The sequence below is a fragment of the Caretta caretta genome, chromosome 6 (genome assembly GCF_965140235.1).
Source record: "Caretta caretta isolate rCarCar2 chromosome 6, rCarCar1.hap1, whole genome shotgun sequence".
NCBI classification, from domain to species: Eukaryota; Metazoa; Chordata; order Testudines; family Cheloniidae; genus Caretta; species Caretta caretta.
The window spans coordinates 23,053,270-23,526,067 of NC_134211.1; the positions used below are offsets into that span (position 1 = coordinate 23,053,270).

General features: G+C 43.6%; 1 protein-coding gene and 1 pseudogene across 17 annotated transcripts; both read left to right on the forward strand.

The window, feature by feature from the left end:
* Positions 1-44,402: 44,402 nt before the first annotated feature.
* BRSK2 (BR serine/threonine kinase 2) lies at positions 44,403-471,264 on the forward strand. Of its 17 annotated transcripts, XM_048853888.2 has the most exons (24): positions 44,407-44,867; positions 45,047-45,139; positions 263,594-263,688; positions 330,879-330,964; positions 356,480-356,620; positions 374,302-374,418; positions 390,678-390,711; positions 391,638-391,706; positions 394,259-394,405; positions 402,638-402,669; positions 409,071-409,235; positions 410,044-410,141; positions 417,354-417,504; positions 421,531-421,596; positions 425,849-425,872; positions 433,057-433,117; positions 439,443-439,650; positions 441,130-441,178; positions 447,989-448,112; positions 449,874-450,054; positions 451,392-451,481; positions 461,172-461,219; positions 468,124-468,188; positions 468,835-471,264. In XM_048853888.2, exons 1-24 carry the CDS (start codon positions 44,774-44,776, stop codon positions 469,363-469,365), a joined length of 2,769 nt encoding a protein of 922 aa, XP_048709845.1. In that variant the 5' UTR covers positions 44,407-44,773; the 3' UTR covers positions 469,366-471,264. The 17 variants fall into 17 exon arrangements, with proteins under 17 accessions (XP_074985415.1, XP_074985416.1, XP_074985417.1 ...); XM_048853891.2 differs by lacking the exon at positions 461,172-461,219; XM_048853889.2 differs by lacking the exon at positions 425,849-425,872.
* Positions 165,448-165,750, forward strand: LOC125638324 (ATP synthase F(1) complex subunit epsilon, mitochondrial pseudogene; annotated as a pseudogene).
* Positions 471,265-472,798: the final 1,534 nt, after the last annotated feature.

The window sequence follows — 472,798 nt, forward strand, 5'->3', positions numbered from 1 at the left end:
ATTCTTACTCCAATATCTTATACATAACACCATCTTTTTTCTTAGTTCACCTTACCTGTGAAATTAGCCCACTGTCTTCATGCTCTCCCACCTGCCCTCTTTCCTCCCAGATTGTCTCGTTCCTTATTCCACACAGTCTTTCCTTTCTTGTCACACAACCTAGAATGGAAGGAGATTAAGGGGGCTTTCCTGCCCTTTCATCTTTGGAATTTGTCCTCACCACTACTGCTACCAGCCACTGCACATATATCATGGTGTCACAATTCTTTTCCCCATTAAGATTCTTTTCAGTATCATATTTGTTCAGTTGACTGTTTATTTGCTAGCTTCTGCTTGGCAGGCTTGCTTTGTGCATAAATGTCAGGGATAATTTTGAAGCCTCAAGCTGGCTGCTACTTGGCTAACTGCCACGTTGATCTTCAGGATTTAATTTTCCTTCCACAAAATGGTATTTATTTTGTTTTATTTAAAAAGCCTCTGTCCATTGCTCTAGATGAACGTACAAAATGTATTAGCCAAATGTAAAAACACGACACCATCTGAACTAATGTCCACAATGAAATCTTCATCCTCACCAATTCAGCTAAACACTCTCCCTCTTCCCACATCTCTTGGTTACCTCCACACCCTCCCCCAAAGCCTGGGAAAATAGATAGGCTTTGCAATGAACACATTTAGGGACTGGCAGATAACAGGGAAGTGAATTCCAGAATCAAGTATCATGGTTAACCCAGCCTCGCCAGCTTAGCACAAACTAAATTTTCTGTTCGCTTGCCTGAGACAGGGAAGTGCTCTGCTGGGTTTTTCCTGGAAGCAGATAATTACTACAACACCCAGTCGAGGCAATGGAAAATCTGCTGTTGACTTCAGTGGCAATGTGACTGGGCCCTATATGTGCTATGCGTGCATCTAAGGGAAATATATTCATTGCTGTTATAAAACCCATGTTATGGTGGCTATACAGCTTTCTCTTTCCATGATGTAGAAAGTGCACACTGAAGTACAGCACAGTCACACTGACTTGTGCAAAAAGGCATGTGTTACTTTAGCTCATTAGTCTGCAGAACCATCATACTGTAGACCTGCCGTCTAACCTCATCACGGGCCTCTCTCTATAAATAAGACCTTGTCTACATGGACAAAGTCTTTTTTTCCAGTATAAACTGCTTTGTGTTCACATGCAAATGGTCTTGGAGCAGTGAGGCAGCCTCCCTCTTCTCTCTTCATTCCTGAGCTACTGGTTCCTTTGCTCAGATGATCCTGGGAATTACAGATCAGCAAGCTGTACTTCAGCACCAAGAAAATTGGTTGAAACAGGATTATAAAATGCCTAAGTGGTGATGGCCTGATAGAGACAAATGGGCATGGCTGCTGTAAAGTTAAATTAGACCTCTCCACTCTATTAGAATTCTTTGTGTGTGAGCCCAATGGCGGCTAAAGGAGAACTGAATTATATAGATTATTTGGATTTCTAAAATAAAAATTTATAAAGAAATATAATTTTTAATGGGGAGCGGAACGCATGCATCAAGGCACTGAAATAGAGACAATTAATATGACATGGAGAGCTCAGCAGAGCCGTACAGCTTTTCTCAAAATGGCAACAGTCCATCATTTTTCCAGATAAGATATGGAGACAAGATCTGTATTAGCATGTCAAGGTCATGGTCACTAATCAATAGTGGAAGGCTGTCAGCTATAAAATCGTTGTTGAAAACATAGATGTATAATAATACCAAAGCTGCTGCAAGTCCCAACCACACCACTAATATGAGCAAGAGCTTTAAGAGATTCCATATGCAACAGAGGAAATTGTGTTTCTTAGGTTTGTGAAGTGAGTTCTCCGCAAACTTGACTTCAGCAACCTGCCTCAATAATGAACCATTCTGAAACTTGTCCTCGTTCTCCACCCTCAGTAATGCTGTTTCCTGGGATGACATTACCAGCTGCCCTTCCAGTTGCATGATGTCATTTTTCTGAAATTCCCCAATTTTGTCAAGCTCTTCCAGTGTCTCCCTTAACTGGCACGTTTCGAGCTTTTCTTGTTCATACAGCTGCTCTTCACTTTCTAGATTGGTCTTTAGGTGTTTTAGATACTTCTTGTTTTCATACATTTTGTTTCTCACCCCATATATGTCTTTTTCCTGACAGATATTGTGATATGCAGAAATCTGGCAAGCCATTTCCATGATTTCCATGTTAAGTTGTTCATTTATTTTCTCCAAGTATTTGTTTTGGAATTCTAATTTATTAATCTTGTCTTCTCTTCCTTCCACCATCTCCCTTGCATTGTCCACTTCTCTTTGTAGGTCTCCCACTAATGTCTTAAAGCAGTCTGCTCTGGCTTGCAATCTCCTGTTCTGGTCTTTTATCTCTTTGTTTTCTTTCATTAGCTTCTGGTTTTCAGCATCAAGCTCTACAGCTGTTTCTCTGAGATCCCATATTTGATTTTGTAAATTTTTGTTTGTAATAGACAGGTTGTGAATCGAGGAATTCTCCATTTGCTTGGTTTGATGGTGTCTTTTTGAGCGATAAAGGGAGGCTGTAGTCTCTGACAGGAATGAAGCCTGGCATACCTTGAGAACTTTCATCCTGTTAGAGCATGACATACCTCTGATGTCACAATCCCACGATTCAACAACAAGCTGCTAATGTTGTATGTACACCTGAAGCTCTTAAGCAGCCTTCAACAAAGTCTCTAGAAAGAGCCTGTTAAGGAAACTAAATAGCTAGGGGATGAGCGGTAAAGTCCTGTTATTGATTAGAAGCGGGCTAGGAGATAGTAAACAAAGAGCAGGAAGAAATGGTCAATTTCCAACACAGCTAAAGATTAGCAGAGGGGTGACCCAAGGCTTCATACTAGGACTGCTGTTGCTTAATGTATTTATTAATGACCTGGAAAATGGTAGGAACAGTGAAGTAGCAACATTTTCAGATGACAGAAAATTATGTAGGTTAGTGAAGGCTGAGAAATTTCAAAGGTACGTAGCAACACTAGGTAGCACAATTGGGCAACACAATGGCAAATGAAATTCACTTTGACAAATGAAAGGAAATGCACATGGAAAAGAATAATGTGAGCTACTCATATGCATTGCTGAGCTCTATGAAAAAAGCAAAGGAGGACTTGTGGCACATTAGAGACTAACCAATTTATTTGAGCATAAGCTTTCGTGAGGTACAGCTCACTTCATCAGATGCATTCACTGGAAAATACAGTGGGGAGATTTATATACAGAGAGAACATGAAACAATGGGTGTTACCATACACACTACAATGAGAGTGATCAGGTAAGGTGAGCTATTACCAGCAGGAGAGCGGGGAAGGAGGGGAGACACCTTTTGTAGTGATAATCAAGGTGGGCCATTTCCAGCAGTTGACAAGAATGTCTGAGGAACAGCAGGGGGAATAAACATGGGGAAATAGTTTTACTTTGTGTAATGACCCATCCACGCCCAGTCTCTATTCAAGCCTAAGTTAATTGTATCCAGTTTGCAGATTAATTCCAATTCAGCAGTCTCTCGTTGGAGTCTATTTTTGAAGTTTTTTTGTTGAAGAATTGCCACTTTTAGGTCTCTAATCGAGTGACCAAAGAGATTGAAGTGTTCCCCAACTGGTTTTTGAAGGTTATAATTCTTGACGTCTGATTTGTGTCCATTTATTCTTTTACGTAGAGACTGTCCAGTTTGACGAATGTACATGGCAGAGGGGCATTGCTGGCACATGATGGCATATATCACATTGGTAGATGTGCAGTTGAACGAGCCTCTGAAAGTGTGCCTGATGTGATTAGGCCCTATGATGGTGTCCCCTGAATAGATATGTGGACACAGTTGGCAACGAGCTTTGTTGCAAGGATAGGTTCCTGGGTTAGTGGTTCTGTTGTGTGGTGTGTGGTTGCTGGTGAGTACTTGCTTCAGGTTGGGGGGCTGTCTGTAAGCAAGGACTGGCCTGTCTCCCAAGATCTGTGAGAGTTATGGGTCATCCTTCAGGATAGGCTGTAGATCCCTGATGCTGCGTTGGAGAGGTTTTAGTTGGGGGCTGAAGGTGATGGCTAGTGGCGTTCTGTTGTTTTCTTTGTTGGGCCTGTCCTGTAGTAGGTAACTTCTGGGTACTCTTCGGGCTCTGTCAATCTGTTTCTTCACTTCAGCAGGTGGGTATTGTAGTTGTAAGAATGCTTGATAGAGATCTTGTAGGTGTTTGGCTCTGTCTGAGGGGTTGGAGCAAATGCGGTTGTATCGTAGAGCTTGGCTGTAGACAATGGATCGTGTGGTGTGGTCTGGATGAAAGCTGGAGGCATGTAGTAGGCATAGCAGTCAGTAGGTTTCCGGTATAGGGTGGTGTTTATGTGACCATCGCTTATAAGCACCGTAGTGTCCAGGAAGTGGATCTCTTGTGTGGACTGGTCCAGGCTGAGGTTGATGGTGGGATGGAAATTGTTGAAATCATGGTGGAATTCCTCAAGAGCTTCTTTGCCATGGGTCCAGATGATGAATATGTCATCAATATAGCGCACGTAGAGTAGGGGCATTAGGGGACGAGAGCTGAGGAAGCGTTGTTCTAAGTCAGCCATAAAAATGTTGGCATACTGTGGGGCCATGCGGATACCCATAGCAGTGCCACTGATTTGAAGGTATACATTGTCCCCAAATGTAAAATAGTTATGGGTGAGGACAAAGTCACAAAGTTCAGCCACCAGGTTTGCCGTGACATTATCGGGGATACTGTTCCTGACGGCTTGTAGTCCATCTTTGTGTGGAATGTTGGTGTAGAGGGCTTCTACATCCATAGTGACTAGGATGGTGTTTTCAGCAAGATCACTGATGGATTGTAGTTTCCTCAGGAAGTCAGTGGTGTCTTGAAGATAGCTGGGAGTGCTGGTAGCGTAGGGCTTGAGGAGGGAGTCTACATAGCCAGACAATCCTGCTGTCAGGGTGCCAATGCCTGAGATGATGGGATGTCCAGGATTTCCAGGTTTATGGATCTTGGGGAGCAGATAGAATACCCCCGGTCAGGGTTCTAGGGGTGTGTCTGTGCGGATTTGTTCTTGTGCTTTTCAGGGAGTTTCTTGAGCAAATGGTGTAGTTTCTTTTGGTAACCCTCAGTGGGATCAGAGGGTAATGGCTTGTAGAAAGTGGTGTTGGAGAGCTGCCTAGCAGCCTCTTGTTCATATTCCGACCTATTCATGATGACGACAGCATCAGCCTTTGTCAGCCTTTTTGATTATGATGTCAGAGTTGTTTCTGAGGCTGTGGATGGCATTGTGTTCTGCACAGCTGAGGTTATGGGGCAAGTGATGCTGCTTTTCCACAATTTCAGCCCGTGCACGTCAGCGGAAGCACTCTATGTAGAAGTCCAGTCTGTTGTTTCGACCTTCTGGAGGAGTCCACCCAGAATCCTTCTTTTTGTAGTGTTGGTAGGAAGGTCTCTGTGGGTTAGTATGTTGTTCAGAGATGTGTTGGAAATATTCCTTGAGTCGGAGACATCGAAAATAGGATTCTAAGTCACCACAGAACTGTATCATGTTCGTGGGGGTGGAGGGGCAGAAGGAGAGGCCCCGAGATAGGACAGATTCTTCTGCTGGGCTAAGAGTATAGTTGGATTGATTAACAAAACAGACGTCAACGAGAGACTGCTGAATTGGAATTAATTTGCAAACTGTATACAATTAACTTAGGCTTGAATAGAGACTGGGAGTGGATGGGTCATTACGCAAAGTAAAACTATTTCCCCATGTTTATTTTCTCCCCCCACTCCCCCGCTGTTCCTCAGACGTTCTTGTCAACTGCTGGAAATGGCCCACCTTGATTATCACTACAAAAGGTGTCTCCCCCCGCCCCCCGCTCTCCTATTGGTAATAGCTCACCTTACCTGATCACTCTCCTTACAGTGTGTATGGTAATACCCATTGTTTCATGTTCTCTCTGTATACAAATCTCCACACTGTATTTTCCAGTGAATGCATCCAATGAAGTGAGCTGTAGCTCACGAAAGCTTATGCTCAAATAAATTGGTTAGTCTCTAAGGTGCCACAAGTCCTCCTTTTCTTTTTGCGGGTATAGACTAACACGGCTGCTACTCTGAAACCTGAGCTCTCTGATAACTGTAACCACTTAGGAAACAGATCTGGACCTGACTGTGGACAGCTCAATGAAAAACTCTGCTCAATGTGCAATGGCGGTTAAAGAATGAGGGGAAAAGTTAGGATGCATAAAGAATGGGACCGAAAATGATACGACTGAGAATATTATAATGTTTTTACTTAAATCAGTTATGTGCCTTGCAGTGCGGTGGAGTGGCCTCCCACTGAACCAGAGGGGAAGGGGCCACATGCAGAGCCCTGATGGGTGGAGCCAGGCCATGCTCAACCCTCCCACCGGAAGTCAGTGGGAAGGGCAGGAAGTACAAAAGGCAGGCCTGTGAGCTCAGCTGGGCTGCAGCCGCTGAAGGAACCAGACGCCTCCTGCCCACTCTTGAATTGGGAGACTGCCACGGACCCCTGTAGCGCTGAGGACTGGCCGACACTGCCGGAGCCACACCCTGACCCAGCCAAGGAGGAGTTGCTGGGATTGCCACTGGCCTTCTACCCGGACGATGCAGAGGACCCCTTACAGACCCAGGTATGCCCTGAGGGGGAGCTAGGAAGTATCCCAGGGGGACTAGACATTGGTCCAGTTGAGAGCTGGCATGCGACCAGGTCAACGTGTTGCGGGAGGATTCCAGCTGACCCAGTGGCAGACTTCTACATCACTGTTAGGGCCCTGGGCTGGGATGTGGTGGAGTTGGGCATGCCTGCGTCCCAACGGCCACCCCACCCCAGGGATGGCAGTACTCCCCCCTCCATAGGCCAGAGGGCCTACAGCTGCCTACAGTCCACCGAGTGAGGACACTAGGCTCTAACCCTTCCTGAGTGCCCCTAGACTGTGTTTGGGTGCTCTGCCCTGGCCTGAGCCTCGGGATCTTGTTGCCCTGCCCTGACTAAGGGCCTGGGCTCTGGACTGTTTGTTTGTTACTCTGCCCTGAGTGCAGGCCCAAGACCCAGACTCTGTACCACCCCACCCTGAGTGCGGGCTTGGCCTACTAACTGTTTATTTGCCCTTGCCCCTGAGTACAGGTCCGAGCCCTTGACTCTTCACTACCCGGATTGTGAGCTAGAAACCCGAAGTGGCTATTGCTCTGCCCAGACTGCCAACCAGAGCCACAGGCTAAGTGTGACTTGGCTAATTCCCCAACTCTGAGCAACACCCCGTGATGTCGTGAGGAGGAGTGGCCTCCCACTGACCCAGAGTGGGAGGGGCCACCACTAACCCATTACAGCCCCCAGCTGTAACATTGTGTTCAGTTCTGGTCACCCATCTTCAAAAAGATGCAGCAGAAATACAAAGAGTCCAGAGGCAGGTGACAAAAATGATTAGCAGTATGGAAAATCTTCAATAAGAAATGACATTAAGAGAGATTAGAGGTAAAATATTGGCCCCATTGACTTCAGGGTGGTCAGGACTGCTTGGGGAGGAGACATATAAGTGGGATTATGATAAAGGCATACAAAATAATGGTATAGGAATGTAAATTGTGTGCTCCCAGGTACTCCTACTGATAATACATTAACAAGGGGATGTTCGTTGAAGTGTGGAGGCCTTGGCAATATGTGGCAACAGACCTTTTCATCTGGAAGGAAAACACACACCTCAATGAGAATATCATTAAATATCAACTAAGATATGGGATCTCACACAAAGAGAGGGCATCTTGAAAATAAAGAGGTAGTGGGAGACGATTCATCAGCTCACCTGGTGACAGTCCTTATGCAGCTTCAACAAGGCAAGGAACAGTGACCAGTTGCCTTCAGTTCCTCAGGCTTAAGAAACAGAAGTTGAAGCATGGCATTTGAAAACTAACAGGATCTTGGTTTAAAGGTGGCATATAAATCCCCCACAGAGATCTGATTTATCTGCTTCCGGTGTTCTAGGAAGCTTAGGTGCTTCAAACCTGATGCTAAGACCATTAAGTCACCCTTTCCAAAACTATGTCTTCACAGATCAGATTCTGTGCTTTGTCTCCTCTGTGGCTAAGCACAGAAGGTGCAGCTCACGCGGAGAATGGCAAAGATTTTTTTTAAGTCACCTTTGTGCTTCCCAGATTCCAGGGTTTGCTGGCATCTGAAGCAGCCCTGAAAATAAATTAGAGCAGTCCCAAAGCTGCTCTAATTTATGGCAGCCTCTCCCCTGGTTGCCTATAGGCTGCTCTGCAGCTCAGAATACCTGTAGCACTGAGTACTACTGCTACTCCCCCTCCCGCCAGCCCTGCCAGGATAGGTTCCTATGTAGGAGCAGCAAAGTGGTCAGTGTAGAACTGAATATGCCGCTCCTGTGCCTGGGGAATTCCCCACGAGGCTGTCACAGTCCCAGTACAGCCCCTGCATAAGGGAGTAATGGAGCCCCTAATCTGGCTCAGCATCTTTCCAAGATTTCCTGAGGCGTCAGCAATCCTTTAACTTGCACAGATGCTTCTTATTTCAAGGCCTGATCCCGAAAGATACCCACAGCTCCCATTGACTAAGCTCTGCTCCAGACCAGGCCTTTCATGAAAAGTGTAGTGACAGCACTAAAAAAATGCAAATGTATCGCTCCCCCGACGTGACCTATAGCAAGCTGGACACATCACTGAGCTAAAAGTCCAGATTTGTTGAGGGGGCACTCCAGTGGCACTCCAGATGTGGTGCATGTCAGAGCAGGTATCATTAACAGAGCCTATGCAAGAGGAAGCTGGGACTAATGAGAAGAAACTTGGACAGTACATGGTATTTATATTCAACTGATGTATGTCTAATTTTTGTCTGAGTGAATTTAAAAGCTGAGGTTTATTAATACTGGGCTATTTTCTTCCCTTCTTCCTCCGCACCCCCCCTCCCCCAACATGCAACTTATTTTCTTGTTTGTTTAAAACCAGTTAGAGGGTGTATGGCATTGCAACATAATTGTTCCAAAGGATCTTTACTGTCACTACACATTCTTCTTTGCTACTGTTGTATAATGCCCTCCTTCTGGATGAGTTTAGTCTTCCATTTTATGCTGTTCTAGCATGAAATTACAAAGTCCCATGCTGCAAATTAGATCCCTGTAGGGACATCAGGTGCATCAATAAAGCCGTTCTAACTGGCCTCAAAAATTGTCCTGTGTAAATGCCTCCTAAAGAAGAGTGCCCATCAACCCATGAGGGAAAGAGGGGGTAGAGAGGAGATTGTGTGGGGAAAGGGTGTTTTTGTTTGTTTTGTGCTTTGTAAAGCTTGAGATTTCGGACATGTTCAGAGGAGCTGAGTCCCCATTAAGTTTAATGGGAATTAGGGTCCTCGGCAGCTCTGCAAATCAGGCCACTCATTTTCATTGTAAAGTCATTAAATAATGGCCCTTTGAACTGTGCAAAACAGAGGAGGGAAGAGGGAAAAAGAAACAGGAGGGTGAGAAATATTCAATAACTCTGCAGAGGCAGAACTTAGATAAGAGGAAAGCCAGGCTCTGGCCTGAGTATTTTCTAAATAGAGTTGGTTTATTTATCCCCGGCTGTGAGCAAATAAAGCAGGACTCAGGCAGAAGAGTGAAGTGCAAGAAAGAGACTAAGGAGAGGAAACATCCCTGAAAAATCCAGTTTGTGTCTCTTCAGCATGGCTGCAAACTGTTCTTGGGAGATTCTGTGTGGCTATTTCAGAAGGGCAAGACTTGCTTCACTCTGACACATGACAGAGAGAAGAAAAGGGGTGGAGGAGGAGCTATATTGTTATTTAAGAAGGGGAAATGAGTACAGCCCCCAAGTCTATGAGCAAAAGGTGGAAAAACAAGGGCTAGTGGCAAAACTGAGTAGACAATGCTTATCTTTGCTACTTTGAGAAACTGCCAGTACAATGTAATCTTGGGCATGCCAGTGGCATTGCCCCCAATTCTAAAAGCACTGAGCTACATTCACTCCTGAAATCAATGGAATGAAGCAGAGTGAATTAGGCCTGCTGTTTTTACGGGATTGTTTCATCACATCTCCATATGATTGTGTGGGGGACGGTGGAGAAAATGAAAAGAAAATACCATATAACATGGAACTAGTGCATACTGGGCCAAATCCTGTAGTCCTGACCCAATCCTAACTTGAGCAAATCCCTCACTGTAGTCAAGAGGAATTTGGCTGAGTAAGAAAACCAAGATTTGGCCCTAAGTTAATTTCATGCTCCCCTTGCTTTGGACTGATAAGCACAAAATTAATTTCGTGAGTTAATTAACTATCAAGAAAGTAGAATGTAAAGTGCAAATCAGTGATTTCTGCTGATTAGGCTAAAAAAGGAATATTTACACTATTTACACAATACACCAACATATTTCTGCTGCAGTAATTGTCAGTCTTACATTTTAGACTGTCCAGGCACAAGAAGGAGGAAGGCTTGACAAGCCTTTCCCCCCCACCCCCCAAAAAACCATATTCAAAGCTTCTCCGAATCCATTCAAAGAGCAGCAGGAGGGAGAATCAAATGGAAAACCTTGTACTTCTGCTTTTCCTTTTTACCATATTCAGCACTTGACCTAGGCAATCAGGAAGCAATTAAAAGATTGTTTCAACTCCCCCATCCTGCTCAGATTCTTGTTCTCATTTTGCTTGCCTGATGCTCTGTGCTTTCAAGGGATTGCATATATATAATATGTGTAATATAGCATTGCAGTCAAGTGGTATTAAACAAAGCCTTTTGAGCTCTATCACAGTTCGGTCATCTTTGCAATAAACATGTCCTTTAAAAAAATCCTCAGCCTCAATGCTTTTTAGAATGTCTCTAATGATTTCTAATTTACTGACATTTTCCCTGAGCCCCTCATCAATTTGACTATTCAAATTGCTAATGCTGTTAATAACTTCTGTCACCAGCAGACCCTCCATAGACCTTGCATTCCCTCCACTGCTTATGCAGGCAAGAACATATCTGGTTGTGCATCCATCTCACACTGGATCAGGGTGTTAGTCTGGCAGTGGAAGCTCATCATCATGCAGTGTGATGATTAACTGCTTCATTTTCATCCTAGCCATGCAGAAAGACCACTAACTGGGTCTGCTTCTCCTCTCACTCCTTTGAGCGGGAGATCAGAATGAGCACCACTATTTCTAACAGTTTGTGGGGGAGATGTTCAAAGTGAGAAATGAGAGTTAGGTAACCAGCTTTCCATGACTTTCAGTGGGAGGTGGCACCTAATTGCCCTTGATGCCTTTGAAAATCTCTGCGTGTTTTGTGCTTGGGGGAGGCTGGCCTATTATTTGCTTAAAGGACCACATTTTCTAAGTGGCCACAATCTGGACACTATTATGCCTGTGTGATTTATACACGTGCACATTGTTGACCACATTCATACCAATGGAAAAACTCCCCTTGACTTCAATGGACTCTGATTCAGGCCTTTAGTAGTTCGGCAATTCTATCTTCCAGATGAAGCATCCAGTCCGGGACAGCTTCTACGCTGTGTAGCAGATATCCAGGGAGGGTCAGTGCTTCAGAAAAGACTTTCATAAGGGAGAGTTCATGGAGGAATATAATGGACTGTAATCTAGTTATTAGAGCACTGGGCAGTCAATTTAAATTTCTGCGTTCTGTTTAAGACTTTGCCACAAACTTCCTTGGCCAAGTGACATAACTGCTCTGTGTCTCAGTTTACCTGTCTGTGAAAATGGAACAGTGAGACCCACCTCACAGGAATGGCCCAGATAATCAGTGTTTGCAAAGGGCTTTGAGATCCTCATAGATCCTTACTGTATAATTGCAAGGTATTGTTATTGCACGTACAAGAATATGGGAGGCTTAGTGTCTTTAGAGTTTCACCAGAGTGCTGGAGAGGAGCCACATGCACTTGTATTTTTGATTCTGCTCTGTTGTCCATAAACTTTGGAAAACTGCAGTAGCACAAATCACTTTGCACTTTGAGTGGGAAATCCCACTAGGTCTAGGATTAGTGCTGCTTGGGAAAGGTTAGGCAAATCTGGAACTATCCAAAATACAAATACATGTTTTTCTATTTCTTGATTTTTTTCCCTTGAAAAACAACTTTGCTTCCACAAAAAACAGGATCAGAGAGACATCTATGGAAATATGACAGACTGAAGTTTTTCATCCCCACTCAGCAAAGCCTTCAGGAGGAGACCAAAGCTGACAGATTTATAGCACTATTGACTTCCTTCAAGGACTCTTAAACTTACACTGACTATAAGACCCTAAGTGTAGTTTTATCTGTCCAATATTGGACTTAAATCTACTCTCATTTACACCAATGTAACCATCTTGAGTTGAGTTGATTTCACAGGAGTGATTAGGGTGACCAGATGTCCTGATTTTATAGGGACAGTTCCGATTTGGGGGGCTTTTTCTTATATAGGCACCTATAACCCCCCACTCCCTTTCCCGATTTTTTTTACACTTGCTATCCGGTCACCCTAGGAGTGATTGGCAGCAACATTTTGTCTTCTAAATCCATGATGTATGTTCTGTGAAAATGTAACTTATGTTTTAATATCAGGGGCAAATCCTGAGGTCCACATCCAGACACCTATAAATCCATGAGAATTTGCTGAGTAAGGAGTGAGTAAAGACAGAGAAAGGGTCTCAGGATTTGGCCAATGGGAGCATGTACTGAATAAAGACAGAGAAAGGACTTCAGGAGACAGCCCTGGATGAAGAGAGGTAATGGTCTAGGCTGATGTATTTAGGCTCTCTGGAGGGCCACATCTGCCAGCTGGGGTCACCCAGGGCTGCACAATATTAGGGACAATCAATTGTTAAGTAACAGCATGTGTGGGTGATGGCAGGCTTATAGGCTGGAGATTTGCTGGTTTGCCTAGGGCAGCAGAACTACTAGAGCCATCCCTGTTTCTCTTCATGGTTACAATCTTAGATACTGCTGAGACGCTATTGCAAAGAGGATCTGTTTCCCCTTATGTATTAATTTGTGATATTAAAAATAGATCCTGCATGCCTAAAGTGTGAGGGAGGTGTTTTCCTCGTTTGTTCCATACCCTCTGGAGTCAGAGCTTTTTCAAACAAGCTGAAAGCAATACGGGGCTCATGACTGAATGCTGGTTAAAAAAGATACTCTTAAACTAGGAGGATGAGGTCAGCCCAGAGGGTGAACTTGTGGATGAAGCAGAAGATTTCTGTTTAATTAATGACTCTGCCACTGATTTATTGTGTGACTTTGGGCTAGATTGTCACCGCCCTTATTCTGCCAAACAGATGAGTAAAGGGGGATGATGCCCCCTTAATTCCCTCCTTAGTTCTGCTCAGGTTCTCTCCCCAGAGATAGCAGGGGAAGAGAGCAGTGACTATTCACTTCATTCTCCCCATGGTAAGCAAGTGGGCACATAGTGGGAAGAGCCTGTCTTTTCCCCCCACCTTCTTTCCAGTAAGTCAGAGGAGCTGTCTGGGTTTATAGTGGAAATTAAGCTGCTCCACAAAAAGGCGTGAAGTAACTTACTTCTTCCCAGTTCAAGGATGGAGGGGCAGCAACTGTAACTTTCTCTCTCACTTTGGCTTGTTGTTCCTAGGGCACCTCCGCTGCTTCCCATCCCATACTCAGGACAGATAGTCTAACTTTAATAACCTTTTAAACTGCTCCGTATATCAGTTTCCCATCTATAAAATGGGCGATAATAATACCTACCTCACAAGGTGTTATGAGGCTAACTAATAAATATTTGTAAATGCTCTGAGATCCTTGGATGAAGATGCTACATAAGGAGAAAAGATTAAATCGGTGAGTAGTCTAAATATTAGAATGCAAAACACTAAGGGGAAAAAAACTATTTTAAATGCCTTGACAAATTTCTCTTAAGGACCGGACAACCTTAACTCTGAATGCATTTGCTCTTGTGTATGCCAGCTAAATATGGCAAACAAACATGGTATAGTGTTTTATAAAACCTATCCCCTTTTCATGTCATTGCCTCGATGAGAAGCATCATTGTGTCAGCAGTTACACTTTGGTGGAAGGAAGTGAAAGAAAGCACCAGTTATATCGCATCTGACAGAAGTGACAACAGGGACCTGCAGTTTAACAAGCCTAGTCTACACAGGCAACCAAAGTCATTCTAAATTAACATGAATAATTAGCAGCCTTAGATAACATAATTGCTATGCAGAACTTCCCAGTTTTAGTTAGCATTCTGTATTAACTACTGTGTAATTATTAAGACACCACACTCAGCACCAGCAACTTAATTATCTTTAGTATCGCTGCAGTCTCAAGCTTGAATGCTGATGATTAATAAAACACAATTATTTACATTGTAATCGCAGCATTTTAATTAAATCGAAAATGAACTTCATTTGCTTTTCGCCACAGCCTTGATTTTTTAAATTAAGGTCAGATCTTTTAGTCAATCGTTTGTTTGAGGTTTTTTTCATCCCTAATTGCAGGTTGGACAGACTGATCTCTTGTCATCTTAAGAAATCAGAGCTACTGGTGACAAATGAATTCTGAGTTAGCAAGAAGGCCTCTTTGCTCTGAAGTTGTGTAAATACTGGTCCCAGTGTACAATTCATTTATATAGTTAAGTAAGTTTGGGGTCTTTACAGCTCAATTATTATTATTATTTTGGAATCGTTTTTTGCAAGGGCATCCTTATTATTATTTGTATTACAGTCACACATAGAAGCCCCAACCAAGGCCAGAGAATTTACAGTCTAAATAGACAGAGTGGGAGCAAAAAAATATTGGCAAAGAGAGGTGAAGTGACCAAGTTCAGGGCAACTGCACCTATATTTCCCCCTCATGGTCCACCACGGACACCCTCTCTAGACTCCTGGCTCCTCAGCCATCACCTCTTTTGGGCAGAGACTTGCGTCTCTCTTTCTCCTGATTGGGGTTTTTTTCAGGCTGCACAGTCCCCTGCCTACATTGTGATATTCCCAGCAAGCCAGTCAGTTTAAACAAGCCAGCATCTGCTCTGCACTTTCTCTTCCGAGGCTATAAAGAGCATCATTGCCCACAGTTATAAGTTACCATGCTGCTCTTTCTAAGCAAGCACATTTATTGTTAAGGTAAAAGCATAACAGAGAAAACGTATTAAAAACAATAAAATAACCTATCTGTATGCTAACAAGCTTACCAGAGATCATCTGCACAACTCCAGGAGGGAGTTTTCTGTGATTACAAAGTTCAGACTAGCTTTACCTCAGAACAAGCATACTCATGGATAGGTTATTCTTCCCTTAATACAGCTCAGGCCTTTGATATTCAGATTCAAGAACAGTTAAACAGCGGCCAGTGGTCCCCTTTTATTGCCAGAGCTTCAAATGGCTGCTTTTTTGCATAACTGGAGGTGGGAATTTGCATCCACCTCTCCCTAGAGTAGGGGTCTCAAACTCAATTTACCTTAGGACGAATGCCAGTCCTCAAATCCTCCCAGAGGGCCAATAATGTCACTGAAGATGGTGTTCAGAAAAGAAAACGTTTATATTGTATTTTTTATTTTGAATTTCTTAGAAATAATAAAACTGTCATACAACTTTATACAAGTCTTTGCCAGCCAGAGAGTTTTTAGTGTTTGCCAGACACCTGGCAACGCTTCAGTTCTGCCAGTTTGTTAACGTTTGGCCTCAGTGACTGAGCAGCTGAAACCTTCAGGATTGTGACAAGGTGTGCATCAGATAGTTGTGTTCGGTATTTTGACTTGTTTATATTCATTGTGGGCAACTAATGATGCTGCCTCCATGACTGACTCTGCCCAGAGACTAGTGATGGTATCTCTGTCCCTCTCCCCCAGCCAAAGGGAGCTGCAGGGGGGCGGTGCCTGGTGCAGACAGAGCCGGCTGTGTGGCTGCATGCGTCTGTCCTCTGCAGGCCGCAGTGGGGCGGTTCTTGGGCCGCAGATGGCCTGCAGGCTGAGACTTTGAGACCCCTGCCCGAGAGATTTTCCAGGAAAGCCACTGAACACTGTGTCCCAAAAATTCCATTCTTGTCTGGCCCACTGTTCAATATAATTCTCTAAAGGTCATAACATGTCCCAGTACCCACAATCATAAATAACCTCTGCATTTAATACAATGGACTCTAAAGATACTTAAATGTAATTCAATGAGGTTTTACAAGGATAATGCAGGAAATTGCCATACCTGTCACAGCAGGTCATTGTTAGAACTCAGGAATTAGAACCAGGTCTTTTGACTCCCATTTCCAGTGCCCTACATCCCTAAACTGTATTTTCCCCATGACAGAGACCCTGATACTGATTTTGATCTTGTCTTAGCCAGCTTCCTGGAATTCGTCTAGTGTACAGGAATCACTGGCTGGCATAGCTGACTCTACTCCACCCCACTTGTGCCCACCTGGCTGGGAAAGAACGTATGAACATGGCACTACTGTGCACAAACAGCCCCTAGCTGGTGAAATGGCCCTTATGGGGAGGGAGGGTCTTTGCAGCCAAGTGCAATTTCAAAGAAATCTTGAGACTGCTATAAAGGGCACTCAGGCCCAAGACAAACTGACCACAGCTGAAGAGTGAGCCCATAAGATTTGCATAGCCAAGGGAAAAAAACCATTCAGCTTTGATTTTTGCCATGCCTAAGGAATCATCCTGCAGGGAAAGAAATAGGTAGAGTAGGGTGGAAAGAGACATTTGTTTGCATACTCAATGTTTATGTGATCAAAAACAAGACAGACTCAATAAATATGCCAAACCCTTGAAATGGGTTACATGAGACTTGGGGAGTGGGAAATGAATGTTTATAATACAAACTGAATGATATAAACATGATAAAATCCTAAGAGATTACTATTGGGACCAATCCAACCTGAAACAAAAGACTCCCATTCGATTTCAGCAGGCTTTTGATCAAGCCTGTTAAGAGCAAATGCTATAGTGTTGAAAAAAATCCACAAAACCTATAGGAAATCTACAAGCTATTTAAATATTGGGGATTAAGTATATAGAGTTATATATTCATAAATCAGGCAAACTTAAGGAAATACAATCTTCATGCACTGAATTAGCTTAATTTTAATAATTAAGACTCAGCATAGTTATTAGATATTTTTCTATTACCTATAATTAAAGAGCACTCCATTCTGCCCTCTTGCTCCTACACACATTTTCTTTCATGAAACGTCTGACATGTGATGTACGTCTCCTAATTTTGAAAAACTAATAAAAAAAATAAATTGAAAACATAAATAAATGATCCCATTTCACGGTGCGGTTAAGGCTGAGCACATTCACCTTCCACTCCACAGAACTTGCTCAGAAGCAGAAGCAGGAGCATTGCAAAGGTCTCGAGATCCATATTTCATTAAACAAGTAAATACAAAGACAGTCACACTAAAAATGCATGGAATATTAAGCCACATTTCACATGAGTATAAACAATATTAGGTTTTGATCTAACCCATTATCAATCAGATGAGTATACACAGCTCCATTTATTTTATGCCCAATTGCTTTTGCCACAGTTCCTTTATACATCAATTCTTTTCAGCCTATTCATGGGAAAAATGGAGAAGAATGCAGGCAGCTCCTCTCTTTATTACTATATTTTTGCATGAGGAGTTTGTGTTAATAAGTATAATTTAAACAGGTCTTTCCTAGTTTGTATATATTTGCTGTTTGTGTTTTTTTGGTGACTGCACACTCCTTAGAGCAATCTTTCTTCTCCAGTTAGCTGAGTAGAGCATCAGTAAAAGCCATTGTACTGCAGTGTAGTCAGCAGTCCTGAGACTACTTTGTCCAAACCAGGATTTAGGGCAACTCTGGGCTAGATTCTCATCTTGCTACGCTAGCCTGAATCAGGAGTAAATCAATGGAATTTAAATGATGTAAAACATCTTTAGTAGAAGAGGAGAATCAGGCCCTTTGTATGGCAACAGTAGGCAATGCAGGCTCTAGTGACTCTGGGACATAAAGACCCAGAGAACTAGAGGTTCTGTTCATGTCAGTAACCTCAATAAGTAACCCAATAATCCTCTTTATATTTAATTGCAACTCAGGACGTTTTTTTCTATTGCCTTTTTTTTTTTAATATACACACATGAGATTTGAGTCTTGTGGCTCCTTGACCTCTGAAGAATAAATGAGGCAGATTTATATGCTTTATAGGCCTCTTTCTGGTTTCCCTCATCTATTCTTCTGTCTAGTGTTGGAATGATATCAGAGTTGAACAATTACAAGGCCTCTTGGAGCTGTTTGCTTTAAAGTATGTTTAGTCACAAGGGCCCAGCTTTTTAAAGCTGTTTAGACATTGCTATGCTCAGCTTTGCAACACCTAACTATTTTAGGAGCCTAAATCTCATTTTCAGAAAGGATTTAGGCACTTGGGTGTCTAAATTCCATTGCCAGTTGAAGGGATTTAGACTCCCAAGTGCCTAAATCTCTTTAAAATAATATTTAGTCTCCTAAATCAGTTAGGCATTGCAACACTGAGTGCGGCAACTTCTAAAGGTTTAAAAATCTGGGCCTAAGATATCCATCCCTGTGTACTATAGTGAGTTCCATGAAGTGTGATCCCTGGTAAACAAAAGACACAAAGCTGAGATTTGAGCTGTGGGGTAACTGTTGTGTTGATAGTTAGCAGTAGTTGTCTTTAATACATTCTATTTGAGAGACATTGATTCCATATATAAGAATGACCCCTATTATGATGAGAGGCAGACAGTAGGACTTCCCCCTAGTTCTGGCTGCTGAATTCTAACCTTATTTTGTTCTGTGCTTGAACAGCTTTCCCTAAAATCTCAAGGTCTTTTTTTGCTCCTGCTTGTTTGCCAAAGGGTCATTACACTGCCCACTCTAATTGCTCCTTCGTGGCACTCTTAATTACTTTGTTCAGCTTTGTTTGGATATAACACCTGTGTACGTGTTGATATCCTCTCCTGGAGTCACTATTGCAGCTATCTGTGTTTCCCTTGTTGCTAGCTAGTTTCACAACTCTTCTCTCTTGCTGCCTTGACAATCAGAATCTTCCACCCCTGCTGTCCAAAGATTTCTTCAGATGGAAAGACTAAGGTGAATAGTTTTCTCCAGAGACTCTCATAACTGGAGGAAAGTACATCTGGAACATGGTATTGAAAGAGAAGACACTTTAAACTTCTGTCCTACTTCTAAATTTTTGTAACTTCTAACATGTCCATCTAATTATCCAACTGGGAATACATTCTCTCCTTGTGGGTAGGGGAAATACTTAAAAAAAACAAACAAAACATAGCCCCTTACAGTAATATCTACAAAGGTGAGAATGGTAGCACCACCTGTTAAGGTTGCTTTACATTTCCTGCTATAAGTCTCTGTTTTGAGTTGCTTACAACATTGCCAAACATGAACCGTTTGGGCTGAATTTTTCTATGGGATGAATAATTTCAGCTAAAATGGTTCTGAGAATGAGGTTGGTTAGCCCATGTGGAAAAAAAAATCTGGCAACTTTTTCTTTGAAAATCTTTAGCACCCCCATGCTTTGGAGTAGTGACCTGAAACTTGGCAGGGAAGTGGGGGCAGGGGTAGGCCTTGTGCTGTCCCTGTGAAAATCTAGCCAAATTAAAAGTGTTTGAAAAACTGCAATTTGTGCATTCTCATGAGAGACTTCCTAGGGTTTAGCTGCTAAATTCTCTGAAGATTCTGTCCACACTGATCAAGCTCCCATCCCTGCAATTGCAGCTCTGGGGCTGCTGCAGGCTTTTCTAGATCTGGGCTCTCTAACTGAGGACAGGGAGACTCTCTTTCCTGGTCTTTCAATGAGTACAGGCATATGGACAGTGGGGCCCAGATAGTAGGGAGGAGAAAGCTGCCTGATTTGAATATAGAGGGGATAAGAGCCAGACATGTGGGGCGAGGGCAAAGAAGTAGTTTGAGGGCAAAGAGCCTGCAAGGGTGGTAGACACAGGCAGATAATAACTGGGGCTGGCGGTTGGCAGTAGTTGGAGAGGGGAGAAAGACGGGGAGTGGGAGGAAAGACTGGAGCTGGGGGAGACTGGCACTGATTGGACAGGGAGACAGGGAGGGTAGGAAACTGGGAATGGCTAGGCAAGAGGGGTGGGGGAGAAACTGTGAAAGGGAATCCACAGGGATGCAATTAGGATTTGCTAGTCAAGGAGGCTGTGACTGGGATGAAAAGACTGGGGAGTGGAGACTGGGACTGGGTAGGTGAGAAGAATGGGACATGGATGTGGGAGAGACAGGCAGGGACATGTCAGAGGGGTTGGTGTGGAAGCATTCATGCTGGGTGGGGGAAATGAGCAGAACACTCTGTGCACCCTAGAGCATATATCCCTCCAGCGCCTGGAGTGGAACACAAGATTCCTGAGTTTCACCATTCCTCTGCTGAAACCCACTGGCAAAGTGTCCCATCCCCTTCTAATGTTGGTCCACATAATGGATGACAACCCGCTATTCCTGTCAGTTACTCCATTAACTCCTGTGGGAGAGACCAGAAAGGTGAATCTAAAGGTTCCAAGAAGGTTCTGAGAACTTGAAATAAATCCATTAAGTAATTAAAGTTAAAATTAATTAAGAACCAGGTCCTTCAAGAAATCTAGCATTTATGCCAGTCTCTTCTTGGTCCCAAATAACCTTAACAAATACTGCAGACACTTCAAATTTCCCACATAGTTAAAATTAATGGAAATCTTTTTGCATAGGCTATGTTTGAAGAAATTAGGTGGTTGTTAACAATCGTTATGATTATTTAGGCGACAGAGAATCTTGGGTCAAGTTAGCCAACATCCAATCTTGGGTCAAGAGCCAACATCCATTTCTTGTTCTTCCAAGATGTTGGCACATGCTAATGTGACCCAAGCATGTGCCAACATCTGGGAAGGACAAGAAATGGATAATAAAGTAAGGGCAACAGTGTCTTAATCTGATCTGGGGAAAGCAACTACAGATTATTGGAAGGGGAGCAATAGCTAGTGTCAATCCCATCAGAGGACTTTGAATGGGATACCAATACAAAGAGGAAGCCAACAGATTAATGTGTTTTGCTTTGCTTTCTCCTGCCTTATCAGCTAATACAATTGTGGCTGAGCTACAGCAATGGGCAAAGAAGAATGTGGACCCTGATCTAGGCTGGCTAATATGTGTTTTGAGGACACTAAGTCTTCCTATGCCAATGCCTGTCAAGAGGATGAAGGCAAGCCTATACTTGGATTGCAGGGGTGACTCTGCTGCTCACAAGAATAGAACTGTGGTCTGTGACGATCCATTACTAATCCTTGTTCAATTTTATTGCTGCCCTTTAATATCCATAGTAGTTGCTTTGGATGACCTATACTTTTATAAAACTGAGCCCCCTCCCCAAAGGACCTTATTTGTTTTAGACAATTAATTAGTTTTAGATAAAATTAACTTGAAAGCATGCTTGTGTGTGCGTTGCCATTGGGGAGACTTGCTGAGCTGCTCTGCATAGATCTGCTCACAGTGCATATAGTAGGGGTGGGAGAGGTTTACTGGAAAGTGCTGGAAACCTCCTGCCTGGTGTTAGGGACCTAGAACGCCTCTTGACTTCTGTGGGAGTTGAGGGCACTGGGAAGTGCCAGCACCTCCCAGGAACAGGCTTAAGATAATACTGAATCCTCTTAAGCCCTTAGTTTAGATCCTACTAGAACTTTCTTGGGGCAGGGTGCGGGGGCAGCTTCTGGGTCCTGTTTAAGGGCTGGGGCTGAGACAGTGATTTCTCATGTGGTGAAAAACAATGGGACTGGCTCTCATCTAATCTCACCAAAGTAAGCAATTGCAACCAACTGGAGGGGAATCTGCCCGCAGTGCTTTCATGAAGAAGTTATAGTGAATACATTCTCCCCACGAGGCAAGCACAAGACGCCCATCTGTGGGAACAGACTCTGTGCAGGCTCAAAGACAGAATATAGTTGTAAGATCTAATGCTTCAACTTGTACACGAGCATTGTTTCCATTGACATCAATGGGAGTCCTCTGTATGCAGGATGCAAAGCCCACTGAAGCCAGTTGACTCCAGGAGGCACTAGATTAGGCTCTGTCTGGAAGACTGATGTCTATGTACTGAAATCAGAATAAATGTACACAAACTATTTTATAAAGTGCTTTGAGAGCTTCTAAGACTATATAACTGCAAAGTATTTTTACATGCAAAAACGGAAAAGTGATCAACAAAGTTATGGCCGTGTTTATCATAAGGCTCAAAACTCTCTAATTGGGTCACCTCGTTTTGGTGTACCTGCCCCTTTCTAAATCATATTAAAAGTGAAGGGTTTGCATATTTTTCATTTATTTCTTATGTGAGTGAGTGAGTGAATGAAAGGGGAAGGGTTCTACTACCTTAGCCAAGGGAAAGGGATACAACATATTTATTCCTGATTTGCTTCTGTTCCTTTAAACAAGTCCATCCTCTTTGAACTTAAGCTCCCATAAAACAACATCACCACCTACAGCTCAAACACCAGACTGTAACTGTATCTTATTTTCAAGGGCTTCAATCACAACTGCACTGAAATCTTTAAAATAAAAGATCTTTCCTTTTAACAACACAGAGTATCTCTTTAAAATACTTTTGCACAGTAGAAGTGCAGTAACTGCTGGGAAACAAAAGTAAAGGACTAAAAATGCCCATAAGCAACTTGCTGTTTTGTTTTGGGTTTTTTTGTTGGCAGAGGGGTATTTTGTTTCTGATATTTTGTTCTCTACCTCTTCATTTTACACTTTGACCTGTTAAGTAAAAGCTTCATACAAGCCGCCTCTATGCATCATAAGCAGATCTCATTTTGAGGGATGTTACTCAGTTTAGTCCCAAAGTCACTCAAGTTCCTCACAAAATTTGGTGAGCCTTCAACTTTTATTGCTGAAAGTTATCTACACCAGAAATATACAGTCATGAGCCCAAGGCTACAGAAAAAGTTATTTGCCCTAAAGGGATGTACCCCCCAGCATTTTAAGTTTCCTCCCTGAATCACTTTTGTGCATCCCTCATTTTGATTCTTTGTCCCCTAATGCTTCCCCACCTTTTAGCCAGGTTAAAGTAAGTTTACCCCTGGAGTTAGTAAGGGAGAAGCCACCCCGGGGTGTGTGGCAAGCTGTGCTACCCATGTGAGGGAACCGTTGCATCACCAGCTACACTGAAGGAAAGAGCCCTACTGACTGGCAGAGAAGAGCGGTTGCTGAGAAATGTCATCCTGTGCTACCCTTCCCCTGTCCCCAAAAGATAACCAGTAAAACACATCCTGGGTCAATCTGCTCAGGGACCTTTCCCTGTTACACTATTTGTCTTTTGTCTACACCAGGAGAATGTGTCTTTCTGTACCCATGTAGTTCAGCTGCTGGGAGGAACCATGAAGCAGGAGCGTAAAAAAGGGCCCATGTTTATCCCAATGCATTGTCTGTAACCCTGCCTGTGTGCTCTTTATGCTTCGGTTGCCAGCACCGTAATCCGCTGCAGAGTTGCAACAGCGCAGAAAGACACTTAAAAATTATCCCTGTGTGGCACCATAGGCAGGGAGCAGTTTTTCCTGGTTTTACCCCCAGTCCATTCAGAAAAGGTGACCTGTGCAGTCAGACCTTCTAAAACGCATTGTCACCCTATCAAGAAATTCACAGCCAAGGAAGGCTGTTTTGTCCCAGCTACAAAGTGCCTCATAAGTGTGTTAAGTGCACATTAGGTAGCAGCTGCTATAATGAAAACACTGAATGAGAGTTTACTGACAGCTTTGTTTAAATGCAAGACTGTGTTAGGGAGAGATTGGAGCTGGAAATCCACTGGACAGTGGCATTTCTTTGTGAAAAGGGAAAGCTGAACTGAGGGATTAAGAAGCTGAAAAAAATTTCAGCTGAACCACCACACTCCTTGAAGTCAGTGGGGTGGTACTAATTTACACCAGCTGGGGATCTAGCCTTGAGGTCTTGTGGTTCCAGATACATGCAGTATTCAGGCCATGGTATACATTACACAAGTACTGTGGGGAGTTTGAGCTGATAGTAGAAAATTATTGCTGCCAGTGCTGAAGACTGATTGACAGTGGTTTGTGAATAGCTGCAGGCACAGGATTCTCTTCAGCAAAGTGCCACGGCGGTGAACAAAGAGAATCCAGCAGAACTCTGAAAATGCCAGACAGACCCATCTTCTCTGCAAAGTCTCATTACACTTGCAAAGAGGATTCTGAAGCATGTCTTCGCACCAGAGGCGCTGGCTACTAAAGCTCAACAGGATACAGGTTGCTCCTGAAACTTAGAAGGATGGAAAAGTGCAACAGAGATGTGTTCACGTGCTTATAGACATCACAGCTGTTAACCAAAATCCAGCATTCCCAACATCTTTTGTTCCAAAACACAAGTCTCTGCCAGTGGAGGTAAAGGAGGATCTCTTTTAGGAGTCTCTAATAGGGCAGTGCTAGCTTGTGGTCAGGCCAGGGCGTGGCAGGTTGTCTTCATCCCAGGCTTCCCGCTTCTCACTATAGAACTGCTGTGTGAGGGTCTGTCCTTTCAGTGGCTCAGCACTCATAGAATATCAGGGTTGGAAGGGACCATCATCTAGGTCATCTAGTCCAACCTCCTGCTCAAAGCAGGACCAATCTCCAATTTTTGCCCCAGATCCCTAAATGGCCCCCTCAAAGATTGAACTCACAACCCTGGGTTTAGCAGGCCAATGCTCAAACCACTGACCTATCCCTCCCCCCCACTCTGGCCACGTTATGCTCAAATCCACCCTGTTTGAGATACACAAAGAATCCAATGATGTGGCAATCTTTGGGCAGCAGCAAGGGCTCCAGGTCTTCCCCCTTGGGTTGGAGTTTTAGGATCTGCACCTTTGCACCTTCAGGGTCTTCCCCAGTTAGGCTCCCCAGCAAAGTACAGACTTCTGTCATCCTGTCTTTAGGGGTTGGGAGGGAAGTCCAAGCCCGCACTCTCCACTGGGCTCCAATCCCAGCCCCGGTGGTAGGTAGTGGAGATCAGCACCTTGGGGTGCTCAGCAGCTGCCTTGCTAGGTTGCTTCCTACCAGTGTCCCCTCTTCCCACAGGGTAAATTAAAGAACCGAACACAAAAATTAAAGTCTCTGACCTTCAAAAGTCACCAGTTCCTCCTGCACAGGGTCAGTATGTTCCAGATACAGGCTGCAAGAGTTCCCAGGATGGACCTTCCCAAGAGTTCAGAGCAGAGGTCTGCTCCCTTCCATGGCCTGCCTCCTTCTAAGCTGCTCTGCTTCCCCTTTTAAGCCCCAGCTCCAGCTTGTGCAAGAACAGCTGGTCGGGCTGCCTGCTCCTTGAACTGCTGTTCTCTAGTGTGGGACTTGTAAACCCCCCCAGAGGGCTTTTAACTTTGGTAGGGCAGTCATATACATATGCCTAGCCAACCAACACATTACAGGTAGAGGAACAGGAGGACTATGCGAACCAATTAAATTTAAAGTAAAATTGCAAAAGATAAGAGGATGGAAGGCTATTGAAGAGAGAAGAAGGGGCTGGCCCTCTCATTGCAGATGCAATCTAATTAGTGGAGGCAGGGTCATGACACCCTGTTTGGACCATTGTGGAGCACTGAATAATTTTGGGAGTCAAATGTTATTGATCAGCTTTGAGAGCCCACAACTCTGTCGGTCTGATTGTGTGGATATGTTCCAATTAGCTGGCTGCACATATGGCTGCCATCCCGGAAGTATTGGAAAGTTGCTCAGCATTCCAACTGTTGCTGACCTGGGGAAACTCATACTTTGTTGCATGTTGTTTCTTTAAAAAAACGTTATGCAACAACAATAATAAATGTATACGGCACTGTTGCCTGATGCTTTACAGAAAACAAAAAATGGATATGGTCACAAAGTTTACAGTCTAATACTCTGATCCTGTAGAGATGGATGTGAGTAACTTTTGGCTGAGTTCAACAGGACAATTCACCTGCCTAAAGTTACTTATGTATGTAAGTCTTTGCAAGATCTGGGCCTAAATTAGACAAACAGAAGGTAGCAAAGTATATTTTCCACAAACAGTTATAAGTTATTTAAGACCACTGGAAAGAATTTGAGTCCACTCACCATCACTCATGCGGACATACCTTTCATCATGGTTTTAATGCATAAGGCAAGAGGTTTTTAGTGTATGGATGGAATGAAAATTATTTAAAGTGACCTTGTAACGAACACACCTCACTCACTCATTTCTGTACATGAGTTCCTCTCAAAAGCTCACCACTCTCCAAAATGGAAATCCCTGCCCAGGGCTTGCCAATGGCATATATGTACGTGCTACATTTTGGGAAGGACTTTTAAAACATTAAGATTCAGCACAGTTTGTCTGCAGCCTTACCTCATATCGTCTCTTTCCTTGTATATCCTATTCTCATCTGTCTTATCTTGTGTGTCCCTGTTCCCATTTATCTCTGTGTCACCTAGGGCCCTATCCATAGCGTATCTGAGACAGTGCAAGCAACGGCTATCTTTAAACAGAGTTATTGCTAGCACAGTTTCAGATATAGGTACGGATGGGAATATTATGTTGGCCCTTTGATTTTTCCATTCTTCACTCTGACTTCGTTTTATTTGCAAAAATCCACCTCCTATGAAATTGTGCCAACTTAATTACAAATCCACAGTAGTCAGATGGAAATTTTCCCACACTCCTGGCTTTATAGTGTATATTAGGTCTGTGTGCTTTTGCAGAAAATGTTTCATAATATTTTTGCCTGCTTCTGTGCCCTCCTGAGATTTCTTGATGAACAGTGGTCTTGTGGGTAAGGCAGTGGGCTAGGACTTAAGATCTGGGTTCAGTTCTTGGGTTGGTCACAGGCTTCCTGTAAGACCCTGGTAAATTATTTAATCTCTGTGCCTCAGTTCCCTATGTGTAAAATGGGATAATGATCCTTCCTTTCTCCCACCCTTTGTCTATTTAAATTACAAGCTCTTTGTGGCAGGGAATGTCTCTTATTATGTCTGTAGAGCACCTAGAATAGTGGCATCCTTACCTTGGTTTGGGCATCTAGGTGGTATCTGTGATGGGACCCACCAGCCCTCTTGAGCGCCCCTACCAGCTGGGTGTGTCGGCATTTTCACTCCCTCTGTGCTGCTTGCAGTGGCCCCTGCTGGCAATTAACTTTCTCAGGCAGGTTTGTCAGTGACTCAGCCCATATGTGAAAGAAACACAAAATAGATCCCTCTCAGGGTAAACAGTCTAACAGGGACTATCACAATTGGTCTCTTCCTGCAGCCCTCCCTGGGCTCAGTTCTAGTCCAGTGAGATCTATCACAGTACCCTCCTTTGGCATTGGCCTGCAGCCCCATCCTTGGACTCAGGTTCTCAATCTGTCCAACAGGGCCTATCACAGTATCCTGATTATTGCCCCTCCTGGGCTAGTTTTCAAAGTGTCTCTTAGCCCCTCCTGGGCTTGCTCAAGTATTGTCCCCTGCTCTGATATAGAGCAGTGCCCCCAGGGCTTCCTTCCTGGAGACTCTTTGCTGGGTGCTCCAGCTGAGTCATTCTTTATAGTTCAGCCCCCTTCTGGGGGTAGGGATAACAAAATTCAAGAATTTCTGACCCTCTTCCATGTCCTCAGACCCCTCTCTCTGGGATAGTCCCTTGCTCAGGTTTTTAGCCACTTCAATTATGGCTGCGGGGGAAGGGAAGATGGCCTAGGCCCACCCACTGCTGTGGGTCCTTACCCAGAGACCTTACAAATAGCAGCCACCCACTGCTTCCCTTAAACTATTTGCTACTGCATTTCCCTGGGACGCTTCCCTTCTTAGCCTTAGTACTTTTCTTGCAGGCCAACACTGATCTGTCCAGCCCTACAGACAGCCAGAAACACCATCCTTGCTCCTCTGGCTCCAGCCAGCACCAGAACTGTTCTGGCCAGCAGCTCCTTTTTATATGAGTCTGCTGGTCTCTGATTGGCTGCTTCCCCACAGCCTCTCTAGGCAGCTTGGGGGGGATTCACCTCTACTGCTTTTTTCTGGGGCAGGGTGTGGTAGAACCACAAAGCCTTCAGCAGGGCCTCAGGTCCTGGTATACCCCACCACGGTATCGTAATATAAATAAATAATAATTTCTAAATCATGATATGTAACATGGTTACACAGTGGAAACCATTTGTAAAGTGTCCCCATTCTGAGTAAAAATGCTCTTTTTCTAGTGATAATATTGACCAAAATGGGACCAGATCTTCAGACAGTGTACCTCCATTGAAGTCAGATTGTGCCAATTGTATAAAGCCATTTTACATCAGCTGTGCAGGGCCATCAATTGCTATGAGGCAAAGGAGATAGTTGCTCCTCCCCCCAGACCTTGGTTTGTCCCTCCTTCATAGGTCTATATAATGTTCTATATGCTGGCACAATTGGTGCCCCCCCTTTTGAATTTTTCTAAAATGACGCTCCTGCAGTTAAGGATCTGGCAGTTGGATTCTCAGTAAAATATGAATCTGCTCCCAACATGAGCATGTTTAACTTCACTATGAATATTTCACTCACTTCCAAGGCTTATATAAATGTACTGATGCTAGTTCTTTGCATGTGATTTGTGTGCTGGTACTTGGGCTGGAGTATATTTCCCTTTTCCCTGTGGAAGGAGAGTAGATGGAAAAACCCTCTGAAGCACCTCTTATATGACCTCCATCAACCCATGTCTCACAAGTTATGACTCTATCTAGGAACTAACTAATGTCAGCCTTTATGGTTTACCTGGTGGGGTGAAGTTGCTCTGACTGGCAATAACAAAGTACATCATTGTTAGATTGTGTGTTATAAAAATGATGCACAATGCTCACATCTAAAAGTCAGAATAAACATTTTACACAGCTTTGTCAGTTCTATAAATGGTTGCAGTTAATTGATACTATAAAACTTTCCTTAGGGCCCAGTATTCAGTCTTTGCACTGGAGAAAGCAGCTTGAGTCTTGACATTCTAAATATGAGTGGTGTTATCTAATGAAATAACTCAGGGTTCAGAAATTCCCCTTGGTGGGAAAGCGAACAATGCACACAACAACTGTCAAGTTAGGGTATTTAAAAACACCCCCTAGAGCAAAGGGAAGAGATGAGACACCATAACAGACACAATTATTTTGTTACTGTTTTTCTGCAGTTTTAAGTAGAACAGAGGTCTAGTGTCCCATCAGTGCCTGCAAGTAATCTCTATTAACATTAATGGGAGCTATGTGTATGTGTGGACAAAGCCAAAAACTGAATTGACAGTCTTTATTTCAAAGTGTCATGTAAATGCTGTAAACGCTTGAGACCTGTTTCCCTTTCAGCAATGAACAAGATAGATTTAGCAAACATCTTTGGACTTCTTAAAACCATTTTTTTCTTTTTGTACTTTATAGTTTTGTGATTACAAAATAAAGTAGTTCCGTGTCAGGGACTGGATGAGAAAAAAAGTCTCAGATAATAAAATGACACAGAATGGATCTCAGAAGTTTTTATTCAGATCTACAGATAATGGTCTGCAACCGGCCTGGCCTTGGTGTCGGGGTGGGAAAGGAAGGGAAGAAACCCAACCCTTGACCTCCCTTCTGCCTCCATATAGGGGCCAAGCACAATTTCAGTCTTTTCATCTTATAGGTTCAAGGACTGATCCCCTAGCATTTCCTGGAGCTCTAGCCACCCCGAAAAGGTGGGAGGGAACTGGCAGATAACAGAGGAGAGATGTAGCCATGTTGTGGGGAAGAAGGCAGGGCAAAGCACCGTGCTTCCTGGAATTTCCCCTCATGGAGTGTACTCTACCCCCAAGCCAGACCCAGGCCTAATAGGAAAAAATTGGCCCTAGTTTGTGACCCAGTGAGAAAGAGCAGGTGACCTGATTTAGTACTTCTTTGAGAAAATAATGTTCTTTCCCTGTTAGAGAAAAAGGAAACAACATAGCCCCTGTGAATGTGCTGTTGCTACTGCTGTAGAGGTGCAGGGATATCTATTAGGATTATCTGAGCATTTCCGTAAGAGGATACATAAGTCACAGTGGAACTGACAGAGTTCAGACTAGACAGTCTTTCAGTCCACTTACCTAAGTGCTTGTAGTTTCCACTTCTAAGACGGTGAAACAAAAATAAACAGTAAATGAACATCCGATGAAGTGAGCTGTAGCTCACAAAAGCTCATGCTCAAATAAATTGGTTAGTCTCTAAGGTGCCACAAGTACTCCTTTTCTTTTTGCAAAGACAGACTAACACGGCTGTTACTCTGAAACCTGAATGAACAGTGTTCATCTCTACAATAGCACTTTGCATTTCTCAAGCATCTTTCATTCAAGGATTTCAAAATCTTTTATAAACATCAGTCAAGCCTCCCATATCCCGTGTGCGGGAAGGAAACTGAGACAAAGTGATTGACCAAGCTCCTATTGTGAGTCAATGGGAAAGCCAGGAGTAGGGTCCTGATTCCTACAGCTTGGTTACTCAGCCTGTAGGCAGTGCTGTCTCCCTCCTCCTCTAGCCAGAGCATTTTAATCAATGTAATGTTGGGGTGTGTTTTGATTTTTATATTGCCAGCAGGTGGGGATTTAAAAAGCACTGTGCTGTTCACCTTTTGGTTGGCTTCATAACTTTCATCGTCACACTTTTGTACTTTGCAACAGGCTTTCCCAACAGGCTGACGGTACCTCTGAAAAGTTGGGTTAACTGCAGAGCCAGGAACTGGGATCTTCTGGTGTTTGAATGGCACTGTAAAAATTTAAGTTTTTTTTTTAATATTGATTTATTTTTAAGAAGTCTTTAAATACAGGATTTAAAGGAGCTGAAATCCCTTCTCACTGTCCGCTGCTCTTTTGTACTAAAGTGCTTCAGCATTTGATATTCTGCATAGGCTCTATTTGGTATTCCCTGGGTTTTGAATTTAGGAGACTTTTCAACCTCTGATAAATAGCATCTGTAGCAATAATATTAGCTGCCATAGCACACCCTGATAATGCCAAACATAAATATAGCATCACATTCGTGATGTTGTCGTGAAAGTTTCCGTTACAAAATCATATTTTCTGGGGTTCATAACCCTAAAACTATCCCACTAAGAAATCTGATGGCCATAGCATCTCAGGTCATGATCTCATCACATCTCACAGGCTAAATAGCTTTGAGCTTGGTCAGTACCTGGAAGGAAGACCGCCAAAGAAAATCCAGCTGCTGCTGGAAGTGGTGTTGGTGACTCAGTAGGTGATCCTCTTCTTTCTGAATCACTACTGAGTGAATGAGCCACTATTAGAATAAGGGTTTGCAACCGTTTTCAAATCATGCCCCACCTAATATTTTTTTTTAACTTGGAGCCCACCCCCGCTTTGAAAATGGGACTTCGCAATGTAATGTAGATAGAACTTGGGCCATTAATACATTGATTCTAGGGCTGTCAAGTGATTAAAAAAAGTAATCACATTTAATCGTGCGATTAAAAAAATTAATCATGATTAATCATGTGATTAATTGCACTGTTAAACAATAATAAAATGCCATTTATTTAAATATTTATGGGTGTTTTCTACATTTCCAAATATATCGATTTCAATTGCAACACAGAATACAAAGTGCACAGTGCTCATTTTATATTTACTTTTATTACAAATACCTGCACTATAAAAAAGAAACAAAATAAATAGTATTTTTCAATTCACCTAATATGAGTACTGTAATGCAATCTCTTTATCATGGAAGTTGAACTTACAAATGTAGAATTATGTACACAAATATAACTGCACTCAAAAATAAAACAATGTAAAACTTTAGAGCCTACACATCCACTCAGTCCTACTTCTTGTTCAGCCAATTGCTCAGACAAACAAGTTTGGTTACATTTGCAGGAGATAATGCTGCCCATTTCTTGTTTACAATGTTACCTGAAAGTGAGAATAGGCCTCACATACAATTCTCCCCCAAAGAGTTCTGTTACAAATTTAATTAATGCGTTATTTTTTTAATGAATGTCATCAGCATGGAAGCATGTCCTCTGGAATGGTGGCCGAAGCATGAAAGGGCATCCTTGTAACACCAGCTACAAATGTGCCATGTGAACGCCTGTTCTCACTTTCAGGTGACATTGTAAATAAGAAGCGGACAGTATTATGTAAATGTAAACAAGCTTCTTTGTCTTAGCGATTTGGCTGAATAGGAAGTAGAACTGAGTGGACTTGTAGGCTCTAAAGTTTTACATATTTTTGTTTTTGAGTGCAGTTATGTAACCAAAAAAAATCTACATTTGTAAATTGCACTTTTATGATAAAGAGATTGCACTATAGTATTTGTATGAGGTGAACTGAAAAATACTATTTCTTTTGTTTATCATTTTTACAGTGCAAATATTTGTAATAAAAATAATAATATAAAGTGAGTACTGTGCGCTTTGTATTTCATGTTGTTATTGAAATCAATATATTTGAAAATGTAGAAAAACATCCAAAAATATTTAATAAATTTCAATTGGTATTCTATTGCTTAACAGTCTGACTTAAAGGTTTCCGCGATTAATCAGAATTCATTTTTTTAATCGCGATTCATTTTTTGAGTTAATCGCATGACTTAACTGTGATTAATTGACAGCACGAGTTCTTATTCAGGCAAAACTCCCATTGGCTTCTGTTTGGAGTCCTTTCTGAGTGAGATCTTCAGGAGCTGATCCTTTTAAACTGAAAAGTAAAAACAAGCGTTAATGAGGACACAAATTAAAGCACTAAACACAGTGCCAGGGATAATTAACCAAAAGATTAACTGCGCGCTTAAATTTATGTTACCTGTTCATTTAAGCACTGGATGACCTAGAATAAGGTCAGGGGAATCATCCTACATCCTTCCCCAAAGATAACTGATGCATCCAATGATGGCACAGTCCTGTTTTATTCAAAATGTTTCTGGGATATCAAAAACATTTGGATGAACAGGGCTTCAGATAATTGAGGGAATTGTTGTATAAGTAATTCACACCAAGGGGACATACTGTTATTTGAATCTAGGTTAAGTTTCAGATCAAAGGGGTACAGATAAATGGGATTTTATTGTAAATGAAATAAACAGCCATTTGATTATTCAGGGATCAAGAAGTGCCCCAACATTTTTCTAACAGAGCTCAGGAAGAGAGGCCAAAACTGTTGGTTCAATCCAAAAAGCAAGGTACTACATACCTCCAGTGGAATGAAAATAATAAATAAATAACTGGGACCTCAAGGTTTTTCATATTTACTAGTGTTCTGGTGGAGGCTTGCTTTCATCTGTTCAAGGGCAAAAGTGGAAAACAAACCAAGTTTTCACTGATATTCCACCCGTGACGCTGATTCTCACAATGTTGGCATCATGTGATGAGCAGTGTGGATTAGCAACAGTATAAGCAATAAGGTGCATTCCCCCAGAGCCCACCAGGAACAAACTAGAGCCGACATCAGGAGGACTGTATACGGACAACATTGACTAGTTTCTCACCTTTTCCTTGAAGGCTCATACCATCATGCAGTATCATCAGATATTATTCCCTTATATCTGACCTTCACTTCCAGCCAAATTCACTTCACTGTCTGCAAATTGCTATAATCTAACACCAAATGCCTTTTAGAGTTAATGGGCTGGTTTTCAAAAGCTGTAGGTGTAAGTACGTATCTGTGTTCATTTTCACCCAGCACATTGTTAATGTAGTTGTGTGAACAATTTGGAAATTTGCACATGCAAATGGCAATTTAGACAAATAACTGGTCATTTGCACATGCAAATATTTCTGAAAATCAGGCCCATAATCTTGTATTTTAGAATTTTCCAATGCGTTCTTTATGATACATTTTTAAAATTTGGGGGGAGGGGTGGAAACTCACTATTTAGGTGTGACATACTAAAAACAGTGGGCCAAATTCTCAGCTGGTATAAATGGGTGAAGTTTGATTAAAATCAAAGCTGTTATGCCACTGCACCAGCTGAGCCTCTGGCCCAGCAGACCAACTTATTCCACAGCTGGGCATCATATGCTAATTAACACTCTAACCCACAGAAGGAAACAGTAGGTTTTTGTCCCTCTTTATTGGATGGTCCATGTAAGAGTAATGAATCTGCTTCAGTTTATTCCTCTAGCTCAGTGGTTCCCAAACTGGGGTTCACGAACCCCCAGGGGTTCACAGAATGTTACAGGGCGTTCACCAGAAAAATTTCACTAATGGCGGCCATAGGATCCCGGGCATTGGCGGTAGCAGGTGGGACCCGGTTGCAGGGCAGACAGCCCAAGCCCCAGGGAGAGCGGGGCCAGGCAGTTGGGGCGGTTAACGGGGTCCAGCAGCAGAAGCCCCGCGGAATGCAGTGGAAATTTAAACTTAAATCCCTGGAAATATTCATTTTTAGGAGGGGATTCACGAGATTTCACAATTTAGTGAAAGGGGTTCACAGGCTGTTAAAGTTTGGGAACCACTGCTCTAGCTCAAGCAGGCAACACTTAAGCTTTCATGACTCAAGATCCTGTGTACGAACCATCCTGATAGCCCAAACCAGGGTATGGTATCACTCATCCAGTGATGCCAGTCACCAGAGAAGTGAACAAAGGGCAGCCATGTTAGCTTCTGTTGAACTACAGCAAATGTTAACTTTTATCAGGAAGAAAGGTACAACATTGCTTTGTTGCTTTCATTCTTTCAGTAGGGTTCTACAAAAAATAGTGAGTAACAAATAAAGGACGGCTCTAAAAGAGAATCAACTGACAATGTCTGTTAAACTCTTCAGCTGACCCTCTTGGCTTCCAGCCATACCTTGCTACAATAGGAAGATAAAATCCTGGGATTTTCCTCTTGGCTGGCTCACACCCACAGACTCACAAATCAGGGTTTTCTCTATATATACTGGAAAAAAAGATGGTAGCAAACAATAACTATAAAATCAGGACTACAGTATCCCCTATTTTAAGTAAATGTAAGGGACCACGTCAAGACAGAATTCAAGATCTGTCTTATTTGCAGACCACAGGGACAGGGTTCTTTCTTTTTTACTCCTCTCATCATCATTTTTGTGATTGCGGCATTACAATAATGGCAATTATAGTGCTGCCAAAAGATCTTAGATTTTGGATGCAGTCAGGACCCCCCGAGAAGTCATGGAAAATCCTGGGCTGAGAGTTTCAAAGCCAACAGGCAGATTTAGACACACAACTCCCAGTAAAATTAATAGGAGCGGTGTGTAGATATCCAGTAGTAAACCGAAAAATCTCCAGCCGAAATCTTGAGTTTCAGTAAGTGTGCTTCTTGCAGCAGTCACCAAAAGCAAGCAAAACAACTCAACTCCAAACAAGCCTGTCGCAGTAGCAGTCTATATTTGGACACACACACCATGAATCCATTCAAATAATATACTAAAATAACAGAACTTCAAGATTACTCATTTCAGCTCACCTTGGCTGCTGTCACTGAGAAGCCCTTTATGGCTGTTGGGGAGGAACCTACCCCTGCAGAGAGACATCAGGATTGTCTGAGCTTTCTCAACGGAGACTCTCGATGTTGTTCTTGAAAACCGATAGCAATCACAATAGGTGATTCCTTGGAATCCATGCTGGTCGGAGGGCTGACCCTTAGAGCTTAATATAGGTTGAATATTTAAACTGTGCAGTGTCAGGGACACACTGTAGACTGGTTAATGAACAGAACTGTTACTGTGCTCCATGTGGCATCCTAGTTTTCCTATGATCTTTTAATGACTACACTAAGACCAAGGACTAGACCCTTGGACTCTCATTGGAATACTCTATAGTGATGGTTTAACCAGCTACCTGAGGGTTTCCCTAATGTAGAAAGAATTCCTGGGTTATGTACATCTGGCATAACAGCTCCGTACCACTCCTTTGTTGCACCCAAAGGGTATTTCAGTGGTGTGTCTAGAGGAAATGGAACATGGCATGAATGTTTTGATGCTCCAGCAACATTCAGCTGCTGGAATTGTCCCATAAGGTATGACTACACCGCACAGTAAGCTTAGGTATGTGTGACCCATGCTGCATATTCAGTATTTCTAAGCCCTCACTTCAGCATCCACACTGCATTGGAAACACGAGCTTCACAACCAGGTTGGTGTATCCATACTACACTATGCAGACCCACGTCCAATTTCATCTTCTGTGAGCGTATACCATCATCTGGGTTCCCAACCAGCTGTAGTTGTTCTAGGACTTTGTTCATAGTGGGCTGTGGGAGACCAAAGTGGTTTGGGTGGTTTTAACCGGCCAGTATATCTAACTGAGCCACTTTGTGTCCGCACACTTCTAGCATCCAGAGCTATCAACATTGATCCCAACCTGATGGACAAATTCCATCTCACACTGTCAATCCTATTTTGGGAATTAGGCAGAGCATCTGTAAGATACTGGTGGACATTTCGGTGGCAATTTCTGACTTGCCAAAGGCATCTCTCAGAGGGATATACTGACATATCAGCCATGAGCCAGCTGATGCTGCTCATGCCTGTTGCCATAGCCGCAGATTCCCCTGTATAGACCAGCACTTCCGGAGCAGGGCCATAAGCACCGACTGGTGGAACCATATTGCCATGCAGACCTGGGATGACCACCAATGTGGGTCCAGAATTTCCATGTGAAGAAGCAGATATTCCTGGAAGTTTGTGAACAGCTTGTCCCAATTCTCCAGCTCCAGGACACCCACATGAAGGAGGCCAGGCTGATCCAGAAGTGGGTCACAATAGCCATTTGGAAGCTGACTAGCCCAGACTCCTACAGGTCTGTGGCTAACCAATTTGGAGTTGGCAAATCAGCCATGGCAGAGGTTTGTGAGGCAATCAGGACTGTGATGTACCGAAAGGTGGTGGGCATTACAAATGTTCCTGAAATAATTGCTGACTGTGAGAGAATGGGTTTTCCAAACTGTGCAAGGGCATTAATGGGATTCATGTGCCTATAGTTGCCCTCCTCAAAGAGCACATGAGTACCTAAACTACAGAAAGTACTACTACATCATTATGCAGGCTCTGGTCGACCACAAAAACAGATTCATGGGCATTAACATGAAACACACTGGCAGGGTGCATGATGCCAGGGTGTTCTGGAGACTGGGACTTTACTTTCATGGACAAGCTTGGACATTATTCCCACTGAATGACATGGTTATAAATGGAGTCACTGTCCCACTATTATTCTAGGGAACCGTGCTTAGCCCCTGTTGCCATGGGTTATGAAACCATATCCTGATTTCAAATGACCTCGCAAAAGAAGGTTCTGCTACAAGATCAGTAGCTGCTGGTAGAAGGTCTGTTTGGTAGACTGAAATTCATTGTGTCTGTCTTTAAAACCGTTTGGATGCCAGCGTCAACAATGCAGTCTGCATTATTGTGGCCAGCTGTGTTCTGCACAATGTGTGCAAGGAGAAGGGGGAACCTTTTCGCCAGGAGGGGACTCAAGACAGTACTGGATTTCTGAACTAGTACACTCAGCCAGACTGTGGACCTATCATGACTGGTGCTGGATCCATATTTGCAATGGAACTCAGGGATGCTTTGTCCACCCACACAATGGGTTTGAATAGGGGAATTAAATGGTGTTGGTATTATGAATTTTGTAAACACTTTCGTGAAATGTATGGAGATGTTATGCATTTTATAAATATACACAAATCTATGGAATGCTGTGATGACAGTTTTTCGTTTTTGTTATGACATTCATTGAGAATTGGCTTCTGATAACGTTTATTAAAGTTTGTGCCACGTTTAACATTACACATAATAAAACTTGCTATTGTAGCCTGGTGTGCAAATTCAACACTTTATTTTACTCATGTATTTACATGCCAATCTAAGAACCAGAAAGGCAGAATAGCTGCCATCAAAACATACAACACAATATCCAAACTCAGTGCCAAAGCAGTGAAAGGTGTGTGTTGCCAAATGACATGGCCAACTGTTTTTGGGTGTCCCCTGTCCCTCAGTTCTTTTTGACCTTTCTGGGGCTTTTTATACATGCAGGCTGTGATTGGAGTGGATGAATGCACAGGGTACATTTTTCTGTTCCATGTTCTAATGTTCATTGCCTGTGAAATAGTCCAGCCAGACCCTGAATTGTCCAAAGCTGCATAGTCTTCAGGACACAATAGCATGGAGGGGACAGATGGTGTGCAGCTTGAGCAGGAAGTGAAGGTGTTAGTGGAGCCTGCAGTCTGGTAGCCATGAGTGCAAGTAATTGCTCAAACAGCTCCTTCTGCTGCACTCAACCTGTGGTCATGCTTCATGAATCCCTTCACCAGTCCCACCTCACGATGTGCAGCCCCTTCCTCTCTCTATCCACCCTTCTTGCATCCTTATCCTTCTGATACTCAATCTGGTCCTTCTGGAACTCTCTCTGCTGATTTGTTTTATCTAGATCCTCTTTCTACTTGCCTGCAGTAGATGGGTCTGCTTCCCCAGGCTCCTGGTGTCATGTGTTTCCCTGCGGTGGTGGAGGGGCCTTGAAAAGAAAACGAAAGAGCACATTATTGTCTGGCCATGATAAAAAATTACATTTTCCACTTTATCAAAGGGGCTGCTTTAATTCAAGGTCAAAAGATGATACTTTTTATCAATGGGCTTTATTTTATTCACACAAAAAACAACAGCCATTTCAGACGGCCTCTGGCGCAGGACTGAAAACCATCACACATCATGGTAATGTACACCTACAAAATTCAATTGAAATTATTTCTGCATCCGCTTCATTTTTTTTCTGGGATGGGGAAGACTTATGTGGGGTCTGGTCACTAGCTATGGTTTTTCATTCCTTTCAGGCAGGGGAAGCTCTGGAGAACAGTGATATTCTGGAGCTACCCAGTGGAAGTGTGAACTTCTGTTCCAGGCCAGCAGAGGTGATATTTAGGAACCTAGTGACTGACCAGCACATCTTGGAATGGAGGGGGCTTGTGGATTACAGAGGTGGTCCTAATAAGTATGCCCTGTCTTGCAATGTAATCAACTTTCTGGAGTTCCTAGTCCATGAGAAGTTCGCTTTCATCATTCGCTTTTCATCGGTGAAAATTTGTGGCCAAATCAACAGGATGCAGATTTATCATGAAGACGCAGTACAGTCTCCTCACAAGTACCCTGAGTCCATGTACAGCCTCAATAAACTGCCAGCCATAGGGACTCCTAACACTGCCTGCCAGCCACCCTCTGTTGTAATTTGGACTCATATATTTTAAACCGGCAATGATCCAAATAGATACGTGGGGTTTTTTGGACTCATAACAGCCATTTTGGGGGGGACTTAGTTTGCAGATGGTCTAGGACAGTGGCCGATTTTTAAGGTGAGCTGTATAAGACAGGAGGGGTACATGAGGCAGTTAATGGTGGAGCCCCAAACCAGACTTACAACAAACAGCAAGGAACTAGTAAAAAATTCATAACTGCTTGTTTAACTTTTTTCCTCATTTGCAGTGTCCATTTTGAATCCCATGTGCTGTCAGGGGGGAAGTGTCATGTACCAGATATGGTTACAGAGCTTCCATCCCAGAGTGATACAAGACACGTGTCTTCCGTGAGCTACTTTATACACACACCCCAAGTATGGCTGAGCTAGTCTTAGGTGAGGGAAGGGGCACGCAGCGCCGCCTAGTGGCTGAATAGTATAATACAGTTTGCCATTCCCTTACAGACGTGGGAGGGATGGTGAAAGGAAGAATACCCAAACCCAGGTCTGTGTTAATAACTCAAGCTGAAAATCCCTCCCATCCATAAATTAATAACAACAAACACAGTTGCAGAAATTTACCTGGCTCCGGCTTTAGCACTTACTCTGGTGCTGGGTCTGCAGCAGGCTGCTCCTCAGGGCCGTCTAGGGTGACAAGATGTTCTGATTCTATAGGGATAGTCCTGATATGCGGGGCTTTTTCTTATGTTGGGGCCTATTACCCCCCAACCCCTGTCCTGACTTTTCACACTTTCTATCTGGTCACCCTAGGGCTATCCCCAAACAGCTCCTCTGAGGGCAGACCTAGGTTGTGCTTAGCCACTTTGGCAACATGACATGCACCACAGTGAGCTCAGTGCTTGCTACAGTTCTCAGTACCAGGTTGAATTCCTCATAAAAGAGGCAGGGAGTTCCCGAGGTGCTATTAGAATCTTTGACTTTGCTGCAGTTTGTCTTCAGCTGCTTGATTTGCTGTTTGCATTGCTCTGCTGTTCCAGTCAATTCCCAACACTGCTCAGATGTAACTTTGTAGACATGATCATTTCTCATGCTCTTGCTGAAATTGAAAGTTTTTCTTGCCTCGCACCACAGGTTCACCAGAATCTGGCTGTGTTCCTCTCGCCAACCAGCGGCACACTTGATGCAGGACTTCTTCTGAGTGCTGGCCATAGCTAATATATGTGAGGTTTAACTGTACTTCCAGCTGAGCAGTCTGTATGGAAATGAAGGGTGAAGTGCTGAGTAGCTGCATTTGAACCTAGAGGTTGTTTCTGGTTCCTGGAAAGCAAGTGGAAATTTTGAGAAGGAAGAGAAGGGAAGCACAGCCCATGGAATTACGGGATAGCATTGGCAGACTCTTTGGACCCACATCTGGTGTCCTGGACTCGAGCTGCATCCATATTGCAAAATGTATGGGCTTCGACCCACATCACAGCAGGACACAGCTCTGATCCATCCTCCTAGCAGGGTCTGTGAGCCAGAATCCAAAGGGGTTCCTGGCACGGGTCAGATTGATTTCTGTGTGGACAGAAGGGAGACCTGGTCTTAAACCAGAGCCAGAGCGCAGGCTTAGTGTGCATGTAGACATATCCCAAGCAGCCACTGCAGCCAGGCATAATATAGAGCAGCCCTGAAGTTGCTCGAGGTAGCACTGATGGTTCAATTGCTGACTGGATGGCTCCAACCACTATGCCCACCCCCCCTTAGTTGTGCTGAATGCAGCTGAGGATCTGGCATGGGTATTTAAAGCGAGAAACTAACAATTTGTATAGATGTATTCCTTCTGTCCTCGCAGAACTAAAGTAAAACTCCCAAAGCCTGGTATAGTGTTGCCAGCTCATGATTTTTCCATGTTTTAATATATTTCGTATTTTTCTTATATTCCTAGCTCCTGCAGTCATGTAATTGTTAGAATCTCAGCTTTTATTCTCTTTAAAGTAAGTTCCTGGCCCTCATGGTTGTGGATAAAAGATTGGAAATGTGAGCCCTAAAGACTCAAAATACAAAAAGCAAATAAAAAGAGCACAAACTGTATGTTTCATTTTAATTTTTTTTTATTTTCAAGGCAGTCTCATGATTTTTTGGGTACTGCCTTTCAATGTTTAAATGCTTGTGGGGCTGGCAGTATTGAGGGTTGTAGTGTGCAGTGGGTCTTGTGTATAACCTGGATTAGATTTTTTATAGGCTGGTTATAACTCAGCTGTTTCTGTGTCCTGGGAGCTGATTCTGGTCTAAAACTTACTTAAATCAGGAGTCCGTGTAGCTGCAATGGTGTAAGAGAAGAGCAAACCCTACCTGCCTCAATGGGCCTAATTATAGGGGAAAAGATCCCCCCCCCCACTCCCCAAACCCCATACACTTTCAGCTTGGAGACAACCACCTCCCGCCTCATGACTTTGGCTGGGGGAGAAGAGGCAGCGGAGGGATCAGAGAGGGGAATACAGGCTGCTTGTGGCAGCCAAGGCTGAGAACAGCGGCCTCCCTCCAACCTCCCCCTGCTGATCCGCTCTTGGGCTCAATAGGCAGCGGAGGCGCCCCAGAGGCTCCCTGCCTGTAGGCTCCGCTCTGCCCCCCGCCCCCGCCCCGGGTCTGGGCCGCAGCTGTGACTCCTGTCGGTAGCCGGCTCCGCTCCTCCCACACCTGGGTCTCTCCCTGGCTGGCTCTGTGTGAGGGTCTGGGGAGCAGCAGGGGCCTGGCCCGGAGTGGAGGGAGGTGCTCTGGCTGGAGCAGCAGCTTCTCCTACCCTGTATCCCCCAGGTAGGGTTACAAGGACATGGGGAGCAGGGTCAAGGGGCACTGCTGTGGAAGGAGAGACAAGGGGAGGGGAGGGGCAAGGGGGCAGGGACAAGGGGGCACTGCTGTGGAGGGAGGGCACAGCTATGCGGGGGCACTGCAAAGAAGGGACAGTTACTGGAGGACAGGCACTAAGAGGCAGCTGTGAGGGAAATTTGGGGAAAGGGAAAAGAAGAGGGGAGTTTGTGGAAGAGTGAATGAGGGATTTGGAGGTGAGGGAGAGAATAACATGATTTTGCTAATTAAATGATCTTTAAATATTCATGGTAAATAGGCCTAATGGTCTGTGATGGGATGTTATATGGGGTGGGATCTGAGTTACCCAGGAAAGAATTTTCTGTAGTATCTGGCTGGTGAATCTTGCCCATATGCTCAGGGTTTAGCTGATCGCCATATTTGGGGTTGGGAAGGAATTTTCCTCCAGGGCAGATTGGAAGAGGCCCTGGAGGTTTTTCGCCTTCCTCTGTAGCATGGGGCACGGGTCACTTACTGGAGGATTCTCTGCTTCTTGAAGTCTTTAAACCACGATTTGAGGACTTCAATAGCTCAGACATAGATGAGAGGTTTTTCGCAGGAATGGGTGGGTGAGACTCTGTGGCCTGCGTTGTGCAGGAGGTCAGACTAGATGATCATAATGGTCCCTTCTGACCTTAGTATCTATGAATCTGTGAATCTATGAGGCGAATTTGGGGACTGGCTGAGAATGAAGGGGGTCTTGGAGAGATGATACTGGCATCTGGTGGGAGGAGAGTCTTGGGAGAAGGAGAGAAGTTACAGCAGGAGTTTGTGGGCAGTGGGGGAGCCTGGGACGGTTTCACATACTATGAAGTCTGGAAGGGAGAAGGGAAAGGGGAAAGAGGAGAGACTGGGGGACTTTGTGGAAGGGTTGGAAACTCAACACACTGAAGGTTGCTGCAGCAGTATAGGACAGTAGATAGAACAAGGCAGCACCGTAAAAAGAGAGGCAGGAGAAGGTCAAGGTAAGTGTTGGGGTCTTGTTTTTTGGGGAGGAAGGAAATTATATTGGAACCTTTTTGGGGTTGCATTCAGATAGACTAGCCTCATAGTTTCTCTGTTCCTCCCCTCATCTGTCGTCTGCACTTTTTTGGATGTGGTCCACAGAAGGGATCTTCCATGGACTTTACATCCATTTATATATAGGGTTTTGGATGACTTACTGTAAAGTAAATTTCACCGTTAGGCATTATTTCCAATTTTTAGTTTACAGAATATTTGTCTCCCCATGTCTCTTTACTTTTTCTTCCTTCTGCAGGTTTATCAAGTGCTTCCTTTGTGACTGAGGAGTCCGTGCTATGTGCAATGCTTCTGCCTCCATTCAGATGGGGGCATTGCAGCCACGGTGCTATCCAGGATGGAGAATGGGGCCTACCTATGGAGAGAAAGGAAATATGGGGGCTTGGGGTGAATTTCACTGGTGTTGAAAGGCATTACCTTGATAGTCCCGGACACTGAAGTCCTTTATATGGCCCTGAATCCACAAGGTACATAAGCATTTGTCTAACTTTAAGCACATAAGTAATCGCATTGACTTAAAGAAAAGGAGTACTTGTGGCACCTTAGAGACTAACCAATTTATTTGAGCATGAGCTTTCGTGAGCTACAGCTCACGCATCTGATGAAGTGAGCTGTAGCTCACGAAAGCTCATGCTCAAATAAATTGGTTAGTCTCTAAGGTGCCACAAGTACTCCTTTTCTTTTTGCGAATACAGACTAACACGGCTGTTCCTCTGAAACCTCGCATTGACTTAATTGAGACTATCCACGTGCTTAAAGTTACACACATGCTTAACTACCTTGCTGGTACCTCTTTACAGAACAGATACAACATGGGCTGCAGCAGTACAAGCTTTCCCTATATGGCCCTGCCCTTGTGTCTCAGCCCTAGAGAGACCACCTGTAGAGCTTAAAAGTTTCCATGATTCCAAGTTTCATCCTTGGCGTTTCAGTTGTGATTACTAACTGAAGTACAAGTTGTGCTGGATTTATTTATTTATTGGTCTGTACATTCAGTCCTACATGTTCCCCATTGAAGTCCAAAGCAAATCCTCCCCTGTGTTCATTGGGAGACTGATCAAGCCCTGTTTTTCATAATAGTCATTGTTTCTGAAAGACTCCTTGCAGAACAAAAAGAATAGAAATACTTCCCATAGAAACACCATCCGAAAACCTTACAAGCTTGTTTTCCACAGTAGATTTCTTTCCTGTTATAAATAATGCCACAACCTCAGCATTATTTAAATTGTTGCTTTTGGTCAGTGAATTGCAGTGGCAGGTGCCTGGGGGGAGGGGATCATTTAGAGAAGGAAACCTATATGTGTGTGCATATGACTTTTAAAATAACTTTCTCCCTCTTTATCTGTATTTATTTCCCTTACCAATAGACTGCTCGCCATAGGTTTATTGATGTGGCCATTGATTAGGATGCTCTGTATCAGAGAGGGGCAGCAACTGCTGCTGATACTGATGGAAAAGGAAAGGTAGTGGGAGGAGGAGGAGGAGAGGGGAACTGAGTTGGTGCTGGAGATTGGCTGCCTGTAATGTCACTCAGAGCTCTGGGCCCCAGCTCTTCCGCTGCTCTGGCTCGAGCTGTCCCTGGAACAGCTCCTAGTGAGAACAAGGCGTGCAGAGCTCCGATCACCAGCACCATGCTCCCTGGGCTTGGATCCTAGATCCCCCCGCTTTGAACACCGCTAATAGCTGCTCTGGAACCTCAGCATCCCACGCCGCCAGACGGACGGAAAGCAGGAAAGGAACAAGGAGGAAGAGAAAAGAGGCAGCCAAGGGGACTAAAGCAGCAAAGAGAGAGGGAGAAAGGGTGCTTTGCTCACACCGCTGCAAAGTGGGAATTTAAAGAGCTGCAGAGAGAGAAATCCCAGCTCCCCGCCACACACACATCGCAGAATTATAGAGCCGGGTAGAAATGACATCAACGGGGAAAGAAGGCAGCGGAGCTCAACATGCACAATATGTTGGACCCTATCGCCTGGAGAAAACCTTGGGCAAAGGACAGACAGGTTGGTTCCTTTGCAGCAGCCGCACTAGGGCTAAGGTGCGGTAGCAGCTGATGGGGATGGGAGATGCGCGGGTCTGGGTTTTCCCTTTGCTGCAGTGGAGAGACTATTTCTAATGGATTTTTGCCTTTGTTTATTTATTTCCTGTTTTTTTGTTTTTTGTTTTTTGTTTTTAAAAGCAGAGGTTGCCTTGTGTGCATCACTCCTGCTAGCGGGTGTTGTTCTGGTGACCGTCAAAGTGCATGCAGAGGAAAACGGGGGATGCCCTGCTGCTGGTAAATTTCGTGTCCGTTACTTCACTGCCCCACTTTGCTTTCTTTTCTTTTTAATCAAATTAAATTGAAATGAGAGGTGCACTGTGTATGCTGGGGAGGAGGAGGAGAAGGACCGGGTGGGGAGGCGGGGGAGTCACCAGCAGTATTTCATGACATCATGATTGAAAAGGGTGTAGTCCTTAAGGTGCAGTTGGTGGGAGAGAATATGCACAGTACAGTCTATGGCACTGGCTGCTGTGGTTATTTGGAAAATATGAATGGATGGTGTTGTCTGGTATGTTTTTGTGTGGCATAGTTTGAATTTAAAAATAAAAAAGTGGTCAGCAGCAGAATTCACTCTAGCAGTTTGAGGTTTTTATTTATTTATTTATTTATTTTCCAAAAGCCCCTGTTTGTGAAACTGGCCCCCATCAGATTTTCCTGAAAGGAACAATGGTAAGAAATATTAAGAGGAAACCTAGTGAGAGAATTAGCAGAGAGCAGGTGCTTGTGCCCTACTGGCATAATTAGATCTCCTAAATGCATTCAAAATTTGGACTTGCTGGTTGCCTGCCTGGATGTTATATTTACTTCAAGGGCAGGGGAGCAGTAATTGGAAGGAAGAGCGGTTAAAAAAAAATCCCCAAAGCCTTTCCCATTTTTATGTTCTTTTTTTAGTAACAGGTGCAATGAGCAATGGGATCTGGCAAATTGATTTGGTTGGGGGACCCCCAAAAGTGGATTGAGTCTCCAGGTTATAATTTAGAAGGGAGGGTTGGTGAAATCAGCCATAGGGGGCTTCTTTGGGCTTGTGGGTGTTAAGTGTTGTTCATTATGGTGGGACAATAAAACATGATGCATTGTGTTTTTTAAAAACCCAGCCAAGCTTTGCCCATCTGTTGTCTAAAGGATTTAATAGGCGTTTCCATCCCCAGCTGCTGCCTCTGCTCTGCCTGCTTTCTCGCTGCCCTGCATGGCAGCAGCTCTGCAGTCTGCAATTTTCTTAGGGACACAGTCAAAATCCAGATCTTTCTCTGTAAGGAGAAATGCTCTTCTGAGATGATTGATTACGACCCCCCCTCCTCATTCGTTCTTCTCTTCTCCACAAACCCCATGGCAACCATTGGAATATATGGATGGGATGTGAGCATCATATAGTCTTGAAATGAAAGTGACTTTTATTTTATTTCCCCCCCTAAATCTTTAAAATACTACAACTGCTGAAGGTATCTATCTTTTTTTTTTTTTTTTTTTTTTGGTCACCAGCTTTATTCTTCATATTACTGAGTGAACCCGTATCTCTCCAGATGTAGTTTCCATAAAATCCATCCTGGTGTTGATGATAAGGATAAAAATACCCCACCAAAAAATTGCAGTGTCTTGGTGATGATAAATCCGTATCCTGTTTCCATAGTTAATCTCTTGCTGGGCACTCTAACTGATCATAAAACCAGCCCTAGATATACACATTCATTTTCTATCTTCATCACCATTTCTTTCTTCCTCATCTTCTCGACAACCCTCACCCCCCCCCCCCCAATATATAGATATAAAATTGCATCTGAGATTCCTGCACATTAACTTTTATGCTCCAAATCCCGTAACCTGATACTATGGTCCTAAAGGGTTATCTGCAGCTTTGGTTAATTTTTTCCCCCTTGATAATCTTCCTATCTTCCTCATAAGTGATTAGCGAGAGGGAGAAAGAGAGAGAGAGAGACAGGCAGGCAGCAGGGTAGGAGGGGAGAGAGTGTGTTTTCAGGGTTGTTGCTTTTGGGCTCTGCAGTTATTTGACCAACTGGACTAGCAGGAAAGTTGCCTTTTACAGTTTTACACTATAGCAAATCTATAGAGGTCTCTGCTTTGTGCATGCATGTATGTGCAAACAGCAAACACATTATATGCACTGTTTCAGGGAAGATGGAGGGATAAAGCTTAAAAGTAGCTGATGCCAGCCTTTCTCTTCCTTACCTTATCTGCCCTTGATATAGATAATGTATGGAGGTGAAATTTGAATTTGTGTTAAATGTACCTAGTTAAATACGGGAAAGATGCTTTCTGGTTTTCTGCATTTTCTGTGCTAATCAGATTCAGGAATGTGCAGAATTGCAGGTGTGCATGTAGCCCTCACCCTGCTAACTTGGAGGGTGGATGGGGAACCTGCAGTATTTTTGTGAGATTACAACAGTGCAGTGTGAGGACCTGATTGACCACTGCGATTTGCTAGTGTAACTCCATTGAATTTGATGGAGTAACACAGTGGTGAATCAGGCTGTGAGAATTTCTTTAGCTCATCTGAAGAGTTTAAGGCTTGGAAGGTTAGGAAGTAAAGGCTTGTTTGGTTGCGTGGTGTGTGTGTGTGTATGTGTGTTTTGTTTTGTTTTTGTAGGGGCCTTTTGAAAGAAAATCTGGGAAAACATTCTTACAAGCAGAAGGAAAACATACAGTCCTATTAGACCAAGTCCTTTACCTTCTTCATTGATCTTCACATCACTCATTTTTCTTTTAAGTGAAAGAATCCTTCACTCTAAAGTTATTTCAGATTTGTGGCTCTTGCTTCTTTCCCATTTGTATTAAATATTATACAAACCTCTTAGTAGCTCTCACCTACCCTGCACTCAGATTGGATAATTTTTAAGATCAAAGGAAGAGGAATAAGGGAGGGTGTCAAGTACAGAATCTGCCACAGTTCATGGCAAACTTACAAAGGATGCTATGAAAGGGGAGCTTTCATGTTCAGTTGAACTCCAAATGGCATGTTTCAGCCTCTGTGTAGCTATAGCAGATTTCCTTCTCAATATCTGCAAAAGAGAAATGTTTACAACAAGAGCTTGCTGGTTCCTGCAAAGAGGCCCAGATACTGTGCCTGTGATGTCAGTGGAAGCTGGTGACATCTAGTAATGGGGAGGGAGTTGGCAAAACTGACACGGAGAAGTGTGTTCAGATCCAGTTCAAAATGCTGGCTAAAGACCGTGCTGATTTTGCTTTAAAGGATAGGCAAAGCCTGCCCTGAGGAATCTACAGTGCTGGGACATCAGGCTCGCTGAGAATGACTGATGTCACAAAGAGAGGATTAAGGCCAGTTAGTTTGGAAAGCAGGAAAGGAAGGTACAGCGCAATGCTGAAAAATGTTTGCACTCCAATAATACTGGGAGTGGGACAACAGCTAAGAAAAGAAATTTTTAATAATTCAGCACAAAAATTCTACATGTGAATAATTTGGAGTGCCGTAGTAAGACAATTGCCCTTTTGTTGTTGTATTAGACTCAATTCAAAGTATCTCTGTCATTGTTTCCGGCAACTGGTCTAGTAACTCATGGAATCTGTATTAGGAGAGAACAGGAATATAAGAAGCAGTGTAATAATTTAATTACCACCCTCATAACATTTTATTATAAGGAAACGTCATTGTAAAAGATGATAATAAAGGATATATAAAGGTGTCTGTGAAGGGGTTGGTTAATGTAAATGTCATTGAATTACACTGTACTGCAGTTAATTATTGTAGTTTTTCACTGTAATTAACAGTAATGAGCAAAAAGGATGTTCTTTGTGTTACAGTAACACACCAGGAGATATTATGCTTAGAAAACAGTTCCGATGTGAATTCTAAGAAGAGATTCAAGTTTATTATTCAGATTAAACAGAGGCTGCTCACCATTTGCCACTAATTCTGTGTGAAATCAACTTTTCATGTGTTCCTGTTGGTTTTTTGTTTTTTTTTAATTCCAGGAATATATTTTGTTTGTGAGTTTTCTTTTGCCCTTGTTAACCTCTGTTTTCCCCTTGAAATCCTCTACAATAATTCAGATTGACTATAGTGAATTTTTATTAGTGAAGGCAGAGATGTGGAATTGAAGTATTCCTTGCTAAGTGCTTCAGCATTTCAGTGGATCTTTCTGCATTTTAATTTAAAGGCCAATTTATACACTTCAGTACTATTTTTGTTTGTTTGCCCTGGCACCAAATGACAGCACCGTTAAAATTTCTGAAATGCTCCTTTCTCTGCAAGAAAAGCAACACTTTCCTGTGCTGGGAATTTAGTCTTTGATCAAGTTTCTTTGAAAGCAAAGAGCATAACATTGCAAATCCATTTGGTTTCACTCACACAACTTCTCTGATATTTGGGCCTAATTCTGCAGGCATTCCATACACAGAATTCCAATTGAAGCCAATGGCAGTTCTGCATTTGGAGAGCTTGCATGATGAGCCTTCCATATTGAGAGGGTGCACTCTTTATATACTCTGTTGTATATAAAGTACAATACTTTGTGCATATAATGCAGTACATATACCAGCCAATAATCAATCATATACTGGTATGATATTGAGCTGTATAGCTGTAGAATCATGATCCTGCTGCTCCTTCTGATTTTATAGAAGTATGTATCATCAGTGTTATCTATACTTTCATGAATAGTTTTGTAGACTGTAGGGGTCAGACCCACAGATGGTTTAAACTGGCACAGCTCCATTGAATTTGGTGACTCTGACTTACACCAGCTGAGGATCTGGCCAGAGAGATGTAAATCATTTGAAGTTTCCATTCAGACCTGTTTTCCCCAAATACATGCAAGTTCCATTTATATTTTTAAACACATTTGTTACTTGGTTTTTAATTAGAGAGGCTATCTTGATAGCAACGAGTCTTTTCTGAATCTGCATACCTTTCAGTGATAACCTGTTAGGACATCTTTCACTTAAGAGATGAGCTAATTAGTAATCACACAATTGGAAATATAATATTGGAAACAGTGTCTCAGGCAGTGGAGGTTTTACAAGCACAAGTTTTATGTGAAATGTTGCTAAGATATGTTGACATCAGAATCAATGATATATGTCTGGACCCCCAATGTTAAATAAGGTTTGAAAGGAGGTTGTTATACAATAAGGGCAGAATTTTCACAAAGCTGCCATTGATTTTCAGTGACTTGGTCTTCGGATGCCCAATGTGAGGTACCTCCAGTCTGATTTTCAGAGATGCTGAGGCTCTACATCTCCAATTGAAATGAGTGCTACCATGTTAAGTAGCTCTGAAAAACAGGCCTTTTGAAAGTTTTGTGTTAAAACTATTCTAGCAAACACCTCTTTGCCAAATTTAGTGTAAATGATAGGTAGAAGAGATCTAATGTAGGTCCTGATCCTGCAATGTGCTACATGCAAATGGACTCCTATATGCTCTGCACGGGCATAGGGGTCTGAGTGCACAAAGCACATTGCCGAATCAAGGCCTTATGACCCAATCTTATTTCCAACAAAATTCGTGGCATAACTGCCATTGAATTCAGTGGGAATAGAGCAGGCTCTTAGTGGATTTTTAAAGCGACAACTAGCCTTTTGCCCAAGAGTTGTTAAAATTCAGATACTCTGTCAAACGAGTGGGATCATATGACTATTTTTATATCCAAATCTCAGACATCACCAGGTGCTGCAGAAATGGCAGTTCCACAAATACCATTTTCATGCTGCTCAAACAGCTTCCTCCATTTAGTGTCACTACAGTGGCAAAGACCATACATGAGAATGATGAGGGAGGTTGGAGAAATTAAAAACATTTCTCAGTAGAATTTATCTCTGGAGGGAAATTATTTCAGATCTACAGACAACTTGCAGCTCCATTGGAAGAACCAGCGTAGTATTTTAAGTGTGTCCGTACAAATGCTTTTGTATATTATGATGTCCTCGCCAGCCAGAGAACGTTCTGAATTCCCCAACATCCTGAAGCACTTTACAGTATAGCATACGTCGATTTCATACGGAATCTTTCATGCAAACTGTAATGCTGGATGCTTTACAGAATTAAATAATAGATGGATGCACTGTTTGAAATAATAATAATTAATAATCAATAACATAAAAAGAGCAGAGAGAAATGAAGTGGCATGGACAAAGGAGAAAAAATGGTTTTCACATGAAATTTGACAGGGTATGGGGAACCTGATCCAGCTCCTGTTGGAATCAAATGAATTATTTTCACTGACTTTTAATGGGAGCTGGATTTGGTACCGAATGAGGAGGATGCAGTGTGGCCACTCCAGAGGAACAAAGCTGAAAAGAAAGCTCTTGCATTGAAGTACCGAGATTACATAAAGGGGTAGAGAGTAAGTTATTTGGCGAACGGAGGGACTGAGGAAGGGAATGAAGAGAGACAGAGGTTTGGGCAAGAGTTTTAAAAATGAGGAAGCTAAGTCTGAATCGAATCCTGAAATGCACGGGGAACGAATGTAGCTGTTTGACTGTTGAGGGTTTTATCTTCGTATGTTTGAGACTGTGGGCAGCAGATTCTGCACATGCTACAGCAAAGCTGGGACTTGCTTCCAGTAGTCAGAATGAGAAGAGATGGAAACATGGATGATGATTTGAGCGGAGGTGGACTCAAGGCAGGGGCATACATGGTTGATATTACAGGGGCGAATTTGTAGACATTAATTTTGGGGAGTTTCATTGTGTGCTGCTCTTTGAATGCATAGTCGGTTTATAGGAATAGGTATTGCTCCTGCTCCCACTGAAGTCAATCAATACAAGATATGCCTTCAGTTAACTTCAATAGGAACAGGAATTAAGCCCATTATAATAGGTAAGGGTCAAACTTTTTCCTTCTCTAAGAAACTTCATAATGGAACAACCATCAGGAGCATGTTTTTTTGTTACAAACAATGCAAGGGCGTTAACGGTCTTAAATGATAAAACTGTTCATTTTGTTTGTGGGAAAGTGCCAGAATAGCTCAGCTTTTCAGTTCTCATACATGAGATAACACTCTTCTATCACAAGATTTGTAGAGTGAAGCAAATAATTCATCACAAATAATTTGTTCAATAAATGTAGCCTGCCTTCTTCTGGAATGTCCATGAGCAGATTGTGATTTCCTCAAAGTAATTTGTCATTTCAGTTTATTTGACAAATGTTTATTTTGATTTTTCCCCCCTAAATGGATTGAGCCTGCTTAATCAATAATCAAAGAACTGAGTTGTGCTCTTGGAGTTGGATGCAATCTGTCGGATACGTTACAGAGTACTGTTCTGTTCCCTGGTTGGATTCTGCTCCCTGGTGCGAGCATTTCCAGCATGAATATTTGCATGTGCAAACATAAAATTTGGTTTCCTGAACACAGCTTCAAGAGTTGTTTCCCATAATGATTTGTGCCATTATGACTCAAATGATCCAATGTTTGCAGAAAACAAATACAAAAGGGTCACAAATGTGATCAAATCAAATTCACTTACAAATTCAAGTGAATATTCACAGAACTTTTTTATATTATTCACACAGCTCCGTTGGCATGTATCATGAACAGTATATATGACTTTTACATAACGATGAGCTGCAAAACTTTTATTTGTTTTTATTTTAAATCTGTTTACATACCCAAATCACTACGGGTGAAATTCACCCCTGTGTAGAAGTCTAGCACAAGACCTATGCAACCACCAAAGTCCTACTTAATTCCTCAAAATTGGGTTTAAGTGAATATTAACTTGAGCATAGGACTTGTGCTGGCCATCTGCATAGGGACAAATTACACTGTAACAGAGCACACTGTATATACAGAGTTATTTCCAAATATTCTTACGTATTATTATTTAGTGCTATTTGTGTTACTGTAGCACCCAGAGGCCCCTTTGAGCTCGGTACTGTACAAATTCATAGGCAGATGCAATCTCTGTCTGAAATAACTTACAACATAATTTAATTTTTTAAAACAATAAATTTGAAAATCCATTCCCTCTTCACATATGCACCATATTCAGGATTCTCACTTTTTTTCTGTGACAGCTGATAATATCACGAAGCCTATAAACAAAGCAACCAGCAAAAGAATATATTCCGTTCAGGTTCTGATGAGGTCATTGGTTTTTGAAGGGTAAACTTAGGATAGTGAGTGGAGGAGGAAATAAAAATGGCCATGTGTTTATATTTAAAAGCTAAGCTAAGCGCAGGGCATGATTCTTATGTAGAATGGGGAGTTTTGTGGTTCTCTGGCAGAAAGCATCCCTAAAGTCAGCCAGGCCAGCCACTGGATGCTTCTCTTACTGTAGGGAGATGTTCAGGTGGTGTAGAGTCAGCACAGTAGCTTGTAAAGGGTCACCTCCAGCTATCAATGTATAAAAGCACAGTTTAGGAAAAGGGCATATAGCTGGTGCACCCCTTACACCTGACTGACCCCCAGTTGCCACAAAAGCTTCTGGGCCATTAGAGTAGCCCCGAGACTGCTCTGATTTAGGACTAGTCCTGCGTCTGAACTCAAGATTGGGGAAACACAAAGGTGCCTTCAAGCCACCTTTTCACATACATGCCTACCCGAAGGTGCAGCGGGCATTCCTTAGCTTAGGATCTGTCTCATACCGTTACAGATATGGCATCTTTAAATAAAGATTTTTGTATGGGTCTAGAAAAAAGCCTCAACTACTTCGTATTTCACCTTTAAATTCTTATTTTAAGTTTTTATGGATTATTCCCCAGTATAATTACCTGTGGGTGAATGTTAGATAAGAAACTAGAGAGAGGAATCTGTTGCCTCGTTAATCGCTGGTTTGATAATGAAGGAATCTGATAGTTTGCAGTCTCATGATTAACTGGGAGGGGATTTTTGCTGTGACCCATCTTGTACTCCAAGATTTGTAACGGTTAGAGATTGTGGTTGAGTTGATGGCAAAACAGCGTCTGAATAAGGTGGCGCTGTGTATGTGTGTGGTTTTTTATTTTGTTATCTAATCCAAAACTAAATATTGGGATTATAGGTGTGGTTGTGTTTGAAGTGAAGTGTTTGCCTTTTTTTCCCCCCCCTTCACTTTTCAGAGGTTGGTGGGAAACAATTTTCAGGCATCCATTTAGTAAGTGCTTTTCTAGCTGCTTGTACAATTTATCAACAACGTGCTCTCTTTTTCCTGAGGCTCCTGTGATTTGTTTCACTACTGTTTTCCAGTCCAAGCTTTCTGGGGAGACAAAAAATATCTGTGTGGTTGTGCGTTTTCAGTAATGTTTTACAAACGTATTAACAGGCATTGTTTCCACAGAGTCATTCCTGTGTGGTTGCATGGGGTCCCACAGGCCATAAGCTCAGTCCTCCAGTCAACATGACATTAAAAGTACAAATTATGGAGGAGCTGGCCTCAGGGGGTGGGGAGTGAGCAGGATTGGTCCACAAATGTCTTACTTTTGAGAGGCACTGAGAAACCTACTGATCGCACTGTAAATCCTAATCCGCCAGGAGATGGACTCAGATGCTTTGACTGGAGAGTGATGTGATTGTTCTGTGGTGGGCCCTAATTTTGACCCAGGGGTAACTCTAGATATGATTCTGCAGCTCCTTCTCTTCGTTCATCCAATTCCTCTCCCCCATTCAATGTTTGGGCAGCAATATAGATGTATTTCTAGCCAGGTGCAGTGTTGATGATGCCCCACAAAAAGACAATCAGGGAAGAGAGATTCAGAGAAAATCGCATGGGCATCGCTTTCTTACTTTCCTATGTCCTTGCCAAGTCTGATGGTATCACCACCAGTGTCAGTCAGAGCTTCTCCAGCGGGAAGAGTCTCAAGGTCGCTTCCGAATTTGGGGCTCCCACATACCAGCTCTGCCTGTTAGCACCAAAACATAGGGCCGCTTAGTTATGTTTGAGATAACCTGGGGAAACATATTTTGTTGCTTGGTCCAAACAAAGCTTCCTTTAATAGGTTGGGATGTTTTGAAGTTGCAAGGTGAAATTGGCAGATGACTGCACTTATGAAGAGCAGTGTATTGCAGTTAAATCAAATAATAATAGTAAAAAAGTATAAGCAGCAAGAAAAAGATGACTTCAGTTTCCAGGCTTTTTAATGGTGTGAAATTGACTCCTGTGCAAGAAGCCAGCACAGCGCCTGTGGCCTGCTTAAACCTTCTAGTTAGGGCGTACATTGCTCATAGGCACTGTGCTGGCCATTTGCACCAGGTGAATTTCACCCACAGGGTCTTCTCTCAATATCCTTGGGCCAGCTTATCCCTGGGGTAACTCCACTGAAGGATACATTTGGCCCTATGAGTTTACCAGCCTAGTTTTCTTCATCTCTTCCAACATTTTTACCTGAAATTCATTTGTCCCTTTTAAGCCATGGGGTCCTGAGTACTTGGTCCTCACTGAAGGCCTAATTCTGCTCTCATTAAATTTGGGATGTTTTGCCACTAACTTCACTGGGAACCGAACTGGTCCCTCTTTTTCCTCCTGCCGTTGCTGTACTGACGTTTTTCACCCCTGGGATAGTTGAACTGGAAAGTTGTGAGGTTCGTTGCTCTCAAATCTATGTACTCCTGAGGGAATGGAGCAGGGAGAGGAACCATGTTTGGCTTTTCCATCGTTGCTGCTTCACACAGCAAAGCTAATGAAGACCTAAAGAAGAAAGACCTTTCTAGAATCTTCAGAAGACATTATGGTTTCAGGTGCAACTTTCATCATCTAACCCCCATGCAATCACCAATGGAATCATCTCTACCAGGGCAGGTAGAAACTTGCAGAGAACAAGGTGTGATGGGTTGGATCACAGAAACCCCCTGGAGCTGCCACCTGATGTGCCAAGACTATTTCTGCTCCTGCTTTCTTGCCCAGTCACCTTAGGACTTCAGTGCCCTGCCTGGTTTGAGCCAGACCCGCTAGCCTGCTGCAAAACCAGACCCAGGTCTGAACCACGTCCCCTAACAGCAGTAGGCTTACCTGAAAGCAGCTTACAGAAGTGTGCCTGTCTTTAACACTCAGATGCCCAACTCCCAATGGGGTCCAAACCCTAAATAAATCTGTTTTACCCTGTGTAAGCTTGGGTAAACTCATAAATTGTTTGCCCTCTATAACACTGATAGAGAGATATGCACAGCTATTTTCCTCCCCAAGTATTAATACATACTCTGGGTTAATTAATAAGTAAAAAGTGATTTTATTAAATACAGAAAGTAGGATTTAAGTGGGTCCAAGTAGTAACAGACAGAACAAAGTGAATTACCAATCAAAATAAAATAAAACCTGCAAGTCTAAGTCTAGTACAGTAATAAAAACTGAATACAGATATAATCTCACCCTTAGAGATGTTTCAATAAGTTCCTTTCACAGACTGCCCATGATTCTAGTCTGTGCACAATCCTTTTCCCTGGTACAGCCCTTGTTCCAGCTCAGGTGGTAGCTAGGAGATTTCTTATGATGGCTGCCCTCCCTTGTTCTGTTCCACCTACTTATATATCTTTTGCATAAGGTGGGAATCCTTTGTCCCTCTGGATTCCCACCTCTCCTTCTCAGTGGAAAAGCACCAGGTTAAAGATGGATTCCAGTTCAGGTGACATGATCACATGTCACTGTAAGACCCCAAGCCTTCATTCCTCCCAGCCTGACTCACAGGGAGGCCTGCCTGCAAACAGAGCCATCCACAGTCCGTTGTCCTGGTTGATGCGAGCCATCAAGATTCCAAACCACCATTAATGGCCCACACTTTGCATAATTACAGTAGGCCCTCAGAGTTATATTTCATATTTCTAGTTTCAGATACAAGAGTGATACATTTATACAAATAGGACGACCACACTCAGTAGATTATAAGCTTTGTAATGATTTTACAAGAGACCTTTTGCATGAAGCATATTCCAGTTACCTTATATTCACACTCATTAGCATATTTTTATAAAATCATATAGAGTGCGTCATATCTAACCCCCATGCAATCACCGATGCAATCATCTCTACCAGGGCAGGTAGAAACTTGCAGAGAGCAAGGATCCAGTCAGAGAGAGATTAGAGAAATAGAGGACAGATAGTCAGGGGAATCTTGGGTTCTATTTCCAGCTCAAATACTACACTATTGTGTGACCTTGGGCAAGTCACTTCACCTCTCTGTGTCTTTGTTTCCTTCCTCACCCTTTGTCTGTCTTGTCTATTTAGATTATAAACTCTTCAGATGAGGACTGTCTCTTTCTGTGTGTATGTACAGTGCCTAACATAGTGAGGCCCTGATCTCAGTGGAGACCTCTTCGTTCTGCAATAATACAAATCATTAATAAAGCATAAGGAGCTGTTCTGGCAAATGGGGACTATTGCAGCAAGTCTTTTTAGGAAATCCCTCATACCCTGGTCATGCCCCATATGGCAGATCTAGGAAGAAAGAGTGGGTATAAAGCCAAATGATTGGGGATTCTCCAACCAACCAGCTAAGCTGGATTTCTTCCTCTTTGTGCTGCCAGAGAAGTACAAAGCAGGTGGAATGGAGGCCAGGATCTAGCCCTGTAAATTTGCAAACTGAGGGCTGATTTACATGATGCACTAGTCCGCATTAGTCTGGTGTAAATTCTAGTGTTTACTAGTGTCTTGTGCACTACCTGGCCTGAGTGTAGCAGGATGACATTAATGCACACTAGTGAACTTCTTGTGCACACCAGCAGGGTCCACACAGGCCAGTTCGTGAGCAACATGTTAGTGCCCACTAGAATTTACACTTCTCTAATGTGGACTAATGCATTGTGTAGACAAGCCCCGAGTCTCAGTCATGGGGGAGAGTAGGAAGGAAGGCAGGCAGCTCTTTCTGTGCTTTCACTATGCCTACATTTGGGTACAGTGGCATTATCTTCAGTGGGCCTTTCCTGCACAAGGCCATGAAAGAAGATTGAGATCTCTGTTGTGTGTTCTCTATGCATGTCTGTGTAATAATGGTCACTAAAGACAAAGCTGAGCATTATATTCAGACTTGGCAATGACACAAGCATCGCAGCTCAGTTAAACACAGGCATTTGTTTTGCTGGAAAGGCATAGCCATGAGTTACATAGCTTTTGGGAATCCTTATGCTCTGCAGTGTACAGCAGCTGTAAACAGGATTCCTCTCATTTACTTTTCAAAGCATAGTTTAAATCCAAATATTAAAAAAAAAAAAAAATTGGGCTAGATCCTCGGCTGTTGTAAATTAAGGAAGTGCCTTTGAAATCAGTGCTGATTTATACCAGTGGGAGATCTGGCCCAGGGTTTCTGGTTTCTATAGCTTATTTCACTCCTTGTATTGGTGCAATTCGATCTTTGTCACTGATTGACTAGGTCGGCCAAATTCTCTTCTCAGTTACACCGGTACAGCCCTAGTAACTGAAAGGGGCTTAGAACAATTTATGAGAGGAGAATTTGGGCCATAAACGCATTTCTTGGTGATATCAGACACAGACTGCTGGCCATGTTCTAGTTAAGAGAAGCCCAGATTTGCATCTTGTTTCCTCTGCAGTGAAGAATCGAACGAATTAAGAGCAAAGAGTAAACTGATATTGTCGAGTTGTTCTGTTTAGATTGAAAACATGGTCAGAGCTTTTTACAAATTATTGAGAGGTTGATGTCCCTCCATGTCCCCAAAGCTCATGCATGCACTTAAAGTCTATGCTCAACGAGTCCAATAAAGAAGAGCAGACGTAGCAAGTAATACTATAACAGAATTGCTGTTACAATAGGCTATCGCACTTCCTCTACAGTGAAGCCTCCTGACAAGTCTGCGCTAGACATTGTTGTGTGAAATTGCCTGCTGTTGATCAAGCAACGTTGCAGCTTCTTGAGTGGTAGCAACAGTGGGAGCATTAGAGTGGATAGGGCATTGCTGTTCTCACGACTATACCAACTAACTTTGTGCAGAGCATGCCTAGGTGATACTGTGGCAAGAGTGCCAGTGGTCACCTGAGCCATGGTTTTACTACTCCTTCCACCATTGGTTCAAATCCCCCAGTGGTAGCAAACTCTGTGCTCTCAAACTCCCGTTGAGTTAAGAGATATTGGAGGGCAATTGCAATTGTCCTATGACACTACACACACAGGATTTTATTTTATTTTAGGTAACTATTGGGGGGAGGGCAGCAGTGGCATTGGTACAGGCAGATTCTCCTGCTCTCTTGGCCCACAGCTGGCAGGCAGTGTAGTCTGGCAGAACCAACACATGACTGGGAGTTAGAAGGTTTCAAAGTTCTAACCCGTGGCTCTGCTACTGACTTACTGTGGCCTTGGGCAAGTTATTTCATCTTTCTCTCTTGGTTTCCCCAGCTGTCAAATTGAGATGATAATCATAAGTGTAGTTTGACTTCTATATTTGGTGGGGGCAGCTCCAGTCAGGCCAATGGGGCAGTGCAGAGAGGGGACAAATTCCATGCCTGACCGAGGCTTGCCGTTTGGGGTGGGGGGCAACACCTCCCTGCTCCCCAAACTATGCCTATGATTGATAATACTTACCCACCTACTTCAGTGACATTGTGGGGATTAATTAGTATAGTGATTTGAACATACAAAGCACTATGGAAATGTAATAAGTATTATTGTAGTTTATGGGTTAGCCTTGCTTTTTTGATCCAATGGTCCAGTCTCTCGGCTAGTGTTAATAAATGTAGCTTCATTGGTTTACACCTTCTGAGGATCTAGACTATTTCTTCTTTTCCAGGTGAACTTGCTTTCTCCCTGCCCTTTTCCCTGCTCATTCCACAGCCTCTCATTTTGGTGATGATAATTTTAACAGCACAAATGCAGAAATCTCTACAGATGCAATTTAAAGCTGAAGTTATGTTAGCCCATTACATAAACAAGAGAAATTACTTTGATGTTCCTGGTTTGACAGTTCCTGGTCCCATTGATTTCCATCATTTCTTTCGTTAGGAGTATTTGTCCCTGATCTCTAAAACAAAATATCACTGAGTAAACTATGTTTATATGACGCTGTGTGTTCCACTTATGAAGGATTTATAATTTGGTCAGTTTTATTTATGGTCCTATAAAGCGGATAGAATTATACTGCAGTGTTAAAATGCAGAAGCTTCATTTTCCTATAGGCAAAAGCCCTCTGGTTTTGAGAATGCTGTTTGGAGATTCTGACTGGCTGTTGAGAAACTCTGAAATGGCCTTGGAATTTTTAAATAGCTACTTACTGCCATCAGAATAAAGGTGAATCCAGGTTAATAAAAGCAGCCACTTTATAATAGTGCCAGGCTTCTTGGGCAGAGCCGATACTTACACCAAATTCTGTTTCAGCGAGCTTCGGCTTCCAGAAATGTCACTGGTGAAGGGTTTGGGTGGGAGTGAGGTGGGTGGAGAGGCTGGTGGGTTATTTTTAAAGGCTGTCTGAATTGTTAGGGATGCAGGCATTTCTGAAGGGGCTGATGATGAACTTGAGAAAATTGAAATATCCAAGAATTTTTATAAGGGGTGACCTCAAAAGTCTATATTGCAGATGTTAATGGTGGTTATACAACAGCTTGATGGTTGGAGCAGTATTTCTGATAATGGGAGAAGCGGGCTGGTGGCCCTTCCTTCCCATCAGCGCCCTAGGGGTGAAATTCACTCCTTTGCCAGCACAAAGCCTAGATATTACTTAAGGCCTATTTTGAGGGATTAAGTGATGAGCTAGCCTTATGATGACTCTTTCCATAGAGAAGCAAAAATGGGAGCTCAGAAATGACTCGGGAGGAAATAGAACACTGCAGTAGTTTAGTTCTGTTTGTGGGATGATGAGCAAAATTCATCCGTGGTGTATTTACACTGAAATCTTTGCAGCAACACCAGGAATGAACTTGACCAATTCCCTTTGTTTTGTATAATTATAATAAATGTCAAAATGAAACAGTAGCTACAGATATAATATATTTAAAGAGACACGAGCAACTTAAATATGGACCAAAATTGAAATTTTCTAACAAGCTTTTATAAAACCCAAGACCAATAGAAATAATGATTTCCAAAGGGTTTTTTTTGGAAAAAACAGTTCTGATTAAAACAGTTGTTTTAAAACAACAAATAAACTTCCACCTGCAGTGTTTGAAACCCATCATGAGCCTGAAAGAGAAATTGACTCTAAACAAAAGTGAAAGTGGCTGCATTGATTTTCATTGTCCATGACGAGACTAATAGGAAAGGTAGGCAAAGAGAACTAAGAATGACAAGTAAATTAGATTTTAAAAATTCTTTAAACTTTTAATCATCTAAGATGTTATTAGCAAAATAGGTGTAAATTATATATATATATTTTTGGAGAAAGGCAACATATGTAGCCTGATCCTCTGATGTGTCTGAGTTGTATTCAGTGCAGGATCCAGATGTGGAAGGTGATATATACTTTGCAGCCCCCAGCATAAGTTTGAAAAGCCCCAGGATTTTCCTCTCAAGGGGCATTTATGCCAGCTGAGGTTCACCAGAGCGAAACAGTGCTCCAGCCACACCACCTCCGCTGGGCATATCCCTGATACCTCTTATGCCAGCTTTACATAAGCCTCCAAGCCAAGGATGCCTCCAAGACAAGGGAAGTCTTCAACTGTTTAGTTAGGGCACCTGTATAGCCCATTTGTACTTCCAGAGTGGCACACAGGGCCTATTGCTGGGGCCAGAATCTGGTCCATGATATTTGAACTGGCAGTATCCCTTTAATCTGTGCCTTGAACATTAACATAGGGGTATGGAAAGAAAGTAATCGGAAATGGGAAAGTTAGAGGAGTGCAATGATCTAAAACATGTAAATGATCAATGATTAGAGAAGGCAAAGGCCAATGGGGCCTGTTTTTGCTCTCAGTTGCATTGGTGTAAATTGGAAGTAGCCCCATTGAAGTCAATGGAATTACTCAGGTATGGAAATTATATAAACAAAAGCAGACTTTTGCCCTCTATGTTTCAAAGGCTCAGAGCCTTAGGGTGTCTTGCACTTTTTATTTTACTATGATATATTTATCGGAAGAGTGGGATATGAAAAGAAAGTCACATTCTTCCCTCCGGTTGGTGTATCCCTTCCCCACCAAAAACATTGTGGTTTCAATTTCAGTTATTCAGTTTCTTGCTTGTAGCTTAAACTGTGAGTTCATTGTAGCGCATGGCTGCAGCAGGTGGCTGGTCATTTAGTGTAAGCAGAGTAAGACCAAACTATTGCTATCTCAGGCAGTGCTGTTAGAATGTCATTTAAAAAACTTAGGCCCTAGGATATCTTTTGTTTAATAGGATGACTTTTTGTCAAATTGGAGTTGAAAAGTAGAAGCAAAAGCAGATATTCTGGCATTCATTAGACCAGAATGAAGCAATCTTAACTAAATCCATAACAATGCAAAGATGAGGTGCAGATTTCAGATGCACAAAAGCCAGGACATGGAAAGTTATGGTTTTCACTGCATCTTTACTATTATTATTTAATTTATTATTATTTATTTGTGTTACTGTAGCGCCGAGGTGCAGACCACTCCCCATTGTGCGATGCACCATACAAACATAGAGAAAAAAGATGGTCCTTGTCCCCGAGAGCTTCTAATCAAAGTACTGTATAAGACAAGGGACAACAGGTGGGTATAAACAGACCAACGGGCATATAAGGAAACAATGAGATAATATTAGTGAGGATGTGAGGTAGTGGTCTAACAGTCATCATCTGAATCTTTGTTCTGAGTACATGTGTATTGCTCTGTTTGTGCATATGAATAGTGGAAGATCACTTCTGTGCATGCGTGGTACACAGATATGGGCATGCTTATAACTTTATCTCCAAACCAAAGGAATGTGTTCATAGTGTTTCTTAAATTACGACTTTGGCCCATTTTTCTGCTCTCATTTATGCTGGTGTGACTAACCAAGGGTGAAATTCACCCTGATGAAGAAGGCCAGCACAAGGCCACTTCAGTTTCACTTAAACCCTTTAGATTTTGCCCTGAGAGCAAAATTGGCCAGAAGCCCACAACAAGTTCAAAGCTTAAAGAAGAAGCTCTTTTTGAGTTATTAGACTGGGGGTGGGAGGGTTGTCAGGAAAGTGAGTCATAGCTCAACTGGTAAGAAATAGGTTATATTTCACATTTTGATTATTCTAAATGACAAAATGAAACTTTCTCTCATGTTCCCAAGCAAAATTCAACTTTAGGCTGGGAATAGGCTTGAGGAATTAAACCCCAAAGGGTTTAATTAATGAATATCCAGAAAGTTATAATGACCTAAATAGAGATGGAAGTGCCTCTCAGTCATGATAGTAACATCACTAGCTTGATGTTCTCTCCACTCTCATTCATTACATGTGATAGCTGAATGTGTCTGTCTGAAATGCCTTTCCCTTCCATTTCCCATAATCTTCTAACCCTGAAGTACTAAGTTTTGAAAGGAAATGCCTCTTTTGGGTTTTTAGTTCCTCTTTCCCCCTCCCACTCCCCATTTCCATACCTGGAAGTTTGTGATAATGTGGCCTTCCTGACACTTGCCCTGTTAGGGAGCATTACACAGCTGCTGTTTCTCCAGTGTTTTGAAGTTTTGTAACTTGAACTGGTTCATTTGGAAATCAGAAGCCTTTGATCATAGCTCTCACATGGTGATATTACTGTCCCAGACCTTACAGCCTCTTTGGTGGAATGGGCTGCCTTACATGAAAATCCTGCACCAGTCAGGCTTGATTTTGCTCTTACACTGTTTTTTTTTTCCTGCTGTAACTCCAATGAAGTTACTCTTGATTTACAGTGGTATAAGTGACAGCAGTATTGGGCCCAGGTTGAGCCTAATTCTCTTCTTGCTAAAGTCCATGTAATCAGGAGTCATTGTGTTCAAGTCAATGGAGTTACACCAGTGGAAAACCATTGTGAGAGGAGAATTGTGTAATCGGTTTCTCATGATGCTTTATGTAACTCAGAATTTGACAGTTCTAAGTACAGTCGTTCTGCAGACAAAGGGCCAGAGTCTCTGCACTGTGGCTGTTTTGTGTTGCACCACTGGAGCTTAGAGGGTCCTCTGATATCGAGTCAGCATAGTGGCTTCTACATCAGCCCTATCTTGATTGCTAGTGGAGGGTGCATTGCTGGGGGGAGAGTTTTTCCCTGGCAAACCCTGGCTACTGTATCTGTCCCCTGAGGTTATTAGCAGCTGGCATCAGTTATAGCGGCCCAGAAGTTGCTCTAAGTTACTCCATGGTGCCTGTCCTGCGTAAAACTGGTGGCCCAGTATCATGGGAGCACAAAGGCAGTTTATAAACTAGCTTTGCATCTGCCTCTCCTGAGCTGTGCTCTGTGCTAATCTGCTGCATCTGAGGATCTACACCAAATACTTTCACATATAGGATATATGTCAAAATACTAGTCAAAAGCAACTTAATTATAACTGAGACAGAAAAAAATCCTCTTATTGTCAACCATGCTTTTTATTTAAAGTAAGTCCTACAGCAGAAATGCAGAGTTTAATAATTTAAAACTAAGTGGATGCCTAAGAGAGAACACATTTTTAGCAGCTTTTTCTCCCCTACTTAATTGTGATTCCAAAAAATCTCTCTCTCTTCTTCTGTGTCTCTGGCATCCATACTAAGAGCTATTGACAGAGTCAGGAAATATCACCACTGTTTGATTTCACTCCCCTCCCTATTCCCCGCCTATGAGGCCTTTATTCCATTGACCGGTGTTCACTGGGTCAGTGAAATAGGATCACTTTACCTCTCACCCTTTGATTTTCCTCTTTCCCCACAGCAACTCTCCCTGCTGGATGCATCTGAATTTAGCTTGATTCCCAGCTTCACCGGCAGCACTGCAAAATTGAACCACAGCTTTCAAAAGCAACGGGGTCTATTTAAAAACAAGCTGGAGCAATCTAGGTTTGGATCAAGACCTCTCCATGCCCTTTGAAATCTATGCCACCACTGCCAATTTAGCACCAAAGTGTCTGACTGTGAACTCACTTACAGTCAGGAGTTAACTTCATGGAATCCAGTAGAATCACAGTGATGTAAAACTGGTAAAGGAGCCCCCCACAGTCCTTCCTCTTCTGTGGGCTAAATTCTGCTCTCACTTGTGCTGCTGCATGTGTGGCAGAACTCTCCTGAGGCCAGTGGACTTCAGGTTTGTATCAGAATGACTGAGAGCAGAATTTGGCAAGCCACACAGTTTACACTGTGATAAAAAAACCGTCTCAGAGGCCAGACTCTGGCCCAAGCCCGAATGTCTACATTGCAGCTTTATAGCCCTGCAGCCTGAACCCTATGAGCCTAAGTCAGCTGACATGGGCTCCGACTTGGTGCAGTGGATTTTTTATTGCGGTGTAGACATACCCAAAGCTTCTTTATCAGCCTGATTGTTTTCTCACTTATACCAGCGTTACATCATTTTCACTCCATTAGCTTCAATGGAGTTATTTTTTATTTATACTGGGGTAACTGAGGGTAGAATCAGGCCCAAAGACTTTATGAACCAGATCGTCAGCTGATGTAAATTGACATAGTTCCTTTGACTTCAGTAGGGCTATACTGATTTACAGCAGCTGTGTATTTGGCCCTATACACACAGGCCAAAAACATGATTTTAAATTCTGAAAAGAGCCTAGATATTGGATTCTTTCATTCCAAGCCTTAGTTACAAAACAGTTAAGCCAACAATTTTGTGACTCTAAAGATGTAGATAAGGTCACACATTTTCTGCAAATACATGTCTTCCTAGTATGGTTATTTGTTGCCTTCTCTGGAAATCACTTTTCTCCAGTCTCCTTTCTTTTTCTCCCTATTAGTAAACTTTCTTTGAACTGACAGCACTCTTATTATAGCATCTAAGAAATGATGTTATAGCTAGGAGTTAGATATTGCTTCCAATCTAAACACCTTTTTTACAAGCACTTAAAATTTTGTCAGAGAATTAACCTTTGGGCTGAAATTTCTTATACTTGGTCTTTAGTCCAAACATGACTTTTTTCCCCCACTCAAAAATCCTGATAGATAAAAATCTGTTTGGCTGGTTTTAAGTTGACTGTAGGAGGCAGGAGGTAGGGAGTAAGTGAAGGTCACTGGTTCAATTCCTTGTTGGAATTAAGTCCTTGAAAAATAGGGATAATCCTTCATTTTATGTTTATTCACGTGGGTACTTCCCTATATTCAGCACTCTCCATATCAGGTTTTGTAATTTGTATATATTTTTCCTAAAAAGGCTGGAGGTGTTTTAATTTTTTAAAGTTAATGTTTACCTATTAATAAACTGTTTACTTAGGTGATAAGGTGAACAGGTAGACAAATGCTGTTCTTAGCCAACTGCCAAAGTTTAAACCTCAACTCCGAATCCCTTTGAATTTCCAGAGTGTGATGGAGGAAATGGGGCACTCGTATTTGAGGTCTGAATCTAGCCATGCACATGATTTTGCTCAAGGTCAGATCCAAAACTGGAAGGGGCCTGTCTTCTGAATCCATTTTGGATGAGGCCAAAATCTCATGTGAACAACCCATGAGAATTCCACACCATCAAAACTGTACCCCAGCCTCACATCCCTAGTTGATCTCTGACCCAGACACTATGTTACATTGAATTTGAGTTCAAACACAGCATCCATAGACCACGTTTAGCTGTTGCTGGACGCTGCAGGAACATAGGAATTGTCATACTGGATCAGAGCGGTGATCCAGTATCCTGGCTCCAATGGTGGCCAGTACCAGATACTTCAGAGTAGAAACCCTGTCGTGGACAATTATGGAATAAAATGTCAGTAGAGGAAATTTCTTCCCAGCCTCGTTTTGTTAATGGTTAGTTTATAATCTGAAACATAAGGGTTTATATCATTAGATATTTTAATCCTATCTAACATAGGAATGGATATTCTCATCAGCCACATAAATGCATCATTCTTTTTTGAATCCTACTAAACTCTTAGTCTCAGTGATACCTTGTGGCAAGGAGTTTTACAGGTTGATTATTAACTATGTAAACAAAAAGGGGAAAGTATCAATGGGAATGCCTGGTTTACTTTGTCTAAACCAGTCATCATCTTCTATTTCTCTTTTATGTCCCCTCTTCTAAAGTAAACAATCCTAATCTTTTCAATCCACTTTCATGTAGAAATGTCCCTATGCCTCTAATTGTTTTTGTTGCTTATCTCTGAAAATTTTGTTTTTCTGCTGTTATTATTTTTGAATAATCATAACTGAGCTCAGTATTCCAAGTGAGGCTCTACCCACTGGTTTTTTCGGATGGCATTATCATATTTTCAAGTATTATTTCCTATCCCATTCTTCATTCAACCAAACATTTGGCATGCTTTTTTGACCACCCTTGCACATTGAGCATATATTTTTATTAAGCATCCAACGTGATGGCCAGGTCTTTTCCTGAATGACTACAATTAATTTAGGGCCCAACAGTGTTTATGAATAGTTCCCATTATTCTTTCCATTATGCATTTGTCAACACTGAATTTCATCTGCAATCATGCTGTCCATTCACCTAGCTTTGTTATATCCCTGTTTTGAAAGCTTAAGAGGGACTTCAGTGGTAGATCGGCATTATGCTAGCCTCCTGCACAGGGGTGCGTTTCACCCTTTATGAACTGATGCAGCCTGTCAGATTAATTACAGATGCACTGTATGTTTCCTAAGGCTACATAAGGGATCAAATTTCCCTCTTAACACTTTCATCCCTGAATTAAACTTTGGCACCACCTCTAGAATGTGCACCACAAATTTGATACATCAGCATCCAGGGTTTAAAGATTCTAGTGATCTGTACCACTAATGCCATAGTGGGAAGTTATAATCTGCTAAACATTTGATATCTTAAATTTGGGAAAGGTAACTGTTATTGTATCTAGTTGCTGATTCTCTTTCTATTATATATGCACAGTCTGACATATCTTTTCAAAGAAAAAAAATAGAAAATCAAAACAAAAATAGCATTTTGAAGAAGCACTTGACTGAGACCACTGGGTTTTTGTATTAAGTTGCCTAATCTTCTACCCATTATATCCCTCTTTGCTGGTACTAGAAAGCTATATTAATCTTGTTTTCTATTTATTGAAAGGCTGTGTGGCCAAGTAAGTAGGCACTGGACTTGGTCTCTGGAGATCTATTCCCATCTCTGCCTTTGACCTGTTGTGTGACCTTGGGCAAGTCACTTCATCTTACTTTGCCTCTGTTTCCTCATCCATAAAATGGTAATAATGATACTTCTTAAGCGAAGTGCTTTTAGATCTGCAGATCAAAATTGCTTTCTAAGAGCTAAGTGATATTTTTAGAGATAGCCAGGTTATGACGATGTATAACAGGATGCTTGTGGTATCTGAGTTGCCACCTTTCCTGTCGCTCAACAAAATATGTATTTGGTTTTTTCTTCTGCCAGAACACTTAAAAAACAACACCCCACAGCCCCAACACTCCACTATCCCACCTGACAATGGAGCAATATAGCCATGAAATATTTGTCTGTAGCGATTCTTCCTCCTTCCTCCAAAAAATAATAACCCAACTTAACAAATGAATAGTTGAAAGGGGAAAAACTGTGAACAGATGGAAGATTTTGTTTATCATCCCCTCAAGCTGATTATTTATTTATTTATAATTTTTGGTGGTTCAGTTTGAGAAGGGATGTCATTGGGGTCAGTGATCAGTGATTGCTTTAAAATCAGCAAACGGTGTCCAGCTGTTCAGTGGATGCTTGTCTGATCATGAAAATCCTGCTTGTGAAGTACTGTGTGGAGGAAGAGAGAGAAATATGTTGGTATCTGGGTGAATTCAGTTTTATACAACAGCATCTGCTAAACATGCAGTCGCTCTTTTACTTAGCAAACCGGACTAAAAACCATAATTATTTAATGAACAAACTCCCAACCACCTCCCCTTCTAACCATTTTGTCCTTTACTTTCTGCCCCCAATCTATCAGGGTGTTGTAAAGCATGGCTTGCCTGCCTGAATGCTTTCCTGTCCTAAGTCTGATGTCCACAATCCTGATTTATTTATGTCTCTTTATTTTTTAATTTTAATGAAATTGAGGGGGTGGGGGACCCTCTAAATGACAATCCAAAGTTTCCATTGACCACTGATGGATGCCTCTTGACATGGCATTTTCAGGACTTAGAGTCTCTCAGTAATAATACTAGTGGTTCAAAATTGACTTTGCAGATTGGAAGGTCTTCCTCTGTCATGATTAGAAAGAAAATTAAAATGGATTTAGCTATTTTAAAAAATAGTTGCTAAAAAGAGTGTATCCCCTGCACGTTCTGATTAGAACAACCTACAGATTGCTCTGCGTCTTGGCTTTGTCTTTGGTTGTAGACAAGAAAAGAAACAATAGGACCAGTACTAATTAGATTCCACAGCCTGCTTTTTGTCATATCCTCTCTTAAATGTAAGCAGGTGCCGCAAAAGATAAACCAAGTTCAGGGGTCCACGAAGCTGAAAATAAGAGCTTTGATTTTTTAAAAAAATCTCTAGAAGGTGGATGCCCCTTCTATTCCCATCCCCAATCCTTTCAAAAGTAAAGTAACTTCAAGGCTCAGTAAATCACACGTGGTTCTTAAAACAAGCCATTTTAGTTGCCCTATGTTTGTCTGTTATTTATATTTACTATTTATTTATCATGTTGGATAGGCGCCATTTGAAAAGCTGTCCCACATCCTTTCCTAAACCTACTTTTCCTTCCATTTATTCAAATTGAGAGGACATAGTCTTCTGCTCCCAATGTCACAATCTGTTGCTTTGGGGGTGGTTATGATGTCACAAACCAGGGATTATGATTTAGAGTCTGCGGGAGATAATAGCATTACCCAGAAGGTGTGAGAGAGTATAGCTGTTACTTAAGAGCAGTGCCTAATAACTAGCAGCTTGGAAGAATGCCGTTAGAAAGAATAGAAGGATGAATGGATTGGTATTTAAACAACACCTTTCTTTAACCTTTTTGACTGAGCATGAAAGTTCTTCTATTCTCTTTGATATGGGACTGCAGACGTGTGTAGGGAAGTAGTACAGTTCTTATTTCCCAGCGTAGTGCTTGACCTGATTACAGTGCAACTTTTGAATGAATATACACCACCATCTGTCTCTGCAGAGTGCCCTGTATTATGCAGGTAACATCTGCAAAATTCTGACCAGGGGCTGGATTCTGATCTTACTTACACTAGTGTAACTCATTGACTTGAGTAGAGTTATTTCTGTTTTACACTAGAATAAGTGAGATCAAAATCAGGCCCCAGGACTTTGGAACAACTGAAAAAGAGGCTGACCCCAAGAGAATTCTTCCCAGGTGGTATTCTGAGTTTAGTACATGTTGGCACAGGAATTTTGGAGTGGTTGACTGCATAGAAGCTGAGATTGGGTGAAATTCAGCCCTGGGCAGAAGGCCACCATAAGGGATATGCACCACTTAAACCCATAAAATAGACAATTAAATAACACACAAGATTTGTGCTAGCTGTTTGCAAAGGAGTGAATTTCACCCAGAGTGCAGACATGATCAGTAAAGCTCATAGTTTGTAGACCTTCACAAGTGAGTCCTGGAGTCTTGATTGGATGAGCTCCCCAGTAGTTGGGAGCAAAGCTCCACAGTGTAAAGTAGAATCTTTCTCATTTATGCAAGTGTGGAAACGAGAGCTGCACTGAAGACTGGGGAGGTCTGAGGCCTAGTAAGTTTTGAGGTGGGGCTGGTATAGGGGACTTCACTGTGTCTAGGGATCAGTGAAGGAGTGCCATGCGATATCTTGGGTCTGACCCTACGAATTACTGAAGCCATGAAACGGGGCTGACTACATGGCTGTTACCACTCCTCCTCCTCTTTGCTAGGGTTGCCAACCCTTCAGGATTGTCCTGGAATCTCCAGGAATTAAGTATCACGCTCTAATTCAAGATTATGTCATGTGATGAAATCTCCAGGAATACATCCAACCAAAACTGGCATCCCTACTCCTTGTATGGGAAGGAGGAAGCTGTAGAGGAGCAGCAGAACCTCACTGTTACTCATTGTAGTAAACCTGAAGGATTAAACCTGTAGTAAACCTAAAGGATTAATCCTTTACTGAGACTGGTGCAAAGAGGTCTGGATTTTGGCTGTAAGTGGCCAGCAGGGAACTCCCCAGGCATCAGAGAACTCCCTGCCACTGTAAAGTTAGTGGAGGTGGCTCCTGTGCCAGCTTCCCCCTTCACCGCTGCCCTAGTGGGTGTGTCTGGAGAGGAAGGAAGTATATTGGGGCAGACCTCCGCCATGCTGATCCTTCACTGGTGTAGGGTCCATTAGTGGTGTATATTACAGCAGCCCCGTGTCTGCTATGACTTTCGCAAGGGCTGACAGAAACTGATCTGCAGAATCAGGGAGCCATAATTGTCCCCTTGATGCCCTCCTTCCCCTCTGCACTGAATATAGAGTTCAGCCACAGGAGAGAATCTGGCCTTAAACCTAGAACTTTTAAGTGTGGATGTGCTGTTTTCCAAGTGCATTTTAGCAAGGCTCTACTGTTTCCCTGGGTGTGTAGGAAAGGCTGAGTCAGTTACCTGGTGCCAGAATAAACCTTCTTTTAAAAGTAATGGTTCTATTACAAAATAAACTGGAATAGAAGATGTCTAGAGATTTGTCTGTATTCCTTTCTGTAACTAGCAAGGTGTTGTGACATCAGCGCCTAACTCCCATTAATGATCTGGGCCTGTGTTACTGTGTATGCCTTTATTGTTTAACATGATCTCAACTTTATTATTTTAATATGAGAACTGTTATAGTAATGTTTTGTAAAGTGCATTGAACATGTGAAGTGCTGTATAAATGCTACATATTACTATTGTAGTATAAGCTCTCACCCCTGGGGGTGGCAAATTCCATCAGGTTTAATATTTACGACGTGCTCCTCCTTAGCCCTGAGAGCGCTCATCTGATTTTTGCAGGAGTATGGTCTTCCCAGAACCATTAGCAGTAACCACACTGACAGGTTTGGAGGTGGTATGTGTCCTGCCTTTTGGATTCTCTAGGCTTTCCAATAACTGTAGAGCTGGAAGGTAGAAGAATACAGCTTCAGAATGACTCACCAACTGCCACTTACCAAATGGTGAAAGATAACAATCTAATAAAATCACTATGTCTTGGCTTCTGCCTGTGCAGTATGTGGTTACAAGGCTGCAGTGGTTGCTTCTTTTATAACTGATACTTGATAAATAAAGCAGCTGCTGGCAGGGATAATTTTTCTCTGCATTAGGTTTTCTTGCTCCAGTTTTCAAAGTCACATGGATGACACTTAATTTCATGAGCATTCTGCAGTCTTCTGTATATTTTATTTCTTAAGTTCTTTTAAATGACTATCGTAATTATTTTCAAAGTTTATTTTTCTATCTCAAACGCAGCTTGCATTGCACACAGTTCTAGGTTTCTATAAAGTTGGTAATAGTCTGCTTCTTACCTGACTCTGTTCCAGACTGTCGTGGTGATCAGTGCTTCCTCTGATCTGACATTTGAATTCCAGGAGGGATCTTCTTTGGCATGCTTCTGTGCCTTAGAAATACTGTAGAACAGAACTAGTCTTGTTCCTATTCTTCACACGTCAGACTCACCAAATTGGTGATCCAAAGCCCATTGAAATTACAAGGAGTCTCTGCACTGATTTCATTGGTTTGGATTCGGCCCTTAGTCCTGTCAACAGTGGTAGCTCTTATTTGTCGCAACAGGGAAATAATTGGTAGGTTGATTTTTAAAAAGTGATATAAATGCAGGTGGGCAGGATAAAAAAATCCTCAGGTCGCAGCGTTCGCATTCTCATTTTAAATAGTGAGGGCATGATTTTCCTCTCACTTGCACCAGTGTAAACCGGGAGCAACACCAATTCAATGTGCTTAGAAACAGTGTGAGAATAAAATCATGCCTCCAGTGCTTCCTACAGACTCATTTACACATTGACTGTGTTGAAAGATAATAGTATCTCAGCCATATTACAATAGTGGTCTTCTTCCACGTGTAGATGGGAACAAACTATTATACCCATGGTATGGAATTGTGTTACAGCCTTGGGGCCCAGTTCTCTCCCCTCACCACAGAACTCACAGAACTCCCTTTGACTTCAGTAAGAGTTATTTCATATCTTACAGGTGCAGCACACTTACATAACATGATTTTAACATGGATTGATTCTGTCTACATAGGTGAGAACAAACTGTGTTATAGCATGGTGGGGTCACTGTCTTGATACAGAGTGATCCCTGACACCATCAGTTTGACTGTGAAAATGATTACTTTTTCTCTTTCATTTATCACCTCTCCTCATTTTTGGATGTTTCTTCAGAGAAAATTCATTTGCAGCCAATATTAAACATGTCTGGCTGCACAGACTAAGCTGAAACACTTATGTTCACAGAGCCGCTGCACACTTCCTGATTTGTCAGAATATCAGGAAGCAAAGGAATAAACAGGCAATTCACCCAGTTATAAACGCCTTAGTTATTTTATTTATTTATTATTTGTATTTTAGTAGTGCCTTGATGCTCTAATCTGGATCAGTGCTCCACTGTACTTACACACACTAAGAGACAATCCTTGCCCTGAAGAGCTTATCATTTAAATAGTAAATCTAGTGACTAAAAGAGCTGTCAAGAGCCAAGCTAACAAGTCTGCAGTGATTTAAAAATATGTATTTATTTTTGTATTTTTACTTGGTTTGTAAAGCATCTAGCATGCCAAGGTCCTGATCCATAAGTGCTACCATAATACCAACAATAAGCAATAATTTTTGCTTCTGTTAATTTTCTGTTAATCTAATTTTCTGTCCTAAGTATTTGATCTTTCACATGCTTTGAAATGGGAACGACTAGTAGTTTGATAAATGGATTAACAGATTGCCTAGTATCACTACCTTCTATCACTCCTTCTGTGTGTTCTCGGCTGAATTGCTGTTTTGTAGCTTCCTGAACTGCAGCAGTATTCAGTGAATCGCAACAGATTTCCCTTCCCTTTCACAGCACCCGTACACTTTAGGGGGAATATTTTATCTTCTTCCTTCAGGGTTGTGAGTACACTTGTGTCACAAAAATCATAAACACATTGGGTATTACCACTTTCTTCATGAATACGAATAGGTTTCTTCATTTAAAGTGCAGACCAAAAAGTAGGATTTGGGCATTATACATGTGATTTTATGGGCTCATATCACTGTGATTTGCATTTGCTCCCTAATACTGTTCTTGACCCTTAAGAAGTAACCTGTTCTTGACCCTTAAGAAGTAACCTGTCTGAACAATTTTCTAGTGCAGGAAATCATGTGTCAGTGAGAAAATGATTCTGTCTCTAGCAGAAAAAAGGAACTGTCCAGCATCTCCCAGGCTGAACATATTAAAGCACTGGTAAAACTTAAAGTGGTTTTTAAGCTTGTCTTTCAGCCATACAAAAGCTTCTCATCTCTCTTGGGCCTGTCTCTACATGCAGCACACACCTGTATTTGAACTGTGTAGTGGATACATACAAAGCACACTATTGTTTTTAGCTTGGTTCTACACATCGTTGTGTGGCGTGGGGTATGCAAACCCGACACACGGGGTTAATGAGCTAATGTGGGCTCAAGTGACGCTGCCCCACCACACCTGTAAGAGATGTCAGACTGGGAGGGAGAAGTTTAAAGGGGGAAAACACAGCACAGTTGGTGGCATGCCAGAGAGGAGAGCAGACCTCCAGTGCTCAGCTACTAGAGAGAGGGCTGACAAAAAAAAGGCAAGAGCTCCTCAGATGACCACTGCCCAGCAGCCCCTCCATGAAGAAAGGGAAGGCCTGATTCTGATCCACCTTTTGAGGGGACTATTCCTCCATGTTAGCCTGTGAGCCTAGTTCTGGCCACAGCTTAGCAGAAGCCTGTCTGAAGGAAGAGAGACTTACCACACTGGTGGGACAATTCATTTGTGTTTCTTTTCATGTTGGTTGACAACCCCTCAGGGGGCTGCAGGGCTGAGACTCTTACAACTGGACTGGTGTGGTAGAACACCTAGACGCTACAGAGCGGAGACCTGGAAGAGTGCAGGGGCCTGCCCCAGGTAGAGGAACCCAGTTACAGCGGCACAAGTTAATTTTTGAGTTTCCTCATGGGTACACCACAAGCTGTTGATTTGTGAGATGGCAAAATGTGGAAAAACTCCATCATACTCAAAGGGATTGCAGTGCCATGTTGTGACATGTCTAAGTATTCAGAGTTAGCTCTGAAATATAAAGTTGTGCCAAAACTGAGATGTGATATCAAAAAAGCTTATGGGGAAAAAAGGAAAAATGAAGTGCTTGGTTTGTGAATTCACTTTATCTGAGTTTCACAGGATGCACATAGGTTTTCTGATGGCTGCTAAGGAGCAATAATAATAATAATAATTAATAATAACTTACACCTGAAAAATTCAAAACGACTGATACACAAAATTGCCTTCCTCCTTTGTGGCTGATTTTTATCAGCCAGGAAAAGAGAGCATACTATTAGCTGTTAATTCAGAAGGACTCCACAAAGCAATCCTTAAAGCTCCATTGACATCTTTCTGACAATCCCCTAATGCTGCAAGTCATTGGCAGAAACTGCAGTAAATCAGTCTGCCATCACTCTTGGCTCTGAGTGGTGTAACTTGCAAAGATGTTCTTCTCACTCTCTCTGCAATACACTTCAAAGCAGTAGCCTCTGAAGAATGTAACTCAAAGAGATGTGCTTCCTTGGAGATGATCTGATCCCAGTGTTGACCTGTATTGCAAGTTGGATTGATACGTTCATCACTAATGCATTCAGATTTCCTGTAGATGGACTTTATTTCTCTTACTCTAATGCATACGTTACTTGTATATACATTTGTGTGTGTATGTGTGTTTTTTTTTATAGGACCTGATCCAAAACCCATTGAAGTCATCAGAAACATTTCTGTTGAATTCTCTGGGCTTTAGATCAGGCTCTTACAGAAAATCTCACCCATAAATTACATGAGAGAAAATTCCATAAAATAACAAAAGCCTGGAAACTCAGGGTCTGATAGAGCACAGCACTTAAGCAGATGCTTAAGTCCCATTAACTTAAAGTTTAAGCCTGTGCTTAAATGCTTTGCTGAATAGGGATAGACTTAAATACGTGCTCAAATGCTTTGCTGAATCAAGGTCTGGTTAACTTTACATATTTTGTCTGATCCTGTCCAACAGTTGGATTCCACCTCAGGGACTTTACCTTGTTGTGCCTACATGTTGGAACATGTGTTTCATTTTCTGTTTTCATTAGCTCTTCATTTTCCTGCACTTTATTTGTGTCACCACAGCCTTAACATGCTTTGCAGTTTGTGTATCTATTTTTAAATAATCTACTTGTCTCTTATTTTCCTTCATCCTACACAAAAAACATGGCCTTTAGAATGAGACTTGCCTTTATAAAGGGACATACCTTTTGGTTTCTCCTTCAATAGAGAACTTTAATGGTGTGGAAGCCAAAGATTGGACTCATTAGTTTTCAGTCGGAAAAGTTAATGCTGATTGGTGTCAGCTATAGTCCTGATCCAGCTCCTAGAGTAGCCAGTAGAAGAACTCCCATGAACTCCAGAGGGAGCAGGATCTGGCTTTATGATAAAACGAAGATGTTGAAGTCCCTCACACTTTAAAGGGGTGCTAGAACTTTTTTTCCCAGGTGGTGTAGCTAATGTCAAGTGTTGTTAATATTAATGGGAAGCAGCTATGACCTATAGAGGTAAAGTACTTTGTGTAGATTTCCTATAGAAATGAATGGGAAACTTTTGTTTTTGTTTTATATGGTGTGAAAAAGATTCCCAACCACCACATTTGTTCGGTGATGAGGGAAGGTGTCCATGAACTGTGAACAAAAGCCACTGCAATTGTACGTGAGGTGCTGAAGTGTTCTGTCCCAGGTTGACTGATCCCCCTCTTCTGGGAGTCTGAGTTCAGAGAGAAGAGGAGCTGGAACCAAAGGGACTGCGTAAAATGGATCTGCCCTTACAGCTGGTGCACTTTAGGTTGTTGAAATGGAAGGAGCCTGTGTGAAAGGTTTTGCCGCTAACTAATTCTTTCATATACATTGGTTTTAGTTGTATTGCCCTTCCCCTGTCTTCACTGAGTCTTCTCTTTTGAGCACCTTGTAAACCAAATATCACTTCACCAATTTCTATGGATGTTTTACTTCGGACAGCTGACTCTGAGATGGGTTCACCTGCTGGTTCTGAAACATGCCTTTTGTCATAGTACCACACGCAATAAAGATTTTTCTCTTGCTGAGTAGTACAGTTGTTGCTAGTCTGCCCTCTAATTTCCATTACAAATTGCATAACGAGGAGTGACACGTGCTTATTTTAAAATGTACCATAATATTCTACAGTAATTGCCCCAAACTCTATAGTCCACAATAATGTCTGGCTGGCTGGCTGACTGTCTACCAGTATCTAACATCTGTCCCATGGTCATCGCGGTAGTATCTAAATTCCTGACATTGTCATTTTTGAGCTATTACTGTAGCAAATAAGGGGTGAAATAAATGATTGAAAAGGTGGGGAGTCGCTGTAATATGGTGGAGTTAGGTACTGTAGGATTTGTGTTGTAACACAGGTTATGTTCACTTTCAGTAAGATATAGCTGGGTAAGGAGGAGTCTCTAATTGCAATAAAATATATGCTGAACTGTCATCCTGAATGGTTAAAGGCATCTCCGGAAATTGAAATTCTTCTCTCTCTCCACAAGCCAGGTATCATGCAGCCAGCTGGAAGAGTAAAATTTCCATCAACGCTTTGCCAAACACACCTCAGTCCACTGAGAAGAATGAACCCACCATCACTCCTCTTCTTTCTAGGACTGACAAGTGGTTCACTTTACATATTCATATGATCCTTGTCTCATTTTGAGCATAGCCTTCCAGTCATTCTGAATTATGTGCATCACTGGTATTAAAACTTCATGTGATGAGCTTCAGTGAAATAGATATATTTTCTACCCCCCAGAGAGAGATGTTGGTTTATACCAAAGCAGTCTGGGAGGCAAATTGGCTGCTTATTTCAGTATGTCTTAATTAAATGTGGTGAGCCTAAGTATCTTGATTAGTATGAGTCAGTTAGACTTCATAATAGGACGGCTTGCAATGCTGTGCTGTTGTTACTGCCCAACTGTTACCCCAGTAGCCCTAATAACTGAATATTCTTTATCCTGTGTTGGGTATTTGTGTGTGGAGAGAAGGACGGGGAAAGAGTAGGAGCCAATAAAAGGAAGGGGGAAATGACCACAAGTATAATTTTGGAACACATCCGTTCAGCAGCTTTCAGGGAAAGTATTTTCCTAGCAAATGACAAGGTTAAAAAAAAAAGAGAGACTGGAATGATGGTGACATTTGAAAGGGGAAAAGCCTTGTCAGAGGCTTGAATTGGTGGAGATAGAAAATATATTTTCCGATGGCGAGGGAGGTTCGGAGAGGCTGCTGTGCTGGGCAGATAAGAGGTGGGTCAGATGCTGGTTTATCTATAAAGAGATGGAGGCCTCTTTTCAGATTTGTGGTGTATTGAATTTAAACCAAAAAATCCCAAGGGATTTACAGCTAATCATAAAGTGGTAGAGATAAAATATCCTCTGACAAAATTTTATAGAGAGATATATGCTGTATATAAATGGACATAAAACATATATTTATGTATACGTGCCTGTCTGTGTGAATTAAAGGTCATTTTGCTGTACCAGCGAAGGACACATCAAGTGGCTTTTATGGGGAATAAATGCAGGTGTGCCAGGGGCAGGCATGATGAAATGTTTTAAAGGGCTTCAGCACTGTATAATTTCAGGAGCTGTATAATAAAGTTCTTTGCATTCCAAGCCTCTGGTTAGCCTTTACTTTCCAAACCCCATTCTCTCCACCCTCAAGAGCAGCAGCTTTTTTTTGACCGTTCATTCTGAAGTGAGCAGGTTGAATTCGTGCCTGCTGGAACCTGAGAAGAAGGGGTTGCGGGGATTGAAGAGTTCTCTCTCTTTCTCTTTTTAATTTAAATTAATTATACTTTTAAGCAAATAGGTTTTGAGTTAATTTCTCTAGTTTTTATTTGCTGGAGGAAAAACAAAACAAAACAAAAATCTCACCAAACTCACAGTTTTAATGGCATAAAGGGGCTATAAAACTAGTCTGCCCCCTTCCTCTGAGAATCCCACTTAGTATAAGGGGGAATGGTCCATGATGTAGGGTTGGCCCCTTCATAGCCCCCTGTATAGGGGGCATGCTAGTGACATGACTATTCTATATTGTGGGAAGCCACCATAACTATGGGACTGCATTAAATTGCATTCAGGTGGTATAAGCATGGTTTAAAGTGGCCTTTCCTCCCCCCATCACCCTATTCATCCATTTCCACACCTAGCAAGGGGGAGGAGTACTGCAGAATTTGACCCTTCATTTTTCTATTTTAAGTAAAGGGGTTGGTGCATAGGAAAGTTGCTGAATTGATTTCTCTTATTTATAAAACAGGTCCCGCATGGGCAGTGGTAGTATAAACTACCTCACATTGCCATGCAGTAACTCAACACTTGGGAGCGATCATCTTTAGACGTGAGGGGGCAGATTAATTTCCAGGGCCCATTCATTCCTTTCTGTGAAAACTGAAAATTGTAGGGCTATTTTTGTGACAGGAAGACTTGCTAAGAGCTGAAGTGAGACCACCAACTCACTTCCTAAAGGCCAGTGAACAGCCACCAGTGTGAAATATCATTTGGTCATTACCTGCCTGCTGGGATTTGAACAAAACTACTGGAGGTGTGAGGCCGTGTGTCCCGCTACTAATCCCCAGAGGCAATGATTCATACTCCCTAATGTTGGCATAGCAAAACCTGACAATGTCCCTTTCACAGTATAAGAGGAAAGGGAGCATTTTGTTTCAATATAATTTAAAATTCCCTTTTGCTTTGTTCCTTCCACACATCCTTGTTCCCATGCATTCTGCTAATGTATTCAAAGACACAGGTTTAAATATATAATAGTTGCTAGACATACAAACACACACGCATAGACTGAATTGTTGCGGCACAAGTGACTCTCCTGCTTGAATAAAAGGTGAATAATTTTAGTGATACAGTGGGAGAGGTGTAAATTTGTATGTAAAACCTCGGCTTTAGAAATGAATTTCAGGAAGAGCTGTGCTGTTTGGTTATGAAAATACACAGCCTGCTTCAAATGCAATAGTAATAAAAATGTTTTTCTCTATTTTTTATCCTCTTTTCCCTCTTGAAACCCTACGAACCTTATTTATTCCCTCCTTTCCTCTCCACACATAAGATCCTGCAATGTACATACTTTGTGCAATCCCTTATACAAGGCCTTGAACCTGCAAAGGATATATGTGAGCAGATTCCCCTTGGACAGAGTCCCATTGACTCCACTCAGGCATAAAAGGATCCCAGGTGGGATTGAGGCCTTTGTTTGGATTCTGTTGATGTCATTTCTTAATCAAACACAAGGGGTGCTGTTGAGTGGTTCAGAACCTGCTACCTCTGCTGTGTTGTCAGCCCAGAAAGTGAAGGGCCAAAGCGAGGAATCTAATTTGGGTTTCCTGCGTGACAGTGCAGTTTATTGCCATTTAGCTGCGGCACCAGCAAGCATGTCCTCCTTATATTATTATTTCTCACTTCAGAATAATCATTTTTCAGCATAATGAGATATATTTCATAAGCTGCTCAGCATCATTTGTTTTAAACTGTGTTCAAACAAAAGGAGCAAACTTTGGGGTAGCTTAGCAGGAAGTGGTGTAGGAAACCCATCATCCCCTCTGGAAGACATGGTTGTATGGATCTTGCTGTGTGTCTTTTGCAGTCTTTTTATTTTTGAGAGGGTTTAAATCTGAGGAGGCTGGTGATTAGGACAGAGGGCATGGTCTCCTGCTGGTGATTAAGGAGAAGGAACATGTTTCTTAAGAAAGTTAACTCAATGTCTAAAGGCGTTAATTTGCCGAGATACAGGGTAGCCTGGTGTGGCTGGCATAGTTCCCAGCTCATGAACAAGGTGGAAAAATTGGGCCTTCTATTACATTTCACAAACAAACAGCCTACATAATTAGAGGGAGATTTTTGGTTTAAGGAAGAGAGAAAAGGGCATCCTGACTCACTGCAATCTGCACTGTTGCTTGTTCCTTTGGACCTCACTAGTCAAAACAATGGAATTCATATGTTGACGACAGCTGAGAGACCAAAGGATGACCAGATGGCAAGGGGGAAGAGAGCTGTCTGTTTCTGCAAGCGATAGGCACATTGTGGATATTCTCTTCTGGGGAAGAGAAGGTGGGAGTCGGGGTGGAGGGGGAGAGAGAAGAGAAAGGGGGAGATATTAGCTAAACAGTCTGTAGCCTGAATACATATGACATGTGGGAGGCAAGCTTTGTTAAGTAAGAACTGAAAGCCTCTTGCAGAGCATTAAGCTGCACTGGCTGTGTAGTGGACCAAACCAAAACACAGACAAACCTAACCATAAACCTGTAAAATGACGGCAAGGCCAGTGCAGTCCACCAGGACTCTGCAGAGGCACCTGGAGCTATGAAAACACCAAAAAGCTTTATAGGCAGAGATTCCTTCACTGCATGGGGCTCAGGGCCGTTTTAAAATAGCCTGGATGATTCATTGTATGCTGCTGAGTTCCTGATTAATTTTTCAGATCAAAGGACATTTTTTTTTTTTATTTGGAAGGAAGGGGAGTTTATTGAAACATGTGTCAAGGATTTCTTTCTGTATCTTTATGACGTATAAGACATTTTATGAGTTGGAGTTGATTCATGAGCTCCATTCCTCTAGATTTTTGGTGTTAGCTTCCTGAATAAGGGCTTGATTTTATGAGGTACTAAGTGTTTTCAGCTCTCAATGAAGTCAGTAGGAGTTGAGGGCACCCGGCATTTTGCAGGATGTGCTGAGTGCCTTGCACAAGTAAGCCTTAATTCCTGATTTCTAAATCTGTGTGGGCTTGATCCAAAGCCCATTGAAGTTGAAGGAAAGACTCACATTTGAAGGACTTTGGATCAAGCCTTGTAAGAGTAAAGTGGAGTGGAGTTTTGTTTTATTGCTTATTATTGATAATTTAGTTATCTAGAAATCTGCATCCTCTTTCCTCTCTATTTCTCTTTCATCTTCCCTTTCCCCCTCTTCTGGCTCAGCACTGCAGTTTGCTGTGTTTGGAAGAATAGTTCACTTGTCCCATTCTCATTATGCTTCCCTGATTGTTCTAATTGTGAGACTTGGGTTAATAAGTAACTGGAGTAATTGATACTTGTGTTACACAAAAAAATAGGGAAGATGGAGTTTTAATTATTTTATTTATATGTGAGGGAAGTGCCTGTTATTATGGTAATGATGTAGATTAGTGTCTTACTGCCTAGAGAACTAAAATGAGACCATAAAGGGTGTTTATTTGAGTAGGAGTTAACGTGTCCCATATAAACATATGCTAGTAGCTTTAGTTATAGTCCTCCTCCTTGAAGCTTGTCTGACTCATTGACCTTCTGCAGTTCTTGAAAAAATGGATAGGATGATATGAAAGCAGCTTCATACTATTGTTTTCATGATGATCTGTTTCATATGAAATGCCCAAGTGTCCTTAGGGGGAAACATATGAGATTCATTAGACTGTAGCACCCACACTGCTGCTCACTAACCCACTGGCGTGGTTTGAACATTGTCACCGGCTTGGCTGCCCTTCTGATCCCAGGATACTTTCTGGTGACATTGATGTGCAGAGAGAGAGAGAAGGGGGCTGATTTATAAATATAGCCTATTGCTTCTAGGGATGAGTCAGCTGAGACATTGCTTTGTGTCTGGCTTTGGGCATAGAGTAATACAAAGATGTCATGAGATCTTCCTTGCCCGGAAAAAGCAGTTGGAAAATTTAAAAATGCCCAATAAGGCTCTGAAGATGCTTAAAAAAATCCAACAACCTCCAACCAGCTATTGGAAAGATGCTGGGGGTTCTAAGCCAGTTTTCTATTCATTTCATAGAATCATAGAATATCAGGGTTGGAAGAGACCTCAGGAGGTCATCTAGTCCAACCCCCTGCTCAAAGCAGGACCAGTCCCCAATTAAATCATCCCAGCCAGGGCTTTGTCAAGCCTGACCTTAAAAATATCTAAGGAAGGAGCTTCCACCACCTCCCTAGGTAACGCATTCCAGTGTTTCACCACCCTCCTAGTGAAAAAGTTTTTCCTAATATCCAACCTAAACCTCCCCCACTGCAACTTGAGGCCATTACTCCTTGTTCTGTCATCAGCTACCACTGAGAACAGTCTAGATCCATCCTCTTTGGAACCCCCTTTCAGGTAGTTGAAAGCAGCTATCAAATCCCACCTCATTCTTCTCTTCCGCAGACTAAACAATCCCAGTTCCCTCAGCCTCTCCTCATAAGTCAGGTGTTCCAGTCCCCTAATCATTTTTGTTGCCCTCCGCTGGACTCTTTCCAATTTTTCCACATCCTTCTTGTAGTGTGGGGCCCAAAACTGGACACAGTACTCCAGATGAGGCCTCACCAATGTCGAATAGAGGGGGACGATCACGTCCCTCGATCTGCTGGCAATGCCCCTACGTATACATCCCAAAATGCCATTGGCCTTCTTGGCAACAAGGGCACACTGTTGACTCATATCCAGCTTCTCGTCCACTGTAATGCCTAGGTCCTTTTCTGCAGAACTGCTGCCGAGCCATTCGGTCCCTAGTCTGTAGCGGTGCATGGGATTCTTCTGTCCTAAGTACAGGACTCTGCACTTGTCCTTGTTGAACCTCATCAGATTTCTTTTGGCCCAATCCTCTAATTTGTCTAGGGCCCTCTGTATCCTACCCCCTACATTTTCCAAAAACTTCTTGGATTGTCTGTGCACCACTGTATTGCTCTCCCAGCAGATATCAGGGTGATTGAAGTCTCCCATGAGAACCAGGGCCTGCGATCTAGTAACTTCCGTGAGTTGCCACAAGAAAGCCTCATCCACCTCATCCCCCTGGTCCGGTGGTCTATAGCAGACTCCCACCACGACATCACCCTTGTTGCTCACACTTCTAAACTTAATCCAGAAACACTCACGTTTTTCTGCAGTTTCATACTTGAGCTCTGAACAGTCATACTGCTCCCTTACATACAGTGCAACTCCCCCACCTTTTCTGCCCTGCCTGTCCTTCCTGAACAGTTTATATCCATCCATGACAGTACTCCAGTCATGTGAGTTATCCCACCAAGTCTCTGTTATTCCAATCACATCATAATTCCTTGACTGTGCCAGGACTTCCAGTTCTCCCTGCTTGTTTCCCAGGCTTCTTGCATTTATGTATAGGCACTTGAGATAACTCGCTGATCGTCCCTCTTTCTCAGTATGAGGCAGGACCCCTGCCTTCTCGCGCGCTCCTGCTCATGCTTCCTCCCGGTATCCCACTTCCCCACTTACCTCAGGGCTTTGGTCTCCTTCCCCCGGTGAACCTAGTTTAAAGCCCTCCTCTTGGAAAACCTTTTGTAATTCCATATGGGACACCATCTTTTAGAACGTTGTTATTTTAATTAGTGAAACCTTCCCCCCGTCCCCAAAGTCCTGCTAGTTACCAGTGGTTATCTACACAGAGCTCTTTAAACCCCCTTCCATTGTCTAGTAGTAAGACAGCAAGTATAACTAAAGTGTATCAGAAGATGCTACTGGTTAACTTTTTTTCTTATGGTTAGAGTGTCTGATCCTGCATCATTGAAGTGAATAGGTATTTTGTTGTTCACTTCAGTGGGCAGAGGATTAGGCCCTTAATCTTTACAAAACTTCTGCAAGGCCTCATAAACACACAAAACCTCACCATAACTAGATGTGACTTCTCAGTACAACAGGTTTCAGCTTCCATCCTGTTAAAGGACCAACATTCAAGTTAATTGCTTCAAATTTGACCTACTTTAAAGCTGTTTATAATTGGATTTGGAAAATACCCTCAATTGTAAACGTGATGGTAGCCTTTGAAAAATAATCTAACATTTTGTTGCTGAGCCAATTAAAATTATGCATAGTTTCAGTTTCTGTAGGGTCTACAAAAATAATTGTGGCTCTTCAGCAGCAGTTCTCCTATACACACTAATAGTGTTTAAATAATACAAGGGACAAGGAGACTATGGTGATGAGTGCCTTATAAATACTTGTAATAATGGCCAAGATTTTTAAATATGGGTACCCAAAGGTAGGCTATATGTGTAGGTACCTAAATAAAAATGTCCTTATTTTCAAAGGCGCTAGGCACCTGCAGCTCCCATAGACATCAGTGGAAGCTGAGGTTGCTCAGCACCTTTGAAAATCAGACCACTTTTATTTAGGTGCCTAAATATGGATTTCGGGGTCGAATTTTGGGCTTCTATTTTTTTTTTAAATGTTGGCCAAAAATAATTTAATTATTCTAGTGTACAAAAACGGTATAAAACTCTGGCCTTTCCCGTTCTTGTGAAAGTCAGTGATGGTTTTGCTATTGGTTTTAATTGGAGCAGGATGGGGCCTATAATATATATTTTATTGTGGATGTACTGTAATATGTGTGTAAATCTTGCTCAAAGTCTTCTGTCACTTCCTTCCCCCCCACCAATCATGAGATTTTTTGAAATTTTACTGCAGTCTTTTCTAACCTAATACTGAGTATTATTCCCTGTCATAGGTGTATATGTGCAAATGTCTACCGATAGGAGGACAGGAAGAGAATTCTTCTAAGCCCACAATTTTACCTGGCATAATCAACCACAGACAGTGAGGGCCAAGTGTTCTAAACATGAACTCTATTGGAGAATGTGCAAGCAGATACTCTTGTCTGAGGATATGTCTGCCGAGCAAAAGCTGTGCATGGGGTAGCCTGCCTACGCTAACTTGAATCCAGCTAGTGCAGATACAATAGCAGTGAAGATGGCACCGTGGGCTAGCAAGCAGAGTACGTACCCTAGGCCTGTACCAGGCTTGTACTACCTGGCTGAAGGTCGTGCTGCACTGTCTTCACTACTGTCGTTACCGGCGCTAGAGGGGTTCAAGCTAGCTCAGGTAGGCTAGTCTGTGCACAGCTTTTGCTGTGTAGACATACCCTGAGCAGCTTCATCTGTGTCTCTGGGAGAGAAACTCTTGTTTCTTGTGCATGCAAGTGAAAGAATTTATCCGCACAAAACTCACAATGGGACTTAGGCATATAAATTGTCACTTGCACACAAGGGTGATAATGCTCAGAGAGCAGGTATGAATCTAATTGGATGCTAAGTTAAGGCTCCTTTGGAAATCTAGCTCTTTGCTTTCCAATTTGTCCTTTTAGCGTGCCCACCTTCTCCAGGACCCCCACTTTCAAGCTAAGGAGAGCAGGTGGTTTAATGATTGGAGCAAGGAACTGGGAAGTCAGGATTGGGGGTTCAATTCCTGTCTCTGCCATTGAGTCACTGTTTGACTTTGGGAAAATAATTGTTATGTCAAGCATGTCAAATGTGGGTGTCTGAAGCTGGGCACTTATATCCGTATTATAACTAGGCGCATAAATATAACATTTAGACACCTAAATAAAAATGGCCTGGTTTCAATGTTGCTGAGCATCAAGACTTTCAGGAATTAAATAAACAGTTACCCAAATTCGAAAATTTCAGCCAATATCTAAATCTCAGTTTCCCATCTGTGAAATGGATAAAACACTCATCAACCTCACAGTGGTGTCAAGAGGCTTTCTTCATTAATAACTGAAAACTGCTTTGAGATCCTCACAAGAGAGGTCCAGTATCAGGGGGTAGCCGTGTTAGTCTGTAGCCACAAAAACAACAAGGAGTCCGGTGGCACCTTCAAGACTAACAGATTTATTTAAACATAAGCTTTTGTGGGTAAAAACCTCACTTCTTCAGATGCATGGAGTGAAAGTTACAGATGCAGACATAAATATACTGACACATGAAGAGAAGGGAGTTACCTCACAAGTGGAGAACCAGTGTTGACAGGGCCAATTCGATCAGGGTGGATGTAGTCCACTCCCAACAATAGATGAGGAGGTGTCAATTCCAGGAGAGGCAAAGCTGCTTCTGTAATGAGCCAGCCACTCCCAGTCCCTATTCAAGCCCAAATTAATGGTGTTAAATTTGCAAATGAATTTTAGTTCTGCTGTTTCTCTTTGAAGTCTGTTTCTGAAGTTTTTTTGTTCAAGTATAGCTACTTTCAAATCTACTACAGAATGTCCAGGAAGACTGAAGTGTTCTCCTACTGGCTTTTGTGTGTTACCATTCCTGATGTCTGACTTGTGTCCCTTTATTCTTTTACGTAGGGACTGTTTGGCTTGGCCAATGTACATGGCAGAGGGGCATTGCTGGCACATGTTGGCATATATAACATTAGTAGACATGCAGGTAAATGAGCCTCTGATGGTGTGGCTGATGTGGTTGGGTCCTCTGATGGTGTCGCTGGAGGAGATATGGGGACAGAGTAGGCAACGAGGTTTGCTACATGGATTGGTTCCTAGGTTAGTGTTTCCGTGGTGTGGTGTGTAGTTGTTGGTGAGTATTTGCTTCAGGTTGGGGGGCTGTCTGTAAGCGAGGACTGGCCTGTCTCCCAAGGTGTCTGTTTTTATTTTTATAAAAGGTTGCATTGTTTTATAGAAGGTGGCAAATACATTTTAAAATCCTTCTCCTTCTCCGTTTGTCTCACTCTGTTTTTCCTGTCTTCTTTTTCTTGCACTTTTGTTCATTCCAAGCATGCTGCCAGCTAAGTGTATTCTAATATTACCATATTTATATTGTTACAATCTGAGCCTTTTCATCCTGTGATGAGACTGGTAGCTATTAATGGCTACGGGGAGAGACACTAGATGGAGAGAATTCTTTCCCAGGTGTCAGACTGGTGGGTCTTGCCCATATACTTAGGGTCTAACTGATCTCCATATTTGCGGTTGGGAAGGAATTCCACTCCCCCCCCCCGCTTTGGCAGAGACCCTGGGAATTTTTCGCCTTCCTCTGCAGCAGGGGGCACTGGTCACTTGCAGGTTTAAACTAGTGTAAATGGCTAATTCTCTGTGACTTGAAGTCTTTAAACCATGATTTGAGGACTGCAGTAACTCAGCCAGAGGTTAGGGGTCTATTTCAGGAGTGGGTGGGTGAGGTTCTGTGGCCTGCAATATGCCGGAGGTCAGACTAGATGATCACGATGGTCACTTCTGACCTTAAAGTCTATGAATCTATGGAACTGATGTTAATATCAGCTCTGTTGTGGAGCTCTGGGGAGTTTCTCTGCATTAACAAGTGCATCTGTGGGTCAGTCCATGTTTGCATGTCATGTTTCAACAGTAATTTAAACAAAATGGTCTGAAAGTCACATTGATTTACAAGTGATCAATATATTGTATATGGAAATGTTGAGCCAAAACTGGGGCTTTCAACAGTTCTTAGTGATCAGCACTTCCAGAGAAAGGAGTAGAGTGATGTCAGTTCATATATAATGGGCAGTCCTTTTTGCGAGAGGAAGGTTTCTAAGTTTTTAGCAGTGAAGTTCTGAATGTTGTAGGTTGGTGACAGCTATGTAAAGGTGTCATGTATATTGCATGTTTCTTACTTGTTTGTGTGTATATGGGTGCTCTCTATATATTTTCATACAGTGTACAGATTCAGATAAGGCTCTCACACATAAATTGCCAGTTTCTTAATAATAATTAAAATATCAATTGCATTTCTACAGCACCTTCTCTCTAAGGATCTCAAAGCACTTCACAATCATTAATGAATTGAGCTTCATGATTTCTCAGTGAGGTAAAGTGTACATCATTATCAATATTATTTTGCAGTGGGAAAACTGAATCAAAGATCTAAAGTGTTTTGCCCAAAGCTACACAGGAGTTTGTGGCAGAGGTAGGAATAGAATGTGGGAACTTGATCTAAAGCCCATTGAAATCAATAGGAATATTTTCAGACCCATCCAAATCCATCCATCCATCCCTTATCTCTATCTCTGAGGCTGTCTATTATAAAAATGTTCAATTTTTCCCTGAAGTCTTTCCATCCTTATATCCTTTATCAGCAAACAACCTTTCATGCCCCTTTAAAATACTGACTTCATTGTGGCTTGCACAGTCCTTGCATTTGAAACCCAGTATCATATTGGTGCATGTCCACATGAGATGAGTGAGGACACAGAAACCGGATGGATTGCATATAGCTGGTGTCTTTGTGCAGTCTCTTTAATGGTCGTACAGGAAGTGGTAGTAAATGGAGTCTCTCACGCGCTTTCTGTTTTTCTTTCTTTATCAATTTATTTGGACTCTGTGTGTAGTGAAAGCTGTCTTGACCATCACACTCTTAAGAAAAACCTAGTTCTGCCCAAAGCACAGGTTTCCAGCTTTACTGAAGCAGGGTGGGATTGGGACAGCAGCAAAATGTCTTCACCTTTCACCAACAAGAACCAGAAAAGAGGAGAATCATAGGAAAACATACATCATAAAAAAGTGACATACATGAGCCCACTCAAGAGAGAATTTCTTTTGAGGGGACAAGCTGTGGCCTCTGAGTAGATGAGAGGACTGAGTCCTCACTTTATAAAAATGGCCTCTATTTCCAAATGGGGAAATTGGAGAGGAAGATGGTTTTGTGGTTTAAGCACAGGACTAGCACTCAGGAGATGTGTGTTCAATTTCTGCCTGTCACCGATGTTCTCGGGAAGTAACTTAATCTCTCGCTGTTCCTCAATCACCCATTTTTTAAAATGGAGGTAATAGTACTTCCCTTCTCTCACCCATTGCCTGTCTTATCCATTGAAATAGTAAGCTCTTCAAGGCAAAGATTGTCTGTCTCTTACTATATGTTTACATAGTGCCTAACACAATGGGGACCGGATCTTGCATGAGGCTTCTACAGGCTACGGCGATAAAAATAATTAAATAATAATGAAATTGAGGGAAGATAGAGACCCTTAGGGGAAGATGGCCTCCCCTGATTTCCATAGAATATCTGTTTATATTCATATTAGGACTTATTTTGAAAGCTTTAAAAGCATCCAAGAAGGCACCTGCCGTGTTTATTCACAACAGAGGGTCATTCTGTTGATTTCCTAAGGAGAGGTTTTGAAAGCTAACTTTTGCTTGAGTTCGAAGGGTTCAAACAACAACTTTACTTGTTCCCCTAACAAAGCATAACTAGTGGGAGCAGGGAGATTTGCCTTAAAGTATCAGAGCCTTCCCATCCCTTCATCAATATTGTTCTGTCACTAGGGTCATTGCAGAGTTGGAGTCCATTATATAAAATTACAGACCTGCTGCCTGGTTCAGAAATGGAATTGATGGGACAAAGGAAGGGTTGGCTCTGTCTGCCACTCTAGCGCTTCTTCTTTGTTCTGCTTCCTGCAGCTCCCATTGGCCGGGAATGGCGAACTGCGGCCACTGGGAACTGCGGTGGGGCCATGCCTGTGGATGGTCAATGTCAGCAAAATGTCTCGCAGCCCGCAATCCAATTACCCTGATGGGCTGCACGTGGCCTGCGGGCTGCAGATTGCCCACCACTGCCTTAAAGGAACTTTGAATTTTAGAGAGTGGTTGTCCGGAAAAAAATCGAGGCACCCAAAATCATTAGTAATTTTTATTGTTATTTATTAATGGTGCCACTTTGACCAGTTTATAGAACTAACACTCAGAATTTAGTGTCTGCATTAATGAAATAGAATGAGGGGAAAGAACTGTAGTTTTAGCTTTGCAGTATGCATACTTTGCAGTATGCAGTGCTTCACCAGTGACTGATATGTCTCCATCATAACTTTGATTGCACTGTGGTAGTAGGCAGTTGCTTTTACCCATGGCAAAACAGCAAACTTTTCTTCAATCTGAGAGCCTTCAAATAAGCTGTATGGCTGGAATAAACTTCATTCCTTTCTTTCCCTAGTAGCTTCATTTTGTCCATTCCCTTCTCTCTTTATTGAAAATGAAAGGTGATTGGCAGTCAGGGAATGGAGGGCAGGATTTCATAATTCATCTTCATTTTCATGGCAGACTGTATATTCGATTTTCTAAAGTTCCCAGGTCAGTTTTGAGATGTAGAACACAATGAGGGGGCTGTTACTTCACTCTCAGCAAAGTCTCTTATAGATATCACAAAAGCCCTCCTCTGCGCCCTAGCTGTAGCTGGGGAATGGAAGAAGATGGCGGTAGAATGGAATAAGAATACCTTGGGAAGGAAAGAAGACATGAATATTAGCAGCTGGTGGCCAGTGATTGTGCTAATTGTCTGTCCCATCCTTTGCAGAGTCACAGTTGTCTTATATATGCCAAAATCAGTGCTATTATCCAGCTCCATATTTTATGAAGCTAGCATAGTTATACTGCAAATGCAGTGCCATTAATAAACAGCTCTGCTGGCAAGAGAAATTCAGCAGTACTTTTTATTGCCAGTGTCTTTGTGTATTGCTCAGTCGTACACAGTACTTGGAATTATCCTGATAGATTACAGCACAGCACAGCACGCGTCTGTGATTTAGCATAGGGCTGCATGTTAAGTATACTAGAGTGTCTCCTTATGACGGATAAACTCTGCTGCAGCCATTGGCTCAAATTCTGTGGTGGTGTAGCTGCACTGATATCAGTGGAGTTATATCAGGGATAAATTTAACCTATTGCTTGCTAGTGAAACAGAAGCAATGATTTGTGGTGAGGTGGCTCGTTTCAGGATTTCATTTTTGAGACATCTGCTCACTCCAAATGCAGAAACTGGCTGCTGCTGGTTCAACTCAATCCAATACGAACACTTCAGCTGCCCCCCACCCCACCCCACACAGCAATTCTGCTATGTGGATCTTGGAACCGGACTTAATGCCATTTTGTTTCTGTCTGGTCATCTATCTGTCACTAATTAGTGTAGCTGCTATACCTAGCGCAGAACCTAGTGAGTTTTTACAAGATCTGAGGATGACATTTTTCCTTTTTTACCTATCTGTTATAAAGTGTCTCCTGTTTTCTGATGTTTGATGTGATCCAGGCCTCTGACCTGTCTTTGGTTTTTCTTCTTGGTTACCTGCTGTGGTTCTGAAGAGCAAGTATTCAACATGAACTTTCCTAGTTAATAAGTGCTGGTTTATTTGGCTGGATCATCTGGGAGCTGGTGGAATAAGGTGCTTGAGAGGTATGCTAGAACTGATCATGAACATGGCTGTCTTTAGACAAACAAGTCTAATTTCTATACCTCAGAAACACAGGCCACATACAGCTTGCACTCTGCTCATTGGAGTACCACAGTCCTGCTGCATGATTGGTTTTCTTGCAAGGGTCCCATTTGACCATTTAATTTAAAGGCACAGATGCTTCTGCTGCTGCTGTTCTTTTCAGAAGATGCTCAGATGTAATTTCTGATTCTTGGCAGAGATGATGCAGCGAGTAACTCCCATCTTCTGTGCCAGTTCCTTGAATCAAAGAGGGAATTCTCCACCAAAGATTCCCAAGTAAATGTCTATATAGAATCACAGACTTTAAGTCAGAAGGGACCATTATGATCATCTAGTTTACTCATTTAGAAGACAAGCAGTGAGAGTAAGTTTTGACCTCTATTGTGAAGATTGCCTGCTCCATTTCCTTTTTTACTAACTCAAACTTTGAGGCTTGTCATGTGAAGTTTTTGTTCTTCATTGGCTACAGAAAGAAAGAAAAAGTGACACCGAATCAAAATTCCCCACAGTAATAAAAAAAAAACCCTCCACTAAGATCTTCCAAATGTGAATGCCACTATTGTAACTACTGACTACAGGAGTCTCCTACTGTTGTTGACTTGGGGGGGGTATGCAGCCTTGCCAATGTATCCATCCCAGAGTTGCTACAAGGAGGCTGTCTTCCTGCTGAGCTTTCATGGGGGAAGTAACAAGCATACCTCAAAGGATCAAAGAAAAAGCAACATTCCGGTTCCAAGTCAGCTGTGGAAATCATTGTGTGCAAATATACTTTGGCAGAAAATGTATGAAATTTGAAATCCAGTTCTTGGCTTATTCAGTGCTAAATCTCCTTATGGGTGGGCTCATCTGTCTTTTTTACAAAACTTTTCCTTCAGTTCTGAATTATTCACTGATTTCCTTCATACAGAATAATAAGAAGTGTAAAAAGGTGGCTTGTAGTCGTCGCCGGAGTTTGAGCTTGACCTTTTCCAGAGGAGTCACAGGAATATGAAGGAGGAGTCTGATCACAACGAAGCAACAGGGACATTTGAGCTAGAAACCTATCAGAGCAAGTCCCCTTCTGTGCTTTTCCTCACTAAAGCTGAAGGGGCCTGCCGGTGGCTCTGGAACACCATGAGAGACAAGAGCCTCCTTCTTCCTGCGGCTCAGGAGAATGTGAGTTGTATTCAAGGAAGTTGAAGGGAAATGGTGCAAAGGCGCTAGCTGGCACAAAATGCTGCTGCTGCCCTCCTTCGTGGTTTAGACCACAGTGCCCACATCAGGTCTCAGCTACAGTCCTTCTTCTGGATCCCAATCCACTTCCCAGGCCTTGGTCTTGATCTTCAAAGCCATTAGTGGATCAGGTCTCAGCTATATTGGAGACTACATCCCTGTCTATGAACCACCACACATTTGTGCTCCTCTGGGACAAAATAAGGAACTAAGCATGTGAGAGTCAGGGACAAAGCATTCTCAGTTGAGCGTATCTGGCTGTGGAACAGATTTCCAGAGGAGATTCGACAAATCCAGAATCTGAGCACCTTTACGAAATTCTGCAATATCTTCCTAATTTGACAAAACTTTCCCACAAGAATGGTTTTGGGAACATGAGCTAGCTCCCTTTCCCCTATAAAAAAAAAGCTACCTACCTGAAGCAGAGCTTTTTATAAACTGAAAAGGAAAAAGAGCCAGGGAGTCCATGAAGTCCATTAGTGATATTGCTATTACCAAATATATGTGATGTGGAAGGTGCTCAGATACTATGGCGATGGACGGCAGTACAAAACCCTTAGATAGATACATTGAAATCCAATGAACAAGAGTTTCTTGCACCTTCCTCTGAAGCATCTGGTGCTAGCCTCTGTTGGAGACCGGACACTGGACTAGATGGACCATGGGTTTGATCCAGTCCATCATTTCCTAGTGTTCCTAAAGGAGCATCTAGTTTCAACAAGGTCTTGCATCCATGAGATCATTTTAATTTGTACTCTTTGAGCGGCAGCTTTAAATATCTATAGTAAAAATCAATGCTGTGTACTTATGTAGATTAAAAAAAATTCTCTGCCTTTGCTCTGCATTTCCAGAATGAAACTCAGAAATTTTCCCTGTTTCGCCATGATATGTCTGTGAAATTAGGCATCATTTTCTTTAGTTTGCTGAAGACCCCAATCATAAGATCAGGCTCTGGAATCATAGGCTTTGGCTGGCATGGACGTTATGTTTGGGAGTGATTTGATTGGGTCTATGTATGTGTGCCACAACAGCGTGCTCAAACTGCTTGTATAGTTTATATATTATGGCTTTTTCTGAAGTTGGAAATCCACCAGCCTTTCAGTGCTCTTCTTGCAAAAAGATAATCTAAATATGCTGACCATCTTGAAGAAGTGCATGTTTACATAATGACAGGTTTCAGAGTAGCAGCCGTGTTAGTCTGTATCTGCAAAAAGCCCGATGCCAACTCTGTCCACATATTTATTCAAGTGACACCATCATAGGACCTAATCACATTAGCCACGTCATCAGGGGCTCGTTCACCTGCACATCTACCAATGTGATATATGTCATCATGTGCCAGCAATGCCCCTCTGCCATGTACATGGCCAAACCAGACAGTCCCTATGCAAAAGAATAAATGGACACAAATCTGACATCAGGAATCATAACATTCAAAAACCGATAAGAGAACACTTCAACCTCTCTGGCCACTCACTAAAAGATTTAAGGGTGGCAATTTTGCAACAGAAAAGCTTCAAAAACAGACTCCAACGAGAAACTGCTGAGCTTGAATTAATATATAAACTAAATACCAATTAACTTGGGTTTGAATAGAGACTGGGAGTGGCCGGGTCATTACAACATATTGAATCTATTTCCTTAAGTTAAGTATCCTCACACCTTCTTGTCAACTGTCTAAATGGGCCATCTTGATTATCACTACAAAAGTTTTTTCTCCTGCTGATAATAGCTCATCTTAATTAATTAGCCTCTTACAGTTTGTATGACAACTTCCTCCTTCTCTGTATGTATATATATATATCTTCTTACTATATGTTCCATTCTATGCAACCGATGAAGTGGGCTGTAGCCCACGAAAGCTTATGCTCTAATAAATTTGTTAGTCTCTAAGGTGCCACAAGTACTCCTGTTTCCATAATCTGTAATCACAGCACAAATACCCAATTTTGTTTGTGCTGTTATTATTTTTAAGATGTGCAGAGGATAATATTGAAACGAAGCACCGTGACCAAGAGGATGTTTGCTTATCAAGGGCTAGATTCTGCCACCCTTATTCACTCTGAGCAATAACTAACTCTTCAAGTAGTTCCACTGAAATCAGTGGGGTTACTCATGGAGCAAGGTACTGCTCAGCGTGAATACGAGAGGCAGAATCTGGCCCCAAATATTTTTCTTTTTAAAGGCATACTACTATAATAATAACAGCAGAGTTTTATATAGCCCTGTTCATCTGAAGACCTCAACGTACTTTACAAAGGTGGTAAGTATTATCATCATTTTACAGATGTGTAAACTGAAGCATAGAGAGATGAAATGACTTGCCCAAGACCACACAGAAGTCAGTAGCAGAGCAGGGAATAGAACCCCACACTTCTAAATTCCCATCTAAAGTTCTGTCTAGTTCAGCACTCAGCTATATATCACTTTGAGGAAGGGAAGTCTATGCTGTCTGATAGGGTCTCCCTAGTATTGCATTTCTTCCTCAGTACATATAAGGCTAAACTTTCAGTCACCTTCTCTGATTTTGCACCTGTGTAGATTGAGCACACACCCATTTTTCATGTGCAAATGTGCATTTGAAAGGGAGATATGCAGCAAGTGAGATTTGGCTGTATATTAGGAAAAATTTCCTAACTGTCAGGGTAATTAAGCACTGGAACAAATTATCTAGGGAGGCTGTGGAATCTCCAACTTTGGAGCTTTTTAAGAACATGTTAGACAAACTTCTGGAAGGGATGACCTAAATAATACTTAGCCCTTCCTCGGTGCAGTGGACTGAACTAGATGACTTATCGAGGTCTCTTCCAGTCCTACATTTCAGTGATTCTGTGATTTATGCACAAAATCTGGATAGTTGCATGCACCATCTGCACCCTGTTTTGTATGTGCAAAATCAGAGACCGGCTTGAGGTCAGAGGGAGGATCGTGGTTTTTAAATTCTAAGAACTGTCCCTTTAATAAAAGATCTGGGTTTTGTAATGCCATTTCCCTGGTAGGATGATGAGCTTGAGGTGAGAGAGCAGAAAAGAGTCAGACACTGAAGTGAGAAGACTTCCATTCTGAAGCACAGTTTTTCCTTCTCTTGCTCTCTCTCGTGGGCTTGGACAGACGACTGGGACTGTAGGACACCTAAGCAAGCAGAACCAGATGACCCCAGTATAAGGGAATATCACAGGCCTTGTCGTAGCTGACTTGCTCGTTGTGTAATAACTAATAAAGGCAATCTGTGTAGACCTTGAAGTCAGGCCTCTATGTCCCCTTCCATGAACTGTGAGAAACCAATGGCCTGGCTAATGTCCCTCTCTATATGCTGAGTAAGATTTTTACATCAGTTGAAAAATTTGGTCTTTATGACTACAGTGAAATCTGATGCACTCATCCAGTACAACTGGTTTCACTGGTGGGACAGACACAGGTAATGAGGAAATGTTTGCATAGATATGAGTTGATTGATATTTCCCATAATATTTTCAGCTATCATTTGCTGTGTATGATTTTTGTTGCTGCTTTAAACCTGCATTAAGCATTTATCCCTGCATGGTGTCTGGTGCTGTCATTGCTATGCCGTTTAATATATTTATTTCAAATCGTGTTAATTTCTCAGTAATGGGAGAACAGTTGCATGCAGTATCCTGGAATGCCACTGAATCTGGTCAGCCATTCAAACCTGCTTTTTTTTATTTAAAATGAGGAGTTAGAACGAATATTAGCTTTGTATCTGTACACAGTGCATTGCAGAGTCCATGCACCCTGACTCCAGAATGGGATGGGGAAGACGAGGAATGCACGGTTTGAGATTGGATTATAGTTTTGGCGGGGAACCAAAGGGATCCATGTGGTGGCAGTAATCATAAATGAGCAATTATTTCAAAAACACGTCGGTGTGGGTGTGAGTGAGTGCGTGTGTGAACCCAGAATGCCTCTGCGTGTAAATAGCAGGCCTCTGTTGACTGATGCAGTAGATGGCATGTGCTGTGCCCTGCCCATGGGATTGGTTCCCATTCAGTGTATAACACAAGAAAAGGCACTAAGCAAAGAACAAAACCAGAGGTGTTTATGCAGAAAAATAATGTTTCCACCTTCTCAATGTGTTTAGTCTGCAGCTGGGCTGGAGCTATTTTTTACTTGAGTAGTGGGTGGGGGGAAATGATATAAAATTGCTTCACACATTGAAGTTCCATTTCAGCCCAGTGGGGGTTGTTCGCTATATTATTACTACATTAATATTGTTGTTTTGCAAGCAACACCACCTGAATTGGCCCACACATGCATACATACAGCTTTTTAAAAAAATCCATTGTGGAGGAACAACCTGGGTTTTTTTATTATTATTTTTAAGGGATAAATGAGAAGCTTGGAATAAAACATGTTTCAATTAAACTTTCAATGCCTGGGAGGCTGTAGAAACAAAAAGGTGTTAAGACCAAAAGGTTTCAAAACCCGTAAAGACAAAAATACTCGGTAGTCGGTTCTTTCCTTATTTTCTAACTATGCCAGGGAGTAAATTTAAACCACCACGGTTTTCACAGTATGCTGCATTCTCTATGCAGCTCTGTCTTTGAGTGGGCTGGGGATGGCATTCCTTATTAAAGGGAGGAGATTGTAATGGACTTTCTGAAATTATTAACACAGCTACATTAGTGTTACTGTATATATGGTGAGAGTGACAAGTTGAGGGGAAAATGTGTTGAGGGAAAGCGAGAGAGGAGTAAACAGCATGAATCCTTTAGGAAGGCACTGTGGTATAGGTAGCTAGTTATGGACCGAGCACTCAGGAGACCTCTGTTTTTGCTTTGGTTCTGCTCTCAGCCTTTTGTTTTTGGTTGCCCAGATGAGGGTGATCTTTGTGAAATAAGATGACAGTTCCTCCTACTGCTGTGTTCTGGGGTCGAGTGGAGCCAATTTCTTAACAGAGCGATTTAGTCAGGTAAAGTTCTATAGGGCAGAGGTTCTCAAACTGTGGTCTGCGGACCACCAGTTGTCCGCGAGCTCCATTCAGGTGGACTGTGGATAGTTCCCTCTGAGGTTCCCGCCTGGGTAGCCGCACACAAGAGAATGAAGAGCCACCACCTAATAGTGAAGCCGCGCAGACATGGCTCTACTAATAAGGTGTCTGGACCCTGGAGAAGACGCACATGTAAGGTGAGGTGGTGGCCTTTGAGGGAATGGGGGTAGGTGGGAGGGGCCAGTGGGGTGAGAAGAGGGAGTGGGAGGAATTTGGGACATGCAGGGCTGCAGCAGCCAGAGAAAGAGGCAACTGTCCCCAGTTCCAGAGCTGCAGCTTCTGTGGAGAGATGACCCTCCTTCCTAGCCCCAGCTCTGTGGCTGCTGGGGTGGGAGAGATACCCCCCTCCTTCCCAGCCCCAGCTTGGGGCCTGCTGCAGTGGAGGGGAGAGAGAGAGAGAGAGAGAGAGAGAGAGACCCACCTCTTTCCCAGCCCCAGCTCGCGGGCTGTCACGGTGCGGGAGAGAGGGAGAGACCCCCCTCCTTCTCAGCCTCAGCTTGGGGGCTGCCATGGTGATGGAGAGAGGACACATTCATCGCATTAGAAAGGTAAGACTACTGATATTAAAATGTGAGTTGTGTGCTTTTATTTGTAGAACAAAAAATGTTACTTATTATTAAGGTTTTTTTTAATATAGTGCTTTTCTCTAAAGTGCTTTACAATATTTAGCTAACGGTACAAACAACATTTGGAAAGATCATTAAGTGGTCTGCTGAGACCCTCAGCAATTTTCAAGTGGTCCGCAAAAAAGTTTGAGAACCACTGCTGTAGGGTATGACTTTGCTGCCTATGTGGCAGAGGTAGGTCTCTTTGGCTCCTTCATGGCACTGGCACAGGCTTACAGAATATTTTTGTGTGGAAGTCTGTCTATATAAGACAGTGTGTTCTGCCACCAATGCTCAAGTTTCCTTCTTTCCAGCTTTTTCTGTTGCAGGTCTCCTGATAATTATGGATCTGATCAGTTTGAGGAGATGGTGGGAGAAGGTGCTTTTGTGCACAGTAGTCAGGGAATAGTGGCTCTTCTTCCTTAATGCATCAGCTCTTTGACCTCTTGGTGTTGTAGAGCTTTCTCTGTGTCTGCTTTAGTATTTGGCAGAGTTTCATATTTCATGGGCAGACAATGATGTTGGTTTCATAAGAACATAAGAATGGCCATACTGGGTCAGACCAAAGGTCCATCTAACCCAGTATCCTGTCTTCCAAAAGTGGCCAATGCCACTTGTCCCAGAGGGAATGAACAGAACAGGTAATCATCCAGGGATCCATCCCCTGTCACCCATTCCCAGCTTCTGGCAAACAGGCAAGGGACACCATTGTTGCCCATCCTGGCTAATAGCTATTGATGGACCTATCCTCCATGAATTTATCTAGTTCTTTTTTGAAACCTGTTATAGTCTTGGCCTTGACAACATCCTCTGGCAAAGAGTTCCACGGATTGACTTTCCCCTTGCCTTGTAGTAGGGAGAGATTTTACATTTGCCTAGAAGGGGAAGAGATCTTAACTAGCACAGGATGGGAAGTTGTAGAGAGTTTTTTTGTTATCTCCACATCCAGCTTGAGGGTCCAGTTCAGGATATGGCTGGCTGCATGTCTTAGCTCTGGAGATTACCAGGTGGAAAGTTTGGATAGGAGGTTTGGGGCTGTTGTAACAGATTGTGTCCATTTGGATGTTGAAGTCTCCCAAGTCAGTTGTGAATTTCATTACCATGCCAGGCAGTGACTCTCTCAGTCTGAGGTTTTATAGATTAGCAGAATGTCCCGGTTAGTTTTGTCTCTGGACTTGCAAATTAAGTGAGCACACTCAAAGCAATTTGATTTGAGTGAACTTTTCCTGTATTTGAGTCCAGAAAGGAATAGAATGTCTACTCTGCCTCCAGATCTGAGCTCTCTGGGCATGAAATAGAACTCTCACCCAGATGTGCTCAGGGATACGTCATGGCAGGGTCTCTTTTATTTTAAAAAGTGCTGCTTCCTTTTAAAATGATGCAGCTAGAATGGAATTAAAATAATTATTGTGGTTATCATTTTTTGTTTCCAGTTATTTACTGACTTGAATAGAGAGGAGGGAGGGGGAAAACCCTCCTCTGCATCTTTTCTCTTCCAAGACCAGGGCTTCTCTGGTCTCTTTTTATGTGTCAGAGGGAAAGATCCAAGGTTGTTGCTGATGCTCTTATTAGGCAATGCAAGGCTGAATGTAGGCTTTCATTAGATCATTGCTGTTGGTTGGCCTGCTGTACCATAAAAATACTAGTTCATTGGCTGAGATGTGAATATTATTCCACCTCCCCCTCAGTCTGTAGGTCAGTATTGAGGTGCAACTCCGTTGGGACCTGCATTAGCAAATCTATGTGGTGAAACATGAATGGTGTGTGCTTACAGCAATTGTCAAGCTATAACCAATAATATCAGTCCCATGTGTTGCATGATGTCTTTCTGAGAAGAAATATAAATAACTATTTTCAGTGTTAGAAACATCAGGAATAAACTTGTCGTGAGTTTGTAAGATAACAGACGCCTGTTTCACACAACAAAGGCAGATAGTTTTAAAATCTAAGCAACTTTTAGCCTTGTAGCAGAAAGTCTTGCCCTCTGACTACATGTAGTATTTACACATTTGTATATTCTGTATAAACATTTGTGTTTAAAACAAGGTTCTAATTCTAACTTGAGACACACATAGGTAGCAGGGATATCCATTCTGTTCCATTCAGAACAAGATATTGGATGGTCTATATTTAAGTGCCCAAATTTCAGTAGGACTTGTGCTCCCTAAGTCACTGAAGTTCTTTAGAAAATCCAACCCATAGGTGCCTAAATATGAACATAGGAGCCTAGCTTTAGGATCTTTTTTGAGTATTTTACTCTAGGAGAATAATTGTAGATAGTTCTTTTAAAAAATCTTGGCCTAGATTACATGTGGTAGAACTAGCTTTAACTGGAACTACCCCAAATGTGATTAAAAGACAGGGATTTAGTTTCTAGGTTTCTCTTGGAAAAGATGAAGACGTTTGTAGTCTTTTTACTCCAGCTATAAATCAAATCTCTAATTTCCTTGATTTGCGAGCCTATTGGCACGGGTCTAGGTGTGGCTCTGTAATAATGGTAGCTTTATATATGGTACAGGACAATTAAAAGCTCGAAGGAGTTTTATGTATAATTGTCTCCTCTTGTTTTCTTTGTAATTGGCTGTAATAAGATTTCCAACTGGAGAAGTGAGAAAACATAATAAATAACAACAGCTCACCCATATGGCATGTTCAAAGTCACCGAGCACACAAGACTTTTGGTGGTCTAGTCTTTTAAAAGACTGGGATTTTTGCAATCCATTTCATAAGAGATTCTCCCAAGAGAAAGATTTGCCAGTGTACAGTAAATAACCTCTTCTTTTTTCCAAAAAAGGTTTTTAATTTGTTTTAAAGATCTTTCTCCACCCCACTTTTTACACTATATATATCTCGTATTTGTGTGGATATGTGTCCCCCTCTCTCTCTCCCTGTGCATATACATGTAGGTATGCATATAATGTATATATGTAGCTTGAATCTCCCAAAACTACACAGATTTTCTCTTTTTTCTTGGCGTTATTTAGGGTGATAACTCTATCTATAAAGACTTACATAATTTTTATCTGGCTACCTGAGAGACATTCTCTGTGTGTGTGTGTCACCATGCCAGCCGAAATCAGCTGGGACCCTTGCTAACAATCACTAGATTTGAACATCGAGGAACTGAAGACAAGGTGTTTTCAAACGCGCCCTCTGTTCCCGTGCTCACTTCCCTGACTGTTCTGCCGCTGCCTGGCTTTGTTTGCCTTCAGGGTTCATCACTCATCAGAGGGGTTGAGCCAAAGGGATTATTTGGGGGGTGCTCAATAGCTAATGGGTGATAGTCTTTCATTATTGACAATGGCTGTCCACGTTAATTTTTAAAAATATTCAGCCCAAGAGAATATTCAGCAAATGAATCAGTTTATGAATATGTATAACTCCCAATAAAATGGGACCCCAGTCCCAATTGGAGCCGTGGAGTACAAATAAATAATAACGTGATCAGGTATTTATCAATTAAAAAACTAAATACATATTTGTAACAGTAGAAGCACCTTATTTTATATTTGAAAATTATTTTATAGCTGTGTGGGATGAAGGGGATTTGGGAAACAAAAGTAGGATGCTTGGTGGACTCATTTGCATTGTCAGTGCCCAGCATGCTTATTTGCATTGTCTGTCCCCAGAATGATTTTTCAGCCTGTGGCTATTGCATAACAATACTTTGGTGCCTGTTCTTTGGGAAATGAATAGGAGGTCTTCTGTGCCTGCATTCGGTCGTTCTGTGCTTTTTGGACAAAAGGTGTGGACAACTTTTCCCATTTTTAGTTTCTATTAAGTATGTGCTAATAAATGAGTTTTTGTAAACAAGTTAAACCATCCAGGGATGGGGTCTGCCTAATAGTTAAAACAGGAGCCTGAGAGTCAGAGCTCCTAGGACCTAGTGCCAGCACTTCCACTGACTATGTGAAATTTAGCAAGTTATATCACGTCGCTGTGTCTCAATTTCCCCATATGTAAAAGGATATTTGCTTGTTTCACTGGGGTGGTTGGTGAGGATTTATTCATTAGTGTTTTTCAAGTGCTTTGAGGACCTTGAATGGAAGAGGCTATGCAAGTGCAAAGTATTAGTATTATGTCTATACTTATGTATAACGCCCTGATCAAGCAAAATACTTAACCACATGCTTTAGCACTTTTCTAGATCAGGACCTAAATACAGAAATGAGACAGGTTTTGGTTCTTGGCTCTATTTTGGAATACTGGGATGTATTTTATTAATATAAAAAATGGAACCTGAATATGGAAAAAAGGGAAAAGCCATCTCTTAAAAACTGCAGTTATTGTTATATTTGTCTGAATTTGGCACATTTAATAACAGTGCCCTTGATAGCAACTGCTGTATATGTAGGCTTGGTAACCTGGTCCCACTGATGACAGTGGCAAAACTTCCCTTCTGTCAATGGAATCAAGATGTGGCCTTATGTCCTTTTCTCCAGAAAGTGCATTAAGGAGCATCCTCCTACAGGTTTGAGGAGCACAAGGCTCACGTGGAGTCTGATCCAAAGCCCCAATGAAGTCAAGTGAGAGTTTTGCATTGACTTTAGTGGGGTTTGCATTAGGCCCATAAAAGCTCAAGCATTCTGTTGGGTAAAATTAGGGATAAAGATGTGCCAAAGTTGATGAAGATGGATAGGATAAGGCACCCCTTGCAAAGACATGGCAAACAGACCATGAAAGTCAAGAAAACGTGATTAGAAATAGATGTGCACAGTCTGCATTTTCAAAATGTCCTCATTCATGGGACCTTTGTTTACATAAGCTGCAAAACCCATTGAGAACAGTCAGTTAAATAGAGGACATTTAGTCTTCAAGACTAGTGGTCTGGCACCTTTCACCAGCACTAAATTCATTCCGTAAATGAAAAGTACAGACAAAACTCTGTCCCCTGGAAAAGAGTTCTTGTAGCCAGAGTGTTTCCGTAACAGGTGTTCTGAAAAGTGGTTCCTGCTGTATTTCCTGATGAGGCAATTCCTGGGAGGTCAAATGGTTAAAAATTTAGGACTGCCCTTTTAGAGGTCCTGAGCCCGTCTACTCCCAGTGATTTCAGCAGTAGTTGAAGCTTGTAATTTGCAGGATATGGCCCTTGCAGGGGAAATGAGGATTATAATGAGAATGTTCATTATCAGGAATGGGTGAATATCTGAGAGGAGAGGAACCCAGACCACCTCCTCAGGAAGATATGCTAAACCCATACTAGCAATAACTCAAGTGTAAACTTGAGTTGTGTCTTTCAAGGTTCTGATCCCAGTGTGGGCTGAATCAAGAGTTCTATAGCTCAGTCCAACTCTCATTAAAATCAGTGGATGGAATCCTAATTCCTTCAGTTTGAATTGGGCCCCTAATGAACTATGGAGACAGTTATCTAGCATCTCATTGTTTCTAATGTAATTTTTTCTATTTACTGTCCAGTATATGAACTTTGATTCACAGCTGCTGTTTAAAGGCAACCAACAGCAAGCAGAGATCTGGAAGGAGTATGGATCTTGAAATGTAAAAGCATTCTTACCCCTGTGTCAATGCATCTGTGAAGGATACAGTAAAATAATGTCCACATATGCACTCCTGGTTCTCCCCCTGCACCTCCACAACACCATTTACTAATAACATAATACCCCCCCCCAACCCCATCGTTGTTGTAAGGGCTAACCTCAGGAGTGAGTCCAGAGTCTGACGGGAGGGAGGACTCTTTGAAATGTAGGGATTGGGGAGAGGTAATGGTTTATCAATAAGGCTACGATTTAGTCACGGGTATTTTTAGTAAAAGTCATGGACAGGTCATGGGCAATAAACAAAAAGTCACGGCCAGTGACCTGTCCATGACTTTTACTAAAAATACCCCTAACTAAATCTTAGGTGCTGGTGGACGGGCTCTGCTGCTGTGGGGTGGGGGTGCTTCAGCGGTCACTGCCGCTCCTGGGGGCGGGCGGCCCAGGGCCCCAACACCTCCCCTGGGTGGGCTGTCGCTGCTGGTCGGGGAGGGTGGCCCGAGGCCCCGCCACTGCTGCTCCTGGACCACTGCTCCAGCACAGCACCAGGACCAGCTGCCTGGGGCCGCCCGAGCAGTGGGCGATGCAGCTGGCCCCGGGGCCTCCCAGGCAGCCTTAGGGTCAGCCGCTGCAGCTGTGAAAGTCCCGGAGGTCCTGGAAAGTCATGGAATCCGTGACTTCCATGCCCTCTGTGAAAGACTCGCAGCCTTATTTATCACCCAGGAGTCTTGGAGCAAATCAGCAGCTTTGTTCCCCTGTGTCTTCCCTTTTCCCCCCTTCCCTAGATAATAAAGCTTGAACTTTACATAAGTAGCTGGGATACTGTGGCGTACCTGATAAGTGGATTTTTCTGTCCCTGCTGAGTCTCCCTTACATCATGTATCATTTCTATTATTTTGTATGAAATGCTTATTGGAATTTCTTCTATTAAGTCTCCTATATACATTATCTATAATGTGTAATGGAGTGTGTATGTATGTATGAATGAAGGAAATATCCCATAAAGCGAGAGAATGACTTGTAAGTTACAAGTATTGGGGTCTTAATCTTATGATCTCATTATGTTAGGAGAATTGTTCTTAGTATCTGTCTTTATACTGTAGAGTTTGATTTCATTTTCTCCTTTTCTTTATTTAATCTTCTACATGTTTAATTCAACAAACTTCCTAAATAAATAAACAGTTCTATGTGTGTGTCTGTGAGTGTATGTATATGCCGATAAAATAATGTTAAAAATGATAGGGTAGATCAACTCATGATAGATTTTTATAATAAATCTGTTCCTTTTGAAGGAATGTAACAACTTTTCCGCATGTTTGGTTCATCTGATAGCTCAAAGTATCTTGTTTGACTTGTATATTCGTAATTTCCTGTTTTTTCCTTCCCTGTTCAAGACCTGTTTTCCTAAATTTTGAAATAAGGAATATTGATATATATATTCTGCTTCTATGTGTATTTTAGCTTACTTATTTCTTGATATTATTAGAGACTTGAGGATGGTATCCCATAGCATTGTTTAAAAGCGGAGGGGGACTTGGGGGGTTACTCCAGTAATTTGGCTAATTCCACATTACATAGTTGCATTCTGATGGCCTGCATTGCCCTTATATTTTCAAAGAATAGAAGTTAGAGATGGAAAAGACTTCTTAGATCACTCAGTCCATCACTCTGCGAGTGCAGGATTGTTGCCTAATGTACATTTTCTAATGTTTTGTCCTGTCTCGTTTTAGAAGTTTCAGAAGTTGCGACTTCCACCACTTTCCTGTGGGGACCATTCTACAGCCTAATATATCCCATCTTCAGGAGGCTTTTCCTGATAATCAGCCTACGTTTTCCCTTCCTTAATTTTCTTCCCATTACTCCCAGTTAATCCCCGGTTTACTACAGCAAATCATTCTTCTCCATCATTGGTTTTACATCCTTCCAACATTTGAATGCTCTTGGCATGTCTCCCTTTTGTTGTCTCTTAGCCAAGTCTACATGTTTAGTTAAATTATCTTTCCATAAAGCAATCCCTTTAGCCCTGTGATCATTTTGATTTTCTTCTCTGGATCTCTTCCCATTTGTCAGTATCTTCCTGGGAATATGGTATCTAGAACTAACTGAAATACTCCAGCGGAGTCATGCCACAGGCACAGTGCCTGATCCAAAGCCCATATTCATTGGCCTCTCTTCCTGCAACTTCACATTGCAAACATATATCTAGTTTGCTGTTACCTGTAGGCCTCTTTCAGCAATACTGCTTCACAGGTTTCTCCCTTCTATTGATTATTTGTGTTTATAACGATTTTCACCAGATGTATGTACTTCCATTTTTCCGAGTTGATTCTCATTTGGTTATTTTTCTGCCCGTGCTTCTAGTGTTTTTAGGATACAGTCCAACTCCCATTGAAGTCATTAGAAACACCTTCAGTGGATTTTGGATCTTGGTCTCTGTTTTTATTTCTCTGTCCTGACTTTACCCACCCTGTCCCCTCTACTGGAGTCTGCATTCTTGGTTTCTGTTCTAAACTGTAAATGGGGGGGAGGGATAGCTCAGTGGTTTGAGCATTGGCCTGCTAAACCCAGGGTTGTGAGTTCAATCCTTGAGGGGGCCATTTAGGGATCTAGGGCAAAAATTGGGGATTGGTCCTGCTTTGAGCAGGGGGTTGGACTAGATGACCTCCTGAGGTCCCTTCCAACCCTGATGGTCTATGGTCTATGATTCTATGTAGTGTTGCTGTGTGATGTTAAATAGCTATCAGGTGCCACTATGTATGTGCCTGTATTGACTACAGTAATGGGAAAATGTTTCCTGCATATGTAGTATGTAATTTATAAAGAGCTTTGGGGTACTTCCTGGTGAAAAGTACAAGGCATACGTCATTATTATATTTGCTGAAGCTTAAGTGCCATCAGCTAGAACACTAAACATTAGATTAGTATGGTATTGTGTTGGGGATCATTGCAAGGTCTCAGATTCTAAGACTTCTTCTAAAAAAAAATCTTATGGTAAATTTAATATATTTTAAGTACTAAGAAGTATTATCATGCTATTGAACCTAGACTGTAGGCTCCTGAAGGCAGGGAAATCATCACACCATGCACATTTATGGCACTGGAGATATAAATTAGCCAATTACATTTAGTGATATAGTGTTCTTGCTTCTCTTTTTTCAACAGCATTTGTTCTCCCTGTGACAGATTTGCACCTTTTAGCAGTCCAGTACACTAAGCCCCAGTCACGCGGTCCACTCTATGTGGACTGGTTCCCGCTTCTGCACAAAGCCCTGTTGACTTAAATGGTGCTCTGTGTGGTTGCAGGAGTATGTTAGCATGAAGCTCAATGCAGGATTTGGCCCTTGGTGAAATTCTGCTGCAGTTATGTTGCCTTGTATGATATCCTCACTCTCTGGCGTGTCTAAGTGTATTATCCTTGTAAATTACATGAGCATATAGAGAGAACACCGACTGGAAATTTGAACCGTCAGCTAACTCTATATTTCTCATAAATAACAAGCTGGCATTGGTTGCTAACTTTTAATGCACCTGAACCGTTTCACCGGGTGCATTGTGGGGAGGAACTCGTTGGTTCTGCACACCATACTGGGTGTGATTCTGGATCCCTTATATTGCATGGTACTTAAGCATGTAGTCCCACTGAAGTCAATGGGATTACATGTGTGAGTAAGTACTATATATCATGATAAAGGTTGCAGTACTGTTTACTGTAAGGAGTGATTTGACAACTTTGTTCCTTTACTTGAAAGAAAATAGCACTGCTGTTTCTCTATGGGCCAATAATTTTATCTGTTAGTGGGGACTATAGCAGTAAATATGCTACAGATATCACACCTTCCTATTCCTTGTTCTCCCTAGCTAACGTGGCTGTAATATTGGCTATTTTACCTGACATCATTGTGCAGCCCATAGATGTGACTGAGTGAATGCACAAAGTACAATCCCAGCATATATGTAAGAGTCCAGACAGTATGAGGGATGCGGGAAGGTGCATGTAACATACTCTAACCTTTTAGACGTTTAGTTCAGCCAGCAGAAATAAAGCTGATTTAGTTTTGTGTGAATGGAGTCAGGAATTAGATTCTGCTTCCTCAGATTCCCTTTCCTGCCCCCGTTTTCCATGCTCATGTGTTTGCCATATTGTGACACAGATGATTCTAGAGAATGACTGGGCAACAGCATGTACTTTGTATTGTCTTATGGAAGTTTTCCTTTGTGCATCATCATCTTTTTTTTTGTTTGTGAAGAGAGGGAGAGGTGGAGGTGAGGGTGGAGGCATAGGGACAGTTGAATTTGGGGGAAAAAATCCTCCTAGTAATAAAACATTTGAGATAAACCACAGAGGGTCTGCAGTCTAGGCTTCTCCAGAGGCTTATATTGCTGACAATAATCAGAAGAATATAATGCAATGGTCTGGTTAGCTGAATATTTGCTTGTTAAGTGAAAGGGGTGGGGGAGGGAACAGATGTTTTTGCTTGTCATTGAATGAATGTCACTTCTGGCCAGAAATGCCCTTTTAATTTCTTTCCCAGTCGTTATGGGCTGTCAAACTCTCTCATCTCCAATATGTTACCCTCCCCTTTCCCCCACCTTTCACTGCCCCTACCCTCCTTCATCTGTGTTTGTGGTTTGAGCTTGCCAGCAAGGGGCTTTTATTAACCAGAGGAAGAGGGCAACTTAAACCAGTCCCTGATCAGAGAATAAATCTGTTTTTAAAGGAATATATTCATTGAGCAGTGGTTGATTCCCAACCCTGTTGTTACTTAGGAGATTGTATTAGGAAGCTGTCTAATAAAGAAATAACTATTCTCTTGGGTGGAGATGATCTTAGTCTTTAAACTGCTCTCAATGCATATAAACCTTTTCTAAGTGAATAAATCTACCGAACACCAACTGAGCTCTATAACAGAGAGAGAACTGTGCTTAACTAGTGATAATAATCTTATATTTATATAGCCCCTTTCATTTAAAAAACAAACAAACCCACTGACCCAGAACATTTACAACAGACTATAAATCATGGCAACCTTGCAGAAGAAGTGCAGCCATCTTTGAAGTGAGACGTGGTGATGGTTTAACAATGCACAATAGTATAATGCAACAGCTAAATAGGAAGGAAATATCAAATAGGAAGTAACAGATACTGTATTCAATCAAAACTGCAAGGGAAATGTAAGTACATGGCACCTTGTAATCTTTGATGACTACAGGTGCCCTATCAATGCAGGAGGACTGCATGAGCTCAGAAAACATGTCGTCGCGAGTGCATTTTTTTCGCCTTCTAATCTGCGATAACCTCAGGGGCGGAGATGGTAGGGGGAGCGTAGAAACATTCTATGCTCTACGAATATGGGGGGACTGCACGGTCACCTGTGCTGCTGAGTGCTGCTGAGTTCGCCACGCTGACCAAACAGGAACTGAAATTCAAAAGTTCCCGGGGCTTTTCCTGTGTATCTGGCTAGTGCATCGGAGTTCAAAATGCTGTCCAGAGTGGTCACAATGGAGCACTCTGGGATAGCTCCTGGAGGCCAATACCGTCGATTTGTGTTGCACTACCCCAAATTCGACCCAGCAAGGTCGATTTTAGCACGACTCCCCTCATCAGGGAGGAGTACACAAGTCGATTTTAAGAGCCCTTTAGGTCGACGGAACAGGGTTGGTTGTGGGGACACAGTCATTTTTAAATTGACCTAAGGTGGCTAAATTCAATCTAACCCTGTAGTGTAGACCAGGGCTAAGTACTGTCCTGGCTCTAGCCTGTTTAATTTATGTGAGCTAATGAGATAACAAACAACAGCCACGTGACTTCAGATAAAGTGCTGAAACAAGTCATAGAAGGGGTCTTTACCTTTTCAATCTATGATATGGAAGATTTTAATTAGACTGACCCAGCCCTTCACAATTTCAAAAAAGAAAAAATAAAGGCTCTGATTTTAAGGTCTCAAACTTGCTTTCTTGAAGGACAGACGAAAACCCTCTCAAGACCTTCTCTGCTATCACTTTGACATCATTGGAAGTTCCTCTCTTTGCCCTCTACCAGTCTATTATACAGTGCTAGGCAGCATGACAATGTATATATTTTCCCTCTGCAGAGATTCCTCTCAGCCGTTTTTGCACAAATCCAGTTTCCATAATTATATTCAAGAGACTGATGCTGGAAAATGTAAAAAGCAAGAGGTCTTTATATGTGTGTGTATATATGTCTAGGTATGTATTTATATACACACGCATACACTGTACATATAGCACCTTAATCTAAATAGCAATGTGAAAGACAATTTAGAAAGTAGCAATCACTGTAATTTTTTTAATTTGTGGGGGAATTTAGAGATCTTGAAAATTAAGAATGGCAGAATTAACACTAGCCTGAACCAAATATAATGGAGGGTAGATGAATGCAAGCTTCCATCATGTCTCTGCTAGTTCACCTACAGTCCTGGTTTGCATCTTTCCTGCTGGTCTGATCCTGAGTTTTTTCTGAACAGACACTGCCAGCCAGAAACCAGGATTTGACCACAGATGCAGAAAGTTAGTGAAGTAACCATTTGTGCCAACACACCCTGGACTTGTTTTTTTAATAGATTTTGGCATTGATATGTAGGTCTGTCAAGCGATTAAAAAATTAATCGTGATTAATCACGTGATTAATTGCACTGTAAATAAAATACCATTTATTTAAATATGTTTGGCTGTTTTCTACATTTTCAAATATATTGATTTCAATTACAACACAGAATACAAAGTGTACAATGCTCACTTTATATTTATTTTTGATTACAAGTATTTGCACTGTAAAAAAAGAAATAGTATTTTTCAGTTCACCTAATACAAGTATGGTAGTGCAATCTCTTTATCATGAAAGTTGAACTTACAAATGTAGATCTATGTACCAAAAAAACTACATTCAAAAATAAAACAATGTAAAATTTTAGCACCTGCAAGTCCACTCAGTCCTACTTCTTGTTCAGCCCATCGCTCACACAAACAAGTTTGTTTACATTTGCAGATGATAATGCTATCTGCTTCTTGTTTACAATGTCACCTGAAAATGAGAACAGGTGTGCTCATGGCACTGTTGTAGCCAGTATCACAAGTTATTTACGTGCCAGATGCGCTGAAGATTCATATGTCCCTTCATGCTTCAACCACCATTCCAGGGGACATGCTGATGATGGGTTCTGCTGATGCCACCAGCAGAAGGTTGTTTTGCTTTTTTGGTGGTTCAGTTCTGTAGCTTTCCACATCAGAGTGTTGCTCTTTTAAGACTTCTGAAAGCATGCTCCACACCTTGTCCCTCTCAGATTATGGAAGGCACTTCAGATTCTTAAACCTTGGGTCGAGTGATGTAGCTATTTTTAGAAATCTCACATTAGTACCTTCTTTGTGTTTTGTGAAATCTGCAGTGAAATTGTTCTTAAAATGAACAACATGTGCTGGGCCATCATCCAAGACTGCTATAACATGAAATATATGGTAGAATGTGGGTAAAACAGAGCAGGGGACATACAATTCTACCCCAAGGAGTTCAGTCACAAATTTAATTAACGCATTTTTTTTTAACGAGCGTCATCAGCATGGAAACATGTCCTCTGGAATGGTGGCCAAAGCACGAAGGGACATACGAATATTTAGTATATCTGGCACATAAATACTTTGCAACGCCGGCTCCAAAAGTGCCAGGCAAATGCCTGTTCTCACTTTCTGGTGACATTGTAAATAAGAAGAGAGCAGTATTATCTCCTGTAAATGTAAAGAGTCCTGATTGTCTTAGCGATTGGCTGAACAAGAAAGTAGAACTGAGTGGACTTGTAGGCTCTGAAGTTTTACATTGTTTTGTTTTGGAGTGCAGTTATGTAACAAAAAAAATCTACATTTGTAAGTTTCACTTTCACAACAAAGAGATTGCACTTGTATGAGGTGAATTGAAATATACTATTTCTTTTATAATTTTTATAATGAAAATATTTGTAATAAAAAATAATATACACTTTGATTTCAATTACAACACAGAATACGATATATATGAAAATGTAGAAAAACACCCAAAATATTTAATAAATTACGATTGGTATTCGATTGTTTAACAATGCAATTAAAACTGATTAATTGTGATTAATTTTTTTGAGTTAATCGCATTAATTAACTGTGATTAATCGACAGCCCTATTGATATGTGCTTTCGTATGAAAATGCTTCATTTGGTCACGTTAAATTATTACTGAAAAACAAACTCATCAGCACTAAGCATGTGCTTATAGTGCTGGCATGTTTTAAAGCTTCTGGAGTATTAAAGATTCTGTGTCATGGTTCTGAACATTTTCTTCTTCCTTGTTTCTCATTTGTATGTTGGAACGTCATTTTTGTGGAGGTAGTAAATGGGGCAGGGTAATGTGGGGAAGGGCTGCCTGATCTAGTGAAACAATTAATTGACTAGGTAACTGATACGTTTGCTGATCTGGAACAGTCTTATTTTGCATATTGTGAAAATTAGGGTTTCTACTGAAAGTAGTGGAAAATTATAAATAAATATTCTGTGGCAGGAAGCACTGAGGTAATGATATCACTTTGGAGGGGCGACTTTTAGGGGAAATCATCTCTTATACCTGGATTATTCACCTAGACAAGATTAGAAACTCCATGAGTCTTGACTCTGTCTTTACCTGATTACTCCCTGGGGAATAAGGGTCCAGAATAGAATGGGAGTTTGGCACCATAAAGATCTCCGGAGATCTTCCAGTGGTGCTTAGATATACTGTACCTCTGAGCTTTTGTTATCAAATAAACTATCATCCACCTTACTGCAAAAAACAAACCTCCAACCCCCCACCCCCAAAAAACCCCCAAAACAGAAAACCACCACCCCCAACAACAAAACCTTTCTCCTTCCTGCACAAGTCCAGTAGTTTTTCTTCTGGAAATTGAGGTAGAGCCTTGTCCTGCACCACAGAAGTCAATAGGATTTTTGCTGTTGGTTTCAATGACAGTAGATTGGGGCCACTAAGTCTAGAAGCAACTCAGTTAGGCAATATTTGAAGCAATACACAAGTTTGTGTTTTTTTATTATTGATGCCCAGTTTTGATGAAAATTTGGGTCCATCCCATTGTCAGTGCTGATGGGCTGTTGTTTAGGGTGTCCACTACAGAGTCTGTAACCAGTACCACCTCACTTCTGCTTGTACAAGAGGATAAGTTATGCCTCCTGCTTGTACTAGGAATTTAAAAAGATATTTCACATAACATGTAGTAGACATACATATGACTAGCTTCAATGTGAAGACGGTTGCTCCCCTGACGTGGTGAGATTCAGAAATTGATTCTGATGCACAAAGAACTGATTTGAAAAACATCTTTGGCCTTTTGGGAAAATAGTGCAAAGAAAGCTCAGTTTATTAAAAGGACATTAGGAAAGCAACCAGAAATAATAGGTAGTACCAATGCCAAGGAACCTAGAATGGCTGAAGAACATTCAAGTGGCATGCTCAATGTTAAGTTGTTTTAAAACTATCTAATTTAAAAACATTTTTGATAGTGTATCCATTAAGCATTAAGCCCTGACATTAACCCCCCCCCCCCATGATAAAGGTTTTTTGCTCCCCTTTTTATGTTCAGAAGGGTCTTTTGGGCATGTCTGTGAGCAGCAAACACGAGATGTGCTCATGACCACTGCTTTTCCTCTCTGCTTTCTCTCAGTACACATCTCCGCTTGCCTGTTCAGTTTCAGCTATGTTGCTACTATTACTAGTCAGACTTTTGCAGGGGTTCAGGATGGGTATGTGCCAGCAATGAAGCAGTGAAACTGGCTATACATAAAGTGCTATCACAAATACACAATAAACAGATTGAAAAATGAGAGGGAGAAAAACCAAAAACCCAAATCAAAACAAACAAACCCCAAGCAAAAAATCTTCTATCTTTCAATTACAGCAATTTTAGGGTTACTTGTAACAATAATAGGTGCACATTTTTCAGATTGCAAAGTTATTTTCAAGTTGATGTTCTTTTAAATATCACAGATAATTGGGTGAATGCTAGGTCTGCAAGGGCTTATAGGGAACCAGTGAGAGAGATAATTGAGGTTCATAGAATCCTATTTTAACATGGCAAAATACTGTCAAAAGTTACCTTTGGAATAGTGGAGAAATTTGTTAACCATATAAGGTGAAATTCAGTTCTGTGCTGAGGGTTGCACAAGGCCATTGGTGCTGCTGTAAAAAGAGAGGACTGAATGTTTCCATGATAAAACTTCTTTTTATTGCCCAAGTTCCTTCAAGATGAAGTGGGATGGGAGGGCTTTTCCTATGTTTCAGCTGCTGCATTGTTTGTCTGCCTTAAAGGAAAGGTGTGGTGACTAGTTATGCCTTAGACAAGTGGTTCTCAAACTTTTGTGCTGGTGATCCCTTTCACACAGCAAGCCTCTGAATGTGACCACCCCCCATAAATTAAAAACACTTTAAAAATATATTTAACACCATTATAAATGCTGGAGGCAAAGCGGGGTTTGGGGTTGAGGCTGACAGCTCGCGACTCCCCATGTAATAATCTCACGGCCCCCTGAGGGGCCTCAACCCCCAGTTTGAGAACCCCTGCTTTAGATTAAACTGAGCCTTTGTCCACACCCTGGAACTGCACCTCCCAGTTGGGAAGTAACTGTGATTCAGAGTCCCAACTCTTTTCTGCTCTAATTTACTGCTGACCTTTCTAGGGTGCAGCTTACTTCTCCTGTCTCAGCGCCGTTGGCCAGCGCATTGGGAGGGTTGGGGTGAAATCCCTGTCTCTCACCACTCCCCACCCACTTGTTCATACTGCGAAGTAATGGCCCCATGGTGCCTGAGTAGGCCATCTGAGGAGAGGAAGGACTTACACCCTTTTACTACCCTGTATGATCCTCCCCAAGTCTTAGGCAGAATAAAACAGAGAGAATTCAGCTCCTGTTTGAAAACCTGAGAAGCCAGAGATGTTCCCTGGTGTTCACTGGAGCTGGGTTATTTTTTTTTAACTGAAACACACTGTCTGAGTAATTTACTCTTTTTTGTAATTAAATATAGCGATTAGAATATCTGTTACATTGCCCTGGAATCTCCCTTTTAAGAGAAAAAGGCAGTGTAGTATTTATGCACAGGTTGAAGCCTCTTCCCAACCATTTATTTCCCTTTTAAAAGAATAGAACCTGCAGAAAACTGATATTCATTCATGTTCTTGTCACTTCTTCATGGCTTCTTCTATTACCCTGAGCACAGTGACTGTCCCTCACCTTTGCTCAGGGTCGTTTGAGGGATGTGTGGGGAGGCCTCCTAGCACACTCTCCTGTTCTTAAGTGCATCCATGCCAGAGCAAAAAAAATGTAGCCCAAAATAAGTAGTTCTTTGCTTCTCTCGTTAAAATTGGCCATTCCTCTAAGAAACGGGTGCTTCGGAGCTTTGGTAATGGGATACAGAATTTTCACCCCAGGCCATTGGCTCCACTGCAAACCTGGCTCCTTTTTAGTTCCATCTGGTGGTTTGGGGGCATATGTGAAATAGGATTTGCCACAGCGGATCTGACCATGGGCCTATCAAGTCCAGCATGGTAATAGCAAGTTCCAGTTGTTATCTCTCTACACTTTGATGGAGGCATCACTTAGTTTTGTCCCTTCCTCAGGCACCTTTTTGGAGTTCTCTCTGGGGATTGTTTTATGTGGCGATTTTCTCCACTGAGCATGCAAGCATACTTGTTAGGATTTGATATATGTAAGTCATATATTTTATTAGGGTGAATGTGTTCGTATGGGGTTCTTATTGATTTTTTTTCATGTTACAGTCAATGATGAAGTGAAGCAATAACAAACTGTGTATGTGCTGGATGGTTTTTTTTTTTAACCTCTACTGTGACTTGAACACACAATTGTAATTTGTTTTTTTAAGATATGCCAGATACAATAGAGAAATATTTTTTTCCCCAGGAGAAACAATATAGAATTACACAAGTAACTAGGTTTAGCTGCTCACTTCCTCTTTTGCTTTTAAGGCTCATCTGTTTTTCTTTTCATTCTCTTTGTTCCTTCTATCGTCTTACTATGTACAAAGATGTTTCTTGGTTCTCTTTTCTTAAAGAACTCAGTCCTGCTCCCATGGAAATCAGAGGCAAAATTCCCATTGGCTTGGGAGCCTGACCTCTAGAATTGATACAATACAGTGGATTCTATTAAATGATGCTATTTTCTACCCCACAGTGTTTACCTATGTATCAGGATCTATCTATGGCAGTTCTAGAGGTCTCACTGCCATCATATGAAGTTGCTAATATCTGTGATAGTCCCTACATGGAATCACAAACTCATATGGCCTTATCTGTCAATACAAAGTTAATTTTACCAGTGCTACAAAAACTAGAATGCCTCCATCTTAGGTGTTCAGTGGTTGGTGTGCCCCAACTGCCTTTATGCATCGCATCCATGCAGGAATATTACACACTCCTGATTAGACACATTTCATACTGAAATCAATCATCCCTCACTTCTCCGCAAGGGGCCCACAGTATTCAGTACTTCACAGGTGATGCAGGATCTGGCCCAGTGGTTCTATGTGGTGGCCAATTCTCTAAGTATCATTAGATAGTAAAGGTCAGATAAGCTGCTGCATTTGGTGCAATAGTGGGATGGAGGTAGGGCCATCAAGGAGACCGCACATTGTAAGGTCAGCAGTAACGTGCACCAGTTGGCAATGGACTATCTGCCAGCTTGGCTTATTGGAGATTATTGTGTCCTGGCCATGTCTCTGGCACTGCCCTTCCCTCTCATCTCCAAGAGCTGCGGAGGGGTGGGGGAGAGGTTGGTGGCGTAGGAGCAGACTATGCCACCTGTAGGTAAGTTAGGGACTCCCCTATAACAGGGGAATCTCCAGTGAGGGAACTGCAGCCGGTCTCTGCTCCCTTTGTGCTGAGTGGCTCAAAGCAAATGGAAAGAGTCAGAGACTATGCCCCAAAGCTGGCACGTCTCCACAGAACAAGATTTATGTTCCCAGAACATGAAATTAGGGTGCTTACATGAAAAGAGAAAAGGTTAGCAGGGTGACAAATGGGGACATTTAGTATAGAAGATACGTACGTATGAAACCAATGATAAAACCAGTATTCTGTGGTGCATGTTTCCAACAGTCTGCATGCAAAGAAGGGAAGATGGCAGTCTGGCCTCTCCAAAGGAGCAGAGTTAAGGTAGTTTCAGTGCCTTGTTTAAGAAGTGCGACCTTTAACTTTGCATTTCCTCTTTTCTAACATTTGAGAGTTTTATTAATAACACGGGCCCTGTTGTGCGTGAAAACAAAACATTTTCAAACCCCATTTAAATTTGAAAATAAAATGAGAGGGCAAAATTCTCTTGTCAGCGACATGGGTGCAATCCCAGGAAGATCAGTGGGGTCACACTGATGTAGCTCTACATCAGTGTGATGAGGGGAGAATGTGGGCCAGGAGATGTAACATCCACTGTTACCAAAGGTCTCAGAAGCTAGACTGTGAAAAGAATAAATCCTGTTGTATGTATGTATGTATATGCCAGGGGGCCAGAGGCTCAGCTGGTGTAAATTGGCATGGCTCCATTGAAGTCATAGGTACTACAATCAGTTACACAAACTGAGGATCTAGCTCTCTGACATCATATGAATATTTTAAAAAAACAAAACAGTCCCCCCTACCCCAACCTTAAGAAAGGAAAACCAAGTCATTCTAGATTCTGACCCACAGGGACTGTTTCTCCAGCGAGGCTTTGTGCTAAACCAGAATTTGAAAGGAACACCCATGCAAAGGATTGGTCGCATATCACAGACACCTGAGGAGATCTTGTTACCTTATTCCAGTTACCACCATTGGTAGCCTAGCTCTGTCCCCAAGCTACATTATTTAGTATTTGTTTTGGTTAGGTCTCTGCCAAAGCCACTGAGTTTACCAAACATTATTCTCCTCCCCTTTAGTCACACAGGTGGAGATTGCACAAGTTCTGTGCCACCCCCTCTGCTTCTGAATCTTTAGCTGCTTGTTTTGCTTTTGTTTGCTTGCTTTGGAACTCTGGGGATTTTTTAATATATTATTTTATTTTCCAGTGGATGGAGATTGCTTCTCTTCTCCCGGGGCTCGCTCAGGGTCACTAACAACTTCTGCAAGAACGATTTATTGACTTCTTCTCTCTGACCAGAATTAAAACTGTCACCAAAGGGCCTGTAATCCCTAGACAGTAGCTTTGCCTTCTCAGTCAATCCAAGGGAAAGATGGCTTTGGTTACAGAGCAATTAACAGACTTATTTCATGGTGGGTGATGGAGGCGGAACGGGGGGAGGACAAAGGAGAGAGAGAGAGCGAGAGCAAGACAGAACACAAAATCAGTGCCCAGATAGAATTATCTTCTTTCCCCTTGTCTCTGCTTCCTTCCATTGTATTCTGCATATAGCCACGATTTACTGAATTGTCTTTTATGACACTACAGCTTAAGGTTACTGGGCTGAGATGTTGTTCTTTGTTATTGCTTGTAGACAACTGTCTGTCACTTTACAACTTACTGTATGATAGTTTGGCTGTGGACAGACTCTCATTTACTTACTGTCCCCAACAGGGAGCTATCCCAATGGAAATCTGTGTCATGTCCGTATGGATATTAAAGGAAGTCATGTGATCCCTGGCATTGCGACCAAGCTCATGCAGAATTATAAATCTAAAGAGCTCCCTTTGTTTATGGTGGTTTTACAGAGTTTGGAGCATCCCTCTCCCTTCTCTTGCTATATTCTTCTGTTGTAATATACTGATGAGGGATAGTGATCCTCTTTTTTAGGGGGCTGGCGAGGATGAGTGACACCCCCTTCCTTTTCCCCGCAACCCCTTGGCGCTTTTTTTGTTGCTTTATGATTGCAATTTAAGGTAATGGATTGCAGATAATGGATTGCAGATTTGCAACTCTTACAGTTTAGCACTTAGTATATTTTTTTAAATAATGGGGCCAGATTCACTAATGCAGGCCCCCATAGCTCTGAATTACATCCTTCCTCTGACTCACTGGTGGAAGCTGCTGAGGAGATGAGCTGAATCAACTTATCTCCCAACAACCCTTGGTATATCCTTTTCCCAGTGAGCACTTCCCACTTCTTTGGCTGTGCTGATCACCTGTTAGCACACTTGTAGTAGGGCACTTGCAGCAGTTTTCGATTACCACAATTGTCTCCTCTTGCAGACTTTCCAGTGTCAGAGACCTGTGTCAGTATTATTTATTTTGTGTTACAGTAGCACCTGAAGGCCCAAGATGAGGTTGGCACGCTCTTGTGCTAGTCATGGTCCACTCATTATTTCTGCCCCGAAGAGTTTACAGTCTAAATAGACAAGACAGAGAAGGGAATTATTAATCTCTCTGTTGTCCAAATGGGGAGCTGTGGCACAAAAAGATTAAGTGATTTGCCCAGGGTCACACAGGAAGTCTATGGCACAGCTAGGAGTGAAACTGAAAGTTCCTGAATACTCATCTCAGTGTCTTAACTGCAATATCATCCTTCTTCTCATTGTGCCAGTGGTTGTCTGCAGAAGTTGGAATGAACCACTCCTGATTTTAGCCCTGTATCTGGGGGTGAAAACAGATCTTCTTCATCCTATATTTTCTCTTTGGAATAATATTTTGGCAACACATAGCGCTCATGAAAATGAGAGACTGATGGCACTTAGTGGAGCCAGGCATAATGTGAGCAGCTGGCATGTAAAGTTCTCTTACCCTGCTGAGCTGATGCACCTTAATTTCAACCTGACATTGTTTCATTGCTGGAACCTCACACAGCCCTGCTGATGCACCTTGGCTGTGACCTATAGTAAATCAGTCCCGTGTCTCATGAGCAGAGGTGGACAATTTAGGGTTACCAGATAGCAATTGTGAAAAAAATGGGACAGGGGGTGAGGGGTAATAGGTGCTTACATAAGAAAAAGTCTCAAAAAATGGGACTGTCCCTTTAAAAACGGGACATCTGGTCAGACTAGGACAATTGTTCCTGCCTGTGTGGGAATTTTATGTGAGGGAGACAACTGTCCATCAGGACCAGACTAAGACAACCAAATTCATTTCACTTGTGAACTAACTTGTGATCCAAGCTCTCATAAACCCATTTTTAATGTATCTTTTTAAACTCACTAAATCACTGAGTTCCCATTGGAAACTCTCCATTTATTCCACATTGATTAGATCACAATAAACAAAATATAAAAGCTATTTATTACAAAGAGGAAAGTGTGTGGCATAGTAAATTAGAACACTGGTTTAAAACAATTTGTGGTACTGAATTACAAAACTGTTACTGAATTTATTCAAAACATTGAACTGAGCTAATTTAAAAATATTGAATTGCAAAAAAACCCAGTTAATAAAAATCTAATAAAATCATCAGGCACAATCTAAATTGGAAGAATGTCCCCCGCTTGCCACCAGTAATGTAGCAATCATGGAATTTGGTCTGGTTGGAGGTTTTTATCACAGGGTTTGGAGGGTGTGGGTGGGTGAGTGGGAGAGAGGGTCCATGCTGGCATACAGTGTTTGTGGTTATTCTGGAGGTTAACAGGTAAAAGATGAATGAGGAAAGTGAGTGAGGGAGACAGTTTTATTTTACTTTTATTTTTTTTCAAGCACAACAAGACTTATAAGAAGTAACGAAGCACTGTTTGCAGCTAAGAGTACACATTCCATTCGTAAACCTACCCATAAGATACTATACACAACCTTAATACCCAGCCCCACAAACAGAGGACCCAGTGACTGGAAAATGTGTTCAAAATGAAAACACTCATTCCAAGTGGATCATCAGAAACACAGAATGTTAGTAAATCTCGAAGTGGGAGGGGGATCATTTAGAAAGAATTGTTGGCCCATTCAGTGAAATGGGACAGTGGGGCTGGCCTGGACAGGGCTGCTAAACTTCCAGCCCTAGGGCTCTCTGGGACTCTCACCCCACTATGTACAGGTTATAATGCTGCTGTGATGTTTACTCAGGCTCCGGTGCTGGCTGCATAGTATGGGGTACATGCTGTGAGCTCTGTAAGGGTGATAACTTGAGTTCTCTGATGAATCGTGATGCCAACTCTGTGTCACTTCTTTATCTTGTCCCGAGCTGGAGTACATCACAGATTCCCTTCCTCAACTTCAACAGGAAACCTCCAAGCACTATTTCTCTAATGCTCCTCACAACCACACACCTTCATTCTGCATACTTTCCCTATTCCCCCATGCTTCTGACCCCTCCCCACCACCACCTGGCAGGGCTTAGGAGGTTGGAGATGTGGGGGCTGGAGAAGGTGGGCACACTGAACCTTGGGACTTATCGCTAAGGGTAGAGCCCTGCGTGGATACAAAATCTATATCTGCATCCAATCTGCCATCTGCAAAAATGGTCCACAGATATAAAGGGGATATCTGCAGATTTGCAGGGCTCTAACTAAGGCCTGCCCGCCCTGAATGTTTTGTTTCTGAATCTATATATCTCCATGCCTACTTCACTATGCCATTCTGCATGATCAGAATTCCAGCCACATATGCTTATCCATAAGTAACTATAAAGAGATAAGCAGGGAAACAAAACCAAAAGCAAGAATGTCAGATACAAGAGAAGTAACATCTCACAAGACAGAAAATAAATGAAGGGTTCACCAGGCCCAGCAGCTGACAAAGTTCATAACCAAGTCTCAGGGACCTTCAAAAGCAAATTTTCAGTTTTCTTTGAGTTTTTTTCAAATGTGGACTTGAACACCAACTGGCATCTCCTGTTGAAGAGATAAAATATGTCTCCCTCATTTCTGATTTGAAGTTTTTAAGAAGGGAAGAAGAAGAAGGGAATAGAAATAATAAGACTAATAAGAATAAAAAGAAGGGAATAGAAAACTTCATCTGAAGCTTCCTTCAGAAAACCCAACATCCAAAGATTTGTTGACTGGTTAGGTGAGCAGGGGATATGGCCAGTGGAAGAGAGCATAGTTGGAGCACTGCATCACTCTAGAAATGCCAGGTTGGTAGAACAGCTCCTTGAGGGCTCTTAGCAGCTGGTTTGACTAACAGTGGCTTTAAGACTCTCTGTGTTGCATTGCTGTTCTGGCTAGTGCCAGATTGAGAGAGGGAGGCATAAAAGTGGCATAAGAATCACTTTGCTCAACTGTGGCTGTGGATTGAGCCAAGTGTCTGTTACCATTTTTCAGTGAGAAGCTGACCCTGGCTAAAGCTCCAAAGACTGCTGCACTGAGTAAAGGGGAGACAGTCTTATTTTGCTCCTGACCCCGTTTTTTTCTGGCGCCTCTTTCTTCATATATTGTTTCATTTTGATGTTTCAGGGAGGAGTAAGCAAGCAAGCAGTAATACTTAGCAGTTACACAATCTGTTTCATCATCAAAGTGTGTTCCAATCAACGTGTCTTATTCAGCCCTGGTGTAACTCTTTTGACTTTGAGGGAGTTACAGCAGGAATGAAATTAGCCCATTAACTGTTTAAATTAGCCCATTAATTATTTTAATTCACACAACACCCTGTGAAGGAGATAAATAAGTATTATCTCCATTTTTGACAGAGGGGAGAGACTGAGATACAGAAGTGAACGGATTTGCTGCCAAGGCCACACAGCATTAAAATTCAGGAGCTCTGAGTGTTGTGCTCAGACTACTAGACCACACCTCTTTCTGATTAACTAGCAGTCTAAACAGATTGCCTAATGACCATCTCCTTCATGGTATCCAGGCAAACAGCCAATAGAAATCACTGTGCCGAGGATCCACTTGACCGAGTGTCAGCATTATTGTAATTTGGAAAATCTCCCTATCTCCCCCACCACCACACACAGACTCTCCCACTTTTATATCCTCCATGTGCATCCTATTTTCCAGTCGATTCCTTTCTAACCTTTTAAGGGCCTTTATTTCGTTTAAGTTCTTCCAAGGTAATTTCATGTGCTGAAGTTTTACCATCCAGATTGGCACCAAATTCAATTAAATGACTTCAGTTTGTATTCATCCAAAGAGACGAGTCTCTAGCAGAGAGTTAGTTGTGTGTTGCTTGTTGAAATTGTGGCACCAGTTGCCAGCATGAAGAGTTTCTGTAAGTTGAGGTCTCTAGGAAGGTGTGATGAGAAATAGTTTTCATTATTCAGGTCATTATCTGGGCTGAAATGAAAAACTGCTTTCTTTTGGAAGAGTGGAAAGATTGCTTTGTGGAGCATTTTTAAACAGTTCCAAACACGAAACAAAGAAGTCTAAAAATGTCTGTGTATAAAATAAGTCTGACTTTGTGTGCCTTGTCAGTGCCTCCCCTTATCCATTTCTTGAATGAGATTATCATTCTGTTATGGAGGAAATGGCATCAGGGAATCACCACAGCACCTGCGTACTTTCCCCTCACCCCCTTACTGAACCTGTCATCAGCTGTGACCATCCCCACCCCCGGTTCTGGTATAATAGCTATGCTCTCATTTCCAAGAAGTAATTGCATGAAAATTCAGCACTGGTCTGGTAACTTCAGGTGTTAACCTAGTATTCAATGTGCACATTCTTAAACAGTCAGTGATTCTTCTTTTTAAGGCCTTGGGCTAAAGAGTTGGTAGCCAGCTCTGTGTGTGATAAATAACAACCACAGATGTTTTCATGAAAAAGGCCTTTGGCATGATATAGGCAGTGAATTTTGTCTCTGGCTCACAGACTGTCTGGCCTGCTTGGGAGAGAAAAAGGCAGATGCTAGCTGGTTCAGGTTTAATCAGGTTATGGGATTTATTATTATTTATTAAATTTCACTAAAGATGGTCACAAGGCCCATAATTTGGATTCTCATCAAGTTTTCAAATGCCCTAAAGTTTGGAGTATTCTTACTGGAGGTTTTGGTTTAGGTCCATCTCTAATTTTAGCAAGGAACGAGTAATATCAAATGAGTAAAATTATAACAAGTATCCTTATTCCTGTGACACAGCTGAGTGGCTGATAAAGGCTCATCTTAGTACTTTAGTCATTGCATTATGTAGTTGTATTCAAGGGGTGAACAAGGTATGAAAAGAAGCAGGTGTACAGTACGAAAAGGGCATAAGATGAAGGTCTGATATCTGCAATGAAGTTGTGGACATAGATGGTCAATCAGGCACATGACAGTGTACAGATGCTTATGGAGGGAAGTCATATTAATTTTGTATGTCCTTAGAGACCATCATACTGTATCTGACAGTACTAGATGAAGGAAAAGTGTGTGTTGGGTGTACTGGAACCCTGGTTTTGTGCTGTGGTATGGCTAGGTCACTAGGGAACAATAGAAACTATTCATCTTCCTCCCAGACTCTCAGAGGTTGGGACAGAAAAGAAAAAGAGGGAGGAATATAGAATCTTTATTCCTCAGTGAGCAAACAGCTCTGGAATTTGTGGAGAGTCTCCATTTTCTCTTTGCGCATTCAGAGTGGGTAAAAGGACGGTCTTCCTAAGAGGAAATTCAGACCTGGTGTAAGCGGGTGCAACTTCCTCGAGGCCATCTGAGTTTCATGGCTTATGTTAGGTTAGAATTTAGCACATGGAATGCAATGACTGGGTTGTAAAAGGGGAGAGATTTTTGAGAGAGAGAAAGGAAAGTTAAACAGGAGTGGAAAATGAGGGGCCATTATCATGCTTTTGATATACAGGAGAACTCCTGATTAACACAGTGGGGGAGATATGCTTAAAAATAAGTGGTCGTATAAGGCCCCTCAAAAGCAGAATGTTTAATGGGATAAGCCTCACTGTAATTTTTCAGAGTCCCTACAAGCCCCTTCATATACTTCTCACTTACACCTTTAAAACGATTCCAAACAAATTTTGCATGTACTCTTTGGATAACAGGGGCAGCCACCAAGATGTGGTTTGAAATTAGCGATTTAAAAGCACTGAGAGCATTATAAGGTCCGATGGAACAAAATGCCTGGAAGTTGTAATTTATAATATAACCTGGGCTTGAGATTTTAATGGAAAGTGAGCATCCACATCCTTTGAGCATCACTAAAAATCCCAGCCTAGCAGTGGAATTGGAGTGGTAGTTCAGCCCATGATCTTGCTTTTCTTTCCTTCTGTGTTTGAGCTGGCTACCATCTCTTTAGTCCAAGGCCTTAAAAAGAAGAATCACTGACTTTTTAGGAATGTGCACATTGAATATTAGGTTTACAGCAAATTTTCTGGGTGCTCTTCTGAAGCTTCCATTACCAATATCCGCACACTGGATAAGTGTGAAAGACTGTAAACAGAAAAGTACAATTTCTATTGCTACTAGTTCTCCAGCCTTCACAAACTCAAATCTAAGGTTTTTCTGTAGTATTTATCTCCATAGCATCAGAGTTCTATGGAATACACTGTGAAACCTCTCTTAAGTGACCATCTAAGGGGACCACTAAAGATTAGTCAGACAGTAAAGCTGCTTTTAAACTAATTGTCATTCAAATTAATACAGGAAACTTTAGGGATACTTTAAAGTGGTCAGTTAAGGCAAGATATTCCCTATTGTGGCTGGTTTCAGAGTAACAGCCGTGTTAGTCTGTATTCGCAAAAAGAAAAGGAGTACTTGTGGCACCTTAGAGACTAACCAATTTATTTGGTTAGTCTCTAAGGTGCCACAAGTACTCCTTTCCTATTGTGGCTGTGTTCCTAGGGTCTGATCCAAGGCCAGTTGCATTCAGTGGAAAGACTCCCACTGACTTCAGTGGCTTTTGATCTGACCTTTAGTGTATATTTTACTTCGACTCCCACTTCTCCTCTGAATTAATGTATGATAAAAGAGAGCAGAGTTTTTAACTAGATAGGTTTCAGAGTAGCAGCCGTGTTAGTCTGTATTCTCAAAAAGAAAAGGAGTACTTGTGGCATCTTAGCGACTAACCAATTTATTTGAGCATAAGCTTTCGTGAGCTACAGCTCACTTCATCGGATGCATACTGTGGAAAGTGTAGAAGATCTTTTATACACACAAAGCATGAAAAAATACCTCCCCCCACCCCACTCTCCTGCTGGCAATAGCTTATCTAAAGTGATCACTCTCCTTACAATGTGTATGATAATCAAGTTGGGCCATTTCTAGCACAAATCCAGGTTTTCTCACCCCCCCCCCCCCCACACACACACAAGCCCACTCTTCTGCTGGTAATAGCTTATCTAAAGTGACCACTCTCCTTACAATGTGTATGATAATCAAGGTGGGCCATTTCCAGCACAAATCCAGGGTTTAACAAGAATGTTTTTTTCCTATCTCCTCCCCCCCCCCCCCCCCCCCCCCCCCGAACGTTCTTGTTAAACCCTGGATTTGTGCTGGAAATGGCCCACCTTGATTATCATACACATTGTAAGGAGAAAGAAAAGGAGTACTTGTGGCACCTTAGAGACTAACCAATTTATTTGAGCATGAGCTTTCGTGAGCCACAGCTCACTTCATCAGATGTTTACCGTGGAAACTGCAGCAGACTTTATATAGTCTTATAGTCTTTATAAAGTCTGCTGCAGTTTCCACGGTAAACATCTGATGAAGTGAGCTGTGGCTCACGAAAGCTCATGCTCAAATAAATTGGTTAGTCTCTAAGGTGCCACAAGTACTCCTTTTCTTTTTGCGAATACAGACTAACACGGCTGTTCCTCTGAAACCTGTCATTGTAAGGAGAGTGGTCACTTTAGATAAGCTATTACCAGCAGGAGAGTGGGCTTGTGTGTGTGTGTGGGGGGGGGGGTGAGAAAACCTGGATTTGTGCTAGAAATGGCCCAACTTGATTATCATACACATTGTAAGGAGAGTGATCACTTTAGATAAGCTATTGCCAGCAGGAGAGTGGGGTGGGGGGAGGTATTTTTTCATGCTTTGTGTGTATAAAAGATCTTCTACACTTTCCACAGTATGCATCCGATGAAGTGAGCTGTAGCTCACGAAAGCTTATGCTCAAATAAATTGGTTAGTCGCTAAGATGCCACAAGTCCTCCTTTTCTTTTAACTAGATAGGATTTTAACTCACTGGTGGTGATATTGTTGAGTTTTTGTGAGTGACATGCACCTAATCCCTTGAGGAAAAGGTGAGCAGCCAGCCAGGGTTGGGAGATGCCATGTGAAAAGGGTGGCACGAGGGAGGGGTTTCTAAGGCACTGGTGTCACGCTCTGTACTATTTTTAATGAGCTGTAACCACGAGGGCTGTCAGAGCTGTCAGGGCACCAAAGAGGCCTCCCTGAGTCACATCTCCCTATTATTGACAGGCAAGGAGAAAGAGTGGTGGTGGAGAGATTAGTTCCATTCATTTTGGAAAGGAAGAAGGAAGATGAAAAGCTCCAAAAAATGTTCTGTTTTCCCTTATAATAAATGCCCCTTCATGAAATCTGTGAAGTCGTGTGCATAGTGAGGCCATTTCTTCACTGCCTCTGATGGAATATCTGGCAGTATGTATATTTATAGATATGTAGGTGTATATCTATTATGTATATCTTCGTCCAGAGGGAATTTTTTTTGTAACCAAAAGCAGGAGCTTCTAATGGAAATGCTGACAAGAACCTTCACTTGAACTATCTTGCCTGAGGTACTGTAATAAAATACCCAAAGTTCAAATAATATCAAGCTTCTATCTTAACCTGATTACTATGAGTGAATTCATAATGGACACTTATTCTCTCTCCTTGCATTGCTTTGTGTCCCATTATTGTAGGAGTTTCACAGTCATCCACACCTTGTAATCTTTTTAGGGACTATTTCTTAGCATGTGTAGCAGCCTGGCACAGATGGGCCCTTTTATTGGTTGGGACCTGTAGGCACTACTGCAATATAAATAAATAATAATGACAATATTTGGGCTGCAGGCCCTGTGCACAATGGGGTGAGTTAAGGATGAAATGATTGTCTTCATTCTGAATTTCCTTGCTTGTGTGGGTTTGCCGGTCCTCTGATGTGGTCTCTGTGGACTTGCCTTTTTGTAGTCAGTTTCCTTTGTTTTCTTATTTCAATAATATTAAAGTATTTTCTGCTGGCATCACTCCTTTGAACAGAGTGGAGTTCCAGCAACATACAATTTGACCCATAAATTTTCAGTAATACCAGTGAGACCTTTTTGCTAACATGGGGCCAAATCCTGTGTTCCCTGCTCAGTTTTTACTTAGCCCTGACTCAGGTAAAACTCTTGTTGGGATAAATGGGAATTTTGTCTGAGAAAGAGGAAAGCAAAATGTGAATAGAGACTCACGGAATGCAAACTGAAAATACCAGGGGAAAGACATATTGCTTTAATCTTAGAAATAACAGCAAAGAAAGCAACAAATTGAATGAAGAGGTATTCTGTCTTCAGCTACTAATGACTCCAGTGGTGTATGATGTCTTCTTCAGACCCTCATTGGAATTATAACCTAAATGATTGATTATCCACTGCTCTTACACAGTCATGTACAGACAGACAGAAATGAAGCATGTGCTGCTTGTCCATTATAAGTATTTAGGTTCATGGGGATGAACCTGTCTGAAGTGTTGTACTGGAAGGCTGACAGGCCATTAACACTCTAGTACCACGTTGTATCAGTTTCATTTCTTCTGTGATAGCCATGGTCTCTGCTTTACACCCTGAAGCCATAATCATAAAACTCTTGTGAAGAAATCATGGAGGCTAAAGTATAACAGAGGTTCTTCTGGCTTAAGTTGTGAAAATACCATCTTTAGCTCTCAAATAGCTGATCATTCCCCAGGAAAGCTGGGGACTTGGACTCTAGTCCTTCAGAAATTTCTCCCCCAAATCGACTCACCTAGTGCCATCGCTTAACAATAACTGAACTGGCTTCCCTGCGAATATTTTTAAGGAGAAATCTGTCTTTCATTTCTCCTGGACTCACCCACCTTGAGCGTATAGCTGTCACAATTTTGAGGAGCTCCCCCTCACTTGTGGAGAATGTTTCTCTGTTCTATTTAAGTCCCACAATCCAGGTCCAGCTACAAATTTTATACATATTCATATCACTGGATTTTGTGAAGTAAGTAGCAGGAACATGAAGGTGTGAAGTGCTGTGTCTGTTGCCACATGTGCTTGTGATACATTCATTTGTAGGCGTGACACATTGGGAATAACCAGACTTTGAGCATAATAAATAAGGATTAGGTTATCCTAAAACTAGAAGAGGAATTTTCAAAAGTGCTTTGTGTTGGCCTACCTCTGCTCCCACTGAATATAAACATTGACTTCAATGGGATCAGAGTTAAGATAAAGCTGAGTGCTTCTGAAAATTCTTTAAAAATGTTTTGTGGGTATTTTTGCCTCCCTTTGGAGTATTAGAGAGACAAGGTGGGTCAGGTAATATTTTTGTTGGACCAATTTTTCTTGGTGAAAGAGACAAGCTTTTGAACTTACACAGAACTCTTCTTCTTGGAGTATTAAGACATTGACTGTTACTGGAAGCAGGATACCACACTTGCTGGATCCGAGGTCCAATTTGGCTGTCTTTCCATAGAAGTGAAAAGTTGATTCGTAGCATAAAGATTGGGTGGGAGAAATGGAGTTATCCAATGGTCGTAAGGATTTCAAACTTGCAAGTGTAGCCTGCCCATTTTACTACTCACCACTGCTGTTGTCTGGTTACATGTGGCTGCTTAAATTCTGCTTCGGCAAGGCTAGCGTTCTGCTGTGCCTAAATGGTAGGTGTCATTGTTTTTTGTTTTAATAGCAGAAACAGACTTTTGGGCATGTCTGAGAGTGAGAGCAACAGATAAAGAGGCATATGGCAAAACAGAGTGCTGATCATTAGTCTGGCCAGACCTCTGAACGAACTCCTTTTTCATTATTCACCTCTTTTATTCTTTCTTTCCTTTCCTCTTTCTCTCAGTTACCTTCTTTATCTTTCTGCATTACTTAACAAAACTAAAAAACTAAATTGCATGATTATTTTCTTAATCAGTATAATTTTTTTTAAAAATCTGGTGTAGTGCTGGTCCTGCAATGGAGGGGAAAGTGTCTGCTTTGGGGTTTTGTCACAAAGTTAAAATCCAGGCCAGATTTTGCAAACCTTTTGGTGAATGTAAACTGAACACGGTCTGGAGGAGACACTAAGAAATGTTGTGGTTTCCTTCAGTTTTGACACCAAGCCAGCTATTTTTGGTAGTTTTAGCTGAGTTTCACTTGAGTTGTTTTGATTCTCACTAGAAATTATTATTGGTAGTAATTGGCATTGGGATGATGCCTAAAGGCCCCAGTCAAGGGTCAGGGCCTCATTGTTGCTAGGCTCTGAACCCACCCATGATTAAAAGATGGCCCTTGCCCCAAACAGCTTGTGATCTAGTAAGATTACAATGGAGAGATGGTCTGGATCATCCCCCCTGCCCCGAATCAAAGACCTCCAGCTGTGGGGGTGGGGGTGGTCCCTAAATAAAATTTAGGAAAACAGAACGATGCAAGCGCTACAGATGTCACAATTGGGAAGAATTTTTGTATGGACCCCTGAAAAGTGAGTAACCAATGAGTTTTGAACATTTCTAATTCCTGTATATGTTTGTTTAGTAAAGAAACTTGTTACATTTGCACTGGCGACAAGACATTAAAAGGAGCATGAACAAGTTTCTTATCTCAGGTGGAAATGGCAAAAGAAAAGTTCAGGTTTATTAAAAACAATTCATCCCTCCATACGCACAAGCATTAATAGCCAGAAGGGGGCATATGCCGGGTCTCCTTTATGTACTACCTGATGCCTCCATGATGTTGTGTTACAAGCGGAAATTGAGGGGTCCACATTCAGGTTCTTAGCACAGAGAAATGGTTTAACAGACATTTAATATATTATTTTGTATGGAAACAAGGCTTCATTTTAAGAGGGTTTTCCTGAACAATTCTCTGTTTCTCTTCTGATTTTTGGACTTCATCCTTTGGTGAGCTGCCCTCCAGAGTAGAGTCATTCAGAGCATGAAGTGCTGAGTGCAGTCTTCATGTTGCAATGACCCGGAGGGCGCAGAAAATGGATGCGGTTCCTGCTCCTCTCCTTTTCTGTAGGGTAAGAATGGATTGGTGATGCAGAGGTCTCCTGCTGTTTATTTTGCAGCCTAGCCAGCCATCCTCTCTGTCTGCTGAAACAAGAGCAGATGCTGGACAGCCAGAGCATTCACACTCCTGCTGCTGCTTAATAATAGAGCATGTTATGCAAATGTTGAGGAGTTGTTCAAATTCCCCTTCCTCACCCCCGCCCCCCTACAGGAACTGCATATGTACATATAAAGATGCCTGTATTAAGCATGCCGGAGGGTTTGGGCTTGATTAACCATTAGGATACCCTAGGACATTTGTCGAAGTGCCTGACTGAATGCCTTGCAACTTGTTCAGAATACCTGCACACCACAGAAGAGAGGCCCAAGGGCTAGTCTGGAGTGCATTTGCTTTCCCTCATCTGCAGCTGTGCATAGCTGGTGAAACCAAACCATGTTAATGGATCTCTGTGGAGGCTGATAGAGGGAAGTGGTTTTGTCCTTGGACATTGGCATGGCTACTGCCTTCAGTCACGCTGCTGTCGAGTATGTGTGCTTCTATTATGTGCTTCTATTTAGCTATACTTTCTGCCTCCACTCCAATCCTCCAGTGCAGCACTCTGGAAGCAGCCTTTGCCGACCAACCTTCAGGACATCTGTGACAAAAGTTGATAGAACTGGTGAGGGGGACTAGGGGATGGTCAGCAGAAAGAAGTAGGGTTGAAAGAAACCAGATGTAGAAGGAAGTATGTCTGATAGGCTGAGTTTACGTATATTGTTTGCTCCATTCGTTAGCTGAAAGGAAATAATAAGGCAATCAGAAGGGATCACCTTTTTTCACTTGGATTGCAACTTCGAGATCCTGAGAAGGATGAGATATCTCTTTTATATTCTGTTATATGGCCAAAGTATATCAATCTGGTCTTTTGCCTTCTCTTCTGGATGTATAGCTTAATATTTGAAGGCTCTTTTCTTCTGTGGAGCTTTTTTCTTCCTTCAGCCCTCAAAAGATAAATCCCTACTTTTGAACGTTCAGGGCCACATTTTCAAGAGGGGCTCATCCTCACCTCTAGAATGGCACTTCCAGTCTTTTTGTGACCAAGCTTTGACTCATGCAAAAACATGTGCACTAAATATATATGTACGTGCAGATCAGAGGTACATGCAAAAACTTGGCTATGAAAAATTATGAGTACAATGGCAGAGGTTACTTTTGAAATGTGACCCTTTACGTTCTGTGGGTCGTTGTGTTTGCAAAGTCCATTTAGAGCCCTTTGGCTTGGCTCTCAAATTTCATCTAATACCCAGTTTTCCTACATAGATTAACACAAAGAGGATATCAAATGGATGCCTTGTTGTCACCTAATTTATTTGCAAGCACTAAAAGATGCCACAACTCCTGAGTGGAGATGCCCAAAGTGGAAGCATTAGAGACTTCCATGACCAGCTTTTAATGGTGAACTGCAAAGCCTCTTGGGTGGCAAAGCACAAGTTCAGTGTTTTTCCTGCAAGAGCTAACAACAGCACTGGGACCTAAGGACTTGATCCTGAGCCCACCGAAGTCAGTGGCAAAGCTCCCAAGGGCTTCGATCGTGCAGGATCAGGGCCTAAAACAGCAATTTTCTGTCCTGCCAGAGGTGTCAGTATATCATCTGCTGCAGGGTGAAACATGGCATTTTGAACTCAAGCCTCGTCTAGTAAACAATGGAAGACACAACATTCGACTGTTTATTTATTTATTTATTTAAGTCAATGCTGTAGCTTTAGAACAGCTTTTTTAAAAAAACCTCTTCAGTTCCTCTTAATTAATGAAAATCGTATATCTGAATGCATCCAGTAGGTTTATTTACAAATGCTTCCTCGTTCTGCCTCGTTATTTTGGCATCACAGATGGTACCAGGCAAAAGGATGAGGAGAGAATGGTAAGTTATTGAGTAATCAGCCTGGGGCAGGTTAGTGAATTAAAATGTGTTAGAAAAAAATGTTACTCCAGCACTTTCTAGATGGTTGTTAAAATAACAGGATTTATTGAGATGAATATATGTACCCTGATGTTTGTGTATAAATAGCCATGCTGTACAGAGATGGGGAGCTGTTTGTGTACTAATATATTCTACTCATTGTGGCTTAACAGTGCTCTTGTTGCAGTCTTGGTTGATGATTTTACTATGTCTGCCCCGGAGAGTGGAGGGGTGGGAGGAAAAAAGTCTGTATCCTGTCTCTTTAAGATATGGCAGGGAGTTTTCACAGCTTCTCATGCACGTTATGACATAACTTGTGAAAGAAATGAGACTTTTTTGCTCTCTGTCTGATAGGTTAGATGAATGGGATAGATAATAGCTCATTGTTTCCTGCTATTTGAATGACATTTCTCCATTGCCTTAAAGCCTCATCGGAGTGAACTTAACACACTGGGCTTTGTTGAAACAAAGGGCACTTGTGCCCTATGTCACCAAGTGAACTACAGTGGAAATGCTAATGTGATAGCCCTGCAAGCCTTTGAGGTGGAGCCACTGGACTAAATATTACAATCTCAGTGTCAGCTTTTCACAACCCTTTGCTTTTCAGTACTGGACGAGCAGCCTCTTTCATGGGAACATCAATTTTTGTGCCTCGTCATTTCACCAATTGTGTCATGCAGGCGGGCTTCAAATGCCTTCAGAGTAACCATGGTAACTGAGGGTCATTTAAATTAGCTGAGGAAAAAGGAATTTTCCCCACACCTCAAACTCCCCCACCTCCTTAAACACATGGAGACAGAAAGATACACATAGGGCTTGATCGTCAGGTGCTGTAAACCAACATAGCTCCACTGAATGCAGTAGAGTTACACTGATTTACACCAGCTGATGATCTCGCCCCGAAAGAGTGCAGTCACTGGGGGACTAAAATCAGCTCAGGTGGGTGCATCTTTCTCCTGAAGTCAGAGTTGTGACTGCTTGCATAAAAGCAGATTTGTGTGTGTGTGTGTGTGTGTGTGTGTGTGTGTGTACATACAGACATTATCTGAATCCTTTCTGTATTGCCAGACATTGTATATATATACTATATCCTGCATAAAATCACTTCTGGTACCTGAGAGAGAGCTGCTGCTATTATTATTAGCTGAGCTGTGTAAAAGTGTGTAGTTTTGCTTTCAGAGGGTTCCTGTGCCCGATTTAGGCGTCAGAGTTTTAATGCAATTCGATAGTCTCAGTACAGAGTGCCAAGTGATACACTTAGCTATTCTTTAATCTCCTAAAAACATCATCCATACACTAACAGACAATGTAAATCAGGTTAGAGCTTTCCCTTGTTGTAATGACCAGAAATAAATCCATACCCCCCCCCCCGGCTTGCTGCCCCTCTCAACTTCAACTATTAACTCTTGTACTGTGTCTGTCCCATTTTTTTGGGTAAACTGAAAATCTGGATGCTCTGTTGTTAGGCTGGAGGCTTTGAATGTTTCATTGAGAGGATTGCTCCATTCGTTAGCTTATTGATTAATTGAATAATTCTCCCAGACTCATGCTTACATTGATTTCAATTAAACATAGTCCTGGTGGTTCTAAATACAAACAATTCTTCTTTTGTTGCTCTGTAAATTGCCCTCCACCCCTATTCCTGCTTTAGATTGGAACAGTGTAAAAGCTTTTTTTTTTTCTTTTAGTTTAATCATTGCACTGTTATCTTTGATGAATAAGTAGGGGATCTAACATAGAAGGAGTTTGTGGCTCAAATAAAAAATGGTTCCCACCAAGCTGAGAAAGCTGGTAAAACAGCAATATATTGAGCAGAAAGGCTGGTCTAGAGACATACTATAGAATACAACTTAACAAATGTACAGGCTGATGGTATCTCTGGCAGGGAAGTAAAAACGAATTGATCTGTGAAGCTACTGGAATTTTCCAATAAGATATATTGATAAGAGTTAAAAACTGGGCCAAGTGTTAAGAACATTTGTAGAGATTTTATAATGAGGATATCTGATAACATTCAAGGCCAACATTTTCAAAGATGGGTGCCTGAAGTTGGTTTACGTGGAGCATGCAGAACCTCTGAAGATCAGGTAGCTTATTTAGATGTGATTAGAATGTGAGTTTAGGTGCCTAACTTTAGGAGCCCATGCCTGTAACTTTTCCCTCATAGTATCTAGCATTTTCCAGTCTTTGTAGGAATTCAAGTATTTTACAAATGCTACCATTGCTTGTGTGCTCAAAGTGTAACAATTTACTACAACAGGTCTTCAAAATCAACACACAGACTCAAGCCTCCTGCTCAGCAAGTTGCCAACCCACTGCTGCTTACTACAAATAATGTTTTTGTCATGAGTGGACAGCATCACACTTATTAATGTACACAACTCAGCCCTGCAGTTCATTTCTGAGGATCTTAGCCCTTCTCATAGCTTTGTGCTACAAAGTGGAGCATACAACTGCACGTATACAGGAATAATTTCCACATAACACTGATATACCACCACATCTACACCTTTGTTGGGCCAGCAGTGAGAGAAGTTATAAGTTGACTGGACCGTCATTTTTGTTCCTTTCCTTTGAATCCGGTCAACCCAGGCACTCGGTGCATAAATTCTGTCTCCTTCCCAAAGCTCATCCCATGCAGGTTCTCCAGATTTCCCTCAGTGACTTCATCACACTTTCTAACCCCCCTCACTTGCTACCTCCCCATTTTTTAGACAGTTGCCATCACCACATGTTCTCTTCCTGCAACCACTGGAACTTGCAAGTTTGACTTTAGTGCCACTGTAACAATCAATAGCCTCTGTGCTTAAGTGTGATGAACGGGCATATTCAAGACCCAGGGAGTACTGAAGAGAGTAAAGCTCCTAGACCCCGTATAGACTAAAAAAGGAAGTAGTGATTGGACATTCATGATACTGAGTAGGGTAGGTTAAGGTAAGGAAGGGGGGGAGGGATAGAGGACTCTCAGTGTCATCCTCAAAAGAAATCTGTGTTGAGTATCTCTTCTTCCGTGTTGTAGGCATTTCTGCTATCACAGTGTTGCCACTGAAAGTGCCCATTCCTCCGCCACTTTTTTATGTCACCTTGGTTTGTGATTGAGTTCTCTTTTAGTTTCTTCCTTGTCTGCTTTGTTATCATGTTTCTCCATCAAGTTTTTTTTTATTTCTTTAAAACCAGGAAAGTTTACTGAGCTATTGAGGGTAAATATGGAGTGTTTATAAAGTTAAAAATCGTGGTTTCAATTGTGAAATGGCCTCAAAATCATCCACTCCAGCAAGAAATCTTTCTGGTATTTTTATCGTTTGCTTTCTTTGAAGGCAGAGAGAAATTATAGCATCTCTTAGTTGTCCACAGTACATTTATGTAGTATAAACACAGTTAATTGGTTCTTTGGTTTTGATTTTGTTAACCATCAGAATTATCTAGACTCACTGGTCTAAATTCTGCTACAGAGGGACTCAAACCAAAACCCCAGATCCAAACCTAAATAAAACCTACTTTGCTATTAGAGGGGCTGATGCAAAGCTCATTGAAGACATTAGAAAGACTCCTCTTGATTTGAATGGGCTTTGGATGAGGCCAGGAATGCTGGGCATAAGAACGCCATGTAATGCAGTAGAAAAGCCTTCTGAGTAATATCTGGATTCTCCTATTAATTACTGCAGCATGGGCTGTTGTGACAACAGGAAAGATTGGGGGGTTTTCTTGAAAGGATCAGAGAAGAGCCTTTCATCCTCCTTTTTTCATATGAGAATATCCCAATTACATCAGAGATTGAGGGGAAGGAGATAGGTGAAAACATCTCTGACCTTTGATCCTTTCATGAAACACTCCTACTGGGCCCAGTCCATCTCCAACTTCTTCTTTCTAGAGCCCGGCACAAGACTTTGACCAATCATATTCGAATCACTACTTCTCCCAGCTACTGGAGTTTGTGGAACCAAAACTGAAGAAGTGCCTGAAGGGGAATGTGTTTGTACAACAGACAGCATCATACATATATCACACAAACATTTCAAAAATAAAAACACACATTTACACTTCCTGCCCCTGATTTTTGTGACAGGGATTTATGACCCTGTTAACATTTGCCCAGGATCTGGGGAGTAATATCAAGCCATCTGCTTTTGCCCCTGTGGGGTTGTGTAAACCCTGATGGTAAGTTGCTAATATGTCACTGCACCTTGCATGCTGGAAGTCTTGTTGCATATCTTGGCTCCCTTATTTTTTGCCTGGAGTATAGCAGCAGATGTGCTGGGTGCACATGTGTTTTCCATGTGGTCAGGAATACTGTAAATAATCTGAGTTTGGCTGTCTGAGGGGTTTAAGGCCTTTCCTGGTATATTTTGTAGGCTGAGAGGTGATAAAGTGGAAACAAAAGGGCCCAAGGGGGAAGGCTGGTATCTATTAGAAACCTGTCAACTGATCTGTTTTTCCTGGCAAAGATGTTTTATTTCCCCAGACAAGTTTTCATGGAATATTGAATGCATTCTGTGCAAATGCAGCTTATCTTCCACTTTGACATCACAATCCTCTCAATGAAATCATAGTTTATTGCAATATAAAATGATTACTGAATCTTTAGGCACAGTCCTGTGCAAGGGATGTTATGCAAGCTGGACCACAGCAGGGGTAGTCATGGAAGGAATTGTGATTCAGACACACACTTCTGAGTCACAGTTCTTCCTCTTCTTCCTTTTTGCATCCGGGGCTAGCTAGCAATATACTGCTGGTTTATACCATCGTTAAGGCCCTGATCCTACACAAACTTAACATGTGCTTAATTTTGAATGCGTCTTTTGCAATGCATAAAGTTAAGCATGTGTGTATGTTTTTGCAGGTCATCACTACCTGTGTGCAGTCCTATCTGCTGGCAAGCAGGGTAGAAAAGCCAAGGCTCTGTCAATTCCCTGCCCTTGAAGAGGTAATGCGAAGAGCTGCAGAAAGGAAGCCATTTTCAGTGCGCTACTAGAAGTAGTTTTATTAGTCCTACAAAGCGCAGGAACTAAGCTACATATTTTGAGTGCCATCTGCTGGTACCTTGTCTATTAACATTATACAGACATTTCTTTTAACAGACCATTCCTGCCCACCTGTTCTGGGAAGGGAGTAAGCAGGCAAGTAGTTGAACTTACTCTTCTGTGCCTGTAACCATGGTCTTGATAGTCTGTGGAGTGGAATATAGGGCAGGGGGTTCTTGCTAGGTTTTACTCCCCTATGTTGCAAAACAAGTTTCTGTTATAATCCCCTGTTTGTACATACTGAAAAGTTTCTGAAACGTTTGACTTGGGGTTGAATTTTCCCGTGCTTGAGCTGTGCTAAAGAAGAAATTAGTTTGGGAAGTGTGAGCAACATCCTTTCAGCCAGTGTTTAGTTGTTATAGAAAATATATGATCTATTTCTACACGGTTTTTGCATGAGGTATTTGCTATTCTCGGCCTGATCAGTGAGAATGCTCATGCTACCCCAGTCTCCACCCCCTTCCCTCAGTGCTAGCACTGGTACTGATTCAAGTTTGGTCTAGGCCAGGGGTCTCAAACATGCGGCCCGCAGAGTTATTTCCTGCGGCCTGCCATAGCTCCCCTCACCCCCAGCCCCCCCGCCTCCGCCCCTGAGCGCGCCGCGTCCCCACTCCGCCGCCTACTTCCCAGCGCTTCCCACCACCAAACAGCTGTTTGGCGGTGCTTAGGACTTTCCAGGAGGGAGGGGGGAGGAGCGGGGACGCAGCACACTCAGGGGAGGAGACAGAGAAAAGGCGGGGCTGGGGTGGGGATTTAGGGAAGGGGTTGGAATGGGGCAGGGAGGGGGGGAGTTGGGGCAGGGACTTTGGGGAATGGGTTGGAATGGGGGCGGGAAGGGGTGGGAAGAGGTGGGGCAGGAGCGGAGCCTCATGGAAGGGGTGGAGTGGGGGCGGGGCTGAGGGCAGAGGGGGGTGCTTTTGTATCTTTGTGTGAAAAGATGTCAGTGATGCGGCCCTTGGACCAATGTACTAGTCCTCATGTGGCCCTCGTGGTGATTTGGGTTTGAGATCCCTGGTCTAGGCATGCCTCAAAGGGAGGCACTAGCTGTGAAAAGTGGGATAAATGGGAATAAGAGTCAGGAAAAGGGAGAGGGTATAGAGAGCAAAAAAAAGGTAGGAGCTAATATGGAATCCTGGCTTATGTTCATTAATGTGAATAATACTCATTTAATTTAACATCTTTAATTATTCACAATGTTCAAAGGGTATCCAGTAACTGAAGTAAGACCGCATCCAGGACAGTAGAACGTGGAACCCTTGTGAACTACTGTGTAAAGGAGTTTACTCCTTATTGGGGATAGTTTTATCTTTCTTTGCTTCATGCAGATCTTGTCAAAAGTGCCATAAATATGATGTGTGTTACCCATGCATGGTTTCTGTCTATCATCATATACATCTATTTAAATGAAAACCTGATAAAGGGAATAAACCTGGGTGCATTAAAGTCCTATAGGCTGATTTCTTGTATCCTTTATGACAGTGCCCCAAAATACTTTTAAAAAATCACTCAGTGGGAAATGGAGGGGGAGTGTAATGACAATAAGCAGGCCTGTTGGAGGTGGTGCAGCAGGCACAATTAAAAAGGGTGTTCCACTTTTAGAGCTATTACCAGTTTCAGTGGTTTTCTCCATTTTAGATATAAGGATTGTCTCTGGAATCAGTAATACCACTAATACCCAAATGCACTTCTAAAATGTGCCCACTGTACATGCAGTGAGACACCCAGCAATGAAGACTTGTCACGTACACACGTTTACTTGGCAGGACTGCTAGGAGTTCAAGTAGTTTCCATTTCATGTGTAGCTTATGTTGATTATTCTCATGCATGTGGTGGTGCTGTGTCCTTATGAGACCTCCTGAGTTTCACTAATTGCTGTGGGGGTGAACAAACTCAGTGGAAACTGCTGAGTTTCACCTGGTTTTGTGCTGAAACTGCAAAAGCGCATGTTCTCTCCCGGTCAGGCTAAACTTTCAAGTGCACATACGGAATATCCTAGTTCCCCTCCCTACTTGGAAAATTGTATTGCTCCTATCCCTCCTGGTTTCTTGATCCACCTGTGGGTAGGCATCGGAGGCCATAAAGCCTCATAAATAGGTGAGGGAGAAAAGGATTTGTTACAGCCTGACCAATCTCGGGCAAGCTGGAAATAGGAAGGAGAAGTGAGGACATAGGTGGCAGACTGGGATCGGGATGGGGCCCCGCATTCCTTATGTCTAATAAGGTCGTGCAACAAGTTGTAGCCAGCCCTTTCTCCAGACCTCCTTACTCCTTCCTGAAAACAGACTGGGGGGAGAAATCATTCAGAGCCTAGATGCCCCCCACACTTGCTCTATCGAATATTTGGGACCCCACAAATTGTATAGTTTGCCCTGCAAGAGAGGACCCTGCTCATGCAAAATCATTCCACCAACCTGTTGTGATCCTTGCTTCCAAATATTCTAGGTTTATTTATTTGTGAAAGCTTGGTGCATGCTTAAAAGCCTTTCCCTGCATCTCTGTGCTGGCTTCAGCATCACACACATGCTGACCATGATCTCTTCTTTGTGACGTTGCCAACCATTCCCCCCAGCAACAGACACTAATGTCACAACTAGCAGATTATGACTGCTTAGCAGAACCAGCAGGAGAGGAAGGTTTGGACTGGGAGAAGGGGGAGAGAAATACAACCCTTTATGTAAAGTTTGCTGGCCATTTTCGGGAGGAGACAGTAACAAACTCAGATAACAAGGTGCACACAGAATTAGCTTGCTGGTGCTTTTTAAAAATTATTTTTCCAAGTGTGGTCATGCAATTTCCATTTGTATTCATTGATTTTTTTTTCAAAGCAAGGCCATCCCTGCAGGCTTCTTTCTGTGTTAGAGCAGGTTCTCTGCTGGGAATCCACATGGAATGTCTTGCTTTATTTGCACTATGTACAACCAAATTCCCTTCATTAAGGCCAGGGGTTGCAAGTCTGTCTGAACTGCAATTAGCAAGAGACGTTTGGGCGGGAGGGAAAGTCAATAAATTGCTTGGTGTAGATTGCATATTTCAAATTAACTGGATATCTAAACAGCCAGACTGAGATGTGGTAAATCTACTGGGGAGATGAGGCATGGCACTTCAAGTATATAACCATGTTATTTCATGTAACTTGTGATTGTGGTTATGAAATCAACAAGCTTTTTACATGGCTTCTTATATTGTACTGCTCCAAAATCCTATCTTCTTTCCAATCCAGTAATTTAATCTGATCAATACATCCTGAAATGTTCCAGATCAGGAAAGGCATAATGCACATGTCTCTCTGTTGTAATTAATTCTGAACTCACTGCACCAATGAGGTTCTGCTGTAAATTTCAAGTAACTCCATTGAGTAAATCTGGATTTATAGCAGTGTAATTAGAAGAATTTGGCCATGAGTGGGATTTTCAAATGCCCCTCAGGGAATTAGGTGCCTAACTCTCATCAAAAGTTAGGTGCTGAATTTCCTTCAGCTCCTTTAAAAATCCCACTCCATGTGAATATTGACACTTTCAGGAGGAAATAAGGATACATGTTGAACCCATAAGTAAGATGATATGGACTTTAAACTTCTTAGAGGGGGAAATATTGTGGGCTAAATTCTTTTCTGGTGTGAAATTGGCAGAGCTTCATTGGCTTCAGAGGAGGTACACCAATTTATTCTAGCAGAGAATATGGCCTGGTAAATGTAGTTTATAAATTGGGACCGTGCCTCCTAAAATGAGACTTTTGGAAAGTATAAAGAAGGCATGGGGGTGGGGGTGGGGGGTGGAGAATAAAGGATATATTTTTATTTTTCAGATACTAGAATTGCCTCCCACTCCCTTGGCTTGAAAAAAATGAACATTTCAGATGACAGGTGCACAGAAATGCAATTAAAAACAATTTTTGAAAAAGCCTTTGAAAATCTTTCCAGTGCAGAATGTGAAGTCACACACAACACCATCCAATTTCTGTGTATCAATGGAAGGTTCCGTAGGGGATGGATGATCTTGTGGCTAAAGCAAAGGAGTAAGAATGAAGAGATCTGAGTTTCATTCCCTGCTCTGCCACAAACTGTTTTTTTGTGGCGTCTGGCAAGACACTTACTTTCCCTGTGCTTTGTTTTCTCTCTCTTTACTATGGGTCTCATAAAATTTACCTCACATAGTTGTTTTGAGGATTAATGGTCCAGATTCTCAAATGCAGCCAGAGGGATGTGCCAGAAGTTGAGCCTTTTACCCCTCCCTGATCCCAAGCGCAGTCCTACACTGTCTGTAGCTCCAGGGTAGCTTAAAGCAGGAGTTCCAGGGAACCACCTGCCCCAATTACCTCTCCACTCACTGGAGACTACCCATGCCAGGAGGATTTGGCTGCTTTCCATTTCCTTTGAGCTACAGAAAGGGGCTAGGGAATCTCTCCCATAATGTTTGTAAAGCATCTTGAGATGGAAGGTGCAATGCCAGTGCCAAGTATAATGGATAGGAAGTTGAAATAACTGAGTGTTTGTGTTTCTTTAATGTTTTGAAGCTAAGTTGGGTGGCATGGTTGCATCATCCTGCATTCCATACTGGATGACGTTGGTTTGGGGAATAATACTGAATTATTGTTCATTGCACCTGCACCTATGACCAACAGGAGTCCAGAGTTACTTTTCAATACTTTTCAGTATGGAAGTGCAGGGTGAGTCTACTCACCCACTGGATCAGACTTCACAACACTATAAAGAAATTCATATTCCTCAAATCATAGCATATCTATGAGTTGTTCCCCTTGTTCCTTGGGGAAAGTGCCTTAGCAAGACAACAGGTTCCAGTGAATAGAGCACTGGACTGGGATTCAAAAGGCCTGTGTTCTATTTCCCAGTTTTGCCACTGAGGTGCTGTAAGACCTCAGTCAAGTCACTTCACCTCTCAGTGCCTATTTTCCCTCCCATCATTTGTCTGTCTTGTCTATTTAAGCTCTTTGGGGCAAGGACTGTCTCTTATTACATGTTTGTACAGTGGCTACCACAGTAAGGCTCCATATCAGTTGGGGCCTCAGGATGCTATTGTAATGTGAATAATAAGAAAGCATGAGATGTATAACTCTGTCAGCATGTCTAAACTCACTCTCTTCTCCCCTCCTAATCCGTGATGATCAATTTACAAAGCAGCATTTCTCCAATACCTCCTTGTAGTTTTCAAATGTGAGGTTTGTATCTTTGCTGTATTTCACCATGAAATGCTGACCAATTAGTTGAGTCAGATCTGCACCTCTACAATACCTGACAGCACAAAACTAGGGATGGTCCCAAACAAAATACCATATCCAAACACCACTTTGCTTTGGGAAGTTTGGATCTGGATACTAGCTTGGTGACTCAGGCACATATGTGTGTGTGAAACGCAAAGCCAACTGGCTGATCCCTCAGTTCATGACAGCTCAAGAGACAGATACTGAATCTTTAGTGGATCTAAGTTTATGTGTTATCATTACCGAGTATATCTGCCTTTACAGTAACTGATAGCACCCGCCTCAAAAGCATCTGAGTCAGAACCAAGAAAAACTGTAGTAAAGCAACCTTCTTGCAAATTTTTGTCTCAACAGTTGAAGCAGTAAGTGCAAAAGAGAGGAGTTATCTGGGGAAGATAATCATTGGTCTTTTTCCTTTGAAAGCCCATGTAAGGCTGCAGGTTAAGCTGTACGTTTTTTTTTTTTTATATTTACTAAGAAACTCTCCAGTCTTTCAACTCTGTATCAGATGTTAAATTGCCTGATGACTATGCCTTGCTATGCTTTGATGGTTTTGTTAAAATTCCCGCTGTTGCTATCGTTGGAGCAGCCCCACCAGAGGAGCAGTTAGAGCTAGGTGAATACTGTAAAATATTTTCCATGTATTTTCTCCAATGTTGTTCACACTCCTTTTGAGTTCACCTTATACACACACATACTCATGGATGCTCATAGACAACAAATATTAAATTAATTTTCCACAACAGTTTGGACCAGAAATTTTATTATAAAATTTGTGGCTCTCCAATGCGGGGAACAGATACGATAGCATGTATCTGATTCAACCAATCCTAACTAAACAATACAGCTCGCATTTTAGATCTGAAATAGCAAACCGCAAAGAAAACAAAAATAGTGAAAACTACCATTGAATAAACAATAAGTTTTCAAAAACCACAGTCATTTGCAGACAAGAGGAGGCATGACATTCACAGAATACCTTAGCCATTCTGAATTGTCCTGTCTGCTTTGTTAGCAAGAGCTTGGTGTTGTGCATTCTGGATTAGTGGTTTTAAGAAACAGCAGTCTCTCTGGAAGTCCGTTATCTTCTACAGGCAGCTCACTGCCTGCTGTACGCAGCTGCATCATGAAACCCATTCAGTGCAGTGTTGCAGCCACATTGAGAAGAGGTGTGGTGGGGCAGGAGGGAGAACGCAACAGCCTTAACAGCAAAATGAGAGAACAGAAATAGGATAGCAAAAAGTTGGGGGGCCCATCCATAATCTTCTTAGTGGCTGAAGCTGTGATGGTCTTCGTTATTCTTCCATTTTCTGGTTCATGTTGCATCTGTAGAGCTCTAGGGGTAGCATTGGGAAACTCTGCATTGCTCCTGTTCTGTAAATAAAAAGTGGGTTTGAGCCTTCAGCAGTCAGAGATCTATTTGTATTTAATATTTTTTTCCTGCTCAGAACCGCTCTGAAATAAACCTATTTTGACTTCCCCAAGCTGTGAGCACTGAACAGGTTAAAAAAGGAAACAAGCTAAAAGCTCTGTTTCCTGTGCCTGAAAGTCCACTGATGCAGGGTGAAATTAAAGGCTATAAATAGCTCCTGTCTCTTCAGCTTCATCATGCAAGCTTTGGCTGTGCGCTAGGATTAGAAGAAGACAGAATGGATTTCTGTGTGGCGTCAACAAGAGTCAAGGATTATGCCCACTGTGCACATTGTATTGTTCATTTCTCACAGGCCCTTGCAGGAAAATTAAATCCCTTCTGATACTCAAGGTGCAGGGAGCAGAGGCAGCTTTGAGCAGGACACGTGCATTGCAAAGCAATTTTACACAGTGGCACCTAGCTTCCCATGGGGCCACGGCATCCAGCCCTGGCTGCATTTTCATTCAGGCAGACAACGCAGCATGGATCCCAGCAGGAGGGAGTTTGGACTTTCCTTGCTCTGAGCTGGTAGCAGTGAAGTTCATTTCTGCTGAACTGTTTTGAAGGCTGGCTGTTGCCACCATAAAATAATAAATAAATAATGTGGTGCTCCATCACTGCTTGCCTTTCTAGTGACGAGTATGGACTCTGATGACATGAGGTTTTCACTGAGTTAACAGCCAGACAGTGTGTCTGAGTTAATTCCAAATAGAATCTCATGGCAAATATGAGGCAGCGGGAGACAGGACTCAGTTTCTTTCTTAATGGAACAGTTCAATTTGGTATGACCCTACTTGTGGTTTAGATTGCAGGTGTTTTTGTGAAATGCACCACACCTTTCCTCTTTCTCCCACAGACAGTCTCTGTCTGCTTTATTTTTGTGTGCTGTCACAAGAGTGATTTTTTTAAACATGGAATTATTGTTAATTTCTCTTTAATGCCTTTGAATGTGAACAGAGGGGACTGGCTTGTCAGGGAAAAAGCATTAGCCAACAGGTAGGTCATCTTTTGGGGCTATCGCCTTTGATAAGTATCCCTTTTTTGAGGTCCCAATCCTATGAGATGCTTGTTCCCTCCTGTGAGTGCCCCCAACTCCCATTGACTTAAATGAAAGTCGAGGGTGCACAGCACATCTTGCGGGTTTGGGGCCTACACTGTGTGTTTATTTAGTGCCTGCGTTATAGCTGGTGCTGTTAGTCTCTCTGCTGTGTGCACAGCAGCTTCACTGGAAACAAGAGAGAAAGATTAGTAACGTCTGACTGTCATCTTGGTTGCATTGCCATGTGGAAAGTAGCTGTCTCCGCTGAAAGTTGTGTGTGTGGATACAGCGGTGACGGGTATTATCAGGAGAAAACAAGACAACATATATGTTCTATTTTTTCCGTTTAAAGTTGCATCTGTTACAAGCTTTAGGCATATTTATGATAAGAAAAACACCACCACCACTGCAATGTGTCAGCAAACCACCAAAGACCAAATATAGCCATTCCACAGTGAGTTCTCAGAGCCACATTTAATATATACACACAAATAAGTAACTAAGAGGCAGGGTGAGCAGGGAATGGTTAGGTCATGGGACTGGAAGCCAGAAAATCATAGTACTATTCTTCCTTACCCTGTCACTGACCAGGGCCAGATTCTGCCACCCATACTCTTGCTGGGCACTATCTTACTCCTCTAATAATCTCATCAAGTTGGATCATGGCCTAGCCTATGAAGCTGCTCAGTTATATATGAGGAAGACTAAGGCTGTGTGCTGCCTTTCTGGATCCATGGCTCTGTGAACTAGGGGGAGCAGGTGCTGTGTGCCTGCTGCTTCCCCTTCCTGAGTAGGGCTCAGCTTTGCTCCCCCACTCCTATTGAAGCCACCAGCACAGCGGTGCAGGCCAGTAGCAGATTACTACCCTATGGAGCTGTTCCTGACGTAGGGTAGGGAGGTGTTTCCCCCCCGCAAGTTCCACTGATCCCAAATGTAAGGGGACTGTTGCTCCTTTACTAACATTCAGTGGGGGTGTTTTAGTTGGTAGCTCCCAGTACTCAAAGGGGAAGGGTCGATGGGAAATCAGGACCCTGAGACTGACAGTCCCCAGGAACAATGGGGAGAGGCCAATGCTCCAGGTCATCCTGAATGACAGGGCGGGCAAGCTCATCAGCGAGTCAGGAGCCCAGGGAGCTGGAGGCAAAGCAGCAGCAGCAGTGCGGAGACAGAGTAGGGCCGAGCTAAGAAGAAAGCAGGGGCCCGAGCTGAGCTGGGGAGCAGAGCTGGGCCAGATCCAGAGGGACCAGAAAAGCAGCCCAGAGAGAGCAGACCCTGTCCTGGGAGGAGAGCTGCAGCAACCAGAGCCAGAGGGACCAGAAAAGCAGCCCAGAGAGAGCAGACCCTGTCCTGGGAGGAGAGCTGCAGCAACCAGATCCAGAGGGACCAGAAAAGCAGCCCAGAGAGAGCAGACCCTGTCCTGGGAGGAGAGCTGCAGCAACCAGAGCCAGAGGGGCCAGAAAAGCAGCCCAGAGAGAGCAGACCCTGTCCTGGGAGGAGAGCTGCAGCAACCAGAGCCAGAGGGGCCAGAAAAGCAGCCTACGAAGCAGGTCAGTGCTCGGAGCAGAGTCACAGAGCAGCCTGCAGAGCAGACCTGTCCTGGGAGCAGAGCTGTAGAAGCCAGAGCCAGAGGGGCCAGAAAAGCAGCCCACGAAGCAGGTCAGTGCTGGGAGCAGAGTCACAGAGCAGCCTGCAGAGCAGACCTGTCCTGGGAGCAGAGCTGTAGCAACCAGAGGCAGAGGGACCAGAGAAGCAGCCCAGGGATCTGGAGGCAGAGCAGCAGCAGTGCAGAGACAGAGTGGTGGAGCTGGGGCTGGAGCAGTCCGGAGCTGGGTGCGGTGAGCTGGGAAACCAAGGGGGACCCTGGGCAGCAGGCCCAGCACAGGGAGACGCCTCAGCCAAGAGGCTCTGCAGGCCAGGCTTGGATCATAACCCCAACAGGGCGGGGGCGACACTGGGAAGAAGGGCCCTACCACTTAGAGCCTGAGAGTGTGTGGCGGCCACCAGAGCAAGTGTCCAACCCACAGCATCCCTGCAGCACAGCCAGGGCCGGAGAAGGCCTGGGACTTACAAGGAACAGACTGTGAACTGCCCTGACGTTCCAGAGGCACTGTTTGTGAAGTTCCCTGCCACAGAGCGGGTTGATGTGTTTCCTTTAACCTTTCCCATTTTTCCTTATTCTTTTTAAAATTAATTGTTGATTAAATAACTTGCATTTGCTTTAAATTGTATGTAATGGTCAGTGGGTCAGAGAAGTGCCCAGTGCAGAGAGAGTACCCCGGAGTGGGAACACCCTAGCCCCTGTCCTAGGTGACCACAGCAGGATTGGGGGTCAAGCCCCCCAGAAATCCTGGGCCCAGCCTTGTTGGGGTTACGAGGACTCTGCCAGACAGGAGAGTGGAAGGGGAGTCCTTAAGGGCAGGGAGACCACTGGGTAAAGGAAGTGGGAGCAAAGACTCAGATCCTTTCGCTAGCCCACTTTACCAGGGTAGTACAGAAGCCAGGAAAGTTCTCCACAATAGCGAGACTATTCCCCCGCTAACACAAGCATCCTGCCAGTGACACTTCCATCCCTTCGTGCAGCCCTTCGGAGAAGAGCCCCAGTTCTTTGGGAATTCATAAGTTAACAAGAAGGAAGTCGCACTCTTATATACCTCTTAGCTTCTTCCTATTGGAGAGGATCCCTTATTCTGAGCATTCATTGGTTTTGCAGAAGTGGAATTCACTCCTTGTGGACCTTATGAGGTCTGCAGCCTTAGGACTTCCTCCACAGGACAAAGGATGGGAATTGTGGTCAGTGGGAGACTTCTTGGCTAGCAGACTTAAGGATACACTCCTTCAGCCCCCAGACATCCTAAATTCTGTTTGACTGGGCCATTCTTGTTGACCTCTTAGGATTTGCAAGGAAAGGGCTCTTCAGCAGAACTTTAGATCATTCTAAACAAACAAATGAAAAAACCCCAAACCCCGAATCCCTCCCGCCTCCCCAACCTACAGAAGTTAACACATACATAACTTTTGTTGAGGTGAAGATAAGATTGAAGGCACAGATCAGTGATCTGTGTGCATATCGTCTTTCAAAGGTTAGCAATACAGAAAATGCAGAGTTAAGGTTGCACGTCTCAAAAGAATCATCCATCCAAGTTTCATTTTATCAGTGACCACTGCAACTAGAATGCCATGATCTTAATCACATTGTTCTGTGTCCTTCTATACAGCACACACGCTTCGCACAGAAGAATTCTATGAATTCCTAATTAGATAGCTAGGACACTAAATGCAGTCTTTACATGATCTGCAATGAGGGCTCAATCCTGCCTACTTCTAAAGGCATTAAGCACGTTATAGGAACTATTCCGCACTTTATAGGATTGTTACGACATTCCAAGATGCAATCCAGACTAGTGAGGGGCTGTGTCACCACCTGCCCTACAACCAGGGGTGCCTCACAATGCTTTGCTGCTGTAGCTCCCATCTGGGCTGCTCACTAACAGCCTAACAGGAGGCAGGTTACATCCTGGGTGCCTATGTATAGCCACTGCCATGGTCCAGCAACTGTGACCCCAGCAGTCTGTCAGCAAACATCAGCAACGCTCTGGCTTCCAGCAGCCTTGGTTTCTACTTACGGGATGACCCCAACACACTCCCAGTCCTGGATTTTCCCAAAAAAAACATGTGTGCTGCACTGTCAAGCCCTCTCCTGGACAGTCTGGTTATATTAGCCCCATTGCCCTTCTGAGGATGAACATTTGAAAGGTAATATGCATTCAGATCATGCACGTGTGCCTGTAACCTCAACTTCATCCTAACAAAGTTTTTGTCTGAGAATCAGACATGCAATGTCTATGTACAGAGCAGGGAAAGGATACAATATAAGTGTAGAGTGACGAATTGTAAATGCGTGACACAAGCAAGAAGACTGGAAGATGATGGATTATTGATGGAGATATTAAGGAATTTTCCTCCGGGAAAGAATGGCAGAGGCCCGTCGGGGAGGGGGGAGGGTTCGCCTTCCTCTGCAGCATGGGGCACGGGTCACTTTCTGGAGGATTCTCTGCACCTTGAAGTCTTTAAACCACGATTTGAGGACTTCAGTAGCTCAGACATAAGTTAGGGGTTTGTTACAGGAGTTGGTGGGTGAGATTCCGTGGCCTGCGTTGTGCAGCAGGTTAGACTAGATGATCATAATGGTCCCTTCTGACCTTAAAGTCTATGATTCTATGATTATTGTTTTTCCCTCTGGAAGGAGTCAGTATATCTCAGTATGGTCCTGTTCTATGGCTACAATAGGTCTTTGTATATTCCTGTTTTTATTTTTTAAATATTTCATTATGATTTTTCGTCCATGGACACATCAGATCAGACTTGTGTCTCCCTTATATATTCTTCCATGGAAACTGAAAGTCCATTTTTCTCTCCCTAGCTTAATCAAAGCCTCCTAAGGGTGACACACTATGCACTGTATCTGACAATTAAAGAAGAGAGATGTGATCAAATGTAGGAAACAGTAAAACTCATAAATGATTTATTCCATTAATGCTGGATCGTACCTGTTTCTCCTTTCCTGTAATACTGTACACCAGAAATCCTAACAGAGTGAAACAATAAGTGCTGTAGCCAGAGGTATATAAAAAAATCAATTAAATTCACAGTTAATGGTACTAGTTGGAGGTAAGATACAATAGCTGCCCTGGCAAAAAGTCAAAATATTTGTCAAAATTTTTGTTCCATTAACTGCATTAGAAATGGGTTTCTCCAAGAAGGGAAAGCAATAGGATTTGTGCTGCAGGGCCCAGTTCTTCTCCTGTTTAGAAGCCATTGAGTTAGATCTCAGCTGGTGTAAATCTGCATTGCTCTGTTGACTTCAGTGAAACAGGATCAGGTTTGTGGTCTTTAAAATGCTAACACTGTCACAAGAGAAGCCTCTGAATGTCAGAAATGCACTGCCAGTCCACATGTGATAAATGCCCAATGGGGAATGTGAACTGGGAGCCCAGAACTCATTGTGCATCTTGCCAGTGTGTGTTCAGCCTCTGTTCAAATCACCAATATAGGAACACATTCAACGAACAGACACAGATGGTGTCGCCCACCATGGGACCATCAGCACCCTCCCCCATAGAGGGAAAAAATTTACATCCAGTGTTATGTGAAGATACGGAGGAAATTATACAACCATACTCTCAAAGAGACCTCTCAGATGCTCCTCTGCCATTCAGCCTGTGTCCCTGCCACAGATCCCCAGGACATAAATAGTGCAAAATGTCACCACCCCTCCCCAGTGAAACTTTAATAAATGTAGGAAGTGGGAGAAGGAGATAGTGCCACTACTCTTCCTAGACATCTATCCAGTCAGACGAACAGATGGAAAAGCACAAACCGTTCTCAGAGAGAGCAGGAAATATGGATTGATGCCTACAGCTTGATTCTCTTGCCAAACAAACTGTTGTGAAATAAGCAATGGTGGGGAGCCTGGTAGGCAGAGGTACAAAATAATGTTCCATATAGTATCTGACAATAGAAGACCTAAAATACCTTGAAAAAAATAATATATTCATGTAGAATTCATTTGCATGAATGTTTTAAAAACATTTTTTAAAGAACAAGAGGAAATAAAATTGGACAGTCATAGAAATGGAACAGGTGTTTAGTTTGGAAGGTAGACCATTAAGCCACACTTTTGACTAAAAGGAGAGGGCTTGTCTATTCGGTGCTGGCGAAGCACACCAGAGGGGTATGCTTTGTAAATTGCTGTAACATACTGTGGTCTCACTGCCCCAGGCAGACCTTGCTAGTGTACTGTGAAAGGACTATGTTAACACAAAGTCGGTACCTCTTAGGGTTTATAGGGTGCAGTTAGAGCATGGCATGTTAGAGCGCTTTACAAATCACACCATGCTCTTCTGTCATGCATTGCCGTGCCAGGTGGACAAGCCCAGAGACTCAGCAAATTAACCAGTATATCCACCTGTAAGTCCTCTGTGTTTATATGACTCTTTGGAACCTGAGAACTAAGCATATTGTGTTGTTGCGTGAGTATGGTACCATTAGGTGTGCAAAGAGCTTTACAACAAGTCAGATTTGTTGGACGAAGGGCAGGCTCCCTGTTCTGAGGAGATGACAGACTGAAGGGACAAGTGGGTATAATGCAAACAGCTACCCTGTAGGCAAATACCGTGTTGTGCAGTCATTGTAGCTGGAATTCTTAGCAAAACAATTGGATTTACAGAAGTTTCTTAGAGAGCAGAGAGGAAGGGCAGGGGGGCTGGATGTACATTATTTGTTTACACCATGCAGGATGGTGTGAAAGAAGGCCCAAAGGCATGAGCGAGTGAAGGAGGCAAAAGTGTAGACAAGGTAGAGGTTTGAGTAGTCCAGGGGAACTAGAGAAGCCATAGTGGGAGAGGAGGTCAGAGAAGCAGATGGTTGTGAAATAGTAAATGTTTTGGAGCTTGAACTTTATATGGAAGAAGAGAAGATGCAAGTGCAGGGATTCAAGAAAGATGGAGACATGGCTGGAACAGTGAAAAAGGAAGAGGACACACTCCCTGGAAGGCAAATGCTGTTATAACTTGTGACACTGCGGCCATGCAGTACTGACAGCCTCACTTGCTTGGAAACTGTAGTGGACTGGGAGTCCAAAAAGTACTCATTTAGAATTGACCAGACAAGTAACAGAAATTACAAACAAGAACTGCAGGGCATATAAGCATCATGCTGTACGAGAACTGTGTGACCTAAGTCAATTGACAGCACAAAGAGAACGCATGGGATGAGAAGTAGACTGAAAGAGCTCACCGATGGTGTGAAATACAAAAGATTCACAGGAGAGAGATAACCATGCTGCAGCCTCCATTGCGCTCTGCCTCCCCATGGCCAGTGAGGAGGTTTGTGTATGGGGCTAGCAAGCCCGTTTGCACAAAATGATCAAGTAAGCAGGGTAGTGATGGAAATGAACAAGCATGGCTCAAACCAGGGGGCACTCAAGGAAACGAGTCATTGGCAGCACTATGGAAATATTCCGTCTTCCAGAAAACCCAAACTAAATAAAGAACAATTAAGATGATCTGGTGTTGTTAAATATCTTGCCTTCATCCACCTGAATGAACCTGTGAAACTGATTGCTCTCCATAACCAAGATTCAACTGCAAAGCAGAAAATAAATGGGTAGAAGGTTTCAGTTTGCCAGCTAGCCTGTAAACAGTGAGGACATAAGGTTGTACTAGATTTGACTTGCAAGATGCATAGAATGAGAGTTTCAAAAGCTACCAAGCAGAACTAACTTTTTAAGCTAAAAGAAAAGGAGTACTTGTGGCACCTTAGAGACTAACCAATTTATCATCCGATGAAGTGAGCTGTAGCTCACGAAAGCTTATGCTCAAATAAATTGGTTAGTCTCTAAGGTGCCACAAGTCCTCCTTTTCTTTTTGCGAATACAGACTAACACGGCTGTTACTCTGAAACTTGTTTTTAAGCTAAGGAAAAGATGGAAAGTTTCCTAAAGGTAATAGAGTATGAGAGATGCTGGCAGATAACCCACATTGCAGACTGTTGGAAAACTGTCTTCAAAATGTTTTTCTACTGGTTCCTTTTAACATCATTTTAAAATAGTTGGCAAGATTTAATGGGTTAATCGGTCTTCACTAGATTTTTTTTTTTTACGTTGATAAAGTGCTTTGGAGAAGTAGTTTAAATATTGAGCAAATAAATTGTTGCAGTTTCAGCCTGGAGGCAGAGTATAAAAGGAAGCAGCCGCTGCCCATCTCAGTCTGGAGAGGCTGCTGAAGGGGGAGGATGCAGACTGTAGGCTCTTTCCAGGGAGTGCCACAGGCCCTGAGTACAGAGCCACGGATCTCAGAGCTCCAGATGGACTCCAGGCTGCCTGACGAGCCCGGAGAAGAGACCGTGCTGGCAGGAGCTACACCACTTGAGGACCCCAGAGTCCCAGGGGAACCGTGGAGTATTGCTGAGGGAGAAAGGGTAGGAAGCAGCCCAGGGGATTTAGACTTTTCTCTGGTGAGCGAACCAGGGAACCAGTTAGAGTGTTTTGGGAGGATCCCCGCTGACGTGGTTGTGAGCACTCCCACCAGGGCCCTGGGCTGGGACTTGGAGGAGCCAGGATGGTCCATGTCCCCCTAACCTGGGCGCCACACACTCTTAGGTGGCGCCCCCCTTCCCCAATGAGCCAATAGGCCACATGGAACTCCAGAAGTGGGCACCTTTATTGACTCCAGCCATTAGACCATGCTGCCCTGAGTGGATGGGCCACTTTATTCTGGCCATTACGTCACACTGTCCTGAGCAGAAGACTCTAAAGAGTCTTTATTGACTCTAGCCATTGGGTAACACTACCTTGCCTGTAAAGGGCTGCATTATTGACTCTGGCCATCAGGCTACTCTGCCCTGACTGGAACAGTAGCTTTATTGACTCCGGCCATTAGGTTACGCTGCCCTGTGTGGAAGGGTGACTTTATTGACTCCAGTCACTAGTCAATACTACCACGTTTTATAGTCAGGGTCATCAGCATAGGACCTAAATGGCTACGGTACAGCCTCTGCCCTTTCTTTTGACCACACGTGACCCGACACCCTGTGGTGGGGTATATCTACCCTGTGACACTCTGGTAGAGGGAGAGTACTGTGCAGGAATAGATAGTCCATGGGCTTCCATTTAAATTGTATTTTATTTTCCAGGCTGGCACTTTAAGTGCAAGGCATATTGGTCTCCGTGCAGAAGTTAATGGCCCTATACTAAAGTGACAGCTGGGAAAGTGAGGGGGGAAAAACACATTTCAGAGGCAGTATGTAGCAGGTGAGAATCCACAAAGAGGCCCTGCCCAAGAGTTCTTTAAAAGTCAATAACCCCCCCACCCCCAGTATTTTTTTTGTTACAGTCAGGGTGGGGATCCATATTCTCCTACAGAGGCTGGCGGTAACAAGTGCAAATGAGGGAAGGGTTACATTTTTTTCTTGGCCTGGGAAAAACTGCCAGCACTCTCCAAAGTCTCCCTCATTATGAGGTAGTATCTATCCTGCCTTCTGTCCCAGCATGCCCCACTGGGAAGGACTATGAATCACAACAGCCCTGGAACCACACATCCCAGGATTCCCCCATCTCTCTGAGAGGGAAAGGAAAGCCTGGTGCCACGCACGGGTCATGGGTCCGGTCCTAGGCAGTGTTAGCTGCCTGAGTTCTTAGATCACAAACTACCTCCCATGGGACAATTTTTTCTCTCTCGTTGATTGTTCTTTTGTCCTTTGGATTGGTAACTACAGGAAATCCCTGGTAGTTTCTCTCTCAGTCTTAAATAGTCAGTAGGAAGCAGATGAAGGATGTTCCAGTGGTTTGCTCACTAGCCTGAGATATGGGAAACCAGGGTACAGTTCAGTGTGACCTATGAAAAGCCAAAAAACTCTCTGTGCCTTAGTTCCCCATCTGTAAAATGGGGATAATAGCACTTCCCTACCTCACAGGGCTGTTGGAAGGATAAATACACTAAGGATTGTAAGGCAGTCAGACATCCCAGTGATACTGGGAGGGGGAATATAATTGCCATATAAAATAGATTCATTATCCCATTACACAATGTATGAGCTGCTACAATGCACAAACTATCGGAACAATAGACTGTTATCAGGGAGTTAATGGACTAATGGCATAGTATACGGCAGTATGCTGCATAATTAAAAATATAATGCTCCCTATAATCTGTTTGCTTTACCGCATGGGTGAAGAAATCCAGGAAGTCTTATGGGAAAGGAGCTACTAGCAGCCATTTTTAAAAGTACCATAATATGCTTTCACTCTCTCTTTCACCCCACTCTCTTCAGGTATTATATACTATATGATGGTCCACATACAGTGTCCCTTGTTAAATGTTGTGTTCTTTCTTTGAGAATATCACATTCATCACTGAGCTTTCTGTGTCTCTTCTGATGAGGTACTGACCACTGGAGCATTTAACATAAGAAAAGTTATTTGCCAGTGTCCTGGCAAAATTTCAGTTTGGGAAAGTATGTTCAGTGGGTATTAATTTCCCTTGCAATTTCACTTGAATATCGTGTTCTTCACTTTATGCCTTAAATTGTGTTGTAATATTGCCCTGTGTTGCTAAACAGCTACTACGTTTTACCTGAGAGCTGGCTGCATTTCAGTGATGGGTGAAGTGATTCCTGTACTTGTACCTTGAAAAGTGCTTTGGAATCCTCTGAGATAAGAAATCCCAAATAAATATATGTTGTTGTGTTTCAGTGTGTGGTTTATTTAACCAGCTCTCCCTTCAAACAAGCAAACTTGTCTCAGTTCCGACAAGAGATGCCAGATATGACTGTAGGCTTACACACACTAGTGAATTTGAGGGCTTTTTTCATTGACTGAGAATATGTCCATGTAGGTTTAAAAACCATCCTGGCTGGATGCCGGGAATATATAGACATATATTTCTGTTAACTAATTGCCATCAGCAGCCAAAGCTTATTTCAAATTTATTTGTAATCATTTGCAGAATCATTTCTTGGTCTGCAGATTGATTATGAGCAATGTGATACAAATACTCAATATGCAAAATTGGAACAGGGTTCTTAAGTTTGACAGGACAAGTAAGTCGCATGGTATTACTTCTAGTTTCTGGCAGGATGAATGTAATTCTTAGAATTAGCTATCTGGGGTGCATACTCGTATTTGAAGTTTGAAATACCTTTTTTTTTAAACATTCTCCAGTATTTGCTTAAAGAGACACTGGCAACTTGAATATAGCCACTTTAGAACCATCAATTAAAAGTAGTCTCAGGACTGCACCTATCCCAGAGTATCCTTGCCAATTTCAATGGTTTTACAATCACATTTTCCTAACTTTTTTAAATGTATTTTTCTCCCCTGTTGCTGTGTGAAAGATCCACACAGACTGTGAAACTATCTGATTGTACAGGTGGAAAGAATGAAACTGACTGTACACAAAATGCCCAAATAAACTTTAAAAAGATAATTCCCCTCTCCCTTCTAATATCTTTCAATTATAGCAGTCTGGGGCATTGCTTATGACAACAGTATGGAAGAGATTTTCAGACAGAAGTGTGATTTTTTTAAAAATTGTTTTTATTATTTATTATTTATTAAGTTGATGGTATCCCTTTACAATTTGCTGTTTCCCTGTACACTCCTGCCAGTAAAGTCATTTACTAAAATATTTCCGGAGAGGGAACACACAAGGGTGATGAATGGAGAGGAAGAAAAAAAATTTTTTTTATTTGTGTGAAATTTTTAAGGTATTTGCTTGACTTCTGGGGTATTACCGGGACTCATCTCCTTTGCAAACAAGTAACACATCTTGATGTGCTGTTTGCCCAGCTCCTCTCATCATGTTTAAAATAAAATGTTGGTATTCCTCTCAGAAGATCTGGAGAAGAGGGGAGGGGGTATGGGGTGCCAGAGGGGTAGATTGGTCAGGGACACCTTTAGATCACTGCTTTGCATCAGTGTCAGAAGGGGGCAAGCCATAGCAGAACATTCTGCTGTAGAAAATGACAGTTGTTTTGATGCTTCTATAGTGGAGTTCCAAAGATGTGGGAAAGGATGCATTTTAATAGTTCAGGGTGTCTTTGGCCTCTGTTTGCCAAAAGCTGGGAATGGGCGACAGGGGATGGATCACTTGATCGTTACCTGTGCTGTTCATGCCCTCTAGGGCACCTGGTATTGGCCACCGTCGGAAGACAGGATACTGGGCTAGATGGACCCTTGGTCTGACCCAGTATGGCCGTTCTTATGTTCCGACCCTAGTTAGTCCATTCAAACCCTTTGCAGAGGCAGAGAGGCTGGTGCTCCTGGATTAACCTGATTTTGGAATAGGATGTTTAGCAGTTGCCTTCCTCATAAAATTCACTAATTCTGAGAAACCGCAACCAAAGAGAAAGCGATAAGGAGGCTTTTGCTGTGCTCTGTAGCCTCAGTTGGGAAGAGGCAGCTGTGATAGCATGTCGTCACTGCCATCACAAATAGAACAGGATGCCTATGAGGGGGAAGTGGCACTAATAAAACCCTGGGATTGGTTACAATCTACAGAAATCACAAAGCAGATGGATATTGAGCAGATAAGCGTTAATCTGTCCTGGGAGAGGATTAGTCAGGTGAAAGATGTCAATCTGTGTGTGTGTGTGTGTGTGTGTGCTTGCTCCTGTGTGGAGAGGAGGTGGGGATGGTGGGCAGCTGGTGCTGCTATCATCTTTTCAGGTCCTGTTTTTGACACGCTCTTGTGTTGTGGTGTGAAAGAAGCCCTATCTCCTGCTGAAGGTTTATTCCTCTAATTTCCACTGTAGAAGCAGGAAGAAAATGTGTTACACATTTTAAATAGGCTAATCCCTCTTCTTCTCCTTCAGTTCTTTAGCTTTATAGAGCGCCCTCTCTTTCATCCCAAACAGAACAAAATTGCTGTGGCATTTCACATACATTGTTTCATCCTGGTTTGGAAGCCCCACTTTTCTCTCCTTCCCCAAGACTAAGCACAGTGGTTGCAGTGTTAGCAATTAAAAATGTTATTCTACAAATCCAGTTTGTTTTATCTGAGAATTGCTAAACATTTTACAGGCATTAGTTAATTAATCCTAACAACATTGCTGTGAGGTAGGAAGCTTTAGAGGTCTGATTTTTTTCAGGGCTGCTGAGTACATGCAGCTTCATTGCCTTAATGTGAAGTTGAGGGTGCTCAGCACTTTTGGAAGACCCTATATGCTATTAACAGAACAATAAAACTGAGGCATATAGGGCAATGGGCCTAATCAGGTAGCATTCACGCATGTGAGTGGTCCTATTGATTGAAGAAGGGCTACAGGATGAAGCCGTAAGTGACTTGCCCAGGATTGCAGTGCATCAGGGACAGAGCTGGCAATAGAACCCAAGAGTCCTTGCTCCTAATCCCCTGCTCTAACCACAATATATAACATTTCTTCCTAGGTATTGTACATTGGATTGGTCTTTTCTTTTCCAAAGTGTGCCTGGACCTTTCTCTGCTTCTGCCTTCATGTTATGGCTTGCATGCTTTTCTCTTCTCATCCCACTTCATTCCTTGTCCCACATACTTTTCTTTGGCAGAGATGCCACTGCCTAATCACAGAAGTTAACATATCCTGCCAGGGTTATTCTTTGTATATCGTCTTTGCAACAATGCTGTTGCCAGGCTGTGTAAAAGATCTGGCAGTTTTGGATCAAACTAGAACATTATAAAACTATTGGGGTTACTTAGAGTACATAACGGCAAACTGTGTTCTGTTATTCTGCTTTGGGGCTTAGCTCTGAATGTCCTATCCGACATCCCTAGTGGGAGGATGAACAGCATGATTTAGCTTGTATGTGAGATATATAATTGCTTGCCAAGGGCCAGATTTTCAAATGGTCCCAACCTGACCTCTATTTTTCTGTACTGTGAGCACTTATTTCCATATTCAAATGAACTTCATAGAAAAGTTTTATTGGACTAATTAGAAAATGATAACCTTTCTATAGAATCTTTAAACTAATCTGTAAAATTGTACAGGAGGGATATAATTATCTATTAAGTTATGTAGGTATTTAGAATTTATTTCTATACAACTCTATTGCTTGCATCACTTATAAAGACAGAGAGAGAGGCCACATCTTGAAAATCTGGACCTATGTAGTTTTCTCTCTAAAAGCTTTGCTGTGAATGGACAGCTACAGATGTTGTTGAACAGATGCAGATGTTGTTGAACAGTTTCAGTTGCTGTGTTGTTTTTTAAATGGATGCTCTGGACTGATTCCCTAATGTCTAATATAGGGGTGGCGAACCTGAGCCTGAGAAGGAGCCAGAATTTAGTAATGTCCCATTGCCAAACAGCCACAGTAATATGTCAGCAGCTCGCCCACATCAGTTCTCTCCCTCCCCACTCCCAGTGCCTCCTGCCCACCGGCAGCCCTCCCCACACCTCCCGATCAGCTGTTTTGTGGCATGCAGGAGGTTCTGGGGGGTGGGAGGGGGAGAAGCAAGGGCATGGCAGGCTCGGGGAGGGTGCGGGAAGGGATGGAGTGGGGGCAGGGCCTGTGGCAAAGCCAGGGGTTGAGCAGTGAGCACCCCCTGGCACATTGGAAAGTTGGCGCCAGGAGCTCCAGCCCCGGAGTCGGTTCCTATACAAGGAGCCGCATGTGGCTCCGGAGCCACAGGTTGGCCACCCCTGGTCTAATACAAAGTTTGCCCTATCCTATGTGCTGAAAGGGGAGTGAGTTATTTTTGCCACACAGGTGCTAGTGGTTGCTGTCAGTAGCCTTCTACCAAATAATCTATGAATATCACTGAAGTTCTCAGGATGTGTGTGCTACAGTGTTAGAATTCATCTCCCTCCCTTTATTAAACGGGTGTGCCCTTTTATTTGTGCCATCCTTTTCTCATTCCCATTTTTCTTTTGTAGTTCCCAATCTTGTTCTGTTTTACATTTGGTTTTGCAAAATTTTGTTTGGGGTTTGAGTTTGCAAAACCAGGTGTGGTTTGAATCCAGGTCCCATTTTATCCTAACCACCAAAGTTTAGGTGAGTTTGGATGAAAGGTTTTGCTTTTGTCTCATCTTTATAATGAGCCAGTTGCAATGGTTTTGGTCTTGGAAATCCTTGTCATCCAGGTTTTTGAATTAGCAATACCATACTGGGGCTGACTTTGATTCATGTTCCATTTTAGTAGAAAGTTCTTTAATTTAGCCGATAAAGATGTAACAAGATCCAGTGGCTGGACGCTGCAGCTAGACAAATTCAAACTAGAAATAAACTGGAATTTTTTGAGAGTGAAAGCAATTAACGATTGGTACAACTTGCCTAGAGAAGAGGTGGATTCTCCATCATTTCAAGTCTTTAAATCATAGTTGGAGGTCTTTCTAAAATTACACTCTATTTTAACCAAAAGTTACAGGCTTGATGAAGGAATTGGTTGGTGAAATTCTATGGCCTATGTTAAATCAAATTAGATTATCATAATGGTCCCTTGTAGCCTTAAAATCAATTATCTGAACCACAAAAGTTCAGGGGGATTCACGCAAAAGATTCCAGTTTTCAGTTACCTCTGGGTTCTTTTCTTTTTAATCCTACCTCTGCATGTGATGTTATGAACGCATTGCACATTTTTATTCTTATAATTTCTACTCCTAGAGTGAGCTTGGAAAAGTTACTTCCCTCTCCTTGCGTCGTGCTTTTGAATGTCCTGATGTTGTTTTACAAGCTTCCTGTGGTCAAGCAGTTTGCCAGAATTTGCACTGACACCTGGAGTGGAGAAATAAAAGCTTCAGAGACATCAGGTTATTAAAGCTGAGAGGCCATGCTGGGAAAATAAATTGCCACCAGCATGAACTGAAGTAGAAATATTTGTTAACTTGCCTTCAGCCATGGATTTTTCCGTTTCCAAGTAAAAATACTTTATTTTTTTCTTCCATTCTGGTCATTTGTTTTGATGATCCAGAAAATGGCTTTGTTTTCTTTCCAGTTTTAACCTGTTTCCTTTATCACCCATATAATAATTTCCTGGGCTGAGAATGCTCATGGACTAAATTGTTGTGTCTCAGCTAGCACTTTTGAGAGATAGCAAGAAGAGAATCTTGCAGCAAAGGAAGATAAAATAAAAATCATGTGAAAAAAAAACTCTAAAACTCCATAAACCCCATAAAGGGCTTGATCCAAGGCCTGCTATACTCAATGGAGAGACTCCAATAGACTTTGATCGGCTTGGGATCCACCCTCCCTCTCCTTACCCCAATTTTTTTTAAATGCTATATTCCGAGTATCCTTTCAAATTGTTTTCCGGCCTCAATGGAGAATACCAATCAAGAGCTAACCCTTTCTGTTGCTTCTAAGTTGTTGATTATTTTTTTACTTGTGATTTGTGTCAAGCTACATTTGGATGGAAATTGGAATTCAGTTACAAAGGCGCAAAACTATCATTTTATTTTTTTACTAGTTACATAAAACTACCTTAAATGTGCTGGATACACAAGAAAAAAGTTTATCAAAATATGTTTTGCATTTAAAACTAACTGATTTATTAAACACAGGAAGTATTTTCTGTAGTTAGTGAACTGAACTGATTATTTATGCTCACCATGTCCCTCAAGATTTTAGAACTAATAGATCTCATCCTCTCACGCCTAATTTTTATTCATAGATTGGAAGAAGAAAACCAGCTTTCCTGCTTTTTCAACTCCCAATCTGTTTCTCAACTTTGAATGAACTAGTCATTGAACTGAACTAATTGAATAAACTGAAATGAAGAAAATATCCTTTCTACCCCTGCGGAAGAGGCTGCTGCTGTTAAAAGCTGGTTTAGCACTTCAACAAACTCCAGTTACAGGTGCTGAGCCAGTGACTTCTACCAATTCAATGGTCTGACTTTCTTTAAAACTTGGCTATAAATATGTACTACTTAATATTTTTATTTAATTTAAATTATTTTAATAGATATAATAAATTTAGGCTTCAGCATAGTTGGTCCTAATTTCAAATTTAATTTTAAATAGGTTTATATTTAACAAAAAATTGTTTAATTTCAATTAAAAAACTGATTTAAATTAAAAAATCTGTTTATTTTAATATTTTTTTACCCACCCTGTACTGAAATCAGTAAAAATATTTCAATTGACTTCAGTGGTCTTGGGGTCAGTCTCCTGCAAAACATGCAGTGGGCTACTGTGAAACTCACAGCGAATCAAAACAAATAGAAATATTACAAAAATCATTTGTGTATTCCGTGCATGCTCGCTTTTTCCTCTACCAAATTAGACTCATACAGTAGGTTAATACATCACTGGAGAATACGGCCTCTCATATTTTGCATTCTATTATATTAGGGTCTAATTGAGGCAATGGGCCTCATTCACCACTCACTTACACTCTTTTCCCTCCACTGACTTAAAAAGAAGTCGCCTGATTGACACCACTAACAGTAAGGTGAGAAAGAGGTTGTGACCTGTGGGTGCCCAGGGCAGCCCTCACTGAAAATGCCAAGGTCTGTGCAGGTTGCAAAAGGCAGAGCAGATACTCCCAAGACTGGTGGGTAACACTGAAGGTATTCTCCTCAACCAGTCGCAAACTGTGCTTCTGATTCCCCACACTGGTTATCAAGAAGCAAAAAACAAAACAAAATCTCACATAGCCCCCTTTATTGCATTCCAGTTCTCTGGCTCCCAATCAGCACCTAGGTCCAGTACAGTGAGAAGTTATTTAAAATAACTCTGCTCACATATACAAAATGTTCTTCTGACTCCAAAGGTTCAGCCACATTACCAGGTCAGTATAGGTTTGGATCATACCCAAAATACCACACTGCCAGCCAATCCTTTAGTATTGTGACAAAGTTCCTCCTCTACCTTGGTGGGTCTTGCACTTATTGGTGGATTTGCTTTGTTTTTTTTTTTTTCTTTGTTTTTCATTTTCCAAATCTGTTGAAAAACAGCAAATTGCCAGAGGATGTTGTGAGGGCTAAGACTATAACAGGGTTTAAAAAGGAACTAGACAAATCCATGGAGGATAGGTCCATCAATAGATATTAGCCAGAATGGGCCGGGATGGTGTCCCTGGCCTCTGTTTGCCAGATGCTGGGAATGATCAACAGGGGATGGATCACTTGATGATGACCTGTTCTGTGCATTCCCTCTGGGGCACCTGGCATTGGCCACTGTTGGAAGACAGGATACTGGGCTAGATGGACCTTTGGTCTGACCCACTATGGCCATTCTTATGTTCAAAAATGAATTTTTACAAAAATTCCAAAAAAAGCCCATTTTTTACCATGAACAAATTTCTTTTTTAAAATTAAAAATAGGTCAACAAATCTTGAATAAAGATAAATTAATTCATTGCACCTTTTTATATAAATTTTTCTTGCTATGTTTACTAATTTAAAGATTAGTGACCTGATTTTCAGGAGTCTTGAGCTCCCATTAAAATACCTTGATTTTTTTAAAAAAAAGAAAGACACATCATATATATATATCTATATATTTTTTTTAGGGTTGTTGGTGGTAATTGAGATATTCCTTCCAATATCTAGGAATGGCTGAGTGAAGCCAAGGAATATCCTTCCGCTCTGACTCCTTTTGGGATATCACTTGGTTACCACTCCATTCCCTTCTTGTAATGTCAGGATGAGGTCACCCCAGGGTGAATTAGAATCTTGACGCATGGCCACCTCTAGGCCAAGGAGACTCGTCTCCCCTGAGAATGCTGGCTCATAACTTAATGAGACTTTACTTGCAGCAAGAGATATCTCCAGCTTGCTCCTCGCACCCCCCACCCCTTCATTTTTTTTAATGTAATTGTTTCTGGTTTTCTGCCTTCTCATTGTAGGAAATGTCACATTGTTTAGTTATCAGCACGCTCACTTGGAGAAGTTTATTAAAGGCGATGTGGAGTTTCTGACATACCAGTGGCAGAGAAGTAAAATGAATTTCATGGCTGGGTTGCTAAAAAGCTCTTTTTTATATGGGTGTATTTAATTTGACTATTTTTTTATTTAAGAAAATTGTTGCCCGAAAGGCACGGACTGGGTGGGGTGGGAATGGCAACTGAGGAGTGAAGGATATGATGGGGATGGGGAAGAAGATTCAGTTGAGTAGCACTGTGTGTGATGCATTGAAGAGTGGAAGTTGCCACAGTTAGCTAAGAACATACCATGTTTTATTGGCTCATATACCGGTATTTGGAGACCAGATCAGCAGCACTGATCATTTTCAGTTACAGTGTCACACTTGAGAGTGTGGAAAATTACAGTGCCTCCCTGTATGCATTACTTATTCATTCCTCCTCTTCTATCCCCTCTCCTTGACTTCAGATGGTTACATTATATACATGCGGTTGACTTATGCATAAAATGGATGCTCACGTATCTGAAATGTGTTATTTGAGAGAGTCTGGAGTCTGCTTACTGTGCCCTCCATCGTCCTGGGGCAAATCCTGCTGAAGCACATGATGATTGCACCAGTGTATGTGAAAGCATAATTTGGTGTGGTTGGTAGGGATTTACCATATAGTTATACAGTGGTTTTCATGAAAAAGATGCCAAACTATGTACAGGAATCACTTTACTCATCTCTGAAATTCACTCAGTTCTGGGGTGAAATGTGGCAGCTGTTCAGCAGCGCTCAGTAGCATGACATAAGGGTTTAGGAACAGCCAGGAACAAGAATAAGCATAGGCAGAATGTATTTGCCAGGACACCTGGCTTCACATCTCTATTCTCAGGAAAAGAGATCTTCAAAGAGCAAAACCATTGAGGACCCCAGCTTTATATTTCATTCAAAATTAAAGGTTTTAAGCCGTAAAAGAGAGAACGCGAGAACAATGGAATGCTACACTGCTCCAAGATGTGCAGGAGGGATTTAAGCCAGGTGGCAGGACCTGATCCTGGAGGTAGGTCCTGTCTATGCCACTGCTATGCCTGGCTGGCTCTCTATTATAGGAAAGAAGAGAATGCCATCACCTCTGTCTCCCTGAGATTACCTAAGAGGTCTTCCATCCAAGTGCTGACCAGGTCTTGACTCTGCGTAGTTTATGAAAGCTGATTAGATCACAGCCCTAAGTGGTATGGCTTCAGACAAGAGCACTCTTAAGAATGAGTGTATTCTGGCCGAGGGTCAAGAAACTGTTCTCTTGGGCAGATTCTGTATAGAGAGTTTGTTCTTGCCTTCTATCCGATGCGCGCTGAACTTGGTGCCTGGGGGTCCCGGCTGCTTGTGCCCTGAGGCCCTGGAACTGCAGCCATGGTGGTGTACTGGAGACAGGCTGGGCTCAGCTACATCCGCTATTCCCAGATCTGTGCCAAGGCTGTCAGAGCAGCAATGAAACCACAATACAAAGCTGAGACAGAAAAAGCTGCTGTGGCTACTATAAAAATAGTGAAACCTAAAAAGGAGTAAGGTGATTGGCCCTGTGATGAACTGTATGGACAAAATATCAAGTGAAGACAAGGTCATGGGTCTGCAGATGTGCAATGTAGTCTCTCCATGTTAGTATAAAATCTGTATGCATGTGTAAATCAACATGCTAATAAACTGAACTTCTAGTTCACCATGACCATAAAAAAAAAATCACTCTCCCAAGGTATTGTTTAGGGAGATGGGAAGGAGGCAGGCAGGGAGAACACTTTTCACTGAACTGGAGAAGGTGACCCTGTTGAGATTTGATTGGAGAGCAAAGGTGCACGGCTGCTGTGGTTTTGGATCAGTGGTATGTGAGGCCTGTGTGTGCTTATGTTCAGGTCTGAACTCTGCAGTCAGGAGTCATTCCTTTCAAGATGCAGCACAATGAACCATGGTGAACAGGGGTTTTTTAACTGCAAAGTTCTCAGCAGATGAAATGGCTAATTCAGTTGCTCTTGTTATGGAATGCCCTAAACTAGTCCATCCCCTTCGGTACAGGAGTCGTATTTAGTCCAGTAGCAATTTTGAATGGGTTTGTGAGATCTGTGAAAACAAGTAATAAAAACTTCAAACTGTGTCAAATGTATTTATAATTAATTTTTTTCTTCTTCTTTTTTTTTTTTTATTCTCACAAGTGATGTGGGCTTTGATAGAAGCAAGCGCAGGCACCTGCTGTTGACATTAACTGGCCAGTTGCTCTGAGGACTTGACACAGACCTTGAGTTCAATAATGTGACACACGGAGATCATATCATTTTTTGGGCTTGGGATGTTAAAGGTCTGATGTTAAAACAGGGTGAGGGTTTTGTTGTTCTTGGTTTGGTTTTTTTAGAAAGTGCATGTGAACATTGCTTATATTATTTTCAGGCATTTGATTCATTATTCTGCATTTGAAAGGCAAATGCTTTCTTAGATAGCCAAACTGGGAAACCCATGAACAGTCATGACATTTTGTGTGGAAGTGGGATAGTGGCCATCTCTGAGGTTTTTCTTTTCTAGATTGAGATGAAGAGAGATATTCTCTCTGTCTCGGAGGAGCAGAGGGTGATAGAGCATAGAGAAAAAAGGAGAAGGTGAAGAATGGGATGAAGGCCTATTGTCTGAGTTTTAATGATAATTTAACGTGGATGACGATTGGTGCTTGGAATGTTACGTTTCATTGTACAGAATGTGGGCAGGAGGTTAGCAGTGATCTTGTTTCATTTCTAAGGACCGTATCATGTAATTGGACACAACGCAAGAATATTCACAAAGAGATATGCTCAGCTGTGTACTGAGATGCCCAGTACCATGCTCCATGAAGAGAAGAAGGCATCAGAGCTTCATACTACAATGATGAATGCTGTATAAAACCGTAAAATAGATGCCCGTTTACGTGCAGCCTTAGTATTAGAGGTAGACAAGGATACAACTCCAGCATAGTCCCCAGTCGAATTCTCTTCCCATCATTGTTAAATGTGTAGTCCTACCCAAAGGGTTGCTAATTCTGAACTGTACACTGCATGCAGACAGTGACAGGACTGAAGGTGAGAAAATGAAAGGTTAATAGGATACATCGAGCAGCAGTAACAGCAGCAGAGATACTGTCTGGGCCTTCTTCACCTCAGGAGGATACTACATGTTTCAGAGACAAACTCAGTTTCAGTGACAGACCATATGGATTTAGGAGCCTGACTTTAGGTATGAAGGTTTGACGATTCAGACCTATCCATATCTATCTATCTATCTAAAAGTGAGAGAGATAAGGTCAAATTTTCAAAACATGACAGAGGCTGTGCTTGCAAATTTGATTATTCAAAAGTGATGGTGCACAAAAAATGTGAATGCAAATGATTGCATATGCTAAATTCTGCATGCATAGTTGGAGGCTAGGTTTGGAAAAATTAACCCATAGATTATCTAACTATTTATCAGACAAGGTGGGTGAGATAATATATTTTATTGGATGAACTTCTGTTGGTGAAAGAGACAAGCTTTTGAGCTACACAGAGATCTTCTTCAGGTCTGGGAAAGATATTCAGAATGTCACAGTTAAGGGTATGTCTACACTGGCAGAGTTACAGCACCGGTAGTTAAAGCGCTGCTCAGAGAGCGCCGAAGGGAAACCACTGTTGTGTGTTCACACTGTCAGCTGCCTGCGCAATAGCGTGTTCACACTTGCAGCACTTGCAGCGGTATTCGGAGTGGTGCACTCTGGGCAGCTCTCCCACAGAGCACCTCTTTCTCTTCTGCCGCTAAGAGTTGTGGGAAGGCGGAGGAGGTTGCGGGGCATCCTGGGTCTTGTCCCAATGCCCTGTGATCCATTGCTTCACATCCCATTAGTTGGTGTTGGTCCTGCTTTGAGCAGGGGATTGGACTAGATGACCTCCTGAGGTCTCTTCCAACCCTGATATTCTATGATTCTATGATCCCAGCAATCCCTGTGCTTCTCTCCTCATTTGGCACCATCTTTTAATGGTTTATGTACTGCGCGCTCTGCCTCTTTGGTCTGCAGGAATGGATCCTGCACTGTCGACCAATATGCTGCTCACTCTCACTAACACATCATGAGTGGCAGTGAAGTTATTCTTTAAACTACAAAGGCAAGAGGAGCTTGACATTGATCTTGCCACTCATAGTAGCTACAACACAAGATTGCTTGTGGCGTTCACAGAGGTGCTGACCACAGTGGAATACCGCTTTTGGGCTCAGGAAAAAAGCACTGACTGGTGGGATCACATCGTCATGCACGTCTGGGATGACGAGCAGTGGCTGCAGAACTTTTGGATGAGGAAAGCCACATTCATGGGACTCAGAGTAACAGCCGTGTTCATCTGTATTCACAAAAAGAAAAGGAGTACTTGTGGCACCTTAGAGACTAACCAATTTATTTGAGCATGAGCTTTCGTGAGCTACAGCTCACTTCTGAAGTGAGCTGTAGCTCACAAAAGCTCATGCTCAAATAAATTGGTTAGTCTCTAAGGTGCCACAAGTACTCCTTTTCTTTATTCATGGGACTGTGTGATGAGCTCGCCCCAGCCCTGCGGCACAAGGACATGAGAATGAGAGCTGCCCTGCCATCAGAGAAGTGCTTGGCGATTGAACTGTGGAAGTTGGCTACTCCAGACTGCTACCGATTTGGTTGCTAACCAGTTTGGAGTGGGAAAGTCAACCATTGGACTTGTGTTGACAGAAGTGTGCAGGGTCATGAATCGCATCCTGCTCCAAAAGACCATGACTCTGGGCAACATGCGTGACATTGTGGATGGCTTTGCAAAAATGGGCTTCCCTAACTCCGGATGGGCGATAGATGGCACGCATATTCCAATTCTGGCACTAGACCACCTAACCACCGAGTACATTAAGTGGAAGGGGTATTTCTCTATGGTTCTCCAAGTGCTTGTGGATCACCGAGGGCATTTCGTGGACATTAACACAGGCTGGTCCGGAAAGGTGCATGATGCACACATCTTTTGGAACACTGGCCTGTTCGGGAAGCTGCAAGCAGGGACTTTCTTCCTGGACCAGATGATCACCGTAGGGGAAGTCGAAATGCCCATTGTGGTCCTGGAAGACCCCACCTACTTCTTAATGCCGTGGCTTATGAAGCCATATATGGGGCACCTTGACAGCAGCAAGGAGTGGTTTAACAACAGGCTGAGCAAGTGCAGAATGACTGTTGAGTGTGCTTTTGGCCATGTAAAGGCCCGTTGGTGCTGTCTATAAAGGAGGCTGGACCTGGCAGATGACAATATTCCTGTGCTTATAGCCGCGTGCTGTACGCTCCATAATATTTGTGAAGAGAAGGGTGAAAGCTTCACTCAGGGCTGGACCGCTGAGGCTCAACACCTGGAGGCTGAATTTGAAAAGCCAGAGACCAGGGCTATTAGTGGGGCACAGTGCAAGGCCATAAGGATCAGGGATGCCTTGAGGCAACAATTTGAAGCTGAAAGTCATTAATATTTGTTGTTATGCTAATATGTTATCAGTGCAAATCTGAAGAAACTCCACTGTTGTCAAGGGGTTAACATTGCTCTAAAGCCAATTTAAGAGGCAAATTGGATCCTTAGGCTATATCTACACTACAAGATAGGGTGTGATTCCCCTGCTCATGTACAGTTACTAGGACTAGCTCTCAGCGAACTCGTGCAAGTATAAGTAGCAGTGTAGCCACAATAACAAGGGTAGCAGCAGCAGTCTCATGGTTCCCCAAAATCCACAAAGACAAGTTGGTGTTTCCAACTCATTTTAACTGTGGAATCAAAACAGAACAGTAGTTTAAGCAAGTATTAAAAATGCCCCACCCAGTTTGAGACAGGTAGCTGCAGTTTTGGGCTTGTTTTGGGATGGTGGAGTGGGGAAGTTTCAAGATTGGGAGAGAGAAAACCATCACTTGTCTTTAGAGCTCCTTTAAAGTTTCTTCATTTCCTCTGGTTTTGTACGTTCACCACCAACAGTCCTTCGCACCTGACCAGTTGCTAACTGCAATCTAAATGGTGTTCAGTATGGGGTATTATTACTGTAATGTCGAGGAACCTTAGTTGTGGACCAAGACCCCATTGTGCTATATTGTGGAGCAATTCTGTATCCATTAGATACAGGCATGTATCTGTTGTTGTTTTTTAAAGAGTCACTTCCTTTGCATGAGAGGTGTGTATTGGGGAGGAAGTAGAGAGGAATGGAAAGACCTGCTGGCAGAGGTTCTAGCTGACAAAACATCATACAGCCACAACTGCTTTTCTGGAATAATAATTCAGCAGTTACAAGCTTCTTTGGCATACCAAAGTCCACAATAATTAGTAGCGCCCGTAGTATCTGAGCATCTCACAATCGTTATCCTTATGTCACCTGTGAGAGGTAGGGAAGTTTTATCCCCATTTTACAAATGGGAAACTGTAGGACATGTTAGATTAAGTGTCTTGTCCGAGGTCACAAAGGAAATTATTGCCTGAGCTGAGACAAAAACCCAGGTCTACTGAATCCTAGTCTAGTAGACTTCCCAATACATGATGCTTTCTATCCACATATTGCCAGCTGTCATACAGGCCTGTGCATAGAGAGTACACTTATACAGTTTTCAGATGATACCAAGCTCGGAGGGGTTGCAAGTGCTTTGGAGGATAGGATTAAAATTCAAAATGATCTTGACAAACTTGAGAAATGGTCTGAAGTAAATAGGATGAAATTCAATATGGACAAATGCAAAGTACTTCACTTAGGAAGGAACAATCACTTACACACATTCAAAATGGGAAATGACTGCCTACGAAGGAGTACTGCGGAAAGGGATCTGGAGGTCATAGTGGATCACAAGCTAAATATGAGTCAGTGTAACACTGTTGCAAAAACAAACAAACCATCATTCTGGGATGTATCAGAAGGATTGCTGTAAGCAAGACACGAAAAGTAATGCTTCTACTTTACTTTTCACTGATGAGGCATCAGCTGGAATACTGTATCCAGTTCTGGGTGCCACATTTCAGGACAGATGTGGACAAATAGGAGAAAGTCCAGAGAAGAGCAACAAAAATGATTAAAGGCCTAGAAAACATGACCTATGAAGGAAGATTGAAAAAATTGGGTTTGTTTAGTCTGGAGAAGAGAAGACTGAGAAGGGACATGATAACAGTTTTCAAGTACATAAAAGGTTGTTACAAGGAGGAGGGAGAAAAATTGTTTTCCTTAACCTATGAGGATAGGAAAAGAAGCAATGGATTTAAATTGAAGCAAGGGTGGTTTAGGTTGAACATTAGGAAAAAAATTCCTAGCTGTCCAGGTGGTTAAGCACTGGAATAGTCTAGATCATTCTTAATCCTGCCATGAGTTCTGCCTCTCAAGGTCCCTTTCAGTCCTATGATACTATGATTCTGTGAGCTAGAGTAACAGTATTAGCTCCTTTCCACCCAGACTTTCCAGCCGCATTCTCTTAAATTTGCAGTGGCATATTCTCCCTCCCTCCTTAATTTATTCTGTCTCTCCCTATCCAAGGTCTAGTTCCCTTTCTCTTTCCTTGTTGCCTTTGCTCCTAGTTTACATCTGGTGCCCTCAGTTTCCCCAGTTGTCACCAAATGCCATATCTGGTGCTTTCTTTTACTCTTCTCTCACAGTCCTAGGTCTGGTGTTCTCACTTCCTTTACTCCTTTTTGTTATGTTCACAGCATGCAAGAAGAGAAATTAGATTAAAAAACATAAATACTCTTGCTGGAAGGTTGCGATGTAACACTGATTTTTCTTAGAATTCTGAATGATAACGCCTAAGAACCCAAAAAAACAGAGACAAACCAGGCTGCTCCCTAAAAACAGAGAGGCACAGCTTGCCCCACCTTACTGTAATCAGGCTGGCTGCAAACTGACTGCTGCTCCCAGATGCTCCAGTAAGGAGTCCGGTAGCTTGCAAGCAGGACTAGGAAATCACTTCAATCGTAAAGCGATAGCTTGCAACTCCAACACAGTCCTTAATAAATCACCGTCTTTCTTCAGTCCCAGGTGTGGTCCTTTATCCTCCACAACACGCTCCTGATCCGGCCTGCTTCACCTCACAGAACAAATCTGCAAATGTGTCAACAGCTCATTATTGCTCTGTGAGCAGCCCATAGGGGCTATTGTTCAGAAAGATGTTGTAATACTTCCGACTTCTGCTAGCACCAGGGATGGTGTTCACCATCAGTCTCACTTTGCCCACCTAGTGCCTGATCCAAAGCTCATTGAAGTCAATGGGAGTCTTTCCATTGACTTCAGTGGGTTATGAATCAGGCTGATAGTGGAATGAACTTACTCTTGGGCCACCACATTGAGCACAGGTAGGTATTTTACAGTTTAAGCTTTAATGTTACCCATGTGAACAAGCAAGCTTAGGCTCTGACCCCTTCATATCTTGCATGTTAAACAGGGTCAGTCCTGGTCAGCACTAGCTTGGGATAACACCAAAGAAAGCCCAGATGCTGTTGAAAGTGAGGGCCAAGTGATTCAGTAGATGGCACTTTCCCCAGTGAATCTGTATCAGATCGATATGTGCCAGTATGATGCCGGGGACACTGTGCTTCAGGAGATGGCACTTTTCAGATGATATACTAAATTGAAACTCTGACTTCTCAGGGGCATAAAGATCTCATGGCACTTTTCTCAAGACGAGGAATATTTGACCCTGTGCCTAGGATGGGTAAATATAGTCTGCCTGTCTGAAATTCCCCCTGCACAGTCTTCTGGATATGGTGTTCTTTATCTTCCAGGCCTAAATTGCGGTGCAGTGTTGCTGTGCACTTTTAAACATTTCCCACATTTCCTTCCAGAGGTGGCTGCACTTCACTAGTGAGTGAATTGTATGTGAAGGGCCTGTGTCATCAATGTGTTACTCCAGTTTACAAAGATATAACTCCATTGGTTTTAATAGCATTGCACTGGCGCATGACTGAAGTATTCTAGCAGTGGCTCAAGATCAGAGTTTGTAAAGCACCTTGAGATCCCCTCAGGATGATAGTTGCTATGTAAAGAGAGCTGTTGTTACTTCTTGTAGGAGATTCTAATGCATCTATTTTTTCTTATTTCTGAATGGCTGAGAAGCAGGATTTTTAGAATATAATGTTTCATTACATACTTGTCATGAATAGCTGAAGACACGTATCTGTACGTAGCTGTCCAACTAGAGTCAAGAGCATGGTCACAGCTGTGCTTGCGAGTGATACTCAGAAGAATGTTCAATGTTTCCTCAATACTAAGAAAAATAATAATTCTTAATACTATGACACTTGTTTTCTGTAGATCTCAAAGGTGGGAAGCATTATCATCCCCAAATTATAGATGGGGAAACTGAAGTGCAGCATCGTTAATTACTTAGCCAACGTTATAGTTAAAAATTATGGCCTACAAACAATATCCAAAATATTCCCGTCTCTAGCGGATGCTCAGCCTTTCCCAAATAAAAATCCTGTTCACCTGCTGCATTCACCTACTCTAATCAAACTTTGTATACTGGGACAAGTTCACAGCTGATGTAAGCCCTCTGAAGCCAATGGAGTTGTCCCTGTTTACCTGAGTAGTATATTTGGCCTATTTTCTCTGTAAAGTTTCCTCAAGTTGATTTCCATTCCATTCATTTGTTTATTTTGGCACTATGTTAGTGCTCCCTGCCCATTAACAGTCTTTGAACAGCTCAGAGGATGGATCTTGTTTAGAGACAGGAATCCCACTTCCCCCGAGATTTGATTTAGGGGGTTGGAACATGCAGGCAGGCTGCCCTTTGCAACTGTCTCAAATGGGAGCCATGCTCCTAGAATCATAGAATATCAGGGTTGGAAGGGACCTCAGGAGGTCATCTAGTCCAACACCCTGCTCAAAGCAGGACCGATCCCCAATTAAATCATCCCAGCCAGGGCTTTGTCAATCCTGACCTTAAAAACTTCTAAGGAAGGAGATTCCACCACCTCCCTAGGTAACGCATTCCAGTGTTTCACCACCCTCCTAGTGAAAAAGTTTTTCCTAATATCCAACCTAAATCTCCCCCACTGCAACTTGAGACCATTACTCTTTGTTCTGTCATCTGCTACCACTGAGAACAGTCTAGAGCCATCCTCTTTGGAACCCCCTTTCAGGTAGCTGAAAGCAGCTATCAAAACCCCCCTCATTCTTCTCTTCCATAGACTAAACATCCCCAGTTCCCTCAGCCTCTCCTCATAACTCATGTGTTCCAGTCCCCTAATAATTTTTGTTGCCCTCCGCTGGACTCTTTCCAATTTTCCACATCCTTCTTGTAGTGTGGGGCCCAAAACTGGACACAGTACTCCAGATGAGGCCTCACCTGTGTCGAATAGAGGGGAACGATCACGTCCCTCGATCTGCTCGCTATGCCCCTACTTATACATCCCAAAATGCCATTGGCCTTCTTGGCAACAAGGGCACACTGTTGACTCATATCCAGCTTCTTGTCCACTGTAACCCCTAGGTCCTTTTCCGCAGAACTGCTGCCGAGCCATTCGGTCCCTAGTCTGTAGCGGTGCATTGGATTCTTCCGTCCTAAGTGCGGGACTCTGCACTTGTCCTTGTTGAACTTCGTCAGATTTCTTTTGGCCCAATCCTCCAATTTGTCTAGGTCCCTCTGTATCCTACCCCTACCCTCCAGCGTATCTACCACTCCTCCCAGTTTAGTGTCATTGTGTGGTCCTGGCACTCACTTGGGTGCAAGAACAGACCCTCTAGAGGCACTAACCATTCCAAAGTGGATGAGGTATAGATGAGAATTGAAGTGACTTGCAAAAGGTCTCCCAGTAGGTCAGTGGCAGAGCTGGGCATAGAACCGAGGTACCTTGAGTCTTAATGCTGTGCCCTGTCCAATGGACACACTGCCTCTGTAAAGATCAGTGATACGGAACCTCAAGGTTGCTTTGTGTATTTCACTTGGGATTGAATGTAGCATTATCCTGAAACATTGCAACAAAGATTTCAGCTAATTGCAGCCATAGCTGCTGCATTCCATTTGGTATTGAGAGGGGTACGTGTGTCCTAATATTGCTCTTGATGTTACAGTGCATCCAGAATGCTAAAGACATTGAACCAATTTCAGACCCAGTATACTTGACTGACTCCACTGAGGTCAATGAAGATATACATCTGCGTACACCTGGTCTGAATTTGGCCCTTTCTCTTTAGCAGCAGTATAGCACTGCTGCTTGCTCTGTCAGCCAAAAGGATATGTGAAGGGTGTGAAGGGTGCCAGCCTTCCCCAGTTCAGCAGTTCTGGACAATGTGCTATTAAACTGTGTATATTGGATAGGAAGAACACAGCCCTTGAGAGCAGAGTACAGACACGTTATAAAGTGATCTGTTTATATTACGGAGCTATACTGATAACCATACAGTACTTCTGAAACCTACCAATCATGGCTACTCTCCTATCAAATGTGTGACAGAGATGAATGCTGTGGGTGGCAATAGCTGCTCTTCTCTCTAAATAGAGGCTTTCTCCTTTATGTCTTTCTGTGTTGTTTTAAGCATTTTGGTTGAATTTTGATGCCTGAGTGATAACTTTTAGGGCCAGGCATACAGTACTGCAGGCTACTATTGTGCAAACTTCTCCCAGACGGCTCTGTCAAATGCATACCACTCCTCCTGATCTGCAGGCACCCTCCTGATAATCCAGTCTGTGCCTCTCTGTGGCAGGGACTAATGTGCATGTGGAAGTGTGTAATGGTTTTGAGGGGTGGGCAGATATTTCCTTGAAACTGTACAAAGACCCTCCAGATGCATTTCATTTGTTTCCTGAAGCAAGTTTGAACCTAGGTTTCCAGAGGGGAAAGGTCAGTGTAAAACTACTGCATCAATTTTACCCAAACAGTGCCTGATGCTGTTCTTTTAAACTAAAAAAATATGAAGGCACTAGATCTGTGCAAGACCAGTATGAGATTGCAATCCAAAAAACACCGAACCAAAAATCGGTAAGGTGTGCATTCAATCTGTATAGTTGCCCTCACCCTGGCATCTGAGTACCTCCAGGAGAGGCTAGCCACAATCCTGTTACATCAGATTTTTTAACAGTTAAAGCCTTATATCCTGCATGTTATAAGCAGAGAACAGTTACACAAATGCCTGTATAGCAGAAAATCTTGGGATGAAATATGTTCATGGCAAAGAAGTATAAAGTCAACTATCAGCTTTGTGGGTGATTAAACACCAAAACGTTCATCAAGATCAGCAGAACAGAGGGATTTCCATGATTTTTGTCACCAACAGGTACTTTTTATATGATTGTATTTTTATAATGAATTTGTGTACAAAAGATAAAAGCCTGATAGAACTAGGCATGGGGTCTCTTTGCTTGTCCAGCCCTATGAAAGTACTGCATGTCACTTAGAGGTGGCTCAGGGAGGGGAGGTTTTGTGGGGAGGAGAAAAAGGTTGATGAGGAGGAGTAGAGGATTGGGGCACTGCAACTTAGTCTGATGCTAGAATGTTGAATTAAAATGTAAACGTGATTTAATTGGCTTAATTGACCTACCTCTCTCAGTGCTTTTCAGTGCTGCTGCATATACTTAAAGTTCTCTCTACTCACAGTACGCTCCTTAATGTGACATTTGCAAATGCAGATTGGTGGCATGAGCTCTCAATGAAGGGTTGTTGGTTCAGAGAGGAACCCAGTTACATTGTTAATGATCAGGTGCTTAAGCAGGAATAAGCTTGGAGCCCTAAAACAGCCAAAGTGAGAGGCTCAGCTTAGAAAGAGCACTTTATCAGTTCCTGGCCTCACACTGCGGAATGAATGTGAACTGACTCAAGTGATTCCTGAAGGTGGCCTGAGTTGGAACCTGGCTACTGGCCATTCATGCGGTGAGTTTGTTCAGCCATATGTCTGCTGCTTACAGGATGAGAGCTCATACCATGAAACTGCCTTGTGTTGTAGGTTCACTTTGAGGTGACTGCACTACCTCCTGGAGGGGAACTGGGTTGGATCTGGCTGCAGATAATAGATGTTTGTTCAACCTTGGTCCGTTTCTGAGGGGGATGAGAACCTACACTATCACTGCAGTTCAGTCGGGGTGAATAATTTCTAGGGGCAGTTTTTCCAGCATAAGAAAGGAAAGTCTTTTTCAAGTGCTGAAGCTGGAAGTGTTGGATAACGATGGGGTAGATTTTTCCTTTGCCCCCCTACCAGCTAATCATGCTATTGTATAACACCATGTCAGCAATGTCTAGTGGTGCAGAACAAATAGAGACTGTTGGCCTGTTACTTTCTGAACAAATAGGGACTGCTCGGCTTTGTCTGGGAGACTGTAACTGCACCACTGCATTAGGGCTTATTTGACCGCACTACATGGTTACCTGATAATGTCTTTGCTGAGATAAAAGCAGCTGCATGTGTATTTTCTTTCTTAAACTGTAGCTGTGCCTGTTCTCACTGCTGTGAAAAGAGAGTTGGGGACTTCAGCAGTTCAGCAAGAAGAAAGAATTAAATTAAGCTGCATGGATGTTTGTTAGAGCCTGGATGAGGAAAAGGATGAACACTGAGAACAGTTTCAGTCTACCCTTGTAATGTACCCCAATTTCAGCTGTTGATGTAGCTGCATCATGCTACCCTCTTATGTAAATAAGGAAGGCTGCAGTCTATCCTGGCTGAGTTTACCTTGGTTTCAAGTAGGGGTAAGGAGTTATCAATGCAAGTTACGGCTTTCTTTGCCTGTATAAGGGGTTTGCACTGGGGCAGCTACAACAAAGGCTGAATCGGAGCTAATTCCATGTGTAGATTTAACCTACTGATCAATATGTGTGTGTATACATCCCTCTCCAGGCCTGATTCACATGGCAGCCCTTGACTTGAGAGCCTGGTGTCCTAGCTCAAGCTGTAGAAACTCATGCATTCAGCTTTGGTATTGGCCAAGGTGTGGGGGAAGGCTCGTTTGCAGTTTGAGCTGCTGTGGGGCTCAGATGCCTAAACTGAGCTATTTTGGGCAAGGAAGCCTGTAACCCCCGGCCTAGCAGGTGTTAGGTGTATCTGTGCCTGATCCACAGGGGATGTGAGTCTGTTACAGCCTCCCGATATAGAGCCTGGCTCTTCAGCTCAAGTTCATGCTTCTTAGCTCTGGAGGTCCCGAGTTAATTCCGGTGGTGTCCAAAATAACAGTGATCACATAGGCAAGGCCTTACTGTGCTGTAATGAATGTCGTGCTTCCCACCAGAGAGCCAGAGCTCTCACCCATCTTTTTTCAAGCTTCAGCTGAATTATTTTAGTGATACTGGACCTCTTGTTTTAAATTCTTAGAGGACCCCCAGAGAGTCTTCTAGGGGGTTCTAGAAATGCGTTTATTATCCTCTGGTGATATTCCTTTGTACTGCTCCAAAGCCTTCACCCTACTGAGTCCTCTTGATTCCCCAGGTTTTCTGGGGCTCCCTCAGCATCTTTCTCCTATGGACTTTTCCAAGGCCAGGCCAGTATCACTCAAGGAAGTTGACATTGTGTTTCTTCCACAACTGAGGCACTTTTTAAATTCCTTGAGGAGAGTGACAGTTTTTTACAATGCATGTCTGTGTTCAGGAGCTGAGGTCTATGTCTGTGGATGGAGTATTTAATGTCCAGTATCTGTGGTGAGATGCCCAATGTATTTCATTCATATATTAACCTTCTGGTTGGTTTAATTTGATGTTTGCTATTCAAATCCTGTGGGGAAGCAGATTTCCCAGAACTACAGGTTTATGCTCACATAGACCAACTCCCAGAGGCTCTTTTTTGCGTGTTTGGATGATTCTGAGCTTTTCCCCATTCCCTCAATTAGCCCTGTCAGTTTTAAGCTTGAAGAATTGGGCCGTTTTTGCTTTATAATTGATTAAAAAAAAATAAAAGCCCCACAAACTTCTTTTGACTCCTCAGCACGATCTATCTCTCCCAAGAACAGTTTCAGCAAATAAATGGAGAGCTATGAGCCGTGTGTGTGTGTGTGTGTATGAAAATATAATCTAGGACAGTAAGAATTTGCAGCAGGGTTGGTGATCATTCTGTTGTGGTGGAGGAGAGGGCAGGGTTTATGGATACCCCCCCGTGGAAGGAGCTGCTGGTCACCACCCTAAAACTGCTAGTGATTTAATGAGGGGGTGGGAGGCAGGGAATGAGAATTGCAAAACAGATTTAAAAATAAAAATTTTAAAAGGAATAAAAACAAGGCAAGGTCCGTTGGGGGATACTGTGTTGCATTTTCTGTGCATTAAACAACATCTTCATGCTGCACTAATGATGTTGATAAGAAGTCTGTTGTTTTGATATTTTTCAAAACATCAAAGAGATGGTCCTGGTTCATCAGCCTCCAAACCCCAGACAAAAAGAACTTCTTCAGTTTGGTTTAGTAGGTGTGGATATTTCATTACGCTTCATTTTGTGTTTTCAGGTGTTCAGGGAGAGGGACAACCAAGAGTTTTGATGTAGTCATGAATAGAGTTCAAACACTGGGCAGACCTGCAGTTTGGATAATTGTTGAAATCCTGCAAACCACTTTCCATTCACTCCAGCAGGTGCTGGAACCAGTTTCAGTGCTGTTGTGTGGTGCCCATGAGATGAGCTGTGTCTGTGCGGGAGACACATCTGGACATACCAACAGGGACTGTTGCTTCTTTCAGATCACTTCCTGACAGCTTCCATGCTTCTCCCTTGCCCAGGCCAGAACTGTAACTGACCCTTTCACTTCAAACCTGTCAGAATCAGGGCCGGCTCCAGGCACCAGCGAAGGAAGCAGGTGCCTGGGGTGGCCAATAGAAAGGGGCAGCACTCCGTGCGTTATTGGGGCAGCACATCTGGTTCTTTGGCGGCAATTTGGTAGCGAGTCCTCCACTCCCTCTATTCCTCTTCGGCGGCAATTCAGCGGCAGCTCAGTCGGGTTTTTCTTTTTCTTTTTTTTTTTCTTCGCTGTTTGGGGCGGCAAAAAAGCTGGAGCCGGCCCTGGTCAGAATGATCAAATGCTGACTCCTGCAGCCATTCTGATGCACCAGTCCTGGCGCAGAGAGACTGGTTTTGTAACCTGGTCCTGTGTCATGTGTACAAAGAGAGATAATGAGGCTTGTCTAAGATTTGTAAGGTAGCTGGAATGCAGAAGTGCAGATTCTGCCATCAAGAATAGGTAAGGTTTATTTTAATTTTGGAGTAGTTTGCAAAACCCTCCACTGACCTCATGAAACACAAGAAACAAAAAGCAGATTCACAATAATGTGTATGGTTTACACTCTGTTGCTTTTTGAATAGCTACGGGCCCAATCCTGCATTATGAGAGTTTTGGCCAAGGAAAAGGGTCAGGATTAATTAAGCCCTTTACTTTGACTTTTCATGTCCTTTTTATGCAAAAACGAAGACAATATAAAGGATATTCAGTTCACAAAAGTCTTTGTGCCCCCTGTGAAGAGTGTTCTCTCAGTGGATGTAACAGATACCTGATGGGTGCTCTAGAAATGAGTGTAATAAATAAATAACCATACATATTAAAGTCAGTTATGGTCCAAACAACCAGCAAGGTTCTGAAGTATGACTTATTTTCATGATCTGGAATTCTTAAGGGCTTGTTTGTGATTTGGAGTAGGTGCCTGCACAGGGGAGTAAGGATGCTGTCTCTTACGCTCCTTCACAGGTTACCAAGACATTGGGTCCAGGGACATAAGAGTAAATGGGATTACACACCTGCTTACTAGCTCTCTGGAGTAGTTGGGTAGAGCCTTGGCTTTCTCTTTGGTTAACACAGCTAAGCCAATGCAGAGTGGAGACTGATATAGATCAGTTGCAGATTACTTCCTCCTTGTAACAAGAGAGCAACCAAGGAGGGAATTGTAGCATGTCCACTCCTGCAGAGGTATGCTCTGTTCTCATGGTTGTGCCTAACATCACAATCTAACTCTAAATTTCTAATGTGGGGTATTGACACTGTATGGAGGACTAAGGGTGACATGTCAGGGACAGAAAGTTAAAGATACAAGCATTTTCCCATTGATTTCCATTTGAATGGGAGCAAAACACTGCAAGCTCCCATCCTTTACAAATCTGTAGTTGGCAGTAAGCATCAGTTGAAGGGTTGCACTTGCCTGTTACAAAGCTTTTTTTTTTTAATAGTACTTTTCTCTGTATGACTTTTTTTACTTTTTTAAACAGACCAGTTTTCTGCATTTTGTCCCCATTATAATTTCCTGATTGATAAATAAATGATCTTTCCTCCTAAACCTTCCCTGCTCCCTCCCTTCTCTGTCACAGTTGGTAACACCATTATCTTTCCTTTCTCCTGGGCTAGCAATCTTGGTGTTCTCAAGTCATCTCTCTCTTCTCAATTCTGCTGGCTCTTCCTCCGTAATATCTCTAGAATCTGTCCCTTCCAGTCTATCACTACAACTAAATGTCTGGTCTCTGTTACGGTCAGCTCCTCCCTCCAGTTCTGCAACCTTTGGCTCCAGCATCCCTGCTTTTCACTTGTCCTCTGTCCAGCCTGTCCAAAATGCTCCAGCTAAAGTCCTCTTCCACATCACTGCTCTGACCATGTCTTCTGCTGATTCCCTACGACGCCTTTCTTTTTCTATTTAAAGTCCAGGTTCCTTATCCACACTTCCAAGGCTCTGCACAGCTATGCCCTTGCCTACTTTCTCAGCTCTCATTTCCCCTACACCCTGTGTTCTACTCGAATCCTCTCTCATAGGTACTACTTCTTCCACCTTTGGCTTGGTGAACAACACCCACTGTTCTTGGAGCAGCCTCCTGCTTCCCATGCATCAGGCAACCTCCTTTCTCTTCTCCATCAAATCCCTCCTTAAAACTCACTTATTAAGCAAAGCCTCCCATTGTGAATCACCCGTATGAGGTTATCTACTCATACTCCTGTGCAGGATCCTTAATTGTTTGTGTTGTAAATGAGATTGTAAGCTTTACAAGGCAGGGAACTTGTCTTTGTAAGTATGCATTACAAACACACCATGTACACATATGAGACTCTCTAGCTGAGTATAGGACTATTACTACGTTCACTGGTGATGGGGACTGTTCAGCATACCATATTTGCTTTCATGCTTGTGAAAACTGAGAGGGGAATTTTCAGAGTCTCATTGTCACAGATCTCTATGGGTCAGTTAGTTGACGTGTTCATTGTTGGAGTCTTGCTCCCCTCACATGCTCTGGTGTCTTTTTTTGGTCTTTTGTTTAAATGCCAACTCATCAGGAATGCTAAGGGAGGCTGAGCAAACACTCAGTGCAGAAGATCCATAGTCACGGTTGGAAACCTAGATGATTGTGAACATGACATTCAGAGATGAGTTTCAGAGAGAAGAAATTAGAGGGCTTTTAAAAAAAATAAATAAGAGATGCTGTTCAGCAGTCCCAGACACAAGTCCAGGCAACAGACTTAAAACCACTGAGCTGTTAACAGTAGTTTTGCCTCCTTTCATCAATGGCAGCAATCACAGAGCCTCTGATAAGAAAGAGATTACAACTTCCAATGACTGCCCTCTGTGTGCTTCAATAAAGACACTGCTGACTTTTGGTGATTGGGAACCTAACACGTCTAAAGACAACTCAGCAAAACTAACAGACTGACTAGTCAGCTGTTTGATAGCCAGGGGTTGGTATTCTCGGAATCTTAGCATGATGAACGTTGATATGTGCAGCACAGGCTTAACTGTTACCCTGCAGATCATATGGCTATTCTATATCAGCCCAGGTAATTGTCCTCCATGAGCTTTACAACACCCAGTGGCGGGTTGCCTTTTGTAAAAACAGATCACAATTAAAAGCAAAACAAAATCCCACAACTCTCACTTCAAAGAAATACAAAAGTGTTAAGAGCACACCCTCACTTCATAAGTAAATAGGAAAGATAGGGTCCCTCTCTCTCTCTGTATTCTCTCTTGTTATAGGGTTCAGAGGGGTAGCCGTGTTAGTATGTATCAGCAAAAACAATGAGGAGTCCTTGTGGCACCTTAGAGACTAATAATGTATTTGGGCATAAGCTTTCATGGGCTATAACCCACTTCATCAGATGCATGGAGTGAAAAATACAGTAGGTAGGTATAAATATACAGCACATGAAAAAATGGGAGTTGCCTTACCAAATGGGGGGTCAGTGCTAACGAGGCCAATTCAATCAGGGTGGATGTGGCCCATTCCCAACAGTTGACAAGAAGGTCTGAGTATCAACAGAGGGGAAATTACTTTTTGTAGTGACCTAGCCACTCCCAGTCTTTATTCAGCCCTAATCTGATGGTGTCCAGTTTGCAAATTAATTCCAGTTCTGCCTTTTCTCATTGAAGTATGTGGACAGAGTTGGTTCCTGGGTTACAGACAGCCCCCCAACCTGAAGCAAATACTCACCAGCAACCACACACCACACAACAGAACCACTATCCCAGGAACCTATCCTTACAACAAAGCCCGTTGCCAACTGTGTCCACATATCTATTCAGGGGACACCATCATAGGGCCTAATCAGCCACACTATCAGAGGCTCGTTCACCTGCACATCTACCAGTGTGATATATGCCATCATGTGCCAGCAATGCCCCTCTGCCATGTACATTGGCCAAACCAGACAGTCTCTACGCAAAAAATAAATGGACACAAATCTGACATCATGAATTATAACATTCAAAAAACAGTAGGAGAGCACTTCAATTTCCCTGGACACTCAATAACAGACTTAAAAGTGGCCATTCTTCAACAAAAACCTTCAAAAACAGACTTCAATGAGAAACTGCAGAACTGGAATTAATTTGCAAACTTGACACCATCAAATTAGGCCTGAATAAAGACTGGGAGTGGCTGGGTCACTATAAAAAATAATTTTCCCTCTGTTGATATTGACCCCTTCTTGTCAACTGTTGGGAATGGGCCACATCCACCCTGACTGAACTGGCCATGTTAGCAATGACCCCCACCCCCACCACTTGGTAAGGCAACTCCCATCTTTTCATGTGCTGTATATTTATACTTACCTACTGTATTTTTCACTCAATGCATCTGATGAAGTGGGTTTTAGCCCACTGAAGCTTATGCCCAAAAAAATTTGTTAGTCTCTAAGGTGCCACAAGGATTCGTTGTTTTTTCTCTTGTTATAGTTTCTGTTTAGAGCTCACTAGGGTCACCACAGTGCCCTCCAGTGATTTATCACTGAAGCGTGCCTTGGTATCCCTGGCACCTGGCTATTTCTGTAAACATCACATGATGATTAGTATTTGTGTCTGAGCTGTACTTGGAGAGCTAATTACTCATTAGTGGAAAATGGTTCTGGTGGAAGCTTGTATCTGGCATGTTTTTATTACTGGAGAGAAATCTCCTGTAAATACCAGCCAGCACTTATCAATATCTGTTCTAGGCATTGTTTGAGTTTCCATCTCTTAGTATATGAAGATGGGTAGTGCCAATCTGCTGTAGTTAGAGCATAAGTTGGAGGGAAGGAAGCTGTGTAAAAGGCAACCTCATTCCCCACCATACTTTCTATAAGTAGGTGTTCACATTTGAACCAGGGCTTACTGGTCGGTTTGTTTGTTTTCGTCATGTCCAGATTGAGGAATAAAACTATCACAAGAAAATGACTCACAAAATAGACAGCTCTTGTCCTGGGTCTCTGCCACTGATGTAAGATTTTTTATGGGAGCGATTCACAAATGCTTGGTCTACTTAAGCCCAAGCCAGATAGCTAAACTTTGTAAAATAGCTTCCTTCTTTCTCCTTGCCTACAGACTTAACTCCTCCTGTCACTGCCTAAGTTTTTTAAGCATAGTGCAGACTTCCTTGTTGTATCCTTCATTTTTCGTACTGATTACTGCACTGTCCTCCTCTCTGGCCTCCCAGACACTTGCATCACGTCCACTCCAGTCTATGCAGCTGCTACTCTGCTGACACCATCACTTCTTTGAATCCTTCCATGGGCTCCCCATTTTCCAACATATCAGTTTCAAGCTTCTTATAGAATCATAGAAGTGTAAGACTGGAAGGGATGTAGCCCATCCGTGGACATCTAGTCCAGTCCTCTGCACTCAAGGTAGAACTACGTAATAACTAGACCATTCTACACCTTTGAAGTCATCACCACTTGTTCCTCTTGCTGCATCACATGCCCTGCCTCCTTCATCCCACCACTGCTGTGACTATTTGTCTGCTTCTCCCACCGATCTTGACACACTGCCCCTTATGCCTGGATTGCTCTCCTTGAATTAATCCATGAGGCTGCATCCTCCTTCAAAACTCTCCTTTAACGGTCATTTCTGCTTTACACCTACCAGTTCTCTGCCAGCTAATGATGACTGGGGGGAGTGGCAGGCAGGGATAGTTGATGGTATTTATTTATTCATGTATTTTATGGAAGATTAAATATTCCATTGATTCTGAACAGGCAATCTATATAACTGTATGATCTTTTTATTCTAACTCTCATCTTCTCTCCCAGCTTCCATTCTATTGTCTTTTGCTCTCACTTGTTGCTTTTTGTTTCAGATTAGATTCTCATCTCTTCAGAGCAGTGGCCCTATCTACTTAAGTGTTTGTATTCCACAGTGAGGCCTCAGTCCTGACTAGAATCTTCCGACCTTGCTGCAATACAAGTAACAAATATTGCTACTAATAACAATTTTAGGATGGGGTTTTCAAAGAAGTCTAAGAAGACCTCTTTAAGATCCTTTGATAATCCCAGCCTTAGTCATTATATTTAATGGAGTGTGTCTATGGAATTTCTCCTTTGGAATTGTGTCAGCATGATTCTTGTTACAGTAATGAAAGCAGAGGCAGAAGGGTTTCTGGTGGAGGACCAAATAAGAGACAACTCTAGCAGCTTCAGTGCATGAGAAATAATGTCAGTCCTTTCCGTGGAGATGAGCCTGCAAGGACAGCACTACTTATATGTGAAGTACTCGAAGAGACACCATGGTTCAACACTCCTGACGGATGGTGGCAGGGAAGGCTTGATTCCCTGACAGACATGGATCCTTCTGGGTGTTCATAAGCTGCTTTGGGCTTGGTTGGATACATCCTGCCTTTCTGATTCAAGTTATAGGAATTACACTGAGGTGTTTTTTTTGTTTTGTTTTGTTTTGTTTTTTAAAGTGTTGTACATTTCAATGCTCATAAAGTGAGGAACTGAGAGAGCTAGATATGACTAGGTGTATTGTACACCCAAACTCCCAACATGTGCTGTCCTAATGCGTCTCATTGCTGACCTGCAACATATGCTGTTATTCTATATAGTGGCCCTCTATATAGTCCTGGTAATGTATCCGAGTCTTGGGATGCAACACATTTCTATAGTCCAGTCCTTTTACTTATCAGAGGCTCATAATTGTCCCAAATTGTTCAGCAGTTCTGTGGACAGATGCTTATGAGATGCTACACTTCTATAGATTCCAAGGGCAGAAGGGACCATAATAATCATAGAATCATAGAATATAAGGGTTGGAAGGGACCCCAGAAGGTCATCTAGTCCAACCCCCTGCTCAAAGCAGGACCAAATCCCAGTTAAATCATCCCAGCCAGGGCTTTGTCAAGCCTGACCTTAAAAACTTCTAAGGAAGGAGATTCCACCACCTCCCTAGGTAACGCATTCCAGTGTTTCACCACCCTCTTAGTGAAAAAGTTTTTCCTAATATCCAATCTAAACCTCCCCCACTGCAACTTGAGACCATTACTCCTCGTTCTGTCATCTGCTACCATTGAGAACAGTCTAGAGCCATCCTCTTTGGAACCCCCTTTCAGGTAGTTGAAAGCAGCTATCAAATCCCCCCTCATTCTTCTCTTCTGCAGGCTAAACAATCCCAGCTCCCTCAGCCTCTCCTCATAAATCATGTGTTCCAGACCCCTAATCATTTTTGTTGCCCTTCGCTGGACTCTCTCCAATTTATCCACATCCTTCTTGAAGTGTGGGGCCCAAAACTGGACACAGTACTCCAGATGAGGCCTCACCAATGTCGAATAGAGGGGAACGATCACGTCCCTCGATCTGCTCGCTATGCCCCTACTTATACATCCCAAAATGCCATTGGCCTTCTTGGCAACAAGGGCACACTGCTGACTCATATCCAGCTTCTCGTCCACTGTCACCCCTAGGTCCTTTTCCGCAGAACTACTGCCTAGCCATTCGGTCCCTAGTCTGTAGCTGTGCATTGGGTTCTTCTGTCCTAAGTGCAGGACCCTGCACTTATCCTTATTGAACCTCATCAGATTTCTTTTGGCCCAATCCTCCAATTTGTCTAGGTCCCTCTGTATCCTATCCCTCCCCTCCAGCGTATCTACCACTCCTCCCAGTTTAGTATCATCCGCAAATTTGCTGAGAGTGCAATCCACACCATCCTCCAGATCATTTATGAAGATATTGAACAAAATCGGCCCCAGGACCGACCCTTGGGGCACTCCACTTGATACCGGCTGCCAACTAGACATGGAACCATTGATAACTACCCGTTGAGCCCGACAATCTAGCCAGCTTTCTACCCACCTTATAGTGCATTCTTCCAGCCCATACTTCCTTAACTTGCTGACAAGAATACTGTGGGAGACCGTGTCAAAAGCTTTGCTAAAGTCAAGAAACAATACATCCACTGCTTTCCCTTCATCCACAGAACCAGTAATCTCATCATAAAAGGCGATTAGATTAGTCAGGCATGACCTTCCCTTGGTGAATCCATGCTGGCTGTTTCTGATCACTTTCCTCTCATGCAAGTGCTTCAGGATTGATTCTTTGAGGACCTGCTCCATGATTTTTCCAGGGACTGAGGTGAGGCTGACTGGCCTGTAGTTCCCAGGATCCTCCTTCTTCCCTTTTTTAAAGATTGGCACTACATTAGCCTTTTTCCAGTCATCCGGGACTTCCCCCGTTTGCCATAGTTTTCAAAGATAATGGCCAATGGCTCTGCAATCACAGCCGCCAATTCCTTCAGCACTCTCGGATGCAACTCGTCCGGCCCCATGGACTTGTGCACGTCCAGCTTTTCTAAATAGTCCCTAACCACCTCTATCTCCACAGAGGGCTGGCCATCTCTTCCCCATTTTGCGATGCCCAGCGCAGCAGTCTGGGAGCTGACCTTGTTAGTGAAAACAGAGGCAAAAAAAGCATTGAGTACATTAGCTTTTTCCACATCCTCTGTCACTAGGTTGCCTCCCTCATTCAGTAAGGGGCCCACACTTTCCTTGGCTTTCTTCTTGTTGCCAACATACCTAGTCTGATCATCTAGTCTGACCTCCCGTTTGTAGCCTCTTCTTTATTTGAATTGAATTTAATGATTCTGTATTAAACCACAGTGAATTTAATTATTCTGTATTAAACCACAATCCTGTTGCTACAGTTTCAAGCTCACCAGAGTGAAAATCCCCTCTGGTGCTTTTCTCAAATTTGGCGACTCGAGGAACACACAAAGACCAAGGATAATGACCAAAGACACAATCACAAGCACAAAGTCTTATCTGTACTACAGGTTTTATTAAAGTAATAAAGTTACAATTACCCATGCATATATAAATCCTTCAGAAACCCATGGAATGACTAATACTGTAGTCATACTCACATCCCCAAAGATATTCTAGGGTCTGATGGATCTCTCAACAGATGATCATTGATACAGGGCTGGTTCCTACTGGGGTTTCCAGTGCGTCTTCCCACTTTTACCCAACCAGGTAACCTCTTTTATATTATTGTTCTGACCACACCTAATAACTTATGCATATGGATTACGGTTCAACACTTTTCCTTATCTGTACTTCCATATTGCAGTGCTCCATTTTTCGTTGTTGTTGTTTTTTAGTTCCCCTTATTTTCATTCGTTTTTATGCACAATGTGTGTCCGTGGTAACCTGCAATCAAAGCAGGACAGTCTATGATGTTATAATCAGGTGTCTTGTGATCTTGGACAGTACTTTTCAATATATTTTTCTGGAACATTACCCATTGGTACATTCTTTCCAGTAATCTTATATCCTTACTGGCATAGGGTTATTCCTAGGTCACCTAGGGTATGTCTACACTACGGAATAAGGTCGAATTTATAGAAGTCGGTTTTTTAGAAATCGGTTTTATAAATTCGAGTGTGTGTGTCCCCACAGTAAATGCTCTAAGTGCATTAAGTGCATTAACTCGGCGGAGCGCTTCCACAGTACCGAGGCAAGCGTCGACTTCCGGAGCGTTGCACTGTGGGTAGCTATCCCACAGTTCCCGCAGTCTCCGCTGCCCATTGGAATTCTGGGTTGAGATCCCAATGCCTGATGGGGCTAAAACATTGTCGCGGGTGGTTCTGGGTACATATCGTCAGCCTCCCGTTCCCTCCCTCCCCCCGTGAAAGCAAGGGCAGACAATCATTTCGCGCCTTTTTTCCTGAGTTACCTGTGCAGACGCCATACCATGGCAAGCATGGAGCCCGCTCAGGTAACCGTCACCCTATGTCTCCTGGGTGCTGGCAGACGCGGTACGGCATTGCTACACAGTAGCAGCAACCCCTTGCCTTGTGGCAGCAGACGGTACAGTACGACTGGTAGCCGTCATCGTCATGTCTGAGGTGCTCCTGGTCGCCTCTGTGAGGTCGATCAGGAGCGCCTGGGCAGACATGGGCACAGGGACTAAATTTGGAGTGACTTGACCAGGTCATTCTCTTTAGTCCTGCAGTCAGTCCTATTGAACCGTCTTATGGTGAGCGGGCAGGCGATACGGACTGCTAGCAGTCGTGCTGTACCATCTTCTGCCGAGCAGTCATGAGATGTGGATGGCATGCAGTCCGTCTGCTGCCAGCCAAAGATGTAAAAGATAGATGGAGTGGGTCAAAACAAGAAATAGACCAGATTTGTTTTGTACTCATTTGCTTCCCCCCCCTCCCCTGTCTAGGGGACTCATTCTTCTAGATCACACTGCAGTCAAGATGCAGCGAGGTAAATCTAGCCATGTATCAATCAGAGGCCAGGCTAACCTTCTTGCTCCAATAAGGACAATAACTTAGGTGCACCATTTCTTATTGGAACCCTCTGTGAAGTCCTGCCTGAAATACTCCTTGATGTAAAGCCACCCCCTTTGTTGATTTTAGCTCCCTGAAGCCAACCCTGTAAGCGCCCCTCCCAGCGTCAGAGCAATGGCAAACAATCGGGCATCTGAGAGTGCTGTCCAGAGCAGTCACAATGGAGCGCTCTGATGGGGCTAAAACATTGTCGCGGGTGGTTCTGGGTACGTGTCGTCAGGCCCCCGTTCCCTCCCTCCCTCCGTGAAAGCAAGGGCAGACAATCATTTCGCGCCTTTTTTCCTGAGTTACCTGTGCAGACGCCATACCACAGCAAGCATGGAGCCCGCTCAGGTAACCGTCACCCTATGTCTCCTGGGTGCTGGCAGACGCGGTACGGCTTTGCTGCACAGTAGCAGCAACCCCTTGCCTTCTGGCAGCAGACGGTGCAATACGATTGGTAGTCGTCCTCATCGTGTCCGAGGTGCTCCTGGCCGCGTCGGCTGGGAGCGCCTGGGCAGACATGGGCGCAGGGACTAAATTTGGAGTGACTTGACCAGGTCATTCTCTTTAGTCCTGCAGTCAGTCCTATTGAACCGTCTTATGGTGAGCAGGCAGGCGATACGGACTGCTAGCAGTCGTACTGTACCATCTTCTGCCAGGCAGGCAAGAGATGAGGATTGCTAGCAGTCGTATTGCACCATCTTCTGCCAGGCAGGCAAGAGATGGGGATGGCTAGCAGGCGTACTGTACCATCTTCTGCCAAGCAGCCATGAGATGTGGATGGCATGCAGTCCTTCTGCACCGTCTGCTGCCAGCCAAAGATGTAAAAGATAGATGGAGTGGGTCAAAACAAGAAATAGACCAGATTTGTTTTGTACTCATTTGCCTCCTCCCCTGTCTAGGGGACTCATTCCTCTAGGTCACACTGCAGTCACTCACAGAGAAGGTGCAGCGAGGTAAATCTAGCCATGTATCAATCAGAGGCCAGGCTAACCTCCTTGTTCCAATAACAACGATAACTTAGGTGCACCATTTCTTATTGGAACCCTCCGTGCAGTCCTGCCTGAAATACTCCTTGATGTACAGGCACCCCCTTTGTTGATTTTAGCTCCCTGAAGCCAACCCTGTAAGCCGTGTCGTCAGTCGCCCCTCCCTCCGTCAGAGCAACGGCAGACAATCGTTCCGCGCCTTTTTTCTGTGCGGACGCCATACCACGGCAAGCATGGAGCCCGCTCAGCTCACTTTGGCAATTAGGAGCACATTAACCACCACACGCATTATTCAGCAGTATATGCAGCACCAGAACATGGCAACGCGATACCGGGCGAGGAGGCGACGTCAGCGCGGTCCCGTGAGTGATCAGGACATGGACACAGATTTCTCTGAAAGCATGGGCCCTGACAATGCATGCATCATGGTGCTAATGGGGCAGGTTCATGCTGTGGAACGCCGATTCTGGGCTCGGGAAACAAGCACAGACTGGTGGGACCGCATAGTGTTGCAGGTCTGGGACGATTCCCAGTGGCTACGAAACTTTCGCATGCGTAAGGGCACTTTCATGGAACTTTGTGACTTGCTTTCCCCTGTCCTGAAGCGCATGAATACCAAGATGAGAGCAGCCCTCACAGTTGAGAAGCGAGTGGCGATAGCCCTGTGGAAGCTTGCAACGCCAGACAGCTACCGGTCAGTTGGGAATCAATTTGGAGTGGGCAAATCTACTGTGGGGGCTGCTGTGATGCAAGTAGCCCACGCAATCAAAGATCTGCTGATATCAAGGGTAGTGACCCTGGGAAATGTGCAGGTCATAGTGGATGGCTTTGCTGCAATGGGATTCCCTAACTGTGGTGGGGCTATAGACGGAACCCATATCCCTATCTTGGCACCGGAGCACCAAGCCGCCGAGTACATAAACCGCAAGGGGTACTTTTCAATAGTGCTGCAAGCTCTGGTGGATCACAAGGGACGTTTCACCAACATCAACGTGGGATGGCCGGGAAAGGTGCATGATGCTCGCATCTTCAGGAACTCTGGTCTGTTTCAAAAGCTGCAGGAAGGGACTTTATTCCCAGACCAGAAAATAACTGTTGGGGATGTTGAAATGCCTATATGTATCCTTGGGGACCCAGCCTACCCCTTAATGCCATGGCTCATGAAGCCGTACACAGGCAGCCTGGACAGTGGTCAGGAGCTGTTCAACTACAGGCTGAGCAAGTGCAGAATGGTGGTAGAATGTGCATTTGGACGTTTAAAGGCGCGCTGGCGCAGTTTATTGACTCGCTTAGACCTCAGCGAAACCAATATTCCCACTGTTATTACTGCTTGCTGTGTGCTCCACAATATCTGTGAGAGTAAGGGGGAGACGTTTATGGCGGGGTGGGAGGTTGAGGCAAATCGCCTGGCTGCTGGTTACGCGCAGCCAGACACCAGGGCGGTTAGAAGAGCACAGGAGGGCGCGGTACGCATCAGAGAAGCTTTGAAAAACAGTTTCATGACTGGCCAGGCTACGGTGTAAAAGTTCTGTTTGTTTCTCCTTGATGAACCCCCCCGCCCCTTGGTTCACTCTACTTCCCTGTAAGCTAACCACCCTCCCCTCCTCCCTTTAATCATTGCTTGCAGAGCCAATAAAGTCATTGCTGCTTCACAGTCATGCATTCGTTATTCATTCATCACACAAATAGGGGGATGACTACCAAGGTATCCCAGGAGGGGTGGTGGAGGAGGGAAGGAAAATGCCACACAGCACTTTAAGCACAGCACTTTAAAAGTTTACAACTTTAAAATTTATTGAATGACAGCCTTCTTTTTTTTGGGCAATCCTCTGTGGGGGAGTGGCTGGTTGGCCGGAGGCCTCCCCACCGTGTTCTTGGGCGTCTGGGTGTGGAGGCTATGGAACTTGGGGAGGAGGGCGGTTGGTTACAGAGGGGCTGCAGTGGCAGTCTGTGCTCCAGCTGCCTTTGCTGCAGCTCAACCATACACTGGAGCATACTGGTTTGGTCCTGCAGCAGCCTCAGCATTGAATCCTGCCTCCTCTCATCACGCTGCCGCCACCTTTGAGCTTCAGCCCTGTCTTCAGCCCGCCACTTACTCTCTTCAGCCCGCCACTTACTCTCTTCAGCCCTCCACCTCTCCTCCCGGTCATTTTGTGCTTTCCTGCACTCTGACATTATTTGCCTCCACGCATTCGTCTGTGCTCTGTCAGTGTGGGAGGACAGCATGAGCTCGGAGAACATTTCATCGCGAGTGCGTTTTTTTTTCTTTCTAAGCTTCACTAGCCTCTGGGAAGGAGAAGATCCTGTGATCATTGAAACACATGCAGCTGGTGGAGAAAAAAAAAGGGACAGCGGTATTTAAAAAGACACATTTTATAAAACAGTGGCTACACTCTTTCAGGGTAAACCTTGAAAGTTAACATTACATACATAGCACATGTGCTTTCGTTACAAGGTCGCATTTTGCCTCCTCCCACCGCGTGAACGGATTTTGGTTGAATGCCAGCAAACATACACTGCAATGCTTTGTTCTACAGTGATTCCCCAGTACGTGTTGCTGGCCTGGAGTGGTAAAGTGTCCTACCATGAAGGACGAAATAAGGCTGCCCTCCCCAGAAACCTTTTGCAAAGGCAGAACCGCAAATGCCAGGGCAAAGTAATCCTTTCACATGCTTGCTTTTAAACCATGTATAGCATTTTAAAAGGTACACTCACCAGAGGTCCCTTCTCCGCCTGCTGAGTCCAGGAGGCAGCCTTGGGTGGGTTCGGGGGGTACTGGCTCCAGGTCTAGGGTGAGAAACAGTTCCTGGCTGTCGGGAAAACCGGTTTCTCCGCTTGCTTGCTGTGAGCTATCTACAACCTCCTCCTCATCATCTTCTTCGTCCCCAAAACCTACTTCCGTATTGCCTCCATCTCCATTGAAGGAGTCAAACAACACGGCTGGGGTAGTGGTGGCTGAACCCCCTAAAATGGCATGCAGCTCATCATAGAAGCGGCATGTTTGGGGCTCTGACCCAGAGCGGCCGTTCGCCTCTCTGGTTTTCTGGTAGGCTTGCCTCAGCTCCTTCAGTTTCACGCGGCACTGCTTCGGGTCCCTGTTATGGCCTCTGTCCTTCATGCCCTGGGAGATTTTCAGAAAGGTTTTGGCATTTCGAAAACTGGAACGGAGTTCTGATAGCACGGATTCCTCTCCCCAAACAGCGATCAGATCCCGTACCTCCCGTTCAGTCCATGCTGGAGCTCTTTTGCGATTCTGGGACTCCATCATGGTCACCTCTGCTGATGAGCTCTGCATGGTCACCTGCAGCTTGCCACGCTGGCCAAACAGGAAATGAGATTCAAAAGTTCGCGGTTCTTTTCCTGTCTACCTGGCCAGTGCATCTGAGTTGAGAGCGCTGTCCAGAGCGGTCAGAATGGAGCACTCTGGGATAGCTCCCGGAGGCCAATACCATCGAATTGTGTCCACAGTACCCCAAATTCGAGCCGGCAACGTCGATTTAAGCGCTAATCCACTTGTCAGGGGTGGAGTAAGGAAATCGATTTTAAGAGCCCTTTAAGTCGAAATAAAGGGCTTCATTGTGTGGACGGGTGCAGGTTTAAATCGATTTAACGCTGCTAAATTCGATCTAAAGTCCTAGTGTAGACCAGGGCCTACTCATCTCAAGTGTTATTAAGCCTATGGCCTAGTATGGCTAAGCTAAAATCTTACAGGCCTTAGCTTGTAGGCCTTGCATTACCACCATGATTTACTTATATACCTAATACACACTCATCACTCCTAAATACTTGTCAATTTTATACTTCTATAATCCTGCAACTTAAATCTATTTAGCATACATTGATTATATATGAAATAGCATATGAGTTGACCATAACACTAAACACAATGATAAATGGATGATTAAATGACTTCTTGGCTACATGTATAACAGAAGCCATAGAACTTCCCTAAATTAATTCCTAGAGCGGATCTTTTAGAAAAACATCAAACCTTGATTTAAAAGTTGTCAGTGATGAAGAATATACCACAGCCCTTGGTAAGTTATTCCAATGGTTAATTACTCTCGCTGTTCAAAATTTATACCTTGTTTCCAGTCTGAATTTGTCTAGCTCCAACTTCCAGCCATTGGATCAGGTATCATTCTCTGCTGATGGAGGAGTCCATTATTAAATATTTATTCCCCATGTAGGTACTTATGAACTGCAATCAAATCACTCCATAACCTTTTTTTTTTAAGCTAAATAGATTGAGCTCCTTGAGTCTTTATAGAAAAGGCAGGTTTTTTAATCTTTTAATCATTCTCATGGCTCTTCTTTGAACCCTCTATAATTTATTCACATCCTTCTTGAATTGTGGGCACCAGGACTGGACACAGTATTAGAGCAGCAGTTGCACCAGTTCCAAATACAGATGTAAAATAACCTCTCTACTCCTACTCACGATTGCTCGGTGTTTAGCATCCAAGGATCGCATTATAGCTCTTTTGGCCACGGTGTGACCCTGGGAGCTCATGTTAAGCTGATTATCCACCATGACCTCCAAATCTTTTTCAGAGAGTCACTGCTTCCAAGGGTAGAGTCCCCCATCCTATAAATATGGCCTACATTTTTTGTTCCTAGATGTATACATTTACATTTCATTATATTAAAACACCTATTGTTTGCTTGTGTCCAGCTTACCAAGCAATCCATATCGCTTTGTTTCAGTGACCTGTCCTCTTCATTATTTACCACTCACCCAACTCTTGTGTCATCCACAAACAGGGAAGAGTTTGTTTTCTTCCAGGTCGTTAATAAAAATATTAAATCGCATAGGGCCAAGAACCGATCCCTGTGGGACCCCACTAGAAACACACCTGTTTGATGATGATTCTCTCATTTACAGTTACATTTTGAGGCTGGTCAGTTAACCATGTAATGTGTGCCATGTTTATTTTATATTTTTAATCAAAATGTCCTGTGGTACCAAATCAAATGTCTAACAGAAGTCTGTGCAGTATTGTAGCCATGTTGGTCCCAGGATATTAGAGAGACAAGGTGGATGAGGTAATATATTTTATTGGACCATCCTCTGTTGTTGAGAGAGACAAGCTTTTGAGTTTACACAGAGCTCTTCTTCAGGTCTGGAAAACTAACTCAGTGTGTCACTGCTAAATACAAGGTGGAACAGATTGTTTAGCATAAGTAGTTAACACATATTTCAAGGGACAACTCAAGGTGAAGTGGCCTGTTAACACCCCTCCAGTCATAGGAAGTAAAGGAAGGCAGGGGACGAGGGCAAGCAGATGGAGGTGGAGGGGTTATTAGTGGGTTACAGATTTGTTGTAATAAACCATAATCCAGTGTCTCTATTCAGTCCATGATTTTTAGTGTCTAGCAAAGTAATGAATTTAAGCTCCTAGGCTCATCTTTTGAAAGCGTTGTGCAGGTTTCCTTTGAGGATGGGGACTGAGAAGTCCGATACTGATGGATTGATTGATTGCTTTGTGAGAAGTGTTCGCCCACAGGTGATGTGGTGTTTTTGTCTTTTATCATTTTCCTGTGTGAGTTCATCTGAGAGCATAGTGATTGTCTGGTTTTACCCACATAGTTGCTATTGGGGCATTTACTGCACTGGATGAGGTACACTGCGTGCTGTGATAGGCATGTGTAGGACCCATGGATTTTGAGAGGTGTATTGAGGGAGTTGGGGGGGAGTGTTAATCATTGTAGCCTTGAAGATTTGTCTACAGGTTTTGCATCTGTTGTTCTGGCAGGGTCTGGTGTCACTTTGAGTTGGTGTTTCCTGGTCTGTGGGGAGCTTGCTTCTGATGATGAGCTTGGAGAAGCTGGGGGGTTGTTTGAAGGACAAAAAGAGGGGGTTTCAGGAAAGATTTCTTTCAGGATGTGATCCCCACTGAGTATGGGTTGTAGTTGTTTGGTGATACCTCCTATGGGTTCCAGTGAGGGTTGGTAGATAGCAACTAGGGGTGTGAAGTTAGATGGGTTTTTTATTTCTGTATTGAAGCAGGTTCTCTTGGGGTATTTGGCTGTCCTGTTCCATGATGTGATCCACTTCTCTGGTGAAGTGTCCTTGTTTGGTGAAGGCAGTTTTGAGTGTGTCAAGGTCTATATCCCGGACTTTCTCCTGGAGCATATTCTGTGGTATCTGAGTGCCTGGCTGTAAATAACAGATTTCTTGGTGTTTTGGGGTGATTCCTGGATCTATGAAGGTAGGTGTGGGGATCTGTGGGTTTCTTGTTTATAGTTGTCTGTAGGTTTCCCTTGTTGAAGCTGATTGTGGTGTCCGAGAAGTTGATGCTGAGTAGGCGTGTTCCAGAGAGAGTTTAATGGGCTGGAGGTGGTGGTTGAAATGGTGGTGGAAATCTAGGAGGGAGTTTAAATTGTCTGCCCAGAGGATGAAAATATCTTCAATGTCTCAGGTATATCATTGGTTTCATCATGCGTTTATCTAGAAATTCTTCCTCAAGGTGGCCCACAAAGAGGTTGGCATATTGGGGAGTCATTCAAGCACCCCATGGCTGTTCCTATGTTTGGACAAAGTGTTTGTTGTTGAATAGAAAACTGTTATTGGTATGAATGAAATGGATGAGTTTGGCAATGTGTTTGGGGTGCATACCATTGCCGTTGTCCTGTAAATATGTATAAGGAAGGTGTCACCTTACTATACACCAACATCCCTCAGAATGATGGTATAGCTGCCTGTCTCAAATATTTATTTAGCTTTCTTCCAGTCTTCTGGTGTTCCAAGACTTATTGAAAGTCAACATTGATGGTCCATTGAGCTCCTCAGTCAGCTCTTTTTTAATGGATGCAAGTAATATGGACCTGCTGATTTTAAAATGTCTAACTTTAGTAACTGCTGTTTAACATCCTCCTGAGATACCTGCAGAAAAGAAAGGGGTATTATCATATCTATTTTTCCCAAATAAAGAACAGAAGTATTTACTGAATACTTCCACCTTTTCTGAGTCATTATTGACCTCTAAACCCATTTCACACACAGGCCATGAAACAGATTTGAAGCCATCTCCCTGTGTGTCCGATAGAAAGCATAGTGAAGTCAATGGAAAGACTCTGATTTGTGTCTTGGAATCAGGCCCTGCATGCATTTGGTGCTGTAACCCTATTGTTAAGTTCCACCTGGAAGAAAAAATGCTTTGGATTCTGGGCCTATCTGTGTCAAATTTTGTTACAACTGTGTGCACACGAGTAGTGGCTATCTGGCACATAGAGTGATGCATTTTCTCATGTTAACCTTCAGTTGTCCATATTGTCTGCAGGAGCACCTGTGGCAACATGGAACAGATTGTCTAAGGCCGAAGGCTACTGAATTTAGCTGCTCAAGCCATAGGAAAAAATACAGTGCAAATCTGTCAAAGATGTAGCCCTAACGCATAAATAAATAAATCAATTTAAAAAATAAAATGTTTCAACAGTTACAAATGAGATAGTGTGTTACCTCTGCCAAGGAAAAAAATGCCTTGTGTTTAAGAGTGTTTCTTCAAGAGGCTAGTGGACTAGTTCCTTCCTTAAGATTCCAATCTCGGGAAAGAAGCAAAATTAGCTCTTGATGAGTGCTTGAAGATTTACAGTGAGGGAACAGAACCTGCATTAGAGCATCTGTTAATATTGTGATTTATTTATGGCGTTTTCTATATCTGGGGTAGGAGGAAAAGGAAAGGCAAAAGTTGTGCAAGGTTCAGAGAGTTATTTCAACTGCTGACTCTGCTCTTTGGTGGCCGTGTGTGTGTGTCTGTGTGTGTGTGTGTGTTTTTGCAATTATGGAACAAAATGAAAACATCCTATTTAGCTTCTGTAGGTTCCTAGAAATTGGCTGCTTCCTTGTGTATGTGCTTGCATTGGGAAATTGAAATGCCAGAGTTTTCATCTCATCTGACAACCCTTCATCTCTATCATAGAAGGGAAAAAGTAACATAAAATAAAATTCAATTTATTAACAAAAAATGAGGGGATTTATTTTATTCGTATCTCAAGTGCATCTGGACAATGGCAGGGCTCAAGACAGGCAATCTTTTCAGACTTCCCATTTTCCTTTTTTTTTATTCATTGTCTTTTTGCATTTGCATCTGTGACCCATGGTACCACTATAAGTCCTGAGAAATCCCCCCCAAAACAAGCACCTTGGGGGGAAATTGTGAGGTTAGGGTAGTGCATTCCCAAAGACATTACTGCTGTCAAGCTATTATTGTTTATTATACATAGGATTGGCATCATTTGATTTTTTTATATATATAATTTTGGTTTATTTTGTTTATTTTAAAGCATTTTTTCCATTTTTATTCATTTTAAATTTTCACAGTTGTGGAAAATTATCTATTCGAAGCATTTTATGGATTTAAATTTTCAGAGGAAATTATTGGGGGGCAGACAATTATTTAATGATCACAGATGTTGAGATTCAATAAGCTAAAGCTTTATAACCATGAAAACACGAATTGTGAACATCACATGTCAAAATATACAAAGTAAATATCCTTAAATCAAACTCTAATAAGTTCTCAAGCAGCATTTTTCTTACTTTACCTATCTGCAAATTTCAGTTATTATTACTGGAAATATTTTTGTCAGTTTGTGTGTGTGCTTGTGTACGATGAAACTGACATTTATCAATATTTACTGATAAATATCTAATCCTTCTAAACCTAATTATATAGCACTATTCATGTCCCTAACCCTTTACAAAGCACTGAAAAACACAGGATCCCTGTCCCGAAAATCTCTGAGTTGAGCTCAGGCAAATAACGAAATGCACAGAACAATAGTGTAGGCATAGGAACATGTGGAGACATGGTTGGGAGGGGATCCATTTAAAAATAGAAGAGTAAGTCCCAAACTGACTTGAATCAAAAAATGATTCAGCAAAAAATCCTTCCTTGTCCATTATGGAAGTCAAGGGAGAAGGGTTTAAAAATGCTGGAACAAATGCCACATGCTATTAATTATAATTGCTTGTATTCAGATAAGCTCCAGTTCTGCTGTCCTTACTCATGCAAAGAGTCCTTTGCACTGGTATTCTCACTGAGGCCAGCAAGATTATGCATATTAGTAAGAGTTGTAGGACCAGGCAGTTAGAATTTGGAGAAGGCTGCAGCAGACTGAGGAACCAAGAAGGGCAGGTGCAGACAATTAATGCATGAATTAGAAAGGAAACTCAGAAGGTCCTCCAAACCCCACTATGGTGTTCATATGGTTATAGGAAATCTTCCCCATTTTCTCCTGCTGATGCTAGGTGAAGGGAGGGGCAGCTGACAGAATGAATGATGGCTTCCCCCACCCCACTGCCTCACTGTGATGGAGTGACACATTTAACTTCCCCTGCTTCTGGTGCTGCTGGTGAAATGAATTATGGGACCCTCTGCATCCCTTGTGGTGCTGGCCCCATCTCAAGGGTTGTAAGCAGATGCTGTAATTTGGGAGTTCTATTCTTGCTTTAATGCCAAGTAGAAATCATGCACATTTCTCTGCCTGAAGACCCCAGGCTGCTTTGAATATGGAACTCATCTTCCTAGGGAATAAGGGGGAGGGGAGGATGGTGATGGACGATAAGAAACCTGCACGGAATTATTAATCAGGCTCTGCCTTGTGTCTTCCCAGGCTGCAGATGGCTTCTTGCTGTGTTGTAAGCCTATCAAAGAGAAACACCTTCATTGTCAAGCTCATGGAAAGTGCTTTGTGTTTCTACTGCACAGTCGGGGGGTGGGGGCTGTGAGCTGTTCACTTTTTTAGGTTACTGTAGAAGCCTAATTAAGCCAGTAACTTGCTTGTTTGGGAAATGGTCATCAATAGCATTAAAGCTAATAGTGAATGACAATCTGTACCCCCTTTCATCTCCCTTGAACAGTTACTATCACCTGTCAAATGACAGTTGCTTGTTGTTCTCCCACTGGGTCAGTGCTATGGGGCTTTCTTGGCTTGATCTCTGTTTTTATATCTTAATCATTTGGTTATGCCTGTTATTTCCTTTTGGACTCCAGAACTAAGCTTACCTGGCCTGAGGCATGTGTAGCAAGAGTGAAAGGGCAAGACGGGCCTGTAACTCTGGGAGGCAGGGAAATAAGAATGACGATACAAGAGAAGTAGGGTTACATTTTATTCCCTGTAGGAATCCTCAAGAAAATGTGATCTCCTCACAGTTAGATCATTAAAGAACCTGAGGAGGGGGCATAGGGAAGGTGTTAGTAGTGTGTAATTAATAATTAATTATTAATATGTTCTATAAATTGAAATGTTCCATTTATATTCATAACATCCCTTCTTTGGAATGTCATAGGAAGAGAATCAAGTACGTAAGTTGTTTGAGTGATCACTTATTCTCCCTCACCCCTACTAAGACTAAGTCGGTCAGGTTTCAAGGTTCTTACTAGAGATGAACAGAGAGTGAAAACAAAATCTTCTGCAAAGATTGACTCAAATTCCCAAACCAACTTTCAGTTTGATGGTGTTCGGGATGCTTTTGTGTTTGCTTTCTGGCAACTTTTAAATGTTTGAGCTTCGCTAGCTATAAATTCCTGTGAAAAGTGCACTGTTCGCTTGAATGTTTCCCGAAAGCAAATTCTGAGCCACAGTTTGTTGTATTGATTAGTTATGTGCTGCGTGACACTGCTTCTTTTGTATTTGGTTGGTTACACCAGTTATGTACGTTACAGCACAGCTTGTGTACTTGCTTGTAATAACTGCAGCTCTACCAACCTGCAGACCAAAAATTATTTGCTAAAGAAATTCATGCATAATTTTGTTTAGCAAATAAACTCTGCAATTTGTTCAAGAAAAGAAGAAGAAAGGGAAAAATACATCAAATAGATTATTTGTTTCTAATAATTTGCTCATTTACAGTTCTTTATCAGTTTCTCTCTGTGTGTGTGTGTGTGTGTATTATAAAGTCTCCTATCGCCATGCTGAGTATTTCTTTAAGTTCTTACTCAAACAAATTCTTATTGACATTAATGGCGCAAATGGCCTTGAGTAAGAAAAAAGAGTAACAATTGTATAATGGCCACAGAATCTGGTCAGAGGAGGTGGTAGTGTTGGAATTAGTCTCCTGGAATTTTGGTTATGAACACAATTTCTTTTCTATGAGATTTGCCTCTGAAGGGTAGAATTCCTTCTTGGCCAACAAAGACATGTGAGACCTTGAAATACTCTTACATTACTAACAATCTTCCTCTTGAATGTTTGTTTTATGGCTTAGAACTATGCTTTTTCAGAAAACTGTTGCTCACATTTTTCTGTAATTCCCTGAAATTTCATTAAACATTTTTTTCTGAATAAAGTGATGGAAGGATACTTCAATATTTCATGTTTGGAAGATATCTCACCTGAGCTGAATAATGTTGCTCTCTCACTCAGCTGTTCTGAATAGAGAGAGACTGCCATCAAGAACACTTCAGGGAGCTCTAACTTGCTTTTATTGAGAAAAATGTGACACAGCATTCTGCCAGGTGAAGAATAAGTTATATAAAATGGAAAATGATTGTTTTGTGGTGAGGACAAACACCTGGGAGCCAGGAGATCTAGATTCTATTCCTGATTCTGCCAAAGACTTCTTGTGTGACATCGGACAAATCACTAAAACTCTGTGTGCCTCAGGCTTCCCCTCTGTAAAATGGGAATAATGATACTTAACTATCTCACAGTAGTGTTGTGAGATGTACTTTGTTGATATTTATAAAGCGCTTAGTCATCTTGATATGGAAGGTGCTATACAAATGAAAAGTATTAAATAGGTGGAAACTGATTGATGCCCATTTTAGTTTTGTGAGTCCATCTTTTCTTCCTAGGAAGTGGTATATTTGGACTGGGAAGGGGGATTGTATTCATTTAGAAAATCTGGTAGAGAATGTTAACTGGACTAGTCAGAGTTTCCTAACCTTTCTGGGCAACTGTCTTAGTTTATCAGATTGAGACCTCAATGGATTCACTGGTATAATCTATCTGAGTGATGCAAAGCAGCCATCGTGTATCACCTCAGCTTCACCTTTAATTGTGCTCTCGATAAAATTCTATTAATCTTGGAGCTGTTCAAACTCTCATGATTGTGAAACTGGAGTTAAGAGCAACCGTAAATCCATGGCAACTTAGAGCATTAGCCCTTTAAGGCATGAAGGACAGCAGTGGTGCATGAGGCTCAACACAGAAGCTCAGCTTTGAGGACCCTACTGTACTAATCATTGAAGCTGGAAGTCTGAGTTCTCACATGCATAATAGTAACTGGCAAATAACTGGTCTGCGTCATGGGTAGTGCTTCCACTGCTCAGAGTATGACAAAGACTGAGAAACCCGGGCTTAGGTTCCTTTTGGAAGCTGTTGTCATTTAGCAGAAGAGAATAAAAGAACATGAATGAATTAACAAGAAATGTTTTAGGCTCAGTGGCTTCTACTCAGTCACCAGCTGTCTTGCTGTGTACTAATATCTGGGGAACCAATACCTGCCAGGTGGCATCGCTGAGCCCTGGCTCACCATATTCCAATAATGTCTAAGGCAGATATTCAGGGATAAATGCTCTACTGACTTCAAAAAGAAAAGGAGTACTTGTGGCACCTTAGAGACGAACAGATTTTAAAAAATCCACTCCATATGGCTAAATTCAGTGCCTTGCATAATGACAAGTTTCAGAGTAGCAGCCGTGTTAGTTAGTCTGTATCCACAAAAAGAAAAGGAATACAAGTGCCACAAGTCCTCCTTTTCTTTTTGCGGCTACAGACTAACACGGCTGCTACTCTGAAACCTGTCATTACTTACTTCAGAGATTCTGCCTTTGATTTTCAGGCTGATCAAAAGTATTTTCCCTGTCCATGGTGCTGAAATCGAGTGGTTTTATTCCCCCTATCCAAATGCTTTTTTTCCGTCTTTCTGAAACCTTAAAAGTGGTAATGGGACCTGCTGGCCTCTATTGCTAGACTTACATGCAGCAGGGCTGAAAGGCGAACATGCTGAACCAGTGATAAATCAATGCAGACTCCTTTGCTGCGCCAAGCTTCCCTTTCTTTTGAAAAGCTTCACCTTTCCCCCTAATTTTCTTTTACTAACTATCTCCTAGCTTGCTACCCATGATGAGTCGTTTATATTGGAACACCCATCACAGTATTTTGAAGTGCTAATTATTCAGGCTGTCTAGGACAGGAATGTAATATAGAAACATCCTTTCCCCATCCCCATGTTGCAAGTGGGGGAAAAGTGGACGAAACTGTTGCTGTTTTATTTATTCATACTTTCATTTCCTTTAGATCTCTCTCCCACTCCTCCCCTGAAATATTGCATTTGAAGTTGTGCTGTGATCTTTACCACATACAGTTTCTTTTTATTTTAATGATCTTTATTAGCAGTTTTTAATTAACATCTGCTCTTTCGCCTCCCAAACTGCCAGCAAAGAGAGAGTACCACTCAGGAAACAACTTTGAGCTGTTTATATTCTACTTTATTTTCACTAGGCAGAGTGCAAGAACTGCTTTAGCATGATGCATTATGGATCATGAAGCAGAAGCACCTTTCAACATTCTGAAGCATAGTCCAGATAAATATTCCAAATCATTTTGAATATGTATGGACAGCCTCTAGCCCCATAAGGAAACTGTTCTAGTGTGACAGACTTTAAGCTATTTTTACCAATTCATTAAATGTTGGTAACTTGTCTGTGGACCAGAGCACCATGACACATTTCCTGGCAATTGAAAGAGCTAATCCCAGTAATTTCGGACCTTGTCCTGCAAGGCTTCTCATCTCTCACTAAAGTAATTGTGGAAGACAGGGCACCAGGAGGCACCGGTACCTTGTGGAATTGGCCCTTTAAGGCTTGGTCCTGTGCTGATGTAGTCAGTGGAAGCTTTGCGTTGGACTCAATGGATGCTGCAGGATCAGGTCCTTGGGGACTAATTCTGTCCTGCTGTACACTTTGTGCAACTGTGTTGACTCATGATCAAGACAGATCAGACCCTTAGCCTGATATTTATTCAGTGCCACATCCGTCAATTTTTAGGAAATTCAAATAGACTTTTAACTGAATAACACAGGGTCCCCAGTGCTATGGGCCAAGGCTTAAGAATTGTCCAAATGGTTAAGCCTTTGGTTTTGTGTTAAAGTCTATTCTTGTGTCATGTTTAAGTCAAGTCAGTCAAGAGCTGTAATATGCTGTAGCATTACAGAGCTCTGGCTTGCTAGAGAGCAGGGCAAAAGAACATAGCAGAGTTATGGGGTATGTGAAAATTAGGCACACCAGAGAGATAAGGCATTTGATTTTGGGTAGGGCTAGTTAATGCTGACTATTCCACAGACATTGTGCCATGCAGTGGTGTCACAGCATAATCTATGAAGCATTTTAGGGAGGAGTTTCATTCATCCATATCAGCTGTTTGCAGCCCACTGCAGGTCTAATGCTTGCCCAACACTAGTCTTCTTCTTCATCACTCACTTGATTCTATCACCATGACTGAGCCTGCCAGGCGCTCCCTTTCATAGCATTGTTCAGAAGGGAATTCGTCGGACTTGCTAATTCCACCCTATCAGCTACCACTCAGTTGATCTGGCGTCTATGCCAGCTCCTAATATAACATAACATTTTCTCTTTTACATAGTAAGCCATCTTGCTTTTCTGGTATTAATGTGGTATTTTCAAATTGGATAGTATTACTGTTAATTTATATTGCAGTACTGCCGAGAGATGTCATTATTTCACTATGATAGGCTCTGTACAAATAGAGGAAAAAACAGTTCCTGACCCAAAAAGCCAGACCTTTGGGGCAGGTGAATCTATCGCACACATCACTTTGAGGGATGCTTATTGTGAGCACTAAAGGCTGCACATATGCTTCATGGACTATGCAGAACTCGGGGGTGATGGATCTCCGTTTTTAATTTTAGCCTATCTATTCCATTTTTAAATCTGCAAGCTGAGACCAGCAGAGTTCATTTCTGTTTTACATTAAGAGAAAATAAAGGAGTGATGGGGACTTACCTGGGATAGGGCTGTCTTGGTTTTAATGCAATAGCAAAATCATAGGCTTTCAAAATAATGCTGGCAGTTCCGAAGAAACACTTTATCAAATGGAACTCTATTAGTTTTCCTTTGTAAATTCAGCTCAGTCTTCGTCCCATAAACACTCTGGTATAAATATACCTACTAGTGGGATACAAAGTCATCTAGTAGTTCTGCAACATTGAGCCCCAGATTCCTTTATGGGGCTTTCCTGCATTCATCTGAGAAGGTGCGTTCACTAACGTTAGCAATCACTGCATGATAAGACAGACCCCTTTGGCTTTTGCAAACAGAAGAACGTGGTGTTCATAGCTGTAATTTCTTTTTTCAGTCATGTTTTTCCCCATCTGAAGAGTGTAACCCAGTTTCAGGGTCTCAGTCATAGCTGTATCCCACTAAGTGGCACATAACAGCATAAAGTGTCATTCAAGCCCTTCATCTTGTTAGTTGTTGGAAAATACTCAATCAACAGTTGTGTTACATAATTAAACACAAAATGGACAAAAACTGATCGTCATTGAGTTATCCACAAGACCAAATAGACTGTATAAAGTACCTATTCCAAGTAAGGTACGGGATGTATTACTCAAGGGTCGGGTATTGATACCAGAGATGCATCTAATGCCAAACACCTGTGTATTTCCCTACGCAGTGTGCCAAATTCATCCATGGAATAAACCCTGGAAATGAATGGAGATACAGCAGGTATCAATTTGTCTCAAGGAGTCTAGCAGCACATTGATCCTGCCATCTTCACTCATAGAATAGTACCTTGCTCTGTGATTTCAACGCAACTGCTTACTGAGTAAGGCACTGCACAGGCTGAGTATGGGTGGTGAAATCATGCCCTGAGATAATTACAAGTTTTGTTTTGTGTATTGACATCACGGTTGGCTTAGAATGTTTCAGCCTTTGACCTTGTTTCTTCCAGCACTAAATAGCCTTCCTCTCCCATTAGTGCCCAAATGCATGTACAGGGCCAATTAACAATGATTTCAATTGGTTAAACAAGTACTGTATCTTGAAACAAGGTCATACCTAACCTAGCTAAATATGGAAAACCCCACCTTCCCTAAAACCCTTAATGAAAGACTGGAGTCTTGATCATACATCTGTTTTAATTATTGTTGATTTATGACATTCAAAATGAGATTCCAGTTTTAGCCCTTCTCTTCAGCATTTGAACAACTGGATTTTACAGCTCTGGAGAGAAATCAGTGGATAGTGGGAAGGATGGGCTAAGAGGTTTTTCTATTATTTTAAAATTTCCTTTCTTCTCAAGGGGAAGCACAACGAGGGGGATAAATTTGAAGCAAATACAAATAAAAAATAACTCCCATATTCTCCTGCATCATCGCCTCCAACCATCCAAAAAAAAAAGATTTATATGTCACGCAAGCTAAATAAAATAGTCCTACGAAGTGATGGATCCAACATCCTCTGTGGGTCTCAATGGCCTTGTAATTCAAGTCAGTGGATTTTAATGATTCTGCCATCAAGTTATTGCATTCTGCAATGAGTTCGTGGCCAGAAATCCTCGTAGCTGGGTTAACTTTACACTCGTCCCAGGAAAGGCAGCAGTCTGCAGAACTGATGAGGCAGCAGCCACACGTGATTTGCTTCTTCCCTTCACCTCATTCTGACCAGTGTCCTGTGGCTGTTTAGGCAACAGACAGGCTCAGAGACAGTCCAGTCTACAGTTTTGGACATTCTCAACAACACTTTATTTTCCTTAGACGTAACCAGAAACCATTGATTTAATGTTAATTATAGCAGGTGCTGAGATACTTTCAAAACAAATTATTGGCAATAGGAGAGGGCTGCCTCTGCATACTCTGATTACCCTCAACTGTGGCATCCAAAATGGCAGACAAGCCTACCAAAGCCAAGGCTCTATGCTGGTCTAACTACCACACCAGCCTGGCTGACAATACTGCTCCATGACACGACTTGCTAGAGCACCTTAGAATCTTAACAGAAGTGAGCACTGCCTGCTGATACAGCTGCTAGGCAGGGCAACCACTCTATGCCTTTTCCTCCACCACTGGAGCATGTATACCTCCCTATTTTGTGCTAAGCCTGAGGTAGCAGAGCAGATAAAGGAAGCAGATAAGGAGATGCTTCTATCTGTGACTGTCATTAGAAACCAGGTAAGAGTCTGTCCCTAGTGTATCTGCATCCTTGGAGAGTCAGCCCTCTGTTGTGGCTATTACAAGGGTTCCCCTCAAGGTTTTAAAGTAGATTTCTCTTGCAGTGTGGAAAGCAGCAGGGATTCCCTCCCAAGAAGTTTTTCTTACTCCCTCTAGTTGGGTTCCTCTCTTTTTCTGGGTCTCCACATAGAGAAAATTCTCCACTGTAGGAGATCTCTCAAACAATCGCTACACAGTGAAGGAGCTGCCAGTGGCAACAAAGATACCTATCTCCTTTAACACTTCAGCCATTCACCGTTCCTGGTGCAAAGGATGGGGTTAAATACTGCAGAGCAGAAAGACTTTGAGTTGGAAAGGGCACCTATGTCATTCTCTTCCAACCCAGAGATACAGTTTTAGTCTGCTCTGATTCTCAGCCCTTTTCTCCTTATAAACACATCCCACTGCCCCCAGAGAATAATAAGCTAATTAATACTGACTTTGGAGCTTCAGGAGGAGCAAGCCACAACCCAAGTCTTTCTTTCTCCTCAAAGTCTGAGCCATCCTCCAGCAGAAGGTATTATTGTGGCATGTTGAGAACACTTTACAATGGATGCTGCTATAACAGGCAGTCTATTCAATTTTACAAAATTCTGTGAAGTCTTCAACAGCTAAAGACACTGTAATTCTCTATGGGGGAGACTTCTTCCCCAGGGTCATAGAGACAGAAAGATTGGGGTGTCCTTCCAACAAGGAACTTTTAAGGCATCCTTGCTGACATTTGTTTCTTCTACTGCTTTGCTTGAGCTAAAATATCTTTGGCTGCTTCTTTCATTGCTAATACTCCCCTGGATGCTGTAAAGTTATCAGTGTGATCCTTTTCCTCTATTGTTGTGGCTAGGGGCCCTAGTGGCTTCACCTGTAGTGAAGAGACTCCCACACCAAATCCTTGAAACAGCCAGGCTTAGTGATAACAAGTTGTGTCGCAAGCCCATCAGAAAGGCAGTAGGAGAACACACAGAAAAAGAAAAGCATGGTTTCCAGCTCCAGAGACAGCTTTCCGAGACAGAAGAGTTTGTTACTTCAGTTTAATTTCAGACACTCACGATCTTCTAGACTATGTGGACGCAACAGATATAGAGCCTAGCCAAGACCCTATAGGGGAGGCAGCCCTGACTCAGACCGAAGTGCCTTTGTGACAAGTAGACCAGCTGCATGACACCAGTCACCCCCTCTTCCAACTATTATCAAAAGTGGCCATGTGCCATCTGATCTAATGGCAGGATAGCAACTGGGTTCCAGAAATAGTCTCTGGGGGCTATGCAGTAATTCAGAATTGCTTCTCCATCCTTCGTTCCACTTACAAAGTGCAGCATTGGTCCCACTGCAAGGCCTGAGTCCCTCAGAGGTTCCACAGGGGCAGGAGAAAGATTTTGTCCCCATGCACTGGAGGAGGACTAGAGCCACTCTTCAGCTGCTACTATAGACTTGAGGATCCACAACTCTTGCTCTCTTTAGTGCCAGATCCACCAGGCTCCCTTGCACAACAGTGTGCCAGCCCTCTCCACGGCCAGAGAGATGGGCTGCTTAACCCACAGGGGATTCACACCACTTGCTCAGGCTCCCCGTTGTGCACAAGTACAGATAATTGTTCACTTGGATTGCTTTTAGTGTCAATCAATAACATTTATAAGACAAAGGCCAAGATTTTGATAGGTGCTGAGCACCGTCAACTCCAGCTTGAGTCTGGAGATGTTCCGCATTTCACAGAAGCAGGCCAAAAGCGTGTCTCTGCTAGCATTAAATTGTGGGGAGGTTCTGCCACTGTAAGCCTCTCTCTCAAAATTAAAAATGCTCCTTGATATTATTATTATCATCAAATTCTTCCATTTCCTCTCCCAAGTGATGACAGCAGGGAAAAACTTTCCGGAAGTGTTTTACTGGCCCGTGGAGGTCCTGTATCAGTAACAATCACCACTTCCTGTTCCCATTACAGCCCTGTGTTTAGTGATCATCTAATCACTTCCTGTTTCCTTTATGGTTCTCTGTTGGGTACATTCCAGCCTCAAGTAGTAACAGACCTAATTTTAAAAAAAAATCAAACCCTAAAACACCCACTAAAATAACTGTGGTTTTATTTTTACCCATGAGGAAATAAAAATTAGACAGAAGTTGGGAAGTGTTGTCTCAGAGTTATAAAATGAGTTAAGCAGTATTGTGGCTGGAGAAGATTACACTTCCTTATTAGCGCATATAGCATGTCTGATTGCACTAGTGACAAGTGTCTGCGTCCTGCCAGGTTGTACCACATTAGTATTGGCAGGCAGATTTCTGGGGTCCAAGATGGTGACTATAGTTATTGTGTTGTAAATAGATGGGCTTTTTATCTCCACAGTGCCTAATCTCTCAAGCCTTCTGTATGAGCACTTAATACTATTCTTTTTAAATGTCATCTGGAGGCTGCATTAGCAGTCCTGGTATTGACACTTGCCTACTGAAATTTATGACACATAGACACAATTCTGTCACGTGGAAAAATATATATATTTTTTTACCTTTTGAATAGCAAAGAAGTGACTGTTCATCTGTGTCAGCTCTCCCTGACTCAGTCCTCCATCTCCCTTTTGCTTACAGCCACTTTAGCATTTCGTTATAGCCTCACAGCATTAATGCTACAGGTAAGGTTGAGATGGCGCTTTCCTTCTTAAGCCTTTCTTCTCAGACGCTCATACCATTCTCCGAAAATTAACTTTCGGGGTGAAATTTCTCATACTTGCTCTCTGCCAAGAAATAAATGTGTGTATATGTGGGACACTTTTTTTTTTTAATCAGTTAAATTTTTTTCACCAGTGTTTCTTTGGAAGGGATTGGATGATTCACAGCCATCATAGTTGGCATGTTTATACGTCCAGAAAGAGGACAAATGCCTTTGCCTTGTTTTAAAGAAATTGTTTGAAAATTACTCACTGACAACCAGATCGTGTCTTGGTCTGACATGGCCATTCAAGGGCTTAGGAAGGAGTGAGGACTTCCCCCTCGCTCCCCCTTGGGCTACTCACATTAAGACTTTTTGTGTCATGGCACTGGATGCTGAGGGGGTGATATGCTTTTCCCTGGGAGCAATTGAGCCAGGAGGGCCAGAGAGTAGGAGGATATATGGTAGGATTAGAATTCAAAATGACCGTGACAAATCGGAGGATTGGTCTGAAATAAGCAAGGTGAAATCCAGTAAATACAAGTGCAAAATACAGTAAAAGCTGTTTTATCCAACACTTCACCAACCAGAAAGTTCTATAAAATGGCATTTCTGATTTTCATTGAAATTCTGGTGTATAGCCCAGTTGGCGTGAGGCCAGCAGGAAGTTGGGGCGCAGGCTCTGGGAGGGAGTTCGGGTGCGGGAAGGGACTTGGGATGGGGGAGGCGGTCTGGGGTGCTGGATCCAGGGGCTGCTCACCACGGGCAGCCCCCCACAAGCAGCAACCTCTTCCAGCTGCTCCTATGTGAAGGCGTGGCAGGTGGCTCTGTGCACTGCTCCTGCCCCTCCCCAAGCGCTAGCAATGCAGCGACAATTGGCTGGGAACTGCAGCCAATGGGAGCTGTGGGGGGTGGCGCCTGCAGACGGAGGCAGCGTGCAGAGCTGCCTGCCATGCCTTCTCTTAAGAGCAGCTGGGACAGGTTGCTGCTTATGGGGAGCCACCTGAGATGAGTGGCTGCCGGATCTGGCACCCCGCACCCCCTCCCACATCTCAAGCCGCTGTCCCGAGCCCCCTCCCACACCCAAACTCCCTCCCTCTTAGTTAACCAGCATTTTTCACTTACCGGCACCCTCCATTCCCCCCAATATGCCAGATAAAACAGCTTTTACTGTATTACACTTAGGAGGGAAATATCAAATGCACAGCTACAAAGCAGGGCCAAACTGGTTGGGCAGTAGCACTGCGGTAAAGGGTCTGGGGGTTTTAGTGGATCACAAATTAAATGTGAGCCATTGATGTGATGCAGCTGTGAAAAAGGCTAATATCATTCTGGAATGTATTAACCGGAGTACCGTATGGAAGACAAGGGGGGTAATTGTCCTGCTCTACTTGACATTGTGAGGTCTTAGCTGGAGTACGGTGTCCAGTTTTGGGCACCACACTTTAGAGTCCAGAGGAGGGCAACAAAAATGAGAAAACGTTTAGAAAAGCTGACCTATGTGGAAAGGTTTAAAAAAAAATGGGCATGTTTAGTCTTGGGAAAAGAAGACTTGGGGAGGTGGGGGGACCTGATAACAGTCTTCAAATATGTTAAGGGCTGTTATAAAGAGGACTGCGATCAGTTGTTCTCCATGTCCATTGCAAGTAGGACAAGAAGTAATGGGCTTAATCTGCAGAAAAGGAGATTTAGGTTAGATGTTAGGAATAAATTGCTGACTATAAGGATAATTAAGCACTGGAATAGGCTTCCATAGGAAGTTGTAGAATCCCAGTCATTGGGGGTTTTTAAAAGCAGGTTGGACAAAAAACTGTCAGGGATAATCTAGTTTTACTTGGCCCTTCCTCAGCACAGGGAGCTGGATTAAATGACGTCTCGAGATCCCTTCCAGCTCTATATTTCTGTGATTTATAGACCCATCCTCCATGCACTAACACAGTGCCCCCTGGTGCACCCCTGGGAAGGGGGGTCCCTATGTACCATCCCTTACTCAAGGCTGCACCTTAAAGACACAGTCTCTAGTCCTAAGAAGGTTACTTTCTGTAACTTTATGGACCTGATTTAGCAAAACACTTAAGTACATGCTTAAGTGCTTTGCTGAATTGGAGCCTAAGAGTGTATTAAAGCACGATAATCTGCATCTTTGCACATATATTTTTCACTGACTACAGGGAAGGAGGGAGAGGAGGCTTTGGATCTGGTAAAGTTTCAGACCAAGAAATCTTACTCTGTTTCATCCAGCCAATCTATATACTTACAGAGCTTTAGCGTTTTCTGAACCTTTTCCTGCAACAATAACCTTCCTTACCTTGTCACCTGAAGTGTGACTTGTGCAGTTTTAAAGGTAGTGTTGTAACGTTCTGGTTGCATAGCAGAGACATGGATGCTGTGTGAGAGTTGCAGTGCATTGCAAGTGAAGAGGCAGAAGCAGAATGTTTGACAGTGCACATCTGGTGGTGTGAATGTATCTGATTTGAACGAGTTTCAAAAGATAATCGGGTAGTTCAAGACAGTACTCCCGTGGAAGACCTGTAAGGTTAAAAAAAAGTCTCTGTTATACATGTATCTTTTGTTCCCTCTCTTTTATTTACAGGTCTCAGATAGGACTATTGGAAGAGAAAGCAGATTTACCTTCAGTTCAGTAGGTTGCTTTACTGCTTTTGGAATCCTAGGTCCTTGGTTCAATTTCTTGCTGGAATGGATTCTTCACAAATAAGAATAATCCTTCATTTGATGTTTACTGTCTTGGTTACCTTTCAGAATTCTTCTTTGTCTACATCTGGCTTTGCCATTTTTATTTCATAGCAGAATGCACTTATTCATGAGTGATTTTTATTATAGTTATGCTTGATATGGCATTTTCATTCTAAACTTCTATTGCAGTGGCCTTTTAAGATTCCAAAACAAATACCTTTTGTTGTGGTGTTTCATGCTTATTCTCAGCACAAAGATGAATTTGTGTTATCTATATTTTATTTATTTATGGAAAGTTTAAGGAGAGTCTTCTTGGCTATTTTGGAGGCTCAGTCCTTCAAATAAATGCATGTGCAATTTTTAATAGTTCTGGACAGTCTTTTATTATGCTTGCATAGCACTTAACATGATGTGGGCTTTTAAGCATTACTATGATATGAGTAATGTGTTTTTTTCTCTTTTTAGTGTGGTGATTTAAACAAACAAACAAAAATAATTAATTGCTAAAAACAGTATTAGTGCAACATTAAGAATGAGATTTTAATTGCAGAAAAGGACTGATATTCAGATTTAAAGTTCGCACAGCAGCCTCAACTTTGCTTCGTCAGCCTTGCCTACACTGGTATACCTGTAGCTATGCAAGTGAATTCTCCTAGTGGAGATACAACTTATACTGGTTTCTCCACGTGCACCAAGTTATACTAGCAAATTGACTTTTTTCTTGTTATACCTGCGTCTACACTAGGGCTTTTGCTGTCAGACCTGTTTGGTCAGGAGTGAGGGGAAAATAACTTAAGCATAGACCAGGCCTTAAATTTTATTTTACAACAACATTTTTCATTTGCCTGATGTATATGGAGTAATATAATATGCTACATTGTAAACCTAGAGAGACCAGGTGGATGAGATAATATCTTTTATTGGACCAACTTCTGTTGGTGAGAGAGACAAACTCTCGAGTTATACAGAGCTCTTCTTCAGGTCCAGGAAAGGTATTCGAATATGTGCTAACTACTTATGCTAAACTAAGGGACTGTTCCGTGAATTCCCTTAGAATATGTGCTGACTTCTTATACTAGACTATTTGTTTGGTCTTGTATTTAGCTGTGACGCTCTGAATACTTTCCCTAGACCTAAAGAAGAGCTCTGTGTAGCTCAAAAGCTTGTTTCTCTTACCAATAGAAGTTGGTCCAATAAAAGATATTATCTCACCCAACTTGTCTCTCTAATATCATGGGACCAACACGGCTACAACAAACTGCATACAACATTGTAAACATCTAAAGTTATACAAATCAAAGAAGAAGGTGAAGTTAAAACATAAATCACCAAGCCCCATTTAAACCTATTTACAAAGCTTTCCTTGAAGAGCAATACCAATAAGTGCAGTGCCTCTTATAGGCCCGGATTCTGCAAACCATCTAAGTATATACTTAACTCCCATTGAAGTCAATGGGAATTTATTAATGTTTAAGGGCTTTGCTGAATCAGGATGGGATTACTCACTTTCTGTAAATTAAGTACGTCTTTGAGTCAGAGCCAAATTGCTGACTAATGTCACATTGCCCAGTGTTATCAGATTATTTAATAAAAAACCCCTGAGATTATTAATAAAAAATCATGTACGTGTGTCAGATAGATTTGGGGAGGGAAGGAGTGAAAGCTGCTGTGTGAGTCTAACTCTCGATGTCTTGATGTTAAGTGTATTAAAATCTCAATGTCGCATTTACATAGTCATTTAATTTAATCTTTCTCCCTCACACACTTCACGTAGCTTGCTAGATATACCACAGATAGAGGCACCCATTCACAATCCGGTTCTCTTTTTATATGTGTGTGTGTGTGTAAGAGCAATCCTTATTTTTCATCTGGTTAGTTTCACAAATACACTTTCCCCGCCTTCTTTTAATAGCTAAATTTTGAGCTTTGAAACTGCAGAACAGATCCTAGAGGATCTAGTCAAAAATCATTGAGAGAGCATCTCGTATCATGTTAAAATCCTGAAATATGGAGCTGTGTAGCCAGGCAGTGAAATGGATCAGACAGGCAACTGGGAGTGAGTGCACTAGTGGCACTGGTTGATGATGGCAGTGTGTCAGTGTTTAAATAACTTGTAAGTTGATTTCCTTTGTTTAGGATTTTATAAAAATTGTGATATATGGCAAATTTCTTGAAATTGCCTCTAACTGTTCTATAGACTATACTTTGGGAAGAATTGGTCATGTACATATTTTAGAGGGCACTGGTAGTTTAGTGTGAAAAGGGCCAGTCCCGATAACCCTTACCCATGCTTGTGGCCCTGTTCTCATTAATGAGAGCATTGTTTATTATTTCTAGTGCCTGTAGGTCTCACCTGAGATTGGGAAGGGATGCCATTGTGCTATGTAGCATACAACTATATACTGAGACAGTCCTTGCCCCAAGGAGCTTATATTTAAAGTAGTCAAGACAAACAAAGGATGGGCATGAAAAATTAGTATTATCTGAATTTTATAGATGGAAAACTGAGGGACAGAGAGATTAAGTGATTTGCCCAAGATCACACAGGAAGTCTAGGGCAGAGCTGGGAGTTGAACCTAGATTTTCTGAGTCCCGTTCCAATGCTTTAACTGGAAGACCATCCTTCACATGAATAAGAAGTGTAAGATTGGACCCAAAATGTTGATATTTTAAAATAAGGATGTTATGAATTCCGCTATGATTTACCATGGTGACATGATTTTTTACTTGTGAATGTCAGTGAAAATAGTTTTGGGGGGCATAGAGTAGAGAGCATTGAATTTAAATATTTCCCTGCAATATCGGAAGTCCAAACCAGTGAATAAAATTTAGTATAAAATAAATATGACGCTTGCTACTCTATTTTCGTTGTCCAAGTTGAGTGAAATGTGATAAATAATCAAATAACAGTCGGTAAATAGTAAAAAATAATTTAGAGTTTTTTAATATTTTTCCATATTAATGATGTAATGGGATGGCAGTAGCAGAAGGCAATTTCTTTTTAAAATACAGTTTTTATCTCATGTGTGTTTTATAGCTAAATGTGTTTTGTGGGTTGAAATTGTGTAATAAAAAATAACATTAGGGAAAAAACCCTCCTGTCATAACTGAGCTTCAGCCCATCCTACACAGGGGCAGTAAAGGATTTTACTATCCAACCCTGATCAGCAGGACTCAATTAGTTGAAGCAACTACATCAACTGGCAGCACATCATCGTCTTGTCTGCCAATCAAATAAACAAACAAACACTAAAAAAGAGAGAGAGAGAGGGTACACTTATGGTAGTTTGTGAAGCTTTACCCCAGTAATTAAAAGAAAATGATTAAGTTTTGGCCAAAGGGTCTTTTTTATTCCTGACACAGAGAGAAAAGGAGGAAAGAAAATGCTTAGTTTAAATGAGGATTAGGCCAGAAGGAAGTGATGATGATGTTATTTTCCCCCCTCCCCCTGAAATGATGAGATCCCTAGAGGCTGAAAAGCCAATCACGGCTGTAAGTGTATCATGTGCTGTTACTGAAGGCAGGACTGTGGTAACAGTTCTAATGCTAAGATAAGAGTTCTTAATGCAAGGTGGCAATTCTCTATCTTGTGGCTAGCCAGCCTGCTGTGAAGGGGTTCAATAAAAAAAAAAACTGCTTGAATTTGCCACTATGTCAGAACATGGTCATGGAATGAAGAGGCCTTTTATTTCATTGTGCATTTTCATCATGAGGCTAAGTTACATAACTGCCGGTGACTCTCATGCTGTTGCCAAAAATGTCACAGCACTCTGGCTATGGAGGTTGTAGAATTCCTAGTTGCAGGTGCTGTGGCCCAGCTGTGTGCTAAAAAAATTCAAAATTTGCTGCTCTGGTCTGGCAGGGGGCAGGCCTGGCTGAGGGGGAGACAGCATTTTGCGGCCTGCATGAGCGCTCCTGCCAGCAAGGGGTTGGTGAATGCCGCAGGGGGAGGGAGAGTGGGTCTGTGGGTACGTTGGCGGGGGGGAGCCTCTGCGAACTAGAGTTTTGCCAGGGTGCTGCAACACCCCCTGATTTTAGGTGCGGTTCTGCTCCTGGGATCAGGTCCAGCTGCCAGCTACCTGGCCGTGTGCGGCAAGGTCCCAGGGTCCGGGTCCGGCTGTCCTGCCCCGCCCCGGGTGGGCGGGGATTGTGGTCCTATGGTCCTGCAGCCTGGCCCCACATGGTGGAGACTCGGGGTCCGGCATCTGGCCCTGCTGCAGGGGCTGGAGTCATAGAATCATAGAATCATAGAATATCAGGGTTGGAAGGGACCTCAGGAGGTCATCTAGTCCAACCCCCTGCTCAAAAGCAGGACCCATCCCCAATTAAATCATCCCAGCCAGGGCTTTGTCAAGCCTGACCTTAAAAACTTCTAAGGAAGGAGATTCCACCACCTCCCTAGGCAACGCATTCCAGTGTTTCACCACCCTCCTAGTGAAAAAGTTTTTCCTAATATCCAACCTAAACCTCCCCCACTGGAACTTGAGACCATTACTCCTTGTCCTGTCCTCTTCCACCACTGAGAATAGTCTAGAACCATCCTCTCTGGAACTACCTCTCAGGTAGTTGAAAGCAGCTATCAAATCCCCCCTCATTCTTCTCTTCTGCAGGCTAAACAATCCCAGTTCCCTCAGCCTCTCCTCATAAGTCATGTGTTCCAGACCCCTAATCATTTTTGTTGCCCTTCGCTGGACTCTCTCCAATTTATCCACATCCTTCTTGTAGTGTGGGGCCCAAAACTGGACACAGTACTCCAGATGAGGCCTCACCAATGTCGAATAGAGGGGGACGATCACGTCCCTCGATCTGCTCGCTATGCCCCTACTTATACATCCCAAAATGCCATTGGCCTTCTTGGCAACAAGGGCACACTGTTGACTCATATCCAGCTTCTCGTCCACTGTCACCCCTAGGTCCTTTTCCGCAGAACTGCTGCCTAGCCATTCAGTCCCTAGTCTGTAGCTGTGCAGTGGGTTCTTCCATCCTAAGTGCAGGACCCTGCACTTATCCTTATTGAACCTCATCAGATTTCTTTTGGCCCAATCCTCCAATTTGTCTAGGTCCCTCTGTACCCTATCCCTGCCCTCCAGCGTAACTACCACTCCTCCCAGTTTAGTATCATCCGCAAATTTGCTGAGAGTGCAATCCACACCATCCTCCAGATCATTTATGAAGATATTGAACAAAACCGGCCCCAGGACCGACCCCTGGGGCACTCCACTTGACACCGGCTGCCAACTAGACATGGAGCCATTGATCACTACCCGTTGAGACCGACAATCTAGCCAACTTTCTACCCACCTTATAGTGCATTCATCCAGCCCATATTTCCTTAACTTGCTGACAAGAGTCCAGCTGCCCAGTCCCACACCGGGGGTCCGGGTCCTGGGTGCCCGGCCCAGTGCTCAGGGCTCTGCTCCTGGTGCCACTCTGGGTGGGGGTGCTGGGCATAGAGGACTGTGGGGGGTTTTGGGAGAGGGGCACTGTGGTTCTCAACCTGCAGCCCACGTAACACATTGTGGGCCACATATCCGGCACACAATGATAAACAGGTTGAGAACCACTGAGCAGGACTAAGTCATGGGTTCTCAGCCAGGGGTTCACAAACAGGTACCAGGGGATCACAACCACCCTGCCTTTTCCATTATTGCTAAATTAGCCTGGGGCTTCAGATACAATGAAGGGGGACCATGTAAGGGGAAGGTTGACAACGACTAGAATAAGCCACTGTGTGAACAACAGGGGGAGCAGAAGCACATGGGAACCTGAGAAAGACCAAATTCTTGAAGCGGGTATGACCGTACGCAAAGTGGATACCAATGTAAGCTTTGACATTAGGGGGCTGACTCTTCATTGCCTCACATCCTGTGTTGTTACCTACACTGGTGCAAAGGGGGTGTAAATGACTACAGGAGCTGCAAGACACTGAACATTCAGGTGTCTTCAGCTAAACAAAACAAAAGGCAAGTCTGAGGACTATGGAATGTGTGAGCACACATGTAGCAAAGGGCAGTTGGGTCTTATAGTGCTGACTATGTTATGTAACCTGCCCATACACAATTCTGAGAAAGTGATGTGCCGCAGGCCCTGTGAGCCTTTCCAGTAGCTGACTACAGGCCTGCTTTTATCCCTGGAACAGCAATCTGAGAAACTCACCTCTGGCCATATACTAATGCTATCAACTGTGCCATCATTACGGCTTGAAGTTACTTAAGCTTAGTTACCTTGGGTATTGAGTGGAACCATAGCCAGTTCCCTAAATCCAGCTCATGCCAGAGGATATATTGCAATACTAAAACATCAAACAGTTTGAGGTTCTCTGAGCTATTTGCTGGAGAAAAAGGAAAAGAAAAAAAAGCTTGGCAAGTTTACATATTTCTTACCATTTGTTCAAGCTCTGTACTTTAGTACCCAGAGGTAAGGAAATGCTGGCAGTGGTGTCACACAGGCAAAGGCCCCTTACTTCTGTTCATGTCCCAGACTTCTGTGCTTACCCTCAGTGAGTGTTAAGGTTAAACCCTGGGAAAGACATATTACTAAACCAGGGGTATTGTAATATATGCAACTCTCAACAGTTTCATGTGTCTTTGACCCAAAACCAGGCAAAAGTCGGTAGCTAGTGTCTCTTTCACCTTGAGCTTTTGAGTTGGTTTGTGACCTCAGTGGATCCACATGAAACAAAATGAGAGAAAAGGTCACACAAACCACTGTGAACAGAGCCCTTGAAGGACTCCTTCTCTAGCCCCACTTCCCCAGTTCTATGGCTCCACAGCAATTATACAGAATGGCTGTTATATAATGGGAAATAATCCCATGTTTTATAATGGTCAAAGAGAAAATACATGAAGGTTTCTCTCTCTCTCTTTTTTTTTTTTAAATCCGTTTAAACTGTTGCTAGGATTTAGTGTTCTATTTTAATACCCACTTCTGTCCTCCATCCCCACTTGATTGTGTCCCTTCAGGAATGACAGCCCTGGTTCTTTTGTCAGATGCTGCATTCATTTCAGAGTTCCACTATGGATTAATGCCTTTTAGGCAATAAGGCGAGTGCTATCTGTTGAGGAATATAGTAACTTCAGTGGGACTTAAGAGTGTGCTGTCCTGAAATGGGATGCTTTCCTGAACTGGGGGTGGGGGTGTAAGGAAGCAGTATAAAATAAAATGCTTAGCAGAATAAGAGTGGTTCAGAACCCTTTGTATTTTTGGCAGCTGAGTTAGGCTCTGTTTCTGTTCTAATTTATATCAATAGCAATTTTGCTATTGACTTCAGCAAGAGCTGCGTATGACCCTTATATATTTCATGGTGGCTTGGTTACATCACTCTTCAATGTAATTAATAATGTTGAGGTAGGACATAATGTGTTATAGGAGGTTCTCTTCCCTTCAAGTTGAACTTGGTGAATCATTACAGAATGCTAGAAATGGAAGATGGAAAAACTTTATTAGGTCATCTTACCCCTTCCCCAGAAGCTAATGCAGGATTGTTCCCTACAGTGTAGTCTCCAGAACTTTATGCAGTCCAACTTTAAATGCTTGAGCAGTAGGGATTCCACCACTTCCCTTGGAAGACTGTTGCTCAGTCTAATAGACCTTGCTTGTAGGAAATAGTTCTTGATATTCAATCTAAATTTTCTTTTGCTGAATTTCATTCCATTAAACTGAGTTATAACCCCAAACCTCACTAAATAATTCCTCTCCTTTGCCCCAACCCCCTACCGTTTGCACCCGTCAAATACTTGGAATTGATTTGCAATATATTTTGGATGCAAATAACTGTAAAATGGTAAAGTTGTTAAATCCTTTAAACAGCTAGGCATCCAATAGGAAGGAATAATGAAAACTCACACATTGCTGAAACCTTCTGTATTAGGTGCAATGACACATGGAGAATATAATAGGAATCTTGAGTGGAGTGTTCTAATACCCCTCAGTAGTTTTAAAATAAAGATTCTTGAAGCAGAAAGAAGTTAATATAACTGAAAATTCCATTTTGTTGGTTCCCATCCCTCTTTCTTCCCTCCCCAATAACTGAATTTTCTACCCTTTGGCCTCTCCTCCTCCCACTCTCCTCTCAGTTTCTACCCTGCTAGACAGGTAAGCTGCTGAATAGAAATAATTTAATGGTGATGCAGAAGCTTTTTCTTGTTTACAGAAATGATGTTATAGGCATTTAGCCAAGATCCATCTTGTGCTGCTTTACCTATGTCAACAATAAAAGAAAAACAAAAGAAACTGCCTTGGTTTTGGTCTTTGCAAAATCTCACTAGTTAAACAGTGAATTTAGGTAGAGTTTCACCATGTGCAATGGCTTTGCCTGCCCCTCCAAGACATCTGCACTTAGAAACTCCTGTAATTACAAAGACTTTTCCTTGATATCTGTTTGGTCCTGTAAGGATTTTTGTCTTTCTGATTTTCCTTTTGTAACAGGTTCAAAACCGCCTCAATTTTATTATGGTTCCTACCTCTCCCATAGTATTTTTATACTTACAAGTTGAACATTTCTCTTTTCCCAATGGCAAAGACTAGAAAGGAAATAAAGCATGAAAATAAACATGAAAAATAAAATATCTCCAGGGAATTTCCTTCCGTCCCTGGCTGTGGTCCCCTTGCAGTTGAAGGAAAACGTCAGGGATACCTCTCAGTTGGCATTATTGTTGTAAGCAGCACATTGCCATCTAAAGCAGAAGGTCACAGGTTCAAGTTCTTTCCCATTTCCAGTGAAATCCAATTGAGTGTCCATCACTAACTAAGCAGAGAAAAGGAACCTACCGGACTTCCTGCTGTGGCAGATTATCTGCCCTCGATTACAGAGTGAGATGGTGACAGTCGCTTTCAAAATGAAGTGTGAAGGGGAGGGAATTAGAGGCATCCTGCAGAGATGTGTCACTGGACTTCCACCAGAAATGTAATGAGTGCTTGCATTAAACTGCTTTGAAGTGCAGTGCATTTCTGCTTAAAGGCTGTGTGGAGTATGTCTATGATTTCTGTGCATAACAACATAGCTGGGAGAGAGAAGAGTGCTGAAATATTTGGGGTATGAATTATGTCCTTTACCAACATCTCCCCCCCAAAATATACATTTGTGGAAAACAAAGTGGCAGTGATGCCCTTTGCTTTTCGTAGCTGTATTTGAACCTTTGTTTCTAAGTCCTGTGCCTGGTGTCCTAGTCTATTCTCTAAGCCCTGATTTATACTTAAAATTTTGATCGACCTAGCTACTTACTTGGGGGTGTGAAAAATTCCACATCTCTGGGCACCATAGTTAAGCTGACCTAACCCTATTGAAGACATGGTTAGGTTGGCCAAAGATTTTTTCCATTAACCTAGCTGCCACGTCTCGGAGTGGTGGATTAACTACATTGATGGGAAAAAAACCCTTCCTTGGATATAGGAACTATCTAGTCTTCATCAGCATAGCTGCAGCTGTGTTACTGTAGCACCTGTAATGTAACCATGCCCGACGGAAAGATCCCTCCCAAAGAGACCTACTTCATGCTCCAGTATATTGACATAAAACTCCAGTATGGCCCATGAAAACACACATTCATAGACTGAAAGGTGAGGTCCCATAGAAAGTTGTAATTAGGTAGAATGTATTCAAACCTTACCAGTCTAATTATAAAAATAAAATAAATCTCCCATGTTGCTGAGCCAGTTTTCTTGCTCGTCTGCTTCCTCTTGGCCAGTATTATTATGAATGTGTCTTGCAGTCCCCACCTGAAGTTGTTCACAAAGATATTTAGATTGTGAACCAGTTTAAATTTTACACCATTTTCCCTGCATCTGATGTCTAGCAGAGTTAAAAACAGGAGCTCTTCTGTGCTCATTGGGAGACCAAAAGGGCACAACAAAACTAGGTGGCAGAGTATGGTGTGGTTTTGCTCTCTGAAGGGAATGATAATGGATTTATAGCTTAGTGGAATCTATAGCTTTACCTGCTCTCATGATATTTTGCTGCTGTAAAATGTAAGAGGAGTAGATAACAGATTTTTGTTTTGTTTTGAAGTGTTACTGAAATGAGACTGGTTTAACTATGGGTATGAAAGATGTCACACCGTATCAGTCTCTGTGAAAGTGTCTCTGTAGAGTTGCATATAGATACTTGCTCAGTGACTTGCATGTCATATTTGCATGGCTAACTTGTCAAAACCAGTTTCTGCTACCCTCAGCCCTGAAGCACTAACCTGGCTCATGAGAACTGGGCTGTTGTCTTCCTGCTTTGTACATCATTGCCAATATCCAAGTGACTGTGGGGTGGGTGGGGAGAGCAGTTTGGGATTCTGAGTGATACAGGCAAGCAAGAGAGGTCTCCCTTTGGGAGAGTTAAGGTTTGATCCTACAGGGGCAGAAAGAACTAAACAACTTGATAGGACTGTTTGTTTTTCTTCTCTCTGCCACACTCATTTCAGCTCCTGTTATATAAGGTGTTGATATGACTTGTAGGGAGGAAGGATGGCCTTTTGGTTAAGGTACCTGGAACCTGTCAGGTCTGGGTTCACCTGCCACTAATCCCGGTACAGCTGTGTTAAACTCGGTTACAACTGTTAAGCAGCTGCTTTGCAAATGCTGCTCCTGTGGAAAAGCCCCCAGAGGAAGGGGTCTAATAGAGAGAGAAAGAGACGCTCCACCCTAGATCATTTCTTTGGGAGGGTTGGGGAGGAGCATCTGACAGATCTTGCCCCTTGCAGAAAGGGTGGGCTGTTGCGTTCCCAGAACCTATAGACCTTGTGATTCCACACCAGCTCTGAGCTTCCTGCCCCACTTCCAGCCTCCTAGCTGTGCAGGTCCATTGGAGCTATGCTTCCTGGGGTGCCCGCATCCCTTGAATCCTTCTGAAGAGAAGTATGGAAGAGGCCCTATATTAAAGGTAATATAACTTAAGGGTGTGTTAATTTTTCAGAGGACCACAGATTGTCAAGAGACCCCATGTATGTCCCTCCCAGCCCTGCTGCCAATTTGACACTAGCCCCATAGTTACACATTTGCAGTTCCCTGGAACATGGAGGATGCCCTGGAGTCACTAGAGACGATGTGGTATGGAAGTGGCTGACTCCACTTCCGTGCAGGAGGGGAAAGATCTCCACATATAGGGGACCTTCTCAGTACTGATCCTGTTGGAGTGAACACAGTCTTCCTTCCCCCACCAGTTCATTCCTGGTACTCATTTAGGGTAAGTTTTTCCCACATCTACATTTGTTCAGCTCTAGAGATGTTATCGTTGCTTTTTCTTAGGGCCCTGGAGAAATATTTGGGGCACACAATAAGCCATGTGAACTTAAAGGCTTATAGTAATGCTTTGATATATATATTTGATATATTCTAAAGCAATAGGGAACCAGCCCATTGAACTCTGGACTGGGTGAATGTTCCCGATCCTGTAGTTTTGCATGGAAGGTAAGAGCCTCTTCCTAGGAGACTAACTTCTCTTAGGCTTGACCTACTCTTGAAAGTTATATTAGCATAGCTCTGGTCAGGGGTGTGAAAAAGCCACACCCCTGACCAGTATAGTTATGCTGACACAACCCCAGTGTAGACCTAGCCATGTCAATGGAAGAGTGCTTCCATCAAGGTAGCTAGATTTTGTTTCGGGAGGTAATGTTCCTACACCAACAGAAAGAGTCCTTCCACTGGTGTAGGGTGCATCTACAGGAAGGGACTATGCTGGCATAGCTGTGCTGACATATCTATGCAGGTGCAGTCTTCATAGGGTAGATATAGTTTTAGATTATTCTGTTGTAATGCTTGGATTGTTCAATTGCAAATTTGCACTGGAGGAGAAAACATTTTGGATCTTAATAAAATGAACTCTTTGTTATTTCATGTTATTGTTTGTTTTATATTTCACTCCATTACAGCATATATTCTGCCTTGAGTGTGTCTCTGTTTTTATTATAGACTCTTGTGGTTATTCCAAAGGTAGAACCACTCATCTGTGAGGTGCAGTCCCATAGCTTGATCCAGAATTGTAAATGTGATGCTGTTTGTGGAACCTTTAGGGCACCGTGTCACTTTATACTGTAGAGTACTATCAATGTTTGATATCTCTTAAGTGGAACAAGTTATGCATTAATATTAATCATCATGAGCATTGGTCCCAGCTCTGCTTGGAATTGCACTGGGACGATTCCATTGCCTTCAACAGTGATATTCTGTGTGGCAAGTGCAGAGCATTGTCTTGTGCCTGGCAAACGACTCAAGTTTACACAGGCACTCTAGGAAGGACAGACCATAAAAGCAGCTACTCCAGGAACAGGAGGAAGAGACTGACTCTGAGAAGTCTGGGCTCTGAACTCAGGACTGTGGATCCGAGTTAGGATCCTCGTGCTGGGAACGTTTTTTGGTAAATATCGTATGCTTTGTTAACTGTTCTTTCTGTGTCAGGCAAAGATTTCCCTGAGAGAGAGACATGACTTACTGGGCCTACACTGGGCTTTTTGTTGCTGAGTTGCTTCACTGGCCAGATTTGCAGCAGTGTAGAGTGAGAGCAGAATCAGGCTCATATTCTATCCGGTTTATATCTGGGCATTCATAAACACTTAGATAAATTCCACCCTGCCATTTATATTTGCTCCTTGCCCTCATCTTTGCAACTAGTGTCTTTGTTTTGCAGACATGGCTATTTCCTTGCGAATATCACTAACAGAATCTTCTCACTACAGACCAAGGCCCTGTTGGTGAGATTTAAGTTCTTGGTTAACTTGGATAACACTTACTTTAAAGATTGACTTCAAGGGAACTGAAGCACATGGTTAAACTTTAAGCACTTGCTTTAAGTACTTTATTGGATAGGGATGAACTTAAAGACTTACTTACGTGCTTTGCTGCATGGAGGCCTAAATCCTTCACTGACATCAGTGGGGCCAGAACTTTGTAGAAATGGCTCAGATCCCCAAACTGCCCACACCCTTGAACTTTTCAGATGTGGATCTGAAACCCTGGCTTTGTTTTTCTCAAAACCAAACTCCCCTCTGCATTTACAAATCATTTATCTAAATTCCTCTGCTACCCTCTTTCAACTTCAGTGGTTCAAGTCAAATGGGACCTAAGTCTGAATTCCTTCTGACTTTGATCCAAGCTTTTAACAACCAAAATTTAACTGGAGCATTCTGCAAAACCAAAATCGCTCCATGCCCCTTCCCATCACCAATTTTGCTCATGTCAATGTAGATTGCATCAGAGAAGAGTGCCTGGCACACCATGCTTGAGTTACATCATAAACTGAACTCCAGTTCCAGTCTACTAGAATGTACAGAGGCTGCTGAGGTAATCAGAATAACAAAAGAATCCATGGAGAGTCTGAATTCTTTTCTCATCCCCTTCTCCAGTGAAACTGTAAACTGAGAGATCCAGCAGTTCTGACTGATGTAAGATTCATGCTACAGAAGGCTGGAGGGGGAAATTGCATTTTGGTCAGACCACGTTGGAAAAGTTATGCATAAGGAGCGGGCAGAAGAAGTCCCTACCGCATACTTCAAAGAGTTTTCCCTCTGATTTATTAATATCTTTTTAACGGAACGAGAACAACACTACTACCACAAACGCAGTGTTAATAAAGGCCCTTAAGCCTCTAGTGTATTAATTACTGTAAAGAAAAGCAAAATGTGCATTTATTTTATTTTTAATTAAAATTAAGAAAGCATCTGAAAATTATATTTTGAAGGCTTCTTTTGAATTTTACAGGCTGTCCTGCGTGCATATTTTCTCTTTCATTTAATTTTTTAATTGATTTTTTGAGTTGAAATCCAACTAAGTCTGAATCAATGCTGCAGTTCGAACTTTGCATGCATTAGTGCAGACTCTACATTGCAGAGAAATAGGGCCATTTTTTCGTGTATTACAGGTGTTGCAGCAGGTGTGTATGTGTGCAAGATAAACTGAGATTTGGTACTCTGAGGCTATAGATTTCTTCTTTGACACATATGCAATAATTATTATTTATCGTTATCGTAGCTCCCAGAATCCCCAACCGTTGACCAAGACCCCATTGTGCTAGGCATTGTACAGTCACCGAACAAAAAGATGGTCCCTGTCCCAAAGAGCTTATAATGTAAAGGTTTTTTTTATCAATATGTGACAGGATCAATGAAATTTTATATATATATTCCCCTTGCTTGGAAGAGGGAAATCTGAAATGTGTAAAGGGAGAAATTGTGACTGTATAAATCACACCCCATTCTCTGATCTGCTCCCGAGCTGGTGTAGCTATGCGCCTGTCCCTTTCGCAGAGAAGTTTGTAAGGTTACAGTCTAACTTCAAGTTAGTGGAAAGCTGCAGGGACCTGTTCTTAATAGTGTTGTTCGAAGGATTTTGTCAGATATGTTGCTTCTAATTAGAGCTGGGTAAATGCTGCACTATATGTTGTGCCCCCGTTAGATGAATCGGGCCTGGCTCATCCTTTCTCACTTCAGCATCAGAACTGCCCTGCATTCCCTCTTTGTGGATATGGGTTGCTACTCAGGTTTAATTGGATTTATGTAATAATCCTGGGGATCCGGGGGGAAAAAATCAGGGAATTTGTTAGCTTATGGACTCTAACAGAATTCCACTGGGGCTATGACTGTAGCAATGTGTGACTTCTCTGACAACTTGCACATTTTGCAGAAAGGGATAAACACCCAGTTGCTGGAGATGTGAGGATTCCCTGCGCTCCTTGAAACATATGGCATGGAACTGCCAATTGACTTAGATAACTAAATAAGATTTGAATTCAACAAACCTTAGTATTTGCAGTATTAAGGGAATTTCCTAGAGCAGGCATAGCAAAGTACTGCACACACTGAGGTAACTAGATCTATTTATCTTGGGGGGGAAATGAGCATATTTTTCAGTACTATCATTGTATTGTATGACAGGATCATTAATAATAGCTTTGTATGGCTAGATTTATAATAATGGCTGAGCTGAGATGACTTGGTTTGTTATTCTTAGTGTATGAAAAGTAACACTTTTCTTTTTCTGTCTCTCTCTTTCTTCTTTTCTGGTTTAGTATATGAAGATTTACCTCTACCTCTGTCTTCCCTCCCCTCCTCCCCCCAATAATACAGTTCTAGCAGATACATGAAGCTAATGGCCATGTACTTTGGTTTTCCATTGTTCTATTCTTCCTTTACTTTTATTTGTATGAATAAAATGAATCTGAAAGGATAACACCTAATTTAGAAATTTCCACAGTATTGACTCCTATTTTAACATTAACTTGTTTTAAACATTCTCTATTCCATCTTGGTTTTGCTTTCCATGAACATCTGAACAACAGAATTTTAATGGTGTGCCTTGTGTAACCCACTGGTGAGTGTGTGTTAGGCATCCCCCTCTGAGCCAATCTGTAACGGAGATGAGTTGTTGCTGCCCCCAGCTCCAGAATGGTGGTACTTTAGCTCAAGCTACTGCAGTTCATGCTTTTAGCTCTGGAGGTCCCTGGTGTGTTGGCCGACATGTGGGATGTCACGTAATGGGGAGCTTGTCTGAGATTCGAACTGCTGTGGACTTTAGATGCTTTAGCTTCCTTTGAGCTGAAGAAGTATGTAACCCACTCTTGCATGTCTATTACAGGTCCACCTCTGTGCCGATCCACAGAGTTGTTACAGACTGGCTCTTTAGCTCTGGAGGTCCTTGGTGTTGGCCAAGATGGCAGCTACCACACTTAAATATTTAGGCATTTTTTCACCACATGGTCTGCTTTTTCTGGGATGTAACACAGGAGGGGGACAGGGATTCCCAAAGCCCTTTCTAGAGCCCTGGAACAGAAGCAATTAAATGAGCTAGAAAAGGGTCTGAGTAGTAACACCAGGCATGCACAATGAATGACTTAGTGATAATGATAGAGAATTACAGGCCAGGAGCTGCAATAACCCACCTGGGATATTTTACACATGATGAAACACTGCTTGACATAGTGTGTGGGTCAGGGTTTCAAAATCTCTTGCTGGAACTCTGGCACATATGTGATTAAACAATTCTACCAATGAACTGACCGTACCTTTGCATATATGACTTACCACACACACGCAGTTATTTTGTGTGAAAGTGACAAGAGAAAAATACATTTATACACTGCATTCAGCCTGCAAATCTTATATTCGCTTCATTTTCCTAGAACTGATGCCTTGGGCAAGGTCTGGGTGACTCAGAAAGGAAAAAGTTTGAAATAATATAAAAATCCCAAACCTTGCTTATCTGCTACCTCTCTGTAAACTGCTCTCTCTCCCTGAGAGATGCCAAGCCTCAATGACATCTTTAAGACATGCTTCTAATGTTAAGAGTTCTGCTTATCCAGTCTGGGAACAGACCGGTTCCTTACGATTTACATATCCCATCACAAATAACCAACATAGTCCGAATTTCAAAACCTGAGTATCAAATACTTACAACAGAGTGTTTGTTTGTAATCTGGCTGTAGAGTAATTAAAAATCCCTAACAAATAACCCACAGCCACACTGTGATACCCGTACTCATACTGAGTAGAATCTTACTCCATGAGAGGTCCCATTGACTTCAGTGGGGTTGTTAGTAGAGGAAAGTGCTAGTCAGCGTGGGTAAGAGTATCACATCATGGCCTTTGCAAGTAACTTTCTTATAATCAGAGGAAATTACGATCTGCTACTAGACATTCTGCAAGGAAGATGACAGGCTGAATTCACTGAGTACATTATTCACTGTAAATGATTCTCTCAGCTCTCCTGACCCACTGACTATGTGACGATATCAGTGATTTCTGGGTCAAGTAGTCATATGCATACCGTGTGGGTAGGCAGAACAAATCTGCCTATTTTTTATTGCCCGGTGTGGCTCTTTGTTCTGTCTCTATAATGAATTTCTATCCTTGAAATAACAAGCATGTTCAAACTGATGAAGGCAGGGTTATGACCTAAATGTTTTGCACTACCGCATTCTTAGTTGGTCAAGAGTTTGTGAGTTTGTTTTTTAAGCTGAAGTTAGGATCAAATGACCCTGTGACCAGAAATACAGGAGACTTTGCATAAAGGAATGTTAATGCTGCAGTATGTTTTAGGGGGAAAGACCCTATATCTGAGATGTTTACATTCTATTGGATGTTTGATGTGCCATTGAGGGTGCAATTCATTGAATGTCTGCTGTTTTTAGAGCTTGTCAGGCACAATAGTAAACAAAAATCATGGAAAATGAGTAAAGATCCGGGATTAAAAGTACATTTTTAACAATTTGTAAATGTTTCTGTGGGAGCTAGATGGTGCCATCAGCCTGGGTTAAAAGAAGTGTTGAAATTAACTTGAGAGAGAAAATGTAAAAGAGTGAAAATATTTTTGTTATGTTTATTAAAGATGGTTGCTGTCATTTGTATTTCAGGGGAGGCTAGAGGCCTCGGCTGAGAACAAAGTCCCAAATGCGTTACTTGCTGTACAAGCATATAGTAAGAGATTATTCCTACCCTGACAATCTTACAGTCTATATAGACAACCCAGCCAAAGGGTAGGAAGGAAAACAAAAGCACAGAGGTGTAGCAACTTGCTGAAGGTCCCATAGCAGGTCACTTTTTGAGCCAGGAATAAAATCCAGGTCTTCCAATTCTCATTCCAGTGTTCCATCTGCTTGACCACACTCCATCCCATTATTAATGATTGAGTTCTTGTTATTTAATACTTACATTATGGCAGTGTCCAGAGGGCTGGATCAGTATCAGGCCCTATTGTGCTACAAATATTGAGGTACGCATGGTCCCTTCCCTGAAGAGCTTATGATATAAGAAGTTCAGCTGTTGGATGAGATGCCTTGGCAGATGGAAGCTAGCACATGTGGAAGGGAAAAGACATTGTAAAAGCATAAATAAAACAGAATGGATTTTTACATCCATGGCCAGTCAAGTTTTGAATGTGTGGGTAAATTGTTTTTCAACATATACCTTAATATCAGCGTTCTGTAAATGTACTTCCATAGCAAGTGTAAACATAATCATTGTTAGGTGAGTGAAAAAACTCAAGAGGTTAAACTACATAGCACGAGCATATAGGACCATACATTTATTCTCTATACACTAGTACCTTTCTTTCAATGAATCCCTAAGTGTTTTACAGCATAGGTTTTCAACTGGGGGGTGGTGGCAGTCATGATCTCCCTCCCTTTCTTTGGCCCCAGTACAACAAACCATCCCTGTTCAACAAAGCCATGATTTATTTTAAGTCACATGAACTTGGATGGAATTTCAGCATGTGCTTTGCTGAGCTGAGGACTTTATGGCTGGATGGGAAGGGGTCCCCAAACTATTTGCTTTTGTAACATGGGGTCATGGTGTGGAAAAGATTGAGAACTGATGCTTTACAGTTGTGGATGATTTCAGTATACGTCTTATATTATGGTGGATGGCAGGCATGAAGCAGTATAGTAGAAATCCTGGTGCCAGTTATGCTTAATAGGTATGGATCTAAATCAGGGCCTTTTAACCTAATATTTGGTGGTTCAGATAAAATGGGACCTGGATCCAAGCCCTTGGCCCTACCCTCAAGGTTTAGCATTTGCAAAACCCAAATCCTCACAGACAGTCCATAGCAAAATTCCCCATCACATTTCTTCATCAGCACATTTGGGAGAAGGAGGCTGGGAGGAAGCGAGAGTGAGATCTTCCGCTCATCAGACAAAAATAACTTTTGCTCATAAGAGGTTTTAATATGCCTCTGATCAATTTCTGCTGACTTGATTTTCAGGCCTTGGAGCTACTCTTTTGGGGAAGTAAAAATCTCATAGGATTGAATTGCTACGGAGAGGTGAAGTGTGGTATGCTGAAAAACTGCAGTTATTTTCCCCCTGTGATTATTTTTGGCCAATTCAGCACACAGTGGGACATTCAGCTGCCTAGGGAACTGAATTGTATTGTCTCTTTCTCACTCATCCTCTGCTTATCAGATGAGTTGTTGTTTGGGCTAGTTTAGGATAATATGTATATGCAGAGATTTGAGGATAGATGGATTTTAGCCCAGTTACATGTAAGGTTGTGGAACTGAAGTCTTAGTTGCTTGTCAAAGGAAAATCCTTATTCCAAGTTGGCCTAAAAGGATTTGAGTTTGAAGCAATTGGTACTGGTTCTTGTTTTATTAGGGTATGCAATGCTGCTTTCATTTATAGACCGGATCTAACAGGAAGTATTATTGTTTGTTTTCTTGCAAGGAGCTTTAAACTGCTCTGAAGCTGTCTGTTTTTGGGGCAAGAGCATGTGCTAGAGGATAGCTCTGAGTGGAAGGTGAAATGATTATAGATCTGCAGTTGTGGCAGGTGAGAGCAAGAGGGTGATGGGAGAGAAGCAGATTGTACTACTTATTTCAGTTTAGCAGCTTCCTGAGCAGAGCAAGCAGAGGTGGGGTTGGTGGCTGCTGGATGATCTCATAGTTATTTATTTAGTGTGTGCATAGTCGGCTAGCCGAGCGATGGCATCTTCAGTGGCGTGATGCAGTTCTTCTAGGCCACCGCAGAACCTAATCAGCAGGCATTCATCGACAATGTGCGTCATCATCTGTGTTGCACCACAGCTGCACAAAGGGCTGTCACAAAGGCCTCAGCAATACTGATTGGCTACGCAGAGACTGTGCCCAGTCCGGAACCTTTTCAACGAGGACCATTGGCGACGGGACAGGTCAAACCCAGGCGGGCAGATTGTGGGGTCGGCGACGAGGGACTGGTTGAGGATTATAACAGATATCCATTCCTCTCGCCAGAGGGTTTCTTTCCTAACATCCTGATGTGGCGGATGAGACCATCATAGGCGACGTGACGGCAAACGTGCATCTGGTGGCTTAAAAAGGTCATTGTGCAGTGGCAGGCTTGAGTCGGCGCGTACTTTGTCTAGTAACTTACCAGTGACAACCTCTTGTCTGATATGAGGAGGAGCAATGTTGCTCCGAACTGGAAGCCATGGGAGTGGACTTGGATGCAGGATGCTGGAGACGATACGCATGGCAGCATGTAACTGCGTATCCACCAGTTTGGTGTGTGACGATCAACTGCAAACTGGTGTGCAGTACTCCACCACCGAATACGAGGTGGCAAGAGTTGACATTCGCAAAGTTGGAGACTGTGCTCCCCATGACGAACCTGCCAGTTTGCTAAGAAGATTGTTGCAAGTCTTAACTTTAGCTGCTGTCTTCTTCAGGTGGGCATGGTAACTTAGTGTGCGATCTAAGGTCACACCTAGATAGACCGGTTCTACTTCATGTGTCACCTTCTGACCATTCAGATAAACATTCAGTTCTCGGGTTGTGCTTGCATGATGAAGATTGAACAAACTGGAAACATGGTAAAGAGAACAGTTTGGTGGCTATCTCTGCTGCCTACTCACTGGCTTTTCTTCTTTTGGACCTTTGTCCAAAAGCTTGAGCCTGGCAGATTGTTTGACCAAAAGGTGCTGCTCGCAGCTGCTGTCAAACAGTAATATTCAAACATTTCGGCAACTTTTGTCTGAGAGGGATGTTCTCTCACAGATGCTGGTGGGGGTGTGTTAATATTCCCTCTTACCTTTGGCGGACTAGAGAGAGGTTTCGGGAAGGGAAAGAGAACCATTCTAACTGTATGTTAAGCCTTCTTGTTGCATTCAGCTCACCTCTGCCGGTTTAATTGGTTTGGACCATCTCTGTGGTTTGATCAGTGGGTTGCCATCGTCAATGTTTTCTTTTGACCTGAATATTTTGTTAAGCAGGGCTGAAGCATCAACCACACAAATCACGGATGGAGCATAAGGAAATGCCCTGCAAATTGAGGAAGTGCTGGTGTGACCGTGAATTTGAAGGAAATCTCAATCAGTGCGTTTGTTTTGAGTGCTGGACAGCATGGCTAATTCAAACTGCCTTCACTCAATGCCTGATTTGAGTCCCTCTCGTTCTGAGGAAATCTCTAATAATTTCGTGGGTAAAATCATGCAGATCCACACTGAGCTCTCTGCTTCTGGGAATGCAGAGAAGTATCCTGACATGATAAAGATGTTGGGAGTATTTCCTCCAACAACCTGTCCTTTGGCTCCATATCCTTCCTAGACTACCCCGTTTTATCTTACTTGGGTGCAGCCAACTAGCTCTTACCCAAGCCCCAGTCTCAGCAAGTTTCTCAACAGCACTGTCTGGGCCTGACGTAATGAAGGCATAGGGCTGTCTACACAGGGAAGTTTACACAGGCTAAGCTCGGTTGTGAATTAAAGTGCACTAGCTACTCTGCACTCACTCCCTGTAAGGACACTTTTACTGCACACTAAGAGTGTCCTCTGGAAGTGTACTAAACTAAACCGCCTAAGTGTATTAATCTTAGGTACACAAAGGCACGACTGCACTGAGCCAGCAATTGTGGGTTTTTTCCCTGCGTAGACAGGCCCGTAGAGTTGTGTGTCATCTGCATACTGAAGACACCACACACCAGTGCCTCACTGCTCTAATGGAGTCTGATCCAAATCCCATTGGAGACAATGGAAAGATTCCCATTAATTCTAAATGGCTTTCGATCAGGCTGATAGACATTGAGGAAGTGAGGTAACAGAACACCATATGGAAGAGCCCTTGGGCAGATGAAAATCCACCCAATACTATCTCCTAGGACTCAGGAGCAACATAATCTGCCTCTGTTAGAGTCTACAGGTGTGTCAACAGCACCTCTGTGGCATCTCAGATCTGAGAGATTTGTCATAGACACTTTAGATCTTTACCCATTACCAGAAAGAAGTACTCAGTTGATGCAACAAGCAGTCTCTGTACTATAAACAGACCTAAAACCAGATGGACTGGGTGGTAGGAAGTCAGAGGACCCTATGCCAGAATTGCCCTGCCACAAGCTTTGTGATGATATTCCCCCAAAAGGATGATTATTAGTGGTGTAAAAAGGAGTAGAAAGTAGCCAGCTGTGACATTATTTAATTTGTAAACTGAGAAAAAATAATGAGGAAATCACAGAGAGAATACATAGGGAATACCAGTATACCACAATGTTATATACCATCATTTTAGTGGGGCCAATTTCAGTGTTAGTCACACTAATATAAACCTGGTGTAAACTGAAGTCTGGAGTTATTCTGGATTTACACTGGTATAACTGAGGTCAGAATTTGGCCCTCTAACAGCACTTCTGATTGTGGCTATGGGGAGAATTAAGCTGTGTGGTTCAGGGGTAAATGAATACATTTTGTTCGGATTCCTGTTAGTTCTATTGTTGGCATGTTGGTTGAGATGCCCCATGGGTGCATTCACAGATACTCCCTTAGTGATTCTGAAATGGGGAGCCTAAATTCTGTTTTTCAAATTGGTGAGAGCTTGGCTTAGCGTGATCCTTGGCTGTCTCAGAAAGAGAGCAGCCTTCCTCGTTAATGTGAGTCTGTGTGCAACAGAGTAGTCCTCATTTGCATAATATTTTATTTTTGTTTGATTTGCATAATTTTGTGTGTGTGTGTGCCCTTGTGTGTGTGTTCCCTATGCTCCACAAAAAGCGTGACTGTCTCCAGTAAAAGGATCCCAATTATTAGCTGGCAATTCCTTTTTGCACCATAGACTGAAACATTTTTCATAGGTTTGTTTGTTTTTCAAAATAAACTTCATATTAGTCAGTGAACTGAGCTTAGGTCCTAAAGCAGATTTCCCTGCTGTAAGTGAATTGAGTGCATCCAGCTTTAGCCCCTGGTTCTCTCATTGGATCAATTGCTTTGCATAGTTTTATCCATTTGGGAGTTGGGTTATCAACGTATAAAGCAGTATGTTGGCGCTGTCATTGTTCAGAGTACAGTCATGGTCGAAAAAGTGACAGTGAAATTACAGCTTCCTTGTCATAGCCGGTATGTCCTCCCATTGAGCTAAATTCCTCTCTTATTTACACTGATTTAAATTGTGATTAACTCCACTGATCTCCATTACTTTACTCCTGATTTTTGCCATTTTAGCTAAGATGAGATTTTAGCATAATGTGTCTTGCAGAATCCTATCTGCTTTGTTTACAGACTCGTGTGTTTTGCTGGTATCAGCACCACACACATAATGTATCTGTTGTGGAGCAAACCGTATTCTGTACAGGCTTGTACATCATCCTCTACTTTGATGGATGGTGTGCAATTTGGAAAAGGTTTGTTTGCTGACTTCCCCATTGGGTAGGAAGGGACTTGCCCATGGGAAGAACAGAATGTAGAATTAGAGGATAAACAAGTTCAGAAGAGGAAATCCCTCAGCCGTAAAGAGGCATGACAAGGTATGTGGTTTATAGTTAGGCAATACTGGGCTGTCTCTGAAGGGTAAAGGAAGAATCCACCTCTTACACAGGATATGAGGTGTTCAGGTTGCAGGGCTGTTTCATTGCTGTGTAGACTTCTGGGCTCAGGGACCCTCCCACCTCGCAGGGTCCTAGAGCCCAGGCACCAACCCAAGCCCGGCAGTCTACACAGCAATAAAATAGCCCCACTGCCCAAGCCCCGCAAGCCCACGTCAGCTGGCACGGCCCAGCTGCAGGTGTCTAATTGCTGTGTAGATATACCCACGCACACATCTTGTGGACTCAAAGACATTTGGGCTCTGAGATGTGGGAGAGTCTCAGAGCCCAGGCTCCAGCCAGAGCCCAAACATCTACACTGCGATTTTTAGCCCCGCTGCCCAAGCCCTGCTAGCCTGAGCCAGCTGTCCAGGCTCTAAGACTTGGTGCTGCGGGTCTTTTATCTCAGTGTAGACATATCCATGGGCCTCATGAGTCCCAATCCTGTGTCTAGACCATAAAACCATCTTTCCTCCTCTCTTTTCCCAGCAGTAGTCTAAAGGAAATGCCTTCTCTTCTTTGTAGCCCAGAATAAAACATATAGGATAGGGCTCAGCCACATCCCAAAGTAACTAGTATCACATAGATTCATGGACTTGGAGTAAAAAAGATCATAGCTGTTGATTTCTCCCTTTTTTTACTATTTGCATTGCATTAGTGCCTAGAGACACCAAGAAAGACTGGGGCTCCATTGTACTAGTTTCTGTTCAAACTGTAGTGAGAGAGAGCCCCTGTCTGAAAGAGTTTACAATTTATAAAGATAGGATGGATAAATGAGGCTCATGCACATTTCTTGGGGGATCACCTGCTAATCCCTCCATCCCATTTAGCAAAATGCAGGGATGGTTGGCTCTTTGTGGAAGAGTTCTGTCTCCTTCTTTGCCTGGGGACCCTTCCCGCACACTGAAATGATAAACTACACCTCTCTTTTCCAGCATGATAGTTCATAGAACATCCCTCAGTGTCAAAGCCCCTCTTTAATTTGAAGCAGTAACAAATTCTGAAATGATTCCCTGAAGCTTAGTGGTTCCACATTAAGAAAAAAAAGTATGAAAAAAAAATCCTGCAGCAAGAATGACTGAAATCCTTAATTGCAGAAGATGCCACTATGCCTTCAAAATTGAGCCTTGCTTTCCTGTCAGCCCTCATTTCCATAAAGGGAGCTCATTCTCAGGGCCAGCAGTGCTGGTGTGATGTAGAGTGAGATGAGTATGTACCAGAGACGATGTGAAAGGGCAGAGCAGAGCCTTGACACTGACATAGATAACTGAGTTGCTGAGTAGTTAGTGTAAAGGTTGACTGTTTCTTAAGAGAGATGTCACACAGCATTCAGGCTATGGTGAAATTAATTATCCCTCTGGCAGCATTTATACTTGCCGTGTGCCCCTCATCCCCCATTAATGCTCCTAATTCCATTTGGCACAGATTTCCACAGCCTTTTGGAGGTTCCTGCTGTTTACTGTACTTCATTGTGAAAACTGACCATTTATTTTGACCCTTTGTTTTCTATCTTTTAACCAGTTATTGATTCATGACAAGACTTTACCTCTTATCCCATGACTGCTTACTTTGCTAAGGAGCCTTTGGTGAGGGACATTGTCAAAGGCTTTCCAGGTACACTATAACCACTGGATCACCCTTGCCCATACGCTAGTTGATACTCTCAAAGAATTATAATAGATTGGTGAGGCATGACTTCCCTTTACAAAAGACATGTTGATTCTTCTCCAACATATTATGTTCATCTATGTGTCTGATAATTTTGTTCTTTATTATAGTTTCAATCAATTTGCTTGGTACTAAAGTTAGGCTTACTGGCTTGTAATTGTCAGGATCGCCTCTGGAGCCTTTTTAAAAATCAGTATTACATTAGCTACCCTCCAGTCATCTGGTACTGAGGCTGATTTAAGCGACAGGTTACATACCACAATTGGTAGTTCTGCAATTTCACATTTGAGTTCCTTCAGAACTTTTGGGTGCATACCATTTGGTCCTGTTGTTAGTGTTTAATTTATCAATTTTGTTCCAAAACCTCCTCTCTTGACATCTCAGTCTGGGACAGTTCCTCATATTTGTCACCTAAAAAGAATGGCTCAGGTGTGGGAATCTTCCTCACATTTTCAAAGACCAATGAAAAGAATTAATTTATCGTCTCTGCAATGGCCTTATCTACTTTGAGTGCTCCTTTAGCACCTTGGTCATCTGGTGGCCCCACGGCTTGTTTGGCAGGCTTCCTGCTTCTGATGTATTTAAAAAAAATTGTTGCTAGTTTTTGTGTCTTTTGCTCGTTGCTCTTGAAATTCTTTTGGGGGTCTGCCTGATTACACTTTTACACTTGACTTGCCAGAGGTTAAGGACTAGATTGTGACTTTAGGTAAAGTCACAACCTGGGAGACATTGTGAATCAGAGTCAACCTGTGGGTCACAGTTTGTTTCCTGATTCCACCTTCCTCCCAGGATGTGTCTAGACTGCACCCTTCTTTCAGCAGTGTGTAGTGTACATACACACGCAGTTCCCTAGCATGGGTAAAATTAGCAGCATAGACAGTGAGGCACAGCTGAGGCAAGCAGAGAGCAGGATATGCCTGAAGATTTGTGGGTATTGATTCAAGTACATCCCCTGCATGGCTCTCTGCTCACCCACGCCATGCTTCCCCATCTGCGTGGCTGTTTTTAGCCATGTAGCGCCCTGCTGCTGAAGCCTTTTCCCACCGCAAGAAAATACTCTGGCAGCGGGGAAAGACTCTGGTGTGGAGGAGGCAGCAAGGGAAGGCTCTGGCAGGGGAGAGCTGCTGAAGCCTTTCCCCTCTGCCAGAGCCTTTCACTGACACATATAGCTAAGCACTACAGTGTGGACATGTTTCAGAGTGGAAGCCATGTTCATCTGAATCAGCAAAAAGAACGAGGAGTACTTGTGGCACCTTAGAGACTAACAAATTTATTTGAGCATAAGTTTTTGTGGGCTAGACCCCACTTCATCGGATGCATGCAGTGTAGCTACATGTACACTACACACTGCCACCAGGGGTGTGAAGGGGGGACATAGCCCCAGGGTGTGGTAATTTACTGCTGGCCCATATGAACAGCAAATTGTTATACCCCTGCTCTGGCGCAATTACTCTGATCAAGGGTGTAAGCTTTGGCTTCCTCCTCACGGTGCCTCATTCAATGCTATTGCCCATTCACTTGCTTTGGTGAGCCCTGTTTACTCTTACATTGACAGACCTTGGATCCAAGTAACCCATGCATTAATAATAATAATTAATAATTTATTATATTTGTACACTAGGGTCTTACAGTTTAGACAGGGAAGGTTCTTACTCCTTCATACTCCCTTATGTGTTTGCACATTTAACCCTTACAATTTTGCAGTTGCATGAGAAATTCCCCCCTAACATCAAAAAGCAAGAGTGAAGATGCATTCTGAAGACGCAAATCAAGGTTACTTGTCTCCCAGAATTTCTCCGGGCAGGGAGAAGAGCACAGCCAAACACATACACACTCTAAAACATTCTTTATGTGACATTCTTGCCAATCAGACTAGGTGCAGTAAATAAACCAGCCCCTGCCACCAGTTGGTGCATGCTCTTTCAGAAGCTCAAATAACCCTCTGCATCTTTAAGAAAGGAAAGTAACTTCAGGCCCTCTGGAATTCTCCAAGTTGTCTGTGTATGCAGCTAATTATTTTGAGATGGAAACAGCATCTTTGAAGCATGTCCATGAAATACATAATTAAAGTATCTTGTGTTCGATCACACTGTTAGACAGCTAATTGAAAATCACATTGTATCTGCATAATGAGACAAATAATGTATGTCTGTGCACTGATGAAATGTCTCGTCCCATAGTCTTTTCCCCTTTAATTGCTATGAAAGGAACTGGCAGGAGACGACCACATGCTGGGCTGCCCTTGATCAGCAAATCTGGACTACACGGAGTCACTGGTCTGATCTCTGGTGGGCTCAAATAAAGGAGGAGACTGCAAGATGGGGACACTTCTTCCAACAAGTCGTGTTCAGATGTTAAAGTAGGCTTACCGTCTGCTCCTGCCTCCTAAAGCACATCAGTGGATAGCATGTCACTTACGTGGCTTCACAGATGAGCAGAATGTTGGTATTATGATGGTGCTATGCCAATATCATGGCGCTGTGAGATGCAGAACTTGATGCTTCACCTCCTTTTCAGAGACAACATATTCTGATCCCTGGTTGTGCTGCCTAAGCATAGGTGTCTCTCTTGCCATCTTCTGTACCATCGATACTGTATATTGGGAATTTGTGGAAGACAGGCTGACCGCTATCAATAAACTAATCTGTAACTTGTTAGTATTGGGCATTCAATGTGACTAGCAGTCATTCAATCAATTTAACAAGAAAAAAGGAAATAGTAAATACGATGGGCTGAATTCTCCTCTCCAAACTTGCCCAGAACTCCCACTGACTTCAACTGGAGATAGATGTCACATCTGAAGGCAGATTGTGGCCCCCCTCTATGGGCAAAATGGCCAAATTCACTGGTGTAGGACCCACAGAGCAAATTTTGGTCTTGTTTATTAAGTGGAAATCTGGAGTAACTCCAAATCAATGGAATTACCTCAGATTTACATCTATATAACAAGGGACAGAATTTAGTAGCCCTTTAGCTTTTGTATTTCCTGATTTAAAAAAAAAAACGTTCACTGCGCATGGTCCATTAATATGGGATTTCTTTTATTGTTTTTTTTTTCCAGCTAATAACAAAAAATACATCCAGCTTGTGTGACTGTGTTTTCTCAGGGCGTTTCAGTGACTTGAATGCCCCCCTGTTTCATTTGCCTTCACCAATCGAAAATTGCCATTGCAAATGTCACAAGTGTGGAAATGGTTACCGTTTCTCCGACTGGTTTTTCAGACTTACATTGCGAAATGATCTCCTCTGGCTGGTTAACTCTTCACAAACAAAGGGTCTGTTTTCACACAAAGGCAAGTAGGAAAGAGTCACAGAGCAGACTGTCACAGAAGCCTGTCTTTAAAGCTACTTTCTTATGCCCCAGTCCATGCTGGGGGCGAAGAGACATAATCAGGCACCGATCTGCATTTTAAACAATGTTGAGGATTAGCAAAGGGGCAGCAGATGCACCTATTGAGCTGTAAAGGAAGAGACTCAAAAGCTGTGTTGCGCAGATGGGAGATTACAGTACTGTAGTTCCCCTCATGTGCCAGTCAGTGTTCCTGCTGCTCTACAGAGCAGCACTTCTCATCTCCGGCAGCCTTTCTGTCCCAGAGCACATGCAGCTCAATAAGCCTACCCTACCCGTGCCTTGCAGGTGAGGGGATATTCAAACCAATCTAAACCAGCATAGAGCTAGCTCCAGCAGTCATTCTGCTGCTGCCGGTAGAAACGTGATATGTGGATAGGATGATTATTCCCTCTTCCTGCTTCAGTGGTTGAAGCACTTTAACTCTCTCCATTTTAATAGCTACATCTAACTATATTGTCTATCCATTTGCTGAAGACCAGCCCTGTTGCTAGGATGGGGCTGGGGGAGTGAAAGTGAAAAGGAAAGAGATTTTCCTTTACGGCTTTTACTGTTTTTTCCACTGTTGCTGCCTCAAACTAATATTTCTTCCCCTGCCTGAAGGTTATTGTCACAATTTACCATTTCATTTTTTTAATGGGACATAAACTGTAAAGCCATTCACCAAGTTCATATATTAACACACACCCGTAGAGAGAGAATAGGCCCAAATCTGCTCTCAGTTATGCTGGTATAAATCTGGAGGAAGTCTAATGTCTGGAATGGAGTTACTCTTTCTTTACACCCATGTAACTGAGAGTGGAATTTGGCCCATTATGTGATCGAAATAATAGTCCATTACCCAAGTATTTCCCCTATGACTCTAACTTTTATAATTGAAAATACACTATTACTGGGTCCATTTGCCTTGATTGTTGTTCTATCAGAGCCTCTAAATGCTGTTGTTTGACATTTGTATGCCCCTTAGAGTCTAGAGTTTCCCTTCATTCTCTCCTATTGATCTGTCCCTGACCCCCATCCAACATGATATCCTAAACCCACAGCCAGCCAGACATATGGTTATAGCATGGAATTGATTCTCAGTTCTGCCACAGACTTTCTGTGTATACTTTGGCAAATCACTTAATCTCTTTGTTTCTCAATTCCACATCTTTAAAACAGGGATAATAATATTCCCTTTCTCTTACCCTTTGACCGTCTGATCTATTTAGGGAATAAAGCTCTTCAGCGTAGAGACTGTCACCCACAGTGTTTCATGCAATGGGGCCCTCACTTCAGTTGGAGTATCTAACTGCGACTGTAATATTAATAGTAATAATAAGTAAATGCAGGACTAATGCAGTGCTGTTTTCTAGTCTATTACATGTTTTTTCTCTGGAAAGAGATTTCCCCTGAAGTGTTGCCTTATCTTTCTGAGGCTTGAGAGCTATGTCAACAAGCAGTGCAGCGATTGCTTTTCTAAGGCATCCTTTCCTGCTGTGATGCACATTCAGTAAATGCATCACTGCCTTTGGTTTCTCCAAGACCAACCCGGTCACCAGCTCCTACTTTGGATAACAGCTCAAGCATGGGCGGGAGGGAGGGAGTACAGATTTAGCACTTATACAGGTAAGACAGAGCAACAGCTACACTGAGCAGACATTGTGCAAGCTTCTGTGTGCCCCTCTACCAGTGCATTTCAGTCCTGACCTTCCATTTCTGGACCTGTTGCAAACTGGGTTTGTCGTGAGTACAGATCTCCGCTTGGAACAAGGAATAGGCCATCAAACTCATTTAACTTGTGACCTAAGACAGAATTGGAACCTAATACTTCGGAGGTGAAAATCCCAGCTTTAACCTCTTGTGCTGCTGATCCTCCTCCTGGGTTAACTGTGTACTACTTCTGGTAATTTAGAAAATGGCTTGAAGTGGGGTAGTGAAACTTTATCAGAGTGGGAGAGGGTGTGTAGTGACTCTTTGACTTAACTGACCTTTTGCAGTGCTGAAGTCCATGGAAAAACCCTAGGCAGAGAGATAGCAAGCAGTATGGCCCCGTGCCCTCTAGGGGAATGTACCTTGAAAAGAGGGGGAAGGAACGTGAGCTTTGTTTCACAGGCTCTTGGTGATAAAAGCATGAATTGTCCACAGGACTTGGCCATTTTCTGTGCTTCTTATAGGCAGAGCAGAAGCATGTAAAATTAACTTGAGCCAGTGAGGTCGCTGCTGTAGGAGGGCTCCTATAAATGGACCGTGCCAGGGCTGAAGGGAAGCAAACAGTTCATTCACCCCCACCCATCCCTACCCCCATGTTATACAGCTTCTAACTTCTTGTCACTTCAGTTCCCTTGCTCTGGTGAAAACCAAAGAAAATTTAGGGAAAAAGTACATTTGAGCAGGAGTTAGCTTGGAAGGATTTAAACTATAGGCAGTAAACAGTATGTACAGAAGCTCTGATGTTTAGTGAAAGGTTTATAAAGTGACTTGACTGTATTGCTTGTTCTTAACTGGCTAAAGAGGGGGAGTTGCAAGGAGCCCACACATGAACCCCAAATCTCAGTATGCACTAAGGAATCTGCCTTGCCCCCACAGTAGTCTGTCGAAGAACAGGGCAATAAGGCTCAGTTGTGCAGAGAATACAGGGAAGAGTGAGGTCTTCAAGATAGCAGACAGATAATAGCAGATTCTGTTGCAACCGCCTACTCCCACTAAACAAACACAGCCCCATAGAGTGTAAAGACCAGGCTTGATTTGCCTGTCATTGCTATCATAATTTCTAACCAGGAGTTTCCTTGTAAACTTCTGCTACTGGTGCTGAAGGAATATCTCTGCTGGGCTTGTGCTTTGTATAATATGGTAATCCAGAGAATAAAGGGTTAATTAACAGAGTCTGTTGCAGGTGGCTTGATTAGCCCACCAGGTGGTTCTTTTGTTCCTTTCCGTTAGAATAGTCTGGGACTGGACAAAACATGATACATTATTGCAACAAATGTTCTAGCCTACAACTGTGTCTAAATCTGGAGACAGTCCTGCAGAATAGTAGCTTGGGGGTTGCTGATGAGAAGCGTGCTAGAAGCTTTTCAGGTGGTGACAGAGTTGCATTTGATCTGTGATTCATTCGCTTCATCCTTTATGTACCTAAGCATTTGTCAAAGAAAGACAAGCGAGTGCTCTGTGAATTTTCAGTGCACAGCCCTTTGCATCTAATGGAGAAGAAGGTTAAAATGAGAATGGAGTGCATGTAATAAGGTATTCCCCATATGGAGGTGACTTAAGGACTATGCAGTTGCATAGGACCATGTCCTTCCACACATCACATATAGCACCCCTTGAGAATGCCATTCTTCTCCATCTGTTATCCTGTCTGATTCCGGCTGTGGTGGGGACTAAATGATCCATCTTCCTTCCTTGTGCCCTCTCCTGCTTAGTAACTTGTGTTATAGCTTGTGCAGGCTCGGAAGACGGACAGATAGGCTGTAGTCCAGAGTGGACTGTAGACTCGTTTCCCAGTGGTGGGTCCTAGACCACTTGCATCAGTTAGTTCAGTCCATATCAGACAGTGGGCTGATCAGTTAGACTCCGAAACTGCATCCTCAGCTGGTGTAAATCACTGTAGCACTATTGAACTCAACAGAGCTAATACAGTGAAGTTTTACTAATTTACCAAGTCTTGTTGCCAAGTGTGAATGCTTCTCTCCTTCCTTCCTCCAGTCACTGATGATAGTGAAAGTCACTCTGCATTTTATTTTGTCTAGAAAAGCTTCTTGAAGTATTGCCCTAGCCCCATTGCTAATTCACACCAAAGCAGAAAACCTTTTGTAGTGGTAAACACCCATTTTTTCATGGTTTGTGTGTATAAAAAGATCTTCTGTACTTTCCACAGTATGCATTCGATGAAGTGAGCTGTAGCTCACGAAAGTTTATGCTCAAATAGATTGGTTAGTCTCTAAGGTGCCTCAAGTACTCCTTTTCTTTTTGCGAATACAGACTAACACGGCTGTTACTCTGAAAATTGTAAGGAGAGTGATCACTTTACATAAGCTGTTACCAGCAGGAGAGTGGGGTGGGGGGGAGAGAAAACCTTTTGTAGTGATAATCACCCATTTTTTCATGGTTTGTGTGTATAAAAACGTCTTCTGTACTTTCCACAGTATGCATCCGATGAAGTGAGCTGTAGCTCACGAAAGCTTATGCTCAAATAAATTGGTTAGTCTCTAAGGTGCCACAAGTACTCCTTTTCTTTTAACCTGAGTAGGGGATTTAGGGTGGGATTTTCAAAGGGAGCCTAAGGAATTTAGGTGCCCAAACGGGACATAATTGCCTAACTCTCTTAGGCTCCTTTAAAAATCCCAGCCTTACATAGTGCTTAGAGGCTGCATAGGGCCTCATGTTGGCTCCCTGAGCTGGAGCGAATTTCACCTTACATTTGGTACATCATCATCATGCCTGTCTGTGGTCATGTCTTAATTCCCTTTAATCTGACTAGAGCGGACCCCAATGCCCTCTATCCCAGTCCTTCCCTTTTGGCTGCAGCTGTGGCCAGCCTCAGTTTAGACAAACCTAATCTGAGAAATAAATTGAATTTCCTTGTGTTCCCCCCCCCCCCCGCGCGCGTCCCCCCCCCCACTCCGCCTGTCTCCCAGAGCCTGCAGAGGCTTGCAGACGAGTGAAGGGGAAGGAGGAAAATGCCACTGCCTGCAAAGCAGAGATGTCACAGGCAGGAGGTGGCTGGTGAGGTCATGTATACACAAAGGTATACATCAACAAGTAAAAATGGTCCCCACAAAATCTGGCACGGGTCCTTCTGCAGCTGGAATCTATGCTGGAGATAGGCTAGAAGCCATGCCGTTGTTAAGGAGCACAGGGCACAAGCGTCCTCATTCACTAGGGTCTCTCACTTGTGCAGCCCTCTCCATTTCATTGAGAGGCAGCATGATCTAGTGGGCAGAGCACTGGACTAGGACTCTGGAGATCTGGATTCTGTTTCTGGCTCTGCCACTGACCTACTTCATAGAGCTCAGGCCCAGAAGGGACCATTATATCATCTAGTCTGACCTCCAGTATATCACAGAACATTAAATTTCATCCAGATACCCTGACAACTTCAGTTAGAGGAAAACATTTCAGTCCTCAGAAGACTCAACTGTTGTGTGCCACAACAGAGAACAGGAGGGACCGAGGTACACCAGTGCCCAAGGCCCCTGCAGTTGCAGGGAGTTGATTAGGTGGTTATACCCAGATGATCCCAGCAGGCGATCTGCACCCCAGGCTGCAGAGGAAGGCATAAACCCCACAAGGTCCCTGCCAGTCTGACCTTGGGAAATATTCCTTCCCCACCCCAAATCTGATGGTCAGTTTGACCCTGAACATGAGAGCAAAATGTACCAGCCAGGCATCTAACAAAGAGGATTCTCTGTACCATCCGAGAGCACTGGTCCGTAGTAGTGTCCCTTACCCCTGCACTAGCATTTGTGAAGAGGTTAGCACAGGGTTGCTTAGGGCAGCCCAATGCATTGTCGGTGTCAGAGTGTTATACAGAGTTCAATGTAGAGCAGAATCCCACCCTCTATGAGGGAATGCTGCAGATTTTAACTTAAATGCCCTATAGGTTCACGAATAAAAATGCAGATTTCTTGCTAATAGTTAACACTTACTGGGGGCTATCTGCATTGACCGCTGTTGGGAACAGCTGGGACTGGTATAGCTGTGAGCACCTCTGCAATCAACACTTCGGTCTCATTCCCTCCAGTAACACCTCTTAGGGCAAGCAGGGTCTGGGTAACTGTGAGTTCTTGACAGAGAAGCTGATCCACAGTCCACTGACATTAATGAGAAGTTTCAGAGTAGCAGCCGTGTTAGTCTGTATTCTCAAAAAGAAAAGGAGGACTTGTGGCACCTTAGAGACTAACCAATTTATTTGAGCATAAGCTTTCGTGAGCTACAGCTCACTTCATCGGATGCATCCGATGAAGTGAGCTGTAGCTCACGAAAGCTTATGCTCAAATAAATTGATTAGTCTCTAAGGTGCCACAAGTACTCCTTTTCTATTAATGAGAAGCTTTTCACTGACTGTAGTGGGCTTTGGATCAGGCCCTGAGAACTCTCCTATACCAACCTTTCCAAAGAGCCCTGCTGGGAGAGGTGGAGATGAGGCTAGCTGTGAGATCTCCCACAGCCCACACTCCCTCCAGTAAGTGATTCCTGCAGGGAAAAACTGGAATGGGGACATGCTGCCAAGGTACATTTTGATAGCATTGCTTCACGCTCCTGTGCTGTGGTTTAAAAGCCAGTAGTCTCTGCGACTGTGTGTGTGTGCGTGCAAACATTTTTCTTCTGAAAGGAAATTGAAATTCTTTTTCTAGTTTTGCAGGCACAGCTGATCTGGCTCTGGAGATGATAATATATTGTATTTCATAAGCACTGCCTTAAAATAATGAGGAGTTGGGGCCTTTTCTGCTCTAAAGGTATACTGAAGCTGACCTCCTGCTCTCTGTATAAGGAACACAGTGAGCCAGGAGCAGTGCAGCTTGTAAAACCTGAGCTGGCAGTTTTTGTTCTTCTCAGCCTAGACAGCGACAGATGTCTTCCATTCCGTGACCCAAACCATTACTCCCAAATTAAAAACAGTACATTTGGAAGCTGCGGGAGTGGGTGATATGTCTGTTTTTGCTGTTCATTCAAATGAGAATAGTCTGACTGTTTTGACCTTTAATCCTTTTTTGGTAGCTTTCCTTTTGTAAACTGGATTTGGGGTTTCAGTTCTTTCTTCTCCCCAAGTCAGAGCTATTGTATTATTTTTTGGTCTGTGATCTAATTGTGAGAACTCCATATTTTGGCTTTCCTGCTCTTTGTACAGAGAAGAGTCCCATGGGATGAGAAAAACCATCTTTTACAACTGTGTAATGGGGGCTCTAGCCTCACAACCTGGTTCCGTATAATTAATTCAGTCTGCCAGAGAGGAGCAGGGAGGACGTAAGGCATTTAAAGATCAGTGGGCCTGATCAGGGCCGGATTAAGACTCTATAGGCCGGTGCCTATGGCTTTAGCTCCCAGAATGATGTGATTGCATCAGAATCTCAGGATTCATTTAAAATATATATATATGTTTCTTGGCTTCATGGTTGCAAACAAACACTTGTAAATATGAACCAGATGTAACTGATACAGTGATGGTTGCCTGACTCTGAGGGGTCTGAACTGTCCATTCATCTCAGTGGGATGTTAACTACTCTTGGGGACCCTGGCATCACCAGTCCAGAGGAGGACTCTGTATGGCAGGAGAACAGTGCATTGGGCTTGACCTACCATTTAAGCAGTCACACTTTGGCTTCTTATTTGGGGAAAATACTGGAGGCATCTCTATGTATGGAGAAGGGACTCCTATTGCTCCTGAGGAAAATGAAGAGGGCCCCATGCAGTTTTCCCTGCCTCTCTGGGAGAGGAAGGAGACCCCAGCTGTTGTTACTCCAAATAGGGAATGGATCATAGCATAGGGGTAGGGCTACTAAGAGGGAACTATGTGGGGGCCCATGCATAGGTGAGCTTTAGGCCTTGGATTGCCTTAATCCAGCCCTGTGCCTGATTCTCCTCTCACATACGTCAGTACAAATCAGGAGTAACTTCACATAAGTCAGTGGAATGACACAAATATAAAACTGTTGTCAGTGAGAGGAGAATCAGGCCCAGGGCTCTCATCACTACTGTCTTGTTATTAGTATTGATTTTTTTATAGGGGAAGAACTAGAGTTGTAGATAAGCCCGCTGCCTTTAATGATTGTTCCTTGCATTGATAAAGTGACTTTTTCCTTCTTGATGCAGAACAATCCCAGTTAGAAACAGATGGCCTCAGCTGTAGAGTGTGGATTTGGTTCCAAATTTCCCCAAAGATCAGGGAAGCTGCTTGGATCCAGGGCTTTGACCGAGGCCATTCTCTACTTTGTAACCTTCCTTCCATGACAGAGGGGCACAGGTTCCTGTCTAGTACTGATAAAGGGCCCAATCCAACTCCCATTTAAAGTCTATGGGAATCTTTCTAGTGAATTCTGTGGGAGATGGATTGGGCACCTAACTAGGCTTTGGAGTCAAACCCCACACCTCATTGACACCTCATCGACCCAGGTGTCAATTCAGAAACCCAGCAAAGTTGGATGCGCTGAGTCAGCTTCTGGTACTTGGCATTTTGTTCATAGCATAGGTGCAGCGTATCCACATTTTCTCCTGGGTCATTACTAAAGAGCAGCGTATCTGCAGTCGGTGCAAATCCTGTTAAAGATCTATCGGTTGGGGATTGAGAGAAGTCAGGAAGGCACAGCAGGCTATATCAGCAGTGAGCTCTTCGGATGAAGTGTTAAGTGGCCAGCCTCATTTTGTGAAGAGTGCATCCTCTGGCTTTTTTATAGGGGTCTTCAGTACCAAACCTCCTCTCCTACCTCAAGAGATTTCCAATTTTGGGGAATGCCATCCTTGTTATGATATTAATTAAATTGGAATTTAAAAATCTTCACCTGTTGAAGGGTTGAAAGGGGGTGGGAGATCTCACTGGTTTTGTGACTACAAAGTGAATGGTAAGTTTGAATTTGTTCTGGGTTTAAACTAACTCTAGGTTGTATCCGCAGCTGTATTTAAAGAAAACTCTCCAGGTTGTGGAATCTTAGAATGAACTAAAGTGAAAGTAGAACGTACATTAAAGAGCCAGTTCTGTTTTAATCCCAGGTTTTTTTTCTTTCCTACTCCCTTCCTGATTTGGCATTGATTGACCAAGTTACCTAGGCACGTGCCTAAATTTAAGCATGTGAGTAGCTCCCTTGAAGTCAATTAAGTACCTTACTGAATTGGGGCTGTACTGATTGTGCATCTCATTGTAAATACTTTACACAACAATACTTTGCACTGACTCAGCACTGTAAACTTTACAAACATGAAGCCCCACGCTTGATCCCACTGAAGCAAACACTGTATCTCCTGTAGTCTTCAGTGAGAACAGGAGTCAGACCCTAATTATGTCTCATAACATTCTGTGATAGACAAATATTCCTATCCCAGTTTTACAGGTGGGAAACTAAGGAACAGAAAAATTAAATGACTTTCTCAAGGTCCCAAACTGAGTCAGAGGCAAAGTCTGGTATTTTCTATTATTATTATTATTTTATTACACAGCCATATGATTACATGGTGCCCCAGAAAACAAATAAAGGCAGATTCTCTTTCCCCACAGAGCTTTCAACCTAAGACAAGTCAAGAAAAGGAGGAGATAACAATACAGGGAGCAGTCAGAGATGGGAAGAATGAGGAAAAGACAATATAATGATGCAGTCACTGAGGCAACTAATACTTGTGTCTAGAGGGCTGTGATAGTAAAGATTTTCCTTACATTGTGCTATTTAATTTATAGTCTTAGGGGGTTACCATCATTATTTATTTGTATTGTCATAACACCTAGGCCGAATGTGCTATAAAGGGTTTATTGGTTTGAGTTTGAGATGGGTGCATTGCTCACAAGTGGTCGAGCCACAACTGAATTATTCAGGTTATCTCAAATGAATGATGATCAACCTATGCCTTCATGTATTATTTATATACCACATATGTAGTTTTAGGAAGATTTTGGAGAGTTTTCAAAATTGCATTGGGATTATTTCTTTTCGCCTTCCGCCGATAAACCCAGATGCCTTAGTTACTGTGAGTTCAGCTGTGTAGGACTCGGAGGAACCTCTCTAAATGTCTAAAAATCACCCAAAGTAACTTTTCTATATCTCAAAAATGTCACACTTGTAAAGGCTGATCTCTCTGGCCAATTTTACGTAAGAAGAGGTGTCAGGTCCCTTAGGGAAGCTGGTAATCATCCTCCTGTTTCCAGCTCTATAGAGCCACAAGGTATTAGCCATCAAAGTGATGACATTTTTAGGTATGGAAAAAACAGTCACTTGTGCAAGATTGAATCTTGGCAATTCTAGGCCTCAGGAAGGGGTAATTTGGGGGGAAGGGGGGAAAATCCAGCTGTTGGAAGTTGCTCATGGCTTCAGAATGCTAAATCCAAGTGGAGTCAGATTAATGGGTAAAGGGCATGTGAAGTGATCAAAGGTTCATGGTAAATAAATGTATCATATGACTTTGCAATATATTATGTGGTTCCTCAGTACGTCACATGGCTGTCACTTCTGTGTATGTGCTATACTTTCATTTTTATTTATTGTATGTATTTATTTAGTGTGAAAGTGACTACAGACTATAAGTCCCTCTTAAAAGAGGTGGGATTTGAGGAGGGATGCTGCAGTCACTGGTGGCTAAATATGGTCTAAATAAGGGTTTGGGGGCCGAACTTTAGGCCTTTCTTTAAAAAAAAAAGAGCTCAGCCTAGAAACTTTGATAGGGTTCTCTTTTAGATTGCAACCTCTTTGTCCTGGGACCCTGAGATAACGTAATATTACATCTGTGTGTGATGACATTGAATCATGAGGTTTGAGCCTTATGCTTGATGCATATAATAAATATTATACTCTTAAATTGCCCAGCTAGTTGTGGTTGGAAAGATGAGGGCCCTTGAAAATTTGAGATGGGAAATAGATAATTTTCAGACCTTGTTTGCAGTGTACCTGGGCACATCCATTACTGGCAGCTTTTTGCTCTCTAGGAACTTGGGATCCTGAGACTGAAGATGGGAAATGGATGATGATCAAGCACTTCTCTTATTTTTTCAAACTCATCCCACCCTAAAGCCCAGGCTTTCCCTCTGTGCTGCAATTGAACCTGGAAGGCTGGTGAAATTGACAATGAGATGAACTTGTTAGATAATTACCTGTGAAGGTTTCTTACACTGATTACATAAACCCCACTGGTTGGGGAAATCCTTTTAAAGGAATATCTGCTAATGGACTAAAACACCTGCATATATTATTACAGGCTACTGGGATGCTGAAGGGTTCCCAGCTTGCTCCTACCAGGTAAACCTGGTGCATCTCACCTCTTTGTCCCAAGCATGGCCCTTAAATTGTCCGTTCAACTAAGCTGCAGCTAATATGATGGGTAGTACTGAGTTACGTTGAGCGCTAGATGTAATCATCCACACAGATCAATAGTAAGCCTCAGTCTCCTTGACACACCTACTCCCTTATGCTCAAGAGCACAGGGTAAAAAGGGACAAAGTGTGGATGGAAGATAGGTGAGTCTGGAAAGACACATTAATCATAATCATACAAATAAGACAAATAGCTGAGTTCTCTCTTCTTTGGCCAGGTCTCCTGTCAGTAACTGGGGGACCACACTGTGGTGTTCTCAACAGGTGTTTGCGCCAAAGCCCACTGACAGCAGTGGGAGGCTTTCCATTGACATGAGTGGGTGCTGGATCAGGCCTAGATTTAGGATCTGGATCCCCGGTCCATGCTAACCATGCTAGAACAACTATTTTTCTGCATATAAAAGCCGGGGCTGGCATTAGGGGGTAGCAAGAATGGCAATTGCCTGGGCCCCATGCCAGAGGGGGCCCCGTGAAGCTAAGCTACTCAGGCTTCAGTGCCGGGTGGCAGGGCAATCGGCCCTGTGCTTCAGCCCCATGCGGTGGGGCTTTGGCTTTCTGCCCTGGGCCCCAGCAAGTCTAATACCAGCCCTGCTTGACAGCCCCCCTGAAACCTGCTTGTGGCCCCGGGCCCCTGGTTGACAACCACTGTGTTAGAGCATCAATCCTCCTCAGTGGATCACTAGACCAAGGTAGGACAACATGGCTCATTACCCAGATGCTACCTAATTACACTGACATGTTTTTTAAAAGTTATCTTATGAGGGATAGACAGTCAGGGCTCTTCTGTACCTCGTACCACTTTCCCTTGTGCTTGAGGATAGCTGCCCTCTGGCACCTACTGGTAATGGATTAATGAGCTCTGAAGGTGGACTTTGATCTCAAGGAGGTTTCCTCAAGGAGGAGCACAGATTCTCAGCTTCTGGGGCTGGCAGATTGGGGTCAGAGGCAGAATTTTCCCAGGGCTCATCCAGAGCTGTGAAGAAGGCAGTTTTCACTATTGCAGCCATGAAGAGCTCTGTAATGTTGTTATATCTGTTTAATTAAAAAATGAAGCCACTGTCCTCTCCTCTAGTCCATGAGGAGCTTTGCCTGGGCGTTTTCACACGTGTCTTCTGGAGCTGCCACCTGTGCCTCTCCAGTGGCAGCAAAGTGTAGTTCCCCAAGTGTTTTGTGAGGGAATGGAGAGCTGCTCTGAGATAAAAACCCAGCTGGTAGGAAGTCACGAGCTGTTGAAAAATCCCAAGAAACTTCAACTTGTTTAGGTTGGTTTTTTTTTTCTCCACCTGGTGAAACAAAAGCATTTTAATAATGGTGGCTCCAATGTTTCCATTGAGGTTTCGGCTCTGGTTTCCCAGGGGAGACTTTGGACATGTGCATGTGTGTAGTAAGTTGAGGAAGGCAGCATGTCAAAGGAACGCCTCAGTCGCGTTCTCTACTCCGTGCAGCTGACACAAAGAGTTTGCAAGAAGTACTGCTATGCAAAATATTGTAAGCAAGAGACCAAGATAAAAATCACTCGAGCTGATCTCAGTTCTGTGTCTTGATCCTGCATTGCTCGGAGGATGATCCCACCATCATCTCCACGGCACACAGTGTGAAACCTAGCACTGGTGAACTAATGTGTGTTCTCCCCGCCCACCCCCGGCTCTGAGCCCTAAGAGAGTGAATCCAGGCTGTCGTGATTTGATGTATGCCTCCCCATTGTGTTCTGAGCCAGGAAGTGAGAATCCTGGCACTGATGAGCTGCTCCCTCCATGCTCATGCTGAAAATTTGAACGCTGGCTTTACTTCTACTGTAATTACAGTTTATTCAATTTAGAAGCAGTTATTGCACAGGCTCCTTAGAACAGCCTTCCAGCCCTGGAATCTTTGTAGAACAGCTCATGGTCAAATTACTTCATTACAGGGCACGGTACCTCCATCCACATCTGTTTAGATTTATAGATTAAACCACCACACCCCCCACTTCCAGTTATAAACTGACACCATATAATTTGTATGTCACTTGATATAAGACTGTGTTTATTTTAAAGACAATAATTAGAGATAACAATTGCTATAGAAAAATAAACATCTGCTCAATGAGGGGACCGAGTAATTAAGGACAATTATTGATTTCCATAAGCAAGATGCTCTGACACAAACTTATTGCAAATGCAGCTATGAAAGTAGGAAACGTACTGTGAAGAACCATAAAGTTACGGACCAGAAAAACGTGGTGAATGAAATAGGAGCTGCTAACAAGAAATGAAATAGATATTTCTTTTCAGAATTGTATTTTAGATGCAGTTTTGCTAGTAATAATACTTAGAATTTACACAGGGCTTTAGATTTTTTTCAAAGTTCTTCATAAGGATTAATCAATTAATCCCCCTAAAATCCTTGCAAGGTAGGTAAGTAAGTATTATCCTTATTTTACAGCTGTGGAAATTGAGTCGCTGAGGGCCAAATTCTAATCCCTGTTACATCAGTGTAAATCCTGCGTGACTCCATTGAAGTCAGTGTTGCCATCTGGTGTAACTGAGTTGATTTAACCCCAAAGATATTTGTTGTGAGGGGTAGTGCCCACATATCTATTCAGGGGACACCATCACAGGGCCTAATCACATCAGCCACACTATCAGAGGCTCGTTCACCTGCACATCCACCAATGTGATATATGCCATCATGTGCCAGCAATGCCCCTCTGCCATGTACATTGGTCAAACTGGACAGTCTCTACGTAAAAGAATAAATGGACACAAATCAGATGTCAAGAATTATAACATTCATAAACCAGTCGGAGAACACTTCAATCTCTCTGGTCACGCAATCACAGACATGAAGGTCGCTATCTTAAAACAAAAAAACTTCAAATCCAGACTCCAGCGAGAAACTGCTGAATTGGAATTCATTTGCAAATTGGATACTATTAATTTAGGCTTAAATAGAGACTGGGAGTGGCTAAGTCATTATGCAAGGTAGCCTGTTTCCTCTTGTTTTTTCCTACCCCCCCCCCCCCCAGATGTTCTGGTTTAACTTGGATTTAAACTTGGAGAGTGGTCAGTTTAGATGAGCTATTACCAGCAGGAGAGTGAGTTTGTGTGTGTATGGGGGTGGGGGGGATGTGAGAAAACCTGGATCTATGCAGGAAATAGCCCGACTTGATTATGTAAAGAGTTGTCACTTTGGATGGGCTAGCACCAGCAGGAGAGTGAATTTGTGTGGGGGGTGGAGGGTGAGAAAACCTGGATTTGTGCTGGAAATGGCCCACCTGTTGATCACTTTAGATAAGCTATTACCAGCAGGACAGTGGGGTGGGAGGAGGTATTGTTTCATATTCTCTGTGTGTATATAAAGTCTGCTGCAGTTTCCACGGTAAACATCTGATGAAGTGAGCTGTAGCTCACGAAAGCTCATGCTCAAATAAATTGGTTAGTCTCTAAGGTGCCACAAGTACTCCTTTTCTTTTTGTGAATACAGACTAACACGGCTGTTCCTCTGAAACCTGTCATTTTATAAACATTTTCCCCAGCTTCTTCTGTGTGTGAATAGTTTTGTTTGCTGCTTTTAGGACTTCATTGTCAGAAGTGCTCTGTTTTGGGGCATGCAGATCTGTGTAAATACCTGTGTGTGTACTTTTTAGTCAGGAACATCTGATAGGATTTACAAACGCAAATCCCAGTTTATATGAGTATGTAAATTCTGTCATTTATATGCACAGGTTTTAGTGCTGAAAAGTGCATACACAGGTGATTACACACATACACATGCAGACTTTCAGAGCCATATTGAGGCCCCTGTGAAAATAGGACTAACTGGGGTATGACTAATGTAGTTTTTGCTCTAGTTTTAACTCAGACTAATTCATTGCCTGTGCTAGGCTGAGCCCTGAGGTAAACCACAAACATCTGTGTCCTGGAGTATCTAGATTAGCATTTGCAATTAGTTTATTAATTTATTAAATTAAAACAAGAGCAATATCTTTAGTCTGGACAGACTCCTAAGTGATAATTCAAATGAGCAGGATACTATTGTCTGGAATGTAGCCAGGGCCCCTTAGTCCATTCATCTGATCTGATTCTTGATTCTCTTCCCTCATTCTCATCCCACATGCCCAGGATGTACAAGCTGGGTATAAGGTACAAGACAGGGCCTCTCTGGCTGCTGCCTTTGCTGACTAGGCAGGGCAGTGAGCAGACCCACTGTTCTGGCAATCCTAGTGTCAGCATTTCCTGATTTTCATTATCTACAGCAATTTGAATGATTGTTTTTAACCCTTGAGTCCCTTTTTCCAGTCTTTGGGTTTCTCCAAAGCAGAGAATGGTAACTAAGCCAGATTTTGTGTGAGCTTTGAGATACTGATAGATGTCCCATATGGATTTGAGCAAGACCACCGGTGCTTCTCGCTATGGAATAGCATGGAGCCTCTCAACATTCAAATAACTCTTTCTAAAGTAGACGCCAGAGCATTTAATAATGACCAGAACTTTTTATTTCTATTGCTCCTTTCTGGACACATTGCACAAATCTGAAGGTTCTTACTGATATGTTACTCAGACAAAACTCCCATTGAAGTCAGGCAGAATTTTGCCTGAGTAAGAACTGAGTATTGACATGCTGGTTTTGGTCAGTTATGTCTAAGTTTTGCCATTGCTTTTGGTGGGGTTGGAATTTGACTCTGTTTCCAGCAGCCATGAAGTGCTCAACCCTGTGGCCATAAGTAGCTCTTGGGCTTTGGCGTTTCATTTAGAGTTTCCAGGAACTTTAAAGTTGCTTATGTGTTGCTTCTCTGAATATACTATACAGCATTTGTGCCGATTCATATGCCAGAAATTATCTAGCACAAAAAAGCATTTTATCCACTTAGTTGCCACTAGAGAGATGGTTACTGGCAGTTAATAATAAACTTGTTAATTTTAAGAATGCTTGCACTTAAAGTATTATATGGCCATATTTTAAAGTGTCCCTTTCTTCTCCACTAACTTGGTACTGGATATAATGGCGCTGATCTAAATAAACCAAACTGTCCAAAAGCTCTGAAAAAATTAAATGATATTAAAAACAAATATGCACATATGGAGTCTTTGCTGATATAAATGGGCGCATCTTTATTGACTTCGGGGAAGCTATGCTCATTTACATTAGCTGATTATCTCGACCAAAGATTTAAAAGGTGCAATAATGCCCTGTATAGGCTGAGACATTTCCCAACAATTAGAAAAACATTAAAAACAAATTGGGCAGACAGGTCACCTAGCGGGCTTCTAAAACAGCTCCCAGAATTGGCTCCTAAATGGGGATTGCTCTTTGGTCCCCCATGCTCACAGCAATTTAGATTCCCAGAAATGGACAGTATGCAGTGTTCATTTTATAGGCCATCTTTTTGAATCAAATTATTTAAAATCTTTTCAGCAGTTCAAGACCCAGTCGTCTTCCTATTACAGGCAATTATCAGTATTTACAAATACAACATTGATTCATTTTCTGTTCGCAGAAATCTGAACACATCTCCCCTAATTAGTAGGGCATAATTTAACTAAATTGCTATTTATGTTTATAATGCACTCATTTACATAATAGTTTTTCAAAAAATCAGAACCATGAAACACACATGAAATTTCCTATAACACTGGAAGAACGGGAGAACACATGTGCATCAACACAGAATGTACCATAAATACAATATTTAAAGGACAACGTTACTTCTTGATTCATGATCTTTACTTGAACCCTTCCCAAAAGATAATCTGTCTTCTGTTGGCATCCTCAGGAGAGGCCAAGGTTGGGATAGGACTGAAAAAATAACTGCCCTATTACTCCTGGAGTGTCTCTCACAGTAGACAGAAATAGGGCTAATGGCCCCAGAAAGACCCTGTGCTTTTCTCTGGTTCACTAGCTCCTAGGTTAACACATTACACAGGGGTCCTTATTTTCCACTGCCTTGCACCTTGTGTCATCATTTACACTTGTGCAAAAATCATCATTCTGAACTGGTGAGGGTTTATACTCACTTTGTACTGATATAAATGACTATGCAAGGTGCACAAATCTGAAGGTTCTTACTGATATGTTACTCAGACAAAACTCCCATTGAAGTCAGGCTATCAGGCCTAAGTTGTCCTTAAGTCCTGCTCTGGATTGAACAGCAAGGGACAGCTGACTACACTAAATCCCATACAGATGGGTTTGTGTACACTGAAAAAGAAAATGTGTTCTTAATTCGGGTCAGCTAACTCAGGTTAGAATAGCAGAGAAGACATAGCATCTCAGCTTTTAACTCCGGTTAGCAGCTCAAGTTCACCCCTAGGCTTACGATTTAACCATAGGTTTGTCAGTAGGACACTATAGCATTAGGACGTGAAGGGCAAAGATATTTCCGCTCACTCTTCTTTTCTCATGTCAGCCTTTCCCTTGTATCATTGGTGGGTTTCCTTCTTTCTGTTTGGTGGAAAACAGCAATGTGCTCTTATGATTTTCAGTTTCTGGCTTTTAATTATAAATGAAAAGGTGATGATAGCTCTCCTCACTCCCTTCCTTCTCCCCCAACCTGAAATTAGAGTGCTTCATTCCTAGTGAAGCTGAGGCCCAAGGAAGACTGACAAATTGTCAACTGTCTGCATATCATATCCTCATCTGTAGCAGCCCATTTTGTAGACCCTGGATGTTGATACATATGGGGTACCCTGGGATAGAAAGTGGAAGTCCCTTTGGCAGTGAGAAAGGAGGGAGCAAAGTATGGAGGTGGGATGTTCAGATGAATTGTTATGTAAACCTTTTATTTGCATTTGCTTGATTCCCAGTGATCTCTGCCTGCAGGGGCTCTAAAATAAAACACTGATCACTAGTCTACACTGAGGGTTTCTGCCCCTGGTATAGCTGCACTGGCTCAAACCCTAAAGGTAGACTGGCAAAGGCATCATTTGCACAGGTGCACCTTGCCTCTGTTTAAATCCTGGATAAGCTGAGCCAGTGCAAATTACAGCATACTGTTACCTTAGGGATTGCACTGGTGGAGCTATACCAGTGGCTGGCCAGAATGTATGGACCGCTTTGCACCTCCAGAAGTGTTGTACAGATTTTTAATTAATGAACTTCTTTAACTCAGAGGCCTAAGAGCTAGCTAATTTTACTGTAGAATAAGAACCAAACAGGAACCGATCCAGAGCTTTTATAACAATGCCTCTGCCATGCCCTATTAGGAAGGATGGAACCCTGGATCCTCTGCTCTATCACTTCAGCTACAGGAGTAACTCCTTTAGTTGATTTGCTTTATTAGGTTCTTATCCCCTAGACTAGCCACTAGAAGGAAACATAACACACCTAGCACATTACACACTCTGTGTGGCAGAAGAAGCTCATCCTAAACATCTGAAGCGCACAGGTGTTCAAATTCCCTTACAATCCACCTCTGTTTAACAACTCCCCACTACGGGTTATCAGGAAGGATAGCAGCCGGGACTTTTCAGCTCCAAAGCCTTTACTGCTTGAACTAAAAGAGCAACTTGCTTAACTACTAGCAGTAGTAGGCTCTTATCCTTTACGTGGATTAGCCACTAGCAGGCCACACACACACAAAGTGTCTCTTGCTCGTAGTCATCATGTGACATTGGCAAGCAAAAATCCAAAGGAAAGGTTTAATTTTTCTTTTTCAAATATACACAGTTAAGCGAATTTGGGGCTGGAGAAAGGTGCTGGATTGAGAGCCCTTGAGAATGTCGTCCTCTCTCTACCTGCACGTCAGGCACAAGACATGCAGCACTAGGGCAACCTTCCTTTATTTGTATTTTTTAAATTTGGCTTGGAGGGAGAGAGAAATTCCAGTGATCTCAAATATGTAAGGCCTAATTCTGTTCTCTGTTACGCCAATGTAAATCTTGAGAAATTCCTTGAAGTTAGTGAAGTTAACCCATTGTAGAACCAGTGTGAAAGTACAATCAGGCTCATTGTCTGGTTTCTACAAGGCATGTAGTGTTTCTCAGTGTTTAACATTTATTAACGAGGTAGACACAATGGTTAAGCTTGAGCTTTTGACGTTGTCTGACAAGTTCGTGGCCAGGGAGAGGCACTGGACAATGAGACACTGATGAGTGGCGTTCTGATATATATTTCTCCCCTTTCAGGGAGTCCCTTGCACCCACCCACCCATCCCCAGTCTGTATACTGCTTGTCAGTTACACACAGGGACCAACACTCAAAGAAGAAATGGAGGTGACTTACCTGTAACTGGAAGTTCTTGAGATGTGTGGTTCCTATTTGTACCTTCTGCTCTGCTTTGGATCTTACCTGATTCGTGGTAAGAGGAGGAAATGGAGAGGTGTCGGCTTGCACTATCTCTTATGCCCTCTGTCTGGAGCACAAAGAGAGCAACTGTGCACATGTGGGCCAACAGACACTGCTTACTAAGAATCTCCAGACTTGGATGTGTGGCACACGTTTACCCATGTGTGGGATAAAGATAGGGAACTCACATCTCCAAGACTTTCCAGTTACACATTAGTAGTCTCCACCTCATCCTTAATTGTTAACATATTTAAATTCAGATCCTGCAATCTAAGGTACCAGCAATTCAATATAGTACCTTAGGGGAGAACACTACTGCTTCAGGTTAGTCTTTTGTCACCGTCACTGTCCTCTCGCAGGCGGCGTTCTGCATGGTGCAACCATGTAGTGCTGTACCATTGCAACAGTGGGGCTGCTGGGAATCCAGCTACGAAGAATACAACTGGAAATTAAGCCAGAGTATTTTAGTATGGGGCAAGGGGGGAAGAGTTAAGGCTGATGCAAACGTGATGCACTTCTTCTTTTTGTAAAAGACATTCAGAGCTCTGCCTCACGTCGGAGGCCAGGGGAAAGCGATGGACAAAGAGTAAATCTGTGCATAGCCACAAGTGATTAGTGCCAAGGAGTCGCTGTCCAGTCAGAGGAGTGGAGCCAAGGAGGAGCAGCAACGGTAGCATTGCACTGCTGTGAGAGCTGTGCACCAGCAATGCCGTTAATTTATTGAGTAGACTGAATTTAGATGTGGGCGCGTGGTCCGGTCCTAGAACAGCTGGGTGCAGGGAGTTGCCCAAGGCAGCGGGCAGGCTGTTGCTGGACCTAATTTCAAATGGGTTTGTCATTGCTGAGCTCTTCGTTTCTATGACTTGTTTATGTTATGGCTGAAGAGTAAAAGTGCTTTGTGCCGTGCCGGCACTTGACCAGCTGAGTTTGAACACGGGTTGTGTGGTGTGCGAAGAGAAAGTTCCAACAAACCTGGCACACAGTGCAGAAGAGGGAGGGAGCTAGAAAGGCGGGTGGGATTCATTTCCTGGGCATAAATAAGGGTATTTTCACAGTTTCCAAAGTATGGTTTACAGTGATGTAAAAAGTAGGCATACATCTGAGGACAAACCATTGGATTTAGTGGTAGAACCCCCATTCACTCCACTGGGGCCAGATCTTTCTGAGACACAGGCTAATATGAGTCCATCTGGACGTGTGGTTTGCCATGTGAAAAGGCCTCCCAATGTTCGTTGTCTCTCAAGGATCCAAATCCACTATATTCAGCTTATAAGTAAAAAAGATGGGTTTTTTCCTCCTCACTCTAAACCCCAGTCTGGGCTGTGAGAATTAAGCAGGATTTTTTCCATTTTGTGCAGTGCCATTGGTTGCACAGGTCTCACTGATTCAAACTTAATAGACAGTTCTGTTGATGATGCACAAGAAGTAATAGAATCCAACATACTCTCCTGCAGCTGTGTTGGCTCTGCAGTGCTGATGGGAGTAAAAAGCAGCAAAAACTTATTTTAGTCACTAAAGGCAAGCAGATCTGACTGAATACACACAGGAAGTAGATCTGTTGAGTAAGAAGGTGTCATTTTTATGTTGCTACCCTTCAGAGCAGAACCGTACTTTATGGAAGGGAAGTTGAAAGGTAAAGGGACAGATGCTAGTCTAACACTAGTGTAAATTGAGCGATCTCATTGGAGTTACTCCAGATTTACACTATTGTAAATGAGAGAAGAATTTGACCTATAGTCTGTAATAGCTATTGATACCCCTAGTGCCAGTTACTGGTTGGTTTTATTTTTATTCGTTTAGGTTTGTCTCTGTCCCAAATGTTGTGGTATCATCTAGATAAATGGTCGGAGAAGGATTCCCTCATTCTGTTGCATGTATGACCATATAACTGCCCTGAAAATTATTTTGGGACAGGAAACCATCAGTGGGTTTCAACATTTCATCAGAACATGTTGATGCTTTTGCATGCTGTGATAACATTGCATCATGATGTCCATTTGTCCGGCAGGAGAGACTGAAATAGAAAGATGACAGCCCCATTAATTGTGGCAGCACTGGGAGAATTTGGAAGTGATCTTAGGCCAGGTCTGCACTATGGAATTTTGCCAGCACAGCTCCATTAATCAGTGGAGTGAAGAGGTATGATCCCCGATGGATATAGCTGTGCTGGCAAAAGCCCCCTCTGTAGACACAGTTATATGGGAAGAGCTGCTCTTGAGCCAGTATAGCTCATTTGTCTTAGTGGGGGCCAGAATAAGCAATACTGTCAAAAGCTCAGTTTTACTGGTATAAGCTACGTCTGCATTAGAAGTGCTTTGCGAGTATAGTACACTGATATAGCTGTACTCTCAAAGCGTTCCTAGTGTAGACATGGGTTAAGTCCTAGTGCTGCAGGATCTTCTGCAGTTTATTCATTATTCACAGGGTTTTTTTTTCCTGGGAGTAAGAAGGACTAATGGAAAAACATTTGCATATAAATAGCCAAACTGCCATGTAAGATGCTACCAGCAAAGAGCTTAACAGGGGATGTCTCTAACCATCTTTCTCTCTCTATCTCTCTGTTTCTCCTACAGGGCTTGTGAAGTTGGGGGTTCACTGTGTAACATGTCAAAAGGTCGCGATAAAAATTGTCAACAGAGAGAAGCTCAGCGAGTCGGTGCTAATGAAGGTAATTTTCTAATGGGAGATTTGAGGGGGGGAAGCATAGTTCTTGGCTCTGTGGCTTCTGTTCCATGCAAAATTAATATCTTTAATTATGTTTAACAAACATCCCTGTCAGTTCTAGGACTGTGCTGTGCATAATAATAATAATAATAATAATTCAGGGGTGGGGGCGGCTGGAATTAAAGAGAAGGAGTATGCATGTGCTTTAATTAAGAGCAAAATTAATGGCCAGCCTCAGTGCTGTTACTGCTGGGCTATGGCAGATGCATGTGTTGGGGTTCTAAGTTCCACCAGATGGTGTGTGATGCCTGTTACTCTTGGAGATTGGTGAGGACATCTATTCTGTTATGTGCGTGTTCTTGCTGCTGTTCTGTGGTATGGTTTCATTCTGCTCTTTGATCTAATGCACCAGATCCTCGTCTGGTGTAAACTGGTATAGTTCCATTGATATCATTGGAGCCATGACATTTTAAACCATATAAGGATCTAGCCCAATGAGTTTAATTACCAGGAGAACCTGCTGTTTTGTTTATCTGATTTGATGAACAGCAGGGCCAAATACAGCCCTGACATGAGTGGAATCAACAGAATTGCACGGTTTAAGACAGCAGTGAATTTGGCCAATGTATGGGCAGTTTGCAGCCCATTGTTGACCACATATGGCACAAGTCTTTTCACTATTGTCACTGTGAGGAGTTTCGTTGTGTGTGCGCTTATGTATAGTAGCTATTTTCCAGTACTAGTAGGTACAACAACCTCACTGGGAATGGAAGGAAAATTGGGGATTGAAAGAACACCCTGCTAATTTTAGGTCCAAACTTTAGATTTAACAGAAAAAGGGGGTCAGCATTTCTTCAAGTGAATGGAAATATTTTCAGCCTTTGTTTTTTGGAATTTCAGTGATATATTTTCCTCAACCACCTTCAGCACTGGGAACTCAAATGGCCATGTGCTAGTCCACAAAATCCAGGAACTGAAATAGACAGGCAACAAAACTAGAACTTAAAGGGCAACTGCCCAGTCTAGTTTCGTTTTCTAAGGGGAGTAAAATGAAAAAGTAAATAAACTGCATACCTGGCAAACATTAAACTAGACTTTTAATACTTTGATTAATTAGTAACACAGATAAGGAATTTATTTAACATGATTTTTATGTTAATTGTGAGACCCTTTTAATGTGCAGTGTCTTATATCAAAGATGTTATTTGTCTCATTGATATTTCATTGAGGGGGGGCAAAGCAGAACTTCTAGCATTGCAAAGTGATCCCTTTGTTTTGAGCTGATTCACTGTTGTGTTACTCCAGTTATGTGTAAAACTGGAGTAATGCATTGGTGGCCCTTGTTTCCAGGGATAAGTGCTGAAGAGTGTCACATTCCCTGTGCAATTCTGCAAAATTCTTCTCTGCAGGACACCATGTATTGTGATTTCCTGCTGAACCTTTCACATCACTGCCCACAAAACTTTCTCTTACTAAGGCTCTCCACTGCATACTCAATAGGCTGCGATAGCATATGGAAGTGGAGTGGGTATCTCATTTATTACATAAATGTAGTGACCAAATGTCTTTTCAGGATTGCTCTATGTCTGACAGTCAGAGACGAGGCTTTGGCTCTCTTAAATTAAGTTGGGGAGGACTATTAGCTATTTTAATCCTCAGTTCTTCAGGAGAAGAACTGAGGAGACATGAATTCAGTTACTCCCAATTCATACTACAACATCACAATACAGCTGCTGCCAGCCAGCTGGCTGAGAGCCTACAGGGCAGAGTCAGCAGCTACAGGGAAGAAGCCCAAGGTGGGGTCAGATAGTGTGTGGCTATATGCTGCCAGTCCCATCCTGCAAATGCTCCCTCTGGCTCCTCAGTCCCAATGGCAGGCCGTAGCTCTCTCTGCCAATGGGCCACTCACCTCAGTCAGTAGATCCAAATGTTGCATTCTCCACAGTCACTCTCCCAAACCAGGGCCCAGATCCATGGAACCTTCCTTAGTCTACCTCTGAAATGGATTTGATAAACATTTCCACCTGCAGTATTGAGGATGCAGAACTGTGGCCATTTACCCTAGAGCATAAGGAAGAAGTCTGCCCTTCAGCATCTAAAATAAGCACCAGTGGCCCACACAGCATGCAGCTCTCTCCTGCAGAGGACTGCCATTGTTGTTCTGTCTGTATCTGCTTCTTAGAGCTTTTCTCTCTCCAGTATTTTTTCAGCTAGCCCTTTTTTCTGTGTGTGTTTTGTACATTCAGGGAACTGGCCCTTCTCCCCACAGCTGCTCCTCATCTGAACTTTGCAGAATTGAGAGGCATTTGGTAAAGTGCTTTCTAATCATAGCATAATACTATCAATATTTCTGGAGAGAATAATTCGGAATTGAAGCAGCTGGTCTCAATTAACAGAACTGCCGCTGTGGAGATGACACAAGAGCAGGCGTGGTGCAGCATGAAGCTGCAGTAAATGTATAATGTGAGCCCCATTAAAGGGACTGGATTGTAGGTAGACTGCTAAGCAGATGTGTATGGGTTGTCTGTGGAGTAGGCACTTGGTGTTCTTACACTTTCATGTTGTGCATAAATCCGAGAGTCGTGCTTCTTGCATAGGTCCACCTCTGTCATGGTTGGAACATTGATTTTAGGTTGAAGCAACAACAATGTGTAACGTCTTAGACCCGTACAAAAGACAGAGGGCCTGATTTTGACTTCACTCCACTTTTGCACTGGTGTAACCGATTTGAGCTGGATCATCCATCTACATGTTTGGTAGCATCCATTGATTTGTGGACACAGTGGGCCAGATTCTTCTCTCATTTACCCTCGTGCAAATTAGAAGTAACTCTGTTGAAGTCAATGGCGTTATGGCAGTTTTCTCCAGATGGGGACCTGGCTCATTAACTTCAATGGAGTTACTTCTTATTTGTCAGCAAGAGGAGAACTTGGCCCAGAAAGTCCAATGTCCATAAATCAGTAGCCATTACTGACAATACAAATTTGCAACATGTGGATTTGATTTTCAATGCCAACAGGGGAATTGAGCCACACAACCCCCACTGAAATTAACGTGAGTTGTGTGACTAAACTGCCTAGTCAGTTTTGAACATCTCAGCCTGTGTGTTGCATGTTAAGTTTATATCCTCTAGAGCTGAGTTACTCTATGAGCTGCTCATTCACAGTCCTCCAAACATGGTGGGGAGATGGAGTTTGTGGCATCCTGTCGCTTTAAATCTAAAAAAGACCTTGTGAACTCCATAGCTAGCATTCTGGATTCTACAGCACTCTGTGTGGTGCTGCAGATTGGAAGTTCTGCACCAGCATCATTTGCACTTTAAAAAGGAGGATTTTAATGAATTAAAAATGAAAATGGTAGTACAGGATAGTAGCCCTTGTGTTATTTACTATAATATTAAATTCCATTTCATTTATGCTATCCTCATATTTTCAGGTTTTGAATTTGCGGCAAACTTGTCTACTGTCAGTGCCTCACTGCATCATGTCAGTTGTCAGAGGTGATGCTGGAGCTTTCGGCAGATGGATTGGGAGCAGTTGTGGCTTTTGGCACCTACGGAGGTGTGGAAAGGATTTAGGGATTGTGAGATAGACAGAAAAGTAGGATATTTCTGCTAAAAATAATCAGCAGTGAGGTTCGTTCACAGTGGTGACAGGTTATTATTTTTTTGATTTCAGAGTTAATACCCCCTTTGAGATTAATGTGATCATGTCACCCCTCTCAGAGCTATTGTTTCAGCCTATCTGCAGATTCAGGCATGAGCTTATACTTTGTTCGTGCGTCCAAGATTTTCTACCTGACCATAAGAAACATAGTTATGTTTATTTAAATGGACGTTTAGATTCTGGAGCACAATTTCTCAGCAGGCGGTCAATTCTACAGCAAGTTCTGCAGCAGTGGACTCACAGAACACATGGGGCCCTGAATAACTGCAGCAAGGGGTGCTAGTAATATTATAAAGAATTGGCCTTGTAGCTGATTGGCTAAATTGCAGCTTTAAGTCACTGCCACAGGCTGGTGAATGCATCCTGTCAGCATGTTATCCTGAAGCTTGAGCTGAATCTTTATATATCCCTCCAGAGAAAGAGATGTGTAACAGGAGTATAGGAAAGACTCACAGGACATGATTTCCACTTGTGTTACAGCCTCTTTTCACTACCCTGGCAATCGAAGGGTAGTCTAAATGAGCTGGAAAGTGGGCATAATTTTCTGCTACAGTGATGTGAAGTGGTCTTAGTGCAATGGAGAATTCAGGATGTGGTATTTATCCATGAGTAATGAAACTTAAAAGCAAATCATGGTTCTTTGTTCAGTGATCATTATTTTGAATTGTAGCTCAAACCACCATTATTAAACCTAGGGCACGGGTATTGGATTTCCACAGTTAGAGCGAGAGCTTACCAACGGTAGTATTACCCATTCCCACAAGGGGACTCTCAGAAGAACAGGAAGTAAGGTATGCATCCTGCTTCGGATAACTTCCCAAATTGTACAGGAAGGAGCCCTTCTGGGTTTAAGCAGTTAGTTGGGGCAGTGTGTGGGTGTCACAGGGAACCCTCTCTCTGATATAGCTGAGGTGTATTTGGAAAGTTTCTGTAAGTCACCTGAAACACTGCCAGAATATGCACAGCTGCTTTTTGTTTGTTTGTTTCAATGTGTTTTTGGTGAGCCGTCACGTGAAATGTTTTTCCTGGAAAGGCTGTGCTTGTGGCACCAAGAGGAAGGTAAGAGGTGAGTGGGAAAGAGACGGTGGCCTTTGATTAGTTGCCTAGACACACAGGGATCCTGAGAAAACCACAGGCAGGCACAGGCTTGACAACAGAGAATTGACCTACACTTGCCTTTCTTTGTGTGCATGTGTCCTTTATTTATTTTACATCTTGCCTTGTGTGTTGGCTTTTAATGGAGGCTAGTATCTCAGGGGAGTGGACCCCCTTCATCATTTTCCCTGTAATGTCACACATCTAGGAGCAAAGAATGTGGCCATTCTTATAGGATAGGGGGCTCTATCCTGGGAAGCAGTGACCCTCTGAAAAAGTCTTGGGGGGCCCTGGTGGATAATCAGCTGAACATGAGCTCTGAGTGTGATGCTGTGACCAAAAGGACTCCTGCAATCCCTGGATGTATAAACCAGGGAACTTCAAGTAGGAGTAGGGAGGTTATATTACTTCTGTATATGACACTGTTGCCACTTTTACTGGCATACTATGTCCAGTTCTCGTGACCACAATTCAAGAAGGATTTTGAAAAACTGGAGAGGGTTTAGAGAAGAGCCACCACAGAAAAGCTCTCCTCAGGAAAAGACTGAATAAATACATTGCCCTGGCAACATGCCTTAAAGGTCAGTCCTGTCAGTCCAAGGCAGGGAAGAGAATTCCAGAACCCATAGTCTTCTCTTGGAATGCCTAGCTTCCAAACATGTTAATCTTTGGACTATCAGCTTGACTGTACTAGCTGACCACATGGCTAAGTTGGGGTCTGATCCAAAGCCCATTCAAGGCAATGGAAGTGTCCTGATTGACTTTGATGGGCTTTGGATAAGGCTGTGAGAATACAAAGAAGCATTTGGTCGCAAAGGTACACTGAAAGAGAACCTGTTTATGACTTTTCTAGGTTTTTTTTTCCGTTCTGGCATTCAGTTTTGAAAGCTTGCTTTTGGTAAAATCCTCATAAATGACGAGGTGATAAGGGAGATTTTGTGTGGGTTCAAGACAAGTGTGTCTCATCAACAGACCCAACCAAAACCTATAGCAGGAGTTCAAAAAAACTTCAGGGGGAAGCTAATCTCTTTCTCTCTCTGTTTTAGGGCATATCTATACAATCCTGTAGTCTGAACTGTGGGGCAGTGTAGACATGTCCTTAGAGCTAAACAATGCCATTAGGGCCAAATTCAACCCCAGTCTAAGAAGGTCAATATTCAGTGGAGTCACATCCTCTTACACCAGGGCTGAATTAGACCCAGTGGAGGGCAGGGGGAGTTCAGATGGACTCTCCATTAGCATAAATTTGCTCCAGTTGCAGTCAGCTGGAGTTTTACCATTTGTAGCCGGGGGTGGGACTCTGAGATGGCACCAAGCATTCTCTCAGGGTTTGGCTGGCTGGTTCCTGCTCACCTGCTTCAGTCTAACTGATCTCCACATGTGGAGTGGGGAAGGAATTTTCTCCTAGGTCACATTGGCAATGACCTTACAGGTTTTTCACCTTCCTCTGCAGCGTGTGGGTTCAAGTCACTTGCCAAAGTATATCTCATTTAATCATTTCCCTGCCATTGCGGGGGCCTTAAGCACTGGTGCATCTCAATCCCTCCTATTCTCTGCCTATGGTACATAATACTCTAGTCACCTGTGGGCTGCAGTGCTTTGGTCTCATTTTGGTTGTTGGTTTAGTGTGCAGGTGCTGGGTTGTGTCGGTGGCCTGTGATACCCAGGAGGGCAGACTAGATGATCTGATGGTCCCTTCCAGCCTTAAACTCGATGACTGTATGTCTGCCGTGGAAGCGAAGTTAGGCCACTTCTGAAAATCTCACCCAGTAGGTACAGATTACCAGAGAAACAGAAAATCCATTTATTTTTCCAATGTACTGTGTTCAGATGAACCTAGGATACTGGGACACAAGAGACCTGGAACATTTGTGTGTTCAAAATAATAAGTATGAGAGAAAATAATATTTCCTTATATTAAAAAAAAAAAAAAGCCTTAAGGAAAAAGAGGTTTTTTAAAAAAAAACCCACCAAACCTGTCAGAGTTCCGGATTTAGAAAAACTGCACTGGCTGGCTTGTATTGCTTACTGTTCTCATGATTGACAGATTGATTTTAAGTTTAGGAGGGTTGGCTGTACAGTAAGCAGGTCTAATGGTCAGGGCCTGCTGCTCCAGTCTCTCTTTTAGATGAGTGTGTCCTGAGTCCCTTGAATGGAGTTCAGCTGGGTCTGCTTCCTTGTCAATAACCCCCTAGTGCTGCCCATCCCAGGAATCTGAGATGGGTAGGGGGACCTGGACCCTCCTGCGCCACTTGATGCCAGCCCAGGGCCCTGAAAGTGTGAAACTGTAGGATGGCCTATATTCAGGCCACCTCCTGTTCACCTTAAAATCATAGAAGATTAGGGTTGGAAGAGACCTCAGGAGGTCATCTCGTCCAACCCCCTGCTCAAAGCAGGACCCATCCCCAACTAAATCATCCCAGCCAGGGCTTTGTCAAGCTGGGCCTTAAAAACCTCTAAGGAGGGAGATTCCACCACCTCCCTAGGTAACCCATTCCAGTGCTTCACCACCCTCCTCGTGAAATAGTGTTTCCGAATATCCAAGCTAGACCTCCCCCACTGCAACTTGAGACCATTGCTCCTTGTTCTGTCATCTACCACCACTGAGAACAGTCTAGATCCATCCTCTTTGGACCGCCCCTTCAGGTAGTTGAAGGCTGCTATCAAAGCCCCCTTCACTCTTCTCTTCTGCAGACTAAACAAACCCAGTTCCCTCAGCCTCTCCTCGTAAGTCATGTGCCCTGGCCCCCTGATCATTTTTGTTGCCCTCCGCTGGACTCTCTCCAATTTGTCCACATCCTTTCTGTAGTGGGGGGCCCAAAACTGGACGCAATACTCTAGGTGTGGCCTCACCACTGCCGAATAGGGGGGAATAATCATTTCCCTTGATCTGCTGGCAATGCTCTTACTAATGCAGCCCAATATGCTGTAGCCTTCTTGGCAACAAGGGCACACTGCTGACCCATATCCAGCTTCTCATCCACTGTAATCCCCAGGTCCTTTTCTGCAGAACTGCTGCTTAGCCAGTCGGTCCCCAGCCTGTAGCGGTGCATGGGATTCTTCTGTCCTAAGTGCAGGACTCTGCATATGTCCTCATTGAACCTCATCAGATTTCTTTTGGCCCAATCCTCCAATTTGTCTAGATCACTCTGAACCCTATCCCTATCCTCCAGCTTATCTACCTCTCCCACCCTTCTTCTTGATCACTTACAACCACACCCAGTGCCTCAGTTTGGAGTATGGCTACTGTTTAGTTATAGTCCTTTGTTTCAAACCCCACAGTAGAGCCCTGTGCAGGTCTATTTTTTTAATCCCACTCCTAGCCCAGCCCACAATACCCACGCCCACCTGCTCCCGCATTGTGTCTTCCATTTTTATCCCACTTCTGCCTGCAAAAACCTTAGATCCTGCCAGTCCTGCAAGAGAGACAGATTCCCTCATGCTACTAAAACATAAAAAGTTGGTTAATATATTATATATATAAACGGAATTCAGACACAAGTTTTACAACTAAAAGAATACAACAAATTTTGCTTAAACCATGTAAAATACTTTAACTCCTGTTATAATAGACATCAAATCTTTCTATCCCTCGCTTAAATTTAAGTATTAAAACCTTATTTTTTTTAAAAAAAGAAAAACTTCTTTTACATTGCTAAACACCATTTATGGCAAACTGCTGTCAGGTGTATATCACACGGAATGTCAAAACAAATTGCACCACCATTTTGCTTAAAAGGTGCAGATTTTTTTTCAGGATTATAAAATAAGTTGCTTTAAAAAACCTGGATTTTTTTTAAACCACTTAAACATCGTTTTTAGAACTTTGAAACCTATCGTTCAAGTTATTTATATGTCAGGATTGTTATTGCTTTTTGAAAAACATTTAACAGAAACACTGCTCACAGCACTAGCTTTTTGATAGTTGGAGCCTCTGTTTAAAATGTATTTCTAAGTGAATGATAATAAGGTCAATTTAAACAGCAGGTGTAGCTAAACTTGCATTTTGTTTAAACTTGCATAAACCCACAAATTACTGCAGTCTGGGGGGTTTTTGCCCACCTAATCCAGCCCACAACAGAGTACATTTTACACGCTCTCGCTATTATGGCAGTGGGTCCTGTGGGACCCGCAGGATCCCTATCCCGCTGCAGGGCTCTACCCCAGAGTCTCAGGGCTGATGGAAGTGATCCTCTGGTGCCCCTCACAGGTTCTCCCTACCTCTTGGCTGATGCCTAAAAAAAAGCAGAGGGGGGGGACTCACAACCAGATCGCCTCACTAAGCGCTCCTTTTCCTACTGTTGCAGGGCAGTGTTCCTTCAGAAGCTGACTTCTCTCCTCCCGCTTGTCTGCGCTGCTGGGCTGGAGCTCTCTTTGCACAGCTCTTTTCCCCAGGAGCATGCTTCGCAGTGCCTGAGGCACAGAGCTTTCCCGGCCCAGTACTGCTCCTGCCCCAGCCTTTCCCCTGCTTCGGCCCTGGTGTGGGGTTCGGAAACATTATCACAATAAGGTTGTCATGTTGCTGAAGAAAGAGAACCACCCAGAAGACTTTTATATCCTTGGAAAGATCCTGATTAAATAGGAAAATTAAATAAAATCCTCCCCCCAAAACACACGCAAACTCTCTCACATTCACATTTACAAAGGCAGTCTCTTTCATGTTGTTGAGTGTGCGTGCACACTCTCAGATTTATATGAAGATCGCTTCCACATTGCTGTATGCATGCACACATGCATGCATACAAACACAGTCCAGCTCACTTTAACACCAGTGGTGTCTTGCAGGTTGCTGAGTGCACTTGTGTGCGTACACACAATCGCACACAAACCCTCTTTTTGGTTCATCTTCAGTTTAGAGAATTACAACTGGTTTGTCTTCTTTTACCTCTGGAGACGAGCGGATTAGAAGCGTGTGCATGCCTGTGTGTGTGTTTGACAGTGTATAGGTGGTGAATAAACTGTCGGAATGATTGGCACTCATCAAAGAGCTCGAGTTCACAAACACACATGCAGCCCCCCCCCCCCCCCCCCCGCGACCCTAGTTTGTATTCCAGTAACAACCCATTTAGCGCAGCACAACTTCATAAGTGATATTCTGTCTTCTAAGTTCAAAGAAACAAAAAGCACCTTGCTGTATGGAAAACATGAGGAAATAAAAGGGTTATTTTCCCTGGCTTCCTCCTGCCACAGGGAGTTTGGGACTAGGTATCTGTTACTGAATGTATAATGGAGAATGTTTTGTTTTAATCTGGAGCTGGCGAGTGGCACTGAAAGCTCACTCACTTGTCATCTGTTGGAGCAGTTAAAGAAGTTGGATAATTGTGTTTTCCTACGGAGAAGAATCGCTCTCCTCCTCCTCTTTCCACCACACCCACAACTCAGCACAGTTTGAGTTATTCTTTAGGAGGGGAATTAAACAAGAATCAAGAGCACAGGCTGTACCTGTCAGAAGAACAAACCTGTCAACAGTACATGGTGCCTTTCGCTCTCTAAATTTAGAGTGATCAATTGACGCATTTAGGCAAGTTATAGCAATAATTGGACCTATTTTTTCTCCTACTTTTAGTTCCACAAATTGACATAACAGCAGTCTGGCTCAAACATCTATGGTACCAATTGCAAACACACACACAATCTACCGCCTTCAGGCATTACTCAGGGTCCTGCAATTATGTGTGCTACACGGCCCTGATCCACAACCTACTGAAGTCACCAGGAGCCTTTTTATTTATTTCAGTGGGCTTTGGATCAGGCCCATAATGACTGGGTAGACAAATAGAACCTCTCCATGCGGTTGGGTCTCAGAATTCAAGGTTCAGACAGTCTGTATACCTTTAGCTAAGCCCAGCTTTCTATTTTATATCATCTATGTCTTCACACACTCTAACACCCTGACCCGGTGAGAGCGCTGTAAAAGCCACTTTTTTATCCATTCCTTTTGACTGCCTCCATCATATTCCCACCAAATGTCTGGCCCAGGGAGTAAGAAACCAAAGCTAGGCTTCAGACTGGTTTCTCTAATCTCCAATCAGACTACTGAACAGGCCGAGGAATAAGCCTGCTCCATGCCTGCAGCTACTGCATAAAGGAATGTACTATAAAGGACTGGATTCTGGTTGAGTCCTAGCAATGCACCATCTTCGCAGCACTGATCACCTGCACAGACACCCTGTGTGAATGTGACCCCTCTCTCCCTGATGGAAATGCTTTATAGATTGTATATATGAACCACTCCCTTACCACTGAGATTTAGAAGAAAGGTAGTGGCCATTCTGTAACAGCACCGGGTTTTTAAATTTTGAAATGGGAAGGTTCAGAGTATATTCTCCACGGGGCTTAAATTCTCATTGAGTATTTCCTGGAGCCCCCTCCAGGGCATGGGGCTTCAGCCCTGTGGAGGACATTGGTGCTCAGGGTTTCAGCCCCACAGGGGGTGTTGGGGCTCGGGGCTACAGCCCCACGAGGTGTGCCAGGGCTCAGGGCTTCTGCCCCAGAAGTTTGAAAATATTTACCGGAGCTCCACTCCAGACAGCTCCTGCTTAATTTAAGCCCTGATTCTCCAGCCGGAACTACAGTGGGAAATTTTAGGGAGGCCAAATTCTTATGTAAAGCACCATGAGGTTGGTAATAACCACAAGGGGTCAGGACATCAGTTTTGCATCTCATCAGAAAGATAGACTACTTTGTCACGTCCTTGCCTTGTTCCCAATTTTTCTACCCAGAGTTAGTGAAAACAAAGTCCAGGGTGGATTTCACATGCAGGTAGTAAGCTGAGCACCGTGCTGACCAACGAATCTAAATGTTAGCCATGGTTGCACCACAACTCCTGTTTGGCATTCCTCTCTGTGCTGGGGCAGAGCGAGTATCCATTTTGGCTTGATGTAATTTGTGTATCAAAGGCAACTCTTCTCTGCTTTCATGTCAGCCATGCCTCAAATCATAATGCTGGTATCTGTTCACAGCAAGTTTGTAAGAAGTTACAGGAGACTGGTGATGCCTCAGCATTGCAACAGAGCACACATGCTTCAGGAGCAGATTTCAAGAGGAAGCAAGGGCAATTCAGCATCAGCACAATAGGTTAATGCACATTTTTTCCCCCTCCACTTCAAAATCTTATGCTGGTTTGTAAATGAAATTATTTTGGTGGTCTCAGTTTGTGGTGGTCCATATTGCACAGCCCAGAATCCTCACCGGCAGCCTTTGTTTGGGAGAGAACCAGGATGGGAATAGCAAGTGTTGCCTCTCAGATTAATAAAAAGAAAAGGAGTACTTGTGGCACCTTAGAGACTAACCAATTTATTTGAGCATAAGCTGTCGTGAGCTACAGCTCACTTCATCGGATGCATACTGTGGAAAGTATAGAAGATCTTTTTATACACACAAAGCATGAAAAAATGGGTGTTTACCACTACAAAAGGTTTTCTCTCCCCCCACCCCTTTGTAGTGGTAAACACCCATTTTTTCATGCTTTGTGTGTATAAAAAGATCTTCTATACTTTCCACAGTATGCGTCTGATGAAGTCAGCTGTAGCTCACGAAAGCTTATGCTCAAATAAATTGGTTAGTCTCTAAGGTGCCACAAGTTCTCCTTTTCTTTTTGCGAATACAGACTAACACGGCTGTTCCTCTGAAACCTCTCAGATTAATGGCGCATTGGTCTTTAAGTAGGATGGACTGAGCACAGTCGCAGGCCCTGAGTTTTGAGTCCCAGCACAAGCATCACAATGTAGGTCCAGGCCCCATTAAGTACTATAATACATTCCTGCTTATCTGAGACAAGCCGTTGAAGCGAAGACTTTACTTTAGTCTTGTCTATGCTGGAAATTACACAGTTTATTTAGTTCGGGTATAAGCCATACCACTAAAAGAACTCTTCTGCCAGCATGGGCTGAGTCTTCACACTGCAACTGGCAAAGCTATGCCAGCAAAGCTTTTAAGCATAGACGAGACCTCAGTCTGTCTTTCCAGCACCTGGCCACAAAGAGCTGGCAAGAATTTGAGAAAAAGCTGGAAGGGCTCAATCCCGATCCAGTTAACAGTTAGGCCCAGAACCATCAGATGGAGCCGGATACAGCATGCTTATCTCTTGCTTTGCCACGATTAGAGCGTGCTCATCTGTCTCTTTAATGGCAGATTTTTAGGCATTTGAGTACTTCCTCTCTGCTTCTGGGAACCACCAGATGCTAGGTCTGATCATGTCCCCCTGCCTCCTGGCACGTTGGAGAAGCTAAATCCACTGTGGATACAATATTGATATGTTGGTCTGTGCATGAAGCATGCTCACGTGGCAGTGATCTCTGTCCATAGGCATTCTTCATGCAGATACTAGTGTCCTCAGCTAGAACTCATAACCTTCAGTTGCAAAAACACTGGCAGCACTCTCTTCCACTAAAGGAAAATATTTTTTACTTATCAGGACTAATGGGCTCACTTATTCTCTTTTTAGGCAAGCTACTAGATAGTGACATAACTATAGTCATATGTGGGCTGATTCTACCCTTAGAAGGCAGTGGTATCCATAATTAACCTGCCTGGTATATTAGGACACCTTGCATTCCTGACCTGTTTTCTGTTTAACACTTGATGGTAACCTGTGCCTCTGCATTGACTAGGCAGTGGCTCCATGCTGAGGGGTAACGATAGCATCAGCATACATCAATGAAACAGTCATGTTGGGTGGTATTCACCCTAAGTTCACACAGACCACTGGGAAGATGGAAAGGAGTTTAATCTTAAAGTTTGCCCCTTGTGCCAGTATCTCACTGTGTGATGTTTGTTCCATAGCCTCTCCAAGGGGTTCCCATGTGTTAACACAGACAGAGATGGAGAATTTCAGAAGTGACTCAAGATCTGTGGATGCACAACCTGAGACACCTTAAAGGGGACTGTTTCTTCAGAGGGCAGGTGCTTCAGATTTTCTGAAAAATTAGACCCTTTTAAAGTGTTTTAAGTTGGGCCCCCTAAATCACTGATCACTTTTGAAAATTTAGGCCAAATATGCCAGGCTACATCAAGGTCACGCAGTGGTTTCATACTGAAATGCCTGTGGATTTTTCACCTTTCTGGAGAGTCCGGGCACCTCTAAAATGGGAAAGTCTTATCAGAAAGACATGGGATAGGTCTCCTCCTTCTATTTCTAACAGGTGCCACTAGCAGGCGCTTCTTTTAAAACACCTGGCGCACTAAAGATATGCTTCCCACATAACTCCAATTCTGTGCATTCAGCTAAAAAGCCAGCATGTCAATCCTGAATTTTTCCTGACTTCAGCTTTCCCACTGCTTCAACAGGCAGAAACATGCCCAGAACTGTCATCTGCTGGTTCCCCACAGAGAAGAGGACAGGCCCAAATGCCAAAAAAAGAGAACAGTAGGCTTCAGCAGTGGCAAAATTAATCAACAGGACAACGTGCCGAGTTTCATCTGATGCCTGTGGGCCAGGAAAGCTTCTGGCTGTTAACTATATCTGGGGTGGTTGCGTTTTAACTTTTCGCCCCAGTTCTTAATGGCTATCTGTCGTGTGTTGCTGGACAGATTGCAGTTCTGTGTAACTAAGTAACCGGGGCTAGCAAGTCAAGAAGGGAGGGATATCACTCGGGTGTGTAACTGTTTACAGCTTCCCTAGAAGAATTCGCTCTCGGGTCAGATCCTACAGTTCAGAAGTACCTCCATGGAATCCAGGAGGAGATCGTCACAATGAATTCTATATAAGAGACTGATGTATAGTGCTGATCAGTGGGTGGAAATGCAGAGTGTGTGGGGGGCGGGGGGAGGGGTGTTTAGCATAAACTATCTGATGAAGTGAGCTGTAGCTCACGAAAGCTCATGCTCAAATAAATTGGTTAGTCTCTAAGGTGCCACAAGTACTCCTTTTCTTTTTGCGAATACAGACTAACACGGCTGTTCCTCTGAAACCTGTACTTACTATTGAGGAAGTCTGCGCCCTGTCACCCATCTCTCAAATATTTTGTGCTAAAGCTACTTTTAAAGTTTTTTTCTTCTCAGATTTCCTTACTAATGCCCCTGAAATAAATCCCCGCATTCTAATGTTCTTATCTCTTTTCTTTGATGAATTTTCTCTCTACCCTCCTACTCAGCTGTCCCTGAATTGCCTTCCTAAATCCCTTCTGTCCTTCGTTAACCTCTTGTTGTCTCTCACTGCCGAGGGCACCACTTTCAAAGCAGTTTTATAAACCTAAAAAAGAAAAAAAATATATCCAATTTTTTTAATTTTCAGGGTGTTTCTCCTACCCACCCCCCTTTTTTTTGTTTTTTTACTCCCTCCCATTTTTCACTGGGAAAAGGGAGTGGGATTTGATAAAGTGGGGAAACTCCATTTTTCAGACCTTTTTAATGTGCAATTAAAACTTACTTTTCCCTACTTCCTAATTGTCTTCCCACTTTTGTCAGTTAGAAAACGTTACAAAAGGTGGGAAAGTGGGGCAAACCCCATAAAAAACAAACACATACCCAGGATTTTTTACCTATATATAGTGTGACAAAGTTCCTCCTCTACCTTGGTGGGTCTTGCACTTATTGGCGGATTTGCTCGCCTTGGAGCTTCACGGCAGCCCTCAGCTTGGCTGTTTTCATGAACCCACAGTCCAGGTCAACTTCTCCTGTGTCTGACCAGGAGTTGGGAGGTTTGGGGGGAACCCGGGCCCGCCCTCTACTCCGGGTTCCAGCCCAGGGCCCTGTGAAATGCAGCTGTCTAGAGTGCCTCCTGGAACAGCTGTGCAACAGCTGCAACTCCCTGGACTACTTCCCCATGGCCTCCTCCCAACACCTTCTTTATCCTCACCATAGAACCTTCCTCCTGGTGTCTGATAATGCTTGTACTCCTCAGTTCTCCAGCAGTACGCCTTCTCACTCTCAGCTCCTAGCACCTCTTGCTCCCAGCTCCTTACATGTGCACCACAAACTGAAGTGAGCTCCTTTTTAAACCCAGGTGCCCTGATTAGCCTGCCTTAATTGATTCTAACAGCTTCTTGATTGGCTGCAGGTGTTCTAATCAGCCTGTCTGTCTTAATTGTCTCCAGAAGGTTCCTGATTATTCTGGAACCTTCACTGTTACCTTACCCAAGAAAAAGGGACCTACTCAACCTGGGGCTAATATATCTGCCTTCTGTTACTCTCCTGTAGCCATCTGGCCTGACGCTGTCACAATAGGTAAAAATTTCTTTTTTTGAAAAATTTCAGTTTCTTTGAAACTCTATTTTCCAGTTAAGGTACTCTTTGTCACAAAATTTTCAATTTTGAGACACAGTAGTTTGAACAGATTTTCACTGCAGCTACCCATGTGTTCCTATTCTGTGGCTAAATAGGGAACTTCAGTTTCCAGAGCAGTCAGTCCTTTCATAAACAGCAGAATTCCTCCCACCTATTCAGCAAAGAATCCAGCGTGGACAAGGTGCTGTTTGAATCTGGAATAGACTGCTACTTAGTATGATTATATAATGGTCCAGGGCACTTAGCAACAATAAGTGAGTGGGATGTTATATTAACAAGTGTAGAATATGATCATATCAGAATGTGTGTGTGTGTGGAATGTGGTGATTGTCCATAGGAAAAGAGGGTACCTCTTGTATATAGGTTCAACTGTGTGAGTAGGTGGGCTCATTTTCAGAGTGAGCTGGCTTGTAAAGCAAGTGAGCCAGATCTTTATGTGCAACTGGTGTAAATTGGTGAAGCTCCATTGATTTCAGTTGAGTTCTGCCAGGTTATACTAGCTGAGGATCTGAATTTGAGTGTGGGTGAATCATGATTTACAAATAGTGTGGTATTTCCTAATTTCTCTCTTCCTGCCTAAATCATGGGTGATTAGTGTGCCATTTATTATGCAGGATTTCTTTACTCAGTATTCTGATGTAGGTTAGTATAGGATTATTTAGGCAAAGGGAAAAATCCTACAGTACATGCTTCCTGTATCTGTTATAAATACTCAATATACAGTGAGACTTGTCAAGTTAACACTAAGGGACCACCAAAAATCAGTTGCTTAATGGTCTTCTCATGAAGATGGAACAGAATTGCAGTCAATATGGATCTGATCCAAAACCCAGTAAGTCAGTGGAAAGACTCCCCTATATATTTCCTATGTTTGGGGATACTTTAAGGTGGTCTCTTAAGAGAGTAGCTTGCTTAATAGGATGATTTTTCAATACATTTTTCACTATAGTAGAATATTTTGTAATAAGAAGAATACTTAGTATTCATAAAAACAACAAAGAGTCCAGTGGCACCTTAAAGACTAACAGATTTATTTGGGCATAAGGTTTCGTGGGTAAAAACCCACTTCTTCAGATGCAGTATTCATCTTGCACATTACATGATCAAAGCACGATATAGAGATCAACTAATCCTTATAACTCCCCTGTGAAGTAGGGGTGTAAATGTTGTTATCCCCATTTTACAGGTGGAGAAATTGAGTCATAAAGGTGAAGTGACTTGCCCCAGACCACATAGCAAGTTTAGTGGAAAAGCCAGGACTGTAACTCAGGACCTCTTAACTGCCTGTAATGTGCTCATTCCACTAGATGACACTGCCTACGCAGCCAGTACTTTCTGGCCTGGAATATACAGCTTTTTTACTTCTAATTTCCCACATTTGCGACTCCCAGTGCAGCTCCTCTGCTGGCATAGCTTTTAACCTCACTAGATGGCGCTCCAGTGCAGTTTTGCCTTTGTTTAGGGAAAATGTAACTTGTAATTTTTGTGTGTGCTTTTTACCATATAAATATGTAGGCTAAATGTTTGTGTTTTCATTCTCTCTCTGTCTAAGAGCTTATGTAATTTAGACAGAATTAGAGAGTATTTTCTGTGCTGTTCGGGAACCCACACATGACAAATTCTGCTCTCCTTTATACCCGGATGAATTCAGAGTAACTTAGTTGATTTCAGTATAACTGAAAGAATTTTACCAGGCATGAACTGAGTAGAGGACTTGAAAGTAAATAATTTAACAGCCAATCAGAATAACACACCTGGCAAATGCAGAGATGTAGTAAAAAGTTACCTTTTTTTTTTTTACGAGCAGATAAGATATTGCAGTTTCTAGCAATATTTCATATGATGAGTATTGATAAGTAGCTCTTATCTGCCTGAAAAAAAGGTTAAAAATCCTTTTTAACTGGGTCCATTGTAGAGGAATCAAGGATTTGGGTTTGAGCAGAATGGGAAGATTCAGAAACTAGAGGAAGATAGGTTCTTATTGTGCACATGATTAAATCTATCCCTATTCAAAGCTTAGCATGTGCTTAAATGTTTTGCTAAGCATGTACTTATGTCTTATGGGTCTTAAACACAGGTTTAAGTGCTGTGTTGAAAAGGGATGAGTTTGATCACATGCTTTAAGTTCAGTACGTTTTGCTGAATTGGGGTCTTGGTGAGATTCAGGAACTTAAGGACCTGGGTGACTGGAAGTTTCAAGATTGTTGCTGCGTGCACAAATCTGAATTTGACCTAGATGTTTTACAATCCTAGAAATGTAGGGCTGGAAGGGACCTTGAGAAGTCATCAAGTCCAGCCCCCTGTACTGAGGAAGGACCAAGTAAACCTAGATCAGGGGTTCTCAGTCTTTTTCTCTCTGAGGACCCCCTCGACATGCTATAAAAACTCCAGGGCCCAGCAGGGGGGTGGGCAGTCTTGGGGCAGAGGCCTTGGGCATAGGTGAAGTTTGACTTCTATTTTTGGGTGGCAGGGGCCAGTGGGGCTCGAGCCACCTCCACATGGTGGGGTCCAGAGAGGAAGTGCTACCTCTACCCCCGACTCACCTCAGCAAGCCACCCACCAGTCTGGGTTGTGGAGGAGCCTTGGGGAGGTGCAACCAAAAATTATAACCCAAGGGTGGGGGGCTTAGCTCAAAAAGCTTGCAAACAGCTTAGGGTGCAGGGAGGGGGTAGCTAGAGGCTGTGTGCAGACAGGGGGTAGCCCAGGGTGCAGGGAGTGGGTAGCTGGCGCTGTGTGCACACAGGGGATGGCTGTGGTTGCAGGGAGGGGGTAGCTAGGGGCTGTGTGCAGGCAGAGGGGGTAGCTCTGGGTGCAGGGAGAGGGGTACTAGGGGCTGTGTGCGGGCAGAGGGGTAGCTCAGGGTGTAGGGAGAGGAGTATTAGGGGCTGTGTGCTGGGAGAACTCCCCTGCGATCCCTGTTCCCGGAGGGCTCTGCCAGCCATGGAGCCGGGTCTCCCCAGCCAGGCGGCTCTTACAGAAGCTCTGCGGGAGCAATGGGAGCTGAGGAGCAGCTTCAACCCAGGGCACCAGCAGGAGTAGAGGGAACGCTGCCTCTGCGTGCTCCATGGCACCAGCCAGAGCAGCAGCTGCCCCTCACTGCCTAGCTCCAGCTTCTCACTGCCGACCTGGCCAGGGGCAGGGAGAGGAGATGGGGGAGAGAGGTGTGGAGCTGCCCCCAGGACTGCACTGCTCTTGCGCTGCAGGTGGGGGGGGCAATGCCCTCCATGTCCGCAGCTCTGCCCATGGGCTCAGGGCTTCTGCCTCACAAGGAGCACCAGGGCTCTGGGATTCAGCCCTGTACCTCCTGGCTTCAGCCCTGCACCTCCCGCTTTCAGCCCCGCATGGGGAGCTGGCGATCGGGGCTTCAGCCGCAGGACCGCGGACCCCTGGTTGAGAACCACTGACCTAGACCATCCCTAACAGGTGTTTGTCCAACCTGTTCTTAAAAACCTCAGACGACGGGGATTCCACAACTTCCCTTGGAAGCCTATTTCAGAGCATAACTACCCTGTCCACCCCCGTGACGTCTCTTGTGTGAAATAAATCCCGCAGATGATCTGATCCTGTAGCTATAAAAGATGATCTTTACTCAACCCCGGCACTTTTGCTCCACCCGTTACATATATTTTTTCAGACCATAATATCCCTCTTCTCAATGAGATTATTTGATTTTTGTTGCTTTTATTTTTAAGTGAGTTCCAGGCGGAATATCTGTGCATATACAGAGACTGTTAACCTTAGAAGCTGAAACTTTATTATGGTAATTTCAAGTGGCTGGTTTAAACTGCTCAAAGCCAATTTGATTCATTATGGTAAATGCATAGTTAGAAAGTTAGTTAGAAAGTTTTTCCTAATATCTAACCTGAATTGCCCTTAAGATTAAGCCCATTACTTCTTGTCCTACCTTCAGTGGACATGGAGAACAATTGATCACTGTCCTCTTTAGTACAGTCCTTAACATATAGACCAGTCCCTCCTCTGTCTTCCTTTCTCAAGACTAAACATGCCCAGTTTTTTCAGCTTTTCCTCGTAGGTCAGGTTTTCTATTTTCTTTTATAATTTTTGTTGCTCTCTTCTAGACTCTCTCCTGTTTGTCCAATCTTTCCTAAAGTGTGGCATCCAGAATTGGACCCGGTACTCCAGCTAATGCCTCACCTGTGCCAAGTAGAGTGGGACAATTATCTGGATTTTATAGCCAGAAAATTAGGAATAACTATGTGTTGGCTGGCGAAGATGTGACCAGTCAGGTTACTTTGCCAGTCATCACACAGATTACTTTAATTCATTTTAATACAGCAATCCCATGGGTTTAAAATTCTATAAAAGATATTAGGGCAAAGTCAGACTTAGCATAAGCAGATGCAGCTCCCACTGGTTTAATGGAATTTCATCCACTTGCACCAGGACTGAATTTGGTCCAAGAGTGTCCACCCCCGTGACGTCTCTTGTGTGAAATAAATCCCGCAGATGATCTGATCCTGTAGCTATAAAAGATGATCTTTACTCAACCCCGGCACTTTTGCTCCACCCGTTACATATATTTTTTCAGACCATAATATCCCTCTTCTCAATGAGATTATTTGATTTTTGTTGCTTTTATTTTTAAGTGAGTTCCAGGTGGAATATCTGTGCATATACAGAGACTGTTAACCTTAGAAGCTGAAACTTTATTATGGTAATTTCAAGTGGCTGGTTTAAACTGCTCAAAGCCAATTTGATTCATTATGGTAAATGCAGCTATGGTTCTGGGCACCTTCTTCTCAGTCCATGCCACAGTGATGCAAGAAGAAAGCAAAGAGTTCTGTGGCATCTCGACATCCCACCCAAAGCACCACAGGGCATAGACTGCAATAGAAAATGCTTGATTGTGTATAAAGTTAGCCTCTCTTTCTCCACAAAGTCCAATACTCCACATGAGTCTTCTGATATGTTTGTGCTAACAAAAAGGGGAGGAAAAACCAATGAAATCTCATCTAATCAAATCTGCTAGGAACTCATAAGTTCAGTGTAAAAATAAACGAGTTATAAGTGCTCTTGGAAAAGCAGTTTAGAAGGGGAATGTGGTCAGAGCCATGGCTGCTAAAATACACTGCAATGTGAGAGATGCCCAGTGCGCCACGCTTGATGCTATACAAATAACAGTGGTTTAAATCCTGAGGTTCCTACTCATCTGAAAATTATTCTAAAAATTGCCTTCTGCCTCACTAAAATGAGAAGGAAGGCGGCTGCCTGGGCTGAAAACACACTTCAGGGATCATAGTATTCTGAATAAAATGGGATGTTATCCTTCTGTGTGTCCACAGTGGGAAAGCCCAAAAAGCAGGCTTTTCCCTCTTCACACAGGATTGGAGTCAATCTCTAAGTTCTGTCTGCTTGCTCCAAAGACCTTTGACGTTTGGTAGTAATTTTGGAATGCATCCTGACATTTGCCAATGAAAAAGAAATGCATGTATGTTTATAAGGCCTGATTCACCACTGTGTTATTCCACTTTTACATAGATATAACACCCTTGATATCAGTGGAGTTACATGGCATTACACTGGAGTGACAGTGGTGAATTCCCAACAATTCCAGGGATTTAGTTCTACAACACAGGATCATAAAATAAATATTCATCCTCAGATGGTAAATAAAAACCCAGAGTATTTCCCCTCACCTGCACTTCATTTCCCAGTTTTCACTCTGATTCCATCTTGCCCCCAATTTACCAGTTCTTGACACCTGCCTGGCTTTGCAGACTCATCCATTTAATTATAGGCTAAACTAAATTTTCTTCTTCATAAAGCAATGTAGCCTCTGATCCTCCCGCACTCTATGTGAATCTCAGTATTCTCATCCTTTTGCATCTGCCCCCCCCCCCCCCCCCCGCTTAAACTTCCTATCATTCTGGAAGTGTAATGTATTATTTGTGATTTGTGTTCCTTTATTGTTCTTTGACTTGATGAACCAGTGAGAGTGGAAGATAGGAACCAGTTTGTCACCTGTGTTTGGGCTTCCAAGCCACAGTGTTAGAAAGTGCTTGCCTCTTGCATAGTGTTAGACTAGATGCCCGGTGGAAGTGTGATATGGAATTCAGTTTTGAAAAAGGATGAGAAATGATTCCTGCCTTGTTGAATTTTCAGGACACTTCACTGGGCCAAATGGGTGTCAGGAGGATCGGAGCAACTTCATTATCACATCTGCTGACCTCAGAGAGGCACAGTGTGACTGATGAAGTGGGCTCCAGGTAGGCTTTCTACACACACGGGCTGTTACTTTTATTCCCATCTCAGCGAGGGCCACAGATCAAACATTTCTCTTAAGTGCTGTGTTCTTATTTGTAACTCCATTTGCCATCAGTGTTTCTTTCCGTTGTATTATTATTCTCGTGTTCTCCCACATCTTTGTGTCCTAACTTCACACTGGTTCCCCTGTCTTTCATCTTCCCCTCTACCACAGTGCCCCACTTCTGTGTAGTTAATGACCTGAATGTTATTGGCCAGCTGGTCAGCTGGTGTAAATCCGTTCCATTGAATCCAGTGAATCTGCTCTGATTTACGCTAACTCATGAGCTGGACCTGTATCTTGTCTTAAGACTCCTACACAAACAGGTACCAAACATAATTTTAGCTACAGTCTCCTGCTAAATTCTGGAAGTAGGGGTAGTATTATCCCAGATGAGATGACTGGGATTTAGATAATCAGAAGACTGAGATGTAATAGCAAGGTACATAAATAAGAGCTTTATTGTCCGTGGGCTAGGTTCTCCCCTGCACCGAATGAAACTGGGACACAGGGGAGAATCTGACTCATGGATAGTAATGCTCTGAAAAGTGAATGGCATAAAAATGAATGGCATTGTGAGCTTCCCTGTTTATCGTGTCTCAGTGGCTGCCAGACCAAACGAACTCAAGTTTAGAAGGAAAATAGTGGCTTTTCTAATTGCCAGTCTCACAAACTCATCCAGCCGGGGGTCTGAAAGTTAAGTTTGGTTCTTCTTGGCTTATGCATTACCACCAGTGATCTTGACCCAACAGAGATGTGCTGTAGGTGTAGTTAAGGTGCAACACAGGTGTGCACCTGGGTATACCTCAAGGCAAAGATTCTGCAATTGACCGTTAGTTAGTTTTATTGATGGTACGTGAGCCAGAACAGAAACCAGCTCCTTCTGTCATGGTTGTGCTAGTTCTTCAGAGCTAACTTAAGTATTAAAAACTCATTTTTGCCCTCCGCTAAGTAGAGAACTAACTCTGAATATACAACAAGCAAGAGGAGTTGGTTAAGAAGGTACCATTTTTATGTAGTCATTTTTCTAACCATACTACTAACCAACCTCTACTTTAAGCACACCTGATGCAGGAAGGTACTAATGCCCCCAAAATAACAGGAGACAGATCTTTTTGGAAGTTCTAGGAGTACTGGAGTAATTTTAATTTGAGGACAGGCATCATCAACAGAAAATACTGCATGATAATCAGACCTTTCAGTCCTGCAATGCAGCAGTATGGAATTGGGGGGGGGAGAGGGGGAAACAGTTTTTCTCTCTGCACCCTATGGGGAACTCAGAGCAGGAGAACTGTGTATTTGGGTCAGTTGAGTCCTCAAGGAAAATTTTCATGCAGTCTTTTCAACCCATTTTCATATATTATTGTAGAAGATGCCAAACTATAAAGGAAGCTGCACAAATATTAATCAGAAGTAATAATATAATTGTAAACCGTCTGTTCTGCTGCTGACACCTGTTATTTTAAAGTAACTTCAGCTAAGTCCCGGGTATGGACATGAATGTGTTCATTAAGGGCCTGATCCACTACCCACTGAAGTCAATGAGAGACATTCCCTTGACTTCTGTGGGCTTTAAGTCAGACCCTGAAGTTCTTTTCTGAGCCGTGTCCGTACATGGCATTGTAGCCATCTCCTCCCTGAAGACTGCCTCTTTCCATGATATTATGTCTGGCTAGAAAGGCACAAACTTTTCATTGATGACACTAGGAAGAGCACAATATAGAGAGGAATATGATACTAAAAAACCTTTAAATCAAGGAGGAGGACCGGATAATGTGCTATACAGGTTTTTATCATGTAACAGTTCCACTGGAAGGCCAGGCAATTGAAAGGGATCTCCCACCTACCTTCTGTGGAGAGCTTTGGCCTTGGATTATACCCCCATTTCCTTTCTGGGCCCCAAGTCTCCTCTGCTTCTTTGCATAAGTCCACTTCTTCCAGTTCGCTCCAGCAGACTTTCTTCAGTCCCATTGCTTCCCTCTTTTCCCAAAAGGGTTTCCACAGCCTTTCCACTTGTCTTTATCTGGCTTTCCAGCCAAACTAAGCCACCCCTGTTCAGGATACCATGTCAAAGTCCCACTGTTGATTTAGCCTGGATTGGTCCATTCATTCCTGCTCTGTCTTCTTGTGGTCTTTTACCAAAATCAAAAGAAACAAAGACCAAAATAAAAAACCTCTTTCCCCAGCCTACTCCCCTGGAGTCTCCAGGTTTCCACAGTGAGTCTGAATCCAGGTCCCAAAATAAACAAGCTTTCCTTTGTTGGTGATTCTTCTTAGTCATCCATCATTTTCTTTGCCTGGCTCCCAGATTCATCACTGGAAAGACCAAAGAACTCCTACTCTCTGCAGGCATCTCTGCAGGATAAGTAAGGGAGCTGTTTATAGAAATTGGCCCCCTTCCTGGCATGACTTGTTGTGGAGACCTACAATTCCCATCTTCCTAGGGAACACCTATTCCTCGCATTTGCCAGGGCTGAGCAAAATGTGTAATGCTGGACCCAAGGCCTATCTTAATGGGCTAAACACCCTGTTACACAGTGGCATTAATTTAGGATTGCCATATTAGTAAGAGTAGCAACACTAAGTTATGCCACTGAAACTTCTATGTCTAACACATTTTCTGTAGCAAAATTCTGATTCCAAGGTCATGCACTGTGAGTCAGAGGTGGAGGTGTGAATAAAATGATGGATTCTGACTACAGATCCTCTGTTCAACTTCACTGCACAGGGGTTGTGCAAACAACAGAGCTAAGAACACAATTGTTTAAAAAAATTAACAAGAAGGGGGCAAAAAACCCCTATCAAAACATTTATTTTGCCATGTGACATCCTTGTAGAACAACGTGGGAGCTGACTAATGGCAAGGTTTATACTGTTTGGGCACCCCTGAGACAGCACACAAGCCCATCACTATTATACAGGTAGGCTACTTGTCTTTTCCCTCTTCAGAAGATGGATGACATGAGGGATGGAAAGAGGCTGTCTTATGTCCAAATCCTGGTTTCATTGAAGCCAGTGGAAGTTTATCAGATGTCGTAAATGGGATGGTAGAGTGCTGAACATCCACCGTCCCTGTTTAGAGGTTGCTGGAGACCAGTTTAGCCTGTTGACATGGACTTTATTTATGCCTCTCAGAATAGCCCACATAGTGGCCACTGCAGCAGTGCAGAGTCATCAGGTTGTAAGAATGCCCATGCCCCCAACATATCCCTGTTCTGTAACACCTAGGTGATGCAGGAGGATCTGCCTGTAATGGGGTATTACTTATGTTTTTGCCTGAGCAAACTGGGCTGGCACATAGGGGCTGTGAGGCAACATTAACTTGGGCCTGGAGACTCTGACAGTGGCTTAGAGGGTAGTGTTGGTCTATGAACCACCTCTGATTAACATCAAGTATGCCTTTTTTAGCAAGAAGCTGTCATCTTCAAAGTCCCCCCCATCCTCATTAATTTTAATATTTTTTCAGCCTTCCTGTTGAAAATGAATTCTTAATGAATGCCTATACTGTTTGAAATGCCTCGAATTCCCTCCATAATGATGCTTCTCCATCAAATTGAAAACACATTCTTCATAAACAAAAAACAAAACCTTGTGGCATGCAATTTACATAACTTCTGTGGTGCTTTTTAATTTATATCATTCATTTTTATGTATTTTTAAATGATTTTTTTCTGCCTTCTTTAATCTGATTATGCCAGGTGAACACAAGGGGATTGCTGGGTTAGTTAGCGGTTTTCATTTAGTTTTAACTCTGGCTCTGTTGAACCAATGTTCTAAATATAAAAGCATTTTCCTTACTCTCTCTGTCTCTGAAGTTTTGATGTGTCCATCACCTTAGCATCACCTTGAGACCTTTTGTATTTCATTTGTTTTGCTTTGCGTCCATTCTTCTTTTCAGCATTCACTTGTCATTTTTTTTCAGGTTTGCACTTTGAGTGAATTTCTGCTCTGGGATGCAAGTGTGTTGTTCGCATTGACATGAGTGGGAACGAAAAGAATTTGCCCTTAAGCTCAGTTCCTGTTGGTATCAGAGTAGAGAGAAACTTGGTGATAACAAAGTTCTTACATTGCAATAGATACAGGAAGATGAATCTCTTTTTAGTGTACATCTTTACTATAGGGATATCAGCTGTGAATCTCAGAGCAGGACCAGAGGATAAACTGAGCATGAGACCGAGGACCAAATTCCATCATTGCATGGCCACTCCTTCATACCAAAGGAGCCAGGAGAACTGGCTTTTAAGCCACTCTACCAGCCCCCCTCCTCAGGGAATTCACCTGGCCTAGAGGGAGTCCTTGACAAGTGTAGCAAGCTCTGTGGCAGCCCTCAATGCAAGAGGCGTGTTGGGAGTGGAGGATTGTGTGGCTGCAGTGTTCCTATGCTCCCACAATTCCTGGTGACTTCAGCGGCCTGTGGGGTCATCGGCATCTAGGTGCAAGTTAATGCAGTACCCTAGGCTGGCTTATCCGGTGCAAGCCCCAGGCTAGGGGAGGTGGAAAGCCACCTTCGTACCTCCACTTAGATCTCTGCATTGAGCTCAGCTCAGCTGCAGAGGAGAAATGGCCCATGACAGCTTGGAGTCCTGCTGTAAATTCTCACAAGTGACTAGTAATGCTGTGGGGTGTCGCGTTTTGGGTCGTCAATCTAACGGCCAGGCCTTTTGCAGTGGGGCCTCAAGCTGGGCATCTGAAAACACTGATCACTTTTGAAAACGTTGGTCCTGGAATATTAATCCTTGCTGTGACACAGTCTTTCTATGGCCTTGGGTAAGTCACGCAGGGCTACATTTTCAAGTGCTGACTGATTTTTAGTGCCCAAGCCGAGATACCAAGTTGTCTCAAAGTTGGGCACCTGAAAACTGCTGCACCCAAAATTACTGGACGCTTGAGAATCTGGGCCTTAATCGCTCTGTCTCCATTTTCCCTGGCTTTTGCCCCACTCCCTGCACCCTACCTTGCAAGGAGCCTGTCTGGAGCAGGTTTGCATACCTCCAAGGACATGCAGTGAAACCGCACCTGTTTGGCTCCACAGCCCTCAAAGCTGAAGCAGAATCTGCCACTTAAAGTGCAGTCCTGAAACCTGCTCTTAAAAGAAAGGCAAACGTGTGAACCAGGCAGCTGAGCAGAAACTCTGTTGCAAGACGAAGCGTTAGACATTTTGAATAAGCAGCAGCTCATTTCCAACGTGGTTAGGCTCCTGGTAGTTTGACAGCTGCAGTGGTCTCTCTTGCTCTGTTGTATTGCAGCCTTTCCTCCCTTGAAGCCTTCCCTCCCTTGACCTTATAACCAAGAGGCAGGAAAGGTTCAGCAGCCTGCCTCCAAGGATAAATAGAGAGTTGTGTTTCTTTAATAATGACTTGGGTTTTTATATTGGTAATAACGCGTGGTTTGTGTATCAAGGAAGCTGTGAGAGCAGCAGAGAGGATTCCTAATGGGAGTCAAACAATCATATGCACGGTGGACGAGGGTGTAATTCCCAATCTGAGGCACTCTAAGGGCTTTCATCAGCTTTTTTTCCTCCATATACTGGCAGGCTTTTCATTTTCAGGAGTTAATTCCGCCTGTATCAGCACAGCTGTAATCTGCACCCACTGCTGTGCCAGCCTGTAAATCAGTACAGCTGGTTACTTGCCCTAAGTTACTGTGTGAATTCTCAATGTGCTACCAGGGGCTCTTCTTGCATCGCCCAGTTTGCAATCAGGCAGCCTAATAAATTTATCTCTGCTACCTGTCTGAGCTTTTCCTTGCTGGTTTCCTTCCTAGTTCCTACAATTTAGTAACCGGCTTTGGATCTCGCTGCACAATAGGAGCTCCTCCCTGATTGGCTGTCAGTGATGTCATACTCAAGTCAATGATATCTAGTTCTCTCTGTTATACTGTATCCTGCCTGATGATGATGTGGGGAGGATTCACTCTTGGGTGTATCTCCCGCTCTGAGGTGTGCTCTATTCATTGGATCAGAAAAGTGACAGCTGGAAAAGACCTCTTAACTCCTCTTGTCCATCCCACTGACCTGAAAACAGGATTGTTCCCTACAGTATATTGCCCAGCAAAGCTGGTTGAGTTATTCATTGACAATAAATTATCTGAGGAATTTCATAAGTATGTGCCTGCAATTTTCAGCCAAAAGGTTGTTTGCAAACCCTTTGCATTAGTCCATTGCTGTTTGCTATTTATTGTTTCATGGTGTGGGCATAGTTTCCTAAGTCACATGGGTATTGTTTCAGCGCTCTGACTGGCTGACTGGAGTTTTTTAAACAGGAGAGTAAAGAATTAGGGATGATGAATAACAAATAGCAGATGCTCTTGTTCTCACACAAGTAATGTGATTCACACAGGGAACAGCCATTCCCCAAGCGATTGGGCAAACAGACGCTCCTGTGCATGAATGTTTGCAAAGAACCAACAAAAAAGGGCATGAACATGGCTGAATTGAACAGCCATTAGCGTCCATACAAGCACTGTTTTTGCATGTCCCGTCACCAAGGTAAAGCAAAGCAACAATTAGAAATGTGCAGATGTACGGAGCACACGCAAAGCTGGGGGTTGTGTCCTCTCGTGATGATGCTGTCCCTGACCTGTCTGTGGCCACAAAGGGTCTGGTTCCACCCTCAGTGTAATTTAATGGAAATTACACCCGTGTTACAGAAAGTAGAACAGGGCATGTGTAAGTGGTTAGTTGGAGATGCTGCAGCATAACCAGGACCTGTAGCAGACAGAGGCCGATGCCAAAGCCCCAGCAATCCCACTTGCCAATCTGAACCTCATGGCTCTGACTCAGGCGTTTTAATTGCCTGACATATTTTGAGACTATTTAGCAACCAGTTCTGAGTAACAGGAAGAACTAAAGATGCAGAAATAGCAGAATGGTGTGAATGGGAGGGGGGAGGAGGTCAGGAGAGAAGGCAGGGAGCTTTCCTTTCTAGCTCATGGACATTGCAGCTGGAAGGGACAGAGAATTTTTCTCCTCCAGTCTCACTTACATAATCCTTCCCGCCAGCACTTGGGTTTAGCAGAAAGCCTTCAAAACTTCTGCATCTCTCAGCTCCTCTGTTTCACTGTAGGGATTATAATCAGTTTAGTCAACTCATTTTTTATGATATTTTACGAGAGAGAGAGAGAGAGAGAGAGAGAGGATAATTGGTTTCCAAGTTCTGCTCATCACATAACTTGCCACACAGTAGTATGAACAGTCTCTCACTCCCCTCTGCCCCCACTAAACATGAGTAAGACACAGCTGGTCTGTTTTTCAGAACCACTGACCCTAATGAATACCCACTCCCTGCCCATGTTACCCTTCCCCATTTATGGCTGCTTTCACGTGAAATAATAACCCTATGTGGCCAATGCTTAATTTGTGCCAGGGTTGAGCCCCAGCACCTTTAGGCTTGGCAGTTCATAGCCCTGGCACCTCTGGGCTTGATGCATCAGTTATGAAAGTAAAAATAGTGCTTGAGCCCCAGCACTTCTTTCATTACTAATTGTGAACTGTATGTGGCACGTATTTTTCTCCACGTTGTTAACATTCCCCATTTTACAGGTGCTGAAACTGAGGCAGAGAGAGACAAGCTGATCTTACTCAAGGCCACCCGGGAAGCCTTTGTTAAAAATGACATTAGAACACTGATATCCTGACTCCTAGGTCTGTGCTTCCTCTGTATTGTGTATGGCCTTGCACAGGGGCTTGGGTGATGTCTATTTAACTCCTCCCATCCCTTTCTGAATGGAGAGGAGGATAATCTTCCCCAATTCACTGATTGTTTGAGATCTTGGGAATTTCTTTTGGGGGCTTTTCTACACAGGGGAAATGAACCAGAATATCTATTGTGCAATAAGCTAGTCTGTAATAACTATTTCTTAGTAGCTCCCCATGTGGACATCCTTATTCTGGAATAAGAGTGTGCGCGTAGGAAGCTATTGCAGAATAGCTATTGTGCTTTAAATTCACACCCTATCTTATTCAGGAATAATTTCCCTGAGTAGACAAAGCCTTAGAAGGGGGCAAGAGAAAGTGTTGCTAAAAAACAGTACAGGCTTTGCCTTCTGTTCTGGTTGCTAACCTTCTTCCCATTTCTTGGGCAATTTTTGCTCTCTGCATTTAGCTGGGCTGCTCCCAGGAGGCAGGCATGTTCTCTGGGTGTGCTCTGTGAAGCTTTCCCTACCTACATCTCCATCATTAATAAAACACATAGCTGTGGTGTTCTGTAGTCAGTCTGCCTCTCTCTTCTCTGTGGGAGCTGATTTTCCTACGAGCCGAGGTCAGCTTGGCTGTTTGAGAAGTCACTTTTGCAGTCAGAGTCTGGTTCCCACTTGGTGGTTTCTTTTTTGGGTTGTGTAAAGCATGTTTTCAGTGAGCTGTCTGGTGCTGCCCATCCAAGGCTCTGGTGTGTACTTAAAAGTAATTCTCATTAAAGCTGATCACTTACAGGCACCGTCTGTCACCAATTGCAGCTGTTTGGCTCCTAAATGAGAATTCCCCCATCTGCACCTGCCCTCATTACAGTTGCATCCCTGTGCACCTCATTGCCTTGCATGTGTTACAGCTGAAAGTTGAAAAGAAGGATCTCTTTGTCCCTTGGGTGTTGTACATGCCATGTGAGAGAATTCACCAGGAAGCCTCGCAGTCCCATGGGTAGAGCATAGGACCACAAGACTGGAGATACCTAATGCTGCCTCCAACTAATGCTGGCTGAGCCACAGACTACATGGCCTTGGGCAAGTCACTTGACCTCTGTGTGCCTCAGTTAACTCAGCTGGAAAAATTGGGTAAAAAGCAGAAACTTTGTTGCTGCGTGTGAGCTGAGTTCTCCTCGGGAAAGATATAAATGGCAAGGAGGTGAGTATTTACTGCTCTAGGGTTTTGTGTCATGTGAGGCTCTTGGATGACTGAGAGTGCCAGCCAGTGTAACTAGTCGGTGCCCAGGTGCATCTAGAGTGGTGACACACACTGATAATGTAAATATGTAGGGAATGCCAGAGGCTGTTTGCATTTTGCACGTGGGACAGGCAGGAGCCCTCATTTACAGTGGAGATGGCGTCGAACAGCAGCATAACCTCTTCAAAATCCTGACGGGTTTCAGAGTAGCCGCCGTGTTAGTCTGTATTCGCAAAAAGAACAGGAGGACTTGTGGCACCTTAGAGACTAACCAATTTATTAGAGCATGAGCTTTCGTGAGCTACAGCTCACTGCATCGGCTGCAAACCGTGGAAACTGCATACAAAATCCTGGTGTGTCAGTGCTGCTGGGTTTTCTTTTTGGCATGTTCCTCAAGGAGTGAGCTTCCTTTCTGGACACAGTTTGGCTTTGCCAAAATGTACTCTGAGAGGCAGCCAGAAGTCCATGAAGTCAGAGCTTCCCAAACTGGATTCTGCATAACCCCGCAAAGGGCTGTGGGGCAGATGTGAAGCAGCCTGGATGCTGTCTCTAAAGGCATGTAAAAAGGGACCCCAGGTAGAAAACTCAATCAAGGGAAGATGTTTGGGGACCCCAGACACTTAGTTTCTTTTACATATTTTGGGCCAATTTGATAGGACTGGTAAATCTGACTAACATAACGTAGTCAAAAAAATGTGCACACTACCACCACACAACTCTACCTCCCGCACCTCAATCCTGACTAGCAAGATCCTTGCTATTAAAGTTCCAGTCACTCTCCTGCAGTACACCCATGCTATTCAAGGTGTGAAGACTCTGCTACTGCACCTGAATCTTGACCTGCAGGACCTCTTGCTCATCCCAGAGTGCCAACAGCATCAAAGAATATGGCAGTCCTTGTGAAGTGGCTTGGGAGACTTGGAGGTGGCCAGTGGGGAGAGGGAAGATCTGGGCACCTAGCCCCTTCCCTCTGCAGGAAGGAGGGATGTGTCTCTTTGACATCTCTGGTCATTCACTGCCGAGTCACGATCACTCCAATAGCTGCAATGGAGCCTTCTGTTTTATAGGCAGTCATTGGCTATGAACCTAAACAATGTGCATTGCAATTTCTGGGCTCTGTTACATATCGATCGAGAGTCGTCAAAGGAAGAGAAGCTTTGTTGGCTCCCACCTTCAGTCTCCAAAGCGAAAAAGGGCTAGTGCATTAATTCACAGCACCGGAGCTGTGCCACTGTAGCATCTGAAGTGTAGACCAGCCCTGAGTTGCTATGTGTCCCAAAATATGTGGAACATGTCGTTTCTCACAGATCTGCCCCATATCCTTTTCAGAGCCTTGGATTGATTTGGGGCATTGTGATGTTGCATAACATCACTGAGGGTGCCGTGAGGTGAGGACAGCCCATCATGATGTAAAGATGCAGATATTGTGGAGCAATATTCAGGCAACACAAGATGATTATTTTTGCCCCATAGGACAAAGACCAGGAAACATTCCTCTCCCCCTAGTAAGCATTTAAAAATAGAAATCAGGATTCTTCCATTAGGAGAAACCTGGGAAGTTCACTGGGAAGTATAAGCTTAGAGACTATGGTTTGGGTGCCATCAAGAAAGCTAAGCAATAGATAGGGAAAGACATTCCAAGATGATGGACCATTAAGCAACATGCTAAGACAACTTTTCTTTTCTTCCTCCTCCCCTTCATTCTTCTCTGACTTGCTTGGATATAGGATTTACTCCCACTGCAGGTAGATCTGCCAGCCAATCAGGAGATGGTGTTCAGCATGGTGTTCATGCTTAAACGTCAGCCAACAATTAAACAATTTAAATGGCAGTAAAGATTCATATCCCTCCCTGCAAATCCTCCATGTGGCCGGAGTGGCATTCTTCCGGATGTCACCCCTGAAAGATTCATATTAAGAGCAGACCTGTCTGTGCTGTGAAAGTTCATTAATCATTGGCCAAAGTCAACAGGACAGAGCTTTCAGCAGTAGAGTCTGTTGAGCATGTACCATTCTTGGCCTTCCCTTTTTGTGGTCCATCAAACTTGGTTCGCCTGCATGTTTCCAAGTTTCCTCCCGTTTTGAACCTAGTGCACTTCTGACATTGTTGAACTTAGAGGCAGGCATTTTATCTCCATGGCTGATGCTCTGTGGCCAAGTGCCAGATTGTCTAATCCAGGGCTGATGCATTTGATTCCAGGCTGTGCTGTTACTTGTCCTGAGCTCTGTACCTGTCCAAGGTGCTCTGCCCATTTTGTTCGGACTAGCATCCCCTGTCAGTCAGAGCCCACTGGTTGTCTGCCAGGGAGAGAGGAAAGAGGGTGGCCTGTGTTACAAGGAGCCTGAGTGAGAGGAGGAGTAGGGAAACTAATAAATTACAAGCCGACATCACCATGAGCCAGCTGGAGAAATCCCCAAGGAAATACCGACATCAGAAGTGTTGCTTGTAAGTGGCACTGTTAACACCTTCTGCAGAGGAAAAGCTTTGTGAGTACTAGTGACCTCGGAAAAGTCACCCACAGGAAGCTGGGTTTGCAGTAGGTAGTAATCCCACAGGACACCCTGTGCCGGTTAGAAATAGGAGAGTTATTAATCTCCAGAGCTCATGCTGGGGGGCTGAAGAGGGACCATCACTTTGTTTCTTACAGATGTTCATTTATCCAATCGCTCTTGTATATGTAACAGAAGGTACCTGAGCAGAGTGATACTGGACAGGGATGTTAATCTAATAGGCTTTTAAAATCATCATTATTATTTCTATTACCTGAGGCCCTAACCAAGATTGAGACCCCCCATTGGGCTTGGTTCTGTACAAATATATAGTGAGAGAGAGAGTCTGTGCCCCAGAAGAAATTACAGGTTAAATAGCCTATACAGTTAAAGGGTAGGAAGGGAAATAGAAGTACAGAGAGGTGAAGTTACATCCATACGGTCATGTAGCAGAGCTGGGAGAATAACACAGGTCTCCTGACTTCCAGCCCAGCATCCTATCGACTAGACCAGGGACCCACCCGTGACTGGGAATGGCTGGACCAGCGTAGCCAATGTAAAATCCGGCCTGAACCATCACCTTCCTTGAAGTTCAAGATTGCTCTGGTTGACTCCATACCACATCTCCCTGTGTGGATCCTCCCTGTAGCTTTCCCCCATCATGCAGAGGCCCTGAGACACCCCACATTCTTGTGCTGCGGGACTTCTCAAGTGCTATGAGTGCTCTGAGGCATGGCAGAGGGTATTAATTCAAAATGGGCAGCTCGGCACTGTTGCCTGCTGTTGCTGGGGGAAGATAGAGCCACAGACCCTCCTTGAAGAATCATGCTGGTGGGGAGGAGGAGTCCTGCTTGTGAGGGAGAGAAGGGGGTGGAACGTCCCCGAGAGAAGACTTGTCATTGCAGTGGAGCCAGGGGTTGCCAGGCCTCCCTAAAGAATGCTGCCGGCAGATGGGGAGAAGTAGAGATGCTCCCATCACTAGCATGAAGCGTTACAAGCATACACTGGTTTTTCAGGGAAAATGCATGTTACTCAGTGAGGAGAAATGTTACCTAAACACCTGCCGTCTGCTGGGAGCTGAATTTCAGGTGTCTACCAGCTGCTGTCCCTGTTCCAGAGGCTACTATTCACTAGGGAGCATGCTGCTGCCAACTGACAGCAGGCTGCAAGCTGAGGAGAAGATGGAGGTGCTCCGAGTCTCTCTCCTGGCCATTTTGGCTGGTCAAAGTGTGTTGCCATGAACTGAATCCCCTGATTATCACAGGATGCAGCTGTGCGCTGCCTGGGATCAGCTCTTTATTCTCGTCATTGTGTACTATGACTTTTTGTGTGTGTGGAGGTTTTCAATAAGTGTATAGGAATTGGGTAGTGGTTTCCTCATCTTCTTAATGTTGTATAGAGCAGTGGTTCTCAAAGCCGGTCCGCTGTTTGTTCACGGAAAGCCCCTGGCACGCCGGACCGGTTTGTTTACCTGCCGCGTCCACAGGTTTGGCCGATCACGGCTCCCACTGGCCGCGGTTCGCTGCTCCAGGCCAATGGGGGCTGCAGGAAGTGGTGCGGGCCAAGGGATGTGCTGGCCGCCCTTCCCGCAGCCCCCATTGGCCTGGAGCAGCGAACCGGGGCTAGTGGGAGCCGCGATCGGCCGAACCTGCGGACACGGCAGGTAGACAAACCGGTCCGGCGCGCCAGGGGCTTTCCATGAATAAGCGGCAGACCGGCTTTGAGAACCACTGCTATAGACAGCAGAGAGACAATGGCCTACAGGTGAAAATCTGTGGTTCCCCAAGAACATAAGCACTAGGGGCCTGAAGGATGTCAGTCCTGAGTATTGTCGGGGGCTTCTCTCTCTCTTTCGAACCACACACCTGATTAGAGAGGCAACTTGGAAGAAGTGACTTTGCTCCTTTTTCTAATGTTGCCACCTGTTTAGCAACCATTTTCTTGTATTTTAATTAAAATAAAAGAGCTGAATCAACAAAGTATAAAGGCAAATGTTATCCCTTATGGTGAATATTAAGAGCAAGGGGCATAAAGAGCCAAATTTATTTTGTAGGGTATTATAGGTAACTATATGCAAACTGAAAAGGAGTACTTGTGGCACCTTAGAGACTAACCAATTTATTTGAGCATGAGCTTTCGTGAGCTACAGCTCACTTCATCAGATGTATACCGTGGAAACTGCAGCAGACTTTATATACACACAGAGAATATGAAACAATACCTCCTCCCACCCCACTGTCCTGCTGGTAATAGCTTATCTAAAGTGATCAACAGGTGGGCCATTTCCAGCACAAATCCAGGTTTTCTCACCCTCCACCCCCCCACACAAATTCACTCTCCACCAGCAGGAGAGTGAATTTGTGTGGGGGGGTGGAGGGTGAGAAAACCTGGATTTGTGCTGGAAATGGCCCACCTGTTGATCACTTTAGATAAGCTATTACCAGCAGGACAGTGGGGTGGGAGGAGGTATTGTTTCATATTCTCTGTGTGTATATAAAGTCTGCTGCAGTTTCCACGGTATACATCTGATGAAGTGAGCTGTAGCTCACGAAAGCTCATGCTCAAATAAATTGGTTAGTCTCTAAGGTGCCACAAGTACTCCTTTTCTTTTTGCGAATACAGACTAACACAGCTGTTCCTCTGAAACCTGTCTATATGCAAACTGTTAACAAGTTAATTAGGCTGGTGTAAAAATGAGCACTGTTAGAACTCCTTCTCAGGAGTCTGTTATATCATCTGTAGCACTCACCTCTATTATCCATCCTTTCACCCCATTATAGGTTCCACCTGGTTACATATGTATGCAGGCGCACACAAAACCATCCCAGCTGGTTGAACCTGTCAGGTATGGGCAGGCACATGATGGGAAGATAAAAGCTGAGACCACTGGTTAAGAGATACAGCATGCTACAGTATCTAGGGTACAAGATGGCGACTCAGAAAGCCTGGTTTGTGTTCCTGGCTTTGCCAGTGACTTTGGGCCCATCACTTCACCTTCCTGTGTCTCTATCTCCCTTCCTACACTTCAGTCTATTTCGGCTATAAGCTTTTCAGGGCAGGGACTGTTTTTTACTCCAGGTACACTCAGGACCTGGTGTGATGGGGCCCTGTCTCAGCTGGAGCCTCTAAACACTACAATAATACAAATAATAACAGTGCTTGGCAAATATCTCAAAAACTTCATCTGAGCAGCACTGTCTTTAAATAATCCCACCCCTAATAAAATTGGGAGCTCCCTGCCTCCACCGCAAAAAAAGGACTCAATAGATTCTGCTGTCTTTATGGTGATGATAAATTGCAGTCCCTGGCAGTGACCTTTGACTTTCAGCCATAGAGTTCAATTAGATGCAGGATCACCACTAATCAGCCCATTACTTTGGGTGTGTGCTGCCGATTCATGCCTCTTTATGGACTCTAAACGACCTGGGGAATTGACAAGTGTGCAGAATGTGGGCCAGGAGAGCAATAAAACAACAGTATGATGGCAGTAGAAGGTTTCATGCGGTAGATGAGATGATCACTGCTTCACTCTTGTTATGCTTTTGAGCCGAGGGTATGGCTCCTTCCCCTGCACAACAACCAGTGTTCAGCGCACAAGCTCGCTGCCATTAGGAAAATGCCCTTTGGAGCAAGTGATCATTTAGAGGACTCCTTTGTTTGATGAAATGTGTTTGGGGTTTGGTTGAGCACAAAATGTATTCATTGCGGATTAGCTTTCTGTTGTAATTTTTACTTTTTGGTGGTTTGGGAGTTTATTCCATGCATAAGCTATTTGTGCTACTAGCATCCATCGATAAAGGACTTGGCTGTTTTCTCGGTAGGTTTTTGTTTGGTGCGTCAAGTGCCGAATGCTAATTCGTGTTTGAAAGGAGTGATTGGTGCTCATGAGAGGAATGGGCTGGTTGCACTGAGGTTATACTGCAGGCAGGCATCCTGCGTGATTCCCCCTCCCAACTCTTTCAGGGTACCTCAGTTTTATCCTGCAGTACCCCTGGTTGTTCTAGTCCCAGGATCCCCATACAGCTCTGCCAATGCACCTTCCACCACTATTCTAGGTCAATCCCCCAACCCTTCTGCTCTGTCAGCGCTCCTCAGTTCTGACCTGCAGCACCCTCTTGCCTGAGTCTTCATCCTATGACTAAGGAAGAAGACGGCCTAGTGTGCTGACAGATGCCAGCTGGTATGTGTGTTTTTGTAATGTGAATAAACCTCAAACTGGGTCCAGAGATGAGGCCACCAAACTCATTTCGTCTAGGGCTGGAGCTGCATTTGAACCTACAGTTCCAGCCATGAAAGGCTGAAGTGTGAAACCAATGTGCCACCAGTGTCTGACTGTAGCGATGTGAGGACTCACCAGTACGGTGCCTCCTGCTGGTTGTCTTGGAAATTAGCTCTTCCAGCCCAGAACGCCCTCTGCAGGTCGGTGTCTCGCCTGCCACTGGCCCCCGTGTCCCTCCCAGACCCCGGTGCCCCTTTACCTTGGGGTGCTGCCCGCTGGCAGTGCCCCCACACTCTGAGTCTCCCCTCCCCAGGGAACCCCCAACCCTCTATCCCCTCCTTTCCTCAGTGGCTACTGCCAGTCACCCTCTAGCCCCCGCTCACTGGGGCAGTCTGTAAACCACTCATCATCAGCAAGGGGGTTGGACCAGCTGCCTCTACCTGTTCCCAGGCTCCATCTCTGTAGCCCCAGTCCCTTTCCTGGCCTTTAGCAATGCCTGCATCCTGAGGGTTTTCCAGGGTGGAGCTCCCCAGCTCCTCCGGCCTTCCCCCAGCCCTGCTCCACTCTAGGTACCCTGCTCAGCTCCCAGGCAGCCCAGTCCTTCTCTCTCTACAGCTAGAGAGACTCTGCCTGAGCTCCTGGTTCACAGCCCTTTTATAGGGCCAGCTGTGGCCTGATTGGGGCATGGCCCAAGCTGTGGCTGTGTCCCCAATCAGCCTAGGCTTTTTTCTCAGCCCCGGCCCGCTCCAAGGGCTGGCTTTTAACCCTTCTGAGCCAGAGCGGGGTGACCACCCCACTACACTGACAGAACGAGGAGTAATGGTCTTAAGTTACAGTGGGGGAGGTTTAGGTTGGATACTAGGGAAAACTTTTTCACTAGGCAGGTGGTGAAGCACTGGAATGCGTTACCTAGGGAGGTGGTGGAATCTCCTTCCTTAGAGGTTTTTAAGGTCAGGCTTGACAAAGCTCTGGCTGACATGATTTAGTTGGGGATTGGTCCTGCTTTGAGCAGGGGGTTGGACTAGATGACCTCCTGAGGTCCCTTCCAACCCTGATAGTCTATGATTCTGTGATTCTTGCCCCCCACTCACCATGTCTTGCGGGCCTCTTCCTGTGATCTGCATTTCTGCAAACTTTGTTTCCCCTAATGAAAAAGCATCAGAGTTTCAATACACTTTGAAATCCCAAGATGCAGCATAATCAGGATGAGGAATTGAAGAGAGGGGCCACGGAGAGCCAAGTCCTTCTTATGCCCTTTATTTTGTCCCTTTCCTCTCTGCCAAGGGAACTGGAAGGTCCTTTAAGGGACTGGTGAGACATTTGCAATGCTTTCCCATCCCCCGGTGCACGTATGATGGATCACCCTGGCGACCCGCTCTCTCTGCTGCAGTTGTTTTTTTTAGTCCCATTCCGAAGAGCGGCAGTATTTAGGATTATGCAAGGATACTCTTAGGACAAGTGTTCATTTGCACATAAACCAAGAGGGACACGGGGACTGAAAGGCGAGGGAACAAGAATTGGGTCAGACAGATGCTTCCGAGGATACTTAGCTTATTTTGATCAAAAGAATCCAGAATAACAATCCATAGGACAGTGAAATTGATCCCCACCTCCACCCCCTCGCCCCAGTCATCTTCTCTTCCGGATAAACCTGCTTTAGTCGATAGTGAATATTTCATGCAGTACTGAGCGTTTTCCAAATCATGGTGTCCTAGTTTTTTCCACCTCCAGCCCCAAAGGAGTGTTTTACATCACAGAGCTTTATTTTTGGGAAGGGGAGGAGGAAGCGGAGGCTGCAGGTTTGCAAAGAGACAGCAATAAAGAGCAGTGCAGAGAGCAGCAAATCTCTCTGGTCTGAGCTAAGAATCCCATCCCCTCTCCTCCCTCCAGACTTCACAGTGAGATGGGTCCACTCCCAAAAGCTTGAAGCATGATTCCAAAGAGAAAAAAAAACATAACTGTAAAAATGGCATCCTTGTCCAGGCTGTGTCTGCCCCCGACAGATCTCCCAAGTCATAGCTGCTTAGTTTGCTGACAAAAACAAGCTGTTGTTCCTGTCGGCGCTGGAGGGCCAAGATAGCTACGGAAAGGAGAAGCTTGTTCTGCTCTGCCTCTTGCGTCAGCAGCCAAACTGCTGCCTGAGTTCTCGTTCCAGATGCCTTATGGCTGCAGAAAAGACCCCTGGTGGAGCTTTGCAGACCCGGTAGCGAGAGTCACACTGGGTCTGTTAAGGCCTGATCTAAAGCCTACTGAAGCCAATGGGCATTTTTCCAATTGACTTCAGTGGACTTTTAATCAGGCCCTTGATCTGGAATGGAAACCCCAAATCCTTTGTGGTGATTAAAAAGCAAGATATATGGAGTATTTTCTCTCCATGGTATTGTTCAACTGGAAGATTCCTCCCTACCACCATTTTCAAATTATTTCAAGTTTGAACTTGGTGAGGTGAAAGCTGCCGGGTTGACAGACCCTCCACGTATCCATCCCTGTTCAGCTACAGAACAGGCACGGCAGGGCAAGCTACCCTACTAACGTGCCACAATACTGATCTGCAGGGACCACCTGTAAGGGTACATTCGTTTCCATCTCCTATTCAAACCTTCTCCGTTAGGAACTGCACTGAGGGCACCTAACTCATTAAACATGGGCCACCAAAAAGCCAGCAAATAGTAACGACTTTTGGTCACTACCAACCTAGCCTGGTTTTGGGCTGGTAATTCAGACTGCTGTAAGACTCTCTATCCCATTACCAGTCCCTTCAGCCCTCCAGTCCCTTCCGTTCAGTGCTTAGATACTACAAAGAAGGGCTCTGTAAAAAATACTCTGAATACAGAGATCTGTGTTATAATTACAGTTGGATCTGAACTAATCCCTCCCCCATCCCAAACTTTGGGGGAGTTTGGAATCCAAACCTTGATGTGGATCTGAGGTTCACAGCTGCCCCTTCCCTCTATAGTGGGTTAAACAATCCTGAACTCAAAGATCCTAGATACACTTATTCATATTAATGTCTAAAAACCATGATTTACCTGACTAGCTGAATTGCCTCCTACCCTAACCAAGACAGAAGCATAAATGTTCAGAGACTGACTCACCCTTATTGCAGATTACAGAGCTCAGCACTTGCACTGTGCTGTTTCCCCAGTTGGCCTCCTTTCTGCTGCTTAGTTATGCTCTCCCGCTTCCTGACACACTATCCATTAAGCTGTACATACTGGCAGATCTTTCTTCTCAGACCACTGGGCTGTGGCTGCTTTACACCCGCTGCTACACCTACATTAGTACACGTTCTGAAGCAGTTCCAAAGTGGCCTGTTAATGTATAGCAAGGTGTGTTCGTGCTCCCCGAAAGACCTGTGGCACAGAGTGAAAATGATCGTTAAGGTTGATGGTTTAGGGGCAAGGTTGGGACTGGTGTGGAGAGGTCTGAAGACCTTGGTTAGCACGGCTTTATTGAGTGTGCCACTTGTCCCTCTGCTGGTGGAACAATAACCGCTGTCTCTGAGCACTGTTGTGATGGGAGGCAGATGGATAGGTACGGCAATTCCCCAAGGAGCCTGCTCCACCTCCAAGATGTTACAAAACAGTAGTTCAGCAGAGGACAAGGAGGCACTTGGGGAAACTGCAGCTGAAAACTAAGCTAACCTTTTGATCTACTTAGCACAGCACTCGCAGTTCCCGCTTCAAGAAGAAACAATCCAAAATATCTAGTAAAGGGAAGCATCTATCCAGAGCATTGTATGGAATGAAAAATGACAAACAAACAAAGGTCTTGTTTTAGATACTGTTAAAAATAAATCCTCATTCCTTACTCCTATGGCATGTCGCGGCTGAGGAGACCCACAATGTTACTTACCTTTAAATTTCCATGCATCTTGAATTGTTTAAACTCTCTCTGTGATCATGAAAAAGCTCCCTGCTTTTCAAAATGAGGCCTTCACTTTTATTAGAAGCCCATCTTCTCTGTGACCTGTCATCATCCCCAAATCGCACTGCACTGTCTTTCCCTGTGATGGCATTGATGTCGCACCACGGCTGCTTCCCTGTTATAAGTGGGTAGCATGTTGACTCCTTGGGATTCTTTGTCCCCTGCCTGCCCATGAGTGTGGAACAGGAAACCAGTGACAAAGAAATCCACCACAAAAGTGTTTGGTCAAATACCCCTGCCTGGATAGTGTACTTTGAATGTGCTACTTTGGGCCTACATTCTCTGTGGGTTGTGGACTGAAGACTATTATTGCTTGTATTACACTATTGCCTCAATGCCCCTTTGTGCTAGGCACTGTACATACACAATTTAAGGGATCGTGTCTGCCCCCAAGAGCTTACAGTCTAAACAGACAATATAGATACTGGGTGGAAGAAAGGATGTATAATTTTTCTCCATTTTACAGGTGGGGAACTAAGACACCAAGAAATTAAGTGACTTGTCCAAGGTAACAACAACAACAAAAAAGCTATTAGTAGAGTAGGATTTGAACCCAGGTCTCCTGAGTCCTAGTCCAGCACAGCACCTAGTCATAGTTCAACACCTTAATCACAAGGCTTTCCTTTCTGCTCATGTTGTTTTAACTAGATCTGTGCGCACCTCTTATAAAGCAAGGCAAAACTCAGGAAAGGCTTCACAAAAGGTTTCTCAGGGATTGTGACCCTGTACCAAGTTTTGAGACCACCCAGAGAGATTTGTTGTTTGAACTGGAGACCATTCAAAATACATTTGGCTTCCATGGTTCCTACCCAAAACCTGGCAAAATTTGATCATTCGAAGTAAGTTTCACTTTGAGTTGTTGGGTTTATTCAAAACCAGACAAGAGGTTCACATTTAACCCTGCAAACAGAAACTTCCAAGTTTTGCATAGCTCTAATTTTAACTAAAGATGGGCCCAGGGGGTCATGCTTGGATGTGGATCTTGACTGGGTTCAAGTCTGAGGCAGAAATGAGACTTAGGTTTGGGATTTGACAACACTGAAATCTCACAAGCTGGTATTGTAAGATTTCAGCTGCATATGAACCAGAACTGGAAACAAGTGCTTTTCCTGTTTTGAATCTGACCCAGAACCAAAATCATAATGGTGGATTCAGAGCTAGAGATACAAATGTGCATCCCCACAACTCTAGTTCAAAGGGCTCCAGATCTAAAGAGCCCGTTTTGGCACATTTATCTAATTTCAGCAGAATCTATTCATTTATAGTTACACCAAAAATTTAAGCTGTGTCCATTTATTTTGGGTGGCTTTGTTTCCGGGTGTTCTCTGGAGACACCTAGTGTCTGAGGTTGTTTTGTTTTTTGTTTTTTTAAGGTGGTGAGCACCCACAACCCCAGTAGCAGTCAATGGGAGCTGCAGGTGCTCAGCACGTCTGAAAATCAGGCCTTGGGGGCAGAGTTTTCAGAAGGTGTCAGTACCCACAACTGGGGCCAGATTTTTAAAAGTGTTCAATACATTTGGTGCACATTGAGTGCTGTGCTCTTCTGAAAATCTGACCTCAGGTGTGAGTGCGGAGCACTTGAAATTCTGGCCCCACGGTGTTTCAAGTTGGGCACCCAAAAATAGTCAGCACTTCTGAAAACATAGGTCTTAACTTCTGCTGCCACCCACAGGACATCTTTTGAAAGGGAAACATATTCCTAGGGGATCCATGTGGAGTGTTCTCAGCATCTTGAGAGGCTTCCCCGGCAAGGGGAAATCTAAAAATGGTGGAGATAGGTAGAAACGCCAATTAAAAATGAATGCATTACTGAAAGCATTTAGGTGTTTTTCAGTGGTGAAATCGCTTAATACTGTGATTGAGTCTTTAACAAATATTCTTCCTTATAAGGAGAAAATTTGGCTACAGGTTCTTTTGTTTTGATTCAGTGTTCAGCTTCTAAAGCAGGAAAGTCTCAACTATTTCAGTTCAGAGAACATTTTTTATAGAAAGGGTGGAGGGGTGTGCCTTTCAAGAACCTGTTCTGAATTACACCAGCATATGCAGGTTGCTTTACAGGGATTGACAGCAATACCCAACCGGGAGAAGTTTAATGCTAGTGCTTTCCAAAACAAACTACCCACTCACTTGTTCTGATCTGGGCCTGGGATCTATGGCCACATGATAATACCACTGCTTTGAAGTGACTGCATGTACTGAATGAAAAGAAAGGTGGTTGGAAGGGATGAAGGAAAGAAACAAAACATGGGTGATCCTTCTTGAAAGGGCTGGCTCATACTTGGCTCTTTACATAGCTCAGTATCTAGCAAAAAACCTCATGTGACTGAAGGTTACCACTAATAGGTACGTGTTTGGATGGATGTAATGTGTGTGTTAAGGTAAGAATAGCCACCATAATGTATCAGAGTTTACTTTAGCATCTTTGGGAAGCAGCCCCATTCTCAATCAGTACCCTCAGTTTCTCTCTAGGTCCCCATCTGTTTATATTTGTCCTATCAGACAAAATAAGCACATTGTGATAGTGCATGGAGATGTCAGAAACTTTTCTGATTTCTACTGTGTCTGTGCTTGGTGATGCAGCATCACTGTGTGAGGGTGCTGTATTATTGACATCCAGAAATAAATGTGGGGCTCCTTAATTATCCTAATGACTAGGCAAAGATTGGAAATATACCTTATATTTTTGGGATGGATAGCAGCCACCTCTTGCTCACTGGTCCCTCTCCAGGAACGCATATTCTAATCCGCTGCTGAGCGAAGAATCCCCATTGGTACTGTATCCTGTAGATTGCAAAGCATTTACATTTGCTGTAGAAGCTTAATAATAGCAGGAATGATTCTTAGTTACTCCCTTCCAGTGCAAACGATAGGGGAAAATGTGGCTTCAGCTTTAAGACACTCTGAACATGCTGAGGCCATGAAGGAGCTGCCTGGTCCCCAGTGTAAGATAGGGTAGAGTAGCCGTGAGGTCGTTCTATCTTCTGCTTCCCGGGGCCCCATACCCTGGGGGAGAGAGAGAATAATTATGGTGCTGTACATCCCACCCACACTCCCCAGCATGTCCCTGTCGTGTTCTTGAGCCATACCCTGTGCTGGGAGTTAGGCACAGGGTCATCGCAGAAACCCTACACCAGCTCTGCACCAATCAGGGAGGCCTTTTGTACAGGGAGACCTTCTCAGGTGGGGCATTTCAGCATGGTATAAAGCCTCTTAATGCTGTCCGAGCCTAAGTGTTTTAAAGGGGTCTCAATGTAACTGAGCATCCAGCCCAGAGTCTGTAAGAGTTGCAATCCAGTGGGAATCACGGGTGTCCTGGAAAGGTCAGCACCCCTGTCTCTTTGTGCTGTGGCACAAAAGAAGGGAATTTGCCTTTAAAGGCATCAGAGGAGGGAGAAAAGCTTCGTGCAGCCTTGAAGAAACAACATCTTCAGTGCTTAGTGGCAGCGGCTGCAGTAGCCACCACATCTCAAATGATTAATGAGCGGACAGGCTGTTTGTGAGGAAAGGAGCATGAGCCCTGATGCAGAACTAGCTGTGGAGATCCCCAGGGAGAGACGGGCTGCTCCGGTACAGCAGGGGAATGGGGGCGGCTTAGAGAAGCTGACTGCACAGAAGGCAGCAGTTCTTAATGGTGCTGATGTCTTAATTGTCGTAGCTGTGCTGGTGGCTCCTGCGAAGACTTATCTCGCGCCCCCACACTGCTCCGTTGAACAAAGGAGTTGAGCAGCCTGGCTTGACCCCTTGGCATTGGGTGGGTTTGGAGATGAAAAAAGCAACTCTAAAGAAAATGCAGGGAGCCACAGGGGAGGGTGGAGGAGACAGGGGAATTCTCCAACCTTGGTTAACAATCAAATGTGAATCCCATTTTAACCCCCTGACGGCTGCGTTCCGCTGGCTCAGCTTCAGGGCTGCAAAACCGAGCAGTCTTATTTTAAAATGAGGCCATTTGTAGACGTGTACCGGATACGTGCAGCGGAACTGGATTTTCATTTAGTCCCCAGTATGGTGTATGGTAGACAGTATTAGACAGCACTGGAGCTGTTAAACGACTGCTGTGCTACCCAGTGTGTTGGAGCTCCTAGGTCCCTGGTATGCTCTGAAAAGGGAAGGTTTTATGGGGACAGCCGCGAGGCAGAGAGCAGCAGCCTTCTAGCAGGGGCATCTTCGGAGGGGGACTGAACTGCCCCCAGGAGTCATAATGTGAAGGACCCATATGGTGAGCACACATTCACCCACACGTGCCATCCCCCTAGGTCACTTGAAAACCTTTTTGGTTGAATAAATAAGTATGAGAGGATAACTGGGGCTAGCCCAAAAATGCAACACACTGGAGTTCAGAGTCTGAGACGCAGACTCACTCATTTACTCCTGAGATAGCTGTAGGTTCTTACCTTCGCATGTTGCCTCTCGAATCTTGGGTTCAAATTCTGACTTAGGTCTCAAAGAGAGTGGGAGAAATGTCATAGTAGAAAGAGAATGCAACAAAAGGGGTGGATAGAAATCAAGATCAAAAGGAGAGCAGTCTTTCACCACTTGATTTCCAAAGGCAGACATCGATACGACTGCCAAACCAGGGGCTTGATATGAGAACATCACAAACCTACTGTGAGATGGGTAAGATGAAATTTTGATTTCAGGCAAGCAGTGGACAGCCATGCTTCATAACATCCATCTCATTCCTCCTCTCACCTCCTCTCTCCCAGTCCTCTAGCAGGATGGTTTTTATATTTAGCCATACTTACCCAACATGCTGCTTTTTAATGCTTTAATGCTTTTTAATGTTCATTTTGGTTTTTTCTTTTTGTTTATTTTTGTTCTATTTCAAAACTAAAGGAACACTCTATCCCAGCAATGGCAGTTAGTACTATCTACTACTACCAGCTCTCCTATGTTTCGGGACCATGTATATCCTTAAAAGGGACTATAAATGGGCTCTTAATAGCAGAGACCCTAGACTACAGGCTGGCTAATGGTAGCAAATGTCCCCGCTTCAACTGTAAAACTGGAAACATCCACTCACAGGTCAGCAACACAAAGAGGGATGGCTACTATGCACATGATGCTTTTGAGAAATACTTCAAGTTCCCCACAACTCCATGGTGACACGTGAGTAGGGCCCTACCAAATTCATGGTCCATTTTGGTCAATTTCATGGTCGTAGGATTTTAAAAATCATAAACTGCATGATTTCAGCTAATTAAATCTGAAATTTCAGGGTGTTGTAATTGTAGGGGTCCTGACACAAAAAGAAGTCTCGTGTGTGTGTGTGGGTGGGGGGGGGTCCGCAAGGTTGTTGTATGGGGGGTTGCAGTACTGCTACCCTTATTTCTGTGCTGCTGCTGGCGGGGCGCTGCCTTCAGAGCTGGGCGCCAGGCCAACAGCCGTCGCTCTCTGGCCACCCAGCTCTGAAGGCAGCGCAAAAGTAAGGGTGGCAAAACCGCAACCCCCTAAAATAACCTTGTGACCCTACTGGAACTCCCTTTCGGGTCAGGACCCCCAATTTGAGAAACTCTGGTCTCCCCCCCTGAAATCTATATAGTATAGAGTAAAAGCACCCAAAAGACCAGATTTCATGGTCTGTGATGCATTTTTCATGGCCGTGAATTTGGTAGGGCCCTACACACGAGGAGCTTGATAGGACACTGTCAATGTTGGCCTGACATGTTCGGCCTGACAAGTTCACTAGTTTACCTTGTTTCCTTGAAGTGAACACCAGGAATCAGCAAGAAAGGACAAAAAAAAAGAGTTGCATTATCACCTGGGAAGGACAGAAATATAAAGAAAGGGAAACAGGGGTTATTTCATACACAGGCCAAGCTTACATCAGAAATAAATTGTACTAGGCATACAGGGTAAAATCCCTGACCCAAAAGATATAGAGGAGACCAAAAAGTTTTATCCACTCAGGAAATATCTTGATAAAGTGACACAAGACTAAGCAAGAAGTACAAACATGCAAAAGCCAAAGCAAAGTACTCTCAACGCTTTCACCATTTGGTAACAGGGCAAGAAAGATCTGATTCGGCCAAAGGGAAATTGACAGAACATGTTTTGTTAGGGACAAGGTTTTCAGAAGTGATGGATTATTTGGATAGCCAATCTGGGACATCTTAAAAGGGCCTGATTTTCAGAAAGTTCTGCATGCTCTCTGAGGTTCTTTAATGGGTCTCCAGTTGATCACCCAGAAATTGAGATACCCAAAAGAATTAGTCATTTTGAAAATCTTGGCCTAAAAAAAAATCAGTGACAGGACAACTGATTATCATAGGCCTAAGTGTCAGAGGAGTCAGTAATCCAGTAAAAAGGAGGGAAATATTTGACCTTTTGAAAAACATGCACCGTTCTATTGGCATGCTCCAAGAAATGCACTTGGAACCACAAAAATGCAAGGTACAAAAGGAGCTGAGTGTGACACATTTTCTACTCCTCTCATACTGAATCCAAAGGCAGTAAAGGGGGAGATGCCAATTCTCATTCACAAAGGTACTATCAGACAATTCTGGAAGGAGGATTGAGAGCAACTGAAGGAAGGAAGAACTCCCTTAAGTGTGTGGGAGAGATCTTCATTAAAGGTATAATTGTATATATCCCAAATGAAGCTTTTTCTAACTTTTGCAGCTAAGTTGGTCAAGACCCAAACTGGTGGACTGTAGTCTCATCTCGCCGGGACTTTAACTGTACCCCAACTTCACCTTGATCACTCACCAGCTAAGGGATCAAAGAACTTAGCAGGCTCATGAAAGAACTGCGTCTAGCAGATGGTTGGGGTACATAAGTGCCAGAAGAAAGGATTAAACCCATTTATCAGCTGCACACCAAGAATACTCTAAAATAGATCTGTTTCTCATCCTTTAAACAGATCTACTAAAAGTTACTATGTAAAATGTTCCCCATCTTCCTATCAGATCACTCACCTGTCCTGTCACTGCAAGCAGCCCCTAGACTGTACAACAAATGGCAGAGGCTAATGAATGCTTCATTGAAATACAATGTTTTCTACCCGTTAGTAATGTCATCAGCCTGAGGTAAACGTTAGAAATAGGCCTTAGCACCAAAGAATCACCTTAGCTTCAGAAAGAAAGGAGCAGCGGCCGGAAAGGGTTAACGTAGAAACCAACACTGCTGACTTAGAATTCTAAGACAAGGAAACCCAGTCTGACAAAGTCCTACATCTTCTAGACCATTCTAGAATAGAATTAAACCACCTAGTAAGGGCCAGTTTTGCCACCTGTACTTAGGTTGACTAGAACTTTATACCATGGGGGTGCCTTCAAGTGGAATAAGATACTACCAATGTGAATAAGGATATCAGAATCAGGCCTTGAATGAAAAAATTAGGCCACTAATATGGATGTGTAAAATTAACCTATTTTGAACATAGCAGGCCAATAGAGTTCAATCTGAGGAAACGACAAACCTCCAGAATAATTCCCCAAATCTTCCGCCCAGGACAGAATAGCACAACCCAAACCCGGAGGAAATCACTTCAGCTCCCATTAAATGCTACAAACACTCTCCTAACCTCATCACAGTTTCTCATCGACTGAGCAGCAACAAACAGAGACCCACTGGAAACAGGAGGAACTTGTCAATGTCACTAAATCTCTTGGAGCAAACCGAACACCACGTGGATTTAGGGCAAAATTCTCTGAAACCTTCCAAATCCGCTATAGGAAGCATTTGCACAAATCCTAAATACAGGCCAGCTTCCCTCAGCCTGGCAAAGTACAGCCACTATGGTGCTACCAAAGGGAAGGATCCCTTTCTATTGTTCTGCTGAGACTGGCAACAAACCGCAAAGGCCAAATCTTGCACCCTGGCTTACGTGGGTTACAAATAGCCCTAAGTCTTTGGAAACAAGACTTTGGGCTTCTAATCCTGAGAGCAAGGATTGCAGGGTGAGGTACAACTGTGGTGGTGCAGCTCTCCGCGCATGGGAGGGGAGGGGATAAGTGGGCTGGTGGCACTCCTAAAAAAAACAAACAACCCAGCATCCCATGCAAAGCCGTATTTTGCAGCCGTGTAACATAACACTCTGACATCATGCATAAATATGATGGCAGAGTGATCAGCCTTCCCCTGAGTGTCACTGGGTTGTTTGTGCCCACACATGCAGAAGACTGTAGGGAACGGAGCCAACAGCTCTGAGTTACTTTCCTTCGCAATGCATATGTCTGCGTTAGGTTTCTGCACATAAGCCTAGCAGCGTGGACACTGCCTCCTCCCATCTAAAGAGGCTGCTGGGTTTTCCCAGCATGGTTTCAAACCTCAGCAGATTTTTCGCCTGTTCCCTGCTTGTGTGGGAGGCAGTAAAAGCTTCTCATTCAGAGAAGGGCTTTCTCCATTGGAGAGAGCAGCTAATTGTGTCTCGTATGAAGAGATATAATTAGTTTTCTTTTCTGTTGAGACAGAAGACAACATGTACAGCATCCTCTGCCTTTTGATGCTGAAACCCTGATGAGATTTTATTGCTGTGCGCAGCTCCCCTGACTCGCAGCTCCGTGCTGCAGGTATTCCAAGCATCCAGGAGCAAGGTACTCCTCAGCTGATAGATGTGAATGCTGGCTGAAGGGGCTGAGAAGTACTGGGGGATAGAGCTAGTGTAGCTATCCATTTCAGATAATGTTTGTGTCAAGTGTAACCTCTGGTTTGGTGAACAAATTATTTGCAAACTAATCCTGAATTCTGCAAATGTAACTTGTAAGTATTTGATGAGCATCAAGGATTGTGGGAAGTATTGTGGAAAGGCGGCAGATATCTGTGCATCTGCCAAAGAATCCTGGCATGTGTTGGGATGATGGAGATAGTGACAGCTAGCAGCATCCTTCTTATTTTCTTCTCCTTTTCTAATGCAGATTCAGCTCCCTTCAGTAATAGCTCAGAGAGCTGTGAGTCTACTCAAGGCCTGCAGTTGTCAGAGACTGGAGATAAACTAGTTTGTTTGTCATTATAACTTTTCTCCTCTCTCCTTCCATGTGGCCTCTGAGTAGTGAACACTATCTTCATCAGTGACTAATTCTCTGGGACACCAAAGGCTGCATCCTGCGCTCTCTGTCCTTCGGGGGACAAATGATTCTGAGCCCTTTGTAACAGGGTGTGTTGTGCAGGGGCAGATAGGAGGCATCTGGTGCAAACACAGGTAAACAATGACACATAAGGGTACGTATGCCATTCTGAGCATGCAGTATTCCCAGCTGAACATAGAAGAGTAAAGAAAATGGGACAAAACATTCCTAATGCCTTCCTCCCTCTGTCCTTCTTTGGCTTATGGCATTTTGGTTGGGGTCTTTCTGTTGCAGCCATCTATCTGTGGTGTGCCTGTAGCCTGTTTTGCAACAGTCATGGATAGCTCAAGAGAGAAATTTACCCATACTTCAGTGCTAGCAGTCAGTGTGTCTGGGCTGGAGAAGATCATGCAGTAAGTTCTTTGTGGTCCCTTTTCAGCATTGGTTTGCTCTGATGAAGGTAAGGAGGTCTCTGCTAAGACACAGGGACGGTCTCCCATTTATGAAGGATCTCAGAAAGACAGAAAATTGCCTAGTGAGTCTGGCATGAACTGGATCTGCAAAGTAAATGTCCAAAGATGCCTAGAAGCCTCTGTGAAGCTCCAGCCTGCTAGCTAGCGAGTGTGGTTGAAGCCCCATCACTTGAGATGTTTAAAACTAAAGTGTGGTGATTTTCAAAATCATTCAGAGTTGGACTAGCTCGGTCCTCATTGAAGATAGTAGTAAACTTCCCACTGACTTCCATGAGAGCAGAGTCAGGCCAATGCCACTGAGTGCCTTTAAAAATCCCACCCAGACTGGACAAATATAGGATGGTTCCATCCTGCATTCTTCCCCCAGGGGATTGGCTAGAAGGCCCTGTAGGTCATTCCCATTTCTAATATATATGATTTCATGCCATTGTTAGTTATGTATTTTCTATTGAAGCAGGAAGGATATTTTTCTCCTGTTTCCTCAGTGCAGCCCTGCTACCAAGCCTCCTACTCACTTCTACTTCTTCTTCGTCCGTATGGCTTGGGTAGGTAGCAATGACTACAAATTTATATCTAGGTTTGATAGCCAGCACATTGCCGTAGCAGTGAGCTGGTGAATGTCCTTCAGGCCCGTGACGAAAGAACGAAGGGAACACTCAGGTATGATGTGCTCTGTTGTTTGTGCCTAGTGACCACAGTCGCATACAGGTGTTTGCCTCATTTTCCATTTAAAGAGGGTTTGGGAGCAAGATGACAAGCTTCATGCGGTGCTTCTGTTAAGTGCTGGTGTTTTTCATGCTCTGTGCTTTGTGCAAATTCACTCATATACCAATGTCATCAATTGGCCACTGAACGTCGTATTACCGACCTCCCAGTGAAAGTAGCAATGATTATACTTCCTACTCACTGATAGTAAAACAGGGGGAATGCTCTGAGAGACATGTCAACATTTGGGGGGTTGGAGATTCACATCTGCCCCCCTGTGCCTCATCCTGCCCTCTTGGGCCCCTGCCCAGCTTATCTCAACAAAGCCTTGTAGGGTTTCACTGGCACAGTTATGTGAAAAGCGGTGTCTGTCATGTGAATGTCACTGGGAAGGAGGACTGAGAAATTTGCTACATCAGAAATGCATCAAATGTTTTTTTACAGCTGTCCGCCTCTGTGCGGTATTGTGTGTGGAGTAGGGAAGAAGGTAGAGGTCTTCGGGTAGCATTAGTTTGGCTGGAGCCACTAAACCTCTTTCACTTGCTGCATCTCATTGACCCTTCCTCCAGGACATGCTCAAGGGCATTAGGAGCTTGCTTCCAGAGAGAGGAGAAGGAGAGCCAGGGTGATACAGAGCAGGAGCTGTTTGACATGCCCTAAACATCACAGGGCTATTTTCTCTATCCCCAAACACACAACAGCCGCTCTCCGCAATGCCACTTTGAGAAGCTCCCATTTATGGGGATACCCTAGCTTCTGGAAACTCTTGTTAATATCGAGTGATTGTGGCATGTCACTGGCATCTCCGGGAGTGAGGCAGGAGGGGAAGGATGCACTTGAGAAACAGCAGAGTCAAAATAACCCAGAAACAAAATGATCCTTCATTGCTGCCTTTGATCACTCAGCTCCCTGCCAGGAGAGATCTTGGATGGTGATGGCAGCAGTGGGCTAATTTGCTGCTGCTACTGCTGCTTGCACGAGGCAGAGGACAATGTTGTCTTCACTGAGGGGGGCTGGAGGTCTGTGGTAATGCCCTTTGTTGTGGGGTGAACCTGGAGAGATGCAGCAGGTGAGAACAGATGTCTTTGAGACTGATGGAGCGATATGCTATTTTGCCTCTCTTTCTCTCTCTGTACCTTCCCTTGCTGGGTCATGTTTAGCAGCTCTTGTGGCACAGTGAGAGCCAATGGAAAACACGTAGGCTGCCCTGAGGCATTGCTGCTGCTTCTTGTGTCCCTAATATTGGATGGGGGCAGCAGATGTTGCAAGGGTCTTAGAGAATATATTTGCATCCAGAACTGGTGCTGGGGTCCTTCGCTTCAAAGCTCACACCATTCCTCAGCACTGAGCGCTAATAGACAGAGAGGGGTGAGTCCTGCAGTGTCCGCTGAGCTGCCAACCAGCGGAGATTAGTTTGCCAAGGAAGAGCTACAATGTGTGGCTGCAGGGAGATTGCGTTCTGATGGGGTGTTGTCTTGTTGTGCTGCCCCTGTTTCTCCCAGCGGGCATTGTGGTTCTGGGAAGGAAACGCCTGAGGAACAATAGCAAAAACAGGCCATTTCTATTTGTTTGCTAAATGAAATCTGGTGCTGCTCAAGGTTGCTGGATTGACCATCCTGGAACTGAAGCCTTATTTATCCTCAACAGCAGCATAGGCTTCCCCCAGGCAACCATCCAGACAACATACGTTAGCTGTTAGGGACCACTTTGAGGGCTGAGAGGGTGGTTCCGTTTCCAAGCCAATTCAGTCTTTGGCCTCTGTTGATTTTCTATGTTGCCCGTCACCACAGTATCCAAATGCTTGCACCTCTGCTGGGCCGGCCGGCAAGGGTACCTGGTTGTTGTGATTGGACTGGTGGTTTCTATAATGTGGACTCCTCTCACCTGGGAATTGGACTGAGACCATGGAACTCATCTCACAGTGAGTCACGAAACAGCTGATAGTAATGGCTTTTGGATACTATTATCCTTAGCTAGATTCAAACAAGTGGCCTAGAAGCAAAATCATTCAAAGCTGGTTGCTAATCACCTGAGCCATCCAATCTCCCGCAACAAGGTCACTTAAAGAAGGGTTTATTGCAGAACTGCGCCTGCACTTCAAAATTTAGATCTGGATTTTAACCCCAAGGGTCCAAATGTGTGAAAACAGGGGTTGGGAGTGTTCAGAACTGAGGGCGGGGGAGGTTATCCCATGATAGTAGTTCATCCCAGAATAATTATAGGTATGGGGCCAGATTTTCAAATGCTCAGCATCCACAGCTGAGACCAAATGTTTCAAAAGGGATCAGCACCCAATATGCACCCAAAATACTGAGCTCTTTTGAAAAATCTGGCCCCAGCTGTGGGGACTCCAGCCCTTCTGCACTGTTAGAATCTAGGTTCAGATCCCAAATCTCCCTCCTCTCAATAAAGTTAAGGGGTATTTATGTCTGGGAGCCAAATTCATCCCTGAGAGATTTCTAGGGGTTGGAATGGAATCTGTCCCTAGTTTATCCTTTTCCCTGTATTGCAAAGGCAGTGCAAGAGAGAACAGAGAATGCATTGCACAGGAGACTGCTGTAACAAGGAGCAGTGTCTGCACAGTGTATTCCTCAAACACAGTCTGTGCTTGGAGCACTCACTTTATGAATAAAACAAACTGGTTTCAACATCCTGGGTTGGAATAACTTGCTCCTGGGATGGGTGCCTTTGCCAAGTTGGACTCGGGAGTGCTAATATAGGTTAGGGAGGGGTTACGTTAAGAGTATGTCTACCCTGCAGCTGAGAACATGCTTCCCAGCACAGGTAGACAGACACGCTAGTTCTGCTCAAACTAGCAAGCTAAAAATAGCAGCACAGCACAGGTTGCAGCTTGGGGTAGCTGCCTGAGGACAAACCCCCCCGGATCCCCAGGGTACATACTTGGGTGGCAAAGCATGAGCCACCACCCATGCTATCCCCCGGCTTTGCTGCTATTATACTTCAAGCAGAGATAGCACATGTCTGTCTACCCAGGATGCGAGGCACGCTCCCCGCTGCAGTGTAGACATACCTTTACGGGTTACACTTATGAACTGCAGCCTGATCCACTGTTGCAACTTCACTCTGGAAAAAGGGCAGGGTTAGAAGGTACAGTCGGGCCTCATTGAAGACAGAAGTGCTGCCTCCACAGGCTGGCACAACTTCAGCATCTGGTTCCTCTGTCAGTGGCTGCCAGGTCTCCCTTCTGGGGTCCCTGTTCATTGCAGAGAGAGAAGTGCAGATACGAGCTTTGGGCATGCCCTGCCCTTGGCCATTTCACAGACCCTGCTTAAGGGTCTGTGGTGCTGTTTGTCTGGCAGCGTTGCCACCAATTTCCCCCTGAAAGCTGCAGTACTGCTTCAACAGCACAGTTTTAAAAAAGGGAAATAAAGGAGAAAGCTGTGAGTTGTATCTGTGTCTGCTTCTGTCAGTGCCAGCCTAAGGCATCTCAAAGGATAGTCCTGCTTAGAGCACTGAGAAACTGAGTGTCCAGTCACCTGGCTGCATCTCCCAAGTGTATTCACTAGTATGAAATGGACGTGGGGGGCTGATATATCCAAGGCTCCCATTCCTTTTTAAAAATTGCTATATGTTGTTGTTGTTGTTATTATTTCTATTATAGTAACAGCCAGAGGCTGCATGGAGATCAGAGCCCCATTGTGCTAGGTGCTATAAAGGAACATACAAAGAACTTACAATCTAAGGGTATGTCTTCACTACCCGCCAGATTGGTGGGCAGCGATCGATCCAGCGGCGATTGATTTATTGCATCTAGTCTAGACGCGATAAATCGACCCCCGAGTGCTCTCCCATCAACTCCCGTACTCCAGCGCCGCGAGAGGTGCAGGCAGAGTCGACAGGGGAGTGGCATCAGTCGACTCACTGCCGTGGAGACACCACGGTAAGTCGATCTAAGTACGTCGACTTCAGCTACGTTATTCACGTAGCTGAAGTTGTGTAACTTAGATCGATCCTCCCACCCAGTGTAGACCAGGGCTAAGAAGACAAGAGGCAGAAACAAAGTAGGGGTGGAAGGATGCAGTTGAATACATACTCATTTTACGCCTATATTTGCCATGTTTTCAAATTATTGCTATCATTGGATTAAGGGATCCTCCACTGGTGTTGATCAGTCTACATCAGCAGATGATCTGGCCCAAGGTTCCAACTAGCTTGGCTTCCCCTGGAGCCATCATTAACAGGCTGGTTTCTTATAAGCACCAGAAATGGCTTTTAGGGAGAGATGTGAAGGTGTGCCCCAGCCTGTAACCAATCCCTTGGGAGTGACCCCGTTAGTGTGCCAGGCCCCAAGAACACATGCAGTTCCACAGGGGTTGGCCCCAAGACAGCAAAACTGGGTCTTCAGGCGCCAGCGAACCTGTCTCCCTCCATGGCTCCCTGCAATGAATCCTGTGGGAGCCTTGTACTGCGTTCCTTCAGCACACAATGCTCTCAGCATTTCCAGCGACCCCAGGCAGCCTTTTTAAAACATTAGTCACCTGATTCATATTGATTCTATCTGTCTCTCTCTCTTCTGTCCTTCATCCCAGGTGTGTGTCTGTCTCTCTCCAAAGGCAGCTCTTAACCTAGCCACGTGACACCTTTCTCCTTTGTTCTCCAGCTGGGGTCTTTGCTCTGCTTCCCTGCAGAGAGGTGGGGGAAAATCTCCTTCCTTTTGGCCATTGGTTGCTAGGTGTAAATGTCCTGTCCACTGGGGTTTCCATTATCTTTCCAGATCTTCCACTGATATCAGTCAGTTTCAACCAGTCCTTTAACGGACGCTTTCATGCCTCCCCAGACAGTTATGTGACATAACACCTTATGTGCCTCGCTCTGCCCCAAGAGCAGCTTTTCAACCCTTTACACTCCATGCAAAGCCACACAAAGCACAGAGGGAAACTGAGGCATGCATAAACATCATGAACATATGACCAAAATTCCCACTTCGTCACCACCCTATCAATTAGTTCAGGGAGGCTGCAAGGGAGAAAGCATGGATACGTTTGTTGGAGAAACTGACTGAGATGAACAATGCTGACGTGATTGGTGGAGCAGAGGAAGTGTGGTGGGAGAGTGACACAATAAGAGACTAGATTGGACAAATAGGTGGTGCTAAAGAGTCAGTTTCTTCAGGCTTTTCTAAAAATCACTTTCTGCCTCTCTCCCTCTTTGTCCTTCCTCTTCCTCCTCCTCGCACTGACAGTGAATGCTACCCCCAAAGGGATCCATCCCACCGCACTGTGAGCATCTCTTCATTCTCCCAACCCGTCTTTATGCCATCAGTGGCTCCCTTTCCCTATGGAATCCTTAGCAAGGCCATCAGAAGCCCTCCACTCACCTCAAGATCCTGCCTTGGGTTTTTGGGAGCTTTGCTTCTTACCCCCAATTCTGCCCAGGTTGCTAGGAGCTTGTCTCCTCCCTGCTACCCCATATCCTGCCTCCAGAATTAGGAGCTTCCTGTCTTCCCCTCTCTTCTCAGACCCTGCCTGTGGTGTCAGGCACACTCTCCATGTGTGTGCAGCTGTCCTTTCGAAAATCCTTAATGTCTGTGCATCTCCATCTCAGCTCTAGTGACAAGTACTCATCAACTGATATGCTTTAAATCAAACTTTCCATTCATATTTTGTGTGCACAATCCCTTTCTACTCAGTGCATCTGCTGGGCCTTTCCTTCCCATCCCACGCCTCTGCACATCATCACACTGAAAGTGCTTGTCTGACAGCCAACGGAAAGATCAGCATCTGCTAACATAAGCTAGGAATATGAGCTCCCAAGTTACTCCTCTCTGTGCATTCCTGCACTGGAGCTGTCATGCTTGCTGCACATGTTGGGCTGCCGGGCACATAAATACCTGATCTGGCCCAGGACAGTGACTGCTGGGCTTGCTTAAAGGATTGCTCATGAGCCCTGGATGGCAGACGAATGTGGAACTCAGGCACCTGGTGAAGTGACCTTTGGTTTGGTAGTGGCTGTGAGGTTGTGAGTGCTGGGTTCCTACATCTTAGTTTGATGGTGACTAGGGTAGCTGGTGAGTGTTGGACCATACAGACTCTGGTTTGCCATTGCAGGGTTGTTCTTGGTGGCTGGGCTGCTGCAGGTGGGTTTTTTTCCTCCTCAGAAAAATAGCAGTGGAACATTTTGCTTTGGGGCAAAAGAAGAAAACAGCACTTAAAAATGATAAGGTGGGAAGAGAAAGACAGGTCACATATTGGGTCAGTCGTCCTCAACAGTGTCACTTGGATTTGTGTCCTTTGTTCTGAACTCCTTATTGATGGTAATTGTGACGTGGTGATCACCGGTAACAACAGGATGCACAGAGGGGATAGCTGGCTTCTGGCATAGAGGGGCTAATTCTGCTGAGTGTTTTCAGAGAGTTGCACGTCCGCCACTTTGCCATGTATCATTGGGCAGCAGATAATCCCATGTACTGTATGAATAAATCCACTTGTTGTCAGCTCCCATCAGTGTCACATGCATGAAACCCTGATGCTATTTAAAGAGACATACTGTGCAAATGAGACTAAATGCCATGAGAGAACATGTTTACTGTCTGGCTTGTGATGGAGCACCACGTGTGTTGAACTTCCTGGTGTAACACAGCAGTTCTGAGCAGGGGCTACCATGAGCCAGATTAGATGAACTAAGAACCAACCCCAAACCAGACCTGTTCCCTTAAGAACTTTGGACTCACCCTATGAGAACAAACCAGTGGATCTCCTCTTAAAGTTTTGGAGCTGTGCTGAAACCGATAAGATTGTTTCACGTGAGGATTCTTGATGTTTCCATTTTCGCTGATTTCACATCCTTCAGATTTCTGTCATGCTGTCAGAGGTCTGGTCCTTCAGCAGCAACCTCCTGGGTACTTGACAGGGTTGTGTACTCACTTTGGGTCTGGTTGCTCAAGTGAGGATCCTAAATAGCACTCTGAAAGGGATGGAGTCTCAGCCCTTCAGCCAAGTCCCTCTGGATCCTCAGCCCTTCTGGGCTCCTGGGGAGCAAACAGACAACTTAGGATCAGGAAAATAAAAGAACGAAAAAAATATACAGTCCCAGGCGAGCTACTGGCCTCTCTTTCTTCAGAGAGGCCTTGGACAGGCCACAGTCTGTCTCAAAGTCTGCTGGCTCACCAGGAGAGGGACCTTTGCCTCAGGGGACTTGGGCCTTCTTTTAGGAAAGGGAGCAGGCTCTGCTCTCTGCCAGGCCTCTCCATGGCAACTGGGAAACTCCGCGCTTTGCTCTGCTCTTCTCCCAGAGCTGCCTGCTACTGGGCTAAGTGTACCCCCTCTTGAACTCGTCCTCCATTCTTGACATGACTTTCAGACGCAGCAGGGCAGGGCCACTCCAGCCCAGAGCAACTCCTTAACCGCTTCCTGCCTGGTGCGAGGTTTACAGAACCCTCTCACACATGCTCATTTTTCAGTTCAAATATCAAGCCCACCTTTGCACATGCATTCCTTTTTTTTCCCCCTTGGAAATGGGCTTATTTTCATTTAAGTGAAAAATTGGCAAGCGTGGCAATATGATTATTATTTATTATTTGGTACGTGATAGAATGGGCTTACTGTGACTTTGCAGCAAAATGAAAAAACCCTCAGATTTCCACTGATTTCAGTTTTTGTTGCAAATATTTCACGTACTTCTGTCCAGCACTTTCTTTTAGGGATTGCCAGTGCCAATTTTTATTTTTACTTAATTATCTTGTTGTTTACAGAATCGGTTTTAAACTTCAGGTGCTTTGAGGAAAGCATGAAACCCCAGTTAGTCTCCTCCTGACTGTGCAAAACTGTATAACGGGGGCAAGTAGATTTCTTTTAGACATCAGCTAATGGTCATTATGGGTCTGATCCAGAACCCATAACAGTTAATGGAAGTGTTTCCATTGACCACAGTTACCTTTGGATCTGGCCCTATATACACTGAAGCATGAGGTTAGTTGCTAATATGTAACTGCATGAATTAATCTTCATAAATAAGCTAGATCTTGAGATCTTTAATCAGTTTCTACATAGTCCTTATTCAGACAAACTGCCATTAAGTTGATAGGAGTTTGCATGGGTGATAGCCCAGGCCAAGTCAGGCCTTCGGGGTAAGGTGTGTAAATGATTAATCATTTAAGGCCAGATTCTGCCACCTCTGCTCCCTTTGAGTAGTACCTTATTGCTCAAGTGCTCCCATTGAAATCCTTGGGACTGCTTGTGTAGTATGATACTGCTCAGCATGAGTAAGGTCACCAGAATCAATTTGTCTCAATAATATCCTGCAGCAGTGAGTCCCACAGGCCAACTACATGTTGTATAAAAACACTCACTTTTTTCCATGTTAAGTGTGTTTCTTCTTTTAATTTTTAGTGTCCTGTAGTTTATCCTTGTATTGTGGGAAACAGGAGCACTAGACTAGCCTTTACTAGGCCCATCATTTTGTCCTAGTCTCGAGTGTAGCCTATTTTCACAAACTCTCCTCAGTCCCAAACCATGCTTATTTCCACTTGGGATGGAAGCAGAAATAACAACATGCCAGGAGGGTGGCTGTTCTCGTGTTCTTTCCAGTGTGCCCAGAATGAGGGCTTTCTAGAAGGCTTGGAACCATGCCTGGTACCATTCCAGTGCCTGGCACCACATGAAATCATTGACACCTCTGCAAAGGGGGTGTAAAACCCCACCACTTTGATTTGACAGCATTTTACACCCACTCTGTGCTCTCATTGCACAGGTGTCAATAACACCAACAGGTGCAAGGCAGTGGAGGATCTGGCCCCTTGTTACTGCAAGATTTCTAGCCCAAAGAGCTTCAGGTCAGCATCCAAAATGCTTGGATGCTGAACCAAAATTCTTAATCCTTTGAAGTTCACCACACAGCTGAACATCCCTGAACTCTGGGAAAGTTCAGATCTGGATTTGATCTTCCTGGCTTGTATCCATCACCAGTTACTCAGGGGCGATGCGGGGCACTGATAACTGTTTAATTGCCTTTAAAGTAAAGCAGGGTCAACACGAAAGAAAATTTCAGGCAAAACTCCAAACACCCCAAGTTTACGATGGTTAAGGGAAGTAGGGCAACCTGTAGCCTACCATCCTACCATGGCTTTATTCCCCCTCTCTCTCTCTTGCTGCTGTCTCAGGTCTGCATTTTACATGATATAGGACCCACTGGTATCAGTGGAGAAAAGAATAGGGGCTCACTTTTGTGGCATGATTTGGTCCACTTCTACTGCAAGAGAGGAGAATTGCCTTCCCCCCTTCCCCAGCATTCTAAGTGAAGGACTGTCAGCTGCAATTCACAGGGAAGTATAGCCGCTAAAGGTGACCGTGTAGCGTTTCAGAAGAGCTTGCAGAGAAGCTACCATCTCGTAACACTAGACAATCATCCAGCCCATTTAACAAACGCATGCAGCTCCACTTTCCGGGCAGGTGGTACAATCACAAATACCGGGCAGATGAATGTGAATGAAAAGCAATTCCTCTGTACTGTTTGGACAGATCCCACCCCTGGTTCCTGCTGGCTCCTGTCCCAGCCTCATAGCTACATTCGCGCACGGTGTCCTGTGAGTCAAGAGATGAGAGAGGGCAGTGCCTCTCATCGCCAAGAACTAGTCAGATGAGATGGGCTTAAACCCAGAGGGATGCGAGCCCCTCTGGGGGGTGAAGTAGAGATGGAGGGGGGCAAGTGAAGGTGTTACATTACTCCTGCTAAGGGTTACATGGCCCTCGTGCTGGTCTCCATTATTAGCCGAGTTACAGGAGCATGCTGACAGCTAATCAGCTTCCTGCATAGATCTTAAAAACCAGTAATTAGCACCTGTAAGGTCACAAGTCAGCAATGAAGCTCTATTGGCCTTGCACAGACTTTTGTAACCCCTCTCCCCAGCTTGGAGGATTTGGGGTGCTGCACAGGCATAGTCCTCTGCAAGGTGAGGGCACCCAGGTTGTGTCTGGGAGCCTCACATGGAACCCAGTGTTTGTGTGGTTATTTGTGATCTTCATTTACTACAGACTCCCTAAGCCTCTCTGGACAGACTATTCTAGGCTTGACCTGCTCTCTGGTAATTGCATCCATATTAAAGCAGACCCTCCCCCCGACAGGGCTCTTCCTTGCCCTGTCCTTGCCGGCTCAGAGCTGGGCAGTGATACATGAGTTTTGCTAGAGCAGTGATGTGCAAAAGTGATGCCAGTAGCTGGCAAAGATTAGGAGAAGAAGGTAAAGTTGTGCCCTATTTAAGGCCGGTTCTGTTTTGGTTTATTGCTCTTGTTTGCTAACTATGTGGATTGCTACTAGTCCCTTCTAATCCATGCATCAATAGAACCACTATTCAGAGCTACATGCTATGTCTCACCCACATTCAATCATTGTGGGAGTGGGAGAGTGGGGTCTGGGGGAGCCGCTCATTACTGCAGTGGTAAGTTGAGAATTGAATATGGTACATTGCAGCTCTGTGATGCCATGGAGTGGAGGAGGGGTAGGACTCTGCTGAAACAGTTCCAAGGGTAAGCTATATTTAGGCTGCTGGACAGAGATTGTGTCATTCTCTGTAGCTTCCTAGCACACACAGCCTTCAGAGCCTACTTCCATTACATAGGGGTCCTGACACAGACAATAATAAAAATATAATATTTTGCACTCATAAAGCATCTTTCATCAGATGATTGCAAAGTGCTCTGCAAAGGCAGGTAAGTTTTATTGTCCCCATTTTGCAGATGGAGAAGGTAAGGGACAGAGAGATCTTGTGACTTGCCTACCCTCACAAACCAAGTTGGTGGCAAACTCTGGAATGGAGCCTGAAAGTATTAATTCCCAGCCCCCCTGCTCTAACCAGTGGGCAGTGCTGCCTTGCAGAAATGGACTGCTGAGGCAGCAGTGTGATCCTGCACCAGATCATCATTCATTGTGTTGAAATACTGTGTAGTGTATCGAGCCTGGCGTTCACCACAGATTTGGAGTCCAAATGTAGATAAACCCAAATTCCCCCCTCAGAATTCAGATACCAGAAGGTTATTATGCATTTTCCTGCAAAAATAAACATGGGACGCTCCTTAGGCCTGCACCAAAACTGCTGAAGGTGGCACAAGCCAGGTTAAAGCCGAGCATAAAACGGTGGAGTAGCAAGTGAATTGTTGCTTTAATGTCTTATTTTCGCCTGTTTCAAGAAGACCAGCTAGTAATATAACTGAATTCTTTCCTCCAAGTGATATCGTCATAAATCTCTGCCTCTTCATGCCCCCGTCTGCTCACACTTTTGGAATAGTAACCAAACAGTACCTTGGGTGAGTGCTGCAATCCATCACTCGTTCATGCTGGATGTGTGGCCAGAGCTGCCACAACAGGGTTTTTTCCAAAGCAGTGAATCTCCCCTGTGATTAGATAACACAGGGCTTGTCAACTGCAAGGTGTATCATCCTTCACGGTCACGGGAGCCCCTAAAGGGAGAACTGTAAAGAAAGATAAGGCCAGCTGTTCAGTTCTGTAGCCAGTGCGGTGATCACACTTCTCATGAAATGCCTTGTCTCTCTTTCCACCCCCTGGTAACCTTTGTGGTTGGTGTGTCAGTCTCTCAGCTCTGGAGAGCTGGTGTGTTGAATGCCAGTGACTGAGCTCTGGGAACGTGCCGAGAAGTTGGGGGGCTTTTTTTATGCCTAGTGTTGGGGACTCAGCCCTGAGAAATGTATGTATGGAAAGGTCATTGTGCTTTTGTGCAGGTGTGTGTATGCACAGTGCTGGCATTGGAGCTATAGAATTGCAAAGAAAAGTTAGGTGAGTGCCCAGTGCCAAGGTGCCCAGTGCCAAGCTCTGGGGATGCTCCGCATGACCTTGTGAGCCGACGGTACAGTTATTTTCTCATCTCATTTGCTGTGGATGTTTGAGGTGTCTGAATCTTTGATCTTGCCTTCTCCTCCTATTAACGGTCCATCAGGTTGTAGTACTTTTTTCTTCTGCCCGGTGGAGTGTGCCCTCTGACCGGTCAGGTGCATGTCCTCTGCATTCCTCCAACCTCTGTTCTCTCCATTTATCTCCTCACCTGAGGGTGTGCCAGACCCTCATTCTGAGCCATCTGTGTGTCAAAGTGCAAGGGGATGTTTGCACTGTGGAGGCAAGAGGACACAATAATGCCCCATAGAAGAGCCCCGCTGCTCTGTGGATGTATTTTACAGCAGTGGCGTCCCCCACAGTGCTAGCAGAAGCAGGACACATGTTTGCAGTATTATTAGCTAGAGCTATTACTATTCATATCGCATTGTGATTCAAGAGTTGTCCATGAGTAGAAAATCCCTTTCGCCTCCTGCCCACCTCCCCAGCTAAAACATAGAATGGGGAATAAATTATGATGTTAGTGATGGACTCTGCCATGGACAGGTGGGTATGTGTTCAGGTTCATCAGGCAGTCATCAGAAGGGCTGGCAATTTGGTTACTGACTGTGACATCCCACCCTCCCTCCCTGGTCTGATCTGACCTTGGAGAGTGGGTGGAATGAATGCAGATAGGTTGACCTGCCATGGAGCATTAGTGGGATTTTGTATTCCAGTAGCGGTACGTCACTATCACTGTGGCAAGCCATGCCGTATTTGGGCAGCTCCTTTCTCCGAGGTGCTGACTTGAAGACAGAAGGGGGAATTGATTTCAGAGAAATCTTCCTAAATATGAATGAGTCTTAGGGGGTATTTTTTCCTTAAATGCATCCTTGTCAGGCCAAGAACTTGATGAGACCCCTCCAAATACCAACAGGTATCTTGTGAAATGAAGGACATTGGTTCTTTGTGGAAGGGGTCAGTGAACCGACTTCTTCACAGTAGTACAATAGCTGCATTTTTATGAGATTGCTGTAGGATAAAACTGCATACTGCAGATTTCTGTTGTCATGGATTGCTTCCTGCTTAGTGGTGGTGATGGGAAGATGATGTCTAGGAGTTATCACCACCAAGCAATGTGTGTCACTGAAGCTTGGTTCATAGGAGAGTTCTATGAGAATTGCAGTACCACACGTATACTTACACGCAAACAATGTGTTTATGTGTGTGTCTCTCTCTCTCGGAATGTCACTGATTCCATTGCAGCCTGCTAATATATCTCCCCGCACCCCAGCTATGAAATTGATATTTCCTGAGATCACAGGTGTGGAAGTGGATCTATCAAGTGGCTTCTGATTCTGCAGAGAAGAATAAACACCTTGAAAGAATCAGAAAGAGACTATCCCAGAGACACATGTACCTTTTCTTCCAATGTGAGAGAGGCTGAGAGTGTCACTGGTTTCTGTCTGGGAGACATGACCTCCTCACTAAGGCTTGAGAACTACAGTTTCCAAAGTGCCATGCAGAAAGCTCTACCTGTCTGTCAGGAGGAGAAGTTCTATGCTTAATGGTTGGTGGAAGAACATACTCAGCAAGTTAAGGGACACCAAGAAATAAAGCTGTGTGGGAAGAAGTTCCTGGGGGATTGTCAGGTTGCTAGGAGTTTGATGCTCTGGCACAGCATTGCAGTGTGTTTTGATTGTGAAGATGATGGCTGCAGGGCAACCAGTTACAGTATTTGGGGGGGAGGGGGGTACTCTAGCTAGAGTCCATCCTTCTTTTGGATGGTTGGCTAATCCTGCCCTGGTGGACTTTTGAAAACTGGTCTTGCACCTATATATATATTGCCTGGTTTTGCCTGCACACTGCCTGCCTTAGGCTATCTCTTCACGGCAGAGTTAACTAGAGTTAGCTACACTCACCACAAACACTCACTGTGGGCAGGGGTGAAAGTAACTCCGGACACTTACTGGTATGGGGTCGGGGCTGGCTCCAGTCCCCGGAAAGGGCGGGGCCTTGGGCAGAAGGGGCGGGGCTGGGGGGGTCAGCATCCCTCAGCCAGCCCTTCCAGGCCACCTGGCCCACGCCGACCAGGGCTCCAGTGGCGATTTAAAGGGCCCACGGCAGCAGCGTCTGGAGCCCCGGGCCCTTTTAAATTGCCGGCCTCGGGGCAGCTGCTCCCTTCCACTCCCTTCCTTGCCCGTTGGCGGCCGGGGTGGGGGAGCAAAAGGGGCAGGGACGGTAAAGCGCTGCCTGGTCCTTTGCCGCGGCAGCGTTTAACGGTGCTGTCCCTTCCCCCCACCCCCTCGGCAGCCCTGCCTGTATGGACCCTACCAGAAGGGCTAACAACGGGGGAGGCAAAAGGGGCAGGGACATTAAAGTGCCGTTCAGCAGTGCTTTACTGTGGGCTGCATACGGGCCGGTGCAGGTTCTTACCGGTACGCCGTACTGGCCCACTTTCACCCCTGGCTGTGGGTTCATTAACTCCTCTTCGGTTAGCCGATCTGGAGTGAGAGCGGTCACGCTGCAATATAACTCTCGAGCAACACAGAGTGATTGTATTAGCAGCACAGGGTTTTGATGAGTTATGCTGACTTGAGCTGCAGCTTGTACTCCCAAGGGGCCAACCAACTCGATTTAAAAGCACCATCACATTTGAGTTGAGGTTTGTGTGTATGGTCAGGACTCAAGTTGGGGGCCACACTCAATTTATAACTACAGTTAACTCTGCATTGAAGACAAGTCCTCCAAGTAGCCATGTTTTGGATGGGTCGAGGATTGAGAGAAAGGATGGTCTTGTGATTAAGACACTGGACTGGGTCTCCAGAAGTGGTCAGTTCCTGGGTCTGCCATAGACTTCTTGTGTAACACTGGGCAAATCCTTTGCCCTTTCTGTGTCTCACCTCACCTGCTGCAAAATGATAGTACTTCCTTTCTCCCACTGTTTGCCCGTCTTCTCTGTTTAGACTGTAATCTCTGTGGGCCCTGACTCTCTCCTACTATGTGTATGTACAATGCCTAGCACAATGGGCCCATCCAAGGCCCACTGAAGTCAGTTGTAGTTGAGATTGTGGGTTAGACGTTCAGTCATCTGAGAGTCATGGCATGAGCATAGGACTGTGAGCCAGGAACCGCCTGCATTCTGTGCCAGGTTCTGCAAGTGCCTACCTGTGTCGGATTGGACATGCCATTTAGTCCTCTGCCTCAGTTTCCCGATGAGCGAAATAGGGATAGTATTATTTGCCAACTTTTATAGGGGAGGGGATGGTGAGGATGAATTCATGTTTTCTGAAATGCAGTATAAATGCTAAGTATTATTATTATAGTTTCTGCTTGTTTGCTCGTTGGAGCATGAAAGGGAGGGTCAGAAGGGGTGGGAAATGGGTAAGAGGGGACAATGTGTGTTATGATTTCTAATGTAACCTAAGACATGTCTTCTAACCTTTGCTTCTGTTTCTCTTTTCTCTTCCAGGTGGAGCGGGAAATAGCCATCCTGAAGTTGATAGAACACCCCCATGTTTTAAAGCTGCATGACGTTTATGAAAATAAAAAATATTTGTAGGTATTATTGGCTTTTGCCAGGGAGTAAGAAGGGAAATGGAAGGGAAGGATTTTGCGGGGAGAAATGTTTGGAGACAGCATAACAGTGCAAAGAGACTGGAATAGGATTTGAGGTCACTCTAAACTTTGCTGCCCATATGGTGCCTGCTATCAGCACTTGACTGAGAAAGGAATGGTTTTCATTGACTTGGTTTCCTTGTTCCCCCTTTTCTTCTGTTTTTCCCCCTTTCCTGTCTTAAAAAAAAATTTAAAGTACAAACAAGCCTTTTTCTATAATATTTAGCTGATATAGAGGGACAAAATCCAGGTTTGTAGACTCCAAATTTGACCCGCCTCAAAACTGTTATAATCTGGTGAATAAAATCCTCCAGATTCTCAATATTTTAAACTAAACCCTCAGCACTTTCACCAAGAAAATTAATTTTTAAAATATCCAAACAATAATAGCTATTGTTTTTGTAGGGCCTACATGTCTACACCCATCAGTGATATTGGTCCACAGACAGAATTATTTTAGCTTGACAAAGTACCAGATAGTTTGAAATTGTTGTCAAACAAACAAGACACATTAATCTTGGCTCAACTGAAAAAAAAATCAATGTTTTCCAAATGGAAAAGGGCAAATCCAGAAGGTAGTTAAATGTGATTTCCAGGTTTTTAACAGGGTATTGCAAGCAAGGGGAGAGTGTTTAAAACTATTTTTGAAAATCACATTCCAGCAGTGACCCCCCTTAATGTCACAGCAGTATAAGGGTGTAATCACTGAACCAAGGAATGTGTGTTGAATGGATGTAATAATCCCATATCGACCATACGACCAAGCTTGTTACTGGAGCAATGAATTCCTATTCCAAGAAGTGAGGCCTCGGCATTCAAGGGTTAGTTTAATAGAGCTGGCAGTAATTTCTTTTGGATTCCGAAGCCTTCTCTGGAACAGAGCCTGCCCAGGGTGGTGAACAATGGCCACCAGATGGCTTGTCACAGGTGCTGGGTGGAGCTGGTTCCCATGTATCTTTAGCTACATGCTGTGGGCCAGATCCTTAGCTGGTATAAGTGGGCATGACTCCACTGAAGTCCAGTTTGCACCAGCTGAGGACGTAGCCCCAAGTGTCGTGGCAAGCCAGCCTTCTTTGCAAGGGAGGGGTGGTAAAGGGAGTGTGGGCTGACAGACAGGAATAAAATTTCTATAGCCAATGCATTCTGATTTAATTGAGGAAAAAGAGACACTGGTAATAGGCAGGGACCCAATCTTGCTCCTGTTGAAGTCAATGGGAAGACTCTAGTTTATTTCAGTGAAGGGTGGGATCAGACCTCACGCTTCCTACTGGCTGAGCGAAAAGGAGTCTTTTTCATGTGTGAGCCCTTTTTTCTTATATCTCCAACCTGTCCATTGATGGGCTGTGTGCATTTGGGTGATTGATACAATGTACAAATGCCTGGAAAACAAAGGCCAAACTGAATAGTGCAGGGTGGAGTTCGGATTAAAATATCATTATTTTTGCAGCATTGACAGTCGTGCATCTCTTTTCTCTTAGATAAAGATGCCTTGAACAAATGGTCTCTGCACATGTGTGCAAATATCTGCTGAAGTAGGTTGCGTTTTTACCCAGTCCTGGACAATGGGATTATTTTACTGCATGGAGGATGGTGCTGTTTAATGGTTAGAGTGTGGAATTCATGCTCTACTTCGAGTAGTGTCCCTATGGGTGCTCCACTGTAGTGTGCTTGCGTCCCTACACTGCTGATCCGAGAACTTCCGTAGCTGTGTCCGTTAGGCCAGCACATCCGCTGTCTCTCCTCATGCCCTGCCCCGAGGCTAGCCAGCGAGTGCAGGCTAACCCTCCTCAGTTCCTTCTCAACTGCCCCGGCTAGAGACGGAGCTATTTGCAGTCCGTGACAACCATTACTCTCGCTTTACGTTTCTATAGCCAGTTAGTCTCCTGGTACGTAGCTGTAATTGTAGTTTTCTTCTTCTTTCCCATTTTTTTCCCTGAAAAAATAATTTAAAAAAAGAGACTTTATTTTTTGCCACTTTTTCTCATTGGGGACCCTCCCCCCAACATGATATGCCCAGTTCACTGGGCTTCAAGAAGCTCCTCTCCTGCAAAGAGGCGATCCCTGTCACAGACAAGCGCTCCCGGTGCATTCGCTGCCTCAGGGAAGGCCACATTCCACAAAAGTGTGGTCTCTGCCAGCAACTCAGGCCCTGGTCTCGTAAGGACAGGGAGTTGAGGCAGAAGATCATCTTCATGGAGGCAGCCCTCCGACCAGTGGTGAGCTGGAGCCGGTTCACACCGGTTCGCATGAACCGGTTGTTAAATTTTGAACCAGTTTTAGAACCGGTTGTTAAAAATCGTTACGGCTCCCTGAGCTCCCAGCCGGGGAGGCTCCTCCTGCCCCTCCCCCGCCTTCCCCCCTCTCACGTGCCTCACCGCCGACGCTCTGGAGCGCTCCTGGGCAGCTCGGCAGCTCCTGCTGCCTTGAGCCGCATGGTAAGGGGGTGGGGCTGCGAGCTCCAGCGGGCCACATGGCATCCATACACGCTGCCCCGAGCGGCCGGGGCTGGGAGGAGGGGTTGGATAAGGGGCAGGGAGGGGGTGGAGGTTCTGGGGGTGCGGTCAGGGAACGGGGGGATGGGGGTAGGCGTGGGAGTTCCGGGGGGTCTGTCGGGCAGGGCCGGTGCAACCTACTAGGCGCATTAGGCGGCTGCCTAGGGCGCCAAGTGGTTGGGGGAACCAAAAAGCGGTGCCTCCCCACGTTTTTTTAAACAGCGGAGCACAAGGCTGCCGCTGCTCCCCGGCTCCAGAGGGGCCGCCCATGGTGCGGCCAGTCCCTCCCCCCAGGGGAGCAGCTGGCGGCGGAGCGGGGAACGGGAGGGTCTAGCCCTAGCAGCTGTGCCTTCTTCCCGGCACCGCTGGGTGTCTACTCCGCCTGCAAGGTACCTAGCTGGGCCGCGGGGAGCCGCACGGGCCCACGGAGCGCCGCTGGGTGGGCAGGTCCAGTGCCTGGCCTGGGGAATGGTGTATGTGGGAGCAACCTGGGCACCTCTCCCCCAGCCAGTGCCACCCCCTCCAACACCCACCGACCAGCTACCTTCTCCCCTGTGCACCCCCGGCCCCAACAACCCACCCTGTCCTGCCACTTTTGCCTCTGGGCAACCTCTACCCGGCAACCCCCCCTGCAAGCCACGGTCACCTTCACCCCTGCATCAACCTCGGGACCCCTCCCCCATCTGCCATCTCCCTCCTGCCCACTCCTCCCTTGTGCAAACCCCTCCCTGCCACCTTCACCCCACTGCAATAACCCCAGGCACATACACACCCCCATCTGCCAGCCCCTTGCAACAACCCCCTCCTGCCCACTTCTCCCTTGTGCCACTCCCTCCCTGCCACTGCATCCCCTGCAACAAGCCCCTTTTGCCTCTGTGCAATCTCTTCCCTGCCACTACACCCCCACCACCTCCACCTCTTGGCACATCCCTTAAATCAGAACTTTTTATAGGGAACTGGTTGTTAAGATTTTGGCAGCTCATCACTGCCTCTGACCCTTTCCAGACCTGCACCAAGAGCTACCTGGCAGGCATGAGTCTTCCCCACAGGCCTCAACATCCAAAGTCTGTGGGTTGAAGAAACCAGCCGCTGAGCCCTCTCAAAAGTCCCCACAGTGAGCCCCGAGCTAGCCGTAAATGATCTCTGGCATGCTCGGTGTCCTCGGTACCAGTGGCACCAAGATAATCCCATCCCAGTACCCAAGGCTCATGAAGATCTACAGCTGCAGATGCCAGTGATGCACCTACGGATCCGATGGACACAGGCATCGAGTCAGCGGCACCAGGGGACAAGAACAGGAGTTAGCACTCCTCTAAGAAGATGTTGCTGGTATACAATACTCCATTGGTACCATCATCGATGCCCCATGCTGCACCAGAGAGACCGGTGTGACCTAGATCTCCGTCCTTCCCGGTACTGCCAGTGGCACTGAGGGATCTCCATATAGCTGACACACTGGAGTCTCCTTTTCTCAGTACCAAGACCTCTGCACTGAGTCTTCATCTGGCACAGGAGTCTTCCCCACTGCACTGTCCTGCCATGTTCCCCCGTTCTCTCAGACTCAGACAGCAAACCAGAGAAGGCAGTATTGCAGTACCCCCTACCCCAGGCTCCCTGTGGTTCCCAATACCAACAGAGTGCCTGAGCATATCCTCAGATGGCCCCACCACCACCATCTTGGTACAGTTAACCACGGGCACCACAACTGGGCTCTATGTCACCACCATTACAGTGGCCATACTGGACCTCTTGAGCTTCTAGCCCCACTCAAGAACCCTCGAGACGCACCCCGTCAGCTGTGGCATCCAGAGCTTCTGAACCTCCAGAAGAATTCGTGGTGGAACCAGAGGGCAGCACTGAGGAAGAGGTGACTATATCTTCCTCCTCCTAAGATGAGGCTGTTATGCCTCCACTGCCTTCTCTGGCTGATGATTTTCTTTTCTTCCAGGACCCAGTGAAGAGAGTGGCAGACACTCTTCATATACCACTAGAAGAAGTCAAGGACACCCATCACAAACTCCTTGACATACTCCATTCATCCTTGTCCTCAAAAATTGCCCTCCCTATTAATGAGGCTCTCCTGGACCCCACAAAAACCATATGGCAGACCCCAGGATCAGTGGCACCTACCTGCAAGCAGGCAGAAAAAAAATATTATGTCTCATTAAGGGAGACAGAATTCCTCTTCTCCCACCCTCTACCCAACTCCGTCGTGGGAGACACTGTTAATTCTCATGGCCATCAACATCAGATGAGGTCTACTCCCTACAATAGGGACTGGAAGTGTTTGGACCTTTTTGGCCTCGGCCACGTTACAGTTTTGAATTGCCAATTTCCAAGCACTATTGGTGAAATACGACTACAGAAACTATTCAAAACTGGACAATTTTATTGAACCGCTGCCTGAGTCATATCATGACCAATTTAAAGCCATTATTCAAGAGGGACAGTTAGTGACCAAGGTAGTGCTATGATCTGCCGTCAGTGCAGCCAACACAGTAGCCAGGTCCATCTCCACAGCGGTGGCTATATCTGTCAGGCTGCAGTTCACATTGAAGACCTTCCCTTTGAAGTCACTAAGCTCTTCACGGAGAAGATGGACGCCTCTCTTCACACACTAAAGGATTCTAGGGCCACTCTCTGCTCACTGGGCATCTACATGCCAGGACAAAAGAGGAAATATAGTCCACAGCCTCAGCAGAAACCACGCACGTCCCAATACCCAACTTAGTGCTACTACTGAGGAAGAAAACTAAGTTCCCGAGGCATAAACCATCTGGCCCACAATCTTCCACATGCTAGCCATCCACTTCCAAGCACCAATTTTGATATGTTGATCAAAGCATCGATAGACCACTCCCCCCAAACACTACAGCTGATCACCACTATCCGCTGATTTGGCTACCATCTGGCAATGTTCCGCAGCACCTGGGAACGTATAACATCGGACCAATGAGGCTTACAGATCTATCCATTTTACCTCCCTACCCCCTCTACAACACCTTTCCCTGTCCCTCTTCAGGGACCCTTTTCATGAGAGTTTACTATCACAAGAGGTAGATTGTCTCCTCCAGTTAGGAGCCATAGAACCAGTAGCTCAACATCTACGAGGCAAAGGGTTCTACTCTCACTATTTCCTAATACCCAAGAGGAAGGGAGATTGGAGAGCTATACTAGACCTTAGTGCACTCAACAAGTTTGTCAAAGTTCAAAATTCAAGATGATCACTCTAGCAATGATCATTCCAGCATTGGAACAGGGAGAATGGTTTTCAGCCCTCAACCTTCTGGACGCCTACTTCCATATCTCAATCCTACCGTCTCACAGACGATTTCTCAGATTTACCCTAGGACAAGACCACTACCTGTACAGAGTACTCCCCTTCGGGCTATCATCTGCCCTGATGTATTCTCTGAGGTTCCCTCAGCAGTGGCCGTGCACTTGCACTCCCAAGTGCAAATCATGATTTACCCCTATCTGGAGGATTGTCTCTTCAGAGCCCAGTCTCTCCATGAGGCCCACCGAATCTGCAATAGACTTTTTCCCAGAACTGGGGCTACAGATCAGCGCCCAGAAAACAACCCTCGTTCCAGCGCAACACCTGGAATTCAAAGGCGCCGACCTCGACTCATTACAGGCCAGAGCTCTCTTACCTCAACACAGATTCCTCTCCTTGGCCATACTCATTGAGACCATTCAAAACAGCCCACAAATATCAGCTTGACACTGCCTCCAACTCTTGGAGCATATGGTAGCGGACACAGTGGTAATACCACATGCCAGGCTTCACATTCCATGCCTCCAGATGTGGTTCATCTCAGTTTACAGACCAGAGACACACTAGACAAACCCCTGTCACTACCCACAAGGATCAAAAACTCCTTAGACTGGTAGAAGGACTCAGCCAATATTTGCAAATGGATCCCCTTCTCGCAACCTCCTCCCCTCCATCGTTGCTTCTCACCACCAGTGCATCGCGCATAGGATGGGATATGCATCTAAACAGCCTCACGATACAAGGCAGGTGGTCATCCATGGAGATATCCTTTCACATCAACCTCCTCGAGCTCAGGGCAGTCAGGAATGCCTGTGCCCATTTCCTCCTGCTGATCAAAGGATTACACATGAGAGTGCTAACAGGCAACACAGCGTGTATGTACTACATAAATCAACAGGGGGAATCCAGGTTGCCCTCCCTCTGTGTGGAAACGATGAGACTATGGAACTGGTGTATCTCTCACGACATCGGACTGTCCACGGCTTACCTCCCGGGCACACAAAACTCCATAGCGGACCGGCTCAGTCACAAATTCCCACCTGACCATGAGTGGGGGATAAACCCAGCAATACTTCATGACCAGTTCAGGAGGTGAGGGACACCGATCACAGACCTGTTTGCCACTCAACTGAACAGGAAATGTTCACACTACTACTATGGAGCAGAGGTAGGGCAACATTCCCTGGGCGATGCTTTCCACTTCCCCTGGGACAGGGGCATCCTCTATGCCTTTCCTCCCTTTTCCCTACTGTCGAAAGTCCTATTGAAAATAAAAAGAGAAGGCGCACACGTCATACTGATCACTCCCACTTGGCTGAGGCAGACCTAGTACCCTTACCTGTCACAGGTCGCGATATGCCTGCCAATCTCTCTCCAATCCACTCTGTATCTCCTCTTGCAGAACAGAGGATGCACCCTACATCTGAACCTGGGGATTCTTCGCCTCAAGGTGTGCCTGCTTCATGGTTTCAACACCAAGAGAACTCCTGCTCGAGGGAGGTACAAGAGAGAGTACTACACAGGAGAAAGTCCTCGACACCTGCGAAAATGGCCCAGGTTCCAGTTTGGTGTACTTCCCAACAAACTCCCCAACATGCACGGCTCTTCCACAGATCTTAGGCTATGTACTGACCCTAAAAAGATCTTGACTATCTCTCAACTTTCTGAGTGCACCTGGCAGCCATAGCAGCCTTCCACCAGCCAGTAGAGGGATACTCAGTTGTCATACCCAACCACTAAAAGATTTCTTCAGGATACAGTAAATCTTTTCCCACAACTCCGGCACCCTAACCCCATGTGTGACCTAAACCTGGCATCGAAAAGACTGACTAGGCCTCCCTTTGAACCCCTGGCCACCTGTTCATTTACATATCTCTCTATGAAAACAGCCTTCCTGATAGCAATCACCTCGGCTAGGAGAATAGGAAAATAGCCACTCTGATGGCACATCACCTCTACACGGTATTCTTTCAGACAAGGTTATGCTCAGGCCACATCCAAAATTCATACCTAAGGTAACCTCCCTGTTTCACATGAACCAATTGATTCACCTTCCAACCTTCTACCCAAGCCTCACCGAGACAACAGGGAGGCTATATTATGCATGCTAGATGTCAGGAGAGCCCTAGCCTTCTATCTGGATAGGATGAAGGTTTTCAGGAAGTCCCCAGGGCTTTTCCTCTCCCTTGCAGAAAGATCCAAGGGCTCAGCAATATCAGCCCAGAGACTCTCCAAGTGGGTCTCGAACTGCATCAGACAGTGTTACCAAGTTCACAATAGGACCACTCCAGATACTATCCATACACACTCCACAAGGTCGATCTCCTCATCCCTCACTTTCTTCAAGAATGTCCCTATCTCAGAAATCTGTAGAGCAGTGACATGGGCGTCAGTCCACACCTTCGCAGAACATTATGCAATCACTGGGGACTCCACCTCTGATACCATCTTCAGCTCCACAGTGCTGTCATCTGTAACTGACCCAACTCTGAAGTCCCAGCCCTCATGTGGTGGGTACTGCTCGGGAGTCACCTAAAGTGGAGCATGAATAGGGACACTACTCAAAGAAAAAGAAGTTACTCACTTTGTGCAGTAACGATGGTTCTTCGACATGTGTACCTATGGGTGCTTCACAATCCACCCTCCTCCCCTCTACTTCCGAGCTCTTGCCAATGACTGTGGTAGAGAAGGAACTGCAGGGGGTTAGCCTGCATGTGGTGGCTGGCCTCGTGGCAGGGCACAAGGAGAGACAGCACACGTGTGGGCTTAACAGACACTGCTAGCAAAGTTCTCCAATTGGCAGTGCAGGGATACAAGCATGCCTACAGTGGACCACTCATAGCGACCACATCTTGAGGAACCACTGTGACTGCACCAAGCAAGTACCTTCCCCAAAACTTTCAAAAATAACTAGTGCCTTTTTGTGCCCATTTTAAGTCACATGAAAAGGGCATGATTTTCAGAAACTGTGAACACCCTCCCTCTAAAAACCAGGCCCCTTTAAGGTGTCTCAGTGTAGACACACAAAAATGGAAGCACCCCAAATCTCTAAGCCAGGTTTGAAAATCTTGGCTGTGAATCCTGGATTCTAATCCTGACTTGGCGACTGACTCACTGTGTAACCTCGAGTAAATCACATGCCACTCCCCGGGCTTCAGTTCCCCCAGTCTCTAAAATGGGACTAATAATGCCTACTTCAGAGATCTGTTGATTCCTTCCAAGGAAACACACTGACTATAGAAATGCAAGGGATTATTCTTTATTATTAATCTCATTAGTCATATAATTTTAAAGAAATGGCGTAATGCAGCTTCTGTGCCAGATCTCACTGTTCAGAATTAGAACTGGGCATGGCCTTGGGTTGAATTGAGAAGAGGGAGAGACAGTGTCCATGGAGGGTACAAGTGTGTGGGGGGAGGCTGCGTGTATGCACTTATTAAAGGTGGGATCAGGGGTGCTGATGTGACTTGCACTTTATTTGCACAAATAATAAAGCACTGTGACCCCCACCATCAGCAACAAATTGCTCTCTGGTTGCTGCAGCGACTTTCCATCAAACCTGACATCTTGACAGCGGTGGCTGTGGCATGGTTTCTTAGGCAGCTTATGAATTATGGTTGATATTTCGGATGCCAGAGACTAATCGCAGCGCGGCGCTGGGGAGTATTTCCTCGATAAATGTTAATTTCACAAATCATGTTTGACTTTTGGTTTATGATTTAATTTGTGACAAGGTTTGGTTGAGTAGATTCCTAATGCATCCATGAATCAAATCCTTTTTCCACAGTTTGTTTAGCGCTGAAAATGAGTTTAAAAAGAATAATAAAAATTCGGCAGCATAGCTGTGTTAGCGTAGCAGTCATATCTACTCTGGTTTGGTTTTTTTAATTGGGATATTTAGAGAGACAAAGCTGGTTATAAGGCTTAAGGCTTTCAGTTCCTTTCCAGCATATTGATTTGTCTTATTTAACCACATGACTGCAGAATATCATGCCAGGTACATAGGGCAAAATCACAGCTCCATTGTGTCTCACTGTGTACAGCACCCTCTATAAAAACACTACAGTAGTGGGCCAAAGCAACAGCACTGTTGTTGCCAGTTGTTTTTAGTAGTATTGTTTCTTATTTGTTTTACAGGAGCATCAAGAGCCATCAGCAGAGATCAGGGCATATTGTGCTAGATGCCGTACAAACACATTATTAGAGACAGTCCTTGCCCTGCACATTTTATAATCTAAATAGACGAGACAGACAAAGCGTGGGAGCAAGGGAAGATTATTATCCCCATTTTTCAGATGGGGAATTGAGGCACTGTGGCCTTGTCTAGACTTGATCCAATGCTGTTTAATATAGTTATTAACTGTCTAGAATGGAGGGTGAGCAATGAGGTAGCAAAATTTGGAGATGGCACAGTTATTTAGGCTAGCTGAGTCCATTTTGAGTCCAGAAAATGCTGAGGAACTTCAGAGAGACCTAAGCAAGCTAGGTGAATGGGCAACACAATGGCAAATGAAGTTCAACGATGATAAGTGCTAAGTGATGCTCACTGGAGGGAAATACTTGAACTACTCACACACCTTGTGATGTTCTAAATTAACTGTATCAACTCAGAAGAGGGACCTGGGCATCACTGTGGAGTGCTCGGTGCGGATATCTGCTGATTGTGCAGCTATTGTGGAAAAAAGCAAACGCTGTTAGGATGCATAAGGAAGGAGATGGAGAAAAACTCAGATAATATGCCTTATTATAAATTGATCGGGCAGCCTTCTCTGGAGTGCCTTGTGTAGTATTCATGCAGCTTCTCTTCTCCCTGTCTCATAACCCAAGAAAAAGGGGACATTTGATGAAACTGAAAGGTAGCAAATTCAAAACTGATAAAAGGAAATACTTTTTCAATCATTATGTAATTAGACTATGGAGCTCATTCCCATATAATGTCTTTGAGGCCAAGAATTTAGTAAGATTCAAAGAGGGATTGGACATTTAAACAGAGAACTGTAATATCCTGAAGTATAACACTTTGTGCAAACAAAGAGTTTTGAAAGGGATAAAAAATAAAATCATGATTCAGGGCATAAGATATTTTCTAACTATGAGAAATCAGGATGAGATCTGCATAGACAGCAGATTATCCCATAACTGCCTACTTTGGGATTCGTACACCTTCCTCTGAAGCCTCTGGTGCTGACCACTGGACTAGATGGATCACAAGTCTGATCCACTCTGGCAGTTCCTGTTTTCTTATGACTAGGATAAAGCGTATCTTTTAAATGCGTAACATTAAAAAAACCCAACCTTTAGTTCTAGTCAAGACAAGAGAAATTAAGTGATTTGCCCAAGGTCACACAGGAAGTCTGTAGCAAAACTGGGAACGAAACGCTGCTCTTCTGAGGCCCAACTAAGTTTCCTCTCTGCGTTGGGTAAGAGGGGATGCATAGGTGCACCACCCCAGAAGGAGCTCCAGAAAGGAATCGCAACTCATTGACACCCCTCTCAGCCACAGTGTCTCTGGAAGCTTCTGTTCTGCATGGGTCTGTTCTGCATGCTATGTAAACCGTTACCAAACACAGCATCCAGCAAGCTTTGCTAGTACCCATTCCTGCCCCCCATCCCCCCCACCCCTCACACACACACACATGCACACCCTGCCCCTTCTCATCCCACTTGTTCTTGGAGGGAGTGTCAGGCACTCAGGCCATATGCAGGTCATCTTTAATTGCCATGGACCCAATTCCAAAATAGACCACTCAGGCTGGTGTAGCTGAAAGCAGAACTTAGTCCTGTTGCTCATAGGACAACAATAGAAGCTTTCCATGGGATCTAGAAGGGAAAAGCAGGGAACACTGAGGGGGGGTGGAGGCAAGTCGAAGTGTGTGCAAAACCTGGGTCCAGAGCATGGGTCTATGTCATATAAAATAAATAGGTGAGTTGTGTGGAAATATATGGGCTATATTTCTATGTGGGGTTTTCTGGTGATTTGTATTTCACCCTCGAGGTTTATAACAACATCAGCACCCCGCAGTGGGATTGCAGCCTCATAATTCATAGTTGCCTGCCTATTCCTTTCATAGCTCATAGCTGCTTGTGCAGTATTCTCTGTCTAGTGTGTATGTACACACAGTTTACAGTTACACAAAGGATATCGACATACACACTAACCCCTTTAGAAATCTGAAAGCAGATTTTTTTTGCCCCCTCTTACTGTACATAAAGAAGTTCCCTTCCCACATGAATTGGCCTGGAGAGAAATGGTGTGACTAGCATGCAGGTAGAAGGGAGCTGTGTACACACCATTCATAACACTACCACTGTGAGCTGGGGAATGGTTTCTTGTTAAAAACCTGTTGTGTGTTAAATAAGGGGAAGCAAAAAAAACATGCTGCTCTTCACCTGTGGAAGTGGTCGGTGCATATTTTACTAGGGAGCAATTTAAAATCATATTTTAAGTCACAGATATGCATCTTATTATTCAATAGGTCTGGGCTTTCCTGCAGGCTTGCAAAAGCAATTAACCTGCTATTCAAGGAGCTCTTAGCATAGCAAACCCAGTGCCACCATTTCGCCCAGAATGTGCGTTATAATCTCATTTCCAAAGGAACTCCACCTGACAGATAGAACTTAGCAACAGAACCCTTTCAGGGAAGGGTGGAGGTACTGTCTGTCTAGCTATTTTACCTATCTATCTCTTAGGTCTTGTTTGGATGTTGGGTTAGCATCTGTCTAGCCAGAACTCGGTTTAAGCATCACCATGAATGCTAACATGCTTCTCTAGACAGGCAGGCTGATGACAATACATACAGGGCCACACTCTGACTTCTGCTTTCGCTCTCACTCTTTCCTTGTGGCTATTTTTAAAACAATCTCGTAGCTCAAGAAGGCTAGTTACAGGACATACATTAATTAGCTCCCCATCTCCTTGTAGACCTAATAATGGCAACTAAGAGTGGTTCTTTCCACTTACCCAAATGCTCTCTGTGTTCTAGCCAAAACCTTAAGGACGATATCACTCCATAGCTGCCAATTTACAAATCTCCACCCCAGGCCAATGCCGAGGCAGATACCATGGTGATGTGCATGATGTAAAAGTATAGGAAGAAGTCCCCACCTCGCAGCCATTATCCTTGTGGCTAAGAAGGATTTGATTCAATGCCTTCAGCCTGTTGACTGCTGTGGTTGACCATTCAGTGGGGCAATCACAGTTAGATACATCACCACACCTCAGGATAAGCATGCTGCTTCCACAGCACTCCCAGCCACCCCACAATTTGGCAGCAAGAGACAAAAGTATTATAGAGTACTTGATAGTGAGGTTCACCTGATGTGACCATAACGAAGAGCAAACACACTCTGAGTAAGTCATGGGGAATAGAATTTGTGGTCAAAAAGCACTGACTTTACTCAGTGTGCCACAAAGGGCTTCACAAAAACCTTGAGCTATATACCGATCATGCACTGACTGCAGGAAAATTCAGTAGCCATTATGTGTCCAGAAACAGAGCATAGGTCTGGAAGACAGGATACCTGGTTTCTATTCTTGACTCTGACATTAAGTCATGGCTTGAGCTTGACCAAGTCAGATGACTTTTGGGCTCTGTCTCCTCTTCTTTGAAGTGGGGGAGGGATGATATTATTCACTCACCATTTTAGAGGCCATGGGCTCAGGTTTTCAAGTACTCAACCTCTACAGTTGGGCCCACATTTTGAGGAGAGCTCAGCTCCCATTGGGCACCTAAGTAAGGGCCAGGTTCTCAAAAATGCTGAGTACCCAGCAGCTCCGGTTGTGACACACGCGGTCAGATTTTCAGAACTGCTCAGCACCAAATACATTGAAGTCATGTGAAAACTTGGCCCTTCCAGCTCTCCAAATAAAAGATGCTATGTCACTGCAAAGTGCTGTTACAGCTGGTGGTGGATGAACCTCAAAGGTTTGGTTCTCTCTCACAGAATCAGGTTGTCTCATGGGAATTTGCTAGGAAACCTGGTAAGATAGAGAGACGTATCTTTTTTAAAAAAAAAAACATGTTTTAACCTTTACATTTCAGACTCAATTCCCATTCTCAGCTCAGGTTTGATTATTTCATCCAAACCAGTTCAAGCATGCCATACAAGAACCCGTTTTAACTGATAGGGAGCATACTGGACAGACCACTGGGGTTATTCCCTACTCCTTTGAAAAGTGCCATTTGTTCTTTAACCCCCCCTCCAGACACCGCAGAAGCCATTCCTCCATCCTGCAGGGCAATGTCACTACTGGGCATGAGCCCAAATCTCATTGCAGGACTTAAAACCCATAACCTTCTGACTTCAGCGATAAGAATGCTACACATTGAGCCAATTAACGAAAACAGAATACCCCCTCCTACCCATGCACAACTCACAAATCTGGCAGGTGCAGGATCTATTGACAGCAGGAGTCAAAGATCAGCAGTGTCTGCAGAGGCATTCATGTTGCCAGCCCTCTCCTGATTGTTTTTCTTTTAATTATGATTATTTCTGTTGAAAACTGATGCTGAGGTGAAAGAGGATGTGAGAGAGGAATGGCACTGTTAGTGTCTTTTTTTTATTGGCAGCCCTAGCTTCTGAAATTAGACCCACATGTGGGAAAACCCTGTGTGGATTTCAAAAGAAGGAGTGCAGGTGTAAACAGAGTGCATCTGTGTCATGTTGGAGAGCATTGGGCTCAGCAAAGAGTGTCTTGAACTTTCATTCTTGGGGTTTCCAAGTGCAGCAAGAGAGACCAAAAACCAGTTCACCTGACTCGAAGGCAAACAGAAAAACCCCAGCCTGGGTTACAACTTCAATCAGGGGAGCTATACTTACCTAACAATTTTTGCCCCTTTGTTTGTGGCTGATTTGTTTGTATAGAGTGTCCAATAGTCCACCTGAGAGCTTAACTGGGCTTTCAGCTCTGCCATGTGCATTGTCATGGGCCTCAGCAAGGGGTTAACTCCTTGCTTGCCAGAAAGCCAGTTGGACACAGGTCCCTGTGACAGCCATGCCATGATGTGGGTGAGGGTCAAAGAGAGACATAAGTCTGTAAATAAAAGGGCCCCAAGCTCTCAAGAATAGGAACTAGGGGTGGTTTCAGGGTTCCAGATCAGCCAGTGACAGATATGCTACAGAGGACAGTGTGCTAGCTAATGGGTGTTGTCTCAGCCTTGCTCAGCCCGTACTGAGCATCCCTCCAGCCGGATGCGTTCCACATCATGTGCCCACGTAGGAGATGACTGCGGTGCTTTGGCATGCACGACTACACACCATAAATAGCAGCCACGGCAGCCCTCGAAACACCTTTCATCACCAATAAATCAACGGTGGAAGCAGCACAACGGCATAACCCACCTCTCCACGCTCCCCCTCCCATCCCTCTAGTCCAAACATAATTAGCAACCACACAAAAAGTCCCTTCAAACAAGCAGCTTATGGTTAAAATTGGTCCTTTAAAGAAAATCACAAGTGCAAACACTTTCTTGCCAGGGGGGGGAATAAAGAGCTCCTGGCTCTGTGCCAAATTAGGGTTTAAAAATTCATGCCCGCCATAAGAATTTATATAGCTCCTGAATAATTTATAGGCTGCGCCAATAACAAGAGTCTTAATATCTGATAGAGATTATTTAATCAATAGAAAATGGCACAGCAGAAAGCCATCAAAGAATTACAATATGTCAGTTCAGGCTGGGCAGTTTTTAACCCTCCTCCTGCTGAGTTGTAGGTGGTAGAACTTTTTGAAGAGAGTGATGGTCTACAGAAGAAATCTTTAAGCCTGCATTTGGCTGTAAGCTTGTCTCTGGAGACCTGGCATTTGGGACCAGTCTCTCACCAATGCACAGTTGCTTTGAAATGTAATGAATTTTCTAGCTCTCGGTCGAGTTGTTTGGGAGTAATAGTTAGTTTCTAATGAGCAATATGCTGGGAATTTGTTGCGGGGGCGGTGGCTGCTATTTTCTGGTTGCTTGGACTTTTGCTGGGATTACTGAATATGTCTGGCACATGATAGTTCTGATGCAGCCAACATCTTCACACAGACTGTCAGTGGGTATTCATGTGGCCTAAGCACATGGTACCATCAGGAAGTTTTAAGAGGTGTGGGTATTGGTGGGCTGGGTAGGTGAGGGCATAGGGTTTTTTCTGTCCTTATATCTTGAATTACTATTTGACTCTAGCCTCTGACCACATAGACTGGTTATGTTGGTCTAATTGTGCATCTGTGTCAAGTCTAGAGTGTCCATTATCTGTGCTGCGTTCCTTGATCTTAGCATTCTTCTAATCAGTCTCTTATAAAAGCCAAATATTAAGCTAGAAGTCACGGGGGGCCAGATCCCAGAGCAGACTTAACTAATCATTGAAGTGTCCTGCCTCAGGGCTGAACATCGCCACTATGCTGCCAAATCTTAAAACAGGATCTTCACAGTCCATCAGTATCAGCTCTACAGATAAGCCCAAAGCCTTGCCTATTTGAACCAGTAGGAGCTGTGCTAAGTTTCCTCATCTTGAAAGTTGTTCTTTGCATCTATTCAGAGGTCTTTGCCTCACAGTGGAGTACAGATATCAAGTCATAGATTTTTAAAGTCAAGAGGGACTATTATGATCATCTAGTCTGACCTCCTAGAGCACAGACCATAGGACCTCACCCTGTGAGTCACAGATTGAGGCATGCACAGACAAACCACCTTCCTGCCAAGGTTTAAGTGAGTTGGGATTTTTTTTTCAGTACCATTTAATAAAAATCTCAAAAGCTAATTAGGACCAGACGTGGTCCGTACATAGATGAATGACTTGCAAGGATAACCCAGATATTGCAGGAAATGGCACTCTTCCCTCTTAGTGTGTAACCAGTTCCCCAATGTGGTGGTAGGGATAGTGTCTGTCCATATTTTTGCAGGGAATTTACACCAAGGCCGTGACCTTGCTGATAGTTAAAATCCCATAGCTCTTTTTTTGAGAGTAAGAGTGCAAATCCCGTTGTTTTCCATTTTGGATCATTAATATTCCTCCTACTTAACATTTCTTTGTAGTTTCATCAGGAGCAGTTACTTTTTCCCTTCCTAAAATATGTTGTATAGTGTTGCTGCCACATTTTGCCACAGAAGTTGCTTGCTTGAGTAGTGGATTAATGCTCCCTAGCTGAGTGATGCTCAGCTCTAGATCTCCTTCTCTTCGAATCCAGACAGTAGTACTATGTAGTATTATTCTGCCAGGGCCTAATCAAGACAGTGATCTGCCTGAAAATGAACTGGCTACAACTCCTAGACTTCGGCAGTGAGAGGTTTTCGGAGGAGTGAGAAAAGGAGGGGAATAGAGAGATACAGTATCTGCATCATCTGTTGAAGGTGAATTCTAGCCTTTGCTAAAATGGTTTGCAGAACCATTCCTGTCCCTAGATAGTCCAGTTTGCCTTCCATTGCCAACAGCTAGTCAGGAATCGGTGATCATTCCTCTTGCAAGTGGACATTGTAATGGCCAGCCACACTTTTGTCACCTCTAAGCTGGATTATTACAGTGCAAGGACTAACTTTGAAGTATAACCAGAAGCTCTGGCTAGTTCATCACACAACTGTCTCATGTCTACACTGGCTTCCTGTTCACGTCCCTCTGCAGCTCAAGGTGCTGGTAATAATCTCTAAAGCATTGATGGTCTGGAACTCAAGTTTAGTGAGAGACCATCTCATCTTGTACACTGTGGTGGCATGGTATCAGCTTAAAGTCCTCAGGGTCAAAGGTCCTGTCTTATGTATTCACTCTCCTTAGCAGTCCATCAAAGCCCAAGACTTGCTTTGTGCAAGACATTCCCATTTGGCCTAGCTTTTAACTGATTTGTGTTTTTAGTGGCGGTGGCGGGGGAAGAAGAACCTGTTTGATTTTTTTCCTGGCCAAATGACTTTGGTTTATTCTTTATTTGCCCATTTGAGATGTTCTATTTAATTTATCCTTTTAAAATGTTTACTATTCATCAGAGGCCTAGCTGCAACAGCCGTAGGCATTTCAATAATCTTTATAATATAATACGTTATAGTTTGGACATTCATTTGAAAAGTGCTTTCAAATTCTTTGGGGTAAGAGATGATATACAGTATTGAAGCATGAGTCTGTGAGTCAGGAGTTCTGCTCCCAACTATTCTGCTGACGTGGTATGAGCCCTTGGACAAGTTGCTCCCTCTCAGTTCCTCAGTTTCACCATATGTAAAATGAGGATAATAAAATCTCCCTAATTCACAGGGGAGTGACGACTCTCTCATTATAAATGCTTGTAAGGTGCATTGAGATCCTTTGATGAAAGGTGACGTAGAAGTGCAAAGTATTGTTATTAAGTATTATAAATTCAGTTATTATTTTGCATTTATAATCTTTCATCCAAAGATCTCAATTTACTTTAATAAATAATAAATAAATGTATATGTTGCCCCGAAGGATCTAATTTGTATAAGGGCAGATGTATCATAAATTGTGTGGATCTATAGGGCTGGGAAAACATGAACTGCATATCCATTACCAAGACTTAATGATGAGCTGCTGTGTGGACACTTAGGTGGCATGCATGTGTTTTTCCTGGCCATGCCTGCTAAGGGTTAGCAAACAACCTATCATTCTCTGTAATCATCAGGACTGGGATGACCTCCTTAGATATTGTGCCCTTGGTACCTGGTAATGGACGGATCTGGTTCTTCCTGGGCCAGTCTGCCTTTCTATAAGAGTTGTGTTTCCATAAATCACTCCAGGCTAGATTGTGCAATTTAAGCACAGCCCTGCCTTGGGGTGGCACAGAGCTGCCCTGCCCCAGAGTGAGCACCCGGAGATGTTCTCCCAGAGCTCCCCAGTGTGCAGCAGGAGCACATACAGCCATTTTTGGGGTGCAGCACACTTCTCTTACCCTGCAGCCTGTCAGCAAGTACAGGAGTGGAGTCATGGCTCTGCCTACTCTCCTCCCCTTTGAGCACAGGGACTTCAGTTCTCACTCCTGCCCTTTCATGTGCTGCACAAGGTGGGAGGAGGCTCCTTGCTCCCTTCCCCACGCAGTGCCCGCATGGAAGAGCCAGGCAGAGTCTGGCTCAGCATCTGGGGTTTGCAGGTGAAAATGAAAAGCAAGCTCATGAATTAGTAGTAAATTTCCCACCAACAGAAATGAACCCAAGCCAAGATATACAGAACCTGAAGGAAAATATGGCTCAGAATCCAAACTTGGAGGAGCAGGCCATGAAGGACCAACTTGGCCCCAAGGAAAATATCCCTGTGCAGGAGCAGTATAGGCCCTGTGCTGTCCCACCTCACGGCGCCTGGCGTAGGGGCATGTTGGGGCCAGGAAAAGGAGACGGTATTGTGCTCTATGCTATGTCTGTTCTGGGCGGCAGAACAGCCCCTAGGCAGTCATGGGGAGGCTGCTGTAAGTTAGAACGTGCTGGGAGCTGTACCAGCTCCTAGAACAGGCGGAATCTGGGAGGTACAAAGATGGCTTACAGCCACCTTTGCCCCACACTGCTGCTATCCCTGTAACAGTTGCAAGGTTTATACAGTTTTGTTGCCTTAAACATTCTATCAGAGACTTTTTTTTAAAAGTCGAGCCTTAATTCTTTTCTGTGTTGCATGGGCGTCTCACATGATACCTAGATGCCACGTGAGGTTAGTAGCTTGTTAGCTTTGACTGGGGAAGGTGATGAGTCTAGGATACAGATGGAAAAGTGGCCAAGGGGATAGATAAAATTAATAAAACACATTGGGAAGAATCACTCGGCTGCTGTTCATGATCTCTCTGCTCCTCTCTGATGGATGAAATCATTTCTCCTATTAAGCATTCGGTTTCTTTTCCTTTAAACACCGGGGTCTCGTCTCCTTTGTCTCTGAAGCTTTCCCTGAAATTTTTCATTTCATGTATTGGCTCACAGCAGAGGCATAAAGAAATTCTGGGCATGCATGGTGCTGGCATTCTGAAACCATGGCCTTGCCTGTTTGGGAATCTGCCCCACATTTAAGAATTCACCCAGTAGAGGAAATGTTTAATAATTCTTTTAAACTGTGTGTGCACACTGCAAATTGGAGTTGTGGAAGCCTGACAGCTGCAGCCTCTGTCCAAATCCACTTGTTCCAAATGGACTCGTATCAAAAAGGAGAGGCCAGCACTGCAGTCACCATAATCACAGCAGTGAAAGCTAGAGAACAGGGGTGATTGATGTTCAGGGCAGTGTGGTCTAGTGAACATGAGCACAGGAAATCTTGAGTTCTAATCCCAGCTCTGAGACCAACTTGCCACATAACCTTGGGTAATTCACTGTGCCTCACTCCCCTGTCTGTAAAATGGGGGTGATGACCTTTACAGCGTGTCTCTCACAAGGAAAGTGAGAGGATTAAATTAGTTAATGTTTGTACAGTGCTTTCAAGGTGGGAGAGCTAAGTGTTCTGGCGGAGTCCTTCAGCCCGGGGTGGCTCCATACTTCCCTGTCGCAATTATCACAGCATGCGGGTGTACAGTGCACTGCCAAGGGGCTGCTTCTGTTTACTCTGCAGTGACTTTTCAGAGAGTAATGCATGGTGTGTTTTTTACAGCTAGGTTTCCACTGGGGAGAGCTTTTGACTGACACCATCAGTTTTACCATAGGCAGAGTTGAAAAACACCCTTTAAAAATTGCTGCTTTCCATTTTCTATATAACATGAAACTCAGGCCGTGCAATGAATGGAAAGCAATGGCCAAGACTAGTTTCTGGGAACAGCTGCAGGAGCAAAATGGTACCATGAGGTAATATCATTGTCAGGAAGGGGCAGAATGGGGGAGGAACGGCAGGAAAATCTCCCTTTCCTTGTCCATTTTTCCAAGCTATGTATATTCTGTTGCTCACCTGCTCCCTGAATCAGCAAACAGTCAGGCAAGGTTCCAGTGCCGCTGCTTTCTATTAAAGTCATCGAGGGCTGTAGAGCAAGTTGATGGCTGGTCTTGTGGACTCACTGTTTGACTCAGGGAAAGTCACTGAGAGGGCAGGTCTACACTACGGGGCTCAGTCGACCTAAGTTACGCAATTCCAGCTATGTGAATAACGTAGCTGGGGTGGACGTACCTTAGGTTGACCTTTTGCGGTGTCTACACTGTGCTGGGTTGACGGGTCCCATCGACTTACCTTATGCTTCTCATTCCAGTTGAGTACCGGAGTCGATGGGAGAGCGATTGGCGGTCGATTTAGCAGGTCTTCATTAGACCCGCTAAGTGGATCCCCTGGAAAGTGGAGACAAGCCCTGAGTCTCTCCATTCCTCAGTTCCCCATCTGTTAAAAGGGACAATACTCTTTCCTTTGTCTTCCTTCTCTGTCTAGACGGTAAGCTTTTGAGAATAGGGTTCTCTTTTTATATATATGTACAGCATGGACCATCTAAGCTATAGTGCACTAATCAAAACAATTAACAATTGTGCAATCCACTTGCAACACTTGGAAAATAATTATTATTATTTATTATTTTATGTATTGTTGTAGTACCTCAGAACCCTAGACATGGACCAGGACCCCAAAGTGCTAGGCATGTACAAACACAGAATAAAAAGACAAGCCTTGCCCCAATGGGCTTATATTCCCCTATCCCCAGCCTGATTCAAAACATCATGTGTACTGCTCCCATGCCACATAAAATAACAAAACATTGTCTTGCACAGAGCTGGAGGTAGATGTTGAACTGTGCCCTTGCTTAATCAAAAATCTCCTAGCTGGGAGTGATCCTAAAAATAAACAGTTACATTGCAGGGAATAGGGTTGGTTGGTGACTCTTCCTGGTACAGCAGCAAATCGGAACTATGAACTTCTAGATGTAACGTTAACCATGCTGCACTTGTAGAATAATCCTTGCAGCATTTATTTCTTACACTTAACCATTTGGGAATGTATTTGTCACCCTCCTTGCTCTTGTCACATGAGGGGATCTGTCAGATCAGAATACAGTCTCTCTGTGCTTCTTTCTTGTTCTTCGACTCATCTCAGGCACAAATCTTTTTCAGATGTTTCCCCCATTTGTTTCCATTATTATATCTGGTGCTTCTGGGTTGTAAACAAAAATAAATACCTTTGTAAATGCACTTTGTATTTCCATTTGTTTTATTTATCATATGGCATGTTGGTGCACTTTGGATGAGTATTTTTAATAAGACAAAGTTGATGAAAATAAATTGCTTTGCAGTTCCTGCTGAGGGTGACAGAAATGCTGAGCCTGTAATTTTCTGAAACTGCATTTGAAACTTGTGTAGAGGGGGGTCTGCAGGCTTGTGCATATAAACATCTTTATACCACCTTGGAAAAAGTTTTCTATTGATCTGTACTATGTCTGAAATCTTTGAGCCAGATTCTCTGCTATGTCCTTCTTCTTCTGGGCACAGCAGAAAGGAAGAGCAGTCAGAGAGCCAGTTACATTTGATCCCAAGGCCAATTTTGGGTCTGCCATAGGAGAGACTAGACCAGGTCAATCTCTGGTACAAGGAAGAGAATGATTTATATAGGGAATCCTGTTTCCCAACATGCCTTGCTGCCAAGGTCTGGGTAGCGCAGGACCACTGAGACTTAAAAGGCCCAGACATCCAAATTCAGTCTCCAAGGGACTATGCATCGGATGGAGATCACTGGCAGGCCACTTCTTGTCCCACATCCTGATATGCCCCTACACCAGAGGCTGCAGGAGGGGTGGCATAGGAACCACCTGTGTTAGCTGGATGACCACTCAGGACTTCCCCAAGCCAGGAGAATCCCCAGCTAGGGAGCTGTGGGCTGTCTTTTCTCTCTTGGCATCACGTAACAGTGCCACAGCAATAGAGCAGGATAGCGTGCCTGGTCCTATATCGGTAACATCTCTACCATACAGACAGGGGTGATCGCTATAGGGTCCACTGAGTTTTATCATACTTTTATGATGGTCTCACTGGCACTTTGCTCACTAAAAACACCTCTGCCTGGATTAGAGCCAGTCACAATTTTTGAAAATTTGATGTTTCAACACAAATTTTCATCTGATTCTTGATCTTAATGAAAAAAAGAATTGACAACATTTCCATGAACTTTTCTCGTGGCGTTTCAACAAGCACTAGAGAGCTCAGTCGGAATTTTTCTAATTTTGATTTAAGCAAAAAGTTTTCCAACTTTTCCCCATGAGCTCTCTGTCACTGTGAAGTACCTATTCCGCCCCCCTTTACAGTAGTATCTGAACACCCCACAATCTTTTACTGTGTTTATCCACACAACCCCCCTGCGAGGCAGGGAAGTATCATCCACTGACACAGACAGAGTCTAAATCATCATCTTCTCGTGTCCTTATCACACACTAGAGGTTTTCCCAGAACCGTGCACAAGCAATGGCTCTTTCTGCTGCTGCAGCGAGGTCCTTCTTCATACGTCTCCCCAAAGAGTAAGCAAATGCTCCATGGTCTGCACCTTACTGCACTCGCATACACTGATGTCATGAGAGTACCCTCACTGGATCTTATTAGTCTTCAATCTGCCAGTTTGCATGTGCAGGTGGTTCAGGCATTGCCACACTGACCTGTCTGTATCGACCCCTCTGGGAAAGTCCTCCTGGGGGTCCAGATCTATTTCAGTGTGTCTGACTGCGTGTAACCTTTCATTCCATAACCTCAGTTCTGCCTTACCAGCTGTCATATCCAAAGGCACAACACTGGTTATAAAACTCTTTATCCATTTAAGTCTAAGTGATTTGCCCAGGGTTACACAGGAGCAGGGATTTACCCCAGGTCTCCCAAATCTACAGCTGCTGCCCTAACTACTGGACTATCTTTATTCTCTCCAGGGCTACTCCTGATATTCAAATACTCTGAATAGCTTCAAAAAGGACCACTTAAAAATGCACAAGAATATTTTTCTTTTTCCCCCCAAATTTGGAGTTTCCCTCCCAAATCATACCATTCTGAGGCACTGAAAGGACAGTATTCAGTCTTGAAGTAATTTTGTTCTTTTCCTCTCCTTCCAAGACCTGTTTGGTTGGACTAAGGGTACTGGAACTAACACTGACTTGCCTTATGCACAAAGGAATACAACAATAACTCCCTAAAAAATTGTAAAAGCTCTCTCAAATGTACTATTTTAACAGTTTTCCTGTGAAATTTGTGGTATCAACAAAAGATGGTGATGTTTACTGGTCCGGTTTACCTTCATCTCACTGCCCCTGCAGATATCTGCTGTCAGATCGCATGCCCTTCCATGCGGCAAAGGAACACATTTCAAAGCAGTTACCCATTGAGGGAGTGTGGGCTTGCTCCCCTGTTACAGTATTCTGAAGCCAAGGGCATAAAAGCCACCTCTGCGGGTCTGCCCCTAAAGGGAGATCTGCAAAGTAATCCATTCAGAGAACAAAAGGTCCTTTATTAAATAACTTCTTCGTGTCACTAGTCTGGGAGGGCCTGCATAGTAATTTTGGTCATCTCAGACTCATACCAATAAAAGCTTTACACAGTATCTTGGCATCATTTACTTTCCCTATATCTAATGTACTGTGTGTACACAGAAGGCGGCAGCACTGTACAGTAGCACAGAATCACAGTAGAGATGGGAAAGGCCTCATTGTTTCTCTAGACCAGTGTTTCTCAGTGATCGGTCCATGGACCGGTGCCAGCCCCTGAGACCTCCCTGACAGTTTAGGCAGGCAGCAAGCTGGTGCCTGGTATCAAAAAGGTTGAGAAACCCTGTTCGGGACAATCCTCCTGCCAAGGCAGATCTGTTACCTACTCTTTGCTCTCCGGTGTTGTATCTAGTCCAGTTTTAAATTACTCAGTTGATGGGGCTGCCATTATTTATCGAGGGAAACGATTCCATGGTCTCCTAGAGCTCCACTCTTAGGAAACATTCCCAGATATTTAGCTTAAGTTTTCTTTTGATTGGTGGCATCTCATTACCCCTAATCATAATAACCCTTTGGGCTGCCCTAGATAATTCCTCTCCTTTCTTTGCCTGGTACATTTTTGGAGTACTTGAATGCCAATGATAACATGCAGTTTTCCTATCCCCCTCTTGGGACCTAATTCTTCAGCCCTTACTCATTCTATGTAACACTTACATGCAAGAGTAGTCCCGTTGAAGTCAATGGGACTAGTCAAGTGAAGCAGACCTATCCAGCATGAGTAAGGGTTGCAGAAATGAGCCCTTCCCTGGGTGCCCATGCTATACATATGTAGTTTATCTTTTCTCATAAATCAGCCTGTTTATTTTCAACAGCTCTCCAAATTCCCTCTTGTTTGTTTACATTGTCTGGTTCTGAGGTGCCCAGAACTGAGCACAGTTGTGTGAGTGTAGTTCCTCCAAAGCTATTTCAAAAAAGGAACTATCAGCATCCACCTTGGTTAATGACCTGATGTCTCTGCATATGCAGCCTAACTGTACATTAGCTTTTGCAGCTGCCAAATTACGCTGGAAGCTCACATATAATTTGCTGCCCGCTATCCGTCTCGATCTTTGGAGGAAGTATTGCTTTTCAGATATCATCCCTGTACTGGGGATGCTGAAAACTGAATTTGTTCCATTGTTTGGAATCACTGAAATGCCTGGAGTCCAAGCAGTGCTTGACTCCAACCCTGTTAAAAATGTTCACAGCTGCTAATTTTCCAATTCTCTCGTTTCACAGTATTTCACACAAGTTTAATTCCTAGAGAGAGAGAGAGACAAAGACAGAGAGAGCTGTGTGATCATGTGCTAACAAAGGCCTGTCTTATTTTTTTCTAGGTATTTGGTGCTAGAACATGTGTCAGGTGGGGAACTCTTCGACTATCTCGTAAAAAAGGGAAGATTAACGCCAAAAGAAGCCAGGAAGTTCTTCCGACAAATCATCTCTGCTTTAGACTTCTGCCATAGTCATTCAATATGGTGAGTACAGCAGGTTTATAATGGGTGGTGACTACAGCCTGGAAACTCATAACAAAACAGTCATTGGGGCCGGGGCTCCTTATACGTCTGTTTGCTATTGGGGTCCAAAAGTGCTACATAAACGCTGCTGCTGCTGCTACTTCTTGGTTATCTCTGTGAACACGCATCAATCACACGTAGACTGTCCATGATTTTCCTTTGGATCTGTTTATAATATATGTAGAAAGGCTCATTTCTGATTTCCATTGGAAAGTGAGCCTGCTGTTCCATGGTGAGCATAATGGGAGGGGGCAGCTGCTGTCACCTTCATTTATAGTGAGTGCTTTGACCAAGAAAATCAAATTCCTGGGGGACCAGTGCTTCATTTCTATGAGTCTTGGGGGCACTTGCCAATAACCGAGAATAATATGTGCCTTATCAAGACTAGTCCCTGAAGAAACTTGGGACAATTATCAATACAACAACGTCATTTTATGGCCACCTTGGCTTATAGGGAAATGTGCTGGCAGTTGGCAGCCCTGCCTGGGCCCCTTCTGGGCATTTGAGTCACTGTTGCCTTTAATTTCCTTTCCAGTAGGGAGTAATTTTCTTTATCAGTCTGTTATTGTTACATATTAACTCAGTTGAATGATTTAACCATTGAGTGTGATTTAACCTCTAACTTGCAGATGGCATTTTAAATTGAACCAGTTTCCACTTCAGCTTTAACAAGTTCGGGTAATTTAAATTATACTGAAATTGAGTTGTTGCAGCCAATCAAATCACAGGGTTTCTGTAGAGTTACTGACCTGTAACTGCACACTTATTTCTCAGTAATACAATTCCATGCATTCTGATTGGCTAAGGTGCTGTGATTTACATAATGACTGCACAGTTGTGTCTTAATAACTACATACAGCATGCAAATTCCTCCATTCTGATAGGCTGAGGGCCATTGTTAGACAATGAGAGCTCAGGGATTTGCATAACGACTGTATAGTTATTTCTCAATAATTGTGCAATGATTATCCATATTCCTCAGGTTTGACTAACTACTGTCCTCAGAATGCCCCATGCATACACCCTAGGGTCAAGCGATTAAAAAAATTAATCACGATTAATCGTGCTGTTAAACAATAATAGAATACCATTATTTAAATTTTTGCATGTTTTCTACATTTTCAAATATATTGATTTCAATTACAACACAGAATATAAAGTGTACAATGCTCACTTTAGTTTTTATTCCAAATATTTGCACTATAAAAAAAAATAGTATTTTTCAATTCACCTAATACAAGCACTTTAGTGCAATCTGTTTATCATGAAAGTTGAACTTACAAATGTTGAAGTATGTACAAAAAAATTACTGCATTCAAAAATAAAACAATGTAAAACTTTAGAGCCTACAAGTCCACTCAGTCCTACTTCAGCCAATTGCTCAGACAAACAAGTTTGGTTACAATTTGCAGAAGATAATGCTGTCCACTTCTTGTTTACAATGTCACCTAAACGTGAGAACAGGCATTCGCATGGCACTGTCGTAGCCAGCATCACAAGATATTTACATGCCAGATGTCCTAAAGATTCATATGTCCCTTCCTGCTTCAACCACCATTCTAGAGGACATGCGTCCATTCTGATGACAGGTTCTGCTCGATAATGATCCAAAGCAGAGCAGACAACGCATGTTCATTTTCATCATCTGAGTCAAATGGCACCAGCAGAAGGTTGATTTTCATTTTTGGTAGTTCGGGTTTTGTAGTTTCTGCATCTGAGTGTTGCTCTTTTAAGACTTCTGAAAGCATGCTCCACACCTCGTCCCTCTCAGATTTTGGGAGGCACTTCAGATTCTTAAACTTTGGGTCAAGTGCTGTAGCTATTTTTAGAAATCTTACATTGGTACCTTCTTTGCATTTTGTCAAATCTGCAGTGAAAGTATTCTTAAAACGAACAACATGTGCTGGTTAATCATCCAAGACTGCTATAACATGAAATATTTGTCAGAATGCGGGTAAAACAGAACAGGAGACATACAATTCTCCCCCAAGCAGTTCAGTCACAAATTTAATTAACACGTTCTTTTTTTAACGAGCATCTTCAGCATGGAAGCGTGTCCTTTGAAATGGTGGCCGAATCATGAAGGGGCATACGAATGTTTAGCATATCTGGCACGTAAATACCTTGCAACGCCAGCTTGGAGCTTGGGGAGGCAAAAAGCCTAGAGCTGGCCCTGGTTCTCGCTTTCAGGTGACATTGTAAATAAGAAGCAGGCAGAAGTATCTCCCACAAATGTAAACAAACTTGTTTGTCTTAGTGATTGGCGGAACAAGCAGTAGGACTGAGTGGACTTGTAGGGTCTAAATTTTACATTCGTCTGTTTTTGAGTGCACTTATGTAACAAAAAAAATCTACATTTGTAAGTTACATTTTCACGATAAAGAGATTGTACTACAGTACTTGCACAAGGTGAATTGAAAAATACTATTTCTTTTGTTTATCATTCTTACAGTGCAAATATTTGTACTAAAAATAATAATATAAAGTGAGCACTTTACACTTCGTATTCTGTGTTGTAATAGAAATCAATACATTTGAAAATGTAGAAAAACATCCAAAAATATTTAATACATTTCAATTGGTATTCTATTGTTTAACAGTGCAATTAATTTTTTTTAATTGCAAATATTTTTTTTTAGTTAATCATGTGAGTTAACTGTGATTAATCAACAGCCCTAATATGCCCATAGCGAAATGGCCACCTAAGTGTCTGATCTGCTCCCCTCATTGTGTAAATAACTGGAAATTTCTAAGGGAATGTGTTAGTAATGGATGGAAGAGGGGATCTAAGCCTTTCTCAAGGGGCAAGAAGGAGCTGTAGGATGATATTAAGAAGAATGGGGTAGGGTGGGGAGCAGTTCAGAGGTTGAGCTGACCACATTTGTGGATTTCGAAGTTCTGAGGACAGTACGCAGTCAGCATGGACGGGTTTGTGATAGTCAACAGAGCATGGGGTGAGCTGAGAATGAACAATAATAACATGAGGGGCCAATCCAAAACCCATTGAAATTAATGGTGAGACATCCTCCTTCCCCCCAATTGACTTCAATGGACTTTGGATCATCAGACCCAGAAAGTTTTCTCTGATGGCAAATAATTCTTAACAAATAATTTGTTCTGTGAATGCCACATCTTTTTCTCCTTGCAAATCATTTGTGGGAGAATCATGATTTTCTCAATATATTTCTGAGAATAATTCACGATAGATTGTTCAGGAGCAGTTTGTTTTGGAAACTGGATAGTGTGGTTCTAGTTAGGTTTGATTGGACACATAGGTTGTTTTTGTTCATGACTAGCAGAGCATATCTCTTAGAGGCCCTGACTCAGGAAAGCATTTAAGCATTAACTTCCTAAGCACCATTCCTGAATAGGGATGTTTTCCTGAGTCTGCCCAGAATCAGATTTTACGTGTCAGCAGTCTCATTTACAAATTCAGAATTCATGTTCTGCAAATATTCTCCGTTATTCTCTTATAATTGACGGTCTCCACATATATTGCTGCTGGTAAATTCATTCACTCGAATATTCACAGGAAGCACACACAAAAAAGGTGCAAACACAACTGATGGTCATTCATTTAATAATTCAAATGCTGTAGCTCACGAAAGCTTATACTCAAATAAATTTGTTAGTCTCTAAGGTGCCACAAGTCCTCCTTTTCTTTATACAGATGTTTGTGGTATTCGCATGACTCTTGTGGGAATGTATATGTATCTCCTGGCAATTAGGTACTACTGTGACAAGTGTGGCACAGGTAGATAGATGGACAGATGCCTTCTGGTGTCTGCCTTTAATAAACAGGGCTGAGGGTGGGGCTGAGGCCGTAGAAAGAGTAAGTAATTCTGGAGAATTAAGGGTCTCTAGCGAATTTTCAAGGAATAGTGAGTGCCTCTTTTAAGGATCCCCAGCTACCATCTTCAACACATTTGGGCATAAAGGCAATATCCTTCCTGTTAAGAAGTGAGTCTGTTTCCATGATCTCCTCCTCAACCCCTACTCTACCACTGTCAGTGCGGAGTCAAAGAACAGTGAATCAGGTCACTGTGAGAACCGTGCAGCTCCTGAGACGTGAGAGTCTGAGCAGTCACCACCAAAGGTTTTTTAAAAATCAGGTTTGTAAATATATAATAATTTAATGTGCTTTCCTAAGCAACGAAGCTTGACCTTGCCCTGTCGCAGGGCAGCGAGATGATAAATCATCTCATCAGCCAGGTTATCCAGTTATGACCACACTGAGTAATGAAGGCTTCTCCTTTGGCTAATGACTGGAGTGCCTCTAGCATGCTAGCAGAATAGATTGATAGCTCTGTGCCCCCCACCCAGCATCATGCCACCTCTTCTTCCACCATCCCCAGGAGGGAGCAACCAAGCACAGAGAAATTCTTAAGGTTTACAGTTTCTTCAGCATCCTGGTAAGTTCTTCTTTCACTGCTTTGAATTTATTAATGGCTCAGGATTCCTGTATGAGAGAATCTGAAAGGGTTTCCCCACAGTGGCCATTGATCGGGGGCGGGGGGAGAGGGGGAGCTGTGCCTTCAACCACGGGCAGAAATTGCCTTTGTCTGATGAAGGGTTTTCAAGGAAGCAGCCCCAGCAAGGAAGAAAATGGATTTGTAATTTTGCTTGTGTTTGGTTTAATGTTATTTTAAATCAGTATGAGTTTCCTGTTCCATTTATTTCTTTTAATGGGAGTGTAGCGGGAGCTTGGAGCGTCTCCCAGTCACAGTCACTGTACAGGATTTTGTAGTAGGGTTGGCTGTGGGAGAATTCACAGCGACCCTAGTTATAGCCCCGCTCAGGAGTGCAGGAAATGGCATAGGACCAATGGTGTGTGGGAGCTCACGGCTACCCTAGCCTCAGGAGTCAGTGAAATGTCATAGCAGCACGGACCACATTTTTCAAAAGTGACTAATGGCATTGGCTGCCCACCTTGATGCCCACGTTGAAACACTTCAAAGGGAGCTTGTGTTCAGCAGGTGCTGAGCCACCGCTCTGAAAACCAGGGTCCTGTAAGGGGCCTCAAGTAGGACCCCTAAAATCAGTAGTTGCTTTTGAACACCTTGGCCACTGCCTGTGTGGGACCTCTCAGCTACTCCAGGCCCAGCTGCAGTCACTGTAGGAAATGATACAGGAGCTCTGACCGTGGGGGAGTTCACAGCTACTCCAGTCTTAGATTTCCCCTGGAGGAGAACCCTTCTATTTAGAAAAAGCAAAGATTGCAGAGAGAACGGAATCTGGAAGGAAATAGGAGAGAACAGCTAAAAGATTCCTGATTGGCTGTATGTGACATCACCAACCAATGTTGTGATTGGTCTGAGTTGTGTTTTTTGTGTGTGTTGGATTTTTCTTTTGGTCAGGCTCCTATCTGGTGTCTGTATCTTGTGAGCTGACAAATAAAAATATGATTACGGAAAAGGGCCCATGGCAAACCTTATTAAGCTTCAGAGATAACTGATAATGCCAATTACTGCACAGCGCAGTGGTGACATTGAGAGGAAATTCCCTCTGGTAGTGAGCAGCAGGATTATTATTTCATTTTATTTTTATTTTGGTTTGGCTTTTTTTTTCCAGGAGGGCACAAGGAGGGTTTGAGGATCTGTATGAATATTGATAAATGGCAATTACTAGAGCCTCTTCTTTCATCGCCTGAGGCTGTCTGCTGGTATATGCAGAGGGGGCTCATGCTAAAGTATGTGACACGGGGAGCGTGGGGGGGTTGGGAGCTAAGGCAATGACTAGGAGCTTTGTTTTACTTTGCTTTGTATCCTTCCCACTAGTAGGGTGGGGAAAGGGTCATTATAAAAGTAATACTTCAGGATTCACAGCAATTGCACCAAAAGCTCTTGTGAGAGCACTGTGAGCAGGAACGGTTTACAGAATACCGCAGTATACTTTTATTAATGGGGAGGGGAGGTTTGTGAGAAATCAGGGGTGACATCAAGAAGCAGAGATGACTATGGCCTCATCTACACTACAAACTTATCCACACCCCTGAGTGACATAGTCATACCGCTCTAACCCCCGGTGTGGACAGTGCTATGCCGACAGGACAGCTTCTCCCATCAACGTAGCTACCACCTCTCGGTGAGGTGGATTAACTACGCTGATGGGAGAAGCTCTTGTAGTAGCATCTTCACTAAAGCGCTACAGCAGAGGTGGAGAGAGGGGCAGGACCAGACCCCTGCCCCTCCTCTGCACCAATCCATGGAGTAGGGCTGGCACACTTTCTGGGCCAGCCTAATGGCTAGCACAAAATGTGCACACCCCATGCATAGGAACACTGTGCTTGCTAGCGTTGCCAAGGGCACGGTCTCTCTGGTGCCACTCCACACTGCCCCTCACGTTGGGCTTGTGACAGAATGCCACAATACAGCCCTGTATGTGGAAGCGATAGCCCTGTTTTCAATTTCATTGGTCACACATCTTGTGACTGCTTCACCTACGCTCTGCCCACTCATCCATCTTAGTCTAAACATCCCAAATCTCTGAGCTTCAGTTATCTTGGTTCATATTTTCAATCAACCGAAAACAAATTTCTCCCTCTTTTCCTGAAACGCAGAATTGTCCCCCAAATTACACTGGCCTGAGGTCCGTTGTGAATATTTAGTATTGCACAGTGACCAGTTTAAAGTTGCACATCTCACTGCCCTTCAGGAGTACAATGCCGGTGCTGTACCACTGGGAAAAGGGAAATTGACAGCTTTCCACTGGGATATACAGCTCTTGATGCTAGCCTCCAGTAGTTGCAAGATATCAGATTTTGACATTGTGACATTATGACTTACAGCTCTTCTTACAGGTGGAAGAATATGAAAAATGGTACCAGTGTAGGAAGATTCTATAAATAATTTCTAAAATATTGTTTTTTCTGTAAAATACATAGCATAGACAGAATACGCGATTGTGTTTTATTGGCACTTATTTGGGGTAACTTGCACAACTCACTCATAACTAAAGCTAAGATTTAGTCACAAGTATTTTTGGTAAAAGTCATGGACAGGTCACGGGCAATAAATAAAAATTCATGGCCCATGACATGTCCATGACTTTTACCAAAAATACCCCTGACTAAATCTCTACTTTTGGGATCCTGCTGCTCCAGGGGGGCCCTGGTGGAGGGGGGGCCTGCTCCAGTGCTGGGGGTTGTCTTCCCCCCAGCCGCTGCTCCCAGGGACCGCTCTCCGGACAGCGTCCGGGCACCCCGGGGTCCGCTGCTCCAACTGCTCCGGGACCGCTGCTGCTTGGGCAGTTCCCGGGACCAGCCGCACCAGCCGCTGCTCGCACGGTCCCTAGAACCAGCTGCCTGGGGCTTCCCAAGCAGCGGCCGGTGCGGCTGCCCTCAGGTCACTCCACGAGTGGCCAGTGTGGTTGGCCATAGGGCCAGTGGCTCGGGCAGCCCTGAAATCAGCTGCACCAGCTGCTGCAGAAGTCATGGAGGTCGCGGAATCCGTGACTTCCGCAACCTCTGTGAAAGAATCACAGCCTTACTCAGAGCTCGTGAAGGAAGGAGACATCTCTAACACTCATGCTGATAAAACGTTTATGCCGCACCACTCTGTGGAGCATTGTATATATGCTTTCACTCTATATACACGCGTACACACACACACACACACACACATGAAAAGAGAATATACTATGGTATAGTGTGCATGCATCTATATATAGTAATTTGGTAGGTAAACCATTGTTCATGTTGCATCAGAGAATTGTGCTTAATGGGCGAAAGAATGGGAATATCTGCTGCACACATACAAAATAGACTGTAGGGAGGCTTTTAATTTTCTGTGCACTTTGTGACTTGTAGAGGAGTCACATATTTAAATATATTTTGGAAATAAAAACAGATGGATTTTTAAATTGAGTCCCTAATGCCTCACTCTTTTACAGAACCCTTTTGCAAAGGGAGATTCTACACTAAACTTTGGATGTGGATAGCTGCCCTTTACACAAATACCACATTTATATTTTTTCCGTGTTGGAATGTCTCAGAAAAAATTATTTTGTTTCATAATTGATTTGAGCTGTGCCAATTTGAAAGTGTAGTGTGAATGATGTGGCAACATTGTTTGCTCAGCAGCAATCTGTCTGTCCATGGCGGCAGATTCACCAAGTGCTGCATTAACCATATGATGCCAGTATTTTACTCAGCAGCAGCCTATGTGTGTACATGCCAGCAAATCTGTCAAATTCCAGCAATCTTATTTACTTAAATGTTGACATTGACTTCAGCAGTGGCAAGTTGAAAACACCATGTCAACTAATAATGATGTTCTTTGCTTGGTAGTGTCCTATATGTTTTACACCCTAATAACAGATTTGCTCAGTTGCTGTGTCCACTTGTAATCTAATATCGACATTTCTCCATCATCGAACTCACACTGCAGCCTTTGTGTTCACGACATTATCATGATTCTTTGTAAGGCCCTATATTAATTGCATTTCATATTGCAGCTCCAGTTTGCACAGTTTCTTTACAAACTAGGGAAATTCACACAGAAAAAACCTTTGTTTAGTGTTAGTTAAGGTTTCTCTGTTCTACTTCAATACCATTTTCCTCACAGACTGAAAAGCTACAAAGACACAGTTAAGGTCAACAACCACACTTCCGTTTCTTGAGTGACAGCAATATAAAATGGATCAGCTCTTACCTATTACTGCCTTCCTCGTACAACTCTTTGTCAACACAAAAGCAAGGTTGGATTTACACCTTACGTGCCCCTAGGCATAGCATCTTCAGTTCCCCCCTGCCTACAGCTGACCTTCGTGTTTTTCATAAAAAATTAAACGGAAAGAAATATAACACAGCCTCCCTGGGAAGGCACCAGACCCTCCACCATGCAGGGCGCTCCCATCCCGAGCCAAGGCACAGCCCACCTGCCCCAGGCAAGGCGCAAGGGGGGATTGTACCTCTCCCCAGAGCGAGCAGTCCCCAGGTGTCTTCTGTCCCTCCTGCAGCCCGGCGCAGCAGCTCCATCTCTGCCCGTGCAAGTGAATGGGGCGCTGGCCATGCCTCACCTCAGCACAGGGCGGAGGTAGCGAGACAGCCGAGATTAGGAAGGGGCTGGCACGCTCCCAGCACCTTCAGCAGCCTCCCTGCCCGGCTGCGGCTCACAGCACACCCAGGTGGGCTGACTCAGATGCTCACCCTGCTCCAGCCCCACACACTGGGCAGCCACCAACCCGTGCCAGGAGCCCAGCCGCTTACAGGAGAGCTGTATGTATTAACTTTTTAACTTTTAACCACTTTTAACTTTTAGGTGCCGCTAAGCATGTGTCTGCTGTGCCTAATTGGAAATCCGGCCCTGCACACAAGGCTTTAAAAACTACTATGTAATCTTAACTCCGTGTTGAGGGTTACCGCCTCAAAGTTGCCGCCTTGGAGTGAGAGCAGGCACCTCGCTTACCTCCTATGTCATTCTTTTGGCAGCCACAACCCTGTGGTCTGGTTCTGAGATATGGGGTACAACCCATCATCTGTGCCTTTTAGTGAGTCCACCTCCTTTAGGGGGATATAAAGCAGCCCACACAAATGGAAAATAATTCCCCGACCCACTTTCTTGTGCAAGGGAGAGGGCAGCAGTCTCTCAGGCCTCGCAGACAGTCTTAGTTCCCACTCCTCAGTGTGAGAAAAGGTTCGGGCTTAATCATAGGGTGGGGAGGGGGGATTTCAGCAAAGAAAACCAGCCTGGTAGTCCTCTTCCTCAGAGGACTTGGGTAGGTGGCATTCACAAGCCATAGGTCAGTTACTGCGACACAGGGCCCCCAGTCTGGGAGCTCTGAGCCCTTACTTTGCTTGCTTCAGCATGTCCCTACTACTGCACTGAGTTCTCCCTTTTAAGGGCTCACATCTGGGCCTGACATACCACAGAGGTGCGGCAGGTTGGTGCCGATTGCTCCCTTACCCTTGCCTGGGCGGGGGGGTCATCTGCCTCACTGCAGTCCAGCATAAATACAAGGAGGAGACATGTTAAATGTAGGCATACTTATGACTTCGAAGAGATGCTTTCTTTTACTTCTTTGAAGAAAAGAGAACAACTTTTAACATGTTTCCTTCTTGAAAAATCTGCCCTGAATGCAAGAAGGACATGCACATCTACTTATTACAGGCATAACTGGGTGAGGTCAGACTAGATGGTTTAATGGTCGGTTCTGGCCTTAAAATCTATGAATATATATTAAAAAGTTATCCTTTTATTTGTGACCTTAACTGTATCGACTAATTTTACAAAGCTTGAAAATGTTAGTAAAGTAGAACAGAGCAAGCTTAATTAACATAAACCAAAGATTTTTCTGTGTAGAGAAACATACACATACAAATCTCCAATTTACAATAGCTGTTGAGTCATTATTACATTTCCAAGAGCAATGGAAAATGAGATGAAAAGGTTTTTGGTGCTCACGTAAATAAAAAATGGTGTTTCTCATTATTATTAATTAGTATTTAATACATTATTCATATCGCCTCAACAGCATACTCGGCCCTTTTTAAAGCCATATTGTTGGACAGTTCTTCTGTGGTCTAACTTCATTGGGTGTTTGGGGTCAGTGGGAAAAGCATTTGCAAAGAGGCTAAGATTTTGTGTATTAGAAATGACCTGCAATTTCTCCAATTAAAGGGTATCTTGGGTTAGAAATCTGGGAACTAAACAGGGTTGTCATAGAAACCAATATGAATGTTTCAGCTCCAAAATCACTCTACAATAATGGGCCAGTTCATCAGCTAGTGTAAACTGGCATAGCTCCACTGGGCCCAATATTCCAAATCTGTCTTTACCTCCAGGATTTGCTGTCTGCCCTCGGTGACAGTAAGAGGGATAAATTAAACCCAGTGTCACCCATATGCTATGGCTGCCTGCAGTACAGATGAGTTAGTTTTCAGAGAGTAAGAAAGCAGATACCTCACAAACGGAGTGAGGGAGGGATTGATATCCTCCTGGAGAGCATCAGTGAGCGTGGCCAGTAACTGGGGGGCAAGTGTGAACGGTCAGTGCTTGGGGAGCTATGAAGCATGTATGCAAATGCAGATCCTTCTGCTATTCTCTATCCACTAGAATTGTGCACTGGTTCCCCAAGAGCTCTCTTGGAATTCAGGGACACTCACACCATCCCTCTTTCACTCTGCAGGATTTTTTTAGCACCCTTTTTTGTACCATGTGTCTTTGTGCGTGTGTGTGTGTGTGTGTGTGTATTACAGCAGCACCTTGCAAACTGTCAGACACTGTGTACTCTCCCTGTGATCGCTTGGTTAGTGACTCTCTCTCTCTTTTTCACATCCATGTTCCCTCCTTCCAAAAGTCTTGCCTTGTTCAAGCTCTAGCAGCTGGCTGCTTGCTCCACTGTCTTGGCTGAGGGGCTCAGGACATCATATTGCCATCCTGGGTGGGACTATACCAAGCTTTCTGTCATGCCGTGCTGCAGCTCTCTCTTTCATTTTCCTTCTCTGCCTATGCAGCACTCTGTGGGGGGAATTTTCCCTGCTTGTTCACCAAAGAGGCGGCTTTCTTTAATCCTTCTTTCCAGCCAATGTGGAGAAATGCCCTAGGGCATTTCAACCTCTGGAACAATGAAAGGGTAACGAGTCCTCAGTTCACCTGCAGAGCGAAGAGGTGAAGCAGGTCATGTAAGACATGGAGTCAGAGAGATAAGCTGGAAGGGGACCAAATTAAGTTCATTTATTCGGCAATGTTCCATTAAACGCCAAGTAATTATCACATGTGGTGGGGTTTTGTTTCATTTTGGCACAAGAGAGTTCTTGCTGAATATTAATGTGTTAGGCCATCCAGGCTGCTGGGTTCTTTGGCAAATTATAACAGACTCCCCCTGTTCCACATGTCCTCTCATTTCTAACCTGGGCATTTAGAGGAGCCGATGATGATAGCAAGGATGGGGAATGCAAATGCAGAGTAGGTGTCCCATCTCCAGTGGCAACAGTCCCAGTCCTGCCATTGTGGTCCAGATTCTCAGCCTCCGTTCTATCCCCTTAACACTGCCGGAGGAGTATAAAAGGGACATCATATGGATAGCTGAGAATTGTCCCTGGTAGAGGGGAGTTCTCACTTGGGGCAGGGCTTGTCTGTTTGTTATATGTGTGTACAGTGCTCAGCACAGTAGGACCCTCATCCCTGAGTGGGGCTTCTACTAAACAACCCTAATAACTCGTATAAGGGTGGTAGAGCCAGCCCCTATGCCAATCACCCCTACTCTGACTTAGGGGCATATTGCAGGAAGGAAAGAATGTAACTGGATGAGGAATGAACAGAGGGGAGCAAAGCTCCCCAACTATAATTCTCAACTGACTTAGGTCAGGGCCAGGGCTGGGGCATGTGAATGCATGGCTCCCTGACAGTGCCTCCCTCTCTCCACTTCCGAGTGTATTTTGGCACAGGAGAGAATCAGGGCCAATAATTTCCCTTGATGTTATTTTGCCTGGCGTCTGGGGAAAAGCGATTGTTTGAGACAATCTTGTTGCCAGTCGGGGTCCCCTTTCACACTCACTCATGCTACCCCATATCCAGAAGTCCCAGCCAATGGCTTCCGAAGTGCCAGCTGTGGTGTGGACCATCCCGCTATGGCTTTATCAGGGCAGCTGCAGCAGAGGGGACTGAATTCTCCATTGCAATGCATTGGTTACCACTGCAAGGCAAATTCCGCAAAGCCACCGTAGTTGGTAGATCTCACATGCCTGAGTAGGAAGGGACAGAACATGGTAGCTTTCTTTCTTCCCCTTCCCCCTGCATGTCCCTAATGAAAATGAGTGACACATTATTATTATTTTTGCTATTTCAGAGGCATCTAATTTTTCTGCTTGATCTCATTTAAAAAATAAAGTCCAAGTTGTGGATAATATGCTACCGTTCCCATAACCCCACCAGCCTTCCACTGCTTCTAACCTGAGGAAGGCAGGAGAGGAAATGGCACCCCTCACCTTCCCCTGCTATCAAGGGTTTGGTGAAGAGATCTTACTGTCAGGGGGCTGGGGATGAGTCTGACTTCAGAGTTCATTGTGTGTTTCCTTCCCATTGTGAAAAGTGATAGAAATGGGAAAGCTGGTAGATATGGGGCATGGGGAGAGGGTAGAATTTTTGCATGAGTTGCTTCTGCTACATCATTTTCTTGTAATTTCCTTCACTGTTTATCATGGGCCCACTCATAATAGGTATGAGTCCGAGCTTAAGAAACACTCCTGAGTCTTCCGTTTTTAAGTCACCAGCTCATATCTGGCCTAAGTCATTGGGACCGACAGTTGTAACCACATGGAAGCTCTCCAGTGGCTAATGTAATGTGGTGATACCAATACACTTCCTAGAGAAATCACCATCACATTTGTCCGTCATTGGCATCTTCACCGAAGGCCAAGGGCTGAACAGGCACAAATAACGGATTAACGTCGCCCCTTAGAGAGAGATCCTTTCGGTTCAGATTCAGAGGTGTTGGTGGGGAGTTGTGGGAGAAGGCTGAATGCTACCCATTGTGCATCTCACCTGGGAATGAACTAGAGCTGGTCCGATTTTTTTGAACTTTGAAATGTTGATGAAATTCTGAATGTCAACATTTAAAAACGTGAATAAAGCAGAGAAACTGGGGAAATGTTCACTTCATTTTTTTCCCATTTTTGATTAACTATAGAGCTGGCCTAAAATTAAATTTCTAAATGTAATTTAAAATTTGAATTTTAAAAAAAAACAGGAAAAATATTTGAAAGCATTTTTGCAAATAGTTTCCCCTAAAAAAATAAAAATCTAGGATTAACACAGAATTTCAGCCTGCAGGTCTTTCACCAGCACTGCATTCATGCATTTAAGCACATACAGTGTATATATAAGCAGCACATGTTCTATACATTGGACGTACGTGGCTCATATCCGGCCAAACAGCAGGAGGAGCTCTTTCATATATCATTCCACTCACATAGTGAAACCTAACAGACCTGTGAAACACTGACACCCTTTCTGCATGGCTTCCCCTGAAGTGGAAGAGAGAGGACGGGAATAGCAGAGTTTATTGCAGGTCAGGAATGAAATATATTGACCTAGCTATGACGAAACCCAGAGCAATGACACATAGTTACGAGGGAGAGGTTCTAGGGGTTTGGAATTTAGGAAGCATAACGGAGTTTGGATTTAGGGGACACAATGACCCTCACCTAATTCTTACCAGTGCTATTGGCCCTTCATCTTCAGGAGCAATATAATAGACTGAATTTAACAAAAGGAGCATCCCCCAACCTCTGTGCATATAACTAGACTTGGAAGGATTAGATTTTTAACAGTAAATGTCAGTAAACATCAATTTCACCTTACACACGCAAACCAACAGAAAAATATTTTCATCATTGGTAACTGAAATTTGCAGGTAAGCAAAGTGAGAAAACTTGAGAACTTCTTAGAGTGACAATCCAACGATATAGACTTTTGAATTAGGCTTGTGACAAATGGACTATGCCAGTGGTTCTCAACCAGGGGGTACACAGAGGTCTTCCTGAGAGTACATCAACTCATCTAGATATTTGCCTAAATTTTACAACAGGCTACATAAAAAACACAAGTGAAGTCAGTACAAACTAAAATTTCATACAGACAATGACTGGTTTACACTGATCTATATACTTTACACTGAAATGTAAGTACAATATTTATATTCCAATTGATTTATTTTATAATTATATGGAAAAAATGAGAAAGTCAGCAATTTTTCAGTAATAGTGTGCTGTGACACTTTGTATTTTTATGTCTGATTTTGTAAGCAAGAAGTTTTTAAGTGAGGTGTAACTTGGGGTACACAAGATAAATCAGACTCCTGAAAGGGGTACAGTAGTCTGGAAAGGTTTAGGACCCCTGGACTAGGGAATGAATAGTAAAAAAAAGGTCTGATCTGTTGATTTAAGGATACTTACTTCCTATGTTTTGACATGTGATATTGACAATTTGTGCTTTAATGGTTCATAAAATTTTTACTTTTTGAATCTCAACATCTGCTGTTATTACATAATTTTCTGATATTCCCATAATTCCCACAACTGTGAAAATTTAAATAAAAATCTAAAAAAAGCTTAAAAATAGACATTGATATTATCTGTCAGAATTATCCAAACAAGAAAAATGGAGTTCTGCAAGCCCTACATATAAGCAGTCCTTAATAGCAGTCTTGTGAGAGCAGTTTCTGAGACTGATGCAAGGATAACTACTGCAAAAGGCAGAAGGACACATAGTCTGCCTGGAGCTTTGAGAGGTTTCCAGTTACCTTTCATTATATCAACACCACTTACTTTGCAAAGCACTGTTATCACTCATCGCCATACCCTAATGCTGATACAGGAAACCTTTAATCCATCTCCCCCGTTGGATGAAACCTTCCCAGCACTCAGTTGCAAGATGAAATTGATCCTGGATCCCAGTTAGAGAACAGTAATCCAATAATGCACTGCCATCTCATTATTATCCAGCTTCCATAGCCCACTACAGGACCCTGGCCTCTTCTACTCTGTGTCCTTCATTATGCTGAACAGTTAGGGCAGGAACCTCCCCACATAGGGTCAGTACAGATCTGGCACATGTATGATCAGCTTGTATCTGTCAGGGACTGTTGTCCGTGATGGCAGCATTCAGAGGTTCTTTTCTGGGCTTTCACTGGTCATTCACGAACTTTAGAGTGTGCTGAAGGTGTCAGACCAAAGGATATGTCCCAGGTCACCAGGAGACTTTGATTAATACACAAAGGGCTTGATTTACCGAGTGCCCTCCAGTTCATCAGATACAATTATTTACAGATATAAATGCTACCACTCAGGCATCTAATTACCCATTTGCCCCTGCAGTAAGGCACCTAAATGGCAGCATGTTAATTATGTGTACAAAACTGGAGGTCAACCTTTAGGCCCTTTTAAAAATGTGGGCTCAAGGCTTGATGTTAAGATAAAGAACTAGCAGTTTTACTGAATGTTTCCCACTTTGCTGGAGGTCTGAGCAGAGCTGCCTAATGCTCCCAAAGTGACCTACTGCAGCAACAAGCACTGACTTTTACATAAAACCTGAACTGAATTGTTCGGGAGCTGTTGCTAATTGATGTCCCCTAGACTCCTGGTCAGGAACACAAAGGGGGTAATTTCCAAAACATTATAACTTTATGTTTCTGCAATAGGGTCTAGGGGCACTGCCCTATTCCTTTAAACAAGGGGTTAACAGGAAGTGCTCAACTTCCCCTTCCCCATGTGTTTGTTCCCATGAGCAGGACTATCTGAGTGTCTAATACAGGGAGGAAAGGGAAGATAATGTCTTTGAGAAGGTTAAGTTCCACACTAAGGGTCACAGGACTGGGTTGACCCTCGAGCTGGGGTTTTTATTGTTTGGTTTCTGATTGTAGTTCTTGTCAAAAAACATGTAACCTTTGCTGACCGTGATTGGTTTTTATCTCATGCTGACTCATTTCACCCCCTGACAGCATAGGTGCTGGAACTAGGAGTGCGGGGCGTGCTGCAGCACCCCCCTGACTTGAAGTGGTTTCCATTATATACAGGGTTTACAGTTGGTTCAATGGCTCTCAGCATCCTCACTATAAAAATTGTTCCAGCACCCCTGCCTGACAGGCTCCAACTGGTTTATTTTCTGACTGGGTATTGAAAGGGTCCCCCTTATCTGCAAGAAGAGTTAAGTTCTCAAGTTTGGACCTTTTGTCACCCAGACCCAAAAGACACACATTCTGACCACCCAAAGCAGAGACCATGGAAGGGCAACAGGAACTCCTCATAAATGCTGCCTTTTGTTGTTGTTGTTGTTGTTGTTAAGATGCATCTGCCATCTTGGTGACTCAAAACAGTTTTAAAACATGACAATACAGACACAAACCTCACAAATTTTGACGAACTACACTATATAAGAGCTATTTAAAAGTACTTATGCTAGCTAACATGAAAGGGAGGTGATGGGTCCATGACTGCCTCTGGCATGGGTAAGAGAGAAAAGGAGAAGAGGAGGGACAGGTATTTATACCCTTTATCCATGGCAGGAGTTCCCAACCTGGGGATCATGACCCAGTGTTCAAGGGTCACCACCGCCTTGTCCATCCCCTATTTCTAAGTAGGAAGGCAGTCAATGTTAGATGGGAAAGAGGCTTTCAAAAGTGTTGGGAGCCAGTGTTTTGTGGATTTCTGGACTCAAGGGACTTCCGCTTGCCAACTAATTACCCACAGCCACATGCCGAGGCAAGCAACTACTAAAATGAGGCTCTATGGGGTGGAGGAGGCAATACATACAGTGGCCTTTCTTTTCCTGAAAATCAGTCACTGAATTTTCTGCCATTCACAGAACATGTTGATACTGCTGTTTCCTGCCTCATGGATTGGTGTCTGATATCCCAGCCTTAAATGCCATCTGAGATCCCACTCCTACTGAGTATCCTGCATTTCTGTTGTTTTCAATGGGAGCAGAAAGATGTTCTGCACATCTTAGGGCAATGCAGGTTCAGGCCCTCAAAGGGTCAGTAATGGTTGGTTAATGGTTGCCGCATCCCAAAGACTGCATCTCAGACGCTATGTATTCTTCTGCCCCAAGAGGAGAAAAGTGAACTTGTGTGAAGTGAAATAAGCAGATCCTGGGGAGCTGCCCTGAATTTTTCTAACCCATGTTCCAATCCTTTCTCCACAGCCACAGGGATTTAAAACCAGAAAACCTACTGCTGGATGAAAAGAACAACATCCGGATAGCAGACTTTGGGATGGCATCACTGCAGGTCGGGGACAGCTTGTTAGAAACCAGCTGTGGGTGAGTGGCTCAGACTGTATAATAGAAATCAGAGATTGGCAGAGACCTCTTGGAACAGCCACTCACTCTCTCTCCCCAAGTAGAGACCTAGTCGGACACATCTAGCTTTGAGCTAACACTTATTTGTAGGACAGAGTGGGGTGTGTGCACACAAGCGTGTGTGCGTGCGTGTGTATGGGGGAGATTATAGATGTATATGCTGTGCAGTATTTCAGTTGTGGTCGCTTACATCAAGCTTGAATTTCCTCAGTATAGTAGAAAATCCATAAGCTATATATAAGATATGTTAACTAGACCAATATTCTCAAAACTGACTAATGATTTAGAGTGCCTCAATTTTTGGAGGCCCAACTTGGAATGCATTAAAGGGGCCTGGTTTTCAGAGGGTGAGTGCTCAATATTTTCTGAAAATCAGGCTCCTTTAAGCAGGGCTCTGGAGCGGAGCCCGCAGAGCAGCTCCGGAGCAGTGGAGCTGCAGGTTCTTGCCTGGAGCTGGAGCGGAGCCGAAGCACAGCTCCAAAGCTCTGCCTTTAAGGTGTCTCTGAGGTGGACCCAAAAACTGAAACACTCAAAATCCACATCACTCCTGAAAATGTTGGTCTGTCTCTTCTTTCACTGGCCATATCATATTCTTGGGGAACTGAAAATTGATAAAACAATAGTGATCATTTTTCAAGAGTGGATTTAAAAAAAAATACCTGGGGAGAAAAAAATTGAAGTGATTTGTAAAGGATTTTGTGTCCTGCTCAGACTGTCTGCTGTACATCCCAGTCTCATCACTTTTTCTTCATCCTCCTCACAGTTTGACTGCTTGGTCACAAACAGCACCAGAGTGGAAGGCAGTTGGGTTTTGCATGGTTACACATAGGGTGGGAATGTAGGATACAAACAATAAATGAGGCAGAAGGTTTTAAAAATCTTTTGCATTGGTTTAATTGTCAGTGGAACAGCTGATTGCTGATCAAATGCATACCATTCAATATGACAGCCTTTCTAGGAAGTTCCAAGACACTAAAGCAGCCAAAAATAAACACTAAAAATTATTAAAAATAGAAACTGAATACCAGGTTCCCTAAATACTCTTCTTAAATCACTGAAACACATAAGGATGAGATCCTCCATTTTTCAGGCTTCTCTAAATGGTAGTGTTTGTAGTGACTCAACTGTAGATTACCCCAGCTCACCACTTGTGGAACCTGCTGTACACTAGCACCACCTACTGGTAATACTAGGGAATTGCTTTCCTGACCACTTGCCGTCCAATGAAAGGTCACTTATGAGCTGCCACTTCCAATTGAAGAGAGTTCACATCAAACAAGTGGTAGACTGAACAACAGCATGAAGGGGCTACAAGCTGCATTGTCCATATATGGGGCTTTAACTCAACACAAGTTTCGTATTTTGGTATGAATTTGGTTCTCATCACAATGAGCTCAGTGTTTCCAGCTTTGGATAGTGGAATCTGGTTCATGATCTTCCTCCCACACAGCTCTGTTCACTCCTCGCCTTCAGCACTTGTGCAGTTGCAGTGTTGAGGGTCCCACACAGCTTGACATCAATCCTGACCTGTAATAGTCCCTGATCTTCCAATCTAACATTCCCTCACAGCTATGCCAGCCTGGATGTGCAGCAGCCCCAGCTATTCCAGTTTGCAGCCCCCTCGCAACTGTGTCTGTGCACCTCAATCTGGACATTCAGCACCTTTTCCGTTCCAGTCTTGGGTCGACACACAATGCTGCCACTGCATTTCAATCCTGATTCATTCTACCCTTGTTTCTCCAGTCCTGAACCTCTCCTGGGCAAAGGATGCCAGGAGTGAATAATTGTGTGATGTTTGTGATGTGGACAAATACCTGTTGATTAATTGATTGAGATCCACCAGTTCCTTTACACTTGTACCCCAAGTCAGGATTTGAACTCATACCTACATAGATGAAAGGTGAATAACTGTGGAGCGTCATGTTATTGCTAACTGCTGCTTTCAAACTTACGTTCTCAGGTAAGAAATGAAATTCTCACCTCAGTGACTGCAACACCTCTATGTACTTCTAAGGAACCTTTCTTTCCTCACCCAAACAAACAATCTTACCTTGCCTTCCAGGATTTTTCAAATTCCTAGGGAACCACTCAGCAAGGATCCAGCGCTTGTTAGCGGATGGCACTGTCAGCCAGGCCTAGTCTTGAAGGGAGACCTCCCTTCCATCAGCAGTGCTGGAATTCAAACCTCAGTGCCTCCCAGAGCAAACCCCATGTTGCTGCCTTAAAATGCACTAATAAAGAAATCAAGGGAACGAAAGAGACATGCCTGTAATAAACAGAACACAGCAACCCTGTGATCCCCTGCCTTGCAGATGCATTTTAAGAACGGCGCCAATCACTGGGCCTCCATGTGAGCTATTACACCACTTCATTAATTCTCCTGGCATGGGGCCCAGCATGGCTGATACTGGTGCCTTGTGATGTGTCTGGGTTGGGGATGAAAGAAAGGAGAGAGGAAGGAATATATAATGGCATGCCACATATTCACAAAGAAAGGCAGTAGATTTCTGGCTGCCGTTCCCTTGTAGAATTCAGTAACCAGTATCAGAGCTTTTCAAGGCAACAGTTTTACCTTCACTTGCTCCACAGTGTGTGTCTGGTGTTTTCGGCCATTGCGAAAATACAAAAAATGGCTGAATTGTGGCTGAGTTATTGCGCTTTAACGAGTGGCTTCTTCAGGCATCCAGATGCAGATAATTTGCAGGGGTGGGGGGGTTGTCTGTGCTGTGAACATGGATAATGGCATGAAACTGTAACATTCTCACACAAAGAGTCTCCAGGTACTTCAGTCAGTAGAAGCATGAGGATCAGATGGCATTCATCAATGTGGTGAAGCTAACTTTCTAATGATGTGGCATAAGGATTTGAGTGTGCAGTCACAGACCCTTATTCGATGCAGGTTAAGCTTCCTAGTATGACATATAATTTGGATGCATTTCAGGTCAACAAGCTCTGATTGGCATCAGAGGCAACATTACACGGCTCTGAATGTTACCTTCATGTAGCTGCTGCTATTTAATATTCCATGTCTCAGTTTTACTGTTTGATGGGAATTACTCATTGGATCAGCACAGATTGTTTTCTGTAGCACTGATGGCTACAGATAAAAATGTCCCTGAAGGAAATGATAAAAGTGCATTCTGATTGTGTTAATGTGTGTCGGAGGACATGGAAGAGGAGTGGGGAGGTGGACTAGCTGTTTCATTGACATAATTTGTCACTAACTGACTATGTGTTAGGCTTTGGTTGTAATAAATCCGCATTACTAGAAACTTGTATCTCAAATCCTCATGCACAATGCAAAGGAATAACTGACACGTGTCCCTAGACCCCTGAGACAAGGAGGAACAATGCTTAGGGTCTGCAGGGATGGTAGTGACACTGGCAACACAACTTGCTGCAGAAATTGTACAACAAGGCAAGTGTTCTTCTGGAGAAACAGTCCCTCAAGTGCAGAAGTAACACAGCAAATCTTTGCATTCCTCCGAGAGCTGGGAAGGCCTATGAGCAGACAGCAGACAGCTGGTGGAGCTGGGGACTTGTGGGATGCAGCTTTTATTAGTTCACATTTCTTCATCTCTTCCTGGTCTTTACCCTTCCAGGCAAAGAAAACCAAGGCAATTAAATACTGGGAAGCTCTCTCATCCCTCTCAGTCATTTCTTCACTGTGTGCTTTGTTGTGATATTGTAGAATGGTAAATGTAACTCAATGCATTTGTCTGTCCCTAGCTCAGAGGAATGATTGGTTTATGGTTAAAGCACTGTACTGAGACTCAGAAGATCTGGGTTCTATTCCTTGCTCTACCACAGACTTCCTATGGGACCTTGGGCAAGTCACTTAATCTCTTTATGCTCTGGTTCCCCATCTATAAAAGGAGATGATACTACTTGCTGTCTCTCACCCCCTGTCTGTCTTATCTACTTAGCTTGTGAGTTCTACAGGGCAGGGACTATCCCTTGCTGTGGTTATGTAACATGCCTTGAATAATGATGCCCCAATCTTGGTTGGGGTCTATACGTGCTACCGTAGTACACATTATAATAATTTCTACAGAAATCTCAGAAAAGGTATGAGGAGGATGGGGGATTCTCTGGGACCCTAACCCATCTCAAGATCTTAGAGGGGCAGTCTGAAAAATGGAAGGAATAAAAGGAGACGTTGTCAAGGTATGACTGTGGAGAGTTCGTAATCATCTTTCCTGATTTCCAGTTGTTTCTTGTGCTGTTTTAGAAGCCTGGAAATCATCTCCCCTCCCCCTTCCCAATTCTTATCCCAGCTTAGAAAAACTCAGTCCCTGACGGAAAGGGATTGCTGCAGGCAGCTGGGTGATTGAGAATTCAGCAGCAGTGTTAGTTAGTCTCTGTGCTGACTAGCTCCAAATCTCTGTGCCCAAAATGAACAGTAGCTAAGGTAAAGCAGCTGACACATAAATGTGGCTTGCCCCAACACCTGAAGAAGCAGTCAGTACAGAAACTTATGCTCCTGTTGACGGGTCCTCAATGAACTGGCTGTATGAAGCAGTCCCCTTCCTTCACTATCTCCAAGGGGACTCCCTGCCCTAATCCAAAAAGCTACATGGATGTGGTAAGAATGATGATGATGATGATTGTCTCTCATTTTATTTAGAATGAGAAAAGAAGTCTTGCACCAGTCACTTTATAATGGAGGAAGAAAGAGCAGCCACTTCAAACCCCAGCTCAGCCAATGCCTCTTCTCCACAGCACTCCTTCGAGACATTTCCCAGTACCCCTTCAGGCCCACAGACTCCCTGGATCTATCAAATAAGCATGTCTGCTCAATAAGGATGATTATCAGCTGAGTTTAGGCACAGGGTGTGTTCTCTTTATCTTCAGAAATCAAGGTAGTGCTTGATTGCACAAGGCCACAGCAGAAATTCCAGATTCCCCAATACCTATCTTTGGTGCCTGACCACACCCCTTGCAAGGCAGTAGTTCAAGACAGGAATCTAGTGTTGCCACCATTCCTGATTTTCAGGAGCCAGTCCTCGTTCTGATGAAGCTGTCCCATGTCCTGCACACCCTTTCTCTGTATAAATATATATATTACATACACACAAGCTTTGTTAAAATAACATTATGAAGGTTGTAAAGTCAAGCACTCAGAGGTTAGGAAATGCCGGGATTAAGGTTGCCTGTGCAGCCTTAACTCAGCCCCATTCTATTATGCATAAAATTCAGTTCTTAATTACTGCTGTTTTTTACACAGGGCCCCCTGCCTAATTCAATGCACAGAAAGGATCTTATTCAATTGATGAGCAAGTGTGGAATTATTTTTTTTCTTCTCATTGTTCAGTGTGTGGCCCCTTGCCATTTTTATTGTGCACTATTTAGACCCATCTCTGAAGACAGAATTATGGATTTTCTCGTGGTCTTTTCTATGGCATTCATCACTATAATATCTGGGCGCTTCACAAACGTACATTAATTTATTTTCACATCATCCCTGTGAGCTTAGGTAGTATTATTTTCCCCATTTTACAGATGGGGAATTGAGGCACAAAGAGATTGAGGTCAAAAGTACCTGCTTTCTTTGGGTGCCCCATCTTAGACAGTGAGGACCTTATTTTTTCAGAGTAGCTAGCATTATATATCACTTTATATGTTCAAAGCAGAGCTCCAAAGACTTCAGTTTCAGCTTATCACTTTCTGCAAATCAGACCACAAGATCTCAAGTTAGGCACTGAGAAAATGAGGAACGCACAATGATTGACCGTCTGTGGAAAGTTTGGTTTAAATGATTTGCCTGGCATCACATGGGAACTCTATTGAGCATATGCAAAGAGCAGTTTTTCAAAGGCTTATAACTTTGCTATATTTGGACAGATTTTCCTGGAGAAAGCAAAAGGCACATCCATGATGTAAAGGCCATGCCCCATTCCAGTCCCTGTTCCAAGCCATGGGAGTGCTAGAGCTTCTCATAGAAAAGGTTGTCAGAAATTTTTAACATGGGCAAAACAATGTATTTTTCACCACCCTTGTTCTTGGAAACAGCTGAACTTTTGGGGCTGAAATTTTCCCAAAGCAGTCAGCACAAACTAAACATCAACAGTGTATGTTTGGCAGAGTGACAACCAATTGAAAAAAGGGTTATATAATGGGAAGTATCAGCCAACAGTCCTCCTTATAATACATCCTAAAAAGCTGTGTTAAAAGAATGTTTAAGGTTGCAAAGTCAAGGACTCAAAAATTAGGAAATGCCCTATTTAAGGTTGCCAATACAACCTTAATTCAGCCCCCTTATGTGTATGCATTATGATACCATCTTTAATTATGTGATCACATATTATTTTTTCCACTGGATCCCTCTGCCTTATTCAGTGCTTATTTGGACAGTGCTCACTGATTGAGCAGCTATTCAATATTTTGTTTTATGCTCATCATTCAGTGTCTGGCCTCTGGCCTTATTTACTGCACATTAATCAAACCTAGCTCTGATTACAGATATATGAATTTCCTGATGGGCTTTTCTATGATGCTTAGTTCTTTCTGAATATTAGTGAATTTATCTTTACAACATCTCTGTGAGGAGAGAGAGAATTATTATCCCCATTTTATACATTGAGAACTGAGGCACAGAAATTAAAGCCAAAATTGTTGAGTAATTTTAAGTGTCCAATGTGAGACACCTAGGGCCTGATTTTTCATAGTAGTTCGTACATTATAGCACTCTATATGTGCAAAGCAGAGCTTCCATTGACCTCAGTTGCAGTTGTGAGTGCTTAGCATTTCTGAGCATCCAGGTGTCTCAAGTTGGGTACCCAGAAAATGAGAAACACACAGTACCCACATGTTTAAAGTTTGGTTTAAGTGACTTGCCCAGCTTTATATAGCAACTCTGTGGCACAGGCAGGGATAGAATTCATTTCTCCTTGTGGCATGCAGCTGCCTGAACCAGAAATCCATCCTTTCTCTTCCTGCAATTCCCACATTCCCTGCACACCTTCCAACTTCAGCAACAAGTGAGGCAGAAGTACTACAGACAACAGCCTCACCCACTGAACAACCTGAGAGCACAGTGCATCCTGTGCAATCTTCATTCTGGCATTTCCTAACTTTTTAATGCTTAACTTTGCAGCCTTATTATCCTTTTAATGCGGGGGGAGGGGGAGTGTTTGGGGTTCGGATGGAACGTTGGTGGTAATTTCCTACATTTTAAAAAATGTAAGTAGTTCTAATTCTGAATTTCCTAGGTTTACAATACTCGCTTTTGGGATAATTATAACATTTCTGTAATTTTTTTTACCTTGAATTACTAAAATGTTCTCTCAACATTTACTCCATCTTAACATAGTTTTTTGCCTGGGAATTTCCTTGGTTTATTAAAATGTTTATGCATGAATACTATATGAGAAACCCAAAGAGAATTCTACTATGTGATATTTCTAATGATTTGAACATATATGGTATCAACCATAACCTTTTTTTGGTCAATTTTAGTTATTTATTTTAAGACAGATAGCCCAGTGCACCAGATAAGCACAAAAGCATCCAGAGCTCAATGGTTAACTAAGCTTGGTTTACAACTGCTTTGCATCACAAGAACAGTGCAAAGCAACTAATATATGGCCTTTAAATTGCAAATGGGCATGTTTTCTCTGAAAAGTTAACTCAGGTGTTGCCCCAACCCAGCTACTGTTGACACACACAGTCCTCTGGCCTGAGTGTGATGGTGCCTTACACCTGGACTAGCTGGCCTCTCCTGGGGTATAGACTAAAGCTCAAGTGCTGCTTGCACTCGGGCTAGAAACTTACCCACTTTGCAGTAGGGATGCAGGCTAAACCACGTAAGTGCTGATTGTCCTCCACTGCCTTCCCACACTTCCCCCCAGGTGCCCAGAAGGACAGACAAGTTCTCCTGCAATTCAATGGAAAAGAGTCAGAGTGGCTCAGCTTATTACAGTGCAAAGAACCCTGGGATGTGCTAGTGACACATTTGGGTGAGTGGGCCTAGTAACTCAAGTGTGGCATTGTAGTGGCTAACCCAGTTGCTCAGACCTGAGTAGTGATCACTGCAGTTAATGCTGCAGTAAAGACAAACTCACTGATGTGTTCATTTAGAGCAGGGATGGGCAGCTGGTGCTCCAGGGGCCACATCCGGCCCACCAGATCATTTTATTTGGCCCGCCACAGCCCAGCTCAGGATGGGCAATCTGGCACCACCAGGGTCAGAGAGAGGACAGGGAATCAGGAGAAAGGGCCACACTTGCACACAGATGTGCACATCACGTGGCACTGTGGCGAGAGCCAGCGGGCTGGAGGAGGGAGCCAGGCCCAGCCCCATGTTCGAGGAGCCACCACTGCAGGCAAGAGCGAGGTGGGCTCACTCTCCAAACTCACACACACACACCCCTGCCCCCACTAACCCCAGCCTGCCAAAGGGTTTTAGTGGGATATGTGGCCCTCTGCTGCCTTAAAGTTGCCCATCCCTGATTTGGAGCATTGGTCTAGTGTGAGACTGGTGCTAAGGGACAGGAGGGTTGGGAAAGCCAAGCCCCTGAGTCCCAGTGTCTCTGCACTTGAAGGGCTTCTTCTGTGCTCTTGCTTCTGTTCCCCCACTAGTGCTGCCTTCATTGGCAGTGGAGCCAAGGCAACAGTGTCATGGGAAGCTATTGATGTGGAAAGAGAAGTTTAACAAAGAGAAGTTTAAGGGTTACTTGATTACTGTGTGTAAGTATCCAGAGGGGGAACAAATATTCTTCAGACTATCAGAGAAAGGTATAATACCATCCAATGGCTGGAATTTAAAGCTAGACAAATTCAGATTGACAATAAGGTGCAAAGTTTTACCAGTGAGGGTAATTAACCATTGAACAGCTTACCGAGGGGTGTGGTGGATTCTCCATCACTAGCTATTTTTAAATGAAGATTGGATGTTTTTCTAAAAGATCTGCTCTAGAAATTATTTGGGGGAAGTTCTATGGCCTGTGTTATTCAGGAGCTCTGAGTAGATGATCACAATGGCCCCTTCTGGCCTTAGAATCTGTGAATCTATACATGAAAAAAGCTAGCATGTGGCTGTTGAACTTTTAAAGAGCAGTGACCACCGGATCAAATAATCCACCAGTGAGAACTCTTGACACGTCTAATATCCTTTATGCCACTGACTTATGTGAGCCAATAGAGTTATTGCATGCAAATTAGCTGTACAGGAAATGTGGAGATTGGCTGAGTTATCTCTGGTGTCAATGGCTCTACTTAAGACAGGGGTTCTCACACTGTTTAATATATTTAACACCATTATAAATGCTGGAGGCAAAGCGGGGCTTAGGGTGGAAGCTGACAGCTCGTGACCCCCCCCATGTAATAACCTTCCGACCCCCAGTTTGAAAACCCCTGTCTTAAGAGTTACTTGGGTGGTTGACCTGAGCCTGCCTGTAGCCTATATATAATTAGGCACAATTGTTAATAACTTAGCTTAATTACAACTTAATTCCTATGTACAAGATTTCAATTAATTTTAACTCCGTGGGCTTTTTGTGTTGAAGCATCTATGTTAGTCTCTCACTAAAATCATTTGGGATAGAGTAAAGACTGACACAGATGCTGGAGTTCTTAGAGGACCCAGTTTTTAATACGTTTTAATTCATAAACTAATTAATGGATTTCCTTCGTGCTTGAAGAGTAAGTGCTGGAAGGCTGGGGAGGATATGCTGTATTTTTCATACAAAGCAAACAGGTTCAGTGCTTGCTTTAAGTGTAAAACAGGACTCAACCTCAACTACTGAGTTGTTACAGCACCATCATCAGATAGCCCCTCTCCTAAGCTGAGACCCTGCCAGACCGTCACTGTGTTGTTCTCCTTTCCGGTATATCTCCGCCACTTTGTCTCTCCTGCCTTCCTCCAGTGGCATTTCTCCATCTTCATCTTTCTCCAGCAGAATTCCCCATTCCTCTTGTCCCACCCTTATGGCACTCCCCTTTCTCTCAGCCCTTAGCACCCAGCCTGTAGGAGAAGGTGTGGGAGGCCGTCAGTGCTGCTATCTGACTTTCTGCCTCTGAAAGCCAACTGGGAACCAATGAAGAGCAGCAGAGGAGGAGGAGAGGCAGCGTATGGCAGCCCCAGCAGTAGCAGAAACAACAGCTAGTGGCAGGAGGAGAAAAATGCAGCCACACCTGCCCTCTTTAACTGGGGAACTCAGAGCATGAGGACAACAGAGACAGAGTGAGTGTCCCATGCACTGAGAACATACTCCTTCCAGTTGTTGAGGCCTGAAGAATGGTCACTTGGAGAATCACTGCTTCCCCCAGAGGTCATAGCCTACAGAATGACCATTCAGAGAATCATTGCTCCTGTGGGCAGGCCGTGGCCCAGGGAAGTCAGTTTCACCTGTCAAATAAACAATTCACTGGCGCTTCTTCACAGCAGAGCCCTCTGGCAAAAGCTGCTTCTTGATCTTGCTTAGTGATATTATTTGTTATCAAAAACAGATTGTGGCTTGACTGCATAGAGATGTAGCTGAAAGATGAGGAAAATGGCCTAGGGGGAAGAAGCAGAGAAAGTTGCTTAGACATACACACATTGAATAATTAGTGATAAGAGCCAAGGAAATATTCATGACTCTGTGGAAAGAGAAATAGATTTTTGATTAAATTTGAGTTTTTCTCTTTCAACCAGTTGAAGTTGCTTTGTGATTGGCAGCATGGAAATGAATTTTCTATGTGTTCTGGCTGGCCTGAGGATCCCATGTGGCCAAGATAAAACCACAGATATACAGCTGCCATACACTGGAAAGAATTCAGAGTGGCGATGCCAGAAGCCTATACTCTCTTGGCTGTTGCAGTGCAGCTGTTGAATGGTCAGGTTAACCCAGCTTCCTCTCCCCCAGCTTTATCCATGTACCCTACTTCCAAAAATGACCCAGTTCCACAAGCATCATTTATTTAGGTAGCCCAGCCTTCCACGAGTATGATATTGCCAGTTTGTTCCACTGTTAATTGGATTTTTTTACACCTTCCACAGGGTTAGTGGATGCTTCCACACATCTGATTGGCATTCAAGGGATTTTTGTATCCTTCTCCCCTCCTCTCCTCCCAGTTTCTGGGAGGATTCCAATAGACTCCAGCAAGGGGGATCCTTTAAGAATCCTGTAAGATTCCCTTCCAATCTGGGGGAGATATGGGGACTGTGACGCATTTGAGGTGCATGATGGCAGCATGCAGAAGAAGATACGTTGGTATGCAGGTTGCAGTACTGAGGCCCCTCTCTCTTTTGAAGGGATGAGTGTTGTCAGACGGTGTGATTGGGGAGATTGTATTCCAGGCTTGCCTCCTCAGTATCCATAGATAGGAGTGTTGGCACCTGTCACTGGTAAAGTTGCCATACAGGAATAAAAACGGTGAGGCAATCCGTATAACTAAGATAGAAAAATGTTACTCTGTTCTCTCAATGCACCTGAAAATGCCATGTCCCACCCAGGAAATATTCTGTTCCAACAGAGTGGGAAGGGTGGCGTAGCACCCAGGACACCGAACTGGGGCGCAACAGACCTGGGTTCAATTCCTACCTTGGTTGCTGACTTCCTAGGTAACTATGGGCAAGTCATTTTATCTACCTGGTGCCTCAGTTCCCCATCTGTAAAACGGGGATGGTACTTCCCTACCTTACAAGGATGTTGTGAGATCCGTTTAAATCCGTTGAAGATCGTGAGAAATTCAGATCCTATGGTGATGGGAGCCATATACCTACCTAGACGGCGCCCTGACACATTTGCTCCATCCTGATGTGCTTTTTCAGGTGGACGTTCCATAGGTAGCTGCTGGGACTCAGCAGCAGAGCATGCCTTCAAACGAACACGTCCATTACTATGCGCAAGTCTGCACTACCGCGCTACATCGGCGCACCTGCACCAGTTCAGTTGTGCCACTGAAGACGCGCTATGCCAATGGGAGAGCGCACTCCCACTGACATAATTACTCCACCTCCGTGAGAGGTGGAAGCAATGTCAGCAGGAGAGCGTCTCCTGCCAACATAGCGCAGTGTGGACAGCACTTTAAGTCGATGTAACTTATGTCTCTTGACGGGGGTGTTGTTTTTGCATCAACTTAATCAATTACATCGACTTAATCGGTAGTGACTTAGCCCTGAGTGACTTAGCTGAATGGCTGGTTGAACCAAATATCCACGGTCAAATGTAAACTGTTTTTATGCTCTGTCTGCTGCAAGCGGTAATTGATGTTTTCAGTCCTCACAAGCACTGATACACATCCTACATCTCCCGTCTCGGGCCCTTACACTGCTCTGACTAAGCACCTCAGTTCCAATCTGCAATTTGCTATGCTAGTCCAGTCCTGGACTCCAGCCCGAAGTCTGTTCCTGCTCTTCGTCCCTGACTTGGATCTCTGCTAAACCGAGACTGCCAGCTCTGCAGTGGTTTTATGATGTGTAGAAATACCTGTCAGGGATTCTGTCACTCACCAAAATAATTTCATTTGCGATCCATGGTGCATTTGATCGCTGGTCTGAAAGCCAGTCCATTAACCCATTGCATCCCCCAAACTTCATTCCATATTATTATGAATCTGTGACGCAATAATAGTTCAGTGGAGGACAGCCTAATGAATCTGTTGAAGATGTATCTGCCGCTGCTTTTCTGTGTCCTGACTGGAGGATGATAGGACAGCTAGGAGGGTAAGACTCCATGGCAGTAGGGAGGACAGTTATAGACTTGGGAGGAGATGATGAAGGCAGCTGTTCCTGGCAGTGGCTCAAAATGGCTGAGCTGTATCTTCTGGAGTTACATGTGTGTGGCTGGGCATATCTTTGTTTAAGAGTAACTGGACTAATGTACCTAGCATGAATAAAAACATGCACTTACACAAACTACTCTGCACCTTACGTTGACATCAGTTTCTTTCCGACAAGGGTAAATGACCCACTGCAAAGCCCTGAAATTAATGGGAGCTTGGCCAAGGGCCAAGAATATTGTTATTTTATCACTATCATACATGGGATTGTGATGTTTGAAAGATGCGGATGTTTATATAGCAGCAGCCAACACTGCCATGTTCTGGGCCCTTAAGCAGCCTCTGTGGAAATATCGGGACCTCTATTTTGCCATGAAACTGCAGATCTATAAAACTACAGTTATACCAGCGCTGTTGTACAGCAGTGAAATGTGAGGACTGAGGAATGGCTGAAGACAGGTGGACTGATGTTTTTGATTCTCGCCATTTTCATCAGCTGCTTCATATTAAGTGGGAGGACAAGATCAGTAATGAAGATATTCATAGCAACCGCCAGCATCAGCACTGGTTCAATTTTGGTGGCTTTCTTGGTTTGGACATATTATTAGGATGGAAGACATGAATTTCAAAGCATATTTGCCAAGGAATGGAGATGAAAAGTGGTCTGCAGTAGCTTTGGTTCTACAATAAGATTGCCAGTGATGGACAGAAACTGAATATCCAGGCAGATTGTCGTATGGACCTAGCTAGAGATTGATACGCTCCTTTGGGATGTGCCTTGAGTATGATGATTGTTATCATAATATGTTGCATTTCTATAGCCATTTCTGTCCAAGAATCTCAAAGAATTTTGCAAACACAGATGAATTAAACCACACAACACCTTTGTGAAGTAGAGAACTAATATTATTATTACTTCTATTTTACAGGTGATGAAACTGAGGCACAGAGAAATTAAGGCCAAATTTTTTCAAAAGTGGCCGTTAATTTTAGGTGCCACAAAACTGAGGAACTCAAAATCAGTGGCCACTTCACAAAATTTTGGACTAAGTAACTCACCAAAGAATATGCAGGACATAAGAGCTGGCAACAGAGCCCCAGTATCTTCACTCCAACTTCTTTGCTTTAGCCATATGACCATCTTTTCCCTCCCAAATAGGCAGCTACATGCCAGTACCAAATCCACCCAACTATGTGAAGACAGAGCCCGATTTTTATTAAATTAGAATTGAACCATAGTCTGTTTTGACTTAATAATCTAAATTTACAAGCTCCCTCCTAAATGAAGACCACCTGAGGACTACGGATCTGATAGCCCTGGTTAGAATGTCCCTTGTATTTGTAAAAGCTGCCTTCTGTGGACAGTTTCCAACAGACCCAAACTTTGCTGAGCCTTACTTCACAGGTCTGTATCACATTGCTTAAGCTTAGCTTGCAATATGATATGTCTCCACAGAAATCAAACAGCTGCAGGGCCACCTGACTTGGGCTTGCAGGGCTTAGGCTGCGGGGCTGTAAAATTGCTGTGTAGACAGCCCAAGCCCAAACATCTATACAGCCTAAGCCACACGAGCCCAAGTCAGCTGACCCAGGCCAGCCACGGCTGTGTCACAGATCTTTTATTCCAGTGTAGACGTACCCTCAGAGTCCTCAATATACCTTGGGTTTATCAAGATTCACCTTCCCAGTGCCATGGTATTGAATCCTCACATCGGGACATTGCATCTGTGTTTTGTGTCAGGGTGGAAGTACAGTTCATGCAGTAATATCAGGCTTTAAGATTAAACTCGATAAGTTTATGGAGGAGATGTTATGATGGGATAACATGATTTTGGTAATTAATTGATCTTTAAATATTCATGGTAAATAGGCCCAATGGCCTGTGATGGGATGTTAGATGGGGTGGGATCTGAGTTACTATAGAAAATTCTTTTCTGTAGTATCTGGCTGGTGAATCTTGCCCATATGCTCAGGGTTTAGCTGATCGCCATATTTGGGGTCGGGAAGGAATTTTCCTCCAGGGCAGATTGGAAGAGGCCCTGGAGGTTTTTCGCCTTCCTCTGTAGCATGGGGCACGGGTCACTTACTGGAGGATTCTCTGCTTCTTGAAGTCTTTAAACCATGATTTGAGGACTTCAATAGCTCAGACATAGGTGAGAGGTTTCTCGCAGGAGTGGGTGGGTGAGATTCTGTGGCCTGCATTGTGCAGGAGGTCGGACTAGATGATCATAATGGTCCCTTCTGATCTTAATATCTATCTATGAATCATTGTGCATCAGTGCTGAGCTACAAACATTGTGACATAAAACAGGCATCACCAGCCACATGATTATTTTGGCCCAAAGGGCAAATACACAACTGGGGCAGCCTTATAATTACTAGGAGGTGTCAGTAGGAGTGTTACTGAGTCTTGGGGAAGTGCTTAGGCCAACTTGGGTCCCTCCTGCTTTGTCAGGCTGCCTTAAGTGGATACTATAAAGTAAATAGTCATTGCTGTAATCTTTAGGAAGTCCATCCTTTCCTGTTTTTTTAAAACAAAGTTGCATGTTAAAATCGTGGATTAGCTGTAGTTATGCGCACTGGAGAAGCCGAGAGCAAGTGAAAGATGACATTACCCTTGATAATTGCAAAGGTTCAGGGGGATGATTCAGGTGCATGTATCTGATTGGTGTGAAAGTGGTTTTTTAAAAACTAAGCTAGCATATGCCATGACTACCTTTAATTTTATACACAGGGCCAGGTAAAAATATCTGATGAGAGGCAACTGGGCTGCAGTTCTGCAGGATCAGTGTATAGCTCTCCATGCCTCTTCTCCCTGGCATGTTATAATACAATTTGAATGGAGCACAATGGGTAGAGTTCTTTTCGAATCCTGTAAGTGTCCATCCCAGGAGCCTCTATCCTAATCTAGGTGGTGCAGGGGAATATGTGGTCTTTGGTGGCTGCATCTTCACTGCAGAAAAGCACTGTGCTGATGGGTAAATTACCATACTGGTTTTGGGGGGGGGCTAATAGAGACTCATGCATTTTTAGGGGTGTATTGCTATGTAGGAGTTGGGTGGAAAGCTGGGCTTCCCCTAAGCACTGACAATACATACAACTATGCCTCCATCAATATGGGCTAGACACTCTAGGTTCCAAATGGGACCCCAAGAATATGAGCTTCTTCAACGCAAGACCCTGGTCTTTTCATTGGCCTTCGTGGGCTTTGCTGAAGTGAGATAAGAACTCAGAAATCTGTTCCTGAAAGAGATGCATCAGAGCCTGATTTAAAGTTGCCTCTGTTTCTGAAGGTTTTCTCACAATTATGTGTTAGGATTATTCTTCCGGGTAGCCACTTCCTGGGTACGATTCTGTCTCACAAACGGGTTTCAGCTGAGGTCAGGGAGGGGAGTGTTGTTCTGTCTCTCCTAAATTATGTAGAAGGCTCCCAGATACCACTGTGGTGGGCAGATTACAAATATATCTAATAAGTATAGGTTTAGATGCTCATTTGATTGTGTTTTGCTTTACAGGTCGCCACATTATGCCTGCCCTGAAGTGATCAGGGTAAGTTAGCTTGTACTCTCAGCATCTGTATAAAAGCATGTCACTCGTTACATGGATGCAGGCAGGTACCCACTACAGGAAGTGATCCCAAGGCAGTCAGCATTGCAAATGCTTAATATGACTGTCATTTTCCTTTATGTGACAAGGCCCAAAAGCAAGTTCCACCACTAATGTAAAGGTCATGAACATATGTCATTCTCAGAGGGCAGAGGTCACTCATGATGGCACAGCTACTTCAGTCGCTTGACCAGCCAGAAATACAATGGTTTTGTTTTCCATGTTACTTCCATCCAGTGGGCCTCCATGTCCCCTATGGAGTCCCTAAATATCCCCTCAAGACGAAGAAAACTGGATTGGACTGTCAGCACTGTTACTAGTTTGCTATTGAGCAATAGGAGGTACTCCCTTCTCCTGCTCTTTCTTCTTCCCCTAAGGCTGGCTGCTGTAGGCTCTGGTGGCCTAGGGCTCCAAAGGCCAGGCTTCCCACCTGTTGATGCACAGCAGTAATATGAAGCCAAGTGGTTCAGAAAATCAATAGAAGAGAATTGCCAGAAAACATTACAAGTTAGCAAATAATATGACCCATTCCAAGCTCCATAAAGAGCTAACCAGGAGAGAAGCAGCTTCTTGATATCCTGAAGGCATCTCTGACATTTGATTAAGTGCTGACTCCTTAGTTCTTTTACTGCTCTGTGGCCATTCGCTCCCTTCCCCATATTGCAGGCTTACATCCCTCAGACAAGGACATAACACTGACTTTCACAAGAACCCATGAGCCGCTCTGGCCTGCTACTTAGGTAGCTCTCAAGAAAGCAGCTTCTTGGATCAAAACTTCAGGTCTCTCACTCTCCCCTTCCTCATTATTCAAGGATGGCTAATTCTCTTACTAACAAGCATTCATTTAAACTCCTATCTCTGTTTCACAGGGAGAAAAATATGATGGGAGGAAAGCGGATGTCTGGAGCTGTGGAGTCATTTTATTTGCATTGTTAGTGGTGAGTCATCATCCTTGCTACCTCCTTTAAACAGAAAAAAACCCCACAATGCTGATGTATTTCATGTTAAATCTACTGACATCATGTAAGTCTCTCCTGGGTTCCTTCTCTCTTTCTGTATCTCTCAGCTGCATCTTCTATCTGTCAGCATCCGTCCCAAAAGGGAATGCATGACAAATATTTTACTTCGCCTGTGAAGGGCTGCCACCCTGTACAGCAGAGCAGAGGGGATTGTGGGAAAGCTGCTTTCCTATATGCTCTTTGCTCTGTTATTGTGGGGCAGTGCTTTAAGAACCTGATTCAAAACTCACTGAAGTCAAATGGCCCCAGAGGGATAGGATGGTCAGGGTTGCAACTTCAGGACCGGGAGGAGCCTAGATTGCCCTTCACAGGATCAGGAAAGTGGTTTGGTTTAGTGTATTTTTTTAATTACATGTATCTGCATCTTGATTCAAATGGTTTTGTCAAGAACTGAGTGAAATGTAACAGCTGTGGTTCATGCCAATTTTGAGCCTCTGTAAACTGCATTTAGTGCAGTTGAGAATGTAGAATTGAGCCAAAAGTACCATGTTTCAACACAGATAATAATTCCTTTCCTGGCACCCAAAATATACTGTTTCAGAATTTGTCCCTGGCTCAGTGAAAGGTTCATGAGCTGCACAGAACTTGTTCTGAGTTACACAGATGGTCTGAAACCTCAAAACCAGACAAAAATTGTAACAAAACCTGAAATCAAGTGAGTTTTGCCTCTGTTCAGCTTTATAAAGGAAATCTGATTTGTACTCCCATAAGGAAGAAGTAGGTTGCCATAAGTGAAAAGTAGGATAGACTTAATGTGTATGAAATTATTTGTCTTGTTTGTAATATGTCAAATGATCATCTACAGTTACAAACAGCAAAACTCCTTGAGCCATATTCTGTTGTCCTTGCACAGTTATTATCCGGTTCCCTCTCAGGCAAACTTCTACTGAAATCCAGTGGGAGTTTGCCTGAGTGAAGAATGTGATTTGACCTTTTGAAACAACAGGAAAAAGAGACTGAGAAAAGCTGCCTGGGAGTTATCAGAGTGAGTACTCCATTCTCAAGAGGATGCCCTTCGAGATTTTGGACCTCACTGTCTCAGGAAAATGTTTTGGGTTGTTTCTAGGTATAAACCTGAGCCTTTAAAGCAGTTGAAACAAGCCCATCACTGATGCTCAGTGCCAAGCATCAGGTTAATTACATCAAGATAAACACCCACTAAAAGTCTTAGGCCAATAGAAATTGCTAGTAATTAGCGGCCTTTAGTTGCTATGTCCAGGAAATGCTGCATTTTATCATGAATTATATTACATTAGCCAAAGTACCTAACTCTCAATATTGATTTTGCTTTCAGTCCTGAATAGTTATGAGGAACTAGGTAACTGGAGGGACTGGTAATGAATATGAGGCCTTTTGCTTCTAGGCCACTAGTTTGAACAAACACAGGTTGGTAATGACTGATGATTGTCAGCATCAAATGGGCTTTTGGTGGCTTCTGTAAAGAGATTTATTGGCCTCAGTCTGTTATATGCACCGGATTACCCTACACAAGCATTACATGCACTGAAGTAAATACAGTGTAAACACTGACATTTAGAGCCTGGCTGTAAGAGTTGCTGAGAACGGGCAACTTGCATGGATTTGATGGGAACTGAGGACACAGCGCATCTACCAGGATCATGTCACTAACTTGTGGGGAGAGAGATTCTCTGGTGAGACATGGGCTTGTGATAAAACCATATCATAGTTTCATCCAGTGGACCTCCAGAACCCTCAAGCTCTTAAAGCATCCTAATTCAATCCTGGGGCACACGGGAAAGAATCCTGGAATAATGCCGATGTCCCAAACAAACTCCTGGTTGATGACCCCAGAAAATAATTTACAGCTTTTAACCTACCCTGGAAACAGTAGTCTGCATTGAATCATTTCAGAACATCGCATGGCCGATGTTACCCTCTCTTACATCTCTGGAAGATGAGAGATAATGAACAATGTGACTGTGGTCACCAGTTGCAATCTGTGGACCACATTGTAATCAGTGCACACTTCAACTGTTTGCTGGTGGCATTTTGGACTTGTGACAAGCCACTTCCGAAGCCACACATTGACTCCCTATTCTGAACTTGGTTACTTGAACATTGCTGATCACCTCTCTGCTACTAAACGTTGAGTTGAATTTACGTGGATCCCTGAGTCTTTTAAGAATTTGCCTGAGAAGGCAACATCATATTTTGCGTTCTATTTTATTCTCTTTTTATTTTTCAATTTTAATATAAAAAGCTACCTCCAAGATTCTATTTCCGTGTTGGAAAAAGTAAAGCAATGCTAAGCAATTATCAACAGATGAAGAAGGTGTGCTTTACTTCTTATAATGGTACAGTGACTTTCTTAATGTCTTTTCTTTTCTTTTCTTTTCTTTTCTTTTCTTTTCTTTTCTTCAAATTGCTCAACTTTCCACCTTTCACCCTCTCCCATTCCTCTTTTCTCCTCTCTCCCACCCACCCACAATTCCTCCATCATATCCCTGCAGGGTGCCCTGCCATTTGATGACGACAACTTGCGGCAGTTGTTGGAGAAGGTGAAGCGGGGTGTGTTCCACATGCCACATTTCATCCCTCCGGACTGTCAGAACCTCTTGCGGGGGATGATTGAAGTGGATGCCTCGAAACGTCTCACGGTAAGAGGGTATTCACTGCAAATCATGTGATCGGTATGTTTTCAGGACTTTCTATCTATGTTTCTGTGTGTGGGATCCCCCCATCCTCTCTCCCTATATGTATTGTTGCACAATTAAAGTAACTCTCCACATTGCAGCTGCCCAAAGGCTCCTCTCCCTGAACCATGGATGAAGGGAGTGGATACAGGTTTGGGGAAGAAGCAGACTTCCTTCTCTTGCAAATGATGAGGGCATTTTAGTTTTGAATTGTTACTCTGCTTTGATTTTCCTTTGTATTGAAATGTGTACGTATTTACAATAAAACTCCCCTGCTGATGGCACTGCCAAGTGGTTGGTATATTTTGGAATCAGCCTTGGAACTCTGGCTCCTCAGCTTAGCAAACTGGGTTTGTCATAGAAGTGATGTACTATTAGAGGGCCAGGACTGCCCTTTCACCCCTTCCTGGTGTAAGGTCATCATCTCTTGCACTTCTGGGTGAAGCAATGGTTCATGCATTGTAGACTCATGAATCTCATGGTGCACTGCATTGTATCCTGGGTGCATTATAGTGTCCTCTGGCAGCCTGGATACCAGGTTCTTGGAACCATATCTTCTAGAGTCCTTATGCTTTGTGTGGTAGGCTGTGGTACCCTGTGCCCTGGACACATCATGTTGAGCCACCTGGGATTCTGCACCCAAGCTGAGTTCCACCACTCCCTCAGAGACCTTGCCCCCTGAATGCGTTGGAATGATCATGTCCGTCACTGATACCATGTTAATGTTTTGGGGTATTTTGAAAATTTAGCAATAACAATAATTTTGAAGAGCAAGATTGCTTGCTATTCAGTAGAGGTTTCTGGCTCTATGGGTATTCTGGCCTTTATAAATCACATTGTCAGTCCCCGGTGATGATTTTATACAGATTTACTAAGCTCGCAGATTCTGAGTGGGAGTATGTATAAAGAAATGCAAATTTAAAACTCCTCCTGGTTCTTCATTCTGCTAAAATATTTATAAATAAACTCTCCTCCGATCAGTGCTTGGCGCCTCTGCAGAGACTGCTAACAGCAGAATCAGTCTGCACTGGCTGCGATGATGGCTTTGGGAAGTAGACACCTGTCTGTTAGGAAGTAACGGAACTCCTCCTACCTCCAAATTCCTTACCAAACCAGGTCATGTTCCATTCGGTGAGCCAGAGGTGAAAAGCTTTGTATATTCTTACTCATATCCTTCCTGAGCCATCCTTGCCCTACAAATGAGTAAAGCAGGCCAAAAAATTTTCAAACAAAAATGTTCGTTTATTGAAACCAGGCCATTTTTCTAAAAAAAAAAAAAAAAAAAAAAAAAGTCTAACAAATTGTCAACATTTTTCATTTTGTGTGTGAATTTCATGCCTTTTTTCTATAATTTAATTGAAAGCATTATCAAAACGATAATCAAACCTATATTTTCAATAAAAATCGGGGGGGGGAACGGGGGGAGGGGAAATTGGAGGTTTTTTAACAGAAAAATGACTTGGTTAACACATTCAAACAAAAGCAATTTGGAAAGAGGATTTTTTTCCAAAAATAGGCATTTTTCAGCTGCATAAGGCCCTGATCCTGCAGCACTACAGGCAGTGGGAGCTTTGGCATAGAGAGGAAGGATGGCTCAGTGGTTACAATGCTAGCCTGAGACTTGGAAAACACAGCTTCAATTCCCCGCTCTTCCAGAGACTTCCTGTATTGCCTTGGGCATGTCACTTAGTCTCTCTGTGCTTCAGTTTTCTATCTGTAAAATGAGGATAACAGTACTTCCTTACTTCACAGGGGTGTTGTGAGGATAAATGCATTAAAGATAAGGCACTCAGATACTAAGGTAATGTAAATACCTGAGATAGATGGCATGCTATTCATTTAGGGATTGATCTGTCTAGTGTGTCTTTTGCATACAAAGATTACTAGCTTGTTTAGGAGTCCACCACAAAGCTGAACAGTTAAAATGTTCATACTTTCCTTATAAAGGAAATATTAAATAATGGACTCTCCAATCTAGCAGAGAAAGATATAACACAATATAACACAATCCAATGGCTGCAAGTTGAAGCTAGACAAACTCAGACTGGAAATAAGGTGTAAATTTTCACCAGTGTGGGTAATTAACCATTGGAACACCTTACCAAAGGTCATGGTGGATTCTCCATCATTAACAATTTTAAAATCCATATTGGATGTTTTTCTGAAAGTGATGGTCTAGGAATTGTTTGGGGGAAGTTCTCTATTCTGAGTTATACAGGTCAGGCTAGAGGGTCACAAAGTTCCCTTCTGGGCTTGGAATCTATGAAAAGGTCATGGTTCCAGTGAACTGAGGGTGATGAACCAGGTATCTGACACTAGACCCTCTTCAGTGTGTCAGGGCTTTAGGTTCACCTTTGAACCAAGCTCATTTTATAGGGCTGTCTCTGAATTTTCGGCATGATTTAATGCAGCAAAGCATATGCGATAAAGGAGGAAAAACGGTTAAAGTAATTCTGGAGTGACTCACTCCTCATCCTGATCAAAAAGCAAAGCTGCTATTTTCATTTTTCCATAGGAAAAAGCAAACAGGTCTGATGTACATTGATAGACGGTATCTTGAGGACAGGGAATAAGAATATGAAATGAATTTATTCAAGAGATAAAAGCTGCCAGGGGTGGGGGACACCACAGAGCTCTTCTTTATGGGACACAATCTGTATTTTCATTATTTTGGGGGCTCTCAATTTGCTGTCCCCACTGTCTGCTGATGGCACACTTGTCTTTCCATTGTGTTTGCATCTTCATCACTTAGACAGCCATATAAAAGGGATCTGTCTGTTTATTGCACTATGGCTAGGATGTCAATTTCATTCTAAGGAGAGAGCTGGATTCCATGTTAGTTGTGGTCCATGGAGCAACGTAGAAATGTAGGACTACGTGCTACCCCCAATTCACAGCAGATCTCCCACTCATGCCATGCCATATCAGCCAAGAATATGGCTGATATGTAGTAACAAATTTTGAAACTATTACTATTATTTATAATTTGTTCAGTACCTTAATGTCATATTCACCATTGCTCAGTGGGAAAATATGGTCACCCACAGGAGTGCAACTATTTTTGCCCTTTTTACCCCTTCTCTCTCTGTTTTGCTCCTTCTCCCTTATCTTCTGTCTCACTTCTTTTCTTCCCAATGCAGTTTCCTTCTGTACAGCAATTCCCACTTCGCACAGGGCTTCACACTCACTCCCTTCCCCATTCCATCTGCTAAAATGATCAACAACAAAAGACAGGTTTCAGAGTAGCAGCCGTGTTAGTCTGTATTCGCAAAAAGAAAAGAAGGACTTGTGGCACCTTAGAGACTCCTAACAACAAAAGAGTTAATGTTGACATTTAAACTGCCATCATTGGGCTGTAGCACCAAGTCCCCATTAGGATGAATGGAAGGTGGGGCAGTTCACATCTCTGAGATTTAGGAAGATATCACTGCCTGTTTACACACCCTTGAGCGGAGCTCTGGGCTGGGGATTGGGGTGCAGGAGCAGGAGCAAGGTGCAGGTTCCAGCCGGGAGGTGCTTACCACAGGCCGCTCCCGATTGGCAGTGCAGCGGGGCTCAAGCAGGCTGCCTGCCTGCCGTGGCCCCATGCTGCTCCCGGAAGCAGCTGGCTGCTGGCACGTCTCTGCGTGCAGCCCCTGAGGGGGGGAGGGGGCAGCGGGTCTCCTGCCAATGGGAGCTGCAGGGACGGGTGCTGGGGATGGCGGCAGCACGCGGAACTGCTTCACCGCTCCCTCCCTTCCCCCAGGGGCTGCACGCAGAGACATGCCAGCAGCCAGCCACTTCTGGGAGCGGCGTGTGGCCACGGCAGGCAGGCAGCCTGCCTGAGCCTACTGCGCCGCTGGACTTTTAGCGGCCTGGAGATTGCGATCGACTGGCCGAAGCTCCAGGATCAACAAGTCGATCGCGATCAATGGGTTGGTGACCACTGTTATAGATGGTCTCGTAGTTAAGTCACTGGGAAAGTCACTTTAATTTCTCTCTGCCTCAGGTCCCCATCTGTAAAGTGGGGGAATAATGATATTCCCTTTGTCTGTCTTGTTTATTTAGACTGCAAGTTTTTCAGGGCAGGGACTGACTGTGTGTGTATATACAGCACCTGGCACAGGAGGGTCCAGACCTTGGTCAGAATATCTAGGGCTTCCCTCTGCCCTCAGTTTGAGTTCTGTTTGTCCACGAAAACCCATATTTTAACGTGATACAACAGAGTAACGCTTGGGACATAAAGCTATTTTTGAATATAAAAGGGACTTGGTAAATGAGTTGGCCTATTAAAAGGGTCAGTTTACGGCACATCAAGGTTTGAAACTTTGCCTCCTTTGTGGCTGAGTCAGATTGGGAACTCTTGCACTAGCGCAAATTAGAGATGGGCCAAACCAGCAGCCCCCACCCCAAGATCCACAAACTTTTGGGAGTTCAGATTTGGATGAGAATTTTGCAGCTCTGGCCCGTCACTGACACTAAGGCAGTTGATGTGCTGAGCCGCTGCCTCTCACGCTGCCAATATTGTCTCATTGGTTCCTTCTGTCTGTATCCAGCTGTTGTCTCTTGTCTTGTACCTAGAGTATAAGCTCTTGGGGAGGACCTTGACTAGGGCTTCTAGGTGCTACTGCAGTACAAATAATCAGAATAATTAACTATGAGGGTGCATTTTTCTGTAAAGCTTTGGTATTGGGAAATCCCACCCCCTTCCCAGGGCCACCATTAAAGCATGAGGAAGCCTCCACTAGCTCTGTGAATGTAGAGGTTGTTTTTGTTGTTTTAGAGTTGGTTTCTTGCGGCAAGTGCCTGCAGTGGAGAGGAGATATGGGGACAGAGCATTTTTACAGCCTTCGTATAATGGCATTACATTCGGGGAAACCCCTGTGAGAACAGTGAGAAGATCCCTGTGGGAAGAGCTATTAAATGCTTTTGTCACTTAAATGCATTTAAACATTGTGTTTAAATGATGGCAGAAGGAGTGAGATAAACTCCCACTGTGGTTCACCCTCCCCTACACTGCATCCTAAAAAGCCTGCAGTCTTCTCCTTGTCAAAACCAATCGCCCTCCCATAACCCCTCCTGTCACTTTAATGCAGATGAAAAGTAACAACGCATTAATTAATTACCTTAAAAAAAAAAAGGCAGTGAAGATGTTGGCATCAGCAAGCACACTTGTATGGTATCATAATAACAATTCAATGCAAATCAGAATAGCGATTGTTTTTGTAAAGCACCTTTCATGCTTGGAAAAAAGAAGAGGAGTACCTGTGGCACCTTAGCGACTAGGTGCCGCAAGTACTCCTCTTCTTTTTGCGAATACAGACGAACACGGCTGCTACTCTGAAACCTTTCATATTCGGGGTATCCCAAAGTGCTTTACAATAATTATTTCAATATGGGCAGCGCTGCAGTTGTGTGGACAAACAGCAGCCATTGTGCGCTCAGTGATAGCTCTCACACAGTTTTGGATCTGTTTTTATGGCAAATGCAAAGTGCTGTGGGATCTTTACCTTATATTGGAATGGCTAGCAGAGCAGACCTCTGTTTAATGTCTCATCTGAAGGTCCTCTTACCGGGACATGAACTTGTGACCCCCTCTGACTGGGAAACTGAAGTGATGTTGCTGGAGCCATACTGACATGTCTGCTTAGCACAGCCACCCGAGGACAACAGAGACAGAAAGGCCTGTAAAAGAAACAGGCATGAAAGAGACTTGAACATATCTTAGCCACATCATCTGCCTTCCGTCTGAAATTATTAATAGCTACCCGTTCCCTAGGGTGTATATTATGTACTGGTAGAGTATATGCATCCTGTGGGAGTCATCCATGTGAGATGGCAGCTGTTGCAACAATGTAAATGGGACTTGTACAACAGGGCCTTCTATAAGTATACATGGTGATTGGCCATGTTAAATCCTTGCTGTGGAGCTCTGGGAGGGAAATAGGAAACAGGGAAGGTGTACAAACTGAACTGTCTTTTTAGTCTGTGTTTGTACAGGACAGAGGGGTCCTGGATCAGTTCTGGAGCTTCTAGGCACTGCTGTAATACTAACAGTAAACATTAATTAATACATACGGCTATCTTCTAGATATCTTCTATCTTCTATCTCCCCTGGCTAAGAACCCATGGTCTAGAACATGGTGGTGTGTATGAATTAATTAATTCGGGGGGCAGCTCCCAAATAGGTATCAGGATGTCATGACCCTGCCCTTACCAAAGGCTAAATGGGAGAGGATTTTTGGTGAAGGGGACATAGTATGGAAAAGGTTGAAAGCCACTACTGTTAAGTGCACATCACCTACTCCAACATAACAGGAGGAACAAACATGACTCTTCTCCTTTTTGAGCCCAAACACCTGAGCTCCAGTGATTGAAAAACTCCAGGTGATAAGTGGAGGCAGACTCACCTACTCTTCTCGCTGTCACACCGGCATGGCTGCTGCTTCTGCTCTGTGGTGGTGAAAGGGAGAATGGGGAATCCAGTTGGAACCTTTTGTGTGAAGGTGGTATTCGCTGGTTAGAAGGAGCAGGCTTAACCCTTCCTTTCTCAATTCTAAAGAAGGTCATTCATCTCTCTTAGCTACTCTTCCACCCTCCCGTCAACTGCGTTTCTTTCTTGTCCTCAGATTCTAGGAAAACCCCTGTCACACTTAACAAACCCTCTCGTACACAGTCAGCCTGTGCTCTGCTGGGCTTTCCAGGGCGAGGAGCCATTGTTATATAACATACAAAAACCTCGGTTTCCTCTTTCTCTCTCTCTGTCAGTCTCCTTCTCTCTGTCTCCAAGCATCTGTCTGTCCCTCTCTCTCTTTGGCTTGCCAGTTCTCATTAGCCTGGAAATGAAGTGGAAAGTAATAAGGGCAGGACAGCTGTCTCCGTTCTTGCTGACCGGTTTAATGGGCCTCTGATTTCATCTTATAGACATTATGTGAGCTTCCTTCCAGCTCTCCCCTGCCTCTCACTGATACTCTGCTGGAGCCCATGAGTGTACAGGGCACACATATGCGCACACACAGACACACACACACAAAGGTTCCTCATGTGGTACAGTCTTTTGGCATCTGCAAATGGTCTTTTCCTGCTAGGATGCTGCTGCAGACACACAAGCTTAGATTTGCTGTAGGGGTATATCTGAGCAGGGCTTGTTCTCTCTGTTGATTAGGGAGAAGGGTTCAACACTTCACTTCTGGAAGAGTGACTTTTTCCTGTGCTCGGAAAAAATGTAGGCACCACAAAACAGCCCCTGGGGCCTGTCTTCTGTAGGCAGACGTCCCTACTCTCAAACTTTGGTAACTGGCCAGTCCTCCACTGTATTTATCATTGTCTGTCCAGCACCACAGTCACAGCAACCACTGTCTCACCATTCCCCTGGATGTAGCATGTAGAGAAGGGTCCCTGACTGCAGTGGAAATGGTGTTGCGGGACCCAAGTCCAGCAGAGGAGATTGGAGTCTGGAAGACTTGTGCAGGGGCACTAAATTATATTACTATAAACTCACTCCACTTTGCCTTGATGAAGCTGTTATAATGAACAAATGTGGCCCACCTGGAGTGGGCCTTGATGGTAATCAAGCTGCACAAATCTCACATTGCCTTCACTTTACTTACCTTTGTGAACATATCTCTTGTCTCAAAGAAAAAACAAATCCTAGAAGAAAAGAAGCTGGGGTTTGGAGTGTCATCACCATCCTGTAGGCAGGCATATGATGTCGATAGCAGGTTTTGGCTGACTTCAATTGGATTATGCGCCTCTTAGCTTATTTTTCAGAGCACTTGCCTGTAAACCTAGTGGAAGCTGGGTTCTACACCCACCCTGTGGATCAGTCATTATGGCCTGTGTGCCTCCCTACATTTCAGGAGATACATTATGGCCTCCCTGTGACTGTGTCTATATCTATTTTAAAAAATAAACTTTATACCAGTGCCTGGTGATTCCTGCTCCTTTGTTCTTGGTGCCCCAAGCGACAGGCCCGTTTGGAATTGGGCAGGTGAGCCAGCAGATGCTTTGTATGCAGTGTAAAACTCCCATCATTTGGGTGCAGTAAGATAATTGCACCAGGGCATCACAGCTGAGATTCATACTTCTGGACTCTGAGGAGGGTGACCGAAGCCCAGCTACAGGCAACCCGCATATTTGGTTGCTTTATGCAGTTTTCCTGTTTTTTGCTTTTTGTTTTTTTGCTGTACTAACTCCTTGTTTTCTCTTTCTTTGTAGCTAGAACACATTCAGAAACACATATGGTATATGTAAGTAACATTTTTAAAAATCTTATTTACTGTCTTCAATATTAGTGCTGTTACAGGGAGCTGGTAATCTAGAAATCTATGAAATGGATTGACTTGAAATCTGTGAAATGGATTGACTTGGATGATATGAAAACAGCTTCCATACAGGCATAGGCCAGGAGGTAAATGAGGGAACATCCAGTGAAGATGAAGTTTTAGCCTATGCAGTGAATACAGTCTCTGTATGTAGATTCAGGCTAGGGACTCTCATATACAGGAAAAACCTGTGTGACAATAGTTTGAAATGGGCCCTGTTTAACTGTCTGCCACTTTCCATACCAACAAATTGCTGGTTTTTTTCTGAATGCACTGTGTCTGAGAGGGTAATTCCTGGGTGAACAGCAAGGGATTAGTAGACACACTTACCTGGATACCCAAGTAACTGCAGGGAATCCCTAGCAAAATCTTAGTAAAACCCTCTTGACAGGCAGACTTTCATGGGTTCCTCTCTGGCATTTGTGGCTTTTCTCCAAATAGGGGGAATAATAAGAGACATTATTAGAAAATAAGCTTTTGTAAACAATCACCTTCTACTTCATAGGCCTTCTTCCCCCTTCTTTACACTGAATTAAGAGGCTGGCTTATGACCTCATAACCTGCTGATGAGCGATAGTTCCATGGCTTGACTGACAGCAGCAGTCTCACGCCATGGAAAAAGAAGTCTATAAGAAAAGTCCATTCCCTTCTCATGATCTGAGTGCGTGGAAGACTGTTGGCTTTTTAAAGTGACCTTGCATTTTTGTATAACTCTAATAGTCCTTCATGAAACACTGATAAATAGGACTTTTTCTTTTTACTGATGATATCCCAGTGAGACTAAAAATAATCCTTTGCAAGTGATAAACAAGAAGGTGGTGCTTTGTTACACACCTCTGGGAGGTCAGCACATCTGGAAGTTCCTTGTGGGTATGCTATAGAAAGCTAGGTCTTGATAGCCTTGCCACCACTGCTTACGAGATGTTTTGTAGGATGCTGTTTATTGTTCCTGTCATTCATTTTATTTTTTAAGCCTTTCGCCAGGAGACAGCCTCTTAATGATTTTTCCTATGATTTTATTGTATGGGCATTATTCATGCACTGGGCTTAGTTGACTTCCATGGGAGTTGAGGATGTTCAGCAATCTGCAGGATCACATGTTTTGTTGCTAGCTGGCCTGAAATGGTGTAGCACTGTGTCCACAGCTTTTTCAAGCTCTCTGGAGTCGTCAGTTGACACGATGCTTTTTTAATATCCAGGAAGATTTTGGGTTTTATAACCGAAAGTTGGTTTGTTTGTTTGTTTGAAACCCTCACTGATGATCGTAGGCCAAATTGAAAAAAGAATTTAGTGTTATTCTCCCACGCTGTGTCCCCAAGCCAAATCCCACCCCCTGAGATTCCAAACTAAAATGTTGCTTGCGATTGATTGTGCAGATGTTCATAATATGATCATCCTACTTGTTTCTGGCATGCTCTGTATGGAATGACATTAGCTGATTGACATCCCTTTTCCTTCTTTCTTGCATGCTTGGATCTGAAATGAAAGTCTTAGGAGTTAAATTAAATTTTTATGATCATTTATATTTTCATAGTAAAGCGTAAGTGTTAACTCCCCACTGAGATTTAAACTGTTCATACCTCACGAATCTATCGTTTCAGATTATCTGCGCACTCAGAAAGATAACACTGCATCACTTTAAATAAGAGTCACAGTTTCAAGGTTTTACTTTGCAGCCTTAAAAGTTAGGCTATTTTCTTTTTCAATGAGGGCCCAATTCTCCACTAACTTGCACCTAATGTAGTCATTTTCACCTGTGTAAATGGAGCATAAAACTCTACCATTCTGATCGGGCAGCGTTTAATGTCCTCTTTGCACTCACTTTGCATGGTCTATCGATGCTAACAAGAAGAGAGTGGCTGTAGACAGAATTGTGTAAAGACCACAAGCTTTGCGAAGCACTTTAAGCTTCTATCCATTTGATTTAATGCACATTACGATCCAATATAAAACCTTTATTCACGGCCATGGATAGTTTAAGATTGCCGATGAATAACTTGAAACTTGTACTCAGTGCTTGAGAAGCGGTTTCACTTAATTCTTGAAATGGATACTCATGGTCATGTTAATCTATGAAAAACATTTACTTGTAGTTAAGAATAATCATGCACCTGCACGTGTAGACAGACAGACAGACAGACAGAGAGAGAGAGACACACACACACACACACATATGCCCTGAAAGTTCCTGGAGCACAAGCTCCTTCAAAAGAAAGTACCCACTCACCAAGCTGTCACATATTGGTCCAACTTGCCTCCTACTATGTGATAGTCTATGTGATAGTCAACGGACTCAAGTGTAGGTTTCAGAGGGTTTTTTTTTTTAATTGAGATACGTTTTCCAAAATGCAGCTAGATTTTGTGACAGAAGATTTTTGACCCAGAACATAGCTTGCCGAAAATCAGCAGATGAGCATCATTCTTTTCACCTTTGCCAATAAACCAAATGGATGGATGAGATGAGCTATCATGGCACACCCAGAGCTGCAGAATCCTGTAACACTTTGTCGGCTACTTCCTGGCTGAGAAGGTGCTAGGTTTACTTAAAAAAAATGGGAAAATAATGGTACTAATTCTGATTTGATTAGCACCTGCATAATTCCACTGAGTTTACAAAGGAGTAAGTGAGATCTGAATCAAACTCACTGTGCGTATCAGTGAGATACAAGTTAGAAAATTTGTGAGAAGGTTTAAAAAGCCTACCATGAGTTGGAATCATGTCCATTGCATGTACCATCACTCATAAGGGTGGAAGTATTTGTAAAGCAGCATTACATTCAACTGGTCTTTTAAAAAATATGTGCAATTTATAGCAGTCATCCTGTGACATGGTTTGACATGCACGTGAGCTGAAGTGCAACAAAATTTGTCATTTGCTCCAGACGGGGAGGAGAACAGACAGTATGGTAATGCCAATCATAGCACAGAGCTGGTGATTTTCATTACCTGAAGCAGTGAAAGCCTTGCAGGTGATGTTCAGTTTCATCATAGATTTTTTATTTACTTCATGAAGGAGTCTGAAAGTCTATGAGTACATATACAGCCTGACTTTGTCTGATCATGATCATGTTCAGGTCACAAGGAGAGGGCATTCCACAGTGCACAAAAGATAACCACCAGTGCTCTGTAGGCATGGCTCATTGCCTGCCATAAACTCTAATGTAAATGAAGATTTGCGATGGCACGCTGCAACAGATTAGGGATCCTAGCTGGAAATGCAAATTCTCCGGTGATTCTGAAAAATATTCATTTCTTTTTCATCCCTGTTAATTACACTGAGGTTATCTGCTTGTAATACAATGAATGTTTAACTGAGCCAATCCTAACAGTAAGGAACTTCAGGCAGATGAAACAAAAGCCACAGCTGCCTAAGAGCTCAGTCCTGCAGGCACCTACTACTGGGTATAGGACTTGATCCCACATAGCTCACTGAAGTCAATGGCAAAATTTTCATTGACTTTAATGGTTGTGGGTCAGAGACACAGTGCTTACTTATTTACTGCTCGAGGGCTAGATTCTGATAACCCTTCCGCTCCTTGGACAATGACTTACTCCAGGAGTAGTCCCATTGAAATGATTGGGACCGCTCATGGAGTAAGGTATTACTCAACATGAGCAGGTGTATCAGAATCTGAGGATCAGAATTCTGGTACCCTTAGTCATGCTGAGGAGTACCTTACTCCACAAATAATCCCATTGACTTCCAAAGGATTTTTAGGTGGAGTAGGACTCTACTCAGCCAGAGGAACGGGGTCAGAATCTGACCCTGAATGAGTAGTCTCCATGAAGTCTGATCCTATTTACACCAGTGAAAATCCAGAGGGCAAGATTCTGCTTCCTTTACTTGTGTTAAGTAGTCCCTTATTCCACAGAGAGAGCCACTGAAATAAATGGGACTACTCAATGTAAAGGATATAGAATCTGGTCCACGTTGATTTAGCATTATGCTGTATCTGTCCCCAGTGAAACTACTGATGGTAGTAAGTATTACGGGCTAGATGGTGACACCCTTACTCACACGGCTTACTCACCTCTGTTTGACTTCATTGACTCACAGAGTAGCCCCCCATTGACAGTCCCATTGACTTCACTGGGATTATTTGAGTAACGGCTCACTCACGTGAGTAGAGGCTTCACAACCCGGCAGTAAACACTTGCAGGATTAAGCCTTGAGTGTGTTTTGTGTAAACTGGCTTTACCTGTATCTGCTGCACTGCATCTGTTGAGTACTCTTTTTCCAAGGTTAAAAATGGTTACACCAAGATGGGAGAGAGAGTAAGAATCCCTAGGAAGTCTTTCCAGGTGCGTCCAATGATCTACGGTAACACCTCCAGTCTGTGAACCACTGCAGAGGATACATCTTTGAAATGAATTTTAGCCACCTCAATGGGCTGGATTGGCACCTTACCACTTGCACTGACCAAGGTGCAGTGCGTAGCTGCACTGCCCCAGCACACAACAGAGGCTGAATTGTGGCTCTGAGTCTCACAGTTCAGTCTCTGCTTTGCCCTTGCTCCCTGCGGGGAAGTAAGTTGTACCTGCCCTTTTCCTGGCACAGCTTGCTCCCTACTCAGCGCTGTGTTCTGCTGCTCTGGCTGGTGCCTGGAGGAGTGGAACCTCTCTCCACTCACCTGTTCGGCCCTACCATGGCTGCCATCTCCTGTGCATTGTGACCTGCAATGGAGGTAGCCCATCCAGGGACTAAGCGTGCACCTGCCCCCCCCCCCATCCCTCTCCTGTGTAGATGCATGGATCAGCACAAGCCTAGAATGGGTTAAATTGCGTGACTATTTGTAGAACATGTTTGGATTATTTCCTCTAACATCAAAGGGAAAATTCTGCCCACGACTCCACATGCTGCAAAGGGCACGGAGGGACATTTGGTGCAGGTTCCTGTAGCCCACAATGGGGAGTCTGTGCCACATGTGAATCCACTGCCCATGTCCCTCCTCTGCATAAGGAAGGGAGACCACCATACAAAAAGGCTACTATAGACCTCAGGCTGCTATGGCATCCATAGAGCCTCTCAAGAAGGTTCAGGATCTTTCCCTGCCCAACTCCTGCAAGAACCCCAGCACCAAGTCCATCTGTCTGAGCTTGGTGCAGGTTGCAGGATTCGATGCCCTGTGAATGAACTCAAAGGATGCTCGATGTGCTTGCACTTTATATTATTCAGTCTCCTGGATCTGGAATGAAACCTTGGCGTGTTATGTATAGCCAGAGTTTTTTGTTGCAGTGAATAATCAATATTTCCTGCTTCTAGTGAATGAAATGAGGCAATTATGTAAGAAGCTTGTTTTAGTCACCTTTTAAAAAATGTTGTGCTTCTCTTACTGATTGCTTTTGTATTCCCAGCTCTGCCACTGACCAGCTGTCTGACCTTGGGCAAGTCCTTTGGGCCAGAATTTTCAAATGTGGGTGTCTAAACATAGGTGTCTAGCAGTACGTCTACACAGCAATAAAACATTTGTGGCTGGCCCGTATCCCTTGACTCGGGCTCACGGGGCTCGGGCAGTAGGCTATAAACTTGCAGTTAGATGTTCAGGCTCAGGCTGGAGACTGGACTCTGAGATCCCATGAGGGGATCGTGTCCCAGAGCCCAGGCTCCAGCCTAAGACTGAATGTGTTCACTGCAATTTTATAGCCTTGCAAGCCCAAGTCAGCTGACACAGGCCAGCTGAGGGTTTTTTATTGCAGTGTAGACACACCCTAAGAGTGTATTTAGGCACCTAAATAAAGAGCATGGTTTTTAGAAAGTGCCTAGCACCTTCCTCTAAAAATCAGGCCTATTTAAGATTTCTCAGGTTGGGCACCAGAAAATTGAGGTATCCCAAATCACTTTAGAAAGTTTGGACCCCTATAGGACTGCTCTGAAGCTCATCTCTGTTAAAATTAGGGATGGGTGATATCAACTTCTTCACAGTTCAAACTTTGGGAGGAAATTGTTCAACTTCACTTAGCCCAAGGTCTGATCTGCTCATGACACAGCAGCACCTCTAAGTGGAGTGATTTATAACTGTATGGTATCAGGACGCTAAGCAGCTGATAGTTCTTTTAGGGTTGGTACGATGGGAGCTCTTACTGCCTTTCTGCCCAAACAGAGAAGTTTCTCATTAAAGGCCCAATCCTGCAAGATGCTGATTACTCTCAGCTCCCATTGAATGTGTTCTGAAGGAAATTTCTCTCTGCCTTGCAAGGCCAGACTTCTCAATGGAATGTTGACACTCTTTTTCCATCTGTTGTTTTCGCCTCTGTCTCAGAGCAAGGGTTTCACTTGTTGTTCACCTCTCTCTGTCTGTCTCTGTCTCTTTCTCTCTCAATTGCAGAGGGGGTAAAAATGAACCAGAACCAGAGCAACCAATTCCTCGAAAGGTGCAGATTCGTTCTCTCCCTTCCCTGGAGGACATTGATCCAGACGTGTTAGACAGCATGCACTCCTTAGGCTGTTTCCGCGACCGAAATAAACTCTTACAGGACCTGTTGTCGGAAGAGTAAGCAATCACTCAATCTTAACATCGGTTTGGTGTCGGAGGGTTAGAGGGGATTACCAATGGGATATGGAGCCTTTTACTTCTAGAGCACAGATACGAACATGGCCCCGACTGGGAGGGACTGAAAGTCATTTCTCCTGCCCTGGCTGTTCAGTGGAAATGAGTTGGGAGGAAGGGGGAGGTCTCAGTGTACTCCTTAAAGCATAGGTGCCCCCTTATCACATAAATTACCATTGCAACCGGCATCCTTGTTAGGGAGATATGGCGGGTAGAATTACCTCTCTCAACCTCCATAGTTGATCTCTGCAGGTGAGGACTCACCTGCATGGGCAGGACAGCATAGGGAATTCGCACTGTTACTGCCTGCGCTATGCCTGCATCTGTTGGTAAATAAAATACTTCAGTTTCCAGAGCTCTGCCAGCTTTCCTAAGTGTTATGAGGGGTCGTCTAGTGGGCAACAGACTAGGATCCAGGAGATCTATCTTCAGTTCCTGACTCAGACACAAACTTCCTGTCCGGGCTTGGGCCATTCACTTATATTTACCCTGTGCCTCAGTTCCTCGTCTGTAAAATGGTGGTACATCTGCCTTCCTCAGCGGGGCCTTGGGAGGATCAAATCTATTGATGTTGTCAAGGCACTCAGATACTATGGTGCCGGGGGCCAGATAAGGAAAGAGATCATTAGATTTGGGTTATTTAGAACATTTGTAACTATTGTGTTTGATGGGGGAAGGGTAATCTGCATTTTTTTTCTCTGTGGCATCTGCAGCAAGTTAGAAGGTTTCTTCCTTCATTTATTGTTTTCAGAGAAAACCAAGAGAAAATGATTTATTTTCTTCTCCTTGATCGGAAAGAGAGGTATCCCAGTCATGAGGATGAGGACCTGCCCCCTCGGAATGAAATAGGTATTTCAAACATGGTCCCAGTCATTTTTGACCCATTTCAGTCTGTCCCTCTTGGCTTTATCTTCCTACTGTTGGCATTCGCCCTCCCCTTTCCCACTGAAACAGGATACGATAGTACAAATGTTCTGTGAGGCTCCAGCAACCTGGGGAAGTCAGCTCTGCTGTTGAGCTAAACGTAAAGGGTCTGCTTCTCAGCTACACTAAGGCCCTTTTACACCTCTCTGGCAGTGTAACAGGCCTTCGTATTTACTTTACACTGCCAATGTGGTGTAAAGGAGCTTTAGTTAACTGAGAATTCAGAGCACAGACTAGAGTTTAGACCATCTCCATCATTTGAAATGTAAGCACAGAAAGAGGGGCAGTTAATCAATGAGACATGGTATCTTTTTCTGCTCAGTATCTGGTCCCTTAGGTCCCAGTCTTCTCTAGGCTTAGTTTTACACGTGCAGGTATCCCCAGTAAAGTCAATAGAATTGCTCACATGTGTACAGGTAAGTATGCAGGATCAGGGTCTTTCAAGGAAATGACAGCAGTCACCTCTTCCTGAACATCCGCAAATCCACTCTAAATGTTAAAAGCAGGTAAAACAAACAAAAATCTGAAAAATTGGAAACTTAAACTTTGCGATAGAGCTGGTCACAACATTGGGGAGGGTTGTGAAAATGTCAGTTCCCCCCAGGTTTCAACAAAATTTGAAATTTCAAGGAATATTTTTGTGCAAATTTTAAAATTCGAAATATTTCAAAACAATGGGAGAAAAATCCACAATGGCATCCTAATTTTCTCTCTCTCTCTCTCTCTCTCTATTTTTTTTTTAATTTTTGAAATTCAACATTTTGGTGAAAATATTTGTCCAAAAAATTGAAATTTGGAAAATGTTGACCAGCTGTACTTTTCTAATATATGTATGTGTCAGTGTGTTCATCAGATCTCTATGAAAAATAGCATAGGGGGAAAACTGACAAGTATGATGGATATATGCATATATACATATATATATATATACATATACATGATATTCATATATACATATATGAAGGAGAGATGATGGTGCGTTAGAAAGGTTTTATCAGCCTGAAATACAAATGACCACATGATAGTTGAACAGGCCATGCCGAATGAGTTCCACTGCAATATTTATACCACACAGCTTACTATTGTGTATTAAAGATATTTTTGAACGATTTTCACACGTTTGTTGGGCTTACACATTGTATCCCTTTGTCTGTATAGCCAGGTAATCCTTTACCACTGTAGTGGTCTTGTAGTACTATTGTTACTTATTATTTGCATTGTGAAGCCACGGGCATAGACCCGGACCCCACTGTACTAGATGCTGTATAAACACAGAACGAAACGACATTCCTGGCTCCAAAGGCCTTACAGTTGAAGTCAGGGGTTCTCAACCTTTTCCTTTCTGAGGCCCCTGCAACATGCTACAAAAACTCCACGGCCCACCAGTGCCACAAGAACTGTTTTTCTGCATATAAAAACCAGGGCCAGCATTAGGGAGGAGCAAGCAGAGCAGTTGCCCAGGGCCCCATGCCACAGTGGGCCCCACGTAGCTTAGCTGCTCAAGCTTTAGCTTTGGCCCAGGTGGCAGGGCTCGGGGAGGTGTAGCTTTGGCTTTCTGTCCTGGGCCCCAGTGAGTCTAATGCCAGTCCTGGTTGTCGGACCCCCTGAAACCTGCTCGTGGCCCACCAGGGGGCCTCGAACCCCTGGGTGAGAACTGCTGATCTAAGTGACTTCAACTATACATGACTCAAAGGGAATCAAAAATACATAACTAATAAAATTTTAGAAAAGTACCTGAAATAGCATTTCTGTACATAGTAGTGTTGTGGTTTTTAAGTCTAGTATCTCATGACCTTCAGGGCTAGAAGCAAGTGCTGCCTATTCCATTGAAATGCTTGGACTCTCCCAGTCCTGCTGTGTGATGAAATATTGAACTTTAAATCTGTCAAGACTTAATTCAAGACTCATGCTCTGGGCTTCAGGTCTGTGCAGTTTTTCCAAGAAATCTCATATGTGGAGGAAACTATAAAACGCTTACCTGGCAGGCTGATTTTTAACAATGTGACCTGCTTGAAGCTGCAGGGAGTTTGAAACGTTAGCATGCTTCTGGCAGAGATGGGTTAATAGGCAGAGTGTAGTTAATGTGGTCAAAGGTGCCTGATAAATGCAGTTTATCACATGGTTCTGTAATTTATCTATTTAATCACATGTACAGTTTATCACTACCCCATAAGTTTTGTGTATATTTGTGTGTGTGTATTCCTGTCTTCCTACAGTGACTTGTTGACTTTTGACTTGGATAGATGATTTTGCAACACAGGGACAGGGCTCCCCTATGACACAGATACTTTTGCTATTGAACAGTAGTAGCAGAGGTGATTGAATCATTACCTCCAATGCATAAGTGAATACAAAGCCATGCCCTAACTATGTCATATACCTCTCCTTCCATCTCCCAATCCTGTACCTCCCACAACATTTTCACTTGCTGGTTCAAATACTGACCATCTGAATTGGAATTTTCTACACAGGATGAGAAAGAGTTCCCCAACAGCGGTAGGCTATCTTTGAGCCAGATATAGCACTGTGCTATAACAGCACGTTGTAGAATCCCCGAGCATTATTATTTGAGTGTTAGTAAGATCAACTTCCTTTCCCAGAGGGGGTTTCCCTCTCCTCTGCTCCCAGCAGTGTCTCTAGGAACATGGGGCAAAGTTTAAGTAAGAGTAATCATGCTTTTGATGAATATCTTCTCATTAGCCATGAGCACTGACCTTGCTCCAAGAGAGAAGAGGAAGGGTGAAGGGAAATGGTAATGGATTTAATAATAAATGCTCTGAGAGACCACATTCCTCAGAGATGTGTGTTGCTTGAGCACTTGCCAAATAAAAGTACATGCGCACATACTGAACTCTTCCTCTTTCTTTGTATGGTACAGTTTGGAAAGAATGGATGCAAGCAGTGAGCATAGGCTTCTGAATTCCAGTTGAAGCTCAAGGGGAGATCAGACTCTATCTCTATAAACTACCCTTCCCTTCCTGGTTTCCTTTTTGTGTTTGTTTCACTCTGTGTGCAGATATCTCTTTCTCAGAGAAGTAGGAGAAAGTTTTCTTTTTTCATCATTTGAGGCAACGTTCTATTACTTTTCTCCCTGCAAAGCTTCACCGGGAGCAGAAGTACACAAGCAGGAAACCTTCCTCCTTTTGCTCTCCGCGTTGCTATGTAATCTTGTTCGTTGGTGATTTGTTAACACCAGTTTAGCTTCGGTGGGGAGGGCTTCTGTCCTCGGACTTTGGAGGTCGCAAATCGGACCTGAGAGGTTGGAAGCTGAGAAACAAGCTGACAGATCTTCTCTTGTGTCAGAGGAACTTTCAGTGCAAAACGATGCTTTGAAGGTTAAATGGAAAATGTGGTGGAAGGGCAGCTGTGGGGAGTCTGCAGGGCCAGCCCTCCTGTTGTGGCACCCTTTGTAAAGCAGAACATGTGACACAGCTTCCTCCAAATCTACAGCAGCGCATCTTCAACTCTGCATAACCATGACACACTCCAGCCTGCCTTCAACTTGCTTTCAGCTGCCTTCAGCCTGTGGCAGGATAACTGTATTTAATTATCAGTGCAACTTGGTTACTTAATTATCAGCATGATCATCACAAAGGCAAATCCCAAAGGGATGTAGACTCCTTGCAGATTGAGCACACCACAGATCAATCTCTCGGTAGGTCCTTAAGACAGTGTGGCTGACTGTTCGGTCTGTGCCCATCCGTGGCATTCTTATGCACCACCTCGGCTTTTGGTGACAACCTGAGTAGCATCCTGTAGCAATATTCCTTGGTAAATATGCTTCATAGTTTGTTGGTCTTCCATCCTAAGAATATGTCCATACCAACTGTCAAGGTTCCTTCCCCACTCTGAACTCTAGGGTACAGATGTGGGGACCTGCATGAAAACCTCCTAAGCTTACTTTTACCAGCTTAGGTTCAAACTTCCCCAAGGTACAAACTATTTTACCTTTTGCCCTTGGACTTTTGCTGCCACCACCAAATGTCTAACCGGTTTTATTTTATTAGGAAAGAGCCCGTTTGGAAACGTCTTTCCCCCCAAAATCCTCACCAAAACCTTGCACATACCTTCCTGAGGAAGGTTTGATAAAAATCCTCACCAATTTGCATAGATGACCACAGACCCAAACCCTTGGATCTTAAGAACAATGAAAAAGCAATCAGTTTCTTAAAAGGAGAATTTTAATAGAAGAAAAAGTAAAAAGAATCACCTCTGTAAAATCAGGATGGTAAATACCTTACAGGGTAATTAGATTCAAAACATAGAGAATCCCTCTAGGCAAAACCTTAAGTTACAAAAAGACACAAAAACAGGAATATCCATTCCATTCAGCACAGCTTATTTTCTCAGCCATTTAAAGAAAACAGAATCAAACACATATCTAGCTAGATTACTTACTAAGTTCTAAGACTCCATTCCTGTTCTGTCCCCGGCAAAAGCATCACACAGACAGACCCAGACCCTTTGTTTCTCCCCCCTCCACCTTTGAAAGTATCTTGTCTCCTCATTGGTCATTGTAGTGAGGTGCCAGCGAGGTTATCCTAGCTTCTTAACCCTTTACAGGTGAAAGGGTTTTTCCTCTGGCCAGGAGGGATTTTAAAGGTGTTTACCCTTCCCTTTATATTTATGACACAAACAAAGAAAGATACCAAACTGAAGTAAGACTCACTGGCCTGTAATTCCCAGGATTGCTCCCTCCAACATTTGCTGCCCTCCAACCCTCTGGTATAGTAACTGATTTTAAGGAGAGATTGAATATTTTAGTTAGCAGCTCAGTCACTTTATCCTTGTGTTCCTGCAGAAGTCTTGGGTATATCCCAGCCAATCCTAATGACTTGCTGTTGTTAGTTTTTTGACAGTTCCTCATCTTTAATATGTTTAAAAAAATAGATTGGAGGTAGATATCTCCCCAACATCTTATGTGGTGGAGTTTAATGCAAAGGAATCATTTAGTTTCTCAGCAATATCCTTATCCTCCTTAATTGCTCCTGTTACTCTCTGATGGGCCAGCTGACCCACGGTCCTGTCCACAAGCTTCCTGCTTCTGATATGTTTGCAAGATGTCTCATAATTTGTGTTTGTCTTTGGCTAATTGTTCTTCATAGTCTTTCTTAGCTCTCTCCTAACTCCCAGCTTACGTTTGACTTGCCATACTTAATGCTCCATGTTATGGGTGTCACTTGGGCTGGATTTCCATTTGCTGAAGTCTCCTATTTTGATCTGGTTTGGCTCAAATTAGCCCTTGAACCTTGCCATTTGATTAGACTGGGTTTTTTCTTCCCTTCTTGCTTCCTTTGTTGTTGAGGGTTAGCCATACCTTAGGTGACTCTGTTACTCCGCCAAAGTAACCCATGTGCCACATCTGAGGATTTTCCTTTCCTTGCTTTTGAGTTAGCCTCTCTCAGACTGGCTTAATCTTTTATTTTATTTTTAAGTCCCCCTTTCTAAAGTTTAGTGTCCCCAGGCTAGTCTTTGATATCATCCCTTTGCTGAAAACATTGAACTTAATTAAATTCCGGTCACTGTTGCTTCATGATTCAGCTACAATTACTTTTTGAACCAACGGTAGCGTGTTACATAAGACTAACTGGAGAACAGCCTCTCTTCTTGATTTAGCTGTTTGAAGCAGCCATCATTAAAGCTGTCAAGAAACTATTTCTGTAAACCTTGTCCCAATGTCACATTTGACCAGTTCATATGTGTGCAGTTGAAGGCACTCACTGTTATTGCTTTATTGGATCTTTCTGCCTTTTTGATTTATTGATTTGTTTTTCTGCTTCCTTTTTAACAGGAGAAATATGATTGTTAATGATAAATAATAAAAATGATTAGAGGCCTCACATTGGTCAGACCCCATTGTGCTCCCCATTGTTTGCATATATAGTAAATAATAGTTCCTGTCCTATGGGGCTCACAGTTTAGAAGACAAGACATAAGAGAGAGATGAAACAAGCAAGTGGGTGGAGGTAGCAGTGGAGGATGGGGTAACAAAAATAAACAGAGTATCAATATTGACGATGATAATCATTATTAATAATAATAATTAATTGAAGTACCAGGAACGTTAAAACTGGGTTCCCATGGTTTAAATACAGGATCTCTTGATGGGGGGAGGGTCTCAGAGAATGTTTTTTGTGAGCTCTCCAATCTCAATGGAAGAGGCAAACGATATCTTCTCTCTAAGGTATTCATTAGTCATTGGAACTGGATAGGTCTTTACAGTTACAAACAAACGAAGGGTTTTAAACAGCCTCACTTTAAAAAAAAAAATCCTTTCTCCTCTCACTTGCTCAGCTGTCCTTCTCGGTGTGGGTGTGCTACCATCAGAGTCAGGATGATCCAGTGATTAGGGCACTGGCTGGGGACTCAGGAGACCAGCCCCACCACAGACTTCCTGTGTGACCTTGTGCAAGTCACTTAGGGCCAGATTTTTCAAGGTATTTCAGCAACTAAAGATCCACATTTCCATAGGAATGACGCACTTTGGTGCTTTTGAAAATCTCTCTAGGCACTTGTCTGCATCTTTAGGTGCCTAAATACCTTTAGAAATCTGGTTTCTAGTGCCTCAGATCCCCATCTATGAAATAGGGATAATAGTACTAGCCTACCGCACAGGAGTGTTGTGAGGTTGAACACACTACAGATTGTGAAGTGCTCAGTTACTGCAGTCATGGAGCCATATAAGCACCATATATAGATACATTTCTCTCACTCTCCAGTCACCATAGAGTCACCCAGGTTAGACAAGACCTTAATTTTTCATGTAAAGAGAAAGTAGGGGGGAAAGAAACCCCAAAACTTTCAGGCCTTCTTCATACAGCATTCTCTTCCCTCCACCACTCACTCCCCTCCCATCCCATGCTCGGTAGATCAACCTTGACTGATGTTTTGAATGTTTGCAAGCAGCATCTGAGACACATGCATTGTGTGGCCGCTGTGAAGAGGTGAAATTTGTGACTTGGGGAAGAGGAGATTGCAAATGTTTCTTCCCCTTCATCAGGGGACAATCAGCTCGCTCTCTGTGGGGGGAGATGAGCAAGGGGGATTGCTGAGGGAGGGCTGTCAGGCCGGGCCAGCCTGAACCACAGGAGATGGGCCACAGCCAGACTCAGCTGACTGCATTCTCTCTGCACAAAGATCCCCCCAGGAAGCGTGTGGACTCCCCAATGCTGAACCGGCACGGGAAGCGGCGGCCAGAGCGGAAGTCGATGGAGGTTCTCAGTGTGACGGATGGCGGTTCCCCAGTCCCAGCTCGCAGAGCTATTGAAATGGCACAGCATGGACAGAGGTAGGTAGCCCCCATAGCCAGGAAAGATGAACCCCGTACTCCTTGCCTCCCCTACTTCCCCTCTACACCCTATACACAGGAGGAGTTTGAGAAAATGTTCTATCCACACCAGCATTCGTGGAAACATCCAGCAGCGCTCATGGTTACTGGCACCAGCGTATCAGTTCTGTCCATGGCGTGAGGGTCCTGTCCATTGAACCCTTTTACTCAGAATCCTACTGAGACCCTTGAAACTGGTGTCATGAGAATAGTATGAATCTGGAGAAACCCCACCTGACTCCTTTGGGTGCCTCTCAGAGCTGCTGTCAAACTCAGTATGGCCCTGACGCTTGTAGCTCACTGGATTTCTTAAGCATGGTGGGTATGTATCATTCCAGTTCTCTCATATGCAAGGAAACTGCTGCTGTTGTGGTATGCTGGAGAGGAGTGGGGGGAATGGTGTCCCCAGGGGAACTGCTGTGCAAGCTGCCCTTCTGGTTGTGGTATACCATGGAGATGGTTTCCACGCTCATTACAGGAGGGCCACACCAGGGAAAGGCAGAAGGAAAGCATGTGTATTTGGAACAACACAGAGATATATCAATCTGTGTCAAAGAACATCACATGTACATATACTGTCAATGCTTTAGCTTGTAATTCAGCTTTTGTGACATGGTCTTTTCCCTCAGCTGTTAAGATCTGCTCAGGAAGAGTCTCCTGTGCCCAGAAGCTCCTTTTGCTGGCTGGCAGCTGGGCGAAGAGCATGAAATAAAGATGTTCAGAGGCCCTTAGAACTGCCTGTGATTCTTGTTGGATGGCTGAGGCAGTTCTAACCCTAGAGTGAAGAAAGCTATTCCCCGAGAGCTGCTAGGATTTATTCCTGGGATCCATGGCTGGGTATCCTTAAGATTCAATGTCTGAAAGATTCCGCATCATAGGTCAGACAGGACACCAGCTTTATTCCCCCTCCCCCAACAGTGAAATAAAAGGATCTCTATAGTGATCAGGGAGCTGTTTCGGGGAAACGTGTATTTCACAGAGGCCACAGATGTCAAAGAAGGTAGAATGAAGAATAAGACTGAGCACTCTGGGAACAAACAGTTACCAAGCAGTAGTCACTAGAATCAAACATCCACCTTTTCCCCATCTCGCCTTTAATCCAGTCCTGGTACCTGGAGGTCCTGTTTGCCCATGAAGTTCTCATGTATGAGACAGCCTCTGGTGCAGTGAGCGGACTTCAGCACCCAGCTGCAGACAGTTTGTTGCCTTAGTAAGCTGCTGTACTCTGCAGTTGCTTGCGGGGAGCATTTACCTAGGTGGAACAACAAAGAGGAACCAGGAATAATGGTGAGACAGACAAATTGAGTTAGGAGCAAGTCATTCGACCAGCCTAGAGCTTCCTGGCCTGATCCTGATGTGTTCTGATAGTTGGAACACTCCCTGCCATCTCTCACCTTTGGCTTGGGAGTCCATAACAAGTTGTCAGAAAGCTAAAAAAAGGGGAAATCAAGGGCTCGTATTATCCAGCATATTCTGTTTTGCTTTGAATGTCCTCTTCTCCCCCACAATTGGAAAATGTTGCAATATGAGGTGATCAGTGGAAAGAGACACAAGAGGAATGTCTGAGATTATCTCAGAGACACTGAAGAGAGATGCGTTGGCGGCATTTCAATGAGGGATGTCTTTAGCTTAAAAAAGGCAGGACTCATGCCAGAGGTGTCAGGGTCAATCAAAAGGGATACACTGGGAGTGTGTGTGCAGCAGACAACTTCAGCTAAAGCAAAACATACAGATCTGATGAAGGACAGTGGAGGGGCACACGCTGACATTCTGCGGGATGATGCCCAGTTCAGTGGTGCATATTTTGGAAGAGGTTAAGGGGAAGGTGCTATTTTATTTCAGGCTCAGGCTTTCATTATTCTCCACATCTGTAGATGACAACGGCACAGGGTGAGTTGCTGGCAGTGTGATTATTTATAACGTGAGCCGGCTTCATTAACACATGCCACTGCACGGAGAGTGTCTGGGGATGGTGCACTGCTGATAGGGGCACCATCTGTCAGAACAGTCAGTAACAAAACGCTAGGTGCCTGCGCCAAGAATCAGGCTTTTTAAGGCTAGCTGTATAGTATTCAGCAGCAAGTGACCCCCAGACGGTGGATTTTGCAGCACTTCTTCTTAGCCCGGTGTCTTTCAGGGGGGTGGTGCTGCCCTGATAGTCTCGGTCTGGGCAGATGGATAGAAACTGCTGTATTCCAGGAGGATTGTACTGCACTCGGAAGGTGAAGAGAGACTGAGGAGACAGTCCTAGTTAGAGATGAATGACTGTGTAAACACCAGGAAATAGACACCCATTGCTTCCTTCACAAGCTACCAGAGATGCTTCTTTGGCTCAGTGGGCAAAGCACTCCCTTGTGACTTGTGTTTTAGTCCCACTGTAGCGAACATCTGTTTATTTGCAGAAAGGGTATGCATGTGATAGCCTCCAGTTGTATGTGGCTAAACAACACTCTTGGCACCCAGTCTGGGACCACAGGAGCCTCTAATCTTGATATTATGGGCTTGATATCCTGTTAGAGTAGCCACTCAAGCTTGAAATAGGGGACTCAAACCCAACAGGTTGGTAAAAGAGCTTTTGTGCTGAAAGCATTAGGAAAAAACATAGCCCTTCAGTGACTTAGTCCTGGAGAAGAACAGTGGAACAAGTGAAGTCCTACACAAGGACTGGCTTCCAGCTTACAAGCTGCTGCCCATCCCGCGCTGCTTGAAACAATGGTGTTGGCTCTCTACGTGCTCTCTGTTGTTTCTCTGACTGTATGTGACACACTAAAAGCACACAAACACCCACTGCGCCTACATCTGGTGGTTTGATTTGGCTTTATCCTGATTTTAGCCAGCCCAAATGTATTGAAGGGGAGAGTGGTACTGAGCTACATCACTGCCAATGCTTTTCTTTCCCACCAATTTCAGACTGCTTGGCTCCTCCTAGAAGCCACAGCTTTACTCCTGCCAGGAGAAACGTCAGAGGGGAGGGGATAGGTGCACGGAACACTGCAGACACCTCCTGGCACTAAGAATCTTGTGAAATGGACAGCCCCTCCTTTAGGTGGCGCCTGTTACCCCTTCAGCCGCTGGAACCTCTGCTGGGGTGCCAGAATTTTCACAGTGGCAAGGGTCAGAGTTGAGAAGATTTGATCAAACTTCCTAAAGTTGATTCCATCAACTATTCATTTTCCTTCCGTTCTTTTTCTTGTGGGTTGCTGAGGTGGATAGCACGAATGAAATATCAGCCAGTGCTGGCAGGCTGTATTGTGAAGAGCACCTATCCACACAACACGGCGCTAACACGTAACATAGACCTCCTTTAGCGAGGCTTTTAGAGTCCTGCTTCTCAGCTACTGGGATTCTGACCCCAGTTTGGGAAGCAGAATGGTTCTTCCTGAGGATGGAGAGGGGTGTGGGACTGGCAGAAACAAGCCATGAAGAGTAGAAAAATAAAAGAGGCCTTTAAGAAGATCTGCTTGCAGTTTTGAATCCGTGCCCAGTGTGTGCTTAGTGTTAATGACTTCCCGGAAAGGCTTTCAGATTCCCAGCAGGAGTAAGGAGGGCTTTGCTATTTTCACATTCAAGCATGGTCCATCTCCAGTGAGAAATGTGAGCAAGTGGACTCCAGCTGGGGTTGTCAGTGCAGTAACGGGGAGCAGGGTGTTGGGTGTGTTTGTTGGGGAGGTCACAGACCACGAGAGGCTAGGAGTTTACTCTTAGAGAATACTTCTACAGGGGTCTGATTCTGCCATGTGCTGAAGGTCTCAGCTCTCACCAAAGCCAGTGGGACTGGGAGTTGAGGAAGCTCAGCACCTTCAAGAGATGATCAGCACCATTCAGGATGGAGCCATAGTTTGGAAAGGAGCAGGAAAGGTGTTTTGGAGATTTGCTTTAAAAAGGACATGGGTCGGGAGGGCTTAGTGTCAGGGACGCTTTCAGGTGAATCTCTTTTATGAATGTCCATATTAGTAACTCTGTTTTCTCACTTTGTTCCTGCCATAGTAAAACAATGTTCAGTAAAAGCCTGGATATCTCTGAAGCCAATCCCAAATTCAACAAAGAAGAAAGGTATAAACACTGACAATCTGTTCCTCTCCTCTACCTCACTGCTGAGACCTTAAAGATGCAGCACTTATCTTCTCCATATGGGGATGCAGCTGCTCATGCCTAGAGAGAGCCAGGGAGGGTGGGCGGTGTTTTGTGGGGATTTGGGGGGATTTTGTGTGTGTCTTCTGCTGTAGAATGCTATGTATTTTTATATACAACCCTTCATATGAATCTGTCCCCAAATGCTTCACGCACGGGCTTGGATTTTAGGATTTCCCCCTAAAATTTCATATTATTGCTACCACTGAATCAGCCTCCCTGGGTGTTCACAATGGTGGGAGTGTACCAGTGTAGAAAGGGGACTGGTATTTTAAACCACCGTGTTACCTAAACCTGCTGTAAGAAAGGCAGAAAACTCTGGGCTTTAAAGGCCAGCAGCCATGTGGAGCTCTGTCGACACTACACTCCCATCATTGCCAACTCCAGTGCGGCTGAGGCAGCGGTAGCAATGGTGGGAAATTTTAGGCTCAGAAGAAAAATGCCTTCAGCCAAGGGGCAGGCTCTTTAAGGCTGTTGTGGATGCACGAGCCAGAGAGAGAAAGGGAAGGAATAGTTAGAGGGGAGATTGAATCAGGACGCTGCAGACTCAGTGGCTCAGGGAATAGTTGCAGGTAGCAGGGAAAGAATAAGCAAAAGGGGCAACTCCCAGCTGCTGCGGAGAGGGGCAAATGGGGCTGGGGCAGAGAGGCCGCCAAATTTGGGAATTTAAATAGAGACTCTTGGGCTCATTTACAAAATTAATTTTGCCTTTTGGAGGAAGAGGGTGTTGTGAAACACTGAACACCAGAGTGATGGAGCTCGTTTCTGGTGCTAACAGGAAGCTATAACGCAATGGTAATTCCACACCATATTGTAGCCCTCCTACGCTACATGATAAAGACAGTGCTTAAAAACCCTTGACCTTTCCCCCAGTCCTTCGCTCTTACACCCTGAGCCAGTGTGGTTATGTCTTTATGGGATTTCCTGTCCATTGGGCCATGAGCACGTCTCATGGGGAAAGTGGGTGGCAGAGGGAACACCCTGTCAATTAACAGTCTGTAATAATAACAACAATACTGAATATTTATATTGTGCCGTTAACGCACAAATCCATCCAGTTAAGGGGCCAGCAACAAAAGCCACAGCCAGAAGGACGGAGGCTGCTCCATGGCACTGAAGTGGGAGGAAAGTTGAAGGTTTCTCAAGGTTCCACAAAAAATCTGGAGGAACCCTGCTTCCCTTTATACAGAAACATTTCCAGTTTAATATAATTATTGCCCTTTAAATATAAACCTTTTGAGACTTCCCATGTGTGAGGGTGACAGTCTTCCTATCAGCCTTTCACAGACTGACACAATCAGTTGAACACACTGTTTAAGGGCCCTGCGGCTGCCACAGAAAAGATGTAGGTAGAGCACTGAGTTTGCCAGCAGATGGAGGGACAGATCCTGAGACAGCATGCCAGGTACTCACTTGTATGAGACCCAGCAAGAAATGAGCAGGGCACCCAAGCTGTCAGGATCTCATGAAAGCTCGTGTCCAGGAAGAGGTAATGGATTGCCAATGGAGCACGCAAACTTGGTCCCTGAGACTTGCAGCCCTGTTATCGTAGCTACAGACCTCTCATAATCCCTCACTGAACCAGAAAGCAAGATCTGATGAATTCCTGGAAGCTTGGGCATTTCTTGTTACCCCTATCTAAATTATTCCAAGACTGCTCAGAAAAACAGCCCTTCCACAGCATTTAGGATTTGGTCATAGATACAGAGAGGCCTTTTCATCTAGTCTGTGACGCGAGCTCCATTGGTTTCCCTTTGCACTTCTTCTGCAGCTGTGCAAAGGGTGGAGAAGATGGCACTTCAGGAACAGCTGGGAGAATCCCCTAAAGACACAACTTCACTTCTAGCTACATCACAGAGGAGATGTTTTCAGAGGGCAGGCGGGCTGGGCTGGGCTTCTGCAGGAGAACCTCCTTGGGGCCTCTTGATTGAAAGGAGAGCGATGAGGAAAGAGATGGTTTGGCACATTCCCTGCCACCTTCCTCCACATTTTTATCTTTCTGGGTTTTAAGCTGAAAGGGTCTCCAAGATGAGAAAAGAAGTGGGAGGCAAAGGGGAAATAGTCTTCAGATCTACTAATGGAGCAAGGAGAGGAAGGAAGGGCAGCAAAGAGAACCCCAGCAAAATGACCCCTCTGGGGCTAACTAATCATGGTGGCCACTAAATCGTTGGCCAACATTTCATTCTCCGGTTTTTTTATTTCTCTTTTTTAAAAGGAATACTGCATCTTTAAGGATCTTCCCCCTCTAGATGCACATGATTGTCTTAGTAGCTGAGGTCACTGTCCCTCTCTTCTCCTCTATCTTTTCTCTCTTTTAGCTCCCTCTCGCTCCTTTCAATGCTTTCCTTCTTCTGTATCTGGGTTGCTGCAGCTCCGTAGTTCACTTGCTTCAATATTGCAGGGAATGCACATGTCTGCGCTGCTGGGTCTATTGTGTCCTGGGTTTGTTGTTTTTTTTAACCTCATTTCCCATCTCCCTTTCCCCTAGTTTCAGTTTGCTTTCTGTTCTTTGTTAAAATCCTCAGTGCCTTTCCCTTTGGGGAAAATAACTCACAATGAAAGAAAAGTGGATAAATCTATATACACACATTATGTATGTATTTCAGTACAGTGTGTGTGAGTATGGGTGTATTTTATAAATATATACACACACAGTAGGAGCCAAATCCTGCTCTCAGTTATATCCGTTTAAATGAATTTTCACTGATATAACTGAGAACAGGGTTTGGCCCTATGCATGTGCATTAGGATCTTATCCAAATTATAACTCCAAACCAAGTATCAATGGAGTGTCACTCATGCATATGAAAAAACACTCACTATAATGCTTCTTTCCACCTCTCTGTCAATGTACAATATAGTGACTTTTTTTTTAAATTGTATGTGAGTCTTAAGTTTTCTTAAGATCACCCCCATGTTGCCTGGCACAGCGTTCGGAACATTCACATAACAAGAAACACATCTGGCTGTGTTTATAAGTAAACTGTGAAATCAACTTGGCAAATGCTGAATTTGGCATTTATGGTGGGGATCATCTTGTGGAGGATTGACCTGCCATTTGTAACTCTGGCAGCTAGGGAACCTATTACAGAAACTGAAGAGAAGGAGAGAAAATGATGTTTCTATCCTACTTGGAGTTTGGTTTAATATCAAACCAGAGCTTTTCACATTAATCAAACATCAGATTGGAGAAATAATAAGTATTTGTAGTCTCCCAATCTAGCTCACAACCCAATCAGGGCATAGAGAGCTTAATAAAAATAATCCTACCTCTTCCTTGCGTGCTTTGATCAGCAGTGAAAAATTAAGTGTTGAATATTTGAATTGCTACCATCAAGCTTAAAAGTCAACATACCATGGGGATAAATGGACAGTTCACACCTCTTTTAGGGTTGGTTTACACTCTATTCAGATTGGAAGGCTATTTCTGCAACTTCTAAGGCCTGGAGACTTGATTTATTTTAAATGAAAAATTAGATTCTGGAGCACAGGATTGCGTCCCCAGGGATAAGTACTGGCATGACCCAGCTAATCTGAATCCCTGATTTTAACACAGTAAATGCTCCCTCATGACTATTAAGCTAGTATCAAAGCAGGTTTCAACTTTGCCTACAGTCTCACTCACTGGGCTCCCAGACTGGCTCAGAAATGTGGACTTTAATGACCAATACCTTTCCCAGTTTATGCGTAGGAAAAGGTGTTTCTTGCCAGGCCAGTTTGAGGGGCAGAGGGACACTGTGCTGAGCAAAATGGGTGCAAAGAGATCAGTCTCCTTTTTAACACTCTGATATAACTGTTCTTCATCTAAGAGATGTTATGGAAACAAAACAAGGAATGCAACCCCCCAGCTCTGCTGACTGTTCAGTTGGGTGGTGTTGGTTTCTCTTAACACCTTAGTATATTCTCTCCCAATTCCCAGTTCCCAAATGCAAAAGTTTGACATTTCTGCATTGTTTGTGTGCAGTATGGAAATCACTGTCTAGTAAATGAAACTGTCCCCTAGCATTCCTGGTCTCCTGAGCGGGAGGCACCTGTGGCAATAATTCTGAGCATTCAGTTCTCTGAACAGTATTTCACTTTGCTTTTCGTACTCTTCTCTCCACCTGCCTCCACGTCGTCCCCCACCCCTCTTTCTCTCTCTCTCTCTCTCCCCTCTTTATTTCCCCCTTCCAAGGATGGCGAGTGCAGATGCATTGGGGTAAGCTCCAGTTTTGGATTATACCTGTTGTTGGACTTGTTATATCTTCTAGAGAGATTTTGTAACTTGCAGAGTTAGCAAATATAGATGCATAGACTTGATCAAATGAAACTTTTTAACAATGAGAGAGATGTGGGAAGAAGCATTTTTGTGTGTGTCGGGGTGTGTGTGTGTGTGTGTTGGAGTCACACACTGTACGTCTCTTCTTCTTTTGTTTGTTTCTTTTTAATGTGTCAGGGGACACAAAACTAATCTCTGACACTATGCAGATACTAAGACACTTGAGAATGAAAACCCCTGCCCCACCTATTGCACTTTTCACGTCTGTATGGCACACCTGATTGGTTATTGATATTTGAATAACAATGTCCTTCCCCACCCCCCACCACCACCACCCAAGATGAAGCTAAAACCCACACATGGTCTAAAGTAATTCCTGGGTATTTTCCCTCCTCTTAGCACAAGTCCTTTTTCCATGAGAAAATAATCAGCTCTGACACCTTCAAAGCACTTTATTTTCTGATACAAGTAGGAATATGGTCACACTTTAGATGAAGTTTCATTTATTAATAATTATTAAATTGATAATAAAGTATTAATATGTTTTAATAAATTGTAATAGATTGTCCAGCAAGTCAGTAGATGCTTAGAACCAGAGGTTATAACCATCTATAGCACCTTCTAATGTTATAGCTATAACCACCTATAACATGTACTATTCGGGTCAGTAACATACATATAACATCTCTTAGTGATTTATTAACCCTTTATAAAACAATTATAAATGGAACCTTAATATAAAGTGTAACTGGGATATTCTAATTAAACAAGATTATGCTGTTTAATATCACTACCTAGGGTGTGCAGAAAGGTGCAAGTCCCCTCTCCCCCTCCTCTTTTCCCCATGTGTGTCTGCATCCAAGGGCCTGATCCTGCAGACATCTACTACAAGGTGTAGGACTTACTACCATGATTAGACCCATTGACTTCACTGTAGCAATTCAGGGTAGCAAACGTGCCCTCTAGTAAAAATTAAGATTGGGGCATAAGACAATACAGCACCACACTCTGAGGTGCCATCCTGATATTACATAATTGGTTGTATCCCTGCTATTTATTACTCTTGTGATCAACTTTGCACAGGGGAAAAAATGGTTGATGCTCAAAATTAAAAGCTAAAGAGAGATTAGGTAATAGAGCATGACTTGGCATGTTTACAGACCAACCAGTCTACTGTCTCTTGCGTATTAGATCATGTAGCATTCTGGAGGATTTCAGACCTTTTGTTGTGGTTTAGAAATCTTGATTTTTCATTTAAACAATGAAGTGAAAAACAAGAAGGAGCTTAGTTTTTGTCTAATTTGACCTAATTTGTACTGTAAAAGAAGTGAGCAAGTGACTGGCTGGGCACGTTTGGCTGAGATTTTCAAAGCCACCTACAGAGTTTGGACAAATCCAAAATCTCAGCCACTGTTTGCACCACCCAGGGATGCAAGTCTGATGCATTTACCATACGGTGCATGCATGCTGCAGGCTCCCATTCTTGGAAGCTCCTGGCTGTGAACAGCTAAAATGCTGCTTGCAGGACTGTATCCTGCACTCACTAAACTCCATGGACCGAGCCCATTTTGAAGGCCACAATACAAAGACCTGGGACCAAACTTACCCCATCCCGTAAAACTTTATTCAAAACGATCATTCTCCCAATAAGAATTCACCACTGCTATGAGGCACTGAATTTTACCTTTGATCGTATTTTAAAAAATCTATGAGTTTTATTCAAAGAGAAACTGAGTGTAAAGTCTGATGTAGCTTCTACACTGGATTCTGTTTTTAATCAGAAGTAAAACAATTCTTTGGTGGTGCTTTTCAGGAACCGCCAACAGAAAAGAGACAAAACCAGTCTCTTGTCTTTTCTTAACTATAAAGGTTTTGAACAGTTTGTACAAATGAACCCCAGTGTACTAAGAGTTAATGGGGTGCTTAGGTTGCTCATTGAGAGAATCAATAGACCTGTGGTTATCTGAGAAGGTTACTTAGATCCAAGGGTAAATGTCATCATACAGATTTTATTCACTACTTGATTGGATGGTGCTAAAGAAGGTGGCTTCACCAGAGGATGAGTATGAGAAATGGCAACAATCACATTTTAAAAAACTTCCTAAAATAGCTTGTTTCTGAAAAATATGTGGCCTATACAGAAAGGTGTGGTACGACGGCTAGTGTTTTCAAAAGCACTTTGGAGGAGAAAGCCCTTTGCAAATTAAAGGGACTTGTGCCCCTAAATGATTTAGGTGCTTTTGACAATCCCACCCTAAAGGCTCTTTTCGGCACCTATTTAGGGTGGTGCTAAATCACACCAGACTCTTCTGTGTGATAAGTAAATAGATAAAGGGCAGGTCTACACTACCGCTTAAGTCCGTATAACTTACGTCACTCAGGGGTGTGAAAAAGGCATCGGTGCAGCTGGGCCAATGTAACGGTTCTAGTGTAGTCTAGCCCAGAGAGTGGTGCACAGATTACTGGCACGTGCACTATGTAAAACACTTTGAGATCTACCTGAATGTGGGAATGTAATAGAAATGTAAGGTGTTATTAATGATAAGGAATGGAGTTATTTGAGTAATTATACAAATGATACTTAGCGTCCAATGATTCTTAATGGCTCTAGAGACTTTAAGATGGTTACCCACTGACGGATATTTTCAGCTAAATACACTTAGTTCATAATCATAGAGAAAAGATACTTTTCCTGCTGTGGTTTGCCATGTTCCTCCTTTTTCCCCACACAGTAAGATCGTTGGGAGTCTTCAGTGCTCATATGCTGCCTGCGGGGACTTCCACTTTCACTATACAGTGATATATAGATGCAGATATTTAAATTCTTTCTATGCTTTCATCTTAACATTGCAGCATTGGGCCAGTTTTGATGACTGATGTTTGGCTCCTGCTCTGATTCTGTGCACCTGGCTGACAGATGCAGAACAGTGCCAAGTCATCCTGCAGTATTTTTTACAAGCTGGTTTAATGGATTTCTCAAAGAAGGTGGTCTTCTCAGGAGGGAAAAAATCTCTCATTCTTGCTTGATAGCCCTTTTTTTTTTTTTTTTTTTTGGCTGAGAGCTGAAGAGCCTGCCACAAGTGAGTTTCCATAATCACTTGGGAATGGTATCCCATTGGTAAAACTTAAATGCTGGAATTCATTAGAAAGAGGAAGAAGCAGGTGAGAATTCTGGAAACTGTCCTTCCCTTTCATGTGAAGGGGAAAGATTTGAAAATGGTCAGCTCTCTTTTTTAAAGAGCATTAAAAATTGATCCATGCGCTCCTTAGATTCTGCCCTGTGTTCCCAAACACAATTTCCAGTTTGAAAAAGCCAAGGTACATTTAAGGATCTACTTTACCTCTTCCCTTGTTTCTTTATAAACCACCAGTAGCCACTCTGTGGAAATAAGGCTAATTAAATTAGTAGTAGTGTGGATACTGAATGCATTTCCCATGAGATTTTATTCCAACCATCTCTTCTGACCTCTGCATCAGGCACCTAAAACTGGGGGAAGCTCAGTATATTACAGCTTCTTGCAAACTACTGTTTGTGATAAGGAACAGGGGCTGGGAGATGGGGCCTGCTGTGTTGCTCCCCATATATGTGTGACCACTTGCTTTTTTAATGTGGGGAGAGGTTGGAATAAGAGCAGAGAAATCAGCTTTTTTGGAAACAGACCTGATTGGGAACAGGTGGAGAGGAGAAGGTTTTAAGCAACTATCCTGAAATTCAGGTGAATGTTAAAGATCAACTTCCAACCACGACTGAGTGTTGAGGGGAACAAAAGGCCAGGTACTTTGGTGCCTAAAGATGCAGATAGGTGCCTAGTGTGATTTTCAAAAGACCTAGGCACCTAACTCCCACCTGCAGAGAAAGGTAACATAAAAATAGTCCAGCAAAAGTGGAGCTCCTGTACAAAGCAGGCCATACTCTGCTCTCATTTGCAATGGTGTAAGCCCAAAATAACACCAGTGTCTGCAATGAAGTTAATGTGGGTTTACACTGGTAGAAGAGAATGCAAAGGTTGGGCCAGTTTGATTTGTATAGATGGCAGTGATGGACGGGCTGCACTGAGATGCAAGGAATGAATTCCATGGAGAGTTTCTGCACTGGACACAAATTGTCAGAATGGAGCTTGTTGTATGTTAATTTAAACCTTCCTCCACTGCCATCAATTTTTTTTTGTAATGTTATAATTTCTTTTTAAGAACGGATGGATGTGAAAATGTTTTGAATCTAAATTTATAATTTTATTCTTATATAATAGAGAGCGATACAATTGATAGACGGGGCAGGGACTCTAATTTAGCTTTGTGTTCTCTGGAAGGCTGTTTATACTTACAGGACTAATATATATAATGTATGTGCACATACCTAATAGGGCTGGCAAATGATTTTTAAAAATCTCAATTAATCTCAAGATTAAAAATAATTTGCAATTAATTGCAGTTTTAATTGCACCGTTAAATAAAAATAGAATACCAATTGAAATTGATTATAAATATTTTTGGATTTTTTTTCTACATTTTCAAATATATTGATTGCAATTACAACACAGAATACAAAGTGTACAGTGCTGTCAAGGTTCCTCCCCCACTCTGAACTCTAGGGTACAGATGTGGGGACCTGCATGAAAAACCTCCTAAGCTTATCTTTACCAGCTTAGGTCAAAACTTCCCCAAGGTACAAAATATTCCACCCGTCGTCCTTGGATTGGCCGCTACCACCACCAAACTAATACTGGTTACTGGGGAAGAGCTGTTTGGACACGTCTTTCCCCCCAAAATACTTCCCAAAACCTTGCACCCCACTTCCTGGACAAGGTTTGGTAAAAAGCCTCACCAATTTGCGTAGGTGACTACAGTACAGTGCTCACTTTATATGATTATTTTTATTACAAATGTTTGCACTGTAAAAATGATAAACAAAAGAAATAGTATTTTTCAGTTCACCTTTAGAGTCTACAAGTCCAAGCATGAAGGGGCATATGAATATTTAGCTTTAATGGCACATAAATACCGGCTACAACCATGCCATGTGAACACCTATTCTCATTTTCAGGTGACATAAATAAGAAACGGGCAGCATTATCTTCCGTAAAGGTAAACAAACTTGTTTGTCTTAGTGATTGGCTGAACAAGAAGCAGGATTGAGTGGACTTGTAGCCTCTAAAGTTTTACATTGTTTTGTTTCTGAGTGCAGTAATGTTAAAAAAAATCTATATTTATAAATTTCACTTTTCCAACAAAGAGATTACACTACAGTACTTGTATGTGGTGAATAGAAAAATACGGTTTCTTTTGTTTATCATTTTACTGTGCAAATATTTGTAATCAAAAATAATCATATAAAGTGAGCACTGTACACTTTGTATTCTGCATTGTAAGTGAAATCAATATATTTGAAAATGTAGAAAAAAATCCAAAAATATTTATAATAAATTTAAATTGGTATTCTGTTATTGTTTAGCAGTGCGATTAAAACTGCTATTAATCGTGACTATTTTTGTTAATCTAGTTAATTGATTTTGCATTAATCATGTGCATTAACTGCAATTAATTGCTAGCCCTAATACCTATATATGCTTGTATACACACACACACACACACATACATGCGTGCACACACATATATGGTACTCACAGTTGATGGCTCCAACTGTGAACAGAGATTTTTATATGTTAGTTGTTGGTTGAGTTGGTTCTCCAGTATAGTTTCCTCCTTCAGAAATTGTTCTTCTTCAAGACCACCTATCCTTCCAGTTGAGGAGAGTTGAAAACAGCTGTCTTTAGAGCTGGTCAACAATCTGGGTCAGTTGAACGTGGGAGCCACATGAAATGCTTTCTGCTATGAGGGACAGTTTTTGTCACTGCTTCTGTATTAACATTCTCTGCTGTTGAGAAGTTCCATTGCTGAGCTGTTCATGTGTTTGGTCTGCATGGCCTTCCAGGTCAGAGCCACTGGTTTTGACCCAGTGCATATGTGTATTTTGATTGTTGTTATCTGCAGACAATTTTTGCAGAGGCCTTTGCTGGTGAGTGTAAGGGGATGTGATTCTGTATGGGTCACCTTGCTGGCAGGTGGAAGAGCAGGTTGTCCCATAGGATGGACTTCACCTGAATACATTAGGGCTGTTGATCCCAAAATTGGGAATCCCATCAGCAAGTAGGAGGGCTGGTGATCCCATAAGGGAGATCTCACTGGTGGGCAGAACAGCAAGCGATCCCATAGGAGAGCTCACTGGTGGTTAAAAAGGTCTGTTATCCCATATGGGAACCCCATAAATGCTAGATTGAAGTGACACTGATCCTGTATAGACTTTATCAATGGCCAGAAAGGTCATTGCTTCCACAGGGTGACCTAATTGGTAGGCAAAGGCCGGGTGATCCCATAAGAGGAGCCGTTCTAGTGAACAGAAGAGTTGATGTTTCCATAGAGAGGAGCTCTCCAGTGGGCAAAAGGTCCCCTAGGGGAAGTTCCTGAGAGGGCAGAAGAGACCCATGATTTCAGATGCAAATCTCACTGGAGAGGTAAGGGGATGGCATCGTGGTGAAGTTAGAAATGGTGGCTCAACATCAAATAACCAGTCACCATAGTCCTGAGCTTTGGTTTCACTCGGACAGGCCTCTGATTTAAGGAAATAGTGTGTCCGAGGCACTGCAGATTTGACCTTTTTTGGTGCCTGGTAGAATTTTCTGCTCTTGAGAGTTATCCAGACAGTGGTTTTCCATATCTCTGGGGTCTTTACCTCGGGCACTGCAAGTGGAACTATGCAGAGAGTAATTCTCACCACCAGTACTGGGCTTAGGATAACCGCTTTTGCCATGATCTGTTTAGTGTACACCGGCAGGAAGCAGTATCTGGCCATGCACAAATACTCATGACCCTGAAGTGGGTGGCATTGCACAGCTCCACTAACACGGGTCACGAGATCCTCTCTGTGTGAACATAATTTCTTAGAGGATGGGAGAGTTGAAAGGTGTGTCATGTAGTGAGAGGGTAAGGAAGAGCCATGTGCTTTTCCTGTGGAAAGCCTCCCTCCTGCTCCTCACCTCATGCCTCTGCATGCGGTGGCTGGTGTTCAATGGATGTTCCTTGCCCAGGGTTTCTGAGGGCCATCTCTCCCTGTTGTGTTCACTCAGGTCTCGGTCGATCAGCGGAGCTTCATCTGGTCTCTCCACCAGCCCCCTCAGCAGTCCAAGGGTAAGTGGCATTACTTCAGGATCTATGGGTACCATTCCCTCAGACAATCTCAGTGCTTTTTGGCTTCTATGCCTGTAGAGCTGTGGTTATTTGTAGGGTGTTTTATTTTTCCTTGGTTGGTTGTAAATTTGCTTGAAATGGAGAGATATTGATTATAAATTCATGTGCAGCATCTCTTACCCTACACACGTTTCCTGTGCTACCCGAGGTGGTGCAGGAGTCTCTCTATGGCCCTGTCCATCCTCAGCCTCGTAACCACATTTAGGACCAAACATGGCTGGGACATGTAACACCCCGTTGGGTTGTCTATAGCACGCCTTCAGTTAATATGGATGCTTGTAACAAAGTCACAGTGAAGCACCATACCATGTCACTTTAGTTCTGCTTAGTACAGAGCCATGCTTGACTGACATGGGTCTAGCTAGAATGGGGATGTTACTGAATATGGTAGTAAGCACCCTGGTTTGGTGCTCTAGTGAGGAGTGGGCTTCGGGTGGGGAGAAATTATATGGATTTGAGGGCTGAAGAGAAATAAGAACTTAGCACATCACAAGACTGGGGTCTCTGAGGAATCACAGACTACTCACTTCTGTCTCCTGTCAATCAGCCAAACCCTGAGGTCTTTACTAAGTATTTAGCCAGTCCCTACTGAGGCAAAGGTCCCTTTCATTTCAGTGGCAGCTCACCTACCTAAGGATTGAGTACAACATCAGGGAATCATTCCCCAGGATCGGTGCACAGACTATCCCCTCCTCACGTGGGTCTTCCCTTCTTGTATCTGGGGTAGGGAGGAGAGCAGTGGAAGACAGCTCCCTCTATGACACCATCACCACCAGCCTGGGAGCCAGCTCGGGTCTGGAGATCTATGCATGCATAGTGGAAAAGGGATGTGGGATGGCTTGGGGGGACTCACATCCTACCACAGCCCCCTGCAATATACAATAAACTTTCCACAAAGCTATTACAGTCGGAGTGCACAGAGGCCTCACTGTGGTGGGCATCCTCTCTTGGAGTGGGGGTGAGGATTCCGGGCGTGGCATCTGGCAAAGAGCTTTGTCAATGTATCCCCATGCCCCGAGCTGCAGCAGAATGCTAGTGGCTCACTGAAAAGCTCATGGGGCTATGTCGATGTCTGGCCCAGAATGTTTCAGGGAACCTCACAGCCCTTGCTAGGCCCCACTCCCAGCAGTTGTTTCCATGAGACAGTGAGTGTACTCCCATCCTGTGTAAGCACTTAAAGATGTGTAGATAACTCCAACACCTCAAGCATTTCAGATTGCTATTTCGCTTAAACAGTCAGATGTAATTCATATTCTTAAAGGGACATGGTCACGTACAGCTTTCTAGCTTTGCAGACTTTCCAGTCTCACCATTGTTTCAACTATTTTCTTAAGAGCATCCAATTTCCAAAACCTTGTCCCATCAATTTTTCTCCTGTTTTGTAACTGGCAGACATTTGATTTTGTTCCCCCATGTCTTTAATACACCAGGAACCAACAAGGCTCCATTTCATGAGGTTCCTATTCTGTGCACTGGCCTCTCTGATGTCAGCAGGACTGGCCAGAATTCTGAGAATAATATTAACTGCTGCTCCAGAATAAGTGGGAAAACTCACAAAAATAGCATCCAGTCCTGCAAACCCTAGTCATGCGAGTAATTCTTTCTCATGAGCAATTGCATTGATGTCAGTGGGACTACTTGGGTGAGTAAGAACTCCTCACATGAGTAAGGGTAGCAGATCTGGTCCACAGTGACTATTCTTTACAATTATTACTTAGGAGCAATTGATTAAATGCTTTTAAAAATCTATTTAGCAGCCAGGTGGCATTCTCAGAAGACCATAACCATTTTAAGGTGGTCAGATTTTGGTCTTAAAGGGACACTGTTGGGTTAAAAATCATATAGTTTAAAAAAAGTGTCCTTACTTATGGTTCTAGTAGCACCTTAGGTTATTGAAAGGATAAGTATTTTCAAAATCAAATGTTTTTCACTATTTACACTGCTTGGGCTCAGTACTGCACCATGCTGAATTCAAGGACAGTTAAAAATGCTTGAAGCTCCCAAGATTAGGACCATGGTTTACTTTGTTGCACCTCTCTAACCTGTAGCAGTGAGAAGACACCAGTCAATTTAATGGAGCAAATTAGGCTCTTGGTTAAACTGGTGTAAATCTATTGAAGTTAATGGTATTACTCCAGGTTTTTAGTGGTTTAACAGAGTGCAGAATGGCTTTATTTCTTGTAAGCTTGATTCTCGTGCTGTCATACATTGATTACGTGAGCTGTACAAATTGCAGGGGAATGCTTATAATTATTACTTTTAAACCTGTTTTTGTTGGAATTAATTATAAATGGAGAATGATCTCTTCCTGATAGTGACCAGCATGAATTAGCCACATTCCTCATCTCTTTGACCTTCCATTCCTAATGGTGATTTGGAATTCACCAAAAGAGACAGGTTGTCTTAATTTTAAAGTGTTTTACAAAACCTAATATTAATAGAAATATTTTAATGTATTGGTTTTCCTTTAATTTTCAGAGTCTGATCCAATGTCCATTGAAGTCCATGGGAAACTTCCCCTTGAATTTAGAGGGCTTTGAATCAGACCCTCAGTGCAAACAGTTTTATTTGTTTGGCTTTAAACATTCCACTGCATTTTTAAACATTGCAGCCTGGTGCTAGTACTTGAGAACCAGTCTGGTTTCCTTTCTGTGATTTGGGGATGCAATTGCTTTTGCATCATATGTATGCACAATGAGGCTGGATTAGAGCCTTTAGAGGCTACAACAGTATAAATAATGAATATAATAAAATATATTTGTTATGGCCACAAATGAGCAAGCTGAGTGCAGGACCAAGAATAAACAAAGAGTATAAATGGTGAATTTTTACAATTATTTCAGTGCTGGTAATGTAGGATGTTATTACTAGGGCTGTTGATTAATCACAGTTAACTCATGTGATTAACTCAAAAAAATTAATCGCAATTTAAAAAATTAATTGCAATTAATCACAGTTTTGATTGCACTGTTAAACAATAGAATACCAGTTGGTTGGTTTGGATGTTTTTCTACATTTTCAAATATATTGATTTCAATTACAACACAAAATACAAAGTGCACAGTGCTCATTTTATATTATTATTTTTATTACAAATATTTGCACTATAAAAATGATAAAAGAATTAGTATTTTTCATGTACTTCTCATACAAGTACTGTAGTGCAATCTTTTCATCATGAACGTGCAACTTAGAAATGTAGATTTTTTTTTGTTACATGACTTCACTCAAAAACAAAACAATGTAAAATTTTAGAGCCTACAAGTTCACTCAGTCCTACTTCTTGTTCAGCCAATCATTAAGAGAAACAAGTTTGTTTACATTTACAGGAGATAATGCTGCCTGCTTCTTATTTACAAAGTGAGAACAGGTGTTCACATGGCATTTTTGTAGCCAGCATTGCAAAGTATTTATGTGCCAGATATGCTAAACATTTGTATGCCCCTTCACGCTTCGGCCACCATTCCAGAGGACATGCTTCTATGCTGATGATGCTAGTTAAAAAAAGAATCCGTTAATTAAATTTGTGACTGAACTCCTTAGGGGAGAATTGTATGTCTCCTCCTCTGTTTTACCGGCATTCTGCCATATATTTCATGTTACAGCAGTCTCGGATGATGACCCAGCACATGTTGTTCATTTTAAGAACACTTTCACTGCAGATTTGACAAAATGCAAAGAAGGTACCAATGTGAGATTTCTAAAGATAGCTACAGCACTCGACCCAAGGTTTAAGAATCCGAAACACCTCCCAAAATCTGAGAGGGACAAGGTGTGGAGCATGCTTTCAGAAGTCTTAAAAGAGCAACACCCTGATGCAGATATTATAGAAACCGAACCACCAAAAAAGAAAATCAACCTTCAGCTGATGGCATCTGACTCAGATGATGAAAATGAACATGCATCAGTCCATGCTGCTTTCGATCGTTATTGAGCAGGACTCGTCATCAGCATGTATGCATATCTTCTGGAAAAGCGGTGGAAGCATGAAGGGACATATGAATCTTTCGCACATCCGACACGTAAATATCTTGCAACACCAACTAGAACAGTGCCATGCAAATGCCTGTTCTCACTTTCAGGTAACATTGTAAACAAGAAGCAGGCAGCATTATCTCCTGCAAATGTAAACAAACTTGTTTGTCTTAGCGATCAGCTGAACAGGAAGTAGGACTGAGTGGACTTGTAGGCTCTAAAGTTTTACATTGTTTTATTTTTGAATGCAGTTATTTTTTGTACATAATTCTACATTTGTAAGTTCAACTTTCATGATAAAGAGATTGCACTGCAGTACTTGTATGAGATTAATTGAAAAATACTATTTCTTTTGTTTTTTACAGTACAAATATTTGTAATAAAAATAAATATAAAGTGAGCACTGTACAATTACTGTGTTGTAATTGAAATCAATATAGTTTAAAATGTACAAAACAGCCACAAAGATTTAAATAAATGGTAGTCGATTATTGTTTAACAGCGTGATTAATCGCGATTAATTTTTTAATCGTGCAATTAATCGCGATTAATATTTTTAATCGCTTGACAGCCCTAGTTATTACCAATATGTAAGGTAATTCATTTTGTTTTTAAAATGTGTTTTTTATCCTGCCAATATCCCTTTAAAAGGATATTACTCCCTGAGTGTGTGTATTATCCTGTTAACTGAACTCATCTGAACTACCTTTCCCAGACAGCCCCTGTAACTAACGTGTGAAGGTTTTTTTCTTTTAACAACAACAAAAAAAGTTCTATCACCTTGTTTTTCTCTCTCAGTGGTGCATTATGAGTAGTTGTTTTTTTTCCTTAAACTACATAATCACTTCCATCATCCACAGAATGTGATACTGGGACTTTGTAGCAAATACTGAGCAGTGAATTTCTGAACAGCAGAATCAGGGTGTCATCAGACTGTCTTTTCAATGCTAATTGGGAAATCTCCTTCTTTCCCTGTCATGTAGCCCTGCTGGGACCCTCAGGGAGTCTCTGTGTAGCTATCTGTTTGCAAACCCCAAACTGACCCGGGTTCAGGGTTACCCCTGGTGTTTTGTGTTCAGGAATGTCCCAGCTAATGCTGAGTGGGTGATGTCACTCTGGAAGGCCAGGGGAGGAAGGTGGATGAAATGGTACTGCTCTCCCTCTTCTCTTTCTTTCCCTTATGAGTGACTGGAGCCTATGTGTGAGTTTTGTAGAGTTAGGGGAGGAGGGGGCGCTCTGAATGGTGTGTGCAGTAACCTGTGTGCCTCTCCCACCACCCCACGTGCACCACACACTTATTTTGAATTGCATCTCTCTGCTGTGTTTGATCAGGGGCACTTTGAGCTGAAAAAAACCAAGCGTCAGTTTCTGTGTGGCTTGAATGGCTCTCACTACCCCTTCTTCACCTCCCTTCAGCATTGTGCTTTTTTCATCGTGGGGCAAGCCGAACAATGCCGGGGATGTGGCATCTTTCTCCTTTTTTCCCCCTCAGTTATTTTGGATTTTTTTGCCCCTTCTTCCTTTGTGTTCCTTTTCTCCCTGTGGTTTTCCCTCTGCTGACACGTGGTTGGTTAATATGATAAAGCCTGTTATGACACTGTTGTTCTTGCTGCTGGCACCGCGGCTGCTGCTGCTGTTGATGATGCTGCGTTCCCAGCTAACTGCATGTCTTTTTGTTTTTTGTTTGTTTGTTTTTTGTTCTTGTTTCTTTGCAAACCCTCCCACCTGCCCTCCCCTTCACCTCCATCGCTCGTGTCTCCTTGTGACACATGATGCATCTCTGTGACTCGAATGGGTTTATTCTGACTTTCCTTTCTCTGCTCGCCTGCTGTGTGCGTGTCTCACTGTTCTCGATGTGCATGGACACTCTGTGTCTGTCCTGTAGCCTATCAGAAAGTTTTTCATCCCCCCTCAGACTCCTGACCTCCCTTTCTCCCCCCGACCCCAAGTCTCCTTGGACCCTGATGCTTGTAGGAACGCCTCCAGGCCTGGACATGTTCTCCAACCAAAGCCAACACTTCAGTCCAACCCAAAGACGCAGACTTTGCCATCCAAGAACAAATTGGCCGAAAAACCGCTCCAGTCTACCAAATCCAACCCGCTCCCTGCCAGCAATGCCAACGCCCCCTCTTCCCAGAAACCCCCTGTGCAGAATGCTGAGGGCCGCCCACCCACTGCTGGCTTTAGCCCCCAGCTGGCCATTCCTACAGTGCAGGCCAACCCTATGTCTCCTGTTAGATTACTCCCTTCTAGTACTGACCCAAGCACCAAATCTATCCCCATCATACAGGTCACCCCTCACCCCTCTCCAAGGGGAAGTCCCCTCCCTACCCCCAAGGGGACACCCGTCCATACGCCAAAGGAGAGCCCAGCAGGCACACCCAACCCAACACCACCATCCAGCCCCAGCATTGGAGGAATGCCCTGGAGGACACGGCTTAACTCAATCAAGAACAGCTTCCTGGGGTCTCCTCGGTTCCATCGCCGGAAATTGCAAGGTGAGTCCGTTCTCCAGATGAATGTGGATGTCCAAATTGGGGCAAGTATTCAGCAAGGAACTGGCAGCTCAGACTGACTCAGCAAATCTCATTTGTGGAGAAGTGACTATCAGTGTTGGTGCGAGTGAGGGAGTTAATGCAAGGCCAAGACAAGTGTGGACAGGCTCTGTGCTAACTTCCACAGCACAGCTCTGCTGCTGCACCTCAATCCTGGGCTGCAGCACCTCTGGCTATTCCAATCCCGAATCCCCACGCAGCACCGCCTGCTCTCCCTGTCCAGTAGCCCCGTGGCAGCTCTGTCAGTGCACCTCAATCATGACCTTGCAGTATCTCCTGCTACTTCACTCCTGCACCTACCCACCTTTAGTCTTGCTCTGCAGCACCCTTGCTATTCCAGGCCTGGCCCTGTCCCAAGCAGAGATGGTCAGTTGGTAGGAATAGAATGAGATTGTCCTTCTGCAGTGTAGCTTGTTTGTATAATCCTGTTTAATTCTTTCTTTTCTTTTTCTCCTGAGTGTAATTGGTGTAAACTATCCCTTAATGTAATCAGTACTATCAGACCTGTTTGGGATGTTACAGTTTTTACAGACCCTGTAATTCTAAGATGGACAAAGTTATTTGCTTCAAGATTTGGGTAGCTTTTTCCTCTTTGGCAAAGGGCACCTGAAGTCACATACATAACCCCAAAGGCTGTCAGAATGAAGCCAATTCCGTATGGTTTTACACTCAAGGTATTGGGGTCCGTCCTGTGGGGAAAGGAGAATAGCTAACATGCTAATGGAAGATCTAGAATATATGCCCTGGTTATCAGAGACTGATAATCTGAGATGGCCAGGGAAGAACTGAGAATTGTGACGGTGATGCAGGGATCCTTCTCAGGGGAAAAGTTGATCAGCTAGTTTTATTTTTGCCTCAGGCACCACCGTCTTCCGCGAACTGGAGCCCACTGGATTCTGTGCAAGGTGCTAACACAGCTGGACTGATGTAGCAGCATGCCAACATCTCATTTGCACTTTGAAGAGTCTGCAGGGATTCCCTGTGTATTTTCAATGGCTATGGGGATTCTTTAGATGAAAGGCACTGTGCAAAATATGAATGTTAACTGATTCTCATTTATTTGTTAATAAGAAAAAAGAGTAGAAAGTGATTCAGACACACCACAATGATAAGCTCAGTCTAAGGGCCTGATCCAAAGCATGTTGAAGCCAATGGGAGACTTTCCATAGACTTCAGTGGGCTTTCGATCAGGCCCTGAAAGCATCGATACTTTAGAATAGAGTAGTCACAATGATCTAGAAACACAAGATCAATATTTAGACATCAGGACTGGCTGGTGGTTTTTAGGAGATGTAAGCATGGGGGGAGCAAGAGGGTATGGTGCAAGGATTATTTCACTGGTATAGAAGGAGGAAGAGGAAGGTCTCTTTATTTACCATTTCCTTTTTCTTGCTCCCTCTTTTTGTGTGTGTGCTCATACAGTACCTACACCAGAGGAGATGTCCAATTTAACCCCGGAATCTTCCCCAGAGTAAGTAATTCACTATGACACTACTTATCTCGCCACTTTATGGTTTCCTTCCTGTGCTAAGGGTGCTAATGGTGTGCTAATGGTGGTCACAGTCCATTCCTGGTCCAGAAAGGCTCTAGCAAATGGTCTAGATATTTGAAAGGGATCTTCCACTGGGGTCCATGGGCCCAATCCATAAGAACATAAGAATGGCCAAAGTAGGTCAGACCAAAGGTCCATCAAGCCCAGTATCCTATCCTCTGGCAGTGGCCCAAAGGGAATGAACAGAACAAGTTTTCATCAAGTGATCCATGCCCTGTCACCCAGTCTCAGCTTCTGGAAAACAGAGGCCAGGGACACCATTCCTGCCCATCCTGGCTAATAGACATTGATGGACCTATCTTCCATTAATCTATCTAGCTCCCTTTTGAACCCCGTTATAGTATTGGCCTTCACAACACCCTCTGGCAAGGAGTTCCAGAGGTTGACAGTGCGTTGAGTGAAAAAATACTTTCTTGTCTTTGTTTTAAACCAGCTACCTGTTAATTTCATTTGGTGGCCCCTTGTTCTTGTATTATGAGAAGGAGTAAATAACACTTCCTTATTTACTTTCTCTACACCACTCATGATTGTATAGACCTCTATCATATCCCCCTTTAGTTGCCTCTTTTCCAAGCTGAAAAGTCCCCATCTTATTTATCTCTCCTCATACAGAAGCCGTTCTATACCCCTAATCATGTTTGTTGCCCTTTTCTGAACCTTTTCCAATTCCAATATATCTTTTTTGAGATGGGGCGACCACATTTGCCTGCAGGATTCAAGATGCGGGCATACCATGGATTTATAGAGAGGCAACATGATATTTTCTGTCCTATTATCTATCCCTTTCTTGATGATTCCCAACTCTGTTTGCTTTTTTCCCCCCAATGCCCAGTGAAGTCAGTGCAAGTGAACACGTGTGGCTAAGGCTCCTCACCTTTTTTGGAGTGCTGAGCTTATCAGCGTTGAAACCCCAGCCTGCTCTCTCTCTTCCTGTGTTTCTCCAGCAAATCATTCTCTGGGAGGAAGGGATTGTAATTGGCCCTCGCAATGCAGTCACAGCACTTCTACTTAGTATAGCACAGTTCGTGTCCCAGGGATAGGGAGTGAAGAGTAATTCCTGGAGCAATTCGGAGAAGTCACTGCCTGTGACAGTGAATGCAGTGTTAGTTCCCGAGAGCAGCACCAGGAGCTGCAGGGGCTATTTAATATTCATCATGCATATTCCTAAAAATCAGTTTACAATTAAACAATTCCATTGCACAAATGTGCGTCACTGCACGGTGTGCTTGGAAGACCCTGCTAAAGAGCAGGGCTCCAAACACTTCCTAATATGAGTAACAGATGCCAAATGAGTCCTTTTTATTTTCACAGTTTGTGTTTGTGCACCCTATGCCCATAGAATTTCCCTGCCAACTGAGGCGATTTAGCCCTCTGTCAAGAAATGTGTGTAAAATATTCATGAGCCCTTGATAAAGTTTTGGGGTCCAAAGATCTCCAGTTAGAGCTAGGGGCATTGCCTTAACACTTTTACTAGTGCCAGGGCATCATATTGTGAAAGCTGGGCAGTCCATTTCCAAAGCTGCACCACCAGGGTGGGTGGGGAATGGTCGGGGGGGGGGCGGGGGGGGGAATGAGGAGTGAAAAAAGAGGGAGAGGTCCAAGAGGAAAAATAGAACATGTTGTGTATTTAAAGCATGGGGTGTTTACTGCTAGGGGGGACTTAGGGAAACTTCATAAAGAGAACAGGTTCACACTGAAGAAATAAATGAAACACTCATGTCAAATGGTCTTAAGGGTATTAAAGCTGAAAAAGTCTGTGAGTGAAATCTTTTTCTTTCTTTCTTTCTTTCTTTCTTTCTTTCTTTCTTTCTTTCTTTCTTTCTTTCTTTCTTTTTGTTGTGTGCCTGTGGAAGCTCCTGCCATCTCTACTTCACACTGTCCCTTTAAGAGCCGGTGTGGTGAGGACGAGTCTGTCATTTGAGGCAGTTTGGATGCAAGTCAAGTCCTAAGGCACTCTCTCCCTTTTCTGTATAATTGCTGAATTAATGAGTTCAATTGGGTTGCACCCTGCAGGAAACATAATAAAACTCATAAAAAAATAATGAACTAGATTTTATTTTAACCATAGATGTCTTGTTTCTCAGTGCCCACTTCCACATATTTTGGGTTTTGTTTTTGTTTTCCCCATAAGAAAAAAGACATCTTCATCAAGAACTCTATTGACTTCATGTACTGAGTGATAAACATGTATTTCCTTTCTCTGTTATGGCATCTTTTAATGACTCTCATTCATTCAACAGTCCCGATGATTGGCTAATATACCATCACATGTCTAGGTAATGCTTGTTTTTCTCTGACGGAGAAGTCCTAGTTAATTTATTAGTAATGAACCCTAAAAGGATCTATCCTCAGCTGGTGTATTACGCCAGAGCCCCAATTCAGCAAGGCACTTAAGCATGCATGTAACCTTCAGCATGTGAGTAGTGTCATTGGTCTCAATGGAGCTAATCATATGCCTAAAGCAGTGCTTATGTTTAAGTGTCTTGCTGAATCAGGGTCCAAATAAGGTGGCCAGTAGGGTTCTAGACAAATTACTGTAGAAACCTATCGCTTTTTAACAGAGAATGAGATTCTTTCTTTCTTAACCAGCAGGGATAAAATTCTCGATTAAATTTTATATGATCATTCAGAAAAAGCAATGGAAAGTGTATCAATATCTATTAAATCCTACCAAACTATTCCATATGGGATATAGATTGTTCTGTCCTCCAGTGACATCCCCTCCTTTCTTACTGCCTCCTTAAACACACCTTCCTTTCTCATCCATGTCTGCCAATAACAGCTAATTGACTTCTAGCTGTTCCTTACAAGGAGGATGTCTTTACTGCTACACATCTCCAGAAAGACCTATAGAAATTCAGAGCTATGAAATTGGGCAACATGGGGGCAGCTAGAATTCAGTATAAACCAGGGCAGACTCATTAATGCACCATAGAAGGAACAGTTGAACTAGACATATGCGCGGATGGAGTTGGGTCTTGAGAGATGTGGGTTCAATTCCCTCCTCTTCCCTGTGTGACCTTGGACAACTCACTTAATCTTTTTATACTTCAGTGCCTCCATCTGTACGGTGGGGATAAGCATATTCTCCTCCTCCCACCTTTGGTGTGTCTTGTGTATTTAGGGCAAGATGGTGACTTAGACTCAGATACTTGTGCAGGGGAGGGAGGGGAAGTAAGAGTCTGTTTTTCACCCCTTATTGGCCACAGAGCAAGGGGGAAGCCAGGAGGGAAGTGTGCCTCTGAGACGTGAACAGCACCAGTTGTCGTTTTAAATGTGCCTGGAAGGAAGGGGATAGTCCTACTCTGGAGATTAGTAGGAGCTCTCCATGTGCCCTCTTCTGAACATATCAGAGGACGAGGCAGTAGACCACATGTGTCATGCTTCTGCCAGGATTTCCAAGTCTGTGTTTCCGTTTAAAAAAAGAGTTATTGCCCTCTGAAACAGTGCCCACTACACACAGAGTCTAAACCATGGCCCCTCCCATCACCTAGAGAGGGTTTTCCACGTATGTGAGGGCTCCGAAGACCAACTGCAGTGGGGAAACTAGGCCTCTCACCACCTGCTGGTCAAACAGCTCCTGATAGGTTTTAGAAGAAAGAAATAGTGAAAGGGTCTATAGCATGTGGGTCCATCGCAAGAGAGCTGAGAGGGAGAGTTTGGTGGGTTTGTTACTGAGAGACCGGGAGAGAAGCGAACTAGAAACAATTAGGGAAGAAGTGAAAGCTTCAGCCCTGGTTATTTAACATAAGAATGGACATAGCACTGGAAAATCTACAGTAAACTGGAGAACTAGCCCTGCAGTAAGGCCAAGGGGATGGACTAGAAAGATGACCCTGGGATGTTAGGCCTTTTCCATCTTAAACTTCTACTGCTCTTCAAGCAACAAAAGTACATGGCTCAGTTTTCACACATGAGCATCCGTTTGGTTAGTTTTACTCTGCAACTGAAGATCTCATGTGCTTCCCCAGAGGAGTCCCTCTGCCTCCAGCCCCAGTTTGAGAAAGAGACAGGCAGAGAGGTGAGAGGACTGTCAGTGCCAGTCACTTTTGTACTGCAGGGAGGAAGGGAAATCTGGACTGAATCTGAATCTGAATCTGGAAGGGGAATGACAGCTTTTGGGCCTGATTCTGGGAGATTCTAAGCATCTCCTTCAAGGTGCTGAGAGCCCTTGACTCTTAAGAACTTCAGTTGGATTTCAGACCTTAAAGTGCGGTTCTACCCTGAAAAATGATGAAGTACAAAGGGCAGCTTTTTACTTGGCAGGTCTGTTCCTTGGTTATTTGCAGAGACAGATCTGCTGAGTTGGTGGAGAGAAGTCAGTTTGTACTGGTTTCTGATCCTGTGAGCTCTGCAGAGCCAACATAGTGATAGGGGAATCAGCTGGAGTCTATTCCATCTTGTGCATCACCAACAAAATTGTTTACTGAATTCCAATCAGTTACAGGCAGTAAGGTGTCGGAGTTGTCATTGAGGTCTTAAACTGGCCTAGTGCAAAGTCTTTATTCCTGTTGAGAATTCATGAGAAGGAAAGAACTCAGCTGGACCCTGAGATCTCAGGCTGAGTTTGCAGGGTTAATGGCAAAAAGCCTCATTATTGTATCTATAAAGGGAGCCCTTTTATCTGTAGTCACTGAGAGACCAGTAAATATAGGGACCCGCAAGGTGATTTTTTTTTTTAATGATTAATGTACACAGAAGAGCCACATTTAAATATTTACACTTTGGCCCACCCCAGAAGTGATGGATACGAGCCTAGAACAACCAGACAGTTTAAATAGATAACCCAGGTGCAAACAGCTAATGAGCAAAAGGCCCTTAACATGCAGGGAGTGGTTGCCCCAGCTTTCCAGGGGGGCCTACAAAGTTGTTCTGTCATTGTGAGGCACATGAGCTCATTAGTATGTAATTTCCTTTCATACTCTAACCCTAGCTTCTTAACGACCCATTTAAATGAGAGGTTCTTTCTCTTTACTGCTCTCTGCGGTAATCTTTGGCTCACTGACTTAGTTACAGCTGTCTATGAATATTTTAGGGAGTTATGGTTTTCCAACCCACTTTTCCTGAGGAGGGTGATTTACCAAACTGCAAGTGAATCCTTTTGCACTCTGCTCTTGGTCACCTGGGGCAGATGGAAACAGAAGCTGATTAATACTGAGCTGTCTTCCAGTTCTGATCTTTCCTCTGTGTGGATTAAATGGTCAATAAAAAGACAGTGCTGTGATGCATGGAGCAATCCAGTAGTCAGGGCTGAGTCCAGCTGATTTCAAGACTTTGTTCTCCATCCCAGATGTCGAGACTCCAAATGAGTTTTCCAGGGTGTTCCTCTCTCTCCTTAACCCGAGTCTGGCTCCAGGCAGCCTAGATCTAACCAGTTCTGTTTACGCAGTGAAGCAGATCTTTAGCCAGGTGCCTATTGCTGAGCTGTATTAATCCCTTTTCCAGATGGCTCTTTACCAGAAAGACTTAAGGTTAGAGAAACTCTTCTCCTGTTATGTTGTGGAGTATTCTCCCAAGAGAAGTTGTGGAAGTCCATTGCTTGGTGCACTGTAAACCAGACTTGACATGGTCACTATAAAATATTCCGCAGGCAATAATCCTGCATTCACAGGAAGATGGACTGGGTGGCCTAGCGGGCCTTTTAATCTCTAACCTCTATAGACAATCCATCCCTGGTGTAATTTGACTGGTTTCAATGGAGTTTCCTCTGAGATTAATTTGATTCAAGAATTCTATAGCTGTGTCACATGACTGAAGCGATCTTCCCCCTCCACCACACTTTCTACAGGGGCTACCTACTACTCTCAAGCCCTGGCTAAGCCCGCATTGATGTAAATGACCCTGCTTTTCTTCTGTAGTCCTTTTACTTTATTAGTGAATGTTGATGAAGCGGTGCTAGTGAAACCTCTGGAGTGGAAATACACATTTGATGCTGCTGTCAGTGTGAAAACAACAAAGTAATTTCATTTATGGTGGAATCAGCATTCAGTGCTTGAGAAAATAGCAGGTATTGGCCACCGTCTGTTAAAACCAAGAATGATGGTTTGTGTACTTTGATATCTCCTCCTTGATAATTGGTGAAATTCACCCCAGGCAGAAGGCCAGCACAAGGGCCATGCATTCCTTAGATTCCCTAAGTGGGAGTTAAGTAATATATAGGCCTTGTGCTAGCCCTCTGCACAGGGGTGAATTTCACCCACTGACATGGCAACTTGGAGGGAGACTGAGACACCCAGAACAATGTGGGTGTGATAAATAGTGTCACCCCAGGAGGAGATTTTCAGGTTAGGAGCTTCACAACTTTTAGAAAACCTCAAGTGGGCTGGAACTGACCTGGAATGACTTCCAGAAAAATCCAGAGTATCAGTGTCACCAGCACCCACCATGATGCCAGAAGACACAGGAAGAGCCTTGCAGGGAATCTCTGAGATCTGTATGCAGATTTTATATGCACTGTATAAAATGTCGTATTGATTAGTGTATTTGGTTAGAACTGCGACAGCGGCTCCTGGCCTTCCATTGCTGATCACACGTGCTGCTGTAATAAAACCACATGGTCCACAGTCTAGTGTTTGATTGAGTTACATCACATCACCTGTTGTAGCAGCATCACAGTGTGATGAAAGCCTATCATCCTTGTGTCGTAGGCATGTTTGTCCAAATGCCAGGTGTCTAGGAAATGCTTTTCTGTTCTAAACTTACTCCTTCTTTCTTTTTTCTTCATGTCAGGCTTGCCAAAAAATCCTGGTTCGGTAACTTTATCAACCTGGAGAAAGAAGAACAGATCTTTGTGGTCATTAAAGATAAACCACTAAGCTCCATCAAGGCTGACATTGTGCACGCTTTCCTTTCGGTAAGTAAATCTGGCCTGTGCTATAGACTCATCTCACTATTCAATTCCAAGGACATCCTAAGTCCACATATTCTTGGGCAGGGCCCCCACATCCTGGAATTCCTCCCCAGTACCATATTTCCCCAGGGGACTTGCAAAGCTCTAAAATGAAAGAGTCTTCCATGGACCTGCCGATGCTTGGGGTTTAAATGCAGTCAGAGCCTGACGTGCTGCTGCAGTGCCTAGAAAGTCAATTCCCTTAATCGACTGTTCCATTAGATTTATGGCACATTATTTTTCCCTTCTCCTTCTGGGGATCCTCAGGGTGCTCCCTCCATCCCTTGCACCAGATGGGGAAATCGGTCTCACATCAGACTTTCTAGTCTTAATTTTAAATCTCCCCTGTACTTTGCACACATAGAAAGCTCACTTTCTCCTACAGCTGAAACATCCATGGTTGGGGATGCTGTCTGTCTGCAGCTTAAAGTCTTCACACCTGGGATCTTGGGATTAGTGGGGGAGGGGGCATCTCTTCTTCCCAGGCACAGAAGCCCTATTCTCTCCCACCCATAAGTACAAATGAAGAAAATGTAAATGAGAGTGAAGCTGATTTGAGAGATGTTTTTGTTCTAAGGAGTTAGGTACATTTTTTAAAATTTGAGATGCGGATAGGGCTTAGTTTATTTTCTATGTTTTGCTGTATGACATTGTTTTTCTGCAGAAAGGCACTAATTTTCGATCTCTATAATATACCTGCTGTAATGAATTCCATTCCATAGAGCAGTCAAGACCCCTGAACTTCTTTGCACACAGCACAGACCTGTAAGAATGGGCTATAACAAAATAGTCTGCTGTCCACTGTAAATGACCACACATTTATTTAAACTATGCCTCTCCCTTACATGAAGTCCATGAATTCAGCTCCACGTATGGGACTGGTATATTGGCTTTTAGTGCCAAGAAGTCACTGTGAATACCCCAGCTGCTCTCTCTCACAGCTAGCTTCCTAATTAAAGATAATGCAGCAAGCTGTTGAATGAATCCCTAGGGACAGATTTTCAGAAGACCACCATTCCTATTTAGACACCCAGATAACTGGCCAGCTTGCTAAGATTTTTAGCATGTTGAATGCTGAGCCTATTTGGAATTCTGACCCTGACTGTCAATGCTGGGCACCTGAAAACCTTGCCCTGAACAGTTTAGAAACTCTGGCCTCAAGTGTGAAGATCTTAGGAGTACCCTAGAGGTCACTCAGAGGTCTGTTTCCTACTAATAGTAGGTGGGGGGTAGTTAGGTTCTTCACAGGTAAACAGTCCCTGTAGAGATCCCAGGTTCTGGTCCTGTTTATCTGTCCAGGTCAGCTATCGAGTATCCCTTTTCCTGGTCTCTCTTTGGTATCCAGCTTTGAATTTTCAACCCCCACTTGATATCATTTCTCACTGAGCTGTAAGGATCTACTGGAACTGATGCTTGGGAGGATCCACTATGCTCAGTTGTACAGCAGGGGGAGTTCCTAAATATGTCAAGTAACTTCACCAGTATGCACTCTTTAAACCTGGCTTGATCTGCAAAGTACTGTGCATTCATGTGAGATGCTGAGTGCCTCAACTCCCACTGATTTTACAAGAGTGCACAGCTCATTGCAAGGTGGAGCCCATAGGCAGCAAAGCTTTCTCTCTCCGATGGCTGGGAAGTCCAAGCGAGAGAGAGAGAAAGAGTGATCTTCTTAAATAGAGCTTTTGTCCTCTGACGATATCATCCCCTACTGTCACCCTGTTTCAGATTCCCAGCCTCAGTCACAGCGTCATCTCACAGACAAGTTTCCGAGCAGAGTACAAGTCCACAGGGGGTCCCGCTGTCTTCCAGAAGCCAGTGAAGTTCCAGGTGGACATAACATACACAGAAGGGGGCGAGGCACAGAAGGAGAATGGGATCTACTCAGTCACTTTCACGCTCTTATCAGGTAACCACGCAGTAGCTGCAGCCTGTGGGCAGGGGAGCATTCACCCTGCCAGTGGGGAGGTCAGAGCATGAGGGCAGACATGGGAGCAGAGAAGATAAAAGCCTAGAAATCAGGAAGAGAGGAAGAACTTGGGAAGGGAAGAGGAATGACAGTTTAGGCCTCCCGCGGTTTGGCAGTGATGGGCATGCTGGGAGAGAAAGGGAAGGTCAATGGGAGCAACTACCGTTGAAGAGGATGCCATCATGGTCAGCCAAAGACGTGAGCTAAAGTCACTGCTGCTCAAAGCGTTGGACTTGAAATGCTCCATCTGTCCTGGCTTATTGTTTCAGTATAAGGTGTGTCTCTGAGCAAGGCACTGGGCGGCCACCCACAGGGCTTTTGCCCTTACCCAGAACATAAGTAACAGGGTAGCCACTCTATTGTCTTAGCTGGCCACCAGGCACACTGTGAGAGAGGCAGGCCAGTCTGACTCAGAACTGCAGAACTAGGCCCTTGACTAACCTGGATTCTCTTCTGGGTCCTCGCCCCCTCCCTCCACCATCAGACCTTTACCCCTTCCCCAAAGGCTATGAGTATATTCCCTCCCGAAACAGGTCCAGTATCAAGCGAGCCATCTCGATAGTGGCTGCACAAATCCAGGCTGTGCACCAATACCAGAGCCTCCCCTCCTCTCTAGGGATAGCTCGTATCACCTTTTGACACACACTTGCTCCCCACAGATGGGCTGTCAAGTCTGAGGGAGGAGTCATTTCTGATTTTAAATCCTTGGGAGGAGGGGCAGGGGGGCTAGACCTAGTGGAGATGTGGGCTGTTTAGATTGAGGCTGTTAAGCAGCACTAGGTTACAGACAGGCTTGGCTTTGATAGGATGGATATAATTATTGCCAGTGTCCAACCAAACCCCATTAGAATAGATTTTGAATGGATCTGGCAATAGGAACCTTTGGAGGAGGGCATTGCTGTAATTCCCACTGAGAATGCTAATTCTGGAGGGCAGGGGAACCGTCTGAGGGAAGAGAGAGATTAAAAAGAGAAAACGAACCTCACATTTAGAAAACCAGCCCCCAGGGCATTTCAGATACTAGGATGGGAAAGGAGCGTCTAAGCTCGACTCTTCCAGGGAGTCCTTCACAGCCTAGCTCTAAAGTGGTCGTTCAGTAGCTCTTCAGTCACACCCCACCACCAGCCCACAGACACACTACCCGTCTGATAACGGGGGAGGGGTGGAGATTGAAGGGAAGATGCTTGTTTTTCCTTCCCCTGTGTTATGCCCTGTGCCTTATGGGGGTATTCAGCTCCTGCTCTCTCACCGCTGATTGCGTCTTTTCTCCCCCGCAGGTCCAAGCCGTCGCTTCAAGAGGGTAGTAGAAACCATTCAGGCACAGTTGCTAAGCACACATGACCAGCCTTCAGTGCAGCAGTTATCAGGTATGTTGTTTTCACTGTTCAGTGCTTTGCTTCAGCAAGGACATGAAGGTGAACTGCCTCTCAGTGGGGGGGAGGGGAGAAAAGATGGGGGAACACATCCCTCTGATTGCAACTAGAAACTAGCTTCATTCAGACAGAACAATAACTCTCCGCCCCCATCCACCCTACTCCTGCCTCCCACACTCCATCTCCAATGTCCCAAGTGACTTCCCATCTCCCACCCCAAGAGCCATCTGTACCCGCTCAAAGAAAGCAGAAGTTCCAGATTTTCTGTAGCTCCCAAATAGCAGATTAAAGACCCCTCTAGAATGCTGTAGAACCCCCTATATCCACTCCTGGAATAAAGCTTGGAGCTGCCTTTAGCAAGAAGTTAAGAGCAAAGGCTTTCTGAGTGTCAGAAGGTGGCTCCCAGCTATGGGTAGTGGTGTTAGACACCTGGCCCTGTTGATCGATTGGTGTAGCCTTCATAGTGTATTCAGGTTCTGCAGGATCCCAGCTTTCATTTTTTTAAAAAGCAAGTTTCTAGCCCCAATGATTGTAAAAACCCAAACAAACAAACAAACAAACAAACAAACAAAAACCCTTCCAAGTGGGACCCCAGTGTAATTAATGCAGTCATCTTCCTGAGTCTGCAGTCAGCCTGAAATGGTCACTGAGAGGTGCGAACTTCCTCACTCCATTAAGCACCTTGGAGTGTTCGCCCTAGAGCCTAACAATGACACATTAAAATGTCAGCATTACCACTCATTGCTGATCATTTTAAGAGAACGGAACAGGGAAGAATGTGAGAGTTGAAACCCCTGGAAAGGTGGGAATTGGGAGTTACTGCAGGAAAGGAGATGCAGCGGGAGAAACAGAGGAGACACAAGAGAAAGAAGGATGGGAAAGGAAGACAAGAAAAGGCAGAAAGAATGGGGAGAATTTTCCCATTTGAATGATGCTGACTCCATTAAGTACTGAGCAAATAAAAAATGTTAGTAACTAAAGGATATGTATAAGGGCCAAATCGTCTGCTTGACCTTTGTGTAAACCTGCCATTGCTGTGAATTGGGGATTTGCTGTGGATTTAGGTGGATATGGAGTCCTAAATTTATACCCTGGCCCATGGATTATAATTAAAAATGGAATTTAGCCCTCTTCAAGAAGGAGTTCGATGCCCTTGCTGTAACAGTGTGGCAGGTGAGTGAATTAAATCTGGAGACAGTTCCAGCTGGGAGAGCTATAGAGAGAGTTTTTCCACAAGAAAGAAGTTGTCACTCCGTTTAGGAGAGATCTTTCCCACCTCTCCTCCTCCTGCCAGTATTGCCTAGCCCTTTTCCCTGTAGTACTGGAGACTTCTTCGCCCTCCAAGAGCCACTAAAGGAGATGGGAATGGCTGGCAGTCGAGAGCTAGATTTGTTTTAGGTTAACTTAATCTCAAGGAACCAAGTGCTTTTTTATTTACTGTCCAGTCTTATGGCATTAAACCAGAAACCAGAAAGAAGTGAGACCTTTCCCTCACCCGACACCTGGTGTCCTGCCCTCTCTGGTGCGGTTGAGAGAGTTGGGTGATCAGAGAAGAATCCTGTGGTAGAGATCTGGCCAATTCAGACTAGTTCTGCCATTCCTCCTGCTGTTTGACTAAAGGTCCCCCTCTCCTTGCCACTAAGGGGAAGAAATCCCTTATCCTCAGCTGACCAAACCCTATTAAAGAAATTCATGACCTCTCTAACCAGCACCATGCCCTGGCCCTCTGTGCTTCATCTACTGAAACTAGCTCAAGAGATTTAGACCCTATTTTTCCCAAGTGTTTAAAGCAGCCAGGATGTCCCCATTGGAGAGTCTTCTCAGTGACATGGAACAAAATGCATTCGTCTGCCTGAGAGGTGAGGGAAAGCATTCAGGACAAACCATGCTTTGGGAAATGGATCCGACATGCGGCTTTGTTCTCTCTCTCTCTCTCTCTTTTTCTCATGGGAAATCAAATTATAAAAGCAGAATTTCTTTCCTCTGTCCAAAGCTTCACCAGAGTATCTCTGCGGAGCAATGGAAACCCAGCCCGTTCCTTAACATTACCTCCATGTCACTGAGAAGGGGGGATTATGCATAGAAATCTAACGTACAACAGGAACAGAATGGGTGGGCTCTTGTAAGTAAGAATGACAATACCCTGCAGCAGGGCAGGGGAAGATTCCAGGCAACAGGACAGAGGAGAGACTCCAAGTCAAACAATCCCGCAGTCAAATATTCTGCTCAACAAGATGTGTATGTTTCTCAATAAGGAGAAAAAGGATGCCCCTTGGAAAATTTAGATTGGCGTCTAGGGCCAGGAGAGAGGGAACATGCCAGGGGGAAGGAGAAAAGAGGATTGTTTCCATTAAGGTGGCTGCCAGCATTTGAAAGCTGGCAAGCCAGGGAGCACATCTCCCCAGCTGTACTGGAGCGGGTGAAATGTGATAATGGGAGGGGAGACAGAGAAAGCAGTGACAGGCTCAGTGTCCATCAGCTAGTCCAAATGACCTCTGGTGGGGCAGAAGAATTTGTCTTGTTGGGTGGCAGCCTTGCCAGTCATGAAGTCACTTTCCAGAACCTACCATGGGATTAGTCAATTCTCTCTGAGTGGAAAGCAAAGATAATTCTGTTTCTTTCCTCTCTTCCCAAAGCCTGCAAAGGATATGGGCAATTGTGTTCCGAATGCCTGTCCACGGGGCTTGGGGATGCTGTGGAGACACAGTGCTCAGCCACAGGAATGGCACCAAGCAGATCCGCAGGGAGCTATGCCCAGCCTTGCTCATTCAAAAGGATGGTTTGCCACAGGGTGGCGTCTTAGGGAGAGTCAAGGGGAGGACATGACTGAGAAGGAGGAGAGATTGAGACAGAGCTTGCCCATCCCCCACCCCTAGGAAACAAAACTGTTCCCTTCCTCTCCCATGGCTTCGAAGAAGCTTCAAGTCTAATGATTGAGGTCAGCAAGACAGGGCTGCTGGTCTCATGCTGCCGAGGTGCTAGGCACAAGGGGGTCTTCCTGATCGTTGTTAACACCCCATGCTGGGCCTTGTCAGCCTCTCCTGCAACATGAATTTGTCCCCAGTGCTGCTCCTGTTATCAGGTTAATGAGATCCATTGCACTTGGCCTCTGCAGCATGGTGCAGTGGCTCACTTAGCTTTGCCTGTCTCCCTACCAGCCCTGATCGTCCCAGCAGTTGTACTGCATGTTAGATAGTACCTTACTTCACTGGTAGTCCCACTGAAAGCAATGGGACTCCCAGAGTATGGTGCAGCTCTGCATAGGCACTGACTCCATGGGTGCTCTGGGGCTGGAGCACCCATGGGGAAAAATTAGTGGGTGCTCTGCACCCACCAGGAGCCAAGCTCCCCGCCCCACCTCATCTTACCTCCTCCTCCACTTCCTCCCCTGAGCGTGCCACGTCCCCACTCCTCCACCCAGCGCTTGCCGCCGCCAAACAGCTGTAGCTTACAAGCTCTGGGAGCGAAGGGGGAGGAGTGGGAATGTGGTGCGCTCAGGGGAGGAGGCAGGGAAGAGGCGGGGCCAGGCCGGGGATTTGGGGGAGGAGTCAGAATAGGGGCAGGGAGGGGGTGGAGTTGGGGCAGGGACTTTGGAGAAGGGGTTGGAATGATGTCGACAGGGGGTGGGATGGGGTGGAGTCGTGGCAGAGCAGAGGAGAGTTGAGCACCCACCAACACCAGTAGATGCTGGCACCTATGCAGCTCAGCACAAGTAAGTCTGGCAGGATCTGTCTCCTGCTTGCTGCCACAAACCTACCAACTATGAAGTCATGTCTCCTGACTTCCAGGTCAGATGCCGTTATAGGTGGGGCCATTGGAACAAAAATGTATAAAGTGAGAGAGGTGTGGGAGGATCAGTTACAGCTTTATTTTAGAGCAGGATTACCCATCACTGAAAGTGTCTCCAATTCCATCAGTGTCAGTGAGGACTTGTAAGCTCACGATGCTGATGTTCATTCTCTCTCCTGCCCCTCTTTGATCCACTAAGTGACATGCCTGCCCACTAAACCAGCTGGCCTGGGTTTCAGAACAGGACTCACCTTTCTCTGTCTCTCATTTCCCTGAGCTCACATTAGCATTTGTAGATGTTGCACTGTGTGTGTGTGTGTGTGTCTCTCTCTCTCTGGTATAAGTGGGTGTGTTTCTGTGTCACACCTCTGCACCCTTTGGTCTCACTCCCCAGGTAATATCCTCCCTTCATACCCTCATTCTCCTTCTTGGGACTCACTTTGTTTATTCCCTCTCAACAACTCTGAAGCAAGAAAATAAATACATAAATGAATGAAGTCCATAGTAGAAATTAAATTAAAATAGTAAAAATCCATTCAACATCAGAAACAGAGTCCAGCTGGCCAATGTCAGTCCAACACACTCCCCCAGGCAGTGCAGGGAATTAATGCCTGTACATTCTAACTGTTGGGACAACAGCAACATCAATAAATCCATTACGCTCCGCCCTGCCCTGGAAGGACCACGCTGTCCTGGTTCGAGAGAGAAGAATACCATCTCCATGGGCATTCAGCCTTGATCCCACTCCACACACTGCTCTACCTGCGGTACTCAAACTTGACCTAGACAAGACCATCCTCTGCTGGAACAAAAGGATCCCCATGGGGGGAAAAATCTCAGCTCTTTGCCTTTGTCTCCATCCAGTACAATCTCTGCTAAAGTATACTGCACTTTCCTCTGATGCATTTTGACACAGGAATAATAAATACAGCTGGTAAATAGGGGTCTTTTGCAAGAACTAACAGTGATCATTTCACTGTGCATCAGTTTTCCCTGCATTAGCATTTCCTTTCCTTCCTTAGGCTTGTTCCTGGAGAAGGGAGTTCTCCACATACCCTTTTGTCCTGTTTTCTGGGCAAACAACATTGCATCTCTGCAGTAGACTTGCTGCTTCCTTGTTTACTTTTTGCTACTTTATATCAGGTTTTAACTCTTTGGTAACTGATGATTTCAGAACGTTTCAATCTCACAGCTGAAAATTCCAGCTCCCAACATCAGAGTTAACAACCAAATAGATGCCTTCCCCCCCCCACACACACACACCCCACCTCCTCAAAACAAGGCCTGTATGGATGCTTTCTGCCATATCTCTGTACTTACATCCAGCATATACATATGCTGTCTCCTGATGTACTGATATATGTACTGTGCAGAATAAATGATCCTTAGCTGACTGAAATAGCTTTATTAGTTTATAGGCTTTTCTTGCTGTGCACTCACATTTTGCCCAGGAGCTGTAACAAACTGAAAGATTACCTAGGAAGATGGATATGAAACTTGCAACGTCCAAATGTGAAAAAGGAATTGCAGATTTTCATCCTCAGTCTAGAAAGATTGAGTACATAACAACTGAGCAGCAGGAATTTACAAGGAAGTAATTCCACCAAGGGGGTTCTGGTGAAGATCTAAACCATAAGAATGAAATTCAAGCATCCACATCCTTGATGAGAGAACAATATACTTCAGACAAGTACCCAAAAGCTGGGGAACGTACTTGAACTACCTTGGAGCTGAGCAAGCTAATGGCAATCAAGAGCACTCAGCACCTTGCAGGAGATGCTCAGCATTTGGTAGGATCAGATCCTTGATCTGGAAATCTCACAGCCACAGTCTCTTGCCTGATATTTTCTTTATTAGCAGAAATCAGAAATACCAGGAAACCGAATTTTTTTGCAGGCAAATATAGGAAGCGCAGAAACATATGAGAATGTAAAGAAAAAAGAAAAGAGAGAAAGAAAAGTTGAGAGCACTTCATCAAAATAATAATCATCAAAAAATAAGGTTCAGGGCTGCTCTGAATTTTGATGCAAACCAGTGTATCCATATCCTCATGAAACACACTGGATTTGATTTATAACAGGGTCTTTGTTACATCAGAAATCTGATTGACTGCAGGAGTCTCTGTGGTATAAGGAGTACCCAATATCACCAGCAAAGATATTATTTATTAACATCTGTTGTACATTTTAAGAAGTGCAGTTACATGACACACCCACGCTTCTCAGATGGCTGAAGGCACTTGGAATTCGGCCTCATTTGCCTCACAAGACATCTGAATTGTGCAGGCATCCAGTTCTGGATTATTATCCATGGAGAGAAAACCAGCTACAGACAGTTTGCCGGGTTGGTTTTCATTAAATATTCTATGGATAAAAATGCTATTTTTAGGTTGTGAAACTTTTATCATCTAGAATTAGTATTAGAACAAAACATTACAATATGATGGAAAGGACTGAAACTATTCAAATGGTTGTTATAAGGAAGACGGGGAGGGGATCTTTAGCCACTCAGTATTTAACTGATGTCCTCTGAACTACAGTTTCCAGAATGCATCTGTGTGGTGTTCTTTAAAAAAAAAAAAAAACACCTGATAATGCATGAGGCAGGCATCAGAACTAAATATAGATTCTTATGCAGTTACAGGTACTATACAACATATAGAAATGCAGTTACAGTCGTTTTGGTTGAACATTTTTAAGAAACAAAATGAGTTATTTGTTTTTGCCCTCCAGATATTTTTCCATGCTCCTATAATTTCGAAAGAATTTTTGCATTTTTCCCTACCCATCACATACACGTCTATAACCTGCAATTCATATTTTTGAAACAAAACTATTATATAATGCCTAAGATATTAAATTGAATTGCATCCACAAGGCCACCTTTACAATAATTTTTTGTTTTGTGGATTTGTCTTCTTGCATTCGAATCACTCAGTTAATGTATTTGTAGCAATTAAACGATTAGATGGATCTAAATCAGATTGCAAAAACATCTATGATAGCTGACCACAAGTGACTTTTAAAAAATAAACAGTATTTGCACAAGATATCCATTGAATGTAATATTAAGTTTTTGAGCCAAATCCACAAATGCATGGAAATATCCATTTCACTGGAGAAACTCCCCAGTATCTAACCCTCAAAAGCATTACCCAAATATTCCCCTTTGTGTGTGGAGTGTTGGTAGCTGAGTATCCAGTCCAATTCCCTTGGAAGTCCATGGAAGTCCTGAAGTCAGTGGCAGTTGGATCAGCACTTAAAAGCATGGAAATTCCCATTTAAGAATTAGTTTTCAGTCCTTTAAAGAACTGGATCTGCTAATCATTGACTAAATTCCCTGACCTTTAGCAATAGGTGGTGAATGCCCCCAACAGCTAAGCAGAAGGGGACTATACCATTACACATCAGAGGCTTGATCTAATACCAACTGAAATCAATGGGAACTTTTCCATGGCTTCAGGGCAGTTAAACTGAAGATGGATCCAGCCCAGCTAATGTAAAGCCATTTTTTCTTAGGTCCTGCAACATCCCTTAAGAACTCAAAGCCAAATTCATCCCTAATGTAAATCCATTGAAGTCAGTGGATTTATTCCACAGAATAAATTATGCCTTGTGTGCCTCAGTTTCCTCATTGATAGAATGGGGATAATAAAACTAAGCTACCTCCCAGGGCTGTTGTAAGGATTAATGTTTGTATGGCACTTTGAATAGATAACACTATGGCATAGAAATCCTAAAGGTTATCCTCCTCCAGCCCCATTTGGATCACTGGTCCTTCGTAATGTCCCAGCATGCAATTGTGTTGGTGACATTACTTCAACCAGAGAACACAGCTGGGACCTGTCCCTGCTCCGTGGCAGGTCAGGTGAGTGCCATAGTTGGTTTGATTATATGGTGCAATTTTGTGAAGTTTGTAATAGAGATGGGCCTGGAAGTTGGCAATCTGGCTCCAGATTCTAGGGCTCAGTCCCATCACTGGTTTGTAATATTATTTTATAACCAAAGGGTATAAAATATCATTAAAAAGAAAACCTTTGTAAATCCAGACCACATAGTAAAACAGGCACGTATCTGGCAAACACCCCTCACCCCAGTCCTCTCCTGTCCCTCAGAACAGGAGCAGGCAATGCAGGTGGGGCTGGATATTGTGGTTGGCGGTATCTGCTATTGGAGGCCTTGGGCACAGTTTGCGGCAGCTGAGGGAGTTCTAGCTAATCCAAACCATTTGCAGACTCACCTTTGATGTCCTAGTAAATTCGAAATGTTGTTATGTAATTTCAGTGAGAACATGGTTTGTGCTGCACATACATAGGAATACATCTAACTCCTACCCTTGCCCTGTCAGGGACAGGATGGCCAAGGCCCCTAAAGGACAATTAAACCTCCTGGCCCCCCTCATGTGCCTGATCCCCTTCTTTTTGTCCCCCACTCCCTTCCCTTGAGCCCCACACCACCCCTATGCCCTAAGCCTCCATCACAATCCCTGCCCCCTCCTCCTAGCCCCTCTCACACACCCTATTTTTCCTCTGCTCCCTGATCCCCTTCCTTTTTTCCCTCTTCCCCAGTCCTAACCCTTTTTCAGGAGCCTCCCATGCCTGGTGGGTATTATTTCTCTGATGCCTCTGCCAGCCAGACTCTAACCTTTGTGTTGGGGATTGCTGGAGGTTCTTCTCTGCTGCTCCGACCAGTGCCAATGGACCCAAAATGCTCTCCCTTTTCCATGGTCTCTAGAAAACACCTATTGTGATCTTCCCACCTTGGTTAACATCTGAGGAGCATCTTATTCAGGCACATGGTGTCCTCTACCTTCTTTTTTAATTACTTTCCTCAGCATTCTGGGGAAAGGGGAGCTGACTTATTACCCAGGCCTGCCCCCTTCTTGGCTGGCATCAGGAAGCCTATCACTCTGGTGTCTAAGTGCTGGTAGAGAGTCAGAGCAAGAAGAGAACTTAAACTGAAGTGCATTAGAAATCATCTAGCTGCTCGGCAGCCAGTGGGTGCTCAGGATTGCCCAGCGTTCTGAAGCCATCCCCCTGGGTTCTGCGCATGCTTCCCGAACGCTGGGGAATCCAGAATACTGACAGACTGGGGAGGAGTTCCACATGGTCATGTTCAACCTGGCTGGTCTTTCTGCATTAACACTTACATTTACTCTACCTTCTGCGCCCTAGTTTCCTGGATTTGGTTTAGAAGCACTTAGCTGCCATGGTGATGGGAGCTACAGGCAATTTTGATAGAAAACGCACATAAAACAATTTTCGGGCATATTCCACCATCCTTTTATGTTAAGCAGAACTTTAGTCTGTGAGCAATCCCGTTAAAATCCATCTGACTAAGGGACTACCCCGTCTGAGTAAGGGAGGCAGAATTATGTTTATGACTGAGAGGATATCCCTTGGAGTATATGAGGTGATTTTGTGATGGGGATGGATGCCGGAAGAGTGTGACTGACACCTAGATCACATACAAAATAGCATCCTGCCAACGTGGTGGTGTTGCACAGATCAGCTGCTTAGTCACCATCTTGATTTTGTAGGGCTACTTTTGTGGCTGGCCAGGTGAAACAATATGGTTCAAGATTTTTAATTCATTGATATAGTTGCAAAACATTATTTGCTTGTTTTAAACATCTGTAACTGAGATAAGAGACTGGATAGAAATGGGGGGCAATGAGGCAGAGTGTGCTCTCAGTTACACCGTGGGGGTTCCGCTGGCGTAAATGGGGGCACAGTTTGGCCTGGGTTCTGGGTTGTGTAAACTCCTAGCTTTGTGCGTTTCCTGCTTCAGGAGATAATGCGCTAAGTGACTGCTTTGTGCACAGAGGTATGGAAACCTTTTTTTTTTTTTTTTATGTTTTTCCATCCCTCCCTCCTCTTTCCATTCTATGATCCAGACACCACTAACTGTGTGGAGTTGATGACTGGCAGACTTTCCAAATGTGGTAAGAACTTCCCTTCTGCCTTCTATCCCTCCCCTAACCCCTGCTGAATCACATAATGTCCTCCTCTCCTCCCACTCCTTTTGCACATCTGCCCACCCCCTGACAACTCCCTATACCTCTCATGTACCTTCTGTACATACGCACACCTACTCCTGTTCCTCCCCATCCATACCCCTACACACAAGGCCCATCACAGTTTCACCCTGCACAGCACAAGTATGCGTTGTTCCACTTGTGAGTTTCTCCCCTCACTCTAATCCATGCCTGCTGGCATTTTTGCTTTTTCGCCTTTGACTCAGACTTCACTTTGAAGTCGCCTTTCTGTGGGTGAGGCTGTGCACCGCAATCCCTGCTTTTGAGTTGCTGCCTCCTTGTGTCTCCTGCAACAGAGAGAGAAGACTACTTTCATTCTTCTCCTCATCACTCTCTCCTCCACTCCCCCATGTGTGTTTGGGGTAATCCCCTCTTTCTCCTGGAAGTCCACTGCATAAGACAGATCCCACATTATGGGCCAGATCCTCAGCTGGTGTAGATCAGCATAGCTCCAGTCTGACTCTGAGGATTAATATTGCCCTTCTGGGACCAACCATAGTTGAGGCTTTTTACTAGGGATGGATTAACTTGTTTCTCCCAAAACTCACATTTGACCTTGCTTGAGGTTCCACAAATTTCATTTAAATTGACACACACACACAGAGAGATTTTTCCTTTCTTCCTGTGTATTTGCCCTTCCTGGTGAGAGCAGAAGTGGAAATGCCCGAATACACCAAGGGAGGTTTTTCGCTTGGTACTTCTGGCCTGAACAGAAACAGGAAGTTCCTGAAATGACACAAGAGAGCCTCTTTTCTTTAGATGTCTAATCCAGGATGGTAGGCCTGAAACATTCAGATGTTTATCTGAACCTGAAGTCCAAACCTGTTTAGGATCTCCTCACTGAGTCAAATACTGCTCTTGGTTACACCACTGTAAATCCCAAGTAACTTCTTTAGCTTCTGTAAAGTTGCTCTGAGGTTACAACGGAAGTAATATCGGATTTACAAAAGTGTAGCTGAGAGAAGAATTTGGTCTGTTACCTTTTATCCACATGATCTCTTTCCATTAAATTACAGTTTAGCTGGAAGGAGTTTTTCTGATTCTCTGGAGGGGGTTCATTTTGAATTATTACTTCAGTTCCTGGGTTATATTGTTCCCACTCTCCGCCTGGAGGCTCATTTATGTCCTAGGCAGATCTCCAGCCTCTCTGTAAAAGCATCAAACAGCAAATCTGTCCTCTCCCTCAAGCTGCAGTTAGTTGCCTGGAACCGGCAGCAACATCATACAAAAATACTGAAATTCAGATTCCACTGATTGCTTGAAAGTTAATTGAACTACACAGAAAACCAGTCGGTGCTCTGCACTCTCTAAACAGTGTGTCTATTACTGTTCATCTTCTGCCCAGCCACGCCCACCAGCTGTCACATTGTCAGCTTCAGTACTAGCAAGGGGAAGGGAGACTGGAGCAAAGGCCAGTGAAAGAAAGCATTTTGTAGGCAATGGAACAGAGGAAGTACATGGGCAAATCCACCTATGCAATAATAGGATTTGTGTGGCTTAATGGAGCCACTGTCTATGTGTCACACACACTTACGCACAGAGTAGCAATGACTTATGTTGTGCCAAATTCTACCCTCATATGTAACTCCAGTGTCATTCCAGAATTTGACCCCCCAGAGGCAAACTCTTCGCTGTGGCTTTGAGGACAAGCAGCTTTCTGTGAGGCTGAAATGATGGTTCACCAACTAGCCACTAGAGGTGTAATAACAAATAAGCAACAGTGTGTAGACCCAAGCACCATACTCCATCAAGTGTCCCAAGTCATCATAGTCAGAGAGCACCATCCTGAGGGGCTGTGTGGTTTAAGCTTGGTTAGACTGTATTTAGGCTCCAGCTGAAGTGGGCAACTTTGTGATCGCTAATGTTGAGCCCCGCACTGTTATCTATACCGGGGTGCAGTGGCAGAGAAGATCCTGAGCTGCTGCTCCCTTACGATGACCCTGACCCTGTAGGCATTGGACAGAGAAGTTCTGTTCCTTATGGAATCCCCCCGCCATTTGCTCTGCCCCTTGCCCCCCGACACAGGGGCACCTGCAGGAACAAGCTTGCCAATGTGTGCTGCCCTCCCGTAGTGGAAGGCATGGCTCACCATGTTTGTGCTGTGAGCCTGTACAGAAGGGAACATTCCGGTTTTTGATGAAATCTGACGTTTCTCAGTTTCCTGCTGATTATCAGCCATTACATATATAATTGATGCAATCGGATTGATATTGATCAAATTGTGACCCAGCCATGGGGGAGTGGATTTGGGGGAGAAGTCCACCATTAAAGATCATAATCCAATCAGGATTAAACTATCACAAGAAATACTACGGGCCAGAGTTTCCAAAGAGCTCAGGTCCAGATTTCCAAGTGCTCAGCACCCACAATTGGGGCCAGATTTTCCAAAGGGCTGAGCATCCAGCAGTTCCCACATGGGGCCAGACTTTCAAGTCTCCAACACCAGGTGTCTTCCTCTCTTAATACAGCAATATATCTGCCTGCAGAAAACTCAGAAACGTCTGTTTTAATTAGGAATATTGCCATACAATCTGCACTTTATTTATGTCAGTCAGTGCCTCTGAAGGTCCCATGTGAAAGTCGAGGTACTGTGCTAAATAGGCGTGGCTTTCCTTTTAAATGAAACACAGTGTTGATGAGATTATGTCACAGGAAATAGGAGGTGAGAGGCAAGAGGCAAGGAATGAAATTTTCACCAGTGCCACCTTGGGGACAGTTCAGGGAACTTAAAACTTGTGAGTTCACTGTTGACTGTCTGATAGGAAGGGGCAAATCCTGTTCTTAGGTGCCAATATTGTTCTAGCACCGGGAGCATCATATATGAACAGAAGATGGGGATTGGGAAACAAAGGCCTTTAAGACAATGGACAGTGGCAATGCCCATGATGCTGGCCGCGGCCATGGCTTTAAGAAAGAAAGGAAACCTTTCATTGAAAGAACTCCCTGTGATGAATTTCCTGTGTTTGAAGGCCAAACCATTTGCAATGAGGGTATCTTTCAACACCAAAAGCTTAGGCCCCTGTCCCCCACCCTCTCCTGGCATGCTCTCTGCATTGCCAGCAGATGTTCAAATGCACACACAACTCCTTCCACTCCCCCTCCCAGTCAGTTCTCTGTAATGTTGTGTGGCAGTAGTGACTTGGCCAGTGCTAGCTCTTGGTAGTGATTTTTGTTGGCAATGATTGATGCACGTACAAAACGTTCCTGAAATGGTAGCAGAAAAGAAAGATGCAAGAGAGGGAGAATGTGTGCAAGCCGTAGCAGCTTCCAAACCCTCCTGATTCCTTTTTGTTTCTGGTAGTTCCGGCAGACGGAGCTGAGGTTCTTTATGAGGTCAAAGCAGACACATTGTTCCTGGTATAACCACCCGCTCTTCTTCCGTGAAGCTTGTCGGCTTTGCCCAGGGTGCCTGTGGCCCCACTGGTGCTAAGTCCATGTCAAGCAAATTTCTTAGCAATGGCAAATGAAATATGGGGTCTTGAGAGAGAGTCCATGCAGCCTATCTGGACAGGATCTCTTCACCTCCTTGGTCTGGTGTCTGGCTGCAATTCCTTCCTCTTAGTGCTGCTGTACCCAGTCCATTTACAGTTGCAGCTTCTTTTGCGGCGTTAGGCAGAGTCTGTGCCGCACATGAATTACCCTCTGCATAAAGATATTTCTATTTCACTCCCTCAATGCCCAACCCCTCCATAGCTTCAGTACTTGTTTTCAAGCCTTTTACCCTCTGCAACATCCACCCCTACCATCTGGCTCAGAAATGCACATGCCCCAATCATGTCGCCACTCAGTCGCCTCTTTCTAATGAATATAAACTTAATCACCACATAGCTATGATGCTTCTTGCGCTTTACCATCCTTGCTGCCCTTCCTCCGGTGTTTGTACTGCATCCACCAGAGTTTGTACTCAGGGTTAAAGAAGCTCCCAGTCATGGGACATTATCTCTCATTCAGAAATATTCACTAACCCTTCGAGACCCTGACCTGGATTGGCAGATGTGATATATCCCACTGCCTGTACCAGGTACTAATAGCAGGAGACTTCTAAACATAACTAGTGATGGTCCACTAACTTCTGCAGGTTCAGGCCCCGTTTTCCTGGCAGTTAACGAGCACTCACCATCTTGGTGTTCTCAACATGCCTGGCCCTTCTTTATTTATCATCACAGAGCAAGTATCAGTGCGGGTGCCCTTTACTCAATCCAAGACCATTATCTAGATGAGTCCATGGGTGTCCTAGCAGGCAAGAATATGGATGCTGTGGTTGCCCATATTGCCTGGCCCTGGTTACCAACAGGACAAGAGAGGATGGAGACAAACTATTTAATTGCAAGCTCAGCTACTGTAAAAGGCAAAGGAAAGAAAGGGTTAGTGAAATGGCCTATTTTTTTTCAATAGCTCTCTCTGAATATCCCTAAGGATTTCTCACTTCCCATTAAAATTTGAGCTGAGAACGCTGATTATAAGGAATTCAGTAGTGATATCGGCAAAGGGGAGGTAGGCTATTAAATACTGTTGGCCCAGTAAATCTCCAGACACTTGAGAGCCAATAGGGCATGGGGGTGGGGGAAGAGTTGAATATTTTAATAGGAGGATTTAAAATCCTGTATTAGGACTCACCAAATGCAGAGCATTTACATATAAAATGTACTTAGCATTTTGTTGGTCCATTCGTGCAAATTAGACTTTTGTCTTCTGTACCTGTCTATGCAAAGAACTTAAACCTTCCCAATCCCCATAGAACTCTGCTTAGTCTGCCCTCCCCCTTCCCTCTAAGCCTGTGGAATAAACTGCTCCACTGAATCACTAGAAATACCCCCCTCTCCTTCCCTCCCTAGCCCGCATTTTTTTTTTAGTGCTCTCTTCCATTCTTTCTGTCTGCTGACTCCATTTGTGTATGAAGATGAGGGTCCAAAGCCACATAAGAACTTGTCCTGTCCACAATCCTGCATTCAAGGCTGAGTGTTACTTGCATTCCCTGCCCTCCCACCCGCCGCGTCCACTCGTTTTTCCCACTGGAAGGGAGTAACCACCTCTAGAAGTAGAGAAGAGTCTGAGCAGAGCGTGTGCCCACAAGCCATCTGGCTAGGACAACTTCACTGAGCCTTAGAGAGGGGCCTCAGTAAAAATCCTGTGGCTGAAACCTCCATCCCCCTGAACTCTGGGGAGATTTCAGAATCCAAACCAGAATGTGTGTGTGAAATTCATGGCATGTCCAATCTCAGCCACAAATTTAGGATCCATGTTTCAAATTTCCCCCAAATCTGAATGTGTTGGTGTTGGAGTCTGAGGTTTTGGTGTGGGCCATCTCTAAGACTGAGACCTACCTTGGTAGCTAGGTCACACTTGTCCAGCAGCTAATGGTGGCTTGGACTTGTTGTGTTCAGTGCAAAGAACCAGCACCTGCACTCAGTTAAACACTATACTACCTACCAGACAAAACCAGGCCTATAGTTATACAGGTAAATGAGGGCTCCTTACATAATATTTGTGCCTTTTAAAGTGAGGAAATCCCAAAATTAGAGAGACAAGGTGGGTGAGGTAATATCTTTTATTGGACCAACTTCTGTTGGTGAAAGAGAAGCTCTCCTGCTGACAAAGCACTGTCTACACAGCGGGGGTTAGGTCTGTATAACTACATTGCTCGGGGGGTGTAGACAAAACCTTAGTGTTGTTCCATTGTGGATGTGGGACAATGACACTTCATACACTAGAGAACCATATGGCAATGATAATAAAACGTATCGAGGGTGTTATAGAAAGGGGAAATGGCAGACAAAGAGATTTTTTTCAGTGACATGAAAGGCTGTGTTCTGACAGATGTGCAGCACCCAATCTGCGCCATAGTTTGCCCTAATCTCGTGGCTAAATTAATCAAAGTTTCCTAATGCTGTTTTCTATTAGCGTATGATGCTGCAATTCCTTTGGCTTCCAACTCCATAATAGTGAAGCTCATTGGCTGTTTTAAAGAGGGTGGAATGCAGAGTATATCAGCCTGATACTAGTTCTTGCTTTGTGGTCCCACCAGGTTAAATCGCGGCCAGAAACCACATGTGCACAGGAGCCTGGTCCTGCAGTCTGCTGAGCATTCTCAACTCCTGCTGTTGTCAATAAGGATTGAAGGTGCTCAGAATCTTGCAGAATCACAGCCCCACACATACTAGTTGAGGATTGCCCCCTTGCATCCCAGCCCTACTCACGTGTCAAATGCTCGTATTCCCCTGGAATGCACAGGTGTTCCAGGCCAAGTGGTTGAGTGGGTGTTCAGGGAGAGACCAGTCAGTGTAACTAAAAGAAGGAAGAAAAGCATAATGTCTAACACAGAACTTGCTAAGGCTGCAAGGCAAAGTTGATCATGCATTAATGCCCCACCTGTATCGATGCAGTTACACAGGAACTGCATCCCCTGAGGGTTACAGTCCACTCATAGAGTTGCCAAATAATTCCAGACCAAAGGTATAGCTGTTTCCACAACGTGGTGCGGTGTGCCAGGCTTACGTAGCAATGGAGTTCTCCTGCTCGGTAGGATCTCTGTTCCCAACCACATGGTAGGCAAGTAGGACATTCCCCCCTTGGCACGTTTTGCTCCCAGCCTCTTTACTGCCAGAGGTGTCCCATCCTAACACTCTTCCTCTTGCTGCTCATCATCTTCATCCTCCACACACCCCCATGCACGTGGCTCTGGATCTCTCATCACGTTCTTCTTGTTAAAAACCCCATTGTTCATTTGTTTGTTTGTTCTCTCTCTCTCTCTCTCTGTTTCTCTTTCTCTCTATGTTTTTTTTTTTTTGTCTCTTCTGTTTTGTGTACCCAGGCAGCCCATTGAGTAACTTCTTTGACGTAATTAAACAACTTTTTTCAGACGAGAAGAACGGGCAGGTGAGCCATCCCCCCGGCACGCCAACCAAGCATAGCGCAAACAGCAAGCGGAGCGATTCCGATGCTAATGACTATGGGTCTAGAGGAGACAATAAGTACCCCGCTGGCAAAGACAAGGCAAAGATGGTCTCATCAGGCGGCCTACAAGACCAACCTTAAATAAATACATTTTAAAAAATTAAATAACTTAAAAAACAAAAAGCAAGAAAGAATCAAAGAATATTCCTTAGCAAGCTAGCCTCTAAACTAGAAGGATGTATATACCTTTCCACAACAGTACAAAACTGTCTATAGACAAATTTTGTAAGAAGGAATGACTGTATATATATACATATATATATTTATATATGATATATAATATATATCTCAGAAACAAACACACACACAAAGAAAGAAAAAGAAAGAAAGAAAGAAAGAAAGAAAGACAAGGTAGCACAGATGACAAAATCCAGTTCACCAGATCTTGGGTTGTGGCTTTTTTGGTTTGGTTTTTTTTTTGTTTTTACATCTCCCTGTATTTTGAGTATTTTTATTTTTTTCCCCTCCTGATGTTTTGTTGGATTTTTTAAATTATTATTTTTGTTTCTTGTTCTGTTCTTGCTCTCTCTGTTTCTGACGACACCACTTGTTTCCGCTCTGCTACCAGGAATTATCCCGAAAAGTTAACATGTCAGCCACGGCTTCACCTTCTGTGCTCTGCGGACACTTGTTGACGGAAGGAAACCGATGTAGACTGTCCAAGGACCAGTCCTGTTTGAGGTTCCCAGCCTCCCCCTCTGTCCCCAGGAAATGGGTTTCTCCCCCACCTCCTCCCAAACACCTCCCCAACACGCACTTTTTCTCTTTTTCTTTTTGGTGCTCCACGAGGGAGATCTGCTCAGTAATGGGATTGCACAACCTGGGCTGGAAGCAGGTTGCAATTGTTGGAGTGACACCATTGCCCTTGACAACATTCATCGGTGCAGGTGAACTCAGACTGGCAGGGGGAGGGGGGCAAGAAACAAGGGGAAATGTTACCATGAAACCAGGGAGCTCTCTCAGCCAAAACCACCAAGGAGTGAGTAAAAGCAAAGCGTCAAACCAAGAATATCGGGGAGTTTCACTGTGGGATTTTCTCAAACTCCTTTCCCCCCCACCCCCGTCCCCACCCTTTCCTTTTGTTTTTTTGTTTTTTTAAATTGTGTTTGTTTTTTATACTCTTATCATTTTGCTTTTCAACCTGCTGGAAGGGGGGGGATCCCCTCCTGGGGGTGGGGGGAATGAACAAACACAAAAACAAACAAACCTTAAAACTTAGGGAAAAGGCAACATACGGCAGCAAAAGAGGCGGGCCAGGATTCTGCCTCGCCGAGAACAGCCTCTTGCCACCAGCTGCCGTTGCCACAGCTGCTGCTCCTTCTTCTTCATCTTCCTCCCCCGTCTTCAACTCCCCGCCTACCACGCTGCCAGGTTGGGACCTTCTTCCGCCATCTGGATCCGCCAACACCCCCTGCATTTGGATGCAATTGTCGTGTCGCTCGTGCTGCATCAATATCAGTATTATTATTTATTTGCTGGGTTTGATTTATTTATTTGATTTATTGGGTTTTTCAACAAACAGAAGAAGAAGAAAAGAGGATAATTTGGGGGGTATTTTCCCATGTGTGTGCGTGTGCATATCACTGGCACTTAGTTCATTTGAGTGAGACGAGGAGTCAGTGCTATGGGCAAGTGAATCACGAAGCTACTGTAAACTTTAAAAATTACTGCAAGATATTTTTATAAACTTTTTTTTTTGAAAGGGGGCTGGCGGGTGGGAGTGGGTGGGTGAGGACTGTTTTTTGTGCTTAAGTTATTATTAGGTCTTGGTTATTTATATATACATATATATTGAAAAATTTAAGCTGTTAGATAGATCTTCTGTTTTGTTTAATTACTGTGTAGAGGCAACACTGATTCCTATTTATTTGGGGGGGGGGAAGGTAGAAAAAAACCTTAAATGTTCCTCTTGTGAACTTGACTTTTTATTTATTTATTTATTTATTTTGGTTTTTTTCCCCTGGGAGCTACATGACCAAGTGTAATTTATTCTGGCCCAAGTTCAAACGAACAAACAAACATGGTTGTAAACGTCAAAGACAAAAACACAATGAGAAAGACTTCTTTAGTGAGGTTTTAAAAACATAGGGTTAGCATTAGAGTGCAAGTCTCTTATGACCTTCAATTGCTGTTTGTTGGGTTCCCTCTGGGTGTATGTTGTACGACAAGAATTTTTATTTTTTCTAAATGATACCATCGGGCAGTTTCTCTCTTTTTGTTGTTGTTACTGTTGTTTAGTTTGTTTTCCCCCTCTTCGACCAGTTTCACTTGTACATAGGTTTGAAGATTAAAAAAAAAAAAGTAAGGCACAATTGAGATGGTAACCTTTAACCCTTGACCTTTCCTTGTCCCCCCAAATGGAAGAGATTTATTTTATTTATTTTGGGGTTGTTTTTAATTTATTATTTTTTTCCTATTCTTAAAATTGTATCGCTGTGTGCATGTCAGATGCCGTGGGGGTGATGGCTGGGGATGGGGGGAGGCCAGGGTGCAGGACGGGGGGGCAGTTTTAATTGCATGACATTGCTGTAAATTAGTCTCTTTTGCTTTCGTTGTCTTTCCTGCCTCTGCCCTCTCTCTCTGCCTCTCCTCCAGGACCTCCTGCGACCACCTCCATCCTCTTTTCCCTCTTTTCTCTGTGTGTATAGATTTTTGATGCTTCTGTTACATTGTACCTCTACAAAAGGCTGGGATTTCGATACAAAATAATAATAATAATTTACAAAAAAAACAAAAAAACAAACCTATATCAGCAAAATCCATGCAGTACAAGCAGGAAGGGGATTACTTACACAAGATATAAGAATAAACGAAAGCAATACCTCTTGTTATCCTTCCGATTTTGTACTTTGACGACACACATGCGCACACACACACTCACAGAAACAAACTGACATTATTTAACAGTTTAAAATGGACAAAAAATCTGATGTATCCCTTGTTAAATAACTGTGAGCAACTTTAGTTCAAAAAACAATAAATTCATTCAGTAAAGACACTAGCTCTTGAGTGTCCTGTTTATGTCTACGGTGGAGATTCCATCCCCCTGCCTGCCAGCACCGGACTCAGGTAAGTACTGAGCAAAGGCCTTTCAAACCTAGACAGAGAAGTGTGACTTGCACTTATCCAAGTCTCCTCCTAATCATGAATTAAACACAGGTTTGCTACAATTTAGTAGTTTATGTTTTGCCTGACCAAGCCGAGGACAAACAGCCAGAGTAGTTTAACCGTATGTATCTGTTTCTTGTGTTAACACACATGCGAATGCTGGATATGAATTAGAGACCAGCACAAACCAAAACCCCAGTCTTCAGGAGTGTCTACTCATTCTGAGCATCTCAGTTTTTGGCTGGCCAGGTCAAGCTACCTAGCTCCTGAATTTATCAAAGGTGCCAAGCACCCACCGTTCTCACCGGAGTTTGTCTGGAGTTGTCAGTACTCAGCATTTCTGAAAATCAGGCTGGCAAATAGAAGCACCCAAAATGAATGGACACTATTGCAAAGTTGGCCTTTCATGCAGTGAGCTCAAATCATTTTACCAAGGCGCTGTAGATGTCATTATCCCTATGTTCAGGATAGAGAAAATGAGCCAACATTGTGACATCAGCTATGACACACAATGCCTCATTGGCAGGGGTGCAAATAGGAGCCTGGTTTCCTGACTTCCAGTCCATTGGACCACACTGCTACTTTACTGGGACATCTTCCAGGCAACTAAGTTAGCGTAATGAGAGTTCATAGGGATAACTGCTATTCAATGGGGATAGTATTCGTATTCATTCTGCATAAGGGAGATGTATTTGATTGGTGCCGTGGGGTTTAGGGGTGTTTAACCAGCTGTTGAATAGGGGTGAAATTCTGCTCTTTGCATAAGCAGGTCTCCAAAGGGGAAACTGAAAGAAGCGTAAGGAATATGAAGTGCACCGAATGCTGTTTTTTGACTTTCGCGTGATTATCGACTATGGTGTTTTGATTCGTTTTCAGGCTTCTCCATGGCCTTTTAATGGGACCAGTCGGTTAACAATATGATGGTAGGCTGCTCCCTGGAAGTCCCAAATAAGGCTTTTACTGTCTCCCTACTATGCCAAGTCCTATAGATTACAGGGCCTCCCGCTCCTAGAGTGGGCTGTACTTATACAAAAGACCTTTAGCGCTTCAGTGTCTTTCCTACAGTAGGGCCATAAACCACTGGGTATTACACCTTGAGCTTCACAGGTCTGTTCAGTGCTTTCCATAAGCACCCAACAGCCATGCCAGCTGCGCTGCTGGTAGCAGTTTGTTGCAATGCCTGCAGCAGGAGGATGCTTTGCAGTGGGAAGCAGGAGCTAGCCTGCCTTGGGGACTCATACAGCACAGCGCTACTATTCACGGGGTGGCTGGTGAGGAGGCTACAGTACTAAATCCTAATGAGTTTTGCAGGGTGGGGAGAGTGTTTGCACCCCCCCCCAGCACTGCCACTTCCCCCCAATTCCTTTAGTTCTTAAACTAACCACCCACCTGCTCCCCCCAGCAGCACAGTGAGGTGGGCTCAA

Bases quoted from the DNA above. Each gene is read 5' to 3' on its own strand.
- BRSK2 (XM_075129314.1), top strand. From the start codon at position 44,774: ATGACATCAACGGGGAAAGAAGGCAGCGGAGCTCAACATGCACAATAT. The intron at 374,419-390,677 runs GTGAGTGGCTCA...TTTGCTTTACAG, and splicing joins TTGTTAGAAACCAGCTGTGG to GTCGCCACATTATGCCTGCC. The intron at 451,482-461,171 runs GTATGTTGTTTT...TCTATGATCCAG, and splicing joins TTCAGTGCAGCAGTTATCAG to ACACCACTAACTGTGTGGAG.